Genomic DNA, 576,716 nt, shown 5'->3' with positions numbered 1-576,716 from the left:
ATTTGGGCTTCTTTTTTGCTTACATATCACTTTAGCAAGGCACGTGTAGTACATTTCTAATGAGGCGCGGGATCGAGCCTTACCACCGCAGAGGGCATACATGTCTTTTAAAGAAAAAGATCTGGAGGAAAAACGTTGAGGAAATAGAGGAAACCTGGTGCCTTCGGGTCAGCACCAAAAAAGTACAATGGCGGCAGCATGAAATTTTATGTAACTGTAATAAGAACATCCTCACTCATCGAACTTCACATTGTTCTTCCAGAGTAAAATGTGATATCACTCTCAGCGCTACTAAATCCTATCACACTCTATTCACTGCAATGAGCAAGGGCGTTATATTATACTCACTGTTATACTGTCCGTTTTTATTGGTAATGAGATATGAGAGAATCTTCCCTCTCGCAGTTAATAATACATGTGAGGTAAGGGGAGGGCATAATATTTTTATTGTATCTCCAGAACCCTTCAGAATGTGATGAAGTGGTCATTAGCAAGGTTTTCGCTGGCGAAAGTATATAGATACAAACGATTTATGCAGGGAACCACAAAAAAAAGTGTCAAACCTCAGCAGCCACTCGTTTAGTGAGCGTTAGTGGATGTGGCTCTTCAATAGACATCGAGCTGACTCGGAGCTAAACACTAAATCATGACACTGAGGAATGAACTGGCAAAGAGAGGTATCAAAAGATTATGAATTATAACATAAACCCTTAAAATGATCTTGTGAAAAGGTTAAGCGAGAAACCTCAGGCTTCTGTCTTTCAGATCTAAGAACATTTTGCCACAAATAATGAGTTTGTACAGAAAATAGATTCATTCATGTTGTTTTTTTCCATCTTCCAGTGCTTTGGCTGTTTCCAATAAACTAGTGTCAGCAAACCCAGTCTGGTAGCACTATGTATCATCGTAACAACTGGCTCACCCTTTCTTAATATTTGGTAATTGGTCTTAAGTTCATGAAGTCATTTTGTCTTGATGTGCATAATAGAGACACAAGTTTCATAGATAAATTGGTGCACAACAAATGAACACACACATTCAGTAATATAATATTTATGTTTGTTTGTTTGAATTGGTTGCAAACTGCAGGTCACAGCGGGGCGCAACACGTTGGTTAATTGTTAAGTATGAGACTCTCTATAAATGACCCGTATTGGCAATTTGAGATGTGTTGTCAGCTGTCATAACTAACCCCTCTTACTTCTTTCTTTCTCGCAGGGTGATCTGGCAAAATATTCCCTGGGGGCACCAGGGGGGGAGGGTAGCACCAATAAGGAAGTGTGCAGTTGAAAGTTTGGTCAAAGTAGTAGGTTGTCTATATCTTATGTATAGAAATCTGGTCTGGATCTTCTAGAGGTTTCTTCCAGTTTATGATTGAGTTCCTTCTCTCTTAAAATGCCTTGAAATAATCAGATATCATGAATTGGCGCTTTACAAATAAAATTTAATTGAAATTATAAGTATTAATTCGGGATGGCTTGATGTGTAAATATGTATTAGTTGAATATATATTTGGTATTTATTGTATATTTAAATTGGGGATTTAATGCGGCATTCTCTTAGAATGGTATGTGCTAGTCTAGTCAATTGACGTCCATGTAAGGCAGGCAGTCTGAGAATGTGTGTGAATGCTGTAACACCTGTGCACTGGGGCTCAGGCCAGCTAACAATTCTTTAACACTTTTAACCCTCTCTGTATCTTCAGGGCGACACGGTGGTGGCATGACATTGACTATTTAGCTGATATATGTCTTTCTGAGTGTGCCTATATTTGGTTCCTTTTATTTTCCCGATGCTGCCATTTTTGTTTTGTAGGAGACAGTCTTTCTGTGCTGGGTAAAATGGGCAGGTTTGCCTATTTGAGCCATAACACTCAATACAACTAATATATTTGTTTGTTTTTATTAAAGACAGTGCAAGTGAAATGGGGGGAGAGAATGGGGGACGAAGGGCCAGGATGGAAGCTAACCTGCGGCTGCTGCAGGACTGCAGAGGATTGCTGAGGACCAGCCCACCAGGTTGCACAGGGTACAAATACGAATTTCTAAACCAATACACAGTTAAACAACTCTACACCTACAAGGCAACAAACAACCTGGAACCTGTTTTGTTTTTTTATTATTAAGTGGTGGTCAATAATGTTTATCTTGATTTATAATGACTTGAATTAATGATTACGTAATTTTTTTTAAATGTTTTTATTCCTAAAAAGAGTCCAGATGACTCTACTGAACTGTGGAATATGCTACATAAGAATCATAGAAACGTTGAATACAGAACCATCTGTTGTAGGAGAGGAGTCAAGGCGTAAATCTCAGTTTTTGCCTAATCCACATAGAAACAATGTCCTTCAAATCTCTCCTCTCCAAAAGCAAATGAAGAGGAGGAAACCAAATCCAGCTAATCTGAAATGCATTAGCAAGCACACTAACAATATGTTACAGCCCATTAGTGGTTAACAATGATAGCTGATTTTCAGATGGCACGGATAGCCATTACAGTAATTCGCTCCAGCCTGCGTCAACTCCCCAATGACAACCGCTGCTTCCGGCCCTGACATTAGATCAATAATGCAAAACCTCCTTAAAGTTCTGCCTTGTGGTTTCGTTTTAAAAGAGCTTCCTCTCAAACTAATGATGCAGGTTAATTGGCTTGTCATCGTTTGGGAGTTTACGGAGGAAGGAACACGGGCCGTTTAAGAGAAGGAAGTCTCCGGGGATGCGCCATGTCTCCTCCGTGTATTGCCTCTGTAGTTTTATTGATGGGTTTCCTTTGTGTTGGCTGAGCACCAACCTGCCGGACTTATGTGTCTTTTGCTCTGCACTGCAGGGTCGATACTGGTGAAGAGGAAACAACAAGAAAATCATGTTAGATCAGGGAGTTGCTAAAACAAGGGTCGCCAGGAGTCCAGTGTGAACACGCAGGTGGGAATCAGACGATTACAACAACAGCCATTACCTGTAATGTCCATTCACGTCCTCATGACCAGCCAAATTGTCCTCGAGTGAGACACTTGACTCCTTCCTACTCATTCATCACAAGCTTTGGACATCTCCAACCCACAGAGACACACATTCAGCGGGTCAGACACATGGCCTATTAGGTAAACTCTGTCCATACTCTTGTCCCGTCTGGTTTCCTCCCCGCAGATCACCCCAGGGGCCGGGCCACCTCCATCGATTGCCACCTCTTATTTATCAGAGTCTGGGTGGACACTACAGGCCTGCCATTTGTTAGTGGCTCTCCAACAGGATGCCATTAGAGCGTCACTGTCGCACATTATCCTGAATAAGTCATGAGGAGGCCGGTAAAGCCGCAACTTCCTGCCACATTAGGATAAACGACTTTCAGGCAGGCAGGAACGATGCACATTTCGTTAATATGCATGCAGAGGGAACAAGTGCGGGGAGAATGAGATGGGGAAAGATAGACAGAGGGAGAAAAGAGAGGCAGAGAGATGAGCATTAAAGACCAGGGGACACACTACAGTCTCCACGGAGAGAAGGACATTCAAGATCAATCGCTGGGGGAAGATGCAGACTAAGTGCTTTAGTTACGGTGAGAGGAGCAGAATTAGGACTGATTGGTCCAATACAGCCAGACCTTGAAATTGGTGGAAACACAGCAATTTCACTGATCCTGCTGTTGAGAACCAATATTTTTCTTGTTTCTTTCCAACAGCAAAGCATTACAAAAGTATTTATTAGTTTTACTGCTGTGATCTGCTGGCCTTCATTTGCCAGGGTTACCATTTGGCAGTTTGTGACTAAAGGAATAGTTCAACATTAAGCACTTTAATTTCTGTCGGTCGATACGAAGCAGCGGACAATCGAGTCTCAACTGCTTATTTGACAAGCACAAAGTTACTGTGCACATAAAAGAGCAATTCAAGGCATCCCGTCCATACAATAAACATTACTCCATTAAGAACACAAGTGAAACAAGATAGATCCGGGTTTACTTCATGCATGTTAATGTTTTTCCCTTGCACTCAGCCAATAGACTTTATGTTGAGATGACGTCAACTAAAACACAAAGAGTGACAATCTACCTTGTTTGCAGTTCCATCATCTCTTTAATGAAGGCATTCTATTTGAGAATGTTTTTTGGGGATGCTGGGGATCGTTCTTTGCAGTACCATATTTGCCCACTGGGACAAATTGGCCGACACGATCGCAAATGTCAAGCCAGGGCAACTAGATCGCCCCCTGGTGACTGGCTGCAGTAAAGGTCATGAACCCGCCTCCTCCATGTTAGGTGATTAGACTGAAACTCAAACTGAAAGGTCAAAATACATGTCAAAGAAATATTATTATTAAAATGTTTCCTATTTTTCGTCTTCTGAGATATTTTGGTTTAGTTTATGGATTGAATGATACATACAGTCTATGTATGTCTATGTTCTTAATACAGTGAAGAATGTACAAATCAAAAGAATTCTTATGCATCTTTTCAAAGCCGCGTCCCGTCTCCATGCTAAGCTAAGCTAACCAACCACTAGTAGTAGTTTCATATTCATGTTACTGACATTGGACTGATACTCATCTTCTCTCCTAGCTCTCTGAAAGAAATGTTTGCACCATAGAGCATAAAATGACTTGGCAATTGTAGCTACAACTATTGTTTCAATCACCTTGTGTTTTGATCCCTGAGCTAAAATCCTATTTCACAGCCTTTATTGTTTCAGTTTATATCGTGCTTATATGTGGATTTTTACTAAACAGATCTAATTAGTAATAGCAAATTTATACAAGAATACAATAAACAGATAATGGGAGAATTGGGGTGTCGTGGGAAAACCCGTCACTTTAGACCTGAAACCTCCAAGGTTAATCCAGCCCGGATCAACCGAGTACGTCAGACAGCACCAACCGGAGGTCAGAAAACTTTACGATGAGTCAGTGTGTACATATGCAAAAGACAATGTCAGACTCCATCGTTTTTCTGCCTGATCTGACCAGTGATGACATGTACAGTCACATGTCATCATTCAACCGCTGGCTGTCGAGGTGGCGTCCTTCAAACAGCGTGGACTTTGTGGATGGGTCCTCTGGGGAAGTCCTGATCTGATTAGGGAGACATGGCATTCATCCCTCTTTGGATCTCATATCTAGGAATCTGACCAAGTTTATTAAACTGCCAAAGCCATGACAACCCAGTGTTGGGACCAGGAGGCAGAGTTACACGCTTCTCTGCGTTTCTATTAGAGCGGTTACCCACCCCAAACCCCACAGAGACTGTATCTGCACCCCGACCAGCCAGATTAATCTAAATCCAAAGTAAACAGAATGATTGTTTATAAAAAACAAATGAAAAATTGCACCACCGCTGTAAACATACCACAGAATCAGAATTAAATGTCGGCTATTAAATATAGTAGCCTGTCACCTGAAGCTGTATGAGTTAACTTCCTTATATCAGATGATCATATGGATTAAGTTGGTCAAACCAGGCTGTGTCACAACGAATATGTTAGCTGAAATTATTCCACTCCCCCCCTAATACTCACATTCTGTGTGGACCCAGTCGGAGAGGGCTACAGCAGTTCTATGCCCCTGGTCTATATTCTGTTTGTTTTAATGCTAACCGTACATGACTTTTAGCTGTTATGTTTATTCCATGATTCGTCTCTCTCATACTCCTTTTCCTGGTTCTTCAACTAATTCCATTCAGTGAACCATAGGAAATCAAATAATCAAGGTTTGTGTGAATAACAAAGAGCATTTCATAATTAAAGTAAACTGGTGCAGTCTGTTTGCTTGGACTGTGGTGATGCTGGTTGCAGCTTTCTTACTGAAACTGTTAAAGGGGCCTGCAGTCACTGAGTAAGTAAAGACTCAGTCCACTGAACCCTGAAGCTGCACCACCGCTGCTGCACAAAGACCTGTTCACCTGTTTGTTTAATGAAGCTGGACTTGTGAATGTGCCCGTTGTGGTGAGCGCACTGTGATCGAAAATGTCACATGAGCCCCAGCTGTCTCTGCTACAGAGAACTGGTCACCTACGTTTATTAATATTGCATGTATCCTGTCTCCAGATATTGTCGTATTGTCACAGATATTGTTTTTGTTAACAGAGATCTGCTCCCTCAGTTTTTCCCACATGCCTTTCCAACCAGTAGAATCTGACGCGCCCACTAATGTGATCACTGTTGCGTTTGAAAAATGACTATTTTGGGGGTTTCTGCTGGGAACGGCCCTTCTGAATTCTTTGGAACTAATGTATTTTTGTTAAAAATGCTCTAAACGCCTATAAAGTAGGAGCAGGAACCAGAACTTTTTTCATGTTGGTGAAGAAAAGGAAAGAAACCCACTCAGACTTCCAGCCACACCCTTGACTTTGTTTTGGCTCATGGCATTGTAATTGAGCGTTTACATTTTTTCCATACAATCCTCTTATCCAATCACGATTACTTTTAAATTCCTATAAGTGGACTACATGCCATTAAACATAAATGTCCTCAGCACCAAAGATGTCTATCTGGTAGTTCTGTAGCTATATTTAAAGAAGTGGTTCAATCTGCACTTAATTCACTGCCAGGTCCCCAAACAACAACAGACCTCTACAGTACTGTTACTCCAGCAGGAATTGGAAATATGCTATTTAGTGCATTGCATTTTTATTTTTGTCACACATTTTTCATACATCATTTATTTCTGTGACAGACTCACACACGTTCTGTGCAAAGAGCTTGTGGACAGACTCCCGATGAAGGTCTATGGAAATAAACCAGGCTTGAAAATCAACATGTGCCAGCAGCAACTATTTCTCATGCATACTAATATCTATTTACCCTTAGAATAGTCTTAAACATTTTTTAAACTGAAGAGGTTGTCAGAATATCTAAAACGATTGTGTCATGAAGACACATTTTTTAGTGTATTTAATGTACTTTGCAATTAAAATGATGCTGATTGATGCATGCAATTTTCCAGCCGATTTCCCCGGACACACAATAAAGGGAGGATCGGCCAAGAAACAACACTAAGCAATAATATACATTCATCTAGACTTAATGAAAAAGAAGGACTGCAACCGGAAAGATTCTCCTCTAATGGAGATTTTTCCAATTTACACATTTTGCAGTATATATTAAGGAGCTGCAGGTCACTGTTGGGAATCTTTTGCTGAGGTTGTCCTTTGTAAAAAGAAGCATATGAATACAAACATAATGAAATCCTTATATATTCCATCCAGGCAGTGAGTCTGTTAAGTTAGCTCTTAATCACCTTTCTCCTTTCTTTTCATTTTTGTTTGTAAAGATGTTTTTAATTTCACTAATTTCACTAACTAAAAATTCAAACATGTTAAAGCACTCACTGTCAGTAGAGATGAATTACAAATGATGGCTACCAAGTTTACAGCTGTTTCCCCCACTCTGCAGGAATGCACGGTGGCTGTGGCTCGAGTGCCGCTGCTTGTTAGTCGATGTTTAGCGATGACATGCGTCTGATGCCCGGAGGACAAGCCGGTCTCCTGCAGGGCCAGCGCCGGGCTCAGGCTCCGCTCATCAATGGACAGGGTCAAACTGTTGCTCCGCTGGAGATACAGCAGAAGCGGGAGATTTGCAATGTGAAAATATCACTGTGGCATTTACGGGGGGGGGAAGGTTTGTCTGCAGGGTGAAGGAAGGTGTAGTTAAATCGACTCACTGTGGAGGCAATCGTGCTGACGGGATGCACGATTTCTATTGCCCCCTGGCTTCTGCAGACATTAGAGGGAAGGTCTCTAGTGAAAATCTTCCCGGATGTGTGCCGTCCTGTGTCTTTTTCATTAGGAAGGCCATAACACTGAGGATGCCCTTTGAACGAAGAAGGGGACACTTGTCATGTTCGGCTGGAGGAGGTGTTTACAAGAACATGACTCGCTTTTAAGGAAATTGGGGGCATGTGTCTGGGTCTCCCATGATGTTCAGTTTGTCCGGACCCAGATCATTAGTGCGAGTCAGTTTTGACTCTCGGCTGAACTCAAGTTAATTCCAAATGAACATTACAAATAAAAAAATATCCGGATAATTACAAGTCTAATGAAATTCTGCTGAGTCAAAATGTGTCAAAGATAAGCTGCATTCAGACGTACACTGAACTCCAGATAATCTGACATTATACAGAGGGGCTGTATGGTGACGCCTCCGTCAGATTTCGTGCAGCCTCAGCCTCCCGACAAAACTCTAGCAAAGTGGAAACCGATCATAGTGATGATGTTTGTCCTGGGACCATTTCATCACTACATCCCTACTTTATTCAAGGAAATACAGTAGCCATACCAGAAACCTCATGCAGCAGCTCTGCAGCAGACAAGCTCCTTGTGTGAACAACAGACGCCCGCGAGACGAGAGTTGAGTTAATGTGAATAAATCAAATAGAGAGTGATTTAATTAAATAAAGTTTAACTTATTCAAAATATATACATTAAAAAACACAATTTATTACTAGGTAATTGAAAAAACATATAGTCATTTTAAGCTAAAAGAGAACCTAAGGTGATTAAGGCTGATCCACGTTATTTAATACCGTATTCATTTCTGAAAGGCAAACTGTTTTTTCTTTGGCATTCGAATGAAGAAAATACTCCTGTTTCAGTCAGGTCCTATTCAAGTGGAATTAATGTTTGCTTCATTATAGTTTTTATCCACTTTAGAAACACTTCTAAAGTGTGACTGCTAAAGAGACATGGCTGACACACAGAGCAAAACAAGACAAACCTCTATCTCTTTAATCAGTCCGGAGATTAGGGGGGGGGGCGCACATCTCACTCTGTTCCATCCACTAACACAACAAGTGAAAGACGCACATTAGACTTAGACATAATGCGCAAACAAGGACATTGAAGATGTTTATAATGGCGCTTCATTGCCAGGGTCAGCGTCTGCCTCGGCTCAATCAGACGAGTGGGAATCGAGGGAGTGCAAAGCCAAGGGCCCACACCATCATTTATCTTATCATTTGATGGTGTGTAAGGTTGCTTTGTAAACAAATTGGAATGGAAATTGCATTTGTTCGCTTTTTCCCCCCCCTCCCCCTTGAAGCTTTTTCAGGCTGATTTAAAGCAATTGCGTATCTTGCAATCACAAACACACACACACACACACTTAGAGGATCATGTTTTCTGGCATGAGAGTGCTGGACAGACCTCAGATGAATGTTCTCCCCGGCCGCCATGTCTGATTTGCTTGTGGTTTTGTCGCACGGCATGTGTGCGCAAATCAATCAGGGCCCCTTGTTCTAATCAGTCCCACTTATATCACCCTGCAAATAAATGACACCGCTCAGGAGGGGGGATCAATAGGGGATAAGGTAGAAATCTCTCCGCTTCCTACCCGCGGGGCACAGCCAGGGACTGGGACTGGATGAATGACTGAAGAGACCCGGCAGACTAAACTAAACAGGTTTATTCTTTTGTCTCCCACCTAAAGTGATTTCGGTCTCAAATGTCACAGTGACACAGGCGAGGGAGGGACGTGCTTCTTTCGGAGGGGATGGAGAAGTGGATTGAGTGTGTGCGCCAGTGGATATACTGTACAACAGGGGAGGGATAAATAACTGTCACAGCAAGAACACTGTCAGCCACCATGCTCAATACTGGGGGTATAAAGTGTCTCCTGTCCTGAATGCCAAACGTGTTCGGTCGTGGCAATTTAAGTCACTAGTGCACTAGTCCGTTCTCAACCTGCCTGTTTGGAATGGGCTGTTTGCGGTAACGCCGGTTGCAGCTTTCTCTCTGAAACCCTTAAAATGACGCATGTGGTTTTGCTTGAACAACATGGGCGTTGGATGGGAAATGACATCTGCGTCCATCTAAAATGAGCTCAGACACTGGGGCCGCTTTGGGCCACTTCGATAAGGTTTGATAGCCTGGATATCTTTTGGTTTATAACCTTCAGTAACTTTATGAAGGTGATGCACTGTACAAACCTTTGTAAAATATATTTTGGGCTCTAGCAGTAATTGAGCCACAGCAAGTGAAGACTTGCTGCTGTTTATTTAAAGTTTGGTGAAACACAACTCCATATGTGGAGTGATTATTTGTTACTGTTGTGAATGGACACACTTGATGAGTGGGAAGGAGATAAAGGAACAATTCTAAAGATACGTGAGCCGCAGACAGACGATACACAGATTTCTGGAATTATCAGATACACCACACATGGGTGAATGAAATAAAGAGGACATTTAAAACTTTACAATGTTTTTGTGGTGGGAGAGCTGCATACAGTTGGATGAATTCACTGCTGGTTTTATGTTTTGATGGGTTTTACAAGGAATAAATATAGAAAAACCTGTGCCGTTATTCTTTAACTCCCTCTGAGTGGACTGAAATTTATGAGCTATAGCGTGAGCATCTCAAGTATGTGACCTTAAAACATTACATGACCTTGATGGTGACTCTACATAACATAACAGTTATTTCTGGCTTCACTCAGTGTTTTATTATGACTTCCATGTGACCCAGTTCCTCGGCTTAAACCTCCTTCACCCTGACCTCACATTACAGCACGCTGCAGACAAACATGATGCATCTGCTTGTCATTGCACCACTAACAGCAGCTATCTCAGTAAGTCACGCTCGACTTTCACCAGCGCCGATCGCCAGGTCTCCTACATGGCAGCTCACTTTCTTTTCATCAAGACATAGCTAGAGGAACAGTCCACAAACTGAAGACATCAAGTTCAACTCACCACTAAGAGCACCACTCATCACAGTCGGCTTCAGCTGGGCGACTACAACTTCATAACAGAAAACCCGCCTTGCATGGTAGAGTATGACAGACATGAGCACCAGAAAGAAGGCTTCTAATTAAAGACGCTATCAAGTCGCATTGTGGGAAAAGTAGGATCCAGTGTTTGTAGAACTTGAGACCAAGAGCATTTGTAACAGACTAAGTGCTAATACTGGAGTCCATTTCCCGTGCTTCCGATTCCACTGGTTGGTTTAAAAGAAGGAAAAAATGTCCCTGCACAAAGTGTATTGTTCCATCAAGGGTTTGTACTTCATCACTTTTGATTACCCAATTATTCTTGATTTATCGTGTGGGTGTTTTTGGCCACAACATCAAATAAACTAATCAGAATGACGTCTCCCATCCCCTGTAACAGCCAGGTGCTCCTCGCACCTTGGTAGACTGCCAGGCAGATTTGCCAGGTAGTAAGAGAGAACACTTTACACAGAGTTCTTCAGCCTCCTAACCCCGGAGGGTTAAAACACAGACTTCAGACCAGGTTGTTGTTGATCAAGTGCACAATCGCTTTCCTCTGCCTCAAGATAGCAACGGTCCAAGGTTGCACCCGACCACCCCCCTTCTATGACCAGCAACAAACATGGGAACATGTGCTTTTGGTATCTCAACAACATGGATGTTGGATGTTTAAAATGACAATTGTGTCCATCTGGAATGAGCAAAGAGGCTTGAAGACTCATGTTTAGCAACTGTTTGTGCCACTTTGCAGCGGTTGCAAGATAAGGCCTACAAGTCAGGATATTTTGATCTCCAGTCCTCTGATTTTACAAAGTGCTGCAACTTCGTGAAGGTGACATATCATTCTGGACTGGACTTTTCTCAAAGAAATGTTTTGGCACTGTGATTTTTATTGATGGGACACAATTTAGATGAGATACAGCAGGAGAGAGAGATGGGGGGAAGACGTCCATCAAAGGGTTGGCTCGTAAACAAACCTGTGATGGATGCCGGAGGACTCAAGCCTCCGAATGGGCGCCCGCTCAGCTAGGTGCGCTCCTGTATCAGGCAGCCCGAGCTAAATCTTTAATAACATCAACTGCTTTAATCTTTCCCTTATTGCTCGTATTATGTTTCTCCAGATGGAAGCGTTCAAAATAAAAAATAGTAAAGTTTCAACTAAACCCCTTACGGGACCTGCTCAAGGCTTCTTGTTTATGTGCTAAACCATATAATGAATTTAAAATATCAACAGTTCCAATCCTATTGTTATTAGTGCACTTATAAAAGCCCTCATCTATCCTTTTTTTGCCTGCAGTTTGTGGATGTACGGTTTACAATATAGCACATGGTAAAAAAACTATTAAGCTACACTGTAAACATAGGGGCTTTATACAAAGTTTGGCCCAATCACAGCTTGAATTACACTTTGATCCATGATGACAACAGACACAGTAAATTCCATGGCCCCAGTCGAATATACCACATGCTCTGTCAACTTTGCAGAACGTTTCACATCATAATAAAATGGTTTTATGAGTAAATATGAGCCAAGGTGACTTGTAACAATGTGCAACCTTGTTACTGTTCCCGTCTGGCCATCGTTTAGTGCGTGAGGTGAGCAGGCCGCACGCTGGGAGCTCCAACCGCCCGCTGGGTGCTACTTGTCCAAAGCCGTCCACCCTGCTCTCCCCGCTGCCTCCTGGGAGCAGTGACTAAGGCCTGCTGTGAGTCAGAGGGACTGCGGACCGGGTCCAAGAGCCAGATCTGGGTTGGGTTTGAAGTGCTGGTGCTAAGCCATACAAGGGCGGAAATAAAAAAAAAAAAGGAGAAAGGTCTCTCCCTTCCTTTTCATGATTCAAGAGTGACTAATCTTTAATATAAGCCTCCTCAAACACAATTAATTTGATTATTCACCCCCTGTCTATGAAGCAGCTGGACTCTCGCAGCACCACACCCACAATAACCTCTGTATGGGAGGAGGAGGACTTGTGGTTTTTTATGATTTGAAATGTTTGCTCTGGACAAACTTTTCATCCACCACTTTATGTCTGAGTGGAAAACAAAGCAGACGCACCACAGGGCAGAATCTCTTTCCGTCCAAGACTCCAAGAGTTCCCCAGAGAAACCTCCTACAAATGAATCTCATAATATCAGAATACATAAGTACGACTCTACCCTGTATGACTTACTGGGAGCCTTAAGAAGTAAATTGACATCATAACAGTTTGTCAATGATCTACACATATTTATACATTCTGAATAATTGTTTCCACTTCACTTTTAGAAGTCTGACCATGTGTTTATCTTTGGCTGTGTTCACTCTCTCTGCTTGAAATTCCCAAGTATAGATTTCCTACAAGTAAAGGCAGTTTTATTGGCTTGAGTTTTATTGTAGTTTCAATACATAAAATGAAAACTTTGTGTGTTAGCTTTAAAAAAAATCCTGAGTTTCTGTACAGAAGATATTAAAATGGTAACAGCTAGATTCAACATTAGAGATTGTCAAACAGAAATGAAACAGGGTCACGTATAAGTGAGCTTGAACTAGAGTCTTCCGTCTACTTTTAATCACCCTGTTTTGATCCGGGTGAAAATACAGTGGTGAATAATTTTATATTTATTGTGGGGGATTGTTTTAAATAATTGATAAAGAGGATCTTCAGTGGATTGAATTGTGAGAAAAATATGTGCAATTTTCTCTGTGATGAATTGGAACCAATAACATCCTAAATATACACTATACAGCACGAGGTATGTATTGTTATTTATCATAGTGCAGCATGACATTTCTTTTAATTGTTCATGGTACAGTGTGGTCTCTGTTCCCCGTGTTTGCTTCCTTAAATGCACGGCCGGCTGCAGAGAAACCTCCACCGTCCTGCTCCTGACATGACTCAATGTAAAATGTTAAAGCTTCCTGTATGAGCGGTAACGATGGTTACATAACACAACGGGCCTGAGAGTTTTTTTCCCTCTCCGACATTATCAGCTTCCATTTATGGGAAATGACAGTCAACTCAGAGGGCTGCTGTAAATTAATACAGGGTCTTTCTGCACAGCTTGAGTAATATCCGAAAAACATCAACTGCTTATATCTGATTACAAATGTATAAAGGCGGGAGGGAAAAGGAGGGAGGGGGAAGCCAATTTGTGGAAGATGTAGCCGCCTAATGCCAAATGCAAAGTAATACGTGTTAACGGAGAAAAATAGAAAATAAATGAATTCCACTGAGTAATTTTTAATTCAGTTTTAAGTCGGGGAGATTCTTTGATGTGGATAATTTTGATCATGTAGCTGTTTAATCATAAAATAAGCCCTCGTTTTCTTACACAGGCTTTGGTGCTTTACTTAATCTATCAAAGGAGGATTTGCAGCTTTTGTTCGGAGCACAGAGATCCTGATATATTTACTCCACTCGCATTTAAAGGAATGTTTTCCCTGATAAAATAAAAGTTCACGAACTCTGTGTGTAATGGATACCAGTGCGTAAATTCCTCTACATGTTCTTAACCCAGGAGGATACTTTGTCACATTGGTTTAAAGTTCTTCCCATGAAACAAGGCTGCAAAGGTCGGGCCCCATCTTTCTGACATCATTATTTCCTCGCATGTCCAGAGCGGAAGGGGGGGTTACATGTGGTAAGAATGCTGCCTTTAGAGGGCTGGGGGGGGGGGGGGGGGTTGTCTTCTGCTCAGGGTGGGACCACAGAGGATGCCCAGCGTCTTTTCCCATGTTCTCCCAGGCCAATGAAAACACTGGAAAAAGGCACATTCCCATCAGCTCAGCCCGGTGACACGGCGACCTCAGGAAAAGCGTGAGTAAATACCAAAGGCAAGGCCACGGGGAGGGGAGAGGTGATGGGGGGGGCACTGAAATCCCCCCCTGAAATCACACAAACCCGTGCCGCCAGAGGTTGCGGAGGCAGCACCTATTACCAGCCACCTGTGCTTCATTTAGGTTAAATCTTTCATTAAGCTTTTAAAAGCTCATTTATTTTCATTTTCTAATCCCCGCTGTATTGCCTTTCTGGGGCTATTCACCTGTCAGATACAATTACATCCTTAGGAAGGTGGCCCTGGTTCAAGACCTGCAGGTGACACTTCCTTTTTCCCCCTCTTTACCCCCAGATTTGATTTATTCTGTTCCGTCCACAGATTGATCCGCATTTCCTTCCACTCATCTGCTGCAGTCAGCCTTTTCCAAAACCCACCGATACTGAATAACAACTGAACTGGACACTGTGACGGTGTCATTCATTGGTGGCTGACGTGGTGTTTGATATTTTCCTCTTGTTACTTCCTGCGCTGGTTATGCTTGTCGTCTGCTCCAACTGTGAGCGAAGGATGTTTATGTCGGGGAATTGTCAGCAGTTTAGTGGCCAAATAAGATGTTATAGTGTTCATGACTGTGGGACTGAAAAGACCCAAATGGCCTCCAGATGTTTCCCATTACACAGCCTTGGGTTTGTTTGTGTTGCCACAGTAATCTTGTAATTCTGCAAGTCCGAGAGCGCGCAGCGGCTGATGACAGTTTGCAGGCAGTAAATGCAAATGTGGAGAGATGTAATGTCACTCACGTTCTACAGTGAGTGTTTCGGGAGGTGTTACATGAGACAAAGACAGTTTACAGTCTCTGCAGAAGCCACGGCTCTACGGTGAATTCAACAAAGATGAAGAGGTTAGGAATTATAACAGTGGATTTACCATGTGTGCATGTTCAACTGCAGTGTTGGCATGTGTTAAAAGGGGCATGGGTGGCTTTGCTCCATGCTTTGGACTTTGACTGCATGCAAGTAGCTGTGTTTGGAACAATACATGCATGTGTTTGGCTCACTTGACTGCACTCCTTCCTCAGCTGAAACCCACGCTCTATATTTATAGACTGTGTAAATAATCTTTTCTATTAAAGCCATTTGAGCATTTTACAGTATTAATCAGTCAGGAGACTCCAGTTATGGCTAAAATAGTATCCACTGTCATCATAAGAACTTCCAACAAATGGTTTTAATGCTTCCCAGGTCACTAAAGAGAATACTGACATCTGGGGTCACCTTGCTGGGAGACTCTTAAGTTCCCTATGTAGACCATGAAAGTTAACACAAAGCTCTGTTAACCCACTTTTCCAACAAGCTCAAATAAAGTTATCTATCAACCAGTAGCTTTGTGCTGTCCTCCCCTCAACATTTAACTTTGTGCACAAAAGTTTGAATTCTTTTCAGATAGTCAAAACTAAAATGAGTTAACGAACTAGCAATATTTGGAAATCTGAAGCTTATTATTTCACGTGAAGCCTTCGCAGAGCAAGTAGCAAGTTCTAACATCTAATTACTAACTCCAGAAATCTTTCTTTATGTGGTTTGCATATTTCGAAAACTGATCTTCTAATATGCCTCAGACTATGTATTGTTGAGGGCCCAAGGAAGAGCAGTGTCAAATTTGCTGCTATTTGGACACATGATAAACTCAATATTAATAAACCCTTAATAAACAGCTGACTCTGGAGCAGCAGCAGCAGGGATGGCGATAACAGCGCGTTGGCGACAACGGGAACGACAACTGATTCTCCAGTTCAGGTTCTACACACGTTCTACACACGAGTCGAGCTTCAACAACTTTGAATAAACAACTGAACGGCTCGGCGTGCAGCACTGGTGATGCAGCCACATGGTTCTGACTCAGTCTTAACTTGCCGTGGCGTGATCACAGTGATTACAGTCACGTTTTTTACATTTTCAGAAAGCAAGCTGCAAACAGGCGGTACCCTGGAGAATTTGAATGCCTGCATCTGAAACATGCCTCGGTTGCTCTGTCATCAGTCACAGTGACCTGCACCAGGCGAAGGATCACAGTAAATATGTGCAGTGAACTCATTGAAGGCGTTTCCTCCCCAAAGTACAGGAACTTCCTCCACGAGTTCAAAACAGGACAGAGTGTTCTCTGCTATGAGGTACGCCTCTCTGAAATACCATAAGGGGATATCCCTGCTTGTACTCCTACACAGGATCCCAACCCATAGTGGTGTACGTGTGTGGGAGAGTACACACCCATGTGTGTGAGAGAGTACACTCCCGTGTGTGTGACTGTCTACCTGACTCCGCGTGTCTGCTCCATGAGCTCTTCCAGAGTTCAGCTTGATTCAAAACCATCAACTTTCAGACATTCCTTTCTGTCACCCCCAGGCTTTCTGAGCAAAATACGTTTAAAAGCTTCCCACTAATGCAGGGAACAATTAAGTTATCAAATGGACACCACCATTTTGTCAAAGGCGGCTTATATTGCCAACAATTTGAACACTGTCTGCTTCCTGGAAATGCAGACGAAATGTCAGGGGCACAGTATTTCAAGGCTATTAACTTGAGTGCTTTTTTATTCAGTCTCATTACTTTTTAAACAGCGCAGGAAGTCACGGAAATGTAATATTAATTTTTACATGCCTTTCATTTTCATACCTATAGAGCTGTTTAAAATTCAGGGATTTTTCTTTCCCCACCCCCCACGCAGTGAGCAGGAGGGCCAGCCACATTATTCCATACGTACCGAGCCAGAGTCACATCTGCACTTTATTTCTGGAGGAAAATCGGAGGTGTTGGGTGTTTGTTCAGTGCGAAGTCATTGTGTATTCTGCGGTAAATGATGTGACAATGGACACTGTGTAGGAGTGGATCTGACAGCACGGAGGGAGAGGCAGGAGGAGTGTGTGTGTGTCTGTGTGCATCAGGCCAGGCAGCTATCCCTGGAAACACATGCACATATGCAAAACACACATTCTGCAGGCATGCATCAAAACAAACCTCTCCAGATATTCACACTGACACATGTACACTGTGTCTGATCACAACTGAGCTTACATGCATATATTTATTCATGCACGTACAGTGCACTGCACGATTTGATATTTATGCACACAGAGAGGGTGCTGAGCGAGAAAGATGGACTTGCAAAATAAGAGACAAGGAGACGTTTCATTAAATCTTTAGTTTGGAATTTTTAAAACCCTGTAGAAGACCAATTTTGATCTACGAGAGCTCCCTAATTTAGGCCCTAATGAGAATTTTTCAAATGTGGGGAGCCTTATGATGAAAAATGGCTGGAGACCATTAATAGTTTATAGGTTGAGTTAATGACTGAGATGACTCGTCATTCAGCACCACAGAGCTTTTACTCTCTGGTGGTCTCTTTTCACCGGCACCAGGAATCTCTCTCATTATTTCAGATTTTGTTTAAAAAAAAAAAAACAGAAGGCATGTATGATATCCTCCCTTTTTTAGGGGGAAGTTTAATTAATGTTGCGAAAAAAGACCCTGCTCGACTTTCACTCATCACACTCTTTCAGAATCAGAAGAGGGAGTGAAGTAGCAGACATATCTTGTTTAAATCGGCTTATAATTTGAACGTAGCCAGAGAAGACAGATCTGGGAAGAAGACGTCTGCCCACGCTCCACACTCATGTCTGTTTTGATACAGTTGCCATGGCGATTTGGTTTCCACATGACTCACGCGTATGTTCCCTTTCTTAATTTTAACTTTTTGTTATTCAGCAACTGTCCGATCGCTCATGTAATCACTGGTTACAGTCTTTCCTCACAAACACACACTTGTGTCACCATGACTTCAGAGGGACATTACGTTGACATTGATTTCCTGGAGTGTTACAAATAACTTGAACCATAGTTACTATTTGTCTAACTCTAAACCATTATCTTAACTCAACCCTAACCTAAAACTAAACCTTTAAGCAACTCTTCACCTATAAATTAAATGATTTATTGTGTGAAGAATTGCTTTATATCCCCACAAGGATGACAAGTCCCAGTAGTGTGATTGTGTAAACAGATTAAGTTCCCCACAGCATGAGTAATACCTGAACCACCCACCCAGACACACACTGTTACTGTTACTGTTGAAGCATATAAATAGGCTTTAGCATACGAACATGTCATCTGCCAACCAGTCAGTGCAGTAAACACCAGGTCACCATGGCAGTAGTCTGCCCGGCTGACAAAACATTAGGAAACAGGAAGGGATTCCCTTTCTGCTCAGTGACGGTAACACGTGGATTCCCATCAACCTTTCCCTGGCACGGCTGTGGGCTTCCCCCCCCCCGTTCTCGCTTAGTCGCGCCAATGGTAAAACCCCCCAGAACATGTGGCGGCTCTAATTACCGCGCCACACGGGCCTCAGCTAAGGAAAACCACGAAATGGGGCTACACGGGCTGTGCGTTTTTTTCCTTTTTCAGGCACTACCAGTCGTCGAAGTTCCGTGTTCCGTGACCGCTCGGAGATGAAAAATGTTCCCAGTTGTTAACGATTTGTGATTTGTGATTTACGGGCGAGCAAGGTCACAAATCCGGCTTCTAAGGAGGTGAAATATGGAGAGCTATATATACAGCTCCCCAGTCAGACGGAGGGCACACTTCCAACATGGCAGATGGTGACTGTGACAGTCAGTGGAGGGGAAGAGCTGAGGTTAAACTGAGGAGGAAGCGTGTGAGTCTGTGTGTGTGTGTGTGTGTGTGTGTGCATGGATCGCAGTCCTTCACAGCATTTCACTTCTAGAAATGAAATAAAATGCCACCCTTCCGACGAGACTTCCCACTCGACGCCGCTTGTCCTGTGGCTACTGATTCACCTGAGGCGATACCGAGTGACGGGGGAGAAACAAATTGCGTTTATCACATTGTTTGATGTCAAAACTGAGTTTCCCTGTTGCTCATCGTTTGTTTTGGGAATTAGAAACACGGCTCTTCTTTTTTTAGGGAAGGGAAATAAAACCTCAGTGGACCCGGTGGAGATGGGCGGGGGGGTGGGGAGGAGAGATCTAGGCATAAATAGTCTTCCTGTTTGAACTTCAAATAAACACAAGCACAAATAAACAATCCGCTGCCAGCGAAAGCTTAATGGGGTTGATGGTTCCGGTTCTGGCAATGTGACATTTACACTCACAAAGTTCCTCCACTGCCCTAAAAAGTCCACAGTTGCCTGGAAGTGGGGCAGAAAGCCTCCTTCATTTCCATTCTAATGATTTCCAGCCCCGTTTTTTTTTTTCTTTCCACAAAACACTTAAAATTCCGGAAATTAACATTGTTTTGTGTTACTTCTCCGCTCAGCAGATCCGCGATGGTGCATATCTGAGCAGAGATCCCCAGCGGGAAACGTATTCACCCAAACCGCGCTCAGATCAGTTGGTGAAAGCCGGCGCAGCCCCCGCCACCGAGGGAATTCCTCTCAGAAATATTTACTTTTTTGTTCTTGTGAGGAAATGAGGGTGAGCGAGGCGCGGTGGAGTGGGGGGGGGGGGGGGGGAGCTGAAATTGAATCACCATGGTAACTTCAATAACATTTCTCTTCCCCCCGCTCACACGCACATGCACGAGAGGAAATGAGTTTCAGAAAGGCGATTTCAACCGTCATTTGTTTTTTTTTGACGCCCGCAAAGCAACAGAGACATCACTGACCTGATAAGGACTCACTGACAGTTTTACTACTCCTCATCATATTACAGCACAGGAAGGCCCGGCGCTGCTAACATACTAATGGTTTCACAGCTCCTCACTGCGAGCGATAAAAGAACATTGCGAAAAATATCTTTTATACTCTAACCCAATTCTGTGCTGCTGTAGTGGAATGTACACCATGTGCCAGTTTTGTCTTAAGAACCATCCTGGGAATCGGGAGAGGCTGTCAGAGGCTGGAGGGCCTGAAGTGGCAGGACTCTGGCGGCAGCACTGAGACCTGCTGTGTGAAACTCTGGCTAATGATCCGCAGATTTCTCCATTCAAATTGTGGGTAAAGTCGAATTCCAAGCACTAAAAGTTGAAGTAGTAATTCAACGGTTTATCCGTGGTGACACAAGCAGTAGCTATTTTATGACACTCTAACCTTTCTAAACATGTGGTAATGGACGGCATTAGGAAATTCTAGCAACAAAAATAAAGAAATGAGAGCTGTGAGAACTGTGGAGGGGAAAAAAACTATTAAAGGAATAACCAATTCATCACTCATCAATACTTGTATATAACACAAGGGTCAAATAAATGTGGTTTATGTGTCAGCAATGCAAACCAACAGGGAATCATCTTTCCACTCTGCAGTTTCTCTCAGCTCTGCAGCCTTTTTTTTTTATTTTCAAGCCAAAACCCAGCCGTTGTCAGCCCACTACACACGATGTGTCCAGAAACAACTGGCAGACAGAAGGAGTCGGTAACGAGCTGAGGAACATAGTGGAGCTTTTGAAGAACCAGACATTTCCTTCGGCTGTTGGTGGAGACCAAAAACAGAGCTAAAAAGAAACTCTATGAGGTCAATAATGTTTTTTTGCAGTTAAGTAATAAATGAATGTAGTTTTGATGACTCATGCCAGATCTCTTTAATAAGGCAAACAAGACCTAGAATCATAAATAGGACTGGCCGATATGTTGACTTCTGTTTATGGCAGTCACAGCAACCATATACAGATGTCAAGTTGAATGACATGATGTTAGCATGTGTCTGAATGCATGTCCTGTCGTTTCTGGTGCTTCAATGAGACACACTGCAGGCAACAGGCAGCAGTAAATGACATGCTTGTCTCAGGCCCTCCACTGATCAACACCTTCAGGATTTCTCATAATGGTCAGCTGCCCGTGCCCCCAGCCTTCATTCTTCAGTGTGCCACAGTTAAGACTAAAGATACCTGACACCATATGTTTCCCAGTGCAGTAATGACTGCTTCTAGCACTGGTTTTATGGCAGGCGGCCTCTGGGGGCTCAGTGATCAGGGACATGTCCAGGCCTCAATTAGATGCTGCTGGAAAGAACCTTCCTTGCTTACCCGGGAGCTTCTTCTACATGATTAACGCCTCACTGGTGCTGCATGGATCTACTCTGTGCTGTAACGTTTGAAAAAACTGCATGCGGACTGCAGTTTGAGAGTTACAACAAAATCCATGAGGGCCACTGAAAAGACAGAGCGGGGTTTATGTAGGTAATATATGAGGAGCGTGAGGAGACGGTGGAGTGAGCGCAGAGAGCGAAATAGAGAGAAAACGAAGAAGCAGAACGAGAGAGACGGTGAGGAAGACACAGAGAGAGAGAGAGAGAGAGAGAGAAACAAGGGAGACCAAAGGCATGTGGGGTTCACGATCACTTTGCTTGGCTGCAGTGTGATTAAAGCGAGGAGTCCCTGGAGAGAGAGAGGCGGCTCTAGGCCTGCCCAGTCAGTTCTCCTGCTCCCTTGATCTCCCGCGTGTCGCCCACAGAATCGCACCGACAAACCTTCAGGAAGGGCTCCTTTTATTGTGCCGGGTCCCCCATCGGCTGCAAAGAATCTGCAAAGCAAGCACAGATTGTCATGGCTCCGGCTCCCTCTCAATTTAGAGGAAGGAGGTCTGCCTCGGATGAGCTGCTGCCTGGATCCTGAAGATTTTTTTTTTGATGTTTTAATGAAGCTGTCTCGTACATTTCTAAAAGCGTCTTGTTACACGTGAACTCGTCCACCTCCAACATCAGGTAAAAAGAGAATTTTTGGCAACGGATAGTTCAGAAAGTTTCCACAAAATAAAAGGGGGCAGGAAAGTCAAAATAAGCCCCTGAAACCTTCATTAATCCCCTTGGTAGGGCTCCATCGTCATTTGATAGAAGTGCCTATTCTGTCAGAACCATTGATAATGGGAACTTCGCAGACTGGGAGGCAGGAAAGAGGAGACGGGAAAATAAAATGTCACTCTCGATTCTTAATTAAATTCAGCATTCGGTGTCGTTGTGTTGATGGTCCGTCACGGGGCCCCAGTCCCTCCCTTGACCTTTTTTCTCCTGGTCAAGTGACCTTCACTCCCTGTCTGTGGAGCATCTGACAAGGAAGGAGAGCGCCTGAGGGGGGGGATGGAAGAAAGGCCATGACATTACACACATTCATACAGGCCTCGCAGCCGGGATAATTACACCGATACTCACTTAACATTCATCGCAGGCGAGCCTACTGTTTATCAGCCGCATGACCTCTAGCAAAGGATCTCTCCCTCTGATCTGTCTAATTATTCCCCTTTTTTTCCCTCTCTCCTCAGTCTCTTCGTTTCCAACGCTGGTGTAGCAAATGGAGAAAAAAAATAAACCTTTGTGTGTGCATGTAATCTAGAGGAAGTCCAAGTTGTAAACATCACAGCTGGCTTGGAGGGAGGATTTTCGGCAGTGATCACTGATGTTTTGTGTGAGCTTTAAATTAATTCCTAGTGGCCCACAGCTATTTTGCATTATTTCTTTCCCTTATGAAAATACACTTATCCTCCTTTTCAGTTCTCATTCCTGTGGCCGATTGGAGCTCTGCGCGGGGGGGGGGGGGGGGGGCTTTACGCATGTCACTTTTTTTGGGGAGCGGTACAAAAGGGAATCCTCCTAAATCTTGTCCCACACACTGAGCAGCTGCTGTCCAAACATCTGGTCCTGTTTGACTCTAGAGAAATGTGAATTATGACTTAGAGAATGGCTTTAATTAGTGCTGATATTAATTCCAATGTTTGTTTTAATCTCATTAAAGCTTACCGTGCCACTTTTCTCAGTTTCTTCTAGTAAAATATGAGATACAGCTTTGGGGCTGCTTGGAATGCTATTAGATTTGCAGGTATTTGGTCATGAATCTAAATATTGGACTAATTTAAATGTTGATCTGATGATAATGGAAGGGGGTCAGACATAGAAAGTCATGATCAATCCTCTGGGAACCATGCACATCCGTACACAGAAATGTGTGCCAACTCATTTTGTCGATGTTGAGATACTTCTATTTAGTGATGGCCCAAATAAAGGACAGAATAAGCGAAAACGTGGCCTGATGGTGGCGCTCTCCAAAGTCATTCAGGGGATATCTCTGTGGACCATGCATTGTCTGCACAGAAGCCCTCTGTAATTCATCAAAAGGATGGATTTCTGCAGGATGCAATGTACAACTTGAGAAAAACATGTGAGCAAGTGTGTATTTTAGCGCCTTCGCAGACGTGAAGATGTTTCTCATTCTTGGCAGGTACACGGCGTGCATGCAGAGGAGGCTGTTGTGAAACCGGCCAAACAGTGTGAAAGGGGGGAACCGTACAGTGTGTAATATAGTGTATGCCACAGACCGGCAGCTGATATTTCTGGGTCACTTATCTGCAGGGAGCCACTTGCACTGTTCTAACCTGTCAGCTTATTATGCAACACATTGGCCTACTTTACCCTATACACACTCGCTGTCTGTGAATTTCCACTCGGCCCGTGTATTGCCAGGGCTCACCCAGTAGAACTGACAGGATCTGAGGCAGGGATTTATCAGTTGAAGTTGGGGATCTGATTTGAAGCACCAAGAAAAGGCAGGTTTGCAGTGTTAAATTCTAACTATGTCCTTTTTCAGCCTGTACATATTCCTTTCTTCCATGGCCCTGGCTGCTTTCACAGTATTTGTTGAGATACTTTGTAGAGCAGATATGAAGACGGGCAGCTGGTTGACAAGGGCGACACAAAGACGATCTAAAGCGAAAGCGAGGACAAAGCTCAAAAGTGTAACAGAAAAGCACGAGAGGAGATGCTGCTCAACCCTTTTACCAACAAGTCCCAGTGCAGATCATCCGGCTCTTTGAGGGTTAAAGGACCATAACAGTGCCTTTGCATGATTTACTGAAGTGCACATACTCTGGTGTATATTTAAAAGTGTCGTTTTTATTCCCACTGTGTAACACACCCTTTGGTTTCAGTTTATTTCCATAAGGTTTCAAAAGCAATTTGCAGACTTTCTTTTCAGCATTTTACCCATCGCAGTGAACGTCAAGCTTTCACTTGGGATTTGTTTGTGAATGAAGTAGTATCGTCGATTCAGTTTGACGTGACACTGCAGACTTTTTAAAATGTGTTTTCTTGAACCGAACAATAAACAAATAATCAACAGGAAGTTTAATGTTGCTGCTAACCGTTGCCAAGGAGACAGTGAATTAGTTACTGCAGCTGAGCTATTTGTATATAGGAAATGTCACGCTGCATGATCTACACACTAGTTCCTTTTCGTGGCGTGTGTGTCTGAGTGTTTGTGTGTGTGTGTCTATGTGTGTGTCCTGATTAAATTCAAGCTATGTCATTATTTCTACAAAAGTCTCAGATTGAAATTAAAGATTAAAATGCTGCATCTGTCGGTGTCCATGCCGTGGCTTCCTCCTCCTCCCTGTGTCCCCTCTCTGTTGATTCTATGTTTGTCAATGTGAACGTGTTTGTGTGTGTGTGTGTGTGTGTGTAAGTGTGTGTAAGTGTGTATGTGTGTGTGTGTCTAGCATGGGTGTGGCTTCCCCTGCACGTTCCAAGCACACCTGCTTCTCATGATCATCGGCCGCTGCAGTATATACCCTGATTCTTCGTCCACTCAAAACTCAGATCGTCCTCTTCACTGCTGGTATCTGCTCTTCTCCGTGTTTATTTCAAGATTCCTTGAGAGTCTTTAATTGATTTCTTACCTGTTCTCCACGGCCTCAGATTCCCTGTCGCCCCACTCGTCTCTCTGCCTGTGTGCTCAAACATTCCCTCAAACAACTGAACCTTCACCTTTAGGATGTTCCACACCATGTCACTTTTTACCGCCATGCTCCTCTTCCTCCTCTCGTCGTCCCTTTCCTCTGCCTGGTTTTCCGATAAACCTTTTTTCTTTTTACAAAGCTTTTTCCTCAAGTCTGTGGTTCCTCACTCAATACTTAAAAACACTGACTCTGTTTGATATAATTACATTAACAGATTGCAGTAAACCTGACTCATCATTTGGTGGCATTTTGCTATTTCAGCTGGTCAAGGCGTATACATCTACGTTCACTTTCTTTTCTATAATCTTTTTGTGGTCAGATTGACTGAATGGGCCTTGGAGAGTTATTTCAATCAAACCTCTTGACGTTTAAAATCTTTTTGGTGAAACTGCTAAACAGCTCTGACATCTCGGTCATAAAAAGACCCATCTGTGCAAGACATAAAGATTGGAAACCACTGGTCAAATCCTTAATGCTTTTCCCAGCTTATCATATGTGTTATGTTTTATGTATGATCTCTGTCTGGGAAGTAGACGAAAGGAGAAGTGACAATCCATCATGGTTAATGTTCACTTCATGTCATCCCTCTACTTTCAACACCATGATACAATAGCAATTATTTCCCGAAATATAATAACAGGGGTGCTTGAGATTGAAGAGACAAGTTGAAAACCTGGTCCTGTCATTTTCCTACGGAGGACTAGTTGGATAATGGGGAAGTTCACACCTGGTTACCAGGCGATGATTGTTAGTTATGAGAGGATTGATGAGAACCAATCATTGTGATCAATCAACTCTTGGGTCAAAAATCTTGAAAGAATCCCTCTTCGTCAACTCCTTAGAGACCCGTTCATTTCTCTAATGGAAAGGTTACTTCACCCGGCAACGCTTAAGATACAGCACTTAGATGCAAAATACATTTTAACGTAAAGCCCCTCCGGGAAACCATTAAACACACATTCTGGCACACGGATATTAAAAAAAATGAAAAATTACCCCAGCGCATCGACATCAGAGACGGGGAGAGCCTCTGTCATGATTATCCCATCCATATGTTGGTCTTCGTCAGGCGGCCTCACACGGCCGGACGGATTCACTTCTTTTTTTGCCACAACACTAATTGAGAAGAGAAGATGAACAAATGAGCAGAGGGAGCTTGGAAGGGAAGGTTAAATCAAAAGGAAGCAGAAAAGAGAAGTGGTGAAAAAATAAAAGAGGAAATATTTGCGGGGTCTATAAATCATGAGAATTGAACCATGCACAAAAAGCCATCCATCACAGCGGGAAAAGGCCTCGTTGGGGTTGAAAGGTCAAAGGGCTGAGTTATGTTAGATCTCTTCACTCCCGGGGGACAAATTAGACGGGCCCACGAGTGAGAGGAGGGTAAGCCATCGCTTTGGGCCGCCTATGTGTTGCCAGTCTGTTGCTATTGACCGTATTACCGGAAAAAAAAAAAAAACGGCTGCGAGCAAATGGCCCTGGCGTAACCCCTCCGCTGCTCTCGATCCCTCATCCTGACTGATAGCTCTCTCGGCTGCGTCAAGTCTTTTAATCCACACTCACCGGACTGCCTCACTGATATGTCAGAGTGAAAAAGTTGCGCCGCGGCACTTTGCTGGTTCTTCGCAGCATCTTGGTCAATATTTCTCATCAGGTGCGGGGAGACAAATGACCTCGAGAGCTCTGACCTTGTCGCGGTTATTGGCACGAGGAGACAAAGGCGGAATCTAAATTCCCTGAAGTTCAATTCATGCCCTGCCTTCCACATCCAGCCAATAAATATATAATTGTCACTGCCCCTTAATTATTTCATCACTCGCATTCCTAGAAGCCGCACATTTATTTCCGTGACTGAAATAACACAGCAGGCGTTTGGGACATTTTCACAAAATTTGCAAATGATACAAACCATGTTAACATAATCTGGCATGTAAATGGTGATTTAAAATTTAATGAGGCTTTAAATTTTAATTCCAAACGTGAACCTAATCTGGACACGGAGCTCAATCGCTGCATAACATGGCGTGAACGAGGCGCAGATAGCACCGGTGCGGTGATGAAGAGGCAGAGAGGATTTGACAGAATTCGCATGCAGCTTCCCAGGAAATATTAACCAGAGAGGAGGTTTTAATGAAGCGCTGATGCCCTAATGAATGCCGTTCTCTCTCTCTCTCTCTCTCTCACACACACACCCACCCACCCCTCCACTCATCTCTAGAGAAGAAGCCTTGAATTCTGATGCCTGATGATACAGTAGCTCCCATCACCCGAGCGAGAGCTGCCTTTTAAGGATTCCTCCCCGTGTCAAAAGCCTCCTCCTCCGCATGCAGAGCCGACAGTCTGGGGGACTACGGGGCAGGTTGTGCTTAATCAGCATTTCAAAGCCGCGCTGCTGTCAATTATCCGGGGCTGCGGCTCCTCCGGTCTGTGTGCACATGGGTTTCATTTTCGACTGCAGGGATGTAAGGTCAATGTGTGCGACATCCGCGGCTGACCCCACCCCGTTTGGGAGTCTGCAGTAAACACGGGCGAACACAAAGAGCTGAGCCCCACTTCTGCATCTTCTCTTTTTCTCTTTTTCTTACTTTGTACGCTGCAACAACAACAAAAAAAAAACCCCACCACAGTCTGTTTACGCTCAAGGAGCGTCGTAGGTCTGACGGTCACCCTGGGAGGCATTCATGTGTAGAATACAATTTAAAATTCCATCACTCAGTGTGAGACTGTGTCTTATATCTTTTCCATTAGCCGCAGATGTCATATGAATACCATATGTAAAATTGTTTTGCATTTGTTATGCACACAGTGGGGACAATCTGTGTGCTTTGCTGCCAGACTGTAGCATAATTCACTTCTCACCCCATTGACTACTGAATATGAAACATGCGTTCGGTATCAAGCCACTTCTGTCGCCGAGCCAGCCGAGTGGAGCTGGCACGCCATGACTTTTTCTCAGGACTTGTAAAGAGGCCGGCTTTATGGCTTCAAACAGAGATATTAAGGCAGTAGATCTCATACATTACAGTCGGGGGAGTGTTGGGGCCGCTTGGTAATATCCACACAAGCTTCTCCCCTTTCACTCAGTTTTCAGCAGCTTCAGGATAGATGGTCTCATTCTATGGGTGTCCTGTGTTGCAACGCCGGTTTGGGGTGGACTCCCCCCAGAAATATTTTCGCTTATTAAAAGTCCAATGTGAGGGAAACCAGATGGGGTGTTGCAGATTTGAGACAAATCCTCCCAGTTTCTTTCTGGGAACCTGGTATTGACATAAGATATGTTGAACGTCTAAAACAGCGTCATAGACTCAAACTGAGCGGGTTGAGGTTTAGTTGAACAAACATGTGTACGTGGTCGAGCTGCTCTGGAGGAAAGAAGTGATGTCATTGATTATAGTGAATCTACAGTGGGCTCTGTACACCTAGCTGCAGTTGATCAGCTTGAACTCTATTTCACGTCAACCTGGGTTTTACACGTAGGCTCAATTATTTCATGTTCGGGTCAAATTGTATTATCTCCGAAAAAAATGTATTAGAGGTTTCCCAGAAATAAATAGTTGGTACAAATCCCAGAGGCTTTTATTTGATTAAGTAAATTTGTTGTTGGAGTTGGGGGTGGATGGGACTCATCTGGGGGAAATGAACACGTAAAGTGTGTCGAGTTGTTAATATGAATGGATGCGTGCTGTATAAAACATACTAATGTATCATTAGTTTGTTTATTTTGAAATACAATTATTTGTTTGTTTTTCCTGGTGAATTCCCTTGTTTGGTTTGTATTCGAACACCCTCCACTAACATCTGAGGACCTTTCATCCCACCAGCTAAACTTTTTCCACAGGTGATGAAATTCAGATACAGTATGCTCTCATAAAAAATCTCCCTGGTGCCATAATGAAAGAAGAATAAGTCTCAGTGACACATAAGACCATTTATTTAACATAAATCTTGCTTTGCCCCTAAATGTGCAGCCCAACTTCAGCACGCCGCGGCACCAACCGGATGATATATGGAACACAAGCCGGATTTACCATCTAAATTGCTTCTCCACAATGCCAAAATGATGACAAGGATTAATTGGCTAAAGAGCTAAATGCCCCCCTCCCTTCAATACGGTGCCACGTCTCAGGCCACGCGCATCCAACTTAAAGGCAACATTTGTATTCCCGAGCAGCCTCTCCTCTCACCTGCTTTATGATATTACCGCCAAGAGAGTGAAAGCAGGGGCCTCGTCTCCGCGTGTGAGCCGCAATTCAGCCATCATCCATTTCCCCCCACTATCTTTTTTATCATTATGCAGTCTAATAAATGTGCCGTGTGCTCTGTGATGCTGCATCGTACATCAGACAAAGTGACCCGGGTCAAAGCATCGCCAGCCGCCAAGGTTACCCTCTCTCTCTCTCTTTCTCTGTCTCGCAGACACACTCGCACTTTTATTTCCCCACCTCTGTCGGCTCGGAATATTCTCTGACAAAGTAATGAGATCTTCAGCGTTCCCTTTGAATGTCTAACAATGTGTCTTCTGAAGAAAGAGACGGAGGTGCACAAGCCACAGGGGTGGCCTCGTGGTTGTTTTGATCCGGCGGGTCGCCATTGACAAGTGCACTTCAATGGAAGCAGCAGGTTGTTCTTCCCACTGTGGCTGCTTTGTGCCCGGCTATGAGATGATTCTTTCGTCGCCCACATCAAAGATCAACAGCATAATATCACAGTGTTCTGCTGTATAAATGTGTGTGTGTGTGTTTGGGGGGGGGGGGGGGGTGGTATGTATGTTGAGGTGTGCTGTGCAACCTGCACACTAGCGGCGGATGGAAGATTAAAGAACTCTCAAACTGGAGTCCAGCCAGAACATTTTGGTTTACCACAGCGCTTTGGCAGAACATACACACACACACACACGCACGCACGCACGCACACACACACACACACACACACACACACACACACACACACACACACACACACACACATACACAGTTGGTCATTTCAGCGTGAGATTGTGTGATTTCTCAAAAAAACTGTGATCTGAACTTGGCAGCGCATGTCCGGCTGTCTCCCAGCGATCACTCATCTGAGGCGAGAAAAATCAGCAGTGGCCCCCGAAACTCGACACGCTGATTGGAGCCAGATTGGAACAAGGACTCCGAATCAGAGGAACACGCTCGGCTACATTGTTAAGTCGAAGCCAGCCCATTACAAGGCTGGATTAACTATCCAAGACAGCCGCCGCAATAAAGATAAAACCTGTCTTCTGTCTCCCTTCAACAAAAAGAGCTGCCAAGCAAAATGACAAAGTCAAGCTCAGTCCAGCAGTCCCCCCCCCCCCCCCAACACACACACACACACACACACACACACACACACACTCTTACAATGGCACCACAGAGGAAGAGCACCCAGCGACCACTTGATGTATGAGGCTCTGAGATCTATGCACTCTCTCTTTTTAATCTGTCAAGCATTCTCCTGGCAGTCCGTCCGTCCGTGTGTGTGTGTGTGTGTGTGTGTGTGTGTGTGCCCGTGCGTGCAGCACTCTCACGGGAAAGGATAATAGCTGTGCCACTAATACAGAATCATTATAAGCAACTTTAGCAGATCAAAGAAAAGATGTATTCATTGAAGTCCGAGGAAGCAGAGGACGGTCGATAGATCAGCCGTCCTTTCAACAGCCGTCCTCTGTTCTCTCCCCCGTCGCGAACAATGCAACACGACGTCTCCCACAACCATATAAATGTCCACACCTGAATTTAACGGCGAGCTTGTTAACTTTTATAGGTGTGTGTAAGATCACGTCCAATAAATTACAATAAACCCAGTTTGCATCAGGTGCACACAGCCTTACATGGAGAGATGGCAGCCATTTGATTTTTCCGACGCGGCTCAGTTTATAGGAGGCTGGGTCGTACCAAAGAACCCAGGGACATAAAGGACGTGGGAGAAACAGATAAATATAAATCTGAGCTGCAATACAAAAACGAAGACGCGTATTGTCGAACATCTTAGTCAGTGATGACTGCATATGCAAAATCATTAAAGAGAAACTAATATTTGAACTCTCATCGCTTTTTGTGTTAGAAAGAATAAACTGATGAAACGCCAGCTGCTGTGCACATTGCTCCATTTTTCAAGAGGACAAAAGAGGCAACATTGCCGGCTAATGACTGGAGAACAACAAACTCTATAACACACAAACATCTTCTGCCAATGTTTCCACTTTACCCCACATATCTTCGAAAATGTGCGGTTAGAAATTTATAACATCTGTCTCTCTAAAACGTTCAACATTTGAAACCCCAGAGCTGAGCTCACTGGCTCTGTGAAGCTCCTACAAGATTTTTCAAATTTTCATGTGCACAGCAACTCAGCATCACATACAGTGATGTGTTTGTGTTCACATAGTTATATAAGTTTTAGTAAATATAGCTTTAGCTGCTTAGGGTTCCAAAGACAACTTAGTGTGCAGTAAAAAAAAGGCCCTAAGCCTTAAAGGTTCAACATATTTTCCATGTTACATGTTGGTTGAGAGTTGCGTCCTGGTTCTGGTCATATGTACATGCCCAAGGTTCCATTCATACCAAAAAGAGGGTCCACGGTTGGTGTACTTGATCCCAAGTTCCATTCCAGTGTGTGAATATATTGTACCTGGAGTATGCACAGTCTACGTTTGACTTAAGCACCTCAGATATTATTCCTTGATTTGAATTAACACTGAGTAAGATAAGAAGCAGCAAGAGTCGAAAAGACATCAGCAGGTAATAAGTAACAAAGAATACATAAATGTAAGGAGTATAGAACAGATATAGAAACATATAAATGTGATTAAACTCATAACTAGAGTTGTTATGTATGGAATCCACTGTGCATTTCTCCATCACATGCACAGATAATTCCCAGCATTCTGCACACTACAGCAGAGCTATTAAGGCCTGCTGTAGTGTGCAGGACTAGTCAGGTAAGTTTCGATTATATTACTGGGGAAAATATATTAGCACGCTGATTGAGGATTGTTCATCTGTTCATCTAGTCTATTTCTATTCATTTATCCATCAATTGTAAATAATAAGACAATTCCAATTGTTTGGCCAACTATTTATATCTCTGGCAAGCTTTTTCTCTCATCTTATTCTACAGAACAATTCCACGTCCATTGCACTATCTCATGCGTGGAGACACTTCACCCCAGCCAATGTAGAAGGAAAGGCTGTGTACATTTGCAAATACTGTGCAAAGACCTATGTTAAGAATGACACAAAGATGCAGAAGCATATAGTCAAGTGCCCAGAGTTTCCTTAGGGCTCAAATCAGCCTATGACAAAACAAAATGTTTATATTTATGTCTGTATATGACAAGGTAAATACAGTTAGTATAAATTACCCACAAAATTTCCAGTTTATTCCAGTTTATTCCCTTAATTCCTGTATATTCCCATGGAAAGTTTCCCACTTTGAATATTCCCGGAATTTTGCAACCCTACTCATAACACAAAGTCACAAAGTAATGTCGGAATTAAATAACACATCTGGCTAACAATGCTAGCCACGTATCTTTGGATAATTCTGGTGCATGCCCACACAAATTTACACGAAACACATTTCCTCAGTCCCAACATTCATGGCAGCTTCACAACAAGTAAAATATATAAACATCTCTTTTTCCAATTTGACCAAATAAACGAGGTCAAAGAAATTCTGATAGCATTGCTACAACTCATCAGACACATGACCTGATAAACGCTCAATGTTATTTCTGTTCATTCCCACGTGGAGCAGAAAAGTACAAAGACTTCCAGCCTGTCAAGTGCTAATTTACAGTTCAGGCTTACGCAACCGTGGGTGAATGTGTGCACAAGCGCATGTGCCGGCATCTTAAGTGTGTGAAAATGCCTGTGGTCATTTTTCATCTCTCTGATTAGTATATATTTGTATGTGTGTTGGTTACAGCGTGCATGTGTGTGCAAGCGAGACTGAGAATATTTCCTCTTGGCCCTTGCCAAGCCAATATCTTTTTCTTCACTCGTTACCTTTAATCTTTGATTACCATACGGCAGTGCTCCAAAACGGCTGAGTGATTTAGTGTTATTATTTTCCTGCTGTGTCCTGTCTGGGTGCAGGGCTAACTGGCACCAAGAACTGTTAATTACTTAATTATGGAGATAAGAAAATGGCCAGGAATAGAATTGGCAATGATTAATGTAAAGTCTGAGACAAATTTCTCTCTCTCTCTCTCGCTCTTATTGAAATTCCGTTTCAGATCATGCCTTGTCCACATCTGCACTTTTCGACTCGTTTCACCCTCAGATATATGTCTCTCCCCTCGGTGCACATCTCTTTTTTGCCTTTTGTCTCCATCCATTAACATTCAATTGGAGGTGCAGAAGGAGGGATACATGAATAGCAACCGTAGATTCATCACGATTTTTTTTTCTCCTCCTCTCTCGTCCCTCATGAATTATGGAGCGCCACCTCTGGTACATTTAGTCGAACCGCAAGTAAATTAAATGCGGGTGTGCTGCCATGCCACACAGGAGCGAGAGGGCTGGGCAGGGATATATATTGGCCTGCGCTGTTGTGGCCAAAAAACATTTATATACCCCCCAGCGTTTCCAGACACTGCAGCCTCTCTGAAGAGCTGCAAGGAGGCATTTGTAGTTAATAACACCATTTCTTTCTTTTCTTTTTTTTTGTTATTCCAACGTGAGTCAGTCAGAAAAACTGCCCAGACTTTACAGCTATCAACTGTCGAGTGAGTCTATTGAACATGACTGAAAATGCAGTCCAGTATAAATTATGTAAGCGTGGTAATAGTGCAGTAATTCCAGACAAGCCATTGTGTAATGTTAAGTGTTTGACCTGAAGGCAAAAGGAAACTTATGACAGACTTTTAAATGCTACATTTCCGACATGTGACCACCTTGGCTTGTGGTGCACAGACTTCCCACTGCTCCATATTTCTCTTTTGAAGCAGCCATGAATGGGGGTGCTGGCCCCCTTCTTGCCCCCTGATTTATGGTGCTATGGTAGTAAAATGGCAGACTAGGATAACATGGGTGGTAATAAATGACCATAAGACAGCGACTAGCAGCTGTTAATGCTTCACCCATTAGACTGAAAAATGAAGGGCGTCAGTGATTCAGTCAGATTTATACATTTTCTCTATGCCATGCATTTGTGCATGTCATGGTAAAGTGGCAATCCATATATGACCATTAATCGTTTGCCATGCAATATGGCAGCAGCCAAAATATTCTGCAGGAATTTTAAAACGAGCTGCACCCAAATTTATCAAGCATCTTGGAATCATGCTTAAGATTAAACTAGGACTAAAAATACCTCTGCGGAGTAGAGACCTGGCACAGAATTATTTATGAAGTTTCCTGCACTGACTTTTAGCTGGGAGAGAGAATTCATTAAATACATCACAGTTACCCATCCCAGCAGTGTTCAATGTGTTTGCTGCTTTCGCTTGTCTGCTGCCTTACAAGGAGCCGGGAGGTAGACACCAGACACTGTCCTGTTACACATTAGCTTGGCACAGGAGCCGGAGACTCCACCATCACCTCATGCTAAATTAGTTGTTTTGGAAAATGTCTTGCCTCACAAAGCTAAGCAACTGGAAAACCCTACATTCACTAATTACCTGAGGTTTCTTTGGAGTCGGAGGACGTGAGGGTTTGGGAACTGTATTCGCGGCTGCAAGCAGTCTACTAACATGACGTTAGCTGGTGATGACTTGGAAATATCTCCAGAACGTAGGCGGACCGGATCTTATACCACATTCTTGTTTGCTATTAAAAATGTGGACATAAGTGTTTAAAAACACAGACCTTGGCTCAGACATTTTGAGTAAAGCAAGTAACATTTTACCATTGAGAATAATAATATATTATGTAATAAGTAATGTAATAGATTTACGTCACACAAGTTATTTGACAACATTTTATGTCATTAAATGATAACATATGAATTATTATTCATTATTTGATTGGCAGTTGCTGTGTGAAGTGTTAACTGCTTTAATCACTACATGACAGAATTAATACCAAATCATAACTTTCATAAAATGAAGCTGTTTGCCAAACATACTTTTTGTTTTTAATTTTTATAGCTCAAATTTAAATTATAGATGGTAATTATTCATGTTTGTGGCATCTACAAAAGGTGTATATTGTGCATTATAGTGTACAATCCCTTTATTCTTAAAATCAGTCTTACAATTTCTCATTTTGATTGTTTTGCACAGTGTATTTTAAGCTTGTTATCAAGAGCACCTCTCTACCCACTGATTGCGTCTTTCATCTCCTAGCAACTCCAAAAAGGTTACCTTGACTTCTTCTAACTATCTGCAGAAGTTGGAGTTATTTTCATAGATGATAAATATTTTTAATTCCAGTCGAAATTGTAGAACCAAATATGTGTCATTTGTCCAGTCAGGATCAAGGACATGAGGATGGAGCTTGTGAGGAATAAGTTGGTTTCACGGCAAATCATTCTGATTCCCACAGTGGAGGCGGAGCTGTGGGAGGACAGAGACAGCACAGCAGCCATTATGAAAAAAAATGGACAGGACGTGTGGTTTTGCTTTACATGGCCGTGGACGATTAGCGGCTTCATTGAGCATGGCCAGAACAAATACTGTCCAGTCACCTCCCTCCTTCCTCATTTCCAGATGACTGGGCCCCAAATTCGTATTCAGAGGACACAGAGGACCAATCGCTGAAGTAAAGGACGGGAAGAGCAGTAATTATGAAGGGATTGTCTCAGGTTCAATTGGCTCGGTTACACACCGGCTCGTTCTAAACTCCTTGATATACGAGGTGAATTACAAGCAGCCTTTTAACTAAAAGGTGCAGAGGAAGAAAAAAAAACCGAGCTTCCTGATGTTAAGTTGGACTAATAATTGAGTAGTGACATCTTAACTCCGGTGAAGTGCAGCGAGAGTCCCCACATTGTGGAAGGCAGGGTGTTTATCTCAGTGGCGTGTGCATCTGAACAGGAGCAGGAGAATCAAAGGCTTTGATGTTTGCGAAACAAAGTCTGCACCGATAGTTTTAATGATGAAGGAATACAGTGTTTTCTCTCAAACAGGCTTTTCAGTCGGACAACCTTTATGCATTGATTAAAGGCTGTCGATGATGGCGAAATAGGCCGGATAACATTTGTAAAAATGCTTTTTTTGAGGGATGACTGTGAAAGCAGACGTTGGCCTTTCATCTTGGCATCCGTGTGGGCCCATTACGGAGTTTCTGTGAAAAATAATGACTGCGCCTTCCAGTAAGATGAGCACTTTTTAAGTGGACCTCCTCCTTCATGACCTATATCCATTGTCTTTCCCTGTCAGTGGTGGGTATAGCGACGCCATTCATGTATCAAACCCAGAGTCAGGGATATTCTTTGCCATAAAGCACGCATGCCACTTCAGACTTGATGGTGAATATGTGCCCCCCCCCCCCCCCCCCCAACCCCCACTGAATTGTTGGATTTACATGAATATTTATGGAAACATATAGGGAGTTACAGCATGTGAGGTAATTACATTGCAGATGGAAAGAGTGAATGCGAGTCATAGCGTATTTTACATTCTCGTGCACAAATTGGTTATTGTCGTGGTGATATAAAAAGCTTCCTAGAATTAATGTCTTTCAAATGAGCTTGGTAAGCAAAGTGAAGGATTTGCTTTAAACCAAATGAATCCATCCACGGTAGCATATTTCAGATTTTTGAGCCAGAGACTCCACTTTGTTTTGGTATAAAGGGAAAAAGTACATTCCGGTGCTGCACTCTCATATAATAACCAATCTTTTGTGCGGCCTGACAGGATAATGCTGCATTTTTTTGTGGATCACTGCTGATGATACTCATACGAGAGGGAAATCATTTTTCCAAACTTCCCTCTAATGCGCCCATTACTTTATAATGACGCCAAGTGTTCAATTTCACAGCGGTGGCATGAATTTGTAATTACCACATATAGATTTCCCAGTGTTTCCTGATTGCAGGAGAAACACACTGTACACACTACCGCCCCGGGTCCAATAACCAGATGTGGAATAGTCTCCAGCTTGCCAGCAGCATCCCTCCCAAATGAGTTTCAGTCGTCTCCGATGGGAAGTGTTTTCCAGTTAGCTATCTTGCTGCGATCAATACTCCACCTCCTCCCATAATGTTCAGAGAAACCCAAACTTCTAATGAGGGACTGTTGTAGCCATGTTCCCCGGGCCCCGTAATGCATGCGGTCAATATGTGAGAGGATCTGCTGGATGAACTCGAGAGAGACAGAGAGAGGAAGATGGCATTGTTCAATAATAAGCACTAACCGTCTGCCGTACAGGACCTGACCCAGATACCGTTTACCTCAAACTGTCTCCCTGCGCTAAGTCAGATTTTTGTCCTGCTTGATAAAGGGCTCCCGGTTTCTTAATCCATGCTGAGGGATGAAGCACATTATGCTGGGGCCCAGTTTGTCAAATACAGATTCGATTTTTGAAAAGGTTAATGGCTACGCTTGCAAAAATCCAAGGCAAAAATGGTCAGGACGAGGCCTTTCCGATCACAAATAGGCCAATATTTGCAGTCCAGGTTTGGACGTTTCCTGATGACCTTTGTCAGAAAAGAGCTGATTAAACAGAAGGTAAAGTCAATGCGATAGGTGGACAAAGCAGTTTTCAGAAGATGAAGGCCAACTCGTATTTCTTGTTACTTCAGAACCCTCTTCTCGATGCCTGCAGCTGCAAGGTGAATGGAGAGCTACAGATTCCAAATCAGATCAATTCAATATAATATAACATGACAACATGATGCATGGCAGCATTGTGCTTGGATACATAGGATATCTGACAAAAAGTCACAGCCATGCAAGCAGCTACACAAGGCCGTTCTTAGGCATGTTAGGAATTAGACGTCAGCTACATTTTTACGTTAGCTGAATACCAATGTTCGCCCTTGTTAACATGTTAACACTTTCTAATTAGCACTTGGTAAATATTGGAGAAAATGAAATGTTGAACTTGTGGTGCTAGACAAAAAGGTCAGGGATTAGTAGTAATGTAATTTGTCCGGAGGGACGGAGCCAGTGGCGAGGCCCGGGGACTTCTGGCCCTAGCTGAAATCTGAGCTACCCTGAGGTACCCCTGTCCTCTCAATACTCTTGAAGAATAGTCACCTACTAACAACAATAGCAGTAAAAAGGAAAATATGTTAAGAATATTTATTTTTACCTTAAATGTGCAACTTACTGAATCAATAATTTTGCATGGATTTTGCCCCTCTGTAAATTGTGGCCCCTTTATGGTCCCTGATTTAGAAAAATCCTAGATCCGCCACTGGTCCTTTGGGCACAATGAATATGTAAAGCACGGATATGCCTATTCATCTAATCATCATTGAAACTACAATTGTCAACCCTGTAGTGGAGCTAAATGGAACGTGAGGGAATCCCCCCCCCCCCCCGAGTCAGCAGGACCACGAATGCCTGTACAAAATGTCACAGTTGTTGAGATGTTTGGTCTGGATGTGAAATACACATCCATTGAGCCACTTACATGGCCCGTGAGTTATTTGAACTGGGTTAAAAAAGGGTCACATTCAAAGGTTTAACTGTCAGCATCACTGACATTTTCACAAAAGGTTTTTTTGTGATACGACTTTGTTTGCATTTTTCTGTATTTTACGACCCGGTGTGCCATTTATCATAAGACGAGGATAAAGCACTGTTGTTGCCCGCTGCATCTTTAGTCTGCATTTACAAAAGTTAGCTGATTAATGGAAGCAAAAACCCCCTCTGTCAACAACTAATAGAGATTAACTCAGTGCACCGTCGAGAGTGTCCTTTTCCACAGAACAAATGAGGAATTAACAGCTCTCTCAGACAGGGTTCCCCACGGTTGTAAATGTTAAGCTGAGTTTAATGCAGCCAGGTTGATACATTTTTGAGGTCTTAGTGTATTAAAAAGAGATTTAAATGAGCTCCGTTGATCAAACTGCTGAAAGCTTTTGTTCTCCTGCCCATGATTAATTCAGAGACACTGCACTCGGACGACACTGTTTCCTCTCCGTCGTGTTGCAGGCGTGCGCTCGTCGGCTGGGATCATTTGTGTTGAGAAATGCCACCTGGCTCAGGCAGCCGAAGCCCTGTCAGAAAGAGAAGAGGGGGGGGGGGGCAGGGGAGAAATAATGTGTGTGTGTGGGTGCAGCATCTATCCCATGACCTAAAAGGGCTGAAAATGGACTACAGCGAAATTAGAATGTTTGGAAATGATCTGTTGTGTGAACAATACAGAGGAAAAAAGTGTCTGGTGCTTTGAAAAATGAATTGCTGGGTCAGAATACAGCCTATCGCCTGCTATTTCCACACAAAAGGAACGCCATTGTTGTCTGAATGTTAACTGAATGTTACAGCCCCTGTCAGAATAATTGTACAGATAGCAGAATAAAGGTGGGAAGCAGCCGTTGTAATAGCCTCTGCTGCGGTTCAGGCCTTTTAAAACTCCTGTGTGACACATATACAGTTCATCACTCTCCTGTCGGTCCTCAACGCAATGGATGATGCCGGGGTCGCTCCTTTTTCTTCCCGTCTCCGTTATTACTCTTTGCTTGGCTGCCTGCCAATGGCTCGTGTAAACCACAGTTGTCCTTGCTGATGTACTTTGCTATGTGGTGTACAAACAAAAGTGACAAATACCCTCAAATCCAAAAAGGGCCATTATCTACTGCTTCTTATGCGGCGCAGCATCCGTCTTTTTACGAGCACATTATGTGTACTCACGTGAAACATGTTTGACTGTGGAATGATGAATGGCATCCGATACGGAATAGATGTGCTGAAATGTGGCAAGGACGAACAATGCAGCGCCGGTTGGTATTGAAAATCTGAATCATTAATGTGTGGCTGTGTTCATACAGTCTATCACATGTCCTCTGGGAGCCACTGATTATAAAAATAAGATTATTGCCGTCAGAGCAGCAGAGTACACCATATTACGCCTAAATACAGAAGCTTAAGGTTAATTGTATTTTAGCTAACGTTCATGCGGGGAACTAAATACCATGTCCTCGGGTCACGTAGCTATATTTGGAAGTACATGTTCTTTTCAGAGACTAAGTCAGGCATATGAGAACATCATCTTTCCCTTCGATCAGCCCGCCTGTTTTTATCATTCCTTCCTCCTGAGTGATGCCGTGTCTTCTGCCTCTGTGCACAGGTTAACGGAAAGTTGAGACCGAGTTCAATCAATGCTCGGAATTACCAGACGAAGGACGGAGGAGCAGGCCCATTACTACGGCTGACCCACTTAGGACCTGGTCCAAGCAAAGTGTGTGTTTCCAGGCAGTCTTGAAAAAACGTGTTTTCTGAGGAAAACAAGCTTTTCTCATTACAGACATGTCTGGCTGGGGGAACACCAAGTCTGTCATTATAGCCATGGAAAGAAATGGCTGAAAATACTGCCATAGCATCATAACTTCTCAATTACATTGTGTCATGGCTTTTCCAAGGCTATTCTTAAAACTCTTTGATACACGTAAACACCATGTAAGACTCATCTAACAACATGCTCCTATATTAGGAAACCACAGTTCTAACAAATTTAACACGCATGTTAACTGTAAAGATGACTCAGTGATTCTTGTGTCAGGCTTTGAGAGCCTTGCAGTGGGTTCACACAGGCTCTACTAGTGGAACTTGTTTTTGGTCATGGATTCTCTAAACCACCCTCTGAACACCGCTGTGTTAAAGCAGCGTGCATGGGGGGACTAAAGAGCAATACTTTGTATAACCTGGAGGATGGTTTATTTTCGCTAACCTCTACAAAACTAGAAATGACCAACAGTGAAAGGAATGGACGGGTTCATTCTCTGAATTGGCACGTCTGGTTGCTCCACTCATGACCCAACGTTACATTCAAAACCTGGAGCATCAATACAAGCATTATCTAGTGGGGTTACAAAATTAACAAGTAGATCTGTTCAAGTTTGCCACATCTACTGTAGTATTTCCACATCGCCTGGAGTCGGTTGTGATTACAGATCATCTGAACCTTTTTTATGAAAATATCTGTGGAGCTGAAGTTACACATCTGAATGTGAGTGTAACTGTTAGCAACAGCTAGAAAACATAAGCAAATCATTTAATCATTTAAAAGTGTTTCTGTTATATTGCTTGAATACAGTTTGAACCAATGAACCAAACTGTATTATAATTATAAAAATGTCAAGAGTTTAGAACTAGCTGAAAGTTAGTTTTTTTAGATTGATTAGAAGTCCTCTCTTTTGCCACGTAACATTTTCAAACCAGTTGTGCAAAGCAGTGTGGACTCTAAAGGGTTCTTATTGGCTCTCTTAAGACCTATTATTAAAATATGTAGTGAGAGATCCGATAACAATTACATTTACCCAGTCTGATGACATTGTTTTCGGTGTGTTTGTGAGCGAGAGTGAGAGGGAGAGCGAGTAAGAAAGCGACCAGAGACAGGAGGGGCATAATGAATGAATGCATGCAGCTCGCTATAAAATCAATGTGTATACAGTGAGCAGCGTAAAAATACACTTAAACAGTAGTGCAGGACACCAGCTGAGTGGGCAGTCCTTAACATGTGGACCAGGACAGATTTAAGTTCACAAAGCTAAAAGGATACGGCAGATCTGTTCACTGAGTGAACAGATCTCAGATCACATTCGGGTACGTTCAAAAGTCAGCTTGAATCACTAAAAATAGACAATTATAACTCATTATGTGAAGCATATCTTAACTGGTTAGCTAGCTCCTACTGAAGGAGTCAGTTTACTTACTTCTTGTATAAACTGATGCACATTGCCAAACATACTGTTCCCAGAGAATGGACTGGTCTTTGAATCAGCATTTGTAAGGTTCATGTTCTCACTTAGTCATGCTTGAAGATGTGCAGTAGCAGTGGTATCACATGGTTATTAGAAAATACTGGTGCTCAGGATTAAAATTCACACACACACACCCACACACACACACACACATGCTCACCCCTCCAATAGTATAACTATGACATATGTGGTAAGATGAGACGCAGTAAAATGAAGCAACCAGGTCAAGTAAAGTCGAGCTGCGCACGACACTAAGATGACAAGTTGGTACATGCTGAAGTCTGATGTTTCCCGTCAAGCATCCGATTGACCCATATGAGCAGGATGCTGCCAAGTTGAACACGATTGACACAAATGACAAGGAAATACATGTATCACTTTAGCATGAAAAGAAATTAGCTCCATCTGCTATAAACCGACATCAGTAAGGTGTTATGACCTTGACTTTAATGCACAATATGTTTTTAAAAAATTAATGAAGGCCATTGAATTGAGTCGTATTGAAATGTTTAATTCACTGCTTAATTAGAACTCCATCTCCTGCTCCTCCTTGGGAATGACGCAGTTGTAATGTTTCAATCTGTGGTATCGGTCTGCCTCTAATGGTGCTAGTTTTTCCACACTGGTTTTAAATAATTACTATACTTCTATTTCATAGTAAATGAAAAAGTGAGACCAGGCAGGCATCGCACCCTATGGCTAATGAGTATCCAGTGTTGAAGACATCCACATTAGGGCATGTGCAGTGTTGAACCAGCCGGTTGGGTGAGGGTGCTGCACGGGATTGAACCGTGTGTGTGCTGGGGGTGATTGCAGAGCCTCATTAAGCTGCAGTCTCGGGAAAACACAACCTCAGGCCATACTCAGACAATTTGATCCTTTTTGGTCATTGATTTTCATTCGAAATGAATTGATGCACGGAGACGTCACAAATGGGAACATGCTGCATGTTTGTGCACTGAGTCAAAGCTGTACTGACCATAATGTTCCTTGTTGATGTTCCTTTCCTGCGCAGCATGCTGACTCTTATTAGCAAGGTTAATTATGTTATTCTCCATAGTAAATACAGAAAACACCAGTGACAATGATTAGGAAAGAGCTTGCAGGGTAACTTCAAAACACAGGATATTGTCTACATAACAACAAAATTGGACTTACAATTAGAGGGTGCTATACAATTTTAATTCCCACCTATATTGTTTGTATTAGGTATGGAGCAGCGCTTACCTTTGGGGCATGTTCTATGAAACCAGTCCTTGTAAGTCATTCAGTGGGAAGCTTACTCATTCATATGGTAATGTTATGGGTTAATATTTGTTCCTCTGATTTGCAATAACCCAAAGTCCACCTCCTCTAATAAGCCCAATGAATAATGCACAATGCTTATACAATGTTTAGAAATGCATATCTTTGGAAATGAAAATCCCGGCCAACCTTGGGTGAGTTAATGGGAAGAGACGCGTCTCCCTGGAGGATGTAAAAGAGGCTCAGCAAAGTCCAGTAAACACCCCAGCTTCTCTAATGTGAGAGGTGAATCTTAATACTCAGAGTACAGCTTAAAAACTCAGTATCCAGAGTGCTAGCAAGGATTAGATTTGAGACATGTTAAGGGTTGATTCGTCCTTTTTTTCTGTCCTAATTGCTCAAAACACACTTCACATCCTATAGTTCACAAGAATCAAAAAGAGAAACTAGTCACTTTCTGTAAGTGGTGCTTATTCCTGTCTTCTCCCAGCCATACTGTTTATCACCAATCATGTGCACTGCCAAGATCCTCCTCTGTTTATTCAAAGCACACCACTACTGGTGGTGACATGAACATAAAATACATGTAGCTGGGAGTCAAGCCACGACGTACTTTAAAAGTTATTAAGAGAGTTTCAAAATCAATTCTGGCAGGAAGATGGCCTAGATAGTGGTGTTAAAATGGGACTAAATTTGTATCCGCCAGAGACTGCCAGCTGATCTCTGGACAGTGTGGAACCATGTGAAAGACTTGAGACAAACCAAAGATCACGACAATAACGACTAGTTACAATCATTTCTGTTGGAGTTCAAATATCATCCCCCTAATTTTCAGCAATTCTGTGTGAAGTATCACATGTGAACTCTGGAAAAATCACAAGTTGCCCTTCACAAGCAGAGAATGTCTGTGTGAGACCAGTTCGAACCTACTTGAAAGACTAAGGTTAGTTATGTGAGGGGTGGCATTTGTGTGAAGGCCAACTGGCAAGCCTGCTTGAGTTGTGTGTGTTTGTCACGGTTTAAAACCATCCTTGTGACATGCAGTGCTCTTAACAGCAGTTGCATAGAAAAGAGACAACACTGGACCAAGAATCGAGCCCTGTAGCACTCCATGCCTAATAAAGAAGAGTGAAGAGACATTGTCACGGGAGACAGAGCTATTTATTGTTCAGGAAAGATAAAAAACTTTTTGAAAAAGTAGGGCATTTCCTGATTCTGCCGGAGAGAGCTTTAGTCTGTTAATCAGTGTACAATAGACATTAGTGTCAAAGGCTGCAATCAGGTCAAGTGGTTCCCAAAACAGCACCAGCATTCATCAGCAAGTCATTTATCATCTTGAGGACAGTGTGTATTATATAATGGGTTTTTCATTCGCATCTTCCATGAAAGGTGCTCTAATCCTTTTGAGTGGGACTTTACACAGAAACAATGTGTTCCATGGTTATGGTGGATACATCTGAAATTCAATTACTTGCAATGCATTGGGTTTCAAAAAAAAGGTCGATCACCGAGTTGATAATGTGCTTTTCCATTTCCTTAGGACTTTGGAGATTGAAACTTTTTATTTCAACCAATCAGATTTTCTCTGACTTTCATGAGACAAACATGTTATGGCTGTCAAACTTTTTCTTTCTCTGCTTCCATTTCAGTGTCAGATCCATGAAAGCAGCTTCCCTCCATTCACCTCGGGCCCTCTCCAGATTCAGCTGTCCATGGCTCCTTCCACTGAGATCAGAGGAGTTTGTCTTCCCTTTCTCTCCCCCACCGACGCTTCATCAGGGGATATGATGTGACGACTCCTTTACAATGGGCTCATACATTGGTTCAATTTTTCCTGTTCGGCACAATATTTCGGAATTTAATTGAATAACTCTTTAAATGAGTATCTCCTCAATGAAATATCCATCCATCTGTTATCTGCCTCTTATCCTTCAAGGGTCGCAGCGAGCCAATCCCAGTCCCCATTGTATCGCAGGGTCAACAAAAACATCAACTACCATAAAATTGGGTTTCTCTGGACATTCTCCTGATTTTGCCTTTCACATGTGAGGAACGTAGGAGGAGATATTCCAAGCCAGACGAGCCCTGACTATAAAACGAAATAGGGAAATAGTGGGAATAGTTGACCTTGGGACAGGGATGATTTTTTTTATCTATAAAAGGACTGGACAGTTTGTGTTTCCTCTCGGTTCAAAACCTTAAAATCCTGGACTTGTGTATCGAGTCTACAAATCCTTTTTTCTTATGTTGTAAAAAGTAAGCTTTTGAGCCAAATGTCACATTTGCACACACAGGCAGAATCTTTTTATTTATACGATGGCTGAGAGTCTTAAAGTTGATTCACATTTCTATTATTCATTTGCTTCATTGACATATGTATGTATTGTAGGTTTTGTGATTCCTCCTGAAGCTTTTCTTCCAAGGAGGTTCCAAAAAACAATGGAAATCAAAGACTGAAGCTGTTTGGACCTGTAAAGGCTAATCAGATTTTCAAAATAGACAATATTTCTCAGATTTATTTCTATTTATAAGACTTTTTAGAAAGCATTGCACTTTTTTGCACTTTGTTAAAAAACTCAAATTTAGAAACGCCATCAGACTCTGACACTGAACATTGGCCAGCAGCAAGCGAGTGCCTCTAATCTGCCCCCACCCTTGTACCCTTGTACCACCAGCACCACCACCCTCCTGCTCCAGCTCAGTTTCACTCTCTCTGTTTGAGATGCATGTTTTCATCAGCACCACACATGTTTACATCACATATACGTCTCTCAGACCGGAGAGAGGCTGGGGGGGGGGGGGGGGGGGGGTGGCACCGGCTCGTACCCCCTCACTCCTCCCTTCAACACATACCACTCCCTCCCACAAAGAACACATTCCAAACTTCTCTTGTCAAAAGGATACCCATCTGCCCCCGAGCCAAATTCCAGCCATGTTTTCAGGAAAGCTCGGCTTGGGTGAGCCTCCCCCCTGTGAAGGGCCGGAGCCACCCCCCCACCACCACCACCGGGCCCCGAGAACGCTACACAGCATTGAGGGAGCAGCCGCTGGAGCCTCTCTTTCACCCCCCTGACAGGTACCGCTGGGCCATTATTAAGATGTTAATGGAGACGGAGCTGTGTGACACGGCGGGGAGCGGGAAGGTTCCAGAGGTGCACGTCTTTGGGACGAGCGGGCCTCGTTACGTCAGCCGTGCCTTTTGTTGAATATTCATTAAGAGACATGCACGCTTTGGATCAAAACATTTCACAGTAACAACAGGCGGAGGTGATTCTGACACCAGTGGCCCTCTGCGTCCCAGATCTTCAAGTCTAAATGCGACACTTTTGTCGTCTTCTTTTGGAGACCGAAAGATTGAGATTGTCAGAAGAGAAGACGTGTACAAAATACTACATTCCTCCCAGCGCTATCATGCAGGCATGAGAGGAGGAGATGTCAGAGAGGCTGCCCGAGGCTGCTCTGGTATGCCTCACTCTTATCTGCGCAGATGAACCCTTCTGGCTCTGACCTGGCAACCGTCAGCCAGCCCCGGCACCGAGCGTACAGCCGCTAATGAAAGAAGTGCAGATCAGAAGTAGATGCACTCTCATGCTGCCACCACACATTAGGCAGCTCCCTGTGTGGCAGCAGGAAGCAATCACTCAAATTTATGTCCAGAAAACAAAAGGCAATATGAATGTGTTTCAGTATGAATTTCTCCTCTCTCTATCATTATGGTGTCTGTGGTCGGTGCCCATTTGTTCTGAGGGACACTGAGTGCTGGTCGAAAGTAGAAAATACATAATTGTTTCAAATTGAGATTTGCTTTTTTATAATTAATTTCAGAGTAGGCTATAGCTTTTTTTATCCTCTGCTTAATTACACATTATACATTAAAACACTTTTCTGTTCAGCGATTTGTTCAAGATTTAATCAGGGGTTAAAAAACCTTTAGGCCTGTGATCACGTACTAAGAAAAAACCAGTTGGTACCTCTTGTTGACATCTAGAGACTCTTTCTAACATGCACTGAATCCCATTTAATCTCCTGAAATTATCTGGACGGGCTGCATGTGAGAACGCAAAGGTCTGAATCAGTATCTGGGGACATTCTCTGGAGTTTCTCCTGCCCTGGGAAAAACTCCAGGTGATGTGAGAACAGAGCAGGAGAGCGGGGAGGAGAGAATAGACATGTTCATGATGGTTCTAACATGCAACAGATGCAAAACTGAAACCAAGCAATCAGACTTCAAATAGTATTGAAAGATGAGCCATACATGAGAGAGATGCAGGTAGAGATGTCGACTTTGAAAGACAAGATTCTGGAGTGGTACAAAGAAGCAACACCAGTGTCGATGTGTTAAAAGATCTCCAGAGCGGATTTATACAATATGTCCTGAATGCTGTGCCCCGCCTCACTTGAACGCTCTTGGGCCAAACCTGACTGGAACCTCCGGCTGTGTTCTTCATATTTGACTCAAAAGCGCCAAACACTGCTAATGATAGATTTGAGGTGAAATTATCTAAAATGTTTGTAAAAACCAAGATATAATAAAAAATACAGAATATAGTGAAGCAGAATTTGCATCCTACCCCAATAACCATCTTCTGACCTCACCATCTCATCTTGTGGCTCTTTGCAGGGGCCTGAGCCCTGGGTTGAGAGTCACTGTTGTAATTTACCCGATTGAAAATAAAGTAGTTGTCATGGAGCCAACCTCCTCCATTACCAATATGTAATTTCCCTGAGTCACTCTTGGTATGTGTGTGCTGAGAGGAGGGTGAACATTCCTCTCGCTCGTCTGATCACCATTTACATGAGCTGTGAACTTGTGAGGCCTTTTTTTACCCCTGGCACAAAGCGGTGCCAAGCACGACACATGTCTTTACTTGTTTCAGACTGATACAGTTGTCATTTCCCGCCCCGGTGCCCACGTTGTTTACATAGCGAACTCATTAGAGGCCATCTGAGTGAGCACAAATCTTAGAATGAGGAGTGTTCAAGTGCATCGTCGAAGCATTGCTGTGCAGCAGATCGTGTTTTTGATCCAACAAGAACCTGGTCTGAAATCAGTGGCACGGTATTTCAACGGCGCTCTATGCCAACGTTCTCCTTGTGCTCGAGGTGAAACTGTCTCCTCTGCACAGACACGTTCTCCCTTAACACCTTGGGAAGATTTGTCCTTGTAATACCAGTCCACCGAGGTGCATCTGGCTTTTAAAGGGTATCGGTGACTTTGATTAGCATGTTGCGTGTTACGCTCAACACATACCGTTGATTAATTAAGAGACTAAGTACAACCCTTTTGAGCCGTGCACCTGGCACAGTCACCTTTAATGTAGCAAAAGTGGATTTGGACGTGCCCTAAAACGATTGCACCATTTGCTTTTGGCCAAACACCAAGAATGTTCAAACGGAGGCCATGTTGAAAGAGAAATGTTGCGTCCCGGCTTCTTGCTCACACAGGTTTTTTCTGTTGGGAGACTTAAATTCCCTGACCTGCCTAACCCTTAAGAAGAGGGAGGGCACTTTGCCTTTAAAATGTATTTTTGTTAGAAACATCTAATGCTGTAATGAAGTCGCTTCCTAAGAATGCAAACTGTATGTATTGATTGTGCCTTTTAAGAGGGTGAATTTCATTAATATATTGGCAGAGTTCTGCTGAGAACCCGTTGACACCGGCATCAGTCTCTCTCTAGTCTGGAGCTAAAGGGGCAGTAATTCCATAGATGCTCTCTGATTGGCCACGGACATCGGGTGACAGGGTTTAAAAAGTTTTGGAAGGCAGGAAGCTGGTTGGTTTCTTTTCCCTCTGCAGGATGAGAGAGGGCTATGGTCTTGCTCACTGTTTGTTTTCCTCACTAATTTGGTCGATGTGTGCTATTTGTTTCCTGGGTCCAAGCTCTGGTGTTTTCTTGATGTCACAGATCTACGTCCCCTGCTGTAATTTTGGATGTTAGGCTATGTTAATGTTAGCCAGCTAGACATAGCTGGGCAGCACAGAGGGATTAGGTCCGAAACCAGGTGCTTCCCACTCGTTCTACCAATAAACCTCAAGTACATGAAACCTCACCCCCAGCTCTAAGCCTAAATCTATCCACTTGGCAGGGGGCTGAGGGGGCGAGGGAGGCAGGGGTTGACATGTGAATGACAGTGTCACTGCCAGTCTTGTCCTCAGGCCATTGGGAAAAAAAGCAACCCAGAGCAGCACAGCTTTAGAAGTGGAGGTATTTTTCCCTCCAGAATCCCCTGAAGTGGGCATTAGTGTGGTGGGGGGCGCTGATGGTCGAGAGCTGGATCAGTTCGAGCCGTTGGCTGCAAACCCAGTGATGCCCGAGGCCGGAGCTCTCAATACAATGCAAATGTAAGGGAAGCTGGGGTCAGTCACTGAGAAGTGATGCTAGTCAGAAGGGTAATGTTAGCAAACGTTCGAATATTAATAATAAATATTTTGGCAGCTATTCTATAAAATATGTCCAACTGTTCAAGAGCCACACATTTGATCATCAGAGGTCTCATTGCAGTCTCCTTTCTCCCTTAGAGAATGTATGTAATGTAATGCTTCTCTAATGAAACCAGACTAGACCACAGCTTGTCTATAAACACCCTTCCCTCAGTCTGATAATCAACCCGCCCACATTTGATTCGAGGGCGTTAACTTTAATATAAATTTTATGATGTGGAGATGTCCCAAACGGGTGACTCCATATCAGCATTGACCACGCAAGGTCCAAGGCAGTTTGAAACACTGGGTTATGAGTCATACATTTGGTAATACATGTGACATTAAAAACACTATTATTGTATTTCTTCACAGTGCACTCTCAATCAAGTTTCAAGTTTTAGTTTATTCATGTCACTCCAGCCATATGTGTAAAGCAGACAAACACAACTGACTATCTGAAGACCTGTGTTCACATAGAAACAGTCATAAACACAGCTCAGAGTGCAATCCAGTGCCAGAGATAAAAGGATTAAGCATAATAAAAACAATAGTAGTAGTCATGTAATGTGACACCACCTCACCTAACCTCATTCACATACGTCATTGAAATTAGCACATTGCAACACGTCAGCGTCTGTTGTAAGTCAGAGGAAGGAGATGACTTCCTGTTATTGCCTCACTGTTTGGTGTCCTGGCAACGCGGCGGCGACATCTGAGACGACAACTTCTGGGAGCCGCTTTTTGATCCTTGAACCTTGTTCCCTAATAACCCTCATAATATGCTGCGTATGAAACATTAGATTTAACTCGTCACTCATAATGAAACTGCGCTGTCGAGCCAGACGCTCCTATTGATTGAAATAATGAAACATTTTGTCCGTCACCGGTGTCTCAGACAAATCAATCAGTCTCGAAGTTCATTAATCATGGATATCTGACACTGGTTGCTTTTGTCATGATCAGATTTGCATCAACAAGCTTGTGCGGCATCTTCACCTAAAATTCTCTCAAGTGTTGAAAAAGCCCCACAAAGCAATACGTCCACTCACACACATGCCTTTCACGAACTGATCTATGTGCAGTGACAAGAACCTCCACATAAAGTCTAATATGGTGAATCTATATTCGCTATATCAATATTCTCTATCTCGACCCAGAGAAAACATTGTATGGGATCAATGTGTTCGGCCTCAGGCTCTGAGATGTTCTATTAACAGCTTCACACAGCCATTTAAATCAGTGGGAGCCGATCGATCCCGAGTCATCCAGTGTATTGATGATGGTTGGTTTTAATGACTGGAATGTAAGTATGAATAACACAGAGACGGCCTGTTAGCGGCACTGTTGTCGCTGGAAAACCATGTGATCAGAAATAGCGTATGAAGCAAAATGTAATAAAGACACACAAATAAATAAGATAAAACGAGATGGAGCAGTTAAAAGAAATGTCGGCTTCAATGAGGGGACAGCATAAGATGACATATCCGAGTCCGTTTAGCGGAGGCAAAGTTGAAACATTACGGCTGATTTGGCCTCTCCAAGGATGAACTTTCTTTAAAACTGCACACCAACAACAAAAGCATTTTCCTTTAAGGGCCAAAAACTAAAAGCAAAGGGCATTTGCGTCAGATTTATATTGTTTTCAGGGTGAAAAGCCTCTGAAACAACACTCAACAACACTATCATGTTGCATTAAATCTTCACACTGACACTCAAACTAATGAAATTATTTTTACAGGGCTGGTGTTTTTTATATGGGAGGTGAAAATGTGGCCCAGGAGGATTCTCCATCAGATCAACAGAAGGGCACACTTATTTTAACTTACAATTTCAGAGGGAAACACAGTACTCTTTTGACTCAAGAATTGTTTCTCACATGAGTGCATCAATAATTATATAAATAATATAATACACATATTCCATTATGGGCCATTCTGCATAATGCCAACTTTAATATCCGTGCTTGAATTTTCTTTTGTTGCTGATATGTGTACTGTGCTTCTGAATCCTGGACTTTAAGTGGTGATGATACTTTAACTTGAGAAAATTATCTGAGTACTGATTACTTTTCTGATTATTATTAACATAATTAACATCAATGTCATTATTATCTGAAATATATATGTATCTGTTGTAAGTGCCTCACAGAGTATTCCAGTGGTTACCATTTATAACAAATACATTACAGATTTGAAGTATGTATGATTATTAACAGCTCATAACATGTGTGTTAATCTGAAATGTTTTACTGTTTTGGTTCACTGTCATCAGCCGTGTTTTCAGCCACTGAAGGCAGCTGTTGTATTCAGAAAGGCTCTGCTTAACCCACTGTACATGACCTGCTCAGCAGCAGACAGACACAGTCAGCATAGCAGCTGGTGAACATAGTGAAGCACTTAGCAGCTGAAGAGCCGGGGATTTCCCTCAGGAGGTGGTGGAGACCAAAGATTGAGCAAAAAGAGAGGGAGCCCTGGACTTAGATTATGAATGTGGACAAAAATACAGCTCTAAATCAAAGATGTTATGTGGTGGTGGTAGAAAACAGGCATCTGTTGATGTGGTGATTTAAGGTGATTCAAATGTTTGTCAGTGTTGTGTTTACAATGTGTTTCTTCTGCCACAGGTGGCTGAAAATCAATGAATGGGAGTTTGTGTAAAAGTTGTGTATTTTAATTGTGAAGCACTGGCTCATTGTTTTCCACTACTGGTGATGGATTTGGGGGGGGGGGGGGGGGGGGTGGTTTCACTGCATTTTAAGACCAGCGACCAAAGCAGGACCACAAAACACTTTTATTTTTGTTGTATGTCAAGTTACATTTCTCTCTAATTCGCTGTTATAGATTTATGAAACACAGATGTAGAAGGGGGGGGGGGGGTTAAGTAACCCCAGTGAGTGAACACTATTGTGACCAGGAAATAGGCCACACAACATGGAGGATGATGCGTCACATGGGTACTCTGACTGTATGGGGCTAATGATAGTAGAGGAAGCAGGCTGAACAAAGAATCACTAGAGAGTCTCAAACAATGGACATCCACTCGTTGACAACTAGCAGTGACTGTAGCTTGTGACTTCAGCTTGTGTTTGTTCCTCCCTCTTTCCTTGTGAGCGGTAATTGCACAGCAAAACATCCTGTTTTGAGTTACCTAACTCAATAGAGTGGCTGCTGCAATAAACAATAAGTATATTTCCATAGCTGCATAATGGCAAGAGTCACTGGGAAATGGATTGTGACAGGAGTATGTGGCAAGTAAAGTTAATACGGCCGCACATCTTTCACACTCGACGGACTGCAACCATATTTTTTATCCCAAATAAGAGGTCAAGCTGACACTCGCTGTCTTGTTTATGCCGCTGTAAAGATGACACCCCCCCCAAAAAAAGATTATGGATGAATTGATAAGATACCAGCATGGGGGGAAGTGGGATGATTAATGCCAGGAACTTACACACAGGGTGGCCCAGGTCAGGGAGAAAACAGTGGCCAAGGTTGTCTGTGAGAGCAGATTAAGTGTCCAGACAAACGCTGTCACTGAAAATACAGCCTCAACTGTGGGAGCCGGGAACACGGCCAAAGAGTGAATGGCAAGTCCAACACTTTTCCGACAAACATCGGGGCATAAAATCCCTGCGCAAGAACAAGACTTGGACACAGAAGAGAGAGATGGGGGGGGGCGTTAAAACAGGAAGTGAGGTAAAGCTGCAGTTGGTGCTTCCTGCTGCTGAGATACAAGCATGGAGAAGGAAGGAGGCTGGGAGATTTGAGGGGGGTTGGTGAGTGGCTAGGGGATTTGGGATAGCAGATGGTGATTCTCTCAGTGTGGAGGGAAGTGGAGCCGAGCGTAGATACAAGGAGAATGGTAAAGAGCACGGACAGAGGAGGAAGGATGTGAGTCGGTCCCAGGGGGGGATGAGGTAGTGGGGTAATCCGCCGGCTGGGCTGGGCGGGCTCAGCGCGGCCTGGAACCACATGAGCCGAGCAGGAAGGGTCAGAGCCGGAGTCAGAGGGCGTCTCTGCAGCGGCAGGAGATTGAAAAGCTCAAGTAAGATGGAGAGATGAAGAGATGGAGTTCGGTATAACGGGTTCATGTTATATCCAAGGATACAAGAGGGATTTCTTTTTTTTCACAGCTCACTCTCTGTCTCGGGGAAAAAAGTTTGATATTGTGAGACATTTGCTTTTCGCTGTCTTATCTCAAGTTAAGGCTGATGTCACTGTCACATCTGTACAGAGAATATGCAACTCGGTCTTGCAGCTTATTAACGCTGCTAAGTTTAAAGAACAGGAGGAAGCAGCTTCCCTGGTTCTGTCCAGCGGTAATAACATCCACCTACCAGAAGCTCATTAATGAAGGAAAGTCTCATGAAGCAGTTACGCCATTGCACATATTTCCTCTGGGATTTCTTTCCATAAAAAACATAAATAACAAGAGCTATATCAGTAGGCTATGTAGCAACCTACAAATCTAATGTCACTGCAACACTGTGGCAGCACAAATCATAACCTGGTTTTATCCATATCCATGAATGTCACTTTCTCCAAAAGGCTTTTTTTTTTCTCCTTTTTAAAGGTTAAAACATAAAGAGCGTTCATTCCCCTCGACTCTGCTCTTATTACATTACACGACATGTGACCTGACCTCACTCCCTCAACCTCCCGGTGGACTTGTCATATTTAACCTCTGATGGTCGAAAGCTAATATTTGTCTTATAGCCCGCGAAATCAAATAACAATTTTCGATTGTTTTGAAAAATGTGTGTCCTTATTCAGACATATGAAGCAAACAAAATGTTACGAGGCTGGATTTGTAGCTATTGGCATTAGATCATATCCGTGCAGTGCCCGTTCTAGACATGACTGTTTGAAATGCGTGTGTATTAGTGGGTAGATGTCAAATTTTGTGTGCATAAGTTATTTTGCTTTCGAATCAAAATTAAAAAGCCTAAAACTGCAGTGTAAAAATTAGACTTTTCTATTTTACAGATAAGAGGGTGCTGTTCCTGGGGGACAGAAAGTCACTGGGGGGAGCAAACACAACACGCTCTTGTGCACTCCCCCAAATGCTGAGCACACAGACAGGGAAAGTAAAGAGTCTGACAGGGCCGGTAAAACTTTATAGATTTTTTCCCTCCGGCCCAACGATGCGGTTTACTGTCAGGTATACCTGGTATGTCCGATTGGATAATCTGAAACTGGGGCATGGAGCACACTGGACCACGAACTAGGTGCTTCTAAAAAAAAGCATTCTTTATTTACATGTGATAATCAGAGCATTCACAATATTTCACTCCAAATCAGCAGGGAGAGGTGTGTAGAACCAGCTGCTCTGCCTCTGTCTTGTTGACGGTCCCACAAAGATCTGTTTACAACCGTGAAAAGCAGGCAGGCTAAGAAACCAAACTTCTGTGTGTAGATCACGTCCGCTCTGTTTTATCATCAGCATCAGTGACCTGACTTATTGATGTCTCTCTCTCTCTCTCGCTATGAATTAACATTTAAAATGCATCTGAAACAATCAAACAAGCCATTTAGGAAAGACAGAACATTCATAGATAGATTTTGATAGTGGCAGATTCAATCACAAACAGTTAGGTACCGTCCCAAATCTGGAAAATTCTGAACCCTGGTCCAAGCCGGTCTACACATAACCAGACAAGACATTATCTTTGAGGTTACATGTTTTCATTTGAAAGCATCAAATCTGCGAGGGACATGGCCGACACTTTCACTACTGTGATACCACTGTTTAAGAGCCGGTAAAACAGAGAAGTTTGAAAACTCCAGGGTTTTAGTTTTAGTGTAGACAGGCAGAGACGTTTATGTGCACATGACTGGTCACGTGACGTGCATTTTAAGGCCCGATGTTAATGACAGGGATTAAAGCTGATTTGTAGTAATATGTATCTTTAGAGGCGTTGGTTGGCAAAATCTTTTCCATTCCCCTCTATAATAAGCCGAGCAGCAGCTGTTGTTCTAGCTACATATTTACTGTGGAGAGGTAAGATCAGAATTATCATGCCCGTTTTCTCGTTTTACTGTTTCTTGAACATTCCAGCGCCTCTCCAACACAGGAGTTTGCATCGTTACCCGACAGTGACACTACTCCAAAGATATCTGCCTCGTTTTATTTTGTCGAGGAATAGCGGTGCTGAAAAGTGTAATCAGCTTTGTGTCGAACAAAAAGCAGGTGTGTGAAACTAGCTGCGAGGGGAAGGAGCTGAAGCGAGAGGAGGAGGAGGTGGAGGTGGTAGGGAGCGAGGGATTCTTCACTTTTACATCCATTTCAACCTAGCCCCCCCCCCCCCCCCCCCCCCCAAAAAAAAAAAAGGTTGGGATAAATCCCAGGAATAGATTTAGGCTCAAAGTGGCAGACACCAAGCTGTTTCTCTTTGCCATACGGCAGCTGTCTTCAAACGTCTGGGATGACACAGCACGCATCCTGTTTATTGACTGCCAGCAGGAAATGCTTTCAATGCTAACAATGCACTACTTACAAGTCTCCTTGCTGCTGCTGCTGCTGCTGCTGCTGCTGCCGCCGCCTCCCTCTCCCTCATCCCTCTCCCAAAAGAAGAGGAGGGGGAACTGAAAAAAAAAAAAAAAAAAAGAAACCAGCAAAGCTGTGCATCAATATTCATTCATGCAGAACATGCATTGTCAAGTCGAAATAGAGACGGTGATGAGTGCTGCATTTATTTGTCATTTACCTCCTGGTATGCTAATATAATGAGGTCTGCTCACCAATAACCAAAAAGTCTGCATGAATACTGATTCTGTGCCGTGTTTTCAACTGCAACCAGCACAGAGAACACAAACGCTGCCTTCAGGTCTTTCTTTTTTTTTCTCTTCCTCCTCAAGAGAATACTTAGTGATAATAGTGGGCTACATTTTCCTTTGAGGCAGTGAGGAGAAAATTATATTATTCCATCAGCATAAGGTTATTGCATTATGTGTTCCTCACATACTTCAATAAGCAATAAATCTGAAGGCCGCCACCAGTAAAGCTGCACAGAGGTACAGTACACGCTCGGTTTAATGATGCCCGTTCTGAAGTGCTGCAACACTCAATGTCTGTTGTTAGCGAGCAGAAGAGCTGCTCAAACTAATATGAAAAGTATTAGCAGGGGTCAGAAAAGGTGAGCAGTTTGAGGCTACCTTTCATTTTTTCTTGAAGGCAGGGAATCTGGTGATCTGAGTTTTTCTTTGAGAGAGCAAGAGGGTCTTTCAGCGTATTCTTGTTTTTTATTTCAGTCGTTCCTTGTGGTATTTATTCCAGATTCAACCAGCAGGTTATGTAAACTCATGTCAGCCCACTGACCCTGCGCTCTACAGTTTCCTCTTGCCCCTATGTAATACAAACCTGTTGTAGAAGGCCTTGATCTTACTTTATCTCCGATGTTACCATCTGTGGTCCCACCTCTAGTGTGTCCTAAAGAAGCAACTCACTCATGTACCTGGAGTGTATTTTCACTTTGTCCCCAGACATGTAGAGCCGTTACGACTGCTAAGGCCAGTCCTGTTTTCTCAATCCAAATTTAACCTATATGTGAATGTTATTTGTCAATATCACTCGCAAACTGTAAAGATATACATTCTAGGAGTAACTGTGGCGTTTTCAGTGCGGACATGCAACATGGCCGTCTTTTTTTTATCTCATATTTGCAAACCTTTTACTGTAATGCCTTGTCCAAATTCCTCTACCTTGGCACTACCCCTAAATTAAGTGCCCTCCCCTGGAAGTGTCCCCTTCGAAAAGGAGCCCCAAGGGCGAGGGAGAGAAAATCTTCCCCTATAGGAATTGGGACACCACTCGCTACGTCATCAGGAGCCAACCAATGAATAACGATTTTAAAATTGCCACCCAACCTCCCTGGATCACTTGTTATTGGTTTATCATTTTTAAACTACCTTAATCTGGAAATTCTGATCACATGCTTTTTTTTATATTGACGATGAATATTTCATTCCAAGTCTCAGAAAAATATTAAACCAAATGATGTGGAAATAGATCATGGGAAGAACATGACATTATTATTATCTACAGTCTATATATCTCTTCTATAATCTCTTCTCCTACCCAGCAGACCCTCACAACCACACCCATCAATCCCACCCCTTCCAGATGTGTATAAAACACTTGACACATACAGTTTAGTGTGTGTGTGTGTGTGTGTGTGTGTACATATAGTGTGTAGCAGCGCAGGTTAGCACCACTATCTTTCATGATGTAAACAGTCCTAATAACAGGTTGACTGGAGACAGAGTGAGTCAGGTCTCCAGGGGGTTACACCAGGACTCGGTACATCTGCGTCATCTCAACCATAATGGAGCCTTCAGTTATACAGCTCCAGCTGTATAGAGAAAAAACTAGGCTGGCATTGACCCAAAGGTTGAGAGTGTATGTATCCAGCGACCGTGGGGGGGGTTTATGGCTTTCCGTGGCCTTGACACCTGGCTCTGAACAGAAATTCAACATCTTTGTTGGAGGGACTGGTATTTTTTCTGAGCAAGGAACACGTTTGAATACAATGCTTGCTCCTTTCCGATGATTTGTTTCTTTTTGATTTTACACTGTGAATTTGAATGGATTTTTTTTTTCTCATTACGCCTGAACGTGACCCCTTTGACCGTTTAATTCTTCTCCCGTTCCATCCAAATATTTCCTCCTAGTTTTGTCCTTTTTCCAGAATCATAAAAAGCAGAAAGAATGCTGGGCGCAAATGTCATGGTTGTAATTAAGGGATGTGTCAGTACCACAGTGTCTTTCCAGGATAAAGCCCTGAGCACTCTCCCTCTCTTTCTTTCTGTGTGTGTGTGTGTGTGTGTGTGTGTGTGTATGTGAGTGATATTGTTTATGTTTCACTTATCTCTGGCAGATGTTAGCTGAGTGAAATTGAATTCCTGGCAATGAGGGGGAGAGATCACGGCGTGCATCCTTTTTTTATGTCTGGGGACAGGATTTCTCCTGGCCGGCCTTGATCCCTTGATTGTGTGCCCTGCGATGCTGTTGGAGGATAATGACAAAGGTCGAGGGTGAAAACTGCTTTTCCTGAGTCACTGGGCCAAGGAACCACTATCAGTGGGTTGATTTTAAACTGGTAACAACTTCTCAAGCAAAGCAGGCAAAAAAAGCCTAATGCATAGTAAAAAACTAATCAAATAAAACAGTGTCACCAGAGTATGGTTATTTTATTCTGCATTAACAGCGCTGTTGGATTATAGGTTCCCATACCTCTGCACAACTTTGAGTAAAATACACATCATACCAGCATTATAGTTCTTCATATTCCAGCTTTTTTCCACATTACCAGGCCGAACCTGTAAATCTTCCACAAAGATAAATCCTGCAGTGATAAAACGTAGTCAGTCATCTTTATTGGATTTCTGAGACTGGCGTGAAGACCACGAGATGAAATCGCATGCTTGCAAATAAAAACATAGCGGAGCCCTCTGAGTGAAAGGCTCTGCCCGTACGCTGCAGTAGCGCACATTTATCTAAAAAACTCTGAGCTGCCATTTCTGCTGCAGTTGAGCATTTCCCCCAGAAATTGTTGGCTGGATGATACAGCGTCGCTGTACTGTAAAAACAAATAGAGAGAGAGAGCGAGAGAGAAAGCGAGAGGGGATGTGGAAGAGGGAGGAATAAAGAGAGCAATTTGATGTCATTTGCTGAGAGGCAGGCCTCATGTGTAGGCGCTCTGTTTCCGCTTGTTTACCCCAGGCTGTTTTCTAAACCCAGGATAACAACCCTGAACAAACATGACTATCAGCTGATATTGCAGAGGTCTCCGAAAGCATGTGCAGATGACACTCATTACCAACACAGGTCAGGCAGATACAGAGGAGTTCAACAACAACACCTCTCCGGCCTCCTTACGCTTGGTTTGATTAAGTAATGATAAAAAAAAGGCAACACAAAAAAGTCATAAATACAATGTGTGATAAACTGAAGACGCAGGACAATCATACTGTACAGTATATCTGTCCCTGTCCGATCTGAAAAGACCAGTCAGTACTACCTTTACTGCTGTGTAGTTTTATTAATAGAAAAGTATTTACTGCTAATATTAGCATGCCAAAAATGTAATTAGCAATGCTGCCTTGCTTAAGTTAAGGCTATCATGTCCCTCATCGTGGTTGGTTCCTTTGAGTCAACACTCAAAGGAACCAATTATCAAAAAGAGCCTACTTGTTTTGAGCTAGCTAACATCCACATGGGATAATTCTCACGATCATTGCTTACTTGATTAAGTTAAGTATAATGTTGACCGTGTCTTAGTTTACTGTGTTAGCTAACACACAGATGTTTGTGAACTGGTACTAAGCACAGAGTAAAGTCGAGGCTATAGGCTAACGGGAAACACATATTGACATGTTGATGGTGTTATCATCATCAGATGATCATTAAAACATTAATGCCTGACCAAAATTCCATGGATTCATTTTTGAAAAATGTCAGTGCGGACCAAATGGTGGACAAACCATGAGTGCGCTTAACAAAGGTCCGAATTGATGCCGTTGTCTTTCATATGAAAAATGCTGGATTTTGCAATTCCCATAATGTAACTCAATGCTGTCTTTTTTCGGTAGCCCCGTCCCTACAACATCACTGTCTTTTCCTAAGACTTGACAAAGCTCTAAGTAGACACTATGTAACTATTGACCCAGGTCGAGTAGTTGTAAACTGACCTTGATGTGTGAAGAAGCTGTTAACTCTCCTTTAACTAAATCCTCTTCACTGACCGATTTAAAACTGAGCCGTGAGCAAATATGGTAATGGCGTCTTTGTCAGCCCTCATGTGGCTGGAGTCGAACTCTGTGCTAATGCAGATGCACACTGTGTGGCTATATATTATCTGTAACCAGGAATGCAGCCCTACACTGTTTATCTGCCCTTCAACAATATAGATGATAGGCCCCAGAATGGGACAGCAAAAGTTGGCACGTTCCCAACTTCCATGGGCCAGTTAATAAATAAAACCCCCTTGCTGCAATAATTCATCCTACATATCTCTTCTGGGCATCACGCGCATGATCAACAACAGCAAGGAGCATGAATGTGCCCTTCAAGACACCTGAATAAAACACAAATTCCGAGCATTGTTGAAAAAAGGACCTCCAGAACTTAACCTGTTATTCTTTTCACTTTGATCCCTTCTAGCAGGAAGATGACCCCTTTGTCTTCGCCAGGGAATGGATTGAAGCAGCCAGACGAGTTTGTGTGGAAATGAGTTGTCATTCACGACCGCTTCTTAGGGGGTCTCATATTTCAAATGCAGAGATAATGTTAAGTGAAGAAGGCCCGTTATTAGGAAAAGTACACGGAGCAGAAGGATGGTGCCATCACTCAAAGAAGACGTAAGAGATTTAGATCTGTCCTGTTATATAGGAAACCATATGCACAATGTGGCTGATCTCCATATTCATATGTATAACTCTTCGCCGTGTCATTAATAATCCCAAAGATGGTCCATAAACCCAATAGTGGAGCAAAGGCAATTCAATATGAGTGAGCGGATGGTGTAGGGCCTTAAAATGTGTGGGGGTTTTGATTAGGGGTTGGATGGGGAAGTGGATAAGGAGAAGATATAAAAGCAGCCCCAGATCTGCATCCCCACAGGAGAGCTTTTGGAGAGGAAGATGAATATGGATTCCCATTAGAAAGCGAGTAGTTCATATGCAGGTGATCTGTTACAAGCTATCAGCACCTCAAATCTCCACTCCCTTCCTCCAGCGCCACCACTCCTCCCGCTGAAGTCATTTGCGGAACGAGTTTCCTCCAGACACCCCAGATTAAAATGCAGTTGAATGAAGTGGCAGGTGGCAGTCACTCCCCCAGCCCCTCTCCACCGAGCTCCCTTCATCATCCCTCCTCCTGCCTCTTATTTTATTGTGTAAAAAAAAAAAAAAAAAAAACTCAGGGAAGATCTTGTTTAGTGCAAAGAGGATTTCAGGAGCATCGGTCACAACCTGATGCTAACGACGTGTGATGAAAGGCTTGGAGATGAGTGCCTGTGATGAAAATGCGTGCCGGTGCCCAGAGCGCACATCAACAATGAGGTTTTATAACAAGACACCATAAATAATAACCAGCCACCGCTTGAGCAATTTTTGATGGATGCTCGGTGACGTGCCTTGACACGGCACATGCTTTTGGGTAATGATGCTCTCACCTGGAGCAAGCACCAGAGGTTGTAATTTTTGGGGTTGGGAGAAAAGGATGTTCGTGCACTGACCTGGTTTCTCGAAATAGAGCCATTAACCAAAACAGACGTATGCTAAGCACCGAATTTACCAGCTCTACTTTATCAAACTTTTCTCCTATGCAGCTAAACCTGCATATGAATGTTAATCCCTCTATCTGCAAGTCGGAATGTGTTACCCAAGGCCTCGGCATGTCACTAGACGTGAAAGTCAAGGTCAACATTTTCTACAAGGTCAAGGGTTTATCAGACGAAAGAGCAAAGCCCCATTCCGCACAACAATGGAGGGAGATGGAGGCCACAAGCAGACAATGCTCCTCCTTTCACCTTCATATCTCTGCACCACTTCTCCGTGTTTTCACACCAAATCAATAGGGGCCGTATAGAATTGAAATTGGCTGCGAAAGTAATGACGAAAAAATATCAATAGGTGTAGATAATGTGGCTGCAAATGTCTTTATTGCCATGCCTGTAATGGAAAGCCATTATCATTTTACTGCTGAATTCCCCAACCTACTGTAATTGCAATATTATAGCCTATTGCTATACAGTTGTGATATTTTTATTGATGCAACTTCTATATTTCCTATCGGCGGAATGAGCAAACATTCCCACTCCTCCCTGTTTGTAAAAGCTACACACCTCCTTTGGAAACATGTTACAACACAAACCTGTGAAAGAAAGGAAGGCCTTGTCTTCCAGTGACAGGACCTGTCCCAACCGAGGCCCCTGGCGCGAATTATCCCAGTCACTCCGCACACACTGTTTCCTGGCTGCCACATTGTGTTTGCAGACGCGTCCATCAGCTTTTGTTAGGCATGTGCACGGATATCTGCATGTGTGTGTGTGTGTGTGTGCTACAGTGAACTGTGATGATAACTCCAGCTAGGCATCTCAGAAATGCAGGTCCTTGTGCATGTTTGCATTCGGCCCTTTCTCTTGGAGTGGGACCTCCGAGCAAAAACAGTGAGGGGGGAAAACGTAAACACGAGACGTACAGATTGATGAGCGTGGAACCGTGTTGTATAAGCCAGTGTTTTTCAGCTGTGTGTGTGTGTGTGGGGGGGGGGGGGGGGGGGGGGCAATGTTGGAGGTTGGCACAACACACTCGGTGTAGGTGCTTGAGAAAGATGTATAACACCAAGCCGACTGTCAAAACACCGGGCGTGTTGCAACACGTTGCATTTTGACTCTTTGCAATGGCATAGTATTTCGAGTATGTTGCACAACATGCCGACTTGATGGCAGGAGCAGTGATGACAGATGTGCGCCACTGCAGTTGCAAAACACAAAAGGAACCAGAGCCCTTTTCATTCCAGCCATTCTGTTCAGCCATGTGCATGACTTGACTTTATATGAAGGGCTGCAGAGATTCTCCATCGCAGGTAGAGTAGCTCATAGTGAGGGCCACAAGGCTTTCTCCAATTGTTGCTCTGCCAATTAAAGCAGCTCATAAGAGACTGATGGTGGAGCTGTTATTAGTCTAATTAGTTGCCACAGGCCTTGTTGGAGCCTCAGCACTCCGGCTATGGCATAAGCTTTCATATGAACATGTAATCACAAGTCCAGTGTGCGTAGGTAAATCTGCTGAGGAATGTCTCATAGCTAACAATGCAGCTGGTTGATATGATTTTCATGACCATGTTTGCTCTTGCGAATTACGGCGGCTTTTCTTTTACCATGTCACATTATCTGGAGTGGATTTGCTTATATTTGTAGTCCACATTATTAGTTAACTTCTTTACAGTCACACTTTGAGTGTCCAAGCGCCTCATAAACAGATCATGCTACAGTTCTGTCGGTAAGACTGCTCAGTGTGTTTTCTTTGTTTGTTTGCACTGACCTTAATAAAAGCCATCGTATTACTTGTTCTTTATGTGAGAAAGCATTGCTTACCTCATCTTTACAGTTGTTGAAATTCACTTTTTGATAGAATTGGGCACACTCTATGGTGCCTGATTTAGAGAAATCCAGATCTGAAACTGACAGGTTAATATTTGAACAATCATAAATTATTGATTTATCCATATCAGGCAGATTATTTGACAATGTGGATTGTTTTTGCCGCGTTTATCTTAAAACATGATCTTTGGGCCCCAATATTTGCTATGAGTAATGTTTAAGAGCCCTTCCTTTCATCACCAAAATCTCATGGTAAATGTTTGATTAGGGCTACACTCAAACTGTACACTCCAGCAATCATCCCCGGCAAAGTTATAATCACGACCAAAGTGCATGTGCGTCCTCGTGCCCTTCACCTTTTTCTGCTCGTCCTCCTCGTGGACAGCAGGTCCCATCCAACCACATCATCCTGCTCCACAGCGATGACAGGGCACCATTTGGCTTGAAGATGTTTAACCATATCCCAGGGCACCAGCTGGCACTCAAAACACACTTCACATTTCCCTCCGAAGTGAGTCTCTTGTTGTCCATCCCCATCAGCGGAGGGTATAGTGGGGAGGGGAGGTGGCACTGGAGGAGTCGAGCACAGGAACAGTGAGGGGGAGACAGAGAGTGAGAGCTAACAGGCAAACACTAAAGGTTACCATCCCCATTTCACATCAAATATCAAGGACACCAGTAATTACCGCATACAGCTGAGAGGTTCCGACACCGGCGTAGGGTATCTCTTCTATCTGACCTTGTAATAGCCTGGACTGAAACGCTAGAAGCTCACACTGGAACTACAGTCACAGGAGGGGGGGAAGGAAACTTGGAAATGACACTTGCTAATTGCAGTGCTCCCAAAGTGCCTTGTACCCTAATTGCATGTCAGGATGTGTCCAGTTTGGCTCCTCGACAAAATGCATTTCTCTGCGGATTTGATCCCATTGCCTCTGTGCAAACAAATCCCGCTTTCCCCACCTTTCTGTCAAGGTCACCGAGCATGATGCAAGTAAAGGAGCCCATCGGCCTTCTCAGGCACTATAAATGTATTTTGAGCTGTGTAGGATCAGGTTTCGGTGGATAAAATCTATACATTGTTTTTTAGAGAACTGTTAGAGAAGAAGAGAAATTAAAAGAGGAAATAGCTTCTTAACGTCCATGTGTCGTTCAGTGATGCGTGTGGCTGGGGCTGCGGCATGCGCCGAGGGAGTAAGTGTGAGAATGTCTGCCTGGCTTTGTGGGTGGGCACCGGGCCGCGGCTGCATGTGCTTGTCGGGCTAATGCAGAGTCAACGGGGAGAATCTGATCCCTGGTTTGGGAGGCCAGGCGCATTGTTAAATACCCAGATTAGGCGGCCATAAAGGGAGGGAATGTTAACTGCGTTGGTCAGCAGGCTTGCCCGGGATCAGCACACTTATTGAGGCTACTCTGATAGCGTGAGCTGACGCGACGCCCCGGCTGCGTCGCTCCCCGCTGACCCACATATCACACCTACGTACAGAAAGTCCCAAATAACTGTGCTAAAATCTGCCGCGCCTGTTAATTAATTCTCACAATAGGTCGGCCAGCTGCAGGCTTTAGCCGCACATACTTTGACTGCAAGTCTGCATTAGCTGAGAATGCGGCGCTGCGTTCCAGACGCAAAGAAATAACTCCTGTGTGACAACTTCACGATATTAAAGCAGATAAAGAGCACACTCTCTATGAATAAATGTTTCTGGAATATGTTTACAGCCAAAGGAGCAGCGCTCAAAATAAGACTTCCTGCAATATAGCACACACCTGTGCTAAGAATAGCCCCTGTTCCAAACTGTAGCGGTGGCATGTATGAGAGGCGTGCATGTCTCACAATGGAAGCGAGGAGTAGGAAGTCTCCAACAGAGAATGATCAATTAGGAGCTCGCTCAGGTGCCCCACGCGCTGTCGTGGCTTATTTGGGTTGTTGTTGCCACCGCTGCTGTTTATTGAGCCCCAGCCATTAGAGCTTGTTGGGGGGAAAAGGTGGTGCTGTGCTCCCCCCTTCCTCTTCCCCCTGGGGAAGGCCGCCGTGTCTCCAGTCATTACAGGCTGTGTGTTTGAGGTGAACGGGGTGCTGTGTGTCTACACTCGTCTCTCCAGTCTTTGGAAAGCCACCCCGCTCCCCTCCCGCCTGTCTGCCTGTTGGGTCTGGGTGTGTGTGTGTGTGTTGCACCGGGAAGGCACTGGCTCGTGTCATTGCTCTCTGGGGCATTGCCCCGGCCCTGTGTATATCGGTCTGTTTACTTGTCTGCTTCAGTCTGCCAACTTGTCCGTCCATCTCTTTGTGTCACCTTGCTTCTGCGGCACGGCGGGCCTCATGGTGTCTGTCCTGCTGCAAGGCTTCAGTGTGACGCTGGTTTGAGGCTTGTGGCAGAGACAGGTTCACACATTCTTCATTATTAGCGGCAACATGTTGTGCCGAGGAACAGTCAAGTCTTAACTCGGTGCTTGTTAGGACAGTGGCAGAGGTGTCAGGGTGCTGCCTATTAAAACAGGCTTCATTTAGTTTTCGTGTGTTGTCTCCACTGGAGGCCCTGTTCAGACCTGGAATTAACATCCATCCCGAGAGATCCGGTCACAAGAGGCGAGGTCCGTTCACACCTGCCATTAAAATGTGTGCTGAATGTGTCTCCGGTGACAACCTGTGATTAGATCATTCACTTTTAGAACAGCTTTGGTTCCAGAAGTAAATTTCACATTTCACTCCACTGACGATTCAGAAAATCCTTATGAAGTGTTTTAAGCCTGGAACAAGTGTAAACAAAATTTGATTCAGAAATTTGTAAATAGAAAAACCAATTGTACAGGACTTAATTATGTTATCAGTGAAGGAACTATGCATCCCATGAACGATTGCAAATTATCCCTTTCCAGTGACTTACAGTGTTTCTTCTTGAATATAACCTTTTTGATGTAGTGTTGCAATATATTGTACATACCATTTGCGTATAATAAGGCCAACCTGATTTTCATAGTTGTGGTGGACATTTCCATGGCAACAGAGAGCTCCACCAATTAGAAATGTTGCTACTATACCTGCCTGGGTAGTATGGGACTTCTCCTTGGCATCGTGAATCAAACAAATGTTTCTTTAATTGCTGTTTATTTATTGGAGCACGTAACATTGTTTCACGGGAAAATGAAAGGTATTTTTCACTTCCGGAGCCGCACACTGCTGGGAACACAGATGTGCCAGAGTTGCTGTGGTGGCGCTGGTCACAGTTCAATGTGAAACTGCAGCAGGTCAGAGATTTCAGATGAGCAGAGGTTAGGGATCCAGCACACTTGGATTCACACAGCACTACTAATGGGGACATGTGCGTCACAGAACACCTCTGAATGTGGACTGAGTGATCCGATCTCAGGAGGGCTGGGTTCAGGATCACCCAGGATGGATTTTAATACCAGGTCTGAATGGGGAGTTTGAGTTTTGTTTGCTTGACTGTTCTGAAACAATAAGTAACCCAGAAGTTCTGATGCACTTCACATGATTATGTTAATCCCATGCTATTTATGAGTGCACTTTATTTATGTCCCTCTTTACCCCACAACATTCACATTAACACAACAGTTACAAATGATGAAGTACTCATTTGTACTTTTTATTAAAGAAATTCAGTGAAACAGTATTTCTTGCAGCAGTATGATTATTTATACAACAGTACTTATAACTGCCTGGTGGTAGGAATAGCAACAGGTCAGTGCTGACTCATCACCTGCCTTAGAAAGTCACTGTGTATTTGTTGATGTCAGCGCTGCTCCCTGGAGCTTGTGGTGGTGCGATGGTACAACTCACCACTCTGTGTCCCGGAAACCGCCGCTGCCTGCTGCTTGGAACAACAAGTCTTATTGGAGAGCGGTCATGAGATGTGAATGAGTCATTCTCAGCTGGTCAAAGGTATCTGCTGAAAGAGAGGGAGAGGAGGGAGGGAGGGGGGGGGGGGGGGCATCTCTAACACTGATGATTATCATCTGATTGCTCCAGCAACCAGATGATGATGTGCAAACAGGAACACATGTTTTTTCATGGCATCCTCGTGGACTATTTGCTGAATGTGACTTTGATACACTCGGGCCCGTCGCAGAGAGACGCGCATCGCTGGATTCTCTGCATTTGGGGCAATTAGCTGTGTTATTGTTAGCTGAAAAGTGAAACCCGCACTGTGCAGGGTCACCTCGGATCAACACGCCCGCTCTCAGAGAACAACCACTATGTAAGCATGGGAAAATGTACCGACAGGGTTTTAAAGAAAGGGCCTGGCACGGTAACGATTATGCTAAAGAAAACTCACAATGGAACGTAACAAAGGCGACGGTGGACTAGGTTGTGGAGGGAAACAAGAGGTCTCAGGATAGGATTTCCTTTTGACGGTGGCAGGACAACACAAGGTGTACAGGGAGCGGAGGGGAGGCGACGGAGGGGGAGGCCCTCGTGAAAGGAAATGCCGATGACACGCTGATCAAATAAATGACATAACTGTTCAAAGTTCAGCGGCGCTGCAGTGGCAAGTGAGGTCATAGTGGGCAGGGTTTGTAACTCTGGCAACAACAGGTCGTTAGCCTGCCCCACTATCTGGGTCCTAATGTACAGACAGCGCTGAGTCAACAGAGCCGGTGTTTGGAGTCAACCTTTAAAAGTCACGACCTTAGTGAAAGGTGCAGCCGTGTATTCCGTATACAGCACAACTACCTAAAGTTCACAGTGTGCATTAGCTGCTGTTGATGAGCGTTCCTGACAAAAATAACACACAATTATGATTAAGTGGCACCTCACAATAAAGATTTTTCCAAAGTTCATTCTTCACAGTGCCAAAAACTTTACTTTGATGAATCTTATCCTGCGTGTGGAGATACACACATGGAAGCAGAATCTTAAACTGATGACCAGAGACTTCAGCCTCTTTTCCACTGGTCAAAAAACTTGCTCATATCTGGCTTTTCTCTATAATGGGAATGGATACAATCGGCATTCAGCCTCGGGTCAAAAGACTGTGGAGCAGATGTGGGCTTCGGCCAAGATTGGAACTCAGGTTTTGTTGCATTGTTGAAGTCAACAATGACAAATAAATAGGAAATAAAACAGAGAGCCAACTCCTTTACTGCCAATAGTAGTTTTCAGGACTTCCCAGTGCCACTGCTCCAAGTTTCACTTTAAATGCTGCTGACAGTCGTTTCTTACTATCTTGACCGTGTGGGAAAAAAAAGTCCCACTTTGTTTGACTGCGAGTGGACCCTGTGCAAACAAAGCATTTCCTCCTCCTTCTTCAATCCCTTTATCTATTTTTTTTTTCCGATACCGTGGGCAGCAGGAGCAGCAGAGGAGTCGGATAACTTCATCTGAAACTGATCAGTGACCCAGATCTGCAGCAATAAACGACAGATCAGAGTTAGGATAAGCATGATAAGCAAGGCGGTGGAGTCACATTGTCCACAGTAGTATGAGGACAAAGACCCCCCCGGGCAGAGGCCTGCCTCCCAGGTCAGTGACTCAGATAGCACAGTGAGAGAGGTGACTGACAGAGATTTGGAATCAGATTGGAACCAGGCACAACAAAGCTTTTTGGTTGTTTTTTTCCCTGCAGATCAAGCAGGGATGACACTTTACTCCATCATAAGATGTGAGGGAGGCCTGTCTGGTCTGCTTTTTGCATACGTGTCAAATTTTATTTGTTCGAAATGATAACATCCCTTGTATGTCTGAGTGTGTCCTTGAAGGCTGTATCTAAAACATTGAAATGTGTGAAACCTTGATGTGCAACACAGCTTTGAAGCTTTTAAAATCTGACAAAATTGTGAAACTTTTACCCAACGTTCCCTTATTTTGAATGCAGACGTAAACCCCCTTACCTCAAATATGATTTATCTCTAAATTGTATCAAATATATAAGTTCTCCAGCCCATAATGAATAATTAGCTCTACTCCAGAGGGTTATGTTTGTATCTGCATTTGTTTGTTTGTATGTTAGTTGACAGGATTACGCAAAAAACTTCTTAACTGATTACCATGAAACTTGGCAGGAGGATTTGGTACAGACCAGGAAGGAACCGGGGATTTTATTTCTTCTTCCTTCTATATTTCTTTTGAAAGTTAATATTTCATTACTCAATGACTCCAAATGTAATTAATGCCAAGCAAGAACAAAACCACTTCCCCGCAACAGGAATGACAAACAAATGTATTTCAGGCTACACAGGCTGTGAAACTCTGAGTCAGAGTTATGAGTAGTCATGCCAAAGGAATGTATCTGTGTGGCTCTCCAGAACTGGGGGATAGGTGGTCCTTTATCAGAGTCTGGGAATACTACATTCAGCTCAGCGTGTTCATGGTCATGGTAACTTGATCGGAACCCCCCCCCACGCCCCTCCAACCACCCACCCCTGTAACCCCCCGCCTCCTCCCTCTCTCTCTCACACCCGAAAGTGTACAATGAATCCAGCCCAGTTCCCTAATCAGTGGGTTGGGTCTGTGTTTACATCGTGGCCTCGAAAAAATACCACCCCCCTGAAACAGCCAGAGAGCACTGGTTCCCACACATAATAAAATACTTAACATTCCTCCACCCCTGTATAATGGCAGTAGCCCTTTTAGTGCGGAGCTGGCAACACCGGAGGGGAAAAACAACTCTGCAGCCGCTGAATGCGACACTCTGTGTGAAACAATGACCATTGAACTGTCCTGCAGATTTTCCAGCACTTTTTAAGATCTGCCATTGAAACCTTCTCTCTGTGTGACTGCGGCATTCCAACAAAGCAACAACTTGAAATCTTTCGCTGGCACAGTGTTTATTGGTGGAAGTGAATGAAGCCTGTGGGGGGGGGGGGGGGGGGGGTTTGGCCTCAAGTGTTGCTAAAGATGGTTTGTTTCAGCAGAACAGAAAGAGAAAGAGAGGGAGACTCCTGAGGGCGATGACAAGTGTCTCCGTGGATAAGTGAAACTGATTCTGTTGCTGTTCACTTGAGTGACGACCTCGAGGCTACATGACGCAGCGTGCGTGGTCACTGGTAATCTGCTGTTGTCAAAACATCTAAACACGAGGTACACACTAACAGCACATCACAGTCCACTTTAGATGCTTTGTCCCATTGACAATACCAGTGTCTGTTGTCATTTAGTTTCATGCGGGAGCAAAGAATGTCTGCATGATGATAAAGTTACTTAATTGTTTCGATGTAACAGTGTGAGAGTATTTTTCTTTATTCAAAGAAACGTTTGTGTTTCTGAGACCTTTAATGCTAATGTGTGCCACCGATGACTGGTAGCAATTTCATCATTGGCAGTTGTAGGATTTTTCTAAATTAGGAGCCATCCTAATTTACCTAGATGGTCAAATTATATATCCAATATCTATAGACAATTCCTGATTCAGTGAGGGGCTGAGTCCTGGTTTACTGTTGGTTCTACAGCTTTGAGCATCGAGGTCCTACACGCTACTATAGTGGCATGAGGCCTCAATTGGGAGATACGATCTTGGTGTTTTTACAGTCTCTTGTAAATAACCAATCATAGAATTGAAGAAGGTTCTCACAAAGTTGTTATTTATGGGGATTAAAATGATCAGCCGTACCTGGGGTTTATCCTCTGGGTACCATGAATGTCAGCAGGATTCATCCTCAGTGTGCTAAGGGTTATGACTGACAATGTCTGACAATGTCACAGCAATCCATCCAATCGATGTTTGGAAGCATTGTCTTTTCTTTATGTTGCACAAAGAAAGTCACTTTGTGTAGTAAATTACGATTGCACAAATCCTCACTAGGTTTGTTTCATTTTCCTACAAATTTAAAATTGTTGTTGTCACAATAAAATCCATGAAAATTTTACATAGTGGCTATAAGAACACAATATTGTGACAAATTCTGATTGGTGTGTTAATTATATTGGTACCACGGGTGCAAATTGCCTGTTGAACTCACTTAAGTGTATTTCAGTCTTGATTTATGTGTTGTCCTTTATCAATGAGAAATAAACAGAAATATTAATCATGGCATTTTTGTAAGGGTGAGTAGCTCAGGACAAGTAACCAGACCAAGACAAAGAAATCTGTGTTGCCACAGGTTTTCCCATAGTCTCTGAGTGCAGCTGGGATCAGGCATGGACCCTCAATCATACTGGAGGTGGACAATATTGATTTCCACCCCGATATATCAGCAACCTGATTTATTTGTCTCTTTTGAATGCAAGTGCACAAACCAATTCACCAGCCTCCATCACCAAACATCACAAGAGCGTCCTGACTGATTGCTGTGTCCCATGCATGTCCGCTCAGGAAAACACACACATACGCACACATGAACACACCCTCACGGGGCCCCCTCTCTTCATCCTCAAGGTCAAGAGCTGCTGGGAGGTGGTGGCTCCTTCGCCCGACGGCCTGATGGAGCTGACACCACGCAACCCATTGCAAACACGTGTTGATCTGTCCCCAGACGTGGCCTGACAGTGGCACATAAGGGCGACGCCGCGCTAAACCGCCGGCGCATTTCAATGAGAGGATCTTGCCGTTCATGTTTGTGTGTCTGTGTGTGTGTGCGGGACAAGGATTGCAGCGAGGGGAGGATTGTAACAAAGCTGAAGACATTTGCAGGCTGGACGAGCCTCAGCCGTGTGGAGTATGTAATCCAAAACCAGGCCAATGATTATCTCCCCCCTCCCAGCAAGCGCTGACTCAATTCTGATTTATGATTCGAATGAATATCGATTTTCCAGGAGCTCTTTTTCCCCCCCTCTCTTTCCTTCCATTTCTCCTCTTAACAAAAGAGTGAATGATGTATGTGCATTGATTTCCAATCAATTACTTTTATTTTCATTTTATTTAAGCTTGGACAAATTTTCAGTGGCCCCCGCGGAGAGCAATGCATCTCTATCAATTGTGCTGTACCTCACTACTAATGGGCCTTCTGATGGTAAGCAGGCAAATAATGAGGGGACGTTTGTTTCTGAGGCCATCACGTCTGCTTTACCATTGTTGGACCATAAATTTGTCCCTGCTTCATTTCACAAAATAAAATGTATGCACACTCCCTATGCATGTACCACTAAGGCTTACCACATTCCATTTGCAGCATGGAAAAATGTAGGAGCCAGGGTTTTGTTGCTTAACCCATACTATTGATTTTGATCCTTCAGCTCTGAATGTCCGTGACTGAGTGAATAATAGAGTTGAGTTTGGGATCACGTTACACTTTCGGTCATCCAGAGTTTGGGGAGTTTCCCCATTGTCTATTGCTAAAACAAATAAATGCAAATATCTTCAAACAGACCCCTTAAGCAACTTATTCTCCCCCAAAAAGCATCTGAGTCCTACTTTCACACATGCACTGCAGCCCTGAACTTTGATACACATACATGGAGGAGTCTGAATAGGTTGAACCAGGCATTAAAGAAAAGAAATTCTGCAATCTCCCAGGGTAAAAGCCTGTTATGTATAAATGAGCAGACATGAAAACAAAAAGGGTTCAAACTGACCTGAACCCTGACAGGAGACAGAATGCAATGCAAATACATTAATTTGAAATAACTGACAGTTGGTGGATGATGGATGGATGGACAATGGCAGAAGATAAGATAAGTTTTTCCAAAAAAATTGAAATGTATACCCTTAAGCACCAGTGGTTTGAAGGACACCAGTAGAGCTCCTGCCATCTCTTTCTTTCACATAAATCTTTATTAATATTTCAAAATAAACAGTCCCATATCAGATTCAAGAACTTTTTTGTTTTAAAATGTATTATAATTATTATTATTATTATTATTATTATTATTATTATTAACTGCTTCAAATTAACTGTTTTGACCTGCTTTCATCATTTCATCTAATAAAATAAAATGTCAGTTACAATTTTCACAGCCTGACTCCTTCAAATGTTTTGTTTTGTACAACCAACAGTAAAGAAACAGCTGTAACGGTCAAAACCTTTGGTATTACAGCTTGACAATGACAGACAATGTTGTGGTAAGAAAAATAAGTGATGACTAATCTTCTGTCAATCATCTTGACTAATCATATTAATCCCAACTGTATTTCCTGATATTGAGTGTCAGAGCAGGCATAACCTGCTTCCCTATGAAATTATGAAAAACAATACAATGGTTGTGACACACAGAGCCAAGTTACGCAGCGAAAAGGCCCTTTGAACAACTCACTGATTGGGTTGACAGTGATGCATTAAAATGGGTCATCCTGTAATTGCTCTTTCCTGTGGCTACTGGCTGGGCTGGGATTACATAACGATGATAAAGCTGCGGACCTGGCCTTCCAAGATAAAAGCTGCCATGCAGGACCTTGTGCATTCTCTAAATGCTTCATCTAAGAAGCCTTCTGAAGGAAGTGATTACTGCAGCGCTGCCCACTAATGCTCCGGCGGGACCCGTCAGTGTACGCTGTTATTCATCAAACACGTACAGTGCAAGCCTTGGCAACTTCAGAAACGCATGAATAATGAGTGGGCATATTATTGCGTGATGATAAGCCATGCATTATGTTACATTTTCGCGTGGTGACAACAGGAGTTTCCGCAGCTCTTCTTAATGGACATGGACTTGGTGAGTCTTTACTCTTCAAAGCAGAGTGTCCACTGAGTCCTGGAGGGACATAATGAATAGCCCCATTAGTAACATAAAAGCAAAGCGGAATTCCTTCGCGGGGTTACTGAGGCCAGCTTCAGGCTTCACAAGGCATCCCATCGCCATATGACTAAATCAGATGCTATGGGTGACTAATATGGTCTCACAGCTGAGAGCAGCACAAAGGACACTCAGTTGTCTACCCGGGACGGCAGCATAAAAATACTGCCACTCTGGAGACAAAGTGGCTCCTGTGCGGAGATGTTGTTTATCTCGTCCGGCCGTGGTGTCCCGGGTTGCAGAGTGACTCAACGCGTTGGACTTATGCAATAGCTGCAGGAAAGAGATGCCACTGGGGCACGCGTGCACTTCTCCACAGAGGAAATGATAAGAACAAGTGGATGACGTCGTGCCACTGCCAAATATGTGATGGAATGCCGAAGGAATGAAGAGCCATTCATGAGAGAACACAGCTGGGTATCACCCCAGACAAAAGTGGAACTATCAACGCAACATTGAAGCAATGTGACGTTTCCTGTTTTTACTTTGATGTATGCCTAAGACTGAAGACTAGCATTTCAACTTTGAGTTTAACTTATTACCATTTGAGGCTAGATTTAAAGTTTGGCAACATTCCTGAAAACACACAAATGTTTGTTACTGAGATCACAGATCTGGATTCTGCCACATAAGATTTACTTATTTTAAACTATTTTGTTTATCGAGTGCGGTTGATTTTCACTTTCACATGCCTCTAAAATTACCAATTAAACTGTGCTATTGGTGTCACATCACCTGTATTATAAACTAATGTATGAGATATAACTGTACATACTCTATTAGAATTTAGCCTTCAGTCTTAAGAAGTAACCAGTAGAAGTAAGTGATGTTGACTTTAAATGATAATATAATGTATACAATACAATATTTTAATTGTATTGCAAACAGATTTGCAATAAAAAATGTGATGTTTACCAACTTTTAGAAATATGTCCATACATTATGCTGATTTAAATTTGAATGAACTTATTTTGTCTATTTGTACCCATCAAGGTATTTTTCATTCAATTTAATTTTAAGTATACAAATGAACTTTAACACACTGTATGAAACAGCTGCATGTAAATTGGACTTGTTTTGGTAAATCGGGTTTAAAAGTTCTTTAATATGGATTTTGTTGTCCTGTATCCTAATTACTAAACTTGGGTTTGAGTTTCTTTAAGTTCAGGGAGTTCTTTGAAGTATGCTTCCACCATGTTCAAGCTAAGAGGCTACAAGTTGTTCTAGTCAAACCTTCACCTTGGGACTGAGTTCAATCGCGGTCACATACTCTTCGGTGTAAAGCAGAAGTGTGTATGGAGGCAGTCGGAGGAGGAGAGGTGAGGACTGACGTTTCCCCTAAACTCATGTGACACAACAATATCCTGGCCCTCCATTAGTGGGATGTGTGGCAGGACGTGCGCTCACCCAGTGGAACTTTTCTAATGTGAACGCACGTGCACTTTGAGCGTCTGAACTCACCCGGGCTCAGAGGCTCCGGTGTCGCAAGTGTTGCTCAGGACCAACTTACACACACACTCAGAGAGAGAGAAAGAGAGAGAGAGAAACATGTTTTCCAGCAGCAGGCCGTGGTTCTGGTTGCAGCGCAGCCGGCTCACAGGCGCTGTCTGCGGCCAAACGCTGAGACCAATGCAGGCACTGAGAGCCTCCAGCCCCGGATATATATACATGCCTATAAATAACCAGCCAATCAGCAGCGAGCCACTGACAGTCAAACCCGCCAATTAAAACGCGAGAAAGGAACGAATGAAGTCGGTGCTCGGCCGCCATTGGCCGCCCGTGATATCATTCGCGAGCCCTTACGCCGCTCGCCTCTGATTGGCCGCGGCCGGAGCGGAGGACGGAAGGAGGGAGGAGAGGGAGAGAGAGAGCAGGGGGCGGGGCCCGGAGGTTTGAATAGGGAAGTTTTGCAGAGCGCAGTTGTTCCTCATCCAGTCCGCTGCGCGCCTGTCAATACGAGAGAGAGGAGGAGAAGAAGAAGAGGGAAGAAGCGAGAGAAGGAAGGAAGGAAGGAGGGGGCACTGACGGAGCCACTCTGCCGCTGCTCGGATCGCATCGACGGGGGAACGCTCTCACTCCCACTCCCTCCGCTGGCTCTATTTTATACCTGACTCAAATATTTAAAGTGCAGCTACTCAAGGCTTAATTTTTTTTTGTAAAGAAGAAAAAGGGGGAAAAACACACGAACAGAAAAGATGGATGTTCTACCCATGTGCAGCATCTTTCACGAACTTCAGATAGTTCACGACACGGGCTATTTCTCCGCCTTGCCGTCACTGGAGGAGTACTGGCAGCAGGTGAATATGTCCACTGTGTGTGTTGCGGTCCGGGCTGCTGCTGCAAAGCGGAACTGGCTGCGCTTCTTCTTATTTTTTTTATATTTCTTATTTTGTGGCTTTGATAGATCACGGGGAAATTGCGAATGTTTATACAATCACATCGTGTTATGGCTGTAAACACAGCGGTTCCAGTGCGTAGACGGAACCCGTGCGCTCACCTGACACGCTGCAGCAGTGTGTGTGTGTGTGTGTGGGGGGGGGGGGGTATGAAGTTTTGGCAGACTGAAGTGGATCAGTGTGTCAGTCTGACAGCTGGAGTCCAGCCTCTGCTGCTGCTGCTGCTTCTGCACCAGGATGAATGAGAGAGAGCTACTGCACGCTGCCTCTCTCTACCTCTATCGCCAGCTCTACCTCCAGCTCTACCTCTGTCTATCACCCTTTCTACCCCTCTCTATCGTCAGCTCTACCTCTCTATATCACCAGCTCTACCTCTGTCTGTCACCCTCTCTACTTCTCTCTATCACCAGCTCTTCCTCTCTCTATCACCAGCTCTTCGTCTCTCTATCACCCCCTCTACCCCCCCCCCCTCTCTCTCTCTCTCTCTCTCTCTCTCTCTGCATGCTGCTGTTGAATTTCCAGCATGAGCTCTCCTCCGCCGAGCTCATGCTTCCAGGATGTGAGAGCTGGTTTCACTTCCAACCCAAGCTGCTGAAACGCAGGAGGAAGTAGAGTCTCGCTGATTCAAACTCACATGTGTCGCTGGCTCAGGATCAAAAGCCCTGCAGCTCCTAGTTTTTGTTTCAATCTTCTATTGTCATGGCATCAAATTGGTCTGATTTGGTTCATCTTCACTTCCTCTGTCCTCAACTTTAAATGCAACACATTTTTTTTGTCACTGATCCCTCTCTTACCTCATATCACCTTTTTCTGCTTTCTAACATTAAGTTAGGAACATAACAGTAACATACATGTTAATCAAAAAACATAATTCCCCACCATCCTGCTATTTGAATGGGCTCTCCAGCTTCTTCTTTTTGAAACACCTATTTTCCCTTTATTTCCTGCTCTGTAATATAGATTCTAGTTATATACAATCATATTTGCATGATCCTGTGATTTGAATGAGGCCCCCCCCCACCCAACATGACACTATAAAATATCAGCCTTGGCTCCTCGCATGAGTAGGCACCAGCACAGCTGGAAAATATAGTGCTGCAGGAGCCCAGAGGAAATATTTATTCTACATGAGCCTCTGTCTCTGAGCACACTCCTAATGAACGGCCTCCTCGTTTCTTTTCAACTTTTAACGGCCTCTGTAGTAAATTGGAGCCAGTGTTATCTTTTTATTGAGCAGTTGAGGGGGTGGTGTTTGAGTGGCTGACATGAGGAAGGATGTGATTGCATGGCAGAGGTACGCATGAGGGTAAGAGCAGCTGAATGGCTGGAGGAGGAAGTCGAGCGGCTTCCTTAAAAGGACTATCAAAATGTGCCGGGCGCCGAAATGACAATGCACGTTTTCTTAGGTGCAGCAGAGTTGGAGCTTACGCTGGTGGCGGTGGACTGGGGGGAGAGGTGTGTGTGTGTGGGGGGGGGGGGGGGGGGCAGCAGCAGCAGCAGCAGCAGCAGCAGCAGCAGCTCAGACAGAGTAAATCACATCAAGCTGAGACCAGTGGAACGTGTTTGAATGAGATGAGGCTGGATGTTGTCAGGGAGGATGAGTTTGTGAAATCAAGAATCGTGACGTGCAAATAATGGAGACTGTCATCATCAGTTCATCCAGTCATTGATTGAAGTCTTTTAAACATAAATCAGTAGAGAAACCCAGAACAACTTCACAGAAGGCAACAAATGTCCTAAAACCAACAAATGTGACACAAGAAAACTGAAAATCCCTACATTCGAGAAGCTGTAACCAGCAAGTGTATGGCCTTTTTGTTTAAATATAACTAAATTATTCATTTTCCTTCAGCTGACTAAACAATCAATAGACTAATCATCGCAGCACTAATGTAAAGATAAGTGCGGGGGTGACTCATGTGTCCTGCCGGAAGCTTCTTACAAATATGACTCATGTGCACGTGCAGTGTTTTGCTGCTGTGAACGAGCCTCCTCTCTTCAGGGGAGCTGCTGCACTTCCTGTCTTCTGACTCGTGTGTTTTCATTCAACCAGACATGTTTGGAGTTGGAGCGCTACCTGCAGAGCGAGCCCTACGTCTCCACGGCCGACCTCAAGTTCGACGGCCAGGAGGACCTCTGGAGCAAGCTGATCTTGGCCTGCGGGGACAAGGCCAAGGCCGAGTCCGACCCGAAGCTGCCGCGGGCGCACGAGGAGGACAATCAGGACAGCCAAATCTTGGACACCAACAGTGTGAATTCAGACGCCAGCAGCGAGGCCTCGGACAGTTCGGAGGAGCTCTCGCCCACGCACAGCTTTACCTCCAACCCACTGGGCTCCGTCTTGGTTGGCTCTGGACCTTTTAGCCCCTCGGTCATTAGCACGCCCCCTTCCTCGCCGGAGGCCAACTCGGAGCCCATCACCGTGACGAACAGCTGGGTGGCCATGCACGGCGACTTGCACTTGCCGGTCAAAATCAGGAGCGGTGGCTCCGCAAAGGGTTCGGACAAGACGGGACTCATGTGCGGGGAAGCGTCTCCGGACGGCAGGAGGCGAGTACACAGGTGTCAGTTCAACGGGTGTCGCAAGGTTTACACGAAGAGCTCCCACCTCAAAGCGCACCAGCGCACTCATACAGGTCAGTACAAACTGTCAAGGCCTAGATTGCCTCCACTTTTGACATGTGTGATGGTTGAGTCTCTCCTCTGTTGCTTTCACTCAAAACCAGTTCATTCACACAGAATGTGAGTTTTTATTGAGAGCTGGCTGGAAGTGAGATGAATTCCGTCTGTCATCGTAAAGGCATTGTCCAGCCATTGTGTAATGTAGTTAAAGGTCCACACTGCATGATGTCCTCAGCTGGAGCGCTGTGAGCATTAGCGCTGCATGGCTGGATACCTAAACTGTGACCTAATCTATCTGGAATGTGACTCACTGAGCCAGCGAGTGAGCGAGTGAGCGAGCGAGTGAGGGCAAGGGGGAGGGGTTGCACATGGGAGATAAAAAGGACTTCAAACTGGATTGAGTTTCAGCATGGGAATGGGGTGAATGGGTGGGGGGGCCCAGGGGGCCCCAAGTGGGAGGCCGCTGAATGCTCATTTCAGTGTTCCTTACTTCTGATTAGAGGCGTGAAATTGCACATGTTGCTTATTTCATTTTCTAGACACTGAGCGTATGTTTGGTATTCAGGTACAGAGCATCGCTGTTAGCATTCTTGACATGTTTCATCAGGCTGCATTAAAAAAATCAGCCCTACTGATCCAACAGGTTCAGTGGAATCTGCCTCTCGACTGACCTGTCATCAGGCCTCGGCCCCGGGGTGATTGATTTGAATTCGTTTTGAATAACAACAGGGCAGGGCCAACCAATCATTGCCTGAGCAGAGAAGACAGGGTGCATCAGTGGTTTGTTTTGTGTTTTCCACTTTCACTCACCTGTTCCGTCTCCCTGCAGGTGAGAAACCGTACAGGTGTTCATGGGAGGGCTGCGAGTGGCGCTTTGCACGGAGCGACGAGTTGACCAGACACTTCAGGAAGCACACCGGGGCAAAGCCATTTAAATGCAGTCACTGTGACAGGTAAGCCAGACTTTCATTATGTCTCCACAGACTGAGGACACTGAGGCCTTTTGGGGGTTCGGTCACACAGACACAAATGTCTGTACTCTCACATCCAATCGGAGGAGCAAAATAAAACCTTTGCTTCCTTTGGTGAGGCAAACGTAATGTGTGAATGCTGGCTGATGATATGTTTTAGAATAGATTTAGCATTTTTTTCATGCTCATAAAATGAGCTTTGTATTATAGGTTGTGTAAAGCACTTTAACATCATCCAATCAGATTTAAAAAATCAGTGTCTTCCTCAGAAATCAAATCTCCAATGGCCTTTTAAACGAATTAAACGTCCAGCTAAGGATGAATCTTTTTGACAAGTATTAAAAAATAAAAAAAATAATTTGGGGAAATGAACAATCAGCTCACTTAATTTGGGATTTTTATTTTTAAAGCTCCCAAATGTCAACATCAGGCTGTCACTACAAACCAGGAGGAGATAATTGGTCTCAGTGAGCCACTTCTCAATAGGAATGTTGTTCAGCTATTACCTCGCGTGTCATTAAAAAGCATGAGTTCGACACCATTAATGTTTAAAATCACTGTAGCACAAAGTTTCTTCCTCCATTCAGTGCAACATGTCTGACTTCCTGCCCCCCCCCCCCTCTCTCTCTTCCTGTTCCAGATGTTTCTCCAGGTCAGACCATCTGGCTCTTCACATGAAGAGGCACGTCTAGAGAGCAGGGCGAGCGCTGAGCGAGCGTCGCAGTGAAGGGGTGGACGTTTTTTTTTTTTTTTTAAGAAGAAGAAGAAGAAGAAAACAAACGCCGACGTCTCTCCCGATCCGGTCTCTTGGTTGAACTGTCCCAGAGAGCAAGAGTAGCGGGAGTGTGTTCCAGCCAAAGCATGCCGTTTTGCACCATACTGAAACCCAGTGCCTCCGGGACCTCTCTTTGGAGAAAGGTGCTCTGAAGGTTGTCTGTTGCGACAAGAGGACAAAATCATGGAATGGGGAAAGAACTTTTTTTCATTGAGAAGGACTTAAAAAAAAAACAAAAAAGACAAAAAAAAGATAAAAAGACACGCAAACAGAATGAATGATTTGTATGTATGGTGCATGATGTTTTGGGGACATCTCCCGGACAGCAGATACACTGGTACTTTAAAAAAAATACCTGTCTGAGGTAAGCATGTGTGCACTGTGAATGTCTGAGATTGGCCGCCGGGCCCCCGTGGAGAAAGAGAGCGAGGATTTCTTGGAGAAAGAGATGGACTGATGGATAGATGGAGCGGGGCTGGTACCAAGGTTGCTGTGGACTGAATGGGGTTTTCTGGGGGGGAGCGTTCCCACTCGTGTTTCCCCTGGTGGCAGCGAGAGGAGCAGGCAGAGAGAAAGTTCCTGCCCTGCCTGACACCCAGACTGAGTGGAGGAGGAGGAGAAGGGGGAAGTCTCCTTGGGTTTGACTAGAAAGAACTAGAGCATTGACGTGCCCCCTTCTGGTCTGTGACCCGGGACCAAAACTCTCCCCCTCTGCCCTCCTCACTCCCTCGGTCACCGTATGACCGGAGCTTTTTTTTCTTTCGGTGTTTTTGGTGCAGCTACTAAATGTGCAATGTGTTACGTAGCCTGGTTTATTATTTTTTTACACGCTACAAAGCTCATTTGTAGTCCCAATTGTATAAGCTGTGTGCTTAGAGGTATAAAAACACAACTATACTATAACTTCAGTATCATAGACAGGTGTTGCATGGTTCTAGGGTTTGTTCACTTCCTGTTTCCAACTGTATTCAGGACTGCAAATAGGTTTTTTCTCTCAATAAAAGTGCAGCTAAAACGCGAAACGGTTTTAAATGTTACAATATTGTACATAAGCGCCCCGATGATTTCCTCTTCATCTTTACGACGTCATCAAACATTTCCCTTCACCCTGGCTCTGCACACGGCTGCAGACGGCCCCACTGCTTGCCGATTTCCTCCTCATTCATCCTTTGCCTTGAGGAACACTTTTTTGATTTTTTTTTTTTTTGTACTTTCCTTTTTCTATCTTTATAATGCACTGTTGACCTTAATGGTGCCTTATGCAAGTGACTCAGCCCCGTGGCGGCGCTTGTTTTCGCTCCCCCCCCCCCCACCCCCCCTCGGGAAGTCACATTTGTTGTATGGGTGATTTGACAAGCTTGATTAAGGCTCAATTACAAATTAACTCACACCTCTCTGTGTGTAATGGAAGCCGCCTGCATCTATTCCGAACGGTTAATTGTGTTAAATGTAAATGCTCCGAAAAGTCTCTCTCTCTCGATTTACACTTCTTTTTTTTATTTCTGCCTCTTTCGACTCGAAGACGCAGCTCAGTTGATGCACATCACACTCATTGGAGTCGGAACATGTAAATAAGACAAATGCTGTATGTTTAGAGCACTTAAATTCATTTCTTAATGCTGTTGACTACTATGTAGTATGAACTCAAGTCCATCACACTCGGCTCCAAGGTACAAAATAACCAGAGTAGCTAGACCACCACGGTTTCTCTCACAGTTCAGCTCACACAGTGCTGCTCCTTCTTTTTGACCCTGTATCCCTCCCCTCCATCCTCTGCTCCCTGTCCCCCGCTCCGGTCCCCTCCGTCGCTGCCAGTGGGGCCGGAGAAAACGCTAAAGATTTATTGTAATTAACAGGCCGCAGTCGGACAGGCCTTGCCTTGTACTGCCTCGCGGTAATGAATTGCTAAAGGCTTTGTTGGCATGGAATCTGTCACAGACTGCTGACTGTGTAGGTTGGGTTATTGACCTGTCTGGGGGAGCGTTGTTTTAGCCAAGCTGCAACAGTAATATGAAGAAAAAAAGCAAGAGAGAGGAGGGGGGGGGGGGGGCGGGTGGGTTCTCTGCAGCAGATAAAGATCAAGCATCGATGTTGCACATGGAAATTTGGCCCCCAAATAAAAGAAGATCAATGAAGTTATCCCCTGAAATAGAATTTTCCCACTGGAGGTGGATGGATACCGGGCAGAAGGGTGGAGACCAGACTAATTGTAGGGATTACACTTATTACTGCTTCAGGATACAGTGATTGGTGCCACCCGCTCCAGATCAGCGACCTTGCTGCTGGAATCCGTCGATGTTGCAGCAAGTCGCACTGTGGCGTGTTCCAACATATGGATTTCAGATCAGCGGGGTGAAAGAGACACGATGAGTACAAACCTGAAACTGCTTGCTGCGATAGATTTGGGAGTGCTGGCGACGCCTTTTGTGGGCAAAGCGAAGGAACATCCATTCTGTGGAAGCAGCAGCCAATATTGTCCGAGTGGTAATTGAGCCTTGATTTAGCCCCATGTTTGCTCGCATCTTTCACACTCTCACACTTCCCGTCATCCTTCTTCATCCCACTACTCCTCCGTCACACACAACTACACACAGACAAACACACACAGCTCTTTGTTCTCAACTGAATCTTTGTATAAAAAGAAAAAAAAACGACTTTTGTAAAATTGTTATGTTTTTGCTTTATGAAATTTTTATTTGAAATTGTTTTGCAAAATTGTTATATTTCTGTATGAATGTATTTTTTATTGGAATAATAAGAAATTCTTATCTGACTTTGGCTCGCATCCTTTCTTAATTCTTAAGTCTCCTCAGTTGTGCTTCATTCTAATTGTGAAAGCTTTTTTTTTGTTTTGATCAGTATTTGTTGCCCGTGGGAGGTTTGCATTTCAGCTGCACCCTGCCCTCCGGTAATACGGACACAATTAGATTAGGGGCCAGGGTCTGAGCAGCGAGGGTGCATATCTGACATTTTGAATTTGTCACTTAAAAAGTGCATTAGAAACCCAAGTGTTTACCAAAATCTCCGTGCTGCAGACAGCTTGTGTTAAACGGCTGTACCTGCTGCTGCTGCTGCTAGGAGCACTACATGGCCTCACCTCCTCCCGACTTGTAAACACCAGCATGAAAATAACTCTCCTCGAATGAGCAAATTGCATCTCTGGAGAAAGTGTTTGCTAAACAAGGAAACCTGACGAAGCTCGCCCCCCCTGGCAAACATTCAGATCTAGCGTTTGGTGTTTTGTTTTTATTCTCATTTCGAAAAAGTTTCTGTAAAGATCTCTCTGCAGTGGTTTCAATCCTGAAGAACGTCTGACTGTTCACTCCTTCGAGCTAGCTAGCTCTCATCAAAGCACTATAAATAATTTATCTCCATCGCTTACAGCCCGTGGCATTTAATTAGAAAGCCCGCTTTTCTACATTTGTTAGATAATTACTCTACTTGACACAGATAATGATACAAAACAGCAGTGGATAAACCAAAAGAGCCCTACTTTAAGTTACAAACTAACAAGAAAATAAGATGTATACATATTACAGGGGAAAAACCAACGAGCTCTCTGCTTCCCTGCTTATGATGCTGATGACCTAGAATGGGCCGGCAACTTATTAGCTCGTCGGATTTCCAGTAAAAGCCCTGTGGTTTGTAAATGAAGCTTCGCCTGCAGTTGGTAATTAAGCTCGCTCAGGAGAACCGCCCCTCTTTGGAGTGGTGAGGAATGTTGGGAGGGCTTTTCGACCTAAAATGCCGCAGCTCCTTGATCTCCCCAAAACTCCTGCCCCTCTTGATTTGTGGACTTGAACTGTACCTGCGCATGGTTTATTATACTTGCACGAGCAACATGACCCCGCAAAAACAGTCCAACCTCCTCCTTACTTGACCCAGAGAGAGAAATCCTAGACGCTCAGATTCTTGTCTTTTAACCTCTGGAGCCCGGGGTCGGGCCGAATGTTGCGTTTGATTTCCACACTGCTGACTCGCATCCTGACGAGAGACGGGGCACATCTTCCTGTGAAGTGGACCGTCATGGATAAAGTTTCTGGTAAATGTGGCAGTTAGATCAGCATTCTCTCTGTGATGTACGCAGGAGTGCACGTCCTCCATGTGCCTTCCCACATCGATACTGTGACTCAGCCTAAAGCCCAGTGGATTACTGGGAGCAATTATTCACTTTTGGATGTCCCACGTCTAATCTTCATGTCTGAGGGGAGTGCATCACACGTGGGGTTGTATCCCTTGACAGTGGTGAGGCCTGGAGAGGTTTTGCACATATGATGGCTCAGGAAAGTACATTTGATCAAGTGCTGTGCTTTTGTACAAACTATTGGTACCTGTTCTTTCTACTGTATGCTACCCTGGTCTTGTGCTCCACTAGATTTATAGACAAATGTTATACTGAATACATTTATTAGACTTCACATGAAAGAATACAAAGCTACATTATGGTGGTCAAATACACAGACTTACATATTCAGACACAAAGTATTTGTATTAAGTCTGGACTTGGTAGATGGTTCATTCTTTCAGTATTTGAGACCAAGAAGCCTAAGAAGAAATGCAAGTATATAAATATATATTCTTGTAATTATTGGGATATTATTACGATGGTGAGATGTGCTGAATCTTGTGTTTCACTTTGTGTAAAAGCAACGCGCCCCTCCCCCCCTTGCAGTTTCAATCTGACTATGTAAACAGAAGTTGTGTGGCGCCAATGTACATATTTATAAAAAACCTGATACTGAGAAAAAAAAACTGCTTTCCTCCGCACATTACATCGAAACCTAAATTGAGTCCCTCGGAAACAAAAACAAGGCCCTCAGCCGCCCTATAAAAAACTCTAATCTAATTTGTCTACCCTCACCCTTTCATGACCCCCCGACCCAGAGTGCAAGAGTGCATTTCAGATAAAAACAGTTTATTCGATAGTGTTAATGAAAAATCCAACAAATACCACAGCCATGGGATGATTTGATAAAATGCAGGTTTTTGGGAATATGTCCCATTGCTTACGAATTTAATTTAGAAGCCTCACACTTGTTTTTAAGGAAAATGAATCTCCATCATTCTTTACATCGGCTGAAAGCTAATTCAACTATTTACAGAGCAGAGTGTGTTCTTGGAGTTCATTCCCGTGTGCTAAACTGAGCTGGTAACAGTGATGAAGGACGACGAGCGTGTTACTCACAATCATTTCAAAGCGTCGCCGTGTTCCACGCCAGATGTATCAGGGAATCTCAATGAATGTGACTATCTCCCCCTACATAATTGCAAAGAGATTTCTATTTCATCATTCGCTTCCAAGCGGAAAGGCCTTCCAATTGTGGATTGTAAAATAAATCATTATCCAAAATTGCTGTGAATTAACAGACGCGGGGCAGGAGTGAGAGATTGCCTCGCCTGCGGTTGTCTCTCACATACACACACACACACACACACACACATTCACACACGCGCGAGAAAATGGACTCTGATGGAGGCACACAGTGAGTTAAATGAGGGGAAATAATCAGGAAAGAGGAGGTTATCAGACTCTGCGCCCGGTTCATTCAGTCAGTCAGACTGCAAGTCATCACATATGCAGACTTTACTCTGAAAGCCCCAGCGTCAGGGCTTTCTCTCTCCCTCCCTGTCTTTCTGTTAATGGAGTCTATTAGGACTTTGGCTTGTCGGGGAAATAGGACTGAAATCTGAGGTCAGTGACTCTCCTTCATGTCCCCGCCGCTGCTGAGCTCCACGACTGCGCTCGCCCGCCACATGTGTGCCATAATCGCTATCATCGCGGATCCCGCCATCACCACCACCATCATCATCATCGCTGCTATCTGCTCGTACGCTGTCGAGCCCATTTCAATCCTCACCGTCACTGCTATCATCAAAAGCACAAGAATCATCAGGACTATTGTTCTTCTGCAATCCAAACATTTCTCCTCCTCCTCCTCCTCCTCCTCCTCCTCCTCCTCCTCCCCGGGTTCTGCCTTGCATAATGCATGTTTCCTTAAACGAACCCCCATGGTAAATTAGATTCTACACCTAATTACCATGTTGCAATTAGCTGCAGAAATGAGAGAGGATCTGAGAACATTGCCCACAACAAACTGAGGCAGATTTGAAGTTATGTTTTTTTTTCTCCCTTTTCTGTTTTGTTTTGTGTTTAAGACCCTGCAACATGAAGAGCCGCAGCTCGTGTGTGTGTGTGTGTGTGTGTGTGTGTGTGTGTGTGTGTGCGTGTGTGTGTGTGTCGTTCGACACAGATTAAATTCTGGCCGAAACTGTAAGATCATCAGTTCTTTTGAAATTTGAGATGCAATCCTTAGCGAGGGCCTGCCTCACCCCAAAAGAGACGCATCACATTCGGGAGGAGATTTGTGCGGGACACATCAGAGCCAGCGGGATGGGGGTGGGGGAGTATCATCATAATATGATTCTGTTGACAGTCGACAAATATAATTATCCCATCGCAGTGCCCGTTCTAAACCTGCCTGTTCGGAATGGGCTGTTAGCCGGGCCTGTGGTAATGCTCTGGTGCATCTGGACAGTATACTGTCACCTCTATATTGTTTGTGCACTGGACACTGTGCGCAGAGCTTTTTATAAACAGTCTACGGAGCAGAGTGAAGTTAAATAACCTTGGGTTCATCCTACCTGGTTTATCTGCAGTGAAGATTTTAAAGTCAATGTTTAACATAGAATGAAAAGCGTAACTGTTACTGTTCACCTATATGGTTTGTATTGGACACAATTTTCATCCCAAGTTCACAGATATTCAAGATAAAATGCAGTTCAGCTCAATATACAGCACTGAAGCAACCTAACGAACATTGTGCTTTTACTTTATAGAGAAATTGCTGAAGAGGAAGTGATTCTGTGAATGTTGTTGCCATGGCGGAGATCAGCAACCGTGAATGCCTGTGTCAGTGCGATATGGTAAAAAAGAAAAATCTAATTATCGAACATATGTAGCAATGACTTTGCTCTGCGGTTTAACCCAGTTGTTCCAACCCAGTTGTTCCAGATCCATACTGTGATATATCAGAGGCCATAGAAGAAGACATGTTCAACTCTGTCCGCAGACTGAAGGCACACATCCCCCACTGACTGCTAAAGAGAACCGATCACCTGTTTATTCAAATTTTTCCATAACATTTTGAAAGTTCAAATAAAATTCAACACTACACTGTCTTGGGCCAGTAAGAAAAACACACGCCGAGAGTAAAGCCTGTTCCACATACAGACAGACTTTTGTTGAATTAGAAGGTCGATGGGATAGGTAATAATCCGAGGATTGGTTTAAATGAATTCCTAAAAGAAGGAATTCAGCTGAATAACAAGCTTGTTCCTCAGTGACAAGAGACAGAGACACTGAGCGACACGGGAGTCTCCGGGTTCACACTCGCTCCTTCTGCACATGCATCTCCGCAGCTCAAGGTAAATGAGTCCATTTGAATACAAATCCGGGTCGGCCTGGGTCACGATCATAATTGTCTCTGTAATTAGATTCCCTCCGCGAGCCTCTGGCTTGTGTCACTCGGGCAGACGGCAGCAGTGCACTCGGGAGGAGGATGGACCGAAATACGCCGTTAGCCTCTGGAGCCGGGGGGGGGTCAAACGGTCAAGGGAGAGGTGAGGGCGCATTCCCACATAATGGTCCCGGGTGTAATGTTTGTTTTCCTCCCGGCCCTTTCCCAGTCATTAAGGAATTCTTGGTGGGTCACATCGCCGTCAGACGTGTAGATGCATCGGTCCGCCGTTTATGTACACTACACCGGCCCAGTTGTTATGGAACTGTCATGGCATGGGCTGTCGTTTGTAAATAGCCTGTTGCTACGTGGCTTCATGTCAGCGTGGCGTCGCTCCGGCTAATCCAACATGTGGGAATTTTTATTTTTTTCCGACATCTAAGCGAGACATCAAGCTTCATGAAGCCGGTGTGATTTTCCAATTTCCGCAACTATCGAATAGGTAGCGAGCAGAGACAGTCGTTCGCTGGAGTCAAGGTCTGTGGTGCTTTGAAAAGTCCTCGTCTCCATTCTACAGGTTAACAGTGTGCAGTTGCGTTGATCACCATGACAACTGCCTCCTGACTGTGTGTCGTGCCTGGCAGAGAGAAAGAGCGAGATGACGACAGCCTCGTGACAAAATCGGTTTTAATTTCACACTTTGTGGATGTTTTATGACTTCAAACAATTATTGTATGAAAAGATGTGGTCAACCCATACCGGTTGTACGACTTTTGCTTTTTTGTCCACTTCATCTCTGTCTTAGAAATCCAGAAACTCGAGTGATCTGTTTTCATTAACTATTCAAGGTTTGGGCTTTGTTGTAACGTGGAGGACGTAATGAAAGAGTCTCTGAGAAGGCGAGGATTAAAGCACAACTTGTGTTCCATAGCACAGGTGACACAACCAACATGAGCACTTATCGCTGAAACGCAAAACGACGAATCACACGGCTGAAAGCATTTTATTCTTTTTTTCCACAAACCAGTCTGCAACCTGAAGCATCCAGCAAACCAACTGGAAACCTCACTGCAGCCGGCCTCCAGTCCATATCTGTGGACAAAAGCTGGCTGCTGGAGAAAGTTATTTAGAGTGCTGGAGAAAAAAATACCTATTTCCATCAATGGCCACTTGTGTACTGATGTCACACGAGATCTGCAGAGAACCAAGACATGATATTGCATCATATTAGAGGCGAACATTGGATTTTTCGGCTTCATATTTATTAACAGGTTATATATTTATATTTAATTAACCTTCAGTGATTTATTATCTTCTCTTTCTTGCATATGCGGCTGTTTGTTCCATATTAAATCAAATCAGAGCAGTCACACATTGTCGTTGAAATGAGATTGTAGCATGAGTGTTGAATTTTAAACACTGAGTTGTGTATCAAATACAATCAAGGCAATGACCCTTGACCTTTACTGTGGCGCCATCATCAGAATGAATGGATTACAACACATGATGGTTCAACAAGCAGCCAGTCTGCGTAACTGGGGACCAACAGCCAACAGTGGCTCAGTCTTGTTCTCGACTGAAGGCTTCACAAATGCAAGCAATGCTGCAAGGTGCTCAGCTGGCCTCTCAGTCGACACAGCATAAAAACAGAGAATTTCTAATACAGGGAATAAGTCAGCTCTCACAACTTCAGGGCTGAATAGGGGGCGATCAGGTGCTCATCGAATAGGGATAGGCTAGGGCTATATCTTATTGTGTGGATTTGTCACATCACAAAACTTCAAGAAACTTTACAGCATTTCCATATTGTGTCAATATAGCAGTGACGCACAACAAATCCTGTTCTTCCTTCATTGGACTTCATTCACTTACTTGAACCCGAGCTGTGGGCCTTCTGGTCTGAAAGCAACATTTATTTAGCCCTTTAGCCCCATTCAGAGCAAATCATTGAGGACAACCCAGTGACTTCCCTCCAGGTGGATCGCAGCCGATTCCAGTACAGCGACTTAAATAGGAAGTGCACCGGCTCTCTGTAGACAGGCTCTTAAAAAATAGAAGCACTTAGCAGGAACCAAGAAATGTTTCTCCTCACCTCTTTGGATAGAAGCTAACTTCTCTGCGCCAGCTACTGTGTCATGCAGTCATGTAATTATTGAATTTAAAGACGTTAATCCTTCACACTACTTGTGACTTGAAAATTTTACAACGTGACTGTATCATTGTTCCTAAAAAACACACAGGTTCAAGTCTTGGAGTCATTGTTCGCTTGATTAAACGACTGTGTACTTTCCTTTCATCCCCGTGGAGTCAATCATCAGGTTTTATGTGTCTCATATTTACATTTCCCTTCATCGGCTCTCTTGAAAACCAGGGGCGACAGACTTACAGAAACGCTCGGGCGGAATATTAATCCTCCCCTCCCCACCTCCATCTCCCAAATTAATTTTGCAAGGCACACCAGCATTCTTTGGCCTAGACCCTAATTAATTTTTGGTCACACTAATTAATTATCAACGGAAAAAAGTGAAGAGCGTATAGGAAACACTGTAGCATGTGACAAGAAGGAGAAGAGATAATAAAGAAAAGAGTTGCAGCTGGTGTCAGAAGTTCATCTACATGCTGAACATGTAAATGGGAAAGTGGTACAAATCATGTAAAAGCCTAAACTCCTAACTCTTATTACAGTGTGGGAAATGTCCGTTTGCTTATTACACTTTTAAATTGCTCACATGACACTGTGTCATAAAGTTAGATTAAGGATAAGTGGTGCATTATTTTACAGCGGGTTACACAAATGTAAATGGTTTCATATTCACGTTAGAAAAGTAGAATAACTGCCGGGTTGTTTGCCTGGCAGGAGTCACAACCTTCACTTCTCTTATGGTGGTGGCCAGAAGAGTGTTTCAGCAGAACATGATGTCCCAGTGACGTTGACCTTTGGAATATAAAATGTCATCACTGCATCATTTGATCCACATTTTTCAATTCACAATGACCTCGAACTTTGACCACCGAAATCTTCAAAATCTTGACAAAATAAGTCAAACTTTATTGGTCCCAAGTATAATTCACTTGTTCTGGAATATGGTAAACAACAAAACACAGGGAGAGTATAAAATAGAACGCAAATGGGCAATAACGTGACGTCCAGACAAACGGATTTCCCGGAAAACCTAATTCCTCCAGCCAACGCTGCAGCCGGCGCTGAGACTCAAAGGGAAAAAACGAAATGAGGGAATGAGTGAAGAGGGCATGCACTTTCTATTTTCAGCCGACATTTCATCCAAAGACATATTCCAAAGATGAATTGCCGCTCTCTGTGGAAAAAGACATCTGTTCTCCAATTATTGAGGCGATTGTTTTGTTTTGCCAGCTTATTCCTCGGGTCACAGGGGTCCTGCAGTTAAATATAAATGACTCAGGCCTGTGGGCGGCCCCTCTCCGGCATGCTGATGCATCATGCTCTGGAGACGACACTTAGGAATGTTAAAAGGTTTCATATCCTGGATCGACTTTGAGGCTAATGGTAGATTCTCTCTGGGAAGCGAGTCTCCTATTAGCATCGCAGTCATCTCGGAAAATAGCCGACGCAGCTCGAGAGCAGACGTGACGCGGCGGTTTATGTGGAATCCTCACGTCTCCAAATGTGGTGATTTTTATGCTTTCATCTTTTATCGTGAGGCTGAAACCGGAGCTGATTTTCCAAACGTCTTGACATTTTGAAGATGGGAGGTTTTAAAGCTTCGATGATCAGGCTATTGACATAAATCAAGAGGTCTTACTTTCTCGCCACAGAGGAATAAATGGTAAGACGTGCAGTTGATAATGGGACTCTTCACATTTATACACCAAGATTTCCTGTAATCCTGTACTTCTACCTACTAATTCCATAGATGTCTGTGTGTGGAACCATTCGGGGGGGGGGGGGGGGGGGGGGGGTGGGGGGGGGGTGGCGTGGTCACTAGGCCGTGGTCTAGTGGCAGAAACTTGGACTATGGCCAGAGAAGGTCTCTGGTTCGACTCCACGGAGAGACAACAAAAGACGAACCTGGATTGATCTGTCCAAAAATCCAAGAGTCTCCCTACCTTGTCTAGTGCCCCTGAGCAAGGCACCTTACTCCCCCAACATCTGCTCCCCGAGCGCCGTACATGGTCGCTCACTGCTCTCTGTGTCCTGCACCAGATGGGACTAAAGCAGAGGTTAAATTTCCCTACCTGCATGAGTGTGCCTTTGCATGTCTGTGCATGTGTTTGGGACTAATAAATGCATCTTAATCTTAACAGTCAGTGACATTTTCTACGTCCTTGTATAAACCACAGCACCAGTTGGTAACTGGGTCAAACTGTGGGTCACAAAATGCCATCAGATAATTTTGATTATATATATTTTTTATTTTTTATTTCCCCCATATCGGACTAGCACAGACATTCACGAGAGTCACAGCTGTTGCCCTCCGTCATGTGAAAACAAATTTATAGAATCACTTCCTCTCGAGCGATAAGTCTACACAGTTAAATCACAAGATTAGTTCGGTCCCGGCAATGGTCCATATCGAGTTGTGAACTTGGGTCTGAAAATAAACAACATCCAATGTATGGAAAAGTAACAGCAGTTCACTAAATCATTCACACTAGTTTATGAGTCAAGCACCTGAATAATACTAAAGCAATTTCAGTTTAATTTTATTGAGAGCATCAATTTTAAAATCTTCACTGCAGATAAACCAGGTATGATGAAGGCAAAGTTTTTCTAAATTCACTCTGCACCATTAACTGTTTGTAAAAAGATCTGCACACAACGTCCAGCACTCAAACAATGAAGACAGTAACAGATTGATGAGGATTCACTAATGACAAGGAATGAATCTGAACGAGACTCAACAAAACGGGCAGGTTTAGAATGATAATAACCTCGGTTATGAATCAAACCCAAGAGCAACCCGTCTTTATGTGTCTGCTGTGTGGCACAAAGTGTGTATCCAAGAGGCAGCCCGGCTGGATGGCCGCGCCACGTCACGTCATATCACCGCCTCAGACAGGCAACAGGTTACTTTGCATTTTAATTATGAGAAGGTCAGGCCAGGGTTTGTTCGCCAGCCTTGTGCTTCATGTGATTAAACATGCACCGGACGCATAATTTATAGAGCACAGAGGACGCTTTGACCCCAACGCAGTTTTACATCTCCCACCAGCCTTTGTTGGCGCATGTAAATAACGCCAGTAATTTATGGCAGGAAGATTAAGGTTGCTGGTGGGAAAGAATGACAAAATAATCAATGACGCATATTTTTGCAATTCCAACAACTGCGTTAACTCACGATCCTTCTCATTCCAGGCTCTTTGTTGTTCTCTTTGTTGTACGTTGTGTAGTTGCCGACAGGAAACAGGAAACACCAGTGGACAAAGAGCACTATTCCTGCAGTCAACCTGCACCTGCAGGTTCTTGTGATGTTTCTTGTGTTTTGTCACCGAAACACATTTCGCCGTGGTTCTCATTGTTCATCCCCATCGAGCTATTTTCAGCAGTGCACACCACACGGCAGGATAAAATAAACCCTCCACAGTCGAACGTGGATTTGATTCTGTAGCTTGGGAAATTCAGAAATGTCAGCGGTGCCAAGCAGCGTCCGCTCGCCCCCCCGGTAACAACAACAACAACAACAACAAACGGTATTTCCAATAGAATTCCCATGGAAGACCGCTCTAATTCACATCCCAACCCCCCCACTCTCCGATAGACTCTGACATTCACTTTACTAGGCTGGCCCTGCTCCATAAGATCCAGTTCTCAGACTTTGGCCTTTTCCCCTCATTTGCATACTGTAACTCAGCAGGGGAGGGGGCAACTTTCTCACATTGGAGGCCAGAGACTGTGACATAATTGTTTGGCACATTATTAACACTCGGTGGCTGTGAATGCGGGCCTCCCATGCTCGGCTGGAGAATACACCCCGGCAGAAATTGGGGGGGTCTTGTCATCTGAGCAAAGAGGTGGTGATGGCTGGGGTTAGGGGGGGGGTCACTATCAAAATAATGCTTTCCCACCCGCCCCCCGAGGAAGGGGAGGAAGTGCCTGTGCGGCGGCCGTGTCCGACCGATGTCAGCGCCAAGCGAAACAAAAAAACAAAAAAGAGCAACAACCCTGTCATACCCTCGAGGTCGTGTCCCCCTTGCTCTCGGGCTCGGGGCCCAATCATGTCATTTCTATACACAAGCACTTTCAGGGACAATAACCCCCCCGTCATAGTGCGGCTAATGGAGGTTTTCAATATCACTCTCCACGGCTGCTCTCAAACTGAAACCATAAGCGTCCTTAAGTATTTTTGAACAGACCAGGAAAAAACTGTGAAGGGTGACCACACACACACACACACACACACACACACACACACCACACACACACACACACACACACACACACACACACACACGCTCCTCTGCTAATATTGCTCTTGGCCTTTGAGAGCCTCTGGAAAATTCCCCCCATGACGAGCTGGAGGCGTCTGCACAGTGGAGAGGTGATTTCCATAAACCAGGTCACTGTGGCGGCGGTGGTGCTGGTGGTTAGGGCTGAGATCACTCATGTCCACTTCACCATGAGTACCATACTTTTGTCTCTGTCCCCGTGCCAGGCTCCAGTCACTTCCTTCGCACGGGGGGGGAGGAGAGTTTAAGTTCAGCAAACAAAGTAGAGGAATACCTGCTGTGAAGGTAAAGAGAAGAGGCTGTGATTAGGAAGCTTGCACTTCACTTTCCTCATGTCTGACACTTGATGTAATAGTGATCACGCTGTTTTCTGACATACAAATATAAGTGCTATACGTTTGCATGTTAGGCCACAGGGAAGATTGTCTGTTGCGTGTTCGGGTTCTTTGGGAAATAGGATTTGGCACAAAATGCACATGAGAGTCTGAACAGGAGCACAACCCCAACAGCAGGTTTTCTGCTCCTGCCACATATTCCTGTTCTGCTTTCATTTGGAGATGGTGTCTTTTCACCACCTTGCAACCACTCCATTTCCTGCATCCCAAATTGTCTCCTCCAAAATCCAGAAGTATAAATCTTCTTTGAACTAATAAACTGTTTTTTTCTGCTTTCGTTTTAAGCCAGCATTTAAAAAATAAAATGATCTCTGTTTCAGGCGCGCAAAATCTCTGACGGGTGTAAATGTAGTAGCAGCGATGCGGTTTGAAACTCAAACGTTGTAGTGTGCATGTAGCCTCAGCTAAGCTAACACAGCTTTAGCTTCATATTTACCCGGCAGACATGGGAGCATTATCAATCTTCTGACATGTACGAAACCATTTGTCTTGCTTCTCAATTGTAATTGCGATGATATCAGGTTCGATTGGCCAGCCTGCCTATGTGAGCAGCTGCGTAGTTTGTAGGCATCTGATTGGGTCCAGGATTTGTTCTACAGCAGGACCAACACACACCACCTGAGTCATAATGAAGAAAAAGGAGCCTGGTCCCCACAGAGACCTTATCTCCCATTCATGGAGACGGTGTGAGATCACATGAGGAGACAAGACACCGCTCCGAATACCTGCCGTTTTATAGGCAGAGGAGGTCACAGCGAGTACTGATCCGATTTGGATTCTTTCCCTCTTTACTGCACAGCGCTCTACTTATTTGATAGAACTTCCTATTTGCTATTCAATTTGGAGCGTGACCTGAAACACTCGCAGTCTTATGATTCTCCTGTCTGAGATTCTTTCCTCTTAAAGAGCTCTGCCGTTCGGAGACGGAATCCAGTAAAACTAAAACACCAATCTGCAGGAGACGCACTCGGATATGGATTTACAAAAAAGGGAAGCGATGGGCTGTTTCTGACTGAACACCAATGGAATTGTGATGCACACTCACACAAACATACACACACACATACACACTCACACAAAGAGAGAAACACAGAGAGAGCGTCTCCACTCCGAGGTATTGAACCTCCATTTGTTTGTTTTCGTGCCGTGTTTGGAACATTCAACACAAAGAATCCGACGCAGCCTGGTTTATGTTTTAATTAGTTTACCACTGTTGCATATACAAATCATATTTCTGCCAACACCCCAGAGTTAATGGATCCCAATAAATGAAATGTACATTTTGAAAATTGAGCCGGCACACTTCCAGAATAAAAGCCCAGTTAATCAAACGCAGACGGTTATTCATTGATTCTCCGCGTCAAGTCGACTTCTGATACGACACTTCCTTCTTATTTCCCCGCCAGCTATTCATTCCTTGTTATTTGCATGACAGACTTCGTTCGCGAACTGTCTCCCCCCCCCCCCCCCCCCCCCGACACTTTTTTTTCGTCTCCCCCTCCTGACATTGTTTGTTTGGTTTTGTCGGTACGTATCCTGTTGTTTTGTTTCGAGGGTGTAAAGGTCTTTGGGAGACCGAGACAGCCGTATCAACCCTGTTTAGCATAAAGCTTGTGGCTGGCCCCGTCCCTGGCCTAATGAAAAGTAGAAGATAGGCTATGCTTGTCATGCTCGGCTAGCCCTGTGATCGGCAGACTGTGGACAGTTGCTCTCCTTGCATGCCAATTAATCCCTGCCTCTGAATTTCCCACCGTCCCTGTTTTTTTTTTATTCCCAGCTTAATGGAGAACGCAGAAGTCTGCGGGCTGCTTTAAAAACAAATAGTCATCACAACACTGCACGTCGGATTTATGTGCACGCTGCCGACTGTATCTGGAGATTTTATAGTTTCACACAAATCTATTCTGCTGGATTCCCTTTGCATGCTCGCTTCAGATATGGACATTATAGTCTAATGGTTTTATTCAGCTGCAGATAAAATAAGGCGGTTGGACTCCCAGTTGTGTGGGATTACAGCTTTCCACGGACTGTTAGATGCCTCTCAGGATCATATTTTCCACCTTTTGATATGCTGCATTGGTTAAAGGGCACTTTTGGCCGGATTAGCATGCTGCTCAGGCAGCCGCTGAACATTATTATTCCCTTTTATTTATGTGTCAAAGCAGTGGGAGGAACCCGGATCCCAGCGCGGGCTCAAAACGCTGCTGGCTCCGTCTCAACAGACAGCCTGAGTATCTTTAAATGGCCAGTCATCGCCATCGGAGAGCAGATAAAGATGGATTTCGATGAAGATTCATGGCGTGAAAACAGACCTGAGCTTGCTGTTTCCGGACCCTCATCACTCATCATGCATCATCTGCTTCACGCTTACATCGAAATAAATAAATATATGTAAAGAAAGAAAAAAAAAAAAGAAACCGAAAAAGCACTCATACAGCTATTTTACAAATCAACAAAGGGCTGACAGAAAAGAAATGCCCATTCATCATTAATAATAGACGCGTTGGCTGAGCGCGCGAGGCAAGTGAGGAATCCAGGTTACAATTTGTGGGATAAATATTTCATCGCTTACATCTGTCTGTATAGTTTGTGCCAGCGTGTTGTGCGGTTGTAACAAATGAACGTCAAACGGGAAAGTAAGTGAACAAGCCGCCGAGGGAGCGGAACAAAGACGTGGCGGCGCGGGGAGAGGAGAGAGGAAGATTCTCAAGAAAGAAAAAAAAAACTGAACGGCAAACAATCTTTCCTTGGCTCTGTCAAACAAATTAAATATGCCGTTTGGCGGACTTCACTGCGTCGCTCTTGCAAAGACAAAAACAAGATAAAACGGAAGAGAGACTGAGTAGTGACTGTGGGGGGGGGGGGGGGGGGGGGGATATCTCCCCCTCTGCTGGGACCGCCGCTGCAGCACGGACAGTGCTTGCATTCTTACCCGGCTTATCCCGGGACCCTCTCAATTAAGCGATAATAAGCGACCACCCAAAAAGGGCTCACAAATCAAACAATAACATAAAAAAAAAGCAGTTGAGGGCCCCCCCACTTCAGTTATGTTGGGCTCTTTCTTTCACGTCTTTGAGGTGGAAGCTCCCAACCCTAATTGCCCGTACTGTTTCTTATTTCCTGTCTCTGTTTTTTTTTTATTGTCAGGGTCTTTTGATTTGATTACACCCCAAGGACCCCCCGCCCCCCCTCAAAAAACATGCAACTGTCGGCTCATTTGACCACGGCCAACAGGAGGGCGAGCTGCACCCGTGACAGCTCTGCTTCGACAGCCGCGGAGCGTGCGGGTCAAACGGCGACAGTGTTTTGACAGTCGCGGCGAGAGAAGCGACCGTCCGAGTTAACATATTTTCAAATCACCACCAGCTTCCTTTTTCCTCGCGCTAAATGGCTCCCACGCCATTGTTTAATCAGGAAGAAAGGAACAACGCAGAACATGAATACAAAGTGCCTATAGCAAAGCACCATTCTGAGCACAGAACCAAAGCAGTTGCCACCTCACAGCACATCCATGTTAAATGAGTTTCTGATGGGGGCTTTTTTTTTCTTCAACTTCAGAGAATATGGCACAGAATCCCCCCCCCCCCCCCCCCCCCACACACACACACATTTTCAAAAGGGGAGGCAATCCCCCAACCCACCTACCCACTACCACCATCATAACCATTACCACCACTGCCACAGCCTCCCCTCCTCCAACAACGATAACAGGCTGTGCACCCCAGCGTCTGAACAAATGTGCGAATGACCTGCACTGACGCGGAAAGGAATAAAAGTGGGGAGCGGGGTGGTGAAATAGAGAAAGTGTTACATCTGATGGTTGTTCAGTGCGTGCATAGAGCTGCTTTCAGACACACACTGAAACTCTGGATAATCCCCTGACATTGTTAACAGCGGTTGCATGTGAGAAGGCAAATGTCCGAATTAGTTGCTGCGGACAGTTGGCTGAGCGTCTCCTGTCAGCCCCCCCCCCCCCCCCCCCCCCCCCAGCTCTGCTCATTGTCTGCACACATTCACCGTTGTGAACTCAAGAGCAAAGTCTAAAGCCTCAGTCACTGGTATGTGTTCATATAGAAAACACTTCTTGCCAGGTCTCCCTTGTAAAAGACATCTTTCATCTCAATGGGACTAGCCTGGTTGAATAAAGACTAATGAAATGAAATATAAAGTCCCAAATATGAAACCGAAAATATTGCCAACCTTCACCACTTTAGATTTTCTTGTCTAAGATGTTTATTTATTTTTTCATTTGAAATGTATCCTGTTGTTAACAGCATTACATACAAAGTCACGTTGCTTTGTCTCCCGATCAAATCCCAAGACTCTTCAGCTCGCTCGAAAGCAAAGTCACTAAAGGTCATTTCTAAAACGTCCTGAATACCACTTCAAGTTCAAAAGCAATAATCCGAGTCTCTTTCTCTCTCTCTCTCTCTCTCTCTCTTTCTCTCTCTCTCTCTCTCTCTCTCTCTCTCTCTCCCTCTCTCTCTCTGTGTGTGTAAGAGAGCTTTTCTTCCTCAAGTGCTGCAAGGCCACAAGGACGGCTACAAACAGTCGGCATTTGAATAAAGTTGGTTACACATGGGCGTCCCTCAGACGCACAGTGGCTTGGAGGCAGAAACAAACTCGGCGGAGGAGGTAAACATCATAGATTTGGGCTCAGGAATGGTCACGCTGTGTAAAAACCTTGAGAGCAGTGTCGAGTGCGCGATATATACACAAGTGGGGGGGTGGGGGGGGTGGGGTGCATGCAGAGCAGCTTAGAGGTAACTGTGATATAAATGGAAATAATTGCAAATGTAATGACATTCAGTAAATAAGGGAAACTTCCTTCAGGGAGCGACACAGGGTCATGTTTCCCCTGTTTCCCCTGTTTCCCACGTTCTTCTGTGTTTTCTCTTCAGTGCTCATTCATGCATGTGTGTGTGTGCGTTGTGTGTGTGTGTGTTGTGAGTGGGTGTGCTTGTGTGTGTGTGCGGTGGGCAGGCTCACTCACCTGCACACCTGTGTTTCATCCCCCATGTTGCATTACAGCACTACAGCTGCTGTACTTCAGTTCTGAGGCTTTCCCTGTTTGCCTCAGAGAACCCTGTCATCTGTCCAGAGCCAGCGTGAGCTCACATCAAGTTCAAGTCACTCATGACCTTGTTATACTTATCCTGACCCTGTTCTGCCACCTGATTTCAAACCTGATTTCATCATAACTGCTAGTATGTGCTATTTCCTCATACGTCTCTTCGTTAACAAAGACACAAGCCATTATTTTGTACGCCAAACTTAGAAAGTATCGATTTATTTAAATGCGAGTAAACCTGCTAAAAAGTCGACTGACTCATTTCCCGTTTCATCATGGAAAGCAACACTTCAAACACTTTGCTGTCTTGCTAAATAAAACAATAAGTACACATGGTGCTTGTTTGATTGATCAAGACACTGCTCACCAATCAACAGACAACATACACCAGATCTGGCTATGTAAGCAAATGTTTACCTCAAAGCAGTACTATTTATTGGTTTTCAGCTACTCCATTTCTAAATATTGACAAAGTCTTAAATAAAAGCTGTCATGACACTGTTTCTACCCCCTGTTTGTGAAAGGGAAACACCTGTACGGATCAAGAGGAAACTTGTCGGCCTCCTCCAGTCTGGGTCCTGTACACTGGTCTTCACTCCATCCCAGTCCGAATTATCCATAAAAGACTTTTGATCTCTGTCTCCCCCCTCTTACTTTTAATCCATCCACTTCATTTTTTACTGCCTTCAAAACGGCTTTGAATCAAAGACATTCTTCTCCTCCGATCCGCCAAAAACAACCGCAAGATTTGTTTTTCCCAGACCAGACAACCCCCCCCTACCCACCCCCCGATACTCCATGCTGAGCGCTCTGGTGGGCTGAAACCAATGGAGAATGTGCCATTAAATCATGTATCGGGGTAATCCGGAATCACTTTACGCCAAAGTCGGCTTTTAAAAGAGCACTGAAACTGGCTTTGCTGGTTAGCCACGGTCCCGCACAAACCCCGGACCCTCCCTCTCCCCCCACTCTGTAGTTCCCTTTCAGTGTATCCTGGGAACCTGGAGAAGTAATTACATCATTGTGAATCTCCTCTTTCAGGCCAACACGATCGGGTTTGTACGGGAAAACCTTGGCGCAGGAAGGAAGGAAGGGATCGCAGGTGTGTTTTATAATTGGGACAACAGAACGAGCAGAGGAAGTGTTGTGTTCCGCTCGCGGAGCAGATGGAGAAGTGTTTGTTGTGGTCGATTTGCGTGAATTCTTTTTTTTTTTCCGTTGCCTTACCAGGGCTGCTATGTATGATACCAGCTAAATATATTTTTTCACTGAGTAATGAACGAAAACAACCGGTGCAACCCGGGACCATTTGAAGAAAATCAAAGTCACAAGTCATTGGTCTCATTAACTTACCATTAAACCTCTTTTTTTTGTGTGTGTGTGTGTGTGTGTGCGGCCGTGGCCCACAGCCAGATTGTTTATATTCGGAGCTCAATCGCTCCCTCGGAAGTGTCCGTAATCTCGGAGGTGTAATTAGAAAACGTGCAGACCTGTCCATTAGCTTCAGCTCCCGAACAGCCATTGTGGCGGCTCAGCGTGCGGCACATTGCGGTGGCATGTGTCCTGATTAAAGAAAGGGGGAAAAAAGAAACAACACAGTCAAACACTGTTTCTCCCTTTGTTTCCTCGCTCTCTCTCCGTGTGCAATAACAGTCGTGGTGTTCCTTGTGAAGTGGAGTTCCCATGTGACTGGCAGCCGTCTTGGCGTGAACGTGCCGCAGAAAAGAATGGGCCACAGTTTGTATTTATAGACGAGGCCTCCAATGACTGTCTGCATAATGAACCGGTGGATGCGGCGAACACGTCACTTCATAAATGTTGCAGTGATGAAAGTAGAAGGGAATAAATAGGGAAAACAACATTGTAGAGCAGCCTTTTTTTGTTTTGTTTTTAAATAGAGGTTCCTTTATCTTGCAGTGGTTCCTGTTCCAGGTTTCAAAGTGCACATTTGCATGACAATTAGTGGTTCTACATTTTTAAAAAAGTGGCGCGTTCATATCGCTGGTAAATACACCTAACGCAGAGGCAGGGTTGGGAAGAAGCATCGTTTTGAAAACGCCTGAGACGACGCTTTGAAATTCCCTGCCATCGCAAATCGATTCTGACAGGTAGTTTCACGAGAGTTGATTTTGCCGCGTGTACACTGAACTGTGGCGTGTGCGTCGCTGAACTTCTTTTCAATTTGCTCAGTTTCCCTCTGTTCACTCGAGGTCAGGGAGCCTCAGCGGGGGGGAGGGGGGGGGGGGGACCTGCGCCGCAAATCTTCCACCATCTCTCTTGATTCCCGACTCTTTTGCACTTCAAAGCCTCGCCGCGCACCTTGATCACCACCTCTGCATCTCAGGTGGAGAATAAAGGGGGAGATGCATTATGCTTTGAAGAAATTGATCCCCGAAGATGGCAGGCTGGATGTCAGCCAGCGTGGTTCTGCGCGAGACTGTTTTTCATTTCAATCCTTTTGTGAAAACGATACTATTAGATGTACCATTACGAGTCGATAATCTTCATCCCCTGGTGTTGCCGATGCACTGATGTGTGTTGGGATGTCACGTCACGCAGAGGGGAAGGGTTGTCTACAGTAATAATCCAGGAAGCAGCTGAGACTTGACCCAATTTGTTGTTTTATTACAAACTTCATCCGTCTGGAGCTGAGTGCTCCAGTCGATCTGCACGACACCACAGAGAGTTAAATAAAGGTAGGGTTGTTTATCACAACTCGATTTCATCTCAGTCTGCTCCTCCGACCCGCTCTGTACATCAGAGGAGAAACAAGCCGGTCCTACAGCAGACTCAGCAATCCATGTGATGTGATGTGAAACATGCTTACTGTTCAATGGACCAGATGGAAGGGGGGGGGGGGGGGGGGGGGGAAATCCTCAACTCCTGACACAACATTATTTCTACAAGTCTATTAGAAAATATCTGCATTTGCAAAGACGGGGGAGGAATACATTATCAGCAGTTAGGCTGAAATGACAACACACATTATACGGCGATTAGTTTACACAAGGCAGCTAATGGATCCAATCACAGCACATTAATAAACAAGACACTTAGCTTTGTATCTACCTGAAGAGTCTCATCAATCTTTCATTGAGATCGGCCGCAGCTGGGCCAGCCAATATTTTCATTCTGGGGGGTGGGGGGGGACAACAGTGACGGCCCATGTTGGCACGGCTACTGTAGCGATGCAGAAGTGAGAATGAAAAGAGCAATCAGTGAGATTATTCCCTCTCTGCTCCGCTGCACAAAGTGACCATCGTATATCTGCAGGAGTTGATAGGATTGCTAATCAATGGCGATGAATCAATTATTTGTGATATGAGATTTCTGGCTTTCAAAATAAAACAAAAAGCCACCCCCCCCCCAAACCGCCAACGCCACCGCAACCGCCCGGCATTATCTGCTCGGGCAAACAACGGCATCGTGACACGTTTGCAGCTACGAGGAATAATAACCGTCATTCCCGAACCAGCAAAACAAATGAAAGCAAATGCCAGAGCTGCGTTTTTATTACTGCAATATTTAGCAGGATGATGTATTACCTATTCAGTGGATGTGTCTCTAATTAGCTCGCTTACTTGTCTCTAGCTGTGTGCAAAAGAACGGCTCCATTGTTTCTGTCAAGTGGCGGCCACCACCACCACCAGCACACTGCAGAGTGAGTGGACGTGACGAACGGGGGAAGTTGTGTACAAGGAGCTAAGTCCTGTGAAGCTCTTAGAATTCCTAATAGAGAGCGACAAAATTAATAAATGGCATAAAGAAAATTAAAAAGTACCAACCCGATACATCAAATAATGCCTGCAGCAGTGTAGAGACAAAAACTCATCAGTACTGCAATGCTTACTCCTAAACATTATGGAAAATTAGGGCCAAAATAAAAATCGGAGAGAAAAGTCATCATTTGACCAGTATTAAGTAGTACTGTTGCAAGGTTGTTGTTAATTTTGCTACTTGTCACATGAGAATGGTCCAAGATTTTAGCTCAAGATGGAGTGAGACAGAAGATTATTATTGTGAATTTCTTATTTCTGGGAAATATTTTTTTTTATTCCACTAATAGTCCCACCCATTCTCAAAATAACTGTCGCTGTATTTGAAATTAAGTTACACAGCTAATTGTGTTCATGGTTGTCCCCCGGTCGGTCCACCCTGCCCTCAGATTGAAAGCTCCAGATATGAGAGTATATGGAGAGATCAATCTGCTACTCAGTCAATTAATCACCTCAAAAATGCATGTTTATCAGTTGTCTGTAACACTCTCATTCTGATGGATTACATGCATTACGGCCCTGCTGCCGATCTGATTTGTATTCCTCGCTGCGCTGATTACAAAATTACACTGCTGATGCATTGGTTTTTTCCATAGAAGATTGATGGCACTGATGAACAAAAGGGAAAAACCAACTCAGCCCGTGCATTTAACACCCAAATAAAATGCTGAAAAAACAAATGGAGATTTGCTAAATAAATGCAAAAGGTAAAAAAAAAAAAAAAAGAAGAAAAGAATGAATGATTAAGCAGCTGACGGACTGAATGACAGGCAGTTTGGGGGTGGGGGCGGGGGTGGAGGGGGGGGGGATAAGCCGAGTTTCTTGCTTCTATTCCAGATTTTTTTTTGTGACTCGGGGGCGTATTCCCCGTGGTCTGCAGACAACCCCAGGCTGTTCTCTCAACTTCACCAAGTCTCTGTCTCTATCAGCCTGGGATCAGGGCTGCTCCGAGCTTGTGTGCGTGTGTGTGTGTGTGTGTGTGTGTGTGTGTGTGTGTGTGTGTGTGTGTGTGCCCACGCTGTCTGTTGCTTCAATAAAACCAGCCAGAGCAGGCTGGGACCAGGGGGGAGATTGACAGACAACACCAGCTCACAGGCACACAATAATAATGCAGAAACCCACTGCTGGTAGTGCAAGAGCATGCAGGCACACACACGCACTCCTCTCACACACAGACGTCAACACTACGAGGTGTGTGTGTGGGTGTGTATGCATGTGTATGCGTGTGTTTGGTTGGGAATAGCAGGCCTTCCTTCCCCTGGGGTGCCAGGTGCCGACAGGACATCTTCTGCTGGAGGCAGTTATCTGAGGACGAGCAGGATGAGAAGGAAGGGGGAGGAGGAAGAGCATTTTTCACCAGAGTATTGCGAGGACGCCGCTGCAGACAAATCAGCTCACGGTGTGTTTACGTGCTCACCGTCATGTGCAAATCACCAGCTCTGGAGAAAGTACAGAAGATGTTTTTGGGGGGCGTGTTGCATGTGTTAAGCAGACAGATGAGGTGAGACAGGTCATGTGCAGGTGATCCAGAAACTTTACTGGACCGGGATTCTGCTTTTCATCGCACAGGTTTTTTTTGTTAATTACAGTATGTATATTTACAAGTCAGTTTATACAACACAAGTCATTTTTGGCAAAATGAATGAGATGCAGTTACACATTATAAATCAAACTTAAAATCACAGAATGCACCTTAGAAATACCCAAACTCCTTTAGGAATATGTAAAGGCATTTTCAGACAGATGGTGGATATCCTCTAATTTCGGTCCGGACTTTCTGCAGAGGTGGATTTCACATATAAAAACAAACAGTAGGAGATTCTCAGTCGGGTTCACAACAACAACGATATCTGCTGAGCGGGCAGATGCAGGACATAAGGTGTTAATTCAACTGCTGACATCATGTGTTTTTGTTTAAGGCACATCGACATCCGCTTGGGCCTGATCACCAAAACCTCTCTTGACACCGTCATTGGTGTCTTCTAAGTGTGTAACATCCTGAGATATTGATATTCCTCCATTCTATTGCATCTGCTGCTTGTTAGAAACGTCATCAGCACTCCCACTGGCTGCTGGTGAATCCTGCCGGGTTCTCATCGCCATTTTCCAGAGTTTTTACGGGGACGTGTGCGTTTTCACATCCAGCCCCTCTGGAGGCTGTCCACAGAATCTCTGCGAATTCAGTGCAGGTCTCAGAGCAGCTGAAGCCCCACACGTCCTTTTTCACAGGAGACAACAATGTCGTTTTTACTCTGCAGGCAGTTCCATAAACTGATAACAGACAAGAGAAAGTACCTCGCAGGTTTAAGCTCCTCACAAGGTACCTCTGTGATTGGATGATCCACAGCTCCATCTCAGTGCTGAGGCTATTCTAAATGCAGTCGTGGCGTTTGCTTTTACAAAGCTAGGCAAACCATAAAAGATACAAAGATGCAGAACGTGGTGGAAGACTGTTCCCTCCCAGTTTGTGTCCAGGAGACGTGGTGGTGGAGCTCACAGTCAGGAGGGAATCCTCCATGGCCGTGTAATCTGGGCTCCGTCGTTAGACACAGCACATGAAGGACAGGTTTATCTCTGGAGGGCTCGCTGGGATACAGCTGCTGGGAGGAGAAGCGCGTGTGTGTGACTGGGGCTCTACATCTGAATAGATCCTCTATGGAAACTGCATGTGTTCTGCGATTCATTTACACCACCATGTTGCAGAGTGATAAAACCCGACAGGGTTGCAGTGCTAAACGCATTAGCATTTTTAATGCAGAGCTGAATACGGCTGATGTGCAGTTTCTGCAGGAAATAAAATGCAGTGGGTGTACGGTCTTTACAAAATGTCTTCTCTCTTCTCTGTGAAGAGTATCTTGATCGCCCCCTCGTTCCTGGTCGCAGTAAAGGTCATAAACCCCGGCCTCCTCCATGTTAGCAGATGGGAAATGACACAAAATAAAAAAAAGTACACATTGAACATATTTTTCTAGTAATGTGATGGTATTAGAAATGGAGTGAAATGTCATGGTTTAAAGCTGAGACTTAGTCGCGATACTGCAGCAATTTCCCCCGATCACTAAACTGAACTGCTTCCTGACGTACAGTAAACGGCGCAAGACGGCAGTGTTTGTATCTGTCGTTTTCTAATTAATTTCTTGACAGCGGGAGGAGGTGACATGTTGTACATCTATACACAGTCCATGGTACCACGGTATAATACAGAACCTCCTACCAGAACCTCCTAAAGCTGGGGTTATCAACTGATTCATCCAAGGGCTAGAATTTTTCCAAGCACCCACGTCGGGTTGTGTTGGCTACTCGCTGATAATAAGATGGATTATTATGTGGGTTCGAGCCTACCTGTCTAAAGTAAATCATTCCTCGCTGCCAAGTACAAATGGAACTGAGTGATAAATAATTCAGCTGTCTCTTGTTGGTGTTATCTCACCTGTTGCTGGTTCTCCCACAGCAGCATGTTGGCTGCTCTCCTCCACCTCCCCTCATATCTCTTTCTACCACTTACAAGATCTCTCTTGCTGCTCACGTCCACAGCCGGAAACATGTGATTGTGGCTGCGCTGGGTTCGACCCTTGTGCGTCTTTGAAAACATACTTGCGTACAACAATAAAATGTATGTTCTTCATTACGTCCCGCCACTGGCATTCAGCAAGACATTCTGGAGCCGTACTATATATACAAACCATATATATACAACCATATATACCGCTATATAAATACAAAACAGCTAAAGGGAAGCTTTGCTGGGTCAGATGCTCCAGTTAATATCCTGTACACCATTTGTTGTATTTAGTTTAAACTGTTTTGTTTAAACAGGAGCCGTGTGCCACATTCCAGGAAGTCACTGCGTCCTCTAGGAGAAATAAACAAAATCTTAGCGACAGAGCTGCAGTGTTTAAATGACATACGGGGGGTGTGTGTGTGTGGGGGGGGGGCTACACCTGTTTTTCTCCCAAAACCTTCAGCGTCGCTCACTCTGCTTGTCTGAGCTTGTGAAGGCCTTTGTTGGGTTTCACCTCTCCCCAAGGACATGTGCTCAACCCTGTATAACCCCGCCTGTCACATCATCCCATCCCGTACAGAGTGGAACACACTCCCCTCCCGTTGCCAGTTTATGCTACTATTTCATTTCCCCGCTTTTGTGCTCGCTGCTCAAATCCCAGCTCTGGGGCGGATCCCCGACATAACAATGAGCCGCGCCGCTATCTGTGTTTTAACTGGCTCTGCCGGAGGAACTCTCTGGATGGCGGCCAAACACAATTCATTCACACGGAGTTCCTCACACGCCCATGTTGTTTTACTCCTTTATTTTGGAAAAGAGAATCTGCGAAACGGCCTCATTCATCACCGCCGGATCTGTAGCAAATATTTTCCTGTTCTTTCTAAGGACGGGAGCTGGTGTGTAACTCCCGGTGCAACCTGAATATATCACACGTAAATAATGCAACCAAAAGCTATTACGGTTGTTGTGGGTAGTTGGCGATGATGACAGTCATCATGAAAATAAGGGTTATTTATTTTTGGATAGTCGCTGTAGGTTCAACCCGTGGGATTGTGTTTATCCTCAGTAGAATCTGCATCGAGTTCACCAGGTTCAAGCACTGACTGCCAACGCTGCTGTCTGCTGTGGCCCAGCCCTTCCATTTTTTAATCAAATCTCTCCTTCCTCAGCTCTTGACTTCCTCCTGTATTTCTACTTCTGTGGGCAGACGGACCCATCCTGGTTTCATAATTAGTTTGTTTTCTCATTCTCAGTCCTTACCTGCCTTCCTGTCCACCCGCGCACTTTATCAACCGCTGTTATCATATGCAATAGAATCCAATATATCTCATCTGTCTGTGTTTTTTTTTTCTTTTCTTTTATGATTTATGAAGTCACTGATGAGCCACAGAGCGTCTGGCCTTCATCTCAAGATAAACCCCCGGATAAAGCAGTGCATGGGAGTATTTGCATTTCCACACGCCCGGGCTAAAGTCACACAGATATCAGTGTACCGGTCGTAGGTGGGACGGCTCCGCTTCCTGGCAGCTCACCGGCCCTCTGACAAAATTGTATGTCTCTTCTGATTAGATAGTGGGTGAACCGATGGTGCACTGTTGCCTCATAGGAAGAAGGTTTGGGGTTCTAACTTGGCCCTTTCTTTGTGGATGTTCTCCTTCTTTCACGGTCCAAAGACATGCAGGAGAACATCATTTATTTCTTACCAAAATGTCGTTGTTAACAATGGCTTTTTGTAGCTACCTACAATGTTTCTTCAGACAACCACATATTCTCTAATACAGTTGTTTAATCTTAAGATGTAGTGGTTCACCTCTGAGTCCGGTAACATTGTAGTATAGTCCCAGTTCAGGGGTTGCACCCTTCAGAGGACATGGTCTACTTGGCAGATGAAGACTGCCTCCATCAATGGCTACATAGACCGAGAAGGCTGCCAGGGAGAGTTTTATGCCCCTTTTGTATCGTTAGCTGTTGCTGTTGAGTTGAAGGGGGCGACTCAAGCATTTAAATGCATTGAATGTCTAGTCCCTTGCCGGCGCCATTACCTCTTTGAAATACACTGGAGGATAATGACTCCTGGGATAGGTTATGCCAGGAAGGATCCAGTTGGAGCCTTCGTTTAGAAGGACACATCTGAAGGAGCCTTGGAAATAGGACAATCTAGTTGCGCCAAATGCAGCCTCAGAAGGATGCAGCTTGTGTGTAGAAAATAAATGCCATCTTATCTACGATTTCTGTAAACTGTAGCATGCTAACATTCGCAGCTCAGAGCATGTAGCAGTGTGGAATCCTTTCCTCACACGTCTGTGTTTTTGGTTTCAGAATGGGGAGATTCCACACTGAGCACTTGAGATACTAAATATCAGTGTTGCTACAGTACTTGAACATTTAAAGCCTGACTGGCCTGACGGGCTCATTGAGCAGGGATGTTTCAGCTCTGCAGTCAGAACTGGTAGCTGTGGGTAAAAAGGATATTGTAGACTGCATACCAGACATCCTACCTTCCTTTCACCGCTGTGCTAATTTAATCTCTGTTACTATGGAGGTACAACATACAGAAAGAACTCACATGACCATATGTGTGGCTGCAGACCCAAATATCACATCTTGTGCTAATAGATTTTCTTGTTTTCCAATTTAATGAAATCTATTTTATTTAGTAAGATCACAGTTCATGTGTTATAGGGGTGGCGCTTAATTTAATTTCAGGGACAAAATCAATGTGAGATATGGATCGTCAACCTCCCCCTCTTTGATCTGGCACAATCTCACATTTTTTTTACGCTCCAATTCTTTTTTTTTTTATTTAAAAGGATAATCCGTTCCACAGGCAGAAATCATCTCCACGTTTCAAAAGGGCAAAAGTGATCTTAAAACTTCCAGTGCTGATTGGTTTTAATGAGAGTGTGACCTTTCAAGGCAACCCAACAATATGTGGGATGGTTGATTCTAAGCAGAATCCATATCAAAGAAGCCCTGGGTTGCAACGCTGAGCGCGTCGCACCGCGGGAGGACGAGGAACTCATTATTCTGTGATTCTGTGACTTACACAGACGGAGAGGCTGCAGCAGAGAGAGCTGGCAAGAGGAGAGAAAGAGAGAAAGAGAGAGAGAGAAAGTCGAGTGAGAGGAGAGAAAACAAGTGTGAAAGAAAGATTTGAAATCATCAAAATTCTAGTCACAAAGCATTAGGGCCGGCATAAGGGTCTTTTTACTCGGAGCAGAGAAGGCTCTGCAGCTCTGCCGGCTGCCAAGCATGTTGCATCATGGAAACACATTGAAGCCTCAGAGGGAGAGGAGTAGAACAGTAGGAGGCATCTGAGCAGAATCAAACCACGATTCCTGCAGTTCTCTACACTGTGCCTGCTGATTTTATTTTGTACAATGCACTGAGCTAGGTACATACGTTGCACTGCAGGTTTATGGCTCGAAGATCCAAGGGGATACAGGTGATCATGGATGATAATGATGAAGCCGAATATGGCATAAAGTAGCTGTTATTGTGATTCTGGTGTGCATCAGTGCACGCAGCTCAGCTCAGCTCGCAGTGGGAATGCAAATAGCATTTTCTGCATTAATTCCGAGACACAGTGATTGAATTGCAAATGCACTAAAGTAACTGTTTTTAAATTCATTTAAAAGCTTTGAATAGTAACCGTTTTTCTTCTCCTCCTCCACTGCACTGCTTAACACAAAGAGTTGATTTTAGCTCCTCTCACTGCACGAACCATTGACCACAACTGGCATGTTAAAAACGGAGCAACTATAGAAATGCTGCGTGTAGCACTTTAATGCCATTTAAAAAAAAACAGTCTTTAAGCTACATTTTACATACATTATATCGGTGAAGCTTACAGTTCCAGTTATTAGGGTGTTGTTACTCTGAGTAATATGGTATGTTATCAACATTTTTTCAATATCTTGATTAGACAAAGACGCGTCATTTTGCATAAAATGTGAGGGACAGTATTAACATTAGTTATTGATCAACCACGTTTGAGCAGGTATGTTGAGAACATAAAAGACGGATCACATTGACTGAAATGCATCGGCTTTTTAATCGATCTGCATTTATAGTCACATAGTTGTTGGTAGAGATTAGCTAAATTGTCAAGCCCTAACTATAACATCTGTTATGACCCTGGGTGCCTGATGGCTGCTCAAGGATTGGCCAGAGAGAAGATAGGAGCCTACTTGAAGCACTGAATGACTGCAGTCTTCCTCTCCACCAATTCACCCACATCCAACTGGGACCAGTGTCTGGCTGAAGTATTGTTTTGTTGCGTAATATAGAACAATCCACAGTCTGAGTTTGTTGTGAATGTATGAAAGTAGAAAACTCTGTGTGGTAGCCCTGTAGGAGGGAGAAGCCATTTTCTTTTACCCTTTTTTTCTTTATTTTGTCTTTTTGTTAACATTTTTGGTTTGTAGCAAGAAGGTAGGGAGATAGATTGTTTTGTTTGTTGTGTTGGCCTTCTCTCCCTCTGAAGTGAAAATAAAAAGCTACCCCTAAACGAAAATTCCTGGTGACACTGGCCTGCTTGGGAGTGGGAAGAATGGGGAGAAGCACCACATGTTAGGTCTCTGTTTTCCCCTAGACCAGGGGCGTAACACATCTACTTAAAGAATCGCTGTGTGAAAAGTTTATGACGTGAAAGATTCTTGGCCTGAACATCCGCTGTCTACACTGGAAGCTCTAGAATATTGGCCATTGCCCCTAGAGGCTAACTCAGCTTCACAAGATTGCTGATGACCCCTGAGATTGTTCCACATGCGCCATGTGATTGGACAGAGCGCCTGAAGGTTTTTATTTATACCCGTTTTGACTGGGTCGGAAAAATTAAAGGGCCCTTAAATTATTTACCCGTCATGATGAGCACAACTCTATGATAACAGTTGCACAACATCTTCTGCCAAACTGGAGGGATACTCAAGTCTGCAATGTGCATTATCTGGCTGTCTGGAAAAATACCACTGGAACCAGTATTTCAACATGTTCTGCAGCAGACTGCCCTCGAAACACAATGAGCAGTTGTTCTAAGAATGAAGCTCCCAGACTTTGTGGGAGATGGTGGTAGATTGCAACACACAGTTTATCAGAACAACCACAGGGTTTAGAGGGTAAAGGGATTTTACCTGAAACATCTCTAACAATGAAAATGTTGCTGTGGCTGAAGGGGGCAGGGCGATTGTACTCTAACCAGATAGTTGGTCCCAGTCTTCCCCCCGTTCCGAATGCCCAAGTGTCCATGGGCAAGGCACTGAGCCCCTAAATGGCCCCTTCTCATACAGAGAAAGTGCTGCATATAGATGCACTGTATATGACTGTGTGTGTGAATGGCAAAAACTGTAAGGTAAAGCGTTTTGAGTGATCAACAACACTATATCTATACAAACCATTTACCATTTTACTCATAAAGCTGCTGAGAGTGGGCACAAACATGAACATTTAATAATTATCACACATTATAATATTTTGTCTATTTAAATTGACACATTTAATATGACTGGACCCTCATTCTTCCGTCCTGTGAATGTCTCAGCCCCGCGTGTGCTCCTCCTCCAGTCTGAAGACTCATCACCGTCTCAAATAATGACACACGAGTCAGCTCAGCGTCTAAATCTGTCCCACAACGAGGGGGCCGATATTTAAAGCAACCTGCTTCTGTCTGTCTGCAGATTACATAACAGACATGAAGGGAAGTACTGCGTGCACATCACTTATGTGTCGACCACTTGTAGCAGATATTGTGCGTCAGTGCGTGATTCAGTAACAGCTACTGACGATTGGGACGTAAAGGTTGATGTATCATGAAGGTCTCTCCCGGCTCTTTGTTTCTACAGTGCAGACTATAGTAAAATGTATTCTTCTTTTACTGCTGGACCGCAGAGAGCGAGACCGAACCCTGAGTCAAGACGCTGCCTCACTGTGGGTCGGACAATTCCCCATTGTTACCCAGTACGCAGACTGTGTGCTGAGTGAGAGAAAAAATGACAATGATTTTCTGTTGTCGGTAACTTTATCTCTGAGTGATCATATTTACAATAACTCCAGCTGGAATCACAGCCGTCGTCGTCTGTAACTTATGTGTCTGGTGGTTCTACCAGACGACGTGGTGGTTGTTAAATCAGGGTTTCAGCAGAGCAGTGACTGCTGGGTAATGTGTCGTCTTAATGGGCCGTGTTTCAGTCACAGTTTCGTCTGACAGCCGAAACAATATCTTAACACGGATAAATTCCCAATAAAACAGATTTACTGATTATGTGAGCAGAGTGAGTAGGAGAGAAGCAAACAGAGGAAGATCTGAAACCAGCAAACAATGGGAAGAATGAAATGAAAAACCACAACGTTCCTAATATGAGAATTATGTAGTTTATATATTATCGTATCTTATGTTCTAACGACATTAGATTGTTCCAGTGATGTTAAATGTTACACAATTACATGATGCCATTATTATGAATGTAAAATTATAATTTGAAAATTAAGTTGCAATGTTAAGACCGAAGACGTTATTCTTGTAAATGAAATCATAATATTACGAGAATAAAGTCGTAATTAAGTTTGGACCTTGTCCTGTAAGTGTTCACATATACTGTTGACAGTACAATGTAGAAACAATGCAGATTTTTAATCCCCTATCTCATTAAATCGGTCACCTCTGTGTCAGGCATCTTTTTATCAAACATGAAACTTCACACTCATTCATCTTTTAACTTTCAGTCAGGAAAATGAAAACGTGGTCAGACACACGTGAAATCAGTATTCACTCCAGGAGATACACTCTGGGATGTGTGAGTTGCAGGATCGTGCCCCGAGTTCTCCCATTCATCCATGTGATGAGAAACAGATAATAAAAGGCCAAAAAAAGGGGAAAAAAAGATGTGATGAAGTGAATGAGGCAGAAAGCAGCAGCCGCAGCCGGTGCTGGTATTTACCTTTAAGAGACACTTAACTCCTCTCAGGTGATTTCATTCCACACCTCCGCAACTTTTATGATCTTTCTTTTGAGCCAGACAATATCTCCATCATCCTGTCTGTCTTTAATTTTCCAAGCGCTAGATAAATTCTCCCTGTGGCTCCTTGTGTTTTACCGAATTTGTTACATGAGTACGTAACCCTACCTACCACACAGGATAAACAGGAGGAATAAAAAACCGTGTAACTTTATGTTGATTATAAATTATATACTTAGACTTATTTCATTTATATTAATATTAAATATCCCTTTTCCCTAACTCGGGGAGAGGGGGAAAGCTTCATTGTCTCACTGAACGAGGACATGATAAGGACTTCCAAATAAAAAGGAAGAAGGTGATAAGCTAACACAGAAAGGTGTGGACAGCACGAAGGACCTTTGACTTGTGACACACGACTGACGGCTGAGTGATGTTAGACATGGAGTTGAAGAGTCTTATCACGATGTCCATCCATTATCAACACGGCTTATCCTTTGATGGTTGCAGGGGGTTAACTGAAGCCAATCCCAGTTGAAATTTGCAGAGAGGCAGGGCACACCCTCGACATGTCACCAGTGTATCGTGGGGCTGACAGAGACAAACAACTATTCACACTCCCTTTCACACCTACAGTCAATCTAAGCCTTGTCTAACTGACTGCGAATATTTGTCTCCGTCCACTTGACCTTCGTTTTAAAAAATATGTCTGTCAAGGCGAGAACACAAAAGTGACAACAATTGCTTAAACAAGCAGGCCAGGCCAGTAGATGGCGATAAAGGTGGCAACGATTGAATCTATAAATTAGCCTACCAGAAGAACACTGTGGTCCAAGTCATACTTTTCACAGAGATTTAAGCAAATCTTCACTTTGGTAAAAATCTGTGTGGATCAAAGGTCCAAACACAGAGGAAAAGGTTTGTTTGGCAAAATATCCTTATTACAGAAGACAGGGCGTTTGTCTCCAATTAAACTGACCCCAAATCTGCATGTTTTTGGACTGGTGAAGAAATCCCATGCAGGGAGAACGCAAACATGCCAATTCCACAAAGGAAGGCCCCGGTCAAGCAGGGATTCAAACCAGGGAACTTCTTGCTGTGAGGCAAAGGTGCTAACCACTATTCCCCCATTTTAATAAGAAATACTTGGATTATCTACTGCGCATTTGTTCAATTTGTTCTGGGGCCAAATCTCTCAAAAGTTGATCTGGATGCGAACATTCTTCCCCTGGCTCGCTCTGTTCCATAATTGTGATGATTCTTTTAAGATGTATAGTTTGTGGACAAGAAGCGGCTCTTTCATTTTTTATATTATTTTGCTGTTGAGGAGCTGGAGCAAAACTCCACAGGGGGGATTTCAGAGTCTGCATTCTCATCAGGTAGCGAGCGACCTGAGACCGACAAACACCAACACAACACTTGTTTGACCATTTGTCTTCAAGGGATGGAGTAGAAGAAAAAGAAAGTTGGACAATAACAGGGGAAACTAGAAGTGGCACAGCAGAGCGCATACCTCCACTAAAGCCCCAACTGCCCATCAAAGCTGCAGCATATTACACTCACTCAGATATCAGTCTCTTAAATCACACTGATCTTTATCGGGATCCATGAATTAATCCCGAGGGAAATGGTCTTTATATAATGTTGAATAAAGCGATAGACCTGCACCAGGCTTTCCCTTACTTACCGTTCAGTTTATTTTGTGTAATCTTTATTAGAAAAAAAAAGTCACCATTAAAAACAGGATTTCTTGGCCCTTTTCCTCGAAAACCAGGTGTGTCTCTTTAAGTGAACTCCAGAATCGGACTCTAAAGCAACCCTCAGCTGCCCTCATGTTTATTAAATACAATACATACTGCGCTGCTGAGATACAACTGCTGTATAAAAATGATTTAACGACATTGCTATTATGCCGATGTTCATCTAACAGCATGTGTTGATGCTGTTTCAAAGGCGTATTAAACTTTATGCAAATGCTTGCTTGTTTAGCGTTCCAGCCCTTTATATGACTATCTTCTTAATTCTCCACTGGGGGATTTGCTGATCTCGATATTGGAGTTTTAGCTCTCCCTCACACTCGCCTGGAAGTTTACGACTGGCCTTGCGATAACAAGCGAACATTAAAGTAAATAAAACGAAGACCTGAGTTTCTCATTTGCATTTTCGGAGTTTAATTTGTCAGCTTTAGATCTCGTGTGATGGCATGTGTTATTGCTAATAACTTCTTCCCTATAGCTACTCCGCAACTTGCTGCATTAACTTAAATTCGTTTTAAATAGTGGGCTCAGGGAAATTGGAAGCCCAAGCTCTTCTGGAGGATGTGAATATTATTTTTTCATAGAAAACCAAAAAAGATGAAACTAAAAAGGGAAAAAAGCTTTCAGTTCTCCAGAAATGCGGCAGCGCCGATCTGGTGGACGTCCCTTCTCTGGCACCGGGGAATACAGGCGAGTATCGGTCCTCGCCTTGGGCTACAACCTTTGTTCTCTGATATCAAACCCCATACAATAGTACTGTATGGGATTCAAATCTGATGGTAACATTTGATATTCAGCCAAAAAAGCATCAGTGGCCTTTGAAATAATGTTTCCCATGCAGGACCAACCCCTTTTCATTCCAACTGCGCTGCATTAAGACACACTATATCACAGCCGAGGAGAACAGTTGGGAATTCAATCGATGTTCACTTTGAAATCCAACCCAGTAAAAATGTCTGCTTTGCCTCACTTCACCAGGCATGATGGTGATCTGGCATGCGCGCTTGTGTGTTTGTGCATGCGTGCATTGTGTATGTAGCGCTCGCTGCGTGCTTGCTAGTAAATCGTAGCCAATTCCTCCCAGGGGGACATGTGGATGAAGCAAAAGGGAGAGTGAAGTGGGATTGGGGGGGGGGGAAGGCTGAGAAGCTGACAGAAACATTATTCAAATGATGCTCCTCTGCTTTCTTTTTTTGCAGTTTTTTCTCTCCTGCCGCTACACACTAAAACCTGACATTTAGTCACAGCGAGGGAGTGAGAGCTGAGACAATTCACAGAGGATTTTCCACCTTCCCTCGTCTTTGGCTTTTTAGAGTCAGAGGTCCCGGAGTCCTATGGCCGAATAACATGCACCTCAGTCCCTCTGGACTCGAGGGTCCACCCCCCCCCCTGGTGTTTGTGAATCAGATATTCGGTTTTGGAGAAACTCCTGTCGTCGCAGTCGCAAACAAACGCCCTAACAATAGAAAGGTCGCAGCAGATCCGTCTCATCGGTGCTACTGTCCGTTTGCAGCCTGCTGTGGGCCTCGGAGCGTGTGCTGCTGGTGGTGGTGGCGGTACTGAAGTGGGTCTGAATGACTGGGGGATGAGAGGAGCGAGTGTAAGGCACGGGGGGGGGGGGGGGGGGATGGGAGGGGAGGGGAGGAGGGGGCATTCTGCAAAGCTGTCTCCTGGACATATTGTGCTTTGATGGGTTGGCTTTCATTTTTACTGCCGTTTCTCTTTGCCGTGGAGGAGCGGTATTAAAGCTTTCAATCTTTAGCCGATATTACAGGACTCACAGCAGCCTGTGATAAACAGCGGCGCGCCTTCCCGGGCACTTCCTCCATGAACATCTGTTGGAACATCACACGGTGACAAAAGCAATGTAATTATAATGTACCACCTAAACCTACATACCGCGCAGGCCCTCGTGGGGTTCTCTTGTAAAGTAGGTGTCACTTTGGCAAACGAACAGTCAGGCTGGCAGAGGGGGGGGGGGGATGTGTGTTTGTATGTGTGTGGGAGGAGCGTTTTTTTTTTTTTAGGAGCTTACAAAATCACAAGCGATGGCAGGTTCAGGTTTTTACGTGTTGCACCATAGAATTACAGCAATGTCCTGCACATTCAGGTGGGTTGAATCCTGTTGACACACAGAGACGGGGGGGGGGGGGGGGGGGGGGCGTGTTTGAATGTACTGGTATTTGAACACCTGTGCTCCGCGTCGCTGCACCGCGCCTATCTCAGACAGGAAACTTTGCGAATCTCACGGGATATAGTAACGCTTCACGATAACCATCACGTTCCCGCAGTCACCTCCAGTTGTTAGCCATTTCTGACTTTACATTATCCCCTGAACGGTAATACAAAGCATAATCACTGTTTCGCCGGGGAGGATTTCTCACACTGTCCTGCTGGAAATTGAGGCTGATAACTTCCATATTGAACCCAATTTAATACTTGAACCAGGTGAAATCTTTATGGAAATGGACGTGATCGGTCTGAATGCATCGGAGAAGAGCATCTCAATCCTCCGAAAGTGAAATATATGTAAATATTGAAGATTTGATGCACATTTCATTTCAGGGGTCTGTATCCTCCAGTTGTAAGGGGGGGGGGGGAGCACTTTCCCTAACTAGATGTGCTGCCTGTCTCATCAGTCAGGCTGATACAACAGGTTAACTAACTGAACATGTCATCAGTCGGCAGTTTGCAGCGATTGTCAAGACAGAGAAGGATGTTGATCAGGTCAAAGGTCAACGGTCAAAGCGTCCAAATCTGTTAACAGCTGATTCTGGAAGACGTTTCACTTCGCTAGGACGCCGCTCGCCCACCCGCCGCTACGACCTGCAACCATTGGATGGGGATAGCTGTCAGTCACAAGTTGTCCATTCACCAGTGCTTTATCGTCTGTTTTACTCTCAATGGGACCAAAGTTTACAAAATGAACATCTAAGAGATTTTTTAAAAAAGAACTGGAACTCACAATTTAGACCAGAAACTATACGAAAATGTTTCAAACAGACTTCTTGGTATAACCGGTGAAGTCACACTGTGCCTGCTGGTTAATTGAGAGGAAAAAAGTCTCAGACACTTGCACCTTGTCGTCACTTTCCGGAGTCGACATCCAATTTCACATAGCCTACAGTCTGTGGTTGTAACATTTAACATCATCAACTGGTTCAGCATGAGTGGTGCTGTGATTTAGCAATAAACACACTGAGAAGGCTATGAGATATTTACCTGTCACTGTCAGGTGGAGCTGCTATGTTTTAAAGGTATAAAGACAAAGCGTTTGTCTTTGTGTGACATTAACACAACAAATCCTGACGCAATTATTATTAAATGATTAATAGGGTACTCAGGGAGCTTAGTATCAGTGGGTGTTTTGCAGATGAAATAATCCACTACATGAAAAACCCATATGAAGCAACACGTAATGTCTATAGAAACTGCTTAACTTCCTCTTTGTCTCACGCTGATGACGCCACATATTCCAGTCCGGACAGTTATACGGTTGCATTACACGTCCATGATACACAAACCTGGGACATAACACAATAGCTCTTGGCTAATGTTACACAACCCGGTGCCCTGATACCCTGAGTCAGCCCACATGGTGCAACAGTGGAGACTGTATCACGCATCACTTCACCCAAAACAGGAAGAGGGTGTGGAGCCCCAGGTAGGTGATGACTCCTCGTCCCCTCCCAGAGCCACACGGGTTCCGAGGTCAGCATGTAACAGCGCACTCTGTAATCAGCAGGCAAACAGCCGAGCCCTGGGCACAGTCATCAAGGTAAATACTGCTGCGTTCGTTCAGTCTCGCCGTGATGTCTGATGGCGGGGTGCTGTTTGAATGTCCTTTTTTTCATTCACGCCGATGACCTGCCACTCTCTGAGTATCAAACCGCCGCTTATTGCTGCATTGCATGTCTGGTGCAGGCTGTTTGCTTTGGGGAACGCCCACGCTCATTTCCGTCACACACTCGGTGCTGCTACTCGGAAAGCGCCACAAGGAGCAGGATTACAGTCAGGGTTGTCGGCACCGTGGCCGGAGGCCAAGAGTGGGAGACGGATGGAGATAGTCTGGGAAATACATAAAACACAGACGAAAAGGAAGACGTATCAGACCCCCCCACCACCACCCCCCACCCCCCAGTGAATGAGACTGCCTACTTATCAGCCGTGAGCGTGATGTGCAAACAGAGGCCTTTCAGGGCTTCCAGGCACACAATAGCTTTGTTTGCTATGCAATAGAAACCAGTTGTTCGCTGCTGAGTCAATATTTACTGCCTAATGGAATGTGTGCTCTGCTACTACCCCTGCTCAACAACACCAGATTGGAAGAGGGACTTATTACCTCCCCTCTCCGTCTTTCACCTACTGTCACCCTCTTCGTCCTTCCCTCCCTCGTCTTTATCTTGCTATCCCTGGTGTCCCATCCGTTACTTCTTTTACTCCCTGATTTCTCTCTTGCATCTGCACCTCCCCTCTGCATGAAAAAAAAGGGGTGGAAACTCCATATAAGGCTCTGTTCAGGCCTGACAGCTCTGAAGAATCTGTGCTAGAATAGAGAAAATAACAATATCAAATAACAGAAAAAGTTCATCTTGTCGGCAGTGGTTAATAAAAAAGGAAGCGCCAGCACAAAAAGTTAAATAACAGGGGCTGACAATTGTCTGTTCATAGAGGCCAATATCCAACCAAGGCAATGGCATTAACAGAGAGCGCTGGGGGGAGATAGCTTAGCGATGAGATCACTGTGCTGACAGAATGATCCCTTTGTGCCCGAGCCCGACGGTCGGCAGTGAATGCATCACATGTGGTATTTACACCGGGGCTGCTGATAAACCACAGCTAATCACAGGCAATTTCTCCGAAGTTGCACGAGGGCAACCATGCACAAAAAGCACCGACAAACATGCTTCCCCGGTTGACCAGGCCCTGCAGTGTTCCTGCTCCCTCTCCCTTTATTGATTCAGCCACAGTCGCACACAGACGCACGGCTTCGCCCAGGTGGGGAGGGATAACTGGAGGCATGACACACTTGTCTGAGTCCTCTTTCTCAGCCACCTTGACAATCCATTCCTTTCAGTCATGCTTCGGTATCGTTTCCTTACAGCCCCAAGGATTACTGAGGAGAGGACAGTTGTGGGAGTGATGATGCTGGTGGTGTGGTGGTGTGGGCGGTGGGAGTTTCCATAGTGACACCAAGGCAATGAAAAGATTGGACCAGCGGAGTGTGCAGTGGGTGCCAGTGCCAGTGTGTGTGTGTGTGTGTGTGGGTTTAAAGTCCAGCTCTAGGTTGAGACACAGTGGAACCATTCATGATTTACTATCTGGCCCATAGTGGCCTTCACTCTTAAATCAGGGCCAGCTTGCTGAGCTCAGATCCCTACAGCGTTTATCTTTTTTTTTTTTCTTTTGCACCCAAATCCACAACACTGTGTTGTGTCAAAAAAAAAAGGAAAAGAAAAATTGTGATGCGAATAGTGTTTGATGAATTCTGTCACCGTTCCCCTCCTGCTCTTTATGGTATTTTTTGTTTCTGTCCAACAACTTTTGCCAAAGTGACAAGGTCGTATTTAATTCCGCTGTCATAGAGAAGATGAAGGGATGGCTCTGAGTTGTGTTTGTTTCTCTGCTGGCCGAGGGGATAAACAATTAGGACGAGACATATTCAATGTCTCTAATTATCCTTTCTAAAGGCAAAATGAATGTTTTCATAAGTTCGGGCCTTAATGAGCCAAAATCTGTCTCTCCTTATCCAGCCGCTGCATCTGTCCACGTTCAAAAACAATATCGCTCAGCTGCTCTCGTCGCTCACATCGCGCCGAGAGAGACATCCATCAATATCATTTCACCAGTGCAGTTAATGCCCCATCTAACTGCCTTTTACAGCCATTTTTTCCCCAGTGAACTTGACCTCACAACGATTCCATTGACGAGGTCTCGATTGTGCGGCGGCGTGGTCAAAGTACAGTTCATTTGTCAATGAAATGACTCAAAACGTGTGCGCCTTTCAGAGAGATCCCCTCTCTGCCCCGAGCATACATTACAAGGGGAATAATTTTCAATGGGGGGCCTTAATTTGCCGTTAATGAAATCTGTGGTCTTTCATTGAATTGACAGTAAATGGAGACTATAATGTGGGCGCCGGCGTCATGAAAGAACTACATCAAATTAGCTGAAATTCTAAATCTGGTGTGATACCTTGAGGAGTAATTTAAAGATAAGACAATTTCTCATTTGGCACATGAAATAATTCATTAATTCTTTACTGGGAATATCTTAACAAGGCTACTTAGTATGCATATAAAATTTTGAATTGTAAAATCAAATTAGCATTATTAACTTATAGCGAGTTAGATTACATCTGTTCCCTTTCAGAGGGTCCCGCAGAGTTGAGTTGATAATTAAGTAATGAAATGAAAATGCATGATCTAATCAATGGCAGTCTATATTGGCTGAGCATTCGTCATTCTAAGGTTACAGGCGGCGACGTGGAGGGGGTTTGCACACCCGTAAAAAAGAGGGCCTTTGATTACAATGGCTATTTATTGGCTTGGAGCTCTGTCCTAATGAGCTCAAAGCAGCTTTTTATGACCAGCATACATTATATTGGTTGTCTATAGATCTGAATTTACTTCAGCCATCAGACACAGCAGTGATTGGGGCTAAATGCTAACACCAGCATGCTGACAAAGCTAAAATGCTGATGCAAGGCAGGTTTAATGCGGATGTTCACCAGATTCACCGAAGAATTTAATAAACTTAAACCATATGAAACGTTAATTCAGCAGGATTCATCCAAGGAAACCTACATGTCCTTACAATAGACCCGAACTTCCCTGGATAAGGGAAAACATCTTGGAAGTTAGTGTATTATGAAAGTCAATAGGTTTCTACCTCTAAGAACCATGAATTTGTGAGGAATGTTTGGTCCAAGCCGTATCTAACGTGAGCTCCTTCTTGTGTTGCTCAAAAATCCAGGATCTCTAAAGTCTTCAAGAGAGTTTCTGGAGACAATTATCTGAAAAGATTCTACAGTTATAAATCAGAAATGTCAACAGGCCTGTGATCAGGATCTCATCAAAGTCAATCGGACTCACAATACTAACAGTTGCTCTAAATAAATCATGATTATTTTCAAAGACATGCAGGTCAAAGGACAATGTAAAATCTTCAATACAGACTGCTGAAGATTTTGGAGATGCCAGGGATTCAACTCTGGGCCTCATCTATGCAAAGCATCTGCTCTACTACCGAGGTACATCCCCTTCATGGATGTGTCATCCCTGTCCATCCACTGGATCCAATGAGTTTGAGATATTCCTGGACCTTTCCCATCCATGGCAAAGTGTTTCTGCAAATCACATTTGAAGTGCAAAGATGATTTCCTAGCTTTTGTTTTATTGTAAAACCAAGCTGGCATGCTCCCTGCAGGTGTTTCCAGTCCTGGTGGTTTTGTTGATATATTTTAATATTTGGCCTGATGCAAGGAGACACAATGACATAAAAAAAAAAGCAGTGCTTCAGCTCCACTGCCTCATAGCGGGTTAAATGGAGCGGAGGGCGATGAGCAATTCTCCGACTATCCCTCTCCCCGGTGCTGCCGCAGGTTGTTCTTCCCCCTCTAAACCCATCGCTTCCCGGTGTTCCGGCTTAAAGCTTTACCCTGTGGGGTCCCAGCAGACTCGAATAAAACACAAGTGGATGCGGCAAGTTGCCATGGAAACTTAATAAGCCAGCAGTTGTAGTGAGAGAGGGAGTCGACTACAGTACCCAGCGAGGCGTGCATCTGAAGGAAATAAATTGAATGCTGCGGAGGGGAAGAAGACGGAGAGAAAAAAAGAGGCAAGGGGGACCGTGTGTTATTGTGGAAGAACCTTTTAAGTCAGAATTAAACATTTTTTCTAGAGTGTGTGGCTCCGAGCCACCATCCCCTCGCCCCCACCCCCCTTTGGACGTGCCTATCGGGGGCTGGAGGTTAAACGGCTGTCTGCGTTGTCACAAGGATGCTTTTGGCGGACCGGGGCCGCCGTCTGCTGCGCGTCGCAACTAGGGGACCGAGGGGGGCCTGGCTGCTTCTTTTTTTTCATCCCTTCCTCCTCACCTCACCTACAACTGTCATTGCTCTGACTGTCTGGCCATTACGCACACTTGTCTCCAGGGCACAATTGATGTGCCGCTGGTTGTCAAAGCTCAAAAGCCTCCGAGACGCCACCTGATTGCCAAGCAATATTTTGTGCAGTGTAAATTTTTCATTACTCACCAATCTATCATTAATTATTGGCCCGTGGCATTTATGGAGAGATTGAAAGGGTGGTTGGGGGGGGGATGGGCTTGGAGCTGGGTGTCAAGTGTTTAGTGTTTAAGGAGCCAATCTATAATGACTCGCAACATGGAGGATCCCTGTTAACTTTTATTTATGAGGAAAGCCCAGTCCACCAGCGGCGGGGTTCATCTGTCTAGCTAACATGATAACATTAGTCCACGAGGCAGCTGGAAAACAGCTTTGTTTTCATTCTCCGTGTCTCTCAGGGTCCGTTTCCATATGCTTTTGGACAGCTCGATGATCATCTCTCTTTAACTCTCCGGGCGCTCCCCCTTTTCTCTCGGCCCCCTTTAAGGAAACAAATTAATTCCACTCTGAGGCCTAAGCCCCGATTCAACCAACACATGCGAGCCCGTAAATGTGTGTGTACGTGTTCCCCGTCGACTTAAAGGTGAAGTATGTGCCTCTGATTCAGGGCCAGTTGACAGCACTGTGGCCCAGAAAGCCTTCTATTATCAGGCTTTGCATAGGATTAGCAGTCGGCTACCTGCTGCAGTAAACAAACAACTGGGATGAGCGCAATTATAAGGCCAGTGTCCACGACAGCGCTCAATAAAACCAGGCCTTGGTGTGGCCCATAAATCATCAGGAATCCTTGGCCTAAATGTGCCAGCAGAAGCACAGGGACATCTTCTTTTTCCCCTTTACACCCTAATTCTCCGCCGCCCTCTCTCCCCAGACCTAACACTATTTACAGCTTCTCATAAGCTTAGGCCACCAAAATATAGCACTGTTTTATCTTTAGACGAGTCGATAAGGCAGCATATTGGTTTTCTGCTAAAAGCTACGGATTGTGCTGCATGTATTGACTCATCAGTCGGGCAGCTCAGACTACAACCCAGGGAGGCGCGCGTGCACGCACACACACACACACACACACACACACACACACACACACACACACACACACACACACACACACACACACACACACACACACACAAACGTCAGAGTCCTTGGTTTGCCCACAGTGTTTCATTTTCTCAGATTCACCTGGCGGAGAGAAAGATATTAAAACTAAGAACAGGGATCAGACCTTGGATAACGCAATGTAACAAGAAAAGGGAGCACAGGGGAGAGGAAACAGACACAAAGCGAGAGGGAGTAAGACAGGGGGAAGAGGAATAGACGCGCAATGAACACCCATCTGGAGCACTTTATCCCGGGTTGTCACATGCTGTTATCCTGGCAGTCTACTTGATATTTAGTGACGACTAGATTACGGCTGCCTACCTACCTATCGCCGCCGTACCCTACTCAACCCTGCACGAGCAGTCGAACAGAAGGCCTCCGCCGGGAGCAGAGAGTGGAAGTGAGACACATCAGGGGAAATATGCACAAAGGGTTCAAAGTTGTGACCAGGTCAAAGTCAAGGCCAGCGGGGAGGGGGGGAAGCAAGACCTTATTCTGGCTTGTCACAGTGGAATTGGAGAACTCAGCGATAGGGCTGCTAGGTAGTGTGTTTCAGGGGTGTTACACCTTTTGTATCTATCTATTCTCGATAGATACAAAACCTGTTTGGTGATACCACAGATATACAAAATTGACAATCACAAAGAAACAGAGTTGCAGAGGAGAGTTGCAGTTCGGAGAAAGATAAACGTTGAATATTTCCAGGGTGTACCGTTTCACTGGATGCCTTCTCTTTAAATAAAGTAACCTTAACCTTAACCTCACCCACTGACAGTCAGTGTGTTTTGGATAGAGCGGCTTGGGGCACATTATTCCTTCTGAATGTTAATCTAAGTAGCACTGAGATTGTTTTTCCCTTTTCCTGACACACATGGTTATTGCTTGTTTACAACGACTACGGATGTGCAGTGTAAATCAGCCTGGCTTACATGACCGTCCAAAACCCAAATATTTTGTGGCAACCCAGCTCAGCAGGTTTCATTAAAACCTCAGAGTCAGCCATGTTGACTGTGTTGACGTTCAGTCGACTGGCTGGTTCGTTGACTCTGAGAAGCACCAAATAAAAAGAGGGTTATTGGAGGTGGTTGACAGAAAATGACCTGTGTGTGCTCTGGCCCACGGAGGTTATTATATGTTGTTGCACTGAGGGCTCACAAAGGACCTGAACTGCAGCTCGGTCTGTCCATTTATTATGACCATGCCTGATGTAAACAGAGGCTCAGGAAACTGCCAGTCAAAATAATGCTCGAGTTAGTATCTCTGGAAGCATTGCTTTGGATTAGCCGTAATGTGAACGATTTGCTTCCGGCTCTTGATTTTACCAAACACATTTGTTTTAGTTCACAACTCAGTGCCGTGATAATTCTATCACAAATAGACGTCTTACAAAAGATAAAAATCAGTTTCCAACAACGTTTACTCCGCATCAATCTGCAGGAAGACGCCTCCTGTGGCGCGGACATGGGGAGGGTTCCTGTGTTAACCCAGGGGAAACAAGGATTGAGCTTTCAGCAGGAAGACACAATAACAGAATTAGGATTCATGCAGCGTGGCTTTACAGGTACTCTTCCAAATGACTCCACGGAGCCCTTCAGGCTACTGTCAGCTGAAACCCTCATAGGTATACAGCTAATATGCCCTTGGTGTTTCGCAGCACCGGAGCAGATGGTTATGATATGGATTACACTGACAGTAAGTCAATAAGACCCAGATCCTAGGTTTGCACCGGATTAGTCAATTGTCTCTGGGCCCGCTTCCTATGATTTTGTTTTCTGATTGCTCACGCCTCTTTGCTCCTCGGCTCAGTTTGGAGCTGCAGTGCATCCTGCTCTGTGGAGTGGAGGTACCGAGACAGAACTTAGAAATAATCAGCCAGCCTGTGAAATGCTGCTCCGAGGCTTTTGCCTCGCGGTGGCTGCAGTTCTTGCTTGTCAAGTCCGGATAAACAGAGGATGCTCATTCTGATGCCGAAACCCACCAGCTATGCACACAGTGGCCCACATAAATCTGCTTTATTGCTGCCATGCCATATGTTTCATGTCCACATGCTTTTACCCTTATATACGGACATAAACCCGGACCAGATTTGGCTACAATTAACAAATGCTCCATCCAACCAGGGTGCAGCAATTAAACACCATCCAATCAAATTTGTGTGACAACCAGGCGCCTTTCATCCCAGCAGGGATCCAGACGGCTCCTCACAGCCCACCTGCCCCGAGCGCTGTCTCAGAGATGGTCTCGAATAACTAATTAGGCAGCGGCGCTTCTGCACATCCAGCATGGGACCCTCCCGCCAAACCAATACCAATTCCACTTGATCTTGTCATCAAGCTTCGCTGTTTTTTTGGTTTTCTGTGTCAGCATTCTTGCTTTGATTCCCCGTCAGCGGCGACAGAGAAGAGAGAGAGAGAGAGAGAGAGAGAGAGAGAGAGAGAGAGAGAGAGAGCGAGAGAAAGAGAGAGAGAGAGAGAGACAGAGAGAGAGAGAGAGAGACAGAGAGAGAGAGAGAAGCAGTTGTGGTTTGTTTAACTGAGTTTCAGTGGCGTTTGCAGGCACCTGCTGTGCACATCGCAGCACATGCTTTTCAACTACAGTCCCAGTCAGGGAGGAGGAGGAGGAGGAGGAGGAGGAGGAGGAGGAGGAGGAGGGATTGGACTGGCACGACACAATGTGTTTTTATTCTTTATTTTATTGTAAACGGTGGACTCATCTGTGCTCATCTCGGCTCCTGTGTTTAAACCAGTTTTCATGTTGTTGAGAGAGTATTCAGGAGGTGATCGGCTGCACCTCCACCGCTTTGAGCAGCGGGAAGTATACTTCAAAGAACATGTCTCCGCTGCAAGGCTCTTTTGTTACACTTCTGTTAAAAGCAATCCATTTTTAGCTGTTATTCCAGGTTTTGTTATTGCAAAACCAAGGAAAGGGGAGGGGGGTGATATTTCAACACAACATTGATGGAAATATATATAATAAATAGAACACACACACACACACACACGGTGGGTGAAATCTCCTCTTGCGAGGCTGCAAACTCCTCTCAGTCCTGATGTGTTTCAGACGTGAAAAATGTTGAGTCCTCTCACAGCTGGAAAACAATACCACAAGAAATAATATATGAGGGGCCAGCAGAGGGGGAGCACGCCACAGCCAACACAAATAGGAACTACTCATTATACATGTGCTATTCACTGTGAATGTGTGAGCAAACAAACAAGCTCAAGCCGCTTAATATGCAATGTTTTCCATAAGTCAGACAGGGCAGCTCATCGCGGGTGCTGGAGAGAACCCTCTGAACCCGCCTCCCTTTTTAGCTTTCTTCCCAACCCCCCACGTTCCTCTCTCACAATAATAAGTAGACGTAAAGGAAATGTTATCGACAGCATACCAACGAGCCAGTAATGACCAGAAATGGGCTCGCACTCAGCAGGCTGCGGTGCTCTTATACCAGTCTGCTGGCTTTGATTCTCAAAAAGCATACTTTGGGCCCCGAACTGTGGAGCTGATTAGTCCTGACATACCATTAGTGTTCAAAAGGCCAATTACAGAAAACCTACAAGGCACTCAGAGTCACTAAACGCCAGACTTCAATTAGAGCTTGACCGCCCTGCGTTTTTTGGCGTACACACAGCTAAGCACCAAATAATAGATAAAAGATCTTTAACATAATTACGCCCTAATGGACGGCGAAGCTGCGCTGTCAAAACTTGATATGCAAGCCATGGCAGTGTTTAAGGGGGAGATGGCAGAGCGCAATCATCTCCACGTCAAAGGCAGACTGAGAGAGAGAGAGAGGGCGGACAGACGGAGGAGTGACATCCCAGAATGTGGATGGCGCCACCCTCCTGTAAGATCATCTCCCATCAAGCAATTCCGTGGCAAGTGCTATCTAGTCTAATTGCAGAGAATATGCCCCCCCCCCCCTCCCCTCCCCCCAGCCCCCGAACCCCGCCTCAACCCTTTTATATTTAATCATAGCCCTGCTACTCTGTTGACAAAGCAAAATGAACATCATTTTCCAGCGCTGCCGCGTCTACGGGCCACATTAGCCGCGGTGTTGACCATCTCCTCCAAGGTGACCGCTGATAACTGTGGTCAGCGCCAGTTCGTTGCATTTAGAGAAAGACTCTTTTTTTTCTCTTTTGGGTGAAGTCAGCCCCATTAAGTCCGAGATAATTGTGTGTGTGTTCTCCATGGTGAATATTTGATCCGCTGTTTGCCCTTTGCCGGCCACACACTGCAGAATAATGGCTCTCTTTGAGCAGAGCGAGGCGAAACCTTCGGCTGCCTCAGCCCAGTAAGAGGCCAACCCAATTACTCTATCAATTATTAATTCATCATAAAGGTCGTCCCTTTGCTCCATTATCCAGACCAGTGCGAGCGTGCCAATGTCATGAGTGTTAACAGGGCCTTCGGGTCAGAAACCACCCAGACGCAGATGAACACTGTCCAGAGGACTCAGCTCTTACTTTCAGAAATGTTAACCAACCATGTGAGTGTGGAATTAATGAGCGTGAGTTATACATAACGGAATATATGGGTTTTTTTATGTGGTAAACATTTGCTTTAGATTGACCTCATTCTCATGACAGCCACTTTGAACTTTTCTGGGTGGTTGAATTTCATACAGGAAATGGACCTTAAAAAATATAGCCCATGCTTAAATTAGGCTAAATATGAATTAGCATGCAGTGAGCTAGCTTACTGCCGAGCTAGACTTGTGGAGAAAATATTCAGCTTTAAATGTCAACTCATGTCTCCTCTTATTCTTAGTAAGTTTATTTCTGAGCTGTATTTACAAGAAAAAGATTTTTGGTGGTAAAAACTAGGGCTTATGTCATTTTGTGCAGCCATTAACTAAGAGGCTATCGAGGTGCTCTGATTCCTTTTTTGGGATGTCATATCGTCCATCCTTGTATACTATGTCTATGTTAGTAATAATAAACCTTAAGGTGGTTATCTTGACTTTTGTGGTCCAAGATGTTAACCCAGTTGCTGGTGTAGTCCCACCAGTAAAATTAACACTTTTGTGAATTTGTTTATTTAGCAAAAGTAGTATTAACAATGAAACTTACTGCACTTTCAGCCATTTTGCCGGAGGCTCTTTGACACTTCAGTAGTTGGACATGTTGTAGCTGTCGGAAATTCATGAAATCTTTATCTCGGAACTACACACTCCCGTGAATATGGAAATTTTCACCTCGGATGCTCATATCAGGGTCTGAATGAGGTGATGTGAAAGCAGCGTGAGGTCAAAGTGGCTACAGCCATTTGCTGGAAAGCCACAACAGCCTGCCTCCCGTGTAATGTGGGTACAGAGGAACGGTCCATCATTGTCAGAGTCCCTCATTGAAGTGAACCACAAGCAGATCAATCCACTTGAGCCATGACTGGCGTTGGGTTTGTGTTCCTGTGTGGCCAATGTTGAATCTGTCGTCTGGTCTGACCTTCAGCTAATGGCGCTGGCACTCCTTAGCAAAGGTCACATTCTACGTTTCGACCAGTCACCGCTCGTTGCATTAACTGTCTGCCCACTGGTGACTGAATAAAACAAACGTTGTGCGGGACCTTCATACAGTATGCAGCGCGACAGCCATTCTACAAATAATAATGTGTTGCGCGAGGAGGGGCCGGTGATAATCAGTTTCCTGCCGGGTTTGATGGCATGGCATGACGTGACCTTTACGGACCCTGAAATGTGTGAGCGGTCAAGGTTGTATTACTACATCAATATTTATGATAATAACAGCTAAGCGTGTTATTATCCCCTCAACCCGACACACACCACCTGTATTGTGTATTTGCTGTCAACAACTGGACGGAAGGCACCCAAGATTTTCACACATTTGCTCCAAAAAGCAGATTTTTAATTAAAAAGCAAAGCAGCCTACTTTGGTTAATTTTAAATTGTCATGGCTGTCTTCATTAAATCGTGTTATTAGTCATATTAGCATTAAGTGCATAATTGAATATGATTATCTGTAATTATTCACATAAATTACATTTAGGCCACTGATCACTGCAAGAAAAAAAACACAAGGAAGTGTCTGCGGCGTATTTTTCTTACTTCTAAATCGACTGTCCCGTTTAGAAAAACATCCCCCAAACAAAGTTGGCATTAATATTCTATTCCCACAATTCCCTTCTGCAGAGGAGTTTACAAAACTCTTCTCAAACATTTTTTTTGCTCTATTGACAGTGCAATACATTAATCATGTCCTGGTGCTGTGATAACGCTGCAGAAAATGTGTTGCCTGCACCATGATGAAGAAATGTGAGTGTGACGCTGCTGGGATTTGACAACCTAAATACCTAATGTTGTTTTTATTATGAATAATTGTGATGCAGTGTAAGCATTAATGTTGCATTTCAAAATCAGAAACAATGTAATTCACGTTATGAACAAGGAAGAAATACTTTACAGCACAAAGACACACATCTTTCACGTCACGTCGGCTCATTGGCTGACAGGAAAAGGGGACATTGTCATCCAGTGTGTCAGATTGTCATGGCAACGTGGTAAAGTAAAAGCTTTTTTTTATTGTTTAAAGAAGGTGTGTGTGTGTGTGTATGGGGGGGGTCTTTTTGTGGACTTGGTGAGGTAGTGGAACAGCCTGCCAGGAGGAGGCAAAACCAAAACAAAGCATGAGTGTGAGCATGGTGAGGGTGCGTGAGAGTGTCTGTGGGTGTGAGTGTGTGAGTGTGTGTCTGTGTGTGTGTGTGCGCCTGTGAGTGTGTGTTTGCGTATGTGTGCGTGCGCGCGTGTCTTTAAACTGCTGACTGGGAAAATGTGGGTTCCTTCAAGAGCTTACAAAGCATGGAAGCATGTGATGACAGAGTCTGGCGAACAGACTCAATCCCTCATGAGGGTGCACACACACACACACACACACACACACACACACAAATGCACACTCACTGAAGGCCGTCACAGCAGATGGAGCCACTTAAATTTTGTTACAAGTACCTGCCTGGAATATGAGAACTGTCTTACACTCTTGTTAATAAAGCAGGTGCATTGAAGTGCAACTGTACTCACACTTAAATTTTAGCGATGAATATATGTGCAAACCATTTTATTGGAAACCAAAAGCTATGGGTATTCTTTGAAAACCGTAAAATCACGTTTCTGTACAGTGGTGAAACACATTTGATAATTCTCCTCTAGCATTCATTAGCACCTTTTGTAGCTATTCTCCTTTCATTTGGACCAAAAAAGAAAGGTGTGTTTATATTTAGACACCCTGGGCTGTCGGCTGAGTATTCCTCTGTGATGGGTGGGCTGAGAGCACACTTTACATAAAAGCCCTGAGAATCCAGTGACTGGCATGTTGCTGCACAAGAACCATTTTTAATAATCATATTCCCTTGTGGCTCCAGTAAGAAATGTGCCTGTGTGTGCCTGTGTGTGTGCGCGCCCTTGTGTCTGTTGGTTCCTGTTCTCATTAGGATCTACACTGCCGGGCCCCTGCTTTCTACGTTGTTTCCTGTATAGCCCATTACTGCTACCTGCCCCGGGGTTGCAAGTTGAAGCCTGAGACAAACAGCGAGCCGTGTGCAGTAAAATGCACCCGGGAGATTAGCGTGGCGAGGAAATCGGGGTGTGTGAGAGGGGTGAACTTAAGGTTGAGTCAACCCGAGGCCACAATGGGCTGGTGTGGAAAGACGATTTCCAGCCAGGCTTCTAGTGTGAAGGACGGGGGGGGGAGACTGGAGGGGTGTTTTTTTTTACATTTGATGTCATTTAATCCAGAAAACAGAGTTATTAATTATGACATAATGTAACAGTAGTACTGAAGGTGCCAATAAAAAGTTGTTAGGTCTGTCCTTGAAAAACTTGATATATCCACACTACCTATCCAACAGAAATAAAATCAAAACTGTTAACACAGAGAGAAATATCCTTTACACGTCTTCCTGCAAAAGCAAAAGGATAGTTTTTCAATAACTTTTTTTTGCTTGGACGAAAAACATTCACACTTTCAACATAATCCTGGCAGCAATTATCCGTCCTCCACAACATCAGAGCGAATTAATCAAACATAAAAGCCATTTCCTGTGGATGAGGTTTTGCCGAGGTGTGTTCGGACTGACGTGAATTTTTACCTTGTGTGGATATGAGGCTTTTTGCAAATCCATGTTTATTCATCACGAACAGCCTGAATGCACAGATATTAGACGCAGCTACCTCAGTGTGTGGGTGGGTGTGTGTTCATGTGAAACCTTAACCAGACTCTGGACGATCAGCGAAAACTCCATTTCTTCTTGTTATTTCTCCCCCACTCTCTCTGCCTGCTGTACACTTATGATGTGGAGTCATTAACTTCGGTCTTGTACTTTGGTCTGGACCTTCTGACTTTTCATGCTGAACCTAAACATGAGGTGTGAAAGGTGCTGTTGACCATGGTCCGGCAAACGCACCAAAAGCTCATCTGAACTTTCGGATCAATTGCAGGAAATTGAAACAGGACAAAAGACAATAGAGGCAACAATATGAACAGGATTAATGAATCTTTTTCCATTCAAACAAAACAGGACTTTTTGTGAATGCACTTCTTGGTTCGGACAGGATCCAGATTTCCAGGTGTGAGAATGCCCTCAGAGAAGCTGAGAACCACACCAAGTCTTAACCTCAGACTCACAAGTCACATGCAATCCTGATGATCACACAAGTTACTCATTGAAATCAGTTAGCAGACCGAAACCGTGAATAGTTCATTCTTATTTCAACATAAGTGGAAACTATTGCAGCTTTCACCTGCAGGTGGGAGGCATGTTGCAATTCATGATGTGTTCTCACAGGACTGAGGCTGGTTGCAGGTGTGGATTCAAAGAGGAGGAAGATTAGAGGCTGGTTAAGATCAGAAGTCCCTTTGGTGGATTTACTCATCATCTCCGGAGACAGCAAACAGAGGGGGAGAAAAAACTTTTAGCCCACCTAATGATCTTCATTATTTAATCAGGAGACATTCGAGATGCACAATATGGATTTTCTTTTTTACCGATAGCCGCTGATTACTTTCATCTCGTGGGGGATACTAATAGAATTATTTAAAGTACACCTGCAGTTTATACTAAGAAAGACCTACTGAGCAAAGATGAATGATATCATATTCTTCTACGCATGTACAATACTTGGGACACTTCTAGGAACTTTACATTATAACAAAAATGCCTAGAAATGTCCCGACCAATCAGAATGAGCCAGACACTTCTAGGCGCTTATCATTAAAGCAAAAATGCCTAGAAATGTCCCGACCAATCAGAATGAGCCGGACACTTCTAGGCACTTATCATTGAAGCAAAATGCCTAGCAATGTCTTGTCTCTTGGTGTTAGGGAAGCACAATACATGGGACACTTGTTGGCACTTTACATTAAAGCAAATTTCAGAAATGTCCCACTCTTGTGGGTTGGCATCTGCAATACTTGGGACACTTGTAGGAACTTATCATTACAGCAAAATGCCTTGAATTGTCCCACTCTCCCAAATAAAAAACACCTCTGACTCTTCAAAAGTTCAGGTTTTGATGGGCTAGCATCTCTTTTTTAAAGATATTCTATGGCCTTTATTGATAGGACAGAAAGGGGGTGTGCATGCAGAGGGCTGTGTCGGAGCTGAAGCTGTGTCCACTGCAGGAGGACCCAAGTCTTCACACCTCTTCCGGTTTTGATGATACTAATGTAATTTAATATTAAATGAGTGAAGCAAAGAAGAGACCGCTGAGACATCACCTGTGATCTTATGTTCTGAAGCCCTCTATATCCACTCTGTAATTCAATACATTTTCCATTTTTTGAATTTGTCGGTTAGTTTATAGTTCCTTGGCAAATGTGCAGCGCTGCGGTAATTAACCGTTCTTTTCTTTAATATTAAAGTTTACATCGTTCTTTGTTGAAACAAGGAATAAGCAGGAATGAGGAGGAGGAGGGGGGAGAGGAGGAGGAGGGGGGAGCAGGAGTGAGGAGCAGGAGTGAGGAGCTGGAGAGGGGAGCAGGAGTGGGGAGCAGGAGTGGGGAGCAGGAGCAAGGAGAAGGAGTGGGGAGCAGGAGTGAGGAACAGGAGTGAGGAGGAGGAGTGAGGAGTGGGGAGCAGGAGTGAGGAGGAGCAGTGAGGAGCAGGAGTGGGGAGCAGGTGTGAGGAGCAGGAGTGGGGAGCAGGAGTGAGTAGCAGGAGTGAGGAGTGGGGAGCAGGAGTGAGTAGCAGGAGTGAGTAGTGGGGAGCAGGAGTGAGGAGGAGGAGTGAGGAGCAGGAGTGTGGAGCAGGGGTAAGGAGCAGGAGTGTGGAGGAGAAGTTGGGAGCTGGAGTGGGGAGCAGGATAGAGGAGCAGGAGTGAGGAGTGGGGAGCAGGAGTAAGGAGGAGCAGTGAGGAGCAGGAGTGGGGAGCAGGAGTGAGGAGCAGGAGTGGGGAGCAGGAGTGAGTAGCAGGAGTGAGGAGTGGGGAGCAGGAGTGAGGAGGAGGAGTGAGGAGTGGGGAGCAGGAGTGAGGAGGAGGAGTGAGGAGCAGGAGTGTGGAGCAGGAGTAAGGAGCAGGAGTGAGGAGCAGGAGTGGGGAGCAGGAGTGAGGAGCAGGAGTGAGGAGGAGGAGTGAGGAGCAGGAGTGAGGAGCAGGAGTGAGGAGGAGGAGTTGGGAGCAGGAGTGGGGAGCAGGAGTGAGGAGCAGGAGTGAGGAGGAGTGAGGAGTGGGGAGCAGGAGAGAGGAGCAGGAGTGGGGAGCAGGAGCGGGGAGCAGGAGTGAGGAGCAGGAGTTGGGAGCTGGAGTGGGGAGCAGGAGTGAGGAGGAGGAGTGAGGAGCAGGAGTGAGGAGGAGGAGTCGGGAGCAGGAGTTTGGAGCAGGAGTGGGGAGCAGGAGTGGTGAGCAGGAGTGAGGAGCAAGAGTGGGGAGCAGGAGTGGGGAGCAGGAGTGGGGAGGAGGAGTGAGAAGCAGGAGTCAGAAGCAGGGTAGAAGCAGCAAATAATCAATTTGATTATCACTCACAAACGTCTTCTAGTCTATCCAACACACCGGGATGAAGACTGCACTGGGGGATTTGGGTCAATAAGAACAGGAGATGTGACACAAGTGAAATGTACTCTTCACATTCCTCTGTATCACTGTTCTCTGCTTCAGCACCTGATATGTGATACCGATTCTCAAGTGAGCGCACGTTCAGGGAGATGTTGCTGTCATCAGCTGTAGTTTTGTGCTCTGCCAACAGTGTCGAGGATGACTTTGATGAGCGTTTTGGTGTTCAGAGGGCGCTGTCTCTCCCGCTTATATTTTATTCACGGTTTGTCGACTGATATCAATCAGATTCTGAAGTGTGTGTGTGTGCACACACACGTGCACATGCGGCCGCTCCTAAACCACAGAGCCGTGCCGTCATGGGTAGACTCATTCTCTTTGTTCTCCCTCTGTTTTCCACTTCCCAGGGTTCCGTGTGTTTGTGCCAATGTGTGTGTTTGTGTGTGTGTGTGGGGGGGGGGGGCGTGGTGACTCGTCCCAATTGCCGCACACCTGAAGCTCATCCGGTAATCAGCGCTGCAGTATAAAGGCCGCAGCTCATCACGCCGCTCAGACTTGTTCTGTTCACCATCAGCGTTCGGGGTCTGGTTCCTGCTGCGGTCTCGGGTTTCCCTGCACCTCTGTGTGCACGCTGCCTCGGGTCCACGGCCTCCTGTCGCTGCGGTGTGTTCACCTCACCCTGCTCTCCATGTCAGGAGCCACACATTTAGTTCTGGTTACCTCCACCAACGAGGTTTCATTTCTGTTTTATCTGTTTGCATTTCAAAAGTAGAGAATTTGAGGATCCGGAATTTTCTTCACCTAAAAGCTGTGAGAGATTTTATATATATATATATATTTTAGTTTTTCATTATTTTCTCCCCGGGGAATGATTTATGGATGTTGAAGACAAAAAAACGACATATTTAGGGCACCGGTATTTATGACTGTGTTATATTAGGTGCAGCTTGATTGGATTCAAGGGGGCTCTTGAGCCTTGGTGGAGTTATGTGCTCTATAGATCAGTTTAGTTTGAATTGTTTGTTCTACCTGCTTCGCACCATCTCACGTGCACAAAGATCCATCCTCCAATTAGCTCAATGAGCGGCTCACCTTTTTATACTAGACCTGAACAGCACCTTTGGCCAATTTTGCACCTTGTTTAAATCTGCCACTCTTGTTTGCATATACTCTTTTGACCCTGTTCAGATTTGGTATTAACATTTGTCCTGAATGATCCAATCACATGTGGTCACCCCTGAGTTCAGGTCTGAGTGCACCCAAATGCTTCCTGAGATCAAATCACCACAACCTTGTTTGGAGTTGGACCCTGATGCATGCGGCCACTTTCTTTTTGCTGTGTGAACATAAATCCATCCTGAGCTACAAAGGAGCACCTGCTCAGTTGGCATATATTTATGTCTCTGTGTCTTTATGTTGGTTGATTCTTCTCTTATATCGGTCAAATCTCTCAGATGTTGTTATGAGGATTGAAAATGGCCTTTTGTTGTAATACTTGCACGAGCTTCAGGTTCACCACTCGCTTGGCTGCGTCCAGTCTGCATTCGCCTTCACTCTGGGATAGAAACACTCTACCTGAACTAGAAACCAGTTCTGGAGAATGGATTCCAACCAAAACTCGTCTCCGACTAACTTCAACTGTCTTCCACCAAAAGCCTGATATTTGCAAGTTATGCAATAAACCTTTCTCAAATCACTGTCCTTGTGTCATGTATCTAGAGTCCAGTAACTTTGTCCATGTGAAGGCTCTTCCTCTTCCGGTGAGACAGTCTGCTCTGCTCCGTTTCTCACTCTCTGGCGCAAACCTAAAAAATGTTCACCTTGTTTTATTTGCAGTAAATCAACTTTTTGAAGTTTTACCATCACATCTCTCGAGTCCTGCTTTGAGTCCAGATTTTTATGTTCCGCCGCCCACATAACAAATCCACATTTTGAACGCATGGGAACGACACGGCTTCCCCCCCCCCCCCCCCCCCCCCCCCCCCCTCTCTTCCCCTTTGCTTATTCTGTTACGGTCAAACCGCAGCATGGTTTTTGCCCGCAGGCTCTGCAAAGTGTCAGTCAAACAATTTTTTTTTTTTTTTATAGATTTGCATGGACGTGAGGGTTTGTTTGAAGAGAAAAGGAAACCAGCATGTGTCTTCACTGACTCATGACTTTCTGCCCAGTTCAATCTGCTCAATACTGTGCGTCTTAGAGTAAAAATGGAGCTCTCCCCCCATGTGGTCATGAAAAGGCTATCCCCTCTGTCTCGCGCTGACTCGACTCGGGCCACCTCTGTGTTGTGCCAGTCGCAATTTTCGCAGGTCTTGTTGGGGACGGCTCACACTGATCCTGTCAGTCACCATGTTTTCCAATTACCATAGCCTGCACACCAGCATGATTGCCTGATTGGCAGTGTTATTTCCGTGGCAATTATTATGATTCTGATTATGTCAATCATTTCACTCTCTGCTCCGTGTGGCATCAATAGTAGCAGCTCAAGCCGCTCGCGTTCTTCTCCCCCCCCCTCATGTGTCTGATGGTTGTTTGAGGTATATTCTCTCCCTCTTTATAGTAGGAAAAAACTTTTTAAAAATTCATGCCCTGCTCGCCTCTAGCGCTATTACCTTTTGAGCTCCGTAGCTCATTCTAAATTACTAACGGCCTGTATATGGTCCCCATAATGATCATTTTCGCCCTGTGTCAGTAATAATTGCGAGGTTAGTTCTATTTTAGTGCAAGCTCAGGGCTTCTGGTTTTATCTCGCTACTTCTTGTATTATTCATGTCATTCTCGTGTCTTTGACTTTTCCTACAGCGCCCTCCATTTAAACCGCAATCACTCCTATTACCTCTCCCACACTCCTGCGGTGAAATAAAAAAATAAAAGAAAATAGCCATTTTCTTCATTATCCTCGTCATCGCCACCACCGCCATCATCATCTATTTACTACACGATTCAATTAGTGAGCCATCAGATGAAAGGTCATGCTTGTAATCACTCCTTTCAGACACCTTTTTTCTCTCTCTCTGCACCTTCCCACTGTTCCTGGTTTACATCTAAGGGTTGCTAATGACCTTGCTTTCCCAGACAACTTGGACGCCTGCATGCGATTTTGAACTAATGCCATATCCACAGCAACAACTGTGTTGGGCATCGAATGTCTCTCATCTAGAATCAGTGGGAACGCAGAGACTGGCAAGGTCTTCACATCCACTCTCTTCAGGTGAGGCTTTATCAGAGGAGTGTTTCCTGACTTCATTTTCCCTCCTCAGTCTTACAAATGGATTGGAGAGACTCCAGACTGCAGTCGGTTCAGGTGCACATGCCAATCTGCTCAGTGGGAGCTGCTTCTTTCTGTGTGATGTGCCGGCTTAATTTCACAGCGGTGACGGGAACGCCAACTAAACCATCTGTAGCTGTAGTCTACCGTGTGGTCAGATTTCTTTTAAACCACTAGGGGCACTTACGTTAGGCTCATGGATCGTACTTTAGCCGAGTGCATACTACACAACTATCTTTTACCTTTGTCAGATTTTGGTAAATCCAAGGCAAAAATAGCATCCACATTCTAGTAGTGTAGCTCCACCAATGGCTATGTAAACCAGGCCTTGTTCAGACGCGGCATCAACATTGGTCATGAGGGATCCAATCACAAGTGGACAGCAGTGAGTTTGTCTGTTCACACCTATAGGTATTAAAGTACATCCTGCATGTTTCCTGTGACCACTCAGATCCCACTTTCCTCCTCTATATGCAAATAAACATGGACGTCATCCAGGGGCGTTGTTAGGATCATGAGACATCGGGGGCTTAGCCCAGGGGCGAACATTGACTTTCCTCACTTAGAGATGGTTGCTATCTATGCCAACGCAATGTGGATATGCTGCCCGTTCTATGGCCAGGGGAGAAACTGGAGCAATTCATCTGAATTTTCTAAAACATACATGACTGCTTTGGAAAAACGTTTGCTTTATAATCAGCGAATGTTATCGCGGGGCTATAATTAAAAAAAAAAAAAAAAATTAAAAAAAAAAAAAAAAAAAAAAATTGATGCGAAATTGATCCGGGGCTATTCATAAAACATCCGGGGCTAAAGCCCCGGACGCCCAGGGCTAACGACGCCCCTGACGTCATCTCTGTTCCAGTGGACCAAGATAAGTTGTTTTTACCCAGTCTGAGTTTACACACGTGTCTAAAGATAGTTTGTGTGTTGGCATGAGCGAGAAAGAGGTGGAGAGAGAGAGAGGGGTGAGCAGGGGCTGAATAAATTAGTCTGGTGCAGCTCTGGCTTTAGCCAATTTAAGAAATCTATCAATCATTATGAAGAGATCAGCTTAAAGGGTGAAAATACGTTTGATTCATTGACAAACTGTAGGAGGTCAGCTGAGTGGGGTCTCAGTCAGTCAGACCACCACTTAAGTCCAGACTGAGAACTTTCAATGAGTGAAATTACTGTCTATCATTTTTCATGCTTTCATTGTCCTCAGAGAATGAAGCCTACTTTTCCTCTTGCACCACCATCAGGTGTGCAATCATATTCTTTCAATGAAAAACTGTGTCATTCAATAAAATATCCCAGGATCTTCTGCACCAGAAGGTTTTCCCAGAGGATGAACTGTGATCCCCTGACTTTTATTCTTCTGTGGTTTGAATGAAATATTGATATCTGTGACGTTCCTGATCCCCACAGGATGAATTGCAATACATTTTGTGCTAGCATGGCTGTTGACTTTTGTCTGGGGGTAATGCTTTGTGCACCCCAGCTCTCTCCACCCACAGCAACCACACATTCCTTCAAACAGCATCTGATGAGGGTTATTCACCCTGTTCTCCAAACATCAGCAAATGGATGGCAAATATAATTAGCTATTAATACAATGTGGTTGACAGCAAGACTGTTTATTTCGTCAGTTGTCAAAGTCAGAACCTCCGTATAAAGTTTATTTTTATTATGTTACAGAGCCGAGGCTGCAGTTATTTGAAGTGCAACAAAACTAACACACTCACTAACAAATGACCTATATCTGAATGAAAGCTGACAGACTCCTCACACTCACAGTGGTGCACACACTTGTAATCACCTTAAACATCAACATCTTATCTTCCCTGAACTCACATTGTGTTTTGCCTGCCTGATCAAAGAGGAAGACGGCAGACTTCTCTGTCTGTGTGGGTGTGTGTGTGTGTGTGTGTGTGTGTGTGTGTGTGTGTGTATGTGTGCATGCGTGCATGTCCATTGCAGCATCTGCTCAGTCAGCAAACTCCGAGTCCAGGAGGGGGGTCCACACAGCATGGCTAAAGAACTCATCAACAACCCAAGGCGCTTGGTGTGTGGGATGATGTGCTGCCGACTCAGCCTCTCAGCCCAGAATACCCCACCCGAAACACACACACACACACACACACACACACACACAGATACCAGCATCATCATAAACCCGACTGTACACACATTAACATGCTTACTGTCTGCATTCATCCAGCAAATATGCTTGTTACCCACGAGGACGGGCGTTTTTTAACGGGGGTTACGATTCTGGAGAGTGGGAGCTTGTTATGAGAAAGTAGAATTTGATTTGGTGTGAATGCAGAGCTCGCAACTAAAAAGCTCTCGGGGTATTTAGTCCCTGGCTATGGGCTTAATGAGTTTGTGAGTGCATATGCATGTGCTCACAAAGCGGTAGGTGCTGCATTAATTTGTGCGAGGGAGCGTCAGCAGTTGTGCGTGTGTGTTTGTTTTGCACTTGTCAGAGAGCAGGGCTCAGACGATGTGTAATGCAGTGGTGTGATGGCGAGTGGCCGGAGGTGGTCGAGCCAATTCTCCTCTCCGAGGCTAATTCCATGCTAACAAGTCAGCGATGCCACATGCTCGTCCTTGCCCACAGCCCAGTGGGCCAGTGTCAAAGCAAACCAATTAGCCAGGCTGTCTCCGGCTATGCCAACCCCCCCCCCCCCCCCCCCCCCCGGACGGAAAAGTAATTCCAAACTTTTTTTTACGCCGCTCTTCCCCTCGGAGGCTTTTGAATGAAGGAGGTCTGAGAGGAGTGTACAAGGGGGCCGCCCGTTAATAAGCCTGTAACGCGCTGACATGAAAGACGTCAGGCAGGACACATCAACTACACGAGGCTAAGCTGCCCTTCCAATTAACTAAATAGCTGTTTAGTGACAAATCTCCCGACTCACAAATGAAACCGCGTCTAATGTACAAGCGAGGCGATGAATGTGTGTTTTTAATGGACGCATCAGCACGCCGAGGGATTCTTTGTGGGAACTCTCCGCGCCCCATCACTGCGAGTTTTGGGAAGAAAAGGCGTCGGACGTGAAGGTGTCAGGGCTCGCGCAGTGAACCGACTTGACACTGCGCGCTATCGCGGCGGCGCCACTGTGGGAGTAGCTAATTGGATGGTAATTAATGGAATGGCGGCCGATAAATACCTTTTTGTGAGCGGCCTTGTCAAGGACACGGAGGTGATGGGAGTGAGTCTGAAAAACAGTGAGGGAGAGAGGGAGACGCGGAGAAAGCTGTGGACAGACACCTTTTCTTCATCGTGACAGCTAATCCTCATCCCCTCATCCCCTCCCCTCAATTCCTAAATGAAACTCCCCCTCCCTCGCACTCGTCTCCATTCCTCCCCTTATCAGGCCCCCTGCCTATTCTCCCCTGCCCCAACTGCACTTGTTTCCATGGTAACTGGATAAAAGAGTCACTTCTAGATTAAATCAAAGATTCTGAAGTGCAGAAAATATTACCAGCTCTTTTGGAATCGTGTTCCTCGAGTTCAGAACGATCCTCTATTTTCTGCTTCCAGATAGAGCATGTGTGCCCCCTTTTCTTCGCTTTGAGAAAAAAAGACGGTGGCGCAGTCTATTCAATCACTGACACGAACTATAAGACCTGTCTGTCTCTATGGGACCAATGAAAGGCTCCTGAGTTGACAGTTTTTCTGTTTCCTGTTTTTCTTTTTCAAGCCTTTGTCGGTGTCCCGCAAATCTGCCTAGCCAGTCTGCCAGCCGCCATGGTGGAGGTCCAGAGGAGAGTTTTGTCTTCTTTTTTTTTTTTTTTTTTTGCATAATTGAATATCCCGGGTAGGAAAACAACAATAACGCGAAAAAGATTCCTGTGGCGTTGCTGCAGGATACTGTCGTAAACAGCGTGATAAGGCCCGTCTGCAAACACACTGTGGGTTAGCGGAGCGCAGTAAACTGTCCCCGTCTCTTTGATCCCGATCACCCCCTCGGTGCAAAAACAGTGTACAATGTGTAGCTGGAAGCGCAGCTCACTTAGCCTAAATAAACAGTGGCTCTCTGCTGTGAGTGTGCTCGCCAGCAGGCAAATGACAAAAGCAAATGACTTAACTCTGCACTCGCCACAATCACCGGTGTCTGAGATGCTGATTTTGCTGGGGAGTCTAACTCGCCCCGTAAATGTTTTCTTCCTGTCAGTCACCGTCTTTTCAATCAATCTATATAATGTTTGTTTTCCAAAAAGACCCGTTGTGACACCACATTTAGTCATATTTGGAATTATGCCTCATAATCAAAACATATTTAGAATAAGAGTGGTCTAGTTTGCACAAAAACAATCCCTGTTTACAAGAGGTGATAAAGGAGACATTTATGAATACATTTATACACCACAGGATATTCGAGCTAAATTACTTAAAATGGCTAAAATTCTGTATATCCACACTGTCAGTAGCTGTCCATACCACAGGCTGTATATAAACACATGACAGACATGAAGTGTCTCTATAGCCACTAGGTGTCTCTCTGCAATATAGGTCATGATCTCTACCTTCTCCATGTTAGCTAATGGGACACAGACCGAAATGAAAAAAATGTTCAATTCATTTTTCTCATAGATGAATTCTGTCCTTTTAGGTAGTTCTTATCACACTGTTTGCTCAAGTGTTAGTTATTCCAGTAAGTTTCGTTTTACCGAGTCATTCGATGCTTTAAGAACGGGGGGGGGGGGGGGGGGGGGGGGTTGAAATGTCATGATTGACAGCTGAGACCTTGATACCGCGGCTCCCTCCCCCTGCTACGGCCCAGACTCTGACTACATGAAAGATGGCCGTGTTCCTATCGGTGATATTTTGGCTTCATCTCTGGCTAGTGGGAGGAAATTGAGATGCCTCATCCCTCTTTATAGTCAATGAGCTCAACCACAGCAACCATCTCACCATGCAGACAGACTGTACCCTTCACAGCCACACACAGGATTTACTGTTTCAAATCTCGCAGCCTGTGGGGGCTGCAGGGGGTACATTTATTGCTAAGCATTGCTTTTAATGTTCGTTTAATTTGATGGAGCTGTTTAAGCTGTTTCACGCCAGCTGATACATAACCCGATGCTACTCGATGCAGAACAGGATTGTTGTTCTAGTCGTTCCAAAGCAGAAATAATCTTGTTTCAGTTTTATTCGAGGAAATTGCTGAGATCATTTTTGCATATGTTCAGCTGCTCTCCGTGCTGAGAGGGAATATAATTAATTCAAGCTGAGGAACAAAAATACACTTTTTATTCATGCTAATCAGTTTGACTCCTCCCATGTTTTATGGACGGGTAGGGGTCTACATTAGAGGAGTGCTGCAGACCCAGGCTGTGTCCAAAAACGCCCACTCAATCAATAACCCCTACTTTACTATAAAGGCTCTTCTATATAGAGCACAATATAATGAGCTCATCAGAAAAATAAATAAAAGCATTTTCTCTACGCCTGTCAAAACGCCCATTGTTGCAGGATCATGACATTGGCCAGTGGAAAATCCCACTACAAATGTTTGTGTCGCTTCCCTCCGCTGCGAGCGCAATGCATGATGGTATATATTGCTCGGCTAGTGACCATCGGTTGTACACTGTTTGTCAAGTGCATTATGAAGGGTAGAAAACACCTCACTAAACATATGGATACCACTACAAATTGGGGAACTCCCTATATAGTGATGCCTACAGCAACAGTTCACAGCTGCTATTGCCAGGACCTGACCTCCAACATGGCTGCAGGACATCACCTCCTCTTCCTCCTCCTCCTCCTCCTCCTCCTCCTCCTCCTCCTCCTCCTCCTCCTCCTCTTCTCCAAGGAAATGGCTGTCAGTTGTCCATTTCGCTCGATGCAGTTGAGTGACAAGAGATCCATAGTGACACCGGTGGCACGTAAAGCTTTTACCAGCAGCTGCAGTCTGAGTGCGTCCCTCCTTCACACATGGACAAGTCCTGAGGGGATGAAAAGTGCAGGAGCGCTACCTGACTGGGGGCACGCATGTCGGCATGTACAAGGACACACATGTGCACACACACACACACACACACACACACACACAGATACAGGGTCAGGAGCGATGGCTTAATCCAGGGGAGAAGTTGGAGTCTGGACATCAGTCTCTTACAACAAAGAGCACGCTCCATCAGTCCACAAGGGGACCATTTGAGCAGAGTCAGTCTACCTCACTCTGCCTCCGACTTGTCAGGCCGCTCCGCTGGAATTCCTCTTCCCTGAACAATAAGATTAATGGACGTTCCATTCCTCCTGCAGACGGTGTACCATCCAAGTGAAGAAATCCTGGCGGTGTGAAAAATCTTCAATAGGGGGGTGATTAAATGCTGCAGGACTTTTTTTTATGCACGTTAACAGGGTTGTACAACGTGCGACCTCCCTTCCCTGTGGCTCCATTGGTCTCTAACAGCAATAGCATGCTTCTGGGAGAGAGGATTCTGCACGTTGGGTTGCATTATTCTGCCGGGGCCACCCCTGCACCGTACAGTGCTGCAGTGCTCCCACCCAGCAGAGTATGATTTATGGGGTACACACTCAACAAATTACACTTAATGAATTGTATTGCTTCAGACTGAATTTAACACCCCCTCCCGTTTTTACTGCCTTTGTTAAACACGGGTTAACTGCCACAGGATACCAATCAATGCTGAAACGGTTAATGAGTAAAGAGTGAGATAGAGAATATGAAAGATTGATTCGCTTTTGTCCTAAGTGGGATTTATAATGTGTGTCTGTGTGTTCTCACACTGGGCCTAAAGATTAAGTCCATCCTCTCCACCTCCGCACGGATCTGGCTTTGTGTTACCGTGTCCGTTTGTCCGGGTGTTAGGTGCAGGAGGCTGCTGTATAAACAGATCCCGCACATCTGTCCTGCATGTCTCAGATGTACCTCCACATCCTTCACATGAGGGGGGGGTCAATTTACACATTTGGCGCACACCTGCATCAAAATGCCGAATTTAGCCGAGCCAGAGGTCAGCGTTCCGTAAATATCCTCCTCGCTCTTGTTAACCTGTCACAGCTTTTAAGTGGGTTGACAAACAGCCCACCTGGGACTCATGGGGGTGAAGTCAGGGAGATAGAGGGGGGGGTGTAAAAAAATAAAAAAAACTGGTACGCATCCGTCGGCTCCATTCTGCTCCCGTCATTATTTTTACAAGTCTTTACGACTCAATTTAGCGGGTGGGAAATAAAACAAGCGGGGTGTCGGTGCTGCGGGGCCCGAGATGAGTTAGTGGCGTTCCCTGAGCTGTCAGGGAAGAGCTTTGCCGGGGCGGCGCTCATAGGGAGTTGGGGGAGGGATCCGAGGGAGGCGAGGGAGTGAGGGCGGTGTGGGGAGAAGGGGGCAGGGGCAGAGCCGCCCTAATCAAGCAAGTTTTGGCAGATCAACGTCAGTCTTTGGCTCCGCTTCACATCTCAGCAGCTTTACGTCGCAACGCTCAGCTGAAGGAGAAACACAGGCCCTGCTTCTCTTAGCCTGGGTTGGAATGTGCGTTCAGCGTATGTGGCGGCTTCTCCCTCAAATTCTCCATCTTCTACCTACTCATTTCAGAAATCTCTGTCTCGAGAACGATTCATCTTACCGGCTGCACACTGGTAATGTGTATCGTTAAGGGGGCGAGGGAGTGTGGAGTCAAATTGGTGCAAGATGGACTCATAGTACGTTCAAAATATCAATACAATGTGAATAACCAGGCAAACGGCGCCTTGCCGTCAGTGGGGGCCTAATATGGAGTCACCGGACCAAGTTGAACAAGTCTTCTTCTATGTCCTCAGATAAATCACGGCATTGGTCAGCAATAGGCGGCCTGCAGGGTAAAAGTGGCCCGACCAGACGATTGTTCATTTCTCCATGTCAGACTGACACAGACATTCAGGGGTGCTGATCTCCATCATAGAATTCATAGAATCCCTTCTTCTTTTGGCAATTCATTTTAAAAGTAAAGGGCAACATTTGTTTTATTGCAGCAAAGCTTTAAAATTGAGCTGATTAGAGCTTTTATTTGACAATTTGTGAGGATTGTGTTGATTTGCTGAACAGGCCTCTGAAATAGCTGACGTGTTGGGGGGGGGGGGCAGCAGTTCATAAATTATTCAAACTTCATAAACTGGACACATGAACAGTAACAAAGCCAATTTAGTTTAAATTTATGAAAAAAAAATGGACTATAAAACCTTCATTGTAGATAAACCAGGTAGGATGAGCACAACTTTTGCTGACTTGACTCTGCACCACAGAGAAACAATAGAAAATATTGTAGAACTGCTTGAGGAGGAATCGCTAATGACGAGGAATACTGAAGTAGCTCCGCAGCCTTAGCACAGGCCAAGATGAGGGCCCATTCCAAACAGGCAGGTTTAGCACCGACGCTTTTAATTCTCCAGTAGAAGAAAGAAGAGCCTTGGTACCTTTTAAAAAGAAAATGACTGCCATATTTCGTCCCTCTTCTCATTGCTTTCAGGTGGCTGAGTCGCTCCGCATGCTGTCAATATTGCACTCTGATATTGCCTTTTTCCTGAACGCTCTGATAGCGCCGCGTGTTAATGGCGCTGTCTAACCGCTCAGAGGTCTCCTCTTCTTTCACGGCGCCTCTTCTTCCTCCCCTTTTTTTTTTTTTTTTCATTCCGCCATTATTTCAGACCAATTGGGAGCGCACATGCCGGGAAGGGAGGAGTGGGTCGGTAATTAAAATTCTGTTCAGCATGACAACGCTGTTTCATGCCTCATTTTTTTTCCCCCCCCCCACACGTGGGATGAATGTGGGATAAGCGCCGGGGACTTTTAATAGGTAAACACAGACACTCGCTCCGTATGTGCTGCACTGCGCTACCTGGAGCTCACAGGTGAAAGGAGCGCGCGCCCTGACGCTAGAGACAGTAATGGCGGATGCTTCAATGTTTGATATGCGCTTACCAAAAAAACGGGGGGGGGGGGGGTTGGAGCTTCGTTTTCAGTCTGCTCCTCACTGACAACCCCAAAAACAAAACTTGTATTTGTTTGTGCGAGCGTGTTCTCAAGGATTTGTGTGTGTGTGTGTGTGTGTGCATTTCAACGTGCAGAGTCCTGTGTACGTGCGAGACGAGCTACACGTACACACACTCGCATGTGCTGATTCTGTGATGTGTTTACTCATTGAAGAAGGGAGGGGGGGGGGGCAACAAAGAGCCTCCTGGGATGCCATCCACAGGGCTTGTCAACTACTGTCACTCAGTCGTCAGCCGCCGCCGCCGCCGCCGCCCCCTCGCCATCCCCATATCCCATACTCCCTTGCTCTGACCCCCACCCCCCCCCCCCCCCCGCAAAACAAAGACAGCGGCAGCCACGGCAGCTGCATCCGAGGGGACCATCACTCCACCAGCATTTAACCTCTGCTACAGCTTCTTTCTGTCTCGCTCGCTTTCCTTCGCTTTGCTACGTCTCTCTCTCCTTCGCCACCCCCCTCCTCCTCTTCCTCCTCCTCCTCCTCCTCCTCCTCTCCTTCATCAAAGCATTTCTGGCTGTTTTGTTTCCCAGCTCTACAGAGAGTTATTGCTCATGACAACGATCACGGTCGTTTATTTTCTCTCCGCAGCCCAGGCCTCTGTATGCACGCCGGGCTAGTATTACCCTATGATATTCAAGCGCTCTCTATTAAATATGCATGAACCCTGGAGATGAAAATTAATTTTGGGAATGTTCTCTCTCTCTCTCTCTCTCTCTCTCTCTCGCTCCCTCTCTCTCTCTCGCTCTCTTTGACTGTTCAAATATGCCGTCATCCGCCTTTGTGTCAAGCCGTGAATTCATTATTTTCACGCGCCGGTGATGGTGCAACATAACACTTTATGTAGTGAGGGGGGGTGGGTGGAACAGCGATGTTGCGATATTGATCTTGTTAAAGCAAGGGGCAACAAAAACAACTCCGGCCAAGACACATGTTCGAGGGAAGCAAGTTTCCACCCGTTCGCCAAGTTTTGGAAGAAGTTCGCCCTGAGCTCTTATCATTCATGAATATTTACAACCACAAAATGGGAAAATATCAAATTGAATTATGCATGTACGGAGCGGTGGAAAATCTGCAGTAGGACGCACCGCAGTTTTCTTGTCTTTTCCTGCAACACGATCTTCTCGGCAACCCTTTCTCCCCTCCTCCCCATGATCCCGAGCCCCAACAGCCTCCAGACTCCAGCATCCATGTGGGTGCTGACACCACCGCTGCCACACAGCAGATTTACAGTGCTCCTTCGCCGAAATCACTGTTGGGAGAGTGGAAAACATGAAAAAACCCGGCGCAGACACAAACAGCCTGGTAGAGGGGATTGTGTAGGTGGAGGAGCCGAGGAGAGCCGAGGGATAAAACAAGAGCCGCTTTCAGAGATTCTACATGAGAGCGGAGGAGATTTTCCCTCGACTTTCCCTTTTTCGAGGATGTAATATTTGAATACAAGTTTACTTTTAGTCCATTTCAAGTTGATAATCATTTGCTGAGAAAACATTTTAGTCTCATCAGCCTCAACAAACACATTCAGTCTTCAAATGAATTGGCTGAGGGACAAAGTCAAATGATGGCCCAAGCATATTCTGTGCATGAAGATGGCCGATGCATCTCAACTTCCTCCCACTGTATAAAAATGAAGCCAAAACACTTGGAGTCATTTGGAGTCAGACTCTTCAGTAGGGATCAGGAAGTGGAGCTGTGCCACCGATGTTCTGCCCATACACCCATCCGACCAATCAAGAAACAGGGTCAGCTGTCATGACGTCACTTCCTGTTTTTTTCAACGGCTAATAACTAAAACTAAACTAATCGGACAAATGAACACTTAAAAATACATTATGAATGACCGGAAATGATTAGTGTTCATGTCTCACGACGTCCATCATCATATACAGTCCTGGATTCATCACAACCCCATAGACATTGTTCATATATATATATATAGAGAGAGAGAGAGAGAGAGAGAGAGAGAGAGAGAGAGAGAGAGAGAGAGAGAGAGAGAGAGAGAGAGAGAGAGAGAGAGAGAGAGAGAGAGAGAGAGAGAGAGAGAGAGAGAGAGAGATCATGGCACCTTTAAACACATCATACCAAGGATCCAGTCAGATTTAATGTCAGATGTAGTCAGTTTTGTATCGTCACTGTTTCGTCTTCCTGGTGGAAAAAAATGCAAATATTCTCCATCAATATTTGCTGACGAAACAAGCACGATGCACTATTGTATTTTAGTGACATCGCGAGGTTTCTATCACCTGGAGGAGGAGGAGGAGGAGGAGTTGGTGGAGGTGTAGGAGGAGGTGGCCCCTGTGGCCTTTGCCCACTGAGGCAGCCCAACATGCAGTCCATCTACATAACTGAATCTTTCATGAGGTCTGGTCAATGTCCAATACATCCTACACAGGCCTCTCTCTGCTTGTGTGTGTTTGTGTGTGTGTGTGTTGTGGCACGCCGTATTTTTCCCCTCGGTGTGTTTTGCATTAATGTGCTTGTGTCTAGCCATGTAGGGCATGTTGTGTGAACAGCAAATTGCCTTCTTACCTGTTCAGCCTGCGACAGATCGCCTCCCGATCGTCCGGCTCAGCAGCTCAACGCTCCCTGTTGTCGCGCTCTGCCACAGCTTAGCGCTCTCACCTCTATCTCTTCATCACCCTCATGGTTCTTACCAGTGGCACCTTGTTCAGGCCGGGTCAATACTCGCGAAAGAGGGATGGGGGTGCCGGTAGTTGGGGAGACGATCCCTGCAGTTCTTATCAGGTAAAGTGGTTTTTGATTAGTGTTAATGGCTGGGACTAAATAGCCCTCAGCATTTCCACTGGCTACACCTGGTTTATATGTTTGTGTGTGTGTGTGTGTGTGTGTGTGTGTGTGTGTGTGTTGCTCTGCTCAAGGGCATGCCAGCAATTCATCAAGTGGAAAAAGCTATATCCATCGTGTAGTGTTTTTTACGTCCAAACCCGCTCCCGAACCACAACCTGTAGGTCGTCGGGGTTACGTTTTAGCTATTCCCAGAATGCAGCTGGATGACAGCCGAGCCGAGTCTCCCTGCAGCCGCGGCACCGGAGTTTCAAGCGTGTCAGCACCAACACAGTGAGAATGAGGCTTTTCTCGTTCTTGCACATAAACTCCAGCCATCATCCACTCGTGGCCCAGAAAGACTGCTGCTGCAGAGCTCTCCCTCTCTCTCTCTCTCCAAAAAGCGCTCGGCATCTGGTGCGACAGACAGCCGTGCATGTTAATGCCGAGTTAATATTATTCTCATGAACTGTGAGTGACTTTGCATGTTACTGAGCGCTCTGTCAAATTAACGTCAGCTCCATTAACGCCGCCGTCTATTTCGTGTCACAAGTAGGCTCACGACCAGACTCCGGCTCACTCTGAGCTACTGGGGGCTACGTATACAAATGCATGCACACACACATACACACACACACACACATACACACAAGGAGGCCGAACCCCCATGCAAGGATTCACACCACGGCAGATACATATTTACACCTACACACACATCTCCTCTGCACAGAAGGGCGAGAGATGAGGGGAGGAAAATGAATGTCCCGACTCATTTATCACACGGCCCCCAAAAGTACAGATGAATCCAGTGATGAAAATCTGTCCTGAGAAATGTCAGGAAGATATTAACTCCAATACATCAAAGTGGAAGCTGCAGTCTCCGAGCCGGGCCCCGGCGCTCCCAGCCTGTAGCTGCGGTTAAGCAGGATGGGGGGGAGGGGGGGGGGGGGGGATTCAAGTCAACTCTGACCGTTTGTCACATGCAAACGAGTAAATAAAGACTCCCGAGTCGGTTTCCAATGCGGAGATTAACATCGGAAATGATGCAGAGAGAATTTCATTAGTGCGCAAATGCCATTCTTTAGATCTGTCTGATCCCAATGAAGTGTGAGAGTGAGGGAGCAAAAGGGGGGAAGGAAAAAGAAAGAACGAGGGAAATTGCCTTTTTTCATGTGGATTTCAATAAGCGCTTCCCTTAACAAAATACGGCAGGCCCGTGCTAATAAGTAAGTAAGGGCTCAGTGGACAGAGTGAGGCAGCGCAGACGATAATGGAATTGAGATCTTTTCCATGCCTCCATGGGCGTCTTAATCGTCAGAGGGAGAATCTCCGATTATTAGTATTGCAGGGCGCCTAAAGTGGGAGTGTAGCTAGCTGGACTTGTTTTAAACCCAGAGCTTGTCTCGTCTGTGTGCGCGTGTGTGTGTGTGTGTTTGTGTGTGGGTGTGTGTGTGAGAGGGGTGGATCAAATCCCTTGTTTATTTGGCAGCCATGCAGCACCAGCAGAGGGATACCTTTTCAATGCAGCCAATGGGGACCGTGGCAAATCTATAACTTCTGCTGTTCTCGGCTTTTTCATCTCTGCCCTCGACGTATTATGTGCAAATGTTTTTGCATCGATTTGATTTGTTCATAAATATTAATTCCAAATGTCATGCGTCTGTGATTCATTTGGTGAAAAAACTAAATATTGCTTTCTCGATCTTCAGCCAACCAGGATTTATTGGCTCTCATTGCCGTTGTTATCACAATACCTATATATGCAGTCGTCTGTTTCCACATCGGCTGCTCTTCACGACTTTTTACAGGCGCCACAATTTTCCAGCCACTGTGGTTCATTGGAAGTCAAATTGGACTTTGTGTGCGAGAGAGAGTGGAGAATGGGCTTTTAATCTGAAAGGGTCAAAGTTCGCGAGCTATTCTGGAGATTCAGAACGTGTAGCTGGGGCCTTGTGCGAAGACGATGTAAAAGTAAATGAAGACAAAGTTCGGGAGCGTGCGGTGTGCGAACCTTTGATGAGAATCCGGACCCTTCATTTGCAACCTTTAATCAGTGCAATGAGATCACATGTGAGTCTAAAGGTGGTGGGGGAGGAGGGGGAGTGAAATGGTGATTAGTATTGATTACCAATGTGCGTGTGACCCTGCAGTCGGCCCCTGCATTCTTAAATCAACCCAAATTATTGGATTTACTAATTTCATGCTCGGAGAGAAGGAGCCGGCGAACGTGGAAATGCCTCCACAATGAGCAGCGCTCCCAGCGGGGGGGGGCCGAGGAAACTGCAAACTGCAGCGATTCAGGGGAAACGTCTGGGCTTTTTGTGCGGATGTGTTGTCGTGAGGGCTGGAATTAACCGCACCGCTTTAAGTCAGGGGTGATAATTATTCTGGCGGGGTCTACGGGGAGTAAAGGGGATTCAGGTAGTGTTCTTTCCTCAAATTACGCTTCACGCCACAGCGCTGTCGCCGGGCGATGGCCTCAGCCTGGATGTATACGCATGTAATTACTTCGAGTTAAGGAAGAAAAGGAGCTCCATTTAGGCGGGAAAAAAATAGACACCCAATTACATGTACACACAATTAATATGCCCGCGGGAAATAGAAATTTTCCTTCAAATGATAAGATTAATTCCTAATTATGGCCACACACTGTTAATCTACTTTAGCACCGAACCACAATGCAGTGGACGTGTGAGAGGCAGCAGCGGACAGCCAGTGATGGAGGGAAACCGTGTCATTGTGGACCCGGTGAACCCGGGAAGCCCAGGGATGCGACGGTGCTCTGCCGCCACCTGCTGGCTCTGATGCTGAATATAAAATCTCTGCGAGCATCTGGGAGAAACAACTGATTCACTCTGATCCTGCTTTTCTTGATTGAAACTATTCTCAACCACAGTTCAATTTTTTGGATCGGCACCATATTGCACACGCTCACAAATATTAGTCCCCTTCTTTGAGTAATGTTGTAAAAGACGCTCTATCTCGGAAGAAAGTGAAAAATATCTTTCCTGGATCCACACCAAAAATTTACTGAATTCTTTTTTGGCCCATCTTCCATTCCGTTTCATGGAAAACTACTGCACATGTACATCATGCACTCATACCTGACTGCTTCAGGTTTAGTGATGACAAAGAAAAAGATGGAAATGATCTTCCTTTTAGTATTTCACTCCCTCTAGCTCCTGATCAGTCCAGGGGCTCAGGCTCTGGATGAACGGAGCACTTTCCCTTATTGTTCTATCCATCTTCCCATAGTGATTCAAACAACAAAAAAAAATCTGTTAATACAAGTTGATGATATTGTCAGAGTATAGAAGAAGATGATCTTACGACGTAAATGAGATGTTCAGTGATTGAAGAGGTTGATAAATGAATCAAGAGAAATAAATCCAAGGACACGACTCAGCAGGTTACACTGTCTGGTTTTAATCTGTTGGAAACATTATTCTCTGACACATCTATCTTGTTGGTGCAGTTTGACAGACAGCTACTCAGTACAGCAGTGCCGACAGTTAATATATATATATCCATGATTACAAGCAAAATAATAACAATGTTAAAAAGATAAATATTAGTTTCTGTGTGAAGCGCAGCACGCCGTTCTCTAGACATGTAGCAGTAAGTGCACTGCGTCAGTCTGACTGAATATACAGAGGGTCACACTGGTTCTAGGCAGACACACCCACACACCCACATATTGGTTTGTACAGCAGATACAGTGTTGTTTCTGTCCTCATGAGACTGGAGACAGGGAAAGTGCAATTTGCTAACAACGCTGACACTAAACATCCAGTGCAACAAGGACACACAAGTGCACGGCAGGGCAGGTGTGTGTACGGCGTGCCCAAGCGTACACGTGTGTGTGTCGTCTAGAAGAAGCGCTGCAGAGCCTACAGAATGAAGGGAAATGACACACACAGGAATTGAACATGGTTGGTTGTGGTAACTGGAGCTCTTTTATGACACGCACACTGGCACCCACACACACACACAGCCTCACTCTTAGACACGTTGCAGACCCCCGGGCAGCACAGGGGGCCTTTCACATTGCTACTGAAGCGTCCGACTCTTTGGGACGGTTGCGTACAATGTGCTCCAGCTGACTACAGTCCGAGACGTCGTAGCTCGTCTTGTACTTGGCCAAGATCTTCATGAGGGGACGCAGCTTCAGCCACCACTGCTCCTTGGGGATCCTGTGGCTGTAGACAGATAAGGGAAACCTCATTACTGGGGTCCTAACTCCAACATTAACGTCTGATGAACACATGTGGAACAGATGTAATGTCTCTTCTGACTGCTGGGGGGCATTAAAGAGATCGGTTCAGAGTCCTGCTTGTGTCCATTTTTGGAAACCAACACCCCCCCTGCACATTTCTGTCTAAGTCAAATCCATATCCCCCCCCGACCTCGTTACCATATGACCTGTAACCCGACCTCTCCCTGTCATTAAACACACATGCTACATACACAGCCACCCACATCAAATGGTACCAGTGGGAATCCAGTGCAGGAGTAAGCATCATCATGTCATATTAGACCAGTGTTCAAATTGGCTTTTACAATTACTGCAGTAAATGAGGTCTCCAACAATGTTTTTCCATCAAATAATCTGCTATTTATTTTCTGAATAAATTAGAGTTAGAAAACAGTGAAAATTAGCACAGTTCAGAGCCGAGGAGCAGGACGCATTTAACAGGACTTGTTGATTGACTTGTGTTGACTGAAACTCTAATCACTTAGGCTCAAACATAAATAGGAATAATTTGCATGCTAATTTTCCCACAGTTGTCCGGGTTTTGGCTCCGCAGTCAAGATAACAATGTTAAAATGCCAATGTGTCTCCTTTATTAACCATTTTATCACTTTGATCACTCACTGCCTGAAGTTTCTTTACTGTATCATATGTTTGCTGCTGTCAAATCCCTGCTGATGTGTATTTAAAGATGGACGAAGCATCGCTGCTTCCTCCCACTATCCACCTAAGTAATTAAAACTTTAAATGTACTCTGATCCTTTTAGTTTGGTCGATGTCCCATTTACAAACATGGAGGAGGTGGTTTATGACCTATACCGCAGCCAGCCACCGGTCGGCGATCTACAAGTTTTTGGGTCAAATTTGGGAGCGGGCTTTTAATTTATATACAGTATATTCGACAAACAATAAAATAAAATTCATAAATTAGAGTTTTGTCACTAGCTTATGTTCAGGGGTTCGCTTTTGTTTCACTTTAAGATTCATGGACACTAAAGACACTCTAAAGTGTTCTCCACAGTGACTTTAAGTTCAGTGAGTGTGATACGTACACAAAGTCAGTGTCGCCCTTGAGTTGTACGACCGGCTGGAAGACCAGAGCCCTGCGACGCATCCCCAGCAGACAGCAGGTGTCCTCAGTGTTGGCGAACACTCGGCCTGCAGGAAGACACGGGAGCACTTAGTGGTGGAGGCAGGAGCAGGAACGGGTTTTAGATCCCCTCTTTGCCTCTCGCAAACATACAGGACACAGACTTAACATTTACAGTATATGGGGGGTGGGGGGGTTGTACAGCGTGAAGATGACTCGTTCCTCTAGCTAGCAGCTACCACGAAGACTGTGAGGATCTACAGGGGGACTACAGCTGGGAGGTGCAACTGATACAATGGAAAAGTTGAGAAAGTGATGATACCGGCCCTGTTCAGACAACATGGTAGTCACATCTGTCCTGAGAGATTGGATCTCAAGTTCTCTGATCTCACAGCTCTAGGTTCATCTGTTCACACTCAGTAATAAAACACAGTTGAGCTTCTAGATGGGTCCAGACGTGTGTGCGAGGGTTGACGCAAGCAAGAGTGAGCAGAGTCGGGGGGGTCTGAATGAGTCTTGTGCAGGGAAGTGAGGTCTGATCACAAGTAAACACTGGACGCACATGTGGAGGCGTATTATAATTCCAGTTGTGAACAAACAGACTTAGAGCTGAACACTTGTGGTTGGACCCCCTGCAAGCAAGTCTGAACAGGGCCACAAACGGTCACTACACATGAGCAACTAAAGCAACAAAAAGTAACACAGAAACACAGAAATGTGGGGCAGAGCAGGACAAAGATTGATTCTTCATCGTAGCTGCACCCCACATGTGCCTGGACAGGCCGTGTGCTTCCTTCAGGTGTGGCAGGGAGGCAGAGGGAATGACAGACAGGGACATGGAGCTAAACATGTAAGATGCAGATGGTCATGGAGCCAACATGGAAACAAAAACAAAGATTTACCTTCATCTTATGTCATCCATGTGTTTGGGATATAGACATAAAAAACAAAAGAGGAGTTTCGACTTTAATTGTCGTCTTTATACATAAACAGTGTGTAACTATTTATCAGATGTATCACATCATATATCCATCAGAAAAGTAGATTTCTCTTTAAACTGTTGGGTATAATGATCAATAATTAACAACACATCATAACAGACTGACTCCATGACAGATCCGTCTAAAGTTCTGCTTCACTGGGCACGTCTCTGTAGGGAGGAGGAGGGGTCAGCTACCACCACTCATTGTACTCCAGAGGAGAGTTAACTCTACCTTGTCTGAACGTCTCAACCAGCTTCTTGGTGATCCACTGCATCGCCTTGGCAGAGATCTTCGTCCCAAAGTTACGGTCGAACGGAGACGGGGCTCCTCCCTTCCAAAAGAAGAGAGAGACCAAACAGTGCAAAATGAAGACAACACTGAATATCTTATATTATTAAACTCTGCAATTGCACCCATTCTTCTGTGTCCTGCATCTGTGTTGATAAATAAATGCCAAACATTAAACTATGTACTAAATACTTGTGTTATTTCCTTTAACTTTTTTTAAATTTTTAAGTAAATATATTATCACTCCTGCTGTGTTTGTTTTTGCTCCTGATATCCCCAAATCTACATCCCTAAATCTTTATCTGTTCTTTTCTGTATCCCATTAATTTCTGCAGACACAACCTAATCCCCCCCGGGGCAAAGTGTTGTTTGTTTCCAAAAACAAAAAGCCGGAATAAAACAAAGCACACAGAGCTTTGTTTGTATGAAAGTCATTTTGTGTTAATTAAGTCTTTTAGATTGTTTCTCAGTCCTCTGATAAATTAGCCTGACGTTGTCAGACTCACAATTCTAGTCAGAATGTGAGTCTGAAACCGCTCCATTGGGCTGTGATTATGGGGCTTGTTTCAACTGACCAGGAAGTAAAATTCCTCTTCGCTCAATTGGATAGACCTACAACCAATCAGAGCAACGTAGTATGAGACGTATGCTAAGCAACGCATTATGAGTTATTTACTTCAGCGCAGCGCCAAGCCTTAAATAACGGCTGGCTCCCATCCACTCCCATGTTAAAACTTTGTGCCGGTCACACCGGAGGCTGAAGCACCGCGAGGCAGCCTTGGCGCAGCGCGGTGCTTCAGTCTCCGGAGTGACTGGCACAAAGCCGTGCAGCGATCTACTGGATCAACGGGTGATATTTTTAGCGCTGCCCGGCGGTTCAGTGTCGCTTCAGTGTCCGTTGTGAACAGCCAAGCGCCGGGGCGATAGGGATTAGCGCTGTGCTTTGGCGTCGCCTCCACGTTCTGTGTTCCTCTTTCAAAATGAATGCCATTGTCGATGTCTTCTAAAACAGACTCAATGGCAGCATCTACACATCTCAGCTCGCCAGCGGTAGGCATGTTTGTTGAAAACGAATTCAACCCAAGGGCACTTTGATGACGTGGTTGATTACGTTACCGTTGATCATCTGTCAATCATCGTATAAAGCCCGCCCTGACAATCTGATTGGCCCGGTCGGGGCATAATTTTTACCCAATGGAGCGACTCCAGACCGAACTGCCGGACCAAAAAATGTTGTGGGCGGGGCTAAGTTCGTCTGGCATCCAGACTACTGATAAATACTGTAACCACACACATTTTATATTCAGATATTCAGTTAAGTTTCCTTAGTCACAGAAAACATTGAATGCTTTCGTCAAATTTTTGTTGAGACCGAGAAAGAGTCTATTCTTAGTCAAACCGCAGCAGCATTGGCAAATCCACTACAGTCTAACATAATAAAAAACAACCTTAGTGTATAACACAATATAACACAACACTATCAGTAAGTGTTTATAATAGATTAATATCAGAGAGTGGTCACAAGGGAGCAATCCCTCTACCAGGACGGAGAGAAGTACTCTAGATGTTGTGTGTAACAAGCATATCTGTCCTAATGCTGTGAGATGCTACTGATTAATGTTCCACCACTGCCTTCAGTATTTCTCTGAATATTGCTTTAACATCGATGTAATGTTACATCTTAATGTAAGGTAACCTCACTTCCTGTGTGGTGCCTTCAGGTGTCTCCTCAGGTTACTGTTTTTCTTCCCAGCTGCCCATTGTCTCTCTTGCCAAAACTACAGCTTCACTTTTGCCTCATGTATATTTGAAGTGGGTCCAAATGTCAACCTGTCAAGTTCTTTTCCCCTCAATGTAGGTTATAACATTTTTACAGCCATAGTGTGTAAGCGCATGGGCAGGATCTAGTCTAGCAATGTTGTCAATGTGTTCATGTTGTGATGAAGAGAAAAGTGCAGCATGACAAATGTACGTTTCATTATTGAATTTAAAACGTTCAGTGTGTAAGATTTAAGTGGACGGGATATACGAGCAGAAACTGAACATAAAATAATCCTAGTGATGTTTTAACTAGTGTGTTTCATCTAAATTGTTCAAATTGTTGTTTTCTTTAGCCCAGAACGGACACTTTATATTCAAATACTACTATATTAACATTGGGAGCGGGTTTGCCATGTTTTTTACAGTGGCCCAGACTGGACAAACTAAACTCCTTTTGAGTTTTTATGACAACTGAGGGATACCACAAGTTCTCTGTCATGTTTGGAAGGGCAGGGTGAGGTGAGGGTTATTCAGCTCAACATGCAACCTCACCGCTAGATGTCACTAAATCCTACACAATAAAACGTTGATGCTATTCTAAATACAAATATGGAAAACTCTTTATTATGTGACGCTTAGTCTGGAAGATTAGTTTTGTGTACAGAATGGTAAATGTTGAAGCCTACCTGCTGCATGTGACCCAGCACATTCTTCCTGCAGTCAAACACTCCCTTCCCTTCTTCAGAGTACAGCTGGTAGATGAAGTCTGTGGTGTAGTTCTCATTACTGTTCTCATTCCTACAAACATAGAATACAACACAACTGTTTGCGTCTACAGGCACCCATTCAATAGCATCCTGGAGGTTCTCTACATAGTCATAATGTATGTACTTTATTACATCATCATCTGTTTCTGATGACATCAGTGTTGGATCTGATTATTATTGAATACAAGCTGCTCTGCTAGAAACACAACTTATTCAATGATGAGCAGCAGCTGTTTGTCTTGAAAAAGTTGCCGCTAATTACTGTGAATCACTCAAGGTTAGTCATTGTAAAATTCACATCATATCTGTCTATCTATTATCTATTAATTTGAGATTATTTATTTATATATTTCGAAAATAACCTATATTTATTTATCATGATATCATTGTCTTACCTGAGGACCAGTCCTCTTTGAATGCTCGTCTTCATTTTCTCTGTCAGATGCTCAACATTGGCCTGTGGGGAGAAACAGTACACGTGTGCAATGCTGACCAGTAGATGGCACTGCTTCAGTGTGATAATTCATGTGTGTGTGTGTGTGTGTGTGTGTGTGTGTCTGTGTGTGCTAGAGCAGAGAGTGAGTCACCTGCAGGTCTCTGATGTCAAACGGCTCCTCATAGATGTAGGCAGCGTCTGCTCCAGCAGCCAGACCTCCAACACTGGCCAGGTAGCCACAGTAGCCTCCCATGGTCTCAATGATGAACACGCGTCTCTTGGTCCCACTGGCCGACTGCTTGATGCGGTCACAAGTCTGATGCGTGCAAACAAGCTCACGATGTTAGTATATGTTAAGTTATCACTACAAGCTGATCATTGTTACGCTTTAGTGTAAATGTTCAAGCTACCTCCGGTTAAATGTCTGTCATGTTTAAGATAAGAAAAGTGTCAAGAAACTCATAACAAGCAGGCAAGATTGGCAGTCATAGTAAAGTTAGCGTAACACATTCCACATGGAAGAACAACGACAATACTTGTTTCAATGCAAACATGCGTATTCATCAATCGGCACAAAAGTCAACTCGCAACATTTCAACATATCAGGCAGATTCAGGCTAAAACACTGCTTTCACCAGTTAGAGACTGGGGTCCTGCATAAGGATGAGAGAGCACATCAAATGGTAAACTGGAGATTTACAGGTAAATTGAGAAACACTTAAACTCATGTGTAAAGAAGGAAACCATCATTTCTATTTAATCTGATTGGTTAAAACTATATTTTGATCGTCCAGTGCTAATAATCAGTTTAATATCAGGTGTCTGTTATGGCAGTAAAGTGTCCACGGTTTCAAATGTTACAGCAGAGTTTAAGGGGCACTCCAGCTACTTAATAGGTGGATGGATCTCAGCCTCATGTGTAAAATCAATGGAGTGCCCCCTGTTGAAAAGTACATATATTTAGTGTTTGGGTTATCCCTAAACTCAGGGCGTTGTTAGAAGTGTGGTTAGGACTAGCTATGAATTGGGATAAAGTTAGTTGGATGTTGTGGGACACTTTAATGCACTGCTAAAACAGTCTGTAGATTGTAAGCTCTTCACAGATACTTGACATCATGTGTCATTTTCATCCTCTTTGCATAAGCAATCATGAACGTGGCGTTTTGAATGCCTTACCTCCACGATGGCATTGAGGGCCGTGTCTGCCCCGATACTTAGATCTGTGCCCGGTACATTGTTACTTATGGTGGCAGGCAGCATACACATCGGGATGCATAACTCCTCATGGGTAGCGCGAGCCTCATACAGCTGCAGCAGACTCTCAAACGCCTGAAGCGGCAGTATAAGCAAACGCATTAGAGCCACTACTGAGAGAGAGAGGTGGGGGTGAGCCTCTCTCAGTTTGCTAGAGCGTATCCTGCCATTCCGGCTCTTTCCGTGTGATAGCAGCTATGGCTTCCCTTTGGCAGAGAGGACAGGAGGACAGAAATACAGAGATGAAAAATGGGAAGAAGAGAGAGGAGTACAAGGACAGCGATTGAGATACAGTAGAAGAGAGGGGAAGACCGACAGGAGAAGATGGAGGAAGATGAGGTATTTTTTGAGCCTTGGTGGCTCGATGCAGTGACAATGAACAGGGCAACCACGTGACGTCAGCCATATCTGCTGTGACAGTGTGTGATATGCAGGCAGGCAGGACAAGCACTGATCGAGTCAGCACATACAGGAAGAGGAGGAAATCGAGAAGACAGGTCGAGCCAAGATTCAAGCTCAGGGAGGATTTTCTGTTTAAATTCCCACTGGTTTTATTTAATTAAATTGAAGTTAGTTTGAATAAGGCTTAAAACAAAACAGCAAGAACAAAGCTGTTTTATTTTCATATTTAATATTATTCACAAATAGTCAAATCTGTGATGTTAATGAATCATCAGTCTAGGAGATTTAATGTACATGCTAGTCCATATTAGCAGTACTACAGGCTGTTAGTTTGTGTTATGTAGCTGTGCAGTATATGTAAGATAATAAGACGACGTCACACCTACATGCTCCACTCATCTTGAGGTTGATGATGTGGCAGGACACAAACACACAGTCAGGGAGAAGGGCAGGCAGAGCAAACATGGCGGCCATGACACATGTGCACCTCACAGCATGCCTCCATTTTGCAGCTCGCTTACTTACCTGACTGGGAAGGGAGCGGCGGCTTTACCTTTACCAGCCAAGCCTCACAGGACAAACATGTCTCTCTACACTGAATGTCTTGTGTTTTTAGAGAAACTTGTTTACCAGATGTAGCCGACAGATGCCATGTTCACAGGAAATTCTTCCAAGTGATCCAGAATGAATTGTAGAGGATTAAGAGGGCAGTTTCTGTACTTTTTTTAACACTGCCTGGTTGACTATGTGAATGTGTTGGTGGAAATCTGAGTTTGTCTGCTTCAGTGCATGTGTGAGTGTGTGCTTGCTTTATATGCATCTGTGTGCTGTAGGGATCAACTATTCTTGTTGCCAGACCCCATCACTTACAGTAGTGATGGCGTTCAGAGCCGTGTCAGCACCAATGCTGAGGTCTGAGCCCGGCACATTGTTGGAGACTGTGGCTGGGACCATGACCATGGGCACGCAGAACTCGTCATATTTCCCGCGCGCCGTTAACAATTCCAGCAGTGACAGGAAGGCCTGCAGGGCAGAGCCGAGGGCTTTAGTGTGTGTGTGGGGGTGGAACCTCAGAAGGTAGGGTTTAGTTTGTGAGGTGCTACTTGCAGGCACAAGGAAGGAAGGAAGGGGAGAGACAAGAGTGGAGCGTGCCAAGGGGAGGAGCCATGTCTATCACAACGGACAGCAGCGAAACAGACAGGTACAACTCCACACATACACACACACACAAACGAACGTACACACTCTCAGAAATATACGCACACATCCGTACATACACACACATCTGTACATACAGATGAAAGTAATTTACTTGCATACATCACAGGAATATTAAAGCTGGTGGGCGTCTAAATGGGAGAGCGTGAAATGACTGGAAAAAAAATCCGCTGATCTGTTTCCAAATACAATTGAATGATAATAATATTAATATTTACAGTTTAATTACAATATAGGGTGACTTTTTATTCAAATAATGCATAAGCCTAAAGTTCAGGATCATATTTTCTCTCCACACTTATATTTAAAGCACTGAAAATTAATACTGAACCAGCTAATGCAGCTACTCTCATTAGCTCTACTGAAGCATAGCTACACATATAACTATGTATTGAGCCGTATGGGGATGAGCTGACATTAAATGGGACAACACTGATATGACAGGATCAACACTGTTAACATCAAAATACGTACATGTAATTACAATAAATATAAAAAAATTAGCATTGATCTATCTTCTAACAGTTTATATCTTATTTGAACTAGTGACATTAATTCAAAACTCAGGAGCTAATAAGCTTATGGATAAAAAATGTAAGAGAATGTTACTTCATCATAAAAATTTGAAACGTACCTCGAATCCACCAATTATGAGCAATGCATTAATGTTGTTCTTTCTCATCTGCTCAGCAATTTTGTCAATATGCTTTGCAGGGAGAGTTCTGAAGACAGAAACAACAAGAGAAGCAACAAGATTATTATTTATTACTTAATAATTTTGTATTTAATGATCAGATCTATGCACGGCTGAAACGTTACCTTTTGGTTCCCAGTAGAGATCCACCCTGTCCCGTCCATCCTCCAACATCAGCCCATTTAATCTCCCTGATCTGTGGGGAACAAAACACCAATGTGGATTCTTACATGTCATGTTGGGCCTAATAACATAATTCTATAACATTTTAAATCCTTTATTTACTCTCACTATGTCTGAGTGTTGCTGAAACCTGAAGTTAAAGGAAACAAAATCTATTAGCAATAAAACTCATGAATACTACAACAAGGGTTGTTTCTATGTTCCTGTTGGTCCATTTCTCACAAACATCTGTACCCAAAGTTTTGTGTGAGCTACAGTTCTGTATTTACTAGAACGTTGCACTGGGGTCTGAGTGCAGAGATTGTGCGGACGTGAGTTCATTTTCTGGACACTCTCTCACGTATGAAATAGAGGGAGTGGAGCAGTGATATCACAGAGGTGGGCAGCAGAGAGTTCCAAAGCACTGAAGTATAGAAATGCATTACTCTCACTGATCTAATCTCCTAAGGGGTTAGTTCAGCTCTGTCTGATTTCAGCTGGCATGGACACACACAGGGTGTTGAACTAACCAGTGATACAGGAAACATTTTAATGAAGATAAAAGGTCAGATTGCTTTATTAACTACTGCTCTTTGAATGACACATATATGGGATGAGGGGATTTAGGATTTCTCACTGGGAGAGTGTCACAAAAGGATACAAGAGGAGTAGAAAACCAGTTTTGCCAGATAAAGAGCAGCAAAATAGTCTCAGGTGACAGCCCACATTAAAGCTTTACAAAATACACTTCCCTTAACACACACCTACTACTGTCTGCTTTTACCCTTTTGTTCAAAACAAAACACTCCCTCATTATGTCAGTGTTAGAAAAGGAGGGGGGGGGTCGTCCCACTTAATCATTCCAAAAGCGTTTTAATCATAACACTCTGCTGCCCTCTGTCTATTCACTGTAGTACTGCATGAGCTTCGGCTGAGAAGGGACTATATGTGGGAAATTGGTTTACATCAATCTGGGGAGATTATCCTCTTCGTTTCCCTCATTATCTCATTCAGGGAGCCAGCAGTTTGTGTGATGCCTGCCTCTCATCAAGCTAAGCCAATTCTCCTATTATTATCTATTGATTAAAGTGTGACAGTAATACACATTATATTTATGCTGTAATAGTTACATTTTGATTATTAACGGATATGCGACTACCCTGGGAGATTCTAATAGCAATAGTAGAGTGTACGTGCCAGTAAATCAGTGGTGGAGTACCCACCTGTCCCTTAGATAATCCTTCGAACCCATCGCTGACGGCGAACATCTTGTGCCCCTCAGAGATGCCGACCCTGACAGCGGAACGCACTGCAGCATTCATGCCCGCCGCAGGGGCACCAACATTCAGCACTGCCACATTGAAGTTGCTCTGGAACATGTGAAAGGTGATGTAGATAGTTTTATCTCTGCGAGTCATAGAATATATATTTCAGATTTTGTTATTCACGCTCTGCAGAGTGAATCAATAGACGAATCCTGGTCTGCACTCGGCTACACGCTGCGCCTGCTGTGGTCATTATCGCAGATGCAGCGGGAGCCAACCCCTGAGGCGAGCTCTACAGCATGGAGTCTGCCACGCTGCCTCCACACCTCACTGATCCTCAGTGTGAGCTGCCTCCTCCAGAGACACAGCAGCCGGCTAAAGCGGCTCCCGACAGGGTTGAACAAGTCATCCCTCACCGGGGGGGGGGGGGGTCGGGGACCAGGTGTCATCTGATATCACTGAGGCAACCTGGGCCCCATACGCAGAGACCAGTGACTACAGTTATAGTCTTCACAGCAAATACACTCTGGATATTAACAGACTAATAACAAGTCATCTTATTTTTTTCTATTGAGTAGCAGGAAATAACTGATTCTGTCTGGCGGATGCTAGCATAACAAGCATGCTGTAGTTAACCTCTTTGCAGAAGTCTTCTTTTGACAAAGAGATCTGAAAATAGCAGTAGCACAGAACATCATGGCAGCAGTAGTAGAGTCATTATTTGAAGGTAGATATTAGGGACAGAGCGATCAAATATTTAACGTCTCAGTGTCTCAGGGAGGCTGATTCAACCCTCAACAACAAGCACAACAACCTGCACTCCAGGCACGGCGGAGGCTCCTGGTGTGTCTGGGACATTTGACAGAAACGGTAGTTTCACCTTTGTCAGCTCCTAGCACACACATAAACACACAGTTTGTAAATGTCACTGTGGCAAGAGGTGACTTACAATTGGCAGTTCAGTTTCTGGTTTACGATGAGCCAGCAGTTTGTACGTCTTCAAGTTGTTTTCAAAACTCCTGCAATAAAACACAGGACATTAGGTATGTTCACACAAATGCAAGGATTAGTTTCCATCGTCAGGATTCATGATAGCAAACAAATAGCAATGATTTTTGAATCGTCTGCATCCCTAATAGTGAATTTTATGCTGATTGTTGACTGTATCCAGAGTAAAAACAAGTCTGGTGGTGTTTCTAAAATAGCACCTGTCTGCAGCTTAATGTCTACAGGGAGCAACATCAAACTGATGTCTTGATCTTGAGTGAAGTGATGGCTTAGGGATATCGGATTGGTCGCAGCAGGATGACAGTCATACCTGCCCCGAAGCTTGACAGCCTCCTCAAACCGCTTCTCGTCCATGGCCTTCTGGACCTCCTGAGTCTGAGGGAAAACAATGTATTCAGTTTGAAATCAGTATTAAGTCATTCATATCCTGTTCTGCCCTGTTTTATTTATATCTGTGAAATAAGTGATATTAAGGTGATTATTACAAGCATAACAAGTTTTGCATGTAAGACTAAATATCTTTGTAGTGTGCAAATAAAAGTAGCATGTAACCTTGTTTTGACCGATGATAAAACTGACTGCTATCTGCCCTTTAGAGCCGGAGGAGCCATGTGCGTTTCAAGCCCGAGTTTGTCAGCTTTGTTAGTTTTTAATAAATTAACCCTAATTTTGTGAAATGGCAATGATTAACAATGAAAGCCAGATGTTTAAGCTATCTTTTTTTCCATGTCTCTATCTGCTTCATAGGCTGAGAAATATTTCTTTTGTAAAAGTTGTCAATTCTGTTAGCTCTACAGAGCCCCCTGAGGTTGTTTTTAAACAACGCGTAGGTTTTAGATTTTGTTTTTATTCTGCGCTTAGTTCTAAATGGGTTTATTCTAAAAACAAAAGAAAACTGAGGACACATTTTCTTCCGAGTGCGGTCGCAGTCCAATCAAGTCGAGCGAGTATACCAAGAGAGATCCCTTTGTGCGTTTCTGTGCTGATGGGCTGCTATTACATCATCACCATCATCATCATGCGGGCATTCATTGTCAATCTTGCCAAATGCTTTGGGTAATCATTAACCAGACCCACCAGCCTGTCCAGTCTCCAACAATTCAACTCTCTTGTGAACATTAGTTGGTACTCCAGACCCAATGGGCTGTGCTGTTTGTAATCATTACTTAAGCTCCTCCAACCTCATGTCCCCATTGACTCTGCCTCTCTGAGTTGTTCCTGAGTGCTTGCGTTGATATTTAAATGTGTATGTTTGTGCGTGTGCGTGTGCGTGTGTGTGTGTGTTTCTGTCTGCCCTGTCTCCAGCCCAGTCCATTACTTACCATCTGCACACACTCCATCAGAGGCAGACGCACCGATTGGTTCCCGCACAGAGACACCACACAGGCTGGCGTGTTGGCTGTGGTCTCTAGCAGGGCAAAAACAGCCTCCACACCCATACGACTGGCCTGTGTGAGCAAACAGACACACAATTAAATAAAAAATGCATTATCCTAATTTATCTCCCTTATATGCATAACCACTTGTCAAGTTTTAATTTCTGGAGAAAAAAATCATTTTGAGCTTCAGTTTTGAGCTCGATGACAACCCGAAGGGATGAGCTGCTCACTGCCTGTGATGCAGTGCTGCACATGCTGAGCCATAAATCTGTTAATGTACTTAACCTAAAACCTGGAGCCATTTCTCTTCAGACACACAGGATTAGGCAGGAAATGCTCTGGACAGCTGAACCTTTCCCAACAAACACCTCAAATGAAGAGCTCACAAATAATGTCTGCATTAGCTTTAATGTTAACCATATAGAGCTTCTCCTATAAGTGCTACAGAGAACAAAATGAACATTGTAGGCAAAGTGAGCCGGATATTAGAGAAGCTGCAACCAGCATATGTTCTTTAAATTACTCACTGAAAAGTTATTCATCGATTATCAGAATAGTTGCATATTAGCTTTCTCTACCATTAAATTACACCTTGAATTGAAGAAGTGTACGTACCAGGATTCGGTCAAAAGCAGAGGGGGTCCCTCCTCTCTGCACGTGCCCCAGAATTGTCACCCGCGTGTCGAAGCCCAAACATTTGACGACAAGCTGGGAGGTTGAAACATACAGGTCTTAGCAGTGATCATGGAAACTTGTGATATTATTCCTTTCATTCTACCGCACCCTTAGTGTGAAATGATACTATTGCATCTCAAGCATATTTATAAAAAAGCTCAACAAATGTTCATGCAAAACTCCATAAACACATCACACACTGAAACACCAACATCACAGAAAAGCTGAAGAAAAGGGGAAGCACAGGCAAGCCATTCTAATTTTTCAGTCATGTTAATAGGGGGCTGTCAGCTTGTGCTGCATATTACACAGGGTCCCAGGCAGGAAGTGCTTAATTTAAAAGAAATACTCAGTAACTGAAAGATGAAAACAAAATACTTTACCAATGGAGGACAGTTAGTGGAAGGTAGTAAAATACAGTGAAAACCCCTGTGAGCAGATTTACAGGAAACGTGTGTGAAAAAGTATTATACAAACTATGTGTGAAGCTTTTATAAATACATGACATTTGAGTATACAAATGTTTGGGGGTGAGATTAAGTGAGGGGGTCCACTCAGGGTCTGACAGCGGGAGCAGTAGTATAGTGAAAGCCGTCTTACCAAACTAGTGTGTCGGACAGAGCATTCCAGAAACAACAGCAACAGAGTCAAAGCCACACCAGGGCAGCAGTACAGTGGTAGAGGTCATACAGGAGGCAGTCTGGCCATATGCTCCGTACTTACATCCTTAATATAGTCTGTGGTAATGAGCTTGTTGCTATGATCAATCGCCCCTTCGGCTACAATTATGATATTCAGCCTTTTCATCCCTGCTCGGTTCTATAAGGAGTTGGGGGAGGGGATTGGTGGAGAAACAACATGACAGAAAAATTGAGACTGTGGCTGTGACGCAGGCGTTCAGAAGCACAGGAGGGCCCTGAAGATGCCGACAGCCCCGGGAGCTGCGAACAGATACCTCTCAGGATAAAAGCTGCCATGTCAGCGCAGCTTGTGTCTGCACTTTGTAATCAGCAGTGTTCAGCAGACCTTATTTCCTGTCATCACTGTCTTGTAATAGGCCTCGCTTACAGCATTTTAAGCCGAGTTCACACTACACAATTTTCAAAGCTGTCTGATCGCTGTGCAGCTCACACTACACGACTGACTGGTGGGGGGGTAACACACTCACAATATTAGTAAGAAACCCCCGACAGGTCTCTACATTGAAGGTTTGATGTGTAGAATTTAGTGACATCTAGTTGTGAAGTTGCATATTGCAGCTGAATACCCCTCACCTCACCCTCCCCTTCCAAACCTGTGGTAGCCTCCAGTTGTCATAACAACTCAAAAAGGTGTTTAGTTTGTCCAGTCTGGGCTACTGTAAAAAACATGGCTGCCTCCTTAGAAAGGCCCAACTCCAGATGTAAATATAAAGTATTAAAAAATAAAGGTTCAATTCGAGGGAAAAAAATTTACAATTCGTAAAATTTAGATAAAACATCAGTGAAAACACATCACTATGATCTTTTATATTACATTTCTGCCAATAGATCCCTTTGACCTAATTCTTACTGAACCTTTTTAGAGATATGTGCCATGTAAAGATTCAGGGGGCACCTCACCACAACATCTACCTTGAATCAGTATTGCACTCTGATTGACTAGAGTTGTCCCCGACTACATTTCTAGCAGTTTGGAGATCTAATCACTTCTTTGACGCGTTCCAACATAGCGGCTGCCTATCGAGTTCAAATAGGGGACTGTTGTCACCCACATGAAAACTCTTCTGTGAATGTCAAATCGGGCTGAAAATCGTGTAGTGTAAACAAGGCTTTACCTGAGGGAAGATTTGTTTTTTCCACTCACAACATCCTGTTAAAATAAAACTATTAAAGAATGTTTTGGGCTGTTTAGGTCGAGCTGTTTTCCATCAGTCGGGTCTCCATGCTTCTGGCTTCCCCTTTCTTTACATTAAGGTACTCACTTCCTTGACATAACTAGAGGTTATAGGCTTCCCGTGTCTGTCTTGGGATCCCTCTGCAACTATTATTATGTTCAGCCTTGTGCCTCTGGAACGGGTCTGAATCATAGATTGTATTTACAACCCAGAAAAAAATAACACAGTAAGACACCAGACAACTGAGACTTAACACTTTCCTCCACATTAGTCTTCTCTGATCTGGATTTACTCCTTGGAGATAAACAGAACACTTGAAAGTTAAACAATTAACATCCATCGTGGAGGCTGATACAATGTGGTTCACTGGGTTTACTGTGGGGAGATCAGTGAGATGGTGTTACCGCAGACAGTTTCTGACACATCTTGTCCTCCCAGCCGTCCTCTGGGGGCATCTCTGGGATCAACACCCAGTCTGCCCCACAAGCGAGGGCGCTCACCAAGGCCAGGTAGCTGCGATAAAAAAGAACACAGACAGAACAGTGTGTGTATAAACAGAGGTGATAAGAGAATTATAGTTTTTATATAAAGTTCATATAAAATGAAATCCACTCTTACCCACAGTGTCTGCCCATGACCTCCAACACAAATGTCCTCTGGTGACTGAAAGATAAGAGCAGAAAATATCACTTATATCACTGTTTTTGGTTACGGAGGAATGTAACGAAAGGGCAGATGTGCTCAGGAACAGGCATTTGACTGATGACGGCAAATGGAGAAGAATCCAGCCTATATGTGGTGAAATATTCCACTAATACTTTTCTATTACCGTACATGGCCACATGGGCTCAAATTGGATTATGAGTGGTGAGCAGCTAAATATGTTGCACAGATGTCCATGTTTATTCTGAAATTTTCCCAACGACAGGCTCTGACACAGTCATGAACTTTGCACTGTTGCTGATGGCCTCCCCACATTTAAGGATACACCTGCTCTGCCTCCACCACCTTACCTCTGTGCGGTTGTCATGATGGCGTCCACCACCTCTATGATTCTGTGCAAAGCCGAGTCTGTGCCGATTGTCATGTCAGTGCCGCAGAAGTCGTTATCGATGGAGCCGACCATCCCCACGATGTGGAGGGCGGAGTACTTCTGAACAGCTTCGTCCTCGATCAGACCTAAAAGGATCGCAGGTTAGTTTACAGTTGTTCAGACAGGTTACTCTCACAGCTTGTTGACATCATAGTAAAGGATGAGTAGGAACGGTAACTGATGAGATCAGGAAAAAACCTTAACACGGATTTGTTTTGAAAGAAACATCAATGATTTATATCATAAACCTCTTCCAAATATTTGACTGGATGTTATTTTTTACTTTTAGGAACTAAAGGTGGTAAAACCTTGAAATTCTTTTGTCACAGATAAACATAAAAATTCTAACTGTCACATATCTCCTGAGTAAACAGAAGGTTATATTAAGCAACTCCACTATAACTTACAATAATTATCTTTTATAAACAAAATATAGAATATAAATGGGAAGTATCTACTATTAAGAAGGAGTTAGGGTTGTTGGAACATTTTCAGAAGTCGTATATAATTTGAATATTAAAAATGTTTTTCTATTGATTTTATAAATGTGTTTGGTCTGCAGTTCTACCTCAGCCTTGCTGGTTTACGTCAAAGTGATTATTAACGGATCATTTCCACTTTGAATATAATAAGGCAATATATTCACATGGGATTAAAGAGGAAGATTGACAGCCCTACAAACAGTTTGTGCCTTTAGTCTCTTTATATAAAGTATTAATACTGTCAGGTTTTGTATTGTCAGGTAGGAAACTAGCATCAAGGAGGGGCCTTCATCTTTCCTCTGTACCTTGGCCAACCAGCTCCAACAGCAGTCCACTCCATTCCTCCCTAAAGAGGTTGGCTCCGGTCAAACTGCCATCTCCACCGATCACACAGAGGTTGGTGATGCCGTACTGCACCAGGTTGTGAGCGGCCTTCAGCCGTCCCTCATGAGTGCGAAACTCTTTGCAGCGGGCGCTGCCAATAACTGTCCCACCCTTGGGGCAGACAAGTGGGAACAATGATAACCTTTCCACCCACAAAAATAGCCTCCTGTTTTAGGGACATGACCAGCATGTTCCTCTTAAACAGAAGAGGGAGCAACTGTTTCTGTGGCCCCGGCTGTAACTGCATTAGATGTGTGGAATGCTGTCCATGATAATTACTCACCACTTGTAGCATGCTGGAAACACTTTCCCATGTGGCTTCCTTTATGTGCTCCCCACCGTCCACCATACCCTGATATCCCTGATTCAGGAGAAAAAACAGGATAAGCTTCCTGGTGCTTAAACAAATCAAACACTTGAGACGACCTTGAGGCAAACAGCTGGAGTCGTGTGCAGTGTGCACTCTAAACCACAGCACAAGTATTTTGAGTGCATGCAAGATCAAACAGTACAAACAGTATGGTTCATTTGGAAACTCAATAAATACATGTGGATGACTAATGTTTGGCCCATCCTCGATGTCCTGAATCGTGCAGGAGAACACCCAGAGTACTGTGGTGCCCGAGTGGGAGGGGGCGTTTCACACAAGGCCTCATGTCATGTTATGTAACAACACAGTGAGCGAGCAGAACCACCACATTCACAGATGTGCTGGGATCACAGGATGCGCAAGCACCAAAGCTCCTCTAACATCTGCTACATCCCTGCATATCATGCATATAGACTGAGAAACTTCTGTTTATCACGTGCAACGAAAGGGACAAGATGAGAGTCATGAGATGTAGTCATTTAAAATACATCTTTGACTTTCATCTAGCACCTTTCGTACACGTTTGTACTTCACGATTGAGTGATGAGCAAAAACTAAGAAACACTTAAAAGGCTGACAATGAAATATAGAATACATTTTAAAATCTAACAATAAAAAAAATTATTGTGCAATAAAATGGGATACAAACACAAAATTAAATAATAATATAAACAGTGAGAAGGTCGTGAGGTAGAGTTTTGCAGCACCAAGTGGCATTAATAATTATCATCTAAAAATATGGGCTCACCTCATGAATGAAATAAACTTTTGCACCCACGTATAACCCCATTCGAACGACAGCACGAACAGCAGCATTCATCCCTGAAAGACAGAGAATTAAATGTCAAAATCTGAACCATAAAAAAACAAGCACAGTGCTGTGATGAGCAGGGTAGGCAGCAGAGCTGTAGGGAGAGAAACAACCACATGGCTTTCAGCTATAGCAGATACAATCTTGATTTAGATGGCTGTTAGAGTTTATTTCACCTCTGTCGCGGAGTCTGTCACTGCAGCTGTAAAACTTTATCTCCCTCTCCTCAAGTATTTAGGTGTCTTGAATGTGTTAGTGTGTGTAGAAGCAAGGGCTGAGTTTGTGTTTATTCTGTGGCTGGGACCATTTTATTTCTCACACAGCAGCACATAGCCATTTTTGGTCAAATGTATTTCCTGCTGCTTTGACCTCTCATTTAATCTGTGGTTAGTGCCAGTGAACCCAGCAACCACTGAGACGCAGCTCCGTGACTTGAATGTCAATGGTAGGTTAGCTTAAACACTGACATAGAGAGAGAATAGTAGATAAGGCTTTACCCACAACAGGCAGGCTAGAACTTGGCTGAGTGAAGGCGAAATAAACAACCGAAGAAAGGACGGTTTCTTTTCTCTTTAGCTCATAATGCAGCCAAGTATTGCTGTTACCAAGCAACATGCTTCAAGACCATCGGGGCAGTGGGAAAGACGTTATTAAAGAATTACACAGTGAAAATCTCAGAGGTAGATTATACAGGAAGGTAAAATAAACGTGGTCTTTACATGTGAAGTTACAGAACCAGCTATTCACCAAACTGCCAAGTGCAACAGCACGTGACATATTGCCTTGTTACATAACTGCATTCAACTGAACAGCAAATTCAGCAAAGAGAGAGGAAACTGGATCTGAATGGGAGAAGAGAAACCAAAATTTAAACATCATACAAGAGGTTGAAAGTCTTTATCGAAGCAGACAACCACAAAGTTTGTCCGTCTCATTCTGCATGACTGACACGTTCTCCTGCCTGAGTGAGTGGAAGGACTAAAGCCAAGGCTACACAATACCCTGTGACACTGGCGTTCAGCTCCTGTCATGCATGCCACCACCTCATTGGTCTCCTGTGGGGCCAACTCTATGGGCTCTTTCTTTTCGTCTATGTTCCTGCATATTGTAATGGAACTTTCCTGGCAGCAGCTGATGTCTTTTGCAGAAGAGTTTATGTGGACTTCATCAAGGTGAACAGAAGGTGGAACAATATAGAAACATCAGAGTAACATGAGCAATTGTCACCCCAATGTCTGAAGATGTCTCACACAGCATCCCAGTATATCTTCCTCTACTTGCGTCACAAAAGAGTTGAAGTTTGGTGCCTCTCTGTCTCGGGCATCTGAACGAGATACGGAAGTCTATAGACACCACAAAGTACTGCTATTTGGCCCCATTATCTATAACCTCACCTTGGGTCTTGCTGGGAGAGAAGGGAGTATGTGTACAATGATGTAGGCACTATTCTCTTAATGGTATTGTGTATATGCAATGTGTGAGGATGGTCAAACATTCCTCAACACATATGTCTGCTAACAATGAATCCTCAACCTAAAACCTTCTACCAGAGATGGATTAAATTCTTCTGAGCCAAAGGAAAGCTATGACTTCCGTTCACATGGAGAAAACACCAAGAGGTGCAAAATGTAAACATCAATGGGGTTTATTTAAAGGAAGACATTTTGACATGTCACAGTTGGATTTAACAGTTTAAATGCGAATAACAATGTGTGTCCAAATTGAACTGACTCCTTGTAACTCTGCCTCGACTTCAATGGATAGTGGAAAAGAACAGATCTATTATTGATGTGATCAGTTGTACTGCTGCTTTTCTAACATCGAGGCTGAATAGCTCTTTAAGCACATAATCTCTACAACAGATTCTACATGTGAGTAAACAGAATCTGTGGGCGAGGGATAAGTGTGCATGTGCAGATACTGTTGATAAAGACAAACCAAAACATAAACAAACATAAAAGAAAACTGTAAACTGTGTACGTCGAAGTAAAGACTGGGCCTGGATAACCGCTGTCTACACTGGAAGCCCCAACATATTAGCTGTTGTCCCCAGCTAATTTATCGTCAGGTGATGGCCAATGGGCTTTTAAGTGCTTTATGCTGCATTGTTACAGCAGCAATAGTGAGAAAGACAATAATAATAACAACAATAAAATATGGCTAAAAATGTGAGTACTAGTATAAAAGTAGGAGGATAATAATGAAAAGTAATAACAAAAAATACTATTGAGGGATCTGTCTGAATTGGCGTGGTGCTGTGTGATGAGGACTGTTTTAACCAGAACCACCACTTTATGCTTTGCTATGAGTTTCTCTGTGCCTGAATGAACTGTGGCACATTGAAAACACACGATCCCCACTTCTGGATTTTCACATAGAACACTGACCAGCTCCCGTGATCACAATCAATAGCACAGCTCGGGTTTCACAGATATGATACGACTGCATAGGTTTCATACCGGCATAACTGCCTTCTATGGAGATTACCCCTCATAAGATTATAACGCGCTTCATGTGGCGTTAGTAGGCGTGTAGCTGTCACCACATGACCACGGTTTCCTGCCCGGGCACGTTGTATGCGGATCATCACGTACACAGGATGCAGGCATCCCACCACTAGACCCTTGTGTTGTTACCCCGACCTCAGGCCCCGTCATCCCCCTGGATCTGACCGTCACTATCCCACAATGCAAGTTAATAAAGTCCCGGACAGGGACTTTATTAAATGACAACTAGTGCTCGTCCACCGTGGTGCAGTGATAAATACTAGCATGTGACAGCTCGGCTCGGCTCGACCTTGGCAGACCTCTGAGCTGCTGTCACGCTGCGCAGCGACAAAAAAAAAAAGAAGCCCCAAACTCAGTGACAGGGGGGGATGCTGTTAGCTAGCAGGAGCTAGCATGCTAACCCGCGGGTTTCCTGGGTGAATGGTGCATGGAAGCATTACCGAGCTCCCCCCTCTCTGCTCTGGGTGTTATTAGAGACCGCGGACAGGCCCGGGAACCAGCCGTGTGTGTCTCCCCCTCCTGCGGGCCTGTCCGCGCTCATGACCCCGCTCCTGTGGAAGTGTGTCCGGACACTTTTACCTTGAGCATCTCCTCCGCTCGTCAGCACCGCAATGGATTTGCCCGCTCCCGACAGGTTCTCGAAGAAGATCTTCTTGGTGTCCGGCTGCGCCATTTTCACGGTCAGCGTCCCAGTTCCTCTTAATTAAAATGACACAAAAGACCGACAACAGTATAAACGTGTGCTTTAGTGATGAAGGACACCGGTCGTCCGCCCCCTCTTCCTCTGTTCGCTCCCTCTTCCTCTCTGTTCCGCATCTACGCGTCTATTTGCACGCAGAGACTGTGCAGAGCGGGACTGACGTTGTAACAGACCAATGGGAGCTCGGCTTAAGTGGCCTGGCTTTTATTTTGAACCAATGGGGTGATAAGAAGAGGATTTGTGGGCGGGACGTCATCCCCGGTATCAGATGAAGTTGAAGGGTATAAACCAGGATCCAAAACAAAGTTGATCTGAAAAGAGCTCTGTGTAGAGAACAAGGGAAAGGAATCAGTTACACACACACACTGCTGCTGTGACACAACGATGGGATGACCGTGTTGCAATGCAGCAATTTACAGGTGACAGAATCTATTAAAGCTGCACGCAGCAATAAAAAGGCCTCAGATCTTTTTGCATGTTGAGGCCAGAGCAGGTGCCACTGTGGAAATGATATAATGATAGCATAATGGCATAACGATCTTTGAATTCTGCACAAAGGGGTAAACTGATCTCTTGTGGGAATGAATCATGCAAATGTAGGAGATGCACAGGGCTCTCTGCTGTTGTTGACACACACACACACACACACATGCTGTCGTGTCTCAGAGGACCTTTAACTTCAACCTTAACTAGAGTAACAACTTCCCTAACTTTAAGCCAAACCTGATCATAAAACATGTGTAATGAAAATGTCATGTAAATGGAATGATAGTTGTAAAACAAAGCTTATTTCCTGTTGCCAGTAGGTGGCGCCATCAGTATTATTACATACAGACTACTAGATCTGTTCAAGTAGGGGCTCTGATGTAGCGTGAGCAATTTTGTGTCAATATGACAACGTTACAACAACTTCCTTTTCACACTGATCAGTAGATGGCGCTATGACCCTGTGGAAATATAGAGCTGTTCAGGCTTGGACTCTGATCATGAGACAGAGGTTTGGTGGTGATAGAACAATGCAAAGTGGAATTATGACAACATCGTAATAAGGATGAACCTTCATCCTTATACCTCAATGTTTACATGGTTTGAGGAAATGTCCCAATTCTGAGAGAGAGAGAGAGACTTCACCTTTGCAAGCCAAAAATATTCCTCTGATCTCTAACCACTGACACTGTAACTGCAGGAGTGGAGTTTTTTATTGTTTGAAGGTTGTGTATTAACCCATATGAGAAATGTAACACAAAACACCAAATTATTGACTTCCTGTTTAGGTCATGTATTAAGAGCCTTGACCTGATATAACTGCCTAGCAAATTATTGTTGAAGTTAGATTCATGCCACTGTATGTCCACATCTGCCATGTTGTGAGGTTTAGTCTTGTTTTAGGTTAATTTGCTCTAAATTGGTCTTGACAAGAAACAACCAACTTACTTGTCAGTTGTCCATTTGGAGTTTGTCTCACTGTCTCCATCCAGTGGCGTCAAGAACACACTACAAGCCCAGAGACATTAAATGTGGATTTAGGCTGTGATCGTCAAAGGTGATGTTTCTGGAACTAGAATGAAATAGTGTGTTTTACTCCAAAAAGATAGTAATTGATATGACTATTAATAATAAGATGTGGGTGAAGGATGAAAACAGAACCAAGCAGGTTTAAAATTAGGTATTATTATAAAATGATCAGGGGAAATAATGGTACATCAGTAACAATAGCAAATCTTAGTTAGAGCTTTTTTAGAGATTTTTACGCCCGGGGTCCAAGAATGACTTTCAAATCAAGAAATGTCAAAGTCTTTGTTTAGTTTGAATGATGTGATTCAAGCTGTTTGTCTGATGAATAATAGTCATGAGAAACATTTGTCTTGAGGATCAACCATGGACATATACTGGATGCAGAAGTCACTGATTTATGTAGAGAGGGAAGAAGTAAGAGGATTACAGCCAGACAAAAACAGTGCTATTGACAGTTAGGATTCGTACATATACGTCAATGTTTTCATTTCTGTTGTGTCATCTTGAGCACACAAGTGTGGCAATCTAATTATCGTAACTGAAAAGTCTGAGCACAACATATATTGATCATAAATAATTAACTGTTTAATGTATTGATCTTATATTGTTAGTTCAAGCCAGGTCAGTTAACTTTACTCTAACTCTAACTAGCTGAACAGTAGCTTAGCATCCATCCAAACCTCCCACAAATTCTAAACATATTTTGAGAAAACATGCACAAGAAGATGTATATGAATAAATTTAACATCCATTATACTATGTTAATTATAGAAGTTGCCTCTTTGTTGTTGTGAAACCAGTGAAGAGGAAGAGGACACAGTGAGGTGATGTAACTCAGGGAAAAACCGTCAGACCTCAGTCGATATAAAAGCATGTGGACAATGTGAAATCTGGGGTTTCTCTTTGTTTCATGAGAAGGTTACATTCTCTTCATTGCTCCAGACACCTCTGATGTGTCACGTGTCTCATCTCTTTAGTGGAGTTGAGGCTTCAGTGGCGTCTCAGTCACATTCTTCATGCACATCATGATTTTATCCTTTAAGTCTGCTCCTATTGCACTTGTTCACTATGATTCCAGCTTTTTCACCTGAGTTATGTGTAGGTCTCATGTTCCTCTCTGGCATTTAGAGAAACCATAAGGTTTTCCTCCACAGGGCTGTAGAGAACACATCTCTGCAGCCCAATGGAAACTCAAGGAGAGCCTCTTCATTTTCTATTCTATCTACGCTCATCAAAAAATGCTTTGCCCTCAGCTTTCTTTGCTTCACCTAACATGAAAGCTCTGTCTCTCACAAATTATGTTATCTGAGAACAGAGACAAGGCAATAAACTAATGACAAAGAAAGTCTAATGGTTTAATGGTAAAGTCGGTTTATATTCATGCAGCAACAACATAATGCTCACAAAAAGATGTGATTATAGTTTCTTGTGGGTATCAATTACAGCATTAAGTGACAGATTGAATTTCCAAGCTTACAGTTAAAGTAGAAAACTCAGAATGGCCATGGATAAACAAGTATTATGTATCATCGAGGTGTAAACAGCCTAAAGAGAGCTCCGTTGTCATCTCTGTTGTTTTCTCCTGTATCTAAAGACTCTCACAGGAAACGGAGCCTTTGACTCTGCCTCTTACACTCTGTTTATTTCTGGAATATGTGAGAGGGATGATGCTCAGTGTAAAGAGAAGTGATTGTAAAGAAAAACATAAATGTATTTATATGTACATATCATAGACTTTATTATCATCAACTGTATATAAAGATGACATGACAGCTCCCAAAGAATAAAGGCAAAGCAACTCAATCGCCGCCTGGTGGCTGGCTGCAGCTTTGGTCATAAATCCTACCTCCTCCATGTTAATGGATAGGACATGGCTCAAACTAAAATACACATGTAAAATAGCATTTTCTCAATGATGTTTTCTGTCATTCTAGGAATCACAGTTAAGGTTGTTTTCTTCCTTTCCCTGGTAAGTTTGCTTCATTGTGTTATTTGAAATGTCCTGATTGCCAGCTGAGACTGACTCACGATTGGTCGAGCGCATGTATCGGTTCCATCCCCTGATCACTATTGCACAGACTCATAATGCACAAGATGGTAGCCTCTGTTTACCTGGGAGACCTTGTTTTCATCTCTGGAAAGTGGCAGGAAGTGGAGACACGTTGTCACTTGCAATCATGAGTGTTGTCCCCACAGAAGAGGGTCCAGGGATGCACATCAGCATGAAATGTTTGCACCTGCACGGGTTAGACAACAAACCTGACTAAGGGCTTGTGAGGAGATCAAGTTGGTTTTGTGCCACAAACTGGAAAAAGTAATTGTTACAGAAAATAATATTAAACATTGAGTGTACCTTCCACCGAAGCAGACATTTCAAGTGACCTTTACTGCAGCCAGCCACCAGGTGTCGTCTGTCTTTCCATACAGCCTAATGTACACTTTTCTACTTTTCTCTTAGATTGTTAAACCAATATGGAAAAACCTGTATTATATTACAAACCTATGCAAATTAGAAATGTGTTGAGATAGATATGATAAGTGGTATTTAAAACCTAATAAATGCATGTTAAATCTGCAACTGAAATACCAATGCATAATCTCTTAATACATTTCCAGGCGTTAATGAAACCTGTGAGTCCGACTGTAGCCGCCCGCTCCCAACAGAGGTCACTCAAGACACCATTTCATATCCCCGCGCCTCGCTCTCTGTCAAATTACATTTCCTGCTCGTAATTTTACACCACAAACCTTATCCCTTATTTCATTGCTCTGTTGCTACTCATGTCCCGGGGGAAATCATTCAAGTTTGAGCTGGTTTGTGCAATCGGCTCACATTGATTGTTTGTGTATTGGCTGGAGGTTGTCATTCAGATTGGCGCTTTTTTGTTGGAATAAGGGACGGAGCTCAATCTTTATCGGTCCCAGGAGAAGAAGCCTCACAGAGGCGCCACATGGAGTAAGTTAATGTCCATAAACAAGTGTCACACACATTAACGGTTTAGATGGGACATAAATAAGGTATACGGCAGTAAATATATTTTCTTAGAGTGGCCATTTCCAGAATATTGTAAATTACTACCTGCAAGTACAGTATAAATATTTTTGTATATATATAAACTGAGAGATGGAACAGTTGTTCATTGGTGCAGCACTGTCCCCTCACAGCGATTCTAGGTTCGAACCAGACAGCCCGATGGGACTGTGGAGTCTCTATGTTCTCATCGTGTGGGTTTTTCTTCAGACTCGCCAAGTCAATTGTAGACTCTGATTTTCTATATATGTGTGGATGTGGTCTGTCTCTGTACGGTGGCCCTGAAGGGCAAATCACAACAGCAAATCACAAAACACAATGGAAAATACGAAAACACAACAGCACATACAATAAATAGCAAATAAGAAAACACAACAACAAACACGAACGCAAATAACAGTGTTTTCTTATTCGCTTGTTGTGATTTGTACCTCAGGGCCACCGTAGCCCTGCGACACACTGACGACCTGTTTAGGGTGTACCCGATGCCTGATGTTGGCTGGGATTGGCTCCGGCCCCCATTGAGACCCTCAAAGGAAAATAGGATGGATACTTAACTGACGTCACCTTTTGAAAATAGTTATTGCCCATTTAACTGCAATAAAGTTCATCGGTGAAAAGCTTGTATTCAACTCAATAAACTTTTGATGTGCAAGGATATAGAACACATCTTAATCTTATTATTATGTAATTAAACTTAATGTTGGATTATTTTTTTAGAAATACTGATAAAATTGTTCATTCATAAATCATATCAAACATTTGTAAATGTTTTATATATATATATATATATAATTAAACACACTTATAACGTTTCTTCACCTATACCATCGGATTTGTCCTGGTAGCTTCCTGCTGAGTCCTCCTCCATTGATGCCCCATGTACTAAAAAATATGAAAATTTTCTTGCTGCAATCTAAAAGTGTTACCTAAAACAACTATACTGCACAACATATAAACATATATATTATTAAAAGAAATGTAAACATTGCAGTTATTAGATTTATCGTTGCTATATCAAATCTCTGTGGCCCTCTCTCCCAGTGGCGTCACATGTTTATAAGTCGGCAGTGGACGAATATTATGATTAATATCGTGTAAAAAGTGAGGAGACACCAATGATATCCTCCACGAACGAACAGAACATTATTGAGCTGCTCATGCATGTCTGGTGACACGATGCGTCATTTACCTGATACACAAGGCACAATAAAATATCATACTTGACGGCACACGCTATTTTACTGATGATTTTACACAGAACACGTGTATTTGACAATGCTCGTTACGAATACACATTAAGTAAATTATATTTCTTTTTATTGTGAGCCAGGGGATTAAACTGAACAACTGCTTCTTCTGAGGGTTAATGGAGGTCAGAGTTGGCGACAGGAACACACATTTTAAGCAGCAAATCCCAAAGAAGATTTAGAAAGAAAAAAACTGAGAAGCGTAACAAAAGGAATACAAAGAGATGGTTTATAAAGTCAGGTAATAGTATAAAGGTTGTGAACTGATTTCCTTTTCCCGCTCTGATTGCCACATGGGAACAAATCAGCGAGTCCGCCGAGCTGATTTCGGGGGGGGCTTCGGGTTGCTGATTAACGAAATGTGGAAGGACAAAAAAGACGACTGCATGCGAGCGGCGCCACAGCCTATACCCACAATCCCCCACTGCTTTTTCTGATTGGGCTAATCACCCCATTGTCCCTCAGCACTTTTGAGTCTGAGTTTTTTTTTTCCAACAGCAAGAAGAAAAGACTGACGGAAGGAATCACATAGGAAAGTGCATTTACTTCTTATCCCCCCTCCGCGCCATTTCCCCCCTTTTCCCCCCATATCAAATCTTGCACCATTACCTCCAGTTTTTTTCCGTCCGTAACGCCTCATGTGTCATCCATCTAGCTCACTTTAATGGCGGCCTCATAATTATTTAGATGATTATGTGTTGCAAGCCATTTAGCATGCTCAATGGCACATGTTTAATCTATTTGCCACTGTAGCTTCCTCGAGGAGGAACAGAGGGAAAGAGTTGAAGATGGGCGCTGGTGGTGTTACCGCTGCTGCCGCGGCCGTGATGCTGGTGGCGAAGCAAGTCAGTGCCGAAATTGTTTGATAAATTGCGGCTGTTGATATAATATGCTATGCCACATCAAAGAGCTAATGTGATACAAATAAGGTATGCTTTGTGTAGCACTGCAAGGCAACGTTTGCTCGGGCTAATGGCGTGTGTCGTGGCTGACCGGTGAACCCCGCATAACACGCTGCACCATTGAGCAAGCTAATAGGACGTGATAATGGGCCGAGCAGCCTGATGCTGGATGTATCCTCGTTTCCTTCAAGGTTCTTCATGACGTCAGTTGAAGGAAAACAGAGAAAATGCCGCAGATTATATCCAGAGCACTTCTTTATGTGTGGAAAATTGAAATATGTTGACTTCTAAAGGCAAAGAACCCATTTAAGAGCTCATATGAAGTTTAGAAATAATATTTCTGGCAGCAAGAGGCAAGGCAAGTTTATTTGTATAACACATTTTAACAACAGGGCAAATAAAATGCTTTACACATAACATAAAAGGCTTCGTGGCAAATTGTAAAAGCAACAAAGACAATACAAAAAAATAAGCATTTACAAAGAAATATTAAATAGATACATAGAGAGTGAAAAGTGAGAAATAAACAATAAGGGACAAACGAGTGAAAATAACAGTGTGGTGCAAAAATTTGCAATTATTTTATTTTGTTGAAACAAAACCAGAAGGTCCTCTGTGTTGATTTAAAGACCTGAAAAGTTGCAGCAGACCTGCAGTTCTCCTCTGTGGAGCATTTCAACTGAACACTGCTTGTCAATGTTGAGGTTTGACCCTGGAACAAAAATCTAGAAAAAATATAATTTTTGTGATTATGCAGAGGAACATGTGAAATTTGTGGCTTTGAGTCAATTTCCTACCTCCACTTCTGTATTGCTGCAATAGTTAGAGGTAACCACTAGAGAGTAGTGCAACCTCACTGAAACACTAACAGATGCCACAAACCCCCTTGATCCCACCAGAGTTCTCTGGTTTTAAAAGACTCAACTTAAGACAGAGTTTTTCTCTTCATTCTGAATTTTTCCTTCTGATCGACTAATTCTTTTTTTTAATTTTAGAGTGACATTTTGAAAAATACTGTGGATTAGATGAAGAAAAATGGTTAAGGAGACAACTAAAGAACAAATTATGCAGGGGTTTAACTGTAGGATTCAAAACAATCTCTATAAGGTTGCTTGAAAACATAAAAACATGAAAAGCTTTTATTTAAGGTCTCCACCTTCTCAGACTTCTATGCTGTGGTCCCTAAAATCTCATAAAACTCGTTTTATTAAAAAAAATGCTTTGAACCAGGCATTTACTTATTTTATTGCTTTAGTATATACATTGTCTTGCATTAACTGTATTTATGAGTGAAAAACTTTGTGAATGTGTTTTTTGTAAAGTTTATTATTATAATGCTACAAGTACATACATTCATCTGTTACCCTACATTATTTTTACTTTGTATTGCTTTTGTTTTTATATGTATTTATTAAGACTGTAATGTGTCAACTTGTCCGTATATTACTTTCTGTACCACTAGGACGCTGGATTTCACTGTACACTGTGCAATGATTATAAAGACAATAAACCAAACAGATTAGTATAGAATATTCAGTGAATTAGGAGACGTTTTGTGTTTCCAAACATTCGAAGAGAAACAAATATTAACATATCTGTAGATGATGGATTTCTCCAATAGGGGAGAAGGAATGTCCTCATTATAACATTATGTGTGTATTTCTTCATTTTAAATATATATGTATGTTTTTTCATGAACAGACATAAAGTTCTTCAAAGCAGGGCGTTATTCGTCTTAACTCATCTCGGAAGGGGATCTGTAAGTACAAGAAGTTCTCCCAGGGGACCGCCGCTGGGGCCATCAGTACAGATTTGTGCTCCTGCGGTGCTGAGCAGCACAGCTTGCACACACACAACGTCGGCTGCAATGTGCTGCAGCTGGGCCCTGACGCGCGTTCGAGTCCTGTCACTGCGCTCCCACACCGCTCTGCCATCGCCAACATCTGCCGTGACTCCTTGTTGGAGGAGCTTCTGGAACAATCACAGTTCTCTGGTTGTCAGCACCTGGTGTTCCTGTCTGCTCTCCCTGCACCATGTCACTCACACACACACGTACAAACACACACATTTAACCATTTAGATCCCGCTCAGCATGTTCTCATCAGTCATTTCCGAGATGTATGATAACACAAGGTCATCACACATCCAGGTTTTCACTGCTGGTTGCAGATTTTACACAAACTTTTTTCACATTTCAAAGTTCTCAGCAGTTTTTGTTTGAATAAATTCTCATGAGAAATGATTTTATTCCGAAGATGCAATTTAAAACTCAAAATATTCAGAACTGCAAAAACAGCCAGCTGCTTTGGTGTCACACACTGACCCAGGAAACGGTGAGAGCATTTATCAATACTGCAGTTAGCCTGTAGTGTTTGTGTGGTTGATAGTATTAAATATATATATGTGTGTGTGTGTGAACTAAGCTGATTTTAATATATACATAAAGTTGTGCTTTATTTTTGTGCTTGCACCGCAAGTCCTGAGTTTTAGAAGTTGTTGCCTTAAGAAAATGCCTTGAAAACAAAAAAAAATGTCATTGTCTTTGTAATGTGGACGATCACTCATTTTATCTCATTATGCCAATAGTGCAATACAGTAACTCTGACATTAACAGTCACTTATCACCTGAGAATGAACAGTTTGACATAATTCAATTAAACGGAACAGTTCAAGTTGAAAATGTACAAAGTAAAATGTGGTTCAATACTTGTTTTGACCTATCCCCCTTGACTGATATGATGTAATAAACTAAACTCTTATTTCAATACTGATGAATATGTAATTGAAATGAAAATGAAGACACAAATTATCTCAAAACTGTGATTTTAATGAACAATTTTGAGATTGTTGCTCAAAACCAACTTGATCTCAAAAGCTCTGGGTCAGTCTGGTTTGTTTTCCCCACTTGTGGAAACATTTCATGATGACATACGACCCTGGAAGTCTGGCTGTGTGCACAACACCTAGACATCGGCCAGGAATGTATAGAAATGGAAGGCACCTATCTTTAATGCTGTCAATTGTACGCATGTACTTTTCTCACTATGATGTATCAAAGATAAACGACACAACCACTCCACGGAGCCAGAGTCTGTGCAGTAGTGATCGGGTCATGGAGCCATGTTATCAAGGTCCAGCCAATACATCCGCTCGACCAATCACAAGTCAGTCTCAGCTGTCAATCACAGTATTTTTTTCTAGCATTAGCACAACATAATTTAATTAAATCAAACTTACTCAAAAAATGAAAACTTATTTTCAGTGTAATGAGGACTACCTAAATTGACAGAAACCTTTGTTGAGAAATATTCTATGTGACGTGTGCTTTGACTTTTTATATTTTGGTCCATTAGTTGGTTTGTTATCTATACCGCAGCCAGCCACTAGGGGGTGATCCAAATGTTTTGGTTTCACTTTTGGTGTGCAGTTATTAAGATGCATTTATTAGTCCCAAACACATGCACAGACATGCAAAGACACACTCATGCAGGTAGGGAAATTTAATGTCTGCTTTAGTCCCATCTGGTGCAGGACACACAGAGCAGTGAGCGACCATGTACGGCGCTCGGGGAGCAGATGTTGGGGGAGTAAGGTGCCTTGCTCAGGGGCACTAGACAGGGTAGGGAGACTCTTGGATTTTTGGACAGATCAATCCAGGTTCGTCTTTTTGTTGTCTCTCCTTGGAATCAAACCAGAGACGAACCAGAGACCTGCTCTGCCCATAGTCGGCCAAATGTCTGCTTTATCAAAGATCTACTGTGACAGTTCACACCGACACTACACCTGCATCAGGCCTGTCGCTGCCGGAGGTCAGGCAACATCAGACCACTGGTTGGTTAGAAATGAAACATCGAGGTTTTGCAATTGTTGATTACCCTCATTGTATAGGAGTACACGCTTACAGTATGTTGCATCACCTCCGTGAAAACTTCCCGTTCAAACCATCCAGAGCTGCTCTGAAACATTGATAGAGAAGAAGAGACGATAAATAAGAAAAGATCTGAGGTAAGAGGCGAGGAGATGTACTCAAATTCCCACACAACGTCCATTGTGTGCTCGGTAGCTCCGGGCTCACATTCCCCTTCAAAGTAAAATTACACCATTAGCAAAGATGTCCTCAAGTCTGATTCACCAGCTCGGACACCTTAAACAAGAGAATGAGGGTGAAAAAAAAGAAAGGTCCACATTATTCCTCCTCAGCCTCCGCAAATAACAGAATCCAAACTCTGGAGATATTTTTAGGCTCTTCACTTATCACGCGGTTTTTCAGACAGTCAGTCTTTTTTTTTTTTTTCACCCAGTTTCTAAAGTGGGAGACCGTGGAGTTGCATGTCTGACTCAACAAATCATTAATTAATGATAAGGTGATGATTGACAGTGCTCTCACCTGACTGCTTATGGAGATGTATTTAGTTTGATGAATGAAGTCTCTCAATCAGACGCCGGCTCTGTAATCAACACCTGATTACAACACACAAACATACAGTGGTCCTGCCCCCCCCTCCCCCAGAGGGAAATCATATCTCCATTTATTTTAATAAATTTGTGAATGCTGCTAAGGTGAGCGAAAGCGTTAGATATCATATCGTCTTCTGGTTTGAACTCACGTCTTTCTCTGCAACCAGAAACAACCCAGCATCACACTATCGCGCATTAAAACAAATTTGAGGCTATATCCGTGTTTTCATTTTAAAACTCATTAACTCTGCCACGGATACACCTGGCATCTACACAAAGGAGAAGTCTGGAAAGTTGGCTGGACCTGTTTTATTTTGTAAATTTACAAGACAGCGTTTTAGGATAGGAGATGTTTGAAAACGATGAGGTAGAAAACTCAAAACCTCTTGCTGATTGGATCATCTATAGCCTTCAGGCACCTATCACATGACCCCTTTCCGGAAGTAAACAACCGGAATTAGCCGTGGTTACCAGTGTAGACACAACATGTATAATGATTTACAAGTCTTACAGACTCTTTTGTCTTTACTAACAGATGTTGTGCAGCTAAATCCTTTTTACAAAGATACAACTGTTTACATGTGTAGCTATTATTCATCCAATTCCTGTTTACATTCGGACGTGTGTGCCCAGGGTATGTGCCTGGTTACATGATATGAATTTTCAGGCATGTTAGTATTGACAGGGATTAAAACTGATACAGAGCCAAAACACTCATGTGGACGGCGATCGTTTTCAAATGAAAACGTACTGGTATGACTGGAGCCAGAATGTTTCCTCTGTGATTGATAAGTCAGTTATCAGGTCTCAGATAAACTTTCACCGCAGCCAACGCTGTTTCCCAATTTCTGTTTCCTCCTCTCATTTGACACAGATACAACATTTCTTTATCGGGACAAAGGCTGCACGGAGTGAGGCATTTTTAAACTCCTCAACAACGCGGCTATGTGTTGCTAAATCAGATTCTGGGACATGCAAATGAGCGACGTTCGCTTCTGTATGTTTTTTTCAGAAGACTTGAATGGTGCTCGGGGAAGTCGCCTGAAGTCAGTCAAACGGCGGGGGTACAGAGGGTGATTGAAAATTCTTGAAAGAAGCGGGAGATGTGTACTGTAGCAACACAAAAAAAGGTGTCACCTTTAGTTTCTGGCTCTGTGCACATTTAGGCAGCGGTGTCTGTTTGGATCGGTAACAAAAGTTTGTGTCATGTCTCATAATAGATGCTATCCAAAGTTAGGGGAAAAACAGAACTGTTACATGCTGTCAGAGTAAAGGAATAGTTTTACAAATACAACTTTTATATTTGTATGGATGGGATTAGTTTTCAAGACTAACAGAACAAGGAAACTGTCTAAAACCTCACTAATGAATGTGGAATGTCTCGTCTTTACACACAAACTGAAATGTTCTTATGCAATTTCGAGTTGCAGGCAGGTTTTCTTTGGCAGGCTAATTCACCAATCCAGTCTTTGTGTTGTGCAAACCTAATTGTCTCCTCACTCCAGGAGAAACAAACTGAAATTGGAGAGTTAGAATATTTTTTCAGTCATTCTTACTAAACCAATTTCTACTCCCCAAACTCCCTTAACAGCCAGAGCAGATACAATTATTAGGCCGACAATCCAAACGACGAGGCAAAGACGCACAATGTATTAAAAATACAACAAACTAAACAAGCTTAATGAAACTCCTGCTGTTCTGCAGCATAAATCACACTTACTGGTATTTGACTTTATAGTTTTGCACATAAGTACCTGTACTGACGGTAAAATTAGCCAGTTTATGAGTCGCGGGGAAAACAGCAAGTCAGAAAGAACAACACAAACATCGGTAATGTTCTTTTCTGAGCAGGCCTCAGGTTTTCTTGTGTGTAGTTTGACTTCATGTTAATTTCCCTTTTAGTTATTTTGGATCTTATTCTAAAATTTCAACTGGACTTTTGACTTTTTTTGTCAGAGCGAGAGAGAGGTAATATCTGCAAATCAGCATGAATATTTGTTCCTAGCCCAAGCCCACATTCTGGATCAGGTGCCAGGGAAAGTTGTTGTAATTGTACTCCTGGAAAAAAGGATTATAGTGATATACTGATTACCTGACAGAGGAAAATGAGACTGCAGCCAATGTTGGTGGTTTTTTTCCAAATCTGAATTGACAGGGCGGGAGGTGGGTGGTTAAGTTCAATCCACTACTGCTGATGAGCAGGCTGATTTCTATTAACCTGCAGCCTGCAGATCAAACCGACTGCTCAATGCTGCAGCTGAGAACGAGAGGGAGAGGGAGAGGGAGAGGGAGAGGGAGAGGGAGAGGGAGAGGGAGAGGGAGAGGGAGAGAGGCTCTGCCACCAAACTTTTACGACACGAAAAGTCTGCTTAATGGGCTGGAAGATTCTTTCCATTTAGCCCTGCCCGGAAATAAAAGGAAGCTGGTCGGTGCTCAGGAAAAATGGCTACTTCCAGTTAAGTCCCCCAGTGGATTGGAAATTAGGAAATTATAAGCAGAGTGATAAATCATGGAGGTGCATGCGCTCCAACATGAAACGCCCCAGCATTCCCCGTGATGGGAGAATGTGGAGTGACGTAAAACTTCATCCGAGCAATTATTGTAGGTGCATTGCTGCCTGTCCCATTAGTTCAGCCACGCCTGACCGAGCATGTTCTCGAATTGGCCACAATTTCGGATGCGGATATTCACGGACACACACACGAGATGCTCACATGAGCTGCCATTGTGGTTATTTTTAAGCACCGACACCAGAGAGTAACAGACTATGTCATAAAACCAACCTCATCTCAGTGATATCTGTCACAGTTTGTCGATTCTTTTTTTAACACCACATCCAGTTATGTCCGGCCAGACATGAAGCCTACTGGCGACAAACAACCAAACAAGCCAACATCCAGCGTTAGAGAAAAAAAAGAAAGATTGGCTTTTGTCTCCCGGTCTCCCTTGTTATTTGACAGCCGGAGCCCCAGTACATAAGCAGAAAGAACCGGGAGGGAATACGAAGGTGGGGAGGGGGAGCACAGTGCGAGATCGGGAAGTGCCGAGAGGAGAAGCAGAACCGGGGCTGATGGGAGAATATGTCAGCCCACGCTGCTCTGGGAGAGTTGGAGGGTAGAATATTGACGCAGAGCAATCATGACAAACAAGATGCAAATTGTCATCATTCAGAATCGAGGAGTTCTCACAGTTGACAGTCGGAGGTGTCTGGTATGTAGTAACAGTGTCACAAGTAATTGTTTTACTTTAGAACTGCGACCCGGAACTTTTCCGAGTGGTGGAGATCAGGGACGACATCAACAGAGCGGATAAACAAAGTGCAGTGAGGCTAATGGGTGACATAGATTACATGAGCTTGGCGGCTTTGAGGGATGCTGGGTAACCGGATGAGTCAGGGCCTTCAGAACAAATAAATGAAGAGTTAGAAATATACGTATTCAGTGTCTGTTGTGTGTGTGTGTGTACTGGCTGTGGAGTTTAGTTCCTACGTACTTCAATTTAGCATTGCAGGGACAGCTAGCATAGCACGTTGGCACGAAGGCCGACTAAGTTGTGTGAATGGGTGGGTTGCTGTTGCTATGACGATCGTACCTCCTCTAGGCACCAGGCACACCCACCTTAGAGTGTTCCTGTGAGTGCTGAGTATTAAAAACAAAAATAACCAACATTAGATGGTGGAGCTGCTGGGATGTGATGCAGGTCGCCTCCACACCGGGCACCGGATAGTGATGTGGGACATATCGGCTTCTGCTGAGACTCCATGCTCTGCTTCTCCACCACCCATGCATACCGCCGCACTAATGACCAGAAAGCCTGAACACAAGAGTGCACACAATTCCTCACAGGCATTTACCACTCATCGGGATTATTTCAGCCTTGCTGGCTCTTTAAGTTTTCCTGTGACTCATTCTAGTCATTACTTGTGACAACTTGAAGCCCTCAGACGAAATAATGGTCACTTTCCAACCTTAGCCGAGGAGCTTGAGCAGATTAAGTCGGTGTAATCTAGCAGCCGCACCATCTTTGTCTTTATGTTTGTGCAAAATCCTCAGTCGGGCCCTGATAAATCGCACCCCCGGAAATAGTTCTTGAATTAATGCTGTGGTGGTTTTTGGTAGGAGAGAGAGCATTAATGTTGTGAAATGGGGCCTGTGATGAAAATAGGAGCTGTGATGAAAATAGGGACCTGTGATGAAAGGTGTGGGCAGGAAAATCTTTTATATAAATTGTCTGTATGGGGTGGAGATGAGAGGTGAGGAAGACACAGAGGGAGTAATGGCAAGAGAGCTGAGGGATGGCCCGGGATGACTATAGAATCAGAGAGAGAGGGAGAGAGAGAGAGAGAGAGGTTGTGTGAGTGTGTGTGAGTGTGTGAGTCTCTGTGCGAGCGTGCAGGGAGCTGTGGCTGTGCACTGATCATTCATGATGGCACCTTAGAGGCCATCCTGTAAGGAAGAAAAATGAAAACTATTAAAGGCTCACTGGGCTATGTTGGCTTTGGTGTGTCAGCAATTATTAGCCGGGGACAGCAGTCTTTAGGTCCTCAGATATAGAAGAGTGGGAGATGGTGGCAGAGGAGGGAAGGACACCGTGATCCCGTTATATACTCCTCTCTGATCTAAGCCGCAGAACTTTCTCCAGTGTGTGGGCGCAGTGCGTGCTGAGAATTTTATCAACGGATCTCAGAGTGGGAATGTAGCCGTGAAATAGTTGTAATCAGCTAAATCTGTTGTGAGATTTTCTACTTTTCTGTCTCCATCTTTTAGAGCGAAGCGTCTGCAACAACTTGCCAGAGGTCAGCTGTCAGTCAAACAGCCGTCCCCTCTTATCTTTGGGTATTCTGTTGATGTGGGTTTTACATAAATCACGTCTCTTTCCCTTCTCTTATCCATGATGTTGACACGGCTCACACCATTGAAAAAGAAAGTAGTTCTTGAATGGATTTATATGTGTCCAACCAAAGTTATTTCTTTAAATAGGTCCAACACTTTTCTTCTTAGCAGCGCATCTTATTCCAGGTGTATTGGCTGCAACTATGAGCTGAGTGTCATTAATGTATGATGATGACTTTTATTATTAATTCATGTTCTGATGCCGCCTCAGATGGGAATCACCTGTCTTTACACCAAACAGCCGAGTGTGACAGCGCACAGAGACAGAGCTTTAGAGCCGAACACCAACTAAGAACTTTGACCCCATCCAACGGCACAACAAACTGAATTCATATTTCATCAAATATATAAATCATATTTCTACATTGGAATTGATGTTATTTCTTAATTCTCTGGAGTTGTGTTATATGAGGGGACGTGAATACCATATATTGTGGAGTATATGGCAACATTCTGCAAATGTTTTGGTTTTAGTGAAATAATTACAAAAACATATCTATGTTGAAAAGTTATTTATCTCAGCTCCCAGCAGGAATGGAGACACCCAAACCTGAGAATAGCAAAATAGCTGAGATCCCACCCAATATATGCTGAAACTTACATAGCTTTATTTGTGTGGACAATTCTCCCAAAAATTCTGTATGTCCCTCTAGCATTACAGATAAAGGACCTACCCCTACCACCAGTTTGTTATTTGTTTAAATAAGCTAATTTGGACATTTTAGAGACTAGTGTTGCAAGTGTGAAATGGCTGCATATGTACGCGTGTTGTGAGGGCATGTTGGAGGGAAAACACATTTGTCACAAGCTATATGTCAGAAAAAAGTCTAGGTCATCAGAAAGGTCATTATTCAACAAAGAAAGTTGCAAAGTTGGGGGGAGAAACTGATTTATGTGAAAATGCCTCCGATTATTACTTATATTAGATTTTCATCGCTGGTAACATGAGGAAACGACTATAGGGACACGCATTAAAAAAAAACACATAATGAAGGTCGGCGCCTCCATTAATGCACAGCCTGCTGGTCATACTCACATACATTTTATCATCAAACTTCTACCTGCCGGTGAGTTCTGTGTCCTTGCATTGGCAGCCCCCGCTGGAAGATAGGTCCTCAGCGGACCAACTCTCATTACTCATTACAGTGTTTGAAGACGCGGGGGACCACCTGCGACACTTATAAATGGCTTGCTTGCACAGTTTGCCTCGGGCAGAGCTGTTGCCGGGCCTCACCAGATGGCCTGTGATCGACCCACATGTGGTGCAGTACACACGCAGCGTGTCCATCACCCAAGGGCCCAGTTGACTTTTTTTAAACGGAGTGTAATGTGACAGAAATGCGGAATCACACGACTCGTTCTGGAAGATGGGATTCATTTTTACAGATCAGCCAGCGCTGGTGTGATTTCATCAAGAAACGTGAACACCAGCTGTCTGCTCATGTCGTACCAATGTGAATCTAAAGTTGGCTGTTCTGGAAGATGCTGTTTTTAAATTACTCCTCCCAAGTTCACTCTATTTCTGTAGGCAAAGTTCTCCGTCAATCTCCTTTAAAATTAGTATTCTGGTCGGTAAAACAAAAGTTAGAGAAGAAACAGGAATGGCTGTGTTTGTGACAGTAATCCATGCCGGAGTGGGAAGGTGATGCGAGAGGTCACTGGATGTAAACGCCGCTGTTATTCGGGTAGTGTTAATCCCTCGGGCGTAGCGACGGAGCACGCATCAATCACAGCCGTGTGTGTCCAGAGGTGAGCCAACAGGCATTAACCTTGAACCAGAAGTCGAAGTCTGGCTGCTACACCCCCACGGCCACAAGATAGACCACCATTGTGTCCACTCGCACAAACACGAGCTGGAACTCATGGTCACAGTGAGAGTGAAGGCCTGGGCTGCTTGAGTTTTTCCTTTTTCTAGTGATTAGTGGTTGGAATAATTGGAGGCTCTGAGTTGACCGTAGGTGTGAATGTGATAGGGCGAGGTTGACTCTGTATTTTGGTCGTGCGATACACGGGCAACCTTTCCAGGGTGTTCCCCGCCTCTCGCCAACTGTTAGCTGGGGTTGGGCTCAAGAGTCAAGAGTTTTGAAAAGTTTTGATTGTCATGCTTGAACTATTCATTACACTACACTGCATTAAAGCTGAATACTTTAATAAAGATATGGAGTTATATGGTTGCAGCCCAAGCCCTGGTCAGCTGTGGCTTAGGAGAGAGGGTCGTCCAATAACCAGAAGGTCGATGGTTCGATCCCCACCTCCTCCAGTCCACTGTAGTGTCCGTGGACTAGACTGAACCCCAAATTGTCCCTGACAATTGTGTGATAGAAGAAGAACACCATACAGAGGCACTGTAGGAATGTCTGTGTGTGTAAATGGGTGAATGCGACTCGAACCTAAAGCACTGTACAATAACACGCAATAATATGCTCTAAATAGACACAGTATATTTAATCCGCTCAGATCTGTACCTGTAGTGTTTCAAAAACGTAATAATATGAAAAGAAACACATTATAGAAAAAAATAATTATTTGCATTTGTCTGCTACAACAAAAAAGATTAGTAATATACTTTTACCTCTTGCCACACCAGTTCACTTAGACTGATCTGTGTAAATCATGCAGGGTTGTTTCCATTCTTACATTTTTTTCAATAATGAACTGGTAATGAACTGAATAATTGATCCTTTTCATGTGACAAAAGTTACATTGCTTGAAAACTATCAGCGTATTTCCGAGATCATGGAGCACTCGATAATGTACAGATGATTGTTTGACCGTTTTGTCCTGCAGATTACAGATTTTTTCTGTGTTGAGAACTTTTTGCCTCGTGGCTATTTCTGAAAAGACTGAAGTGACTTTATAGCTCAGATCTAATCGTGCTTCCTCAGCAAGCAGCATCAGATAGGCTCCCACACCTTATCAGCAGAGGCAGGCGGAGGAATCACTCCTGCATCTGCGGCCAGGAGGGAGGAAAAGGAGTAATTGTAACTGTAATAGCAGTGGTTCAACAATTAGAGAAAAAGTCTGAGAAGCAGGACGAAAGGAAAAACATAACAAAAGTATGCCTCGGAGGCTTTTTGTGATTGGAAACCAGAAGGAAGAGAAAATGAAGAAACAACTGCAGACTTTTATAAAAATTTCAAGAGCAGATGAGGACGATAAGCCAGTGGAGCACTGTTTGATTCCTCGGGGTGTCACAGGGCTTTTGATTTCCTGCTAAGTTATATAAATGGCGCTCATAGGGAGAACACGAAAATTCAATAAGTCCCTTGGAGATGAATGTTATAAGATTTTCATGGGACTGGAAGTTCAGTTCAGTTTTATCTGGAAACAAGAGCAATTCTGCTGAAGAAATTAATAATAACACATTAATTAGCATGGACTCGACCCTGTGACATCGCCTGCTTCCTGGTGTTAGTGTGGGCCATGACCAAACTATATTTCAATTTGAACAAATAAAGCAAAGGAGCAAGACATGACATGATTATGTGGCCTATGACACGCTGATATATATTTGGCAAAAAAAATATTTGCAGTATGTTTGCACCATTTGTGCGTTTACCCGTTTATGTAGGGTTAACAATATTGTTTATTATGGTTATATATAAATAAAAGACAATTTTATATTAACTCTAGTCTGATAACCACATTAAAGTTTTTTTTATAGAAAAGTTTCTTCATCCACAATTTACAGCCTGATTTACATTTAATACCGAATAACAAAATGTGAGAATAGATTTTTTTAAGACCATTGAAAGTATTCTTTGATTTGTGGATTGATAAAGATAAATCTCCAAAATCCCCTTTTAAAAAACCCTTTAAATTTCTAACAAAAAAAACTGGCTTTATCCAGTGTTCAAATTTCAGAAACTTACTCAAATGAGGCCATGTTTAATAAGGAAATATTTAATATTCATTTCCCAACATATAATTTCAGAAATCTTACAAAAATATGGTCTTCATGGTTTATAATAGTGATACCTGTTTGTTACATTTGTATTCTACTCTGCTGTAGCGTCTTGTCTTGTATTGACGTGTTTGAGCCTCAGAGAATATTTGCGAATATTTGGAGATGTTTAATAAGGTGCTGAGAATGATTTGCCACTTTGAAATGCTAAACGGGATGGAGGTACAAATTAGCCTGGAAAAGCCTGGCGCATGTAATTAAAGACCCCAATGAATTCCAATAATCAAATAGAGCATCTCCTGAGAAAACTATTACAGCAGGATTATTAGTGTAGCAGGTTCCACTAATCACTCACTGACAGACGGGCTCTCTGCCAGCAGTCTGTCTCACTGTGACACACAAACACACACACACACACACACACACACACACACACACTTATATACAGACAGTATATGTCCTGCATACACACACAAAGCCGTGCAGTTGTCTACTCGGGCTCTCGGGTGTAATCCTAGGCATGCACAACACTCTCCAACATGCCTGTATGCATGTGGACAGACTGGTAACACACACACAGACACACACACACACACACACGCACGCACACACAGGCAGAGACAGTCAGTCAGTCCTATTGATGTCAACCTTTTGCTCTCAGTTATCATCTGCACACAGGCAGGCTTCATATTGAATCAGAGGGACAGGGTTAAATAGAACTGGAAGGCTTTCACTTTCAATCTCATTCAGCCTCCAACTTACACGCCTCGACCGAGAGATTCTGGAGATAGGAGGCTTTGGATGTCAGCACGCACAGACAACATGTATGGGAATTTATTCTGTGCTGCATGCACGTCTGTAAGAAAACAAGCCAGGAAAGAAACACTGAACCAGTACGTTTGTCTTGCGCTCTCTCTCTCTCTGTGTGCAGCTTGAATTCAAATTACAGCCGTATTTTTATAATGAGAAATATGGTCTACATACGCTGATGATGTGACGCTCTCTCTCACTGATGCTCGCTCTTTACAGCGGTGAGGTATTTACTACATCAGATTCAGCCGCGCCGACGTGCACACACTTTGTTAGCTGTCAGCCCGCTGCGGCTCCAAAGGACCCCTGGTAGAATTAATCAGTGACATTAAAGTGCGGACTGAAATGCGTCACGCCTTGATGCAACCCAATGTGTTTATTGATTAATAAACGGTCAAAGGATTCCATTTCCCAGATATACTGTCTGCGCCTGCCGCTGTTCTTTTCTGCTGCAGAAGAGGCTCTTTCCCCCCAGGACTAATGCGTTTCAGCTGAGCTGATCCAATCCCTTCTCCACTGTTTTTATGTACTTCTGTTTAGCGCTCCCCGAGCTCCACTGACTACCTGTCTGCTTAGAAGCCTATAAACATAAATCAGACTTGTTAGGGACTTTTTCATAAATTCCTCACTACAGAAGAAAGCCGCTACAGCAGATGGATCAGACCGCGTCAGCCACTTTTCTTTTTTCTTCCTCTTTCTCTGGATTGAATTTCTACCCGGGCAGTGTTCAGAACATTATGGTGTCATTAAAGCTCTGATGAAAATCTGTGGTAGTAGGCCAAGAGTCATAGCACCAGGCTGTTGTTTTATGTCCACATCACATACAGTAGATTTAAATTACTGGATCAGATCAGGGCCGTAACTTTTTTCTAACGGCTTGTATTGATATTCTGTTGAGTCTGGTCCCTGAAAAACATTGATTTATAATTTATACCACAAACCCCACAAGGCCCATTCTCTATCCCTTATTCTCTGCAATAACAAAAGAGTGAACACAGGTGTTCTGTCATGCATAGAAAATCTTCATATGCAATGCTTATTCCTGCTCCTTGAACTGTAAAGGCCTATCAGGTAAATAAACAGCTCTAAACTACAGCACAACAGCTGCCATCTTCTCATGTTGAGCCCAAATAGTGTTTGTTAGGCATCATCATTCTTTATTTTTTCCCTCACTAGTCTTTTAGTTGGGAGGTTTGACCTTTGTAGTCCACCAGTAGAGACTCTATGTCACCTCTGGCGCTCCCATTTGTCCCCTCACTGCACCCGAGTGGGAAAGATAATTACGCCTCAAATGAAGCTCCGCTCATTGTGTCGGCCGATGTTTAAAGCCCTCTCCCCCTATCTCCCGCTCCCCCCCCCACACACACACAATCTCTCTCTCAGAGCACAATGGTGAGGGTCAATGGATCCGGGCTCACCTCTTATTTACAAGATTCATGTTTATCTAATGCAAAATCAATAGCTCAGCACCAGGGAGAAGTTAGGGCCCGACTAACAATCGTTGAGAGCTACTTAACAGCACACCTGCCAGGGCTTCAGTGGGCCGTAAAGGAGAGGGATCGGCCCCGACCGACCCTAGACAGAGTCTCTGAGGCAGGCAGGGTCAGCTGCTTCAGTCACTGTGTCTCCCTGTCCCTGAATGTCTTCCAGGACCTAAACACCTGCAATGATTTCCTGGCCACTTGGGTGAAACAGAAACAAGCTGTTAACGCAACATTCACACATTATCAACTTTATCTCATTTAAGTTTTACTTTCATTTTGAGCTGTTTCTTCCTTTGCAACTTAAGTGGCTATTTGTTGTGTCAGCACATAGACTGTATATAATGTTGGCTCTCAAAGTGAAGCCAAAGCATCACGATCGCCCCCTGGTGGCTGGCTGCAGTATAGCTCATCAATGTTAGTGGATGGGACATGGAACAACCTCAATAGTCAAAATACATATTAAATACATTTTAAATCTGTTTAGATTTTTGGCCAAATGTATGAACCTATAGCTATCAAAGCTATGCTGTTTTTTTTCAGCAGCTAGTACTTTTTTTTGTAAACTACAATTTGGTGGTGTACGTAGATTTGTAAACCTTGTCACTGCAAACACTTTCTGAATCTGAGAACACTGAAGGCGGAGAGACTGAACCAGAACAAGTTTGAGGGTCATGAAACCAGAACAGAGCTGAAAGGTACTAAAATCCTCTTTGAAAAAAACACATCTGTTAGAGAGAAGTACAAGACACATATATGATATAAAACAATCGACACAATATTATAGTGGCTGTATTGCTTTTTCTTTGCTTTCCCTTGTAACATTGTTCTTTGCTTGACATATTCCGAAGTCATCACAATCTAAGTTAAACTATAGAACCAGAGAAAACCAGCAGCAAAGCCTTTAGGTTTAACTGAGCCAAAACAATCTTGTTTTGTCATAAGTTGTTGTACTGGATTTCCTGTTGTATTTGTTTTTTTTTTACTCTTAAAGCAGTTTGGGTTTCTTGTTTTAGCTCTAGCTTTGTTTATGTGTGGAAATGGTTCAACAGATTAAAAACTCAAGTTAACAGATCATCATCACTCAAATGAATCAGAGACGTGTCTAAGTTACCAAGACTTGCTCACTTTTGTTGCTACAAATAAATCTTTACCTTAATTGTTTTGAATTTATATTTCTAAATCCAAATAGCTATTCAGTCTTTTTGATGGGAGAAGTTCTAACATCAGAAAAACTCCGGTCATTATTTTAATGTCAACATAAGAAATGTTGGATCTCTGACAGAGCCCTTTATGCTGTAATGAAATATTAAAGACTAATTGACTAACCCTGATGATACTTAAACGATGTCTCTTCATCATGCACAGCTCTCCCCCTGACATAGCACTATAATATCCTGCAGACCTATAGGGACACCTCCACCTTATTTCCTGGTTCCTTGCACTTTGAATAGATCAGCACTTAAATATCTGCCTCGGTGGCTCTGCTTGGGGGCGTGTGTCATTTGGCCCCAAAATTCACTTTTCCCCACCACTAAGCACTGTGCGCCTCGCACCCCTGCGAACCCCCGACAAAGACCTTGCCATCTGTCAGTGTCGTTTCCCACAAAGTGGCTGCGATTAATTGAAAAACAATGGCCGGGCCTAGTGGGAGGGTCAAAGCAATATGAATCGCAGCCTCGCCGGGTCACCTCCTTGTTTCCTCATTGTCGAAATGCCTTCTCCTGACATTAGCCGCTGATGTCGGGGAACACGTTGTGCCTGTTTGGTTTAACGTCCAGCCTTCTCTTGGCACTAGGTATTATCAGGCAGACAGATCCAGGGGACTCCTTCCATGTCAGTGTACCGCAGTGCTGATCAATGCTGAGGGGGACACACGGGTTGGATCTCAGGACAGGGGGGCGTCTTCTATGACAAAGCTCGGCATGAGTTATGCCCACCCGGAGGAACCGCTGAGAGTGATGGACACTGAAGCGCAGCGGCGAGAATAAAAGACACACAGGAGGCTAACAGTAAATATAAGCGCTCAGCATGACATGATACCCCAGTGCTGCGGCAGCTCGCGGTGTTATTTTTAATCCTGAATGAGTTTTGAGCGCCTCGATCTCCCGAGTTTCAACTGTCCTGCCTCTCGCGTGAATCCTTCCTCCATGTGATGGGTTTTCCACCGCTGTGCAGCCTCCGCAGATCGAATCATCCCGCACACATGCTTTCAGGGTTGACTGAGCGGCTCCTCGGCCCCAGTAACCAGGTGAAGTGACCCTGTCTATATGCAGACTTACAGCTTGACACCGCCGTTTTTAACAGCCGCTCCCAGTCCATTTTGCTGACACCATGATGCAAGGCGACGCATCAAAGCGACGGAGCATCTCGATCACTGCCAAGCTCGAGCTGGTCATCTTTCTGTCAGCCGCCAGAGTTTGGCATCGGTGATAGAGGACCTATCCGGCTGGACCAAGGTGAAGGAAAGTAATCTGACTTCAAGATATGAAATCGACTCGGTTCACACAAAAAACATGGTACAACATTTCTACTTTGCTGCTCTGCTCAGAATTTTAACCACATTTACAGACTACAGATACGACAGGTCAATCAATCAATTAATCAAATTCTATTTGTACAGTTCACAATCACAAATCAAAGTTTGTCTCATAGGTGTGGTATATTTAGCTAAATAGGTCCCTTTAACATAGGTATAAACATGAATCACATGTTTAAGCATGTGGCCCCCATCTTCAGATTCTCAGTAATTCTTCCATTTATTTCTCTCCCCTAGGGAATGATCTCTGACCTGTTAATTGATGAGTATAGAACATGGGTTTTTGTCTATTAAGCACGAGGCGTGTTTTTATGAATACATTATTTCATTTACATTATATGCTTAGATACATGCAGTCATTTCCTGCTAAACCACAGGATTTGGGACGTTGTTCTGCCTTGGGTCGCAACCTCTCTATATAATGTGGGCTTGACTCCTGCAAATTCAGGCTTCAATATTGGCGTGTGAATGTCTCCGGGTATACCATGGTGCCCGTCCTGATCTGTGAACTTCTTTGTAATAAAACTTTGCTATACCAGCTAGTTCTGGATCCGCGGAATCCTTCTTTAAACTTCACCATCATCGACATCGTGGCTGCTCAGAATATACGATATAGGCCTTAAGATCCTGGACAATGACATCTAAATTAAGAAGTGCAAACAAAGGCCTGATGAACTTCAGATAAACTATTTATTAAATTAAAATAGCTGTAAGAGAGAATGCAAATGTTTGAGGCAGTAGCAACAGACATTCTCTCGAGATTATGTAGCCCCCCACGCCCCCAGTTCAGAAAAAACTGCAGAGAATGTCCAAGTGAGTTTATGTGAGAATATATTCAGAGAATATCTGGAGGATTCTCAGCAAAACTGAAAAATATAACGAATCACAACATTTCAGGATTAAAAAGACGCACGACGAATGTTTGAGAGCTTTTAGTGATGAGGGCTGACAATGGTGTTAATGTGCTGTGTGAGCAATACTTAAAACGTCCTGACTCCTACAGGCTTCATTACCCCTCATCACAGCACACATTTTACTATTGAGGACACATTTTCTCTGTGACCTTTTTTTTGTTTTACCCCAAAGTCAGCGTTAAGACCAAACTTGGTCTTGAGTGGAAGTGCCCTGAGTCCAAAACATGTAACTATATTTACCTCCAACCATCCATTCCACACGGTTCTATGGATCAATACATCACACATGCACGCTGCTACATTCCCCACTACTGGAATTGAGACTATAGATTTGTGACGGTTGAATGGAAATGTCACCTTGCACCAGTTACAGACTAGGTTGTTTCAGTGCTTTTCAGAGTTATCTAAGAGTAAACCTTGAATGCCTACTGATCACAGATGAACGTAAGGCCCCAGAAATGGCAAATCAAGCTTAATTTATAATCACATAAAATTCTGCAGACATTCAACACTGAGCAGTATCGTGTTTCTTTTTGTCTTCGCGTCATCGTATCCCCCAAATCAATCTTCCATTTGTAGAATTCAGCATGTCACAGTGTTCGAAAATGAGACCATCAGCTCATACGTCGACGTTCTGGGGAGATCACAGCCGGTAGATGAGCAAATCAATAACTTATATTCTGGAAATTAAGTGTAAATCGTGTCCATGAAAAAACAATATTGGAGTCTCAGCCTCGTTGCCGCCATTAGCAAAGATTAAATTCCTGCTCCTCGGGAAGCAGTGAGAAATAAGTGACAATCTCTCATCTCTGTATGATCTTTAAAAAGCTTTCTCTTCATCATAATTTGACCCATGTTTTCTGTAATGTTTAATATCATTTTACCTTTATAGAATTGTCTGTTAAGTAGCAGCTCTTGGGTACATTTTGTTCTATGGTATAAAAAACTAAAAATACAATTCAAAGGCTTCCAGGATACTTCTACCATTAAGACCTTTCTTTTTCCTCTTGTTTCACCTTTGCTTGTTTACACTGAACCAAGCAAACAGCATATTACTGCCCCAGTGGGATTTTAGGTAGCACATTGGTGTCCAGGAATCGGAGGTGTCGGTGTTCTAGCCTGGTGTTTGTGGTACGCTCCCTTTTTTAGCTTGATTTTAGAAAGGTTGCTAACATTCAACTTGCACTGAAAGATAAAGTCCAATGCAATTGAAAGACGTAGCCATCAGCCCCTCGTGACCACAATGCTAAAGAGGGAAACACCAACAAAAAGAATACACGCTCACATTTCTCTCCGGTATGTCAGTCGTAATGAAACAACACACAGACGCAGAAGTGTTGTTCCTACAGATCGAGCCAGTCTGGCCTCCATCTTTCCTGTTCATACAATGTGACAAGTTGCCTTAACTGGTTTTACTTTCTGGGTCTTTTAATGTTTCATGCGGGCTCAGTGAGAAAAAAAAACTGGAATCCATCAACTCATAATACAAATATGCAAGAGCCTTAAAATGTCACACAAGAGTTAACTAACATCAGGCGGTCAGACCGCCAGTCACACGGGAAATGTTGTGTTGCCAGTTTACTTAACCTGCATGTCTGTGGGAGGAAAGTGAATCCCCCCCTCCCCCCCCAGCACCCAGGAGAAGAAGCAAATTCCACAGAGAAAGTTTTCTTGGAAACTATCCAAAGTTCAAACTTAACCAAATGTGAAATAAGTTCAGTTTAACAACACGTGTCTGCAAATATATGTACAAATATAACACAACCGTTCCCGCTCTCATCTGCCCTCGCTCTTTTAAAAATATCTCAGGGCAACGCATTTAACAACATCTTCAACTTCTTTCATTGCCCATCATGAAAGGATTCTCCTTCTATTTCACCTTCTATATAATTAACATTAGAATTATTCATCTGATACTCGTCAGATTGCCGACAACCAGTGGTTATATCAGCCACTGCTCTGAAAAAGACGGCAGAGGGGCTCAATTACCTCCGGCTGAACAAAACCACTGTCTCTTGTGCCTGACGCGCAGCCTAATACCGCATGATTTGATTATTCTGCACAAGCAAACACATGCAAATCTTACTTCAGTCTGAAGTTGTTAATTTCTAAGCATGTTGATTAAGTGTGAGAATATGTCAGAGATATCCGGCCAGGTATTCATGAGCATTTCAAATCAAAGGATGTTTGAAAACTTCAAACTCGTTTTTCATCGACAAGAAAGAAATAATACAAAAATAAAAAAAAAAGGCCTGAAAGAGGGTCTACCCAGGCTGCTTGCTTTGTGTTTCCCCTCTCAGATAAAACCGAGGAGAGCCAGCCAGGGTAAACCTTGGAGGTCGTTTTACAAAGTGAAGGGGGATAAAACACGGGCCGACCTGGTTGTTCACTCTCCATCCAACCCTTTGTTTTTCTCACAGTGTGGACGGCCATCTGTCAGCTTCACCTTGACACAGGCAATGATTTTTACTCGCCTGACTGAACGCCCAGCAAAGCAATATTTCACATGTTAGCGCTGGAAAAAAAAAGACCCATCTCGGGGGATTTTTCTTGCCGGAGTGATGTGGTGGTGTACATCAAGAGTGATGGTTAGTGCCTCGGTGATGGAGCTGCAGGGAGTCGGGTTAACTAAGGAACACAAAGCTCTGCTGAAACCCTCGCTGTTGGCCGGGGTCTGTGTTTTCTTAAAGCTACTAACATCAGCACGTCAACCCTGTCGTCATTGTTATTGGGAGCATGCTGATGTTACGGCGACTAGGTTTTAAACATGAGTACAGCAGCCAGCGATTATTTTCGATGTAGAGCATGAGGGCATAGCTGTTCCTCTGTTTTCGGCAGTTGTCCGAGCTTCTTTGTTCTCTGCCTTGGTTGCCAGTCTGAGGGGCTCGGGGAGTCACCTGTGAAACCCATAGACTGTATATAAAGATGGACAACATGGCAGTTCCCCCAAAGTGAGAGTGTGCTGCCCTTGATGCAGCCTTGAAATACAGTAAATGGAAAAAAACACACATTTACTGACGGAAAAGTCTCACACAGAGGCCGAGACACTGACAAGAGAACCACCATGTGTTCTTCGATGTGGCTATGAGAATATAAAAATCTGATCTATAAAGATTTCCTATGAGTAGAATATACTTTTTTTCTAATTATCTAGGTGCGTAAATAAACTAAAAATGGTGAGAGTGTCAGCTTTTACCAAAACTAAGTATTTGGCAACAACAGTTTAAAGCGGTTTGGAGATAAATTAGCTTTTTATCACTGATTCCAATCTTTTTCAGATTGTGTGGAAGTGAGATCTGAATCCTCCTGTTCAACCTGGAGAAGCTGCAGAAGAGAGAGTAGAGATTTTATAATATCCCACCCCACTGTGCATGAAGTCTACATTAACCCGGTCCCCTCCTTCATCTGCCCAGCCTCTCCTTCATGACTTGGAGTAAAAACAGCAAGGAAAACCGATCCTGTGACTCCTGTTTCTGACGTCAAGAGTCAGAACTCTCAGGTCCGACATTGTCATGAGTCTTACATGTGGCCGGAATGTGATTTTGCGCAGCGTGCGTGTAGCAACTTCCTCAGTGTGACCACCGCGCAGTGACACCTACCAAAACAACGAGTCATTACGCCTCGGCCATTAGCTCCGGAGTCTGGGGCATCATTCGTCAGATCTCAACTTCTTTTCAAGGTTGCGGTCTACAGTGGGGCCATAATTCAACGATCATCTAATTAAGGAGGCCAATGATCATTTGAAAGGAGTAATGAAGTAGAGAAAATGCCTACGTCAGACCTTATTAGTGCCAAGCAGGACACTTTTAGAAGTGATGAGCCATTAGCCAAGAGAATACAACCAAATGAACAACTAATTAGCATCTCAAAGGAAGGTTAAATTGGTTAATAATTATTATAATATCTCCCAAAAATAAATATTGTCCCATAGTCTGTCATGCAACAAGCCAATTGGGATGAGCAACGTTTTGGTGTGGCATTAATCAGGTCGATAATGAATCTCACTAATGTGAATGTAGATGAGCGATAATTAGGATACGTTTAGTAAATGTATGTTAATCAACCACATTTTACGCGATAAATATTTTTAGTGCCCAAAAAAGAAAAACACTTATTGATGTACAAGTTTGTCTGCTTGAGGAAAGTTGACGGAAATCCAACCTTCCAGTTGTTCAGGCTTATCAAATTCACTCTATTCAGCCGCCATTTCTTCCACAGGCATGTAATTGTGTCATACGTCCCCCCCCCCCCCCCCCGCCGAAAGAATCAGTGGATTTTGGGTCTTTATCTAATTTATGCATCTCGTGAAAGTAAAAGTCTGAATTTATTGGCGCCGGGCTAATGGCATTCATTAACCTTCGCAACAGTGAAATGTTTGATTGGAATATGGCATTTCCGCCTTCAAAGGGGCCGTTTCATTCGCTTTGCAATTCAAATACTTCAAATAAGTCATTAAATGCTATTTTACTTCAATCGTCCAGTTTATGTATGGTAATAACTATACCTCATCACACTTAACGCGCACGCCCCCCCCCCCCCCCGCGCCTCACACCGGACGCGCGGCGTGCACACGGGCAGACGGGGGAGATGCAGTTAAACTCAGGAAGTTAGTTTGGCGTTGACAGACAGTGTGCGTCTTACACTCTCTGGGCCTGTGTTTGAATATTAAGGCCTGATTAGGAACAATGCATCTGGAGAAATAATTGTGTCTTATCATTAGGCTGATCTCTCGCTAATTATAGCTTATAATTAATGAGCCGTGTTATGAGACTAATTATGAATTCCAAGTGAAAGTTTGTGTGATGTTAAAATATGAAGGAAATAAACGAAAGGAGTCGACTCTGGTGACTTTTAAAGTCTTTTGCTCGAACATCATCATGACTCAGCCTTCAGGGAGTGCATTAAAAAGAATAATAACACTTGAAATAAACAACTATTGGCATTAGCACATATTTATAATGAAAATTAAGCCAAATTATTGTTTAAATAATGAGGGAGATCAAGTTTAGTTGTTTAAACACTATCAGTAATAGTCTTTGTTCATACGAACAGAAACACAAGGAATTAAAACCCAAATCTGAATCTTCCTTCAGCTTCACAGAGCATTTTATCATCTTTCAGCTCATTGTTTGGGGTTTTCGGCCTGTTGTTATACCGTCTGCATTAAAGCCAGGGTTGGTTCTGGAAGTCGACTTTTCCACTCGCTCGCTTACTTCTGGCTATCGTCTCTGCTTCTGAGGTTTAGGTGTCTCCGGTTAAAGACTGAGGTCATGTGTTGTGAGAGCACAAGCAGCGGGGTGAGCCTGGTCAGGCAGGTTGGGAAGTGAGCATGTTTAAATTAGAAACTACTGATTATAGTAAGACAGCTCTTTAAGTTGATATTATACCTACCCCTAAATGCCGCCAAACTCTGAATTCAGGTTTAAATCCTTGTTATGTAGGATTTAGAATTTTTGATTTATGGAGGTTTTACATCATATACTGTAAATCACATGAATTATCTCTTGGATAATCACACAAACAAGCAAAACAGTTCATCAGGTGATGGATCCTCATTAGGACACAACTATACAGGAAGAACGTTTTAACAAATAGGAGGCAAAGCTGTTATATTGTGAGTAGGGTGTACATTTATATATATATAAAAAAAAGGACATGAAACCCCTAAATTAAAAGATAAGGAACATTGCAGATTAATGCTTTACAACACAACATTAGTATCAGTCTTGATCATTTTAAATATGTGAACATATGTCAAGAAAGACTGTTTAAAATGCATATTACAATCAATTCAAAAGTTCTATGATTTGGGTCTTAACTGTGAGTGCTGCCTTTTACATCAAACATTGTCATTTGATCCATTGTTGCTTTAAGTCAGTAGTTCTCAAAGTGGGGGTCGCGGACACTCTCCGGGGGGGCGCAATGTCACAGACCAAAAAAAAAACCATGACCACAGTCGCTATGAGCGTTTTTAGAAAGCTCATAGCCCCAAGAGCTAGCCTTCTAGCTAGCTAACTTCTTCCAACTGCAGCTAGCCCTTTTCTCCTTAACACCTACCTTTACATCTTCGATCATCCACCGTGTTGCAACAAATAAAACACCAGCACTTGAATACTATTCTGTGCTGTCCCTGTCTACATTGTGTACTGTTCATTTTGTTAGTAACCATTGCCTAGTTCAGCCTTATTCATTATTCGTGTGCAAGTCGCTCGCAGCCACACATACAAACACACTCTCAAGACGACTAAGTTGCAATTACAACTTCATTAACATCACACACACTGTATCACCAAACAATCACAACTATGAACAAGTTTCTGATTCGTAAAAGTCAGGCAACGATGCGCCAGTTGCGAAGAAGCCAAAGCTTTGCAAATGTGACAAGAGCTATTTGCAGTTTGGTTTCACCGTCACTGGCACGACTGAGCAACGTCCTCAGTGGGTTTTGTGTGCTGAGGCGCTGGGGGGGGGGGTGAACCCCCAACTACCCCTAACCAGCTGTGGGGGGCCCAGCTTGCAAAAGTTTGAGAACCCCTGCTTCAAGTAAAGAATTTGGCCAATCTAGTCGTTGAAACCATCCACTAGTGGTAAAAATTAGCTTTCAAAGGCCTTGTGACACCATGTAATGTTCGACTGTGTGTAGCAGCTGTTGGGTAAACAACACAGTGTGTTTTCCTGAAAGTCACAGTCTCCTCTCGGCCGGTTCTCCTAAGAGTAGTCCACTCTCGATTAGGCTCCTGACCAGTGTGACAAGGAAGTGTTTCATTCAAGGGCGTTTTGGTCACGGAGCGATCCACGCCGCATCCCAAGCGGCCGATCGCCTCCAAAGTTATCCAAAAATGTCCGGCTCTGTGTAATGATTTTTCCAGACAGCTGAGTGGCTCCGGTTCACTTGTGTCACTCCGCAGATTTCACCTGATAATGCGCTTAGACACAGTGGCTGATCACATTCACCTGACCTTGCGGCACCGGCCAACTCGGGAGAAGAGAGGAAGAAAACGTTTGGGCTTATCTCTTCCGCTTGCTGAAAGAGGAGAGATTCCCCCCGACTCGCCCCCAGTGTGGCTCCCCCATTGACTTTGAGCCTTTTTTTGCCCTCGGGCAACGGAGAGCATCTCGGGGGTCTCGGGATTCGTGCACACACACCCTCGAAAAACAATTAGCCTTTATTCTTTGAATAAACATGAGTAATCTCTGGAGAGTGTGACGGATGTAGCTGCCTTGTTTGGTGTGATGTTGTCACATTTTGTCGTTGTTTTGTTGCACTAATTGCATTTGTCTTTTGAAGGCTGCCTAAATCAGGCAGTTGCAGTATTTAATGAGATGCTGATTAGAGATTCTGAAACTCACTCACCACTGATTTTCAGTTATTTTAGCAGAATCTCTTTCTTTGATAATTTCCTCTAATGCCACTTGTTAAGGTAATTACTCTATAATTGCCTTATCAAGGTGTCGAAGAAGAGTCAAGGCAAAAAATATCGCTATCCCTCTGGGCCACTTTGTCACTCTCCATTTGGGTTTTCTTCTGTTAAACACACCACTGTGACAGATTGAATGAGTAAAAGAGGTTGTGTGGCATCTGTGAATATTACTTCGCTTATATCCACAGGCAACGCACATGGTGGCACAGAAACAAGACCTGCCGAATAAAAATAGAACGACAACACAGAAAAAAAAACAAGACAAAACAAGCGATGGTTTGAAAGGATCACATCACGGCATCAAATACTCTCAACTGAACCCATGGGAACTCAAAATGGAGGCCCTGTGTGATTTAATCAATCTCATTTAATTAAAATTGTGGCTAATCATTCTAAAAGTCAAGCTGTGAAATGTAAAAATATACAGAATGGAGTGATGCTGTCTCCTGAGGACTTGATATTGAACCACTGTTCTGATTGTGAAGCTTTATGGGGCAGTTATTGTAGCTATTTTATTTGTGTGTGTGTGTGTGTGTGTGTGTGTGTGTGTGTGTGTGTTTGTGTGTGTGTGTGTGTCTGTGTCTGTGTCTTTGTGTGTGTGTTGAGAGTTGAGTACCTAAGTGTGTGCACAATTAGCTTTTTTAATGAATGAAAGAAATCTGCAAGTGTGACCTCACATTTGTGAATGCGTTAAGGAATCTGCAAATGTGTATTTAAAATCTGTATGTGCGTTATCACATTGATAAAAGGTTTAAAAGACTTCTGTAAATATGCATTGCAAAAAACACACTTATGGTGTGAAGAAATGTGTGTGTTACAGCACAATGGACTTCATCAGGGACAGATTCCCACATGCATTTGTAGATCTGCAGGAGTGTGTTGAAAATTATGATAAATGATAAAATAATAATAAAACCAAGTGCAAGGTCTGCCTGAGATGTAACCAATTACTTTTCTGTGTTTCCAGGTCTTGGAGCAAACTTAGCATTTTCCACCACTAATATCCAGATGTGACAAAAGACACATTATTTACCGAAGTGGAAATACAGATATTCGTTTAAAATACAACTCAAGTAAAAGTATAAGTACTGATCCAACTTCTTTACTCGTGTAAAATATACAAGTACAGGCTCTGAAATGTACTGGAGTATAAAAGTGCATGTAATTTCTACTGACTTTATACATTTATACATGACAAGAATCTTTTCTGTGTTGTTGTCACGTCCATTTACTGGGAGGGCTGCGCACGATGATTCAGAATAAAGCAGATAAATAAATGCTTTCAAACATAAGGACTAGAAAGTAAAGACATTTGTCTTAAAATGCAGCAAGTATAAGTATAACGTTGTCAGAAAAATAAATACAGATACCTGAACACTTTACCTTAGTAGAGTAATGAAGTATATGGACTGTGGTACATCACCTCTGCTTATATCTCTCCACACATTCACAGATCCATGTGCGCTTTGAGATCAGCCCGTATTTACTCAAGTACAAATCTCGGTTCTCCTGCAAATCTCCTCATAGAATTTTTACATCTTTACAAATCTGATTATGCAAACACAAGACTCTAAATACACATTTACAGATTCCTGTACTCATTTGCAGATTTATTTTTACACATTTACAAATCTGATATGCACACAGATTGGGATACAGTTACACAACTCTCTCTACACACACACACACACACACACATAACATAACTACAGTATTGCCTGCTACTGTTTTATCTCATACCATTAAATTTCAATGTGACTGAAAGCAAAGCATAGATGGAAAACTAGCGAGGAAGACGGAGGAATCTGCCCTGAAGCCATTGCAGGTCCTGCTCTGCACCAGTGTAGGAAAACCACTCTGTCTCGAAACCAACGCAGCCTCATCAGCGATCACTTCAGAACAGAACAACTCAAGACGTTTTAAAGGCAGCCATGATGCCGAACTATTCCTCCCGATACAAAAGAGACCCGCGACCCACAATGTCGTAATTAAAGATGAAAGCTCAGACAATAAAGTGCTGATTGTGGCCGTAGCTGCTCACTCACCCTGGTGTGAACAGGACTTCATAAAGAACATTATTACTTCACGTAGCGCTACAGTATTTCTTCTTTGTTATTCCATGCACACTCAAAGTTTTTTTTCAAAACAAGAATGCACAATCACTCACTTCATAATTTAATATCTCTATATGTATACTATTATCTAATGAGCTTATATGAGCTATTCTTCACTTGTCTGTGCCCCAGAAGAGGCTTCATTGTTGCTCCTGTGACAGAGCAGGTCACATGGGCTGTGTCCCCGTCGCTGCCTGATTAGTCTTTGTTCACAATCACAATGAAAGAAGAAGAAGAAGAAGAAGAAGAAGAAGAAGAAGAAGAAGAAGAAGAAGAAGAAGAAGAAGAAGAAGAAGAAGAAGAATGTGTGTCTGCAGAAATACACAGAGGATCCACTTCTGCACTATAAGACATGTTGATCCAACCTCATTCTCACCTCATGTAGATTTAGGTTATACTATGTAGACTAACAGAAACCATAGCATTAAATATGATTATAACATACTGCATGTGTTACTATCCCTTATTATTTTTTAAACACACAAATAACAAAAATAATTTTGGCTCATCAGCACCATGTTAATATAGGTATCAAAGAAACTGTGTGAGTGGAACCTTGGCGAGCACTGCATTCTTGTAATATTATAATTTCTATACTATCGACTCTTCTTCAAGTTAAATGCTGACTTTATTTTTGCTATACCGTGACTTTTTTTTGTGAATTAAAACAAAAGAATATAAGTGCCATAAAGATATGGCACTAACTCTACCGTACAACACAGCGTTTGCCAAAACTAAAACTAAATACTATTATGATAATAAATATTTCATGAGTTACAAACCAACATGTAGGGGCTTTGATTTAATATGATGAATGCATCCGGCTCCTGTGTCCTGATTTGATTCATTGATGTTCAGCAGGAGATGAGATTCTGCAAAGCTTTAAAGTTTCTGTGCAAACAGACGGCAGCTCTGACCTGCTCATGTCTGCGTCTGTTCTTCCCACACTTTATGTCTCATTCTTTTACTTGCAGTCTACATAAGACGCCATCTTCTCCAACATGTTGCAATGTCACACAACTGTTTTGACTGACCCGGCGTGGACGCTAACAATAACCACAACGGAAACCGCTTGTCACAGTTTCTGCCGGGGTTGGATGTTGCCCTCGGACCTGTCTAGCCTACTTTCGCAAAAGCAGAGCCCGTCTGTCATAAACTGTTACAGTGAATGACGGCTTCTCTGCTTTTCATGCTGCAGTATCTGAGGAGGTTTTTTTTCCTTATTTTTCCCCAACTTAGAGGACTTTTCCATGTGACTAGACACGCATGGTGCTTGACTCCAAGTGCGCAATCCAGGCCCATTTATGCAGCCTAACCTCTGTCTCTCTCCACTAAAAATAACCAAAAAACGCTCCCTAATGGAGTAATTTACACGCACCCTGCCAGCGCCATTGACAGACCTCTCTCCTATGGCAAATGTCTGGCATTTAGCAAATCGATGGCTTGAGTTATGAAGAGGAGCCCCGGCCTCGCTGCCTCCCCATTCTTCTCAATAACAAAGGAGGAAGTGCATTAAAAACTAGCATTGATGGGTTGTTGGGAGTTGCAGTCAATGAGCACTCAGAGTTTAAAATTAAAAGGCTCTTAGGGTGAAAATTGTTTTCTCTGGTCATCCGTCATGTTGTGAACGGTCTTTCTCATCGTGATTAATTGGAAAGTAAAAGGGTAAAAAGAGGGGGGGGGGGATAGAAATCCAGTTGTTATAAAAAAATCCCGGTGTACTTATCCCTCCCAGTTGTGAGTTAATGACACCAGCCCTCGCCTTGACTAAGTGTTATTGCTGCAGTCCATAATTTCATCTCGAAAATGGGCAAGGGAGTGGATCTTCCTTATAGTAATTGAGTATTGATTTGAAAATAAACAGCTGCGAAACTCCCCCCCGACTGACAGACCCATCGTTCGAATGGAACTGACAATGAATGGGGCCCCCGGTCGGGAGGGAAAGTTATGGATCAGGATGATACAGTCAAGCGCGCCTTTTCCCCAGCGAGCTCTCCTCCGATATGTATTGGATTTTAGATAACCCATTTACAAGGCCTGTCATCTAAAACCTATAGTTGTGAGCAGGATGATAAGTTAAGGCCGCGGCCCTGCCCACACCTCTGCTGCTTACACTTCAGTGCAACCCCAGCTGTATTTTTTAATGGAATAGTGCAGCGCCCAATTTTAAACCCTCCTGTTTAGATGGGACTGTTTGCTGTGGTGTTCTTCTGGAGCTAATTCAGAATTGTTCCTTCTCATTGGTGAGTTCTCTTTAAACAGTTTTACAATATACTGTCACTTTGTATTGTTTGTGTGCTGGATGTCTATGTTGCAGAGTGAGGTAACAATGTGTCCATCCTACCTGGTTTATCTGCAATGAAGATTTTATTGTCAATGTTTTGTTTTTTTAATTTAACAGAATTTGTTATTACTCACTGTTCATGTGCATGGATTATATAAGTTTGAATGATTAACTTAATTCCTGTTATTTTTTTACACATTGAATGTTAACAACAAAAGCACACAAACAACAACACAATCTTCAGAAACAAGTTTTCAAAATAAAAGCTCTGTATGAAGCATTGCACCAACAAAACGAATGTTGTGTGTTCACTTTGAAAACCAATGGCCAAACAGGATTGGATTCTGTAAATGTTGCTGGCATATTTGAGATCAGCACCTGTGGCATTCCAGTACGTCTGTGTCTTTGAAATAAACCAAATTATCAAAAGGACCTGGTCATAGTTTTGACCCACAGTTTGACTATGCTGCTGTAGCATGCCAACCCCCCCCCCCCCCAGACTGAGCGCTGGTTGCTTGTTTGTTCTAAGCTTCATATTGAACCGATTTTGTGATTTTCCTGTGCAATTTACAAGCGTGAAGCCAATAATGTGAACATTTTGTAAGAAATGTGTTCCTCATACTGTCAGACAGACAGACAACAGACAGACAGACAGACAGACAGACAGACAGACAGACAGACAGACAGACAGACAGACAGACAGACAGACACTAGTAGGTAGGTAGTATCATGCAGGAAACAGTATCAGGTAGAGAACTGGGCTGAAGCTGCAACCTGACTGAAATGAAATGAAATGAAATGAAATGAGATTCCGAGGTGTTAAGCAAATGTTTGATCTCTCCCATAATGTATGCTCTCATAAATGCAAAGTACATCTGTCTCGCCATGGGCAAATACCTTTATCTGTGTGTGAGGGGAAGAGAAAAAGAGAGAGAGAGAGAGAGAGAGAGAGAGGTAATGGTTCAACAGCTCAGTGAATCGACATAATACGAGGAGTCTAACACTTATGTCAGGCCGGCCGTTAACCTCCGCGTAATCACTGTTGAACTGTGTTCACACGCCCAACACTTCCCCCCCGGGAGCCCTTTCGCACGGCGCTAACGATATACAAATGTGCTATTCGTTTTCATTAGCTGCCACTTCACTTTTGATTCAGGGGGAAACAGTGGAGCTGCGTTCGGCGGTGGGGGGAGTGAACACGGAGGAGGAACACGGTGCTCTGCCAAATGACCTCTAGGCTCCTATCAGGCTGCAGAGCAGATGAACAGAGAGATGGGGGGGGGCCCCGGTTAATTCCCGCGGCCGCCCTCAGACTGCTGGAGGTGATGTCAGAAGGCGCTCGCCACCGCGTTACAGCATTGTCATTCACACCTGCCTAATGACTCCTGATTATCATTCACATGCTAATGCTCCATTTGTTATCGGCATGACCCGCGTCGGGAGCATTATGAACCGGTTATCTATATTTATCTTGTCAGTTATTGATTGCCTTTTCCCACCACACGTCATTATTAATTTGACGCGCTGTGTCAAGCTCACTGTTAATCATATTTAAACAGATATGGGGGAGATAAAAATCAATTTTCCATTATCCTTGAGTTTTTTTCCTTTATTTTTCATATCCATCTGACGCTGCGGAGGGGGGACTTGAGAGATCGGCTATGCATGACTGAGCAGATCCAGAGCCCTGCAGAGTAAATAAACGTCTAATTTGAGTTTAATGGGAAAGCAGTCAAACGATGGAAGTTCTTCTCAAGGTAAGATTATATAATGTAATGTACATTTTCAGATTTGTCACTGAGCTGCTGCTGTATTCACCCGGGTCTCACCACTTTATGAGTGCGTCTTCTGTATCCATGGTAGAGATGTTATTCCTAGACACTTACCACATTGGACTTTATATTATAGAGTATACAGTATAGTATGACACATTTTAAAGGAATACAAAAAACTTTGTTTTGCTATTTCCTGTCCTGACGAGAGCAGGTCAGAAATACAAGAAGCCTAAAGAGCAATTACCCAGAGGAAGGTAATGGCGCGGGGTGCGGGTGAATACAAACGGCCGAGGAAGGGCACTTCACTGGGATAATGGGGCTGAAGGATTCTGGCGTGGCTAGATTCATGTACAGACAAGGCTCCTTTGATGCAGTGACATTGGAGAGCCCATAAAAGCCATGGTATAAAATACAGAGGCGTTACCGTGAGCTAATAGGATCCCCGGCTTTTTGAAGGTAAGAAACAGCACAGCCCGATGTGGGAGACACCGAAACACTAATTGGATTCACCTACCTGGGTTCAATAAATGAACACGAGGGGATCCATCAGAGGGGACAGGGTTCACAGCGGCCTGGGTTTAGGACTGGTGAGGAGATGGAGGGAGTGGCACAGAGCTCACTTACAACTAGGGAAAGACTTGCCAGCACTGAGACAACACTAGTGCAACATTACAAAATATGGTGCCCATGGAATCAAGTTAAACTTTTTAAACAAAAGACAGACTAAAGTTGTTACATATTTGCTGTATTATTTTAATAGCATATATCGTAAAGCTTTTTTATTCTGCTTCTTCTTCTCAGGTAATGTGGGAAAACCCGTAAAAAACGATTCATCCATAGAGTATATCTCTCAGTACATTGCATATATTTAGGCTGCTGTATATTATCTGCTTTTGATAACTTAATTTTGATATTATGTTGCTGAGTGATGTTATTTTCATTCACTCTACGCTTACTTCTTACGGCCTCCCACAAAACGTGTGTTTTACGGTTTGACAATACTAGTATTTTGTAAAACATTCTCTCAAGTAAAATGCTTGTACTTATATATTCTTTATTACTGCACTACTTGATTTAACAGTTTTGTATCTATTTACTTTTTAGATTAAGATTGTAGACACAAAATATGACCATATACAATACTATATATTAAAACACAGCAGTTTATAACGGTATGGCTTAAATAAAAAAATGTATTCAAATTGCTTTAAAGACTAAAGTCAAGTCTTGAATCTGATTAATGTTTGACTCGGTTCCCTCTCTTAAGCCTCCAGCTTTGACATGTGCTTTCCAGCCTGATGTTATTGTGACACAAACATCCTGTCGACTATCAGACTCTAATTTCCTGAACTGATCACAACTTGAATCATATTTGTCGAGCTCAGAGGGATTACGTGACAGACGCAACCAAGTGGAGCAATTAAAGGAATTAGCACATTGTCACGAAACAACACTTGTAAATCAGGCTGCTTGTTAACTTGGCTGAGTTAAAATCCTGCAGACACCTGCTAAGAGTAACAAGTCTCCACCAGGGAGCAACAGCCAAAGTTTTCACCACCGAACACTGAGAGTCTCACCGATGGTGGCAGACTGGGGATTGAGTTGGTTTTCAGTGAGGTCTCCTGATGACAGACCGATGAACCCAGCACTTGTAGTTCAGGTGAAGCTCTATCCCAGACCTCTCCGTGCTCTTGGAAAAATGACACGTACACAGTGCGTGATTGATTTCACACATGACTGAGGTTTGATTCTCATCGTCTGCATCCAGCCAAGCTCTATTTAGAGATGCTGTAAGAAAAGCCCTTTAGACGGACTAATCTTTGGCCCGCTGACAGCTGTGTCCTCTTCCAAAATGAACACAAATTCCCCCAGACCATGCTTCTCCTCCGGCTCAGATCAATATGGCTCTGATAAACCAGGGCACCTTCCATGAGCCGCAGGGGCACGAGGAAGGGCTCTGACATATCATGATTTGGGCTTTAATTACCTGGCACATGCAGCGGACTGCAGTGCATGTATAAGTGTGGGTGCAGGTGTGTTTTCGTAAATGCAAGGATGTGTGTGTGCCCGCTAGGCAGTTATCAATGTGATTGATTATAGAATGCATATCGAGCAAGGTTTGTGCACTGAAGTGTATGTGTGACCATGGATTTCAATTTTTTTTAATTGCTCTTATAAACTATGTATTTAGAATATCTTCTGAAAACGCTGATGAAATCGTGATTCAGGATTTTCTAAATAATTTTTCAATAAATGATGTCTCAATGCCAAACAGCACAGTTTATGTCATTTTATGTAATAACAGGCTCAGAACCAGCTACTCAACGATAGAGTGATGCAGACGCACTTCACAATGGATGCACTCAAAACCAGGGCTGAGACAGTAACTATTATCACATCTTCCCAGTGAAGTCCAGGAGGAAGAATCCAGATTTGTGAAAACGGCAAATTCTTCACAACCATCAGAGGGAAGGGAACGGCAGAAGCGCAAATTCCTCATTGAAGAAACACAAGCAAGTCCAGTTGACTATATACACTCGCACAACTCCTGAAGACACCATGACTTGGTTGACTGAGAATCTTCAGAGATAAAGTGTTAAATATAACGCTGTGATGCACCGAGGCATGTTGTGTGATGTGACTGCTGTCCATGGTGCTGAACCTGAAGCAGGCCAGAGAGCAGGAGCCCTCTGACGATACTATCATAGTGCATCAAAAAGAAATCACAACTGAGACACTGAAACGGATTAATGGATCAAAATTGATCGATCGTACACCTTTAATCAAAACTGACAAATGCCATCAGGAAAATATTAGTGTATATAAGTATGATTGCCATTTGGGTCAAATTTAGCAGACTATGAATAAAACATTCTAGCGAAACCATAAACTTACTTGATCACATAAAAAATGTTTTTATACTAACCTGCCCTCAAAGGAAAGCACATGCAAAACTACACACTATTATGACATTAATAGAGTCTACATATAAGTGACCCTTCTCTGCACATGTGTATTTAGTTAATCTTCCCAGCGCGCAGCAGGAAGCTGGCTAACATGGTGGACAGGGAAATAAATGACACAGAGGGGAGTGAGCCTGTCGCCCTGCCAGCCCACTGGCCCTCATATTAATAGCTTTTAACATGGGGATCAATATTGTTAAGTTGTGTTTGAATAGATTATTACATTCAGCAGTATAGCCACCCCAGGGTCCAACACGTGTTCATGGAATAACCAAAGCAGAGCTGCTGCGTTCTCTTTGTGTTCAGAGGAAGGCTTCCAGATGTGCTTGTAAGTGTTTTGTATTTAATGGCTTTAAAGGTTAATCATACAATAATTGGCTCATATGGTGGAATATAGTGGAGAGGAGGAGAAGCTGATGCAATGATTGTCGACATATCTTTTTGTTGACATAATTTTTCTCTTGAGAGATGGTTTGACCTTGATCTGGTGAAGTCTTATCTGCACGATATGTCCCAGATAATGTTTTTTTCTTCTTTGTTAATCCTTGAAGGAGCAGTAGACAACATTTATGAAAATAACCTCTTGTCATATTTGCTAAAACTGTCACTAAGATCTGACAGCAGTTCACGAGGCCGATAGTATTTGAAAATTCTGGCTCCACCTACAGCTTGTTTTGCAATTTGGAAGAATCAAACACTCCCATTTTTAAACCTCTACAACCATTATGAGCATCTGATTGGGTGTAAAGGACTATGTTTACCTTGACACCAATATTCTCGAATTTAGCCTGATAAAACAAATAGTGTCAATAAGACACTGCTATGGAAACAGCATTTCCAAGAGGAGTGTTAGTGATGATCAAAATAATGTTTTATTCTGAATAAGGTCAAGAGCGTGACTTTTGGTCTCAATGTAGACACCAGTATAGTGCACAAACCCCACCCCCGTAGTGAAATGCCGGTGCGTCCCCCCCCCTCCTCCCCATGGTTGCTATGGTTACCTTCGTGGATGTGTATGACAGCCTGCAGAGAGGGACTATGAGAGACAGTTTTGGAAAGCAGAGGAGGTCTCTGGAAGGTGTAATCATTACATTTCTCACATCTCATACTCTTCTCTGTTTTCCAAATCCCACTGACTGCACCTTTAAGTGTGGTGTCCCTCATGGATGGGTATTTGTTTTTATATGCTCCTTATAACATCCTTAATCTGCTGTAACTCATTTATTTGTGTCCCTGTTGCAGCTTTTAATTTCGTCTTTATATGTATTTTGATGCTTTATATAAAATTGGTGATCATTGCAACCTCATACTCTTTTCCCACTGCTGGCTGATGACACACAGATGGCAGGACATGACTTAGATTGTTTTACTTGGTCCAACCAAAGACAAAATACTCCTACTACTTGGAAGGGTTAGGGTTAGGGTTAAATCTAATTTCTTATGTGAAAACTTGCTGTATACAATTCAATTAAACTTGACTTTTAGCGGGAAACTGTGAAATCCTGTTTTCTCAAGCTAAGAAATACTCTCTGAACTTATTTTCCCTTAATTGCTAGTTTCTAAGCCATTTTTTGTTACATAAGTTTACTCTTGACCTTATTAGGAACGATTATCTGTGCAGTCGAGACCCAAAGACCAGGACGGTCTATGGATATTATTATTTTTTATAAAAGCATTTGATTTTTGATGTGATTAATTGTGCTGGTTTTTTAATTGTTAGATGAATTCTGATGGGGTTGTTTCACTGGTGCATGTTTCATACCAAAACACTTCACTTATCACATCACACAGGTTGTTTCCATTGGAGCATTCTTTGCTTTGTTTTGCCAAGTAGAACATGGCTCCATTCTCTCCAAACTGAAACCAAATTAGTTTTAGGAGAATAATCCATTTCTGATGGCTCTGCTTGTTCTTTTCCGCATAATGGGACCCCGGGTCCCTTTCTTTTTCTGGCTGTGGGGGTGTGTGTTAGAGCGAGAGCCTCTAACCCGCAGCCTTCGCCAAATCCATTTGACTTCACTCCGAGTTTCATTTATTAAATCTTTAATAGGCCCTTTTATTATGTGAGCTTATGAAGATCTTAATAGAGATGTAAGGTAATGTAATTCTGCTTTCTTAAAAAGCCAATGAATCTCCATTAAAATTTTCTATTTCAAAGAAAACCTGTTCCAGTTGAGTCTGATGTTTTATTCACATAAAACTGTTCATTTGGTTTAATTAAAAAAATTATGATTTATCTTACTACCCCCACATTCCAATATACTCACTATGAAGATAGAGTTGGGGCTGTGGCAGTGTTATTATTACATCTGGAAGAATAGAAAGTTACGTTTTCATTTGTTTGTCTGTAGTAAGCAAGGTTACGCAGAAACAACTCGAGGGATACCGACACATCTGGGAGAATAGTTGCGTGATGAGTCAGCAAAGAAGCCATTATAAACAGATCCAGGAATTTTATTTCACTTTTTAATTTCCCAAAGGATTCATTTATTCAGTGGCGCTAGCATGGGTGCATGTGAACGTGCACACACACACACGACGCTTCCAGGTGCAACAGATTCCGTGTGGCAGGTACACAGACGAGTGAAAGACAAGTTCTCCCATGAGGAAGAGAACTGCATTGTGTGGACGGTAACAACTTTGTTATGTTTGTTAGTTAGTTGGCGTGATACCATGATCACTGTTTGAAGGATGTGGTACAGGTCAGGACAGAACTAGTTAAAACTCGGTGCAGACTTGGATCAGGGGACACATTTTTCAGGATTTTTTAAAACATTCTTTAACATTGTGAGATAAAGCATTTTATAAAACAATAATAACATTTATAATCTGTGGATCCTGATGAAAAAAGATTCAGGCAAGTTTAGGGGACTAATATCTTTGAGTGTGTGCAATTTTTTGCAAATCAAAATTAATATTTAATTGTGGTTTCTTCACAGGGCTGTAAGGCCTTGGTGGAGGTATGCGTCATCCGGGTGACATTCTACTTAACACAAGTTATTAATGAATCGCTGGGGTCTTGACGTTTTTTTGTATTTATATGTTGTGTTAAAAGCATGTTGTTTGTACCCTGACGTGTTGTCCAGGTGATACTCCACAATCTGACCAAACCTCCTCAAATGGACCAAAAATAGACTTCAATTTCATGTGTGCTGGCGGTGTGGGAGAAGTGCAGAGGCATAATGGGAAGTTTCTATAGAGAAGAGAGTTGCTGTGCTGATAAGTGGCAGATAGAGGTTTTACACTTGGCCGGAGCATATCGGTAATAGCTCCTGGAGCAGCAGTGTATTGACTCCACTGGAGGAGACGGAGGAGTGGAACGAGGAAACGTTTCTGTGTGCGCCGTTTGAAGAGGGTGACGCCCAGCAGTGGAAGAGTGCAGGCCCACAGGGAAGAGTATCTGCCACAGAACAGATGTCCCGGTCACAGAGGCTGAGGGTGCAATCACACCTCCCATTTTTCTTTCTCTTTCGTCAGGTGGATGCTGAGAGGGTGGGGGAAATACTCTGGTGCAATAAGAAATGTATTCAAGTTTACAGAGTGTTAATTGGCTGCAGTTTGTGGAAGTGAAAAGGATGTGCTTCTTGTGTTGTGTGTAAGGTGCTGTAATCACAGGATGAAGACAGCTGCCATACAACATAGAAGTGTTCCGGCCTCCTTATATGGGCTAGGATCACATTAAAGTCTGAGTTACAGTATTTTGGCTTGATGGCTTTGTCGTTATTCACAAACAGCCTAAATTTCTGCTCATTGATGTCATGAATGTACCTGGCAAACAAAGTTGTGGTATCAAACACCTGTGTCCTGAGCAAAGCTGTTTTTCAAAATCATTTTTACAACTTGTTTTACCAACTGTTGCAAAGATAAATGCCCTGACTGCATTTTAAGCTACGGTGGAAGAAGAACTCAGATCCTACAAGGAAAAAAACGTACAGGTGTTTCCTGGCCCTGTAGCCTTGAAGATAAAAAATGTAGTAGTACACAGAAAGCTTGTAAGAAAAAAAATTCAAAGTATATTAAATTATGTGTGGCTTATTAAAAGCTATAGAGTTAACAGTTAACAAGGAATGAATTAACTGAATCAGGAATTGTCCACGCTGTGGGACATATACAAAAATACATTGGGGCCCCTTTATGGCCCCTGATTAAGAAAAACCCTAGATCCGCCACTGCCTGAAGCACAGATGAGATGTTTGACACCCCTCTCATATCTGCACAATATAAAAAGAGCTACGACAAACAGTTAGTTAGCTTAGCATGGGCGACAAAGAATTAAATCAACATTACTAATGAAAACCCGGCAGTGCTGGATATTCTCATTGATCCCGCATATTGAAAAAAAAAATAATTTCTCTCACTTGTCTCCAAACTGGATCAAAGCGTTGCTTGGTCAAAGGTTGTGGAAGGTCCTGTGATCCCTCTTCAAGTTCCCAGATTTTGAAATGTCTAAATGAGTTCATTAAAACTTTTTTTTTCTCCGCCCCCTCAAAACTGCAAACACATTGAAGTCAGCACTTCCTATCGGGGCCTTAAGCACACACTGTCCAAAAAGTGCAGCCATTTGCACTTTTTATAAGCTTTATCCCCACCTAGTTATTCTAAGATCTGCTGCTAAATTTGTCTCTCATTCCCTCTCCCTAAGCTTAAGCCGTCAGCCCAGTAATACAGCTTCAAGAGCACATCTTCAACTGACTTATTTATTTATATACGTGTCTGCCTGTTTTTTGTTAGGGCCGCCATGTTTGCCGCGGCGCAGCACAGTGTGAGACGAGGAGGCAGAAATATTTGCGTTACCTCACACCGCTTGAGTCTCTGCGGTGCAGCTTATCTGTAAAGCACCGTTTGATGCCAAGGTCATTTTGATGAACTGAAAATTCAGCAGTATGAAGATGTGACTTTATTTGCGTTCATGCAGAACACCGTGGTATAGAGCGTAAGAGTGATAACCCACTTTTAAAACAGCTCAGCTACCGTAAGTTTTAATCTTGGAACCAGGCCGACCAGTTACGGGATGATTCGTGACCATGGAACATTTCAGAGCAAATTAATTGTAAAACAGATAAAGGGTCAAAGGTAGAAGACTGTGTACCACTTATCTTAAGAGTGAAAGAACTATCCATCCGATAAACAGTGCCTATTATTCCTTTCTACCAACTTCCAGCGCTACTTAACATTGAACCTTGTATATATAGTTTTGCAGAACACCTGAGGATTTTCAGTATGAACAAATTTGACATAACACACATTAGTTTGAAAGAAGCTATTGACGTTCGAATGAATGTTTGAATTTCGAAATAACAAATGTAAGTCATACCAAGGTTTGTGGGTAGTGTAGTACTTGTGGTTCTTACAGGAGAATATAACATTGTTTCATAATCTCCTAGCTTGTGCTCAGTCTACCTAGGATGGTTAAAATATTATGGCTGATAATCAAAATCTCTACTCAGAAAATGAATGGGATTTTTACTTCCAGAACCAGTTCAATTCATGAGTATGGTATCTAGAACGTCTTTGTGAAAATAGACTATCAATGTATCTTTTCTTTGTTAATGATATTTCATAGAAAGACCTCTTGAATGGTTCACGGGGAGTTGAAATGTTGAAACTTCACTCGCATCTGTCACGCTCCTAGTTATTTTTGATGTGTGAACCATCTATGCAACTTGACACGGAAATCTATTTGTCCCTGCGAGAAACAACACAAAAATATGAGTGTGTGTGCGTGTGTCTGTGTGTGCACTTGTATGACACCATGCAACACCTTATTCTCGATATCTGCACCTTTCAAGCTTTATCTCCCTCCAACATGCCGAGGTGGGGCTCCTCCGGTGCGAGGCTAGGCCTGGAGACGATCGTGTTTCTGTGTTTCACATCTCATGCTGCTTCCCCCCCGCTGTCAGAAGCCGGTGAGGTGATATTTGGGTAACTGCAGGCTGTGAGGTGGAGCACCAGACTCCACCAGAGCGCCCGCAGTCAGCAAAAAGGGCGAGGGGACGTCATGATGTGTCAGTCGGCATCACATCACATTTGGCTCCCAGCAAGGCGAGGGTCTCCGGCCAAATCAGTTCATGTAATAGACAGGATGGAAAAACAGCAACCTCAGTCAGATGCAGTCGGCACGCTTAAGACACAATGGGGGCTGCATGCATGTCGGATGTTTTCATGTTTGTCTGCGTGAGTTTGCCAGAAATGTCCCTCAGAAGGAATTTAAGCAAAGGAAAAGATAAAAACGCTCACAGAGCCAAGTAACGGAAATCAACTCTGAGAGATTTTAGCTTCCTGCAGATATGTGATCTATCTCAGTCCCAGGTCAGAATACAGAGTCCGGTGGGAAATGGTTGTGCTGTGGGGTCGAGGTGGACTTCAAGGGGTTAAACAGGAAGAATGGATAAAGTCCAATAGGGACAAATAACATGGAGGGGCAAGACAGAGTGAGGGCACATCTTGATGTGTCATCGATTCATTGCTGCCCTTGCTGTGAGACTATGAGAGAAAAAAAGCACAACCTAAAAATAGGGAAACACACACACAACCACACAACCACAAAATGGAAATTGTTAATGCCGTGATAGACTCCTGTTTGGGAATATTTTTTCCAGGGGCGGAGCACACAAATCTGATCTCAGTGCTGTAAATCAAATAGGTTATTTATCTATTCCTGCATTTATATGTCTCTTTATTTATTTCATATTCCGGCAGTTTCAGCCATCAATATCAGTGGGGCTCCTTATCCATTCAATCAACCACACTAGAAACAAAGTGTTATCAGCCCCTTTTCTTAGCATGCTTTAATTAACATGGTTTAATTAATATGAGAATAATAATACAAATCATCCTTCTCTCAACAGTTTTAGGTTTTCTTCCTACAGATATTAGGTAAAATGGAAATCTTACACTGAACCCTAAACGCAATACAGAATCAACTGCTTAACTGGAGTCACATTATAAATACAGAATGATGCACCAGCAGCCCAGTCTCTTGGTATATACTGGAAATGAAACTATATACAAACCTTAAGACAGAGAGCCCAAATCATTAAAGTAAATAATGACTCAGGTTGAGTTATTCAACTTTGTGATGCTGCTGTTCGTTAGATCCATTTGCATCGTAAACTAATCAAAAACGAGTTATTACTTTGGAAACCAGATCTATTTCCACAGACTTATGACAATGACGATTAATGAAACGACACAGTACAATAATTAATAATTAACTGCGTGATGATATTGAAAATGTGATATATCATCGTTTGATATCTTCTGTCGTTACATGAGAAGATGATGAGTCGCCTGCAGCCCCCCCAGATAATTTACACTGAGGCATAAGTCAGTACTCAGGTAATGACTCCAGGCAGCAGGGGGCGCTGCTCACTGCCTCACCTGTTGATCAGAGAATGCAAACAAGAAAATAAACACGAACCTGACACTTCACTGAGGACCTGGTGAAGAAAGAAGTCTGGAAATAAACATCTAATGCGCATCTGGTGCAGATGTTGCGCCAACCTGTTGTTGTTGTTGTTGTGTGTAAATAAGCACAAACATCCCCTCAACACAGAAGAAGACATCTGTCCACATTGTTGTTTAACATGGTCTTATCCTGGATGTTGTCCACAGCGGGACACGTAGGAGGGCGGTGTCACATCAGCAGGTAGGATCCCACACTGTGCTGCTGCTGGCTGTGCTAAAGTGTGGCTTCGATTTATACACCTGGAGCTCACCTGAGCTACTGAGGTCACGTGATCCGCCGTTTGTGAAAACCAGGGCATGCCAGCCACACGTGATGCGCGTCTATTCGTGGTCTTATGGTACAGGTGCTTGGAGAACCAACACATTTATACAAATTGTAATGTCCAGACAACATTTTAATACGTGTAATGAAATGGAATATTTGTCCGTTTTTAAATAACATTATAAAGAAAGTCAGCTGAATTTTCATCATCACACTCAACTTGCTTGTAAGTGGATGAAAAGAAGTTGCTCGCTCATGCTTGTTAAGTTCTATGATATATTGCTCATCCATTGTTCAAGCCTGGTGAGGAGGTATAACACATAATTAGTTGTAATGTCTTACATCAAATATGTAAAATGCTGTCATTCTCTGTCCGGAAGGGTTCATAAAAATGATAATGTGGCATTTATTGTGATATAATAGTCTTGATATAAAAAAACGTATCTTCCAGCCTTATATATATCTTCCTCCATCCATCTACCTTCCTACCTTCCTTCTAATCCACTATATATATATTTTATTTTATACCGAGTTTTTTTTTTTTTTTTTTACAAATGCTACAGACATGCTTTCGGTTTACTCTTACTAAAAGAGCATTCTTTTTATTTAATAAACATGTATTAATAAATGAAGGAATGGCATTGGACAAAATGTGTTCCAAAGCTGAGATTCATGTAACACGACAGTGCGGAGAAAAATAATGAGCTCAACACTTTCAAACGAAGGTGACCTTTACTCTAATTTGTTTGTAAATGTTACCTTCCATTTTACATTTAACGCCATAATTAAAATGTTTATTCATCAAGCGCTTTCTCTGTGTTTTTGCTCGCACCGCTCTGCACTTTTGTTTTTCCATTTGTCTCCCGCACAAAAGCCGCTAATTAAAGATTGTGCGATATAGTCATCGTCAATAGAGAGTGGCCCGCGAACAGAGACCAACACAAGTGAATGATGATAGGCCTCTTTGAGTGTGCTGCTCAGACATGACATGAATCAGTCAGCAGGATCCACTGGCTCGCAGGCCTCAGCGACACCGGGTCCAGCTGAGCCGAGCTGTGATTACCATTCAAAGAATAGCGACTTTCGCCCGAGGGAAAGTGATCAAGCTTTCTGTTTTTTTTCTTCTGTGCCCCAGAATCAGCCAGTTGCAATACTGATGATGCTGGAAGAGCCACTCAGTGGGATAACTTTCAAGTGATTGGTAGTGGGGGGGGAGGGAGAGGGGGGCAATGAGATGTTTGTTTATTGAGGAGCCAGGTGCAGATAACAGGGCCATTAATGATGGGAAGTTGATTACAAGTCACTTCTCCAGCGTGAAGCCTCGCAGCTTAATCAAGAACAAAAAGTTAATGGGTGCACTTTCACATTTGTTTGGGCATTAATATGTAGGTTAGGCTGGTTGGCTTCTCCATATCCAAGTATGGAGCAACTCCTCATTTAAGTTTAGTTGGGAGGCACGAAAAACAGGTCACAATGACTTGAACCCTCTAAGGAACTGGATTTCTAATAGTGCACTATATCACAACTGACTGCTCAACTTTTTAAAATGTAAATTCAACATTTAAATATTTAATTTTTAAAACCATCTGAAATTATATATTTTTGAATTTCTGAATTGATGAGATCCCGCTCTGAGAAACTCAGTTTCAAAAAAACTTGATTTTCAATATATATTTAATAATGTTCACAAATTTATTCCGCTATATCTAAAGTAAAGAGGTGTGGTTAGTAGGGTCAGAAAATCATGTTGCTGAAAATCAAGATGTGTAATTTAGACCTAAACATCTGTGATGCATCACTTTCTGCAGCTTGTAAGAAAGGAGAGCATTTATTTTCTCCACACGCTGAAATTATGTCCATGAGGCTGTGGAGGAAATTCAGGGAAATTCATAGGACTTCACATAAAGAGCTGGATGTTTGAAAAATTGACAAATCTGCATTTAAATGCTTAAATTACATCACTGGCGTTACAAAACCGGGCTAAGTCCCAACTAAATCGTTTTGGCCTTCATGTGCCTCCGTAGTCAGAATTGACACAACTCAGTGAGACACAGGAGGTCTGTTACAGGGCTTGGGTGGGGTCTTTAATGAGCTATTCTCTTATTGCTGGAACTGTTTGTGCTCTAAGGGTTGAATATAATCATTCTCCAGCAATCTGAAATAATGAAGAATGAAGGGTAAATGTTAACCAAGTGGCCTCCTGGGAATTCTTACAAGATTGTACCTGGCATGTGTGATGTGTACGAGGCATTGTCATAAAATGGATACAAACACACCCACACACACACACCCACAGTGTGCAAATTAAACCCTATTAATACAAACTCAAAGCCCAAGTGACATCTCCAGCAGCGTAATGAGAAATCCAGAAGGAATCTGAGACTGATTATCAACTGCAAATTTGTCGTGATGCTAGCAATCAGAGGAGGTGGTACAGTGGAGAGAGAGGAGAGAGGAGAAGCCAGCAGCGAGCCTGAGCACTAATCAAACCGTACCTGCAACATGTATCCTGCCATCTTTTTTCTAACATGACAATGATGCCAAGGCCCTGAGGCACAGAGAGAGAGAGACTCGGATTTAACGCTGCTTGTTGTCAAGTCCACCTACTTATCTCTTAAATGACCATTGCATAAATAATTCCTCTTTTTTTTTTGCTTTTAAAAATGACCGCGTTTTCAATGTGGCAGCTGGATATCCTTTGACATTCAACCACCCGTCGCAAATAAGTGTCCCAATGTCAGAGAGTGCAGACAAACCCGAGACGACAATCGCGCCCATGATATTCTCGTCGGCTCGGGTTCGCAGGGTTAATCACAAAATTAACTTATCATCTTCCTCCATGAAGTAATTAAGCAGTGCAGGACGATTCACTCTTCGCATAATTGAGGGTGAATAATGAGGAAGAGGAGCGCGGTCTAGTGGGAGGAGGAAAGACGGAGGAAAGATCACCGATTGGTAATTGGGACACAGGACACTTGATGGATACTGTAGGAGAAACGTTGTTGTGCCACTTATGAGACAGTTCCATCGCTGTGATGTAAGAGAGCAGCGGTAATGGGAGGACGTTTTTTTTTTACACCCTACTCTTAATAAACTACCTATGTGTGACTAAACCAGGCCAGAGTAGATTTATTTAATACACAGAAATAGATCGGAAAATACACAAGCAGCACATTAGTGCTCATGTATTTACATAAAGTTTTGTAACTTTCAGGGAAGGCGCGTTGCTAAAGGTCAGATATCTCCCACTATTGAAATAGAAAGTTGTTTTTACTGCATTACAGTGGAACCCTTTGTATCGACTCATTTCGATCAGATGAAAGACAATGAAAGTCAAACTTAGGTTTTGTTGTTTCTGCGTTTCGTGTGAATGTGGCAATGCCGGTCTGTGTGGTTCAGAACCAACCGTACTTCATCAGCACTGTAATGAGCTGACGGAAAACAGAGGCACAAATCATGTGGAACATAATCAAGGCCTCTGCTCATCTGAGGTGTGATCCGTCTCTGTCAACTTTAGAATCATGGCAGTTTGGCTGATTGGTCTGAAGATGGTCAGAGCCTGAAGGACCCTTACATCCTTCAGATAGACTCTGGGAGAGTTGAGTCCCCGTGCACCCTGTTGTTCTATTTTTAACTAAAAAGCCTAATCCTGGTATTGGTAATGCTGAGGTAATTGATAATAGGATTGTGCTGATCAAAGTCTTTTAATACTGAGCATGTGCCAATAAAAGATTTGATGCCAATTTCTGCTACTCATGTGTTTAATGAATAGCTCTTTGAATATGATACATTGAAAATAGCACATCTGTGGAGGAATTAATCTCACACACTAATTTTGAACCAGTACTTTCTTGTTCCGAATTCTGAAAGTACTGGTTCAAAAATATAAAGTCTCAAAGCTTCATTAATTGATATTAAATGATGAAAGTTCATCAGTGAATTGAACTCAGCCTTCTAACTCCGTTCACTTGTGGTTGTAAAGTTGTGTTAGAGAGGTGGTGGTATTCTCACAATCTTTCTTTGACAAGTACTGACAAGGTCGTTCAGACAGCACACACACCACCAACAGAAAACCAGTTGAATTTAGGCCTGTTATCAAGTTCATCAACTAAAACCACAAGCACGTTTGTTGTTTTAGCTGGCAACAGGGCACCAGCTATAAACGATTAGCTCCAACTACATTGCTATGCTAAACTGCTAATGCTACTAAAGTTTGCCAATAATTACTACCGTTGCAGTTTAGTAAACCTGTGCACATCCTTTCCTGATGCCATTTTCCAGCAAGACCATGATGCAAAAATATCACAATATACTGGATATGAATTGGTTACTTAAGTGTTGTGACAGTATTTAATTAAGACTCAGATGATCATCCCAATCCTTTTTATATTATTTATATTTGCCACACCCATATTGATTTATTTTTATATTTTTCGATGGCTTCAACAGATCCATCGAATTGTATACCATGTTAGGACGTCCCTGAACACTGCCCACGTGTTTGATTGGAGATATTACGTATCTTTTTCACACACACAAATATGGGTATGGTCATCAATTCAGGTTGAGGTGACTCTTGAATGCCTCTTGCAATTGCAACCAATGTCCTCCAGTGAACAGACCCTGAGCACGATTAAGACCACTGAGGTTCACGGGTTTCTCCACAGGTGAGCACTTTCTTAAAAAGTCTCAACTGCTTTAAACCAAAATTGCTGGTACTCCAAGATAGTAACAGACATGGCTCCACTTTTAACATGTAAAGAATGAAAAGCCATACTAGTTTGTTGATATCTTTTATAATTAATGGGGTTTTTAATTTGTTGATGTGAAGTGCATAGAATCTGATATTCCAGAATCTTTTAAGCCTACGCAAATAAAACTTAATAGACAGCTGGCAAAGGATTTTTCAACTACTTATGAGTTGTCTTCTGTATTTATGGCTGTCAGGGGTGATAATTGTATTCCTCCCTTCATTATCTATAAACGTGAAATGATAAGACTGTAATCATTAACACAATATGTCAGAATCTAAAGCCTCTGCAACAGATGCAGCACATGTCTTTCTTGGAGGAAGCACATTGTCGTCGGTTAAATGTCAGTTAGATGTTGCTGCTTTAAACGGAAACAAAGTGGCTGTGGAAGACACATTTTTGCGTTGATTGTTTCTCAGTGAACTGTGTGGACGATAAACAAAAGCGCACAAATCCCATCACGGGGGTTTGACTCGCAACAACACAGAAAAACAACACATGAAAGATGCACATCTCATGAATTTCTCATTATAGTTTTGGAATGGTGTTTACCTCTCATCCGAGTGAAACGCCGGGCTAATGAAGCAGAATTTACATAATGCGATGTGATGGTCTTAAGTTGAATCATTTCAATGAGGCGGATGTAAGGCCGGGTATTATGTCAATAGGAGACCTGGAGTGCTCAGGGTGGATCTATAAATGTCTGTGGAACAGGAATTCGATGTGCGCTCCAGCCCTCAGCGCTAATGTTGGTTTAATGTGCAGGACTGTAGCGCCATAGGTGTTATTAGGACCATTATGTTTCCCAAAAAGACAGCATCCATCTCCTCTGCATTTTCTGCCCGGTGAGCACATGAATACAGCAAATCAATACAGAGAATAGCTATCATGAGAAACTGCTCGAGCGTCGGTGAAAAGTGCGACATGGCGAGCGGCGCTCTGCATTTAACGGAACATACACGGCCTGCTTAGGCCCTGCTCAATTTATTGACCGCTGAAAGAAATCAACAGTGGCAAGCAGCTTAGCGGCTCTCCCCTCCCATAATAGACTCCATTCATACAGGCTTTTTATCCTGCGTGCGGCGCAAGGTGACAAATGGACATAATGTCTGCCAGCCTGCCTCTGAGTTTATTTGATTTTGCTTCTTCTTCCTCCTCCCCCCCCCCCCCTTTCTTCTGCCTTCCCTTGTGATGCTCACTGATGTATCTTGACTCTCTAAAGTATCCGGAGTAAATTCTCTCCGCCTGTATTGCTGTTTATAACCTTCACACTGCCAGGAATGATCTGTGCATACGCACGCCACAAAACACCACACCTGCATCTCCTGCACCCTTTTAATTATGTGAACACATGAAAAAGGGCGGGTAAGATGCTCCAAGATTGATAAAACAATTAATAACATATGGTGCATGCTAAGAAGCTACAGTTAAAGTGTGTGCATGTAGGTTCATGTGTGTGTGGTAGGAGAAACATAGTAAATGCAGGGTATCGTAATTTCTAAAACCAGAGATGTTAAAAACATTGACATAAATCAGTTGGTAATTTGTTTATCGCTACAAGAGCCAGTAAATGCATCTTCTCACACTGACACACTTTTATTATAAATAAACAAATATGTTTACTGCTTATCACAAGTTAAGCAAAATACCATCAAGCACCCACTTCTTGTTTATTCAATTAAAAAAAGGGGGCATGAAGTCAGAATGATCATAATTCTATATGAGGATGCAGAGCATTAATGATGAGAGCATTTCACTATGGCTGTAAATACATATTTCAGCCTTAGAAGCCGCGTGTCGGTAATCTATCACCCCGCTCCCAAAGATGGGATGGTCCCCACGGGAAGATAATTCACCAGTTGTGGCTCCTGAGCAGCAGATGATCTATACAGTCCTAGAAAATATTATTTATCGCTTTCATAATTAAATTTGGTATCTTGGTGGAGAGCCTGTCGCGGTATGATTAATCAAAGTCCCACTGGCCAGAGCTGGAGAGGGCCAAGTAGCAGGTGTTGCTCACTCCAGCCTGAAACGTGGCTGCTCTCTGCGGCGGGTGCGTGCAAACATGGCGCCCGGGTTTCTGCAGGTCTGGACAAGGGGGAAGCTTTGAAAAAAATCGGATACGAGCTGGATGAATACAAAAGTCTGTCCGGGTGAGGAGAAACACGCACTGAGATTCATTTTCTGAAACTGTCAGAAAATGAATCATCCTCTATTAATAAAAAGGGAGTTAATCACGTAAGTCAAGCTAATTAATTGATGGTGAAAATGATCATTAGCTTCAGCATTGTGCTTTATTTCCCTCTTAATGGTTGTAAACAAGAGCCTGCGTGTAGAAGCCGGATTCCTCCTCCCACAGTCGGCTAAGAAGTCATTCAGACATGCTTTTAATCAGCTGTCTGCATATCAGCGTCTCTGTCCCCACCATCGCTCTTTAGGTGATGGAGAAAAATGGCAAAGAGGCACAGTCTTGGATGTTGTGTTCCCCAGCAGCCATCATAAGCCCCTCATCATCGACTCATTAGCTCAATGCATGCATCCCTACACCATCAAACAAATGTGATTTCAGTCAAAGCATTTTTTAGTTGACTTAATTTATGTCCTATCTGTTGTTGGACTTGCTCCATTGAAGCCACATGTGATCTAAAGATGCCAGTTCGTGGTGCATTACCACCACATGTTGATCGATGGGATAGTGTGAAACCATTGGCAGGAGTGTGTGTTGCTTCACCCAAGCACGTGCAACTAAATTAGATTCACTTAGACTGGTGTAAGTCATTGACGCTCGGATGTCTCAGGAAGACAGTAACAGCAGCTTGTTTAGTTGGCTAGCCACACGAAGAGCTTCTGGTTATATTCTTTTTATTGATATAAATTGTCACATTAAAGTTGAAAAAATGATTGACTTCATTATCAGTTTGAGTGGATGGTATGATGGTGCAGCGGTTAGTACAAATTTATGTTGGACAGGGTCTGTGTGGAGATTATCTGTTGTCCCAATGCCTGTGCGGGTTTCCTCTGGGTACTTTGTTGTTGTGTTTGTCTTTATAGCCAGTTTCAGACATTAACTTCAGAAAATGTCTGAAAAAATTGGGTCCATATGTTTTGCGGTGTAAAATCATGTTTTTGTTGCCACTGGCCTTTATTACCAAAAGATCTGGAATCTCTTGTCTTTCCAAGTTGACCTATGTTTGGGGTCTTCTACGTGTCATTTAAAAATAAAATACAGCTCAAACTCCAGAATAATTTACAGTAATGTACAAAAGAAAAGAAGAAAAGAAACTGGAATTCATTCATTGACTTTTTGACAAATGGTTTCAGCAGCAGTAAATACAAGATTCCAAACCATTATCGTGGCAGTGCCTCATTTGAAGAGAACTGTAGGACAAGCTGGTGTTTTTCACTTTAGATGGATGAGTGTGGGGATAATAAACGTTGCCTTTCATTGATTAAATGTTACCAGTCCAACAATACAAGAGACAAAGCGAAGGATGTTCTTGTTGTCATCAAGGAGCCTTTTAACAGCAATAATGTGTCTAATGAATATGAATGGGAGCGTCAGACTTTGAAAGGTGACAGGAGATCCGGGGCCGGCTCGCCACCGCATTAGTGTCACCGTAATGCTTAAAGCGGTGAGTCCCCATGTCAACAGTGTGGAGAGGGGATGAACCGACTATAGGACAACACAAAGTCAATATCCGTGTTGAGCACAAAATGAACACGGTGTTTAATCCTATGTCCACAACAATAGTCTGCTCCATCGCATTGCTTCGCCCGAGCTGTTGTTCAATTTACCTCCTTCCCCTGCCGGCCTCGGGGCACAGGCAGAGGGGGTGTGTGGGTTTATCAGACCCCGGCTTTGTGTGTGAGAGAACATGGGATCCGCGGCTATATGGATTACTCTCAGCCAAAGCTGTCCCCGGACTTGTTTTTGAAAGGGCTCAAATTGGCAGAAGCGCTGGAAAAATGTGACAGCTCCTGTGACAAGTCGGTCTGATGATCATCGTCTCACTTCCCTGACAAATGCGATTAAATAGCAGCCGTTATGTAAAGTCGGGATTAGCCAGGTCTTCACAATCTACGGTAAAAAATAGGACAAATTGAGTCCCGGAGCTATATCCGGAGTGTTTATGTTAATTTACAGTGGTACAGTATGGGACCTGAGCTCAGGTACTTCCAGGTCTTTCATCTTCACCTCGTCAGCGCCTTGACCTGAATGTTCGAATGGGAGAGGTACGGGGCAAATGAGGAAAAGACTGGATTGTTTCATTTCTCCATTTATAGCATGCAGGCTCAGTGAAGGGTTCATCAGCCTGGAGCACAATGGCTGACACTCTTATCATTGTCCATTGTGATGTTTCACTGCTCGTCATGTGCCTCTCCGGTAGACCTATAGGCCAATCCCAGTGGAGAACAGCAGGTTCATATTTGTCTTGAATATGGATTCTAGAGGTTTTTAAAATCTTTCTTTGTGTCTTTACAACAAAGAAGAAATATACGGTTCAGCAAAATTAAAATCATTCAATTATATTATCCTAATATTGTAATATTTTTTTATCGACTGAATAATTACAAAATAAATGGGGAACATGGGGCCATGGGAAATTTTCGGAGCTCAAATTCCATATCTACTTATTTGCACTGCTAAAAATAATATAGATAATAACTCCAAAGTGACTAAGATTATAGTAAGAGTGTATATCATATTTTTATGAAAAAGTGATTAATAATTGCATACAATTATACATTAGTTGATAAATGAGGTTTGTCTTTCCAATCGTTCCTTTCATTGTCTCTTACACTAACATGTTTATAGCTTTTATATATTTACAAATAAATACCTTTTATACCAATATCATATACCAATAAATATCTCTATTCCGGTGCTTCTAACTCAAACACAATACCCTGATGATTTCAGTTTAGCTTAGTGTCTGTTTAGTTGTTGCTGTAACAGCTCAATTTCCCCACAGGCCTCATTACAGTTCCATCCAACATTATCCTGTCTGATACCTGCACGGTCTGACTGTATTGTGGCCTGACGTCCATCTGCTGCCTGCACGGTGTTAGTACACCAGAGGGTTACTCTCCTCCCTGTGTTGTCCTGTGGTTTTATCCCTCTCACCTCCTCACCTGGCTGCTGGCCTGTGGGCTGCCAGCCTCAGATGGTTAATTATGTCTTGTCTGAGCCGTGATCACCTCCATCGGGGGCCCAGCAGCATAGCGCTGTATCAGAGGCAGCCTATTGAACTCCCTCCCAGCCCACCGGGTTGTGTCACTGCCTGGCTAATAACGATTCATCCAGCTGCCAATCCAGCTGAGCTGCGCCATCAATATTCCTGTCTGCAGAATAACATCAATTAAGAGACAGGGATCTGAACATTAAGACGCAGGACAAATATCACCCGCTGGGTTGATGTCTAAAATGGCAGCTGATTGTGGAGGGCCTATTTTTAACCAGTATGTGAACAGAGGAGAGGCCTGTGTGCCGCTCAGTCAGCCACTAATACAGATGTTTCAAGGAATACATTAATACTTTTAGAAAAACGTTCTTCTGGCTGAAATATGAGTAGACTAATGCATCTATCATATACTGCATGTTCATTGTCCATCGACCTGAGAGCAAATACTTGAATAATTTAAAGTTTTTTAAATGTATGCTTTTACTGAATATAAGAGAAGTTGTATTTTTATGAGAATATTTGACAAATGGATATCCTTAAAGAGCATTTTCCAATTAGTTGTTATTAAACAGTTTACCCCGCAATTTATTTCACTTAATATATCCGTTTATTTGAAATATTTTTTCGGTACATTTACCTAGTTTAATCATGTTAAAGACTAAACCTAGTATTACAAGTTTCCGCCATGGAACTGCTACTTTCACTAAGGACATTACTAACATGTTGACGCTGAGGATGTCAAGACTGTCCCTCATTGAGCCGACTGGAAGAACCATCTAATTTAATCAGCGACTTCTTCAGCGTAATGAAGGAGCAAGTGGTTTCCATTTCTTTATCCTAAAAAAGAAAAAAGTGGCATAAACCACTACTTCTACCTACACCCTGAGACGCCACAGTGTAAATTTTCTTCTTCTTGCTTTGCTCGTTTGGATTTAATTAAATATTTGCATATTTTGTGTATCTGTTTGTATGTTCATATTAGTTTATATATGTATTTAATATTGTCCTTTAACTCTGAATCCTCATCATCCTTGTGAAGCAACTCTCATCCCGTGACTGCAACTCTGTGATGTGTTTCACACCTTAAAATTGCATCATTAATTAAAGACTACCACAATGTAGACAAAGTGAAAATCCATCCAGAAAAGAACTGTCTAATCTTCTGTTGAGCTGAGATTCAAAAATATTTTAGGTTGACTTAAACTTAATTAAGTTTTATCCGTGTTTTTCTGCTGTGACTGCACCCTTGAACAGTGAAACAGGGAATCAGTGACATATCCTGAAATATCTGAAATCACTATTATATGGTGTGATACATTACTTCCACTATCAACATGTTTGTACAAAACACTCATTGGGAAATGCTCCAAAAATCACACAATGATGTTAAAACAGTGTATTTGAGAGACATCAGAGTTCTGGTTACCTGGAGGAAACATTATGTGTAACAGGTCGCTGTATTTATTCATATTAATTAATAGTTAATGATAACAATGTATGTGAAGGGAGCACTGTTGTGGACCCAGTGCTTTTTATGATGACTTAACTCGTCACCACAGTGATTCACACACTAATTAACGATAGGTGAACTTTTATTGTCATCTTGTGATATATTTAAATATATAAAGAAAAAAACAAACGACAATGTAATAATTGATTAGAATTATGATCATTTATTTTATATACAGAAAAACACAGGTAGATGTTAAACATCTATTATTATATACATTATTGGTTGGAGGTTGGCATTGAGGGGTTTGTTTTGGGGAATAGGAAAGGGGTGAGGGCTTGGAGAGAAAGGGGTGGGAGTGGAAGGTGGGCAGGGGCAGGAGGGGAGGAGTAGGTAGTGGGTCGGGTAAGAAGGTGTGAAGGAAAAAGGGGGAGTGGTTTCAGGGCAAAGGTCCTATCATTCTAGTCATCTCTGGAGGTTGATCCATCTCCTGGTTCAGGAGTTCATCTGAGTCCTCCACCTTCAGCGCATCAAGCTGCTCGACATTTCTGTCCATAAATCCTCTCTACGTTCTCCAGCTCCTTCTCCTGGTCACTGAGCTTGTGCAGGCAGTCTAGGTACGACCTGGTAGAAGCTTGTCGTTTCCTGATTTCCTTTTTCACCAGCTCCTCCTTACGTTTGACCTCCTCCTGGAGAGTTTTCTGTTCATCTTTTAGCTTGTCAACTTGCTTCTTCAGAGTCTGGTTTTCTTTTTCAACGGCCTCCACCTTCCTGCTCCTCACTCCCTCAGTCAGTCGTCTCCTTCCGCAGCCTCAGCGCCTGCATCTTCACCTGACTCTTGTTGACCTCCTTTTCACTGACCGTCTTCGGCTCATCTTCAAGAATCCTCCGTTCGGTCTTGAGCAAGTTGACCTCCTCTTTCAGAACCTGGTTTTCCTGGTCGACCTCCACCTGCCTGCTTCGGCTTGTTTCAGGCTGAGGCGGCTCCTGGGGCAGACTGGCCTCCATGGTCTCACACTTGGCTTGACACACAGTGAGGTCTTCCCTGCAGTATATGTAGTCCCTCAAGCAACGACGTCGTTTCTTCTTCTCTTTTTGTAATAGAACTTCTCCTACTTTCACCTGCTCCTGGAGCTGCTCGACCTGCTCCTTCGGAGAGGAGTTTTCCTCTTTGAGAGCCTCAATCTGACTTATGGCTTGGAGGAGTTCAGCTAAAGCTTTTCTACGAACCCTGTTAAAAGTTTTCTTTGGTCGTTTTTCCTAAATCTTGTTGAGGGTTAAGAATAAATCATGTTTCACCTTGTTGTGAAGTTTTTTCTTATCAGAGTTTAGAGGACCACTTTATGTCCTCCAGGAAATTAAAGACTACCACAATGTAGACGAAGTGAAAATCCATCCAGAAAAGAACTGTTGAATCTTCTGTTGAGCTGGGATTCAAAAATAGTTTTGTTTGACTTAAACCTAATTAAGTTTTATCCGTGTTTTTCTGCTGTGACAGCACCCTTGAACAGTGAAACAGGGAAAACAGTAACAGATTCTGAAATATCTGAAATCACTATTATATGGTGTGATACATTACTTCCACTATCAACATGTTTGTACAAAATACTCATTGGGAAATGCTCCAAAGATCGCACAATGGTGTTAAAACAGTGTATTTGAGAGACATCTGAGTTCTGGTTTCCTGGAGGAAACATTATGTGTAACAGGTCGCTGTATTTATTCATATTAATTGTTAATGATAACAATGTATGTGAAGGGAGCACTGTTGTGGACCTATTGCTCTTTAAGAGCATGAAGACTCAACTCATCACCACAGGGATTCAACCACTAATGAACTTTTATAGTCAACTTGTGACATATTTAAATATATTAAAAAAAACAACAACACCGTAATAATTGATTAGCAGCATGAAGCATTTATTTTATATTCAGAAAAACACCCACACACACACACATCATCTTACGCCGAGTTCACACCGGACGCGGAAGCGCCGCCGAAGCGTGGCGTGAGCGCTAATACTATCACATTCTTATGCTGTTATCAGCCTGCAGTAAAAACGGCATTTAATCATTTTTTTCAAGCATATACTTACTTGTTGCTCAGAAATTAACTGCAACAGCGTCCCAACATGTGTCCTTTTTAGTGTTGTCTTTATATAACAATTTTCCGAGGATCATAAAACTCATTGTACTTCTCCACTATAATTACTAATTTAATGTCATCCATCTTCAAGAACTTCTCCGCTGTTTGCTCCGTTAAATGTCTGGTGTCGAGGGTAAATTACGTATTCTCCACTCAAGCCTATGTGGAGAATACGTACTTTTTTCACCAGCTCCTCGTCACGTCTGACCTCATTCTGGAGATTTTTCTGTTCACCTTTTAGTTTGTGAACTTGCTTCTTCAGAGTCTTGTTTTCTTTTTCAATGGACTCCACCTTTCTGCTGCTCACTCCCTCAGTCAGAGTTGTGAAGATCGGTCAATGTGAACATGTTCAGGGGGGTCTCGGGGGGGCACCATTGAGCCATTTTGCGACGCTTTTTGAAAATTCCTCCAGAATACAAACATTTTCAACAAAAAAACAAACCATCTCTGAGTAACTTGCAGACGGATGCTGTTAAAATTCATGGAACAGCTTCTTAATGTGCCACCCAGGGAGGCATGTGAAGAGTCAGAGGCTGCCTTAATCATGCCAAACAGTGGGGGATGCCTCAGAGCCCCCTCTCTGTTCACGACAACAGCAGTGAGATCAGGGGATGCAGAGGGAGGGGCAGGCGGAGAACCCTAGGCCCTACAGTGCAGGCCGGGGTTATTATCCGCAGTTACCCTGATTACTGAGCCCTTCATTTGAATGACTAAGGTGAAATTCATTTATCCCTGGTATTTCTACCGAACGGATCTGGAGATGTGCATTAAACAGTCAGTGAACAAGGCCTAAATTAAATCACGCTGATAAACACAGGACACTGAATATGATCACAGACAGTAAAGTAAATGTTATTGCCAACGGAACCCATTTATTTTACTCTATTTGATGACTTAACATTACTGCCTGTGCGCTCTGCTTTTCCTTTAGTCTTCCAAAACTGTTTTACAAAAACACAGCAAAGCCTCATTGCATTTAATAAAACCGCTTTCATCCCCCTAGTTATCCCATATGTGAAAGTCAAATTACCAAATACATAGTTATTGGTAATTCTCCCTGCTTCCTAAGACAAATATTACTGCTCAGGAGCGCCACATCCAGTGATCAATCATATCACCTCTTTGAACCTGCTATGCAATTTATTAAGTGCTGAACAAATGGGCCGGAGCAGGCAAGCGGCTGTTCCCAGGGCCGAGCAATGTAAATCTAAACCGAATAACAAATTAGTCGGACTTTACTCTCTTTTCCTGCTTGCATACTAAAATGGCTGGTGGCAATGCAAAGCAACCCAGGGTAGGCATTAAACTGGCAAAGGTTATAGGAGAAAGGGCTTTTTGTAGGCACACATCCAGGAGTTACTGTTGTGCACCGGTAATAATAGGATAACAGTGCTCTACAGTTATTGTTCTACTCCGGTGTTAGCTTGAAGAGTTTTTTTCGTATCTTTGTTCAGCAACTCCCAGAACAGAATACATACATGTAAGAAAAAAGGAGATTATATAAACACCATGTTCAGTAAAAAGGAAAAAGCCCTGCACCCATTCACGCCTTCAAGGAAGCATTATATAATTATAACTAATCCAAATTGATCTTTGTTTCGGTTCTGAGTCAACCTGTGCATATGTGCTAAATGTTATCTGTGATGTGGTTACTGGTGTGTGGTTCCTTCAGGGTGCATGATGTTTGTAATGACTGCTTTGTGGAATCCTATAAAGTGCACAAATAAGTAACGTAGCTGATCGTAGATGATGTTTATGAGATCTGAGCTTGAAAAATATGTTTAAGTTGTTTAGCATTTGTGAAGGAAACTCTATCTCCTCCACAGTGTTCTTCTTCTGGTCCTCAGTAACACACCTGCCAAGTTTGAAGTCAATCAGATGCGAGGTTGTTGAAAAAACTCTAAATACAGATTGACTGATGGACAGATTCCTCAATTTATAGTTAGATTATTAATTAATGAATTGCATTATTGAGGCCAAAGTTCCAAATATGTACTTGTTTCTTTGCCAGTTTGGGCTTAAGCAAATAATTTGAGTTGACTTTATCAATCCAGGCACATTACACCAACTGCAGTTGCCGGTATTATTTTCTCGGGCTCCAATTTGAGGACAATTTAGGAACAAAGAGAGCAGTGAAAATTGGGGGCAGCTTGAGTTGGCGTGTGTTGCAAATCAGGAAAGCAGACTGCTCATCAGTATTTTTTTTCTCTCCCCTGCAATACTGGTCATGGAGGGAAATGGCATCACAAGGCTCTTTCAACTTGAATACCGGCCTCATACCGATGCTCCGACCTGGTCGTGAACTTCCCGGTATCTTTGGCAAACAGACGTCCCCCTGAAAATGACAAAATGTTTGAAATCCCTCTGCTAGATTTCTTCTGTGCCATATGAGAGGAGCAGGTTTTTTTTTTCTTGTCCCCTCAGCATAACCGCTCCCCAAACCTTACCTTTTATCTAGTCATTTAAAATTCATAAAGTGTGACTCCGTGATTACTTTTAAACATACTGCCTTTGACCTCCTGTCGCTTCATTATCATGACGCTGAGCAGAGGAGAACGAGCCGTCGCCTCTTCTTTTGTGCCACAGTAATTGCATTCTTAATTTTGGGAGGTGAGGAAAGCTGATACTGCAGCTCAGACTAGATATCACAGGAGGTGCATTGTTGTGTTGGGCAGAAGGGCGGAGGGAGGGGCTCGACTGAGAAACAAAGCAGAGCACCAGTCCAGCAGAGAAAGTCCACCTTTAACTGGAGACGGCACACACAGCTTAATTATTTGTCATTAGAGGGCAAAAGTGCAGTGATTGAATTGTGCGTCTGGATCAACCTTCTGTCACTTAGAATCTGACAGTTTCTCTGCACATTTAATCACTTATAATTTCCGTTGTTTTTAGTTTTTCACAGAAAAATTGTTCATGAGCAGGTCCCCTCGCGACTAAACAACAGCCATGATGACACAAACAACAAGTTAACAGTCATGCTAGCAAGCTAGTTTGAGCCTATATGTAACCTTTCAAGTGCCTATTATCAATTTTATATTATAACATATCAAATGATGTTGGGTTTTCACCAACTCCAGCTGGTGATCACAGTGGAGAATTTAGCAGCTAAAGAGCCAAATATTTCCCTCAGGAGGTGGTGGAGACCAAAACATAGCTGAAAGAGAGGGAAGAATAGTCCTAGATCCATCAGGTGACTATGAATGAATCAATTTAAATGGTGATTATACGTGAGGGTCAATGTTAACATTCTGTGTTCAGCAGGCTTGATCAAAGTTATATCTCACTCTGATTCAAAGTGACCTCAAGCCATGCCTATATGGATTCAAATTATTAGGAATGTTTATGAAAATAACCTTTTTTCATATTTGCTAAATCTATCATACATGTCATAGATGAGGTAGATAATATTAGGAAAAAAAACTGGCGCCTCTGGCTCCACCTACTGCTCGTAATTCATTTGTGAAGAATCTGACACTCCAGTTTCTAAAGCACGGATCAGAGCCAGGAGGAGCATCTGAATCATAATTATCACGGCTTGTGCATAATATGGGTGAACGTTTGCTTGTTTTCAAACTCTTACTGGCTGCTAGCATTATGGTACTGCATTGGCAAAGTTGCTTAATGTTGTGAATGCCCAGGTAGTCTCATTTAGTTTTTTCTAGTTGATGTGGTTACAATCCCAGATATACAACACACTGCAGGGAGGGGCTTCAGAAACAGTTTAGGAGCTTGAGGTAACATCCAGTGGACAAGCCTCAGAATGCTGCATAAGATTTGGACCAGGAGTTTTTATCCAAACCAAATGTTCTCTTCACCACTAACTCAGATCAGTCCTCACTAAATGTATGCTGCACTGAAGTTATTATCACACAAACAAAGGCCTGTCATATTTCAAAGCATCAGTGGAATATGAATGGGGACATTGCTGTTTCGGTACCAGCTGTGTCCACTTGCGCAGCTCAAGGTGGGCTGCAGTTGTAGGTGTCTGTTAGCGCTCTAGTTTCTGACGGAGGGAGGGATACTTGTCTCCAGGCTTATGTTTTTTCAGAAGAGGACTTGAGTGCAGCTACGTTTCCATGACTTTGTCTAAACCAAAGCAAGTACCTGCCTGAAGAGTGTTCTGGAGTTTGATTTTCCCTGAGTTTTCCAGGACACATCCGGGGGGAATTGACAGGCGTAAAGACATAAGACATAAGCTGTATGTCTGAACTCGTTCTTTTCCCCCCCAGCATATCCGAGCCTACAGACCGGTGCCTCTCAAACAGTGCCGCTCGACGCAACCATCAGTAAATCCCACATAACCTTGTCAAGGTCAGGCGTTTGAAGATAACAAGATTCTGTTGCGATAGTCGCAACATAGATAAGAAATATACATTTTATAATCAAATATTGATTTTTTTTCTCTATCTTTTATTCAAGTGTGTGACATCAAATTGACTTTGCACAGGACTCATATTTTGCAGAGACTGGGTAAGTAGTAAATACTAAAATAAATGAACACAGGCCCGTTTGATGGATAATAATGAATACTAATAATTTTTCCTCGTATTAATTGAATTTGAACTTTGTCACCCAGCAGGCAGCAAGTGTTTTGTTTACTCACCGAATCAATGTGTGGTTTAATCTGTGAAATGCATATCGATCAGCCTGGACATTATCTTAATGTCAAACTGTATTTGGTAAAGGTCCTCTGGGAGATATTAATGAATATATATTATGGTAGTCTACTGATATGGGTAAACCAAGACGACTGAGACGTGTGTCATAAATACTGTGCGCCCTTAAGCCGTTCTTTATTCATGAAAATAGAAAACAGTTCTGGTTCTCTGGCACTTGTAAAATGGCTGTTTGAGCTTGGATCAATGAAACCTGCTCTGGATTGCTTTATTTACTGCTTAGCAACATTCACAGAGCGGCAACCATCTTTAACTCTCTCTCTCTCTTTCTTTTTTCTCATCACCCTGTCAATCTGAACTGTTAAACCTACTACTTAAGCTCTTCTGCCTTTTAACCTCTAGAATTCTGTTTCATTAAAAAACTGTGGTAAACAACAAATACATGTTTTACTCCAAAACACCAGTGGTATCTGTTACAGTGAATGCTCTTGTCTCCAGTGAGGTTATAAGAAAGGTTTTGATTGGTAGTCGACCAATGGTGGAGATTAGTGACACATACTAGCTGTGACTGTTGGCTCACCTTTGACTGGTTACTGTGGCTTAGTAAGATGTGACCACTGCCATCTACTCACAGCAGCATGTCACCTGATGGAGCACGTCCCATTACATTAGGAATAAATGTGTGTGTCCAAACTTCAGACTATAAAAAGCACGGCCACCCAAAAATGAAGCCAAAGCATCTTGATCACCACCTAGTGGCTGGCTGTTCCCTCTCCCTCCATGTTAGTGGACATATGGATGAGAGGGCGGAACTAGCTACCATGGCTCGATCCGCAGATCCCTTTTACGCAAACTCTGACTGTCGTCCATCTTTATAAACAGTCTTTGGTCAATCTATTGAAATTATTACCTAAATACATGAACAGACATTTTAAACCTAATGTTGTGATGTTTGTTTAAACACCTTGCTAATGATGTGTTATGTTTTAGATACTGTATAAATCCATCTTGTCTCTAGTTCTTCCGAATCGGCAGCCTCAGTGTTTTGTTTTCAAATTTACTCCACAGTTAATTTCTACCAAAGGAAACCAGCCAGTGGCTTGAGGGCAACTGTAAATACTGCATAATGTAGGAAATTAGCGACAAGTAAATAATGATGGATATACAAGCGCTTCCGTTTTCAAAAATGACTTATTTTATATTAATAAATGAGTAATAGCACTAACAGGTGGTAAAATAATCCTACATTAATCTCAATCTGGGGACATGTTGCCGTGTTATAGCAGCAATATAATTACAAGAAAATATAAGAAATATAAAATATGTAGACATATACAGTGCAAATGGGCAACTGTATGATGGGTCACTCTACCTGTCATTACACACCCTCTATGACTGATCAGAATCCTATTCAGACATCCACAGAAAATCAACCGAACAAAGTATAATAAAGTATTTTTAGTAAGTAAGTATTGAGCAAATTGATGATATTGGCGATGGCTTGCGAAGTTACCAGAATGTAACAGATGATGTGAGGGGGCAGAGACAGCCAGTCATAATGCAGTGTTTAGCTGTGATAAGAATTTATGTAATAAAGACTGTCAGCCCATAAAGGTTGTAAACTCAGTTCTCCTTATAAAGCAGCAGGTGACCTGATTGAAGATGACTACACCCTCTGCTAAATCACAGTTTACAGTGTTTGGCAGCAACACGTCCTTCAGCAGTGTTTAGAGCCAAGTGTAAATAACACTGAGGTAAAACGTGTCTTGAGCTCAGAACTTTACCCCTCAAAGTACTAAAGAGGATCTGGGCTATTTCCGTTTTAATTGTTGTGATCGGCTCCGCCAGTAATTGGACGAGAGCGGTGATGATCAGATGATGAGGAGTAACGTGTGATGATTGAGTAGGTGCGCATATGCGATCTTTAGAGTATTTAAGCTGTCAAACGAGTGCAGGGATGGAAAAAAAAAACTACTTCTGCGAACGCTGCAAGCTTTAACATAACCAGGCAGCACAGGGGACATGGAAATGGAGCCTCACAGGGTGGATGTGGTTTATGTAGAGACAAGACTGTAATCAAGCACAAGGACAGGGTCTAATTACTCATCTTCTCCCTGTCTCTCAGAGATCACATCACTGCACGTGAATTACAGGCTTCATGGTGACCCGTCTCTGTCAGGGGCAGTCTTCACCCTGACAGCACCTGGGACACACACGCACGCACGCCTACTACTAACCTCAACCTGGACATTTGGAATTAAGTTTTGCCTCATTTGGTCCCCATCAGGTCCACTGGTCCAGACAAGGCCAGTGTTTATGCTTGAAAAGGTCCAGCATAAAAAAACATTCACAAGTACACACTGCATGTGCTTGTTTTTGTTCCCTCTTTACTACTTTTACCACTATGTTTTAATTTCCTTTAATACAAAAGCGTATACAGTAAAAAACTATATTATTTGTTATGTACTTCTTTATAATTTCATCATACATATGGGGTCACACTATGTGCTACACTATGTGCTATTAGGAAGGAGCCAACTTCATTCCAATGTGTATCTGGAAGTCTAACAAAGCTTTTAAAAGAGATAGTTTACAAAAAATAAGAAATTGTTACCACTGTTTATTGTGGAATTTGAATGTCTGGGCTGACGGACACTTGGATCACCAACCCCTCCATCAGCATAGTGGTGAGTAGACAATGAGTGAATCTTCATTTTTGGGTGAACTTTGCCTCTAAAAGTGTAAGTTACATATATATCAAGCAAGTATCCTCCAAAGTCTCTTAAGTCAAAGATTCCCTCTGTTGTGTTGCTGTCTTTCTACTGCAGCTCAATTTTTGGAAACAACCATCTGCAGAGACAGAAACATAGAATTTTTTATCAAACAGTAACTTTGAATGAATTGCTCAATTAAACTGAGTCTGCTCAGCCTTCATATTAACTTTCGATGAACTTTGGAATGTGTTTTTGCACAGAACAAGGACTGTGGATTAACTTTCCCAGAAATAATTTCTTTACCCCTCCAAAACAGTAGTGTGGCTTTAGCCAGAGTTGTAAAAAATGTAATCAATTTTTTGTTGCCAAATTTCCCACTGCAGAGTCCCATGACTAAAATGTTTGTTCAAAACTTTAAGTGTCTTTTATTTTGTATTAACTGTTGTTGCAATTTAAAGGAATTAATTATTGTGTATTCTTAGATGTATTTCTGTTCTTTTTTTATTTGTCACTATCAAACTAAGTTTTTTTGTAATTCATGCATTAATTATCTGAGGGTTTATTTAACCTGACTAATATAACCATACATCAATGATATCATCCCCACTCCAAACAGGGTGAGTAGTATACAGCTGTTAAATACATTATATAGGTTTTTTTTTTTTTTAAGGCACTGGTATCAGCCTATTCACAAAGTCCAGATATCACAATTGGTAATGGAACCCCTCTAATGACTTGACGTTTTACATTGTGTTTCAGTATCTATGTAAATACGCTATCACATGTAAATGTTTGTGTAGACGTGTGTGGTATCATCTCCCTATCTGCTAATAAATAAATACTAAGATGTACACACACACACACACACACAAACACACAAACAGTTAGTCCTCCCTCTGCTTCCCTTGCTGAGATTGATTTACCTTTGTGTCCCAGGCCTGTCGTTATCACGGGCCTCTCAGACAGGCCTGCTATGATAGCTCAGGGAAAGTGGGACGGAGGTGGCAGCAGGCGCATGATGGAGAAGAGCGTCTTATCATCGATGGAGAGATCAATCATTCTTACGCTGAGAGAGGGAGAGAAAGAGAGAGGGAGGAGGAGGAGAGAGAGGAGCTGCTTTGCTCTGTTTCCTGGCTAAACTGTTCTACTCACTAAGAGGTTTTATAGCTTCATGTATTTTAGCAAAAACTGTCTTGGGTGTATTTTTTGTGTTCTACGGAGATCTGCTCGAATATGTGGTTACACTTTTTCCTTCAGCTCTAATAATTTGTAGGCGATTTTGTAGCAATGGATCTGAAACAATCTTATGTCATATTAAACTAAACCTAGGAAGTTGTACAAGAAAAACTAATCTTCAACACACTGTCAACATATATGGTAAATATGTTGTTGATACAGTAGCAGCTATAAAAATAAATATCTGAAAGAGTTCACCATAACAACACAATCAATTTAAATGTTGACAGAAACTGATTCTGAGAGAAAATAGAGGATTTAAAATATTATTAAATAACCATTTCCCTGCATTTAATATCAACTGAATATTCTGTATTAATTACAGAGATTTTGTATTTGCTTGTGAATTCTTCTCTCCTTTTCCCCCTTATTTTGAATAGTTTATATTTTGTAATTCGGAACCTCATGTTGCAGAATTTGCATTTAAAATATAATAAAGATCTAAAGATATAATAAAGATCCTGTAGACTAGACAGTCTACAGGATGAAGTACAGATTCTGTTCATTCAGTCTTGATAAGTTAAAAAAGGATGTATTCTCCAAAATTTTATCTAGATATATTGTGAAATAAAAAATGATTGGAGCAATTTTGGCTTGCGGCCCACTAGTTACTGACTTCTTATATAGTTTCTCCGTGGAGGTTAAAGAAGACATGTTCAACTTGGTCCTGTCAATGCCCCTCTCAACCGCCCCCATTGACTGAAAGGACATTGGGGGCCCTACATGGAATATAAAATTTAAGCTAAGATTTGCGGACTAAACGATAAACTCCGATTTAAAGGAAAGGGTTCTGCTGATGATATAGATTTCATTGTAAATGTTCAGTCTGTGCGTATGAATCTGACAGATTTCTAGCCTTTCATATTCCATCTCTACAGCTTGTAGATATTTAAGATTGTACTAAAGTATGATTGTGCCTACATGTATCAATACTCAATAGTTTTCTGTTTCATGAACTCAACTTTCAAGAATCTTAATAAGCGCAGCATAAGCCCAATATAGCTAATATTTTTGTTTCTAAATGTTCCTTTTTGATAAAGTTTAATTCTGCATTCCTTCCCTTCATTCATCTGTCTTGGTAAATGCTGGTAGAAGAGTTATAGTGATTAAGCCGGACCATTTGTCATTTCACAAGCCATTTCTATCTGAAATCACTCTGATGCGAGAGCTCTTGGGCCCTTAAACTCCAGTGCTCGGGGACACAAGTATCCTCATTCATCCTAATGACCATTTAATCTACAGTAAATTGTGCATGGGCCGAGCAATTTCACTGATTCACCCAAACCTGCAGTTTGATATAATACCACATGAGCTCCAAGCTTTGTTGCAATTATTCAAGTCTCAAGTGAAAGTGTTATTGATCCTGTAATTTCTGGACACTGGATATAGTAGATGGCTCTGTGTGTGATGTAAGGCTCTGGATTGCAGGGAGCAGATGAGAGTACATTGACAGGGCTTTGCTTTATCGCCCTCATTTCTATCTACAATTTATGGGAAAAAAACGCCTCTCTGTGTTTTCCATCCAGAAAATATGATTATCAGCCATTTGTGAAATCCTCCTTGAATGTTAATAGTCCTCAGAGTGCTTTGTTGTTTGTTGCCAGCACACGTTGTTAGTTTGGTGCAGTTGACTCACTTCCACCTACCTAGTGCTGGCAAACTGCGAAAGCCCACTAGTGACACATTTGGAGGTGCATAATGAAGAGGCAGATGGCCTCTGCTGATGACCATGAAGATTGTATGATATCTCATCAGCAGCCTCTCACTAGATATGTCTTTTCAGAGAAATACTCTAATGAATTTACCAACTCCCAGTTTTCCTTGGAGCTATTTAAACATTTGATTTGGCAGATATAGTAAGGGGCCCCTTTTTATTCTAGTCTTTTAACTTAGATCTACTTAAAATTAACAATATTTGTAAATTTGTAGCCTTTATCTAACACCAGATTCCTTTTTAAAGGATAAACCCACATCACAAAAATGTACTTTGTATTTTCGTACTGTTTTTATTGTATTCCATGTCCCATCTGCGGACATGGAGAAGACAGGGTACATGATGTTGGTTTAGGACGACCTGCGAGGAGCTGTCATGCCATCCATCTCAATAAACAGTCTATTGTTTATACCATAACGTCTGTCAGCTTTGATGAGGTAGAGCTTTACAAATGAATTGCTGACATTTGGGGACATTGCAGTCAGATAAGCAGAGGAACACATGGTGTCAGTTAATAACAAAAATCAAGGTAGTTTAATTTATAACAATATGGAGAAACAGAATGATGATATCAGGTGAATAGTTTGGAAACATATGTAAAGAATATGGATCTGAGAGGATGTGCTCCTGAAACAGGTGGGACGGGGATCCATTAACCTAGAGTACACACAAGAGGCAAAACAGTCGTGACAAGGACAGAAGTCACACTGACTGAGAAAAGACTGGTTGAGGCTGTGTCTTCTGGGGGACAGCCTTTCAGCAGAGGGAATGAGACAAGAACTCTGTTTCCACAGATGAGGAAACAAACAGTGAACCTGAGTTTCTCGAAGGACTCACAAAGAAACAGTATAGACCTGGTGAGCCCGTATCTCCTGTAGAACACCGTTTCTCCCGTGGGAACAAGACAACGACAGCAATTACACGGAAGACAGGAAAAGGGACATGAGAACGGACAAGGTGAGGCTGCGTTTCCTGGAGGACAACACTCACACAGAGGACACGGGACAGAGTTCAGGCTGCATGAGTCTCCTGCTGGATGAAAAGCCAGATCTAAAATGTCAATAGCCAAAGGGAGAGAGAAGGAGTGAGGTTATAGGATGACCAATGATTGAGGCACTGGTTTATTATAATATAAATAAATCATCTTATTATTATTGTTTAGGGCCTTTATTTTCCCCTCAAAAAAATGTGATTAGCCCGAGGCCTCTTTTGAAACCTGTTGGTTTATGTCTTAACCTATTGACATTTTTTTAAATAAAATAAAACAGCTGCATTTGAATGCAATGTAAAATCTGTAATGTCCAAGGTTCCTGACATCATCCATGAATAAGAACAGCACTTTTTATCCCACTAGTGGTCTTCACTATTGAGAAATAACTCTCACTTTCTGTGCCGCCCAGCTGTTTATGCAGTCTACAAACATTACTGTGCTCTGAGAGTTGGAGCCAAATGTGGAAGGACACAAACGCCCATGGGTGATTTGTTTAACTTTGAAAGGTTCTTTGGTTTGTGTTAGATTCGCTGGGAGCTACGCAGCAGCGGATCATCTAGCCCGGTCTCCCAAGTGGGTTGCAGCCAACAGAGCCTGGGCTACGCGCGTGGGTAGAGAGGAAACAGATAGCCCCACCAGGGACTAAACGACAGTCCTCATTTCCACAGCGCCAGGCAGGCCAGCCATTAAACAACACAAAAACAAAACAAAAAACTCCAATGGATATTCTTTATTTTTTTCCTTTTCCGAGTCACTTTCTCATTGAATCTCTCGGGAGTGTAATGTTGTTCCCTAACCAGCAGAGAGTGAGTAAGATCTATCTCATGAATCATATAAAAGCGTCTTTAATCCTCCAAAGTGAGGGTCTCGGGAGGGGTGAGGTTGCAGACGAGGAAGCAGAAACTAAAGAGGTGTGTGACAGAGAAACTAGATGGGGATGAAGGGGGGGGGGGGGGAGCCTAGCACCGAACCAGGTAGAAGACAAGATAAATCTGCAGTGCTGGGGTCCTGTGAGCTGTCAGTCTGCAAAGCGGGATGTCGCCTCTTTCCCTATGGGTTTATGGGTGAAGTAGAGCAAAGATAGCGCTGCTTCCTTCCTTTCCTCATCCATCGTTGCTAATCCATCCTAAGCACTAAACCAAAGAGGTGCGGTGGAGATCACCTGGGTCTGTGGGGGATCAAAGCCGCTTCAGCAGAAATAAGAGAAGTCTTGAGGATGGAAAAGCTGATGTAACCGGAAGAGGTGGATTAGCATTAAAAAGTTGACAAATGCAAAAAGGGAGAGAGAGAAATCCAGGGCATTGGCAGTAATCTTCACTATGAATCAAAGTGCCTCTGGATTGCTGCTCGTGGCAGGTAAGTAACCATCACAGAAAGCATCTTTTCACCAAGTGAAAACATTGGTTATTTAATTTACCTCCCTGAAAAGATGAACACGGTTGAAAGGGTCATTATAAGCTTAAAAGAAAGCATGGTAGGTTTACTGTGTCAAATTTAAAGTCAGCTTACAATCCATAATTTAGCAGATGGTTCCTGTCCGCTCTCTCCCGGCACCAGGCCAGAGCTCCCCCCAGTCGCATTTCAAACCGCTCATTGCAATGTGTTTTGACAAGTAAATTGCTTGCCTCTTTGCTGATAGCTACTCACTTAAATAATGAATTCTGTGTAATAGCCACAGAAATAATGCATGCCACAGAGTGGCAGGGATGAAAGAGTTGTTACTGATAGACATACATCTGGGGGCTTTTCTGAGACAGAGTGGAATCTCTCAGAAATCTGTTGATAGCTGCACAGGAAGCATTCTGGCTCAATATGTGTCATTAGAGTACTCTCACACTGCTGTTTGTAGGTTGTATGTAAATTCAAGTTTGCACACAATGATGATTCACCTTAAGTTGTGTACCACCTTTATTTATATACATCCCGTAGAAAAAAATAACACTGTGGCACTATTAATATACAGACACATTGTTTCTACCAGGAATCATCGTCTGCGGACCATGAATGCCTTTACAAAGTGTTATGATAATGAGTACTCAGTATGATTTCACTTGTAGTCACAACTTTGACCTGCTGATGGCCTTACTGAAAAGCAAGTGATTCCCCATCTGGCCACCATTAATATCAGATTCTTTAGCAATCCATCGCAAACAGATAGCATTCACATGAGATGTGATGGTTCAATGTTTAAATCTTAAAATGTATGTAGGTACAGGTTTAACCTTTCTGTAGAACCATATACTTCTACTAAATAAACCATTCATATTGATGTTAATTATCAGTTTCAGCTCCCATATCTGCTCCTATTTCTGCAGACATTCAGCTAGTTAGCGTTAGCTGCCTGGCAGATAGCCTACTCCGTCAACTTAATGGCTTTGCCTTTGCAATGCTTGTAGACAAACTCAAACTGATGGCGTGAATCAGTGTGTCGCTCTGGTTTTTGGCCTGTCCATGAGATAGCCAGAGCCAGCTTGTCACCTGGAGTAAGAAGAGACCTGGAGTCTTAACTGTCCTGTGAACTGTGGCAGGTGTGCATATATTGTATCTACACCACATATACAAGACAGCTACTGTAGCCAGTAGTAACCTGCATTACAGTTACAATTACATTCATGATTACATGTCCAGAATAAAATTTAAATAAATCATCCACATGGTAGATGAAAAGTCAGGGTATCACCAAAGTCATTAGATGGCAGCCTCTTAGGATCCTGAATGTTAAAACTCACAGCTATGCATTCTCTCATCATTGGGATAGTGTTGAACTGAAAAATTTAAAACCAAGAAAAACACCAACCAGACAGGAAAGGACACGTATTCACAAGTGTTTGACACATCGCAGCAAGGTTATATGTCGTCCATTCAGTTGTGCACCATCATCAGCATCATTTCACTGGACACCCTCGACTGTTGGCAGCTCTAATAGGGAAGGGCATCCTGATCATTCAGCTGATTAGACCCTGATCTTTATCTACAGTTCAGTTTATGATGGTCAAAATCAATGGCGGGGAAGAGAAGAGCTATCCCTTTGAAAAATGTAATTGTCTCACACTGTATGATAAAGCCAAACCCATCAGAGACTGGTTTTGCACTTCCAGGGAGGCTGTTTGCAGGTGTTACATTCACAAAGCGCAGTCTGAAAAAAACATTTCTTTCTTCCAGTGTCCCATCAGATTGAAAATCGAGCCCGGCGCGCAATTTTTTGAGAGCTGGCAAAACGCACAACCTTGCATCAGCATCCTGCTCCATCAATGTCCATCCCTGTTTGGCAGGTTCATAACAGGCCCGCAGTGTATGGACGCGGCCAATTTGGGACAGCGATCCATATCCTGGAAGACTTTGAAGAGGGAGACATTTGACATAGCATCAAAGACTTCCCTGAGAGAAAGAAAAGGGAGAGACGGAGTGAGGTGGCAAATTGCTGGATATTAGCCAACATGAAACAAGAGGGCAGATCCTGCATCATCATCATCATCATCATCATCATCAGTAGCAGCAGCTGCCCAAGAGCCTCCTGGACTCAGAATGGGTTATTTATGATAATCTACGGATGATGGTGCTTTTTTGTTTCACCTCAAAAGTTTTTACAGAGTCGCCCCAAACTTAAAGATTACACTTGAACACCTTTTCTTCTTCTTACTTTGATGTCTTGTGATGTCGTTGTGGCATGAGGTGATACACGAAGCAACTGTAGTTATACGGAGTCCAGGTCTCTTAAGGCCAGTGGCAATGTGTGTTATTTCTACTTAGAGTGTAATGTGATGCATTAGTGTTTTATGATGTCGTAGTTTTTAAATGACACATATTATACTCATATTCAGGTGCATCATTTGAATTTGGGTTATTGTTTTGAAAGGTTTCCAATGTTTCAAACACTTTCTCAGCACTGTCCATTGCTGCAGCACCTCTTTTCAGGCTCTGTCTGAAACTTTTGGTTTTAGCTCATGTCTCTTTAAGGCCTCCTCCCTATGAAGCCAAGTCTGCTTTGATAGGCAAGCTGGGCCAGTCTGTTATGGTTGGTCATCCACACGTGGTGTGTGTTTGAAATGTTGGCCTGCGCTCTCCCTCTACCTGACTCGGTTGGGGACAGATGAGCTGGTCAGTTTAAATTTGACAAATGTAGGTCCTTGTGATGTCATGTGACATGATATCAAACATAATATGTCATGTAAAAAAATGTGACAGGGAAAATGCATTATGGGAAATGTATTTTTCTTATTAGACTAGGTCTTAGCCTGCAAAATATTTTTTAAGTTGTGGTAAAGACATTGGCTGACGACCTGAGGTAGGCGTCTGACACTGAAGCAAAGTAGCAGCAGTTTGGGTGAAAACAACAATGACAGCGACGTAGAAGATTCAGACAGAGACCTTGACGACTGCTGAGCTGCCAGCCGAGGCTCGGGGGGAGAGACGTGTTTACGGAGGGGGGGAGGATCTTTGTAGAGTGAAAGCCTGCATCAGCACAAGTCAAAGTAAAGATGGACCTGATGTGATGCTGTTACTATGTGGTCATTACAAATTGTATTCCTCAGCCTCTGATGCAGAAAAAAACATGAAATCTAGTCATCCACGATCTTTACCTCTTGTGGTTTTAGGATTGATATTTATATATCTGGTGAGAGGTGGGGTACACCCTGGACAGGTTGCCAGTTCATTGCAGATTACATGTTGTGTTCTTAAACATAAAAAAACATCTAATGAACGTTTTTTTCACTAAACTAAAATATAGGTCATTAAGTCAAGTTATTAAGCAAATCCTCAGGTTTTAGGGGCCCGTTTTTCAAACACTGCTTAGGTTCTACTTTTCTTTATTGTAATAAATAAGTCTTTGGTCTCAGTGGGTTAATGAAGCCACTGGATTTTAAGCTTAAGAGAATGAAATTTCTGCTCCAAAGATTATGCAGTGTGTGTCTCTCCACTCTCACTATTTCCCTGTGTAAGCATCACAGACCGGGCTCAAAGGCTCCTAGATTGGGAGCATGCTGACGCCTTATATTCTGTCGGTAAGATTCTTAGTGGGAGAGCGGAAATGGCAAGAAACCAGGCCACCGTAGTTGGCGGGGCACATTTATCTTCTTAAACTGACAACACAAACCCTTTACCATGAGTAGCCATTGAAAACCTGAAAAGTCCCTCAGAGATCATATAGAAGTTTTTGGAGGTTCGTGGAGATGAAAAACAAAACAAAATAGTGCAAAAAATTATGAGGGTTGAATTTATAGTTATGAAACCATTGGCTTGTCGATAATTAAATAAAGGATTTTCTTTTTACTTTAACATTGAACATTTTCCGAGACTTCCCTGGGAATACTTCAAGGATCTTTTTCTTGGACTTGTGCCAGATCTTGAAAACCTGTGTACAGTTTGGGAGCTACTATTGATGAGTATATGTAAGCTTGATTTAATTTAAGGAGACTGTTGGGCCTTGGCAGAGGTAGAAGCTTTACTGACTGCACTCTAGTTGGCTATAGACCTACAGATGTTTACATTGACACAACAGACCTGGACACCTCGGTCCAATCAGTTGTCATGTCCCAGATTGATATTTACAATCTGTTCAACTATCGTTGTCAAGAGGCAGTGTATCACACATTCTGTCCCCGATCCCCTCTGTTTGTATTGAGAAAATAATGACATTTAGCTGACATGCATCATGACTTAAATAATGCATTTTAAAATATTTATTCATCTTGCCATTGTACATTCACTTTTTAATCCATAGAAATCACGCTGTAGCCACTGGCATTCATGGTGAGTCAATACCCTACAAGCAAGTTGTGTTCATACTAGGGAAAGACTGATAGATTATTATTTTCCAGAGCTGATGCCTTTACTGAATATTGGTAATCAAGAAGACTGACAACTTGAAACCAATATACAATTAGTTGAAAAGGAAACATTGGTGCCTTATTTAAAAAAAACGCAAACGTCATCACAAAATGACTGCTTCCTAAAGCCATGTGGACACCGATTGTGTCATTTATTTCAATGAAGAATGGCTAAACAATAGATAAAACCCATCTGTAGAATGATTTCATGTGACAAATCAGAGAGTACTAACTTAGAAACCAAGTGTTTTTGAATTATTTATTTTGTCTGCAATCCGTGTTTAAGGTTTTATTTTATGCATTTTTAATTCACAAAGTCAGTAAGTAAGTAACTAATTCATTAGTCAATTTTCATTATTTGCAAGAGGAAACTAGTAAGTAATTAGTCATTTTATTCCTTAACTGTTTCCTGATGATTTATTGTATAACTCTATTTACACAAGAGACTGACCTAAGAGGATGTTGGTGCAATGACCTGCAAAAAGGTTGTAAGTCATGTGCAGCTGAGGGTATGAGCACATACTTTTCAATATTTAGAGATCTACTGAGAGTCTCTGCGGCGCCCGGCTCTGGGAGAGAGTTGCTGTGAACCTCAGCCACTCCTGTTCATCCCACCAGGCTGAACATCAGTCTCTATCCCAGCGGACAGGGCAACCCAGCAGTCTTCAGGTGGAGCTTCCTAGTTCGTGGGAACAGAGGAGAGACTCATTAAAAGTGATCCTCTTGTCCAGTGCAGCCTGATCACTCTCCGTCTCGCTCTCTACTAGAGTTCCCGTCCTAATCTCAGGCTTGTAACATTGTCCTGGTCAGCCAGGGTTACTCAGCTAATGAGTAAGAGGCCGGGAGGAAGTTCAAGAGCTGCAGCCAGACCGAAGGCACCGCTGAGTTTATTTACTGAGTGCAAAGGGTTTGAAGGCTACCTGCAACTCTGCACTTTGTTTTTAATCTCGTTAGACGGCTTCAAGAGAACTAATCGGCTGAACAAATTATTAATATGATATGACCTTACAATGGCCTGCCACTAGGTGGGGATAACAGGATATGCTCGACCAATCGTTCTTCTACCTTTCAGTCATGATGATTCACCCCTGTTTTATAGAATCAAATAACTAATACCAAACCTTTGTGGACAAATTTCAACTTTGTCCAATATCAGCGTCATAAGAACTTTCAAAAATGATAGAAAGCATCTTTGAGAAAAAGTTCTTTGAATTTTTAGTTTGATCCAGGTCCTGGATTACTAACATGGAGGAGGAGGAATTAATTTAGGTTGGCTTTGCTTTGCTTTTGAGGAGCTGTCATGTCATCCATCTGTATAAGCAGTCTATGGTCTCTACTAGTTAGGGCTAGAGCACTGACAGTGGGAGGCCATATTGAAATTGTAATGATTATTATTATTTTTTAATCAGGCAAATTAATTGGCTTTTTGATGGCTTTAACATGCTCAAATTCGTACCAAAATTTGCAGAAAGTTAGAAAGTGGTCAAAATTGACATTGCTGTGCAATAGTAGTAAATTTGACGTTGGCTAATTATTAATAATCATGAAATATGATTATTAAAATAAAAATATTTATTAAAAATTATTAAAAATAGTAAAGCTATTAATTAAGAATAGTAAAATAATTAATTAGAAATGATACGGTTATCAATTAGGAATAGTTAAATAATTAATGAAAATAAAATGATCATTTAAGAATAATACAAGCTGTACTTATTACTTTTTTAGTGGCTCTCCTGTATTTATTCACCTGAGAGGAGGGCCAGCCTCCTTGAGGGGCGTTCATGGGTCAATTGGCTATCAGCCACTGGAAGGTCAGAATTTGACCCCAGTGGGCGGGGCTTGGACCTCACTTGGCATCTACAGACTCATCAGGGGTCCCCGTGGGTCTGCTGGGGTCTCTTGAAACCTGCTGGGGCTTCTCGAAACAGCCAGGGGAAATTCCTAAGGTGGATCAGAATGTCCCACAAGGCCTCAAATTTGTTTTTCTTTGTTAACCTCGGCCCCAGTGTCTGGTGTACTATCACCAACAAACTTCTTTCTCGTGATCAAAGTCCAAGCCTGAACAGCTCTATGTGTCAATATTTCCTCAGTCATTATTTATTTTTTTCAGGCAAAACAATGCAACACTTCAAAATGCATGTGCTCGGCCCGCTCAGTACTGTTTTGCAGTCCTAATTTTTTTTATTAAAAGTGTTATTTAAATCAGACACAGGAGACCAAGGTCAGACCCTTACAGCTTTTTCTTCATTTGTGAAGCATTTTGTGCTCTTTGTTTTGAGATGTGCTTTATTATTTATAAAGCACATCTCAAAACAAAGAGCACAATCACCACCAAACTTGAGTCACATGATTAGAGTAGGGGAGAGCGGGTAATGTGGGATATCCGGGCAAAACAAATTGATTCAGGTAGAACAAATTATATCATACATGTTGTTGAACTTCCAACATATAAAAACATGTGATAGATGCTAGCTGAAGATTAGCCTGAATTGCTAAAACATGGTGTTTTTCTAAAAGTGGCTTCGGGGTAAAGTGGGACGAATGCTACCATGAAGCACAAGTTAAGTTTAGTCTTAAACATAGTTTAGTGTTATATTACATTATATATGTTTATTTTTTATTTCATAAACATTGTAGAAAAGCCATCATGCCAAGAAACTACACCAGGAGGACAACCTGGGGCCAAACACCCCTCGAAGAGATGGAGAGTGCAGTCGCTGAGGTCATGCAAGGAAAGAAGTCCTTAAGAAAAGCTGGATAGAAATAATGAAAAGACAACCCTCAAAAGATTCATAAAGAAAAAAGAGAAAGGGAAAGTAAAATGAGTAGCCTGGGGTGCATTAGCTGAGGTAAAGAGAATATTCACAGATGAGATGAAGGAGGAGCTTGCCAAACACTAGAAACAACTAGCTGACCAGTTCCATGGCCCGGCTCCAGTTAAGTGCCGTGAACTGGCATTTGAATACGCAGAGAAAAACAATATCCCTGTCTCTGCCAATTGGACAGAGAAACAATGTGCAGGTAAGCTAGGTTGTGCAAGAGATCACATGAATCATAATAATCATAAATGTGCTTAATTGAACCGATATTAGTGGTTGTCAATCTAGCTGTCGGGATTTTAACTATGGTAGTTTTAAAGTGGAAAAAGTAAGTGGACCACTTTACCCCGTAGCTGGGGTAAAGTGGGACACCAGACCACTTTTTTTAAAACACATTTACTGATATATCAGTTTAGGTCGGCTAGAGGGGAGCAAATGTATAAAATGTCCCACATTACCCCGCTCTCCCATACAATTCTGAACAGCTCTATGTGTCAATATTTCCTCAGTCATAATTTATTTTTTTCAGGCAAAACGATGCAACATTTCAAAATTCATGTGCTCGTTAAGTCTTTATATTTCATCTCATATCCTTTTGAGGTCTATGATCCATTGACAGTAACAAACTTGGTATAATTTCATTCGATGCTCTGACCTGCTCTGCACCAACTTTTCCTTCTTGCTTGTTCCAGGATATTTTTGCTGTGAGATTAATGTCAAAAACTGTCCAATGTCTTTGCCTTAAAATCGTATTCATTTGTGTTTATGATCAAACTCCTGCTGCCATGTCCTAAAATTTAAGGTTGTGGTGTAAAAGAGTAGCCTGACGTTGTCATACTCACAATTCTGTCAGAATGTGAGTCTGAAACCGCTCAATTGGGCTGTGATTATGGGGCGTGTTTCAACCGAACCAGGAAATGAAATGCCTCTTCGCTCTATTGTAAACCTACAACCAATCAGAACAATGTAGTATTTGACGAATGTTAAGCGACGCCAAAGTGACGTTTCAGCGTATCGCACCAGGAAACGCATTGAAAAATTTTCAACGATATTGATGACATATTTTATATGATATAAATGACCAATATGCATCTCATACTTTGAATTGCCCTTCTGTCCTCCTGGAGTTTTAATTTGACCAATGACATTAAATGTCCCCCTCTGCCCATCCACTACAGTCACACAAGCAGTGTTAAAGATAAAAAGAGAGAGGGGGGCTACGTATTCTCCACATAGGCTTCAGTGGAGACTACGTAATTTACCCTCCACACCCGACATTTAACGGAGCAAACAGCGAAGTTCTTCAACATGGATGACATTAAATTAATAATTTAAGTGGAGAAGTGCAGTGAGTTGTATGATCCTCGGAACATGTTGTATAAAGACAACACCAAAAAAGACAAATGTTGGGATGGGGCTGAGTTCGTCTGGCATCCAGGCTGGTAAAGAGGCTTAAGGTCCTACATTGTTTACCAGATATGAATGTGAACATCCTGTGAACCCAAACTCAGACCCTAAACCTCAAATATATTATTTTAATTTCAAATCTTCGTCTTCATGTGACCTAACTCTCGGATCTCTGTCTGTCTCCAGGTTTTGCTGCCCAAAGCTGTCTGAGTCCCAGTGAGAAAGAGAAGAGCTAAAGGCGTGCTGATCCACACCAGCTTTCCATGTACTCTCCAGCAGCAACTCCACTGCTGAGCCATGAGCAACGCCGGTACTACCGACCAGATTACAGATGCCGTGGCTGCGGTCAATCACAGTGTAAATCCAGGCCTCATCGAATGATAGAGGCTTCTTGGAGAGACGATAAAGTGACTGTACATTTTCTGATTGAATCGTCCTGTTCATGATTTTCCCTCAGTGGCATCAGCATCGTTCTACTCTTCCCTCTGACCCCTTTTCGAGGAAACGTGAGCTTTCTCTGAGCGTAGCACTTTTTGTCAGTGCTCTGTCAGTTGCTTCCTTTCCTAAACTATCCACGACTGTGAGACAGCCCCAGCGTACACGCACTCCCTGCTCCGGAGACTGGAAGGGGCTCGGCCACCGGACAACATGTGTGTTGCTCAAGTTTGTAATCTTATCCCAGCTGTCAAGGCAGAGAATGCAGAGAATGTTGGAGGTGAAAATGGATCCATGACCTAGGACCCATGATGGATGTGCAGAAAGACAAAAATGACACCCTCTCTTAATGAATGGGACTGTTTAACACCCTTATTTCCTCCTATTTTATTCTTAAAACTAGAGCCACGTTGGTTTTTACTTATTTGTTCTGTTGTTTGTGTTGCAGCCAGAGGTCCCTTCTACCTCGTCAGTACATGTGACTCCACGCCCAGAGGAAGAGGACGATGGCGGCCTGAACAAACCTTCTGTTGTACCGGATGAGCAGCAACGGCCCTGGAAGTTAATTGAATGTAAGCGCACACAAACACAGATCAAAGTTGCTGTTTGCACTTTTAACTTTCACTATGCTCTACATTTAAAATATCACCTGCTCACAAAAGCGGCCACATCCGAGCAGTGGCCCCATCGAGGAGGGAGAGGATGATGAGGACGAGGAGGAGGAAGGGACAGAGGCCAGTTCTGCTCCATTTGACTTTTTCGTATGCCAGCTTTATCCAATGCATTCTTCATGCTGGACACACTGGGCTCTGGGACTTATAGAATAGTGCAACAGTGCTTAAAAATGGACACTAAGGAGATTGTGGCTCTGAGATTGTATCGAAAGTAGATGGGCAAAAGGAACTGGACGTTCTTGAAGCACTCCGGGAGATCGGTCAAGTCAAGAATAACAGGTTCAACAGGCAAACCACACACGGTGACAAAATACTTTTGGAATTTGAAAAGCTGGACAAGACTTTGTTTGATTGGATTGGAATGTCCGGGGGCAAGAGGCGGCCTCTGTCTGAGATTCAAGTGCTCACAAAGCAACTGTTGGTGTCTCTGACTTACCTGAAGAGCTTAATATGGTACATGCAGACATCAAGCCAATCAATGTAATGTTGGTGGATCATTAGCGAAAGCCCTCAAAGGTGAAGCTGATTGATTTTGGCATGGCTACTCGGGTCTCAGAATTGGAAACTGGACATAATTTCCAGATTATTGGTTGCAGGGTCCCTGAAGTCATGCTGGGTTAGGGCCTCTGAATGAGGCCATGGATATGTGGGCTCTTGGTTGCATTTTGGCCTACCTGTACCTCTGCACATGTTTGTATAAACTAGGCTCTTGCAGATATCAGGCAATGAAGAACTTGGTACAGATAAATGGTCAGCCCAATGATAACCTGCTGAAATCTGGAAGGTACACCCATGTGTTTTTTACAAAGAGAAAATATGTCAAAAAACAATTGTGGAGGCTGAAAAAAACCCAACATGTCATACCCCACTATATCTCTCCATACACAATACCTTCATGGACATGTATAGTGAAAGAGTCCAATCAGAATGTTTGGCACAAGACATACAAAGCTCATGTGGAAAAATGTATAAAGCAACATGTGCTCTATTAAATCTGAGTTCAGAGGAAGAGTGAGTGAGGAGACTGAAGCCGGGTTCACACCGAACGAGGAGGAGACGTCGAAGCGCCGTGCTAATAATATCGCATACTTTTTCTGTTATCAGCCTACAGTAAAAACGGCATTTAATATTTTTTTGCAAGCATATACTTAGAAGTTGCTCCAACAGTAACTGCAACAGCGGCCCAACATGTGTCTTTTTGTCTCATATGTGCCGAGGATCATACAACTCACTGTACTTCTCTTCAATTATTAATTTAATGTCATCCACCTCAAGAACTTCTCCCCAGTTTGCGCCGTTAAATGTCGGGTATCGAGGGTAAACTACGTATTCTCCACTCAAGCCTATGTGGAGAATACGTAGCCCCCCCCCCCCTCTCTATATCAATACTGCTTGTGTGGCTGTAGTGGATGAGCAGAGGGAGACATTTAATACGGTGCTTTGTAAAATTTGTAAAATTAAAACTCCAGTACAACAAAAGGGGAACACAAAGTACAGGATGCATATTTGATAATTTATATCATGTAAAATATATCATCAATATTGTTTAATATCATTTTTCAGTGTGTTTCCTGCCGCGATACACTCGCGTCAGGCGAAAAAAATTGACTCGGCGCCGAAACGATCCCTGCACAGCGCTAGGCAGCCTTGGCGCAACACTTCAAGATTGGTGTAAAACGCACATAGGTTTAACATGGGAGTGGATGGGAGCCAGCTGTTTTTTAAGGCTTGGCACTGCACTTAGGTGTCGCTTCCACATCCGTTGTGAACCCCGCGTGAGGGCTCCTCTTTTTATAGGCTGCCTCTCACAGACTCCTCCCACTTGTTGATTCCATAGTGATCCTTTACTAAACTGTGAATAAAAATATGCTTATTTATAATATCATTCGTGATACCGTGTATCTATGAATATATTATAATTTATTAGACTTAGTGATATATTTATTTATATTCTATTTAAAATAAAATTGTGACTTGTGACTTTAAAAGAATTTTGTATCGATAAACTGTGGTTGTTTTAACTCACATATCAAATAACATGTTATTAATTTGAGTTGTCTACATCCATGTATTGTTTTTAGTAATAAATCATGTTATTACTAATTCATGACGTCTACGTATTGTCCGTTTTTATAACTGAACTATGATTTGTGATTTTAAGCGAATTTCGTATCAATAAACTGTGATTATTTTAACTCACATATCAAATAACATATTATTTTGAGTTGTCTACATCCATGTATTGTTTTTAGTAATAAATCATGTTATTACTACTTCATGACGTCTACGAATTGTCTTTTTTTTTATAACTGAACTGTAACTTGTGATTTTAAGCGAATTTCGTATAGATAAACTGTGATTGTTTTAATTTACATATCCAATTGCATATTATGTATTTCCTTAGTGTTTACACGAGTTGTCTACATCCATGAATTATTTTGTGATCCATCATGTTGTTATTACTACTTATCTTCCACGAATTGTCTTTTTTTCAATAGTCTTTCGTTATTTGTGAGTTTCTTTTTGTTCTGATAAACTTAAGTCTTGATTATCAATCTGAAGAACAAACTGGTGTCAGATGTGATGACAGTGAAGACACTGACACAGACTCCTGACTGAGAGTGAATAATCATCACTGCTGTCGATACCTTCATCAATGGGTGTTGGTGGAGTCCTCATCTTCATCATCATAGCTTTAACAAACTTTCACAAACACTAGACTCAGACGTTTAGCTGATTTCGTCGTAGAATATAAATCCAGCCTGAGGATAAATTACACAACATTTACACAAATCAAAATCAAACTGTGTGTGTGAGATGTCTCAACGTCTCTGCTCCTCGTCGTCTACAAACGTTTTATCCGAATTTAAAACCAAAAAGGATTACGGTTATTGAATGAGGAGAAAGAACCGGACCACAAAAACAACTTGTTAACATATCTGTCCCAGAGAATTTGCCCACAGTTTGAATGTTTAGCTTTAGCTAGCGGTTCCCGCCTGTTCTTTTTAAATGTCTTACGAAAGGGGGTTAACGTCCTGCCCTAACTTGACATAGATGTTTCTGGAAACGAGACACTGACGCACGAGCGGTGATAACACAGTGATAAACGGTTAACAACTGTGTAGGGTTGATCAGTCTGTGCTCGGCTGCCTGCTTCACTGTCTGTCTGTGACTCACATTATGGCTGTGGATTCTTATTAATCTGTTGATTAAGGAAAACTTGATGCATTTTATTGACTTTCTCTGATTTTAAATTTTCAAGCACAATTCATGTGAACTCTGTCTGCTGTTATTCAAATTAAGTTAATTATTTGCATTTTAGTGGAAGCTGCTTGTCATCTCCTGGCAGGAGATAGTCACCAACTCATCTGGAGTGAGGTGAATCAGACTTGACTAATTTTGATTATTATTATTTGATATGAAATCCGATTAAAAAAAAAACGATGGAGAGCTGGCAACCAACTCGTTTCTCGCACTTCTTTGTGTCCTGCTGGATCATACATTTTTTTCTATTTCTACAAGCCTGGGCAAATTACAGAGTAGACACCAATCACAGCCTGCATGCACCCATTTTCATTTTTATGACGTCATCACATCATGTATACATCTCACCGACGATATTTTAACAAAATACAAAACACTGAAGTATGAAACAAAATCAGACCAATCAAATAAATATTACATAATACTATTTTGTAAATTGGTATTTGAAATATATGTGTCATCAAAAGTAAATAATGCACATCCCTGGTCGCATACACACACAGACCCTTGTGTCCGATTAACTCAGGTCATATTCTTTTCAATTTTGGCATCTGAACAAACATACCGTCACTGCTAAAAGATAATTGTTCTACCCGGGCTCTCCATTGTAATATGATGCCCCCCAAGTGACTGGACCCTTGGGATTTACCTAGGTAGTGGAACTTTGTTTTCAAGAGACCAGTTCTTGAATCGCAGAAGTAAATCGCCAACCCTGTAGGAGTCTAAAAGTTCTTAATCTGTTTGCCTAAAGCATTTTAAAAGATTTTATTTCCAAACCTCGACATGGGCAGTGGTGGATGGGCCACCAAAGCAGATCTGTAGCTGGTGATGCTTTCTAATGGTCTTGAATGTTTTGATGGCTTTGGAACCTCATGTGACAATGATGGCTTTGGGACCTCATGTGGCAAACGTCGCTTTGGGGCCTTGTGCAGCAAACATGGCTTCGGGGGCTTTGGTGGGTATTTACTCCGTTTCCAGGGGATAAAGTAAGTCCTGAATCATAATTTAATTCACCTTGATGTTGTTTGCCAACCACCAATCGTCTTCTTTGTTCAATTTATTAGCGAATGGCAACCTTCTGTTTTGAGAGTGTGTGAATTATAAACAATTCTCTATGAAGCTGACACAGAAGAAACACTGTGTCCGAGTGGCTTTATTGACAGATCCCCTTTCCACCAACCAAACATGCAATCTGTCATAATACACATGCAAGGTAGCACTCTCTAGTTGGGATCTGAGGAGATCAGGTTCTAAATGACCTCCTCAAGAGTTTGCACATGGAAGAGAAGAACCTGCCAAAAGAATCCTTTCTTTTTAGGTGGAGGTGACGTCAATGAAGACGATGTCACACATCTGTGTCTCCATGACTTGCAGAATCTCCCTCGCATTGCCAACTGTCTTAAGCAGTACTTTGAACAAGGCCTTGTGGATCTGCTCAACATTTTCTAATGTGGTATGGCTCATTTTATTGTACTCAAACTCCTGCTTGGCCTTGTCTAAAAGATTTTTGATGAGGCTGTGCGCGTTTACCAAACTCGGTGGTACTTTGGCCTTCTTTATGGTATACATTACCAGTCCTGTAATAACCGAGCCATCTCTACGTGAGCTAAGTTCGGTGTAGACTTCCTTCTTGGCTCACAAGGATGCCGGACTTCAGAAGTCTGTCTTGGCTCGACAGAAGTTTTGCACAAACTTTCATCTGAATCCTCCTTAGCATCACATTTTCCAGCATCACCACTTCCATCATCTGAAGATTCATCTCCAGAATTTCCATCATCAGAATTCAAACTCTCCTCTGAATCCTCTGAAAAATGATGTGCGATGACGCTGAATTCTTCATCCATGTCCTCTTGAGGGTCCTGGTCTTCTTCATCACAGTGGTTGACGGATGTAGTGGCAACCAGAGGGGGACTATTGTGATCATCTGATAGTTTTGCTCGCTCAGAAGGAATAAGGACAGGGGTTCTGCCAAAACGAAGGCTATGTGTAATAACATCTGAATCAGAATTTTCATCATAACCATTCCCATCATCTGAACATTCAACTTCAGAATTTCCATCATCAGAATGTTCATCATCTGAACAGTCATCTCCAGAATTTCCATCATCGGATTTCCCTCTCTCCTCTTACTTTCTCAGATGTCAGATACGTCTGACTTGGTCACCCCTGTCCTCATGAAGGTCCTGGTCTTCTGGTAGACTCTGGATGGTGGATGAAGTGCGCAAGCAATTTGTTATATAACCAATTAGAGCAATCATTGCGTTTAAGGTTTCTGGAATGTCACAGCTTCCCTCAGAAGTATCTGAAAGCATCAAGCCCATGCGGTTGTTCTCACAGTCTCTCGAGCAATTAACTGGCTGAATTCACATAAGCTCTCACAGTAACTTCTTGATTCATCCGATGAAATGGTACAGAAGAACTGTGGAAAGTTGTATTCCAAGTTCTTCACGACGAATTCCTCATCTATACCAAAGTAGCTGTGATCCGGTCGTACAGGTGATTTCTTCTGAATCCTTGGGCATTTCTCTTTCTCATCTAAAATGAGCTTCTTGATGTTTTTCTGGATTACCCTGGTGGACAGTTTAAGAACCTGTCTGCAGTTCCTGTCCAACACAATTGGGGATAAAGTCACCAGAGGGGGATTCGGGCAGGCAATCAGGTTGAGTGAAACTACTTCTGATTCTGATTCAGTAACGAGGAAATTATAACAATTGCCCAGAGTTCCTCCTCTCCCCTTTTTCTCATACCTGAACCCTGATTTTAATTTAAATTTCATTTTAATTGATGAGATAAGTGGTTGTAAGGAACATGCCTACGCTTAACTCCGACAGCAACTGGCTCAGGTTAACCAGTGGGAACGCTGGTATCAGGGCTACTTTGTTGGTACTTATTGAAAACACTGTCGCAGGTGACTTCGTTTACGGCTAAACTGACTGAAGAATAAGCTACACCTAGCTAATCACTGATCCAACATTGTGAGCACACAATTCACAGGGGGGGGGGGGGGGGTGACAGGATTTCCCCTTTAAGTAAAAGCAGCTTTATATTAACTTTATTAAAACAATAACGTGTATATCTAGTTAGAATTGAAACACATCTTAAAAAGTAATTTCTACCAAAACCAAACCTTTCCACACCTCTTGGTTTCATGAATGTTATTCCCAGGGCCAACACACACTCAAGTCATGTGATAATCCATATTTACCTTTTTCCTCTGCTGGGTTGTTTTTTGAAGCTGAGAGACAGCTCCAGGGCCTCCCTCTGCCTCCCCTCCACTCCCTGAAGAACCAAGGTAGGCACTGCCTTCTATCTTCTGTGTTACCTGTGCTCTGTGTACAAAGACACGCTGGAGCATAAGTCACATCCCCAGAGGAAACTACGAGCTGAGAGAGGGGGAAGCAGAGAGGGTGAAGGGGGATTAAAGCGCAGTGTAATGACGAGGGGGTGAGGACGAGTGGAGCCTGATACGGAGTGAAGACACAGGCGAGAGCAGACATATGCATAAATACACTGCGTTTCATCATTCCGTGGAGAGCCAGCCCGCACGCACCCCCTGCTATATGGAGATCACACACACCACCGCGGCGCTCCGGGATAACAAGGCAGCGTCAAAAACACTTTACACATCCAACAACAATCCACACAAAGCCTGAGCTGGGAAAAGTGAGGGTGGAGCTGATCAGATAGGAGCGTTCCTGTCTGCCCTCATTGCAAATTAAAAAGATGCTCAAAGGGGACAATTGGTAAAGGTGAACATGTTCAGAGACGAGCACAAAAAGAATAACAGTGAGTAGAGCGAGTGAAAAAACATCTTAAGATGTTTCCACTGCTGAAGCAGGAGTGTGCTCGCAATTACTCACAAGCCCGATTAACTAAGTGTTACAGCATTGCTTTAACCCGGCTCCTTCATTGCATAAATGTCTAACAAGGACAAACCTAGCCGGCAACAGCTTTGCACTTTGATTAAAGCTAAGTGAGCGCTTGCTGTAATCCTCGAATCCTTTTTAGTCTCGGTGGGATTTAGGTGAGAACGATTTCCACCCAGCGGTTAGATCTTTGTTTGGAGCGACAGCTCAATGTTTGCTCAGTCATTCCTCGCATGCGCTTTTTTATTTATTTCGGCGTATCCAAAACCTGAAAATGCCAATTCCCCGTAACTTAAAACACTACAGACAGTGAAGTGAATCCATTTAGTTGTCTTAACACATGTAGCGTGATGAATAAAAAAGTATTAGTTTCCTCTGGTGTCACCCCAGACTCTGCTGATATGAGTGTCACCATCGTGATGCTCTGAGGCTTCATCCTCTAGTGAGAGGTGTAGCAGCGTCTCTTTTGTTTTTTCTCCTCGTGGAAACATTCTGTTAATTACTCTGTAGCTGTATCATGACAGGGATGCTAACAGAGCCTGTGGAGAGTTCAGAGATGGCCAAGCAGAGCGTTTTTTTTTTCTACTGGCTCAGAAGCATGATTTATGATGCCACGTTGGGACGACTAAATCATCCGTGTTTGTGTGTGTGTGTGTGTGTGTGTGAGTGTGTGTTTCTCCACGGGGGACAGTTGATTGAAGTCTGAAAGTGTTTGGTGGGAATAAATAAGCTTGACTCCTTGACATTGTTGTGAACTCCAGCCATTTAGCGGCACGCCGAGAGGGTCTTGATTAATTGGAACAAACAAGGGATTAATTTCCCAACAGATTTAGCAGCGTGAGCGGTTACATCGCACTGTCATGTCTGCTGCCCCCCCCTCCAAGACCCAGAACCCTGCAGTGTCCCGCTGGGCCGCCTCGACGGAGCAGGTCAGCGATGAGAGATCTGCACCAGTGGAAGCATCAGTCGGGAAGAGTGCGAGCTAATTTGCTTCACTCTGGCTAAAAATAATCCCTTGTGGTGTGTTTTCCTCATTCTTGCATGACATGAAAAGAAAAGTAAAAAAGAAAAAAAAAAGTTATTCTATACTTCTGTACTCAGGCCTCCAGTCACGGCCAGATCCAAATCCTTGTATCCGTGTATGTTCAGTCCTCTGTCATCCAGAAATAGAATAAATGGCCGTGACATGCAAAAGATTTCCTAAAAGAAAATAAGGCACAGAATCACATCGAGCTACCAGTGAAAGAGTATGACAGTCTCCAGCCTCCACCCATATGTTTCTTGCTTTCTGTATTATTAGTTTACAAATGGGTAAAAAGAGTCCAACTTATTCCCATTAAAACTCAGTAATTCAAAGATAACAGAGAACAAGTCACCCCAATCAATTTAAAAATGTATTCATTAGCACTTTACACAAAGTCCAGCTAAGGCTGATGGGAAAAGTCACAACTGTAGGATTCATCCTCAAGGGAACCATGAACAATCTGTACATCATTTTAATCCCCAGCTGCTTTCGGACATGCACTTTCAGACTGAACTCCAGATATTCTCCTGAAAATGACAGAGGGGCAATTGTCTTGCTGCAGACATTCTCACCGCTAAATGTGTACAACTCCTCTTCCTCTGCACTGGGTTCAGGTTGAGGTTTCCTACCCTGCTGTTTGGTCCTTTTTGGTTTTAATTCAACCAGTGAGATTATTTTCTGCCTCAAAGACCTGGGTTGGTCTTTGTGTGCGGATGCGACTCAGAGTAAGTACTCACATTGTGGCTTGCATGTGTTAACCTTGTATTACCTTGTGTATTTTGGATAATAAAGTAATCCTGCTAAATGGCTGAGAGGAGCTGTTGCACAGAGACTGAGGCGAGCTCGTAGACCTCCGCCGGCCAAAACACTTCAGGCAACACCATAACCGACCACTCTTCCTGGCAAAATTATGGAATTACATTGAGCTGAGGGACAGCTCTTGAAGATTGGATGAGGTATGAATAATTTAAGCAAAAGGCCCCGCTGAAATGCAGCACATCTGAAGGTAACTTTAGGCCTCAAGAAAGACGGATGAGCAGGTTTGTGATGCGTTTTTCATAACGTAAATTTCATCTCCGCCATGACGTGAATCTAACTGGCAGGGGAAGGGTCCAATGAGTTCATCATGAATATGCTCCATCACGCACAATTACAGCTCAATTGTCCATGCGGCCGAGAAGCGGCATGTGAATGCAAGTGAGCGTCACTTCCTGAAGTTCAGATTGGCCCGATGGAATAATCCTGTTGTCGATACACACTTCCAAGCTACTCTGACGACGAGCTTACAGGGTTTGCTGTGAGTTAAAGACTCTCGCACTGTCAGTTATACGTATGGCTTACTGAGAAACTTCCAAAACATTTTGACGAGTTGTGGGATTAGAGCATTAAACGGTCTAAACTCTGTGCATGTGTGTGTGTGTGTGTGTGTGTGTTTGTGGCTCAGGAATTAGAAAGAGCAAGACGGGCTGGGAGTGCAAGCTGCTTTACTTCTGCAGATAAATACGCAGACGGGTGACAAATTAAAAGAGAAACCTGAATGAGCGAGCGGCGAAAGATAATGCAGATGCTTTTACAAAGGCCCACGCTCATTTACAGCTCTATTTGTGTTGTTGTTGTTGTTGTTGTTCAAGTAGCTTCATATGATCATAGTTCAAGTAAGCCTGTCATGCAGCCCCACAGTGGAGCCTCTGACACTGGACTGGCACTTATGCCTTGAATGGGATGATGTTGTGCATTGCTAAACTGGATCCATTGCATTGTGTTTTTTGGGCTACATAGAGCAGAAGTTTTTCATTCGACATGGGATTAGGATAGGCTCAAGCCAATCAAATACTGTTTTAAAAAAAAAACTCAGTTTCTGACCAATCAAATAAAACAGGAAATATGACCTCAGGCCTCTGTCTCATCCTCTTACAAGTGTAGAGGTTCTTGTAGAGGACATTGTGGATTGTAAAAGGAAACTTTTTGAATTAATCACTTCATGTTGGCGCCTGATTCTGGTACTTTAGCATCTGGGAGGGGCTGCAGTAGATTGAAGAGCAGAGATGAAGGATGAAGGAAATAAGACCAGAGAAGCTTAGGAAGAAATTAAAAAAAAATGTCTTACTGAAAACTTATTTGAGAAATATATATATTTATGGTTTATCACCTTTACCACAGCTCGCCACAAGGGGAAATTTGGCTTCACTTTTGGGACGTTGTCATGTCCTCCATCCTTAGACACATCGAGTGGGGACACTTCTAACTTCAACTTTACTTCAGATGAGAACGTCTTGAAATACTGACCATGTCTGTGATCACAGTCGTCGGGATTCAAGGTCGGTGACCAGAATAAGATGCAAAGCCAAAGGTTAAGACTTTGCTTGTTGAGGCTTTATCTTGATGCATACGAGAGGTGACTGGATGGTTTGATGAGCAATAACATTGATTTTGGACCGACGTGTTGGATCCTTTGGAGCTCGTGAGGATGTAAGAGGTAGGTTTGTCCTCGGAGGTGAAGAATGCATTATTTGGTCTTTTTCAAACATCTTGGGGTCATTCCCTTTCACCAGATAACCGTTTGGGCTGTTTTGACTTTGCATTGAGAATTTCATACATCTAACAATCATCTGGTCTGAGAAAATGGGGCATGCAAATCTCGGCAGGCTGAAAATCTGCTTAGAAGAATTATGCATCCTCCTCTTAAGTTACCAACTAAGATTTTTTCCTGTGTGACTTGGCTTCGTACTTCCTGCTCCTGCTCTCCCCTGATGGCCCGACTCTTTACTAAGACACCTCACGTTAGGTTTTCCATTAATTTGTCACCCGTCTGTAGATAAAACCGAGGGCAGCAAGTATATTGCTTTACACAGTGAAAAACACAGGCTGAATCAATTTCACAATTAGCCAGTTCAGTGTTTTAATTAAAAAACAACAGTCGCCTTTGAAGAAATCAATTCCAACTAAAGAGGCAAAAGAGACAATTCCCCTGGCGGTTCACCATCCCTCAGCACTGTCAATTCAAAGACAAGCACCGAGATGCTCTCGGCCTTTTCTTTTACACACACCACATTACAGCATTAAACAGACAGATATGAAGCCCTCTTTGTGTTTGTGGGGACTATTTTTGATATTTTCTCCCCTGAGAGGGTTGACGGGAAAGCCTAATTGAGATTTTTACACAGGATGTTATCAGCCTGAGCAGCATTGATGTTGTGGAATCTTGATTTATATGTGTTAGTTTTGTAATAAGTATTATAATAATGAGCAGTTCCTTCCAAGAACAACTGAGGGAACAATGAAAACCACCTTGATGCTTTAATTACACATCATTATCTCCCTTAACTACCTTCGTGTATGTGCATCCATTCCACGTCAGACAAAAACATTTGAAGACGATTATTTTGTATTAAATCAACAAATTGGAAAAGCGCTGATGTGAAATTGATGCGGTGATACTTTTTCATCTAGACTTTCAGAGGCATTTCAATGATGATGATGATAGCGAGGGCGATGGGGGCGAAGCATTCGTCCTCTTGTCTCGTTGTCGACATGTCAACTGTCAAGCTTTCAAGATTCAAATGATTTTACTGAGGTACTTGTGTCATTTCAAGTATTTATGATTGTAAAAAGTTTCTTTGTTAAAACTCCAACCTAAGAAGAATCATAGATGAGCCGGAGGTAAATCAACAGATTTCCACTCTCAAACAATAATCTTCTGACGTGTGGACAAGGTGTGTAGTGCATATTTTGACCTATGATCTGTCTTTACTTTCCTTAATAAATGCACATGACATTTTCACTTTGGGACATCCCCACAAGAAGTGAATGAACCACCTTCTTCTTCTTCTTCTCTTCATCAAACAGCATTTTATTCCCAGAACAAAAGCAACATGATGAGAATTAACCATTCATCGCCTCCAGTGCTATTTTCTATTAATTGTAGGTGTTATAAAGAACACAGTTACATTTTTTTCTAACAGCATTTATATTTCCGAGAAGAATGGCTGCTGATGAATTTCACTGCTTTGATTTCCTGACTCACACTTTACACAGAGACTCTGGTATTTGCAGTGTATTGTCTTTGACAGGGCTTTGGTTCCCACAGTTATTGATCTGCCAGCTTTCATTTTCATCGACGGCGCCTTTACCCGCGCCGCACTTGAGAAACTACACATGCTCTCTCTCCATCACTGTATTCCGATGCATTTTTCCAGCCCCCCCCACAAACTCCACCCATGTTCATGCATGTCTGGCATGTCGAGTGAACGGGGTTGGTCCAGTTTTGACGGGGATCTAGCCTCGGCTGCTCACCTCGATGTGCGGTTTAGCGAGGGGAGAAGCTGGAAACTTCAAACGGCGGCGGGCTCTGACGCAGTGATAAACCCTGCCTGATGAAAGACTGGAGCTCTAGAGAAGAAGGAGGAGGTGATGAGCTTAACTTGGCGGGATTTAGCAGCTCTGTCTCTCCCTTCCTTGCGTTTTGTCAAACACTGTGTAGCGTTCATGCCTGATTGTTATTCTGAGGAACAGGAAAGTCACGACACTTGTTTTTGATCCGGGGAAAATGTTAACAGATGCATGAATAAAGGTTTCCTTTAGAGACTTAGCAAAAACCCTGCTTGATGTACCTGAAGTAGAACAAGATTTAAGATTAATATCTTATTTCATATTTCTCATTACCTTTTAGTTGAGTTATCTCCGCGTTTCCAAATAAAACTAAGTACAAGGTTTATTCTGTAGTGTTAATAAGAGGCATTGTGTCTGAAAGTTTGCTGTCCCTGTCCCAGCTAAATGTAAAATGTTTACTACCACCATCTACTGTTCAATCGGAGGAGTTGACTTTTCCAACCGGTGAAACAGATGGTTCCTGAGGCTCCATCAGAGACCACATTGCTAAATAAATACCTTGATTTCATGTCAAAAGTGGGATAAAATTGAGTAAGGTCAGAACAAATAGATCCAACAGCATCTTTGTAGGAAGCAATTTATCTTAAGATGCAAGAAGTCACAATGACACATTGCCTCCATGGATACACAACCATCTCTGTTTTCAATGTTTACACCATTAAGAAAGAATCCTCGTCTTTCAAAGGACACAGGTTACACAACCACTCTTTGCAAAGAATTCCCGGCTTTGTGCTGCGTGCCTGTGCTGCCATGTCTCCGACAATCTGACACTTTGTTGTGAGGGAACTCAGTTTCCAGGTACATTCAGTCACAGCAGCTGAAGGTCTCCCGTCATTTGAACACCATGTTGCTCGAGTAAATTTTACATCCATTAAAGACACACCCGTAAAAAAAATATTAAAAATACAGAAAGTTATTTACTGGTGCTATTCGCAACAGGAATAAATCACTTTTTGCTGCGTTGTTGGCTTCTCGGTTGTACTTCTCATTGCGGTCCAGTACTGTAGGTTAAATTTAGAAAGCAGCTGAGTTGCACAAATGATAGCGAGCACTGCTCTGTACGTGCAAACAGAAGTAACAGCATGTTTGCAGCAGAAGGTAACAGCATTAGTGGGAAAAGTATTAATTTTAAGTAGTAATTACTCAAGCATGTACTCATCGGTCCATATGTTTGTGAAGTGTGGAAAAAGTTTTTTACATTTAACACAGCGTCTGTAACAACTGCCATTTTCATGAGCTGGTTTTGGGCTAATGTGTCATGGACAAAGAGACGTGTGCGGGGGGGGATGAATTGGGCTCAATGACCTGAAGCAGTGATGGACAGAAAGCAGTGTTCACTAAATTCATCTCAGTGAGCCGCTGCTGCTCAGAGCGTGTCTTTGTCACAGCCCCGGCCTCCTGGGAGCCCTTTAACTCCGGCCTCATCAGAGCCCCACAGAGACCTCTCTGTCAGTCACCCAGAGGCCGACCTCTGATTGGATCAAAGATTGATTACACCCCATTTATGCGGCGCTGTCATTGGAGGACAGACACGCATGCACCGCTGGTCAATGGGGCCTTGTAATCAGTGCCAATGCGGCGGTGACATGACGCCGTGGTGGTAGGAAAATCACCGGGCTGATTCCAGCGCAGTCACTGAACCGAGCAGCATAATTTCAGTCCAAATCAAAAATCCGCCATGTCCTCGGCACACACAAAGTTAATTGCTCAGCGAAGATTGAGTTTGTAAAAAAAAGCTCTGAGTGATTTCCAGTCAGCCTTGATTCATCCCTGGCGAATGCTGTAGGAATCATCCTATAACCCTAATCCTCATTAATCTTGACATATATTTATGTTTCATGTGCAAACCTCGAGCTTGTTGCTCATTTAGTCAACAGCTCAATGCTATCATTTGATTACTTGGTCTTATTCCCATGCAAGTAGAAAGTGACGATGTGTTTAACGTCACCCATGACAAGACCATGTTGATTTGATATTTGTATAATATGAAAAGGATTGAGCAGTAGGATATTTTAATGATAAAATCCCTGCAGCCATCTGTTGGTGTAATGAAATGGCTCTGGCAGAAGATCTGGATGACCTATCGCTATCCACGGGCAGCATATGCTGCGTGGCAGAGGCGAAGGCACAACCTTTTCCTGCGCCACCGACCATCAGCAACCTCATAATCATCAAAACCTCATCTGTTACATTCATAAATCCCACGCCAGTCTGGATTCTTGAGGATTTGCAAAAAACAGAACGCGCCATATGCTGCCATTCTGCGTGCGTCCTGTCAACAAAGACAAGGAAATTAATTAAAAACTGTGGCTTGCCGGTTAGATTTTTTAAGACCTGCAAATATCACAGGACGGCAACAACACCACCCATTCTCATCTGTTTTACTCCGCGAGGTATTAGAGTTGGAGATGGAGCGGCAATCCATAAGTGCTAAGACTCACCGTACCCAGGCGACCAATTCCCCCTGCATTGTGGGATTAAGAAACTCAACTCCTCGCCGAGCGGCTCGACATGAGCAGAGCGTCATTGTTGCTTTTCTGCCACTCACACAACTGTGACTCGGCAATACTTCAAACGCCTGCGAGACTTAGAGTCATTCAGGATGCGCGCTTTTAAGTGCTAATGGGCTGCATATTTGTGATGTAGTTAAGTGTTTGTCTGGTTGGGGAAGGCCTGTTTGACTTTATGTGGTAGTATCCTCAGTGTGTGTGTGTGTGTGTGTGTGTGTGTGTGTGTGTGTGTGTGTGTGTGTGTGTGAGAGAGAAGAGGCTGGCTGAGATGCTGTTGCACCAAGCAGAGGCAGTTTCAAGGATTACTGTCGGGGCGGAAAAGAGGCAATTAATCTCCGTCTTCAAAATAGGATACAGCTGAGCTCAAGGCCTTTTAGATCTTCTCGGGAAATGATAAGCTTCTGTTTACTCGGTTTTGCTATGTGGCCATATTGACGGTCATGTGTGTGAGGCATGTTCCAGGCATGCATGTGCAAGCGTGCAATCGCGGCTCGGTTAAAGCAGTTTTAGTGAGGTAACCCTTTTTTTTGTAAGCCCGACGTGTGAGCGCTCCTGTGTTTGTTTGATTTACTTTTGCTCATTTTCAATTACAGCCGGTTCCCCGAGCGGCTGCAGCGTCCAGGGTGCTATCAGTTTGAACAGGGTGTTTGATCAGAACTAAGCTCCGCTGACATTTGATTATTTTTTTTAACTGGTGTCCTTGTTTCTCTCTCTGTGTTCCCTGTCAGGTTAAAACCAGAGCAGCTCATAATGTCTGCATGAGGTGCGGATACAAACGTAGCTCCAGAAACATGTGGTTGGTCCGCGGCAGTGCATCGGAGAGCTATTTTTAGCTTTCACGAAAAACATGAAATCTGCCGTCAGGGAGTTTGGGGGGGTTCCTTCACTGTACATGTCTGACACCACGGAGTAAAATAAAACCCAAACGTAGCTGTACATCAGCCGCCCCCCCCCCCCCCCCCCCCCCCAGCTGCAGAGTTCAGCCTGATCAGACCTGGCATAACAAGCATCTTCACCTTCAGGAGCTCCAGGACGGTTTTTATTCGTCTGTCTGCGCAGATATAACTCTTCATCCACCTGGGAACACAACACACAACAGAAATATGAAGAGCTCGAGCTCCGGATGAACTCGGTCGTCTCGATTATTGCATTGTTTAATATGAGTTTGTTTATGTATTTTATGGCTCATAAAAATTGTATGGTTCATTATTTTCTGGTGAATAAGCTGGTGATACTGGTGAGTTTTTTTACTTCTGCAAACCTGAAACTGGGTGGTGGACTAATGTTTTCAGCTGCTCCTGTTACTGGAGGTCGTCATGTGTTTGTTTTGAACCTGGGAGGGGCTACAACGCTTTTGGCTGATTGGTCAGCCTTTGCAAAATTCTGAGCAGTTTAATAATGAAAATCCTGAAGACTGACTGAGAATAAAGCTGTGGATATGATGGATTAGTCATGAATGGATGTGGTGCAGTCGTCTCCTAAAAAACAGGTGTCTCCACTTGGAATCATACAACCACACTGTGGAAGAAGGCAAAGAAGAAGGAGAGGAAATACAAACAGAATAGTTTTGGCACCAGCTTGTTTCCTCCAGGAGCACTGCTTCAGGCTTGTGTGCACTCCTCTGCCTTGACGGACCAGTTACCTTCTCCACCAGTCTCTACAACCTCCTTCCCAGGAGTCACATGGAAATCTACAGACATGTTTGTAGAGACTGACCCATTCAGAGACTCAATCCACGTTGTGCTGGACGTGCTCTGTGTAGAAATGCAAGTCAAGCACAAACAGCCAAAACTATGCCAGTCCACTGCCAGGACAGCAACAGTCGCCAAACACCCACTGATATTAATTGATCATCTAACTGTTGAAACATCTATAGAGACTGATCAGAGTGGCGGTTGGGTTTTATTATGATTTTATTATTCCTTTGTCACTACCGCGTCTTCATGTTCCAAGGTTTGAGAGATGTAGGACCTATGAATTGATCAGAATGGGAACCCATGAGCAAATTTGACATCTGTTCCTTTACAACATGAAGTTAAGTTAGTCTTTCATGGAATCTGTCTAATTATTGTAAAGCCCCATTCAGACTGGACCAGAATACCCTCTAACACTCACTTACATCCGCCTTTTGTTTTCAGCTTTCTCTGACTATGGCTATTAATTGGCTCCAGCTCCGATCGGCAGTGATGGAGATGACACCCGGTTGGATGCACCACTCTCAGCCTCTTTCCTTGCACAATGCTATGACGCGCATCATGGAGAAATTCAAGGCTTGATGCCTCCGTCTGTCACTTCTTGGCTACAGATTCCATCCATATGTTTGTGTTTGAACAGCCTTAAATGAAAGATGTAAAAATTAACAGCTGTAGCATCGTGACTGCTTTCCGTGGTTTCGCACACTGGTGATGCTGAGCATAGAAAAAGTTGCGCATCGGGCATTAAATGGATTTACATTTGATTAAAAAACCTATGCACACATTTTTTGTGTAAGCTGTATAATCAGCCCTCTCTCTGGGCTTGCTTACATCAACTGAATCCAGCAGATGTTCTCGATGTCATGTTGTTACCCCATCCGGCGAATTGTGACACAGAGAAACGTTTGGAGTGACAAACGTACCAGTTCCAGTGTCGGACCCCAGCTGCCTCTGTGACAAACCCTTTTTAATGTCCGCCCAACAGGGATATTGGACCAATCAAATTACAGAAGTGACGCTGTCAGCTAGACTCTAAAAAAATCCCCTCCCTTGTGTTGAAGACACGCTCACTGCATAACATTTGTAATTGAAGTAGAAGTACACAAGTCAGAGCAAACACCCTGATGTATGCTTACTGATTCCTTAGCAGAAATGAAAAAGTGATTTCAGTTAAACAAGGTGTCTGAAACCACATCGTGAAGAATGAGCTAATTTGAGAAATCTCTCCTTCGCGAAACAGAGATCGATTTTTCTTTTTTTTATTCTATTCATTTTCTCCTTTCCTTTCTCCTTTCCTGTCTTTTACTGATAAGCCCGCCTCACCGCGCAACACAATGGCTCCATTGTACTAAACCACACGGCTGATAATGTTACGTGACATTAAGGCCAATGATGTTAGCTCCTATTCAGAGAGACATTTTGATTGGAACGTAGACTCACAAAGAGCACTATAATATTCAATGCTTTCAAAAATTAAGGAATCCAATATTAAACACAGTCACCATTGATCTGCACAATCAGGCGCTCTCAGAGTATTTTATTAGTCTGCATGTCAGGAGATATTTGTTTCCAGATATATAGAAAAGTGAAAACTAACTAACTAATAAAGCCCTGAGATTAATGATGATCTTATTAAGTCATATATTTGACGTTGCATATATCAAGTCAACGTGTGGAGCCTTTTGCTACGAGTACATGGATTCGACGCCTACGCAGGAATTCCATCTACAGCAGCAGAAACGCAGAGAATTCCCAATGTCATTCGACTCCTCTGAAGTAAGAACTCAATTGTTTTGCTCCTTCTTTTTTTTCATGTATAATAATATTCATATTCTGCTGAACGCTGACCTGTGAAAAAAGGGGCTATTTCAGAGCTGTCAGTGCAATGTCTTTATCTCCGCTCTCCAAATGTTGGGGTCAGCCAAGACTTGACGCTCAGCAGACAATTCTCCCAAAGACCTAATGTGATTAATGGGTGTCACTTAAGCAGGGTGGGGTGAGGTTGAAAAAGGATGGGGGGGGGGGGGGGGAATCATCCAAAGGAGATTGTTGCTGGAGAAAAAGGTACATTGGTGGCAGTTCTACAGCAAGAGTTTAGCCCTGCTGCGGGCGGTAAAATGAAATGTTCAATGTCACTTTCAAAGTTTAAACACGGGAGAGGAAAGCAAACCTCGGAATGAGGTGTGGGTCAAGAGTTTACAGCTAGCAATTAGTGGGCTTTGTGTTGCTAATGTTTGCAAGGTGCATAAAGGGATGGTTTGCTCAAATTCCTGACATTGAACACAAAATAAAACACATTCTCTGGCGTAATTCCAGCTTTGCAATATTGCCTCAATTTGCTGGTGAGTCACTTTGCTGTACAACTGTCCTGGTTTGTCCTCTTTCCTTCTGCCGGCCATCTTTGCATCAACAGCCCCTGGAAAGCTTCATTTCAAGAAGGAAGACAGCGCAGCTTTGAAAATGAACCAGGGCTCCGGCACCTCGTAAACACAACTCTATTGCCAAAGGTGGTAGCAGCTACACAAACCAAACCAGGTCAAACTACTGCAAAGACTAAACTTCATCAAACTGCCATTGACTGCCCCCAGCTTATATAGAGCGGAAACACCAGGGGATGTGAATCCCCCCTGGTGACCAGACTCCTCCCATCAGGCTCTTATTTTGTACTAAGACTACTCGTGCTCGAACAACTTCTCTTCCTTAATGAAAACTGTTGTTTTATGTATTATGTGTTTAAATACTTAGTCGATGTCTTATATCATTGTTTTCTCTTTGTTTGTAAAACATGCCGCTCTGCTGTCGGTCTCATGTTGTCAACGTGGTCCTTTATGAGACTCATCCAGTTCTTTGTGTGGTCGTGTAGTGAGACCACAGTTAGTCAGATAATGTATAGATGTCCTGGGTTTGTTGAATGTGCTTCTTAGTGCAGTCCTTAGTGCTGTTAAACAGGTGCTTATCTGGTTTTTACATGATGTCAGATTACACTCACAGCTGGACCTAGATTTCTTATTCATTTGCAAGATCAGCTTGTCCCAAGTGGCACCTCCTCTCTTCAAGTTGACATGACTTTAAACTGGTTTAGTTTTTTCTCATTATACAACAGCAATATCCTGACAAATCCAGCCTTTAAAAAATGTTCATGTCTGCCACCTGTTCGAGGCATCTGTTTGTTGGTGGAAGTGTTTACTTAAATGTGGATTGTGGAGCTAATGATGTGTCCTGGATAAATATGTCATCAAAATGTTTTGATGGCTAACTAGATCACGGTGCCTGGGTTTTTACACCTGAAGTGCTTCACGCGGGGCAGTGTTTTAGGATTAGGATGTGAATGTGATATTGTTGGCAGCTCCTCACCTCACTACACAATCTCATACTTTCTAATAGTTACTGTGTGAATTGCCAAATACAGAGAATATCTGTTTGGGAAGAAAACACTGACAAATTATTTATGAGGTCAGTTTTTTTATTTATATTTGATTCATCTTCATGTGTACCAATTTTCAAAGTCAATGTAACACATTGCACTTCACATAGTAAAAATGCATAAAGGACTTAATACACACAGGGTCTTAGGAACTAAGGAAACATAAGTCACACAATGCTGCAATAAGGAAATTATAGGTATAGAGATACAAACTTACTGTATATATAAATTGCTGACTGTAGCAATAGGACCAAACACTTGGACTCAGGAAGCAGGGACTCAACTTGGACTCGATTCAGCCTCTTCTCTGGTACCTCTGTTTTGGACTCTTAAACCCTAATAAAGCACATGAAACACATTCCTTAATTTCAGGCTCTTTGCACTTTTGCACTCTTTAGCCAAGTGCCACCACTCGCTGTCCATTCGTGTAAGGAGCAAACTGGCTGTGTGGGGGGGAATGTAAGTGTGCGTGTGAGTCTCCCGGTGACATGCCTGAGCACCTGATAAAGCAGCTAGCACCTAACTGCTGCCCCCACCTGTCGAAGAGAAAAAGCTTGAAGTCAATACTCGCCCTGAGACTGATGAGGAGGGTCCGAGGCTTCTCCACGCTCACCCCCCGAATTACTGTAATCAGGTCAAGAGTTTATTGTTTCATTTTCTATTTAGTTTGGGTGTCCCCGATATAATTATAAGTTCGCCGGATATCTATCTATGTGTATGAAAAGTCAGAAATCCAGATAATGAATGTGTGTGAGCAGCATACTGATTGGCCCCTTATCTTCAGATTGCAGGGGTCTGATTTGACGATGGAAGAAAGACTTGTTGCTATGAGTTTGTGGAAATCTCTATTAAAATCGAACTCTTTAATCCATAGACATGACATCCAACCAATGCTATGTTTTTTCGGCTAAATAGTAAACACAGAAAACAGAGAGCACATTCCGCTGCGTTTGTGTCATAGGAGCTGTCAAATACAGACGTCTTTAATTCTCTTATTTACTGTGGTATTACATTATTATTCTGTAAGACACAGGCAGCGTTAGATCATAAAATGGGCCTACAAAATATCAAAGATATCAGTGCTTTAATTTTTACGCATCTGGAATGGAAAGCATTTTTTTATTTTAATGAAAGCAAGCAAAGTGCAGCTTTGTGGACGCATTAAAAACGAGGTATTAAGATAAGTGGGCTCTGTTATGAGCAAATGTATTAAAGATTACAGTGATGAGTAAATAAATATTGTACAAATTGAGAGAAAGCAATCAGTGACTCAAGAGAATAGACGTTATCATTTTCACAGACATAGCACGGGATGACGCAAATGGATTCTGTTGTGTCATGTAACTGATCAGTATCTCTGATCATAAAAAAAACCTATAGCAGAAAGTGATAAATAATAATCCTCATCACAGTCCAGAGTCTTGGAGCTTCATAAACTATCTGAACTATTTGAAACTGGCCAATTTTGGCTAAAACACCCTAATTTATCAGCTTAGGTCTGTACACAACACAAAACAAAAAATTAGATTTTTTAAAGACAAAATCTATCTTAAGAGAGCCCTCTTCTGATGCTTCACATAAACAAATAGTTTAGAAACAGTCTTATGACATCGTCTTCTGCAGCTCTGCTTTCTTGGTCTTGTGAAAAGAACTGAGCAGAAGAGAAATCCTGTGTGATCAACTTTGAATGGAGTTTAAAGGACATGGCCTTTTACAACATGTCTCTAATAACAAAATGCTATTGAGTTGCATCGTGGGAGATGTAGTAAAAAGTTGTTTTATTGTATGTGTTTCTTGTGTCCTTAATCTCAGCAAAGCCACAATGTTAAATGGCTGCCGTGCATCAGTAAACAACCCAGAGATTTTACACTGAAGCCATATTCAGACATGACCTGCGGGTCAGCTGGCTACAGGGTTTACCCACAGTTTGTCTCAACACCGCGGGAGGTTCTCAGCACAGACACGTTCACAACAGCATCAAATCATCGGCACTATTCAGGCGAGAGGTGGAGCAGCCAGAGCAGACAGAGTCAGGAAGTGACTTATTAACTCAGCTGCGCAGATCACCTGACACCTGACATCTCCTTATCGCCATAAACTCTTTAGAAACTTTCGTTGGTGTCTTTTAAACCGAATTTTTACTGGGAGACATTTGTTTTCTGTCCTTAGCAGCAGGCCTGATTTTTTAAAATCATGCCATAGCTATAACCTTAAACATATTATTACATATTATATAATGTACAGTTTATTGTCTTTGTTTTTATTTTATATACATTTTGATGTCCCCTATCCACCATAGTTTGTTTTGCATTGAGTTTCTACGTTTCTGCTTTTCAACAGATTTTTCATGAATGTTAAAACATGGATCTTTTTAAAGGCAGCATTATGGGAGAATAAAAGTCAAAAGTGATGGTTGAGTGTGGATACAGTAGTTTGACAAGTGACCTGTATTGTTCCATGATCGAAACTTTGCACACATGCCACCTTTTAGCTTCCTAATAATTTGAATGACTTCAATACTTCATTGGACTCTGCTGCAGCAACCATTTCTAAAAACCATAGCCGGATCTGGAACCTAAAAGGGATGAGGTCAGGTTGCTAAGTAGCCCTACTGGAGAAAATCTGAATTCAAGCATTTGACAAATTTTCAGCGTTTATGTCATCGGTTGTGTTGATGTCAGCTCTTAATATATCTATGTAAAGGAGATACAGTACATTAGGGGCGACAGTTCGAGATAATCAAGGTTAGCCGGAACCTTCAGTGGCACTTTGCATCCATCCAACAGCCACTGACCTTGCTGTGTCAGTGTGTGCACGTCCATGCGCCTCTAACCTGAACCCCGGGCCCACCCAGCCTGTTTGCTGCAATCTATGTGCGCCGTGCCCCCCCCCCCCCCCCCCCCCAAACAACCAGCACACCTTCATTACTGCCCCAGATAGTGGCATTGGCAACTTGTCACTGGTATTGATTTCTCTTAAACTGCAATTTACATGGATATTTGTGGGCGTCCTGAGGGCATGGCTGCAGCCTGGTGCACGGCCCCGGCCTCTTCGCTCTCACCTCGCCCCTCGCTCTCCCCTCCCTCTTCCCTTGCTCTCGCTCTCTGCCCCTCAGGCCGGTAGGAAATGTTTCCACCCAACAACAGAGTCTCAGAGTGACTTTTCAATCTGACATCAGCAAACATGTCGTGGGGCTTTTTTCTGCAAATAGGCTGTTTTTTTTCCCAACTTAAATGGGAGGGAGCTGCCGAGGGTACCAGGGGGTGTTTTTTAGGGAAAGTATAACAGCTTTTACAGGCGGTGAAAACTGATTCATGTCATTTTTACCATCATCATTTTCTTTTGACCTTTTATTGCGTAGCTGCACATACAGAGACGGAACTAACACAGTGAAACCAGCCAGGGGAGGGGCAACGAAGCCGCCATAAGTTTAGGCCCGAACAACTAAATCTGCATGCACTTTTTTTTTCTCACTGAACTGGCTATGACTGTGTCCGGCAGTCCCATAGCGCCTCCTCCCAACGCACACCTGAACTTCCGCTGCAGAGGCCGGGGGACTAAAACAACAACCCGCAGCAATACAAAAGCCACAAATTCTGAAAGCCTGGACGCTGCGCTTTCATACAAAAATGCCAAAATGTCACAATGTTGGAACTCAGCGGCGGCGGCGCTTTGTCAGTGGAGTTTCTGCCTCCTGTGCTGAAGGTCACCTGGCCCTTTTCAAAATAAAAGAAGCCACATTTTGTCATGCAAATTGTAGAAAGAAATGAGTCAAAAGGAAAAAGCGGGCTAATTAAACTGACAGACAACATATCAAAGATGCATTTGATGTGACAGAGTTGTTGCTGCGTGTGTTGGAAAAGCCAGTTAATTGAACATTATAGCGTCTTACTACAGTAATCTTCCTTTGTGTGACTTTAGAACAGAGCGCGGGAATGAGGGGGAATTTACTTCAGATCCATAATCCTGCCAGAAAATGAAAAATCCCAAATCTCAGCTGACGGAAAGTAATTTACAAGGACACGATTTGAAGTATTTTCTACTTAGGTTTTCCTCCTCAGTGTCTAAATCATCCCACCCTTCTCTTCCTCCAGCCTGAAGTTGAGTTTGAAGAAGGATGGACAAACCCACGTTCAAGCCCCTCATGCTGCCAAACATCCGACCTGCTGCAAGTGCCATTGAGCAAGCCTCCTTTCAACAGGCTGACCTCTGACCTCAGAAGGGAACAAGCCTCCCCTGCAGTGCATGTGGGAGAAGAAGAAGAGGGAAGGGAAAAGTGTGCGGAGTAAGTGGAAGCGGGTGAGGAAGGGGTGTGGGCTGGAGGGTGTCGCTGGTGATGTCACACCTCCCAGACAGCCACGATTGGACCCTAATTAGAAAGCTCGGCAGCAAATAGATAGGAGCCATGCATGGTTGAATCCAAAGTGGCTGATGCCAAACATTTCTAGTCGGCAGAGGAGCGGGAGGACCGGAGCTGCTGCGCTGAGAACAGCCTGTGTGTGTGCGTGTGTGTGTGTGAGCTGGAGTTACAGAGGTGATACGCGAACAGCAAGACGCACACACTCCTCCCTCCCTCTCCACGCTGGTTTCGCAGGGAGAAGCCGAAAAATACAGTCCCCGAGTCGACGTCAAACCTTCTGCTGTTATCGCGACGGCGACGGAGGCTGGAAGCGACACAAAGTGCAAAGCAGGAGTCGAGCCGCCCGAGTCCTCCCAAGTTCTCCCCCGCGCTCCGCTCCAGAGCAGGCGAGGGGCTGCATGCGCCGATGGCATCCGTACTTGGGAACAGCAGCCGCGCGTCCGGGGCTCAGGGCGGCCAGGTGAAATGCAAGCTGAAGAGGAGGAGGAGGAGGCGATCGAAGAGAAAAGGTAACAACTTTAACACACTTGTTAAGGTGTTTTTTCTTTTAGTGCCGCTCTCCCCTGTTTCCAGCGCGAGCAGAGGTCGTGCGCAACCTTGGCGAGGGCACCGGAGCGCACCGCCGGTCGAGCCCCCGCGTGCGCTGCCGCCTCAGCCTCACCCAGCTCCGCGCTCCGGGTGCAGCTGCTGCACGTATCCAAATATATCGGAAAGTGGAGGAACATAAAGAAATGTCAGCTTCTGTGTGAATGGAGCGCAATAACAGCCGCTCCAGCGCCTTTAAATGACGCATCGTCTCTCCGCCGCTGAAGCCGAACTTGCCGCTGCGCTGCTGTCCCGAAAACGGTTCATTGTGTCCGACGTCCAGGACAATAGGAAGGGAATTAAACTATGAATTAGCTTTAATAGTTTAAATAACAGACGTAGCCTCGTGAGAAAAGCGCCTTGTTATATTGTCTTCTTTTTTCTTTTTTTTTTACAATTTAACACACAAGCTTTGATTCAAAGGAAAATAACTTCCTCATTAAAAAAGATTCAAGTTTCTTCCCTAATTTCTACTAACGCCTTCGGATAATTACACTTGTGTGTTGCACTGTCAGACAACCCCAATGCTCAGTGTATTGAAGCTACACATATTTTTTTAAAGAACAGGACTCACACATTTAATTCCCACTTCAACGAGGGCTTGACACACAATCTTGATTTTCCTCATAATTTCTCAGTTTATTTTTTTTCTCTTATCGTCTAATTTTAAGCAAATTCCCTTCAATGCAAGCTTTGGATCTTAGTGCTCTGCTGCTCCTCATTCACTGACACTCAACACTTTAAAGTTTGAGAATCTGTTCTGGGCCTGACAAAGAAAAGAGAGAGGATGAAAATACGGCATTATTTGCTCCAAAATTCCCGAAAAAAACATTGAATTTAGTGCCATGGTTTTTTATTTGTGTGTATTTGTTTTTAATTCTAATCAGAGGTGTAAAGAGGAGAAGGGTTCCTGCTGAAGAAGGGGGGGATGGAGCCGGTGTGTTAACACAGTGTGACACACTGGAAAACACTCAATTATATGTGTAATTAAAATGGAAAAGCTGCTGATTTTCCACTGAATGAAACCTGATAACGGTGACATTTTTGCCTTTTGAGCGTTTGTCTGTAGCCTCACGGTGATGGATGCTGACTGGTCTAAATAACCCAGTAAATTACAGTATCTCTACCACTGACTTACATATATTAATGTCATTTATTCCACATTTTTACATGAGAAAAACAACAAAAACACAGGACTTAAATCACACACTTCCATCTCGACACCTCTCACTTTTTGGAGTTGTGTGGTACAAAATGCTCACAATTCAATTTCTTCGCTGTGCAGCTGTTGTGTAATTCGTTGTTCCGTTGTCCACTCCTCGCTGAAGAATGGGGGAAATTACATTTCTAGAAGATTGAGGGAGAAGTTATATTTCTGATATGTGAGCGAAACCTTTAGATTCTGTCGACTGGGTGTGAGGAAACTCTTCAGATTTTAGTTTTCTTGATTATTTCTGAGTTTGTTTTTTTTTCGCAGTAAAAGCAACCCCCCCCCCAAAACAGAAGCATGAAACATGTATCTGCTGTGGAGAAGCCACAGACCCTCCCAGAAATATGACATGATCCTCTTTTTTGCCTACATTTTCTGGCACCTCCATGAGAAAAGCAGGGGAGGATTAAATAAAATAGCGATGAGACGTTTATTTTTCATTTATTTATACGTGTAACAGATGAGAGCACCACTCTTTGTGTTGCTCATGCTTGAAGATAGTGACGTGCCACCCCATTGCATTGTGGAATATGGATGAAGGCTCGGAGCGTGTTGACGTATCCGACTGCAGTTGAATGCATAACGAGCTTTCATAAACACTTTGCACTTGTCATCAAACTACAAACAGACAACTGCACCTCATTTCCATAACCTCTTGATTTTTAATAGCCCAAGTAATTGAGACAAGGCAGACAATACATAAAATATAGTGCTGAGGCAAATGTATTTACATAATGGAAACGACAGAATTGGTTCCACAACATTAAGCATTGCATATGAGTATCACACAAACGCGTGCACATTAGCTGACAGGCCTCCGCAGCGTGTTTCCGTACGGCTAATTTATCAGCACTGCTGATTCATTCTGATAACACGGGACATTAGGGGCCAGTTCAGGGGACCGCTTGTAAATGAAGTGTGTCTTTAGGAAGTGCTGATGGCCGCCGACTCCTCCAGAGCTGCAGGAGGTGGACGGGTTGTGCTCGGTCCGATCGAACCCTTCCTGTCCAATTGTTTGCCGCAGATATTGCACATGTTACCCTGAACTGTCTTTAGAAAATAAAAGCACGTTGGGAGTGATTGATCATTTTTTCAGATTAAACAAAGCTGAACTGAGCCTTTTTGTTATTCCTTTATTCCTTCATTCCAAATGTGATCATCTTGAGGTTTCACACAATTATATTTTTACAGACCTTAAGGCAAAAAGTCCCCGAGGGATTACTGCTTGGTATTTGGGGCTTAATCTCCGGCGAGAAGTGCAGATTATTTGTAGATGGACTCGCTAAAACCTGTGTGTGAGTATTCATAGGATAGTAAGCAGATTCCTCTTCACTATTTCTATTAATTTCTTCTTTTGTTTTGTTTCACGGCTAAACTCTTCTTTGCGGCTGTTCATTTTTCGGATTGGACGATATACAGAATAATTGCAGACTGCAGATTACAGGCCTGAGATTGATTTGCTCTCATCTTTTTGGCAGCCGGACGCTGTCCTCTGCACGGTCTTCCTCGAAATCCCACACGTTACTAAATCCACCATCTGTGTTTTTTTTGCTCTCTGTGCTGCAGTTTGCCAACCGCTGCCTCCTCGCATTGTTCAGGTTACAATGCTCCCGTCGGCCCGGCGCTGTGCTCGCACCTCGCTCTGTGTCTGTTTGCTCTCCCTCAAGCGCAGTGTTTGACCACTGTCGCCCCCCCCCCCCCCCCACCTCCCCCCGAGAAGGATTCATGGACATCCTGTGTGTCTGCCTCTTAATTAATCACAACCTTTTGTGATTTATTATGTCGCTTACGTCTCCAAAGGGACGTTCGTTGCCACAAACAAAATCCCTGTTGAGGTGTGTGACAGCCCGGCGGTGTGCAGGAACGTGTGTGTGTGTGTGTGTGTGTGTGTGTGTGTGTGTGTGTGTGTGTGTGTGTGTGTGTGTGTGTGTCTTTCGGCTAAATCCGACCTGTCAATCAGCAGCGTGACCTTTTCCCCTCTCATCGGCCTTTAACCGGGACATATGTGCAACATATTCCTTGTCTTTTATCCACAGAGGTTTTTAACGTAAAAAAAATAAGCACGGCAGAGATTTATAGACCAACATTATTTCTTTTTACTGCCGTGCTTATCACCCTGTTCTCTCAGCGTACAGTACAGTCTATCAGCGAATCATCGAGAGCGCCGAGGGGCAAATGTGAAAAACACAGTGTAACGTAATTTATGTGGCAATTACCGTTTGCGCTGTCTCTCTGGGCGAGGCGGCGGCAGCGGCGGTGGGGTCGGATGAGTGTGTGCGGCGGTGGACGTTGAGGCCGAGTGGGGGAGGAGAGGGGGTGCAGGGCAGGGCAGAGGGGTGAGGGTCATCACCCTTCGCGCATTCCGGGCTCCTCTTTTTTTTTTTTTTTTTTAAAGAAGCCACCAGAGGAGATGTTAGCGGGGCGGACGCGACAATCGGCGGCAGGCCCACCGATGCTCTCTGGGGTCTTCTCTGAGTGTCGGACATGCAGCCGAGCCGCGGAGGGAGGAGGAGTGGGAGGAAGCCCGGGCTCTGTGGAAGCATCCGTTTCTCTCAGCAGTGATGAAGGAAGCATCGAGTGAGGGCAGAGGTCAGGATGGAGAGAAGAAGCTCAGGAGCACAGGACCTCCCTTAGGATTTTCACCTTTTCTTAGCATCCTTATCCTGCATTGGTTTGCACATAGTGGATATTATGTACGAGTGAATTTCAACACAAATCTCCCAGTACTGGTCTCTGTTGAATGGGAAGCTTTTCACTCTGAATTTGTTGTCGATTTTTTTTGATGGTCAGATATGAGAGATTGTCCTCAGCCTGTAATGAAGCATGAAATTAAAAGTTGTGTTTCGCAGCGTTATTGGAAAACTTACATATTTACAGAAGATTCCAGCCTATCTGTTTAGTTACTCTCACCACTCGCTAGTCTGTGGTTAGTTTGTTGCTTTGCAGGCGTTCTATAACATTGAATATTACTCAAGGTTAGAAATAAATAAATAATTATACATATATTTTATGAGCAGCATTTATTATACAATAAGAAAAGAGTGGGAGGTTAATAATGTGACAAAGGTTCACGTAGGAACAGAACTGGGTGTCTTTACCTCTTTGTTGACAGTGAATTGGCTTCTCACCTTTCTATTGCTAGATTCAGTTTTTTTAATAGTTTGTATTGTATCTCCAGTTTAACTCTGAACAAGGGAAGTTACATGTCTCCCCTTATTTCCTGTCTGCCGCTCTCATATCATCTGTTCCTTCAAGGCTAAAGATCTAAAAAGTACATGTCAAAAAACCTGAAGCTTTATGTTTTTTTTAAGCAAATACAAATTGCAACTTTTTTTTCTCTGTTTATTTTCCACAAGTTAGAGTCTGACAGACTGACGGCTTTTTCAATATCAGATTTTCACTAAATAATACTTCATCTTTAACTTTGTTTATTGCAATTTTCATCCTGTTTTTGGCAAATTAATTACTCTCAAAAAACCACAATTTATTCCTTTGTTAAGGGTTTAGGGACGATCATCTCTGTGGTTGAAGAATGTGTAGCCGTATATTGATAAATCCCATTGATATATCAAATAATTTGTATTATTATTATTTGTGGTAGTAGTGTTGCTTTTCATGTGAGTTGCGTATAACTTACACTTGTGACAATGACACACAAAAACACACACACACACACACACACACACACACAGACCACTCTTATAAGGCTGTTTGTGTTTAGGTGCCTCACTGATACAGAAGCAGTGGAGCCGATGATGGACAGACAGATGATAAGAAAGTCTCAGAAGAAACATGAGTCTCTTTGTTTGTTTGTTAGAGAGAGTGAGAGAGAGAGAGATAGAGAGAGAGAGCTCATAGGGTAGAACTAGTAACTAACAATGTGGAGTGTGAGCCAAATAGTTACAGCAACAGAGCGGAAAGAAACATAAGTCACTTAAGGGGCGCTTTATCATTCAACGGTATTAACTCATTCATCCTCAAGATTAATTTGAATTCAGTCTGGTTCATATTGTAGCTATGTCAGTTATTCTCTGTGTGGTGCAGAACCTGTGTAACAGTCCATATGCAGATTAATGGTATAGTATAATTCCTGCAGTGGCCTGTGTTCACATTCAGAGACATTCAGGAATCTAATCCTTGGGCAGCAGGACACAGACAGACACACACTGTGACACACAAGCTGACTGACAGAAGCACAGACGGGCACAGAGACAGAGAGACAGGCAGAGGACTTAAATGAACACACACATCTTGCTGATTGCTGCAAATGATCCACACCACCAGTTTCCTCTTGCTGGTTTGGTTGCTGGTTTGTCCTGGTTATTGGAACACAGCGGTTCCTGGTGCTGGTTTCCGTGTCGGGACGGCTCAATGTCACAGCGGCCGTGTGCAGTGGGAGAGGACACGCGTTGTTATTTCACAGATGTAAAGCTGCAGCCTCAGCCCCCCCGAAACACTCCTGTCACATTTGTTTGTGTTTGTGCTGATAACCACATTAAGAGCCGCGACAGAAACACCGCTGGCATTTATGAGGTTAATGAAGGTCAGCGCCGATGGAGGCGGCGCGGCGCTCCCTCTCTGTGCACAAGCGCGGCTCTGTGAATTTTACAGGCGCTTCCTGATTAAGGGTACAGCGGGCGGAGGAGTCGGCGGTTTCGGGACGCGGCGTCCTCTAACTGACGGCGCGTTGAGCCGAGGGAAAAAGGGCTATTACGACTGACTGTGGTCTCTCGAGGACGGCTGATAAAATGACCAAGGAAAAGGAAAAAGCACAACTTTAGCACATTAGCATAATTAGAAATTATCTCGTAATAGTCCCTCTTGGCTCCTCGGAGCTCGGCAGCGAGCAATTGTATTTAAAGTTTACGCGGCGGCGAAAAAACAAAATTTAAACCAAAATGTCTCAATGACACGCACACACACACATACACACACACACAAACACACACAGGTAGTAGATAAACAGAATGACAAGTATGAAACGCACAGATACAGATTTTAAAATTCATAGGTGACACTTTGAGTTAATAAGTCTGTTGTTTGACGCCTCCCGCAGTTGGACAGATAAGGGTATTACTCACATCGCAAATAACTTGTTGCGCTTGTTGCCATGACGACACACACACACAGAAGTTCAATGGAGTTGGTCGTGTGTGGCGCTCCGTCAATCTGATCCACAGCGGCTTCTCAGGCAGGAGGTGCTTTCAGGGGGAGACGTTTGAGAGCGGTTACGCCGCAATCCAGTTTATCAGCGCTAATGCATGTACTGCTGCTGCAATGGGAATTATATTCAGGAGTGCGTCAGATGAGCCTCTGTGTGTTCATTTGTCTGCAGGCCTGTGTGAGTGTGTATTAGCAAGGATTTGTCTCCCCTGCGTGTGTGTGTGTGTGTGTGTTTGTGTTTGTGCAGGATGTGCTGGTAAGCTGTCAGTCCTCATAAACAGAGATGTAGCGCAGCAAGTCAGCAGCATTGTTGCCTCCTGTCAGTGTTTGTGTGTCTGCAGTCCACCAGGCTACGCAACATGAAGAGAGTTGCCTAGTAGCCACTGTCACGAGATTTGAGCTGGCATCGGACTTGAGAAACAAATCCAGACAGCGCTCTCTGATTTTACGATATGTGACTCTGTGTTTTTCACATGTCGGGCGTCCCTTGAACGCATCATGACACTTTTCCCGTCGAGAAATATTTGATGTTTTTAGGAGGGACTACAAAATGACCTTGTTTTTACAGTTCCTGGCCCTTTTTGCTTGTGACCCCTCTGTGTAGTGTCTGTTGTGAGTACGAATGTCACGAGAACCGATACTAACGATACCTTTCGATACTAAAATAACAAAACACAGACGATGCAAATTTTTTTTGAAGCACCGTAAGAACCGTGAGCGCCGATGCCAGCTGTTAGCATCGGTACTCGCTCAGAGACACAGTCTCTATCTCGGAGCGCACACACACACGCGCACATAGCCCGCTCCTGGTATTTCATGACGGCCTGATACGATGATGATTTAAAAAATGAACGTGACTTTCCCTCACGTTCAACATATGAAAACTGATTCGTTAAGTTTGCCGTTCGCGAAAAATATGCGCAACACGCACAACAATGCACAGGGAGCCACTGCAGAGGGGCTGAAGAGCCGCATATGGCTCCGGAGCCGCAGGTTGCCGCCCCCTGCTCTGGAGGATGACGTGAAGCGTTTTTTTTTACCGTGGTATCGAAATTGGCATCGAGAATCGTGTTATCTTACTGGTATTGGCACCAACTACTGAATCTTTGGTATCGTGACACCCCTAGTTGTGAGCGATTGACTCAAGCAGCCATTTGAATGAACAACAACTGACATGTTTAAGGTCATTTCCTATGTTTGAAATCATCAGGCCAACCCCTAATATTCTCCTTTGAGCCATCGATGATTTGCAGTTTGGTCTTTAATTCAGATAAAAGGTTCTTTCTTGCCTCACAACACCAGAATCAAAGGGAAGAAGAGTTGTGCTCTGTGAATTAATGATGGCTCAACCGGACTCCCCACTGTGCAGCAATGATGGGTCCCCAGGTCGTACTGAGCTTCCTCAGTGATGCTCATTCAACTCGCCGTTTGTGAAACTAAAACCTGTTTGGTCTTGTGGTCAGAGAACAGTGAGCATGTCACAGGTTATCTAGGGTTGGGTGTCGTAGCCTAACACAATTCCTAACCCAGCAACTAACTGCATGAAAACAGAAAGTCTGTTAATGATGTACTCAGCAGCTCTTGGTTGGATAAATCAGCAATTTTCCAGTTGCAGATTGAATCTTTGAATCTTGGACTGTTAGTTCGATTCAAAGAACTTTATTGTCATTGTGCAAGTATAACAACATTATGAAATGATCGTGTGTATAATGAACTAAAAGTAAAATAAGTATAAAATCCTGTTCTTCAATAGAATATAAGCCGAGGTAAGGAGGGTACGAAGAGCGGTGAAGAGAGGTGCCTGTTATAAATAAGTATTATAAATAATATGAATAGTGCACAGAGTATTTAAGTGTTAAGATAGCTTGTTATGATAACACTGTTAGTTAGACTTAACATGGAGTTTATAGGCCTTACTTTGGACATTATATTACTGTTGTCTGACGTTTTACTAATCAAACTGATGAATAAATCTAAAAACATAATCAGTGGATGGCTTCGCGCTCCTGCTGGAGGACTGCCAGCTTCAAATCATCATGCAGTGGAGACGTTATCTACACATGTGATGCAGTCCAATTAAATATTCGAATAGTTTCCTGTGTAGCTGTTGTTTTGAACGAAGCCAATTTGTCTTATTAATGTTATTACTCTTTGCTGTTTAGCATGCCGTCCGGACATTCTCTCACATCTAATGTGAAGTCCTGCCAATAGGGTGGAAGGGCCCGGCACATCATGGTGGCAAAACATTTCTCCGCTTTATGATCCTAATTAGCTCTAACTGTGCCATCATCCCTGAGTCATCGTGCCTGGAGAGAGGCCAGATCATTTGACGGTCTGCGGTTTCACACGTTCTCCGTCGCTCGCTCTCTCTCTCTCCCCTCTCTCCTCCTCTCCGTCACGTCTTTTGTTGCCTTTTCTGTCCCCCCCCCCCCCCCCCCCCCCCCCCCCATCTCCCTCTCTCCCCAGCCGCGGCACACAGAGTTACCGTTGTCCTCCGGTTTGCTCTTGCGTATTCACAGCGTGGCGGCGGTCGGCTGCTGCTGCTGCGAGCACGGACATATTACGAAAGCAGAAAATAGCCGAAGAAGGTGCCAGACGTTGTGCACCAATAAAAAATAAAAAATACAAATCAGCCCTTTGCAAGTCAACCATGAAATGTGCTCAGCTGCCATTTGAGTGCGTTTCGAAAATTAAAAATCACCAAACGCAGGAGCGCCCCGGCGGTATCTGATCAGCCGGCAGGCCGCTCGGATCTCGGCGGCTTAAAGCTCCTGCACTGATGTCGTGCTCCGGCCACATGACAGCACAAACTGCCCTGTGTGCTGCGCTGACACAGCACTCACCACTGATACCCGGCCTCGTAGGGAAGAAAAAGAAATTGGATGAAGCAGCTTAACCCGTCCCTTCTCCCGCCATCGGAGTGGGTGCCTATTTGAGATAACGTTAATGAAGGGGACTTTAGCCAAGAGTAGATGCGTCTTATTGCTTGGGGGGGGGGGGCGCAACAGCATTTATTACCATTAATAAGACTAAGCGTTTTTACAAGAGGGTCCATCGTGGGGGCGGGGGGGGGGGGGGTCTCTCACCTTAACAACCCTCCATAGGAGGTCCTTTCCGCACGTGGAGACGCGCTCTCTTCTCCAAAATGGTCTTAACCTTGACGGGACTCCGCACAACTCGGGATGAGGTGGACACTCAATCACCATAATCACTGCTGTCCATCCATGATAGATCAGTTTTAGGTCATTAATATGAATCTCAGCAGCTTGTGAGGACCGTACCATTCCTCTGTCGGCATGTTTTTTCTTGCAAGACAGATAGCATGGAGTCGGTCGTGAGTTCCCCTTCTAGTGAAGGCTGCTCCGTCTGTGTACGTTGCTGCTTTTGTGCAGTAAAAATGCCGGTTATAGTTGTAACAATAGCAGATTTACAACTTGAGGCTACTTTTACCTACGCCAAGTTCTGAGTTCCTTTTGTCGGCAGGGCTCAGACAAAAACTACTGAAATGATTTCTGCTGTTGACTATTCGCATAAATCCAAATAAAGGGAGAGATCAAGTATGTTTTCTCTTTTTTAAGATGGCAAGATAGGAAAATATTTCCAAGCCAGCACTTCATGGATCTTGATGTTTTTTTGTCTGTTATTTTTGGACGTTGGCATATTTGGCATGTTGATGTTAGTTTTTAGCCAATGGTCGTACATTTGCTCCAGCTGCCCCTAAACCTTTGGCACGGTCTCCCATTCACAACTAAGCGCTCTCCTTCCGTCTAAATATTTAGGAATAGAGTGAAGATTTTTTTTCTTGGTTGTCCTTTTATTATTATTTGATTCTTTCATATATCTCACATTGTGCCTTTTTTTTTTATTATGTAGCACTTTGGTCAACTGCTGTTGTTTTTAAATGAGCTATACAAATTAACTTGAATTTACCGACTAGTCGATTATTGACTTATTGGTTTGATATCTAGAGTGTGATGTTTTGTGCAGCTGTATCCATTGGACTTTAATGGTTCATGATAAGTTGTATTAAGACACACACATGCTGTAAGTGAGCTTTACACAGATGTTACATATAACAGGTTGGAAGTAGAAACAATTCTGTTCCGCTGCAGCTCTGTTCACATCTAAAAATACAATTTCTGCTCATGGCCGCTCCGATTGGCCGATCGTGGTTCAAATAGTCAGATGTCCCTTCCTCTACTTGGTACCCACGGGAGGTTTAATAAGGCAATAAATAATGAGAGTTAAACTTTAAGGAGCAAAGCTTTATTTGTGTCAGGAGCTCAGTTGTCGTTGTTGTATACAGTTTTTTTTTTTTTTAGCACTGTGATATTTTCACCTCACTCTGGATGAGAGGTGAAGCCAGATCTCCTCCTTGCTCAGTGTGTATACGATGATGGTTGATTTGCAGGAATCAAAAGCACATTGCGCCCGCTGGCCATTAGATCCATGTGGCTGATGGAATGGTTTTAATGGCAGATTAGTCCATTGATAACGACGAGCGCACACACGCACTCGTGAGCTTCCTGCCTGCTTCATTATTCTGTTCACATGCGAGCATTAAATAACAGTTTTCCCTGCTCTTCGCCCTACAGTAAATCCTCTCTCATCCATCGATTCCACCGTCCTTTAGGGGCTCCTTCTAGGAGAGACCGACAGGCTTATCTTGCAAATCCTTTAAAAGGTATTTAGAAAAACTCTTCGCCTGCATTAACTCGGCCTGATGTCCTGCGTATCACCGCCGCGTCGGCCGTGCAGGAGTTTTCATATAGCTCCGGGGCCGATCGGTGTGATATGCGAAGTCCTGCTTTTCCCGAGTTTCTTAACAGTCACACGGCGTGGTGTTTATTTTTCCTCCTTGCCGCACTGATTTTGATTTGTACAGCTTGAAGCGGCCGAGCGTAATAGATGTGTTTGCATTTGCCGCAAAAACTGAGAGTTCCAATCGCTCATCCATTGCCTCTGATAGCTCAGAGTGTATTTGGCTTCACCCAGATAAGGCCTGAGCATACATTGAGTCGGATTCAGCCGAGTTGTTTGTACACACATGGTGCTTTGGCATTGGTCTGCTCGGATGAGCTTTGGCACGATGGCGGATTTCATCCCCTCCTCCCCCTCCTCCACCTCCACCTCCCCGGCGACCCCGCACTGGAGCTCTGGGGCCGAAGCTGTCGGTGAAGGGTGTGAGGGACCCGGGGCTGTGAATGTTGCTTAGCGTAAAGGACAAAGAGAGAGAGAGGACGTCTCTGGGCGTAAAAAGCCCCGGAAATGCTTGCACAGATGATCCTGCAAACCCACCCTTCCACATTTAGACACAACGTATGTGTGTCCCCCCCCCCCCCCGTGAGAGGCACGCCTCCAGTAAAAACATCCTGAATTCAGCTCGCTGTGTGGAAAGGTCCCGCTGCACATCTGAGGAGCAGCTGTCCTAATGTCTGCTTCACTTCAGCTTTTATCTTTCTCGCATTTCTCTGAATCATGACACGATACAACAACGCAACTTCAAATGTCGTGTATGTAGAGGCGGTGTAAAATCGTGTTGTTTTTGTGAAATGGATCTTTGTGATATACGTTGTAAGTCACAGATAAATGTCTAAAAACCTGCCCCTCATATTTGCTGATTTTGCACCATAAGGACAGAGCAGAGCCAATGAGAAGGAAATGAGAACCACTCTCTCTGAGGCTACATCCTTATCAATACGTTTTGTTTGAAAATGCATCGACTCTGTTACAGATACACTGGTATCCACACTACTAAGTTTCTAGTTTCTCTTGTAAATGTTCAAAAATTACTGATACACAAACCTTTGTAATTTTATCAAATTTTATATTGACACGATAAAGATTATCAATGCAACTGATGATTGTATTTTCATTATTTATGGGAGGTCGACAATATTTTTAGTGCATACATTGACCCTAAATGTCAATGGCAATGTGGCGACAGTGGATGTTTGGATCTGTGGGCTGTGGCCTGAGATAACTAAAGTTTTTTCCTGCTGCTCCTCGACCTGCCTGCTGCTCCTGCCACCATGTTTTTATAACACAGAACAAATGCTGCGTTTGCTGTGCCTGCCTCTTGGAGACTTGCTGACTTTGGTTGATGCTGAACAGTATCCACTAAATCATCACAGTACAGTTTTTCCTCCAGGTTCCTTTTAGCAGCCCCCGAATAAATAAATCAATTCAATAGGGACCTGATTATTGTATAGATGCAGTACTTATTATTACATTATTTTGTTGAAGAAACTTAACATTTGTCTCCTTCACTTGTCAATTCATGAGGTTTTATTCTGTCATTTATAATCATGTTATGTAGTATAGGTTTTTAACAGTTGTAGCATGGAGGCTTTAAGCTTCTATTATGTTTAGCTTTGGATCATGCTCAGTACAGGTTCTACTAAATCTTGTAAGTTTTCCGTGTGTTGTTAAATTAAATACTTTTCCTCTACCTGCAAAAACATATGACGACGACGCTGAGATACAGACTATAACAAGAAGGTTGTTATTAAACAGCTGCATAGCATATGCTGCATGCCTCTTTGTGAGTTACAAGTATCATTCAGTTCAAATTGGATTAAATTCAAATACAAATCGTTTCCTAAATGTTTTAGCAACAACAACTGAAATCAATATAATCTTGTTTTTTGCCATCTCCTCGAGCACCGGGGCTCTGCCACCAAAGCAACAGTCCAACTTGTGCTGCAGTATGAACTCAGTGTGGAGGGGGGGGGGGGGGGAGAGTGGCAAGTGGGTTTAATGATAATAGCCCTGACGATAGCGGTGATAATCCTCCTGCTATTCCTGCTGACTGCAGAGAGCCCGCGCTTTGTTCTCCGCTCCCCCCTATTAGTGTGATGGAGGTTCATTTTCATTTGAATGGACCATCAGTTGGATGAGGAGAGAAATTCTCGCTGGCGTACGTGCGCAGACTCGTGGACAAGAGATAGCGAGCACGGAGAGGAATACGTGCACGTGAACGGATGCCCGTACACAAACACAGTCTGTGCTCTCAGACAAAGACACAACAACAGAGAGGTCACCGCAGGTCAGCGCGTTGACCTCTTTGTGCTGCAGGTGCTATTATCTCCGTGGCACCGGTTCCAGGAGACTTTCTCCAAGCTGCCACCTGCAGCTGAGGCTTCAGACACAAAGGTGGCATCCAGGGAAGACTTCAAATAACACAATGGCACGCGATCAGAAGGTGCCGTTTGTCTCAGGAAGAGCAGGAAGGTGTTGATTGCAGTACATGTATCTAAAAGCTGTAATACCCCCCCGGAGTGAGATACTGTGTTTCTATTTAATAGGGAGTAGGATGAGGATTATGTTCATGATGTATACAGGGCTCTGCTACTCAGTACTCAGTTTGTGAACGTTTGGCCTTATTGAAAACCTTAGGTTTCATTACCTTTGCATGTTGATAGTTTTATCAGAAATCAGCTGGGTTGGGTAGTAATGTATTACATGTCATACCATTACAATCAGATCATAAAAAAAAAGGTAATTCAGTTATAGCTACATTGTCCAAATTTACATAAATGTACAGTTTAATGAGGTATTGACATATGGCAATTATCCATTAGTTAGCTATATAAGCAGAAGAAATGTGTGACGGGTTGAGCTTCAACTTTGTTTCAACCATTTATACCAGTGGCCATCAGCTCATTAGTGTCTGCCACAGTACTCTGTTTAATAGTAGTAGTGCCTTAAGCTCATTAACCAACGTCGAGGCTAGCTGGTTAGCAACATCTGAACTTTCAAGATATAATGTGTACCCATAGCACCGGGCGGCACAGTGAGAAGGTTCCCAGTTTCCCTTTTGAATCTGAGCCTTTTTGTCATGTTTGTGTGGGTTTTCTCCTTCAGGACTTTCAGGATAAAATGAGAATGAAAACAGGATACAGAGATCTGTAAGTATGAGGCCTGAGTGATCATGAGTTCAACTGAATTTGCTGCGGGAAGGGTGGCTCAGATTGTGGATTGTGATTCTACCTGTGATATGATGTATATTTGGCCTGATGTGTGACTACAAAGATTATTAACAGGGTTTTTGTTTTACACATAACTTAATCATGATGGATTCATTCTGCATGTTCACAGCCACTGTAGGAAAAACTGAATGTAGGGTATATAGTGTCCGTGCAGTAAAACTCAGATTTAAGTTATCAGCCTCACGGAGACAGTTTCCTGTCCGGAGTTGACCCTGAGGTTGCACTCGCTCCCTGTGGCACAGTTAGAGTTTGTCCGGTCCTGGCGTGGTGCTGAATGGACAAACAGCGTAAACAAGGCTCAGCCCTGGCTCTCTCTGTGTGGGCAGTTTGTCATAGCTGTGACTTCAGGGCTATCTAAATAGCAGCAAGTGGATGCGTTCATCATCACATTCATCCTGAGCAGGGTGAGAGATGGATGGCCTTCCAGTCCGCCGGGTCATGAGTTATCATCCACCAGGGACTGCTGGTTCATGCAGAGGTCAAAGCACTATTTGTCTTCAGGCAAGTATGCCTATCAGTTTCAGCCCTGTACTGCCTGCACGCTCCCACTCATTGCCACAGTCACACACCTGAGGACCCATGGATTTATGACTTTACTATGTTTTTCATTCTGCCATGTTTTATTTCCTCCCTCCGAGTTTAAACACCTTGCGGTTGTTTGATCATTCCTCAGTAGATCTATACTTAACGTGACAAACTTAACGTGTTCGGTAGCATTTGATCAAAACATCATCATTTAAAACTTATGTTGCTCTGTGTTGCAGAGATTTGCAGAAGGAATTGTTTATTTTTCAAGTGCATTGTCTTTGTTGCTGAGAATTTGAAGACAAGATTGATTCCACTCTCTGGCTGTAGCCGGCAGGTGGTCAGAAAGAGAAACAGGAAGACACGGGGAAGTTTTAATGCCAGAGTTTTTGTACCAATAAAACAAATAAGTTAAATCACATTAATCAGGGATGATTTCAGATGCTCGTCAGATGCTTCCCAACTGTACAGGCAATCTGAAAAACATTTAATAACTGTCTCATTACACACTAGTTTGTTAATATCTGCTATAACTTCAGGGGCAAATGACATATGATGACAGAAAAACACACAGCTCACCTGTTAAGTGACAAAAAAACACTTTATTCTATTACGTCATCCGTGAACACGATATTCCCCTTAGTCATGTCGGGGATATTTTCATCTTCAATAGTGGTGGAGATATGATCGCTCCCCTGCTTTATGACATCATCAAACCAAGTCTTTTGTTATTGATTTGATTGTGAGACCCCTAGTGGCCGAAGTTACATGAAACCAGCCGTCAGATGTGCTACTAAAAACAATTAAACTAATCAATTCAACTATTGTTTTATTGAATCTCTGTATTTTACATGACAGCTGTCACCTGTAGCACCTGTAGCACCTGTACACACACACCTTCAAGTAAATCCTGTGTAGCCGTCACTGGGGCCGCTCTGCTGTTGTTGCCAGGGCGATGGGACACTAACATTATTCAGAGGAGAACGAGAAGGAGACTTATGGCGATAGGTCAGAGCAAGCATACACACCAATCAATTTTCATTACAGATATGCCTTAAAATAAAAAAGTTTCTTGAAGTATGTTATGCTTATTTTTAAATTTGTTTAAATATCAATGACACACAAACGTTGCCCGTTCACAGAGAGCATCACGATAATAATTGGGATTTCTGCACCAAAACTCTTTCACAGAGTTTTTTATGTTACAACGTGATTTTTAAAGAAAACACTGTCACAGTGATTTATAATAATGCAGTAATGACAATGGAAGAGCAATGAGCAAAGCACAGCCACACAAACAGATTAGCCTTCAGCAGCACCCACAGACCTGCTGCTGCTGCTAGCGGGAGCAGTGTTATGTAATGAGTCAGAGGGCATATGGATCGGCTCTTTGTTCAAACTGGAGAACACATAATCATTAGTCTGGTTACAGTGAGGAGCCAGCCAACCCTGAATGGTGAATAGATGCACTCTCTCTCATTTCCACTCATTAGGCTCCTGTAATGAAGACTGGTCTGCTCCCAGCAAGAATTTACCTTTTTAAACACTTTACTCTGCAGCGAACATCACCTGCTCAGATCAGACATGAAACTTGAATGGTCCCTGTGGGGACGTTTGTTGCAGCTGCTGAAAGTAATAACGGATATGTGTAAAAATAATTAGGAGTGAGGGGTATTAAGTTGGTGAAAATACAAACTAACCATCTCAATCTTAAAGATGAATTAAGTTACAATCACCAATTTAATAATTATCACAGGAAGCTAAATTATCTGGAGATCAGAAAACATTAAATAGTCAAATAAAAACACTACATCTACTATGAGATTGGGCAAAAGATATGAAATATAACCTACATGACTTAAATTAAGGAATTATACACAAATATCTGGTACAACCCCACCCTTCTTACAATGTATTAGCAGTAGGCTACATAAAAATGGATTATATCACACTGTAATATAGTTGTACTTAGACACTAAATGCTTAATGTTTTTATGTCAATATTAACATATATAACTCCCATAAAGCTTGAATGTAATATATACATATTATAGATATACATATATGTGCCTACATTTAATTATTCACACATGAGTTGCTGAGATTGATAAACCCATTAACTCTGCTGCTGAGAGGTCAAAGGTCATTTTACTCTGACCATTGTAACCTGTTTTTTCATGCTTCAGATTTCATGCCCTACTTATGGGTTTTATGAAATTTCACCCACATCATCTCTAGGTGGATACAATGATGAAAGTGATGAAATCCAAAAGGTCAAAGGTGAAATTCACGCCATAAAGTAAAAGCACTTTTCTGACCAAAATTCAAGTCAACAATGCAGGAGCAGTGTGTGCAGGAGCATTGTGACCACGTGCGCTGCAACCTGACTGATTGGTGGAATGCAGAAAACCACGAGACGGTGAGGTCAGGTTTAAGAGGTGATAATAGACTGATTTATGGTGTGTCTTATATTTTGCCCTCCTCATAAAGTTTAATAGGATTTAAATGGGAAGGATAAAACACATATTTTTCCGAGAAACACTTCCCATAGGAATAAATATTGTTTATAAAAAATTTCACAATCACCAATATGGTAAATCACTGTTGTGTCTGAAAACAGTCGCAGGACACAAACTGTTATATTCAGACTTTTCTGTCGTCAGTTCTCTCTGCGCTCCTCACCACCCGGGCCCCAGCTTCCAGCCTGAAGTCCTCCACACACCTGCTCGTCATCGACCCGCTCCCTTGCCAAGACGGTAATCTGATCCTTATTGGCTGCGCACTTGGCCCAAACCGCCGCGATGCCTATTATCGTGCACTAAGCAGGTGCTGAGACGTATCGCTCCTTGACCACGATGCAGATTTGCGTCAAGCGGACATCAGGCAATCCATTTTTCAATTTGGTCTCCTGCCTGAGATAAATTAACAGATGTCGATTGATTTTCCCTTCCTGTGCAACCGTGAGCCTTGTTTACACCTGACAGCCAGGGCGTTATACCTGAGTGCCCGTTTGAGACGAACACACATTATAATTAGCGTAGTTTTAATTAGACTGACAATCGGCAGGAGACTTAGTCGGCAGTTACTTTGACACGTTTTACTTTTCTTACCTATTAGTTCAGCTAACCAACTGTTTTGTGACAACGCGGTGCTGCAGCGAGATAAAAGCGAACGCTCGATAACTTGTGTCATTATCACACTTACACACACAAACACAACACACTCACTTCTGAATGACATCACTCCTCATGTTCTCTTCTTTCATCGTGTGCCTTAATCACACAAACAGCCACACGGCAAAGAATTGTTTGTCACTTCTCCTCCCCTGGAGCCTCAGACTCAACTTGACACGATCGCAGCCCCCCCCCCCCCCCCCCCCCCTTCCCCCCAGCGCTTTCACAGCCATCTCTCTTCACCAGCTGGTTATTATTGCTAAGAATAGGCTTATAAAACCGGTGTCGCCCGGCGCCATCGCACCCTAATGACGGGAGTCAAGTGGCGCGCGGCCGATATGCCCTCACATGAGCGCTGTCACAAGCCATTTAATTGAACTTAAGAAACTGGGAGCCAGTGTTGTTGTGCTGTGAGCACCAATATGCCATCGTTATTACAATCATCTGTTTTTCCCATAGTCATGATCTGATTTTATTTTTTTCGTTCATTGCTTGTTAAGCTGTACTTACTGTACGGAGGGAGGGAATACACACGTTTATCATATCAAAAGGTTTCAAATCTATAACCTAGATTTTAATAATTCACATAGAGAGCTATGTAAGAACGAGTTAAGGCAAAAACGTCTTCAGCTTATCATGTATTAAGAATTTAACACTCAGTTGAGTTCTGGTACCTTGATACCTAACCTTGAGCCAGTGTTTATCCACTTGTGGCCTTACTCAAGCAACAATATGAAACTATTTTACCTTAATATAACAGCTTCATGTTTGCTCTTGCACTGACTTCTAAAAAGGGAACACTTAAAGAATTTGAAAATGCGCCTTTCTAAGGTTAGCAAATCTCAGGTCTTGTCAAAGCTGCACATAAGGGACCGGGCTACCACCTGCCTCCTGTGTTCATAACACTGCATTTGTAAAAGGAAACTCTTCTATTTCCCTTTGACTCGAGGGAGGTCAGAGGTCAGCGACAGCTACATAACATCAGCTGAAGACCTGGTCGGGGTTCGGTGTCTTGCCAACACAGAGGTTGGGGCCTGGATCTCTGCGCTCTGTACTAGAGTGGTCACAGAGACCACAAATGCCCCATAAAACCAAGTCATTGTCTTGAGAGTCCCACTTGCCTTTCAAGTGGTTAGCTATCCATGTCTGTGAGCATGTAGCCTGCACCACCACTGGGTACCTGGGTGTGCTGCCTCTGTATATGGCTCCTAAAGAGAGAGCACGAGAGTCCAGAGAGGGTCTACGGGGAGGCAGTCTGGAGAGTGGAGCAGTGCTGGGCCGCACGTATCGATGGCGTGGTGGGGGGGTGGGACCAGATGATGGATGTAAAATGAGGGCGATTCCCAGAGAACTGTGTGGGTTTATGTCTACGTGTAAAAGCCAGCAAGACAGAGTAGATTGGGGCAGCTGCCAAGGTATGTGTGCCCAGCTCAGACATTAGCAGCAGGTGTCACACCAGGGCAACCTGAGGTTAAAGGCCGCAGATACATGCATATGACCCATGGCAGGAAAGAAATGGAGATGGTTAAGGAGGCATGGAGGCTGGATGGGCAGAGGGAGGGAACAGGGGTTAAGCTCCCCGTGTTTTGATGGATGAAGAAGAGGACCAGAGTAAGATCTTGGGAAAAAGGAGTTGTTCGGCATTGCACTAATGAAGTGTGCAGGAGCCTGGAAGAACAATGAAGTGGCTTTTTTTGTTTTTTAAATTCTGCTTAGTTGTGGCTTTAATTCAACAGGTCACTCACCTTTCCAGAGTCCAAGAAAACAGCAGTCGTAAATGAGGACGACCGGCTGCAGCCTGTGTACTTCTCAGGGTCCATTGAGTGCAATTACACAGAACAATGGAGACAGCGTGGTGCTAGCTGACTGTGCTAAATACTGCTCCTCTCTGACACGAGAGGAGGCAGAGTGGCTGAGCCGGATCGCGATACGAAGACTCTATCAGCTCCTTTTGTTCTTCTCTCGTTCGAGTCGGCGCTGCAGCCAGGAAACAGGGAGGATGGTGGGATTATGTTTGCCTGATTTGAGTTCAATTGCTGGTTGCGCCGGAGCGTCAGATGAGAAAGGAGGAGGGAATGTCAAGGAGATGTGAGTGTCTGTGATTATTAGCGGGCTGAGAGGGCGTTGGAGGGAGAAGTCTGAAGCGTCTCCTCGCCGGGTCTCAGCTTGAACATGACAGACACGGTCTCCCCGGCACGCGCTCCGCCTGGCTGGTGGTGGGGCTTCAGAGTGGGTGTTCTGGGTCTTTAATGATGCAATGCGGTCCTATTGTGAGAGTCGGCTGTGGCTGCTGTTGTTGTGACAGCGTGTCACAATTAACACTCAGCCACAACCGTAACTGCTGAACCTGTAGGAAATACAAAACACTGAGCTCGGTGTCGTTTGCTGATGCCTCTTCTTCCCATGTTATTTGTGTGTGATCCAGCTTGACAGGTTGTATGTGTGGGTCTCTTTAGGATCAGAGGATGATCATGTAATACTGGCACAAAGGGCACATCAAGATTTGGGACATTTACGGGTGTTTCCAAGTGGTTGCCATGTTGCCAAGTATCCAGTAGGAACTTGACCACAGCTCTAAGGGTCTTTTTCAAATACTTTGACTCGATAACATTTTCTCGCAAATATGAAATAACTGATGTGAGAACAGTAAAAGGCCAACACAGAATATAGCACTCTGCACAACGGCACCAAAGATAATGACATATAGGTTTACAGTTGACTATCAGTGTTTAACATACTAGCATCACAAATTTGATGAATATTTATTACAAATAGTTTCACTAAAATGTTAGTGAAGTTTTGTTAAGAATTTACCAAACTTAACATGGCCAACTCTTCACTCACGTGTTGATGCATACCTGTTGACATGGTTACACAGTTGTATAAGTATATTATATGCTGCTCATAGAGGGGGATTAAATAGTAGATTTACTTTTGCTTCCTCCTAAAATCACAAAGTCAATCGGATTTACTGCAGTCTGATTGACACCAATCACACAGGCGCAAACAAACCTAACCAAATTACGACCTTCTTACAGTCGTCTCAATTGAACCGGGGCTACACTGCCCCCTCACAATTTCTTATGGTTCTGCTTTGTTTATTGTATTTTCTACACATCCCCAAGATTTCAGAAGACAGGAGGTTCCATCTGTTTCCATAGGTATCTAACATTCAGCATAATTGAGCCTTTAGACTCACTGTTGATCCCTGGATACAAGTTTGGAGTCTTTTACCAACTGCTTGAGATGCAATGGACATAGTCAATTATCATTTGCAATAACCAATACAGGCTTACAAAGGATCCTGCTGGTATTTTCAAACAAGTGAAGTTAAAGGACATGTTTATCTCTCTGTCAGGACGTCATGTTGCTTCCCAGACACAACGTTGAAATACCTCACTGGATAAAAAGCCACATTTTCCCAATGGACGTGGTAATTGCATGTTCATGTCGTGTAGTCAGATCTGCACATTATGTGGAATATTTTATACCGGCTCAAAAGATGTTGTAATGTGCCTGATGCCAACCTCACTGGTGTAATTGCCCTGCCGGCATCAATAAGGAATCACTGTGTTCATTATAATTTAAAGCGGAACCCCCCCCCCATGTTCAGGCTTGACCCTGCCTTGCCCTTCTGCAGCTATCTCAGTAAGCTGTTATAACAGTCAACACCTTGCCGTTCATGCCAGGTGCGTGCTCCACTTCCTAAAGAGAGGGTATGCCTGCTCTTTGTAACATCACAGAGTGCCGTCTGCAGCATATGCTGTGTTTTTAATTCAACAAGGGTGTTTTGGAAGTCGTGTAGCATGTCATATGCTCGCAGCTCGCTGTGGCGTTCCCCCGACGCTGACAGAGAAATCAAACGTAAAAATGGAGCACCAGAGCGAGTGAGCAGCGATACAGAACAGATGTTCACAGGAATGTTGACTTTTTGTTTGGCCCTTATCTCTGCCGCTGCCACCCTCCACTAAAGTGAGTGACAGGACAGGGGAGGATAAAGAGAGGGAGAGGAGAAGATGAGTGGAAGGAAACAACGAGGAGGAGAAGGAAAAGGGGAGCTGTTGGTGGAGCTGAGTGGAGGAAGTGTTGGCAGGCGGCTGCTCCATGGCAGGAAAGTGGGACAGCCACACAGCTGTGTTTTAGCGTCGGGGGACCCTCGAGATTGGTGTCACTGTATTTCATTGTCAGGGAGAAAGAGAGAGAAACACTAGAGACTTTGTGATGTTCAGAGAAAGAGGAAATGAATCGGTTGAGGCAGAAAAAAAATGAAAGTAAAAAAAAAAAAAGACAGACAGACCCTGGAGCAGCTGCTCTTATATTACCTGCTGGGGTGGAATAGGGAGGAGGAAGAAAGGACCCGGTGCTGGCAATTGAGCGCTGGTAAACAGAGGTGCCTCACTCTTCACATTGATGTCCGGTTCAGTGGCGTGGTGACCTGGCAAGTGTGCCCTGTAAACGGGAAGAGAGGAAAACATCATTCCCCCACGGTTCAGCTGCTGCGGTGCATAAGGCAGTGCCGGCGTCTTCAAGATCCTCTTGACAGTTTGGCATGCCACCTGTGAGACTCACCTGTGATCTGGAAGAATTTACAATCAGCCATTACTCCACCCTCACTGTGCAATAAATTCCTGTGGCTGAAATCACCGTGGGCTCGGGCTCTTTTTCGCGTTAAGCTCTTTCATGTTTATTTTGCGCGGGGTTGTCCGTCAAGGTAAAATGTTTGACTGATGCCCCCGAAGTCAGACAGCAAGGGTAGCTGGGTAGAGGCCCACAACTCCTGTCGCTGTTACACAAGACGGACTCTCCTTGCCGACATTGCAAGAAAAACCTCGCCTCTCGAGTCCCGCTCCACACTCGAAAAGAAAACTGATGTCTTATCGCAGGTTGAGGGAGTGTATGCGGCGCCTTTGTGGCCAGGATTGCTTACCGCGGCGCACGTGGCGTTAGTCGCGGTGGCTCGTGGACACAGTGAATGATGGCAGGCCCTGATTCACACCACCAGCCTCCCTGTGCGCAGATATATGGGACAGCTGAGGAGGGGAGAGATAAACTAGACCAAGGAGGGAGAGTTAGGGCCTCTTCAGATCTCATCCCCGGGTGTTTCATCTTAAATTATCGCCCTCGTTTAGGACCCTACAGTGGGATCACGTGTAAGACACTGTCACAGCTGAGGGCTACAGTGCTGCTCAAAGATGGAAAAGAGTTCTTTCTGAGCATACAAAAGAAAAGTAGGCAAAATAAAAGCAAACAACAACAGATGAATGTGGAAAAACAGCCGACCTCCTCTGTTTTTTCTCCTTTTGGTTTTGAGCACACTGCGACCAAACGGCGCGTGAACAAGCGGGCTGCAATTTTGAACGCAGCTTTATTTTCCACCATTTATTTAAGCCCAAAATGGGTCCTGATGGAGTCATCAGCCCCCACTTCACCAGCTAATGGTTTAATTATGTCCATCTGGAGGAGGCTGGGAAGGGGAGCTCGTCTTACTCTCCAGTCATTCCTCTGGTAATTTGTCTTCCCCCGCGCCCACTGACTGCCGTGCTGATGGTGCCGAGGAGCGGCGAAGCATTCCGGTGGCGGCTCAGCCTCCTGCATCCTCCCAACTGCCATCTCTCCTCACTTCTAATACTTCTGCCTCCTCTGTGGCGCACAGTGAGATGCCACAAGCTGTGTTTTGCTATGTGATCCCTGACCTTATGGAAGCCAAGCTGGGTTTCCTGAAAGAAAGTTAGCGCTGTGATCAGCTCTAATGTGAATAGAGATAAACTCCTCTGTGACTGAGCCATGGTCCACATAAGGCTGAAATGTTTTAATCGCATTCATCTCGTACACTTCCACAACAATGAAGAAACTCTTTGCTACTTTCTTAGGCTAGCCGCAACACAACAGTAATCCAACCTATTTCAGTGGGAAAACTAATTTCAGTTTCGCCGACAGAGACCTATCTTTGGAATTTCCTCGAAAAATCCTGGTTGGCTGTATCTATATTAGCAAAGACAAAAATGGGTAAACCTTACGTTATTGTCCTAAAATGAAAATTGCTAGCATTTGCAGGTGACACTGCAAGGGGGGATTTGCAAATATCAGAATATTCAGAATTTAAAAGATAATTAAATGGGGTTTACTTGTGGCTGGAGCTCAGGTTGTTGAGCGGATCATTGAGTGATGCTGTCAGAGTGCCCTTGAGCAGTCAGTGAACCACACATTTCCTATGATTGCTTGCCATCACTTTCTGAATGGGATATATACAGTATGTGATAAAGAAGTACTGTACATAGAAGACTTGGGAATGGGTAAATGTGAGCGGTAGTGTAAACAACTTAAAGTTGTTAGAGGTAATCATCCATTTACCATTATTGTTAGATTGGTAGAAGCAGCCAATATAGCCACTGTGGCTGAGCAGGCAGAGAAAATACCAAAATCTACCTTTTTCCCGCCATCATTTGCATCTGAAACACTGAAAACACCACAGTGAGAGCACCTGAGATGGATTGAACACCCATTTATGTTCACTTACCTTCTTCAAAAATGTTGTAAAATGCTAAATATCTTATCATATCCCTTGTGCACCATCACCTTTTTCTTCTCACTGCAGGCGTCACCACTGACCCTGAACCTGCCTCCTTGTGTCTGTGCTGTGCAGCTGCATGGATCAAGTGCTCTTAGATGGCATTGCGTGGCTGATTTGTACATAATGCCGTTGTCTCATCTGAGAAGTTTGTTGAGCTGAATGGCTTTGTTAGTTTGCGGGGTGAACATTATTACTTAGTCTGGGTATTGTTATGAGCGGGCTAAGCCGTATTCCCCTGCCAGGAAGATGACATTGAATTACTTGTTGAGGAATTGGGTCAATAATGAGTGTCAGCTGCAACTGAGTGTGTGTCTGTGTGGGTGTGTGTGTGTGTGTTGTGAGTCAGTCTATATGTACTTTGGCTATTATTAAATTTAAAGTGTGTTAGTCTCTGCATGTTAAATAAAAGAAGAAAGGCACTGGTGCTGTCATGCAATGCGGCGGTGGTTGTGGTCCTGTCCGTCTTTTTTCAATGCCTCTTTGGGCTGAGGATTCTGGGTCAGATGGTTCATTAAACTGCCGGGTATTACTGCTGCCATTGTTTCAGCAATTCAGGCAGAAGTGGCTCATTCCTTTTGCAAGGTGATTTAACATATGAATGGGGGTCTGTTCTGCACAGGTGACCTAGTTACCTTTTCACTGCTGACAGCACACAGGTTTGAATCTGAAGGTCGCAGTGACGCACAGTCATAATATGCTGCGAGGGCACGAGGTAAAATGATATGGCCATGGGCTCATTTATTTCATCAGCTCCTCTTTGAGTGAAAGGAAATTGAATGCTTTTGAATATCTTTTGCCTTAACTGTACTTATCGCTAACTATTTTTATGTTAGAGTTCCTGCTCTGTTTATTGACCTCACGGAGGTCGCCTGTGCCAACGGCCCAAAACAGTTTCCATCTCGGCTGTGAGCATAAATGTGGAGGATTTATTATTAGCCAATAGGTTTTCGCTAATAGACAAGAGCAAGGAAGTTTGTTCTAGTCTTCACTGGCACCTCCAAGACCCAGTCTTCTTGTCTGAAATCGCAGCCAATCACAGGAGGGTACACACTGTCAACGTGCAGTCTGAGCCTTCGGAAGTTCAAATCATTTCCGTTTTTCTGTCTGACAGAGGAAGGTGACTTAGATTTTTGATAAAAGGGCATTTTTGCAGTGTCTTTACCAAAAAATCTCACTTTAATAACATTGCCAAACACATGGATTGGGTATATAGAACAAAATAGACCAATTGATCATCCCTGGCAACATCATGTGTATCATGTTTTCAGTTGAGTTGTTTTTGTTCTTGGTTTCTTAGGATATTTCATTCAAACAATAATAATAATAGCGCCCATGACCTTCGAAAAATGTTTTGATCATTAAAAGCACGAGTAAGCGGCAGGTGAGAAAGAGACCGCAAAGAGTCTACTAAACACAATTCTGGTGCTTTGTCCTAGCCTGAGCCAGAGAGAGGGCTTCCGTTAATTGATAAGACACAGAGGAGGACACTGGGATGGGAGGAGGGAGCGGGGAGCTGGTTGGGAGGTGGGTGTGGGGGAAGAGGCACTGTAAGTTGGCAGCCATGGGGGAATGGTATCGGCCTCAATTATGACGGGCAGTGGAGCGCTGCTTAGGAGCAGATGAGCTGAGAGCTGGCCCCGGCGGAAAAGTCAGCAGTTGATAGCTGATAATCCCCGGGAAGAACCGGGACAAACCGGTCACAGATGGAGCCGTCCTATGGTCAGGTGTGACGCTGACTGCTGCCAATGCTGCATAGGGATGTGCCGCATGGAAATGTGGCAAATGGTGGAGAAGATATATGTGGGCAGGAGGTGAGGTGGAATCAGCTCGGATCAGAGCAGAGGGGAGAGCCAACATCTACTCTGCTGAGGTAGATTTGTGAACGATAGACAGATGGGGGAAAAAAAGAAGCGCATTCCTTGTGAAGAATAATGAAAACCAAAATGCTTTGTGTGTCTTTGAGTTCTAATAAATACATAGAATCCTTTCCTCCATCACAAAACATTTACAAAAGCCCTTTTCTTAAATGGATTATTTAACTAGCAGTTTTCTTCTTTACTGCCTCTGTTGGTGCTTCACTGCAATTGTCGGCACATTACCACCATCACCGGCCAGTCAGTGGAATGGTGCAATGCTGAGGACAGGAACTGTTCTGTGTTGCCAGCAAATGTGCATGTGTGTCCTCATGCAAGCATGGACGCACTCATTATGACTTTCTCCCCATAGGTCAATGTGCTCAGCGCAGGGCCAGTGTTAAGCTGTGGGCCATCCTCCCGCTGAGAGCTGTACACTTTTAGTGAACGCAAACAGTAAAACTGCTATCTGCAGTTAATGCTGAAACCTGCCTCCCTGCCAAGGACGATAAAAACATACCACATGGGTGGGACTCTTCCCATAGCTGCTGATGGTAATCTCACTATGACCGGGGGGTTGTGGGCTACAATGAGGCAAAAAGTGCTGCACATAAAATAACGGCCCAAATAAAGTCAGAGATCTTTTTGAACTAGTAAGATCAGACTGTATAATGATACATGTTATGGGCAGCCATTGTAGACCCTTGTTTAGTCTTTTCAGCATTGGCTGAGGTCACTGGTATTCTCCTGTCTTACCACCTTCTGTCAGTGGAAATAGGGAATATCCAGGTCATAGCTGACGATCTGGTTTGCTGGCCTTGTTTAGGCATGTTTGTCTCTATCTGTGCAAGAACACCAGACAGGCAGATTTCTTTTTCGATCTGTTTGTGACGATTGAACCGAGCATGGGTCCCAGCTTCGTGATAAATCACAGGTGCGTTGTAAAAAACAAATTTTATCTTAAGCAGAAAAAGCAGCAAAATCATTCCTGTCATATTCCTGCAGCAAAAAAAAAGAAAGATGTTTTCATTGATGCTATTATGCCGTCATGAATCACAAAGTCAAGTACCAAACATCAACAGAAATGGCAATTTGGGAAGGGAACTTGTTGTAAAAATGGCTCCTGACACCTCTTCAAACAGTTCCACCTCTGCTGTAGTGAAAAAGATTCAGTGTAGTCCAAAACTCTGAGCTCATTTGGATGATTACCACATCTGTGTCCTACATTTTCCGACTAGTGACAATGCACTTTGGCCCATGTTGTAATGGTACTTGCAGGACCAGGGTACTAGTGCTTGTTTTGAAACTCTTGCCTTTTGTGGTTTATTGTTGATGCAGTTATGTTTTGCTCTCCGCTGAGGACGGTGCTCATGTATCTTTAATAGGGCTTTATTTTCTAGGTGACCAATAATATCAGTCTTTTTTTCTGTGTCTGTGCCTTGTTCACATTTTCAGCAACAGTTTTTTTTCACACTTTTTACACAGTTTGATTCATAATCTGAAATTATTTTATGTAAAATATATCAAGTTGTTAAGTTTGCCATGATTTCGTCAATGAGTAATTCCTTTGATCGGGAAATTTGGAAGGAAAGCGTCATTATTTGTTCCTAATCGAGGCGTCTAACATGAATATTGACAGCCGTAGCAAAATTAAGCTCTTTCCAGGATTGTTTCTGTTCAGTTTTTGCTTTGTCCCGGCAGCTGCTGTTAACTTTACACCCCCTTCTGCCTGCACATGGCCCACAAACCCAGCTGGGAATGTCCATTAGAGGACATGGGACATCCAAGACCTGCATGACAACAACTTTAATCTGCAGCTAACATTACAACAGCACAGTCCAATGCAAACATTGGGTTCTTTGGGACTTCCTGTATTCGTGCAATGTGTGTATATTTGTGTGTCTGTGTGTGTGTGTGTGTTATCATCATAGAGAGCCGAGGCGCCTCATCAGAACACAGATGCGCCCTGATTAAGGCCGAGCGCAGCAATGACAGAACTGCATTAGTGTGATGTATGTGTTGTTAGCCAGCAAGCAGCTAATTCCAAATTTAACACCTGATTCACACAATGCAGTCACACCTGAGTGCAAGCCAAGATTTACTACCCTTGTCAGACCACTGATGGCTTTTATAAGTAATTTTTCGGAGTCCCTGATTCATTTTCCCGTGGCGTCGCTGATAATGAATTATGATTCTGGGTCAGGATTCAGCTTAAAAGCAAAATTACAGTCGTTTGGAAACTGGGTTGGCGTCGGAGAGTCACTTCGCTGGAGGGAGAGCCCCGTCCCTGTCCCCACCCCACCCGGGAGGATTCTTGAAAGGCCACCGTGTTAAAAAAGTTTCATCTTTGTCTCGGCAGATGCAGAATGAGGCGGGCCTGCTGTCTCACAGGCTTCTGCACACGATACACTGCTCCGAAACTGGAATGCAGAAGTTCTACTTAGCAGAAAACGACAAGAGAGTCGATTTCCCCCGGATAATATGCTCGGACAGACACGTCTAGTGTTTTGCCGAAAGGCGTCATGGAGACCTCCCTGTTCTAATTTCCAGTGATTCAGAATGACATGTGTGTGAGGTCCTCATGATGGAAAACATGGGTCCCGTTCATGTCAGCCACCGCAGGCTTTTGTCCCCCGACAGGTTGTGTTATTTTGAACAGGTGTATGTGCTGCCATGTCCCATCTGGCCTTGGTATATTTCCCAACCTGCTATTTGTCCCGTTTTATATCTCTCGCAGTGAAATAGCCGTGTGTGTGTGTGTGTGTGTGTGTGTGTGTGTGTGTGTGTGTGTGTGTGTGTGTGTGTGTGTGTGTGTGTGTGTGTGTGTGTGTGTGTGTGTGTGTGTGTGTGTGTGTGTGTGTGTGTGTGTGTGTGTGTGTGTGTGTGTGTGTGTGTGTGTGTGTGTGTGTGTGTGTGTGTGTGTGTGTGTGTGTGTGGCTGTGTGGCTGTGTGGCTGTGTGGCTGTGTCTCTTGCCGTTAGTGGTGTTGTTCCAGGTCAAGCTGGTCCTGTATAATCATGGTTGTGTCAGCAGCCCGGCCGCGCATCACTGCACAAGGATACCAGCCTCTGACATTGACCCCCGTCCTCTCCTGCCTTCTCAACACACACACGTACACAAACACTTAACGCATCCAGGATTATTATACTGGGTGTGTGTGTGTTCTTTAACTGACCTGGAATTAAAGCTGTGGCCTTATTACCACAAATATCTACCGGATGAACGAAGGTGACGTGGTTCAAGGTTCATGGAGACGCGTGCTGCCTCAGAGAAGCATCTTAAGAGCTCATGTTGGCTGAACTTGACACATTGAGTCTCTTTACATGTTCATGGCGTCCAACAGAAGAATTGATTTCTTTCAGTCGGTGTCAGACCTGTAAAGACATGAGTTCAGTTTTTCATGCAGACTCACTTGAGGATTCATCACGGTGCACGGCAGTGATGAGGCACAGCTGCAATAACCAGGGTCTGAGAAAAATATACAATGGATTAGCACAAGTAGTTAAAAAAAATGAAATTCATTAATTATGAATATACAGTTTATCCACTCAAAGATGTGCGTCAGTCTTTATTCAGTGTGGTTTGAAGTACACACAGTGGCAGAGAAACCCTGCTGCCAACTCGTGCTTTGGTCTGAGCGACACAAGTAAATAAACTCACGTTGGTCGAACCCTTAAATCCAGTGATTGCTTGATCTAATATCTATACTGCTCATCCTTTGAGGGTCGTGGAGGCTACTGGGGCCGATCCCAGCTGATATTGGGTGAGGGGGGGGACACCCTGGACAGGTCACCAGCGTAACAACGCCCGTTCCTTTACGCAGAATAGTAAACCGCCTACAGCCACTCCTGCATCTGAGCTCATTAACATTTGTTCGTTGGTGTATGTGTGTGAATGTGTGTGTTCTAATCGAGGCTGGTCTGATTGGCTCTGCAGCTGCATGTCACTTGATTAACCCACACACACACACACAGAAGCAGGGCATACACACACATATCCCTAAAAGTTCTCCGGGTTTTTTGTGCCTGCTCTTGTGAGTGAATTTGTCCTTCTGTGTGTGTGTGTGTGTGTGTGTGTGTGTGTGTAAAGTGGAAGTGCCTGCCCGTGTGTGTGAGGATTTGCCTGAGGACAGCAGTCATGCTCCATTAATTAGCACAGCAACCTGCTGACTTTCAAGTGGCAGTGGCTAAATTAACCCTGCATCCCTGAAAGCCCCTTGAAAGCGCTCCGTTATCCCGGCCCTGATTACCATTGTTATTACTGTCGCTGCGTCGACGCGGCAACATTTCTGTGCACGTGCGGCACTGCATGCGTGCGCGTGGGGGACACATGTTGGTCTGCGGCTGCGCACGTCTCAAGTGTGTGTGCGGCGTCTTATCAGATTCATCGGATAGCGTCTCTCAGCCCGAGCTCCCCTGCTGAGCGTCTGAGAACGTCGAGGAAGGACAAGAAAAAAAAACAGACTGGCTTTTTCCTTTGTTAGGAATCCCATCAGATTGGAAATTGCCATCATAACAAAGTGGTGGCTAAATTGTTTTCCTTTTTTTTTGTTTTGTAAGGAGGAGGAGCGGGGGTGTGACTGGGTGAGCATTGGCTATGAAATAAAGTGATTTTGGTGCAGACACAGGAGACGCGTTAAGTGCTTGTAACATTAGCATCTCATATGCATTGGAATGAATATGAAATGTTGAATGTTAATATGTGGGGGGGGGGGGGGTAGGGATGGATGGATCTGACGCCTCCTGTTTCTACACTGATCCAGTAAACTGATGATTTAAGTGGAAACACATATGGGTCATCTCTGTCTATGGTGTTGTGTGGCTCCCCCCCCCCCCCCCCCTCTCCTCCACCTCCCGGCGGTCGGCATGCCGAAAAGTCTTGCCGGATGTCACCCTGCATTACGGCGCCCTCCCACACCTCCCTCTGGTACAATTACTGACTGTCAGGATGTGTATTGACCTCACAGTACAGAGCTGCAGCTCCCCCCCCCCCCCCCCTACTCCACATACACACTCGCCGTGCTGGACTGTGCTGCATGGGGGAGTCAGATGCTCCCGCCTCCAGTGAGGAAGGGAAGCCTAATGCCATCCGCAGCAAAGGTAGAAATGCAAAGAGAATATGAAATGGCTTCTGTCAGGGAGCTGTGACTGGTTTTATTGTTTGTCCTCCAAGGTGAGAGCAGCTCAGTGGGTGAACCGAGTGGATTAATGCTGATTTTCTCCTCCGTAACCCGGAAAAGAGTTTTTTCACACCGAAAAAATAACACATCTTTCCTCTCATAAGTAACACTCTGATTTCTGAATAAAAATATTTCCTTGTTGAATTCAGTGCTTCCAGTGAAAACCAGTAGCTCCTGGCAGCAGCAGTGTATGTTAGCGAATCTGCTCAGACGGACGTGTCTTAGTCACTTTGCTGACTTTATGACTCGTCTGTTCTTCAGCCACTGTCATGCTGCTCTAGTGTTTACCATCAACCTGTAATGTCATGGGCAGTGTTCAGCAATAGTAACATCAGCTTCTTTAAAGTGCTTTTTTTTAGAAGCTAATGCTAGAGCTACATATTTTACATGTGTTGGTTCTAAACCTTTTTTTAATTACTTTGAGGTTAACATTAAATACTAGTTTCATTTATTGTCTGTTTTTTTTATTACTTAAATAGTATTTGTTTCTTTAAATTTAACAAATAGCGACAAACAATCACAGATTCCTGCAGAACATAGTGTTTCCATTAGGTTGGTGTAGAGATCCTTATTGCAAACATTTTAAATAAAAGAAGTTATTTTTTGCAGTTTCAGATTAAAGTTGAAATACAATTTCTTGAATAAAATCAAACTGGAGAGTAAATCCAGGTCTTCTCATCCATCAAATCCAGTTAGAGGAACGACTGTGGCTGACTTTGAACTACCGAAGCCTGTCGGTGTAGCTATTGTTATAGTCACTGCTTTTCAGTGTAATGATGCTTTGGGAGACTCTTGTATTTTCTCTTCTGTCTTTGTTTCTCTGTCTGATCTTCTATTACAAGCATCCGTACCGGGTATGATTTGCTCCGTCAATCCTTCTGTTTGTTCTGGTTGCCTTCGTGGTCCAGCACAAGAACATTTTAATGGGGAGAATACAAGTGGTACCAGTGGGATTCATGGGACTAAATGTTTGTTTCGGGTTGTGTTTGTCCGGAGTATTATTTTTGTGGCTTCGAAGCTTGCGTTAGAATTATCCCTGCAGGGGAGTTAATTAATGTTGATGCACGATGAGTAATGTTGGACCACAGCTTCTTTCCTCATGGGCTGTTTAGAATTTTCTAAATAATAATAATTATAAAAACAAAAGCCTTTCAAATACTGATTTGGAGGTAGATGGCCATGGCAACTGTCAAAGCATCACAGCATTGGTCAGTGCTAGTGATTAAATTGTACAGAATATAGATTTTAAGGGTTTCTGTTTCATCTGACAATCGCTTGATGAAGGTCTTTGGTTTTCCAACCAAGTAGTTTAGTTGCTTGACCAAACTAGGGCGCAGACCTTTGCCAAGATCCTGATTGATATTTGGATTTGAAACCAAATTTCACCCACTTAAAAATATCATCCCACTAAATATGCCAGATTTCTTTCACCAAAATTGAGAGATTCTTCCCTGACCTATAGTTCAAGTAGTTTTGGCGTAATCCTACTAACAAAAAGACAAAGAGACCACAAGCAAACAAACATAACCTCCTGGGCCAAAACAATAGAACTTGAACCCCGGTCTCCCTTTGTCATGTTTGACGCACTCATCCACCGCAGCACTGTCACTCTTTATTCCATCACAGCTGACTTGGAAAAGCCTGTGTGGCTTCAGTAAGCAGCCGCAAACAACTCTCAACACATGACCTCCTTCCTTAGCATGTTCCTGGGCCCCGTGCTCTCAGGAGCAGACGTACCTTGTCTGCTCTAAACGAAGCACATTTCTGCTGCAGGGACTGTTAAACGCATCACTGCCTGTCTGTCAGAGGACGTTTCTCAGGATGGTGCTACCTGGGCAACAGCAAACTGGAAAAAAGAAAAGCCTTAAGAGAACCGGCCCCGTGTTTAGAGCACTGCGGCTGTACCGCAACACGACATACGGGTATTTTGTCTTCATGAATAACAGATTATCACTCAAAGTGTTCTGATGGGAGGCTGTAAATATGAAAACATAAGAGGAGTGCGTGTGTGTGTGTGTGTTTCCATGAGAGGTGGTGTTTGGCTGCTGTCTGCTGTCATCAGTGTGGCTCCTCAGTGAGTGGTGCTGACAGTTGAACTGGCCTGGATGCTGTCACATGTCCTTGTCAGTCCACTCGGAGTTGGGGGACGCACCTCGCTATTGTCAGCTTCTATTACCTCTTCACCCACATACACACACATACACACACACACACATACACACACACTGTATGCGCACATGCATCGCATTTTGTCTCTAGTCTCCAACTCTCTCCTCTGGCCACATGCTGGTGGTGCTGGCTCTTTCCATCTTCTCGAAACACACACACACACACACACACACACACTTCCAGGGCGACCTTGTGACCGTCCCTGTCTGCCCCATGCTGCCCCTGTCCATGTTAAGTGTCAGCTCTCCCATGCCATCCCGCCTGCAGCTGCCGCTCCCTCCGTACCAGATCAGAACCACCACACCGCGGCAAGCAGGAACGTCCCTGCCGGCCCTCCCCAGCACCACGGGCCCGCAGATCTACCACCTTCCTTCGACACGCAGCGTCAGTAGATGTCATGCAAATCGTGAGGAAGAGGCCCCGGGTGAGAGGAGAAAGCGCCCGGAGCGGTGATTGAAACAACTGAGGGTTTGTGCTCGCCTGAGCTCTTTTTGGGACGTTTGGCATCCTCGCGTGAGCCGAGCAGATCAGGCCCGCCTCTGGTGGAATTTATAATGTTGCCTTGTCTCGTGCTGACAGCGGCGTTGTCACATGCAGACTCAGGGGAAGTCAGTAAGGCTGTCGAGTGGTTCACAGGTCCTGCCTGTCATCAGATTGGAGCGAGTTGAGTTTTTTTTGCAGCTTTAAATCCAAATCATTCAATCTTTTTTCTTCGAGCGGTTAGTTTGGGCCTCAGTTAGATTTCAGTGTTTTCTCATTTTGAACTGCCACAAATCGTGAGCGCATGTGTTTGTGACATGTGGATGGAGCGTGCGTTATCACGGTATGTGGATCTACAAAGCCTGGCATCCAATTTCCACACGCTTATACCCAACACACACACACACACACACACACACACACACAGACACACACACACACACACACACACACACACACACACACACACACACACACTCACGTTTCCCTCCATGTTTTTGCTTTTCCAGTTCAGTAACTTTGCTGGGATGTCTGTTTATCTGAGCACTGATCCATAACTGTTGTATGAATGACATTACCCCACGATGTTAGTGCTCAGTGAAACATATTTCATTTATTACACTGTGGATTTTGATGATCTGATTTAATGATTTATTAATGGAGAGATTTTATACAGCACGCTTAAATACAAAGTATATATAGTTAAAGCTTAGTTAAAGTGATTATTTATAAATGAAGAACTTGAGTGTTTTTTCTTTATTTTGGAAAAATAGAAAAGCAAGAAGAAAAGTATATATATAGTTCCGCCCAAATGTACGCTACACTACGGATATTAACAAGCTCAGTGTTAATTCACAGGCCAGAGACATTTCATACCCATATTTTGAGTGGTAATAAATTAGAACTTATCAGAAAAGTACTTGCATATCTGCTCCAGGCCTGTGGTATTCCCCTCTGTGTAGAAGCTATAGCTGCTATGGTATCAGAGTGTTGACTAACATGAGCACCTCTGCTGATTACTTGATCAGGGGAAGTTTAAACCAGCATTAGGATTTAGTTCAAGCTATAAAGATAAACAACCTGTCTCCTCCATTATCCAGCTGCCATCTTCAGGCGATGATGTAATTTGGAGCCGGCTAGAGCAGCGGTATCTAGATCCGACGTATAAACAAGCTCGACCAACTGAGTCAGCCTCAGCTGTCGATCATGATGTTTCACCCCAATTTATATAGCATCAAATATCTACACCAAACTTGCTAGATCAATGAGTTCTTGAAATATAGCATCAGTGTGATAATAACTAGATAAAATTACATAAATCATCTTTGAGATAAATGTTTTCACGTGTATTTTGACTGTTTAGTCCATGTCCCATCCACTAACGTAGAGGAGGCAGTGTTTATGACCTATACTACAGCCAGCCACCAGGTTGGGTTTGGGGCATTTTGGCTTCACTGTTGTGACGCAGTCATTTTGTCCATCTTTATCTACAGTCTACGTTTGTAGTGTGTTAAATTGTATTTTTAACTCTGCCGCTGTTATGAACTGCATGTGAACTATGTGAGGGGCATAGTTTAGTTAAATTACACTTTAAGCATTACTGTAAAGTGTCCTTCTTAATGTGGTTCCATCAAGTATTCTAAAAGGACAGTTTACAGGTTTATCTTACAAATAGATTTTACATAAATAGATTTACATTTTGACTTGAGGCAGTCAAAGAAGAATCTATGAAAACCGGGTGGAAATGTCTTTTCTTTGCATAAACCTGAATGTGGCAGTGTTTGTCTGTGTTGTGTGTTTCCCTCACAGCTTCACAGAGATGTCCTTCAAGCTGCTGCTGCAGGTGTAATCGACCTGTCATGGCTCTGCTGGCATTAGTCGTGACGACACACATTTCTGTGCATCACACCAACACACAACCTGAAATATGAATACGAGCTTCGGTGAAAGAAGCAACGAGCTGTTTGATTAGCTCTCAGTCAGTTGTTTAATACACACATGTCTTAGGATTTACAATCATATTCATCACTCTAATGGAGAGATCAGAGGGAAAAATCTGTTTCCAGGAAACTTCTAACAAAGATTTATGATTAATACGTGCGTCTAGTTAAATCTAGTCAGTCATCAGCCATTGCTTCACTTAATCATCGGTGATTTGTCTGATAAACGCCAGTTTGGATGATTTGATAACAATTGATATCAGATGCGGGGAGAGAGAGAAGCTTGTGTCAAAGAGAGATGTTAGGGGAAAAAAGAGAGAGAATACCCCTCAGAGCGACACCACAATAATTAGCATAGCGGGAGAGAGAGGCGCAGTGCGGGAGAGATAATCATAGCGCCTTAATGTCTGCTGAATGCTATTAATCAGCAGCATTACCAATAGTGCCCTGGCTTTTCTTCACAGTTATCTCACTGTGCGGGTTGATGATGAGCCTCCCCTCTTGATCCAGTGCCGTGTCGGCGTAATGTGTGTGTGTATGTGTGTGGTGATTATATGACATTATATTTCACATTTAAATTTTTGTACTTTCCCCTCCCTATCTGTTTTCGCTGCATTTCTATCACACACACATACATCGGTTCCAGACGTCCTCAGCGTCCTGGAGTAGCAGGCAGACACAGGCGTCGCCTCCCAATCTGGATAAATGGCCCAGTGCTGCGGCGTGTGTCAATCAGTTCTCCCACAATGCATTTCTCTGTATGGGTTTAGTGGGCACATGGTTGTGTGTATCGACACAATGGGACACGTTTTTGTGTATTCCTGCATTTCCCATAGTGCTTTTCAGCAACCTGAAAGGACCTCTGTACTAAGATGTCATGAGTTTATCAATTTGACATTTTAGTATTCAAAAATCGCAACTCCTGTCAGCCCTCTTAGTCACAACACAACCTGTCACAGAGCTGCAAGGAATTCTGGTCTATTGAGGCCCCTGTCACCGGGAAACCTGACATCCTCCTCTATAATAGATTTCTCACACTGTCATTGTTTGTCAGTGCTAAACAGTGAAAGTAGAAACGAGCCTGTGTCCTTGAATTTCAAGTGACTGACACCAAACTAGGAATTCAGCGCTGGTGTGTAAAGCGCACTAAAACACTTTTTCATATCAAACATCATTGTCGCTGCGTATATGAAGTTTCTTAACGCCATTTCTGTATTCATTCATATATCATAAAAATAATAATGATAAAAACAGGAAGCTGCTGCTAATCTGAATACAGATCTTTAACAGCCCCCAAGTCCACTTGGCCTATGTTTGGTCCGTAATGACGAGAAAAGTTAACCACAACTAAAGAAAAATGTCTTAGTCCTTTGATCCAACTCTACTGTGCTCCCTCAGTTTTCATATTTGAAAATCTGACGGGAGAAAGAATCACAAAAACTATTTTTTTGGAAGTGGAAAAGTTGACTATCAGTGAAGAGTGTGTGACACAGGCTGATGGGAACAGATGTTCTTATTACACTGTGACAGCGTTGTGCCTGCTCCTGCCTCCCCTTCTCTAGATAAAGCTTTCACTTCATAACTCCTCTCCACCTGAAGTGTTGTCGCCCAAAATCCGACCCACATCACCTCATGACTGCGGATAAAAAACAGGGAGTACGGGGATTAGAAGACAAAGGGAAAAACAGTCATTTGAATACATATTTTGTTTGAAGCATTTTTTTTCTTTATTTATTTTTTTAATGCAGGGAAGGGCTGGGTCAGAACTTAACCTGCGACCCCTACAGAAGGGCTCAAGCCTCCATATATTATATAATATATTTTTATTAGTATTTTCAGTACTTCTCTGAAGCAACAGCAGAGATTGTGCTGCACAATTTATCATTAAAGTTTGTCATACGCTTGAATATATATTCACATATATTTGTGGACGACCGAAACACTGATCTTTATCTATGTGATGTGTAGGGATGGCAGTGTTAGCCAATACACTACTGTATATACTGGACCGTATTTATATAGCGCTTTTCACAATGTAAGGTTCAGTGTCGTGCGCAAGGATGGAGCTTGCTGATTGGAGGAGCTGGGGATCCACCAACCCCTCTGGTTAGTGCACAACCCGCTCTATCTCCCGAGCTACTGCCTCTCATGTTGTATTTGAGTTTGCGACTGAACTATACCCCAAAATTACAACAAATGTTTGTATAGACATTCAGGTCTCCAGAGGATGGGTCCTAATGACCTAGAAACTGACCTGCCAATGATCTTTACAACTATTGGATGGACTGAGACACACGTGTGAATCTTTGCTTGATTTAGACGCATAAAGTTGTCTTGTTGAAATCCAGCCCACACATTGTATGAATAGGAAAATGCAATGCTGAACCTGAAATGAAATGCAGTCAGGCACATGTGTGGCACATTGCTGTTTTGAATCAGAGGAAATGATTGACCCACAACACCATGACCTGAGGTCAGTGGTGCACTGACATATTAAGGTGCATTACAGTGACATGCGCCTCCATTGATTTGGAGCTTCCACCATTTCCCTTTGTGCAGGATCGTTTCACTTTCCTCTGCAGAGAAGCGCTCGCTCTTACTACCTGAATAATACGGCTTCGCAATCCACCACATGGAAAGTGCACCTGCATGGCTTTTAAACAGAACCGGAGGAGGCACTCTGATTAGCGAGTGGCATTTTACACCTCAGTCACCCTTCTGATTAATTAGGAGACGCAAGTACAACCCTCTTAATCCAACCAACTAAATGCACTCTCTCTATGTTTAGATCATTCAGATAGAGCCCTACGTTAAGGGCTAGTAAGCAAATGGTGCTATCACCCGAAAATTAAAATGATAAATGAGGTTTATGCAACAAAAATCCACACGTTGGGGTTTTCAATGTGGGTGTGTTAGCATGTTAATGTTAGCATTTAGCTTAAAGCATTGTTTAAGTGCAGTACAGCTTCACAGATCTGTTAACATGGCCAAAGATTCATACTCTTTTTTGATTGACGCTAAGTTTATCTGCTTATTCAATCATTTCATCTTTTGTCATGGTCTCAAAAATATAGAGAAACACAATTGCCATCACCAGCAGGAAGTGGCAGTAAAATGCAAAGATGCAAAGAGTCATTAGTTATATTGTCTTGTCACTCTCTCATGAATGAACTGACATAAAGATGGTTGATGGAAACACTCAATGAATTTTTGAAATTTGATTAAAGCCTGAGTTCATTTTAATGTTACATAACAATTGATAAGAATAACTCGAGAATATTTTTTCTAGTTTCCTCGTACATTAACTCACACACAATCTTTCTTTTCCGCCGTCGGGAACTCCTGCGGTGCATCTCGGCCGACCCACCTCTACACATCATTTGTCACTATAAACATTGCTCATTGCTCCCAGCGCAAATATGTTGATTGTTGTCATTCACTCATAGGCCATTTACTTAATGTGTTTTCCCTCTCTCTTCTCACTCTCTCCGTCTGTGTTCATTGTGAGGACCGAGTGCATTGTGGGGAAATCAAACGTGTATTTAATGATAATGGACTGATGTGCGAGTGAATGGTGGGAAATTGGAACAGAACAGTGTGCTGGAAAAATCGGATCCCAACATCTCCAAGGTGGAAACATAATAGGAAGTCAAAAAGAATGCCTTCGCGCCTCAGCTGTTGTGAATTCGTCTTTTGTCAGTCGGGGCACGACCAAGTCTGCCATTGTTCCGCTTTTTAGAAAAGGAATTGGATTTTTTTTTTTTTTCCTTGGTGGTTTTTCTCCCTATGTCGGCGGCTGACTTCCCTCACTCACCAGTGGGCAGACTTAATTTCTGTGTGATTTATTCACAAAAGGAGGCTGTATGTTCCTCTGACCAATTCATTCTGAATAGAGGACAATGCCTTCCAGACACTGCTAATGGGACGTCGGACAAAATAAGCAATCAAGCTAGTTGCCGATTATTTATCAAAATAAATTCAGACGTTAGATGAGCAACTTGTTGTTTGCACCTTATTGGTTTTTACAATGTGCTTGAGCACTCTAATGAAGTTGGGACTTTGTGGGAAAACTACAAAATTACTGAACTGGGACCAAGGACTGAGAAGCAAGGTGCTGTGGTTCCAGACAAGGTCCTTTTTCTTTTACAAGTTTTATTTAAGAAACAGTGTAGATAGACCGAATGAGACAGTTTGGGTGTGTGTGCATCTCGTGATGGCTGCGTCGCTGATCTGTTGCGTCTAGGAAAGTGTCTTGCTGAGCTACTCCATGAGGTTTGTGTGATGATTACTGCATTTCTTGAAATAAAAGTAGCCTGGGCACTCAACTAAATGTCAGAACTCTAGAGTATGAAGTTGAGCATCTTCAGAGAATAACAACAAAAGTCAAATCAAGACTCTCTAGGACAACAGACACACTTTTACTCAAAACAGGTACGGGAAGTGTTGCACACAGTTACATTTTTGTGACATATTCAAATCAAATTTTTTGCTGTGACCCATACGTGATGAGGAGAAAATAGGTGTGAAGCCGATTCTCTTGAAGAGCAGCGTGCGACGCGAGCAGATGAGCTGCTCTAACCTGATAACATGGGCAGACGAGATTCACACGCACCGCTCACGAATCAAGGGTAGCCCGGGGATTGAATTTGTTGTAACTTTGACAGACAGGGTTATAAAAATTCAGTTGTAATCTGTTATTCCCCATCTTTTTTAATTTGCATACTTAAATGATAATGAGACACAGTCTGGTAAATAGCATTTACTTCTCTAAAACAAGTTAAATTGACAGATTATGTCCTTACAAGTGCACGAAGAGGAGGGGGAAGAGGTGAACAGAGGCAATGACTGTTCGGTCACACTTCACCACCTAAAATGCACGACTGTTTTAATGTCTCGTTAGAGCTATTCGGTTTTCACTGTGGAAAGAGAAGTCAGAGAGTTATTAGATATTTTACCCCGGGTGCACATGCAACTTTGTGTGTGCATACCTTTGTGCTCTAAAATGACATATTGCCCTTTACCTCACCATACTGCAAATATTCGATCATAACCAAGTTAATGTGAACTATAATTGCATTTTGCCAGCACACACACACACTCATACACAGGTGTGTGCAGCCATTCTTATGAGGACATTGTATTGACTTCAATTCATTGTGGACGGTCTCAGCCAAATCCTAACCTTAAGCAGGACCTTAGAAATGATGTGCTGACTTATGAGGACCAGGCCTTGGTCCCAATGAGGACTAATGGCCCCAATAGGGTTGGTGTGTATTCTGGAAAAGGTCTCAATGAGGTAACAAACACACGCGCACACACAGCTATCCTCACAAAGGGAAAAGGTCAGCATTTTAATGGCTTTGCTCCCTGTGGTAATCGCCTTTTTGGCTAGCCGTGCAAACTAAATGAAAAGATGTCAGCCCACGCGTGGGGTTAACCTATGCTGCTCCATTTCAATAAGTGACGTGCCATTAGCCTTGCCCTCCACTGTGAGCTCTGTGAAATCGGGTAATCCACTGACTCACTTTGCTGCCCATCAGTGAGCGCTGGGGGAGGGGATTTCCCTATTAAACTCTCATTTCATCACCATTGTCACAACACGACGCCTCCCCACCATATGGCTGCAGAGCTCGGAGAATTTGGGTAAGATCAAGTTCATCCATGTACTCAGGGTCGGCCTATTACATTGCCTTTATTATCATGTCGATTTGTGGTGTTAAATGTCTCAAAGTGTTAATACGAAGTCACTTTTTGAGAAGCAATTGATGTTTATTTTGCATTAAAATGTAAGTGCTTGTCTCAAAGGGCCTCCCATAGTCATATCCAGAGGTGTCAGAGTTCCAAACAAATTGATCCATATTTAAAAGGACTAGTGCAGTGCCTTTTTAACAGTTGCCTGTTTTGAATGGGCTGTTTTCTCGGCCTGTGTTAATGCTAGTTGCAGGTTTCCCTTTGAAACGGTAAAAGTGATCTGCAGGAGCACAGGACCAGGAAGCTGCACCACCGCTGCTACTAGAGAGCTGTTCACCTGCTTAGTCAAAGACTGTTGCTGTTCCCAGATCGACAACATCCCTTATAATGATAATTATTATTATTATGACTTCATGTCTATTGCACTTTTCAGTAACAAAGTGCTTCATAATATACAATATTAATCTCACAAACAATCAGAATAGAAATAACAATAATGCTAAAGATACAGATAATAAAAGCAAAAGCCATCACAGTGTGTCTTAGCAGAGATATAAAACAGGTAACAGGTTCTGCAAGTCTAATCTCTTCTGGCAGATTGTTCCAAAGTGTTGGGGCTCTCACCGCAAATCCTCTGTCTCCTTCGGTTGTCAGCCTAATGTTGATGGGTTTAGCCGCCAGTGCTACAGAGTGCGGACTACCTGTTATTATAGTTTATTAATATTGATCCTATCACTTATTCAAACCAAAATTGACCTGACACCTCCTTGGGCCCTTAACAATTCGCTTGCCAAGTGTGAAGCAGATAAGATGAACTACCCTGGAGATGCATGACCCACAGACAGGCAGGTGGAGACTCCTGGAGTTAGTAGATAGATACTGGTTCTGTTTCGAATGAGCAAAATCCAACTGCTCTCTTTACCAGTCAGCCTTGTTACAAAGCAATTGTCACTTTCAGCAGCAGCTCTGTCCAGTGTCCATTATCGTAGAAGATCTCACATATTGAAAACAGTGATTTAACTCCCAAACTCTCTGTGCAGTGTTTAAGTAAGACTACTGACATTTCGTGCCGCCAATAAATGGTACTAAGTGTAATTGCAGTTTGGATTTCCTCATTCCTTTATTGAAGAGTCGGGGTGTTGCCAGACAAACAAGGCAAGATGAATTCCTCAAAAATGCATTTGAGTCTCCAGACACGGAGACAAAACAAAGCCTAACCAATAGGAGTAAATCGAGTAAGACGAGTCCTCTGAATGTAGTGGAGTGCAGCTCCCCTCCTGCAGCAGCTCACACCCTCCTGATTGGTTTAACACTGCACGCTCGCGCTCATAATCAGCATAAATCCATGCGGAGCATTTCTCAGTCCACAAGTGTGCCCTTCAGGGAGGAGAGGGGAGTGACAGAGGTCCCCGTAGTCAATGTTGTTTCCACACTAGCCGGTGCGCGTCTCATCCTAATCCTTCCCCCTGGAACCCAGGCAGCGTTAAACTAACTGGAATGAGTGCCATGCAGGGAGTAAATGGAGGGAGACGAGAGTCCACAATGGCCCCGGAAAGTGACTTCTCTTGTAAACGGGGGGGATTAGAGGGAAAGAAATCCTCCTCTCCTTGTGAAGGCGTGCCCACAGAGACAAAGCCCAGTGTTGACACTCTCTCTGTACCTGTAGTCCTGCAGCCCCAGAGAAATGTGTTAGGGACCGTTCACACATGGAACAGCCTAGAAGTTGTTGCTTTGTTATCAGGGTGACTCTGTTCGTCTAGGTATGCCGCAGAAATATCTCAACAGGTTTTACAAACTTTGGACTTTGGTGACTGTTTATCTTCCACAAGGATTTTTACATTTCTTTTGTTAAATTTATGACATGAGTCATAAGCAGCTTTCAGACATGCACTGGAGTCCTTGGTTTCTTTGGGGTTATATGTGAGTACACAGATTTTTTATTGTGTCGCTCTGGACCTTTTCCAAATCTTTTTGTGCCAGCCAACTAATAAAGTGTCCTGGAAAATGTCTGTGTAACCCTACGTGAGAACACAACAGAAAAGGCAGCGAGCAAGGGGGCGTGTTGATGACGTTTCTAAAACTTGATGGATGCATTACTGGACGAATACAAATAACTTCAAGACAATTGGAGATAAAGCAGACTAAATCCAAAATGTTCATTGTTTATATGATCCTCTGTTGGCTAATAAATCGCTCCTAGCTTCAATTTTCAAACTTTCTCAGCATTGTATATCCTGCTCTCCTCCTCGTCGTCACCAGTCAGCACATATCAAGCAGTGTAAGCACACGATCAGCGTCTTCCATTTTCACTTAAATTGCTTTAAAGTGAACTCATTATGTGGTGAGCCCTCGAGGTCCCCCCACATGTTCAGGGTACATGGTAGACAGCGGCCGGCGCCATTTGCATTCCGCACCTGACCTCCTGACAAATGGAATACAGGCTTTCCAGGGGACACGGACAGGCATGACTGGAGAGAAGAGAGCAGCCACCTCCACTACCCACAGTCCCGCTCTCCAGCCAACGCTTTATTTACTGGTGCTCCGCTCCTTCCTGATGTGCCCTGCTGCACTCGCCTCTTTCTCCCCTTCTTGGCTGCTCCCGCTCCTCCACTCCCATCCCTCCTTTTTGTGTCACTCTCTTGTTCCTGTCTGTTGTTTTTTTTACGCACCCTGCACCTGCTTCTCTCCGGCTCTCTTTTGTGGTTCTCTGATAATAGAAAAACATAAACGATCACCCCACACTGTAAATGCTCTGAATGGTTGTTCCTTCTTTTTTATTTCCCAATCTTTGGCATTTAAGTGATCTTAAAAAAAGAATTGCTTGTGTCTGCCCAAGACGGGGGAGGCGTTGTTGTGTGTTCGTCACCTGTTGATCTATTTAAAGATCTATTTAGCTAACGATAACTTCATTTAAAGGTCCTGCATCACCTGATGACACATGCATAACTGTGCATTTCATTATGGTAAATTCTTGCAGGAGAAAGTGTGGGCGTGAGAGTAGGTGGGATTGTTGTGTTTGGTTGATGGAGTCATTCACGCTCGTAGACATGCCCCCTAGAAATATCATCTGGTAATGTCCCTGCACTTCCGAGGTGTGAGCGGTGGGATGCCCGGTGCCCTCTTTCTCCTCTCTTCTCCATTTTTCCATTTCCCCGCACGACAAACAGCCATTAAGCCTCATTCTCCAATCTAAAATTGAACACGTGCAGAAAACAGTTTTTCCAATCACAACAGACCCTTGTCATTTGTTTTTTTTTTTCAATGTGGCGTCTAATCAGTGATGCTCCTCAAACATCGCCAACGAATGCCTTCCAAACATCAGAGAGTTACAAAGTATAGTGAGGCGAGACGTCAAACACATGTTCATTAATAACAAGTCTTTGGTGTAAATATGGAAGCTAATCAGACAAACCTCGCCTTATGAGGTAATCAGGAGATACGCGTGTATATGGGTGCGGATACGGCTCCCAGGTAATTACAGCAGACAGCTGCCATGGCATCCTGGATAAGTCCCACGTCAACAAGCACACACACACACACACACACACACACACACAAGCACACAACAAGTCCCACATCAACATGGCGTCATTGTTAGAGGGCTGATACCCAGATTTGCGTCATTTTGTTCAGCGTCTCAGATAAGCCCGGGCAAATTGTGTCTGCGGTGCATCAGGAGTGGCTTGTGCGGAGATAGGATGCACCTGCCACGGAGCAGAGCGAGGGGGAGCTGTCGAGATAGGGGGGGGAGACAATGATTTTAAACCTCGGCGTGAAGGTGTGCAGGCTGCGGATGCTGCTGTACAAAACACCGGCTGCCTTGAGCACAACAAATAGGTGAAGCAAGCCTGTCTCAACCGGCCGACAGGGGCTAAAGAGCGAGATTTGAGTCTCCAGCTTCATCCCCGCGTCCTCACAAATCTTTCCCTTGATGCACCCTGATCTGTCAAAACACTCCCCTGTCTGTCCTCCCCCTTCCTCCCGCCGCTGTCTGTCCGTCTGTCTCCCTCTCTCGTCTGCGCTGTGTTTCGCCAGGCTTGGTGTAGTATCATGCCTGCATGCATCATGGACCCGCTAACAAATTACATAGAGTAGCCACTCCGCTTCCCCTCTCACTCAGCTGTCAAGTGGAGCCACTGGAGCATTCTCCCTCCACTCCTCTCCACTTCCATCCATCCATCTATCTCGCCACCCAGCCTTCCCCTTCCCTGGCACGCTCCCTCACCCGCTCACGCTTGTGATCGCCAACCCTCCCCCCCATCTCCTACCTGTGCACCCATCAGGGCTGCAGAAGTGCTCTCCCTCCTCTTCGGCATTCCCCTTCATCTATCCATCCATCTATCCATCCCTCGTTCATTACTCAATCTTTCCCCCCTCTCAGCAGTCTCTGCCTCCGTACAGTGGCATTGAAGAGAAGATATTTTTTACCCAGCAGGACACCATCTGTAAAAGCATTTGTTAAAGACACATTGCTCTTTACGGAATACATTCCACATCATCATCATCATCATCATCATCATCATCATCACTTAACAAATACTCAGCACAGTTACAGCTGTTTCTCTCTGAGAATGCCCTTTACAGTCGAAGACACTGTCCTTGTGATTTCATATTTTTCCAAGAGATTGGATCTGTTTGGTTTTGCTCATGCTATGAAGACATCTAGGGAAACCTAAGGCCTGAGCTATGCAGTAAATTACTTGTTTGTAGTCGAGTTCACTTTGAAATTGATTCGGTACAAGTTCTGGTACCTGGAAGTTTACACATATTTAGTGTTTGACCAGGTCATCTGGTTACATGTGTTTCCATGGTCAACTTTCCATTTCGTATAACAAATACTGCAGCTAGCATTGTCTGTGTCTACTTGTGATAAGTGTAACCACACTTGAGACAGCTTTTGGCTTGACTTCCACGAATGTTGCGTCGCTGGTCTGCAGACACGTGAGTGCAAGTCGGCCCCGTTGGTTACGCTCTCCACATTCTGCTTGCTCTTTCCATCAGATCATTAAACATGAATCGTTTCTCAATTCGTAATTCAATCAGGACCCTTAAAAAGTACTGGGTTTGGTTCCCAACTCTTAGGCAGAACTCTTCATAGGATGTCGTGAATGGCCTTGAGCAAAAGCATCTGTAGTGGGGTGAGGTAATAATTTGAGTGTTGCCAAACATTGTTATCGCTTCACTCTCTTGTACACAAGCATCGTAGTGTGAAGAATTAAAGATGAGGGTTTTAAATCCGACTGTCTTGGCCAATCACAGCATGAAATGGGTGAGAATGTTAGACTGTTGGTTTTTAAAATCACAAAAAACCAACCCCACTAATTCTAAAGACTTATGAATCGTTAATGGGGTGAAGCACAAAAGTATCTATCCAACAATAAAATCTAGAAGGGGGAATATTGACTGTGCTGCTTTGATTTTTGCCAATGATTAACCACAATTTTAAGCTAAAACAGCCGACTCAGCCACGCAATTTGAGCTCATTTGATTACCTTCGGGGGGGTTTTGTACATGGCAGCGTGGACGTGTGCCCGGTGAGCCTGAGTGTCGGGTGTCTGATCTGACACTCAGACATCCGAGCTAAACACGGTGAGCTCAGCCAGTCTTCACCGGAGCCGAGGAGCGAGACACGGCTGTGATTAATAGGTGGAGCCCTGACCTCTGAGGGTCGCCAGGTTGTTTCCTGTTTGACGAGCCACATTGAGCGCACACACACCCTGCACACGCGCACACATAACGGTATACAGGAGCGCACGCACAAGCAGTCAAACGCACCACTGGCCCTGCACCATTTCCACCGAGACAATATTCAGTGTATTTACTGGCCACTGAAGACCTTTGATTATCTGCGGGTCTCGGGTTTAGAGGTTTGATAAGATGCCTTGGCTTTCATTAGCGTGTCACTCCATCATAATACTACCCCTGCCAAATGACATGTGACCGAGTCGAGGTCATAAATAACCCCCCACGACGCACTTGCATCTGAAGCTAGTGCTGTTTGTAAGGCCACACTCCTCACTGTACGTCTAACCAGAGGAGCCATCTGCTGCCAGTCATCATACCTACCGCCCTCCTCAACCTCTGCTCACCTTGGTGGCTGTCACATAGAGGCCACCCTGCCCCCCCCCCCCCCCCACCCACCTTTTATATTAAAGGTGACCCTCTCTCTTACCACCTCCTAACTGGAGCTGTCCCATTGATATGCATTGCTCTCGCCTGCGAAGCCAGTGTTGCTCTCTTGGTGCTGGTGGGTGGAGTGGGATGGGTCATGATCCCCTGAAGACCGGAACAGAATAGGGACATGCAGCCTATGGTTTCTCCCTCAAATATGTCTTTTACCACATGGGCTGGAGCTCTAATTCTAAGTGTTGGTTTTGGACCATAGCATGTGTGGGTGTGCATCTTGCATACTTCTACCTCATTGTTTTTTTGGGGGGGTTGCAAAAACACAATTTCTAACATCAAAGTATCCTGAATTATATAACTCCAAGGAGTTCATGTTTCGACCCTTATCCATTTGTTGTGGGTTGGTATGGGTCAGAAAATTACCCATTAGAATTTTGTATAGACCTGGATCAGGGGCCAGATTCAGGATTTTTTTTTCATCAATTACTTGAAGTGGCATTTTTGGAAATTTAAGGAGGAAAACGTGTTTGTGCAATTTGACTAAGGTAAGACTGTTGGACCTTGGCATAGATATTAGCTGTATTGAGTGCCATTGTAGTTTAATATATTTGACTTTTTTTATGTTTTTTTATTTGATCTATTTTTTTATGACATTTCACAGATCTTGAGTTTGGTGTAGATCCAAATAAATAAATAAATTGATGTTAATGTGGTTTCTTAAGGGGCACCGTTGGACCTTGGCAGAGTTATGACTTGTCAGTGTGCACTTCTATGTATTTATTTATTCACAGGCAACTTTTTTGTTGCTGTTATTCATATGTCAGTTAAAATCAAAAAAGAGACCTCAGCGTTTGAAGCTTTTAGGAGTTTCCATCAGCACCAGGTACTATCGGCCCTTTAGGAAGCACCAGCAAGTGCCAAGCTCTCAACAGCATTAAAAAGTTACACACAGCATTAAAAAGTTACACACAGCATTGTTAGCGGAAGCTCAGAGGTGGTGAAGGGACAGCTGACTCTTACTGCTCGTGGGGAACTCGGTGAACTCCCGGGGGCCTGTATTTCTCCGGTAACCCACTCCCACTGCGTGAGCTGTGTCTGGCGCTGACAGGCCCAGAATCCCTCAAAGTGCCCAGTCGTCCCCTATTGTCCCAAGATGGCCGAGCCCGTTCTGTACCGAGCTGCAGCTGCAGGTAGTAATTACTGATTAGGCTGCGGAAAGTGGGGACAAATGCGGTGTGTAATCAGAGAGCCCGTCGACAGTGGGAGCCGCTCACAATGGCTTGTAATTAACAAGATAATTGGTGAGAGATGGCAAAGATTTCCGGAGTTCCTCCTTATTTGCATGTCATTTTGCGCGAGAGTTCCTTGCGACTTCTTCTCTCATCTGTGAAGGTTGAGTCGCTCTAATGATACTCTGTCCTACGGTGCGACTCGCCCGTGATGCCGGATTCAAACTCAGCCGGAGCGGCGTGTGCGGCGCGTGCACCTGTACGCTCGCAGGATCCGATGTTTGTTATGCGGAGTCTGTTTTTTCGACACAAGTGCTTTTTTACACGGCGGCTCATCACGTTTATATGTGGTGTGGGGACGTGCTGCAAGGCCCCTTTTTTAAAGCGAGACTTTACTGGGCGAGGAAGACCCTCGAAGGCTGCTACATCAGAGTTCTTTCTTTTCGCCCCCCCCGAGGACGTCTCTCCATACGTATTCATTAGTGTTACTCTTACAATAACTCCAATAACGAGTGCTCAGGCGGCTTCCTTTTTCCGAATGCCGCTCGCCACACGCTCAGATAGTGAGATGTTTATCGCTCCTTTTCCAATTATATTTCTCCAGATTAAGGTGTTCGCTGTGGCACCTGTTTCCTTGACAACGCCGTGGTTACTTCACCCACCTTCCAAGTGCCCTTAATCTGAGCGGATATGAAAACTCTTCATGTGTATTTTCTCTCCTCCCGTTGACACACTCGCGCCGCCTGTCCAACCTCTTTAGCCCTCGTCATGGTGTTTTCTTCTGAGCGACTTAAGAGAGAACTTGATTTTTTCCCTTTTGCTCTCTTTTCATCTCGTTCTCTCTTTTCTTTCTCCCCCCCCCCCCCCCCCCCCGCCCCATCCACCCATTGCGCGTTTGAAGGGGCTCCCTGTCGACTTTCATACGTGGCGTCGGCTCCTAATATGTGGGATTAAAAAGAGCATAGATGCCAAGAGCAAACACTGGGTGGGCGATTTTTGTCTCATGGAAACAGTGCGTAAGAGAGCGAAGGAAAATAAAAAAAAAGATCTACCTTGGTAAACTGATGAAGCGTGAAGGGTGTTAATAATGTATAAGGTTTTCAAAATTCAATCTAAAAAATGTGCGGCGTTGGAAGGGGGGAAAAAAACAGAACGACCTAAAACAGAGTGTACATTTGACAGGTGACATGATTCTTTTTCGTGTAATTGATTTGCTTTGCCATTTGTTTCCCCATTTTTTCCTGCACCCTTTGTGGAGCATGGGAGGCAGCGAGTGTGATAGATGAACTGCTGGAGTTCATTTTTTCCCCCCCTCCACACTGCCGGGTAGCCTCTGGTGCAATGAACAGTGGTGCTTTCCTGTGCAGGGTTATGGCAGAATAGTAATGTTTCTCACTTACTAAACATGTGTCTCCCTGTAAATGTGGACTTCCAGTCTGTGTTGTACTTTTTTTTTCCAAAGCGGAAGCAAGAAAGCATGTGAAGAAAACATGGACCATGTATAACCATTAGATGCTTTAAATGCTAATTTCTGATGAATCTCCAATGGCATTTATTTCTAATAATGCCAGAAATACTAATCGCTTCTTGTTTCTCTCTTTTCTTTCATGTTGTTCTTGATGTTGTCTCGATCAGGTAAGAAAAACGTTTCTACAGTTTTTTACAGTCCTCGCAGAAAGTCAGACCAACTAGTTGTAGCTGTACTTTAGGCCTCAATGCAGTTTCCATGGGAGAACTATTACTTGAGTCTGTGTTCCTGTCTCCAATCCGCCATAGATTGAATGATTTCTTTGAGAAAAATTGCATGCATTTGTTTTTCAGGTGGTTCAACCTGAGCCAGGCTGTACAACAATGATAGCCTCAACCATAGATATAAATAAAGGCTAGATGTCTCGGCCATCCGCATCGAACGTCCGCACATGGCGCCATAACTTGCTCAATTTTCAACCGATTTTTAAACGGTTTGGTTTGTTATAAACGTCAAGATGGCCGCAATGTGTGGACGTTCGACGCCATTGGCCGGCAATGCGGACGAGACATCTAGCCTTTATATATATATATATATATCTATGGCCTCAACACTTCCATACAGAGTTATTATTTTGTAAATGCACTTATATGGGATCAGTACTCTGTATTAGCCGATATGCAAAGTCTAGGTATCAGATTCAATATCACAAAGGAAAATTTGATATCATCAAGATCTCTGGTGCATCTGTATGTGTCTATGTGGGTTTCATCAAGCGTGACATTGGAGTGTGTCACTGATCGACCTGAGGCCCCAGTGTGCACACACACCTCCCTTCAGGCTGAACCACAGGTCAGCTTCATGGTGTCATACATCATATGCATCCTGATGTGTTAGTCAGCTGCCGGGAATCACACACCCATAAACCATACAGTGTGAGAGCGATGTGTCACTGTCTGCAGGAAGTGTATAACTTACAGTTTAGCTCGTACTCCCTGGCGCTCGTTATTCCGAGCCTCCTCTCTGTCACCTCACTTTCCTGAGCAAAAGTTTGTGCCGCCTGCCGTCACCACAGCTGCGGTGCCCCCCCCCCTGGAGTGCCGAGCAGATCCAGCGCTTTGACAATTAAGGCTGAAATAGCACAACGCCAATTGTTCACGCCCATTGTAATTCTGTTTTGTTCGAAATGCACGCGCCTGTGGGTGATAGCCTCACCCGTCTCTGATTTCTCTCTTTCAGTCTATGGTATTTTCTCTTCCCCCCCTCTTCCTCTTGCGTTCCCTTTTTCCTCCAGAATACTCATTCAATTTTTTTACTGCGGTACCAGACTGCGAACAGCTTGCGGGGCGGGAGCGCAGTAATTACCACGGTTATGTCAGGCGGAGCTGAGGAACGTAGCCTGGGGAGGAGAAAGGCCACTGCGCGTGATGCCCCCCCCCCCTCCGCTCGAAATTAATGGAGAATTGGAAATGAATCAATAGCTAATGAAAATGTGTGTTCACTCTATTACTGCGTTTATGACGGCTGTAGCCGCGGGCAGGGCGCCTTGTCACCCCACTACACAGAGAGTGGCGGCGCCCATCTACGTCTGCCTCTCGTCCTATCGGTCTCCATCTACTCGTTTCTCTGTGATGCTTTCGTTTGTCTGATCCCCCACTCCTCCCCCCCCTCCCCTCCCGCTTTCTGTCGGCTTTTCTTTGGTCTCAGATTTACTGAGATATAAAAAAAGGCTTAATTTCATATTTAGAGGGAAAATGAGTGTTTGGTGGACGATAAATGTTAAAGATGTTTGAGTTTGTATTGACAGAGGCCGCGTCTCTGTCTCTCCATAATTGCCCTGCCTGTGCTCACTGTGCTTAAGCCTGTCAGTGACGATGGAGGCAGATTTAACACTCACTGAAACTCTCAGTAATTTCTGTTCAAGGCAAAAATGTCAACATCCACTGATGATCCATGCAGAAGACGTGATAATAGGGAAGCAGCATTATCATTACATTCTACCGCAGGGTTATTAGCTGCGAGCATTACAGTAGAGTATGATGATGGACTGTTCATTTTTATTTTATTGGACATTTGGATGCCTAGCTTCCAGAAAATCTTCTTGGTTTTAGGTTTGTACGTTGTAGGAACCAAATACAGGCAAAAAGGATTAGGTGCAACAGAATGTTTAATACCAATTTAAAGAGCTTGGTGACAGATTGACAAGTAGGAAGAGCTGAGGTATTCAAAAAACTAAAAACTCAGTAACAAGAACGGGAAAGAGTAGGTAGTTAAGCATGAGGTTAACTGGAACTAGATGTGCCAACTTAACAGATGAACTGACAAAGACAGAAAGAAACACAGATCACATTTATTACACGTCCAGCGCTTAGTAAATACTAAAACAGCCGCTATTTTAATACAGAGAAAATATATTTGGAATGTACATGGCTACAGTCTCACTTCAAAAAGTGTTCAAACATACAAAAGTCAAATATCAGCAAATGAGCGATACAACAGTTTTTAACAGTTTGTAAAAATTCCTGCCAGGAAAAGGGGCAATTCCTCAAGATTCACTCATTATTCAGAAAATTCATGAAAAAGTCGCAAAATGCAATGATCAAGAAAGTGAAAAAAGAAAACTGGATCCGCCACCTGGTCCAGATCCCGACTAAAATGTAATGGTCTCTTCCCATAGTCGTTCAGTGTCCTTCCACCAAAATACAGGCCAATCAGTTCAGTATTTTTCTGTAAAATCCCAAATCAAGAGTTCAAGAAGTGGCGGAGTCATGACACTGTAGCAGGCAGAGGCTATGATTGTGAGATTAATGCTTTATTGTTGTGATTCTCGCATGAACTGTATGATTGACTTTATTGTTACAAGATATATAAGGAATAAACTACGTGATTTCTATATATAATTCCATCTGGGATCGGGCCTGTGGTCGCTGCAGTGTGCACACTTAAACAAATGAGAGCAGATCTAATAATGTTACACTGGACTATTTCATAGCAGCATCCAGGGTTCCCACAACGTGAGTGAACACCATGCAGCGGATGTCCCGGGTCTGAGTGCACACTGCCTCAGCGTGTGGAGAAAGGCCAAGTTTGACAGGCCTGCCGTGAGCGCTCATTTATCTGAGCGAGAGAGACTAAACCTTTCAAAAGCCGACTGTTTGAAATGCAGCATATGAACACAACCATTTGAAATGCATCGTCTCAGAAGAAGAAGAAATAAAAACGTGACATCTCGGACTTCATAAGAAAAAGGAGGAAGGAACCTTTTACGTCACTTATCCAGGTTGTGGAGGGACACAGAACTCGGTGCACATTAGTTGCCGGCTCCCCAAGGATTCACAGATCATTTCTCCTCCCTGACATTGTACATGCAGCACTGCCCTGGGGGGCCTGACAGTGCGTGACATCGACTCTGCGTGCCTGTGTGTGTATGTGTGTGTACTCGAATGTGTGCGTCGCCCCAATCTGAAGCCGTCAGCATCTCCTGCAGACTGCGAACCCTCGGGGGCCCCCGCCATTCAAGTTAGCTGCCTCTCTGTTGTTAACACGCTGTGTGATACTGAAGATAAACACAAACTATCTCCTCAGAAGTTCACTGTGGACACCGTCGAATGCATCGCCACCATAAACTCTGCCCCAGGACTTTATTTTATCTTCTCACGCTGCAGCTGTGTAGATTGAAAGTTGTTGTTTTTGGCATGTGTCATGTGTTTCATTGGTTTGTGGGGAGGTCTTAGGTAACTGCTCACAGTGAAAGACACCTAACTTGTCTCGCATTCATTTCAATTCATTTAAAAGTATTCACTCTGTTGACAAATCGCTAGAAATCATTTTCTGCAGCTGAAGTCGCTCCATTGTTGTTGCCGCTTGCTGGAATCAATTTTTTTTTTTACTATCGGCAACGCTTCGGTGTTCTATTATGTGCTTTGAGTTAGTTTTTTATTAGCCTCACAGTCTGACCCTAATCTGTAATAAATAGCTGCTTTGCTCTTCTCTATCTCCGACTGATAGAATACAACAGTGATTCATAGAAGTCTGCATGTGTGAGGTTCAAAAGCAGCCTGCTTCCCATCTCGTGTTCTCTGAAGGGAAAACAAGCCGATGCAAAGAGCGATCCAGTTCTATTTTCTGTTTTACTGTAATAATGGAAGCAGAAGTGCCACCAACACAAGACTGGGTTAAAAGCCCCGAGGTCCCAGATCACATACTAATAAAATGGTGTCAAATTGAATTAAAGGTGTAAGATTGAGGCAAGAGGGATGTATTGGCAGTCATTTCATATAGAATAATTGAAATTAGGTTTTCGCTAGTGTGTGATCATCCAAATTGTTCAAATTCTTGTTTTCACCCTAGAACAGTTTGCATCAGTAGTGGGTCCTCTCTACAGATGCTACTGTTTTTTTTACAGTAGCCCAGAATGGACAAACTAAAAACCTTTTTGAGTTTTTATGACAACTGAAGGCTGCAACGGGTTGGCTTTCATATTTGTAAGGGGGGGCTGAAGTGAGGGGTATTCAGCTGCAACATCTAACATCACCACCAGATATCACAAAATTCTACACACTGAACCTTTAAGTCAAACTTACACATATTTAGCATCCATCTCACATGGGTGTACTGGTTACTGGTCCTAATGGGAACCTAAAATCAGCACCTACTCAGATGTACATTCAATAATTTTCAGTCTTAATGATGTATCGCCCAAAGCTCAACATATACATTATCTCTAGGCACTTTACATAATAAGGCAGTGGCCATACAATATTATAGAGTACAACAATAATATCAGGAAATTTCAATGCTCCAGCTAAACTTGATTCTTGCATTGCAATTTGCATTTTAGAAGATATTTGTAACAGTTGCCTGCATAATCATGAAGAGCAAAGGAAGCAGATCTGGAAGAAAATAATAACATAACACATAAATCTGAGATTAAATGTAATGATCCCATCTTAGAGGTCTTCGCTGGCCACCAACTCAATGTGCATGAAATCATAAAACCTATAATAGTAGTTTGAATACAGATTGAGATTGAGCCAACACAGGGCCGTCAAAAACAATAGAAATAGAGCGAGAGATGATTAGACAAGACCCAAAATGCCGTCAACCTGAACTCACAAACAGCCAGAGAAAACCAACACTGGACTTGGCAAGACACACCAGCAATTAAGAAGTAGAGTTTGAGAGCCGAAACTCCAAATTAGAACCAAATCCCTATTGCCATGTACTGGCAACCCGATATAAAAAGTTTAATTTTGGTTTCTGCTTATCGGGTCCTAAACAGGCTCCACATGTCTGTGAAGGTGGGTACCAGCCAGAATCTCTGTATCAATCTACCAGGACCTGTCTGTCAGACTTTAACTTAACAGTGTCTTAATTTTGATATGAGCTTAGCATGGATGATAAATGACCAAGCAGCAGCGTGAAAGACTACAAACAGCTCTAAATGTATCTCATGTTATCTCAATGTTCCCCCTTTTACTGTATTGGAATTAAAAACTGGAATCGATAAGAACCAGAATCACTACTCAACCCTTCTAAGGAGCAGGTGGTTTATTTTTCCTGCTGTTCACTGTTCACACTGATCTCGAGGAACAAGGAGGAACTCCATGCTCAGAGTTGATAGAGAGTCTGCAAGGATCCACTTACCTTCACACATATTGACACGCAAACCCAATTTACTATCTCATCTTGAAGTGATGTGCGGTTCAAGGTCTTTCTATGACCGGCACTGCCAGACCTGCAACAATATGCCTTAATCTACAGCCCAAACACAACCTCCATATTTGGAAGTTTTAATCACAACACTTCTGATTCTACAGTTGCATTTTATCCAGTCAGGGCTGTCTTCCTCCTCCTCTTATTGTCTCTTTATAACAGTGTGTCAAAGTAATGTTTCTCACAATAAGCTGGGCCATTTTAAATGAAATGACCTTGAATGATGTAATGTGGACTAAGTATTTCCCCACATTATCTGCTCCACTTCCAGGTCACATCAAACGTCTCTAGTAAAAACTGTCTAGTCATGTCTGCACAGCATATAGTGTTGAATTGAGTATTTAAAAGCTTGTATATATTTTAAAGAATATTCATCCAAGACTAAACAGATTTTGCCCCTGTACTGAATCAAATGGGTGCAGTTCAGAATAGCATCAGTCCATCGGTTTAGGTTATGTTGCTTTGTTGTGTGTTGCTTCATGAATGAACCCTCAACACGCAAAGGCAGACTCATCTTAGCATTGCCCATTTTTTACTTTCCTCTAAATAAAGATAGGGTGGGTGATCCTAGAAAAGTTAGCGAGGGCATGCTACACGTTCAAATACTGCAACGGTTAATCACACCCCCGTCATTGGCCCTCTGGTCAAAGCTAAACCAGAAAACGCATGGACGCCCCCTGACACTGACAACTGTCGTGCTCGGTGATCATGCGTGCATGCTAGCAGGCAGGTCGCTTAGTGACAGACAGGTACACCAAGCAATCATTTAATTTGCTCCCAATAATTTAATTCCGACCTAATCTACCCTATCCCACCATATCATTGGCTGGTTTAGATACTGTGTGAACAAAGAGAAACTTGCATCACTTTTGTCTGGAAAATTTAATTAAATTGAGATCACCTTGCAGGTATCCAGGGTAACACCTTTGGATTGTTCATACATCCTATAATGTGGTATAATGTGTAAAGGCCGGAGGAGTCACACTTCTGTTCCATTAGCATGCTAGTCGGCCTGTTAGACCAGAGGAGTCAAGGCACCTCAGGGGTCAAGCATCCCTCTTTTGATGAAATTTACCATTCGCTGATGTTCCTGGAGAGAGAGAGACAGGGAGGGAGGGATGGAGGGATGGAAGGATGGAAGGAGGGAGGATAGGGGGCGAGCTGCCTTATCATGCCACAGAAACCTGCAATCATCCTTGGAGGCAGATTAGTGAGCGGGTCGGTGAGCCTGTGAATACCCTTCACTGCCTGAGCAGGTGGCCTCCCATACCAAGTACAGCACATTAATCCAGTCTGTTAACAAATAAGCAGCCTGGCTAATAGAGCACTGCCAGGGGCTTTTTGTTTCCACCATTACAGGGCGGGAAGGGGGCTTGTTTAATTTGTCTCTACTTTGGACAGCGAGAGGGGGGGGAACGGGAGCCGCAGAGAAGAGAGATCAAGTGAGGTGTTGGGGGGCGGCATGGACCGAGGAGGTAAATAGACAGAGGGAGGAAGGAGGGAAGAGTGCAGGAGAGCTGAAAGGACAAAAGTAGCAGTAAAAAAAAGGTGCCCAGCTTGGCGAGTGAGAGCTGGGACTTCAGTGTTTCCCCCAGTAAATCTGTCAGTCAAGGTGGTAAGCAGGTGGCGGTGCTGTTGGCGCGGCGTGCAGCGGCGCGGCGAAAATTTTTGGGGGTATTTTGCTCAAAGATGCCAGTACGCATGAATGAAATAAACAACTGTTTATTTCAATATAAATAAACAACAGTAGGTACAAATGTTGTGGAAAACATGCAGACACTACAAAATAGGGTTTAAGCCGTTTTTTAAGAAAAATCAAGCTGCCTCTGAAGATGACAGTTTGTGATGTCGGATTCCGTTCAAATTAACCGCCTATTCATTGTGGACGGCAAGAAAAAAAAAGTTTTCGCGCATGCGCACCTGATTCTGTATGATTTAACATGTACGCAAATAAGCATCATTCTTTGTTCCTTTTTTACGTAAATGGTATGCCACATAAGCCTTTACGTTACATATCATTCATGGACCAATTAAAATCGAGATATTACTAGACATTTACGCAGCTTAAGGCCAATGTATGCTACTCCGAGTCCGTTGCGGACTGACGGACGGACGGAGCGGACGGACCCTTTTTGATTTATAGTTCTACGAGCCTTTTTGTTGTGAAAACAATTCACCGCCAGAACAGTAGATGGCGCAACTGAAGTCGAGCTTAGAGAAGCCTACCTCATGAGGTATATAGAAGAAGTCCACGCTGGTTTATTTACGTCCTCCCGGCTCCTCACACACAGTGAACGATGGCAGCTAACAGAAAAAGGATGTTGATGACGCGACAGTTTTTGCTGAATAAAGTGACACCCAGCGGGTCATAATGCTTATGTTATCGTGTCTTAACGCAGCGGTTCCCCGGTCTTGTTTCCAAACTGCGTTGCTAATTCAACAGCTGCAACAGCTTGAAGCTACACGGAGGCAGCTAGCTTCCCCCCAGCTTCCACACACAGTCAGCAGGGACACCCGATACTAACTACTACCGTTAGTTAGTATCGATCTAAAGTGTTTGCTTCTAACCTGACGGTGTTTGAGAAAGAGTGTCATGAGCCGTGGGATTAAAGTCAGCGGGTTTTTGCGCTGTTCCCACCGCAGTTAGCATGGTGGTTAGCCCGCTAGCCACGTTATGAAAGTTCGTTATAACAGTATGTGACCGTACACACGTGCCGTAAGTGCTCTAACCAGCCACCGTCAGCCGGACAACGCTGCTGGCTTAACACACTTGTCACACGAATTATAGAGTCGTAGTTGTGATTTTGGTTTATTGTGATGTAGGGAATGGAACAGGAAGTTTCCATTCCGAAATGCTGGCGTTAGCGGACCAATCACCAATATTTTTTTCAGTACATTGGTAGTCAAGGCGGGGCCCTAGTCTTGTTAAGGCGGCCGCCTTAACAAGATAGTGCTGGGGGAAACCCTGGACTTAAATGGCGGGTTTGAGTAGTCAGCAGTATCACGTACAGCCTGCTGTTCCCTATGAGCGCTCGTCGAGCTCGTTGTCAGTCAAAAGTGATGTTAAGTGAGCCGCACATAATGTGTTATGGGAAAGAGCCCAAGAGACGTCTCAGCATTAACCCTCCTCTCGTGCTCCAAATTTTACAAATGGTCCCATGTTGTTTAGATCTGGAAAGAAAGACCAACACGATGAAACTATTCTCGGGATTCTTATTATTGACTACTTTTCGAAAGTGGTAAGACCCTCCCCAGGATTATTACTATGACGCCCGGCCCTCTCTTTGTAATGATTATGGATTAATAATTAGTTTAACAATGTATTAATCACATTTGAATTGGAATAAAAGGTATCTTAATGTTTAAACTCTCTAAACAGGTTCCAGAATCTAACTGCGAGGGACAATATTTGGGAATTCTTCTGGTTTTAGTTTTATAGTTTTACCAGTCGCGTTTGAGCAGACTGTGGTTGCCCGCAGGAGGGCAAAAGAGACGGAACACATCGAACAAAAGGCATCGATTATCAGCTTTTAAATATATATTGTCTAGACCTAAAATAGAGGTGTTGTTAGTTGTGTTTTGTGTGGAGAAATGTGACAAAAGACAAATTACTTTCAAAGTCAGATTATATGTTATATTCAGACTGTAAATAGTCTTCGGTGAACTGAAGCCTCATAATATTGGCCATTGCCCCTAGATGCTGGTTCATTGTCAGATGATAGCCAAAGGGCTCAGAGATGGTCAAATTTACAGCAGAACTATAACTGTTTTAGACTGAAATGATGCTAATCAAATTCCAACTTTGAATTATAATATGTCAATTAACATTATTCAGTGTGACTTACATTTCCCGATGAACATTATGATCATGAGTCATGAATAAATGTCCTTAAATTCCCTAAGAAATACAAAAAAAATCCTCACACAGTCATAATATGTTTCGTCACAGGGATCCAGTAACAGAAGCAGCCAATAGTGTGTCCAGCATACATGTATTTAAATGCTTTAACAAGAATATCATTCCCCGACCTTACAACAACAAGTTTGACTAGCTACATTTTCACAAACTGGGAAATTGCAGTAGTAGCTGGCTCATGTAACAGAAGGACCTACTTTAGTTGCAGCTGTATAACCGTACTGGAATGGGGGTGAAAAGACGACCAGAAGAAGATATGGACTGAATTAAAACCAGTGACCAGTGCAGGTAATATAACAATGAAATAAAAAAAATATAAATAGAAAGGACTAATGTACTTTATTTATCTATTATTTGATAAAATAAAAGGAATACTACATGAAAACCTCTTTACGAATGTACATGTATACTCCTTGTAATTTTGCCTCAGTGATCAAACTGTATCTGGTCTATGTCATGGAAGTGGTCAGTGATTTATTTGGGGATGTCTCCTCTGCTGCATTGTTTCCCCCCATGAGTATTAGAGTAGAACCTTAGTCCATGAGCCATGGTCGCTAATGGACCCGCTGACATGCGTTCAGCAGTAATGATCCCTCCCAGGGGTTTCCCCCCCTCAGTCTGTCTCAATGACGGACGCCCACGAGGACAAATCAATAATCAGTCCACCGTCCCCACCCATGGTGACCGTTTTCATCTCAATTTCCTCTTTTGATTTGGATGAACAATTCCAAACCCGCCGCTCGGGGCCACTTTACCTCTCTTCTGGATTCTCTTCGACACGATCGGAGCAGTTTGAGTTTTCCTCATGACGTTGTATTTGAAGTACACTGACCTTAGCGAGTAATTAGTGTTACATTTTTATCTTCCAGTATTCAGTTCTATAATGTTATGCTAAAATCCTTAAAAAGGTAGTTTTCCATTTATCTATTCTCAATACTCTGACATAGTATTAAAGCCCTGTTGCAATAAAAAAGAAGTATTCTGAGATTCTCAGTATTAAGTTGCAATATAAGGAAAAGTGAAGGAAAGTGGTACTTTTACAAGAGTAAATTAATACTTTCATGAGAATAGAGACTAAAGAGAAATAACCAACAAGGAGAATTAATGCTCACTGGAGTTTCAGTCCTTCTGGATGAAGACTTGAACCAATCTGTGCAACCAAGGATAAACAATCAACCACCCTCCTCATTTTATTGATCTCCTCAAATTCCTCCTTTTAAATGACACATGGCTTTTAAATTACAACTTTATTCTTGTAATGCTATGACTCGCTAAGGCCCTTCACTGGTTACCAGTGGCTGCTCGCATCCGGTTCAAAACACTAGTACTTGCGTACCATGCTGTGAACGGATCCGGTCCAGTCTACATCCAGGACATGGTCAAACGTTACACCCCACCTCGTTCACTCCGCTCTGCTTCGGCCAATCAGCTCGTTGCTCCCTCACTGCGAGCGAAACACTCATCAAAAACACGACTGTTTTCCGTCCTGGCTCCTAAATGGTGGAATGAGCTCCCCAATGACATCCGGACATCAGAAAGTCTACACATCTTCCGCCGAAAACTAAAAACATACCTCTTCCGACTTTACCTTGAATAAAAAAAAATAAATAAATAAATAAAAAAAACTTTTTGAAACTAACACTTTAGAAGCACTTAAATGGCACTTACTTATAGCACTTTGTAGTTTTGCTTTATTTGAAGAAATTGTATTTTCTTGATTCTTGTCGTCCTTGGTATGTACCCTCGGGTTTGAATGCACTTATTGTAAGTCGCTTTGGATAAAAGCGTCAGCTAAATGAAATGTAATGTAATGTAATGTAATGTAACTTTATTAACGATATATCCATTCTTTAACTTGGCCCTAATACTCTGTCGTACAATATCCCATAATGAAAAAGCAAAAAAAAGTATTTAGTACACTATTTGTAAATGTATTAAAAAGATAAACACTGAAATATCTGTATTTAGACTCTTGAAATTTAGCAGGGATACCTCCAATTCTCTAGATTATCTGTCAGGTGTTTCTGCCAAAGGCTGCAACAAAAGATCTAAAAGTGTCTGAATACTTCCAGAGCCCATTGTATGAGGAGAAACTGGCAACTGTCTGAATGTGCAGCTAAATGTGGGATTGAATAGATCCAAACACACTGCGGAGAATGTTCATATTACCATTCATGCCTGGGGGTTGTTTTGGCTCATGAGGGTGCAATATTCCTCTGCTAATCATTTTAGCTCACTCGTGATATTGTTTTAATACATTTTACAGCTTCTAGAGGCAATTTAAGCTAATTTGCTTGAAGTGTACTGTTGTATTCTATTACAGTAAACCTCTTTAGCAGAGACCCAAACTGTAAATTAATTAAAAACAACTGCATTATTTGAGTACAGGAATAGTTCAGCATAATCATTGCATTGTTACAGACATTTAAACTCACTGTGCTGTGGCAAGTTCGTTTCCCCCTCGGTGGAAGGGAGTAGTGACAGCAGTGTTCCCCTAATCTTTCCCGAGAATGTCTGTCCAAGCTATTTTAGCAATTAGTTGTGGACCGGTCGCTGATTAGCCATTTCTTTCAGGGCCAAAGCAGGGCGGTTAGCGGGCCTCTCGTAAATCCCCTCGTCTTCATCAAGCCTTATTTCCTCCTAATGAGGTTTATTAGATTACAACTCTACCTCACACGTCTAACAAAAGATTAAATTGGTGGCGTTCTGCCGGGAATATGTTTTTGTAATACACTCGTAATGAGTGAAAGTTAAGGAAATGGGAAGTGCTAAGCAGGACTAAGTCATTGGACATGCTGAACTAGGCCGGGAGGGCCTGGGCGCTCAAAGAGGCACATAACAGTGTCGGATGGGCCCTAAATGAAAGTGACGTGACAGCACTAATGAGACGGCTTCACATTACGTGTGACTCCCGCCTGAGGGACACATTACAGCTGACTTAATGAGAGGAGATATCGTACACAGGCACTTTTGTGGCTGAGCGATGAGACCGCCAGCCCCGCTGCCGGGGTACAAGCCACCACAACAAGCGGGTGGTTTGTTAAAGTGGCTGTCAGGCCCGAGCAACAGGGAGCGCGGCGGCAAAATGCTCATCGCTGTGGCCGAGGTGTCGGGGTGAGATCCCTTATAGCACAGAGAGACATGAATGAGCGAAAAACATCGGGTTTAAAAATAGAAACCCTGTGTGTTGGTCTGGAGAGGATTTAGGTAAAAAATGTGTGTGACAAAACATTGTAACTGCTCAAACAAATCCATGTGGATATAAAGGTCGTGTGTTATGTTCAGGAGAAATAACTTGGAATATATAGATATAGAACATGTGCATAATATATCTTAGTCTCCTCTGTGGCTTTGAATTAGTTTTGCATGAATTGCATTCGTGGAATTAGACAATAGACTTGAATGTACAACAAGCATCCAACTTTGTTTTTGCCTCATACAGCTATACAGTCAATGCATTTGAAATGAGCAATGGCCGGCAACGGAAGAGGAAATGCCTCGCTGCACTTATAAGGACCGACATGTACATTACCACAAACTGTTGATTCAGCCTGTTGGTCGACCTGGAGGTCGGCGTGGACGGATGAGTCGAGATGTGTTTTTGTGTCCCCTGTGAAACCAGTGTTGTGTCTTCTATCTGTGACCTGTCTGCAACCTTAACAGCTTGCTGACAGAGGTTCACTTGCTCCTACGGGTCATTTGCGAGGCCAGGGACAAGCGACCCGTGTGTCCGTTTGGATTGGAGGACCTGTAGACTCACAGCGATGTGCGTCAGCGTCCTATTGGCGTGTGAGCTGGCACAGCTAGAATGGTGAACACTGATATTTAGAAGCAAATCCCTCTTTTATACCAAAACTAACAAGTAGGTCTTTGAATCTTTTCCCATTGCCAGTGGAGAAGTTTGCCTTTCTTGACACCACCATCCCCATCAACATCACAAAAAGGACTCACTGATCGGACTTGGTTTTGAATTATTGTGGAGAATCCAATGTGGCTTTTAAACTAAAATTAAGCTTTAAAGATAAATATATATATATATATATATATATAATATTGATAACAGGTTTCCCCCGTAACATCCCAAATAGATCAATGCTTAACACATAATATCAATGATTGTGCATTAGTTTTTACGACTGTCCACTAATCAGAGCGTTATCTTCATGGTTTCTGTTGCCATTTGTTTAAATACATCCACAGCTTCAAGTCCAAATCTAGTCCTGCAAATAGACAGCGTCAGCAAACATAGCATTCATGAATGCACAGCACCAGCTCCGTTGTCACAGTCCAGATGGGAGCACCACCGCTGCATATATTCAATAGACTGCATTCACCCAGAAGTAACCTGGAAACCAGGAACTTTTTTTGCTTTTGAGCCAGATGAGCAATTTCTCCTGGGACCGACAAGGCACCGTTTTCAGGCCAGTGTCCAGGTCTCATGATACACCCATGGTCAGACCTCAGTCTTTGTCTGGCTGACGGATGGATCTGTTGCATCTATTGATGTGTTTATGGGTGTTTGTGTGTGTGTGTGTGTGTGTGTGTGTTAGGGCTGGAGGGGTGTGATCATCAGTCCAACTCTCCACAAGACACAAGTCACACCTCATTAGAAAGTAGTGGAAAAAAATGGACGGTGGTTATGTCTGCTGTGAAAGCACCGTCCCAAACTCGAATACACACACACACACACCCACAAACACACACGCAACCCCACACACACTTGTAGCCCAATTACCCCCTCCTGTCCCTTGAGCTGACGGGCTGAGTTATGCTGACAGGCCCCCCCCCTCTAGAAAGTGGGGTGAGAAAGTCAAAAGAGAGCAGAGAGGAGGCTCGGGGAGAAAAGTGATGGAAGGGTGAGAGCTGGGGGAGTTCAGACAAGGGAGGAGGGAGAATAGACGGGGGGGGGGGGGGGGGCAACATCACGCGGCACACGGCAGAATGAAACATGTCTCCCTGTCACCTGCCACACACTGTAAATGGATGCACCTCACCCGCCCCCCTCGATCTTGCCATCAGCGACTTGTCTCCGCAGCCCGAAAGCGGATGGGGGAAAAAAAGGTTGAGCGGAAAGAGGAGAAGCGAGCGACAAAACAGCAGAGAGGAGCTTCTAGTAACACAAAGTCCCTGTAATTTGTTACAATTTCTAAAGACAAATATGACAGGATGGAATTACTCTGCCTCGACAAAGACAGTCATTTGCAAAACGCCACAAAGTGCAGGTATTACTCCACGATCCCGGTCCACTTAATCCGAGGCTTCTGGGATCCGTCTTGTCAAGCATTTGTTTACAGTGAAAGGCCTCTCTGCTTCCCTGTAAACAGGTATTGAACAGTAGTGATGGAAGTGGCTCATCTGTGGGTATCTGTGGAGCAGAAAGCTTCGGCTGATGTCCTGTATTCAAAGGATGCAACGCTGACTAACAACATCAGCTATTACAAGAGTATTTTCAAAACCTCAAACCTTTGACAGGATTTCAGAGACGATAGAAAGAAGGAAAGAAGTTCCTGAGCTGTGTTTTTTTTCACGCTCGATAGTCGACTGCTCTTAAGGCGACGTCTGCTTAAAGCAAACTAATGCATGCATCTGAAGGCGAAAGTATTTATAACTGTGTCAAACCGCCTAAGTGGAAGGTGGGGTAAAAAGCCTGTGGGCCGTGCAGATGGAGCAGACATATTAATTGTTCAAATTGGGATAATGTCACACTCTCAGACAGGCTCTGCTGGAAGGCACTTGTGCTGAAGAGAGGATTCAAACTTACTTTCGCTATGTTCGTGTCTGTTTTCACTACTGTGGAGTTATCAAGCTTTGCCTAGTATGAAACTCTGGGGTTGAGTTAAAGTGTAGACGGGCAAGACTTTTGACAAACAGCTTCAGTCATCCACCTTCGCTTCCTAATTGGGTCTCATCAGTCATGACTATAGACTGTATATAAAGATGAATGTGTCTCCACTAACTCCCACTATCCAGAAATTAAGCTGATGTATATCCCAGATACAAACATTGTCCATTGGATGCTAGAATCTGCCCAGTGGCAATGGCAGGATCGGGCCTCAGTACAAAGATCCCACTGACCTATCCCCATATCCTATCCACTAACATGGAGGAGGCCGGGATTATGACCTATACTGCAGCCAGCCACCAGGTGATAATGAAGACACTTTGGCTTCACTTTTGGGGAAAGGTCATAAACCCTTATACCCAGTCTATGTTCACAACATATAAGTCCCTGATTCGTCAATTGTGGTCGGTCAGGCCAACGAGTAAGAAAGCGAAAAGAAGATTGCATGACTCAGCAGATAAGACTTCTTAGTGTCAAGCAAATTCTGAAACTTTCATGGATACACTCATCTTTCATGTTGGCTGAAAACTTCTTGTGACCCTTGCAAAGCAGCTGATTAATCAGTCTCACCCCAACACCCTTTTCTATGTTTACTGGAGCTTTTGATCATATCAACCGATCTTCATCTGTTCTTATTTACTTTCAATATCAACTTCTACCTGTAAGGTCAAGACTAAACTTTGAATCTCAGGGTTTCATAAAAATACTGATGAGAAGTTGTTGCGTTATTGCTGATGACAATCGCCAAAGAAGATCATTTGATACTATCAATCGCTCAAGAGCAGCCACAGAATGGATCTCAAGGTGAGATTGATTTGTCTCTAACTAACTATAAGAACCATGTGATTTAACAGATTTGCACCTTGACTCAACACTGGCCTGGGAACGCCTCGGGATCCCCCCGTCAGAGTTGGTCAATGTGACCCAGGAAAGGGAAGTCTGGGGCCCCCTGCTTGAGCTGCTCCCCCCGCGACCCGACCCCGGATAAGCGGATGAAAATGAGAGGGGATGAGATGAGCACCTTGACTCGTTATGTGACCTGGACTTGCAAGGTCAAGCTGGGACAGACCTAAAAGACCCAATAGCACAGTTAGGATTAAAGACATCCTCACTCGGCAGCATCTCTACTCCTCAGTCATCAGCCCCATTGAGAACTACACATGCATTCAGTTTCTGTTCGTCAAGTTTCTTTTTTCTCTGCTGCAGTTGAGCTGTTGGGTTAGACGTCCGCCGTCATGTCGTATATAACATTACACGTGCACTGTCCCTAGACAAAACGCAACAGTGCACGTATTGGCTTGCATTTACAGCGGTGACGAGATGATCACACAGTATTATCAGCGCATCAGACAGCGAGTGATGAGTACAGTCGCTGCCTTAATTTATACATTGCTACTTCGTCTTGTCACCGCTGCTCAGCTCGGAAAGGATTTTACTCCTCCTGCGAGGAAGGCAGGACGCACAGAGAGAGAGACAGCGCGAGGGGAGAGGGGGGGGGGGGGGAGAAATAACAGTGGAAATGTGACTGTAATGCAGCTCCCGAGTGCAAGCGTGGATTTTCTACTTCCTCCCTGACCAAATCCCACCATTTCAGGAGATTAACCTCGGCATGCGATAAATGTTCGACTTCTTCTTCCCCTCCAATTTCCTTGGAGCTAGAAACTCCAGAAGCCAGCGCGGCGTGTAAGATAAAAAATGATCACCTAATTCACTCAAGCACAAAATACAATTCTGGAGAGGGGAGGAAAAGCGGGCGGAAGGGAGAAAAGGGAGAGAGGGAGTGTGTCGCCGGTGCACTGCCTCACGTCCACTGTTCAGAATTCTCCTCAATCAATGATTATTAAACGAAGGACTTCTTCAAACGGACCCGTGCCTACCAAATAGGTCGTGGCAATGCGATTGTCTGTGGAATTTTCGTCTTTTTCTCTTATCCTGTGGGATTAATGGTATTGTTCGGGCTCTCCCCGCTTCCCACAGTGCACCTCACAGGGGCAGCTGTGCTCAAACGCTGTTGATTGCTGAAGGTGCCCTCTGCAGATTGCTGCTGTCACTAAGCCATTTAAATGGAGTTGTTAATACAAACGTGCCGATGATTGCCTTCCGCTACCTCCTCCTCTCTGGTTTTCACAGATGGCTGTCACAAGACTTACATGGGATTCGTGTGAACAATCAGAGTAGACTTTAATGTTAAAGTTGAACTGAAATGAAAATGCCTTTTTTCTGAGAGGACATACTGTTCAACACATTACTGTTCACCAGTGGAGTTATTGTATGTTCTTTGGAAACGTATAATGATGATAGAACTGGTTAAATCACATTCTGGATGGGCAAAGATGATAAAGGTGCGCTTGGTTGTTGGTCCAAAGGCAGCGCCAGAGAGTTCAGCTTCACTTACTCAAATAGAGATGCCAAACGACAAAAACTATGACAAAGAGACACAACAACATGGCAACAATTTAAAAAAAGACTACAAAGAAACAACCACAACAGCCACAAAGAGACACAAAGCTAACACAAAAAGACACAAGACAACCACAGAGGGACACAGAATGGCTACACATCCTTTAAAGACATCCACAGAAAGACACAAAACATCCACAAAAAGATGCACAATAACAACAAAGAGACAAAAATTAAGTACAGAGACCAAAAGAAAATCTCAAAAGACACATAAAACAACTCCAAAGGTGAGGGATCTTTGCCATCGAGTGTAAGTGAGCTCTGTGGAGGATTGTTAATGAAACAGCAGTGACACAGACAGCTCCCAGCCACTGGCTTACGATTGTTTTTGTGTGATTTTTGAACTGTGCTCCATGACCCCGCACATTACTCCTTTGTAAATAAAAAGCATCTTATCTGTCAAGTAGACACATTCTGATTTTTAAAGCTCTTTCAAATAGCTGCTGGCCGTGGGCCCACATCTGAATCCCTGCCACGTGCCTACTCATGTATTTTGAACTGGACTTTTAAATTTCCTTGCTTGGCTTGAGTGTGCCAGCGTTCTATCATGGCTGGCAGTCGGTCTCGGGGCTCCATGTAAAAACCTCTCCGGGGCGGTTTATCACAGCGACATGTCATCCAAGACATCTTTTATCAGCCAAAAGTTCCCTCTAATGATCCATTAGGGCTTGGATGTGTGTCTTCACCAGCCCTCCGCTTTTTCCCTCCAGCGATGATCATCATCTGAGTCATCGTGGCGAAACAAGTGTTATTTACCTGAAGGATGCCACAATAGAACAGAAGAAAACGGCCACTAACAGTCACACAGAAGTAATGAGCTTTCAGACGCAAATATTGAAAAAAATGTTTGTTTCGCTGAAAAATCACTTCATATGGAGGCGAAGAGCGAAGCAATCACGTTTCTCTTTCTGGCTTTACTTGGCCAAAATGCCTCCTACACAGCTGAATAATGCATATGGCCAAGTGTCGGACTAATTAACAGCCACCAACCTACCTCCACCATAAACTAGGCTTCCCTCGACACCACAGGTTTATGAGCCCGTCGGTGATGCATCCGCCAGCGGTCTGTTATGGAGGAGGCGAGCGATAGTGAGTGGGTGGATTATGATGGCGATTAGAACCAGTGGATCAGGAGGGCCCATTGAATTGTCATCAATACCCACGAGATAGTATATCATGCTAAAGCAGCGCGGCATGTGCTACACACACACACATACACACACACACACACACACGAACACACACACACACAAGCACAGTGCCAGTGGGCAGAGGTATTTGAATATTAGCAGAGAGGTGGGGAACATATAAACACTCCATCTTGTTGGCAGAGCATGCTTGTCTGTCCCCGCAGACTGTTGAGCGTATGCCACGGTTGTGTCGGCCTGCATCCCAGTGATAAAAGGAGGGAGAAATTACACCGGCTCTCTTTGGCCAGACGCTAACATATTCATTAGCGAGGAATGAGTGACTGGGCTGGCTGAAATGTCACCGGGCCAAACCCTCTCCGCGGACTAATGACCTTCATGTCGGAGTTTGTTAAAGACGGTTATTCGTTCCTGTATAAATAGTGTGATTCACTGGCAATCAACTGACATTACTATCTCTCTGAGGACCGCCTCTCCCCGTGCAGTTGGTTTAGTTAGTGTTGATTTAAAATTCATAGGCCTTTGTCCCTCCACCCATTATCTATTCCATTTATGGTGTCACCGTTTGTGGGTGGTGGGGGGGTGGAGCCAATCTTAGCTGACAATGGGGGATAGGCAGGAAACACCCTGGAGAGTTTGCAAACATATCACAGTGCAGACATAGCAAAACAACCACTCAATTTCAAACCTACGATCAATTTAGAGGTTCCTATTAACTCCAATCTGTCTTTGGACCCGGAGATAACTGACACAGACATATGGAGATGAAATGATTCGTTGATTAGTTGATAAGTCAATAGTCAGAGAAACAGAACATTAGTTAAATAGTTTCCTGTTTTTCAACATTTCCAGCTGAAACATTGCAAGTTATCTCTAGAGCCATAGTCTCCGTTGGGAGGTCAATCGGTTGGTTGAAAAGTTTGTTGGAGAATTTGGTCGGACAATCACTGGTGTTAGGAGCCTTCTAGGATAATCTATTATTTGTGTGTTAGTGGCGTCTGACTACCCTGTAAATGAAAACTGTGTCAATCAATGTGGGATTTATCCAACTTAATGGCCCCTGCTAGATCAAACGCATTTAATCTTTTACTGAGTGTTTTCTTGGAGTCAGCTCCAAACTAATTGAAATCTTGTCGACGAGGTCGTCTGTGTGGTTAAAACCCAAAATAAAACAAAATGTTGATTGTAAACTTGGCACTAAGCTCAACAACACCATCGTCTGAAAGCAGTATGTTAACATGTCTATGTCCCATTGAGTTAGGATGCTCTATTCACTTTTACTGTGAATATTTCATAATTTGCATATATTTGGGTTAGACACTGAGAATACAGGCTTCTTAGCTTTATTTATGTTTGGCTTATGAGGCTAATTGAATAATTAAGAAACTGAGATGTGAAAAGAACTGAGGAGAGCAAATATATAACGCTGATGTTTCTGCCTCTAAAAGGTTTACTAAAAGCTGAATTTATCACAAATATACAAATGAAACACACAAGTCCCACGTGTGATTACAATATATTGTTTGACCCGAATAGTAGCAACTTGTATTTATACAAAATAACGAAAAATCCATTGGCTGTTTCTTGACGGTACAAATCTGACATATTATAAAATGATGCAACTTTAAACTCAATGTTCAAAGTTGCATTATTATGAGAGAAATGGGAGTTTATGGATTCCCAGCTGCAGAGCTGCTGTCTGAGGCTGTTCTCCAGGAGCCCGGCCGTGCCATGGAAACAGCGTTTTGCATCTAATCCAGGTTACAAAGTGTCTGGAGCCGTTCTGAATAACTGTAATGATAAGTGCGCTCTGGGTCACAGCAGTTAAAAGCGGTCACGGTAGAACAGAATGCAACATGGCAACAACTTGTCCTTGTCGACACCGGCGCAGCGAGCTTGAAAGCCGCGCACGGGCCTAACGTGTTAAAGCACCTGACGGATCGCCCCCCCCCGCTCGTGGGGTTGAAAGCTGATCCGAGCAAAGCCAACGGGGCCTTTTCCCCCCGTACAGGTGGCTGTCGACTCCAATCACGCTGCCTCCTGTACCACGCTGTTCCTCGAGCGCTCCGACCGCGCGGGGCTCTCCTCCCGCCACCTCTCCGCTCCACCTGTTGTTTTATTCATGGGGCGGGGGGGGGGGGGGGTTCATTTGCCGAGTCCTGTGTCGTAGATTTATGAAGACAAACAGCGCGGCAAATCCTGCAGAACTGTGTTAAACTAAATGACATTTTGCTCCGCCGCCTGGCTAATCGCAGAGAGAGCGACGGCGGATCAGCTCTTAAACCTGGAGTCTTCAGGCGGATATCATGCTCAGTATCGCGGAGGGACCCTTTGAAGTGCTTGTTGTCTTCCAGAGGGGCCCCGGAGGAAACGCTCCTCTCTCACACACACACACACACACACACACACACACACACAGACACACACACACACACACACACACACACACACACACAATTCCTGACAGTTAGTCAACGTAGGAGAGGCATTAAACACCGCTCTGTGTGTATTAGCGGTCATAAATTGGTGGCACTGATGGTGATGATCCCTTGCCACAGCCATGCTCGCACTCAGCCGCAGGATTACCTGAGAGAGGCAGTGAAAGCAAACACACACACACACACACGGCCTGTTCTGCACATGCACGGGCGCACCACTCCAGTGTATTTGACAGGTTAATGCTCAGATGAAAAGAACATACGGCGTGTGTGTGTGGACTTAACACACACACACACACGTACGCGGACGCACATGCATGTTGTGTTTTGCTCGAGGCGAGAGGCTATAAAAGCATAATAGAGAGGAAGGAGGCTGTCAGGAGGAACGCTAACAATGGGGTGTGTGTGTGTGTGTATGGGGGGGGGGGGGGGGACTGTGGGATGGCCCGCTTATCTTTGGGCGAGACTCAACTCTGCAGATTTAGCGTCGAGGTAGCTCTCTAAGAAGCGATATTAAAAAAAACATTTTACTCATGCTCGGCCAATTACTTGTTACTTCTTGAGTCACATCTGAGCGGCTGCCACGCGCCTACACTTAGTTGCATATTTAGCCTTAAAGACAAATCTCTTAAAAAAAAAACGAAGTCTGAAAACACGCAGTCAAAGCCCCCCCCCCCCCCCGTGCCAACATTGTGTGAGTGCTGGCAGAGTCTGGGAGCCGCGCTCGTTGCTGTCCCACGCCAGTAAACTGATTATAAGCTCAGCAACAGTATGCACCAAGTTAAATGGATTTATTACTTTCTCAACAATGTAATGAGTTATAAGAGCCTTTTTTCTGTTTAGCGGTCGTCACTAGCGAGCGGGCGTAACGGGTTTTGTTGTTTCTTTCATCAACCTGTCGTCCGTGTCGGCGGACGCATCAGCCCCGTGTCGCTCCACCTGTCTCGGACTCACTGACAGCAACAACCCCCCCCCCCCCCCCCCCCGTTTGTTTGCGTCTGTGGGCGCCTCAAACTCGGCAGCATCCTGACGGTCATGCATGAGGTGTCCAATGAGGACACACGTCTGTCAGAACCCAGCTGTTTTCAAGGCCCACTCTGCGTGCCTGTGGATTTGCATTCGTGTTTGTCTCAGGGTTGTTTTGACAGGGACACTGAACGGTTGCATGTTTTCAAACTCTTTGCATCCATCCATCCATCCATCCATCCATCCATCCATCCATCTCTCTACCCATTCATCCATTTGTCCATCTATCCATCCAAGACGTCACCCATCCATCCATCCATCCATCCATTCCTCCATCCAATCCTTTTTGTATTAAACAGTTATTTAATGAGATGGCGTCGCACATCAAGGTTCATCGACTGTGCGCCGACGAACCCCGATTTAATTAGGCCCGTCGCTGAAACGCGAGTCCTTGCTAGCAAACGCAAGTGGCTTCACAAAATAATGACACATTTACATTTAACCGTGTAACCTATTTCTAATTAGTCAGTTGGGTTTTTTATTTCTTCTCATCATGGCACAAAGTTCAGCAAAACGACAAACAGATGTATTGCCAATTATCATGCATCCTGAACTGCTCATTATTCCTTAATTTGTTTTCACCGTCATCTACCCGTTTTTTTTTTTTTTTTTTTGGGGCAATCTAATTTGTACAATTTGCGAGTTTATGGACCAGCGCCGCGAGTCAGAGCTGGCAGGACCTGAATGCTCCTCCTTGTGTTTTGACCGACTCTGCAGTTGCACCTCCAGCCAGTTCAAATCAATGGGGGCACTGGGGCGACTGTGGCTCTGTGTTGAGCAGATGGCAGAAGAATGGCCCTTCCTCCTGCTGCGGTACGCTCAGCAACATACAAATGGGTCAGCGCTCTCATCACTGGCCACCCAGTATGATGGAGCCAGGGCTCTGGTGTGGTGGGGTTGTGCAGAACAGGTCCCCTCAAACATATTTCCCTCAGATCAAGAGTTGGATGACGGATGGAGTGATACATGGTTGAAATCCAAACAGGGGCAGCTGGTGTCCAGTGCCTGTGCTGTATCGACGGCCAAACATGACCAGCAGATATAACCCACCACTGCTCAAAGACCCAGTCAGACACCAGTGCTTCAGTGTGGCAACCACTGAAGCCACTGATAGTATCCAATCCTTGTTTGAAGTAATCATTCATCATGCTGGGGTTTATGCTTCATTCTTTTTTTAAAAGTTAGAAGAAAAGTGAAATCGACTACAGCTTCTCTTATGCGTCCTATCGTATTTGGTCCTTATGCTAAGCTAACAAACAGCAACTTTAGAAAACAAGAGGGACTCGCTCATCAAACACCGCTCCTGGATCTCAGTCTGAGGCTGACTCTAATAGGACCTGTAGTTTGCTATATGCCAGAATAGGGCTGATATATTTCAATCCAATTCTATGTTTACTAGAGCCTGACCGTTCTGATCAAGTTATATTTTTAATCACAAACGAATGTTATTAAGGCTTGATTTTACTGTTTAACCATAAACTTATTATAAATGGGGGCAAATTAATAGGCAACACAAATAAACCTAGATATAAATATATACAATGTATGCACAGAAAGATTTCACATTGGAGCACGTAAACGCTGATACAACCTGAAGCAGTTTAAGAATCCAATCAGGAAATAACGCTAAGACCACAGTGTGTCTCGGTCTCTGTTACTGACATATGATCCTCAAAGCTTTCCACATGAAAAATGATCGTCTACAGCATCACAGTGATCACTGTGTGGATCTCTAAGGGCTGGAAAGGGAATAAAAACTAAACTTTACATTTTTAGCTCACTAAACTTCATGCCATTACATCCTATAGCTTGTGCTATAGTGTGACCTATCATTCCCTCACACACCGTTATACATTCAGACGTGTTTAAATGTTATATTTTTCCAACCTTGACCTTTCCATCGTCCGCATTGGGAATCCACATCAATATTTACAGAAACATAATGTAGAGGAGGAGGGTTTCATATGTCTGCTGATGATTTATGGCTTTTCCGTCGCAGCTGGTACTTAATTGTTTGACACGCGTGTTAGTGTCGGCCTCACTGTGGCGGATGGATGACTGCCAGCACAACTGTGTCGCACACTCACCCTCATGTGTGTTTGCTCTCTCTCGATGTATATTATTCCTCCACTCCTCCTCCTCCTCCTCCTCCTCCTCCTCCCAGCACGTCTGCCTTCAATCACCTCACTGTCTGTGCTTCAGTCTGTGCCCCCTCAGCGTTTCTCCCGCGTCCCTCCCCCTCGTCTGTGCCGTTCGATTGTCTGGAGCAGCAACATGTGGCCAGGTGGTTAGAGGAAAAAAGCAACAGTGAGGAGGGAGAGAAAAAAAAATGACACCGACAAAAGCTTCTTCCCCCGAGCTCTCGTGTAGCTTCAAATATACAAAAACATAAATTGCCGCTGATTGTATGATGTTAGCACAACTCCGAGGATGCTGCTCTGTTGAGATGAATGGCGCCGCTGGTCCACGTGTGTTTGTTTTGTGCACACAGCCTCGCCACCGGTAATTATAGCGCCCTGTCGCTGTCTGACTTGGCCTGCCAATCAAATCATGAGAGAGTCATGCATTACAACGCCGCCACATCTGTGCAGTGATGTTCTGTGTATCTGATTCTCAGCACCGACTCCAGGAGCTCCGGGAGGTGACAGCTCTGCCAGTGGAATGAGGGCAGTGGTGCTGTTAGGAGGAACAACTCGCTGATTATATATTATGAATTCAACTAGTTTGGTGTAGTCATGCAGAAAACCTTTACACCGTCAAATACTCAAAACTTTCAAACTTAAGATTCGGCTGCCACTGTGACTCATGCTGTGGCATATGAAGGCAAAACATAACTGTGTTTGTTTAGCTGTAAACTAAATTATGTCTGTTGATTGATAAAAAAACACTGTGATGTAATTCAATCACAGTGATAATGGGGTGGACATGCACCAAGGTAACTCTCACTCGCAACAGATTCCACGTGACAAGTACTCAGAATAAAGAGTCAACGATAAGTTCTGGTGTGAGAGAAAGAACTGCACAGCTGCAGCTGAAACTCTGAGCTCTGACTGACTGCACGGATGGTAAAAACGGTCAGACACCTACCTGTGCTGGCAGTGAGAATGGGTCAGGACCACTGCACTCCTCAGACAAGCTTTAGCCAAGGCTGTCGGAGCGATGGAACCATTGCAAGCAGTTCAAACAGCTCGCGTTGACAATGGGTTTGGGGAAAAGAAAACGCTGAGACAAGAAGCCTGTACTTCATATGACATTTGTGTTCCAAATATGTGTGTGCAGCCTCTGGAGTAAAAGCTCATAGCTGGACAGTTCAGCTTATTGGTCAATCAGCTCTTCACTGTGTTCTAAAGGCATTTTTTCGATTTTCAGAGAGACACTTCAGCCAGTTTATTGTGTATTATGAGGTTTGGAGTTTGTGAAACTGTTTCACTCAAGTAATCACAGTGCAAACAGGATCCAAAACCATTGTAGAAGAGATGTCAACCATGTCACACACACACAGCGGTTCCTGTGGCCTCAGCTAAAACACCTACTTATCCTCCCAGTGTCTTGAAGCATGTTCGTGCCTGCTCTCACTTTGTCTCCTTGTCGGTCCCTCCCCTCTTCATCTCTATTTGCATATCCGGAGGCACACACCTTTAGATCGTCTCAGAGGCTGATATCTCTTCATCCATTTGTCTGTTTGCTCATGTTCCTTGAGTACCGTGCAGGGAGGTGGAATGCTAAGTAGTTCGGGCTGGGAGACTTGGCAGGCACATGGAGGAGATATTAAATGTTCACGTCGGGTTAGCATTAGAAGGCTGCTGGTAGTTTGTAACATCATCGTTCACACACACAAGTTACACGGCTCTATGGTAGTGATCTCACAATGCTAAAGTTCTGACGTTGATTTGACATAAACCTAAATACCTTTATACTCATACTGCAATGATACCCCCCCCCCCAAAAAAAAGACAAATAACAGAAAAGAGAGTGGGAGAGAGAGAGAGAGACCCTCTTCTCATTAAATGTATTTTTTTAAATCTAACATGACTAAATAGGAAATAACTGCAAACCTCCACCAAGGATTTGCATTGAGTCATTTGTTATCAGTCTTGGTGTGTAGCCAGGATTAAGTGACTCGGGGGACTGTTAAAAATGGGCAGTTGTTTTACAAAAAAAAATTGATTTAATAGACTATATATATATATATATATATGTATAAGCTACAAGTCTCTACTTTGTGCCAATATCCCAACATTTTGCAAAAATATCCTGGTTCCAAACTCTGCCATCTTGCACATTTGGAGCCAACGTCTGCTCAGTAGATCAGGGGATGGAGCAGCAGTAGTGACGTCCTGATAGATGCGGCCAGGAAATCGTGAGTCAGTCTCAGCTGTCAATCATCCAATATTCATATCATCGAATGACAAAATAAAACCAAACTTATGCGACAAATTTGCACTTCAAAAAACATGTTATAAGATAAACCATGGATCAAGTCTTTGGTTTGTAACACACACACTCACCTTATAACCCTCAAACAGAGCTGTCCATGGTCCTGAAGCAACAGCTGAGTGACATGTATCGAAGCCAGTCATTTTGTCCCCTTTGCTCTTCTTCTATAGTTATACATGGAAATTAAACAGAGCTTGCAAACATACAAACAGACATATAACTTGAATGTAAGGATTCTGAATTGATCATTTAACTCAACCCACTGTTTTTGGCACAAGGTGTTACCTCACACAGCTGCTAGTGAAGTGCAGTGGAAAGAAGTCCCAACATATTTCTCGACGCCAGTTTGGATAATGGTAGAATTGTTGGTAGCTTTTTTGTAAATGTTAGACCACTTCTGCTTCAACAGCAGATAGAGGGAGACCCCGGTGCCTCATGGTAAAGAAGGCGAAAGAACAGGTAGAGTAATGTTTACAAGAGGTGAAATAGTGAAATGACGTCAATCCTCAGCCAAGTTCAAACTCAAAATATGTCCCCACAAGACAAACCTCATTATTATCAAGGACAGCTGCATTGTTTGTCAGGGACGTAGCTGCCTGCCATCAGCCGGAGAATGAATTTTTGCTGTTCTCTGGCGTTATCAATGTGCCAAACGTCGATAAGGAAAAACATGCATTAGGATGCCGACACACAAGGTAATGATAACCTATGCCAATCCTAATAGACTGTCAGAAATCTTGTTTGAAATCTCTCGGCCTTGTTCGCTCAAAAAAAGCCAATCAGCATGCCTCTGCCTTCCCGACGTCTTTCCTGGCTTTTACCCGTTCCTAATGTTTGCTTTTTCAGGAGAACAAATATTTGTTTTAGAATATATGTATATTAGTGTGTTTGTGTGTGTGTGGCAGGTATTGCTCAACATGTTCTCTAGCTTAAATGGCTGAGGGGAGAGAGGGAGGCTGTGCAGCTTTCTCTCTCCCCGGGGTTATGTTTAGGTGAAGTCAATGGAATTAAGTAAAACAACTGTTGCTCATAAACGTAAACGTCACTGTAGCAATGTGAGTACATGCTCATCAGGGTCAGTGCACAACACACTATATGAACAACACAGAGCAGGTTTCAATGGAAACTTCAAATGGGTTGAAGTCATGCGTTGTGTTGCATTGTGTTGGGTTTATATAGTTGAGATTTTTATAGTGGCAGTGCAGCCAATCAAATCGCATTGACACAACTCATGTGCTGGTGCTAGCCAGTCAAATCAAGTCTATGGCATCCAACGTGAAAATGGAGTTTGGAGAGGTACTTGGTGGTGACCCTTGTATATTCATCTGGTTGTGGAGCTAATTTCTGATGTATGTCCTGTTAGCATTGCATGGAGCGCTAGCATGGTGTGTATCCACGAAAGCTGGCTATGATGTGTGTTCCCAGCTGTTATGATAATAGCGCTGTTTTATGTTATTCGCCTTATAACTACCTCATTTCCCCTTGACCCACGGCTTTGCCTCTCTGCTTTAACTTTAGGGGGAAATGATCTATGACTAGTGAGAAACACACTGATAGTCAGTTAGCCAGTTATTCATTTCCATTTTCTGTGTAACTTGAATAAAGCTTAGAAAATAAAAATACAAAAAAGTTTATAGCGTACACCTGAATATACAAACACAACTTTCTGTTTGTGCTACTTTTTCCTACGTAGTGATCTTGAGAGGTGCCAGCAGGCGGATTCTTTGTAACTTCTACTCTGCAGTATTTTATATATATATATATATAAATAAACTGATAAATAAAGAAATTTGAATCAAATACAAAGAGAAATTCAGGGTGTTTACCTTCCACTTCACTGTTTGACCACAGTTAGAGATTTTCTGCGAGAGTCTAGTGTCAGGTCTATAGTGGCACAAACAATATCTCTGCCTTAACAGAATCAAATTGAAGTACATTAATAGTATTTGTTAATCATACATTAATTAATTAATTAATGAATCAAAAAAAGCAACATGTAGTGTTTTGTATACAGTGAATGTATTTTCTTGATGGTAACATGTATTTATTGTCGTTATATGTATATAATCTTTTTTAAAGCGATAATATACGACAATTCTCTGTCATGAAGCATGTATTGTTTTGTAAACTGTCATTCATATCTACCTCTTTTGTTTCCCTCCTCTGTCTCACTCCCTGTGCTGGTGCTGACTCTGTGAAGCAGGTAAGACTGTTATTAGCTCCCTGCTTTCAGCTTGTGTGCTCTTTCACTGTGTGTGTGTGTGTGTGTGTGTGTGTGTGTGTGTGTGTGTGTGTGTGTGTGTGTGTGTGTGTGTGTGTGTGTGTGTGTGTGTGTGTGTGTGTGTGTGTGTGTGTGTGTGTGTGTGTGTGTGTGTGTGTGTGTGTGTGTGTGTGTGTGTGTGTGTGTGTGTGTGTGTGTGTGTGTGTGTGTGTGTGTGTGTGTGTATTGGAGATGGGTTTAGCTGAGATGAGTAAAGCTGGGTCACATGCCGTCTCTGGTGCTGCTGATATTGCTCTGGCTGTGGGGGGTTGGGGGGGATGTTTACGGGGGGGGGCTATGCTGAAAGTGAAAGAATTATGACACACACACACGCACACACATCCTACATAAAATAACAGACACTGGGCAGCACACTGTAAACCCACTGTTGATGGGCTACAATTGTAGGATTTTTGCGCCACATACTGCAGCTTTAGTGACGTGAGTGTGACGGCCTCCTCACTGTTACTGCTTCAGGGTCGCACCCCACTGATTCCTTCTAAAACCTACAAATGTGTAATGCTTATAGAAACATGCTTACAGCAATGATCCTGCCTACCAGGATCATCGCTGTAAGCAGGTTTCTTAATTTAACAGTTTATTGCCGGGTTTCAAAGCAACATCATCAGTGAAGTGCACAGACGCAGGGCATCGACCCAGAATGACAAGAAAAGTTGTGTTTGCGCTTAAAATTGCATGAATGACAACAGGCAATAAGAGTAAAATGTTCATTATCTCAAGGAGCAAGCCTGCCTGTCAGCTCAGAGAGCAAAATCACTGTGGGCTCCAGTTATCCGCTCACAGCTCTGGATTTTATGAAGCTCTGGATGGTTTCACACTGAAACTGCAGAAATAAACTCCAGTTATAAGGTCAGATAGTTCACACTGTTACTGTGTGGTTACGGCCGCTTATATAGTGTTGCTTAGGCACAGTGTCAGACAGAGGGGCGGCAGACAGAGGAGAAGACTGATAGAAAAAATTTGCATGCTGCATTAAACAACAGAGCAGGATTAATTGGCTAATTGTGTGTGTGTGTGTGTGTGTGCGCGCGCTATAAACTGTACATAAAGATGGACAACATATCCCCCACTCCTCAAAAGTGAAGCAAAAAACAGCTCCATCGCCCCCTGGTCACTGGCTGAAGTAAAGGTTATAAATCCCACCTCCTCCATGATAGTGGACAAGACATGGACCAAACCAAAGTCAAAGAGGTCGAAGACTCAAAGGACACAATTTCCTGTTTGGTTTGACTTTAATAAGTTATTTGTATTATTCCGAAACTCACAATCAGAGCTCTATCCGCTGAATGCTATCGTCCAGACTCTGGCTCAAAGATGACAGTGTTAACATGATATTATATTTCATCTTCATTTAAGGACAGTAGGAGGAAGTGGAGACACGTCGTCCATCCCCTATGTACAGTCTATGGTGTTTTCTGGTAGTTGATGATTTATGAACAATCACTTGTCTTCGTAGTGGTGATCTTAGAGTGGAGCGTGGGTAGCGAGGTCCTTCAGGGACACCCATGCAACTACCTGCGAAACAATCTCAGCTGTCAATCATGACAGTTTATGAAATACCTTTTTTATACGTCGGACAAGACGGTAAATACCCCTTGTACGTTTCAAGGTCTTACACACTCCTTTGATGATAAGTTGCCAACCACCATCAGATGCTAGGGATATAGCATCAGTTGTGATAAACTTATAAGGAAACACTTGAACAAGCATCAGCTTCAATTACAGGAACCATCTGTCGAAAAAGTTTCACATTAATTTGTCTTTTTTTTACTTCGTAGCATCTGCTGACTTGAAGAGCTAATTCCCAGCTAATGCTATCAAGTAGCGAACAACTGTCAGAATCCATCAGTTATACCTTTAATTAGCATAAAAACAGTCATTGTATATTTGTTTTATAAAAACATATACAGGCCAACAATGGCTAAAGTTAGCTAATGTCACAACATCGAAAGAGGAGAGTGAAATCAGCGACTCTCTGCAGTGACAGTTTGTCATTCACACCACAGGTAAACTGCTTTGGACGCTGGTACCTGTGGTTCAACCACAGTTCATATCCCAGTTAAGCACAGACGACAGTGGATCACTTTCCTGACTCCTCCAGAAAATCATAATTATAAATCTTACATGAGTTCTTTAATTCTTTTAATATTTTAGTACTCTCCCAGCTTCAAAGTGTTGTTTATTCCCCCCGTTCTGATGGATCAATAAACCCCTTGTAGTAATGCCCCCCCCAGACAGTTCTGGCCCAGAAACTGTATATGTATGATAAACACAGAGGCCAGACGCAACACCTGCTCTTCTGTGTAGCTGATGCTGTATTTGTTGCCTGGCTTAATGTCAATGAATAAATGAAGAGAAACAGATGAAGATTGTGACAATTATCCTTTCACATTAAGAGCAGAGGAAACGATAACGATTTAGCGACAGTGTCCCCGTTGCTTGTATTCCCAAATTCCTGCATACTATGCTATGTCAGGTTTGTATTTAAAAACCAGTGCTGTGCATTCTAACATTAAGTCCCACCACAATAAGAAAGTCAACCTGAGGTTACGATCAAATGAGTGGCTGTTATTCCCTACATGGGAATAACAGCCACTCCACTCCACAAAAAAAAAAAAGAACGTTTCTTTTCAATTATTTTCTCCCTTTGTTTTGGCGACGTCGTCTGAAGGTTGCGCTTTGGGAAGGACCTTAATTAAGATTTTTTTGCCTGCGGCTCTGTTTGCAAACTGTATTACATCAGTAGCGAGCGCCAGATACAGATCATTGGCTACCTGGGTCAAGTCATGTGATCAGGAGAAAACATTAACATTTTCCCCGCAGCGGCCCTTTCGTTGCTGCGACCGACTTCAGGCGGGTGAACTCATTCGCCACCTGTCATGGTGTCACCACGTTTTCTTAGGTGAATGTGACCTTTAATTTGAAAAATGTGAAGAGGTGTTTTCGGTGACGTGAATGTTGTTTCTGAGGAAAAGGCTGTGCGGGCGGAGCGGGGGTGTATTTATTGATCTGAGCAACTTATCGCGGAAATATCTGTTCTTGTGTTTCTTCTTAATTCTGCGCCGTGACACAGTCGCCCCTGTTGCTGCTGACGCTGACGTGTCTGAGACAGAAAAACAGATAAAACATTCACACCCTCGCTCACCTCAAACTGCAGGTTAATGTAGCTGATGACTGACAGCTGGATCACAGTATTGATTGAATCTAGAGTCTTTGTTTAGCAGCACCTCTCTCTCTCCCTAGCTCTCTCTGTCTCTCTCCACATCCTCCCCCTCTCCCCTTCCTGTTTGTTTGGTTCTGAAATTCAGGCTGGTTATTACACGGAGAAGGGAGAAGGTTATTGCCTGTTTCGAGGGGGGGGCATTGACTTCTAGTGGCCACCCTCTGAGCAGCTCATCTGTCTTTTCTCGGGTCCCGCAGTCGTCTGCTCGTGGCCACGGCTTCCCCCGCACACGCCTGCACGGCGGTGGGCTTGTTTTAATTCGGACCCCACTGTGGGAAAACACCGGGCTGATCAACACTCATGCGGAGAGGACTTTGTCGGCTCATGTACCGCGCAGGTCATTATATTACCTTTTTTTTTTTCGCTCTTTGTTCAATTTGACAAATAGTCAATAAAATGAGAAATATCCACTGTATAGTTTAATAATGCTGTTGAGATTCAATAAGCCAGGGCCAAGTGGGAGAATAAGTCTATAATTCATCACCACGCGGCCATCTTGGGCGTGCTTGTAATTTACTCCAGCGTGATCTTTTGCTATATTGTCTGAAGCTTCTGTAAATACAGATGTAATGGGATATGAGGTTGGGAAAAACAGTGGGTGGGTGGGTGTGGAGAGGGAGGCAGGGAGGGAGGGAGGGAGAGAGGGATGGCAGGAGCCAAGAAGAGAGACTGCTATTAGCTGTTAATTCTGAAACAAATTATGCAATTAGCTCTGGCATCAGGATGTAGGCCATGAGAGAGGACGGCGTAACCTTCATTTGATCTTTTCTGTTCTGTTCTAGAGAGAGAGAGAGAGAGAGAGAGATGAGAGAGAGAGAGAGAGAGAGAGAGAGAGAGAGAGAGAGAGAGAGAGAGAGAGAGAGAGAGAGAGAGAGAGAGAGAGAGAGAGAGAGAAGAGAGAGAGGAGAGAGAGATGAGAGAAGAGAGAGAGAGAGAGAGAGAGAGAGAGAGAGAGTAGATGAGCGAGAGAAGAGAGAGAGAAGAGAGAGGAGAGAGCAGAGAGAAGAGAGAAGAGAGAGACTTAATAAGAGAATTTCTTTTTCCCGAGCAAAACGCTACAGTACCACCAGTGCCACTTTAGTTTCCTTTTCAGTCCTTTTTGAGAAATACTCATGTCCTTAAAACAAAGAGGTAATTTGTCTGTGCATATGAGATAATATTGTCTGGGGAGCCGTGCGATTTGCTTCCCCTGCTTGACTGTGAAACAGAGGGAAGGTGTTGATTTCAAGGTGTGTTGCAACAGTGTGTGTGCGTGTGTGAGTGTTTCTCTGCCTGTGTGTGTGTGTGAGCATCATCAATAAAGGTCTCAAACAGTGGCAGGAACAATCTGCTTAAACGTCAGCCTGCTTATAGCTGGCGATTGGTCGGCGGCCTAAATGCGATCAGATTGGTTCATTGGTGAGGAAGTCATTTATTCTATGTTCATTTAACGTTGTTAGGGAGCAGCGAGGCAGGAGTGGCCCCGTGTTATTGACGTGTGCTAGTCCAATGAGGCTTCACCACAACAAACCAACACTACATCATAATTCACTCGAGAAAGGTTAGTGTAGAAAAACAGGGAAAAGACTTCTGGCCATTTGTTTCTGCTGAAGAAAACTGAAGAGGATGATGCAACAGTTTATGCAGCTTACAGGAAACTCAGGGCAGTTTCACTAGAAACATGTTTATTCACACAACCCCACACTGACACACATTACATTTATATACCTATATATTTTATATAGATGTGTGTGCATGTGGTCCAGGCACCACTCTTGTGGTTAGGTTAGGGTTAGGCCTGAATTGGTCTTGGTGTGGGTTAGGGATAAGGTTTTGGTTAGACCTGTCGACAATGAATGTGAATCAATGCAAAGTTGTGATAAGCATAGCCGAACATTGTACATAAATAATACTTCATATTGCCTTAAAATCTGACAGTGACCAACTTTATTCCAAAAGTCCTCAATAAACCTTTAAATAGCTGTGTCCATCACATCCTGATGTGTTAGTGAGGTTAGATATTCCATTAATGACCAACCAGAGAGAGGGAACTGTGTTTGTGTGTCTGCTGTAGCTGTTAGTAGCAGGTTTTGTGGCTGAGTCCGTGTGTGACACTGACGCAGGTTTGTGGTAATGATTTGGGATGTTATCAGTGCAGAGCAGGAAAGGAAACAGGAGCACTATCTCCAAAAGGTTAGCCATATGTTAAATCAGTGGCAGGGGACAGGAGGGGGAACAGCTGCTTCTTCCACTGCTATCTGACAACACACAAACACACACACACACACACACCACACACACAGGGACACAATGCTCAAATGCTGCTGGAATCATATTGATTATCCTGCATGCATGGGCGTTAAAGGAAACCAAACTCGTCCTGAGTAAAGATAATTGACGTTGCTGCTTACTCTTGATTCATCCTGTGAGTTGAGTGTGGCGGAGGCTTGTCTGGGTGACCGCCGTCTCTCCGCAATTCAAAACAACAGCAGACTCACATATGTGGGCGAGACATCTGGAAGGCTGAGCAGACCAGTGATCAAAATCAAGCCAGTGTGTAAACAAAACCAGGCGGGGACGCGGTATTAGCGGGCCAGCTGTCAGTATGGAACTTGTAAATTAGTCTCTTTCTGACTGTTTCCATTTATTCTTTTTGTTTATTGTGATGCAGGCGTCGACGTGTTAGCAGCACAGCAAACAGAAAGCTGATCCAGGGTCCGCGCTCAGACTGTGAGCTCGTGTTTTCGCTCAATAATGATATGCTAATCACACAGATATCAACAAAGGGAATGACGTGCGCATTTATTTTGATGCTGCCCTTGTGCATAATCACACTGTTATCATGAAATTTGTCTGTCATGTCCGACATTTTCACAGATGATTATCTAATTGGCGTACAATTTCGCACAGTGGGAAAAGCCCAAAGACTCCCATTATGCACCAAGGCTTAATTAAAGTCGCTCTTCGCACTCATGAAATCCTGTCACAAAAAACCCGTTTCACAATTCCTACACCACGCATAATTGTATTACGGACTGCATCGCATTGTCCCGCTTTAATTCACAGCCCGCGGCTTACACATTGTGAAACAAAGACTCACACAGCATATGGGAGGTTCACTGGTGTTTCAGCCTCTCATTGTGGCGGCTCAGAGGCTGCGATTATTCCCTCGATAGGCTGGAACAGATCCGATCACCTTGCACGACGAAAAGTCAGGAGACTTAAAAACGTTATTCTGAGGGGTCGCGTCTGGGTGTTCAGCCTCTTCAGAGGACAGACGCTGATGCACTTTTTCAACCGAAATCCTTTCAAATCCATGAATAACAGGGAGACAAAAATCCAAGTGCGCTTTATAGATAAACGGATTTATTCAAATTGGAAGCAAAAGGTTGATGCAGACGAGTGCGGGGGTCTGCTGACATGGAACCTGAAACAAATTTCCAAAGGTTCTCCTGAATCCCTCATGTGTGTAGTCAGAGCTGAACTCGGCCAATAACACAACTAATATGTATGTGATTACAAGGCAAGGCCGTTTTATACACAGAGCACATTTCATAAAAATAAACTTAAATAGGATATAAATAAAATGATGGCATGACCTTAGATTTTGTCAAATAGATTAGTCAAAGGCACTTTTCAGGCAAATGGTTTCAGTGCTGTTGGTGCTTCATCATGACTAAAAGCTGCTTCTACCTGTTCTGCCTTATCTCTGCGTGCCACCAGCAGACCACTCACAGTGATGTCAGAGCTCCTGCAGGGTTATATTACACAATCGTGTGTTTAGGTCCAGCTCCATTAAGATATAAATAAAATAAGTAGTGAAACAAGGATGTGTGTGGTCCTTTGAGTTTTGGCCAGAACTCCTGCAGTTGTATGTTGACTGAGTTGTAAAAGTGACGAATGACAAAACCAGGCAAAATATTGATTTAATCCTACATATAATGAGTTAGAGTGAACAAATGGTTGATACAAATAATGGTAATAGTTATTGTACTGAATGCGTTATTTTTTATTGTATTTGTGATATTGTTTTTACCATCTTTATACTTTAATGTGATTTTAAATACTTAGATAGATAGATATCGAATACCTAGCGAATAAAATGGAACCATCGCAAATTGTTGTAGATACAAAACGTAACCACTAAGTAATACATGACAGTGTAGACATGCTAAGGGACACTTGAAACGATTAACTTAAAATGAATTGAAGGAAATACATATATTTTTTAAATGTTGATATTTGATTTTCTTTAGGTGGTTTTAAAAATACACAAAACAATGTATTTAAGCGGTGTCAAACAATATTCAAAAAATGAGACACATTATCGATTACAGTAACGATTACTTTTAACTTGAAAATATTTAAAAAAAACCTTTGTCATTGGCATATTTGCAGTGTAAGAGTTCTATTTCGTTACTCTTGATATTTGTTCCATAGCTTTCAGGCAGCTGTACAGTTTGACAATAAAATGAACAAAATAAAAGTCCCTCCAGGAAACAGACCCCCCCCCCCCCCCCCCGCCCCCCATGTCTCCAGCACTCCAGCGAGCAGCGAATAATGTAACAGCTTTGCCTGCCTGCTCCATCACCGCCGCCGCCGCCATCCACTGCAGAATGCACATCTGGCACCTCTGCATTCACCACTTAGCTACATTACATTACTTCTAGCCTAGCGCCTCTAACAAGGTGCTCTGTGTATTTAGATAGTCGGGAAAAATAGAGGGGGCGAACACGGCAAGAGACAAAGAAGTGGAGTAGCTAACATGGTGTTAACAATTGCTCAGTGAGTTCCCCTGCTTCCCATTACACACACTTTGCACCTTTTAACCTTGTTAGCGGGCCACGGCAGCGCGCCGCCCCAGAATGCTTGTTCCGTAATTAAGGGTGGCTCAGGTGCTAGATTTATGGAGATTTGCAGGCCTGTGATTAAAATTGAAATTTAATTCTGGTAATCTGGAGGAGGAGGTGAGGGTAGAGGAATATTGAATGTGGAAGGGGAGGGAAGGACGGTCCGGGTGGTTGGCGAGCCACATATCAGGGGGAGATACTTCACACAGGCTGTTCAAACATGGACTTAAAACGGGCTTATCTCACAAAAGGTTAATGAGGAGCGGCTGGCTGCGCCTGTTACAAACGCACAACAGAGGTCTCATCTTCTGCTGCACAGTGGTGTGTCAGTCACAGGAATACACACACACACACACACACGCACACACACACATATGTACGGACTGGATAAGCTGCAGGCATCACAAGCCCACAGCCTCACTGATAGAATTCTCGTTTCCAATAACATCCTCAGACGACTTAATTACTTTTCCTTTTGATGCGACTCACAAGAATAAGCGGACTGGAGATGGAATCTCTCCGCGCTCCGTCTGTGTCTCTCTCTGTGTTTCTCCCTCCTCGGTGATAGCTGATAATTTAGCCGTGGCATTAAATGGCAGGGCATGACTCTGAAGTCCATTTTGCCTGAACTGTCATGCGGCTTACGGAGAGTACACGGTTCACTGTGCCGGGGAACGGATGACGTGCGGACAGCTTTGTTGTCATGTGTGTAGCAGTGGAGCTAAATGTAGTCAGGGGAAGCGCTTTTGTGCTTTTCAACCTTTTTGTGTACCGAGGCACACAACTGGAAAAATATGTGTTCTTTGCCTTTTGTTCTCTCCTTTTTTCTTTTAACCTGACTCCTGAATAAAGTAAAAGTCTCACTATGAGACAGAGAAATGTTTCATTTTACCTCGCTGTGACTCATTTACCATTTTTAACTAACCCTTTATTCCCCTTGTTTCATTCTTTTGTTGTCCTCAAAATGAATGGAGGCCCTGACACCATTAAATCATGTGTATCCCCGACGAGCGCACACTACAGATTTATGTTGATGCCACAGAGATGTATTGTAAAAGCAGCGTGCCGTGTGAGGCTCAGTAAGTGCACGTCCTCCTTGTTTTTCACCTGCAGGGTAGTAAGTGGCTGCTCTGTGTTATCGGCACATGCCAGCGTTTACTTCCATTCAGTGACAGTAAGCATGATGCGTACATATTTCTGCACTCGGGATGGCCTTTTTTCTCTGTAATCGTCATTTTAGGAAATCTCCCTATTCAATGTTTGGTGGGGCATTGGATAAGAAGACTAGCACCACTGTATAGCAAATAAACTAATTAGCATTAAGACACGAAAACTGGCCCCATGATCTGTCTCAAGTTAGCAAAGTATTCCTACCATACCTGTTTGTTTTGTAGCTTTAATGCTTCATATTGAGTGGAATTACTGAGCTTTTACTTTGAAAAGTTGCGAACTTGGGTCTGATAATCGGTCGCTCGCTTTGAAACAGCTGATCATATAACCGCAGTTCAGTTAGTCACCTAAACTTATATATAAACCCAGTTTGAACAGAAATAGAGCTAATTCAGTTTTGTACCAGAGTGTATTAGCTGTAAAGTTTGTACAATGCAACCAACGAGGGAGTCTGTAACTTCCTGGTCAAATAAATCAGACACATCAGGTGTCACAATCACATTCGGTTGTTCCGATATGCAAATTGTCTCATGTTAGTTTTAATGTCTTTATGCTAAGCTAAAGGACCATAGCTCCAAGTTCAAGAAAACTACATCAGTTTATCAATGTAGCATTAATCTTCTCATTTCACTCTGCCAGAGAGCAAATAAAGAACCTAAGAATTAATAAGGGGTAGAGAGAAACAGTTGACACCATTGGGAAAAAAAGTACAATTTATAAAGGATAATTAATTATAATAGATATAAAATAACCCAGGTGAAAATGCACACAGAGACATCTGAGGCCGAGTGTGTTTGCGTGTGTGAGTGTGTGTCGAGGACTTTGTTTTGTGCAGTGGTCGCGCTGGCAGCGAGGCGTCTCTCTGGCCGGGGCTGTGTCAGCAACAGAGATGAATAGTCTCCCGCTCTCGGCCCACTAAGTATTCCAGCCAATGATGAATCGCTGCTCTCACTGACACCCAAATTGGGACCGGGAGCACAAAAAAGAGGAAAAAGCTGAGGGCCTCTGGCGGTGGCGTCTCGTCATCTGTTAGTGTGTCGCTGCCCAAGGCCGTGCGAGGTATTCCCCCCCCTTCTCAGCACTCAAGGCCTCTGATAAATACAAAAGACAAAGGGCCTTTCAGAAATGTGTCACACTCATATCATTCGCCTTTTAAGAAGATGCTGCCATTTTCTTTTTTTCCCTCCGATTTGAATAACTTTACGTTATTTGAACACCTAAACTCAAACTACGCTTTCCTTCTTCTCGACCTCTCAGACGCAGTAATTCATCCACTGGAAGCCACAGCGGTTAGCCCACATCCCCATCCTGAGACTGTTGGCGGCGCATGTAAAACAAATCCCCCAACACAAGCGATGACTTAATGAACTTAATGAGGTTTTCTAATTACAGAGGGAAGTTAGCCCGTGTCAAATGGGCCTTTTTCTGCCTTCCTTGACATGGATTAACAGCCAGGCTATTAAATCCAGCCCCTGTATTACAACGGAGGACAGAGTGAAACACAATCAGTCATATCTGCTGTAATTCTGGCCTACATTCACGGGCACGCCGCTTCATTTGAAGTGAATGGAGCTTGTATTTTTTGGAGTAGACCGAGCGACCCCGAGGCAGAATGTGAACCTCCTCTTGAAACTTGCTCAGGGATGGTGAATGGGAACTAAAAACAGGAGCAGGAATTTGTCAGTGTCTGAACCGTGAAGGCCATAACCTTCATATTAATGGCTGTGTTATAAAATAGACATTATTCCACCAGCTTAGGGCGGTTACTTTCTGCCGTTTATTCCTTTGCACATCTTTTTCTTTCTCCTTAGTCTTTTTGTTCATTCATAATTTTCCGCGCCTTCCTCTTTTCTCTCGCCGTGGCTGTCTCTCCCCTTGTCTTCCCAGCTCCTCCGTGGCAGGGAGGATCATTTACTTTATCATTAACACATCAAAAGAGCCAAGTGTGTATTTCAAGTCATCTGATAACTGATACTCTTTAATGGTGCACTGGAACAGTAATTAATTTCAAAAACATCCCATTTATTTGTTCTGGAAGTAAATGCTCCCGCCAAAGCGGCATTAATCCTGTCTGTTGCTGCAGCTCAAATTAATTTACGTGTTGCGTCTCCTCGCATCCTTTGAGAATTTAATTATCTCGGCAAACAGGCTCTGGGTGGGCTGGATATGCGTTCTATCAGCAGAGTTGTACTGAAGCCAGAATAGCACGGAGACATGTTGATTCTTCTGCCTCCTCTCTGTCATTCCAGGCAGACGCTTGTCGTGAACACAAAAAACTAACTTTAAAAAAAAAAAAAAACAACAGTTGAGGGAGGGATAATACCGCTGAGTGTCAAATAACACGGTGCAAAGGTCGACTCTGAATGCCAGCCAGTGGCTCCATCTATTCCTTAGCTAGAGTCTTGCCTCCACTCTCCTGTTAGCGTGCTTGATCCAAGTCAATCCAGATGCCTGAGCTCGCTGGATTTCTGAGAGTAGCTTCTGGAGAATGGAGGCAGACCCACTAAGATGACAGATAGATATAGAGAAGGTGGATAGAGAGAAGTGTTCACATCAGAGAGAACCAGGACACTTCCTTACCTTTACACCATCAGTCTGATCGCTAACACTGTTCTCTTTGGTGTCAGAGTGCAGCCAGATGTTTGAAGATGTTTGGGCATTTACCATTGATTGCATAAAGATTGACGTCAAGACTTCTTCCCAAAAGTCAATACAAAGCATCTCGATCACCACTCTCTCTTTCCTTCCGTCTTTCAATCTCCATCAGCGTTCCACAGATCCCAGTGCCTGCCCCGTCAAGTTCACCCACACGCTTTTTTCTCTGTGATGAAGATGAACAAAAAAAACACACAGGAGTCATCTCACACCTTCACTCCATCTGAAGGGTTTCCACAGAACAGAACCTCACCCCAAACATGAATGAACTAGCAGCCAAGAAAATATGTCAAACATCGGGCTCTGGCACATGCACATAAAATAAGAATGTAGCCTCCCTTAATATTTTTTTTGATTTTTGCACTTTAGCCAACATCCTGTATATCATGTTTAATAAATGTTGACCCTGTTTGACCCTCAATATATAGTCCCAGTTTTTAAATTTGGCCCTCTCTGTGATTGAATCTGAAACCACTGGTGTAGGGGCATCAAAGGCAATCAGCTGGTGGCCCTAAGTTGCCACTTTGGTTCCATCAAGCAAAGGAACCATTAGCTCCAGTCAGATAGAAAATGATAATAACATGTCTGTTAACTATGTTTCATGTTTTCCTTTGAGAAGGTAACGGCCTGTTCAAGGAATGTGATCTTTTGATCTTTCATTATTTTAAGGTTCTTCAGTGAAGTGAAAACCTCAGTTGACATTTAAAGCATTTTATTTTATTTAAACGACAGCGTTTCCACTCTACCACTTTTTTTTATATTATTGCATTTCTACTCAGGTCACACAAACAATAAATATGACAATTTGTTATGAATGTTTATTTTCTGAGCTTTTATGAAGAACACAACATGCTTGAACATCAAAATTTCAAAAATAAAGTCAATGTCGTATGGCTTTGTCCAAAGCTATAGAGCTCGCACTAAACATGACTTAAATAGGCACCTTGCACTGAGAATGAAACAGGAAATGTGCGTTGATGTTGGGCCTTTTTAATTTAAATGGGAAAAAAAACTAAGAAAATCCAAGAACTGCAGATGATACAGTTATGAGTATAATTGTGGCAGTTATCAGAAAGAAAAATTAATGGAGGTCAGGATGGTTTAATGGAATTTAGTCTTCTAAGATCCACTGTTTTGGCCCCCTTTGTGTTTTTAAAGCTGTGTTTTGTCGTTGGGAGGCGTTTGATTTATAGGAAATGAGATAAGTCTGACAAGAATCATCTAAATTGATTGAAAAACATGTAAAGTGAAAGACGCACACTCCCACACACTGCAAAACTGATTTCCAGCTGCTCCTCACATGAATTGTTAAATTCTAAATCAAAGCACAGCCATGTTTAGATTGACAGAGTCATCAACTTTTGTGTTGAGTTAGCAATACATTGTGTCTTTACTCATTTAAATCTCATTCCGTATTGATTTCATTCATGTGGTGGGTGGAAGAGAGTCCGACTCTCCTGCGAATAAAAAATACTTTTTCTTTCTGTTTATTAATGGACAATTCAAATATTAAATCAGGGCTGAGTGATGTACAGGGTTTTGAAATATGGCAATAAAAGAGTTACAGCAGCCTTGTCATCTTTGTTTTGACAGACGATCGCAGCGCACACACGCACATGCAAACAGCCCAGCAGACACACACTTACACACACAAAGTCAGCATGGGTCGTCGGGGATTTTCTCACAAATCGCCCCCCTAAAGGGAAAGAGGCTGGCATAAATCAGCTGGTGTCAGGGCTACAGACACCCACGGCTCCTTATCACCACACGCAGGCGGACACACTCACAGATTGATAGGTAGATAGTGGCTCTGACAGGCAGGGCGACAGGCAGCCAGGTACAGAGGCTTACAGAGGCATGTGCACAGGGCGGAGGCAGACAGAGGGAGCCGCTGATAGACAGGAAGAGGCAATAACACGGGCCAGAGGCAGTTATTACAAGGACACTGGTCAGGACTGTCACACGCCGCGCAGACGTTATGCTCCTCATCATTAGAACTGTAATTATCAACCCAAGTCATGACGCCTGGATTCTTTCACAGTTTTTCTTAGAACCTCCACCCTAAGTCTGTATATAAAGTGTTCACAACAGCATAAGACAAATTAAAACCTTTGTCTTGACCACAACAGCGCACAGGAAAAAACTACACCTAGTTATCACTGCAACTTGGTTTCATGCACACCCATGTGTTTCCCATAAAGGACCAGTTCCTGAAGTGCCGTCTGTCTTCTTCTAGTAAATATGATTGTAAAAAAAACTATATAGCAGGTTTACAGAGTGATTTGCAGACATACAAAACATAAAATATGCAGTGCAAATACAAATGTAAAGTTGTCAATGCAGGAAACAATAGATACAACTCAAAATTGAAAGCTATTTTATAAAATTGCATTTTAAAAGACTTTAAAAAATACTATTCGGTAGCTTGTCTGAATCATAAAAGAGGGTTATTGCACAGTTGTGGAGCTCTTGCATTAACATCCAGCCTCTGTATCAAGTCTTGCCCTTCGTACTGAGAGTAACACCTTGTTAGCAGATTGGAGTGTATGAGCAGGGGTATAAGGGACGTACAGGTCTGCTAATCTAGGGCTTAAATGAGGTCACACTGGATGTTGTAATAATGTATATTATAAAACACGATAAAGTGGTTGTTTGTCTCATTTCAATTTAATCTGCAGTACCAACAAAGAATAATTTATCCTTTTTTTGTAGCTACTTTGGCTACTAGCTCATTGGTATTCTCTGGAAAATATAACATATTAACAGTGATGATTTCTAAGGCATATTAAGCAAAGATACATTTGTTAGAAAGACTGATTATTTTAGTGAGTATTTGATCATGCTGCTTAACCTCAACCCCATGTTTCAGCGTGAGAGGACGACCAAAGCTTGACGGGCCTGCGGTGCCTAGTTACGGCTCGGAGACAAGTAGTGATCATAATGCACAATCATATCAAGTGAATCAACATACGATTAGCAGGATTGTGTGCATTCAATGAAAAAAAATCCACCCAATCATAGACCGTGGACTCTTACTATTGTATGGATCTAAACAGAAAAGGCTTGTGTAACTGTCATAGAGCATTTAGGACACACTGTATCATACACAGCTATGCCAAACTCCATTTGTTTCCGCCCATCAGAGTCTACTAGAGCAATACTAAGCTGGTGTTCCATTTCATGGGCTTGTCTGTTTGGGTCATGCACCAGACGCAGAATTCTATGCCTACACAGTCGGCGGATAATATCACTCATCCCATTATTTACTCAGTGGAAGAAGTACACGTTACCCATGAGGGAGCTTTTCTTTTCTTTTTCTTCTCTATTCTTTTGGGAAGTTTTTCTTTTCGAGAATCTGTTTTTACCTGGTTGCACTAGGGAGGGTGTCACGACACACTCTTTCTTGTAGTTCACAAACAAGCACAACCTTGAAATGACTAAATGTGTTATCACCCTAGAAATAGCAGCTATCCAACTGAGATCAAGGAAAATGAAACCATGGAGTGACTCACAGTAGACGAGAGGAGACTCGCACGAACAGCCCTGCCGACTGGGTTTGTTGTCTCCTCACACACATAAAAACACCTCTGCTGGAGAAATACTAATAATTGTGTGGTGTTTTTTTAGAGGCTTGGTAGTTGCGTCACAAGTCTCCTAGCAACCGTGCTTGGTATCGTGGAGGCTCACTCAAGATTACACTCTGCTCAAAAAATGAGTAACAAACAAAGAAGAAGCAGACAGGTGCACTGAGGGTGTGGGGGCGCAGGTCAACTGAGAATACACTGGAAAATCGAACTAAACCACCAAACTTAACTTTTCTGTCTGAAGCTGTAGTTTCTACATTGTACTCTGAGTTGTGGCTCTCTTTATGTAGCAGATTCGTTTTGAAAGCAGCTCTGTTTTGGTCTCAACCGATCCACCTCTTAAACTGCTTGATGTACTGCAGCCTTCTATATCTGCTTACCTTTCAGGGTGTTGTATACTGGGTTCACCAGAGTTTGCTCAGGACTGTGAATGGAAATAGCCTGATGCTTGTAGACAGCTGATGAATCGAAAAAGTCACACAACAAGACGCTTAAATCCTCTGAGGAGCTAAGTGCCGCTTAGATCAGAGCCATTGCCTTCCGGCCCACTGTGCCCTACTGCCGGTCATTGTAGTGAGTTTTCACTCTCGCATCATTATTGTCTCTATGATTTGACATTTTCACACTTCAGTCTATTCTCTGCTTCATTTCTCGAGTAAAAACGTCCGGAGACACAAATACCTTATTGTCATGAGTCATAAATGTATTCAAAATATGTTGCGGCAATTTGCAGAGACTCTTGCACACAAAACACACAATTGTCTTTATTTATCTGCAAATCTAAAACACTGTGGGCAAGACATCTACACACACAATCTCAAACTCACAAATATTACATTTGACTGCATATCCCCACCCTGCTGGCATCATTTAGGAAAAGAGTAGAGGCCTCTTCTCGAAATAGATCATCCTGCTTCAGCTTCAAAAAGTCAAAAGCGGAAATGAGCTGGAACAGCAGCCTCCCCACCAGGAGTCAGGTGTGCTGCACACTTCAAAGTCAAAAGGAGCGGTGAATGCGGCACAGATGAAGCCTCCGGCGTGCCGATTCAAACCTCCACGTGTCGATAATGACCTAACCCTCCTGCGCGATTACTCATCATTCATTCAGCCCTTGGTGAGGTGGGAAGATAGTCCTGGCTCGTGGATCCGAGGCATGTGAAGGCGATGGAGAGGCTGGGGTATTGGGTGAATGAAAGGGATTTGGAGTGGTTTGGATGAGACTTCACGATGCCCCCTAAGAAGAATAGTCCTGTTCTTCATGTGAAGTTCGCCTCGCTGCTTTTGGCTTCATTAGCTCGTTTTTATCTGTTGTGAAATGAGCTGGGATTGCTGCTCGAGACACTTCTTTCTGTGGCTTATTTCAGTTTGATGCTACCTACAGAATTCCAGTCCCGCTGCTTTATGTCACCCTGAAATGGTGATAAACTCTATTTGTGCACCTGGATTGTGTCTTTTTACTCTCCACTCCATCCCTGCAAGATACGGGATCATGGGGTTTTCATGTCTTCTCGAAAGATCCCTTCTGGACATGTTGAATGACATACACTTTTTGAACAGAAAGCTAAATCATCTGATTTAAAATGTATACTCAGTAGGCGATTTGTAAGGGGATGCCATTCCACTTCGAGAGAGAAGGCTGCATGTGCAGATAGTGAATTTGTGTGCGCATCCTATAGTTGGTGCTGATAATTAAATCATGGGATCTGCATTCAATTTTTTGGCATGGAAAATAACAGGGTGGCAACACTCTTTGCCTCGCTCCCTCTCCCACATAAACATACTGACCCTCTTCTACAGTCAGACTGACCATCAGCAGCAACCGCAGAAATACTACCCTCAGCAGTGGACGTTAGAACACCCATGAATATTTTACAGTCCTCCACAGGCAAGCAGGATTCAGCATGAATTTGGCAGATACCAATTTCAGAACACCCAAACTGTTTTCAACTCCAGGGATGTTGTCCCCCACATCCCTGCTCCTGAATCTCCCCAACTGATCAGCTCCAAAAGTCCTCTCAAGATACCTGCACAAGAAAATCTGTCCATGCATTGTGGAATTACAGACAAACAATAAACAATGGTTTAATACAGGAAAAAATACACTTCAAACACAGGCTGTTTATTTATATTTAACCAAAACCACCATCTTTCACTAACACCATCCACCCCTATACCACCTCCAGTTATGTGTTGCTTTATTCATTCTAAAGGCCAATGTATGCTTCTCCGTTTTGATGGACACGGACAGATAGGACCGCCTTCTCCAACGTTGAACGCCCTCTCCGGGCCTCTCTGCGGCTCCTCGGAGAGCTTTTCGTGCAGCTCTCACACACTTGTCATTGTGACAAGTGTGTTAAGCCAGCGGCGTTGTCCAGCTGATGGTGGCTGGTTAGAGCACTTACGGCATGTGTGTACGGTCACATACAGTTATAACGAACTTTCATAACGGGGCTAGCGGGCTAGCCACCATGCTAACTGCGTTGGGAACAGCGCAAAAAAACGCTGACTTTAATCCCACGACTTTCATGACACTGTTTAACACCGTCAGGTTAGAAGCAAACACTTGGTAGTAGTTAGTATCGGGTGTCCCTGATGACTGTGTGTGGAAGCTGGGGGGAAGCTAGCTGCCTCCGTGTAGCTTCAAGCTGTTGCAGCTGTTGAATTAGCAACGCAGTTCGGAAACAAGACCGGGGAACCGCTGTGTTAAGACACGATAACATAAGCATTATGACCCGCTGGGTGTCACTTTATTCAGCAAAAACTGTCGCGTCATCAACATCCTTTTTCTGTTAGTTGCCATCGTTCACTGTGTGTGAGGAGCCGGGAGGACGTAAATAAACCAGCATGGACTTCTTCTATATACCCCATGATGTAGGCTTCTCTAAGCTCGACTTCCGTTGCGCCATCTACTGTTCTGGCGGTGAATTGTTTTCACAACAAAAAGGCTCGTAGAACTATAAATCAAAAAGGGTCCGTCCGCTCCGTCCGTCCGTCAGTCCGCAACGGACTCGGAGAAGCATACTGAGGCCTTAAAGGTTGCCAGGGTTACTTTTACAACCACAGTGTAAATGGGAAAACACTTTTCTCATTTCTAGCCGACGATGGTGGTATGTCACAAGTTGAAGGTGAAACAGAGATCTCAACCTTTAGTTCCAGGTCAAAAAGGATAATCGCCAATATGAAAGAGAGAGTTCAAGCTTTTAAACAAGGTAATGGTGAATTTATTGGGCTTTGGTGTTAGAGACTGAGACCATTAGAGATTGTGTTTCATGATAACAAAACACATACCTTCATCTCAGTGGCACCGAATCAAAGCAATACAGCAAAAACCTTTTAGCATGCCTGCGAGCCCACATTCTTCTGCTCCATTATTCAGCTCACCTCCCGGAGATGGGCGACAGTCAGAGGACTGAATATACCTTCTCTCTTTCTTTGCTGTTCATTCAGTTTATTTGAAGGCTGCTTGAGTGCAACATGCAATTCATGCAGCGGAACTGAATGTGAAGAGACCACAGGTTTCTTTGTGCGGAACAAACAGTGAATCTAAGGCTACATCCACATTACCACGTTTTCCGTTTAGAAAACACATCAACTCTGCTGTTGATCCACGTTGCATCCACACTACTCCAGAGGTTTAGAGCAGCTAAAACTGAGAAGTTAGGAAACTCCGGTGCTGCGTTTTAGTCTGGACGTAGACACTGACAACCGTTTGCTTATTGGGTCTTTACGGTCACAACCTAGCCTTGACTGACTCGTCAGCCTCTCATCACATGACCTTTTTCCCCGAAGAAAACAACCTGGATTAACCTCAGTTATCAGTGAAGAGCAACGTGTATAATCTATCAATTCATAGATTTCCCGACCTTGTTGACTTTTCTTACTGCTGTTGTGCAGTTAAACTCAGCATTTTACAACGATACAACAAAATGCTAATGTGGATAGAGATTGTCAAAAAAAATAAGTGGCTGTATTGATGTTGCCTCTAACAGGAATCACTGTGAATAATCTAACTCTATAAGACATTTTTACTTTTTCTCTTTCATTCCAGTAACTTTCCCTCCTGCACAGAGACACAGTCTCTCCAGGCTGTGCCATTCAAACACCCTCCATTTGAGTCTTCACGAATTCACTCCCCTGATTTACAGGAAATGACATTTCCCTACTCTCCCCACTTATGTAGTTTTTTCAGCTTTCGCTACATGGATTCAGGCAAATTGGAAATACCTGTAAGTAACTTAGAATAACAGTGAGGGAACACAAGCCTGAGGCACGATGCAGACGCTTTTGCCTTTTTGCCATTAGAATAAATGTAAAACTGATATTTTTGAGATACAGTATTGAGAGGTCTGGAATTTGCCGGGTTCCTTTTCCGCAGGTATTACCACAGCGCCATCCCCCCCTGCAACATTAATGTCATTCTTAAGTAGCCATGGAAAGTGCTTGTCATCAGATAAAAGTGTTTTTCTCTCTCTCTGAAAAATAGATTTCTGCGCGAGCACCGAGCCATTCACATTTCACTCTGAAGCCCCACTTCTCCAGCCCCACTTCCCCCTGTTTTTATTGCATTTTGGATAAAAATAAACCAGCAGAAGTGTGTGTGTCATCCAGCGCTTCAGGGATATATGTGACCTGTAGGAGTCTGTTGGTGTAAATAGGGACATGAAGACCAATTAAGGACCTACCAGACTGCGGCTTAATTTCCAAGTCTGCATGCATCAACATCAAACAGTTCTTTAATTGACTTAGAATCACAGCAAATGGAGAGCATAGAATGGGAAAGGGGATATTATGAGCTGTCAGATTGCATTCATCACCTTCTTCTTTCATTTATAATTTTTTTCACTCTGGGGTTGTATGGAAATCTGAGGCCCCTGAAAGAAACACACAGAGGAACATGTGAGGAATCTGAAGTAGGGGACTAACGCAGTACATGAACAGTAGAGGGAATGAGGGGTGGGGGCATTTGGCGGGAAAATCGTGTGACCGTTAATGTGCTTTGTTTAAGTTTCGATAAAACCTTTATAAGTCAACACAACACTAAAGCAGTTTGTATATGTTGATGCGTGAATAATAATAATCTAATACTGCATTGATCTGCAGAAAATAAAAAAATATAAATTATTAGTTGTTTTTTAACTGTAGGTCTTTCTGATGTAGTATACTGTATGTGCTTTTGCCCTATGTCTGTCTTCCTGTGCAGCGTTCAGCAGCTATTTCCTCACTGTGAGAAAGTTAGTCCTGTCACAGTTTCGGCTAACAAAAGCATTTCTGCTCTTCTCTGATCAAAACCAGCGTGCTACTGTGACCAGATACATTGGTTAGGCCTCATCCTTAAAACCTGGATTTGCTTACAAATTAAAAAATGACCCAAATTGCTTCAGTGCATTTAAAATAGTAGTATTTTGGATGTGAGCCTAACAGGAAAAGCATTGTCAGTTTATTGTACTATCAATGCATTAAGTGGAACAATTGGTGCTATATTATGTGATCCCTTGACCCAGGAGTGGATGTCAGTTGTCTCCATTGCCATTGCAGGTTTTTTGACCAGCGGAAAACCAGCTCAAATGGTAATGGATCATCTCTCTTCCGGGTGATGTATCAGCGTTAAAGCGAAATTCTGTCTCACACCTCTTTCCTTCCTTCTCCTCCCTCCCCCCCCAACAATCAGATGGCTCGTGCGAGCGAGTCCCAGGCGGCCAACCAGCCAGGCCGCCTGAAACTTCTGACTAGCCATGTTCTTCAAACATCATGGCGCAACCAAAGCATGGCAGGATGACAGATCGTCCCTTCAATATATAGTGACAAACAAATTAGTGCAGAGATGCTTCTCGCTGCATACCAGATGTGTTGGGCTCTGTCGTACGGAACAGCCGATGAAAAACTGTCCACGTCCCATCTGTGCTTTGCCGCGACCATCGGTGCACCAATTTGTGCTGAACAAAGCAGTGCAAACACCCTGCCTGATTCTATGTGTCATAATGTGAGGCACCAACACACTGCTGGAGGAGATGGCACAGAGGCTCGCCGGTTTATTTGATGAGTGGAGAGAGTGGAGGCCGTTTAGAGCAGAGGACGGGACGTGTAGGTGATATAACGAGTGGACGCAGTGAGAGGTGATCAAACAGGAGATGGGAGGGATAAGTGAGTGGGCATATTGGGATTTAAAGAGTGAAAAATTGGGCTAATAAAAGAAGGAAACACAAATGTCTCTCAGGCCTCCAAACAGAAACGGTATCATATGAGCTCTATCCACACACTATCCCTCACACCTCCCCTCTCCTCAGAGTGTTGCTTTCCCCTCACGGCTGCCGCCCGGGCCTGAGCTGGCATCTGCAGGACTGTAACACACACACACACACACACACACACACATACACACACCAATTTGTCTCTAACCTCGCACCTACCTATTGACTCCCCCACACTCCGAGATTGGAGACCCTGAGCCGGGTCACCATCACCATCAGAGTGCCATGTCAGCGTGCTTGTGCACTTACTGCAGAGGCAGGCAATACCGCGACACAATGTTTCCTCTGTTCTGAGTGCGACAGCACGACAGGATTCCAGCTCCAGAGCGCACACATGCAGTGAAAGCCAAGAGAGCGGAAAAAAGGAGGCACAAGTCAAACCTGAGAACGTTACGCATTCCTGCTGACGGAGCTGCGCGGCGTCGGGCTGCACGAGCAAGTGTCTCACGCTGACAGAAACGGGGATAAATGTGGGAGGGAGATGAGCAACAACTCAGTGAGACGCAGACACATCCCTGACCTGCTTAGTGTCATTACACCGCGCACTTATCTCACTCGCTCTGCCTTGTAAATACACTCGAGTGCTTGTTATCAAACGAGCGAGGCGACAAACCTCATCCAGGTTTGAGTCCTCGGCTTCCGCTGCATGCTTGTAAATGAGTCATTCTCCTGGATGACAGCCTGCATTAATATTCTGTTAAGGAGGGAAGCGGCTACGCATCAAATCCACCACTTATCAGGTAGCGATCGTGATCTGTGTAGAACTTTGCAGGGTGAAAAAAAGAGGCATGCATGTTTGCGTTTAATTGCCTGAAGGTATTCGGGTGAAGGATGAAAACAGCGTCAGGGATTCCTTTGCACAATTCTATCCCTGCTCCATCACCAGGCTGCGCCGACACTTCAACCGGGAGTAAGTTCAGTTTTAGGGCTCATGTGTTTCTTTGCCTTTACTCTTCTCAAAAAGGCCTTTTCAGCTCTCGGATCTGCTATTATTCAGAAACTGCAATTTTGCCACTAAAAGCTTTCGCCGTCAATCACAAAGTCGTCCAAAGGCGAGATGCTCTCTATTCAAGGTGCAGGATGCACACAGTGAAAGTAAAAAAACTCAGTGAAAAATTTATATTTTTTGTGTTGTCAAAAGAACATATTTTTTATACAGTTCAGGCATGAGATATGACATTAAAAAGCTTTTATCATGACAGCATTCTGGAGTCTTATCCCGGTGAAAGGAAGCGTGTCTCTGAGGAGGTGAGTGCTCGAGGAGACGTGTGCGGTCTTAGGAGGACAAAGCTGAGCTGGTGTGTGATCATAAGGGCCGCTGCAGCATCGCACCGCCGGCCCGGGCCTCGGTGACAATCCGCCTGCCGTTACACACTCTGAGCAAGTTCCTCAGTGACACTCAACCGTGGCGAGTCGGCTCTCAGGAGCAGGAGGGTGTACTCGCTGTCAAAATGGAAGAGCAAGAGAAGAAAGACAGAGGGGTGGGGGGGGGGAAAGTGGCATGCTACAATATGATTAGGCAATTCACTCTCCACTGGAGTTGTTCTCCACAGTGGAATACATTGTTGTATCTGTGGCCACTTCAGTTTCGGAGAGTGAAGTTGCCCTCGCTGCCTATGAATTGAAAAACGGCTCTGCTGAATCTTATCTTTCACTGTGTTACATGGTGTTGGAGGCTGAAGTGTTTGCAGCAGCAGAACACAGACAAATGAAAGAACAGATGGAAATATCTGACTCATAGCAGTGAAATGAATAGACTTCTGTGTAGCCCTAAGAGGGGAAATCAGAATAATCAAAATACTCTACATGTACTCGACATGTTTAATGTGTGGTTGTCGCGTTCAGTTCTGCTTAAAGGTAACACAACACTCCCTGTGACTAATTTGTTTTGTATCAGATTTTTTGCTGCTTTTAGGCTCAGTTTCAATTTGTCTTGGCAACAACGTGTCGTCAGATTAACCAGAACGACAAACGTTCTTGGCTTCTTCCACTGATGACAAAACCTGCTCTTTGTTTGCGGATCGAGATTTCTTTATTATTGAGTGCTCCACAGGAAAAGCTGTACAAAGCTTCTGCTGTAACTGAATGTGTCACAACAAGGCTCATCAGACACACGGTGAACGTTTTCTATACCCTAAATTAGTGTAGTTCGAGGAGACTGAATCTTGACTACTTTGTGATCAATGACATATTGGAAAATAAGGTGAATGACTTTCTTACATGTTGAGAAGATTTACTCCATTCTCGTGTTTGTAGGCTAGATTGCTACACCTAGTTTGCTTATTTTATTTTAGCTTAGCATTAATTGGCTAGCCTGGCTCCATCCAAAGTTACCACCTAGCAACACCTACAGAGCTCGCCCATTTCCATCTTATTTGTTTGATTGACTGATTTAAAAGATAGATCGTAAACTAGGGATGGGCATAATTAATCGACCATCGATTATTGATCATTAAGAATTTCGTTGATGACATTGTTTTTTCATCGACGAAAAAACTGGATTTCTATATGTGGCAGGAGGTCGGAATATCCGAGTTGCCCTGAACGCAGCACAGTTAGCAGCTGGAGGAAGAAGCCTGGAGCTAGCCTCCGCTGCTCGGCTTAATGTCCGCACACGGACCCTCAGTCCGCGGGGAAGGGAACCCGGAAAGACCCGGGTCTGGGTGAGGGGTTCCGGGAGTGAGGACGTGACAACAACCGGACTGAGAGGTCGAGAACTGTCAAATCGAGCTAGCTCTCAGCGGCTAGCTGCTGCTCTCTCGTCGGGGCTTAAGAATACAGCAGCTCATATTTTCAAGTGTAGCTAGTGAACTGATCCCGTTTAACTGCCACAAGAGTTGTTCATCTTGTAATAAAGATCTCAATGAGGAAACACGCTGTGTTTTTTCTAATCGGCAATCTATTGTTAATTCTCCCGACGATCGATAAAGACAATTTAATCGAATGACCATCCCTATCGTAAACAAACAATGACAGGAAGAGGCTAGCTGTTTTCTCTCTAAACCAAACTAACATCTATGTTTTCTTATGTCTTTGTATGTTTCGTGAAGTGTCCAAATGGCGTTACAACGCCGTTATCGTTATTGATAATGTAAAGTGGCGCGTTACTACAATTTTGTTGAATGAAGCGTGCGGTTGTAACAAATCACCCTGTTCAAACCCCAGGGGAAATGCTCTACGCTTTTAATTTTAAGGACACGGGCGGACTCGACCCGCTGTGTACCTTGCGCGCTGCCCGACCAAGTTATTATAAACGAAAGATCCCTGGTTGGACCGATGACCTTGTTATCGGTCTAACCCCTAATTAAATAAATATAAATATAAACAAATTCGACACAAAAAGGTTGCGTATTATAAGTGTATTTAAACAAAACCCACATCAATCCCACATATCCCCGTGCTCAAGCCCGCAAACCATGGCGGCCCCGTAAACATAAACACGCTATTTACACACATTCAACAAATCAATATTTATTTTTATATGTTTTAATTCTATGCATCATATGGCAGGCTGCAATCTATTGAGTTCAAATAAATACCAAATGTTCTAAAATACTGTATATAGTGTTTTTATTCAATCAGTTAATATAAACATCTTTGACGTTAAAGATGTTACAGAATGTAACAGCGTTATAAAACATGAAAAATAACGCCACAGTTACTTTGCTGAGTAACTAATTACTCTAACAATGTGGTAACTGAGTTACTAACTCAATTACTTTTTGGGAGAAGTAATTTGTAACTGTAACTAATTACTTTTTAGAAGTAACTTGACCAACACTGGCCATAACTTAAGAGCACATGAGGAGGTTGTGACCCTATTTCTCGATAAAACTCATCTCTGTGACTGTGTTGAAACTGGTGATCATATGGATCGCTGTACTGACTGGTTGGGTGTGAATCCTCCTTTTAGAATGTGTTGATTCATTCACAGCTTCATCCACATTGTCTATTGTCTCAGCCACACCTTTATGTTTTATCACAACCAGCTTTTTTTCACACAGACGGAATTAGACAACATTTTAGTTTTTCTTGAGAATAATATTAATACAGTGGAAAGTAGTCAAATCATTTCTATATAGAAAAGCTCCTGCGAACCACAAATTTGACTTTATGACGAAGGCATAAATCCCTGAGGCTTAAAATATATAAGATATTTGCACACAACTTAGAGATTACGGAGAAAACCAGTGTGTCTCAAACACACACACTTACACACACCCACAACATGATTAAAGAAAATAAATGAAAAGGGAAACCTGCCAACCTGAGTCCCCAAATGAAAACGATATATTCAAAAGACTAAGCAGAAAGTGAGACATTTGCCTGAAGGCATCAACAGGAATACAACGTTGATGATGTAATCATGTGGATTTGCAGTCCAATCTGCACAATTCTTACATTTCCATAAACTGAAAAAGCAAGAATCTACTACATTTCTCTGAAAATAAATGTATGTGATGAAGCAGCATGACTTTAACGAAAATACACACAACATGCAGGGTCAGACTCTGTCCTTGGCCTTCAGGTCCAGAAGTGCAAATGCAAAGCAGATGGCCGGGCTACTTTGTCCTCTCCGCTGCTAATCAGGTGCTAAATATCCATCAGTCTGTGCTAACACATCCCACCCCTCCTTTTCTCCCTCTGCCCTCTATTAAAGGATAACTCGACTTATTTCAGAACATGCACACTGTAGCTTCGGTAAGTGTGTAACTGCACTCACAACCTCAATTAAAACGTAAATGTCCGGCAGAGAAACTCATGCATTTGTGTAGACGGTTAAGAAAGAACACCACTGAAGGTTGTCAATGAGGAACAGGTGTCCCCAGCTGACACTTCGTTATTACACAACAGTCAATATAAATCGTGCCCAGCATCAGAGAACTGAGTGAAATATAGACTTAAACTAAATGTATTAGTTAAATGGCATGTCTTCCCACATTACAGATACTTCCCATGAGTTCAATTTTTTTTTGCTTAGGATGGATCTTTGTCGTCGAAGCTCGACAGCGACGTCAGAGATGATATTTAAAAGCAAAAATACTTTTTACTTTTACAGTGCAGTTACAGTCCTGCACTGCTAAGTGGCTTGAAATTGGGTGCTTCTCAATTCCCTTTATTATCAGCCGCGACAGCGTGGCTGGTATTATTTTCACATTCCAATATCGTGTGTGTCTCTGTGTGTGTGTTTGAATCTGTCCAGATGTCTTTGGACAGAGTTTGTCACTATAATGGCATCAACACTCTCAAAACAGGTGTGGCCCTGAGGTCAAAATGAAAGGACAGCTTGGTGACTCGGGTCCAACGTGGCTCTTCTATGTCCTGCTACATTACCGATAGCAGGGTCCGATATATCTACACATGCTGGAAGTGGTTGAGAGACTGAAAAGAGGAGCTGCAGTATTGAACTGTATGAGAAAAGGGATGTTTTCTGGACAGTAAAGCAAAACAAAAACCTGAATATACGTGTAATATGTCTCCTTAAATGTTAACTTCATAGGTATATTGCATCCTGTGTACATGTAGCATTGATTCACGAGGATGTTCACAAATCAGTCGGTCGTCTGACTGAGGCTCCCCCTATCTAACCTGGTTCTCCTCTGCCTCACTGCCTTTGTGCTGTGGAAACAAATGCGAATCTCTCTCCTTTCCCCCCCATATCTCTCTGTCTCTCTCTCTCTCTCTCTCTCTCTCTCTCTCTCTCACCGTGTCCTGGTGCAGTCGGGGAGATAGACGTAGTGAGCTGAAACTATTGGCACCCATTGTCTCATCCAGCCCGTCTGCTGGTGAATGAGAAGGGATGGATGACAGGTAGCGTGAAGGGCATGTGAGGTAACTGTGGTGGCACATTTGATGAACTTTGCAACAGGCAGGAGTTTTCCACTCAGCTCTGAACTGAGGCTTCACGTAATGCTGATGTCAAGAAATATTATGATAATGTATCATAATTAGTTTTCAAAATAGCATAATAGTCACACATTAGTACCTTACTTTACATTGGATACTCTTAAGTGCATTTTGCTTACACACAGTGCATGACCATTACTTGTATTGGAGTATTTAGTACACTGTTATAGTTCATATAAACACCATCATCTAACACTATGTTAGTCTCCTTCTGAAGATGCTTCTCATTGTATCGATAATAAGAAAAAATGTCTGGTCCATACATTCTCCTCCGGTTTTACTCTATCGTCCAAACAAATGTAAAATGTGTATTACACTTTTAAGTGTGCATGTCGTTGAAACTCCGCATAGGACGTTTACGTTTGAAAAGTCTCTGTAAGGAAGAAAGATATTTCCTTTCATCAACCATTGAAAGAATATTTAAGATAAACTTAGTATCAGGGATCCTTCTGTAAAGCTGTACACTGTTGCCACAATAAAGCATTTATTTTGAAATAAATCTGCTCTACGTGAGCTCTGTGCAGCGTATTTTAATTTACAGGGCTGAAAAATATGCTGTATCTCTGTGGGAAAATCAATCAAAGCGCATACTGAAATACACCAACAAACACTGCCTCTGATGTTACACACGGCCCAGTCATAAATCAGAGCCAAGTGTGCTTGTGTCTGCGCTTCATAAACCTGTCAGAAAACGATCAGAGGTGGCATTTGGAGGATGACCTCTAAGCTGCATTGCTTACCACTGCGCATTTGATTCAGCATCAGTGTTATTGAAAACATGATATTTTCTACTCAATAGCTGCTTCCTGAGACATTTGAAATGAACCGTGGTCCTTTGAAAGGGAGAAGAATTGTTTTTGAAATTAAACAGACCTGAAGAGCTCTTTAGAGAAAAGCTCTATTGACTGGCCGACTGTCTGTGAACTCAGTCACCTGAATAGATATCCTCTGAATACAGAATAGGAGCCAATTCAGGTTTTTACTCCACCCAGTGATGAGTCCAACACATCAGCAAACACTGAGGATAGTTCAGAGGATTTGTTTCCTCTTTATGTCGCTGGTGTTTCAGAGATGGTGATGTCAGTTTGTACGAATGATGGTCAGTGGCACAATAACTCTGGTGACTGTTTCTTTCCAGATAGCCCAACTTCCTGGCTCACTTTCTGCCAAGCCCTGTCCTTCATCACCCAGTCTCGATATAAATCATCATAAGGCTAGTGGTATCATACACATTCAGCAGCGATCATTTTCACCTTCATTTCCAATAGGTTTGGAGTCCAAGCTTCTCAGACATTGCGTAACGCAAATATTTCGCTCTAGTTCAAGTCGATATTTCAACTCCAGCGGGTGAAGATAATTCGCATCTATTCACATTTTTGTATTGATTGTGTTTGTAATGTCATGTTTGCAACCTCCTGAAATCCCTTTGAAAGTAACTTTCCATTGCAGCTGTATTATATAGGATCTAATAAATACATATATAATGACAGAAACCATCGCGGAGAAAAATATTTTTTACGTGTTCTTTGACTGTCTCTCATCCACTAACATGGAGGAGGCAAGATTTATTACCTACACTGCAGCCGTCACCAGGAGGCGAGCGAGACACTTTGGCTTCACTTATGGGGAGCATGTCGTCCATCTTTATGTCGAAGGTTAATACCCACAGCCGAAACAATGAATCATCTCTGCTCATATTTGGCAACCAAATATAGAAATGGTCAGAACTTTAACTACTAGAATATATTTATTACAATTAATAAGACATAAACATGCTGGCTTCTGTTTTGGTGTTGCAACCTGTCGATCTGAATGTTCACAGCTTTGGCTTATTTTCCACACGGAATAAATTTGTTTATGCTGTAGCAGCTGCTTTTAAAACTCATGACTTGTTCACGTGTATACACTGTGTGCATGTGTTTACACCAGGCGCAGGTATCTTAGTGCCCACTGGGTCTTTTGACTTGGCAGTAGCTGGCGAGTGGGTGGTTCAGACCCTTTTGGCAAAACAGGATTATCAAAGATACTTTACAGGTTTTTCGGTCCCCAGTGTAAAGGCTCAGGCTCCTGCGTGGTAATTGCTGACCACGCTGTGTAATTTCATCCTAATGTGAATGTTTGTCTTTTTTTCTCCACACAAAAAGAGAAAATGCCATTTGTGTAGAAATAAAAGAAAGAGTTGGAATATGCTGCGCCAGCCGACACTTAACCGCTCCTAATTCGGCCACTTTGGTCAACACACCAGCCAGCCATGTTTTTACTGTAAATAGGCTCTAAAACAATATAGACTGATTTGAAAATGGCCTAGATAATGACCCTGTTGGCCGAGGGAGTCATGTCGGGCCAAATTGCTGCTTGTGATGGGCTTCAGTCCGTAATTAGGTCAGAATGCAAATGCCTGTATTGTGATTTTGGCCCAATAGGACCGGTGCAGCTCCAGCCTCTGTGTTTAGAGTGAAACCATACAAGTTAGTGACTCATCGAGGCCCTCTAGTGAAGAGTGAGAGAGAACAGCAGGGGGGCCAAGCTCATTCTCAACCTTTCGCCGTTATCAAAACGTCTTTATGGCACTCTAATGTGTCGCCATTACAGGCCTTAATGCTTCTGCAGGACGTCGGAGGGTAGAAGGAGTCTTCACCTCAGCCTCACCTTCTTACTCTCCACACACAAACTCCATTTCCTCCTCTCGCTTGTTTCCTACTTCCCCCCCCCCCCCCTTTCTTATTGACCATCAGCTGATGTTGGGGAAAGAGAGGGGCTGTAATTAGGAGGCAGACCGGTCTGTCAATTCTGCTCATCGCTGCATGGCGAGCGCCAGATCAGGCGACGGCCCTAATAGCCCTTCACACTGTAAACAGCACGCGCACCTGGACAGCAGCAGACCCCAGGGAGGAGCGAGTGAGAGCTGCTGTCGACAGGTTAGCGCTGATGAAGAGAGGAAGTTTTCCACCACAAGTGTTGGGTCCGTGTGGAGGATTTACATTGTCTAGATGAGAAGGAGCCAGACAAAGGAATACCGTGAAATACCTTTACATGTCAAATATCATTTCATGTGAGCTTTAATTGTCTCGTAGTTCAATTAAAAACAAATGATATTACAAGTAAATAGTTAAATACCGTGTCTAGCGCCCTGTCAGTAGTTTTCATGAGGAGGTGGCAACAGTTTGGGGAATTTTGCTTAGGTACGAACGATATTGGCGAGTTGTCTAGACGTGTTATTCATAAGCAGACAGTCTGTTGTGTAACATAGTGAAGCCTTTACCACTTAGATATGAAACAGAAATTGACGAAGGTAAAATACACAGCTAAGACTACATTATCTAAAGTTATGAGGGCACTCAGTAGGTGGCATATCTCTGCCAGGGCCCAACAGTCGCTTTACAAAACCATATTTAAGTTCAGTAGGTCCAGATTTTTGTTTGCTAACGTAAATTGCAAACATTCATAGAAAAATGGACAGGGATGAAATCATAACCTCCATTGTCGGAGATAATGAAAACTCTGTCCAGCATATCATCTTCATCATCAACGTCATGGCTGCCAATTTGCTAAGACCCTTCTTCCACCATCCGTCACCTTATTGGCAGATGAACCTATAGATCAGACTAGATAGATACTTTCCTCTGGGTCTTAATGCAACTCTCTGTCCAGTGGCATCATCTGTTATAACACCTCACAGGGAAGCATCACCAGCTGGAGTATAAAATACTCTCTCATCTAACATGTATTAGTTAAAGACAACTTTACTTAAGAAACTATTATAACAGAAAACAAAGCTGTTCTGATATGTGAAAATTACTATTTTTGCTCCTTGTGAATGAAACTTGTCGACCAATGAAGCGGAACAGACGGCCTAAGGGGGACATTCTAGGGTCACTCGTGATGTTGACTACGCTGTTAAGACTGAATCGGAAGTGGAGCATGAGTTTACATGTAACTTAAAACCAATTCTAGATTTTCATGGACGTGCTGTTAGAATGGGTGACGCAGGGTGAAGGAGATATACTGGGATGCTGTGGGAGACATCTTCAGACGTGGGGAGATGACAGTTGCTCATGTTGCTCTGTCTCTCTGTAAACTCCTCTGCATAAGACATCAGCTGCTGCCTGAGTTCTCCTGTCACCACCTTCCAGAAAACTTCCATTGCAAAGACTACAATATGAGTTCACTTTATGTTTTATATTTATTTTAAATTTTTTCGATTTTCCATATGCAGACGGATCCAGGGTGTGTGTGTGCTAGGTTGTGTATGTGTGTGTGTCTGTGTGTGGGGCGTGTATGATTTATGTGCGGGGGACAGGAGCCGCCTTGTGTGCATACCCCTGCTCACCTAAGCTCCGTCTCTGTCTCCGTGTTGGGCCGACGCTGATCTTCGGCTTTTCATCGATAAAACCATCAGAACATCCCCGCTGCTGCCCTCCTGTTGACTCTGCGTGTCTCTTGTCTCTCCTCCAGAGAAAGTCAGTACGCTGTCGGCATTGATCGCTCCCTTCAAGTACATAAGCCCTGGGACCAGCAGCACAGAGGACGAGGACAGTTTAAGTAAGCTGCTGCATCTTTTCTCTCTCTCTCTCTCTCTCTCTCTCTCTCTCTCTCTCTCTTTCTGTTGGCAAGCTGCGCCAACTCTCTCGGTGGTCGGCCTAATATGCAAATGATCTGCCTGTCACCCACATAATTCATTATTTGGGGAAATGGGCTTTTTGATTGTGCCTGGGTGTCAGCGTGTGCGCTAAAATGTCTGTGTTATCTTGCAAAAGTGAGCTATTAAATATTACATTTGAGGGTTTGTGATAAATTAGAAATAGATAAGTAAATGCACGCCCGCACGCACATCGCTCTGCGCTGCCATTAGCCCACCGGTGAACACCACAACTTGATCAATCAATCAATCAAATCAATCAAATTTTATTTGTATAGCCCATATTCACAAATTACAATTCATCTCATAGGGCTTTGATCCCAGAACTTGATCCCAGCCTTCATTTATCCAACCAAAAATGTAACACGTCACCACTTCCCTGTAACTGGGTTTGAAGAGCGTATCATAGCTGTTCAGACTTTAGATACAAGTGTGAAATAAAGCGGGCCACAGACATTTCTTTTCTCTTTTTATCAGAATGGCTGCCACTCCACGCCATCGCCAGCCCCCCTTCCCCCACTACAAATAGGATTGATGCGTTGCCGTTGGCCGGGGGGGGGGGGGGCAATGTTTCCCACCCGTGAAACAGATTCCCAACCAATTTGTAGGCAGATTACAGAATGATTTGCCGGATAACATCACCATTTTTAGGGGGATTCGTATTTGGATTTAAAAACACTTAAATGTGGTAGAGCCCTGTGGTATGAAGTGGGCTGGAATCATGATTGTAAATTTGTTCATCACTATTTCCTTGTGTGTCAAGTGGCTCAATCTGCCTTGAGAGATTTTCCTTCATTCCTTTTGTTCAGACGGGATAAATGTGATTGTCACATGCTTTTCTTCCTCATTGTATTTTGAGGTTATGTTTTATAACAGTGAATGATTCTCCTTTCGTGGTTTTCCTTGCAGGTACCAGCAGTGCAGAAGTAAAAGAGAACCGTAACATCGGTAACTTAGAGGATCGCACCGCAGGATCTGCAGAGTGCCAGTCGCTCTTCTGCTCCGACTCCACGAGAAGTGGCGGCTCTGGTCTGAAGAGGAAACGGCCGCTGGAGGAAGACAACAATGGCCACATTTGTCACCTCCGTCTCATCTATAAGAAACTGTCCTGGTCTGAGGCTCCAAAGAACGCCCTGGTGCAGCTGAATGAGCTGCGGCCGGGCCTGCAGTACCGCATGGTGTCGCAGACAGGCCCCGTGCACGCTCCGGTCTTCTCCATCGCTGTGGAGGTGAACGGGCTGACCTTCGAGGGCACGGGCCCCACCAAGAAGAAAGCGAAGATGAGGGCTGCCGAGTTGGCCCTCAAGTCCTTCATCCAGTTCCCCAACGCTCCTCAGGCTCACCTCGCCATGGGAAACATCTCCAACCCTTCGGCCGACTTCACTTCAGACCAGGCAGACATCCCTGACACGCTCTTCAAGGAATTTGAGTCCTCGCCTTGCTCTGATGGCCTCTCGCTCTGCAACTCAGACGCTGAGAGCGAGCTGCTATCAAGCGAGCTTCTGAGACATGGACGGTTGCTTCGCCACACCTTGGACCTGATGGTGCAGGCGCAGCAGAGGCTGGGCGGGATTGTCCCAGAGCCCGAGGCCCCCAAGAGTGCTGTGGCTTTGTTAAATGAGCTCCGGCCAGGCCTGCGCTACGCCTGCCTTTCGGAGCGAGCCGAAGGCCGACGGCTGCATAGCTTTGTGATGGCGGTGCGCGTGGACGGGCGGATATTTGAGGGCTGCGGTCGCAGCAAGAAGCTGGCCAAGACCCAGGCAGCCCAGTGTGCTCTTCAGGCCCTCTTCAACATCAGGACGGCCCCTGAGGGGAGAACAGGCCTCAAAGCCAGCAGGAAGACTTGTCCTCATTTACCCCAGGTGAGTACAGACACGTCGCCTGCGCCTGTCCTCTGCTAAGCTTCTTCGGCAGCCACTTCACTTCCTACAGGGGCCTGTAATGACCAAAACAGCAGGCGTGCAGGGAAAAGCCAAACACCGTCCAACAAGTAATTAAGGAGAAGGGGACATAGGAGATAAACGGAGTGGGGATGGAAGGAGAGACAGTGCTGATAAAGACATGTGAACACAAGCTGACATTTAGCCTGTCAAAAAGAGCACATGTAGTGAAAATCTAAGTCCCAGATGTGAGAGTTTTCTGTGCTCTACAAAGCCAGAGTTTTGGGTGAACTGTTTGTTGCTCTATTTTAATTGAAAAGCATGTAAATTAAGCTAATCATTGCCCTTGTGCTTCTAACATAAGAGAAACCTGCACCACACCCCTAATGTGATTTCTTCCTCCCGACGTCTTGTGTGTTTGCTGAGCTGTAATTGGTAGAGTTTTGTAATTTTGCAAAAAAACTCCTGCTTCCTCATGTGTGGCATCACAGTGTCTGCAAACATTAATTCGATCTGTTGCCCAAAGGAGATAGGGAAGCAAAGAGCGCGCTGACAAACAAACCGCCCAATCCCGTGCTCATTTAACCAACTATGTAAATAGCAATCAGAGCGAGGAAACTCATTTTTGAGAAACTTGAGGAAAATTGGAGAGCCTAAAGACACAGCGGCTGGGCTGGCTGGCACTTGTTGACAGCCAGTTCAAAACTTCATTTCAGCTGCAGAAACTCATTGGATACGAAAACTGCACAGAGTAGATAGTCACGCCGGTTTTAGTTGTTGACAATTGTTTGCGTTGAGACAAACTTTATATCCCAGCAGGGCTGTGTCCGCATCACTCACTAATCACTGTATTGTGAGTTTCCCATTTTGTAGTGCTGTCCCAAAGTTTTTATAGACTCATTGCTTTCCACGGAACATTGTGAAAAGTAGTTTACAACTGTCAACCAGCAATATATATCATCATACATTGACAGGAAGAAAAGCTGGGGGGGGACGAGAGGTGAGAGGACAGCACGGCTCATCTTTTTCTCTCTCTTGATTGTACTCCTTCCTGTTCCGCTCAAAAATATCTGAATTAGTGTGAGGATAAAGACGGACATGTTTGTATTTGCCAGCATTTTCACAGATCGATTTTAAGTTTTGGCATACGTCCTTACTACATCCGATGGTGTACTAGTGTAGTGTAGTGTCATGTTCGACACAGGTCAAATCTGCAGCGCATCAAAGGTTTATTTTGACATAATATGCTCATTTATAGTGCATTTTTGTTAAGTGTTTTAATTCTAAATGTAAAGTAAACGTATAAAATATGGGTATCGTCCAGAAGCGTTTTTTTCTTTGGCTGTTGAGCAGAGAGTCTTCACCTTAGTCCTTCTGTAGTGAGTAGGGGCTGGTTAATGAGAGACTGTGCACAACTGACTGTGAAACTAAAGTACATTGCCTCTGCTGTACTATTACAACACACAATAATGTGTAAAGCACCATGCTCTTGAAGTCTTATATCCCAAAAATTAAGCCGTTCCCATCCTCTCCCCAAAGTCTTTCCTTGAAGCTTCCCGCCACCATCTTGTCGGGCTGCGCGTCCTTTAGGCTACATGTCACATTAATATTCTCTCCCGGGCTCGAAGAAATAAACTGTCGACTGTGTCCTTCCCCCAGAGCACGACATCAACCCAACAAACCTGCACATGTTTGCCCGGGAGAAAACTTTTTCTCTTTCTCCCCGCTGCCCAGTGTCTAAGAGGATTTTAAGAGGATTTGCCGCACTCGTTTAGTTCCAGAAAGCACTCGCTTGTTGAATTTCTTGAAAGTCAGCCGCGCCATCTGCCAGGCTGGAGAGGCATTTTTATTTTCATCTGCAAGAGGACGAAGGCGAGTATACACTATGTATACCGCCGTGTTAAAACGCACACGTGACCTGACGTGTGTTTGTGGGCAGGACGTGTTGCACGTCTCAGCTGCTGTGTCGGGGCGATGTGAAACCTTCCAGCTCACATACGCTCTCTCTATGTTCAATCCTCTTGCCAAGCACTAATTGCATGGGCAGCGGTTGACTACGCTGCAGATGTGACGCGTAAAAAACATTGTGGAGGTGAGCCAACACACTGCGTGTGTGCCAGCTCCATTTCTTTCCGCCTAGAATTGAATTTCCTCTTGCTCCATACCTGTAGCAGGATTAAGGCTCATTGAGAATATGTTAATGGACCCAGGCAGAATCTAGCACAAACCATTTCTTTAAGAAATTACACTATACCCAGTTTTTATTGGTTTATGTTGAATTTTACGCACTGATGTTGATATGATTTGAAAAAAACAGGAAAGGGAAAGTGGAGTGGTTATATGTCTAAAGCTGTTCTTTTAACAAAATCACCTGCCGGGCAAATATCAGTGGTATTGCAAGTTAGGAATATCGTTATTATTAGTAAGTATAAGTGACGACTTCAGAGGTGACGGAATAAAAATAAATTGGGACTCTGATATTAATCCATGTGTCTTGTATCTGTAGCTAGCTGAATGTTAGTGACCTGATAAAAAGTCTGACGAGAGTGATTTCTCGTTCGTCCTTTATCGTCGCTTTTTGTGAAAACAAGAATGATGATCACAATCAATGAATATGACCTCAAGCTCTGGAAAACACTTGAGGTTGACACGTTTACAGGACATCAGCCACATGTTTGCTGAAAGCCCCTCATTAGTTTTATATGTTGTACTGTACCTATGAGCTGTCTCTATGTTCACAAAACAAACCTTCCTGCTAGCTATAGATGCTCTGCGTCATTAAAATGATTCCCTGTGGTGTTGTAGAACTTAAATGCACAACCTGGTGATTGATGGGTTTACTTTGACAGAGACCCACAAGGATAACCAGAAGCTGATGTATATCTCAGGGTCAGAGGTAATGCAAAGGGTTAAGACAACACTTCTACTCCGACTTTTAAAATGAATTCAGGGACATGGAGAAGAAGAAAATGATTCAACGCTCAAATACAGTGGTGGAGATTTGGTTCGAGCCACCTCCTTGGAGAGGGTGGTCTCGGGGCAAAAATGTGTTCATGGGCCCCTATTGACCCCTGGATAAACATGGCAGTTCCCGAAGACAACCAGAAATCAACCACTACTCTCAGGATGAGGTAGCAACAGTGAGATAGTCAATTAATTGTTTTTAGCCATTTTTAAACAGAAATGTCCAAAAATCGTCTAGTACCAGAAATGTGAGTATGTGTATGCTGGTGATAACTCAACATTTTCTCCTGGACACAAAGATTAACTGATTAGTTTTCAGTGGCCACTGGTCAAAGGTCACAGTGACCTCATATGAATCTGGAAAACAAATGTATGGAGATGGAAACTGCACTGGTTGGCGAAGGCATATAGCTGCAGCGCGATATTTCTAGTTAAGGATATTGTCTGAACTCAGCAGAGTGGAATGTGAGGATGAGGAGCAGTATTAGCTCAACACGCTAGTGTTGAGCTGAACTATACCCCGTCCCACTTGAATGAAATATTCAAACATTTTGCTGTATTCCTCTCAGAGCTTCCTGGTTTCACATACATACTAAGAACTAATACGAGCAGACTGACAAGTACACATTGACGCCTGCTGTATTACTCCCTGCAGTGATATAGCCTATTCCCTCCTGTGTCCCTCCTCTGCTCTGTGGGAATCGACTTTAACAATCACTCCAAGAGAGGAGGTACGGGACCATAGTCTGCTTGACATTAAAGAGCTATTTATCTTCCAGCAAGGGCTTTAATTTTGTATTCCTTCCTTTAACCTTTATTTATCCAGGGAAATAAAGTGAGAATAGGTTCTGCAGAGGTGCCCTGCCTCACATTGACTTCCACTTATACGTCCCTGAGAGATGCTCAGTACAACCACACTCATCCACATTGAGCAGCTCTCTCAGTGTGTCTGGGAGTGGACTGCCTTGCTCAATAGCGCATGTACAGTTTATGGTAGCTCAGTGAATGGTGAGGAGGGGTGAAGAGGGGTACTAAAAGTAATGCATTACCTTATTAATAATTGACAAATATGGCCTTCACAGCTTCGTGCTAAAGACTTTATGCACCACAACTTTTTCAGTCTCTCACTTATTGAGCTCATCTAATTCTAATTCTCACTTCAAGCATCCGTGTTGTTTAAATATGTTTACGCGCAAAGTTATGTGCGTACATTAGAGTGCCCATTACCCTGTTGGTCTTAAAATGAGTTGTGGTTAGGTACATTGTTGGCTCGTTGATGTGTAGAGGCAGTGGAAGGCAGCTGCAGTTTGTACTAAGAGAAGTACGTCACTTTTTATTTCAAGTTTATTCTAAGGAGCATTGTCAACAAAGTAAACCACACCTGTGTAGTGAAGCACACAGGAACCTTGTTTTCCCCCCGTGTTAAACTAACAAAGTGGATTCGGACATGAGCTAAATGCACTCTCAACCATGAGCTCAGATTGTTAGACTAGAGCCCTCAGTCCCTATTAGTAATCAGCCGGTAGGAAACTGTTGTTATATCCAATCCACAGCTCTCTAGTCACTGGAAACATCCGGCCCTATTAAAGCCTGCACAGTGATGTGAGAAAGTGCCGGAGTAAGCCAGGCACCCATTTTACCAAGTGGAATGATTACCCCACCGCTCAGGCCTTGATTGGCCACTTAATCTCCCGTCGCCGTCTTAACCCTCCCCGGTGTTGCCAAGTCAACTGAGCCCGGAGAGTTGGTGTGCGGCGGCGTGGAGGCGTCGGCGGGAGTCGGTGGGCCTGTGAGGAAGGACAGTCCAGAGGTCAGTGGTCAGGACGCCGCGCTCTGCCACCTCATATTAAGCTCCATTTGAATAGGGAAATGTGATTGATGGCGGAGCTGAATGGAAATTAGGATTAATGGAGGAGGGAGCGCATGGAAATTTAAGCATATCTTCTTCTCTCCTTTTTTTTTTGGTCACATAAAGGTACAAACTTAATATTTCAAACGTTCATCATGTCCGCTGATATTCAATGCAACCGCACGTTGTCCTGCACTTGTCTGCGGCTCAGCGTGAATTGATTTAGTTATCTCTCAAAGTGAAGCATCGCAGATAGAGGAGGATACGGGCTGGTCAAGTGGAGTAATTTCCCAGCCTCCGCCGCGGCAAATTGAATATGATTTCAGACACGTGAAGGTGACCCCTGTCAGCCGCCGCGCCGCTCGCAGATTGTTTTCTTTGTCTAATCTCTCCCCCTTCTAATCTGTCTCAATATAAACAGCTGTGACAGGCTGATCATTAATTAATATTGCCACAACAAATTAGCGACAACCGGGCGCCGGGTCTCAGATAGAAATCCACCAAGACGGAGAAAGAGGGAGAGAGATGGAGAGAGAGGGAGAGAGAGAGAGAGAGAGAGAGAGACAGAGAGAGAGAGAGAGAGGTGTGAATGACACATTAGAGAGGAGTTGATTAACAGCGTCAGAGACCCTGCAGACGTGTTACTGCCTCAGCATGTGGACAGTGACGGCAACACATTCACACACGGTGACAGCTACTGCAACAGGATCAACAGTGACTATCACCGTACAGCTGGGGGCGCCGTGTAAACCGCCCCCGATAAAACATCTGCATTTATCACTTTCTACTCACTCAGTCGAATAGAATGTAAAGTTGTCGAGTGTTTACTCAGGCGACAGGAAATATGTGTTTGTTTGTTTGTAAAGAATCAGCTTGTTAACAGCCGGTCTGCAAATGTGTTGGTATCTGAAGTAATCAGCAAGTAGTTGTATCAACAGATACTTAATCATCAAAATCTAACACAAAATGAAAAAAGAAAAAATAATTGCTAAAAGGGCCCAGCTCTGTTTTTGTTCTTCTGGTTTATAAAGGGAAACAGTTTTGAGCAGCCTCACAATTTTCAGTGCAGCTTTTCACAGAGTAGTAATCAAGTTCATGTAGTAGGAAGCAACTGTCCCGTCTCATGCACGCTGGCAGTGAAACACAGGAGAGGCTCTTCGGCTGCACAAAGAATCTGTTCTTTGGTCGCCTGTGGATCAGGTGGGAGAGCCGGTCGTCCTCTAAGCAGGAGGTTGGCAGTTTGATCCCAGTCTTCCACATTCCACATGCGTCCTTAGGCAAGATACTGAATGGAAATAAATTGAAAGAAAATATCTGCTACAGATGTACAGTTTATTCTGTATACTGTGACTCACCATTCAGCCTTTCTGCAGGTTAATGTATTTTTAAATGAGAGCTTCCTTTAATTGTCATTTAAAATGTAGGTACATAAGAAAAAACACATGGCAAATTTAATTTTAGAGATGAGACAAGATGTTACAGGATTTTAAAAAAATAGACATTACAGCATAATCATAAATACTAATGAATAAATAAATAGTGTCAGCAGGGGCCGCCGCAAACATCGCTCGCTCCACCATGATATCTATATTTAATGTGTGAACAGAAAACTTGGTCATCATCCATATTTACAGTCAGCTTATTTATTTTTTTAATTTACTCATCAAAATGCAATTGCCTGTAAAAGGGGGAAATTCTATCAAACAAATCCACTTTTCTTCTTCCAGACTAGATGTCCAGTTTGAACAGTAGGAGGTAGAAGAGCCGGTCTCAGCAGGACTTACAGAGCACACACAGCCTTGTAGGTAAATGATATACAACGTAATTCTCAGAATCTTATTTTACCATCCTGAGTGGAGGCAGGTTTGGTTTAGTCCATACGTCTTGATCCTGCTGCTCTTTACTCAGAGCAAACACAGATTCTCTCAACAGACCAATGTGGAGCTTTTCCTAATCAACAAACCCAAAGCTGGAGAAGCATCCTTTGACCAAGAGACAATGATCAATTAATCCCTAATAAATATTGGCTTTATTCCATATCTCAAACTGATCCGTACACAGGACTAGCTTGAATAAAAGGTGTTTGAAAACTTACTTCCTGAAGGTTTTTTAGTATTTTGGTTGATAAGTCAACAAGAACCTGAAAATCCTTATATGAAATAAATCCAATCAACAATATAGAAGCGTAGATTATCAGTCTGCTTGTCTCAGTTTAGATGAGCCATTTTTAAACTTGTTAGTATAATAGATAGGAGAGGTGTTACCTCCTATGTCTCTGTATCCACACAGGTTTATGGTATAGACAACAAAAAACACAAAGCAAAAACTGATATGATATATAAGATACAAAGGATGAATCAGCATTTTGGCCCTTAATCTGATCGATTCAGCTATCTTAAAGAAGACAGTAAATTAGTACTGAGCCCTGTTATGTCACCATGTACTTGACCTAGTTGTTGGTAGGTCAAATAATAAGCAGATTAAAAAAAGATTCAATAGACCGTGTAAAATAGTCACAATCATCTCCCAATGTTAAGGAAGGTGATAAAAAAGTTTGGTGTGTCTCCGTGTTAGTGGACGGGACGTGCGCCTGAATTTAAAAATAATTCTTAAAAAAACTTTCTATCACTTTAGTTAGTTCTTATCATACTTGTATGTTAATGCTTCCTTTCCATTACGTTTTTGATGACGATTTTATTTTGTTATTTACTCTATGGGATGAACATCATGATTGACAGCCGAGACTGACTCATGATTAGTTGAGCTTGCATCATCGAACCTGGCTACCGTGGATCTATCCCCCATTCGCTACTACACAGATGGAAGATACCAACGCTGGCTTTATTTCTGGATCGTCGGAGGAAGTGGAGATGTGTCGTCCATCTTGAAATCCAGCCCATTTTCTAGATCCAGGTTCTGCTACATGAAGAGAAAGGCTGTATCAGGGTTAATGTAAGAAAGAGACAGAGACCTGTGTGTACGAGGAATGAACAGTTATGGGCATCACCCTTAAGGTTCACATAACACCACCAACAGATAGAGGTGAAAACATCACTTTATGGTGGAGCTGATAAGACCTAAGTATTAATAATGATGTTATGTTCTTATGTTGGACGGAGCATCCCCGGGTCCTGCTATCTGACCTCTGTAAATGAGACCAAACGGGGATTCCTAGTGTGCATTCATAAAGTATCTCATTATAATTTGCCAGTTAGTGTTCAATAGCAATTTGAGCAAAAAGCCAGTGTATGTGTGCCCTTTGAGCATCCACCTACATCATCCTGTGGTATTTAAAGAAGCGGCAGCGTGGTGCAGTGGAGATTTGTGTGTGAAATTACCGAACAATAACGTTGCTCCATCCGAATAGGGGCATCCCGTACATGCAAAGGTTAGGATCATCCTCAGCTGTCTAATATGTATGCAAAATGTGAGGCTGCAGGCCATTGAATCTAATGTGGCGCGTCAGCATGCAGCTTTGAGGGGGGGGGGGGGCCCTTTGGAAGGGAGGAATTCAAATGGGGTCGGCCGGGTCAAGTCACCTTGCGTTCACAGTAAAACGCCCCTGTAATCTATTCCAAAGAAGCGTGGCACTCCAGCCGGCACCCCTGCTCGCCCCGTACAGTATCTTTAGCAGCCGCTAAGTCCTCATTGTTCCTGACAGTTCTCTACTCTCTCTCTCTCTCTCTCTCTCTCTCTCTCTCTCTCTCTCTCTCTCTCTCACACCCCCTCCGCAGCCGCTAGCTGTGAGCCGGAGCACGGCTATAATCATTTCTGAAGAACCTCTCACACTTCATTAAAAGCATAATCAAGTTCATTACAATTTCATAGGCGTTCAGGTACCAAATGGCTGCCGATAAATCACGACCATTGGTCCTGTGTGGCTGGCATGTGTAGGTTTATCTCTGGCTCTCAGGCAGGAGAGGAGGGGGGGGGAGGAGGTCTGGATGTCTGGCCTTTAAATGACCTTCCCGCCGCCGAGCCGTGGACCATCCTGTCACACGTGCCGAATGGAGACGTAGGCAGGTCGACAGATGCTGATTTAAACACACACACGCAGCAGCAGCCACAACAACATGTGGTTTATTTACAGCTACATTCGATGTCTTGTATTGAATGTACTTTAAATAGATTATATTTATAACCCGGAATATTTAACGAGAAGTCGTACCAACAACTGAGAGTAAACATAACTTTATGTAGTTGTTTGTGCAATAATGATTAGATCTATTTTATTTTCATATTTTCAAAGATATTTTATGAATACAAATTATGTCTTTTTACAATGTGACAATGATATAATCAAGTTTTATTGAGGTTTAGACACGAAATCTTCCAGATCAGTTGTGGACGAGATCATGGTTCAGGTTGATAACCATGATTTCCCAATTGTGTCAAAACAAAATTGGTCATTTGGGTAATGATTTGTAGACCAATGACCACTGATGACATTAAATATAACATTCATATAATAATGAATCATCAAACTTCAGCTGCTGGGCTGAATAATTGTGGGACATTCACCACATGTTGTATTTGTGGCCTGTGACGTTCAGTGACCCTCTCCTCATTCAGGTGGCTTCTCACTGTGCTGCAGCTGCACAAGGAAAATCTCCAGTGTGAAAAAGAAAATACTGAATCATTCAGTGAATATCAGGTGAATAAATCAGCTGAAGCTGAGAGTGTCAGAATCCAATGTTACAGGGGTGACAGACCGAGCTCTCGACCTCCTCAAGTATGACAAAAAATACCCTCACAGGGTCTCACTTAAATTTTTTGAAAGTGGTTCATCGAGTGATTTGATCAAGTATAATCTCACAAATATTACATTTTGCTGTAGTTTTGTTGATGTTTGCCTCAGTCTGACGTGTGTTTATAACTGTGTCACTGTATTATCATGCAATTAAAGGCAGCATGTCTCATGTTGGTATTCTCTGCTTGACCGTTCACTGGAGGAAGTACAGGGCTGACAGTATTTTATTTTCCATAATTAAGGCCTATACAGTTCGTTGAGTCAAAGAATACATTTTGTGTAAATTCCATTTTTAATCACTGATAAGAAATATTTAAATATTTTGAGATACAGAATCTTTTCAAATAGTGCACTGTCACACATACCAAATGGCATGTGGTGAACTCGATACTGGCCAGAATTAATGTGTTTGTAACCTCAAGCTTTTTTATTTGTCGCATAAATCAAAAATAGCAACACAGAATTTCAAAGGGTCTCATGTGCAATTTATTTATCAGCCTGTAGCCTTTTTTAACATCAGATTTCTGTTATTAGAGTTCGGACAAACCTAGGCTAACACTCCCCCCTGTTTCCAGTGTGTATGCTCAGCTAAGCTAACCAGTCATCAGGCAGGAGATTGGCATTTATCATCTTATCTGTTCCTTGGCAAAAAATCTGTGCATTTCCATAAAGGTTGAGCTGCTCCTTCAAAGACACGACGTCTGAGCCCTTCGAGGTTGCGAGTGAAAAAGATGCACATTAGTCTGCTGCTAAATGTCATTTTGCTCTTTATCACTGTCTCCACATTGCTGCACATCTGCATAAATAGGACCATGAAAGTTTCTCATACGAGCATAATTAGTGGAATACTGGGAATCAATGTAACAACAAGTCATTCATATTTCTCTCAACTGAATAATCCCTCGGATGAAATGAAAAAAAAACATCTGTTAGCTCTGTCATGCTCTCTGGGGGGGGCTGCAACTCGTTTCCCTTGGGGGAGACAAACGGGAGAGGCTGGAATAAGGTGTATTTCTGTGTGTATGTGTGTGTTTGGGGGGGGGCGAGAAGAGAGCTGCGGAGGGAGCAAGGGAGGTGAGGATGGATGGAGTGCAGTGGGGAGAAAGAGAGGAAAACCTCAGCGGAACAAAAGACCTTCAGGATTAATTAGGCGTCAGATTGGTTGCAGGGCATGGTGCGGGGGGAGATGGGGGTGGGGGGGGGGGGAGGGAGTTTAGCATTCTGGGAAGACCTCATGTCCTCGGTCCTCATATTTCAGCTCTGCCTGCCCATGTGTATACAACAGGCAGCTAGTTAAAGGCCCTGCGCTGTGCCGCCTGGAACCACTGTCCACTTGGTTATGGATGGAGCTCCCTCTCCATCTTCATGTATTTTTATGTTCCCCCCCTCTGGGCCACACGATGAAACACTGGGGTCATATGCAGTGTAGTATACCATTATGTTTACATGATGGTCTCTGCATGCCACGATAGGGCGCTCCGTGCATATTTTGTAAATGCGATCAGGCACTGTGTGTGTGAGTGTGTGTGTGTGTGTGTGTGTGTGCCTGTGTCTGTGTTTGTGTGTAAAATTGCAGGGTGAAATATTTAACAATACCTTTCTTAGTACTGTCTGTGTACAGCTCGTGCTCCGAGTATGAATGCACAACTCAAATAAATGCCTCTACACCTGTATGCCGCCGTATACTTTGACCACGCTTATGCAACCGCCTGCATCGTGAGCACCATTGTTCACGTACTTTCTCAGGTAGTTTGAGTGTGACTGGAGGTTTCCAGTAGAGGGCACACCCCTCAGACGTGTAGAGCTCTCTTTGACGCAGACCACTCTTTCCGCCACTTCTGGAGTTGCCGGATCTAACCCTAAAAAAAGATGGCGACACACAAGGAGATCAACATTTGTCTTATGTTAAGATCAGGATAGAAAAAAGTATTAAATGCATCCTGGACTTGAACAAACAAGTCTGTCTTCCATTTATCACGCTGATGAGTTGCATTCATTTCTGAGGACGTGCACAACCTACTCACCAAATGGACGCGAGATACCCGAACAGCCATCTTGTGTACACGTACGAGTAGTTAACAGCAAATATATTTCGATCCTGACTGAACTTTTAATTTCTCTGCTATTATCAGCTGATTTTCTTGTGTATGTGTGTGTGTGCGTGTGTATGTGTGTGTGTGTGTGTGTGTGTGTGTGTGTGTGTGTGTGTGTGTGTGTTTAACGATGCCTTCCGGAGCAGCCAAATTGCTGATTCAGGTCACAGGCGTCACCTCTAAATTTGTGAGGCAGACCCAAAGCTGCCTGTTAATACCGTCTCCATTGTCATTGTCACAGAGGGATGTTTGGAGGGGTGACCTCTGATGGCGCTTCTTCCCCCCTCTGGCACAGGAAGTGCTGAACTCTGCATACAGATGACAGCCGGGGGTTGCCGTGAGTCATAATGTCCTCGCCAGGCGTCGTCTCCTCGCAGAGCACTTAGAGATCAGATGAGAGCCATCCTGGAGGCCAGAGCAAATCGTGCCCTCCGAACATTTGTACCAATCACTCACGCTATCACAGAGGAGGCCCATAGCACGCAGCTGACAGATATCTCAGCAGCGTGAACTTTAGAACAAAGTCTTCTGGCTAGATGGGCTGATTAGCCATTCGATTGGCTACACCGAGCGGTGATAAAGCTTTGACAGATTGTGTTATATGGTGAGAAGAAAAAAATCCACAGCTCACAGCATGAATAGTTATCATATGCTTTAGTCGGAGTCTGAAAGGAAAAAGTTTTGGCTCCCGGTGACATTTAAGCTTTTAAAGTAAGAAAAAGTTTGACCCATCTTCCGCCGCACTTATCCAACACCTTGGAAAAAGGTAAGAAGATGATGAATTACTAATAGCGGTCACAGAGTTGTCCTCACAGCCGCGCATATCTTTAACCACCAGTGCAGAATCCCCACACTGTGACTTTTAATACACTTTTGTTGCTCGAGCACCTGGTTGTGCGTCAGTAGGTACATAACAAATCCATTCCCGCTGCCCTGTTTCCTGCCTCTGCATGGTGGCTGACAAGCGGGCCCGCTGCCTCTTCTGCTGGGGATGATGGACCAGCATTGTTGCCACTGATACAGAAATGAAACACCACAGTTGCAGACAGATGCATATAGGTTGACAAGAGGCTGTTTTCTGCACTGAAGGCATAAACAAAAAGTGGCCAGCGGTGCGTGACACAACACGCGTCCGTGTGAGGATGTTCTCAGTGTTATTCTTCAGCCCCTGGAACAGGCTGTCGTGCATTATATATTATTATATAATATGCACAACATAGGATGTGTAGGTAGAACCCCGTGAGCAAAAGAAAACAGAAGCCCCCTCCCCAATAGTGATCTCATTGAAACTGGTTTTCACACAGCATCAGGGTACAGGGCACAATTTGAGGAGTAAGTAATGCTAGGTTTGTATAAGCAGTCAGGGATTAGTTTTCCGTCACTATAACGGATTTCTGAGCATGAGGCTTCAGAAAGGTCATGTTTGAGATCAATGGAGATGCATAGGGTTTTAACCTAGGATCCCAAAAACCAGAACCAGCTTCCTGTCTCATAATCCATTTCTTCATCAACGACTATGCTCAGATTTGATCAGACATCAACCAACATTTTGTGTTATGCCCTTGTTATGTCAATATGTGGCAGTAATTTGCTATTAATTCACAGGAGCACAGTTCGTGAGTAGGGACCCGAACTAGCTGAAAAGAAAACAAGCTGCTCCGTTTACTCGCTTTTCTTTACAAATTTTTCCAGGTTAGTAAGAATATTAAACTTAACTGTAACATAAAACTCACACAGAGAAGGAAATGTAACAATTAGCAAACAGGCCAATGACTATGGTGAACGTTTTCAGTGCTTTTGCATGTAAATCTAAGTATCCATCCATAAATCCATCCATTATCTATACTGCTTTTCCCTTTGGGGTCCCAGGGGGTGCCGGTGCCAATCCCAGCAGTCATTGGGCAAGAGGCGGGTCAGTTCCTGGACCATATCATGATAGTGCTTGGATCTCCATGCTGTGGTGACAGTGCTAACTCCTGTACCACCGTGCCACCATAAACTGACACGTTTATCTTATCTTCTCTGTGTAATCAATGTGGGTTCAACAACGTTTCTGTGTAAGCTCCACGAGATTCATCAGGGTGGACCAGTGGACTGGCCACATGAAAGCACGCTGCAGGGATGTTCCATGACTGAGCTCAGTGGCCACTCACGGACAAGTTATATAATGCACGACACCTTTCTCGAGTGCTGCGAAAATAGCGTGCAGCTGTGGCTTAATAAGTGTGGCTGATATCAAAGAGTTGCAACAGGAAATATGAACATGAATGTAAGAGCTGCATCACTTCCTGTCAATTCCTGGAATTCAGCCAGGGAAAGGCTGACTCCACAACCAACAGTTACACTCTGTAAACATTCAAATGCAAGTAGATTGAGACACGATTGCTCAAACAATGTTAACAATGAAAAAAGTTAAAGATAGAAAGACAACTTTAAAGCAAACCAAGCCTTTACAACCTCTTCATCAACGTTGTTTTTGAGATAGATGATCTAATTGAAGGAGAAGGATTACAGCAGAACATGATCTACCATTATAACATGCTGTCATCACTGAATGAAGCCACTTCCCTTCTTTGCAGGGCATTCATATATTAATGCATGTATAGCGGCTTGTGATGACTCTGTCTCCTGTGTCCCTTTACTTCTGTTTTTCTAATTGCTGCGAGAAATATCAGTGTTGAGCATTTTGACATTATGTGCTGAGGAGCCTCGTTCCAGAGTCTTCCCCAACTCTAATCAGGTGGAACTCACAGGGGTAAGCACGACCACACACACACACACACACACACACACACACTCACACAGACATATCTTTAGAAGAGTGTACACAGTGTAATGTCATCTGCAGACACAAAATACACTTCACCATTGTCAAGCATCTTCCCCTCTGAGCTACTGTATAGAAACACATTCACAGCTCCGGGCTGTTTAGATGTGACAGCTTCTTCGAACTCGAAGCCAGGCTGACGTTCTCCGCTTTCCCTCAGCGCCGCTCTCACGGCGTACAACCTCACCAGTGGCAGAGGCGGATGCATCCACGCTTTGTGGAGGTGGAGGAGATGATGATCTCGCTGTCTTAAGGTGAAACCTCTCATTTGTCTCCGTCTCTCCCCGACCGCTCCCCGACATGGGAGCACATTACCAGCCGGGGGGGGGGGGGGACCACAACATTACATGTACGAGGAATAAAGAGAGTAGCCGGGTAAATCTGTTGTACTGCGCTTAGTGGCTGACACGCATTCATTAGAGGAAGTGTCTGACACATCAGAGAGCAGCCGGCAGCGGTGTGTAATTTTCAAAGGGACTCGTAGACTTAAAAGTAAAACATACACACACACACACACACACACACACAGTGGGTATACCATCAGTGTTCTTTTCTCCTCAGTTCGATATTGACTCACCTTTCAGTCTATTGTCATGCCTCTCTTGCTCTCCCTGCTGCCCTGCTGCAGGAGCCTATTAAGTCTGTGTGTGCATACGGCCATTTTTGTGTGTGTGTGTGTGTGTGTGTGTGTGTTGGTGTGCATATGTGCGCGCACTTCAAAGGTCTGGCACGCAGGAAAGAAAAGGTGACAAAAGAGACCATGTGCATTTGTCACAGTCTACCCGGGCTTTCTGCTTACTCTGCAAACGCCACATGATGGAGTTTTAGTAAATGTTAAAAGAGCAGGGGCCACAGACAGATTTCTTTCCGGCGCCCTCAAAAGGCTTTCTCATGCGGTTATTTGCATTCATTTCACCTGCGGGCTGTGAAGTGCATATTATATAATGTGTCGCACAAGCGGCGTGTGCGCATGTGTGTGTGTGTGTGTATGCACAGCGGTTGGTGGTGAGAGGGATTATACACTGTTTAAGCCTCTTCTGTCAGGGGGATGTTTGTTAGAAGACACATTCATCAGTGTAGAAAAGAGCAGCGCTGTTTCCTCCAAGGGGCATGTGTACACCTAAGAGCGACTGTCTGCAGGATAAACATGTCACTGCTGTGGAGTGAATGCCCAAAATAAGTGATAATCACTGAGCAGGAAGTTTGATATTATCCATTTTGACAGGTGTCAGAGTAGGAAACTTAAAGGAGACAAATTATGTATTTAAAAGTTGTACAAAGGTAAAAAGCCATATAGGGTTAAGGGAGCTTGTTTCCCCGAAAGAAAACTGAAGCTCCGGAAATAAACTTGTTGTGATGTCACTAGGTTGTGTTGCTACACGCATATATTGAAGGATGGTAAATTTTGGACATCATCTTGAATTTACACTAATTGGATCAATGTATTTTATATATTTTCTTACTTTGTTGTGGCTTAACTCTCAAGTTACATTTGATTCAAACCAAAAGCTGAGAAAAGCAGAGTTCTATCCACCCCTGCCTCCACAAACACACTGAAGGCCCATTAGCTCAAGACAAAGTTAGCTTTGTGTCCCGGCCGCCTCCATTATGTTCACCAATCTCCCTCGTGTCAGTGAGGCGCCCCAAACCAACACAACATTGACATTTCCTTGTTGACTGTTAGGAATTCAAAAAGAGCACCCAGAGCCATGACTCAAATGTCAGCCAGGGTGCGGTGGTGGAACCTTATCAGTATGGGATGATGTATGGCTGGCTGTAGGGCCTTTTGGCCTCAGCGGCACCGACAGACATGACACAGAGTCTGGTCCACACTTAGTCACCAGCGGAGGGCAGGCTGCTGGATAAATGACTCTCTCAAAAGGCAATGGTCTCGCCACACATATAAAAAATAATATGTCGGAAAAGGTGAAATAGTTGCTTTCCATACAGTGTCATGAAAAAGTATTATTCTTGAAACAGAAGCTCAGCCAGAGGAAGTAAAGTAGATGCTGGGATTCTTCTTTCTTCCAGTGTGCTGAGGTCCATGATAAATATCCTATAGTAAATCATTATCTTACTTATTGTACAAACGTCTCTCTGTCTGTCTGACAGACAAAATCTTAGTTTTAGATAAACTAGGTAGGATGAACACAAAGTTGTTCTCTGCATCATGTACTGTTTATAAAGGGCTCTACACAGATCATCTAGCACACAATCAATAAAAAGCTATAATATTTGAGGAGAACTGTTTGAGGAGGACTCACTAATGAGAGGGAATAATTCTGAAGTGTCTCCGAAGCATTATCACAGGTCAGTAAAACAGCCCATTCCCAACAGGAAGGTTTTAAACTGCAACTGCACAGGTAATAATGATAATAATAACATAATTTAGTTGTGTGTATAACTGTATATTAGCAGTACATTGTACCCTAGACAGTACATTGTCTTACAGACATAGCTGGACTAGGAAGACATGTGAAATCACCAGTGTTTCCATCTCGTCCACGTCTCTAACCTCTGCGTCGAGAGGGAAGCGGTGTTTGGTCAAAAAGCGCTCGCGGGCTGCACTCAGAAGGTTGACACCGGGGTTTGAAGTTTTGCTGATTGCCGGGGTCAAGCCCGCCAAAAGAGCCGCAGCGGTATCTTCAAGAGCAGCAGAGACGGAGGCGCCACCGCCGCCGCATCTGGGCAGAGGCAGACACAATTGGCCAACCCCACTGGAGGGAGCCGTGGGGACACATCAGAGGAGACATGAGAGACGGAGCTCGATCCCTCCTTCCTCCCAAATGTTTCTAGCTGTAGCTGTCAGCGCTCCACATTCCAGACAGAAATTCTCTGTTGGGAGATTGAGAATAGAGTTAAACTTTTGAAAAACTCAATGTCCCACACGTCTGTGATCCACCCCTAGCACCCCTCTCATTTTTGGAGAGGCGGTGGTCTAGTGGCAGAAACTTGGAGAGGGTCTCTGGTTCTTCTCTGGTTCAACTCCACGGAGAGACAACAAAAGACAAACCTAGAGGATCCAAGAGGATTCTCCCTACCCTGTCTAGTGCCCCTGAGCAAGGCAACTTACTCCCCCAACATCTGCTCCCAGAGCGCCTAACATGGTCGCTCACTGCTCTGTGTGTCCTGCACCAGATGGGTCAAAAACAGAGGTTAAATTTCCCTACATGCATGAGTGTGCCTTTGCATGTCTGTGCATGTGTTTGGGACTAATAAATGCATCTAAATCTTAATCTTAATCAGTTTCAGTCCAACAAATTTAACATCAAGATTACCAGTATTATTTGTTAATAAAATGACCCTAAACATTTTCAGAAAGATACACAAACTAAAATAATTTCCCCAGATAATATATTTATATATTTATATTTTATTACAGAGAAAACTTACTTTGATGCAGGTTTAAATGAACACAACCTTACATACGCAAATCAAATGTGTAAAGTTTTGAGTCATTTCAGAATATCCTGCTGATGCTCAATGCTCTCATTTCAGCTCACGATGAGTTTCTATCAGAGCGGAGGAGACACCTGAGAGTCTTGAGAAAATATCAGTGTTTGCTAATCGCACACAGTTTACCAGTGGCTGCTGTCAGTTGGTGTCCAGAGCTCTATCAGGTCTTTTGCTGTCGCTGCTTTCTGCCCCTTCCAGCATGTTTTTACTACACATAACAAATCCACACTGCTGGCTGTGTCTCAGAAACATGCTTACTTTGGTTGCTGCCGGACAATATTCACGCAAATCAAATTGATAATCATAAGCCGCTTTCAGGCATGAACTCTGGAGGATACCTGCAGAATTCTGTCTGGGCTGTCTCCTCAGTTTGTCTTTCAACCATGAGCAACACAGCAGGAGAAATCTCCGGTGAGGTGTGGTGCTGCAGGCAGAGGCAGCACCTATAATATGAACTCTGCTGTGGAGGTCACGTGTGATATTTTTTACAGCATTTTACCAAAATCTCTCTCATCATCTCTGACGGTGCATCTCATTTTTTCTTTTCATTTTTCTGTCTGTCACGTGTTTGACCCATCATCTCATTCACTGGCTGTGACTCCTCTGGAGGAGCTCCTGCTGTTTTCTGACATCGGCTCCTCCGGACTTTCTTTCTTTACTTAGAGTTCGCATAAGTTCAGAGGTTCGTACTCTGACTTCTGTGTCCTCACATGCAGATCCTCCGGAGAAGTTTCGGAGGATCCCTCGAGTTCAGTGCATGTCTGAAGGCAGCTACTGTAATAAAAGACAACATTACAAGTACCATTAAGAATATAACCACGGTAATAGCACTATCTTTTACATTATTCCAGTCCTAGCTGATATTACAGATGAGGTAATCCTCTTCGTCACTACCCAGGAATAAAACACTTGTTTCTTGGGATTTCTCACTTCATATTAAATTTGATTCAAGCTACAAAACTGCAAATGATTAATGCCTCCGATTATTTTGTATATTTTTCTTGTTCATCAGTTGCGGTTTCTAATGGAACGGTAATTGCTTTTCAAAGAGAGGTAACTCAAGGGTAGAAGAAATAAACTGCCAATCATCTGCTAAAAATAAAAAATAAATATCCCGACAGCTCTGTCTCATCCTCATCCTGAAAACAGCCTCTCCGTCACACATGGTCGATTCCACTGTACCTTCCTGGAGTCTACAGCACGTGCAACGGCTCATTTGACTAATGTGTACAAAAACGCTGCATATTAATTACCATCTTGATCGATCCTGTCAAGATTTAAATATTAAATGAAGTCAGTGCTGCTATGTGTAACTTGCACACAGTAATTGATGTATCGTGCTGCTGTTTGGCGGCTGCAGGTGTTTAATGAACCACTTGTTGGTAACAAACAGGAAACCAGCGGGGACATTTCCTCCTGGATTACGTTCAGTAACGTTTGTACCGGAGAGACTCATTGATCACTTCTGTCACAGACGCTGTAATAAATCCTTTAAAAGTTTATTTAATTTCACAATTCAAGATGAAGTCATAGTGAAATTATAATGTATTCCAGTATGGCTGAATGCTGTGAACTCAGAAATGTTATATTGATGTTTGAGAGGCAAGAGCCTGAAGGGATCATATAGTTTGGTCTTGTTGTAAACGTACGTCCTTATAGGAGGTAATATGTTCTGTCATTTAATCAAGCTTGGAAATACCTGTGACAAATTTTGAATACCAACAATTCTGTAATCTTTTATTGCAGATCCTAAATGTATTGTGATCTATTCCTCCCCAATAGCTGAAGACAGAGTTGGCAGTATATATTTTTACAAGGTCTCCGTTGTGGTTATGTAGCTAAATCTTCTCAATAGGCCTCTTTGAAATGGGCTGTGGTCGTGCTGGTTGCAGCTTTCCGTCTGATTTATTTATATTTCAGAAGTCGGTTAAGCAATCGACACAATCTCCATAACCCAATTTACAAAATGCCAAAATAAAAGCTCTAATTCTGCTCGGTATAATGCATTACTTTGTAAATAAATTGCTCAAGAGTAAGGGATTCTATAAATGTTGTTGGCACAGCGGCGATCACCCCCTGCGATTCCCGTGAATGTCAGTCTGATATGGTGAAATAAATATTGATGCCTCCAGGCCGGCTTGGGCTCGTTGGCAACCAGTTGGTGACCATTGCAGTTATTTATCCAAAGATGTAAAAGAAGACATGTGAGAGAGAACACTTCTGCAAATGGGGGGGTGGCAGTATTTTGTACCCTTGTGTATCGACACTTAAATTTCATACAAATAATTCAATTATAATAAATAGTCCCACTGTGGTTGTGAAATTGTAGAGAACGATGTGAAGAGTGACGATGTGTGAACGCTTGAGTAATCATAGACATGTGTGTGAAAGTGCCTCCATCAGCATTGCATGCAGCATGTCCTCCATCACCTGTCTGTGCAGTCGTTTACTGTGACATCTGGTGTGAGACGGAGCCAGGAAGTGGGTCTCAGGTTGTCTCACCACGCCGCCTGTGTGTGAGCTGCCAGCTGTGGATATGTACGACTGAGAAATAATACAACAACACCTCGGTGATGGCATTAATGAGGTCTGGAGAAGGCGTCTATGTTGCGGTGCGTGCTGCTCTTTAGAACACACAGACACACACGAACACACACACACACAGGTTCCTGCAGGCACTTTCCCAGGAAGCTGGAACACTGTTTTGGCAAGAAACACCAAGAGCTGCCACAGGAAATCATCAGCATTGACAGCTTGGCTTTAGTGCCGGTGCTAAATCACGTCGGTGATCAAGTCGACAAGGCAAACAGAAGGAAACTCTCCCGTGTCTATCGGTGTTGAGTGTTCAGTGGCGTTCACGAGGGCTCGAGTGCAGAAGTGGCTAATAAACATCAGCGGCAGCCGTTCAATGCCACGTCTTAAATTATTCCCCACCACAATGTGCGATGCCTTGTATAAACGTTTCCCTCCCAGTGACACAACACAGTTGGATTCCTCGGTCGGTCTGTCTGCGGAACCCCGAGCAGATTAACGGAAGTTGTTTGAACAGCCTTCAGGGGACTTTGGAGTGGCCTCCTCCTCCTCCTCCTCCTCCTCCTCCACCCTCTCTTAGTCAGCTACGCACTGTGGATGATAGACTCTTGTTAAATCCTCATCGCTGACCCTCTCATTTTCGCCCCGTCTCTTTTTCCTTGTGGCGACCGAGTGCCTCGCTCTCACCCCCTCCCATCTCTCCCTCTTCTCTCTCGGTGCTGGGTCATATTATCTTTTCAGCAGGAGTCCCTCTGCTGGCCTTTGGTGCATAATGTATAAAGCCGCTGGTGTGTGTTTTACACCGCGCCTGACATTATTAAGTCGTTTCAGGCATATCGCTGCTTTTATCTCCGCTGTGGAGGTTAATCAGAGGGGATTTACACCGAAACGACTCAGACGTACTCCAGACGTTTTTCTTTTTCCCCCTCTTCCTTCTCTCTTTCTCTTTCACCTCTGCCTTATTTTCTTTTATTTTTCTATTTTAAAAACAGAATCAGGAGGAGGCTGTTAGTGTAGACTTACGTACAAACTGCTCAGTAAAGCAAATGCGTCCTTAAGTAATCTTTTAAATGAGAGAACTCCACTAATGCAAGAGACGCTGGCGTGTGGGATTTCAAATCTCTAGAAAAAAACACTTGACACTGCGTGAAGAATGCAACATAATTGCATTTGTAATTACAGTAACCATTGCATGGTTTGATCGAATAGAAAAATGTAATGGGGGTGCGGGTTATAGCTCACCTGGTCTGCATGTCCTCCCCCATTCTCTCTGCCCCCTCCTTTAAACAGCTTTTTTTTTCTGTCCTACCCAATAAAGGCCATAAAAGCCCATTCAAATCTAATGTGGGATAATGCCTTTGTTAAGTGAAAACTAAAAGAAGACTAAATAAAATTCTTAGGACCAGATTTACTGCTTATTTCCCACCTGCTTTTCAGGAGCATATTGGATGCAATCTTGCATGTGTCCGTGTTTACAGCCTGCGCCTCTCACCGTGTTGCATATCCAGTTAACAGGAAGGATCTGCAGACATGTTAGCAGAGGATGAGCATGTGTTCCTTTGAGTTTCCTAAGGTCAGTTCTTAATGGAAACCAGTGCAGATGGGATTTAAAAGAGCCACAAGAGAAACATAATTTCATTCAGGCACCAGTTTAGTTTGTTTCTTCTATTGTCAGATGACTTTATTTATTGATGGCTATCGGGACATGAAGAGGATTTCAAAAAAAGAGAGACAAAATTAGCTACCCTATTAAAACTGATCATTGGGAACATAAATGTATAATTATTTGTGAACACAATATTTGACTCTAACATTTAAAAATGGTAGAGGGAGTTTGTGTCTTTTTAAGGATTTGTGTTCATGGATATTGAATTGGAACATTACTTCATTAGGGTCAGTCCCGTCCGTTCATCGGACATAAGTTGGTTGACATTTAAATCTAATATAATAAGAAGAGCTGTTAACTATTGAAAAACATCAACTTAAGCTTTATCTTTAGTTATTTAGCATCCAAGGTAAACAAAGTTCCCAGTACAATTGCCAATAGAAACAAAACTTCTGTTAAACATTAAGGAGACACACAACAAATCAGTGTTTCTTTAATTTTCCATACTATTATTATCAAAACATCCTGAATTTTTTCAGATTGTGTTTGTATATCATTGGTCGACTGTTCTTTACCTTTAACTAACACACACAAATAGTTGGAGGACATGAGGCTGGAATCAAAATGCAGACTTTACTTTCTCTCAGTGGAAATGCAGCTTAAATTATAAACCATGTTAACTTTCTACTGCTGTGTTGAAAGAGGTCAAATGTTACTGAATTCAACATAGTAACTCTTTTCTACATGTCAATGAGAACACTTTCACTCCTGATCTCACCTGTGTCTGCAGATTAACTGTTGCCCCTGTGGCTAATGCCTGATTTTTAAAACCTCAATCAGTGAAATAAACACTGTTACTTTACCATTGTCCTCTTGAGGCAGAGGAAAGTCATTCAGAGGGGAACTGGCGAGGACGGCTTCCAGGTGACACAAGCTCCAAACATGGCGCTGCAGATGGGCCGGGCCCTGATAGCGCCTGTGTTGTCGAAACTGACTGAGCTTGTTTGATCAGATGAAGAGAATTTGGACTGATAATGAGTTTCAGAGTCAGTCGCGCTTAACATCTGCGGTTGGTGGTTATGATTCAGTGGCTTCAGCGCGTTTTGGCCTGAATGCTGGGGTCTCATTTCCCAAATTAATGTTTGGATTTAGGCTTAAGAGCATTAGTGGCTTTGAGCAGATGTAACCAATCAGCAGGCATATGAAGTAAGCTGTGACCAAAGTTTGGGTCTCACTGATTCATTTGAGTTTAAATGTTTCCCGTGAATTGCTGGGTGTGCGCTAAAACATGTTCTCTGCACAGATAAAACATCTGTCTGTCACTCCACTTCATTCTCGTGGCAGTGTTTTTTTTTTGTTTCCTTTGAAAAGTGTGACAGTGACAAGCTGACAACATGCTGCAGTGATTTCTACAGGGTTTTTCTGATAGGAATCTAACATGTGGGTATTTAATGTGTTCACATGAGCCTGATATCAGAATGGGCTTCTCTAACAAGACTCCAGCATCAGCAGGCCAACATCGGGATATGTACCCAGTATGATGTTTACCATGTTCATCCTATATTCACTCTGGCATGTTAGTCTGCTGACAATAGATAATTATTGTCAGGCTTACAGCCGAGGCGGATGAAGATGGACGATGTGTCTCCACATCTATCCAGAAGCCAAAATTACTATAAGTCTGCGCAGGGGGCTGTGAGTTCCCGTCATGAACGTGCTCGACAAATTTCGATTCACTTGTAAATCGTGGCGTGTCACCCGGATTTGACTGATTATCAACAAATAACCAATAATAACCGAATTTACCAGAAATAATTGATAGTCATACCTCCACCAAGGCCCAACTTCCCCCTTATTATACTACATTTCAATTCAGTAGATCTGAATTCTTATTTGTCTCTTTACCAAATTGCACACATTCATGAATACCAGTCCCCTAAATATGCCAGATTTTTGATGACAAGCAAGTGAAAAAAAAAACATTCCTGGATTCACTTGACTTTTTCCTTGTCAAATCCACTGACATGGAGAAGGTAGAGTTTACGACCTGTACTGCAGCCAGCCACCAGGGGGCAACTGAGATGCATTGGCTTCTCATTTGTGGAATCCGTCACGTCGTCCTTCTTTATATACAGTCTATGGACTGATGGGAAAGTTGTTGGCGGTATTTGTTTTACACCGATTTGAACCTGATGATGTCACATAAAGGAGAGTCAGCACAGTTAACCACAGCAAAGATAAAAATTAACTGAAAGGGACAAGAAGGTTTGAACCAAATTTCATGACAATCCATCTTATTTGTATTGTCATGTTTCTCTCTGAACTTCATAGTAGTGCACTTCAGTCAAAGAATCATCACTGGCAGTATGATGCTTCCTCAGGGAACCATGAATATCTGCACAGTTTGGTCTAAAGTGTGAATCAGTTGACCAGCCTCATGACGAACATGGCTACAAATCTACTTGTTGTATACTCCAAGCTTGGTGGGGCTTTTTGTATCATGTATTTCACTGCTCAGGTTGGATGTTTCCTTGCAGAAGAACTGGGCCACAGGGATTGGTTGTGGCCCTGAGTGGAGAACGAGAAGGAAATAATGATCCGCTCCTATTTTTAGCATCATCACCAGGAAGTGGTGTCCTTGCTTTTTGGATGAGCCTGTCATCCATTGTGGTAGCTCATCCTCGACTCTGATCCTCACCACGTGTACCGGGCTTATCATCTCGGTTCCCACCTTTTCAAGCCTAACGAGGAATCTCCGCTTGAGCTCTGCTTTGCTGTCGGGAACCTGTGGCGCGGCGTCCCGTCTCCTTCCACTCTCACCCGCACCGGGGAGAGGTTGTGGAGCGAGCTGTGGCGAAGACAGATCAATTGCACAACCTCTGCCACTCGCGCCCTCGCTGCCGCTCCTTCATGTGGCTTTGTTCTCGCTCGCCAACATCAAGCATGTGGTTTGAAAGGGACAAAAAAAACTCTTTCATCCGTCTCATGATGATGACGGCCGTATGGTGCAGCCCGGCCACCTGATCTGACTGGCAAAGCCCTGCTGTTCAGGCAAAAGAATTTGACACATAAGCACACGCGCAGACACACACACACACACACTGAGAGGAATCTGCTCCACAGGCTGCAGGGCCATCTGGCCATCACACGAGCAAAGGTTGAATGTAGTTCCAGGCGAGGGGCTGGAGGGTTTCGGGGCGATCTCCAAATTTGTGCACAGTTCAACTTCTCTCGTTGACACTTTGTTGTGATCATGTTACACAACTGCATCTTATACCGTCAATAAAAGGCGACACAACAGATCAAACGCTGAAAGGAGATCCCAACAGTAACAGCATAAAGTATGTTTATTTCTTTCTTTTAGTCCTCGTGTGGTAACAGATCTAGAGGACAGCAAGAGAAGGAGCAAAATGTTTTAGGAGTGAGTGAGATGCTACGTGTCACACGGGGAACAAACAGGAGCTCAGTCTGTCTCGCTGTGAGGTGTCAAGCATTTTTGAGAATCTACAAAGCGCCCAGAGGCAACGCCTCCACCACATGAATAGATATCCATTTTCAAAAGCCTCATGCTTGGTGGCGGGCGAGGGCTGGAGAGAAGGAAGGATGGGTGGGATAGGGATGGTGGCGGCGGTGGTGGAGGGGGAAAGATATCTAGGCAGAGGGCAGACACTATTAAAACTCGGGAGAATGAATTGTTAAATACCTCTATAAAGAAATATAAGACTTGGCCCCGTTTTTATGCTGCCTGGGCAGCTCTGCAGGCGGGTGATAAGGTGGAGAGGGTTGTGGGTCGAAGTGCGCGCGTGTGTGTGTGTGTGTGTTTTTTCCTGAGGGTGGCTTAAAATCCAGCTCTCATCCCCCCCCCCCCCCCAACGAACAGTGATGTTCATCAGGGAGCGACACACGTGAACTCGCACAACGCAGCTGCCTCAGTTCAACTCTCCATATTTCTCCAGGTTAACTGAGGTATGATGTGTGCATATGGAGAACATTATAGAAATATTTAAATATACAACCAGTGATGAATCTGGAGTCGTCGTTTCCCTTTGGGGCTTTGGCGCCAAACCGATAAATTATACAATTGAGCTTCTTTTTTTTTCTCTCTCACAAAACACAGAACACACACACGCACACACACACACGCACACGCACACACACACACACACACACACACGCACACACACACACACACACACACACACACACACATATTTTCTCACTCATACCATCACCTCTGCCAGCATGCACAGACTTCTAGGTCAGGCAGAAGCGGAGAAATTTCCCTGATGACATTTTGTGTTTCATGCTCAATATCGACGCAAGAGGGAAGGCAGTGGGAGGATTTCTCGTGACATTCTGCCTTACCGTGGAGGGAGATGCCAAACTGTACACGTGCACAAGCAGTTGGGAAAAGGCGGTGGAGGGAAGACGAGGTAGAGAGGGAGTGGTGCATGGATGGATGGACAGATAAAGAAAATAGGCCTGCAATGTATTGAAGATTATTATCGTGGTTTTTTGCACTCACGGTTTCTCAAAAATATTTTTTCACAATCAGAACAGCGCACCCGAAGCTTTTACTCCCATTCTTTTAACTTTTAACTGAAAGCAGCTCAAATCTGTGTTTGATATTCACAATGAGTCTCAGGACTAGGTGGATACACAAGGTCCCCCAATCTCTGCAGCAGGTGCTCTCAGCTCTGTGGAGCTTTATAGCTTCTTTCAGCTTCTTGTTTTGGTTTTCCCAAAGCCAGCCAATGTTAAAAAAGTTGCCGGTTAGGTGTGTCCCCCTCCCCTGTTCTTTTATAGTGTATTGCTCTGACCATAACAAGCAGTGTTGTTATCAACTTGAGTTATTGTTTTGTCATCTGGTTCAGTGTGTGTATGTGTTTGTTTGTGTGTGTGTGTGTGTGTGTGTGTGTGTGTGTGTGTGTGTGTGTGTGTGTGTGTGTGTGTGTGTGTGTGTGTGTGTGTGTGTGTGTGTGTGTGTGTGTGTGTGTGTGTGTGTGTGTGTGTGTGTGTGTGTGTGTGTGTGTGTGTGTGTGTGTGTGCGTATGTGTGTTAGTGTATGTGTGTCTTCCTTCTTCAATTACAAGAGTTCCTTTTACCTTCTGCAGTTGAGCCAAATAAAGACCCCAGTCACGATCTGAGCCAATGGTTATGAGAAGCTCTGCTAGCCCAACTGCTCTCACACTCAATGACATAATGACAAGGTGTGAATGTGTGTTGTGAGTGAAGTGTACGAAATAAACTGACCCTTTACTTTGGGGACTTGAGGTTTATTGAGCAGAATCCCAGGTACAATTGTTTGGCTGATGTTTCCTACCCTTAATCTACCTGGGTGTATGAAAGGGGCTTTATAAATCAAGTTGCCTTGTCTTGGTAATGAATTTGCATCGGATTCAAATGTAGAAACCTCCCATTGACACATCCGTCCATTATCTTTACCACTTATGCTTTAAGGATTGCAAGAGATGGGATACACTCTTGATAGTTCCCCAGAGACGAACAGCTATCTAGAGTCTCTAATTGGCCTAAGCTGCATGTCTTTGGACTGTGGGAGGAGCCGGAGCACCCGAACGTGGGGTAATCATGCAAACTTAAGGCCCTGGCTGAAAAGGGATTAAAGCATAGAACCATCTTGTCACTGACCATCTTATCACTGACAGATGATATACCCTGTTCACGGACATTAAGACATAGAGATGCATGTGTATGAGCAATGCATTAGCATCTTTTCAACATGCAGCACTCTCAGGTGTTTGTATGTCTCGAAGGCTCCTGGTTGCATCCCCCTCTAACAGCTATCAGGTTTTAATGGGAGTCGAAGGCCAGTGGATCAGTTTTAATGTGGCTCTCTGCTTTCACATCCAGGCTGATTGGGAAGTTGCTGCGATAAACGTCCCCCACTGCAGCTGCGGCATTTACAAAATAACTGCTGCTGCTTTCTCTGCCCTGAGGAGGCCCACAGGAATTGCTTAGTAAATTGATCAGAACTAATGCAGGAACACCGCCAGGTGGGATTGGTAGCACAAGAGCCACCGCAGCAGTTTTTCACCTTGAGCACCTCCTACCTGAGACGTTTCCCAACTGCAGCCACACATCAGTTACCTGAAACCGGTTTATACGGACCAAATTCCCAGATGCAGCTGCAACCTTGATGCTCCTCCAGGAGGAAGCCAGCCAGCCTCACGCCGACACCTCCCCTCGCTGTGCAGCACCGATGTTCCGTCTGACGGAGGGAGCGTGATCCTTGGCCCCGTTTTTCTGCCACATTAGGCCCACACTGAAGGTGGCACTCGACTCCCCCACAGAGGAGTGATGCTGAGCTGTATGTTGAGGAGAAATGATGAGGGAACAGTGAGAGTTGTGGATTGAAAATCACAGCCTAATTTGCCTTTGTGTCAGGGGATGTAGATGATGTTGTTTGCTCAGTGCATCTGACAGCAGGAGGAAATAACAGGCTCAGACTCACTGTTCGTCGTGGCACATCACTGCCCTCTATCACACACCAGCACGCGAGAGCAACGTGGCAACAGAGGAGGAGGAGGGGAAAGATGAAGAGAAGGCAGGATGGTTGAAGGGAAGTAGAAAGAATGAAAGGCAACCAGCGTCCGGGGAGTCGGACTTTAAAAGATGATAAGACAAAAGGAGCAAATACAAACAGACAGAGAGGTGAAGGAGGAGAGGGAACAAAAGGAGAGGAGGAGGAGGAGGAGGACAAAGAGCTGGGCCGTTTGCCAGGGTCTATTCCACCTTTGCTCTCCGGGCCTTTCTGAGCTGGCCCCTTCTCTCACCTTGGTAATGCCATCAATGAAAAGGCCTTTAGGAGGAATGGAGGACTTGACTCCGGGTTGAGACTGTGACCGACACCAGCTGACGCTGCCAAGCCCAGCAGGATTCTGTTAGAATTAATTGGATGTCACTTTCAGGTACAAAGAACCAGGCTGTTTTTTTTTTCATCCACATCGTTGTTCCTCATGCTCCAATTGAGGGAACGACTGAGGGATCTAAAAACAGGGCTGCTCTTATTTCTGCTTCCTCATCAGGAGGTTTACATTTTTTTACTTGAGAAGCAAATGTGCCTGCCGCTTATTTTTTGGATTAATTAATTAATAGTTTAGTCTCTTAGAATAAAAGTAAGAAGATAATATGGAGGTGCAAGCGTGAAATGGGCTAAAGAAAAAAGAAAAGAAATACTTGGGGATCCAAGGTGACTTCTTCAGAGGACAGAGTTATTCAATTTAAAGTGATATAAATCAGCTAAGAGCAAAAAAAAGAAGCCTCACTGGTTTCAGCAGCGGCCAGACGAGTTTTCAGGTTTTCCATCCAACATTCTTGTCTTCCCAACATACGCTTTTAAGGGAACTTCTTCAGATATGGTGCAAGTGTTCACCAGGACACAAGTTAACTGATCAGAATTTTGTGATATAAGGACAAAATGTATTTTGGATGACTGGCACACCAATTATCATTAACATTTAATTATGATAACATTTCAGGCAAAAGTGTAATAGCATAAAATTATGATATTTTGCATTCTTTTGCAACTATCCTGTATGATTGACCTTTTTTATTTCTAAATTACTAATATTTATTGTTTAGTGAAGGGTTTATATTATGCATATATTTTGTATTATTACTCTGTCAATTTTATATATTTAGTTTATATTTCTATTATCTCATCTTTCTCATTCTGACTTGTCTGCTGCTCTAACAAGGGAATTTCCCCAGGGTGGGATCAATAAAGTAGAGATGTATCTTGTCTTATCCTTTTATATCTAAGGTCAAAGGTCACCTTCACTGTTCCAACATAATGTTCTACTCAAGCACATTTGTTGACACTATTCAACATCACCAGGACTCAAGAATAAAAGGAGAGACTGGGTCTATATTTCCTTCAACTTGAAAGGTTGATGAGGTTGTAACTCTGGTATGTGACGGGTGACACACTCCACAGTTCTCCCTCTGTTCAAATATGTCTTAAAAGTTCAAGTTAATAAAAGCAGACAGCTGAACCACCAGCTCGTTTGAGATAAAGCTTTTTTGTCCCTGACCACTGAATGTGCATTTTGAATGAAAAGTATGAGCAGGAGGAATGATTACATCAATAAAAACTACTTTAATGTTCAGGTGGGCACCTGAAAGACTTGAAAAGCTAGACATGTCCTTTAAGAATACTACTTACTGATACATGCCCTGTATATTATGAAACTGTGATTTGTGAATGATGGCGATAGAAATATAATGGAATCGATTGATCAATGCTGATATCAGGGGATTTATTAAGGTTTATGTTAAACAGTTACAGCGTGGACCCCTGTGGGCTGAACATCCATTATTAAACAGTCCTGTAACAATGCCCCAAATTCAGAAACTTGACTGTGTGATATCCTGGTGGAGTCGTACATCTTTGCCAAAATTTGTATAGCATCTACAAATAGTGAAAGAGTTTTCCTTTTTGCTGATGCATGTTAGGGCCTACTATTATGAATGCCACAAAGAATTCCATTGTAAGGGTGATGCTCGGAGAGGGCATTCCAAGGCTAACGCCCTAGTTCCCTGTGTTAAAGAAAGTCAGATAAAAATCCTGGATCTGCTCCAAGTTTTAATGGGTTCTTCCTTCGGTCACGACCCCCCCATTCACAAGATTTCACCGAAATCCGTTTCAGGGAAGACAGACAGACAGAAACACAGAGACTGTCGGCAATGAAAGTATGACCTCATGGCAAAGGTAACTGTCAGCGTTGTTCAGACTGTAACAAAGCATACAGTAAATGCATCTCATTGGTGGTTTTAAACGTTTACACGGCACAATACCTCAAAGTATCATTCACTTTTATTCTCATAATCATTTTGTCAGTGTCCCTGTTTGATTTGTCTTTCTAGCTTCAATTGATTCCTGAGTCTGGACAATGATGAGGAGAATGTACCCGACTGCTTTCTGTCTACTGCTTGACTTTTCACATCATTCTTTTCGGTTTCCCCCCAAAAAAACACAAAGCTTCTGGCTGACACCAGTGTCTGAGCGACAAAATGTGCGTGTACATACATACACATGGACAGACCCAGCACAAGCTGTGAGCACCTCCACCGCCAGCCCCAACTGTGAGAGCGTTCAACAGCCTGACGAGGGCTCTAATGTGCAATATGCTCGCTAATTCAGCCGATTTCTCCTCCATGTGTCTTTTTTTTTTCACCCTTAGTCTCTCTCCCTCCTTCTCTCTCTCTTTTCTTCCCTCTCCCTCACTCCCTCTCTCTCTCCATTCGTCTGTCATGTGGCATCTGTGGATGTCCTCTTAGCTACTGGGGGCTCAATCTGTCCAAAAAAGCCCACCCTGCTGCCACTCCGGTGCCATCTCCCAGTGATCCACTTATGTTCTACGGCTGGAGTGATGGCCGCTTTGAGACTAAGCCCTTAATTACCACTAGAGGAGAGAGCATTAAAGGTCGGGAGGGGTGCAGATGTGATCCATCAGCATCTGTTGAACAGTGTGAGGTACAGGATAACTGGGGAGACGTGTTGGCACAACTGAATAGACATAAACAGCTAATAAACATAAATATTTACTACACTGTGTTTTATATTGTGAAAGAGCTCCTGGTAAATGTAGCTTTGTGGCACTATGAAACAGCAGAAGTATAGGGACAAGAGTGTGTCCATATGGCACAGTGTGCAGAAAAGAAAAAAAAAAAAACATTTTCATTCACTTCAGGGAAACCAGAGAGAAAATATTAGAGAAAGTTCAGGATTAAATAGGAAACTGTTTGAACAAAACAACATCTTATGCATGTTCGTCCTTTTGGAGGAATCCCACTTCTTTGTTCTTACTTCCTGAGGTTTCCTTCTTTGTTGTGACCATCCTTTCATAGTAAACATGTCAAAGCTTCACTGTGTTCACAAATTGTTTCAACAATTACCTGTAAAGGGAATAGATAAGGAGTAGATTAGTCAAAATAAGTCAGTTTCAACCCTTTGCCATTCATTACAGCATTATTTATGATGAATAAGGAACATCCGAATGTTTTTTTAACAGGTAAGTTCACCTTCGGGTCAATCGCCCAAAGCCTCTCAATGTAACCTGAGCGGATAAGACCAAACCGCAAAATACAAACCTGTGAAGTCAGCCTCCACGGATTGTGTCTCGTAGAAACTAAGGGCACAATTGTGTTTTGCAGGACTTTGCCGATTCAATATTCCACTTGGTGAGGGAGAAGTACCGGTCGCTGGTGGGCGGCTGCAGTCCTGCGCACGCACGACACAAATCCCTGGCAGGCATCGTAATGACCCAAGGTATGGCAAATTTCATTGACTTTTATATATGACTTTGAATTATTGAAGTGGTGCAATATAGAGAGAGGGAGGGAGGGAGGTAAAGAAAAAAGAGAGAGACAGAGGGGGGACGAGAAATGGGTTGGAATCCTAGATTGAGAGAGAAACGATGAACTGGGGGTTGGAAGAGAAAGCGAGTTTCCTCTCCATGCTGTAGCTCATGCAGGGGAGTATATCTTCCTGATGAATTATTGACTATTCAGAGTCTCTGAGGAGAATGAGACATGGTTGTGAGTGTCACTCATCCCCACTGCATGCTGGACTCGCTGTGCTCGGGCTGCTTTGACAGGAGTTCCAGATGCCACAGAGGGAATCTTAACTAGATCAGCTTAAAACTTAATCTGAAACCTGACTGGGTGACACGCTGGAGGAACGACGATGAGGAGGAGGAGGAGGAGGAGGAAGAAGCTTTTCTCCGGTGCTCTCCTGCCGCAGGAAACAATGAGTTATTACCAAACATTCATCTTTCATGCTTTCATTTATCTTTCATGTGTGGTGTTTGTTGCACATCACGTCAGGGCCTCCCACACATACACAAGTCCACACTAAAAGCACACAATGGCCCGTGTAGAATGTGCAAACCCCAACACACACACTCCCCTTCTCTCTTACCACAATATACTGATACAGTGCAGGAGTGCAGCTTGTCTCTGTGTTGTATTACAACAGTGCCTCCAATATAAAAGTTAAAATAAAAGTATTTAAATCAAAATGTAAAACTTGCCAACTTATCTGAGCTGCAACAGTGAGTCCCTCCAAAGTTGGCATGCATCAGAAATCATTGGATAATATCCAAAGTGTAACAAGCACCTTGTCTGAACCAATCTGTAGAGATCCAAGTTGGTCTGTTCTGCAGTGTACAAGAGCTCTGCCAAGTCAAATATACAGGTGTGTACAAGTAAGTAGTACTAAGCAGACTCAGCAGCCAGCACACAAACAGAAGAGTTAACATGCATCAGTTAGTTCCCAGTGAGTTTGTGACACTGTTGAAGGTCCTAATGCCTTCACATGTATGTTTGGTGTCATGGTAAAGCCAAACAGGCGGGAGAAGGCGAGAGCTTAGGTCATGTGGGACTTAAAGGTAACATGTTGCTATTTCCTGGGTAAAAAATGATATTTGACCTGTCAAGGGTCAGGTTGGTTCCTGTTCATTGTTAGCTGGCCGGTGACCAAAGGATAAAGAAATAGAGATAACTTGAATGAACTCAGAAATACTAATACTAATTATTTGGAAGTTTATTTTTAGCATGTACTAGTCAGCTATTAGTTGTTGTTAGCCAGTGATGTTTTAGACTGAAGTGTCTGTTTTGTTGCTTCCTAAGGTGAAGTTACTGAAGCAGATAAGTTGGTTTGTTTTGTGGGCACGATGCCAGTGAGGCCACATGCTGTTCAGCTTAATTTATTGTTAAATGGCTGATGTTTGTTGATGGTGATAGCTGTAGATGGTTGGTTGGTTGGCTGGTTGGCTGGTTGGTTGGTTGGATGATTGGTTGGTTGGTTTGTTTGTTAATTGACTGGCTGATTGGTTGGTTGGTTAATTGATTGGCTGGTTGGTTGGTTGGTTGGTTGGCTGCCATGGAAGCTGAGAGTGATGCAACATGCTGGTAGATGGTTGTTCAGGCTAGCAGCTTGTTTCTGATGGCTGTGTTGATGGTGCCATGGACCCAACATTGCAAAGCACCTTGTAATCCTCCCCCCTCAGACTGACACAAAGCATTTTGTTGAAACCATTATCTTTTCTCTTAGATAGACAGATCAAATAAGTAATCCATGCATGTGAAAGGTTGCCAACACCAGACTGGCTCCTAATTCAGTGGTTGTTTGTAAGATTAGGAGAGACGATGGACTGAGTGGACCATGACAAAGCTTATCAAGCCATTTGTCTGTGTGAAGCAAAACGTAATCCTCAAAATCCCATGAAATTTAACCATATTGTAAGTGTAAAGCTTCAGCAGCGATGTAGAATAGAAATAAATAAATGATAATGAGGCCTGCACTTTGTGGGAAGGACATAACATAAAACTGACCATACAAGACAAGTGTGGTGTTGAAACACACACACACACACACACACACGGAGGAGTGTTATCTTCCTGTGTGGCTGCAGGCTGTGGGGCTGCAGGGGTCAGTGAGGAGGGATTGGTATCTCGGCAGTCTTTGGAGTGCTGCAGCTCATCAGTTTAGACTTCAGTGAGACCAGCGCTCATCCTGACCTAATCCAATCCCTCTCCTCTCCCCTGCCTCCCAGTAATTGCTTCTGTTTGTTTATTAATAGCACGCGTTATCTTCAAAGATCCAGATGTGGGGCTGCCAAGTGTTCGCAGTGAGGCGGCGGTGGTGTGGTGGCCAGCGTCGGTGCAGTCAGACAACGGAACTTGACAGGAACACTGGGGAGTCCCGGTCTCTCCCCACACCTCACCCACCCACCAACTCTCTCCCTTTGCTACTCTGTGCTGTCTCTGTGTGTCTCATGCCTCAGCCCTTGCCTCACGAATATTAATCAGGGTCCGTTTTTGAACCGTAGGCAGACAGCAGAAAACCCCAATCCACCCACACCCATCCACCCACCGAGACAGTTGAGCCCCATCCTGAGCGAGATTAGCCTCGCCACCAGCCGGAGAGTTTGGCGAGGCGCACGGCGAAGTAAACCACCAGCACACATCCTCAAATATTGTGAAAAATCTCATTTGAATTGATCTGAGATAGCACTGGGTGTCTGGAGATGGTAAACAATGTTCCGATGTGCTCAGAGACATGCAAAATCAGGAACATCCACATGAAACATCGGCCCACCCCTCCTTTATTCCTTCGTTTTTTTCACTTGTTTGTCAGTTGGGACCAGAGAACCTCCATCTGAGGCTTTTTACTGGGACTTTGAGTGGGAGGAAATACCACAGGGACTTAAAGAAAGCGATGAGAGCAAAGGGCTTCAAACAAGTTGATTACAAATGGCGGTTAAGCTATGGTTCTTAGTCTGCATATCCATTTTTCAAAAAGGGATTCTTCCCTTCTCTTTATCTGTTCTTCCGGCTGCTGCGAATTTTAACGTTCAGTAATCACATCCGGCAACAAAACAGCTTGCTGAGAGGCGGAAAAAAGAAATGAAAAAATTAGCAGAGATGTGCCCAGAGTGTGTTGCAGCGGAGAGAGATTTGAGAGCTTCAGCAGCCTTTCACAAAGAAACCCTTATATGTCAGAGCAGTTGCCTGTTAAAGCTAATAAAGATTCAACGGGGGGAATTCTCTATTCTTGCCAAGATGTTTTTTCTCTCTCTCTCTCCCTCCATGTTACTCTCTCTCTCTCTCTGTGAGGGCTGAGCATTTTTCAGAGATCTTCTGCGATTCAAGCGACACACGCTGGCTGACATTCAGCGTAATCGTCCAACATCTTGTGAGGAAAACCCACATGAAAGATAGGATTTGTGCAGCTCAACCTAAATGGCATATAAATGAGTTTACTAAAAGTTGACCTTCAGAGCACATTACGCTTCGGAAGAAAACGTTTGAAAGTCTGCTTTATGGCGCTCGGAGATAATGGGAGGCTTATTAGGGAACATTTCTCGCCCCCTGTTGTATAACCAATGAGAATAAAGGGATTGTGATAATAGCTCTATATTGTTCTTCATTGCAGTGTGTGATAATGGATCAGGGTAAAGTTCATGGTCATGTCCATTTATATGGGTCTTTTTTTGTTCGACACTCCCTGTGGTTCCTCACGATTATTTCAAATTACTTTCAGCAACTATTGTCCTCACTTTACCTTGTAGATATCTTCATTATTCCAGACACTGGTTGTGGATTTATTCACTGGTTGGCCCCGACCGAGTCTACCAGGATTGGCTTGAGCCTTTTTATGTCTCCACTTCAGCAACAGGTTTTCCATCCGTCCCATTTGTGATCCCACAAAACATGTTTTTTGCCTATTTTTTGGTCTTTTATGCAGCTCTCTTTGACAACATCTCTTATTCCACCATATTTTGTTTTGACAAGAGAGGACCAGTCCATTTAAAACCAGTAGTAGGCCCTCTGAAGTCAAAACATGGATGTAGGTTGGTTCTCTTAATACAAAATCCTAAACTGCAGCTCTCAGTTGGCTGCAGTGCTGTGTAACATAGTGTGACGCAGCCTCAGTGGTGAGGCCATTTTCTTCAATATTCAGACAGAGAACCAGCAAGTGCAGGACACGTGTTGTGTGGTAGAGACCATGCACCATTACGCAGAAAAGCAGTGGTGGCACAGACTTTTTTTGATAATCATGCTGACTTGCTTTTATGACAAAAAAATGATATAACTGTTTCAGAAAAAGTATTTCACTCAGGTTTTACTCGACACATGAGGTCATAATGTCCTTCTTGGCTCTATTTTCATGAATGTGACATGAAGTGCCACAGGAGACACTCCATGGTGCACAGTGCTGGTGCGCAGGGCATAGTGGTCTGGCACAGTAGGAAGCAGGGAGCCAAATTGAGTCATAAGTGCTGATATAATGAAATTACCTTACTTTGTTTGTTTAAAAAAACAACAACATGAGAAGCAGCTTGGACTGGATCTGCTACAAAACCTCCTCCCAAGAGGAAACCAGAATCCTCATGGCTGAATATAATGTAGCGTTAAATAAATTAAACTGGGCAATTTAGCCTTGAGAAGCCTGATAATGTGTTAATTATAGGGTTTTTAAATATGAGTGCAATTTGGTTACGGGTTTGACCTCTTGGGGGGGGCGATGCCGCCTGCGCTAATTTCAGTTAATTATTGACGGGAAAATAGCACCCCCATGCTTGACCCTACTTCACTTTTCACTCCAACCAGGCTCAGGAACAGTCGTTCATTTAATGTCAAGAGTGTTACGTGAATAAAATATATCTGTGTGCATCAGATCGAAGAAGTTACATGTGCAGTCCCAGGGTGTCTTTACCTCCTGAGTCGCCATGGAAAACGGTAAATACATGCATAGTCTCTTTAGTCTTATCACGTCCCAGACCCACACATTCCTTGGACACTTCCACTCAGGGATGGACTGGGAGCCACCTCCAGATTCCGCAGGGGCCAGTCCTACTATGCTTCCATATGCGGACAGGACGAACCCACAAAGGAATTGAACCTCCAGCCTCCTGAGCCACAGCTAGAGTTTGGTATCATTTGGGTTTTTGAAGATACTGGTGCTAAATCAATACTTTTAAAATGATACAGGTGCCCGAGACGGTGCCACAGCCGATAAAGTTTATATTTTTAAAGGGATAAAAACTGTTTTTTGAATACTAAGGTATATTTGAACTCAACTGTTAACAGGTAAACTTAATTTAAATATACACACGTGTGCAAAAGGACATAACACAATAAACAAAACCTAATGTGCTTTGATAAATAAACTACAGTTTCAGTGCTTAATATAGCAAAATAGTTCTAGTCCAAACCCATTATTAGTTGTCCCCTGATTGTCGGGGCCGGCCATGCCCTCACTGCAGGTGGGTGTGCGCAACATGTTATCAAACAAGAAGACAAACACGGAGCATCCCTCTGCTTTCAAATGTTTCCCATCATCACCAAGTGCTTCATTAAGTTTGTTGCATTCTTCCTGTACACGGTGTTGGAATCCATTCACATACAGCCAAACCTCAACCATTTAGCAACTATTTCACCAAAGAGCTCAGGCACCGGAAGTAGGCGCAGAAATCTGACTTGTGATTCGGTCGCATAGGCATCGGTACCCAATCCCCATAGTGAGGCATGTCTTCCAGGTAAAGACCACTGACAGTATTGGGCACAGAGCAGTTTCCAGGGTGAGCAGTCGCAGGTCTCACTTTGTGATGTATATGATTTTTTTTGACAGTGCTTTTATCCCAGGCTGTGACATCTTTGAATCAGCGGTGATCAACAGATGTGTATGAAGAGCGCCTCAGGCCTTCGACTCCACTCTACCTTGTTCCTGTTGACCCTCTGTTTTTGTGTTTCCTGCGATGCAGCTGATTATTCCTGGTTTAAAAACAGCACAGCGCCTCTGGCTCTCCAGCCGCTCTCTTTCACTCATCTCTTGTCCTCCGCTCCTCTCCCCTGCAAACTGAAGGCAACCTCGGTGCCAATTTCATGGCAGGGTAGCGAGCAGCGCAGCAGAAATTATCCACTGCAAAATTGATCTAAACAATCGCAAAGTGGAACGGCACGGAAAGGCAGGAGAATGAAATTGGGAAAGTCTGTTACCTTTTTGAACTTGCCTTATCGTGGAGGAGGAATTGGGTTGTACTGCTTACAGGGAATGCCAATTGTTGAACTCATGATATAGCTTTTTTTATGCCACTATACAGTCAGGTTGTCTGTGCAGCGGTAGGCTCAGACTGTATATTTTTCTCTGCTAACCCTCAGTCATAGTTTAAAATGATGCTGCGAATATAGATGAAAGCTTGTTTGTAGTATTGATTGGAAAAATTATGGAACTGTCGGAACAATCTGTTTATACAAATACATATATTATAAGTATTATATATATTCACAACACTGCGATGTATGATAAAACACTAAAATGCATACATGGCTATATGATTTTTTTTTATATGAGGAGAGAACCATTATTATTATTTTATATCAGTGTGGGCTTAAAACATTTACAACCATTATTTAAACGTTTCATACTGAATAGCTTCTTTTTGTTTTTATTTGACTTTTGACTTAGAAAAAAAAGAATGGCAAAAGGTGTCTTGGCGGCCTCTCATGTAAGTCAATTTTAATCAGAATTAAGGATATATAAATCTTTGGTTACACGTCATAAACTTGTCATTACGATGCGGCCGTGTGAATTGAAATGGTTTCATGTTGAGCAACAAACGTGTCCATATGCTGGGACAAATTTATTTATCAGCTTCCAAACATACAGAGAGGAGCAGGAAGACGAGGAGGAGGAAGAGGGAGGGTTTGTAGGGGAAGGACACAAAGAACCAGAGAGTCTGGTGAGTTCAGAGTCTGAGCGGGACAAAAACAGAGACACGTCATTTACCCCTGGAATCAAAACAACGTTCATTGTCTTAGCTTGATTTTAACCTAATCACGTTAACACCTGGTATTAATATGTGTCTCTAGTGTCCAGCTAATGGCACAACCTCTTTGTGTTTTCACTGGGACACAAAAACAAAAAAACTGTTGACGTTGCCTAATATAGTATCTGCTGGAAGTGTGGATAAGCTGTTTGTTTGATAGAGACTGAGAGATTAAATTCTCAGAAAACAAATATTGTTTAGTGCAGGTTTAAGGACAGAAGCGTGATGCATTCCCTGGAGAAAATTTGTTTGCCCCTGTTTTTTGGGACAAGTAAATTTCTGCTCTCTTCTTTATTTTAATTAATTAGGAAAAACAGGGCAAACACTTTTTTTTTTTCTGAATTAAAGTAAAACCAACAAAATGATTTGTTCACGAATGAGATGTGCCGTCATTTAAAAATAATCTCGATCTATTGATTAAAAAGATTTTTTCTGTCCTAGAATATAAAGTTTGATAATCCAAATAGCATGGGACGTATATCTCACTTCATACCATCAACTATTGGAAGTTTTTCTCTGTAGTTTTTTGAGAAAAAGTTGAATTTGTTCCATCTTACCTCAGACTTTCCTTTCTTCATCTATATGCTCTTTCCCCCCCACACATCCCACCCTCCCTCGGCTTTTCCCTCCCCTGCCCTCCTCCCCTTGTCAGGACTCCACCGCCACAGTGCCATCTGGGCTGAGGCAGATAAAAGCTCCTGTGCGGGGCCGGTGGCGCCCGCGGTTCTGCCAGGAGCCAGCGAAGCCTGACTTTCAGAGGCGATGGGAGAGATTTGTGGCAGCCTAGGAAAGGAATGGCATGCCGTTAACGTGCTGATCCAAACACCCCCAACCCCTGTCTATCTGTCAGTCAGCCGGCCTCGCGCACGGCCGGGTGCTGGCCTGAATCCTCGCTGAGGAAAGAGAAAGGCGAGGCTGGGTGACATGTGATCTGCGACCTCTCCTCTTGTTTCGCCAGTCACAGTAGAAATGTCTCCCACTGTATCAGTTATCTGGAACTCTCCAGGTTCGGATTGGTAGGGAGGCAAAAGCTGACAATTAACCATGAAATGAATGATTAAGCTTGTGTGCTAGACGGTGTACTGCTTTTGTTACAGACACATGCTTCACTCCATTTTATGCTATTTCATGCTTGTAATCTGCAACCTTTCAGATGGAACCCTAACCCAACACTGCTTTCATTTATTTTATTTTTGATTCAAAAAAAGAATCACTGAACTCATCAAATTGTTATGTGCCAAATGTTTTAACTGTTACCAAAGAGACATTTCTCATCTGGTTTAATCATCCCTTATTGTTCAAATACTCAAATAATGTATATATGATGGGTGGGTGGGACAAGGACAGCTCAGGTAGTTGTAGATCAAGGCCACATACACTTTATGTCAATGATTGGTTAATGGCAGCATCTGTAAAGGGACCACAAAGTCTCAAAGAGCACCTGTTGAGCTGGTGTTTCAGAGTTAATAATGGAGAACGGGTTTCCTCCTTCCTTTGCTGGCTTGAGACTCAACGAAGTGTCTTTAAGTGGGTGGAGTGTCAGCCTGGGTTATAGGTGAAGGTGATATGGTTAATTCTGGATGGTGTGGTGTGAGAGAGATGCTTATTCACGGTACTCTGAGAACAGTGGTTATGGAAATAACCCAGTAACCAGAGATGTCTTCACTTAAACACTCTTTTCCTTTGGATTTTTGTAACTGTGTTTGAGATGTGACCAACCTCAGTCTGTGGCCTGATTAATATGCTTGACATGGCGGGATAACGGATTATACAATATAATTATATTATTCTTTCCCTATAGGCCAAGCTGTGAAAGACTATACAATTTCAAATAAGCACAGTTTTGGAGCTTTATTGCGTCCTTAGAGTCCCTTTTCCTTTTTCTTTACTCCTGAAAAAGTGCTTAAGAAAACTTAAGATGAATATTTTCACAATTTTACGCGATGATATAGATATTGTGATTAGCTAGCACTGTTGCCTCACAGCAATAAGGTTCCTGGTTCGAATCCCGGTTTGACCAGTGTCCTGCTGATACCAATGTCGGCTGGGACTGGCTCCAGCTCCCCAACGGCCCTTAAAGGTTAAGCAGTATAGACAATTGTTGGATGGAAGGATTAAGCCATGACACCTCTGTTCCATTCACTTATTGATTCAGCATAAAAACATAAATTACAAACAGAAAAACAACAGCTACATCTATAATCTGAGCACCCTGATGTTTCCCACTTTACTCTTGTTAAATCTGACATGCTATTAACCACTGACGGTGGCTATTAAGCTCATGCATTGAGGAATAAATGCATTCAATGGAACCTATGACAGGAACATTTGTCTTTGTGTATGTGTTCAACAGGACTGGACCTGAGGCACGCCCAGGTGGTGGCCTTGTCCACGGGCACCAAGTGCATCAACGGCGAGTATCTGAGTGACCAGGGGCAGGTGGTCAATGACTGTCACGCCGAAGTCACGGCCCGAAGAGCGCTGCTACGCTTCCTCTACTCTCAACTTGAACTCTTCTTGAGGTAATAGCTTGATCTTCAGTGGTATATTTTAGACACACAGTCATTTTTAATGTTGCTGTACTTTGACTTTCTGCAGCCCGGATGCATCGGTGGTATATAGGCTCTGAAATAGCCAGATTACACTGAGAAGTAGTAGTCACCAAGTTCTTTGCTGATCATGTGTACTGAACTGAACCAGAAAACAAAACATGTTCCATGATACTTTGGTTGGTTTATGCCGTATAGGTCATAAACCCCACCTCCTCCATGACGATGGACGGGACATGAGCCAAATTAAAAAGTCTAATAAATTTTTTAGGTAGTTTTCATTACACTCATGCATGTTCAATTGCAAATTTTTACTTAAAATTCGATTTTAATGAGTTAGTTGGTGCTCTTAAAATGGGGTGAAATGTCTTGATTTACAGCTGAGACCGACTCATGATTGGTGTGACACCAGGACCCCTTGTGGCTCCATCCCCTAATCACTACTGCACAGACTCTGGCTCCAAATTTGCAAGACAGCATTGTTCGTATCAAGGATAATTTAGGTTAATTTCTGAAAAACCAAATGTTACCTAATTAAGCTAGTAATGGATATAAAAGTAATCAGAATGCAAAAGAAAATCCCCTTTTATTTGAATGGATATAATTACTTGGTGTTTCAATTTTTAACAGTTGAAACTCATTATAGGAGCAGAAAAATGGAAGTAAGGAACAAGCATCTCAATTAATACAGAAGTGAAAGTACTTAATATTCCACCAGTGAATATGTAAAAGTCCAAGTTACACTGTCGCAGCCATTGCTCCGTAAGCCTTTTAGTTCACAAGCTGCCACCAATGGTCTTCAGTATGCACTGCATCACATTATGCATCCCAGTATGCCTAATAACATGCAGTATCTTGTTTGTTGTGACCTCCCGCTGCAGTGCCAAAGAACAATCTCTGTAATAAGCCTCATGCAAACCGCCATGCTTTGTCCACCGGAGACTTTTCAAAAATCAACGAGCCAGAAAAAACAGATCCGTTCAGCTCAGGCTCAGTGGCCTATTGGTTTTTAGCACTATTTTAACTATACTTCCTGTGCCTTTGCAGCCTGCACAAGATGCTTTCGTGCACAAAGACTGTCCAAAAGTTTTTACGGGCATCAGGGGACAGTCCCGATGAGTTCCGACTCCTTACCACCTCCAGTGCACGAGCATTTATTTTGTTTTTGAGCTCCCCCCGAGGAGCCCTATAGCGACGCTGATTCATCAGATAAGCGGCTAGAAGTCGAGATTGTTGAATGTCATATTTGCATACGCAGCACTGACTTCTTGTCTTAGCACAATGCCGGGTGGCAGGTACGGAGACTTTGCAGCTGAGTAAAATGGCTAATGGGGAAGATAAGTCATAATGAAATGACCACACAAAATGCCAGAACTGCCATATTTACACTGAGGGAAAGGACACAGGAGACAGAGGAGAGGTTGTGTAAAGAGTGCAGCCGTGCTTTGCATCGTGATGCATGCTTTAAATATATTGTGGATGAACTTGTGCATGTGAGTGATGAAGCTCATATTCCGGCACGCAGCCCAAACAATGACCCAGTTGTGTAGAGTTTTAAGTTTGATCATGTGTCACCTCGTTTGCCATATTGCAAGTTTTCAGTATTAATGGATGGAAAAACAACTATGCTAATCTCCAAATGAAGCTGTGTTAAACATTTGACTGGAACATTTTGTTTGATCTCTAATTCTTATCTTAATGTGAATTTGTGCCGCTGCCGCTGAAAACCATGCTGCTCCTTAAATTATTGTTAATTCCCTTAGTTAGTTTTAGATTTCCTCTGAGTCTCAAAATAAAGAACTGGACTACTGACTTTTCATCGATGTTAAAGACTCACCTCAAAGCAATGTCCCACAGTCGTGAGATGCTAACACAAAATGTAGAAGTAGTTTTTTTTAACATGACTTTAAAAGTATTTAACACTATTAACATCTTAACAGAAGTCATCTTAGCCTGAGTGGTTCATCTTCAGGTTTGTTACAAAACCACACGCACACTTTTTCCTCTGCAGTGTTATTTTTAAAGTGGGTGCAAATGTCGACTGATCAAAGTGTCGCCGTTGATGTCATGTTCAAGCTCCTTCGTTCCAAGCTCCTAGAGCCAGAGTGGGAGAAGTGTTTGTGGAGTTTGTCATTGTTTCATTATGTTTCTTCAGGAATGAAAATGTAGAGGACTTTTATTAAAAAATGATATTTGTTTTATGTTTTTCGTTTTCATTTTTTGTCAACAATATGATATGTTTATGATATTTATTAATATTAATAAATAGGATGAAAAGATTTTGTCAATTATTTTGTATGAACATCAATCACTATTTTAGCTCAGCCACTTCTTCATTTGACACTATTTTGACATTAATGTAAAGCTGGTTTACAGGAGGGTGTTAAATTGCCTCCCCCTGTCTCCCCTGAGACATGAGGACAGCCTGAGTAATGTCCAGGAGTCCGTTTGATGGCAGGAGAATGGGGCCGTGATCAGAAGGAAGGCCGGTGTCCATCTCTCTAGAAATCTATTTCCCCGCGTTGTGATGAATGGTGCTACTTTTTCTCATCCGTCTCTCTTGTTCTTGTTGTGTTTTTTTCTCCTCCCTCCTTCACTCCTGCAGTAAAAGGCCAGAGGACTGGGAGGAGTCGATATTCGTGCGGCACAAGGAGTGCGGCTTCAGGTTGAGAGACGACGTCCACTTCCACATGTACATCAGCACGTCACCGTGTGGCGACGGGAGACTCAACTCGCCCTATGAAATCTCCACTGACTGTAAGATGCCCGGCCTCTCTATCTCCTTTGTTTTTAGTTGGATTAACAAAACTGAAAATACAATTTTAATACACACACACACACACATTGGTATTTAGTTTCATCTGCCATTGCCCTGATTCTAGCCTCTAAAATAATTTCCTCTGAAGAAGCTGACATCTTTTTCATGTCCCACTCCTCCTCTGGCCCCTTTCAGCCATGCTGTGATATTTTATCGCTTACACACTTAAAACTAAATTCTACGTTAGTTTAGATTCCTCAGCATTTTTCCTGTTGGTCTCTGAGTTCAGTTGAGTAATCTAGACAGCTATTTCCATACGTAGAATGCATATGTTCTCCCTCCATCTGTCATCGCAGATAGAAGCTCGGAGAACATGTATGCACACAGCTCAGTACATGGTGGGATTTTCATGAAACCAGCAGAGAGAGGCAGAAAAGACGATGGCGTCAGATCAGAGGAGCCTTTGAACTTGACGTTTTTTGTCATTAAACCTTTTTAAATGTTCAGCAGTGCACTCTCGGAGATTAGAAAAATTACTTAGTACCTTTTCCTGGAAAATTTCTGAGTTGCAAGTCAGGAGGGGGCTTAATTTTTTTCACAGCCACAGAAGAAAAACTGGAAAGGAAGGAGAGATTCTCCTTCAGTAAAAGAGGTTATAGGATCAAAACAATGTTTATCTATCGACATCTTCAGTTTGAAATCGGGTTGGGGGATAAAACAATATCATATATCATATTATAAAAATGTAAATTCCATCAATCCAACAAATGTTATATATTTACCCTATTGATATGTTGCTTCTGCCTAGTGCAAGCACAGTGAGGAGACAAAAACTATCATTTATCCACCTCCATTTTGTGTAGAGACTGTTCTGTCTGCCTTTAGAATTATTCCTTCTGTCATTAGTGAGTCCTCCTCAAACAGTTCTACAATAAACTGTCACTTTTGTATTGTTTGTGTGCAGAGCTTCCTAAAACAGTCTACGGTACAGAGTGAAGTTAGAAAACTTTGTGTTCATCCTACCTGGTTCATCTGCAATATAGTTCTCATAAAGTGAAACTGAATTAGCTTACATTACTTGTTTCAGAGGAAATTTATTTAAGTTTTATTATTAATGAATTTATCATGTGTTCAAATCCGTCAACACATTTCCTCTGGCCATCAAGAATACACAGGCCCCGTGTGAAGCTGATAAAATGAACACTTTGTGAGATATGCATTCCACAAACAGACCCCCCCCCCCCCTCCGCCCCCCAAAAAAGCTCAAATCAGTCTTTAAACTGAAAAATAATAATATAGCGACATTTATTGTGATAATTACTTAAATCAACTGTTGTGAAAATATTTAACTTGATATATATTAGATCTGGTTTGAGTTTGAGAGATTATGGTTTACCGTCCTTGTGAAGACTGCATCCTTTAATCAATCATCAGTGTGTAGAGGTCATGCTGCCCTGAACACCCACGTGAAACCACAGGAAAGTGGTTTAAATGGATCAGGGACCCGTGCTCTTGCTGACGCTGTTCACTATGCGTGGGTTGTATGGTTGTTTGTTAAGTGATACTTTATTATATCTCGCCTACTGAAAAGTGTCCAAAGTGTCTCGGTTCAGGGGAATGACTCGGCCTTCCTCCCGAACCGCCGACAGTTCCAGCAGCAATCCAGTCGAACGCTTGTTCCATTAACAAGCAGGCGGGCGACGCTCCCAAAATACATCTAATTCCCTGAAAGAGCCCATTAACCTCATTTAAACTTCTCACTTTGGAAGGAGCTGCAGTATTTGTTGTCTGCTGCAGATTAATGGTTTGGTGAAAGCTGCTTGAAGCTGAGTGAATGAATTGTCTCATTCACCAGAATATAGAGTTGTCACTTTGTGAGAATATTTATCGTTAATATTAAAAATGATAATATTGTGCTGCATGTCAACGTTTATACTGTTTAGGTTTATTTACAGCTAGTTACACCAATAATTAGGAGCTGAGGACATCCAGTAGATACTGCAACAATTCATGTCTATATTGTGTAATATTGGAGTTTCCACTTTCATTGTAGTGAAGGCTAATTGACTTTGTATTATTTAGAAATGACACATTGTGTTATTGCTCATTAAACTGGGTATCCAGCTAAAGCGAATGGAATGACCCAGTGACCTGAATTGTGTTTGTGTGTTGTGCGTCTGACAGTACACAGCAGCAGACACCTCATGAGGAAGCACCGGAACCACCTGCGGACCAAAATCGAGTCCGGGGAGGGGACGGTGCCGGTGCGGTGCCGGGGGCCGGTGCAGACGTGGGACGGCGTCCTACAGGGCGAGCAGCTCATCACCATGTCCTGCACCGACAAGATCACCAGGTCAGTGCTGTCACATGATGAGTCCAAATGGATTCAAGGCTTCATTCTTGGGTTTCATGTGCAAATGTGCAAGATAAGGTTGGCTTATTGGGGATATTTTGGCTTCATATCTGGATAGTGGCAGGAAGTGGAGACTTGTCGGCCATCTTCACTCACAGTCTATGATCTTGAGTTTCTCGTTTTCATTTGCAGTCCTGCCCATACTGCCCATTGAGCTTCTCATGACGTGGACTGTATTGATATTGTTGTGAAGGTGGACACATGACACCTGAACATAAACTCTGATGATCACATCTGTGGGAGAAAACAGGGGAAGAATTGATGGAAGAGTTTAACTTTATGAGAAGATTATCTTCTTTATGAGAAGAAGTAATCTCTGTTTAAATAGAGCCTTGTTGAAATGTGAGTTGTGAGCCAGGTACAGGTTTGTCTAATATTTACCTTCACACGTCAATGTGTCTGTGTGTGTGTGTGTGTGTGTGTGTGTGTGTATGAGTCATGCTATATGTGAGATATTTTGCAGTCCTGCTGATGATATTGATTTCCCATATGTGACTTGAATGGATAATCCCCTTTTAATGAATAAGTGTATTAATCAAATCTTTGTGTTAATCTCTGGATCTTTAGGACTGACTCCCACCGTGGTCTATTTATTTATTAAAGATACGTAAGTGGTTTCTGCCCCTTTAGCGGACCATAGAAAAATGATATGAAATATACAATGGTCGCATTACTATCTCACCCCTACTGGCAGATTGTTTTATAAACCAATGGTAACGTGTTGTTTGCATGTTGGCACGCGAGCGCAGAACAGACGGCGATGCTAAATCAGGACGGCTTTACTCATCCACCTCCGTCTTCACATTGTGTTCATGTGTTAAGAGTAAAAGCCACTGTCTGTAAACGTGGTGCATGTGCACAATTGCATTTACTTAGGGCAAAAAGCAGTACACTAACGCTAACCCTAACAAGCATTCTTACATATAACAAGTTTTAAATTATATGGTTGAATATGCAAATTATCCTTTGTCTATTCAGAAATGTGTTAATTTGAAGCTGAAACTTCGATAGTGAGGTTCAGACTTCATCAGCGCTAAAGGTTTTTATAGAGGGGAATGTAGACATCTGTTTTTATCACTCCAGAAATCAGAAAATATATGAACAATCCGAATATAAACAGGAATAACACCATATTTGAACAAAGATGGTTTAAATGTGAGGTACAACTAATATCTAAAATCTGAATAATCTGAAAGAAAATGTGTTAGAGAAAACAACACAGCAAAACTTCTCAAAATTTGCGAGCACATGAAAAGGATGGTTTTTCCTGTAGCTTCTGACTTTATGAACATTTCATTATTTGTGTAACAATCGAATTGTCAATGTAATAAGTGTAATGGACACTATTTGACATGTGATCAATATTATTATAATATTATTTTACCTGTTCACACTCTGTGGCAATACAGGCAATTGGGGAAGCTTTACAATTAACACAGTTATGAACATAGTGTAAATATATGTGTGACGCATCAGTTTAAAACAAGGTTACTTAAATAGTCAGACTTAGACCAAACAATACTAGAACACAGTGTCACAGTGGCAAAGTTCGAGAAAAGTCATGAAGTCAGTGAACAAACTCAGAGAGTTGTGTTACCATCAGCAGTGAGTTTGTCGACCTGAGCTGTGCCATGAATTTAAGTTTAAATTTCAAAGAGATTGAACGTGTTATTTCTCACTTTGTGTCAACAACACACTGAGTCACACAAAATATTTTGAACAGTTACTGTATTTTCGGATTATTTTGAGGAGCACCAGTAAGTGTAGCAGCTAATCATCGCTGTCATCTTAGCTGCTGGTGTGGCTAAAAAAAAATGCTTCACTTCCATTTCTTAAAATATCTGAAGAATTTTTTTTTAATATGGTCGCAGTTATTTTGCCATGACTGAACCGGCAAATTCATCTTAGTTAAGCACCGCACTGTGCCAGCTGAGCCATACAGGACCACAGCTGAGCCACTGTGCTTGTGCTTGTGCTTGTGCGTGTGAGAGAGAGAGAGAGAGAGAGAGAGAGAGAGAGAGAGAGGTGAACCCTTCTCTTGTGGAGCCACTGTTAATTTGACCAATTTGATTCAGTTGGCCGGGGCTGGAGATGGTGTGATTAAATCTACCCAGGTCACCAACGGGGGTGAAAGCAATTACTTTACAAAAAAATAGAGTGACAGGGGAAGGAGAGGGGACACCCTGCTTTTCTTCCCAGCCGCATCCTCTCCCCTCCGCCTCGCACTCCCTTTGCTCCGCAGCCTCCTCTCTTCCTTTTCCTTTTCTTTTTTCCTTTTTTTTTTATCGCTGTAAATGATCGGTGGCCGTCGTTAAAGTGAGTGGGTCACCGAGGGCCAGTTTATCAAGGTCGGGATGGAAGGTGGATCTGAGACTCAACGCGCGCACACACACACACACACACACACACACACACACACTGCTCTAGTCTTTAAGTGATCCCCTTGATACTCTTTTCGTCGTCTGTCACACTCATTTTGAGCTTATTCCCCCACATCCTTCACTTCCTACACTCTATTACAGTGATCTCAGCTTTGACGACAGGGGGCTTTAGGAACTGCGCTCTCTCATCATAAACATTTCAGATAATAGTCACCGTCGCCTCACCTGATGATCATCGTGCTGTTGTCTTAAGCCGGAGCCCTGCGAAGCTCCTTTGCAAATATTTGATTTGAAGACGACAGCTGGATTTAATTGAGGGGCCTAAATGGCTTTCATATAACGATGATGTTCTCCATTCCACCGCAGTTTTATGCAGATGAGCACATTACTTTAATGGTCGGCGTTTACCAGGGGAGGGAAGAAAGGATAGATGTAGGGAGACAGAGAGAGAGGGAGGGAGAGAGGAAGAGAGGGGAGGCCTCTCTCTCCTCTTCAAATTCACACACCCGAGCCAGATGGCTCTTTTCTTGCATGAGATTAGAAGATGTTTCTGATTCACGGTGTCGCTTTCTGGCAAAATTAATATTTCAGGCTAAACTGTTTCTGTTTTGGTGTTTGTGTGTGTGTCTGGGTGTGTCTGTGTGTGTGTGTCTGTGTGTTTGTGTGTGTGCGCATAGCTCCTCCTCTCTGTTTGAGAAAGGAAGGACAGATTGCAGGTGAAGCGTGGGCGGTGGGCGAACACTAATTCCTGATTTCCCAGAAAGCCGCTGGTGTTAATTGACTGTTCGGGAGGTGAAGGAAGCCGTAGTGAGAGATTATTAAGTCTGCACGACACAAAATCACAAGCAGATGAAGAAACATTGATTAACAAAAAGAACAATGATGTAGTAATGATTAGTAGCATATTGTAGAGCCTCCGATTGTGACTCATATAACATCATTAGCCCAATGTACTCAACTCAGGTGTGGGTGCATATGTGTCTGTATTTGTGTGTGTGTGTGTGGGGGGGGGGGGGTGTTTGAAGGGCAACTATGATAATAAACAAGTTAATTATAATTTTCCATCCATAAATTAGCATCTGCTGGTTAAACAGAGTGGATTTCAACAGTGGGTGGCACATGACCAGCTGGCTGCGGTATCAGGTGGGGCTGCGGCTGCCAGGATTAGCCCCACAGTGATTTTGTGTCACCAGTGGATCTCCCTGAAACCGACCCTGAGGCGGTCAGCTGAAGCTTTCTCTCCCCGTAGCCGCCCCCCCCCCCCCCGCGCAGTGCATTAACCTCGGCGGCGGCGATGGATGCGCACATGGTAATGTGGCGTGGCGTGCGACGAATGCTGATGCACTGACCTTTGGCAGTGTTGATGTTGGTGATGACGGTGTCTGTCTCTGAGGCAGGGAAAGTGAGAGAGGAAGACATGTGTGTGTTAGATGGTGTTGGTGGTGTGTTTGTGTGTGTGCGTGTGTGTGTGTGTGTGTGTGTGTGTGTGTGTGTGTTGTGCATGTGTAGGGGGTCATCACGTCCCACATCAAGATAATGATCAAATTGTTTCGAACTGTCACTGAAGCTCTCCGTCCTTCTCTCCCTTTTCCTCCCCCTATTTCTGCCTCTTTTCCCACATACTCCTCCTCTTCCATCTCCACACCCCTCTCCCTCTTTTCTCTTCCTCACCCACCCACCTGTCCTCTCCCTCTTACCCGCCTCCCCTCAGATGGAACGTCCTGGGCCTGCAGGGGGCGCTGCTGAGCCACTTCCTGGAGCCCGTGTACCTGCAGAGCGTGACGGTGGGCAGCCTGCGCCACACGGGCCACCTGGGCCGAGTCGTGAGCCAGCGGCAGGAGCGCCTCGGCCCCCTGCCCGCCACGTACAGACGCAACCAGCCGCTGCTCAGTGGTACGACTGTGACGCACACACACACGTCAGACACGCCTCGCTGTGATGCAGGTGAAACACGGTCTTCACCGCAGGAAGTGGCACAATGAGATTCAGCCATGGGTCCACGGTGACACAGACGCTCCTTTGAAGGTTGAGCAGCAGACAGGGAGGTTTTTCTCTGATTTAGACCAGTCTCCGTTTCATCAAAGGTCAGAGCAGTTGAAATGAGAGTTCACACAAATGGAAAAACTCCAGCAGTGCACGGAGGTACATGACTCCTGGGGCGACTCCATTCAAATGACCTGGTTCTGTCAGTTTTCCTGAGAAGTGATGAGAATATAGACAAAGACATTATCAGTGTGTCCCTGTTACCGTGGATCTGTTTAATCAGAACCTGAAAATTATTTGATTCCATATCACTTAACTTATTTTGAAAATAAACAAGTCTGATATTTTTTAAATACAGACTTGTTAAATGAGATAAAATTACACAGCATAAAGATTAAACCTGAAAATTCCCTAATGAGCCATCTGCTGAAACGGCACGCCTCGACTTTTTTTGGGTGGGGGAGGTGCTCGTCTGCGGTGCGGGGGCTTTCCTTCTAGTGGGCCGCTGGGCGGTGTCCGTCGGCGCTGCGGAAGGCGGGCTGTTGGAGGGGACCGGGTACCGCGGTCGGCGGCAGCAACTCTGGACGCGTGTCGGTCCCGTCTCGCGGATCACCTCAGCTACAGTTTCCGTTGTGGGAACCCTCGGTTCGCGCGTTAGGGGGGGGGCTCCGGCGGTTTCTAATAAAGTGAGTGTTGGCTAAACCGGTTGTCATTTTTATGTTTAGGCAGCGGGGGTGTTGTCGGCAGCTGCTGAATGTAACTAATAAAGTAACTTTTAATCTAACTTAGTTACTTTTAAAAGCAAGTAACTTAAAAAGTGACTAAGTTACTTTTTCAAAGTAACTATGGCAACACTGTCCATATCCCATCCGCTAAAATGGAAGAGGCACGATTTATAACCTTTAACACTTTGGCTTCACTTTGAGGAGCAGTCATGTGTCATGTCGTCCTCTCTTTATAAACAATATCGAATCCTTTCACATTATCTAAAATAGTTAAATAGATCGTTTTTTATGAAAATATTGATAGTAGCCACATAAAGGGAAAAATGTAATTTAATTAACCCTTATTTCGAAGTTAGTTGCTCATTTTACCACAGTGTCATAATGAAACAAAAAAGAAAAAACAGATTATATTGAAATACATGATTAATCAAAGTGTATTCATTCAAAAGTGTTTAAACTCACCTGTATTAAGTATTATATGACTTTCAAGAGGTTTAAATCCTACTTTAGCTACTTTTCCGCCAACTGAAGTACATATTATGTGTTTCTATTCTCAACCCGCCTTTGAACACACCTCTCTGTGTGTTTAGTAGTTCTCGGCTGGGGTATCCCATGTAGCGATCCGACAACCCTTGTGTGCAGTATCTATTTTCAGACATGTATTTTCATAGAAACGTCAGCCGAGTGAATCACAAGCCGTCACGCATGCAACGCCCACCTCCCCCACCCGTACACACGCGCCTAATAATCCTCTGCCCCCCCCGCCTCGCTGCAATGACATCGTGGCAGCGAGACAAGCAACAGCTAAGAAGTCGTCTGGTGTGTCTGCTCGCAGGGCTCCACTGAGGCCCCCCGGGCTTCTGTTTGCAGCAGAGATGAATGCTGGGAGAGGATCTGAATGACACCCAACTTGTAGGAAGTGCATCAGCCATCACTTCAGATCTAGGCCAGTCGGAGAAGCTGAGTGACAGGGACGCACGGAGATGTAGGGCACATTTGGTTGCTGGGGGATCGTTGATGAGAACAAAGAGTGTGACAGTCGCACACAAGGAAACACATTACATCCTGTCAAATGCGAACAATGGGATAAAACTAAATCTTACACCTTCTCCCTTTTTCTGTCAGCTTTCGAGTATACTTCTTGAAGGGCACAGGAACTCTTTGTGTTGCAGGGCTCTGCTCCGGGTAATTGGCTGCCATGAGGATGAATATTTTGTGAGGACTGGCCTCATCAAGATTGATAATTGTGCTGAATCGTCCTCTGGTGATGATGGCTGTGATGAATTTATCACAGGATCCCTCGACCACGGCCTCAGCAACATTTCTCATGATTTGTTCAATGGCTTTTTGAGTGGAGTCATTTGACTTGTCTGGGTTGGAGGTTTTAGTCTCAGATTTTACAAGCTGCAGTTCATGTCTCAAGAATCATGGTCTGGTATGACACTGTTAGTCAATTATACTTATTTATACTAATTAGTTATTCACTCTAACTAATATCAACCTCAGTATAAGGGTTGTTTAATGAGTAAATACTCCAGATCATCACCTGACATCCACCAAAGGGGGCGACGCAAATTTCCGAGTGAGAGGCTCAATAGTTTGTCAGACCGTTCTGGATGAATGAGTCCAATGTATAAGAGTATAGCAGGATTCACCACGAGCCAGTGGGCATGTTCATATCTAAAACGTGATAGACACAAAACTAAAAAAAACTACAATAATTTAATTATCTCAGGAAGAAACAGCAGAAGAAGAACGTACATGTGGAGAGAGCATTTGTTGATAGGGTATGAGTGTGTGGCAAACCAAACCATGCGATTTCCGCAGCTGAATTTATACGTCCTGCTTCCTGCCTCCTGCCTCCTGCCTCCTGCCTCCTGCCTCCTGCCTCCTGCCTCCTGCCTCCTGCCTCCTGCCTCCTGCCTCCTGCCTCCTGCACCACCCCGCGCCTGAACGCTCCGGAGATTTCTGTGTTTTTGTAAATGCGTCTGAGCGGAGATTCTCCTGCTGTTTTCTTCATATGAGAAAAAAGGCTGCGAACAGGCACATACGGGTCAACATTTCAATGATGTAGCTTTGAAAGTGATCAGTACAATCTGAAAATCCATTCTGAAATGGACAGGAAGGCAATGGAGAGAAGCAGGGATGCGGTTGATTTAATGTTAAGAAGCCGAATTAATGCATTCTAAACTTGCTGGAGTAGTGGGCTCACCCTGACATTATACAGAGTTTTTACCAGGGGGGCCTGGCAGGGAAGCTCTGGAGAAAAGTCCACAGCCTCTCACTCGGATATTTGAGTTCTCATTTACTTCAGATGATTTTAGATTATCCGTTAGTTCAGTGCATGTCTGAACGTGTCAAACGTTACTTTACTTCGTCTTTACTCAAAACTGGCGTAACCTCCTCTGTCGCCAGCGAACACACGGCCCTCTTCCCTTCTCTCTGCGAGTGTGTCCCAAACTGTCGGATCGTTGCACCTGCACTGCCTTGAGTAGCAACAGTCTATTGAAGGATGGAGGAGGGGGAGGAGGGGGAGGAAGATGGACAGCGAGTGGAGATGGCCCCACACCAAATCAATGTAATCACAGCCCTTATCAGACAGCCATTCAATCTGAAGGGAGCACGGGAGGAGAGGGAGGGAGAGGGGGAGGGGGGGGGGAGACAGCATGGGCGGAGAGGAAATAAAGAAAACAGAGAGAGCTCCGCTTGCATTCAGATGTCCGAGTGCAGATCTGCCGCCACCACCTCCTCCGCCCTTTCATCGGCGCTGATGAGCTCCTCGGCCATTGTGTGTCCAGGGTTATTTTAAAAAGCAACACCCCTGGAGGAAACTCCCGTGGAGCGCGTTGGAGGCACCGCTCTTATCGCACGCCGGCCAAAGCAGCTCCACCTGAAACCCCCGAGGGCTGAAACGCATTGACGGGCAGATGTGTCCTCTGCGCTCGTCCTCCTGTTTGCTTTCTATGGAGCGTGAGCAGAAACTGTGGCGAGGCTTTGTCATTTCTCCGGATAAGAGGAATCAGAACAACAGTAGATAAAATAAACATTAGTAATCTTCGCTCACCACCAGTTGGGCTGCTGGTGGAGTGCGGTCGCTTGTTCCCCTGCTCCACCCTGCTGCCATTCCACAAAGTCAGATTTGAGTACCATAGCATGTGACTGAAGCCATTTTCGGACATGAACTACAGAAAATGCCCTGAAAATTTGTGTCTGGACATTTTGCGCTGTTTGCGTTACTCATATGAAAAACACTGGAGAAGATGTTCCTGGTCAGACGCGTTCACAGCAATGGGAAAAAGTTGGTCACGACAAAAGTTCTTGAATTTGAATCCTGTTCTATTTCCCGCACAGTTTAAGTGTCTCCAAACTCTTTTTGAAATATGTTTCAAAAGTAGTTGACTGTTCCCTAACGGAGATGAGATGAGATCAACAGTTCTGTAGAGGGATGAGCATAGCGTCTTCATCCACCAGGTTCTTCTTGGGTGACCTCTCCACCTGTGATACTTCAACTTAAGGCACAAGAACAGTCTAGTCTCCATCAAAAATCCGCCATTCATTGATGTTGCTGGCATACAGCCCCTCCGGAGAGTTTGAGGAAATGTCCGGAGCTGAGTGCATGTTTGAATGCAGGTTAAGTCTCAGGGCGTTAAACTGGAGCATATGTTGTGTGAGTGAGTCCCCATCGTTAGGGCCTACTGGTGAAGTACTGGTTTTACATGACTGTTAGAGCGGATTCAGGAATTTGAACCAACAACTTTTTCTTGTATACAGATCATTGAGCTTTGATGCAGACACTGTACTGCCCCGATCTTGCGAGACACACTTCAAACAAAGCATGCTGAACTCCAGTGATGCAGGATAGATGCAGTGTGTACACAGACACACACATGCTGTGCGGCATCGTGGCTCCACAGCAGCCTCAGATACTAAGCCACGGGTCCTCTCACTGTACAGCTCTGAATCCTGCCAAACACTACCCTGAAGAGAAATTGATCAAGTCTTCAATGAGGGAAAAGTCAAATTGGCTATTACAGAAACAGAGGAGTCAAGTCCATTGAATGGATGAAATGAGCCATGAATGGAGCAAGAGAAAAGAGAGAAGGCAGGATGGATTGGGGAGGGGGGGGGGGGTTCTTTGTTCAAAGAAGTGCGTTTGCACAAGAGAGGAGAGATGGGTAATAAGAGACTTGGAGGATTGTTACCGTGGCAGGCAATTCATCCCGGCTCCGAGGTGCTGCAGAAAAGGAAGAGCGAGTAAGGACGGGTGAAATGAGTGTGGCATGATGGGAGATGATCTGCAGGCATGTACTGTGGTATTGTACACCAGGTATTGTACTTTAACAAGCTGTCTGTCAGGCGCCGAGATCAGAAGCAGCTGTTGTTCAGCCGTCGCACGGAAATCTGTCGGCTGATTCTCTGTCAAGCCTCCCGAAATAACAAATAACTGGGTTGGAAGTCGAGGTGAAATCCAAGACGGTGCTTCCTTCCCCGAGACAGTTTCACAGATTCCGAGTGGATTCAGTGTTGGAGCAGAACTTAGCTGTCACACTCCGTTAGCGGCGATGCTACACGAGGAGCTCGTCTGTGGCAGTGTGACTCATCGTGCACCCAACGTTTCTACCTCTGTAGTGTTTTCAGCAATTAGGAAAAAAAACAAGAACAAGCACGTCTGTGGCAAGGCATGAGTTGAAATGTGAATTCATGAGGTCAAAGGTCAAGCTTTACCTGAAAACACATCAGCAGTTTGCTTTCCGTAACAAATTTTTTTTTATATACTGTAAGTTTGTATTATAAATATAGCATGTGGCTATTGGTTCTAGAATAGTTTTTAGAAACTGGCAAAGGGGCTATCGAAATAAATTCTTATAGAGATACAAAGCTAATTTAAAGGAAATCTATGTTTGTTTCTTCACTCGTTCAACAAGTTGCATACATCACAAGCAGTCACTTCAGCAGTGCAGGTTACCATGAATGAACACATGTTTCCTGCTCTGACCTTTCTACCAACATGCATGTGAATGTAGCAGACTCCATGTCTAACTATTGCAGTGCCGGATCTAGGATGTTTCTTAATCAGGGGCCCAAAGGGGCCACATTTCAACATCATCTATGTCCAATATGTCATCCATTGTTTTCTGTGAGCTCTGTAGCTTTGAGCAAAGCCACACATCTTATTTTGAAAATCGTGACTTGCACATTGTGTTCTTAAGAAAAGATTCGAAAATAACAACTCCTCACAAATCGGCAACCGACAGGACAGGGGCACGTCAGCGGCGAATCCGATTTCAGCTGGGCCAGCTGCAGGTCTTAATGAAGCCAGCTAACTTTCAGCAAAACAAGTGAATAAGCATTATTTCCCCCGAATCATCAAAACATTTTCTTTAATTTTCGGAAGTAAAAATTCATTCATGTTGAATCATAAAAGCGTTTTACAACCTTTTTACAGCAAACCATACAACTGCACTAGCTAAATTTAGCCTTGCAACGGCACATACATCCTGATCAATATTCATAGTACCCGTAAAAGTTAATGTACGACAAATAAAAGTATATGTGTCTACACCACTGCCGGAAACACTGACACTTATTTCCTCACTGCACCACCACCAGTATGTTGATCAGTCTGCTGCTTCAGATTGTCGGGTCAAATGTTTTTAAGGCCTGAAACTCTGAATCAGAACTTCTTACCCAGAACCGGCTGGAAAACTGCTTCCTATGAAACAACTAAGCCTCTGGGACATTTTGCCCTGAGCCCTTGTTCATTTCGCACCTCTGCCAACACCTGTGATTTGGACTGATCATGTAGTTCCACTTTTCCTCTACCTCTGTCTTTCGAGGGGCCACTTATTTCAGAGAGGGCAGGACTGAGATGCGTACTGTCCAGTGTAGGGGAGAGATGATCTTTGTGACTGTAGAAAATATTTACAGTGCACAGAGCAGCCACCACTCAACCACTGTGAACTGCAGGGACACGAGCCCCCACACAGCGGCAGGAGCACGTTGTTTATGTGCTGGATAGACCTCCTGTTCCCTCCCTCCCTCTCTCAGGGTGTATCAAAGCCTCATATAAACAGCCCTGCGGTTTCAGGCCCAGGTTGACTTGGCTTTCTGCAGCGCTGCAAAACTTTATGTCTGCCATTAGCCTCAGGGAGCAAGGGAAGGGTGGAGGAAGGTTAAACGAAACAGCAAAGCGGAAGGTTTGAAAAGAAAAACACATGGTTTCATATTTTTCCCTCAGATTTGCACAAATGAATCACACTCGCATCAAATGTTTTGAATTTTAGAGGAAAAACCTCGACAGCAGTTAAACAACCCAAGTCATTCTCTCTGCCGTGTTGTCGTTCCCGCAGGGCTGAGCAGTGCCGAGTACCAGCAGCCGGGAAAGGCCTCGTGCTTGAGCGTCAACTGGACGCTGGGCGACACGCAGCTGGAGGTGGTCAGCACCGCCACGGGACGGAGGCGGGAATCAGGGACTCCATCGCGTCTCTGCAAGCACGCCCTGTTCACGCGCTGGAGCAGGCTGTACCGCAAGGTGAGCACAAACCTTCACGTCAGAGCAGGGTGGGCTAGATTCAATTTACCAGGAGAGAAAGGCGACTCGACAGCAAGAACTTCTGGTCAGTGGATGGATTGTGTTTAGGAAACATGATAAAAGCAGACACTCAGTAAAAACATAAACGTATCATCATAACAGTGTTGAATTATTCAGGTTCTTCTGTCCCAGAATCAGTCAAAAATCATGTTTCGACAAATTTGACCCAATGTGTTCCAACATATTTGCATAAATCCCCACATGCCTGGTACAAAGTCGACAAACAGCGCCCCCTCTGTCCGTTACTTTGCGATTTACGATGCAGAACCCCACATTATGCTAGCGTCTTCCATGTTCCCTGCATACCAACGAAATATTTCTGCCCACTGACGGAGTTCAAGCTGAGAGTGATCGCCCTCTGTTGGATCAGGAAAGATGACGTGTCTGCTTTGGCTAAATAATCCACCTAATTTGAATGTTGATTAAAAACCTTCCACGTGTGTATTTGTTTTCTTCGGAGGTACAACATATTATGATGTGATGTTATTGTTACGAGCCCTAAAGAATAGTGCAACGTTTCTATGAATAAAAGCCTGTTTCATCATCTGCTGGAAAACACAAGGTATTACTCAGCTGTTGAAAAGAACAATATGCAAACTAATGCCAGTAATCATGTGCTCACACACACACACACACACACTGGGTCATGCAGAAACATTAACTAAAGAGGTCCGTGCCATCATCAACTCAGTCAGACCCGTGTATTGAAATCAGCAGCAGAGCTCTGTGGCTGCAGGTGAACGCTCTGTAGACGATTCGTGGCGTCTCCTCTCCGCCGTAGATACATTTGTCGCCCCGGTAACATCTGCTGCACGTGCGGCTTATCACAACCTGGCAGATCGGATCTTTTTTAACGGCGGCGCGCGGGCACTTTCATTTTCCATTCTGAAACTTTATGTAACCGACACTGCCTGCGTCGCCAAATGGCGGCCGTTAAAGCATAATGACTGTGAAACCATAATTATTTGGAGAAGTACTCGAGGAGGCCCCCGCCCTAAGTGCTCCCCGTGCGCTGCGCAGAGGGGCCACGCAAGAGCAGTCGCACTAATCTCCAAAAGAAACTTTCGCTCTCCCTCCCTCACTCTGTCTCTCTCTCTCCCCCCCCCCGCACCCGTCCCCCCCCAACCGAACTTCATTGTTTCCCCCTCGCGACGATGGGAACGCACAGAAAAGCACAGAGAATGTTCAATTGCTTGTGAAATTTAAATGGGGAGATTACACAGCTGTTGAAGCCCCCCTCCACCACCACCACCTTCCCCACCCACCCACCCGAAATGCATTTGTGCCGGCTCATTCGTTTTGTTTTTGCTCTCCCTCCCTCCCTCCCCCACGACGAAACCTTTAGCCCCCATGCCCCGGCTTTATTCCTCTTTTTGTTTTTCTCTCCCCAACTTGTTTTTTCTCTGTGTCGCTTTATCTTACTCCCTCTCTTTTTTTGTCTTATGTTCCTCTTCCGGTCGCCATCAGTTGGGGATCATCGTGTCCGGCTCGGCGGACGACCAGCTCCTGTACTGCGAGGCAAAGATGGCGGCGCGCCCCTATCAGACAGTGAAGCAGCAGTGGTTCAGATCTCTGCAGGAGACAGGCCTCGGCACCTGGGTCAAGAAACCGCCTGAGCAGGAACAGTTCCTGCTGGCGGTCTGAGGAAGAGTGTGTGTGTGTCTGTGTGTGTGTGTTTGTGTATGAGTGTGAGTGTGTGAGATGGAGAAAGAGAGAGAGAGAAGAAGTGTTTGTTTAACCTTTATTTTTTTAGAGTAAGATGACTTTGTGCTCCTCACCGACATCCTGTTTCACAACCTTTATTCCCGAAAGTTTCAACCCCTGAACATCAACGCCATCCCCACCGTCATTCACCCGCATCCAGAGGAAGGTCGGCGGCACCGGGCCGAAAAGGAAAAAGAGACCAACAATAATCGTTTAGACCCACGAACACACACATTTAAGCAAACACACACCTAAATACCGCAACTCTCTGTCCGTCAGGGAAGGGTGGGGTAACCTTGAGCAGAATGAAAGACAGCCGCTATCTTGTCATCAGCTATTTCCGGGCCCAAAGGCTCCCGCTGAGGAGCCGAGCCACGGGGGAGAGAGAGAGAAAAGAGAGACAGAGCGAGAGAGGGTGAGAGAGAGAGGGGTCCACGTCCAATTACCAGCCCTGTCAGGGTGACGGCTGATAGAGGAAGAGGAAGGAAAAAGAGAGAGTGAGAAAAAGAGACCTGCTTTCAGACCTCCTCACCTTCCCCTCTCTCTCTCCCTCCCTCTGTCCCTCTCTCATTTCTATTTCTTTCTTCTTCTCAGACTCACCCCTTGACTCCCGACTTCCCCTTCCTTTTGTCTCCCTCCTTTGCCCTCTCTCCATTTTATTCCCCTCGCCTCCTCTTTGTCGCTCTCTCTCTCTACCGCCTTCCAAGCGATGGATTTCGACATGACTCGACGACAGGTTAATACACCCTCTTTTTTTTTTACTCCTCCCCCCGCTCTCACCCCACTGGGCAGAGAGGAGGGAAGGAAACGTGGTGGTGTACGTAAACACGGCCATTACAGCTCGCCTTAGTACAAATTGAGGTGGTGGCGGTGAAGATGGCGGAGGTGTATTTCCTTGTTTTCCCCTCTCTGTTTATCTTTCCTCCCTCTTTGTCTTTTGACCTCGGCCCGTCCTGTTCTTTCTCCAAACACCTGAATCACCAATAAGAGCGAGTTGGGGTTGTGACTCATTAGCGAGGCCTCGTTGACCTCATCGACTCGCTCTCCCTCGCCGTGTCACCACCACCCCGAGCCGATAGCAGTCGAGGTGGCGTGCAGCTTTGCTCAGCACCTTGGGCGACCTGAGGGTGGTTTTATTTTGAAATGCCATGTAGGCGTTCATAGATTCTGACGTGACTCTGGATCCGTGTACATTTGTACCTCGCACTCATTTTTGCGTATTTCCCCGATGTAAACACACAACCCAGCTAAATGTTTATGTTCGTGACGATCATGACTTATGTGGTTGTGTCACTGCCGATTTCTCTTGAAGGTGTTGAAAATGAATGGAAGGCGTCACCAGCACGGCTCAGTCAGTGGTAAAATCCAAATAGTGAGAGTGACATCTAGTGGTGCGGTTCTGTCATGTTGTGGTTTTCCTCTCCTGCCCCCGGCTGATGCTGGGAACTTCACGAACTCCAAGTGAGGAAACAGTCAAACTCTCAGTCTGAGAAATAAGCTCTTCAGTGGAGGGAGGATTTTTACACAACAAGCATTGAGCTGAGAATCTGACCAACGTGTGACCCGCTTCTGGTTGATTCATAATTTTTCCCTTCGTTGAAAAAAAATTGCCAATCAGTGTTTATCAATTTAAAAATGTGTGAATTTGATTTAGAGTTTTTTAAAGGCTCTGAAAATCCAATTTCAAGTATTCCTTCCAATTAATTGATATCCTATTAATATATATATATATCGATATATAAGTTATATTATTAGACATTACACCAAATTTGACAGTATAACAGCCCTAACTAGGTGGGCTGCTGTTTGATCGGAATCTGTCCTGACTCTATTATTTATTTTAACATGAGGCCCCCCAGTTAAACCAGTACCAAGAGCATACAGAGCATTTTTATGTTAAATATTCAAAACATTTAAAACGTTATAATATTTCGTCCTTATCGCTGCTAGCAAGACTTTCCCCTTCATTCGCATTTGAATGTGTCATGATGGTCGACGTGTCATTTTTTTCTGTGATGAAATAGGAAAACTGTAAAGAGACCGTGTGATAGGAAACCCAACACAGAGACCATTTAGTTCTATTGTGCTACAATACTTTTGGTTTTCTGTGAACCAGTTTGTTTTATTTGATTAATTAAATGTATTAAATAATACCCTACAAAATTAAATTAAATTCAAAGTATAAAAAAAATTACAGAACAATATAAATTAACGTAAGTGAATGTTTGAATAAGAGACTTTGACAATGGACCACAGGACAAGAATATTACTTTACTGCATAAGTTAATGTTAAACAGATGGAATGTCTGGTTCTTTGTTTACACCTGAATCCTGGTCTGTGAGCATCACAACAGTGTTTAACAAAGTGTCGGTCTGTCATCATCCATAACCACAGACATGACATCGTTCGTCCACATGCAGCATCACCATGACTCTGATTCGAAAAAACAGATTTACAGATTTATTTTGGGAAATATAGAATATAAGGCATGGCTGAATGGCAATATTGTATCTATGAGTGTACATATGTAAAATGTATAAAAGTTATTGACAAAGATGTGGAAGAGATCTTCAAATGTCTAATGATGATGTAAATTAAAGTATATGAGGAATTGCTGCTAAGGTCTGTAAATTGCACTTCAGTAACAAATACATTGTGAATGTTTGTACTGTATATGTGAATAAAACCACAAAATCTTGTAATTTTATCTTGTCTTGCCCGTTTTTTTTTGTGTTGAATTCATGTTTAAAATATGTTATTTTATCGTTCCTCATAATAAATGACATTGGGCCATCTCAGGTCTTCCAGCTTCGTGACCACCTTCCTGTAGGCAGCACTGGCCCTCTGAGGCATCCAGACAAATATTAAAGAGGCCTCCCTCCTCCTCCAGTCCCGGGGGAAATCCAGGGGGGGAAGTGGTTATCTGTTTTAGACTCGGTGGCAGGTGTCATACACACCAGCCACCAAATTAGCCTTGAGGAAGAATGAAGTGAGGAAGAAGAGGCGAGGGGAGTTCGAGGTATATGCGTCCACGCCCCCCACGCATACACACTCTTCCCCCTGAGGCCGTTGAGTCAGCTGTGTGCGCCACAGAAAACATGCTACTTGACAATTTGTCACAGGCAGCTCGCCCTAATCCATTGGACAGAGTAAACCTCCGTACACAATTCTCACTAACATGACTATTACTACCATAGTTTCATGATTTACTGTGATTTGACGTTTCCAGGACTCAATGTACTGTGACACTTTTTCACTTACTGTACTCCCACATAGTTTTTACTTACTGAATTATGACAAGTTTGTGACTTAATGTACTATGACTTTTTCATGAAAGACTATACCATGACGTATTTTATGACTTACCACAGTATAGGCTATAATATACACTATGATATTTTGTTTTTCATGCCTAACAGGACTATGACATTTGTATGTGACAATTTGAATAGTAAGCCATGTTGAAATTAAAGATTGATAGCCCTTGAAACTTAAATTTACTGCAACTTTAGAAGACACATGGTAAAAAAATACAAGGAATTTAAGAAAACTTCTTTATCAATTTGACAACACGTGCCCTGCTGATTCACCACAACTAACACCATTGGGTTGTGTTCTGACTCAATCGGATGAACACTTGTCGGGAAAATTAAACAAGTTACTTGCACAAATACAACTTTTAGATGCTTATTTCATTTCTAAACCACTACACATCAGTGGGATTTGCTGTAGGTTTTACACCTGAACATTTTATTGACAGCACCCCTTGTGTGTTGTTTCAGGCACTTGACACATGTCAGTTATTCATGAGTTGTTGGCACTTCCACCAAAGAGCGAGTTCCCCTTTAAACCTGCGATATAATGTGGAGCGGTGTCTGCGTCCCGACGAGTCCATCCTTGGCTCTTTAGCTGCTAAATGCTGCACCATGTTCACCAGCTGCTCTCCAGCTGTGTCCTTCTGCCGTTTGCTGCTGAGCAGGTTCTAGAACCTGCATTAGTTGTCCGGCCAGGTAAAAAAAATTGGTGAGTTGCTCCATTATTATGATAAATATATCAGATTAAAGCCCCTTTAAATAACTGTGTAAAGGCTTTAACAGATTGAATTATTGATTAGCTCTCAAAAACAGCAGGACTGGAGAAAATGAAAACAGATTTGTCTAGCGGAGTTGTGTTCTTCTTCTGTCCTACTCCATTAATCATCCCATTAGCCCACACATTTATCTTTCAACCTTTTGGAGGAGGCCGGGAACCACTGTGCTGAACATCAATATAACTGTGGTTAACTCCACAGTGACCAGAACTATTTTATTTATAATAACTTTTAATATTTCAAAGAATTGTTGTGTTCTTTAAGAAATTGCACTTTTAGCTGTATACAACTGACCAGCTCTCTAACGGAGGCTTGTCTGTATCTTGTCATGTTTTTTTGCCCTAAACCAAATTGCCTTTGGGGTTAATACAATTGCATTATATTAGAATGCATGGTATTGTATCGTATTACCAACTACAAACATAAAATCCTATTTAAACATCAACACATGGGTAGCAGACTGTTGAGGCAGTTAAGCCATTTTTATGCAGCAATTACTTTTACTTTTAATACCTGTGCCAAATCCTTTTTTTTTGATAAATAATAATTATGCACTTAAACTGCAGTACTTTTCAATGCAGAACCTGTACTTGTAAATGAGTATTTCTACTCTCTAGTATACCTCCTTTACATTAAAGATCTGAATACTTCATCCATCACCGTAATGCAGTTGTTAGCTGAGAAGAGTTTTACTCATCTCGAAAATTTGTTTAGCGCACATATCCTCGTGGTTTAAATGATGTAGCTCTTGCTTGAGTAAATATAAAATTAAACATCAGTCTACTTGAACCTTTAACTTTCACTTGATGTGACGTACTGAAAATCAGTTGAGCACATTAACGTAACACGTCAGATCATAGACAGAAAAGGTGTAATGGTGGCCGACGTTCGTTTAGCTTGTTTATTTTTATTGCTGTCACAACATCTCATAGGAACCTGGTTCAGGCACTAACGCTTCACTGGAACAGCAGCTACCCAGAGAGGTGTCAGCATGTCTATAGTATGTGTAGCTGCCGTATAGCTTCCTTTATGCCGCAGGACTGTTTGGCAAAGAGACTTCACACAGACTAAAAATATCAAGCGTCTAATCAGCCTTTGGTAAAACAACAGAACTCCTGCTGCTCGGCACAAATGTTTGTACACCTCATGCTCCTGCTGCCACTGGAGGTCATTATCCCGAGGCAGCGTTCATTTACATCCCGATGAATAGCGGGTGACTTTCAAGATGATGCATATCTCTCTGAAGTGAATAGGAGACGAGAGCGGGGGAGGGGGGGGGGGGTGTTAATTAAGACGAAGGAGACACGAGAGACTGCAAAAAGGAAATCACACATTTTTATTGGAAAGTGTCAGAGAGCACGTACCCGTCACAATAAAGTATGCAAAGTAGATCACATAATGAAGTTTGAGGTGAATATGACTCACTACAATGAAGTGAAGTCTATCCACTTTTTTTTTTACCCTTCCAATCCGACACGCGATAATTTAATGTATCAGTCCAAAATCATATTTCCTCCGAGTTAGAATTCATATGTGGGGCGCAAATTATACCTTGCCTTTCTACCTGCAGATCAAAATGACACCGATAGCAGTGGGCGCCGGAGTTCCCTGCATGAAAGAGGAGTGAAAATCCCATCTGCACCGTGCAGCGGAACACAATTAGTTATTTAACAAGCGTTTGGGAAATTGCATTGTTGCTCAGATGGATAAGGCTAATGCATGCATTTTCAAGGTATTTCTTTAAGTTTATTACATTTTTAGGTACATGCTACTTCAAAGAAAAAATCCATCCCAGCTCTATTGTTGGTAGAAACAGTCGTGAATAGTGGTCCGAAGCAAATGCATAGCTACGTACTCCGAGGTTTACAGCATCGAAACATCCGAGGATGAATAAAACTAGAGCATGACTTCATGTTTGGGATATTGCACTTGTGTAACAGGTATAGTTTCTGTTAATTTCAGGTCAAACATCAAGGAGACGGGTTATTGCTTCTGTTTGGGGATCCAACAGACAGAGAGGCTTCATCTACAGCTAACGGCGAGAGGTACAAGGCTGAGGGTTCGATGCAAAGTGTCAACACCACGACGTGATGTTGACGTTACCGAAGCGCCGAAATGTCCACAAAGCAACAAATTCACTCATTTAAATACACGACAAAGCGAGACGGGCTCGGAGTTGGCAATAGCTTTTCAAGAGAGTGGTTTTCAAGAACAGGACTTACTGTATTCATTTCACGTTACGCTTTCACTTCAAACCCTGCGCTCACACTCACATGCTCCACTTTTGCTTAGATTTCCTGCACTCCAGCTTCAGCTCTCCTCCTGATGCTCACATGCCAAATAGTTTTCATAGGTGTTTGCCAAAGTGTTAGTTTGGAGGGTGGGATATTGGGATGAACCCGGTGAGAGTAACAGCCCGTAAAGGAATCTCAAAGAAATAAAGCTACGGTGGAAAATTACATTCAATTCACGAGAAGACGTTTCCTGGGGGCTCACAAGCAGGAGTGTGGGGAGAATAGGTGAGAGGCAGGAGGGCAGGAAATCAAAGCACAAGCAGGGGCTGTTTAAGAGTTAACGCAGGGTTTGGAGAAGAAGCAGCCCTGCTCTCTAACCGAAGAATACACTCGTGAATAAAAATAGAAAGAAAAAAAAACATATGAGTCCAGAAAATGATACTAACTACACTTGCAACCTGTGGTGAATATTTCATTTAGGATGACGATGAACGCATCTCACACCTCTAGAGGATTCCAGAGCAACCCGAGTGCAGATGTTTACTTTGCTCTTGACACTTTGCATCCTGACCGAAAGGCAGAATTTAAGCAATGCTTAAAAAAAAATGAAAACATCCTGTAAACATGGAACAAGGCAGGGTTACAGTATACGTTCAAAATATTACATATATTTATATATAGGCTGGCTGTGAACTGAAAGCATCCAAGGTACTAATAGGCAAAGACACAAATCTCCATCTTTGAAAGAGCAGGTCCTGTGTGGAACATGTTAAGATAACGTGCAGGAGGGGATGTGATGATATGTTTGGCTCCATGATAGGAAATATTCTGTTTTGACTAAAAGGATAAAAACGTTTCACGTCATCTTCAGAAACAAGCAACAACCTGCAACGGAGGCCTCAACTTCATATATACAGAATGTCTTTAAATCATATTCTACAAACTCTCCTGGGCTCATGACTGTAGTTTATCTACATGCGAGAGCCTCCATTAGGCAGTAACAGAAAACAGCAGTGACGTGAACAGCAGCCTGCGACTGTGGAGTCAGATTTATAGTTTGTCATTTCTTTCACAGGGAGGGCTCGACAATCCATGCTAAACAATGGAAGGGCACAAAAACACAGAGGGGCGTGGCCTCGTGCAAACTCTGAAAACAAAAGTGTCGGAACTGTGTCGTTCTGCACATGTGCACACTGAGAGACAGAATAAATTAACCAGAGGAATAGTATGCTCTCGTCAATCAGTGTCACATCTGCATTCCAAAAAATAAGACAATAATGAAAAACGTATTTCACACGTCACACCTGCGTGAAATGCACAACGACCATGTTTCACAGGGTAAACGCTTTCACCGTACGAGCACGTACGAGGTCCACAGATTACAGTGTATGTACCACATTGTATTTACATGGATCGATTCTGATCGTCTCCTACTTCACTGTGTGCGTTGCTGTGAGTGTATTTGTGTGTGTGTGCGTGTGTGCGTCAGTGGCATCACTTCTCCTGCAGCAGGACAGGGATGTTGATGTTCCAGCCAATGGCCTGGCGGTCGAAGCCGCAGGTGAACAGGTTGCACGACTGGTTCTCTTCGTTCCACGCTGTGCAGCATACCATACGCCTGTGACCCTACACACACACAGAGGTGTAGAATGTTAGTTTTAATGACTTCAACTGATGAATCAAAGACACACCTCCCCCCTCCTTACCATCCTGTTGCTTCGTGGAAGTCTGGCCAGCCTCACTCCGCTCATGTCAAACAGTCGGACCTGTCGATTGTCATGTGGCAGGGCGATGATCCTCTGGTTGGCGGAGACGCTTATCCTGAAACATCACATCGAGTTCTCGTTTAATAGGATTTTGGTTCATTCTTCATCGTAAACTTTTTTATTTATCTCCTGTTCCACTGCAGCTGGCTCATTTACAGAAACTATCTGAAGCACAAATTTACTTCGGCACATTTCACTTTATAGTTGGACACAGCTGAAATGATCCGCTGACATTAGCTGCCTCTGGACTCTCATGTGTTCCCGGCTGGCATTTAGATAACTACTGAAAACTGTACATTTAGACAGTTCCAGTACAGCAAATGGTTAATATCCATGTCTGTGCAGACTCCTATGGGTACTGAAGACTTTAAAGAAATCTAATCAGAAGGTATTTTTGAATGTTTTATATTTCTTGTGTTTTGGAGAATTTGTTATGTTTTGGGGTCACAGTGACCTTTGAACACCAAACCCCATCTGAGCCTATGTGTTCACACAATGTGACATCATTGCACCTTTCACCACCCAATTCTTATCAGTTTAGGTGAAGTTCATACAACATTTGGAAGGCACGGTGGTTCAAGGGTGTTTCTGTGTGGTGGTTCCATGATCTCCTCATGTGTACGTGACTTGTCTCTGGGTACGGTCACTCCAAAGATATGCAGATTGGATTTAGAGACTTCAAAATTAAGAGTGGGATAGACGGACAACCTGAAATCATAACACCTCAGGCTACTGTTGGTGCTGTGTGGAGGCATAAGAAAAATGACTCCTGTTAAAAGTGGATCCACAGGTACGAGGCCCAGCTCTCATCCAGTTACACGTGTCCCTTCACCCACCTGTTCACAGCTGAGTCAGTGCGGATGGTTGCTATGGGGGACCTCATGTTCTTCAGATCCCACACCTTGACGGTGCGGTCGTCGCTCCCTGAAACCACGTTGTCGCCCACCGTGAACACCGCCGACGTCACCGTGCTGAAAAACATAGACACACAAAATCAGGGAAAGTTTCTACTCATTTTTTGGTTCAGGGAAATTAGTAAAGTTTGGAAGGAAATAGTGAATGTTTATCTATGGCACTATTATCCCTCACCCACCAAGACATGGGACAGTGTGCCACAGTGATATGAGCACTGATACTAAATGAACCTGGGTGTGTTGGAACATTGTTCATGCATTCAAATTCATGCACTGATCATCTTTTTTATAGTAATAGAAGGATTACACACAGCAGAAGCTTTGAGAATACACTGCGTTCAATAATGTTCATACTGCCCTATGTGTTTGTTCTGTGGATACACCGACTCTCTACATTTTAATCACAGCGAGTCTCATGTCGTCAGGCATTTTATCCTGGGACATGAAACTCAACACTGAAAGTTGATTAACACAATTAAATATATATAAGCAGTTATAGTTATTAATTTCCACCATTCAATATTCAAGAATTCATATATACATAAGTCTCTTTTTTTAATAGTTCCTCCTTTTAATCCCCATCAAAATATCAAATACCCCCCCATTGCCTTCATCCCCACCAGCTGTGATGCCTCGCGCCACACGAGAGCATTGACTTCACGTCTAACCGTTACCTCAGTAGACGGCTAACATCAGTCAGTTTATTACTGCGTGTCAGTCGCTCCTCTGAGGCTTTTTCCTCTTCTCACACTCTCACTCTCACACACACGAACACACATATTTGTATACCTATCTTAGTGAGGACATTCATTGGCAAAATGCATTCCCGAGCCCCGTTCCCTAACCATCATAACTGAATGCCAAACCCTTATCTAAACCTAATTTTAACCCTAAAATCAAGACTTAAACGTGAAACGGACCATTAATACTGGGTCAGAAATTGAAGATAGGCCAAAATGTCCTCACGCCGTGCGTTTTAGGCTCAAAGTGGTCCTCTTAAAGATATCTGTACAATTATACACAAACACACGCACACAGTCGTTTCCACATCTAGATTTTCTTGCCAAAACTGCCTTCTCCCTTAATTCAAACTGACACAGCATTAAGGGCTAATTAAGGGACTGAACTTGGTTCTATTAGAGAAGCTGGGGCTCAGGAACAGGCGCCTTCTAACAGTGCAGGGTAACGCCCACCTGGGAATACGAGAGAGAGAGAGAGAGAGAGAGAGAGAGAGACAGAGAGAGAGAGAGAGAGAGGAGGTATGCGAGGTGGGAGGTATGTGTGCAGCGTAATCAGACAAGATAATTGATTAAAAGGTTGATTAAGGTTAAAGGGTATTTAAAATGGGTGGGGAAGCGGGAGGGGAGTTGTGTTTCTTAATGGTGTCTCTGCAGTGTCTCTGACAGCCAAGGTCAAGACTGGAGACTTAGGAAGCTGGGGAGGGAGGGACAGAGGGAATCATGGGAAGTAGAGATGAAAACTACTTCTCAGTATTATCGCGACATTGTTAAGATGTCCGAAAGATTAAACAAAAATCATGATAAACAAACTGTATCTTTCAACATGTTTTATATTTAAATAATATATGCATTATCAATACAAATAATAATTTTAATAATATAACATACAACACATCAACGTAGGCCAAAACTATCAAAGTATAAACAGTTTTAAACTGCTTTGGAATCATCTTTGACTTCTCATCCATACTTTAAAAACACAATGAATAAATCCAGGTATCCTTAGTTTATGTCATGGAGATCCCTGATGGTTTGAATGTCTGTGTATTGTTTGAGCAAATATCAGATGTGGGGTGGATTAAATGCTGATGCAGATTTTTTTTACTACAGTTACATATAAACTGATCCTCTGTACTGTTTTTTATTTCTTTGCCTACCAGCATTTTGTAGTACATGAATCTGAAAGGTAAACAGGAGTATGTGTACTGGTACTGTGGTGGTGAACTTTACCATCCTCCCCAAGAAGTACCTTCAACGACTGGTGTATGCATTTCAAAAATGTAGTCTTTGTTAATCATTTTGGATGAGCGTTAAGCCGAATAACTCAAATGTAAGGGAAACACTTCAGGTGAATCAGAGTCGGACGCGCTGTTATTTTACAGCGCGTCCGACTCATTTTACTGCTGTGCTGCAGTTAAACTGACAGCTGCAGAGCACCTGGTAAGTGCTGGTGAAATCCTCCAGAGACAGGCTGTCAAATCTGGTGATGCACACACACACACACACGCACATGCACAGGTTGCATTTCTATCAAATGCCTCAGATAGCCGTCGATGGCTTTTGAGACAAACTTGACATGGCATCCTGTTTGTAGAGTCAGTCCGACATCACCTCTCGTTTGCTCTGGGCGGGTTTTGTTAGCTCAAGTGTGCTCGTCATTACTCTGCAATTACGGCTGGGGGGGGGGGGGGGGGAAGAGAGAGAGAGAGAGAGAGAGAGAGAGAGAGAGAGAGAGAGAGAGAGAGAGAGAGAGAGAGAGAGAGTGGGGGGTTCGGACAGAGGGTGTATGCTGCACTTTTAGCTGCCGAGGTTTGCTGTCAGGGAGTGTTAGCAGTAATTGCCAGCGAAGACGGAGGAGGCATGGGGATGGTCTCCCCCTCTAGCTCTCAACATCTTGTGCCTTTTAAAGCATTCAACACTCTCCTCTCTGTCTCCATTTATGTGACATCATTACGCCAAATTGGAGATTCAGGGAAATTAGCAAGAGAGACGGCAACAGAGGTTCTGACTATAGCAGAAAAATCGAACAACTCGGAAAGTAGAAAAAGTTTGTGGGAGAGTAAACTCCCACTATTTTGGTTAGTGATTCATTCTTATAGCTATCTTTGAGCAAAATGTCAAAGAAAAATCCTTTGCTACAGCTTTCCCTCTACATTATAATATTTCCTGTTTTTCCCCAAGTGTCCTATAACAAATACACTGAATCACATTGGATTTTTGAATTTGACCAAACAGAACAAGGCATTTGAGGCTCAATATGATCAACGTCAGTTACGTATAGGAAACAGATGAAGCCTTCAACAATAGGACAAGAGGGAATGGAGAAAGGAGACTTTAAGAGATAAACGAGTGGATCATACAGAAGCCGATATTGCTTAACTGCTATCGGATATGTAGATGGTAGCATATCGACATGCTGACTCATTTGAAACGGCCTCACCAGAGTGATGTCCACTAACATTAGTGTGCCAAGATAATGAGTTCTGTGCAAACCCAGCTCTCCGCTGTACCTATATGGATATATATTTTTTTATAGTGTTTATTTTGTTATTTTATTTTTGTAAAATTTACCTAGGCAAGAAAGCCATAGTCTGCTCAGATAATGTCGCCATAGCTGTTTTAGAACATACAAGATGGTGAAGGGATATATTTCTGAGATTCAGAAACCCTTGTCTGAATTCATATCAATGAAACTGTCAGTGGTTCACTGCTGTTCCACATTGGAAATGCTCAGCTATGGCGGTGACTGATTATGTCATTCATAAAAACAGCATATGGACGTTAACAAGGTATAACAGTGGGATGTCTTTGGAGGGGGTCTTTAAAGCAGATCAATTGCCATTTGGGAAGGAAATAAGGACGGAGGGATGGGAAGGAGGAGGGCTGTCATTAACTGTGAAACACTGGTGCTTAATCTCATTACACCAATTGTCTTATGGGAGAGAATTAAAGTGGGATCTGCAGGAATTATACATGTTGGGGTTGTACATAATGAGCTCTATGTAATCCCCCACTTGCAATCAAAGGCTTGCAGCCAGCCAGCACACACATGTAGACGTGTGCGCATGCACACAAACACACACACTCTTCTTAAACTCTTTACAGAGTGCTGCCATCGAAAGTCACAGACAAGCCTGACAGTCAACGTTTTGAAATGAGCGTCTGCAATTGAGTGTTAACAGCGAGCGAGTGCCAAATTACACAGAGTGGGGGATTAACGCAGAAACGGACAGATAAATGAACAGGAAAGTGAGGGAGGGACAGAGGTAGACGGAGAACGCCAAGAAGCCGCCAAAGTAAGGAGAGGCGCTCTGTAATGAATGAGAAGAGAGTGGAGGATTTGGCTTAGAGCAGTTGGGTCTGTAAATTAATGTGGCACAGTAAAAGGAAAATAACATAAAGTGATGAAGGGATTTACAGACAAGAGAGATGCTACAGCACCACCCTGTGGGCATAATGAAGACTGCAGTAACTAGTTCTATCAACCAGGATTGTGAGTGTAGTAGTGGGAGTGCAGGTGTGTGTGTCCGACTGACTCGGTGTGTCCCTGGAAGACGTTGACAGAGTGGATGGACGGGTCTCTGAAGTCCCACAGTCTGAAGGTGGTGTCTCTGGATGAGGTGACCACCAGACGCTGGGTAGGGTGTGTACAGCAGTGGGTCAGCTCCTGGTCATGGCCTGCAGACACACACACACGTGTCAGACGGACTATAAATAACATGATTTTGTCTTTGCAAACAGAGATGAAATGCATGTTGATACCAGGTGTGAACAGGGCCTATGGTGTAGTATTAGCCTGTTTACCTACCAGTGAGTGTGTGCACCAGCTCAGACGTCTCCACCTCATACAGGTTCGCAGCACGATCCCAGGAAGCTGTCACCACTTGTCGGCCTCCAACCAACCAATCGGCTGCGATCACTACACCCTGGTGACTCTTCAGGGTGGCTGTAGGCACCCGGACGGTGGGGACCTCGCAGGGGCCCTCTCCATCCACCTCTCCTTCCTCTCGGTCTGACAAGTCCTGGTCGTCATCACAAGGAGCCTGTGGAGGGACACACGTCCAGAGAGTGAGCGATGGATTCGGGAAATTAGATGCACAATATGGAATTTCTGCCGCTAGGTCATATTTCATTTGATAAGTGACAGGCAGCCAAACACAACGCTGACTATAGCACAAAAAGAAGTTGATGCAACTGAAACCGACCATTACCTTGAAACTACAATTATCACGAAATACAGTTATCATTAAATTACAGATTTCAGTAGGATTGAAAATGACTGGAAACTAATGTGAGAACACAAAACAACAACATATATAAAACACAGATCTAAGTCTTTTCACATTTTAATGCAGAATTAAAATTAAAAAAAATTTAATGAGAAGTAAATTAACCATTTACTTAAATAAATTAACCATTTACTTCTCATGGTTAATTTACCATGAGAAGTAAAATGACCTATTTGTAAATGTACATAATATTCACCTGCATTTTTTGACGGCCCCTGCCTTATTTAACTCGATGTTCTCTGATGTGATGAGCAGGTAACTGGTGGGCTGAGAGTCCCGTAGTTGGAATCACCTTGGCCCAGTGTTCCTCCTATAAAAGCCTGTCCTCCTGGCTGAGACTGTCTTTCTCTCTCTCTCTCTCTCTCTCACTCTCTCACTAACCTGAACCTCATGCAGTCTTAATTTAGTCTTCAACCAACATCTTCTCCGCAGCAACACATACGCTTCACTCATGTATCCACGAACACTCACTACTGATTTCACTGATAACCACGTCTCATTTCTTCCTTAGTTGTGTTCCGTGCATGGTCAGATAATTACCATGAACTAAAAGATTGGCTTTCCAAAGTCTCCCTCTCTTTTGTCACGGCTTCTGAGCCAGGTGGTGACATGCATCCTTTGGCCGAAATATATCTGTCAAATTCCAGGACATTCCAGAAAAAAATCCTGAGACGAGAACAGTACCAAGCTACTCACACTGACATCTGGTGGTGGCTGGGGGACAGGAAGCTGCACCATGTAGCGCCAGATGTGCGCCGTCTGGTCCCCAGAGGCTGTGCAAACAGGAGTGCACATCAACAGACATGCAGCACATTCACATCCTGACGGTCAGTCAAACTGTCATGACGTACGTCGTCATAAACACACTTGTTCACATACTGACCTGTGATGGCCATCTGCTCTGTGGGGTGGAACTTGATGGAGTTAACTGTGGGTAAATGATGAGAAGTAAATATCAACCAACGACTCCTGTGAGCAAATGTTGACAGTATTTTGCAGCACACATTGTGATACAAACCTGTTACACAACACTACTTGCTACATATCTTATATCAATAAAGTTTCTCTTTACCTGAACCAGCATGACCAGCATATCTCAGAAGACATTTCCCAGTCTCTATGCTCCAAAGCAGAGCCGAGTGGTCTGTGAGAGAGCAGGGGGACAACATGAGGCCACCTTATACATTTCTACAGTAATATTAGCTAATTAATGTTGTAATGTGCTGTTTTTGCATAGTGGTACCATTTGGTGAAAAGATTCTAGACCACATCGCGGGGAGATTGTGCACAATTCAGTAAAATAAACAAAACAGGAAAAAGCTGGAAAAAACCTGAGCTACATGGAAAGAAGTAAAATGGATCACACACCTCCACCATGGCTGAACAATCCCCCTTATGAAACCACATTCAAATTCACTAGATCAAGATTTATATTTGGATCGGCACCAAATTAGGCTCCCTTTAAATTATCATTCCCCGAGGCATGGCTGATCTTCAAGATCCATGAATTATTATCTGAGAAATCATTGTAAATGTTGAAAAAAACTCACAATGTTAAAAAGGGGCCTGGATCTGCACAAATGTAATGGGTTATTTCCTGAACACTACCACACCCTTCCACCAGATCTCATGCTAATCGGTCCAGTAGTTTTTGCAGAAACCTGCTAACTAAGAGACAGATAGAAAAACATAACCTCCTTGGTGGAAGTAATACATTTTGACAAAAATTTTAGTTTAGTCTTTTTGAGAGTTGTCCCACGAATATTAACACAATCAAGACGATTTGTGTGCAAAAGATCCCATCAATCATCTCCTCTGTGCTTTTATTTTTCTCTCATTACATCCAGTCGACAGAATTAATTTGCCTTTTGTATTTTTGTTACTCTATTTATCAAACCATATGCTTTGCTTTGTAGCCAAAGACAAATTTACATAGAAATGGACTATTAAGATTTTCATTTCTATAAAATGTAATATAAAATGATGTGAACACTGCACATCTCATCTTGACTTATTATCCCTATTGAAACCCACTACGCAGCATATAGGCCAAGCAAATCCAGAATGCAGTGAATGTAAATAGTCATTAAAGTGGGTGTACCTGCAGAGGCGGTGCCCAGTACCACCGGCTGAGTTCGAGTGACGCTGAGGTCCCAGATCCCGTCCCGGTGACCCACATACTCCTTGAGCAGCTGACACACAGCCCGAGACCCTGCGGTGGCTTTGAAACTGGACACAATCTGATCGGGGAGGGAAGAGATGGTTGGGGGGGTGAGACGGAGAGGGACAACAAGAGAGGGGCATGAGTATCAATCCTGGTTAACTTACATGGCTGAACAAAGTTACAGAAAACAGGTTTATGGGTTTGGTTTGTTAACTGAAATGTGGCTTCATGACAATCCCGCAGACTACAGGAAATAGTTCTGACAGTCGTCACACAGTTTACTGCTGCTCTCTGACAAACAGATGAACAGATAAGGCACAGTTTCGGAGGGCCAGTGTCACAGAGGGAGATTAGCGGGTTAGCCAAAGTCTTTGGGTTTTACTCAAGGTTTTTCTAGCATCATGAAGCCAATTCACTTTTAACTGCAGATTTATCCCCAAAGGATCAGATCAAAACCTGTCGACAGCCAGACAGCTCTCTGAAAAATTGAATTATCGTTCCTGGAAGGGACAACATCTTTAAAACAAAGTGAGTTTGGTTTTCTGACAAGGCCTCAAAAGCACAAAAAAGTCAAGTGTGTTTTCATCCTAGATGACACACACAAGGATTGTTTATACATGAGAGCATGACTCTGCAACTCCCATTAGGTTGTAGTTTCAAATTGCCTCAAACTGTGTCATTGGAGTATAAATATCAGGACTGCTCATTCGCCAATTCAAGTACCAGTAGATGGAAACACTGTGCACTTGCACCTGTAAAACCAGATGATCTATTGGTCTGTTTACTTGTCAGAGAGCGATCACAACCTGCACTGTTCATGCTGCTGCAAGCGGACGGCTGACCACTGCAATAAGCTCAGATCACTGCGAGTCGTTAGATGCAGCAGCGAAGCATCTGGTTCACGTGGTTCAGGCTGTGTTAATGTATTCTCTCATTCTGTCTGCTGAGTTTACACTCACATTACACTATGCTACCATCTTATTGTTTACTGTCATTAGAAGACACTGATGAGCAGTGAGCAACAAGAGGATTAGCTCATCCCAGCAGTAAACTAAGGATATAGTTAGTGCAGATCATTAGTTCCAGGTCTCTTCAGTCTGAACAGAATTAGTTTGTGGTCATGTTTCTTTGCCAGCTGATGGGTTAGCCGTAAAGTATGAAGCAGCTAGTTCTGACAGGAGGTTAATTAATAAGTCCTCCCTTGATCCCATGTATCCTCTGTTTCTTTCTTTTCAATGAGAGGATGACTGTGTGTCCCACTCTTCATCCAGCTCACACAATGGCTGCATTCACATTACATTAATATTGTTTATTTGCTTTAAAAGGGACAGCGAGAGAGAAGAACATTTTAATTATTATTTAGAGTTAACAATGCAGAAACGATGTGCATTCATGTTTACATTTTATCTAAGACTATGTTTTCAAATTGTATATATTTGGTTGATTTATTGTTTTATAGTAAAGATTACATTAAAAAAAGCTTCATATAAAGTCTAAATCATTAAGTTTGGAGTTGCTTACGGCTGAATATTCTTTTTCACTTTAAATGACGACAAGGTAGGTTTCCTTGTACCCAGTCTCTGTCCTCAGCTACATGAACTTTTCAAGGTAGCCATCCCTCCTCCTGATAATCAGGTCTAGGATTTGGTTATAACAGTCCGATATTCTGTAACTCTACTGGCTAGGAGACTCAGTTATGAATCATTTGACCAATTAGACACTTTCAAAAACAGTATATTTCTCAAAGAAACACATTTTATAGATTTAACTAATGCAGCCGTTCACCCGAATGACCCCTTGCCAGAGTGCAGAGCAGAGAAGAGATGAGGAGTCAAGGTCAGACTTTAGTTAAAAGAGAGATTCGGCCCGTAGCTGCTCCCCCACAATGCTTAGTGAAAACAAACAGAGCATTCAGGAAGTTACCCATGAATCTCCGCCCCACAACTCCCATGTGGCCAAACTGAAGTTGCGAGGTCCACTTATTTTGCCGTGGAAAGTGTACAAGCTCTACATCAGAGTTTAAAAAACAGAAGAAGACTAAATATGACAGAGTTTGATTAATTAACTTCCAAACATCTGCATATTGATCCATCATGACATCAGAAAAGTAAAAGTTCAACAACAATAGCTTGCCCAAAACCACTTCCTTCCTTAATTGTGACAGCCTGTTACCATCAATCCCAGCATCTCAGATGATTACACAGATGATGACATATGTATTTTACAGGCCCTATAGAATGGGTTAACCAAGCAGGGTTCCGGTACCTTGCTGGTAGAGGCTTTGTAGGTCGTCTTCAGCTTCTGTGACAGTTGACTTGTGCTGTGACTGGCTGTGTGATGGAGACACAAACAACAGGGGTTCACTGATGTGCACGACTGTTAACCATTTCTGGAAACTTGTGGCAGCAGAACCATTAGCATGTAATATGTAATTTTAAGAGTTACCAGTTCAAAAAGGTTTGCTTCAGCCAGTCAGTCTTATTGCATGAAATTCTCTTTTGCAAAGGGGATTTAAATAGGATTCCCATAGAAATATATCCCTACAGATTGCCCTTGTCAGGCTATTTTTAAGGTTTACCTTCCTGTCAGGCTCAACCAGTCCTACAATCAACCTGACTTATTGTTAGGGTCAGTTATCAGTTCCTCTTTACTGCTGTACTCTTTTATTAAGTCATAAAGATCATAATTTAACTCTATTGTGTCAAATCACTACAGGTAACAGCTTCAAATGTTGAAGAATGCAAATGTTAGATGTCAGTGACCCAGGCAGAAAATTACGTTTACATTAATAGAGATATACACATTAATTTGAATGCCACATTTGTAAAAACGTTTTATGAGGTACAAAGGGTATGTGTATACTGCACATTTGGTAAACGTATAATGATGTACAAAGTGTGTGCACAGTGCCACATTTGTTAAACGTATTATGATCTACAAAGTGTGTGTAAGAAATACTGGACCTTTTGTTTTCAGCGCTCCCTTGGTGGGATCTCCTCCCTCGATTGTTTGTCCATCTCCAGTCAGTCTCTCATTCAGGGAGTCGATTTCCCGGCGTACTGTAATGTTAGCACAGTGACAGTCATCAGTAAGCAAACACTGACTGAGCTCTCAAACCATCTGGTTAGTCAATCAACACCCGACGCTCAATACGGTGAGGTAGAAAAGTCAGTTACTCACATTCAATGTTTTCGATGTAAAGGTTTTCAAACTCGCGCTCGATTTGGCCAAAAAGTTCGAGAAGATTGCTTCGTATGGGGAGAGGCAACTTTGAATCCTGCAAACACAAGCAAGAAAAAGAACACCTTTAGAAACCTCAGGTTAATAATCGCTTTAAAATCCAGTATCACAAAATAAATTGAGTAATATGTTTTGTTTATAAATCTGAACTTTAACATTATTTCCCAAAAATGTCCCAAAATTATATATTCAAACCTGTTGATACTGTTGCTGACATGAGCAAGTACAATTTCCGATTGTAAAAAAGTGTCTCTATATCAATAACAGTTAATCTAACATCTTGTATAATCGCTGTTCAAAGAGAAGTTTAGGTGACTCATAAAATACACAGACAGACAGAAAACACATAAATCTCTTGTCAAACACATCCAGTATATTTAACCATTGTCATCTGCCACCAACGGCCCTGATGCTCAACTACACGTTGGAAAACAGAACCATAACCGGCCAGCAATCATCTGACTACACACCAGCTGGAGTCCAACCAGTCAAACTCTACATTTCCACTGACTCACCTCCATGATGAACTCCTGGAGGCACCGTGTTATCAGATGACCACTAGTCTGAAGCAGACTGACATGTAAAGAGATGTAAAGGCTGCCTTGAACACAATGGACTCAAAAGCCTGCGTTTGACAGCTCAATTCGAGAGCTGCATCGAATTTCTACAACCATCAGAAAGATGAGGAAACTGCATACTTAAACATTATTTCTTCTGGCACATGCTCAAACCTACAAATTGACCATTCTGTCGGCTCCACATGTTAACACATTTGTTGAAGGAAAACCTAATAAGTCAATTAACAAACAACGGGCAGTCCTCGTGAATTCAAAGCTGCTTAGTTATGGCCTTTAAACCTCTAGTTTCAAAGTATTCCAAGTGAGAAAGATAATGCATTCTTTGTGCGGCTAGTGGGATTGTAAAGCTTTCTGTGTAAGTGGAACTTGTGCTGTGTGTGGAGGGAGGGTGGACTAGGTACATAAACAGAGCCGGCATGGCTCAGCAATGGAGGGGAAAAGCCTGGTGAAAAGACTAATCAGACCAGGACAAGCAGCCCATATTAAAACTTGATGAGACAACCAGCCAGTGCAAGCTGAGCTTTGGATTTAGAGACTGATAATTTAAGGACAGGGTCAAGCAGAGAAAGTAAAGTCGAAAGGGCTTCCACGGGCTACTGGATACAGACAAAAATCAAGCATCACATTAATAATTTACATAATAGTTTAATGTAATATCTAGATAATGAACATCGGTTGTCCATCAATATGGTCCCAGATCCCAGCACTATACTGTATAAATGTATGAAGGCATCTGCACACTAGAGAATAAATCGGGCTTATTGAGGACCCAACTCACCCTTTCGGACAGTCACAGTGGGGATCCCGATCAGAGCATCTGATTCTGACTCTTAAAACCAAACAGCTCCGAAGACGCAATGATAGAATCCAAACCACTTGACATTCACTCACAAATACTTTGTGTATCTTATCTGATAGATGACTGTCAATGAGGTCAGAGCTTCAGCCAACTCCCAAAAGTTAACAACCATGGAGTCTTGATCAAACAGACAACGTTTTTATTATCTTGGCGGCACAGACGTGCTATTTGCTGCAACTGGTTTGCAACAAGAAAAAGTTGAGCAATCAAACAATGGAGCACTCTTCCATTTCTGGCAGAAATAAATCAATTGTGGCTCCAATTTAAATGTTTGAGGATGGTTAATCACTAACTTGATGGCACCAGTTGGCTTCAAAATTCACAGTCGATTCTTTTGTTTCAGCAGAAATAACCATCACCAACATGCACATCCACACCAGACAGTTAAGATTCGTTTAGATGTCAAATCTAAATGGCCCCTATCAAACAAAGTTTATTCCGTTGGGGCTAAAAAAAAAACATTTTCAGTAGGAAAAATAACAAATGTTAACAATCGAATGCAAGCTGAGGATCTTGTAACACCAAGTAAAAAATGAAATGCTGCTCAACCGGCTGGAACTGTGCTCCCATGACAAAAAGAAACTGCCTTACAACACTACAGAGTGACTGTCTGAATGACATTCTGCTTTTTGCATATTTAAAAATATGCAAAAAATGTTGTGGCTTTGCCTCAACAGATTTTAATACATGCCTAACAAGCTGCATGTGCGTTTGCAAGAGGGAGAGAGAGTGAAAAGGCGTGAGTGTGTATGCATCTCCCTCACCTGTCCCTCCAGCATGTCTCCTCTTTGGACGCCCTGGGGCCTGTCCTCTGTGCTGTTGGTGCGCCGGATGGACAGACTGTGAGCCTTGCGTTTCTGCTTGGGGTGGCGGGTGGCTGATGCAGAGCCGCTGCTGCTTCCGCCCTCCACCGGCATCCCTCCTACTTGCTGGGTTGCCCTGCCCCCCTTCCCCTCCCCTCACGTCCTACCTGGGAAGCAGGTAAACAAAGGCCGAGCTCGCCGGCTGGGCGGTGGAGGGGTTAGGTCGACGTGTTGCCACCACCTACCTGCAGGGAAAAGAGAAGTCATGTCATGCAAAGCGGTATAACCTAAATATATAGGTTTAGGGTCCTTGCTGCTGCAGCCATGGCTTCATAGCTGCATAAATCTAGCATTTTAAGATTAATTGTATAGTCCTTCAGACCACACACACAAGACAAGTTCACAGTATAGTGAAATGATGTTGCATCCAGCTCATGGATGTAATTTAAAATAGTATGGGTTCCCTAAGTAGGTATACAAGCTTTTTACAATAAGAAAGAAAAATAATTAATAAATACATAAAACTAGATTTAAAAATGACACAAACAGACATTAGGATATTGCATGGGAGTAAATTAAATGACATATATTGAATAAATACATAAATATGATGTGAACAGACAGGAATTATCCACACATTGGATGAAATTGCACTTACTGATAAATATAAAATGCATTTATACAAACATAGTGTATAGTACTGGTCTGTAAACAAAGAGTATATTACACACATTGTTTTTTAAATGCTGCTTTACATATAAGCAGAAATGTGCTGCATACATAGAATCTCAAATGTTGTTGACACATCATTTGAACCTGTTATTCCTAAACTAAGTGTAACTATTGGAATATTAAACATTCGGTCGAATAAAGGTGCGTTTCTTGGTGAATTGTATCCCACCCGAAAAGAGGACAGCGTGTTTTTGGGGGGCTATGAGACAGTCGCGTTATCATCATCGGTAACGTCATTAGCATCTGCACGTAGCAGAGACCTATAGCTTTTTAGCTAATATTAGCGAAACACTGAGGGAGGCATTTTGACATGCAACAATACCTACATGGATGTACTGTACAATTTCCCCGAGAACGGCCCGAGAAAAGCAAAACGGTAAATTCCTATTCGCCGCTTAATCCCACGGCTTTCATCCACAGAGCAGCATCGACACTCACCGCTGTCATTGCCTCCCTGACTTCACCCTCGCCCCGCATCAAGCTCTGGACGCTGGGCTAGCTTGATGCTAACGTGGCTAGCCCCGGGCGCGAGCAGAGTGGCGCTGGACGAGCGACCCAACGACGATGTGAAATATTAGCTTGTATTATTCACCATGCTGTGGTCGCCCGGATTCAGTTTAACATCTAGAAAACATTTTTGAAACAAATTTTTCAGACACAGCGACGTATCTTTTTTTATTTTGCATCACGTGACTCCCTTTGAGCCAATGACCTGCCGCGCCAATGCGGCGGCAGCCAATGGCACGCGGTGACGTCCGAAACAGGCAGTGAAAGCTCGGACGTCATTGTTGAGTTGCTAAAATGTCGCTGTGAGCAGGAAGAGCTGAAAAGAAGCGGATCGTCCAGCGACACAGCCGTGACGTTTATGCGTAAGTGCGTAAGTGAGTATGTTGTGTGTCTGTGTGTAGGTAGTGGGTCTGTGTGTCTGTGTGTGTGTCTCAGTGCATACTTATGTTCAGCTGTCAGGTCTGGGGTGGTGCGGGCTGAGCTGTGGTCCGATGACGTGTTCACTACAAAACCCGGAACTGACTTTGCTGGACCTGGATCACAAGGTCCCACACACTGTAGCGGTCATACTTAAAATATTATCCAATGGAGAGTAAATATATTTATTTGAATATACCATTACGTAATTGGAGTATTTCTACTTGACTATGCTTCACAATTCAACTACAATATCATCCAGAGGGAAATATATACTTAGTTGAATACATTTACCTGTAGTTTCTGAGTATTTACAAAATCAAAGTCAAGTTAGTCAAAGTCAACTTTATTGTCAGATCTGCCATATGTACAGGACAATTGGAAATGAAATGCTGTTTCCCTCTGACCCCCGGTGTAAACAACAGAACTTATAAATACACAACGTAAAGGAAAACCTAGTACAAGTCATAACTTAAATGGTAGATAGGATGAGAGTAGTGCAAACCAGAATTTAACAAAACTACTATGGAAGTAATATGTACATTCATAGGATGTAGTAAATAGCAGTTAATGATAGCTTGTCATTTTTTGTTTTAAGCTGTTTGTGCTGCAGTCTTCACTCCCTGGGAAAAGCTCTTTCTATCAGTGTGCCCTTCATAACTTAATAATGAATAAATAAACAAATCAATGAACACACAATTATTACAGGGTTTTATTATGTTAAACATGAAAGTCAAATGAGCTTGTTTGGATTTCTGACTGTCATGGACCAAAATGTAATCAATCTATTATCTTTGTTACTTTATCTTTTGATGGTCACAGGTGGGTCAAACTAGGAATCTAACTAAAAACCTTTTTTGCTTTGCTTTACAATTGCACCACCGTTATCTCCCAACACAAAATCACTTTGCCGCTTGCTAAGCAATAAAACATTCAATATGAATATAGTGCTGAGACAATATGAGGATCTTAAATGAATAATGTTTCATTATCATGCTGTTTTCAAGAAAATACACAGATCCTCTAAAATGCAAGATCTTGCTGTGAAGGTTTTGAAACTACAGATTCTTTCTATGGGAGTTGTAGTGGATGTGTCCTCGTGCCCGTGGTGCGGTCAGCAGTGCAGAGTCCCGTCCTGATTGACTGAACGCCTCGCCGGTTTTCACCGTCAGCCGTGGCGTCGCTCGTTGTGATTGGTTTTCCTCCTCGTCAGGTGATGGTGCGGTCTGTGTGGGCGGTGTTCCGGAGATTGTCCTACCAGGGATGCGCTGCGGCTGCAGCTATCAAACCAAACGTACCTGTCTGCTTTAGAGCCGCAGCCTTGAGGAGCGGACCCGGACTAACAGCTACCATCAGCCGCAGGACGATATCCAGGTGAGCCCGGCCTCTGTGTGCAGCTCTGACCCCCGCTCAGGTCGAGACATGGAGGTCTGAGATCTGCGAGACCCGGAGCTGAGCTGCTATTGATAGCCTGGTGTCCCACATCAACACGAACAACTGCCAGACTCCGTTTAAATATATCTTCAACTGGATGCGGCTTGGCGTGTGGGTTAAAGTTCCCACTTTAAGAACATCAACTCAGACTCTGAACCTGCTCTCTTTAATTCGGCTCACACAACACAAAGAAGGCTGCACTTATTACTATGGAGTTTGGAGTTTAAGTTGCCAGCTGGACTTGTCTTGACTTGGGGTCAGACCAATCTGGGAACTTATCTTTAAGTGCAACATGTTCATATTGTAACTAATTGAATTCATTGTATAGTAGCAACATTTGTAATCATCGTTAATTTAATATAATCTTTTTTGATTTATACTTCTATTTTTTTTTGTATCTAAATATTTGTGTTTAACTTATTTAATGATGATCCAAATACATATGGGGTTATGATATTCGTGTTCTAAGTAAATGTTTTTAAATAGTATTGAAAAATAAGCTGTAAATTAATATTGTATTTGCGCTTTGGCAACACGTGTGAATGCCATGGCAATAATGATTATTAAAATTGAACTGTTAATAGTAGAGATGAGAGGATTTTTTTTTTTAAGTAAGCAAATGGTCAGAGAAGCCACAGTGCCTGCTGTGTTCAGAAGGTCATAACCAAAGTGCACAGCTCCTGTTCTGAAAACCCTGTTGTCTTCCTGCTCCCCATCGCTCTGCAGTGAGGTGAGACACCTGCAGTCTGCAGTCAAGATGCCTGAGATTTCCACGGATCACCTGGATGAGAAGCAGGTGCAGCTGCTGGCTGAAAAGTGCATCCTCATCGACGAGGACGACCGCAAGATCGGAGCCGATACCAAGAAGAACTGCCACCTCAACTCCAACATTGATAAAGGTGCGTGTCCTCCATGATGAAATGCCATGAACACACCTGTAGTATGCTTCTTCTTCTTTTTTAGCCCATGTTAAATCTGTACTGGTGGTAAACAGTGTTTTTGTTTCACCAGGTTTACTACACAGAGCTTTCAGTGTCTTCATCTTCAACAGTGAAGAGAAACTGCTCTTACAACAGCGGTCTGATGCCAAAATCACCTTTCCAGGTCAGCAGCACAGCACTAAACCACTTATGTTGACACACACACAAGTAGTACCAGCATTACTGGGAGTTTAACCATGTCCTGTATCTTTGTGTGTGTGTGTGTTTGTAGGCTGCTTCACAAACACATGCTGCAGTCATCCCTTACACACCGACAGTGAGGTGGAAGAGAAAGATGCTATTGGAGTGAGGAGAGCTGCTCAGAGGAGACTCGAAGCTGAACTGGGTATTCCCATGGATCAGGTAATATACTGCGTGGGTGTGGTTGTATGCATGTCCCAGCTTCTTCATTGGATGGAAGAGGATTATGGAGATATCTCCTGTGACTCAGGTGACACCAGAAGAAATGACGTATCTAACAAGAATCCACTACAAGGCCCAGTCAGACGGTGTTTGGGGAGAACATGAGATCGACTACATCCTCTTCATGCAGAAGGTGACACTGCGACATCTACTGGTTTTAGACTTCAGCTACATAAAGATATGTGATGTACCAAGCCCCTGTTGGTGTTTCTTTTTCACCCACTTCCAAGACTGGGACTCTATTTCCTGTCCATGTGGCCACAAATTAAAAATCTGCAAGTTCAATTTGAACAACACAAAGCCTCTACACATGCATTTGATGAATATAGGAAGTGATAGAAAGTAAGATCAGCAGACGAGCTACTTTCTCCGAGCTCGAATGCCGCATCGCACTGAATTATTTCTGATCCTACTCACTTTCCAAGGCACTCGAACTAGGTCTATTTTGCATTTCCAATGCAAATGAAAAACCACTCCAACCCAAACTGATGATAGAACAGTGACACTGAAAAGTGAGCCAGTTAAGTGCAGTCTGTTACAGAGGGACTGTTCATGGCTTGAGCTGTGGGAAGTCAGGTTTCTCAGATGTGACAGCAGATATCGGACATGTTGTCATTGATCCTTTTAAAGTTAGGCGACACATCTTTGCCCTGACTCAGTGTCTTTTGATTTCTTGTCTCTCTGAAGGATGTGGATTTGAGTCCAGACCCCAACGAGATCCAAACCCACTGCTACGTGAGCAAGGAGGAGCTGAAGGAGATGCTGAACAAGGCCAAGCGCAACGAGCTGTTGATCACGCCCTGGTTCAGCCTCATCGCTGAGACCTTCCTCTTCCAGTGGTGGGACAACCTGCACAGCCTCAAACAGTTCATGGATCACGACAAAATCCACCGCATGTAACGCACACAGCCGGGGTCAGGCTCTACCGGAGTGATTCCAGTCCGCACCTGACGCACAAGCACAGACCTCCAGTTGTCAGAAAATAACATCACAGACTACGTTGTGTTAGAGTTGTAGCAGCACATGTGGGGTTCTCGCACAAGAAATGGAGGCAGAGGATGTTAAGCCTTGAAAAACACAATAGGGGACGCTGTTTATAGTAGGCTTGTAGCTCTGAGTTGCATTTATCATGAGAAATGATGTCAGTAGAGCAGGTCTCTTTTGTCTGTAGTAAAGAAGAACGTCTGTCTAGTAATGGATTCTGTTCAGGAGTCACAGACCGAACGGATGACACCTAACATCAGATATCAAGTGCCTGAGGACAGGTCGTTAGAATGAGGTCACAACATGTAACACTCTGTATCTTTGTACCCTTTTACCCAATAAAATTACGATTGTGGTCAGTGGCAGTAGATGACTCGGCATCACACAGCATTTTCACAGTGCGTCATGAAGACGGTAACAACAATTTGGAAAATACAAGACATTTGCAGGATTGAATGGTTCTGGGTCGTAAGGAAAGAGGATGAAATGGTGAAATCTTTCATGACACATCAGCTAACATAAAGCTTTAGCAATGAAGTTACAATGAATACTGTGAATAGATTTTCAGGTAGTTCAGTTGCAACACAATTATATCACCTTATTCATTAATGATTTGGAAAACTGATAAATAAGTACACAGTTCAGTTAGAAGTGAAGAAGAATATCTTTATTTGAAGCTCGATGCACATGATCCATTTCTGTTCAGCACAAAACATCACATACGTGTTCTTGGTATATATCATGACAAGAATAATTCACATCACAATGGACATGACATAGAAAGGATGTCAAACTGTACTGTATCTACTTTCTACAGTGAGCTTGCATAATACTGATACACTCAGATGTCAGTTTATTAGGAGGGCCCAACTAAAACCAATCCAACGGTCCTGTAATAAAAACTCCTCTTTTAAGGTTCTGATGTTCAGTTTGTGTTCACCAGCACCTAGGCCTCCAAAAACATCACACACATATTTAACACTGTGTTTCTAGTAAACTGACAGATTCCTGAAAAGACACTAAACCTGAACTCAATCAAATCGTTAAACGGTCGTACCTGACCGTGAGGTCTTTCTTCCCCAGTCCTCAAAATGTTTCAGATTCATACTTAAAGGTTTAACAGCTCGAGGTTTACAACTCACACTCTTCACTGAGTAAAGTACTAGACCTTTGTAGAATATCATGTTATTATGGGTAAGTGCATAGGTAAGCATATTCAGCAAGAGGCATGTATGCAAATACATATTCCATGTGCCAAATACAGCAGATACTACAAAGCTACATAAAGTATGTATGTAAAAAAATTTGCGTCTACAACTGCGACCTATCTATGCTTACTGACTCTTTAACAGAAAGTTTGTAGCTGGAAACTGCAGCCCAATAGGCATAATATTTAAAAATAAAATATAAATGGCACAGTCCTATGAAGCCATAAAAACCAGCAGCAGGGTAGTTTATAACCCAGGGTGGAGTTTATGCAATATCTTTTTACAAAATGTGCTTTTGCGTTCATGCGATGCCGGAACAGTCAGTTACCGACTAGGAAAATTCCTGTAAACGTCATCTCAAGTCAGGGGACAACTCGGAAAGTTGGCATTTTTTTTTACACAATATGCTGACGTCATCACTTATAACTAATGAAAATAATTTTATTTTGATGTGTTTCTCACACCTGATTCTTTTTCTTTTCGGCATGTAGATATTGGAAAGAGGTGTCAAAGGCATGTTCAAAGGCTCTTAAGCTTTTGTTTTCTTCGCATTTTTACTTCAAAGCACATGAGCACAGAAATCAGGAAATAAGACCTTCCAACGAGCATGTGACTGCAAAGAGTCTGGTTTTAGTAAATACGATAGAAACTTTGATGGCTTCACTAATTCCATACTTTTTTTTTCAAGAAACAGTTCTTCAAATGTTCAATTCGCTGCTTATCGCCTCGAAATTGGTGGAATGATATAATGATTTTCTATTTTTTAAGAGAAAAGAAATGCTAAAAAATGAACATACATGGATGTTAATGTCTAATAACAGCTACATGTATTATGACCCCTTAAGAAGAGACTGGTCAGGAGATTGGAGTGTTCACGAAGCATGCATGTGTGTCATTTAAGGAGTGGCTGTTTTTTCCTAATTGCCTGATGAGATGAAGCTGATGATGTGATTTTCATCTGTTGGAGAGGGGACTGCTCCGTCTCTGGTTTCCTCACCATACGGTCAGATGGTCCCTGCAGGGGTTGGTGCAGGATTCGGTGCAGGATTCGGTGCAGGGTTTGGTGCAGGTTTGGAGACGGGTGGACTCAGCTTCATGACTTTGAAAAACTCCACCAGCTGACCTGGAACTTCTGCCAACACACTCTTGGCTAGCGCCTCTTTCGGACCCTGTAGTGCAAAAAAGGGAGATTTTAAAAAGGTATAAAGCATTCATTATCATCATAATCATCACAGATTTAATTAGATGAAGTGAGCATGGTTAAGGTAGAAAGTCATGCGGATGAGAACAGTTGAAAGGAAAACTTCTACCTCTTTGTATAAACTTCAGAAGTAACTTTGGCTTTGTCCACAATAATGTCTTAGTTTTAAGACCCTTCACTTCTGCTATAATTTGTAATCTCTGTGCCTGTTTAATTTGGACAGACAGAAACCTCAGACATCAGCTTCCCACTTCCTGATTGGGTCTTACCAGTCTCGACTACCAGCAGTGAATGAAAAATTATACTAAGACTAACTTTCAGTTCCAACTCATGGTCAGTCAAAGGAGAGAAATCCAACTACAGTAGACAATCTGCTTCCTGTTTTACAGCAGCACCTTTTTGACCAGTGTGCGAGAAGAGATCAAATGATATTCATTTCCAGGTGTGTTTGTATTGACAGAGAACATTTCTGGTACAGAGCTAAAGAGCTTGTCTGGACAGAAAAGGATTTAGTTTGTTACCTCCCTTAAGGAGATAATTATTTTTGCGGTTTGTTGGCATGATTACGCAAAAATGACTGAACCAATTTTCTTAGAACTTGGTAGAAGGGTGAAGTATGAATCAAAAGGTCTCATTAATTAATAGAATCACGGATTAATAGAATGATTTTTTTGTGATTTCAATATTTTCCCTTATTTCTTAGAATAATGAATGGATCTTGATGAATTTGTTTTATTTAGGGAAAATGTTCCAATAAAAATATGGATCCAGCAGTTGGGCCATGTTGGAGGCTTGGCTATGCTCTCTACTGTGTATTAAAACAAACTTTTTTTCAGGCAGCCTTGCTCTTCTCATTTCATTTACAAACCAGCCGTGGTGGAGTGATGAGTATCAGCCTTGAATCTATTGACTCACGCTGCAACCAGAGATCGACGGAAAATATTTGAAGCTGTTATTTGATCTGTGCTGCAAATGTATTGTATTTGTGAAATATCCAATAGAAAAATATAGTCAAACTGAAACTTGTATATCTTGTGATCGAGAGAGGAGTTTTCCCTTTTATACGAATATGAATCTTGCGCAAAGCAGGGTTGGAGAAGCGGGAAGAGACAAAATTTGAATAGCAGCAACTTGATGGGGTGATTCATGCAGTGAGTGAATGAGCCAATAAAGTGCATATGGGCCAAGCACAGACTAGGACTGTGGTGTGGTTTAACGACTTAGAATATTCAGGGTACCCCTATGAAGGACTGGGATCGTGGGGAGGCTTCAGTTTGAATATACTGAAGAAGGAGGCCACTTGTTGAGGTAACTCAGCCAATACACTTTGGGCAAGAGCCTGGCTGGGTGCCTGCAAAGACATAAATACACAAGGCAAACAAATAAGCTAAGGGAGGTCTAAGTTGAGTGGCTAAGAATGAGTCGGGTGGCCAGTGTCTGTATGGTTACTTCAGGTGATACAGATACTAGTTATTATTAATCGAGAAGGACTATAAATTGGAACTAATGTACAGTCTTAGTAAAAAATATAAATCAAATTTAGAATACCATTTAATCCAACACAAAAATACCACTTAAAGTTGATGGACTCTGGTTTTGTTTTAATTACTTTTTTCCACTCAACATTACTTAAATCAACATTTTACCCCTCTCCTTTCTGCTTTCAAAAGTATACTGCAGTAGCATTAACTCCCAATATATTTTATTTACTTGCTTTTTAATGTAATTTCCTTCTCTACTTAAGTAAAATGTCACTAGTAACACTAGTGAGTGACCGTGAACGTGTTTCAGTGTCTCTGTGTGTTAACATGTTTTGCTTCTTTATCCCATCCCAGTTACTGTTGACGATGTCTGCATTACTTATTACAGCTTATTAATAACTGTTGTACATATAAATGTTAACTCTCTTCTTATTTCAGGGAACCTTCCAGCCAAACCTAGTTGTTTACACATGATTGGGATTTGATGGTTACCTTAGCTTAGCAGTTAGTGATGGTTTCTTTCCCTCTCTGTGTTTCTCAGTGTCTTGGATCAACACTTGCTCATAAGATTGTGTTGTTTATTACAACATTATAAGAAAATGTATCGTCTGGTTAACCTTCAACGTATCTATGTGTTTCTCTGTGCTGAAAGGCCATTACCCTTGTTGTGTAACCAATCAGAGAGTACTGTTGATGGGACATGGCTCCAGACCACAGAATAGTAAATACAGACTAAGAGAGGCAACTGCATTAGTGCAAAAGTAGCACATTTTTTAATTAAGTAATTTTATCTGTGATCAGATAAAAAAATTAGCTACCAGGTTTGATTTTTGTGAGTTTGAACTCAGTCAAACTGGAAACGTTGCAGTAAGGAGCTCAGCGAAAAAATGTGCATGCAGGTTTTATAGCAATGAGTTGGCTTATTAAGAAGAAAAAATAATCCACTCCCATTTCCATGTTTCATTAAAAGGAATGTCACCTACATTTTGGAACTGCCTGAACGGCACAAACTGGACAATGTCTCTCATGGCCGTCTCGCCAGTCTGAGAACGCAGGCGCCCATCGTCTCCATCCAGGAACTCCATGGCTCTGAAGTCCGCCCCCCCTACTCCGATAATGATGATTGACATGGGCAGACGAGAGGCGTTGACGATGGCGTTGCGGGTGTCGTCCATGTCTGTGATCACTCCGTCAGTGATGATGAGCAAAACAAAGTATTGCTTCAGGAGGAAAACAACACAGGCAGAAGAAGAATAGTTAGACTGCTCTATGAACTGTTTACAACACCACATGTAGGTTTTTATCACTGATACTGGCTACAGTAAAATATTCCCCAAAAAATCCCTACATATTTATTCGCATTGCTCCTCCTGCACATTTTAAACTGGTTGTTCAAAGGCCATTTTTAAATCAGTTTCAAAATTCAGAGGTCTGAATTCTTCAACACCTCATACACTTTCCCATAATTGAAGGTTTGGGGAAATAGGCGAGTAGAGAGTAGAGCAGACAAATCCCATAACTATGAGCCTAGAATCTGAAAAGGTTATCACTGTGCTATTAGCGTAGAGCTGATGATGTGGATCAAGCTATAATCAAATTTCCCTGCACCCCAGCGATAATCTCATTCTATTATACAGAATGAAACTGAATTAGGAAATGAGTACTAACTGGCTCCCCCTTCCAACCTGCCAAATATATCAGGTAGTACCAGAAGAACATGTTCAGTAAGAATGTGGCGAACAGAAGCAACCTGTTCTAGTTTGATCATTAAAGTGTCTTTCAGCCAGAAGACTGACTGTGGATGTGTAAAGAGGGTGACCTAGGTAATTATCTGATGGCCGGAGGATGACGTGATCCTTTAAATAAAGCGGCATTATGTCCACACCGGCTGGTTTACGGGGTTATCAGTTATATTTATGGAAATGGCACTAAAGACAAACACTCACAGATGCAGTGGTCTGCTGGAGGGCTTGTGAAGCGAAGCACGCCACGTGGTTGATGATAGGGGAGAAGTTGGTGGGGCCGTAGAGTTTGACCTGGGGCAGACAGACCCTGTAGGCCTCCACCACCCCCTCAACACCTGAACACACACACACATACACAGGGTCCAGACTTGTTTTAATATGCTACAATATTCCGTAAGTAATAAAGTACTCATGTGTATTAAACTGCTCGTATACAGTAATAACATGTGTGTCTAAATGGAACTACAGTACAATGATTTGTGAACACACCTGCACAAAATGGATTTTCTGGTTTGAAATTGAGAGGAAACTGGTGCGAAACCTGTAACACAAACACCATCAGGTGTCATTTCCTCTGCAAGACCACACTTTTACAAATTCAGCGTTCAAACTGCATTTAAACATCAGCCTTACTTTTGCATGCATAATCTTTTATTTAAGCTTTACCTGCCATGTGGGAGGAACCTGGGCTCCAAAGCCAAAGGCAGGAAACATCTTGTCACTACACAGAAAAGAAAACAAAGTGGTGCTTTAAAAAACATAAGTACATGTCAGTGTTTTTTTTTATTTTTTTTTATAGTTTATCATCTAGACGTCTCAGAAAATACTTTGAAGTCATTTTGAAACTATAACTTCCATTGGCCCAGACAACAATTCTGTAAGTATAATTAAAAACATACTGGACAGTGGCTACATCCACACAACTACGCTTCAGTTTGAAAACACGCCTGCTGTTCAACCCCTCTGGAGTTTTTCTAGCGCCTATAACAAAGAAGGCTGTATTTTACTATAAATAGACAGAAATTAATAAATGTGGAATTGATGTTGTGATCACCAATTCGACTACCAGTGGGGAAGAGTAAAAACTTACAGTTACACCTCATCGTCCCTCCTAAGAAACAAAATCCCTGCTCTTACTTTTCAATACGGAAGCCATAAACAGACATGGGATCAAATATTTTATTTCCTTTGTTTTCTCCTGATAACGACTTCATTTTAGTTGTTATCTTGTGATAGCAAAACAAAGAACTTTGTTTTCCAGAGATAACGGGATAGATAACTCATAACTTCTAACGAGATAAGTATATAAAGCTTATGATAACAAGATGTGTTTCATTCAGTGGAGCAATGTCAAATGAGCAAGAGCTTAGTATTCTTCAATCAAGGCCTGACACAGGCATCAGTTACCCGAACATCTACATTGAGTTTTTTACTCAAAATCTAATTTAGGATAAATAATTTATAAAGCACAAAACAAATGGAGAAATAGGCTTACCCGTATATGAGTGATTGACAAAATATTAGATTGTGATCTCAATTTAATTATCCCGTTATGTCGGGCAAACACAAGGGATATAATGTATGATTCCATTTCTGTTTAGGGCTTCCGTATTTCACGTTTGTTGTTTCTCGTTCGTAGTATTTGCTTTAAGTATTCAGCCAGCTGCAGAGTAGACACGCTGCTTCCTGGTTTCACTGAAACGCACATTCCCAATGTAAATAAATGGTCAGACAATGAAAATTGTTAGGTGTGTTAGTTTAGATGGGGGTTGTTGCTGGTACTGAGCTTAAACGCTTGTGTTCTAAAATGGTTTAATACAAAAATGTATCAGGATGGATGTGACCTGTGTTGTACGTGTCATGTGTACCTGTCATAGTCCTGGATGACGTTGCCCACGGACCAGATAGCAGAGAGGTACTCGTTCACTCCCTGAGGACTGATGTAGTGGAGAGAGTCAGGAGACCTGGGATCCCCGTTGGAGCCAGTGAAGTCGATAGCCACCTGAAGACAGAGGCACAAGGGATGCAACGAAACAACAAATGCACAAATCATTAGTCACTCTACATCATCCATGGGTGAACAAAAGCTGACATTAATAGCGACGCCATGACTCACAGTGAAGTTTATTTGACAGCCTCCCATGATGTAATCCAGGAACGTATACTCCTTCACCACCTACAAAGACATAATAGGTGTTGTATAGAGGAATGCTGTAGAACGAGGAGTCTCACAGGCCACATGCAACGACTAATAACACCTTTAACACACAGGACAACAAGACAAACATAGAACTATACCTTGCAAACCTTCACGCTCACAACCCCAGAGTTCTTGTAGCCTTTCTTCTTCTGTTTCTTCTTACTGTTTATGCAATCAAACTCTGCCTGATGAGGAAACAGAGCATCTCAAGTTATTGATCTTTCTTTTAATTATTTAAAAGCAGGTTTGTTATATATTGTTCTACCTGACAAGACTCATGTTCACGGATGAGGTAATGTATTAAAGTTGCATCACTTTATACAGCAGGCGGCAATGAATGATCGTGATCCATTTACAAGTAATGGGTGAAGTAATGGATCCGGTACAATGAGTGGAAGGGGAAAAAACTGCCGGCTAACCAAAGCTAACTCAAATGTTCAATTAATAATATAATAATGAAAAAATATTTATCAATACAACGTAAAATTAAAGTGCAATAATAAGCTGATTTGAACTGTGGTTTAGTTGTTTGTTTGTGTTTGGTTGCTACGTTACAACAATGTTAACACATTCCCACACACACACACTCATACCGGAGAAGACTGTGTTGCTTCTTGGAGGCGTGTCATCGTGGTCTCAAAGGCTCCAATGAGATCATGAGAACCATCGTTGTCATAGTCATAACACTCAACCTGGAAACAGGTTCAAAACAAAACATGGTAAGGTGACAGACCTGGCAAGACAGAGAGAAAAAAGTTCACACAGAGATTTGTGCATCGATTTGTAAAGCGGTCACTCAAAAACCTTGTGCCCTTGTGCTTAGATTTGCTCTGCTTGTGCTCAAACTGTGCACTTGGACGGATTTTCTGTGATTAAGCAGAAGAGCTGAAGATGCAGTGCAGGAAATCTGTCCAACTCACAGAATTCCCTGAGTGTCAGTGCACAGTTTGCACAAGCAGGGGTTACTTAAGATCAATTGCAGTTTTGTGCGAGTACATTACTAAATCTGAAAGTGAAAGCAGTAAGTCCTCCTCTTAAACTGAACTACCACACTTAAAAATAAACATAAAGATCACAGATAACAACCTATCTGCACAGTCAAATACCACTAAAGCTAAGAGGTGAAAGTTTGGTCATTTGAGTGAACAGAACCTTTATGTTTACTAAACACAGCAGAGCTAGAAAACAAAGGAAACAAAAAACATGCAAAAGTGAGATCCAGAACATGACTCTCTGTGAAACAGCTGCACTACAGAGACGCTGGCAGTGACACGATGTAAACAAGACGAGTTGCACTCAGACAAATGTTTTCTACGAGAGGTTCGAGTTGAATGAAGGAAACTCGGCAGGCCGGACACCATGTATGAGGGGGTGTCTTGTATTCATCCCCATCTACTTCATTCACAAACTTCACCCGTTAAAGTGATGGCGAGATGAGAAAAGACAAACACTGTAACGCTCTGGGTAACTCACATGTCTCGTACGCTTCGAAACGCCTTCCTTCGTGACATGTTTGCTTAAGAGGTTAAAAGAATATATAGGATCAAGCTATTACTGAATACACTGTGGGCTCATACGTTTTCACAAGTCTGCGAGGGAGATCCAACACAGAAAAACAAGAACTAAAAACTGTTTGCATCGTAATAGAAGCTCAAATTGTTTTATCATGTTAAACACATGTATAAAATATATAGTTCCAGTTGAAGGTGCGCATTCCAGCTGTGTAAGGAGTTGATGTTAAAGAGGTGTTACTTACTTTTATGGATTTGTCCATTTCTCCTCCACAGAGAGACTGCAGGGGGATTCGAAAGGGTTTCCATGCAGGATTCAAGTTGTTATTCACCACCTGAGGACAAAATATGTGAATATTATACAAACACATAATACTTCATATCAGGAACAAAATAATATTGAACACATACAGATTCTCAAAATCGAACTGAAAGGGCATGTTGTTATACTTTTCTATAGGCAAAAGTAATGTCATTTTAAAATCAAATGTTTTCGGAGTGAACCCTTGAATTTAAAAGAGAAATGTTGGAACAACAACAAGAGGACAGAAAAAGAAATACGTTAACTGTTAATATCAAATCTAATTATTTACAATAAGGCAATTAACTATGCAAGAAAATTCCACCTCATCTGAAACCACCTACCACAACAACCTCAAAATCATTTTCTCAAATATGGATAATTCAATAAACCATTCATATAATTTTATGACACCCAGCAAACATATCTACAAACTTTCCAACGTCAGGACTTTCCTAATTGGAAAAAAGTGAGTTTGGTATAACACACATATTACACACAGGCTGTGCTGTAATAACGTTCAAGCTATCAGGTCTTCCTCTTTTCACACAGACAGACATCAGTGTTGGAACAAAGTCACTGTATCTATCCCAACCGTTTTATTAGTCCCTTCAGGGAAGAGGAAATTAATGATATTTAATGATATTTTATGATGCCCTTTGTCTCCCTACAAGAAGGGACAATTCTGTGTTGGATGTCATCCATCTGTCTGCAGTTTTTATTTCCACACTCTGCGTCAGGGGAGAAAACTAAGTTTGTTGACACGACTAAACAAAAGCACAAAGCATGAGCTATGCAGGGACAGATATATAGCCATTTACCTTAGGTCTACATATGTCAATGTTTTATTTGGTCCACTATTTAACCCGCTTTTAACAGCAAATATTGACATATGCGATCATTTACATTCATTTACATACATCACTAAGCCTTTCAGTAAATAGATTCAGTTTTAATCGCCAAGACAGCGCTCACTTCAAAATTTGACTAAGAATTGTAGCTTTCCCTACACAGCTGTTAGACAGTCAGTGGCAGCACCATCATGCAGTGCTACTGTGTGTCTACCTCCGTCCTGTGAGCCAGCTGCCATCCAGTTGGTGTCTGCTTGTAGAACTCCAGGTACGGGTCGGACTTCCCAAAGAAATCCTGGATATTAACAAAAGAAAGAAACATACAATTAAGATAAACCTGAATGTTGAGAAGGAAGATGTATGTGAGTATGTAAGAGTTGAAAGGAATCACCCGGACCTTGTTATCTAGTTTCCTTGCTTGCACCTCGAAATTCGCCACCCTGTTGTCCTTTATTTCTTCTGCATTTATCTATGGCAGAATTAAAGATAAATAATGACAGAACAAAAGTAAATACAGACTAACATCAGGAAAAACTTATCTCCAGTGCTCTGCCACTCACTGTGATGGTCCCTTTTCCTGCAGGAGACTTGTTCTTCAAGACGAGCGGCCGGGTCAGTTTTTTACTGGACACAACCTAGAAATGGATCAATAAAAAAAATAACATTATTTTATACCTAAAAATGAAGAAGCAGCAGAATAAATAAGCTCAGCCTGCAGATGAGTTCAAGAGGGCAGCCTCCAGACCACGTGACAAATGAAATAAACAAACAAATCCGGCAGAATGAACATCTGAGGTCAGATTACACTGAGAGAGGAAACAAAGCAACTGTTTATCAGAGACGTTAATGCTCCATGTCCGTCATGGAGAAACAGTGGCATCTTATTACACCATAATAAGGATCCTTCCACCGCTGATGGGGTAGAAAGGAGCTGAAACCTGAAACATGAACACTGTGAGTCATCTTCCTCCACAAACAGAGAGGGGGGGGGGGGCCACTTCACCTGGCCCAAGGTGCACTCCAGCTCCCCCAGGAAGTCATCGTCACTCAGGTCAATGGTCTTGTTGTCGATGTCGTAAACGCCAAACTTCAGCTTCTGCACTATTTCAAAGTAGTAGTCGACGACAAACTTTTTGGCAAACTTCGGGCTGAGGCAGTTCTGGACCTGCTCCGTGCGTCCCAGCTGTGAGGAAAGATTGGATTTTCTTAGTGAGGGAAGCCAAAGGAGTACGATATCTGTACATTTATTGGCACACAACTATTGCTGAAACAGGAAATGGACATGATGTGACTGCTGCTTTACACAAGGACTTTCCAATCATGAGGTTAACTATTTACACTGACATGCCTCGGAAAAAGCATGATGTCAAGCAGACCTGAGCAGCTACAGTGTGTCACACGCACACACACATGTTCAGATCCACCATAGCAGCTTTACACCAGTTCACTAATCTGACCTCCAGTCCCCTCACTGACCTCGTACCACTTGGAGTCCGAGCTGCTCATCATCAGGACACACAGGGGGTCCGACTTGGAGCCGATGTCCTTGTCCAGCAGATGCTCGCAGGACACGGTCAGCTCCACCTTAGTGACACACTGGGCGGCCATGTCTCACAGGGAACGAGCTGGAGAGGACACACGGGGACAGTTAAGTTGAGGACGTGTGGAGATGGTTAGCCACACGGTCTGTTTTCAGAAGTTAGCATGGTAGTGTGAAAGCCAGCGCAGGGAAATGGTGATAAAAGTAGGATTTAACACTGGAGAGGAAAAGGCTCCCTGACATTTACACAACCTCGTCCTTCCTCTTGGATTTACAGTGAAAAACCAACACGTAAATATACCAACACAACTCCAACAGGGAGCTAACTTCACGCTACGAACATACAATGATGCTGATGTAGCGGTTAGCTCCTACTTTTAGCTTCACTGAGCTTCACCATACACTGTATATAAAGAGAGCTTCACCCACACCCAGGCTGGAGAAACAGGGACGGACTCATGGAAAATACGACTCGATGAGCTGTAATGAAACCCAGTGGGTGCGGACCACAGGCGACTCAGTCTGGCGCTAACGTTAGCATGTTAACAGAGCTAGTGTTTGACAGCTAGCTAGTTTCAAACTTGCGATAACGTCATGCGGAGCTGAATTACTTTATAACTCACCTTTCAGGGTTTTGAGGTTTGAAACAGGTTGAAAACACGGAGTCGGGCGGTGATAGTGAAACGGTGAAGGAGGGCGAAGCGGATGAAGAGCAGGAGATCGATCCCCGCCCGGTCTGAGCACTAAAGCCCGCCCACTAAACGAACCCACCCCCTGTCTCCTGTCAGTGGTTTGTGTTCACAGTCTCCACCCGAGGTTTGCTGCATTATCTGTGTCCCGTCAGTTGGAGGCGAGTTGCTAATAGAGCTAGCTCTGCTGCTAGTTATACAAGTGTTGTTTGTTATCAAAGAATGCACACGAGGCTGTTAATCTGAGGTGAAAAAACATAAAGTATGTTTTTAATGTCATGACATTAAGGAGGTGGCACATAAAACATAAAAAACAAAACTAATACTCTCATACTAGTACATTTTGTTAGTGAAATGAGATTTTTCTTCATTTACAAATATCATTTACATGAAATATTGATAAAATCAATGACAAACAAAAGGATATACATAAGGCATTGGCACGATAATCAGTGCAAAAAACTTAACGTACACTTAACATAGTGATATTAAACATCAGTCATATATAAAGATACACTTTTTGTCATTTTAAGTCCTTTAAGTTAGAGGTTTTACTTTCTCCTCTTAAGACAGCTTGAATGTATTTGCTATGTAAACACGTGTTTTACCACATGAAGATGTCCACTACTGTAAAGAATGGCTCCTTGGGATTCTCTCGGTTTAAGGTTCATATAAAAGCACCAAATATTACCTCAAACCAAATGTGAAAGTGAATTTAAAAATAGAAAGAGAGACATGCAAAAACAGCAGCGAGGACACAATCCAGCAACTTCTGTAGTGAAAAATCTACAAAAGACATTAAATCTAATCATTTGTTAAATTCTCATCCATAAGCATCACGGAAGATTTCCTGCGGTTTGTCAAAACCATTACCTTGATCAAGGTCTGTGATGTCAATGGAAACTGCTACATTCCGGCCAATCCCATTTCACCCCTTGGCCCTATCCCTACCACTTGATTTCGAGGTATATCTTGCCCCTTGAAACAGAGTCACAAGGGAGGGGGTGCGATATGAAGTTATGTGAGAATAGGGGATTATCATGGGGAAATAATGATTGATAGCATGCTAAGGCTAGCGCGCTAGGGCTCCTGTTTTTTAAGGTTGTTAAAGTGACCATAATACATTGAAATTACATTAAAGTAAGATATTACAATCATTATTGTAATTTTTATAATCTTATTAATGGACAAAATACTACAGTTGTCGGTCTCTCACCCAGCTTGCCGGTCATTTGCAAGGCATTTTGGGTACCCCTTGGTTCGAAGTGAGGGTGTAAAAATTCTCCGCGCAAAACGAAGAGGGGAAGGCCCAACGGGAATGAAATGGGATTGGGCCTTTGTGTGTTCACTTTAATATGGACACACATAAGCAGAAACACATTGACAACTCGGACTGAGCAGATGGCTGTTTAAGGCTGCCTCAGTATTTCTACTGAAACCAAAGTCCTTGAGCCAAGTTACACATATTACAACTGATTCATAAGCAAAGTGATAAAATAAGAAATCATAAGCCCTGAACAATTCTGGCACTTGAGTCACATAGAGTCATATATACAAGTGTCGTATTAAATATCTAAGTTACAGGGAAGTCAACAAATGTTAGGAGATATTGACAAAATCTAAATATTTGACAATATTTGGGTAATATGGCTTCATCAACTATGGATCTATATTATTAGTACATCTTTGTACATGCTTGTACGTTAACGACCTTATGATAGTTATTACACTTGAAAGAAAACGACCTGTAAACATACATTCCAGAGTTTAGGTAGCCTTTGTAAGTGTTATATTGAAGAGAAAAGCTGACTCTCAGGATGCGTCACTGGGGAGGTGCTGATGTTGAGAGGTCAGGGAGAGGTGTGTCGCCCTGGGGTGGCCTCAAACCCGTGGCTCTGAAGAAGTCCGTCACCTGACCCGGGACTTCTGCCAAGACAGTCTGAGCGAGCAATTCTTGAGGACCCTAAAGAGTCGGGGCAGAGACAGAGGAAAGACGTGAGAGTTACAAATGCTGCATGTATACAAGATTTTAAGAGAAACAGCAGGGGAACTGTAGCAACCGCACATGAGAGGCAGCAGAGATGAGCCCCAGGTATCTACAGGTTGGTGGAATTGCATTAAAATAATAAGCTGCTATTAGATTAACCCATTATGCTTAACTTTGTCATTATTGTGCAAAGTTTTGTTTTAGTGGCAATACTAGCATCATTGTGAAGCACAGTTTTGTTGGCTTAGTAGTGTCTGTTGATGCCATGGATCATGCAAAATTCAAGCAAAGATTAGTATTGGATTGATAGAACAAACTATTATATTGAGAATTTAACAACCAGTCACATCTCAGTGCATGCAAGCTGAAGGTATCTGTAAGTGGCAGTGTGGCTGACGGCATTCTGGCTGTGCACAGCTGACCAAATTGTCCAGTTAGAGAAAATGCAGCAACTTCTCTTCCTCAGATGAACATTTATTTATTCCAAGCATGAGGTGGTTGTTATCCTGGCAAAGTTAGTGATAGATTTGCTTGTATTTGTTGTATATGTTTGGGTGTGTGTGTATGTGTGTGTTTGTTGTCAGTGATATCTGTAACACGGAATAAGAAAAATAACTTGACATAGGGAATAGTAACTTAACACAGTAACAGCCACATGATTTAAATCTCTTGAGCCTTCCTATCCAGCTGTTCTGCTACGTCTGGCAGTGTGTATGTCTGATCACAAGCACTGAGGATAATGCCCTTTATCAGACAGTATTCAGCAAAGCTATCCCTGTAGCTAATGGCAGCTTGCTGAGGACTGTGTCCATGTGGGAGCCACATTGTAACTCATACTGGGCAGGACCATCCATGTGGCTCAACGTACCAACCAGTGTGTTACCTGCCGATTGAACTCTTGAAAAACAGGCACATCTCATGGTTTCACTGGAGGTAAGTGCAACTCTCCCTAGACCAACTACCTAGGCTGACCTATGCAAGGTGTGGATTGCACTTGCGTACGGTGTGTGGTCATTAACATACCTCTTTGCTACCTGGTAGGCACTAGGCAACTTAAGGCGTGGACACTACTGCTTTTAATTCTGTACAATATACCCAATGTGATATGAAACGTTCTTTGATGCTTGCAAAACAAAACTCATGATGTTTTCAAATCCAAAATCAAAGCCACTGAATCTTCTATCTACCACCATGTTTCAGGGTTCAGACATTGAGTATGAATCTCAATACTCAGATCTAGATATTGTAATTGATGAGTCTCTCTTTTTTTATATCTAATGTTCAGCTTCTTCTGTCTTTCTATCAAGGCTAAAAGGAGACTTGTTGCTGCCACCCTACTGTCGGTACTAGACTATGGAAACATTATATACAGTACATTTATATACATTATATCCATCTTCAAAACATGTCATGTTTTATACCAGTGACACATTTCAATGCCTAATCTGTGGGAATTAAAAAACAAACAATAAAGAATAACGGGTCTATTCCTCCAGGCAAACGATGTCTGACGCACTTGTAAAGTATCTCTTTCTGACCCGGACAAAGCAAGTTGACACAATTCAATTAACCCAGTGTGGATATCAGTTGAGAAGACAAGGCCTGAATCAGCCCCAGGACACATTGGCTTACACACTGCCAAAAGAATCCGATCTCAACGTGTCTCCACTTGTGATCGGATCACCAAAGATGCATGATTATGCCACGTCTGACCACGGCCAGAGGCAGACCTGCTAAATATCTGGTTCAGTGGTGCGACAAATTAAAGGATGGAATTTTGGTCCCACTCTGTAGCCCTGTAATGCCCTTCACAGTGTAAACCACAAAGAGGATCGATTTCATTATATAGCTGAAGTAATGCAGCTATGGATCAATCGAGGGAAAGAGAATGCAGTTGGTCAGTCAGGAGGGGTAACGCCTACATTTCTAGGAAGGAGTGGATTCGTTGGGAGGCTTCAGGTCAAATAAATTGAAGAAGGAGGCCACTTGATCAGGCAACTCTGCCAGTACGCTCTGGGCAAGGGCTGCAGTCCCTGCCTGAAATAAGATGTGAGGACAACATTTAAGGATTAAACGAAGATCAGGTGGTGCATGCCTACAAAGACTTAATAAATTAGCTTACGTTTTGGAACTGCCTGAATGGCACAAACTGCACAATGTCCCTCATGGCAGCCTCGCCTGTAGCCGAGCGTAAATTTCCATCGTCTCCATCCAGGAACTCCATGTTAGTGAAGTCCGCCCCCCCTACCCCGACTATGATGATAGATATTGGCAGACGAGATGCATTGACAATGGCGTTGCGGGTCTCATCCATGTCTGTGATCACTCCGTCAGTGATGATGAGCAAAACAAAGTATTGCTGGGAAACAACACAGAAAGAAGAACTGGTTGAGATTATGTTGTTGATCGATGTTGTTTATGGAAAACTATAGTAATGAACATTTGCACACAACAAATACAGTTGTTGTAAATTTAATTTAAACTCTGTAACTCACAGAGGCAGTTTGCTGCTGCAGGGCTTGTCTGCCGAAGTTGGCCACATGGTTGATGATTGGAGAAAAGTTTGTTGGGCCATAAAGCTTCACCTGAGGCAGACACTGCCGGTAGGCCTGCACCACACCTTCTATCCCTACGAGCGAAAAAGAAAGCACACAAACAAACATGAGTGAACAGAAACACACTCAGAAAACATATTTCCATGTTGATTTAGTGGTCAGCACATCACAACATGATGATCAATTGCTTTCCAGTTGCTGGGACGAGGACAATCTTCACAGAAATTAAAATTTCTTGTGAGGTGCTGAAAAAAACACGCCATCCATGATTGATCTTCAACATCAGGAAATTCGTAATTTTATCTAAAACAATGTAAAACGCACAGCAATTCCATTTACGCTTGGTCAAATATTGAACACTTGAGTAGAATTTGATCAGAATTGTTGTTTTCATATTTCTGAAGACCCACTGATCACTTGTTCCAATTTGTTGTTGACTAAGTTAAATGTTTGCTTCAAATATCCCAATGCGCATATATTTGTGTGACTGATCACAAAAAAAACAAATTCCAGTTGTGCCTCGAAATTTTGCTAAGAATCTTAAGTCAAAGTCTTGATCGAGTCATCTCATTAAACACAGCGGGAATTCACATCCGTCTCTTGTTACCTGCACAAAACGGATTCGATGGATTGAAGTTGATGGGAAACTCGTGGCTGACCTGGGAACATAAACAATTATAAGTCAAGCCAAGTCATCTGAGGTGAGCTGAGGTACATCAGTGCAAAGATTAATCTAACAAAGACTGATCATCACACAGTGCAAGGCCCATATAAACATCAATAATGTTGCAACTGAAGTCAGCAATCACCTGCCATGTCGGAGGGATCTGGGCTCCGAAACCAAAAGCAGGGAACATCTTGTCACTGTGCACAGGAAGCAAAGTGGCGTAGATGTTACAATTTATACAAACATGGGACGAGACTAGAGCCCTGTTCAGATGTTCAAACAGGTAACACATTTCATCAGTGTTACCTATAGCTTAAATTTCGACCTTAATGGAAATAGGAGAGTGACCCACCCTTTTAAACCTCCTTTTCCAATGTGAATTTGGTCAGAAAAAAGCATGTGAGTTTTTCCAATTAACTCACATGCTGCATCAGGCATTCTTCTAGATATTCATATATTTCATCCTAGCAGCGGTTTCACAGTGTTTCCTACTTAACGGAACTGATATTGTGCATAAGAGAGATTGACATAATTAATTGATTAAATCTTAGTCTTAGAGGGCAGTACAAGAATGCGCTACTGCTGTATTAATCAGATGACATATAGATCTGATTTCTCTGTTGGTGGGTTTGGACACACAGAGAAAACACATTCACTGTTGGTAGTTTTACTGAAACCTTTCCTTTAAATCAATCCATTTTCCAAAGGAAGGAAAACACAACCTTCGTTGTGTTTGGATTATTGGTGGCTCATGAAGCCTCATAGAAAATAATCTGCTGTATTCACCTGTCATAGTCCTGGATGACATTGCCCACTGCCCAGATGGCTGCCAGGTATTCATTGTAGCCCTGAGGGTTGATGTAGTGGAGGGATACAGGGAATTTGGGGTCTCCATTGGAACCAGTGAAGTCAACAGCAATCTGGTAAATGAATACAAGCATTAAATCAAATAATAGTCGGTCATCATAATACACAGTATTAATGAAGATGCCATTACATTTAAGCATGAGGTTAATATAGACTATTTTCGAAAGGAGATTAACAAAGAAGTTTGAATACGCACAGTGAAGTTAATCTGGCAGCCACCCATTACGTAATCCAGGAACGTGTACTCCTTCACAACCTGAAAATACATGTTGATGACACAAATTACTTAACCTTTAAAAAATAAAAGACAAAAAATAATCTTCAGTTTGATCTAAAAGATACAACATGGAGCCAGATAAGGATATGTTCTCCAAAGGAAAAGCTAAAAGTACCTTGCACCGTTTTATGACGATGATACCAGAGTTTTTGTATCCTTTCTTCTTCTGTTTCTTCTTACTGTTGGTGCATTCAAACTCAGCCTGAGAGGATAACAAACACACCAAGAGTGTTAGTTATGGAATAAATATCCACCTCTTGTTAAAAGAATAGAAATCTGGTTTGTATTTCATGTTTCAGTTTTGTTCGTGTTTAAATGTCAGCGCTGGCACACAGAGCTCACCGCGAACTTCTCGGAAGCCTGCTGTATTTGGCAGAGTGTGGCCTGGAAGGAGCCGATGAAGTCGTGAGATCCGCTGTTGTTGTAGTCAAGACAGTCAACCTGAGAAACACAGACATTCAGGAGAAAACAATCAGTCCACTCTCTTTGACATTAAATGAGTGAAAAAGAAAAGATTCAGCTGATAACTTAGCATCAGTGTGTGGACATTAAAGATGGTGAGACAAAAAGCATGCTATGGGTGTGAAGCTTCAAATGTAAAGGCAACTCCCCACTACTCAAACGTCTAAGTTCAGTCTAAAGGACTTCCTAAGCCATTGGATCAATGCGCTGTTCACACTATATTGGAGTCTTGCAGACATGAATTTGTATTACACGGGGGTCACACACTAAACTATCTACGTTTGGTTACAAAAGCCCACGCGAGCAGTGAAAAGGTAAGTTGACTGTCAGCGAGCCTTCGGCATCTTTGAAGAGTACACACAAAGCAACGCGGATTTGGCTTCGATAATCCTATATTGGGCTTAATTGTATAGTGTGAACTAGGCACAACAAAAACACACACACAAGCCTTGTGACAAAGAGGGAGAGTACAGCCCCTGACTCGCTGCTCTGGACCGGTCTTCAGTGTGGAGAGAGGAAACAGGAGACAGGACACAGAATGGAGCAGCCAGGACAGACAAGGCCATATGTCTACGAGATGAACAACTAGGAAATCTTTCTTCAGATAGTGATCTGTCAGGATGGAAAACCCCAACCTGACCCATTGGTGAACTCACCTGATGACAGTGGTGGAAAGTACATTTAATCAAGTACTGTACTTAACCGCCCCCAGCAGTGATGTGGAGAGCAGGAGTCCACATTTACTTCACTAGAGGTAAATAATGAAACTACTTGAAGTCTGGAGAATATGTTTTTATGTTTTTTCTTCATTTCGGCTGAAAATGTAATAATTTATACCTCACTTCATTTGACTTGAAGAGTTCGATTTCAGATTAAGATTTGACATATTTGACAATATCCAATAATTATTATTATTTAGGATAAAATCATTGTATCAGACTATCAGTGTATTCCAAGGTCTGCGATGTAGCTGGTCCAGCCAAAGACGAAGAAAAAGACTTCCTCTCTTAACCCTAGAGAAATGAAGTGTATGTAGAATAAGTGTGTTAGGCACAATGAAGAAAAAAAGCATTATATCCTAGGTTGCAAAGATGTTCCTACTTCAGCGGGTTCATGTGTTTTGAAGTCAGAATGTGGAAAAAAAAATCGGATTGTTTTCTACATCACATGAATGCATTAACTTTCTTGAAGCTTCAATTTGCACAGAATTATAATTTGTTTTTTTTGTGAAGGGGTGTGTACATCCCGCTCTGCTGTCAGCACCTTGTATTGGGATAAACAACATACTGTCTGTGAAGACATCAGACTCTTCTGTCACACATGAGCTTCAAATGATTAGGAAACAGGAGAACGACTAATAACTAGCATATATTACTACTGATATCGACAAAAACCTACAGTTTATCTTCACTTTAAATTCATGTTAAGTCCAATTTCCCAGCTCCCCCATTCGCATTAATCAACTAGAAAAACACAGACACACAAAGTGATCATTTAACAGGTAAGTTCACCGATGGGTCACACTCTGCCTAACTATGCATAATCCTCAAGATCTAAGTAGGTGTGACTAGGAGTGTGACCTGACGTGTCACATACACTGAATCCGTCACATGAAGAGCACTCAGGGTTTTGACAGTAAACTCACTTGAACTGTTGATGGGAAAGCATCTGTTCCTGATAAGTGTGCTTTAACAGGGTTAGAGGACAGACACAAAAAACAACTCACGTAAACTAGTGCTTAAACACATTTCCTAATTTGTACCAAGATTATCTGACCCTTTGATATGCATAAGCTGAGCTGAGACAACATCATCAACACCTCATACTTACCTAATGTATAAAATAAGCTCTATTGACATTTGATGTATATTTGGAAATTATCATTATAATTGTGACTATGACTGACTGAGAAGCTGAGAATTGTAAATTTACTTTCGTTTCCAGATAAAGCTGTAACGATTAGTTAATTCAAAACCAGATAATGTTTCAGTGTATATTTTGATAATTGCTTAGTTGCTTCTTCTTTTTTTTTTTCAAGCAAATATTTCCAATAATTTACTGGTTCACGTATTTCAAATGTTGTGTGTTTACTGTCTTTCTTTGTCTTCAACATCACTGAACTGAATGTGTGTCAGACTAGAACATTTAATAGAAATGTGTTGTATTTTAAATAAATGTATAGAGCTAACAATTAATCAATTAAATGAAAAATACTTTTCAGATTAATAGATAATCAAAATAACTATTCTGCATTCTGCTATTTTTTTAAGTAATGTCTGTGTGTGTGTACCTTTATAGGTTTCTCCACATCTCCTCCACAGAGGGATTGCAGCGGGACACGGAATCGTTTCCACGTTGGGTTTAAGTTTTTCTTCACCACCTGGAAAATGACTCAGATTAACAAGGTGCACTTTGACCACTTAATGTCCCACCAGTATCTCCATGACAACAAAGTCCTATCAGATCATCTACTAAATTTTACAACATGTGGTACAAGTGTGTTGTTCTTGAATTAGTTACAGAACAACAGGCACAGATTAAAAGAGCCGGGTAAAAGTCACAGAGTCAGAGTTCTTCTGGTTTGGTCTGTTAGCTGAGGACCATTTCTGGAGCAACTAACTCAGATATTTGCGTCACTCTGAAGAATGTCAGGCCTTCAGTGTATGCGGGAGAGCAGATTAAGAGTCAGATAACAGAGTCAGAGTAGATGCTCCACATAGTAACATATTCACAGAGTAAAAAAGTCGTAGTCAGAGTAATATCATGTTGTACAACTAGTATATATCTGTACCTCTGTCCTGTGAGCCAGCATCCATCCAGTTTCTGTCTGCTTGAAGAATTCCAGGAAAGGGTCGGACTTCCCAAAGAAATCCTAGAAATGGGCATGAAAGTTACACACAGCTGAACCAATCCCTGTTAAACATGGATTTATATTTTTCATTCAACTTGTCTAATGTTGACAATCGAAATGGAGGAGAAAACCCAAGAAAACGATTGATCAAAAATAGCTGATGTTATCCTCTTATTAAACTATCAAGAGCAGCAAAGACCACAGAGACATTGATGAAGTTTTAACCCCAGTAAAATCATCTGTATCGATGTTTCTGAATTCTTTATCGTATTCATATGTAGTCATCAATACCATTTTATCCAGTTTTCTAGCTGCCATATCAAATTCCACCACCCGGTTGTCAGTTCTTTCCTCTCCGCTTATCTGCAAACCAAGAAACAACACTGTTAAACGGTGAAATAAGTGCATTTACACTTCAAACCAAATACAATAATCTTCCAATCTGAATGAAAGCAACTCACAGTGATGGTTCCTTTTCCTGCAGGCGACTTGTTCTTCATGACAAGTGGTCGTGTAATTTTCTTTGAGGACACAACCTAGAAAAAAATGAAATAACATCACCTTGTGTCATTGTAGCTATCACCAGAAATGCCACAGGACGGACTTACAATAGTGAAGAAAAATAATAACAGGTTGGATGACTAAGATGATGAATGATCTGTTGAAGAGCGTTCACCTGTCCCAAGGTACACTCCACTTCTCCCAGGAAGTCAGCCTCTTGCAGACTGCAGTTCTCGCTGTCGATGTCGTACACTTCGAACTTCAGCTTCTGCACCATCTCAAAGTAGTAGTCGATGACAAAGGTCTTGGAGAAGCTTGGATTAAGGCTGTTGTTTATTTTCTCTGTCCGGCCGATCTAACACAGACACATGTCACAGAGTCAGACACAGCATAACTATGACCAACTCAGAAGTTTGAATTACTAGCCAAGGCCTAAATAACTTTGATTTCAACAGGAGTTTTACATCAGTAGTGATACTTGGTATTTTAACTTACATTTGGGTGAATGTAAAAAGTGTGAATATCACTGCATTATGTTCATGTAAATCCAAATCTCCACTTCAGTGAGTGAAAGAGAACTACATGTACCCGCACCTGCACTGATTTTAGGATTCACTGAACAGCTGGAGGTGTGTCTTTGTGTGTGTGTGTGTGTGTGTGTGTGTGTGTGTGTAGACTAACAATCTATTAACCCCACTTACCTCACACCAGTGGGGCCCAGAGCTGTTCATAAAAAGCACGCACAGCGGGTCGGACTTAGAGAAGGTGTCCATGTCGAGCAGATTCTGACAGGAGATGCTCAGCGCCACCTTGGTCACGCACTGTGTGGCCCCCGGACCTGGGTTCCCAGCTACCGCCATTACAGACTGAAGGACACACACTCACACACAGGAACTGACAAACAGAAACACAATAAGTACCACAGACTTACAGAACTAGAAGCAAGCATTGAACACACCAAAACTTGATTCTCATAATGTCACAGCTTTATTTCTCATTAAATATTATTACAACATAGTACTAGAAATCTGAATATATTTTTCAATCTGCCCCCATTAATAGGTTGAACAGATCTGCATTAAGCTTCCTGGATGTAAATATATTTGCTTTAAGGGTAGAGCAGATCTTTTTTTAAGAGGAAGATTATTTAGGGAGAGTTGCCAGGGAGCTGCTGACTTAGCACAAGCCTCAGAGCCAAGATGACGTTAATCTGCAGTAATATAAGGGCCAGTTTAAACTGTGGCATCGGCAGCTCGCCCACAAGGCACTTCCACTGTCAACAGAAACTGCCACTGATATGTATAGGCAGCTGCCTTTTTGCCAAACTGTTTAAAGGCAGCTGTCAAATTTGCCAGACTGTCTGAGAGCAATAAAGCTGTTTGTGATTTATTCAACGAGAGACATATACTTTCATGAAAGTTTATTAGATAGTTTGTTAGCTCTTGGGTATGGAAGACGGAAAAAGACTTAAATATGAATAAATAAATAAGGAAATAAATTTAACACATTTAACTCTCCTGGAACAGTCACCTTATCGTGGTGGAGAGGTTTGCGTGTCCCTGTGAACCTGAGGGCTGTGTTGTCTGGAGCCTTGTGCTCCTGGTAGGGTCTCTCATGGCAGAGTGGTCTCAGGTGAGGGGCCAGACTAAGAATGGTTCAAAAAGCCTCAATGAATATCGGAAAAAGCGGAGATCGGACCCGGCCCGGAGGAAGCCTGGGGCCCCCGTCTGGAGCTAGGCCCAGACGGAGGGCTCGATTGCGAGCGCCTGGTGGCCGGGTTTGCCACGGAGCCCGGTCGGGCATAGCCCGAACAAACTAAGTGGCACCCCCCCTCTCTTCATCTCATGGGCCCACCACCTGTGGGAGGACCCGTTGGGGTCGGGTGCCCAGCCACATGGGTGGAAGCGAAGGTCAGGGGTCTCGACGGACCAGACCCGGGCGGCAGAAGCTGGCTCTGGGGACGTGGAACGTCACCTCGCTTAGGGGAAAGGAACCGGAGCTTGTGAGGGAGGTGGAGCGCTATCAGTTAGATCTGGTGGGGCTTACCTCCACGCACAGTCTCAGCTCTGGTACCGTACTCCTGGATAAGGGTTGGACTCTATTCTTCTCCGGAGTTGCTAAGGGCGTGAGGCGCCGGGCGGGTGTGGGGATACTCATAAATCCCCGGCTGAGCGCCGCGGTGTTGGAGTTTACCCCGGTAGACGAGAGGGTCGCCTCCCTGCGCCTAAGGGTTGTAGGGGGGAAAACTCTGACTGTTGTTTGTGCGTATGCACCAAACAGCAGCTCAGAGTACTCTGCCTTCTTGGAGACCCTGAATGGAGTCCTGTATGCGGCTCCAGTAAGGGACTCCGTAGTTCTGCTGGGTGACTTCAACGCCCACGTGGGCAACGATGGAGACACCTGGAGAGGCGTGGTGGGGAGGAACGGCCTCCCTGATCTGAACCCGAGCGGTCGTTTGTTATTGGACTTCTGTGCTAGTCATGGATTATCCATAACAAACACCATGTTCGAACATAAGGGTGCTCATAAGTGTACCTGGTACCAGATTACCCTAGGCCAAAGATCAATGATCGATTTTGTGATCGTGTCATCTCATCTGAGGCCGCATGTTTTGGACACTCGGGTAAAGAGAGGGGCGGAACTGTCAACCGACCACCATCTGGTTGTGAGTTGGATCAGGTTGGATCAGGTCCGGATAGACCTGGTAAGCCCAAACGAGTAGTGCGGGTGAACTGGGAATGTCTGGAGGAGGCCCCCGTCCTAGGTATCTTCAACTCACACCTCCGGCGGAGTTTTTCTGGCATTCCTGTGGAGGTTGGGGGCATTGAGCCGGAGTGGGCGGTGTTCAAAGCCTCCATTGCTGAAGCTGCGGCGGCTAGCTCTGGCCTCAGGGTCTTGGGGTCCTCAAGGGGCGGTAACCCTCGGACACCGTGGTGGACACCGGTGGTCAGGGAAGCCGTCCGATTGAAGAAGGAGGCCTTCCGGGATATGATATCCTGGAGGACTCCTGACTCGGTTGCAGGGTACCGACAGGCCCGAAGGGCTGCAGCTGCTGCCGTGTCGGAGGCTAAGCAGCGGGTGTGGGAGAAGTTCGGAGAGGCCATGGAGAAGGACTTTCGGTCGGCACCAAAGTGTTTCTGGAAGACTATCCGGCACCTCAGGAGGGGGAAACGGGGAACCATCCAAGCTGTGTACAGTAAGGATGGGACTCTGTTGACCTCAACTGAGGAGGTCGTCGGACGTTGGAAGGAACACTTTGAGGAACTCCTAAATCTGAATAACACGCCCTCTATGTTGGAGGAAGAGCTCGAGGTTGATGGTGTTTCATCGTCAATTTCCCTGGTGGAGGTCACTGAGGTGGTCAAACATCTCCACAGTGGCAAGGCCCCAGGGATTGATGAGATCCAGCCAGAAATGCTAAAGGCTCTGGGTGTTGAGGGGCTGTCATGGTTGACACGCCTATTCAACATCGCGTGGGAGTCGGGTACAGTGCCAAAGGAGTGGCAAACCGGCGTGGTGGTTCCCCTGTTCAAAAAGGGAGACCAGAGAGTGTGTGCCAATTACCGGGGCATCACACTTCTCAGCCTCCCTGGTAAAGTCTACTCCAAGGTGCTGGAAAGGAGGGTTCGGCCGATCGTCGAACCTCAGATTGAAGAGGAACAATGCGGTTTTCGCCCCTGACGTGGAACTACGGACCAGCTCTTCACTCTCGCAAGGATCCTGGGAGTATGCCCATCCGGTCTACATGTGTTTTGTGGATCTGGAGAAGGCGTATGACCGGGTCCCCCGGGAGAAACTGTGGGAGGTGCTGCGGGAGTATGGGGTTAGGGGGTCTATCCTCAGGGCCATCCAATCCCTGTACTCCCAAAGCGAGAGCTGTGTTCGTGTCCTCGGCAGCCAGTCAGTTTCGTTCTCAGTGGGTGCTGGTCTCCCCCAGGGCTGCGCCTTGTCACCAATCCTGTTTGTGATATACATGGACAGGATATCGAGGCGTAGTCGTGGTGGGGAGGGGTTGCAGTTCGGTGGTCTGAGGATCTCGTCACTGCTTTTTGCAGATGACATGGTCCTCATTGGATCATCGGCTTGTGACCTTCAGCACTCACTGGATCGGCTGGCGGCCGAGTGTGAAGCGGCTGGGATGAGGATCAGCACCGCTAAATCTGAGGCCATGACTCTTAGCAGGAAACCGATGGATTGCTTACTCCGGGTAGGAAATGAGTCCTATTGTGAAGGAGTGAAGGAGTTCAAGTACCTTGGGGGTCTTGTTCGCGAGTGAGGGTACTATGGAGCGTGAGATTGGCCGGAGAATCGGAGCAGCGGGGCGGTATTGCGTTCGCTTTACCGCACCGTTGTAACGAAAAGAGAGCTGAGCCGCAAGGCAAAGCTCTCGATCTACCGGTCGATCTTCATTCCTATCCTCACCTATGGTCATGAGGGCTGGGTGATGACCGAAAGGACGAGATCCTGGGTAAAAGCGGTCGAGATGAGTTTTCTCAGAAGGGTGGCTGGCGTCTCCCTTAGGGATAGGGTGAGAAGCTCAGCCATCCGTGAGGAACTCGGATTAGAGCCGCTGCTCCTTTACTTAGAAAGGAGTCAGCTGAGGTGGTTCGGGCATCTGGTAAGGATGCCTACTGGGCGCCTTCCTTGGGAGGTGTTTCAGGCACGTCCAGTGGGGAGGAGACCTCTGGGAAGACCCAGGACTAGGTGGAGAGATTATATCTCAACACTGGCCTGGGAACACCTCGGGATCCCCCCGTCAGAGTTGGTCAATGTGGCCCGGGAAAGGGAAGTCTGGGGCCCCCTGCTTGAGCTGCTCCCCCCACGACCCGATAAGCGGACGAAAATGAGATGAGACATTTAATTAGTTATGTCCTGTTTAATTACAAACGCTTATTTATTTATTTCCTTATTTATGCATATATTTATTTATATGTTTATTTATTTATACTTTTGTATTAATACATTCTCCAAGGACTCTTAGTTAAATTCACTTACATCCAAAAGAACATTTAAAATAGACTAATTGTTACTTCTTCAACTTCAAAATATGTTTTATGAGTTATGAACTTCTATGGTGTAAAAGCATCAGTGCATATACTACACAAATGAACAAAGCTGTACACAACAAACAGCTACTGATCTTCTACAGTTAAACCAAAATTTATTCTCATATCATCAATATTTAAATGAATCCAGTTAACTGACAATAACACCATAGACAGCAATATTGATACAGGCTGGTTGATCCTGTTACAGTTTTTCTCCCCTGCTTTGGCTCATTTCACGAAACAGAAATGACATTCTCAGAGCTCTAAGTGCAATTGGCAAAATAGCCCATATGGTTCAGCACAACTACATAGATCACCTTCAAAAGGTCATATCTCACCCAAAACAGTTAACTCAAGTTTCAAAACCAAATCATTTTCTCATTTAAATAGTCAGTGCCTCCAAAATGAAAATTTCCTTCTCGATTGCTGTGGCTCATCTCTCAAAATAACATAGATGGTTCAGCAAAACTCCATAGCACACCTGCAAAATGTCATATTTTTCCCAAAACAGACAACTCATCAGTCAAAACTAAATCCTTTTCTCATACAAATAGTCAGTGCCCCCAAAATGAAAAGTCCCTTTGGCATTGTTTAAACACTACAGGTCAAAATGTTTAGATGTTTTGTCAGTATGGCAGTGGACCATAGAAATATCCCTCATGTGCACATTTCAATCTTGGCTCAGTTCTTGAATGGTCACTGAATGGTTACAGTAGATGTTTTCTTTCCAGAATATTATGTGTATCAAACAGAAAAAAGATTTATTCAAGGTTTCACATAAAATATGTTTATTAAACTCATACTGCCATGGAAATTGTTACAGTAATTGCCATACATCGTGCTTAAAGTAACAGAAAATGTGTACAGCACTATATACTGTCAAACAATAAGCACATCAAAACTAAAATTTGGTATAGTGAGATATGACCTTTTGAAGGTGATCTATGTAGTTGTGCTGAACCATATGGGCTATTTGCCAATTGCACTTAGGGCTCTGAGAATGTCATTTCTGTTTCGTGAAATGAGCCAAAGCAATTGAGAAAAACTGTAAACTTACTGTGTGATTGGTGATCAGATGTGTGAAACTCAACCTTGATTACTAAAGTTCTAGTTGCACCTGAAAATTAAGCCGATGATCAAAGATATCCTTATTACAGTATATACCATGATGTTTTTCATGGTATTATGTGCCTGTACGATTTTGACAGTGGAGTGAACTATTGTGTAGGTGATGATGTAAACAATGAAATTATGCCAACATGTTCTGCAGAGAACGACCACTTGACTGAGAAGCGACAGTAATTTTTGACCAACAATATATATTCAATTGGTAATTGGGCTAACTGAAGGCAATTGTACCTAACCGTTTGCAAAGGTGGGCTAAATCATTTGAAATTTGTGCAAGCTGTTGGAAATTGTTCTTGTCATTGCAAGGATGTGCTTATACAATTGCAATTTGATTAAAGGAATGAGATATTCCAATCTGTTGTGAAAAAGTGCCCAGTGGTTTGGAGGTTTGCACGTGTTGTTTTGAGAATGTCATTTCTGTTTCGTGAAATGAGCCAAAGCAATGGAGAAAAACTGTAAAATAAAGTGAAATGGACTGATATTGAAGCAAACTGGTATTTACAGTTTCCTGGCTAACCAGTAATTTCAATTACATCTCCACCAAGGTAACAATGTGTGAATTATCGCCTTTTATTTGTTCATGCTTGAGTAATTTGTGAAACTGCAGATCATAATAACTTAATTAAAGCATTCAATTATTGCATTTACATTCGAGTGCAACAGATTATTCTACATCGTTTTAACAACAGCTCAATTCTCTATCAACATCTAAAAATGACGCCTGGATAAAGATCATTACGCAGAATCATCTATGCCCCAGAAAACAACAACAAGTACGTAAACAACCAACAACAGAGGCATCTGCCTCCAAACAGGGCGGCAACTGCCGTAACATATTAGTGGCAGCTTTTGTGGCCACCGGAAGTGCCTCTACGAAGTGCCGCTGGGAAGTTGAGGGGAAGTCAGCCAACGACTCTCGTTGTTTTAACACCTTTCACTGTTTAAACCACTTGTTCTAAACCACATCACTGTGTGAAACCACTGGTCAGCACATCTTAAACCACATGTAAACCGCATCACTGTCTTAAACCACATGTAAACCACATCTGACCTGGTCCTGATCCAAAAACACTCAGCTTCACTTTTGACAAGTCTCACGCGGATGTTCACAGACACGAACACACACAGTTCCAGTTCGTGCCGAGGCCTAAACACGTGGAATCTTAACACATTCTCACTGATAAAAGAGAAAGTGACAACATCTGTGTACGTCTCCCTTAACATTCCCCAAGACCAGCGAACCTGAAGCTAACTTCACTGACTGACCGAGCTGCTGCTGAATAACGTCAGAACTCACACCACAGACCGTCAGTAAAGAGACATTAAACTACAGATCGAAGTATATTCACATACACGAAGTAGAACAGTTGTTAGCTTTCATTCAGTTGCTGTTTACTTAACGAGTCAACGCTTGTTTTCCTTCCAGCTAACGGTGACATGCTGAGAAGAAAAGTAACAGAAGCCCCGTGTCAGGAGCGGAAGTTGGCATTTAGACGTAAAAGCGTGACGTCTGTTTTCATGTTGAAAGCAATGTGAAATCAAAAGCAGCTTTAAATCTGTACTAGTCCTACCTGGTTTGCCGTCTATCAACTAGCTGTCGTTAGCAACATCAAGAGAGAGGAGTGGGCTTCGATTGTGGGCGGTGTCCGGTGCGTTCGTTTCCAGTAACAGTGACACCCGGCAGGCGGGGCACACACAAGAGCAATGCAGCATTGCTCAGTCAAATGTTGGACCTGGTAAAACACATATTATTCATTGTGTATGTGGGGACAAACGTGGACATTTGGTTAATGGTGCATGTGTGGAGAGGCAGTGGGAGAAAGTCATGCAGAGAACACAAGAGTATATATTACAGTCTCAAATCCCCCAAACCTGCAGTACAACATCAGATGCTCAGCAGATTAACGTCCCCCACGTCCTCTAACGTATTGAAATAGAAGTTTCTCTTTTTTTAACTATTATTGTTATTTTTGTAATCATATGTTGTGTTATTTTATCCCACCCCTCAGTCTGACTAATACAAAGTCGTCATCACAATCTCAGAGGAAGTATTCTCTTTATGGTCTCTTCTCTTCTCTCATAGAAAAATAAAAGTTTGACCTGAATATAATCATGTTTCACTTCGCCGTTGATTGATAATGACTAAATTCCATACAACATAACCTTGATCATTATGTATCCTGTACTACTGAATGAATCTTGGCCTGATTGCTTTAACTTAGGCAATGTTTTTTTAATGTCATCAGAAGATCCCGACCTTTGACTTTGTAACAACCCTAACTACAGTGGGAGGGTTGAGCCAAATGTATAAAGGCAAAGAACTGTTTCCCATCAGTGTGCATATTACAAACTAACCTTTGTCGTATGAACAATACTCGGAGCATTAAAGTGTGACAATACTGTAAGAGAATTGTGTCTTGTTCCTCGTTGGAGTGGGATTGTAGTAATTCCCACCTCATCACATATGATCCATATTACAGCAGTTGTAACCGGAATCATACATTGCATTACCGCCTGTGCACATTCACCAAATCCTGCATTCCCCCCAAAATTGCCCAGCGTTAATATAATGCAGAAATAAATAAGTTAATACATAAAAAGCTATGGAATTTGGATGTTTGTATTTATTTATGTATTGTTTCATGTGCTTATATATTGCACATTGCAAAAGTCAGTCTGGAGTGGAGGGAAAGAAAGGGAGGAAGGGGAGAGAGGGGGGGCGCCTCTCTTTTCTCGGAGCTGGCCCAATGTTGGAGGATGCTGAACTCCAGCTTCTCCTCACAGCTCTCCAGCAAAGTTTCAAATTTCTCCTTCTGCTCAATTTGGATTTCCTCTGTCTCAACCAGCTCTTCCTCCTTTACTTTGATCCTCATGTACATTTGTCTGAGCTCTTTCTCCAGCTCCTTCTCTCTGGCCTTTGCAGACTCCACATGTTGAGTCAAGGGGATCAAGTCCATATGGCACTTCAACAATAGTGAGGCAGGTGACTCCATCTGCTCAACCATATATCTCTGTGTTTCCCAGGTGGGATTGTTGGTGACAGTCTGCTCCTTCAGGGCGGAGTATTCAGCCTCCAGCTCTTTCAGGAGGAAGGTGAATTGAGCCTCAAGCTACTTCAGGGCGGAGTTTTATCCACCAGCTCCGACTGCAGTGAAGTGAGCCGTCATCTGGGAAGCCAGCCGCCCCCGGGTTTTTGTTTGCTCGTCTACTTGTGGCTTTACGGTCAAACAGCATGGTTGGCTGAAACGGCCAAAAAAAGGTTTAGAACCTGAGATTATTTTTGGTAAACTGATCATGTGTGATCAGAGAGAAACTGTCTAAATAATGGGTAGGATTCTCAGCTGTTTTTGAGATTTGGTATAACATTATTAATACAGGTGTTGAAATGACATGTGGTTGCAGTTTGTTATGCACAGTAGGTACTTAAGTGATGCTCTCTTGTGATCATGTAGTGGTAAAAATATGTTTGACATATTTCCATAAGGCTCCATTTTGATAGTTTTGACAGAAAATTTTGTAAAAGTAATGTTAAGTAAGCTGTGATTCATCTTGCAAAATAGTGAGCCCACAGCAATGTATGAAAATGGTGTTGATACTTGTTTATAAAAGCAAAATAATGACTGATAGTGCTTACAAAAGTGAATAACCTAAATCGAATTTTATAAAATCCTTACTATGGGTTATCTGCCTGTGCAGTCGCACCATAGATATACTTGTCAGTATTACCTTGTAGTCTTCCGGGATGAATTGTTCGTCATCTATCTCCAAGGTCCCCCTTTTTTCCATCCAGACATGCAGGTTTTCAAGGTGCTTTTGAATGTTCTTCCCAGTGCAAGGACTGCAGAAGAGTACAGTCATACTGAGAAGAACCTCATCCAAGTCTTTAAGCCTTTAACTACATGCAAGTAGGCCAAAGGTGTGCATTGCCAGCTTGTAGTGTTTTGCATTCCTACAAACACAATATATATAACAAAGTTAAAATCATCAGTAATTTATGTTATAAATGTATTGCTCCTTATTTAGAATACAATACATACTGTTTTTTGCAAGTCCTTGGCATTCTTCATGATGTGGCTGAGACATCGATGAAGAATGAGCAGGTCAATCTTTCCACTGGGATGTTGTCCAGTGACATTTCTTTGGTACTTCTGCAATAAGTCTTCCAGACTTGACTTGCAAAATGTCATTGCAAGTGATTGCAGAATTACCATAGAGCCATCACAGACAATCATCACAGGCCTTTTGTTGGATCTCCCCCTGTACATCCTGACAAGATCGGTCTGAAACGCCTGCAGGAAGTAGGTCACAGTTGCTGTGGTGTGGTCACATGTAACATACGATGCAACAAGAAGTGGTGACGCCCCCTTCAATGGGTTTCTCACCACTAACTCATAAACATAGAGGGGATGACTTTGCGAAGTTTCCTTACGGATCACACTTCCTGTTGCATCAAAGTAGACTATATCATCCCTACACCTTTCATAAAATATTGCAAGAGTCTTCTTTGACCATAGCATCACTCCTTTAGGCTGCATGAGGACCTTCTGCAAAACCAGATTTTCTGCATTTATTTGTTCCGCAAAGATTTTCTGGAGGCTAAAAAGCTCATTGGAATGATGTCTACGCAGCTTTCTTTGGCTTGCAGATATAGTTTTTAAAACGTCTTTTGTTGGGGCGTCATCCCTGCATCCAGATTCAATGACTTTTTCTGGATTCTAACCAAAGACAGATATACTGTCCTGGGCAGTTTGGTATCCAGAACTACTCCAGCCGACCTGTGTGCATCAGCACGGACTGGCCTTCTTTTCAAGTTATTGACATTGTGGCAAACATCTCCCCCGGAGAAAACAACTGTTGCCTTCAGGGTGGTTACGTCCTTGACCATAACATCCACAGTTACTGGGCAATCCGAGAAACAACAGTAGCCACTGCACTTGAAAATTGCTGCCTGGGTCTTTGACAGCAGGGTTTTCACACAGTGTCTCTTGAAGCCAAAGCTGCAGTAAGGATGAACGGTCCTCAGTCCTTTGGCAATTACGTTTGTCAACTGACAAACGTCCACTTGTCCTGTGCAACTTTGAAGGCTGGATTTAAACTACCCATCCAATCAGTATTTTAACACTGATATAGTATTTTCTGTGCTTTCTTCCATTGGCTGAACATTTTACAATTGAATCCATTAATTGTATGCCCGGATGTTTTCTCTGGAGTGGGTCTCTCCTCAACCTTGTCATTTGTCACTTGGGTATTGCCTGAAGTGTAAAACATAATAATTGTATGAAAAAATGACATATATTACACATCACAGTTATGTCAATAACATGTATTAGGTGCTTCATTACAAAAATGTGTTAATCAAACTTTCTATCGATAAATGAATTTTTTTTTACCTTCTGGTGCTCAGGCACTGCCTAACGGAGCTTCACGCGATTAACCAGTGTGTTGGAAACCTCCAAGACACTGCAGACATTTTTGCAAAAACCAGCTTCACTGTTCACACTGCAGTCCTTTATATTCCCACGGGGTTCAGACAATGTATCGATAGTTGATACTATTTCTTGGAGGCTTCTTTTCAGGTGTCTTCCCTTTGAATGTTACTGTTTGAGGGAGGAGATGGACCCAGGATGCAGAGATTTTAACAAAAAGGTATTTAATATAATAAAAGGCTTTAAACAAGACAAAAACAAAACACTAACACTAGCAGGTAAGTTCTGGCGACAAAGCGCACGGAGAACAAGGAAGGAGGAGAAGCTGGTCGAGACAGCTGAAACAGACAAACCGTATCTGCCACGTGTGGAAACCACTAGCACAACAACGAGTACGAACCGACAGGAGACAAAGGGAAACACAGAGGCTTAAATACAGAGGAAAAGAAGGGGCAATTACACACAGGTGAAACACATGAGGATTGGGCACGACAATCAACAACAGGAAGTAAAGACCGAAACACACAAGGAAAGCAGGACTACAAAATAAAACAGGAAACAGAAAATACAAAGAGACTGAAATTAACAAACTAAAATGACAGGACGTCACAGTGAAATAAAATAAGGCGATAAAGCATTTGCAAGACAAAATGTTTTGAAGCAGTAAAGGACGTCGTGTCAGTGAAATATAAACTATTTACAAACATAATGGCTTGTAATGCTATAGTATTATTAAAAGTAAGATCAAAAGTAAATAATTGTTATATTGTGTGAATATATCGTGCTTTAAAACTTGCCTTTCCAAAGGTGGTTAAAGTACAGATTCTGAAAACAAAATAAATAAGAAAACTGTAGCTCATGTGTAATTTGATATTATTCTAAGAGATATATTACACGCACAAACCCAAGAAACAAAATCATGAAAGTATGAAAAAATTATACAAATACAAATAAAACAGAAAACAGAAAACATGAAACCCAGAAACAACTCAAACAGACATACTACAGGGGTGAACTAATAAACAGAAAAGACTAAACACCCATGGTTTTAATACCAAACCGTTACAGTTATATTCTTCACTAGACCTATTATTTCAATCACAATTACAAGACAAGAAATAGGGTTGAATCATCCAAGAGCTATGTATGAATCTAGATGAAGCGTCATTCCGAATCCTCAGGCAGCATTTAGAAAACGAATCGGCTACTTGTTTTTTTGTTTTTTTTATTAGACGTTACTTTTTGCTCCGCACCTGAGGAGCAAGTGCTTCCATGTACAACATCAGTATATCGCCTAATGGCGTCCACCATGACCCGAGTGGGCGCTGTTAAATGTTTTCTGTGACAGCAAAAAGTTAAAAAAAGCTTTTTACAAAAGACATGGCTGATTCGCTTCTTACCCGTCCATCTTTGTTTTCCACACTCCAGAACATTCTCTCAACAGCAACCCCTTCCTTTAAAACCCATATCAAAACAAGAGTCCCATCCAACAACCTTCATTTAACAGGAACTACACATCAACCTTCCAAAATAAAGTCACTAAATAAAATAGCCTACACATATGCTGTATTGATCCCTCATTATCCAAGTCTTCTATCACGTGAAGTGACTGCGTTAGCCAGTCCCATTGTGCAAACCACTATCACCTGCCAAATTGGGCTGGTCCACAACCCTCAATTTTTTTTTAAATCAAACTTTTATCAAATTTGTGCATTGAGGGGCTAGCTGAGCTGTTTCTATGGGCTTCAACTTTGTTGGGATGTCATTGCAAGAACATTGTTGAGATCTTAATTTAACCAATGCTGTTGTTTTCACTTACTAAACTGACAACTTACTAAAGTGAATGACTTGAAGTGAATCAATGACATTTGAAATTGAAAAGATACTATGCAACCCTATCAGGATGCTTTGTTATGAGAGGAGCAGTTCAGCTCAGTAACATCACGATAAAGCTAGCTAGCATCCTAACGCTAGCGCAATAGCTGAGTGAAATGGGATTGGGCCTAAATGGAACAGTCAGTGACTGCAATTTCCCATTATTGTAGTTAAGTCGTGTTTTGAATCTAGGGATATTTGGCATTAATGTTCACAGTCTAACAGAGGTCCAGGGCTCAAACGACATGTGTGTTAATCATGAAGATCACCTTGATTATTGTCCATTAATGGTGTACAAGCAATGGCACATCAGTGATCATATTTCACCACTCCCTCCCAGATATATACTGACATATCAGTACTGACCTGCAGTTCATCAAGAGGAGGATCTCCCTGCCAACATCACAGCTATCCAGTGTTGGAGGCTTCTCAACGCTTGGCAAACATGCATTTTGAAGTATAAACAGCTATTTATTTGCAACTTTAGTAACAGGAATCCACTCAAAGTCACTTATAACCTCTCAAGGAATACATTGGGCCAATACATTTGCGCTTTAATTTTCTCAGTTATTCTGCAGTAAAAACATGTATCTCAGCATAGTCAGAGACACCACGAACAAGAATCTACTCAAAGTCACTTATAACCTTTCAAGGAATATTTTTACTCAGCATCCAAATATTGCTACATTATGAATACATTGGTCCTTTTTTACACATTTTCCCTTTAATTTTCTCAGATATTCTGCATTAAAAATACACAAAAATGTATCTCAGCATAATCAGAGACACCATGAAAAGGAATCCACTCGAAGTCACTTATAACCTCTCAAGGAATATTTTTAAACAGCTTCCAAATATGGTTACAATAAGAATACATTGGTCCTTTTTTCAGAATTCCCCTTTAATTGTCTCGGTTATTCTGCAGTTAAAATATACAAAAATGTATTTCATCATAGTCAGAAACATCATGAACAGGAATCCACTCGAAGTCACTTATAACCTCTCAAGGAATATTTTTAATCAGCTTCCAAATATGGTTAGATTATGTATACATTTTATTTTTTGACAGACTTGCCATTTTATTTTCATTAAAAGTACATGATAATTGACATGAGCAGATACGCCATGAAGATAATAAAAAAAAAATCAAATGAGAGACTATAGCTAACATATAGCTGTCTTTTCGTTCTTTTTAGGCACTCCGACTATCTATACCGCTTTACCGTATGTCTGAAATGAACGGGACGGGAGGTTTTCCTTTTTTTCTTTTTCAAAGTCTAAACCTCAAGCAAACCTACGATCCATAAGATTCAAATCACAATGAGCTGATGGAACTTACTTGAAGCTCAATGGGCAGCTGGATCAGGGGACATATTTCTTCCTCCTGCTTGTTTTCTCTCTTGAGTGACAGCACCTGCTCGATCAACTACTTCTCCTCCAACTTTCTCATCTGTTTCTGCAGATCCTCCAATTTAGGAGGACCCTGAATTCCTTCTTCTCCTCACAGCTCTCCTGCAGAGATTCAAATTTCTCCTTCTTCTCAATTTGGATTTCCTCCGTCTCAACCAGCTCTTCCTCCTTTACTTTGATCCTCATGTTCGGTTCTCCTTGATCATTCAAACATTCTTTGAATCACATTTACTTTGGGGCTGGAGAACAGACGTGATGACTCTCAGTGCGACTGTAGAAGGGTGCGGCTGCTGACACAAGACTTTCCCAGCAGCGCACTGCCTGGACACACACATTATTCACCGCACAAACACTGAACAACCACACAGCTTTCGCACACAATTTAAGGACATTAGAGCAGTGAGAGACTAGAGAGTGTGAAAAGTAACAGTCACAGTAGAGACGAGATCATACAGAGAGAGGACTGAAAAACATTTAAACAACAATTGAATCAACAGAGCCATCGGAGCATGTCACAGTGATACGCTCGTAGTTCAAAGTGTGATTACTTTTATTATGATTGCTTGGTGATTTCATGCATTACAAGGCGTCACAGGAATTCATCTTCAACAATTCAAAACAAATTTCAAAACACAATATATACAATGTTTGATTTGACCAGCTTTTCCTTCCTCTATACGCGACAGCACAAGCTGTAAAATAACTAATCATGGTGATGCTTTGCACCATTCATACAGGCAACTTAGTTAAGAGGGTGGGCGAGATGCAGGCATGTGGTATATATGAGGTATTTGGGATAATTACCCCACCTTCCTAAGACGGCTCAGAAACACTGGATATATTTGGGGGCTTCAGCTTGTAAGAATTGAAGAAGGAGGACACTTGATCGGGCAGCTCAGCCAGGACGCTCTGGGCGAGGGCCACGCTGTTTCCCTGCAACGACAATGTCACATCAGAAAGTGCAAGGGTTAGGGTTCATCCCAACACCCACACTTACAGTGTTTTGCCCACTTGTGTGGTTTAAGTTGCATTGTGGTACAAACTTGGGTTTATAGGGACATTTTCTTAATTCCACATACAAAAATACATTTTGGTCGCCTTTAATTAGTGTCATATGTGATTCAGTCATGCTGTAACGTCCAGGCCATAGGTCTTAGAAAAACTAAAAATACACACTGCTAGCCAGTAGCTTGTTAACCAATGGCAAACATAATGGGACAAGGAAAGATGGTGAAGACAATAAATGCCATGATCCCACCCTGATTGACAATGTCATCAAACTATGGTCTTTTGGTATTGTTTTAATTGTGAGACCCCTTGTGGCCAAAGCTACATATTGTACATTTAAGTGCGCACATCAAGGAGCAATTCAGACCTATGTAAAGAACTAAACTAACAAAAGTGAAGATTGAAATGTATTATTTGAGATTTTTGTAATTCAGTTTATACGAATTATACAAAGGGATATTGGAACATTAAATACTTGAAATTCTGTTACATCAATGCAGAGGTTTGCGCTGCTGCTTACTTGGAAATCCCTGAAGGGCACAAACTGGACGATGTCTCTCGCAGCGGTGTCACCGGTCGGCGAACGCAGCAGCTTGTCGTCGCTGTCGAGGAACTCCATCGCGCTGAAGTCAGCATCGCCCACGCCCACTATGATGATAGACATGGGCAGACGAGAGGCCTCTACTATCGCAGCACATGTCTGATCCATGTCTGTGATCACTCCGTCTGTGATGATGAGCAGCACGAAGTATTGCTGTTGATGGACAGAGCAAACTGATCAGATGTAAAGAGCACCAAGAGCCAAACATTCATATCATAATTAGTTTCCACATGATCCTTAAATATAATTGTATAACTAGTGGATTTCATGTAGATTATTCTTGTGGCAAGTTGCTGTAAATGTTGTAAATTTTATGTATTATACCTATTTTAAATTATTTGATATATTTGATATGCTGTTCCACAATCTACAGACTTCTAGAAAAACAAATTGAAACATTAATAATATTTAAATTCTGAAATTATCCAATACGTCCTGCTCTCAAAACTGATTCTAAGCAGATTTTTTTAGCAACTCACCGAGGCCGTTTTCTGCCGGAGAGCTTGTTTGGCGAAGCAGGTGACGTGGTCAATCACCGGAGAAAAGTTGGTGGGACCCCAGAGCTTCAGCTGGGGTAGACACTGCTGGTAGACCTGCACCACTCCCTCTATGCCTGGAACACACAAAGACATACAAACACACACATACATATGGCATCACAGTGCTGCAATGATAAAGGTAGTGCTCTTGTGACAAATGTACACCTACCTGCACAGAATGGATTTGTTGGATTAAAATTGATGGGAAACTCATGGGAAACCTGTGTGAGGATATTAATCATTAGAAACAAAGTCAGTGACAATTTTACATCTTTCACACCTCAGATTTTCAAAATAGAACAAGTCAGAGAAACCGTGTCAACTTCATCTCATAATTTGCGTTTTCCCAACTGCAGAAGTCTCAGATAACATAGATAACAATAATTCAGCTATATTCAAATTACAGTTGATTGCCAGTAACGTAAATGAAAACATAACATTATCTCTTAGGAACATAGAAATACTTTATAACATCACATTTAAACCATTCGTCATTAATTTACTTCAACATATCCAACTGATTCATTGGAGAAAAGTGAAAGCTCTGGAAGTAAAACCTCTTTGTGTCCTTAAATTTTAGTTTTTATCACCTGCCAGGAGGGAGGGATCTTGGCTCCAAAACCAAAGACAGGAAACATTTTGTTACTACACAAAAAGATACACAAAATAAAAAGGTATAAGTTAACCATCAGCACATATTAACAAAATCCAGAAGAGTTTGACTGTTGCAAAAAATAGTATCTAACTTCTTTGATATACTGTAAATGATTAGTAAACAAATGTTAAAGAAAATATTCTTTGGTTTAGTCTTTAATACAATAAAATAATCCAACCAAGTAGTATTCTTAGTCTCACAGTGAAATACATGAGGTTCCAGTTAAAACCAGTTAAACTGACATACCAACACTTGAACACCACTGAAAGTTTGTTTTATTTTGTACATCTCAGTTTTTGAGAATTTTTGTTCCCTTTTAGTCTTTAAAATAGTTTTTAGTTCTCTGCTGCAAGATCGTAAAAAAGATGAAGATTAAAAATCTTGACTGATATAGATTTTGAGACAGATGCTGATATTGGGGGGTAAAACATTTTGAATACACACACATATATATATATATATATATATATATATATTGGCAATGACTCTTATACTATCATTATAAATACCATTTTGAAAAAAAGAAATGTGATTTAGTCCATATATTTTACAGTTTAACGACTATCTTTTTTTTATAAATAATAGCTGAATGCACTTATTGCAAGTTGCTTTGGTTAAAAGCTTCAGCAAAATGATATGTAATGTAATGAAATATCAATAGCTATGAAGAAAAAGAAACACAGATACAGCATATGATCAATATATCGAATATATCGAAATTCAATTAAGGAAAATTGTAAATTATAAACCGAAATGCACTTCTTTTCTGCATTGTTTATACTTTAAGAGTTTAGTTTAGGTTTACCTGTCATAGTCCTGGATGACATTACCCACTGCCCAGATGGCTGCCAGGTATTCGTTGTAGCCATCAGGGTTGACGTAGTGGAGGGAGCGGGGAGAGCTTGGATCCCCGTTAGAGCCTGTGAAGTCAATGGCGATCTAGGCCAGAGCCGAGAGAGGTTAGGGGGTCAAGACGTCCTGAATCTCTCAGTGATCACATGCAATCATGCAATACGTCACATCTTGTATCCAATGTTTCCAAACTCACAGTGAAGTTGATCTGACAACCGCCCATGATATAATCCAGGAAGGTGTAGTCCTTCACCAACTGAGAGAGCAAAAGGTGTGTGGACGCAGCAGCAGAAAATGCACTGACTGACAGAGATCAAGTTAAAATGTTGACGTCTTAAAAGTCACAACTTCTAACCCATTACCTGGCAGCGTTTGACGCAAATGACCCCAGAGTTTTTATACTTCTTCTTCTTTAACTTTTTCGGGTTTATGCACTCGAATTCAGCCTGCAAGTGAGAACACAAGTCATATTTAAGCCACGTATTAATAAGAAACAAGGCCCTGTATTGGTGGGGCTGGAGTCAACACACAGACACACAAAAGACTCACTGGGGAAATGTGTGTTCCCACTTGCAACTCTGCCAGTGTGGTTTGAAAGCTTCCGATGAGATCATGGGAGCCACTGACGCGATGGTCGTAACAGACCACCTGAGGACGACGAGAGAAACGTACTTAAACAGATGACGCAGCTTTTATACAGCCAATACTAACACTGCTGCTTATATCCATCTTTACAATGATTTCAATTGTATTATGTTTGAATATGTAAATGCTAAAAAAAAAAGGTTGATAAAAAACTGTTGTCCTACATATTTTAAGACTACTAGAGAAAATCCACCCGTACTTCAGTTACAAGCTCTTCAATTCAGTCAGAAATATATAATGCTTACTTAAAGGTGTGTGTAAGATCTAGGTGAAAGGGATCTATTAGCAGAAATTTGATATAAAATAATCCTTGTGATGTTTTAACTAATGTGTTTCATCTAAATTCTACAAATTGTTGTTTTCTTTACCTTATATTGGGCCCTTTTATATTGAAATTACAATATTTACATCTGGAGCGGGTCCTCTCTATGGAGGCCGCCATGTTTTTTACAGTAGCCAAGATGGGACAAACTAAGCACCTTTTGAGTTTTTATGACAACTGAAGGCTTCAGTTTCTCTATCATGTTTGGAATGGGAGGGGGATTGGAGGGTTATTCAACTGCAACATGCAACTTCAGTGCAAACCATGGACCGTATATAAAGATGGCTGACATGACTGCAATGCATAATGTTTGCTACTATCTGTGGAAAACTACTTTTCACAATACCCTTTGGGAAACAATAAGTCCACTTTATTGGTTTTGAACAAAATCCGCTAAACATTTGATCAGCACTACAAAATGGCAAACTCACTAAATAGGGACTATATCATGACTAGTAACTGATTTCAGAAGAAGTGTAGACGTCCATCTTTACAGTCTATGATGTAAACAAAGTAACTAGGCTGAGTATAAAGAACATAGCAATAAATGCACACCTTTCTGTGATGACGTCATTAACCGTGCATGCACACTCACATCCAGCCGGGTAGCAAGCAGCACTTTAAAATGGACAAGGGGAAAAAATGCAATCAGAAAAATGTTTAATTAGTTTGTTAGAGTAAATCAAGCCAACAAAAGAAGCGTTTTTGTGGGGGTAGATTAAGGAAACACATCATGTTAATAGGCTGCATTTTACGGAGCAAAGAAAAAAGACTTTTACCTTAATGGGCTTCTCCACATCTCCTCCACAGAGCGATCGCATCGAGATGCGGAAGGGTCTCCATATTGGGTTTAGGTTGTCGTACACGACCTACATAAACAGGTTAAAATGAACCACATGTCCACAACAGTTCAATGCGAGCAAGTGAATGAGCCGTTGGTAAATGTGTGCACCTCTGTCCTGTGAGCCAGCTGCCAGCCGGCCTCTGTCTGCTTGTAGAACTCCAGGAAAGGGTCAGACCACCACAAATACTGAACAATCAAATCAGATTAATAACACACAGCATTTAAAGGTAATGGAAATTAAAAGCCAGTTGAAACCACAATGTCAGACCTAAAATGAGCTTCAGTACCTTTTTGTCCATCCTGCGGCCTGACACCTCAAATTCGGCCACTCTTGTGTCTGTTATTTCTTCAGCACAGATCTATTGTACAAAAGAAAAGGAATTAAAACCCTTCAGTTTTATATTTTTGCGCATGTAGTATTGAGAGATAACTTACATTCAAAGAGCGTTCATATTTTAAATCCAGCCATAAAACTGTTATATATCATGACTTACAAGAGAGAAGCAATGAATAATCAAAAATTAATTGGGATCAAAAGATTTCCTACCTTCCTACATGTAGCATCAGTAAATATTCAGGTCCATCACTCTTTCCACACTTTATTATGTTAAATTAAACTGCATTTGTATCCATCTAAAATTGATCTACAACACATCTAAGTAAGAGTCAGTTTATGTCCTGAAGCCACTGTACATGTACTGTAACCAACGAATAAAAAAATGTACCGTACTGCACATATTGTTTTAGTCTTTGCTGTCCACTTTTTCCATTTTGTACAACCTTGCACTGTTCTATAAAACTATTTTCAGCGATAATCCCTTAAAACTTCACATGGGCCATTTTTCATTCTTCAAACTTGGGTTTTGTTAAATTGAAGAAATAAGAAGTCCGATATAAGTGTTAGTTGAGATTTAAAACTGAGTTTCTGCTTCAAAGGAACAACAAGTATTTCCAGGACAACCAAACTTAAAAAGGTGTTCGAGACATAAGTTAAACCCGTAGAATGAACCAATAGTACGTAATTAGTAAGTAATAGTACAGTGTTATATAAGGGTATATTAGGGCCACAGTGAAGAAATTCAGAAAAAAAATCTCATTATTTGAAGAATAATGTCATTATATCATGAGAAAAAAGAAAAAAAAAGTCAATAAGCACCAAGGAGGCCCAGTGCTCGCCACACAGTCTCACTTTTTTCGGATCCAAAATCCGACCTCATTGTTTCTTGAGAAACAATAAAAGGCCTTTGACCACCACGCCCCTGTACACAACAATGCAGTCAACTGAACATTTCCATCACATCATAGGCGCTTCCCTCCAAGTCTGTGTGGTTCTTTCTTCTCTGCGACTTAATACTTGACATCTCATAATTTATCCCCGAAAAGTGTACCTATACTACTAATAAGACGTTTATTATTATATCATTGCATAATAATACATTTTCAAGACTGCAAAAAATCTTATGACCTTGTACAGCACTTAAAAAACTGTGTACATGTTTGTCTCTAGCACTTCACATTTATGTGAATGAAAAACTGTGAGAAGTCTCATCTGTTTATTTATGTTCTCTATTCCGTCCAGTGTCTCTGTGTGCAGGAGGAGAGTGTCTCATTCACAGCTGAGCACCTACATACGTCTATTAGAGAGGAGGAAAGAGCCCACTCACTGTTATGGTCCCCCGACCTGCAGGCCTCTTGTCTGTCAGCAACAGAGACCGAGTCAGCTGCTTGCTGGAAACAATCTGAACACAAAAGACACTGCGTCAGAGAGATGTGCAGGGACGAGCAAAGATCTGTGTTAAATCCGTACAAGGTGACGCTCACCTGACCCAGGGTGCATTCAAGCTCCCCCAAAAAATCATCATCACTCAGGTCATAGGTACTGTTGTCAATGTCATACACGCAAAACTTCAGCTTCTGCACCATCTCGAAATAGTAGTCGATGACAAACTTCTTGGCAAACTTTGGATTGAGGCAGTTCAGGATCATCTCTGTGCGTCCAAACTGATACACAAAGAAACAACACACATCTAGTGTAAGCTCAGGTCAGAGGGCTTTGGCTACAGCTACAATCATGATTTTCCAGAGGGGCTGTATGTGAGAATGCAAAGGTTATAGTCAGTTGCTCTGGACATTTTCTAGAACTTTTCCTACCGGCCTCCTGGTCAAATATCCGGAAAATGTCTGCATGAGTCTATGTGAGAATACAGAGGGAATATGTCCTGAAAATGTCAAAGCGAATGGATGTTTCAGTGACATCTAATTGATAAAAACAAAAAGAATATAAATATCTCGGGATGAAAAGGGGCAGTTTGGGGAGATTGGGGCAGTATGGTCTGACACCAGTGCTAATGTGCTGTAAACACAAACACATAATTTCTGGTGCAGAATTTATACATCATGTCCCTTCTCCTTCACGCTCTACTCAGGGTAACTCCTCGCCTGAATGTTTTGGACCTTTTCCTCTTATTGTGAATGTGTGTTACCTCAACGATCTCCTGCTACATTCCTTAGATGTGAAAGGCAAACTCCAGATAATGTTTGGGCTCAGTTTTAAGGACATTTCGTGGAGTTCTCTGATAGATCCATTGATACCCTCAGCTTAAGTTCCCAGACTCAGGCCCAGTAAGTTCAGGAGTAATGTTGAACTGTTCATCAGTCACAAAGACCTAAAAGTTAGTGAAACCAGTGTTTATCTCCAACATTCAGCGAGGAAATGTAAAAAATATCAAGCTTTCTAAAGAGAGTTTGATGTATTTGTTTTAGCAGCAGGTATTCTGGTGTAGGAAGCTGGGAGTCATGGGTGAGTCAACCGAATACAGACCTCATACCAGTGGGAGCCTGAAGTGTTGATGTACAAGGCGCACAGAGGATCGGACTTGGAGAAGACGTCCATGTCCAGGAGGTTCTCACAGGAGATGGTCAGCTCCACCTTAGTGGCCCATTGGGTGACTCCTGGGGCTGATGCTCCCCCTGAGGCCATGGCAGCTTATCACACAAATAATGTCAGAGAGATTCAAGTAGAAACTTTCATGTACTGTACTTGAGCACTTTGGTTTTAGGTACATTTGCTTAATAGTTTTGGCTCTTACAACTTCTACTTGGAATGGCTTTTAATTTCTTTTAAGGTTTTTTGGGGTATACTTCTTTGATCATTTTAATTTTTCCAATCCTTTAAATTCTTCATTTTTTGTCTGCTGTCCTTGATTTGTTGTCTTTAATTTGAAATTCCTCTTGAATAGATTTTTGTATTATTCTGTTGTCCTCCACCTCGTAATGGCTTTTTGTTGTACAATATAATAGATTATCATTGAGATTTGTATTATTATTATTATTATTAAGTAAGTAAAAGAGAGCACGTGCCTAGTAGTATATAACAATAGAAATGAGAATAATGTTAACAATAAAATAAGCAAGTTACATCAGGCAGATAAACTAATAATAGACTAAAGAGGCACTAAGTAGGACTGATAAAGCAGAAAGTAATATGGGATTTTACACCTGATAATGAAATATTGCACCTGAATTAGAAATATTGCGCCTGATATTGAAATATAGCAAATAATACTGAAATATTGCAAATACTATTGAAATATTCCACCTAATATTGAAATATTGCCATAATATTGAAGTTTTGCACATTATACTGACACTGGCACATTATATTGAAATATAAATATAATGCAAAAATACTAACAAAATATTATATATATATATATAAATGTATTATAAATATTATAATAATTACTTCCCAACATTTTAGATGTAATATATATTTAACGTTGCTTAATGCTTCGGTGCATTGCAGCTATTACACGAATAATAAGAGCGTCAAAGAGTCTGGACAGTGACCTCCTCGGACATAGTGGTGGGTGTGGCGGGCTCCTGCAGCAGAACTAACACAAAACCAGTGAAACATGTTGTCTCATGATCTATAAAGTGGCTCGGACTTATTTACCTGTTTACTTGTTGACAGATAGAATCCCGAAGCGCCTGCGGTGGCTCCTGACACGTTTGTCTGACAGGAACAGCTGAGCAGCGGGAGCGGAGCCGCCCAGAGATCCCTCCTCCTCCTCCGGCCTCAGTCTCCAAGCGGTCCGTTCTCTTCCTCCGGGGCTACACCCGCAGCGAATGTGTCTCTGCTAACTTCAGACTGCACGACTGTTCCACTGACACCGGAGCACACAACAGCCTGGATAGTGGTACAGCGGAACTTTGACGAGTGGTGCTTGTTTCCCGTCGACTTCATAAGCAGGCTGCACAGAGTTCCCCGGGCTGCGTTCAAGAGTAACATTGATTCTATCCGCTAAAAGACCCCCCGTTGTTTAGCTGTGTTGAACTCATTGATCGTATATGGTTGAACTGTAGCGGTTTGATATTATTGACTTTATAAACCGCCTAATTGTCCGGTCTTAAAGAAATAACATTTATAAATGCTAAAACTTCTCCCACACTCAGTCTGTACGTCATATTGATGTTAAATTGTGCTTAAAAACTACGTGAAATTACAATCTGGAAAACATAAACAAAGGTTGAGAGAAGTTATTTGAATTTAGCTCAACAGGTCACACTGTTTAGACACTGAAACGAGAAGCAGGTACTTCATTCAGCAACGTATTCCCTCCTTGCTCTTGAATGCCCCTTGCTACAACTGTAGATATAAACAGCCAGGGGTGTCGAACGTTTGGAACTTGGACCCGATGGCGGCTCGGGTGTTGACGCGGTTCGTGAGCAGGGCTTTACCTCAGGTGTCCGGTGCTAAAGGCGCCGGGGTCCGGAGAACACACCGGTGTTACTGGACCGCCTCCAGGAGGACCGCTGCTGCTCTCACCGTAAATAACACCCGGTTATACCACTGTTGTTTTGTCACCTGTGCGAGTGTCGCGGTTTATCGGTATTTGCGATAACCGCGATATAAGAAAATGATATGATGATATATTGTTATCGTTGAGAAACACGTGACACCATCAACCCAGCACCTATCAAATAAGGACAGTAAAGGTCCAGTTTGATGATCAGGGTTGTAAAAGGTTTATTTCCAGGCCTGGAAAAGTGCTTGAAAAAAATAAAATCCCAAAAGTTTTGGAGAAGTCATGGAAATGTGTTTTATTCATATTTTCATGTCGTTCATTTACGCTGAGTTTTAAATAATTAACATTCTTTTAAAAGAAATACACTCAAAATATAAGCAGGCATACGCTCTCATACTAATTGAAAAGTTCGGTGGGGAAGCAGGCGGGATAATGCACTATGCCAGGGAAGTGTAGATTTAACCATGCTTGGCTACAAATGGAAAAGTAAATGCCAAGGGTTACAACAGACAAAGACCTCAATCAAACTATTGTCTCATTCATTTGTGTTTTTTAAGGTATACTGTATGCTTTGAAATTTTCATTGTTAGCTTAAATGCTAAATGTTGTTACTTTTTATACACCGATATTTCACAAAATGTTTGGCCATGGAAATTTGTTTTAAAGTTATTGAAAAGTCATGGAAATCCATTGGTCAAAATATGTTTGAACCCTGTAAGATTTAGGTAAAAGGGTTTCTATTGGTACAAATTTCTAATTTATGCTTTCTTTACTCTAGAATGGGCCGTTTCTTTATATTGACATAGGGAGCTGGTTCTTTCAACAGAGGCCGTCATGGTTTTGACTGTAGCCCAGACTGGACAAACTAAACACCTTTTGAGCTGTCATGACCACGGAAGGCTACCCCAGGTTCCATTTCCTGTTCGAAGGGGGGGGGGGGGGGGGGGGGGGGGGGTGTTGGGGGGTGTTCAGCTGCAACATGCATGGCACTCTGGTGTATTTATCCTGTAAACCATCCGAATCAGCCACAGGATCTCTTCTGTACTGTTGCCAAGCTGCCGTAAAGGATCGGGGGGGGGGGGGGGGGGGGATCCTCATAACAGGCCCAGAGAACAAGTTCGGCTCTTGCCTCTCAAGCTCAGCATCTGGTCCTGTTAACCCCCCCCCCCCCCCCCCCCCCCACCCCCCCCCCCCCCCCCAGCTGATTTAAACCAAAACCTCACTCTCAAGTTTTTTCACACAATTATGCCAATTAAAGGTCCAATGTGTAAGATTTAGGTGAAAGGGATCTAATGACAGACATTTAATAAAAAAATAATAATAGTGATGTTTTCAGTGTGTTTCATCTAAGTTATAAAAATTGTTGTTTAGTATTCCCTAGAAGGGGCCCTTTATGTTTAAATACTTTATATTTATATTTACATGGAGGCCGCCATGTTTCTTGTAGTAGCCCACTTTATGTCACTAAGTTCTACACCCTGCAACTTTTAGATATAAATCGAGAATTAGATCATCTATTTTGCTACATTTTGTAAATATTTAAAGAGGGATTCGTGCCTTTATTAACGCAGCTACTACATGCTTCAGCCAAAACATGACTGCCCAGCTTTTGTGTGTTTAAAATGAAGTCATCATATCATGAAAGCATGATCATATCCTATTTTAGCTTCCCGTCACTGGCTGCCTGTGTGTTCTAAGAATTGACTTTAAAATATTGTTCTTGACGTCCAAGGCTCTTCATGGGTTAACATGGAGCTAGTGTGCTAAGCTTCTTAATCAGTCCTCACCAGCCTGTAGCTTGAGAGATAAGACCGTGTTAGAAATCCCTCAGACCAAGGGTAACTGGTTCCCTTTGCTGTTGGGGCCCAATAATTGTCTGAAATAGTTAACATGAGGAACTCATTCTAGAAACATCAGTGTTCGCTTTTGTCATCTCTCAAACCTTACTTCTACTAGATGGCTCCTACATAATCTGATTTATTGGGTGTTTCTTTAATCTCTTTCTTTCAACATCGCTTTGAACGTTTTTTTATTGTGTTATTCAACTTGTCTTTGACTTAAAATAATGTATTATTTTAGTTGTTGCCTTTTTTTTTCTTTAATAGGACTTTGTAATAGCTTTTTTTTTTACTATACAAATAAAGTTTTTATTATTATGATATAATGCCCCTTGAAGACTTCCACCAAGGAGTATACAGAAGATACAGTAGATGACGGTTATGCACCTTGATGTTTGTTTGCAACCTGTAAATAAACCGAACAAACAGTTCTAACTGCTGAAGGCTTTGTAAAGCTGCTGCTGTCATTTAGTAGGTGAGAGGTTAGCAGCAGCTCTGTCATCAGAGCAGGTTCAGTCGATGGTTTAACTGTAGTTTATCAAACAGTGCAGTGACCCGCAGACTCAGGTTACGTCGTGGTCAACTCAAACTGATCCTCATAAATAACACCACAGAACTGCTTTAACCTGTGACTACCTTCTTGTACGCACAGGGCGGAAGCGTTGCGCTCGTCCTGGGGCTGCCTGCTCTCTCCTGCCTGGGGTATGAAGCCTTCCACTGGGTGCAGAGTTCAGCCGTGCTCCATGCAGCAGGAAAAGGTAGTTGGTAAACTGTTAACTGGCACATTGTTCAAACTGGGATTCTGGCATCATCCCAGAGAATGGGGCAACTCTGGTGGCCCTGAACTGCAAATCACAAAACACGAGAAAAAAAACACATTCTGTCGATGTGGTGGTTTGATGATACGTTGGTGTGGTTACTTATTTGTGTTTTGTCATTTGTTGTGGTTTTTCACGATTTATTGGTGTTTATCTTTAATTGCTGTTGTGATTTGTGAGAATGTTTTTGTTTTCTTATTTGTTATTTGTTGTTGTGGTCTCCTATTTGGTGTTGTGATTTGTTGTTGTGTTTTGTTGACGTTAATTGCACTTCAGGCCTACCGCAAGAAACTACCAAATATTCACATTTTAAGAAGTTAATTTGCTTAAACAAATCAAAAAGAGGTTCGATGTCGGTCCAGTCTGAATGAGTGAAGAGTTGAAGGATTTTTGACATGTGAAGACTTCATATCTTTTAATGGTTTACTTTTAATAAACGTGTGATTTCCTTTCTACTGAACTAACTGTTGTGTGTTGTGTTGTGTTGTGTTGTGTTGTGTGCGTGCGTGCAGAGGAGGTTTTGGAGCAGGCCGACTACCTGTACAGCTGTGCAGATACGGAGAAGCTCTACCAGCTGCTGCTGCAGTACAAAGACAGGTGAGGAGGCCACTAGGGGGCACCAAATTAACAGATAACAGTGAATAACTGCTCTGTCAACCACACACTCCATCTCAATACCCTCCTGTCCATCAGTGATGAGGCAGAGGTCCTGTGGAGGCTGGCCCGGGCGTCTCGGGACCTGTCCCTCCTGCCCGACATGGAGGCCAAGCGAAAGAAGCAGCTGATATTCGAGGCCTTTGAATATGCCAGGAGGGCAATGGAGAAAGACGACCAGTGTTTCGCTGCCCACAAAGTAAGGCGGTGGTTTCAGTTTCCCCTCATATTCTTCACGGACAGATTGGACTTCGGCAGCAGAATGTTTATCACTACTTTATGAGAAAATTTCAAACTCTGCTATGTTCTTCTCCTGACACAGTGGTACGCCGTGTGCCTCAGTGACGTCGGGGATTACGAGGGAATCAAAGTGAAAATCGGGAACTCGTACATCATCAGGGAACATCTAGAGGTGAGAGGGCAGCGGGCCCGCACGGTATTACATCACTGTATCACAACGAATTATATCCTGAAGTGAAGCGTGTGTCTTTTTCCCAGAGGGCCGTAGAGCTCAATCCCAAAGACGCCACTTCCTTACACATCTTGGGTTACTGGTGAGTTGCTCTTTATTTTTGGGGATTTAAAGTTCGGAACGGCCATGTCTGTTTTAGATTTGACAGGCAGGTTTAAGGAACTGACTCTGGCACCAGTGGAGACTCTTCAGTCAACAAAAATGAAGCATTTGACACCATTTGATGCCCAAAGGATGGAAAGAATCAAAAGAAAATAACGTTTGTTAAGCCCCCCCCCAACAAAAACAAAATGTTCTTTCGAAGGGGGATATACTGCTGCTGGTTTTAATCTAAACCCCCAAAACATCACTTCAGTGTAGCGTTTCCCCTCGTCTGCCAATCTGAGTTTAAAGAACGCAACGTGACTGTGTTCACTACCACAAATGGAAGGACTGCATACGAACTGCTGCCTTTTCGTAGTTATAATGATCATGGATGATAGTCAACCATATTTAATTCACTCTCAACCAGTTTCAGGTTCAGGAGACGCCATGTCCTCTAGTTAAAATTGATCCTGTACATAGACTGTATATAAAGATGGAGTCTCCACTTCCTCCCAATTACCTAAAATACAAAATTTTGTTCATTGGGAGCCAGTGTCTGCATCTCAGTGTTGTTACGGTATAGCAAGGTCCCAATGATAACACATGTTCCAGCAAGTCTCATAGCATCCAACAAGTATTTGGAATAGCAAATATTTTAATGCCAGACATTAAATAATGGGAAAATGTTGTAAAACGCCATATCTAGCAATTTTTAAGAAATTGATTAATAAAATACCTGGATCCAGATCTGCTCATACTGCATCTTTCCACCAAGTTTCATGTTAATCCATCTGGTAGTTTTTGCGTAATCCTTCTTACAAACAAACTGGCATAGGTGGAAGCATAACCTCCTTGGTGGAAATAATTAAAACAAAAATTTACTTGAAAACAAACGCATGAATTACCAAAAATGATACAAAGCAAATTTGTAGATTAGATGATTAGATTAAACTTTATTGTCATTGCACAGTACAAGTACTTATACAACGAAATGCAGTTTAGCATCTAACCAGTAGTGCAAAAAAAAGGCAGTAAAGTGCAGAGTATTGTGCGTATTTAAAGTGGAATGTGAATAGATATGTACAGTAAGAAATATATATGGAATAGTACAGTATTAACAGGTATTGTATGATCTATGAGAACTATGAGCAAAATAAATATATACAAATATATAAATATATAGATATATATATATAATATATAGAATTTTATAGGACGTGACTTTTTACTTTAGTCCATGTTCCATCTTCGAACTTGGAGGGGGATGGATTCATGATTTATACTGCAGCCAGCCAACAGGGGGCAATCAATACACTATATCTTAGATTTCCGGGAGCTGTCATGTCATCTGACTATATATACAGTTTGAGTTCCTGTTATCATGACAACTGAAGGCTACCACAGGTTCTCTTTCATATTTAAAAGGGGAGGGTGAGGGTTATTCAGCTGCCAAATGCAACTTCACCACTAGATGACACTAAATTCTACACACTGAACCTTTAAAGGTTCTCAAACAATAGATATAAATAATTCAAATTGGACTTTTAAACGGTTTAGAAGGAGAGGTTCAGGTCAAACACATTGTACCTCACAGTGTGTGAACCGAACTCTACATTTGTTTCGATGAAGACTCCTCAGTGCAGCGTTAAGGCTTTTATTCTGGTAAAATTTTCCCCGTGTCTCTTCCTTAGGTGCTTCGCTTTTGCCGAGCTGCCGTGGTATCAGCGCAAGGTGGCAGCGGCCCTTTTTTCCTCGCCTCCTGTGTCCACCTACGAGGAGGTGAGGCCTCATCTGTCTTCCTCACTCGTCACTACCCGGTTACACAAAGTCGGAGCAGCTCGAGGCTGAAAAGCATATCAGTGATCTGTCACTAGAATTAACAATCTTCTCAAAGCTGTCTTTTCTCTTTCAGGCTTTGGAATTCTTCCTGAAAGCTGAGGAAGGTGGGGAACAGCTGCATACTAACAGACTCACTGCGGCGGCTTGCTCTCCCACTGACTGCTGCTCAAAGTCTTTTAGAAAAAAACATGACGGCATTACGCTTGTAAATGACGCCTTCAAAGGTTTGAAACACACATAAATCTCAAAGAGCGTGTTCTCTGTTCTTCTCAGTTGATCCTGACTTCTACAGTAAAAACCTGCTGATGCTGGGGAAGACCTACTCGGCCATGAAGGATAAGGAGAAAGCTCTGATGTGGTTAACCAAAGCTAAAGAATACCCTGCTCACACACTGGAAGACAAAGACGTGCGTGCAGTCATGAAATTATTTTACTGTGTGAACGTCAGGTAAATGTTGAAGTACCTCAGGGAATATTCAGGTCTGCTCCTTTTTTGCAGGTCCATAAAGAGGCCGTCGACCTGCTGAAGAGACTAGGATGACGCAGACCAGGACTGTTAATAATTCCTTTACCTCTTATTATGAGTATTGTAGTTAATTCCCAATAGAAGAAGAATAAGTGACCTTGCACACAGGAATCCCTCATGCCTTTGAGTAAATAAGCCAGAGTCTGTATCTGATCAAGAAAACTATCTATTGTGTTTTAAAGGAAAATCTGTTTTCACTGGAGGATGTTTATTGAGGAGATATTTAATAACCAAACTGTAACAAGAAGCTGTTTTGCCAGTTGGAGTTTGTTTTTACTCTTATCCCAGACTTGTTTTGTCTATTTTAACATTTAATTAATTCATGGTGAAGACTTCAAATCTACTCGTACTGAATGTATTTCCTTGGTCACTGCTTCTTCTGCAACTGATAATTTATAATTAAATTAGAGTTAAAGTTTTAACTCTAAAGTGGTTTTGTCTGGTCGGTCTGTATCTTATTCCCCAGATAATGAGGTAGCCTAATTTCAATTCAAACAATACAATGGGGTTGTAATCTTTTTGTGTTAAAAAGAAAGAAGCCGTGAGCAGCAACAAGCATGTTTGAGGAAACTGAGCAGTCACTGAAGCTGCTTTAAATTCGATTAATCTTAAAAAACACACATCTTGTCTATACATTGTACAATAAATCCCATTTGGAGCACAGTGAGGAAAAATATTCAAACTCAGTGCTCTTCATCTACATGTTTCCTACCAATTAGTAAAGGTAAAAGCTTTGGAGTTCATGGCAGATTTATGAAAACAGAGAAGGTTAATGCACAATTATAACAATAAACCCCAAGTTAACTTAATCAGTGGAATCTGATTTCAGTTAGGGCCAGGGACTCAAGATGAGCCTGCAGCTCACAGACTCTTATTGGCATCAGTCTTGGACAAAGTGATTGTCAGAGCAGCTGTAAAGATGGTCAGATACATTTATTAAATATGCTTCTTTCCAGAGGCAAAATCCAATCAGAACAATACCATTTATATTTTCTTTTACAGACTAGAATAAAAAAAAACTTTCCATTGTTTCCTTTTTTGTGAATCCTGAGCTGAAGGCCTCTTATCCCATCGCACCAAGAAAAAAGACAGCAGCCGTGCTCGAGGGGAGTTTATTCACTTATTTATTTGTATCTCATAAATCCATCTCTCTTCATTTCAAATGGGTGAAAGCAGATTAAAAATGAATCTTCTATACACATCGTCTCCAGTAAAGGGGCATTCTGTACAGTGTAGGTGGTGTTTACAGTGTGTATCTACACGCGATATGTTACAGTCTGGACGAGTTTCAGGTGACCTGCTGCACTGTCCCACACTCGGCCGAGGAAACAGTCGTCTTGAAACAGCTGCACCGCTCCAGGTCACGTGACGCCTACTTCCTGGCTGTGATCAGGCTACCTGAAACATCCCATCTATTTCTGATAAGATCAAAGGCATCACAGATTTCCATCAATGGAGTGGTGGCTCTGTGTAATTAATTATAATATTTAAGTACTTTATTTACTTTCATTATCTTTATACAATGAATATTCACATACAGTTGATTTTTTTGATTACAGGTTTCTGTTCAAAAGGAAGCACAAAGTTATGCGGCTTGAATTCTCTTTAAAAGTCGGCTCCTTTTGCTACAGTAAATGTTTGTCTTGACACAGGCGTCCCCTCCTCATCCTCCTCGATGCTCTTCCTCAGGGACAGCTCATCATCACGTTATATACAAGACTGATAACTTGACTTTAATCACAAGCCCCCTTCTAGAAAAGCATTAAAGCAGCTTGCTGCTGTTTGCAGTGATCCGGAGAAACACGATGCTGTAGAAAACAAGGAGAATGGCCTGCCACTGACAAATCAGTTTTTCCTTTTGTTTTAGACCGCTGACAGAAAGAATAAACACCAGAGTTCTCACTTAAAAACAATGGAGTTAGGCTTGACATTTCAAAAGAAAAAAAAGCATGTCCCCTGAAACATTAGTGGAAAAGAGGATCAGGCAGAGAAAGGTATGGTGGCCGAGACGTCTCACACAAGCACATTAAAGGAAAACAGGAATGCAAACCCCACAACACAACCACAAAAGCTACACAACTAAGAAAAAAAAAAAAATCAAATCAGAAGTGAGTGACAATGGATGTTGACAAGGAAATGGGCTTGATGAATGTTGTCACTTCTGCAGTTGTGTTGTGGCTTTTGCATTCGGATCCCTCGTTTGAGATGTACCAGCCACCATATAAAGGCGGAGCATGACCAAAAAACACACAATGCACATTGATACAGTGCATCCTCAGGCTTCCACTGTGAAATGATTCCACACTCTCACTCTCACACACACACACACACACACACACTGTCTGGTCTGTGGCACGTAAGTGTCGATTAAATGGTTTATTAAACAAACAGTGACAATCGAGGTCATCAGCTGACTTGATAAGGACTTATTTTTGTAATCATGCCAGGAGTTCATATCCAAGAAGGGGACTACAGCTCCTTTCAGTACACATGTAGATGTAGAGAAAGGAAAACATTCTAATGAATGCATAGATGGCCTTTTTTGGGACTTAATCAAAATAATCATGTTTCCTTTTATATTAATGGTTAAATTCATCATCTAGCCTGATACCTCCAGCGGAAATGTAAAAGTAAATGTAATTTCTATGTTTGGTGCTCTGTAAACCACAGCCTGGAGACACATCCAGACTCCAAGAGGCAACAAAAAAGAATCCGCCAAGTGTTCAACAATTGAGACACTCAATCAGTTTTTAGCCTCTGATTGATTCTCGGCTCGTTGTTTAAATAAAAAGCTGCGGTTCCTGTTATCATTGTGTGCATTGTTTGCAAAGCTGAAGCAGCAGGCTGCTGTCTAGGTGGCCTGGAAAAAGTCCAGCGTCTCTAGCTTTAACATCCAGACCACACGCTCCACTGACCCCACACACAGACACACGAGCAGAAACACACACTTTCATATTTTAATTTAGAATATTTTCCTTTTCCTATTCATTTTTGATAGAGTAGCTTTTATGCAGGAGCTTTACACTGCAGTCTTGTTTTGATCCCGAACAGGACAATAGTGTTCACAACCACTGAGGGTTAGTCTCCTCTGCTTCAGTCCATCCTGAACACATTCAGCTGAGGAAGCTAAAAAAAGCTCATTCAGAGACAGAGCGATCCATTCTACATGTCTGTATCTGTGGTGGTGATGATGGTCATCGTCCCAGGCAGCCATGCAATCAAGCAAAAACAAAACAAAAACAACAACTAACAATTACTATGGGTCCAACAGGGAAATAAAGAAATTCAGGCACCAGACCCCAATTCTACTCTTACATTTTATAAGCTCTATAGAACTAGAGCTTTAGAAGTAGAATGTGCTTCTACTATAAAATCCTCTCAAAAACGCCTTCAGTCCATTTTAAAAAGCCAGTCAGCAGTGGAGAGGTAATTAAAAAATATCCAAGACTTCTGTTTTCAATCAGAGGCGGAAATAAAATGCTTAAATCCTTGCATATTTCACGATGGGGTATCATATAATATATGAGGGACCGCAGCAAAATCAATGCTGCAAATTAAAATTTGGTTTTAAATGAGAAAATAGCTTATATACATTGGTGGGTTTCTTGTGCAATTATGTTATTTAGTCTGTTTAACTTGAATGATTAAACAGCAAAGGGGGAAGGAGAGAAAGAGACAAGGACTCCATCCTCTATTCTTGGCCAAATCCTTCCGTCTCCTCGATGGCAAAGAGCAACTTCTCTTTCAGCTGTTCAAAACTTTTGTAGGGAGGCAAGTCCAGACGGTTAAAACTGAAAAAAAACAAAAGTGAAGAGCAACGATCAGTGAGAACAAGCACAGTGAAACATTTACTGGTTATAAGCTGTGCTCCAAAGCCCTGATTGCATATTAGCAAAGGGATATTAAGAGCTTCCTTCATTAATTGTGATGCAGCGCCAATCAGTGTCTAACTTACTGCTTATTACTTCCACTGTTTTCCTCTTGCGTCATGCCATCACTCCCATTAATTATCCATTTCATTGATTGAATTATAGTTAACCTAATTTGTGTTAATCCTGGTGAAAAGTAATATAATTTAATAACATCTGCGCAAAACGGTGTGTGGGAGGAATCACAGGTGGAGAGCTCCACTCACCACGTGTGGCTCCGAGGAAGCCACGTGTCCTTCCCCACCTTCTCAATGCAGAACTTCTGGGGCCCGTTGCTTCCTGCAATGCAAACGAAAAAAGGAGGTGAAAACGCAGCCGTCCGTGTCAGTTGCCGCAGATTTTTTCCTGGAAACTTTTCCTGTAAAAATGTCCATAAAAATATCAGAGTAATCCCATGTGAGAATACAGAAGGACAATTCACAGATTGATGAGGTGTCACACGCATTGAAGACGCAAATGAAAACGTCAACTCAGAAAAACCCTAAGATTCAAGAACTTTTGGTGATTTGGCCTGACGTCGGTGTAGATGCGTTTCCTGCCTACTGCTTGCTCTGCACATTTTCCAGAAAATTGTCTCAAGACATTTTTCGGGAACTTCCACCTCTGTCACATTCAGTCTCAGCTTAAATCCGAACAGGTTTACATCTTTGTGGGATATAAACAGTACAGCACAGCACTTTAAAACACATTGTGCCCAAAGTTAAGGGGATCAAGAGTAAACTGACAGTTGTCATTTAGATAGAGCTGGAGTTGACTGCAAGTATGAGGAGTGAAGAAGTGACTGGATGGGTGGAGAACATAATAATGAGGCTCAAAAGAGGGAAAACATGGCAGAGAGAGAGGAACTAATGCACAACAAGTCAAGAACGCTTTCCAGAATGTAGACAGAGAAGCTTCATCATCAATGAGCAAGAGACAGATTTAATGATGAAAACCTCAGAGGATTTACCACAAAATACAAACAATTGGTAAACTTCAAAGAGGCCAAGCTGCGATTCACAAATACAGAAAGAAAACAGCGGCTGACAAAATGATGGACAGGAAAAAAGAGAAAAAAGAAGCAGCTCATGAGCCCAAACCGCTACCTCATCTGTCAAATATGAAGCTGGTTCTGTCCTGGCTGCAGTGGAGCTGACAAACTTGTTATTATTGATGATTTCAATGCTGATAAAAACAACTGGATAGATGTAGAGTTATACAGGACTGATTCTGTGGTCAGATTCAATCAAATGCATCAAAACTCATTGGATGACATTTCATTGATTGCAGATGGTTTACACAAATTATTAAGTTTAATGATTTGGTTTCAGTTAATCTCTTTGTCCAGTGTCTTTTGATCTCTTAACGCTTGGCAGCATGTGTGTAGAAAACTGTATCTCCAGCAAATCAATTTAAGCTTAGACTTGGCTCTTTAATGTAGTTTCTACTGTCGTAAACTGTAAATGCTGAAGCTCCAAACATGTTTAACCGTGCACATATTGCACAGACTTATATTCTGTATGTGTGCATAGTATATGGTAGAGTGGTTGCATGTTAATCTTTATGTGTGTGTCCGTCACTGACCCATGAGTTCAGCGAAGCCGCCCAAAGGAAGCCTGCAGGTTCCAGTGACAAACTGCATGAGCCGCAGGCGCACTTCGTTGTCCACTTCTTTCACCAGCTGCAGCAAGGATGTGACAAAAAATAGAGTAAATTACGATCTCCACAATACTGACCAGACAGTCACAATATCAAACTCACACACTAGGACCCCTATCAACCGGAGTACCAATGCATGTTCTGCTCCTCTCTAAAGGAGGGTAAGAGTTATAGAAACAAAGTGTGTTTGTGTTGATCTGACTTTACCTGCCAGAACCAGATGATCTGTTTGCTATTCCTGGTGTAGTGACGATACACTGTGTTCCTCTGCCAGTCTTGAAGGTCCACCTCCTGCATGCCACACAGCATCACCTGGAAATACACACACAGGCAAGTATTAAGATGACATGAAGAAAACAGGGCACACAAACAGAGGCACAACAGGATTTGTCCCACATGCCTCCTTGAGGCCTTTAACAGGGCCCTCCTACCTGACCTGAAAAGCCATTTGCTACCTGGAACCACCTGACACCCAGTGCTGGCAGGTAGCCACATCTGTTGTTCTAAGAATAAACACATCTACACAGAGCCAAATGAGGCATAAATAAGATTAAATCTAAACAAAAAAAAAAATATATATATATAACACTGAGTTTTGGCTCTGCTGCTTGGTGATTAGTACTGACTGATGGTCTACAGACAAACTTAAGAGCAGCACCTGTGAATTATCGATATTAACAGTTATTAGTTTGATCAGCTGCATCAGGTCCACAGTTAGTTGTGCTCGATTCTCTCATTTATCTTGTATATATACAGGAGGCCAAACTCAGAGCAGCTGCTTTTTTTAACTTTCCATATGTTTTTATGGCCTCAGCTGAGGAAAAGTGTGAACATGCCCCAGGCCTACATTAGTTTTATGGACACAAACTGTTCGTTTGCCTTCATAAACAAGGCCTCTCAGGAATCCAACAGACAAGCAAGATAACCTTTATCCTCGTGAAAATCATAATTAAATAACCATGTTGATCAATTGGATAAAGCTCTTGGGAGAGGAGCAAATTATGAGGATTAAAATACACAACACCACTCACCTCCAGCTCCTTTTCATCAAAGTACTGGAGCCACTGCAGTGGAACCACCTCATTGAAGCCATCCAGGAAAGCTTTGGTCTGACCTTCGACCCCACGGGAGAACCTCCACTCTGCCATCAGACTGTGTAAAAAAACAAAAAGCAATTACTCACTTAAACTGAGATCAAAGGTTACATAAATCACTGCTGTTACAGTAAAACTGTCATTTGTACCCGATATACTCCTCCTTGTTTTCCTCAGTGACGAGGACGTCGGAGCCATCAGGTTTGAGGTCATGCGAGGTGATCTTTCCCAAGATCTCCATGTCCACTGAGAAGTACATCTCCAGACCACACTCTTCAATGTTGTTGTCCCTGAGGAGACATGAGATCATGCTGCTGTCACACCATGATAAGAGGGCAATATAGTATTATCTGCAGATATCGGAGTCGCCTCCTACTAGTTTCTCTGTTATTTCATCCCGCTATGGAACTGATAGTTGTGTTGTTTTGTGTTTGGTGTCACAGCATTTTCCTTGGCCACCATTCTTCAGACCTAAAAAACCTTATGACTTATTACTTAATGTTATGTGTTATATACTTGATTTCCTTAATCCTGTTCCATCACAGTTTTGTTCCATTTCCGACACATGTGTGAAAGAAGGGTCCGTCCTTCGGTTCTGTTCCTGAGGTTTATCCCTTAATGGCCTGCTGAAGGTTTTTTATTGTGGAGGTTTTCTTTATTCAAAACACATGTCAAAAACATTGCATAGTGAACAGCCCTTAAAACCCCCTGACACATATTTGAGATTTTGTTCTATATACTAAAGACAAAAGTGTCTTGTCTTCCAGGCGAATAAGAAGAGGAAAATTCTATGGCTAATTGAATTAAGACTGCACAAACTAGCTCTTTAATCAAAGGCTCCACAGGCAAGAGCCTTCAAAGTGAGGTGCTGTGATATTTGAAACCATCAAGTCAACAAGAATAAATTGGCTTTTTGAAGGTAATGTGATCATTGAAGTTACAACGTGATTATGTACTTCAAATACAGCCGTTTTCAGACATGATCTGTGGGGTCAAATCCAGAGAATTGGATACAGACTTTACAGAGTATTCCTTTCACACAAGTTTAACACAGCAGGAGGTTCTTTGCACAGACGCGTTCACAACAGAAACAAACCCTTCGCATTATTCAAAAGAGAGGTGGACCAGCCGGGTGCAGCAGGCAGAGGCTGGAAGTGCCACAATAACCATTATAATCCATTAATTCTGCGATGGATCATGTGATTTTCTTTACAACACACAGACACAGGAGTCAGCTTTTATCAATACAAACTCTCCAGTCATCTTCATGTGTCTTCTATGTGTGTGACACCGCTTTTTCCCCTGTAGATATTTGTTTTCTTTTAGTATTTTTCATTTCCTGATTTGTCGCGTTTTAGAAGCATCATTAACCCCTTAACTGGCTTCAGCAGGGGTTCCCCCGCTGTGTTCTCACACCGAATTCTCCTGAATTTTACCACTTTATTCTAGGTGCCAGCTTGAGAAAGTCAGCAGAGCCTCTCACTCAGACTTTTAGTTCACACATGCAGCTCCTCTGGAGAAAATACAAAGGATCTGTGGAGACAGTGCATCTCTGAAAGCTTAGCTTAACTTTCTAGCCATACTGAAAGTTATGTAGACAAATTACCTGATCCATATGAGTGAGTTGTAGAACTCTGGGTCAATGGACTCGAGATCTTTGAGGATGAGCTTCTTGTTCAGCATGCGTTTGTAGAAAGGCAGAGAGAAGCCTGTGTCGATGAACTTGCCGTGAAAAAGTGCCTGTTGAAATGAATAAGAGCATAAGGCTATATGAATGTGAATCTGAAAATAACAAATAATCAGATGTGAACATTCTCCGTTTTTTGTTTTTGAAATAACAAACCCATACATATGTTTTTACTTAATCTGTTTGTGTGTGTGTGGCCAGTATGTGAACTTGCCATTGCGATGAAGCGGCCTATGAAGCAGAAGTAGGAGAGGTGGTCCGGGTTGATAGCCGACGCTGGGTTGATCTGCAGACAGTAGTTGCTCTTACCGGCATACTCAAACAGACAGTACATGGGGTTCAGCACTTCATGGGACAACAAGAAGAACCACTCTCTGAAAAAATAGGTGCATGATAGATGGAGACAATAAGGCAAAGATGAAAGAGAAAATGAATGTGGATAAGAACAGAAACAGACAAGGAAAAGAAAGAGGGAAATATGAAGGATGAGACAAGGGACAACGTCAGAAGGAGCACATGATCAGTTGCTGCTTACATTTTCCGAAAGGTAATTTGCAGTGAATTTCACATTTAACAATTTGTTTTGTTTTAGTTACCGGGCTAAGCCACCATAGTCGAGACCCTCCTCGCCTCTGAAGATGACGTACAGTCTCCTCCTCAAGTCGTAAGGCTTGAGCGCCATGATCTACATGACACAAAGCGCACACTATGATGGTTAAAACATAACTTCAGCTATAACAAAGGCATATAAATCTTTTCAACATAAAGTATTTGTGTTATCAATCAGTGTTGGCAGGGTGCCTTCAGCCTGTGAACCAAGTTGAACATGTCTTCTTTCCTGTCCTCAGATAATCGACAGCAGTGGCCGGAAACTTGCGGCCCTTCGGCCAAAATTGGCCCGTTAGAAATAATATTTGACCGCCAGATCATTTTATAATTTGATTATTTTTATTTCACCACATCGGACTGAGACAGTTATTCATGGGAGTCGGTGGTGCTGATCTCTGTCATGGCAACAACATTCATAAAATCACTTCATATTTAGCAATTTGTTTCCAAAGTGAAAGCACATTGTTCTGTTCTGCAAAATATCAAGCTGAATTACAGAGCTGATATTTTAAAAAGTAGTGATCTTGGGTCTGAGGATTGTGCAGATTGCTTAACAGACCTCTGAAACAGCCTTATACACACTTATATATCACCCATACAAGTGAACAGAAATGAAGCAGATTCTCTTTCATGTAATTAAAAACTTTGATCATAAAATCTTCATTGCAGATAGAGCAGGTTAAATGACATGGTTTTCCAGACATCATCAACACACAAACAATAAAAAGGGACAGTGTATCTAAGAAGTGTTTAAGGAACGGGCACTGGACTCGTTAGTTTAAATTACAACAGGAATGTGTTTGAGGGATCCTCCTACCTGCTGGAAAGAGTCTTCGAACAACGTCTGTCTGGAGACAGTGATCTTCACATGGCTTGGGAGAGCATTGGACTGTACAATGACAAGAGGAAATATTAATGCATTCTGCAAAAATAGGATTTCAATGTGTGACTGAGCGTAAGAAACACTGATGGAGTGGGAAAAAATATATGAATTACCTGGCACAAGTAGCGAAAATGAGCAAGCTTCCATCTGAAGCTGCGCTCATAAGCGATCTGAGGGCCTTTAGTGCTGAGGTAAACAAAAATATTTAAAAGGTCAAAATTTAGTGGGTGTAAGCTGAGAGAAGTTTTTTTTCTATAGACATGAATCTTCACCATATATTGGAAAAAATGGGGCGCATGTAGAATGTGCTCTTGTATGTTTTCATGGAACACACATGTCAAACTTTCCTAACAGACATATGGATTTCCCTGAACGCCTCTTTGTGACATATAAACCTAAAATGAAATACCAGGGGATATATTTTTTCTGTACAGCACTTGAACTACATTAATGTTGGCTAAATAAAAGCATCTGGTCCTATTAAGCATGTTTTATTTACCAGCCTACGTACATGGCTGCAGCTCTACTGGCTACTGATCAAAGACAACCCCTGTCATGGCTTCAGGTAACATGTAATGTAGAACACATGAACGAATAAATTGATTTTCAAATGTGTTCTTACACGGAGGACTTTCCAGTGCGTGGGTCGCTGAAAGTGGTGGTTCGGGTGTTGTGATCCACAAAGTAGCGCACCCCTTCCCTTGTGTATCGGATCTCCCAACCTTCAGGCAAAGGGTCTTCGTTCTGTAGCCTACACACACACAAAAAATATGTGTTTAACTATCCCGGGTTGGACACTCATTGACATTATGTGTTTCATGGCCCCTCATTATTATGTAAACCATCACAACTAAATGTTTAATCTTAACTAAACCCCTAATGTAAACTAATTATTAACCCTGAAAGGCCATGTTCTGACCTTGTATTAATATCCATCCTGAAAGATCCAATCACAAGTGGTGAGCAGTACACACCTTATATAAAACTGTCCTGAATGTGACTTCTGAACAGATCTCACTTCATAGCTCTACATACAAATAAACACATGGGTCATTTGTCTAAGCGAAAACCAACTATATAAAACCTTAGTAAAAAAGTCTGGCAGCCGAGAATAAAAATCATTATTATGCCGTTAGTTTACATAAATATTTGTCTTCAGCATTACCCTTGGGGTTAAGTGGCACAATAACTATGTTTGTATTTCCTCAAAAGAGAATATGGCCAAATCTAGCATCCTACAGCAACTGAATTAGGTCATGAAAACTCAAATTGTTGCACAGTGAAACACATTGGCTTAGTTACTCATATTGATTTGAATGTGCTTGATTGATTTGAGTTGCAGTGATCTGCACATCCTGTTCTTGTAGATTAAATGTAACCATACATCATTGTTTCACTGAAACTAGGTTACCTGTTGATCTGAATGGTTTATTCTACAGCTTAGTCAAACTGCTGTGACATTACTGTTAGTGACTGTTAATAATGTGAAGATCCTGCTCACTCAAAAAGTAGAATGAGCCAACCAATATTTTCAGTGAGAACATCCTGGAACTGGTAAGTGCAGGTGTAAGCAGTTGGAACTTGACTTTTAAAGTAAATGTTGGCACACCAGGTTGATGGTGCAGGACGTTAAAAATTCTGATCTTTAATTACTCATTTTATTTTACTGTTTAATTCCATTGTACTCACAAAATATACATTAATGTTGTAAATTGTATAATGTGTGTGTTTCCATCCTTTCTATTTTGTTGGTTTGAGCTCACCCTTGAGTTCGGGGGTCTTCCCACTGCGTTGTCTTGGTGCTGTGGTTCACAAAGTACACTCGGTCATTCGAGTCAACACGTCTCTCTGAGATAAAACACACACAGGAATTGTGAGTTTAACAGACAGAATGGACAGATTATCATCAGATTATCATCAGATTATATGACAAGATGCTATTTGTAATCAGCAGTGACAGCTAACAGAAGGATTTCAGCAAAAGAGGTCGAGAGAAGTGTGAGTAAAAAAACATAATCCCATAGCATTTGTACTTTCAATGTGCTGTGAACTGATACATTCTGACCTTTTCTTTCTAACTTCAAGTACAGTCCGACCTGAGACATGTATGAGAATGTGAACTCACCCCAACCAGGAGGTAGCGGGCCAAGAGGATCATTCTCAGCAGACATCATGGATGCCTGGAAATGAGGGATGCACAAATAGAAATCCATTCAGAAAACAACAGGAAAAGAGGACAAAGTATTCCAAATGTGTGAGATATAACAAAAAACCTATAACAAATAAATATGAATACAAAATAGGTATTCCTCCACAGGAAAAGTGGAAACTTTTCCGAAAGAAAATCTAAAAAGAATCCAAAAATGTTGTTTTGATGTGTTGGCAAAACGGGCTCTGCGACTGGTTACTGCTCAATAAATCCCAGCTGCCTGTCTTTTGATTTGTTTTGTAAGCTAATCATCATCGATGAAGATGACATCGCCGCTCAGATCAAAGGTGTGGGAGAGGGACCCTCAAAAAGAGAAGCAGATTAAGGCCTGCAGATATTTTAAATCCTGGAGGAACAAAGTTCTCACTTTTGGGATAAATGAGTTGAGCTAGATGCCAAACAGAGAAGTGAGTGAGGGGTGCAGAATCTGAAACTATCATTAGAAGCTGGTCCTATGATTTCCAGGCTCATCTAAATAAAATGACCACCAGTTCCTGATCTGAAACTTGCTTTTGAACATCATAGTATGTGACCTTTCCTATGGCAAGTATGTATAATATAAACTCTTAAAAAAGTCATAGGAACCATTTCTGAGCTCTAGATATGCACCGAAGTTCTGGATTGTAATAATACAACCAAAATCTTAACATTACAAAATGTACAATGGCACAACAGATCAACAGAAACTAGTGTGTCCCCTCTTTTATATTAGAGAGTGTTTCCATCACTTAAATATAAGTATTAGTCATGTTAATGTGTACGGTATCATGTGTATGGTTTTGCACAAATCAAAAAAAAGGAAGTATGATGACAAACTCAGTTAATATACTATAAACTGAATCTGCATTTCACAGGTATGAATAAAACAAAAACAGTGATTGAGGGGACATGGGTATGGTCAGGAATGCCTTACAGAGTAGAGGTATCTCTGGTTGAACTGGTGCATAGCTCCCTGCAGTTGGCTGCGTTGGCTCTGCCACTGCTCAAAGTTGCGGACTGACTCCATGGTGGGACGCTGCCACGTGGTGGTGCGGGTGTTGTGGTCCACATAATAGATTCTGCCCCGGTCATCCACTCGTCGCTCCCAGCTGCCAGAGTGAAGGAGCAGGACAATTGACAAAGACAAACAAAAACAGGCTTGTAAGCAGGTGGCCAGGAGAAGCAAAGGTATGTTTTACACAGGTTTAATAAAAGTTCTGTGGTTATTTCAACCTGACATTGATTTATGGGCCATTCAGTCAAATACATTAAAGATGTGGTGTGAACTTCTAGTAAATTGACGCCATTTTATTAAAAAAACAAAATTAAATAAAATTCACCTAAAACTAGACTACCTGTCAAATTGTTAGATTTTCATTTAAGAAAATTGGTGGCTAATGAAATTCATGATAATATTATCACAGCATGTAAAGACATTTTTCATAATAAAATTTTATTACGCTGTCAGTCTTAATCTTTGTTTATTGTGTACTTATGCTCAAAATACAACAATACACTACAATTAGGGATGTGCTGATATGACATTTTGGTGCCACTATTATTGTATCAATGAACTCCTCAGACTGAGTTTTTTGGTTATGAAACGGTTAATCCTGACATCCATTACAACAATATACAATACTTACTAGGGTTGAGCAGCTACACTGTGATCTTATGAAATAAGATGTTTGTAATGATCATAGATGGACCAACTTGCAATGAATATAAATTTAAATTTGACCTGCTTTAGTTTCACATCTGCATTCCCAAATAAAAGTACTTGCAATGCCACATACGTAAACACATGCACATACACCACTCTGACTGCCCCGTTGTGTGTAGGTGTGTGTATGTTTTCTGCTGATACAGCAATGCAGGGGAGGTTTGGGCAGGCAGAGCATGGAAGTTTACAATAATCAGGTTAATGTTTGTTTTTCCGCTGTTGAAAATAAAACTTTCTGCCTAAATTCCAAGATGATGGTTTGTAAGCAAGAGAGTGAAAGACAGACACTTTGTACATAACCTGCAGTAGACTTGGAATTAATGGAATAAATAACCCTGAGTGTCCTTCAAGGTTACATTACAATAACACTGGACACTCTGCCTTCAGCATCTTTCGAGACACTGAAAGTATTATCAGCTTTTTTTTTTATGTCCTAATCTATGGACACCAAAAGAACTGAAAGGAAGCCATCTTGTATGAGGGGGTGTTAAGGTGAACATGAATGAATGACTGTGTGTTATTCGGCAAAAAGTAAGAGAGATGGACCTGGTAAAGTTACAGATTCTTATCTCAAAGGTGCCAAGGACAAAGAGTGAGTGAAGGCCAGATACCCACCCTGGTGGTAGTGGCTGTGGTCTCTCCCAAGTAGTCGTCCTGGTGTTGTGGTCTACGTAGTACGTTCTCCCATGCGGGTCTTTTCTCTGCTCCCATCTAAAGGATACAACAATTGTTTGATACTTACTTGATCTTGGCTAGAATGTCACTTCAAGGTAGATAAATCATCATTAAATAAAATAGATATTTAACATGAAACTGGTGTTGGTCATCTTTACCCTGGTGGTAGAGGATCTGGAGCTCCAGTATTGGGGGTCTGTTGTTGGGGCTTGGCCCCATCTGTAGTTTCAGTGGCACTGCTACTAGGGCTACCACCACCAGCTCCTGAAGCATTTGCTTCTCCCAGTGCTGGGGAGGGAGAGGAAGATGATGAGGTGGCTGTGGTGGTGGTAGCGGTGGTGGCCCCTGTGGCTGATGGTGTTTCTGTGGAGGAAGCAGCAACAGCATTGCTATCAGGAGGTTTAGCAGCAGAGGAGAGGGCTGGAGCCTGTGCAGAGGGTGGCTGAGGCTGAGAGGTGTTGTTTGGTGCTGTGACAGATTCTGGCGGGACAGCATCTTCACTGCAGTCCTCGTGGTCGTCTGCATGAGACAGTACATCACCCGTTGTAGCAGATGATGGCCCGAGAGCCACGTCACAGGACTCCACATTGACTGCAGGGCAATTCAGAGGAAGACAATGGTGCAGTTTGAAAGCATGGAATAAACTCTTTCTAAATACATGACTTGATGTCTGTGATTTGTCTATCTTACAACAAGTCTAGTAGTCTAGGAATCTACATACATGTATGCATCAATGCATCTGGATTAAACCGTATGGCTTATTAGCAGGTATTAATCACACATTCACAAAAACGGTTATCGGTTTTATAATAGATATGTTAATAGAGATTAGCCAAAATGTTATCTTGACCTAAAACATCCACAAAAGGTTTTGTGTCGAGAAATATTTGATACTTGTTACCAGTGTACAGCTAAAAGAAGACAAAAGTCTTGACCTGAATATTTCCGATGTCAGCTCTGAAAGTCCCAAAATGTTGCCCACTGCCCCCAAAGCGTATTACTTGTCAGACCATAGCTGATGAGCTTAGAGATTGATCAGCTATTGTCTCTGTGAAACTTCTTTACTCTGAGCTATTGTCTAAAAAAAACTGTGTATGTCAGTACATGTCTTGGTCTCCGCACCAAAAGTCAGCCTGTACAACTCTCCGTGCTCAATGGAGCAAACTGCTTTTAACAACTCAGTGGATGTTGTATATGAAATTCAAACTGGACATTCTGAAAATAATGTAAAAACTTACCATGAAATCAAACTATCCTATGTCTCGTCTGTGGAAGTATTTTAAACTCATGACTAATGTGACAACCCATTTTTGGCTCTATGAATAACTAATTGATATTCCTCAGCCAAACTCAGCTCAGTGTTATCAGTCTGCTCTTGGTGCTCTGTCTGTCCTTCTCAGCACACTGCACTCGGCTTATTTTCTTTCCACTTTCTTTCTGTCTATCCCTCCAGGGAGTTTTCCACAGAGGTGCTGACAGCAGCAGAGATTACAGGCCCCATTTAATGATAATGAATCTACTGTTCTTCTGTACTGCTCTGTGCGCTGACTAAGTGAACCATGAAGCACCCTGCCCAGGCAACGCAATAACTACCGGCTGAAAATATGCACGACCGAGATGCTCCGATAGTGACCATCAGAACTTTATCATATACATTCAGTAAGTATTGTGTCCAGTTCCTAAGTGATTCATATTCAGTGATAGTATCAGTCTGAAGGTGATCATAGTCATAAATGAAAAAACACACACACAATAAAGCAGTGAAAAGTCTCAAAAACAAACTGCTTGAATTAAAACACAGGGGTTTTATTTAAGTTACGGAAATTCACACCCGGGATAATTCAAACTCACCGGTCCTACTTTCTGTGTCACTGTCTGACGGCTGGTGGACTGGGGTGGAGTTGGGTGTGGTGTCTCCATTGAGAATGTGACCGAGGGCAGGGCTACAGGAGGTGGAAGGCACCTGAGCATCCACACCGTTGGAGGCTGAACAAGACTCTGATCTTGGGTCCAAGTCAGTACCATTCACCGTGCTTTAGGTGAGAGAACAGAAGCATTTATTAACTCTATACTTTACTTGATATAATTGACATGTATACAGTTTCTCAAAATGAAGGTGTAAATTCCTTAAATAAAAGTATAATTATGAAGCCATATTATCCTGGATATCAGTGCTGCCATGTTGAGCTGACACAGTACTGAGGTCCCGTCGACACAACCGCCTGGCCAACTGAGACAGCTGGCAATAATAAAAGTCTCCCCCACATCTTCACAGCATCAAATAACAAACTAAAACTGTGTTGAAATACATTAGGTTGATAAGAAACCATGTTTGGGAAATATTTATTCAGTGTGTATTTAGATTTTTCTAGGGCTGGCCCCTTTCCCGTCCACTGACATAAAGGGGGGTTATGAGATCTTCTGCAGCCAGCCCTGAGGGGGCTTTTGAGATGAGGGCTTCACCTTTGGGAGCTGACCGATGTTTATCTTTGTATACAGTCAAGGGACCACACTAAGAAAAAAAAAAAAGATCTGCCATACGAGTCAAATTGAGGTTTAGTCTAGGCCAGGGTGATAACAGAGGACCAGCTGGTCACAAGGGGAGACAATTTCAGAACAACGAGGGAAAATCTTAAAAGCTCGTACAATAGTTTTGAGGATTTGGTAAGACACACTGCATTGGAAGTGATACCAGAAGAAATCCCTCCAAATATTACCGCGGTCTTTGGAATTGGAATTCGGATGCAACTGTATTTGAAGCAAATCAGATGCACAGAGGTTTATTCTCTTGCCATATTAGATATAACTTTAACCCTAACCCTAACCCTAACCCTTCCCCTGCCTTAACATTTGCAGCAGAATTATAACTTGTTTTTTCAGACAAAACCAGGAAATAAAATTCTTTAGGCTGCTGAATGGTGCCGAACTGTTGTGCAGAGCCAGGTTCCACTACTGCTGCAGGCACTGCAAATCTGGTCAAGGACGATGCAGATCAACCGGGTTTCACTGTGTTAAACTCTTGGAATAATATCAACAATGTGTCTTTTTTTCTACAAAAACTGTTTTTAATTTTGTCATAAATATTTCATGCAGTAGAGAAAGAGTGGTGAACTAATGTAGCAACTTTATTCAATTAACTTCATTTTGTAATTGTCACTGACCTCAATGGTCTGATTTAACGCTGTGAAGATTAGCACCTACCTTTCAAACGTATTAAATATAGACGCAGTCACAATAACCGCAATTATTGTCAGGCTTGGTAAATCACAATGCGTGTGCTAAATTAAAGTATTTGCATTTACTCCTCCCAATATTTTGCACACTCGGGTAGAAAAGCCTGATACTCTATATTCATTAAGGCAAACGTACTAAATGGACAGTGGGTGGTATTCTGCACGCAATCCTCAGTGCGCACCGTTAGTAGATCAGCTGGCATGTTTTTTGCGGGCGAAATCAAGTTGGCCAACGTTTTACACGCACAGATCTTTAGTAGATCAGGCCCCAAGTTTTACCTACTTCCTGCCTGTGCCCTGCAGTCCTCTCAGCAACTGCAATGCAGAGGAGAGGAGCCAGGCAGCCACAAACATCTTAACCCCCCCCACCAAACCAACGTCTCCTCTGGTGCTACGAGCAGACGCACCTCCTTTGTGGCTTTCAAATAAAAGTCCTGTTAGCCTCATTGAAGGGCACTTTTACAGTGTGACTGATAAAAGAATAAAGCCGGATGTATTTAAGCAGGAGCAGGGGGATAAACCAGATGGAGAGGACACAGAGAGATAGAAGACAGACCTCTGTGATGGTGAAAAAAAGTTTAAAGATGTTTTTAATGAGATGCACGACAAAAGAAAATTAGTATCATCAGTAAATTGACCTTCATATAATGCTTTAGGGCAAATTGTAAGACAATCATGCTAACATACAACTTCTACCAGACTGTTGGCATTCTGTTAGCTAAATAAAAAATCTGTAGTTCATTTAGTTTGTTTACCTGTAAGCAGCCCTTGAGGAAGTGGACGATGAGTCTCCATTTTCATGGATGGCATCACCATTCTGCTGGACTTCTGGGAAAAGAATTGGAAGAACAATGTAAAATGTCTACAGTATTTTGTGTCTCTGCAAAGTTTTTTCTGGGCATTTCTCGCTTCTCATTATTCTTGTATCCCCTCAGATTTTCATTCACTAGTTATATATGGTACATAAAAAAGAAATCCCAACCAATCCAAAACACAAGTACTGAGCTCACTGGTGCCATTTGCAGTATTGCCGTTGGTAAGCTGTGCTGGTTCCTCCTGGTCGGTAACGGTCAGTCCATCTAGGTAGACAGTCAGCTCCCCCGCAGGCACAATGGCTCCCTTCTGCTCCACACTCAGCTTCAGCACCTCCTTCACATTCTCCACTGCAGAGCCAAAGCAGAGATGTCATGGGATAAGGGATTATAATGTGAATGACACAACCACAAAAAGCTCAAGGCAATCCATTAGAAGATTTGTTGTGTTAATATAAGAATCAAAAGCACACTGATCTGCAGTGTTTGATAGACTACAAACTGGTTTATAGACTAAGGGTGCTACTATTACTCAACCGGAGGCAAAACAGCAAAACCAAAGCAAATCTTGTGTGCCATCTTTTTAATGTAAGATCTGATTTTTCCAAGAATTCTATTGTATTTAATCTAGAATGTTTATTCTGTTTGGACTTTAGCAGAGTAAACAGAATATATGATAACAAAGAACAAAGAGCAGAGTAAAAAAAAGACAGAACAAATTCAGAATGCATTGCTCTGATGTTGACTAGTCTTATCAAATCCTATCTTTCAGGACTTGCTGTTCTCTGGTACTGAAGTAACACATGGCAATATTCTATTACAATACAGTTCAGTATGTTGGATCATACATTTTCTGTCATGCTGCTCCAGTGCTTTCAATAGGTCCAGTGTGGCTTTGCCCAGCAGAGCATCTGCTTTCAAGGTGTTGTGACTCCATACTTTGAAATCCACCTGTGTGTGCGGTGTTACACTCCTAGATGGTCAGGAACACAGAAACAAACAGCAGTGATGTCTATATATTCATCAGACTCGTTTTTGAATCAAACATATAGATAGAATATACAAAGTTTCAATAAATTTAGTTTGACAAAAAATAATGCAAATAAGAATAAAATAACAAAACCAAACCACAAACATTAAGATGCTTCTCGTTCTTCTAGATTACATTTGCATCATATGGTCAAAACAACAAATAAGTTAAATACCAAGTTTATAGCTGGACTAGTCATACCTAGTCATAGTTAGCCTGGATGCCAGACGAACTTAGCCCCGCCCACAAGATTTGAGGTTGGGAGTTCGGTCTGGAGTCGCTCCATTGGGGAGAAATTATGCCCGACCGGGCCAATCAGATTGTCAGGGCAGGCTTTAAACGATGATGGACAGATGATCAACGGTAACGTAATCAACCACGTCATCAAAGTGCCCTTGGGTTGAATTCGTTTTCAACACACATGCCTGCCGCTGGAGAGCTGAGATGTGTAGATGCTGCCATTGAGTCTGTTTTAGAAGACATCAACAGCGCATTCATTTTGAAAGAGGAACAGAGAACGTGGAGCGACGCCAAAGCACAGCGCTAATCCCTATCGCGCCGGCGCTTGGCTGTTCACACCGGACACTGAAGCGACGCTGAACCGCCAGACAGCTCTAAAAATATCACCCGTTGATCCAGTAGATTAAAAGCATATACTTACTTGTTGCTCCAAAATTAAGCAACAGCGTCCCAACATTTGTCTTTCTTGGTGTTGTCTTTATACAACATGTTCCGAGGATCATACAACTCACTGTACTTCTCCACTTCAATTATTAATTTAATGTCATCCATGTTGAAGAACTTCGCTGTTTGCTCCGTTAATTGTCGGGTGTCGGGGGTAAATTACGTATTCTCCACTCAAGCCTATGTGGAGAATACGTAGCCCCCTCTCTCTCTCTGCTTGTGTGGCTGTAGTGGATGGGCAGAGGGGGACATTTAATAATGTCATTGGTCAAATTAAAACGCCAGGACAACGGAAGGGGACTTCAAAGTATGGGATGCATATTTGATCATTTATATCATATAAAAAATGTCATCAATATAGTTTAAAATCATTTTTCAGTGTGTTTCCTGGCGCGATACACTCGCGTCAAGCGCTGCGTTTCAGCCTCCGGTGTGACCAGCACAAAGGTTTAACATGGGAGTGGATGGGAACCAGCTGTTATTTAAGGCTTGGCGCTGCGCTTAAGCGTCGCTTCGGCATCGCTTCAGCATCCGGTGTGAACCCGGCGCTAGTAAATAACTCACAATGCCTGGCTTAACATACGTCACATACTACGTTGCTCTGATTGGTTGTAGGTCTATCCAATTGAGCGAAGAGGAATTTTATTTCCTGGTTCGGTTGAAACAAGCCCCATAATCACAGCCCAATGGAGCGGTCTCAGACTCACATTCTGACTAGAATTGTGAGTCTGACAACGTCAGGCTAAGTCATAGTTGTAATATGAGCCATAAATGAAATAATGGCTCATACTTTCAGTTTCTCCATTTTCTAACCTCAGTTCCAACTCCAAAAAAAATCTGCATGTTGAGCGACTGATGTACCCCACTCACACAAGCTGCCTCTTTGGGTTTTCTGTCCTCTCGCACTACACTACACAGGCAGAGTCACCGTATTAATGGTTGATCATGTCAGTCTAGAAAGAAATATCTAGGATTACACCCTAAGCCAGGTTTAGGCCCTATTATACAAAAGAGCGAAGTTAAGACCATGAAGAAAGCAGCACTCTGGCTTGCCAGTGATAATTACCTAATCAAGACAATTAGCATTTAAAAGGAAATGTCTTAGGCATTTGGAAGACATTCAGAAGTCAAAGAGCTGCAAAAGTCTGCTGTGTTCAGGCTGCAGGCCTCAATAGTGTCTCAAATAATACAAAGAGCTCTGTGTGTTGTTGTACAGCATTTGTCCTTGTTCTAATAATTATCAGATGAGCCACCCGAGGGATTTTCTGGTCATATTAAGAATTTCAAAAGAATACATTTCCTGAAACTTGTTTCAAAAGCCTTCTGTTTGTTGCATAAAGTATACAGTTCATGTTCACACTAATATAACTCCTCGGAAGGAGGAAAGAACTGTTGCCCTATTTTCAACTGCTTTTTACATGGAAGCAGGCTGTTTGGGATTCCAAACTTTTTCAACGGAAATTCTATTGTAGAGGATGTATTTTTGTGTTACTGTGGATTCACATTGTGCCTCATGTTATCCCTGCTAAATAATAAAGGTTGGGTAAAGAGGTTTCATTACTTAGTCTCCATCACTCAGTTCGGGACAGCTACATTTCAAAAAAGGAAATAACCAAAGATCTGTCTTACATTTGAAGTCTCTCTCTCAGCAGGTAACTGAAAATGCTCAATTTAGTGCAGGAGAGGGGCGGTGTTTGTGTAGAGAATGCAGGAAGCTGCTCACTCACTCGCCCTCTCTAAATTCACACATTCACATATGGGCTCAATCAGACATGACACAAACGTTGTACTCTAGAGCTGGCAAGGTTAAGCCTGTTTGATGTCCATGTAATCTGATTTGGACATTAGCGTTCACACATACAGCTGCTTCGGGTAAAGCAGTTTCTGACACACACAGACGGTCAGAATCACACAGTATGCAAATTGATGCATCTTACAGAGTTAGCCTCTCATCCCATTTAGGACTGGAGGAGCTGTGGGACTTCACTGTACGGCGCGACTCCCCCTCCGCTGTCACCTCCACATAAATGGAAGTCCCAAACAGGCTCTTCTTCCTCTTGATCTTGGCACAGGAAACTGGCAGTACATGAGGGAGACAAAGACACAAGTGGAGAGCTTTACTTACAACATTTTATATGTTAATTATTTAGCAAGCACTTTTTCAGACAGTCATGTTACATAATATGATATGTTATGGATCCCGTTAAAAAGAAAAAAATATTTTTCACACAGTAATTCCTGTTGACATGGTGTGTCAGCATGAGCACTAAAGGGATTGATACGGTTTAGAGACTCCCACTCATCACAGCCTGCTGTGTTTGGACTCACCAATGGCATGAAGTTGTGATGTTCCTCTGTGGTTATGGCTAGACTCTGCTCTGGATGAGGCTGTGGCCATGTCATACACCACAGTGGGAAACCTTCAGAAAACATACACACGACGCGACAGACAAAGTAAGTTAAGTAAATTCAAGTCTCAGTTGATTTTCAGAGCATTACTGAAAACATAAGACTTAAACAAAGGGCTGTGTAATCAAACAGCAATTACTATTTCAACACAAAAAATGGTTTAAAAGACAAGAAACACTATAATAAAAGCAATAAGACGATAAACAATTACATAAAAAGCAACACTCATATGAATGAAAAGCAAAGGTATACAGAAGAGTTTTAAATACATACAGTGCATAGAAAAGCCTGGCCAACAGTGACATAAAGTGGAATAAGAGTATACAAGTCAACATGAAGTAAGTGCAGGTATGACCTCTTCAAATCATTAAACTATAAAAATGTAACCTTTGATAAGAGCCACAGCTGGATAAAACTGAATTTAATCAACAAATTCAATTTGATCAACTTATAATCACTATTCAATATCATACCAAATTTAGAAGATGGTAGATAGGTCCATCATGGGTACCACCAAAAAATACGGATGTCAGTTTTACTAATTACTATAACAACATTTAAAGTCATCCAAGCTATGATGTATTTTTGTTTAAAAAGGCAAGCCCCTCCCAAACAGTGGAACAAGACGACATGCTCTAAGGAAAGCTCTTAAAGAGAAACCAGTATTGGCCCAAGAACAGAACCCTGAGGGACTCCACAATAGAGAGGCCCTAAGGAGTCACCAATGCTGACAGAAAGATTTCTGTTAGACAAGTAACACCTGAATCATTCTAGTGGTGCCTTTCATCCTAACAAGGTGCTATAGGCGAGAGGTAAGGATCATATTTTTTACTGTGATGAATGCAGCTGTGAGATTGAAAAGCTTAAGAATGGTAAAATCCTTTGAGACGCTTGCTAATAAAAGATCATTAAAATCTTTTGAAAGTTCAGTTTAAAAAGATAGATTGCAATCATAAGTAAACTTCAAACACAAAGGGCACATAGCCAGTAAATTCACAAATAAGAAACAGGTGAACTCTACAGGGCTCAAGTACAGTTGAGAAGTCTGAGGACTTGCTAGCACCTGCTGTTTGAGCTTGATCCATAATACTGTGAAAATTATATTGATATGATGTATGTTGTCCGTCCCTTTTACAAATGATTTAGGGCTGGCCCCTAAAACTAATTAAATCACTGCTGGCCCCATTTCAGTTTAAAACTCTGGTGTTACTGTTTTAGTATACACAGGCAGAAACTTCAACTTAATGATGAAATGATGACGCAGTCACCCACATTTGCCTGTTTAGATCTTATCTTAACTACCAGCAGTGAATGAAAAACAGTGCTAACACTTACTGTCAGAAACAGATCCACCTCTTAGTCCAAGGAAAGAAATCCCTACTTTTCACCATTTGCGTTCCTTGTTAGTAGCATTTTCAACTAAGCAACCAACTGCAAATAGACAATCTGCTTCCTGTTTACACTGTCACGCGTAGGGAGAGAGAAAGAAAGAGATAGAGCGAGAGCCTTTGAAAACTTGGCATGAGCGGAATCATAAACCCTGAGTGTCCTCAGAAAACACTAACATACTTCATTGGACTTCTGGCACAGTGGTTATATTCATATATCAGTACACTTCATTATGTGGTGTGAGTTGCATCCATATGCTCTAATCAATGGAGAAAAAAACATTTTAAAACTGTAAGTTAGAGATCTTATTGAGAAGTGTAAAACATGGGAACATTATAAAACTGTGGCAGAACATATTAAACCATGGCGACCATATTAATGTAGGAGTGAATTCATTCATGAAAAAAAAACACTGTGGAGGCCTATTAATCTGTTTATCCAGTTTCACAAACAGCTCTGCAGGTCTGTGATGATGAGTGAATCCTCAAGTTATATTGTTTTTTGATTTGATATGCAAGTGTAAAAATGCATGCTTAAATTATAAAAAAAAACTAAAAACAGACACTCCATTCTTAATAGCACATTTTAATCTGGTCGACTAAAAAACCTCAGCTATTTGTGAGAGTTTATTTTGAGTGATTTAACACACGTTATATTTACCAGTACCTAAATCATTTTGTAATATATGAATTCTTTATTTACATAATGCTGAGTAAATATGTTGTATACTTACAACTGGTGTGTGCTGCTTGACCCTCTTTCAGCCTACTCCGTGTCCCATGGTTCCTCTGAAACAAAAAAGGATGCAACTCTTACCCCTAACACCGATTTGTTCATACAGTCCATTTTATAAATGTTGATCTAGGTCAACATGGGGCATCACTAATCAAAGTCATTAAATGTGGCTTACACATGATTGTGCAGTCAAAATTACTATAAAAAGACTGAGACATATATTCAATGAAGAGCCTCATGCTTTGAAATACATGAATTGCAGAAAGAAAATAACAGAAAATTGTAAATTTGCCAGAAGTAAACTCATAAGTCAGAGTCCAAGTGTGATGATAACAAAGTTATACAGGCAGAAAGTTACGATTTAATGCAATAAGCATAATATTTGTATAACTAGCACAGTAGAAGAGGCTCCCTCGGATATTTGAACTCCCTGTGCATTTGTGTAGTAATGCTTTGCAGATGGTCAAACAACTAAAACCTTGCTATCCTCCTCCAAAATATCTTGTGAAGACAACTGACAATGTAGAAAGATGGGATGTGACGAGTTAATGGATGAAATAATTCTGGACATTTCACCATGACCCCCACGAGTCATACATCCCTCTTTAAAAATGATGGTATCCATTAAATAAAATATTGCGGAAAATATGTTTAATTGCACTAGCTCATAGTAAAGAATGTTATCATTGCAAGTCTGCAATATGGTTTGAAAAGAGGAACTTATCCAAGACTGCAGTTGGACTTGGCGGACTTGTGATGAAGTGAGTATACTTAGGATCTTGACTGTTTCAACAAAACAAGAAATTTGAATTGCTCAGTTTCAACAAGCATTTTTTTTTACATTGATCAATTTGAACAGTTTATTTTTAAGTAATTTGCCAATTGTTCTAAATTTATAAATGAAGGACTAAATACAATTTATTTTTCTTTGGGGAGAAATTAAATTGCCACAAGTCAAAAGATTATTAACATACAAAGAACAACTCTTGAGTAAAAAGTAAGTTGCACAATAATATTTAACAGGTGGTCTATCACACAAGACACACATATTAATAATTTACTGAAGTTTCTTGCCTGCTTAATTTATGGGACAGCTCAATCTCTACTTTATTTTGCCGGCATTTCAAATTGCAACAGAAGCAATAAAAAAGCTGTCAACTGAGGTTAAACACTGTTTAACTGTGTATGTCAGGTTTGTTTCAGTTTTACTTTTTTCCCCTGCCTCTAGTAAGAAAGATAAGCACTGGTGGTATAGTGGTGTATTTGCTTACAAAACAGGTAACCATATTACTGTTGGAAAATGTGTTTCATATGGGTGGTGTATCTGCCAGAAGCTTTTTCGAAAGGAGGACGTTGACAGACCTTAAACACTGCACTCATTTAGTAGTGGTGCACAGTATATCCGAACCCATGAATTATCTGAATAGACTGCTATTAAAGAGTTGTAGTAGTTTGTGAATGACATTGCTTCCACTCCCAGCAGGCATGGAGGGAGTGTCTGATAGGCTTGAGCTTACCAGTTGTCCCAAAGCTGATATAAACGGGATAGAGGAGGATGTAAATTAATTTTAAGATGGACACACCATAGACATTGCTGGTATGCTTGTATAATATATATGATATATAATAAAAACTTGTTGTTAATGTTATAGCTAACGTTAGACTGTGTGATGTTAACAGCAATGTTACTGCTGTTGGCTTTCTCCAGAGAATGACCACAAAATGGGGTCCGGACATTCTCTGGAGTTTGCCTTTCACATGGGAATAATGTATTTTCAGATTCTCCAGTCAGAGGCCATTACAACAACACAACTCTACAGAGGCAGCAGACAGGAGGCAATACGAAAAGTATTAATTCCACTGCAGAGATCACGTTTTTGTTTACAGAATTCGCACATTCTCCGGAGAAACTCAGTTCAGTGCATGTCTGAAAGCAGCTATAGACAGAAACTGATCTCAGTCCACTCAGTTTCTCACTGTATGTATAGCTGCTATGTCCATCAAGTGAAAAAACAACTTTCTAACTGATAGTGTCACGGCACGGACACAGACAGCATGTCAACAGACAAGATACAGCAGCACAACTGCTCACTCTCTTCTAATGCCTTTAATATGGTTACTGGGATGCTCTGTGACTCTGTTGCACTCGCTGAAATATATAAGGGTGGCAAGTCAACCCGTGGATTCACCCAAAGAGCAACCCGAAGCGAAAAAGTTGCTATTGATCATCTATCATACGTCACCAATAGGCAGACTGCGGTCTGTAAATGGACCCAGATTCCATTCTTGAATTGATATTAGATTTTGGATAGGCCGTTTCTATTTTGACCTGCGCAACTTCACATTTTCTCACATTTACGGTAGTCTTATACTAAACTGTGCTGCTTTTTTCGTCTTTTACGATAGTAAATCCTGGCAGGACAATTCTCTCCCTGAACAAGAGAAAATGGCTTTTCAAAAGCTCTTTATATATTTTTTAAATGCTAACATAATTTAAATTGAAACGAGAAAATGACGTTTATGTTATTATACTACCTCCAGTTCAATGTGAAAAATAATCATTGTTGACATATTATTGAGTTGTACTTTCTTTATTTTATTTGACAGTCAGTATTTGACTTTATACGGAAATAGATACAACAAATATTTGGCACTGAATCAGGACCTATGTTAGAAATTGTGGAATTTTGGACGTTTGCTTCAGGAAATTTTGTTTTTGATGAATTCATTATTATATTAAGTCAAGAAATAAAAATGTATCTTTAGTTTAATCTTAAAAAAAATAATCGATAGGTGCGGCCCTTAACATGAGAAACAGCAGCTAGTAACAGTGATACTGCTAAATGAAGCTATACACAAAGTTACCTCGACAGGAAGGGAGATGTGACCGGTACGCACCCGAAATTCTCAGCTGACTACACTTTACATCATTTATATCATGATTTTATGTTTCTTATTTCTTATTTTTATTAGGGGCGGATGAGCCTGAAGGACACAGATGTGACGAACATGTGCTGTCACCAGTGGCAAAGAAGAAAAACTAAAAACTGGGTTGTTATGATTATAAAAGCTCAATTCAATCAAAGTCATACCTTAAATTTTTTAATAGTTTCATGAATGCAAGATTTGATTTGATTAAACTGTTGCTTGGGGAGTAGTAATTCATAGTTTTTGATACATAAAATAGTTAAGACTAAATGTACGTCTTAGAAAGACAAGAATTTGTTAATGTATCAAATTCTTCAATGGACCTAATGTTCCGTGTTAGGATTTTTTGGACAATTCTTTAAAACCTATGGAGGACATTCAATGACAAACTAGATTTGCTCACTGTGTGCTCATTCAGGCCCCTGTGAGACATAATCTTTGTGGGATGTTGTAACATCCGAGGACGTCTTGTGTAGACTGTAACTGATTAGCAACACAGCGTAGCATAAGCCATACTTCTTAGCCTCAGTTAGCGAAGTAGCATCAAGCTAGGTGGTTTAGTTTCACGAACCAGCATTCATTTGACCAAGATCAGCTTCACTCACACTCCTCCTCTTCTCCCATATTTCAAATAGGCAGAAATTGAGGTGCCTACTTTGAACTTCAAAACTGCACTTTGGAGACCTGTGGGTGACGTCACAGAAGCCTGAAATTTAGCTTTTTGCCATGGCATTGTTTCAGTATCGTATAAAATTATCTTAAGGCCAATTTATGCTTTTCCGATACGGACGGGCGGACGGGTCGGAAGGACACTTTTTGATTTATAGTTCACCGTCGCTGAAAACAATTGGACGCCAGAACAGTAGGTGGCGCAACGGAAGACAAGCTTAGAGAAGCCTACCTCATGAGTTTTCAGAAGAAGTCCACGTTCATTATTATCTGCTCCCAGCTTTTCACACACACAGTGTACGATGGTAACTAAATAAAATAAAGGGACACCCCGCGGGTCAAAATGCGTATGTCATCCTTTCTAAGCGCAGCGGTTTCCCGGTCTTGTTTCCGAACTGCGTTGCTATTTCCACTGCTTGAAGCTACACGGAGCAGCTAGCTTCCCCCCCAGCTTCCACACTCAGTCAGCAGGGACTCCGGATACTAACTACTACCAAGTGTTTGCTTCTTACCTGTCTGTGTTTGAGAAACAGTGTCATGCTAGCCGTGGAATTAAAGTCGTGAAAGCATGGTTTCTACCTACCAGTCTGGCAACAAACTAAACACCAACCAGGAAGCTAACTAATGGTCCTAAAATACAATAATGAGGAGTGTGCAGAAACCTTCTTCAGCCACTGAAATAACTGTTTTAGACCATATTGTTTCCCATATCCACAAAAGCTGAATGGAGACCGCCTGGGCCTAACCTTTATTGAAAGTGATTCCCATCAGGTGTTGACTGAAGCTGGGCTCAGGCTGCAGGAATTTCACGCTGATTTAACCTTGACTAGGTTGCTGTGAGAATCAAAGGAGGATCCTTGGTCGCTACTGATGTTCAACCCAAATATCAGCCGTTCTTGGCTGTGAACCACCCACAGAATCATAGTGGGTGATTCTCAAATTATTTTTTTTTTATTATTTCAAATTGGGATGATTACGTCAGTCGTTTAAGAGTGGAACCAAGCTTATGAACAGGGACCACAAAACAAACTAATGTAAGTGTAGTGGACCGCTGAGTTGCAAGAAAGGCTTGTCGAGATGTTCGTCTACATATATTAAACTGACAATTAAAATCTCCCCCCCAGTTCTCGCCAAAAATAAGACAGGCCATGTTGACCTAGTCACACCAACCATTTTCTCATTCATATTTCATACATTTTTCTGCTTTGGATTTATATCACTGCAACCGAGCAAGGAGTCCCACTAAGCCAGTTACCATTGTGTTTATTTTGCACTTTTTTCTTCATGAGATCATGTCAGAGATGTGACATGAGGAGGTGCGTCACTAATGGACTGAAGTGATGAGCTTAACAACATCCTATAGTGGGTGTTGTGGCATTATTTTCAACTCTTGTAGCGTGTGCATGTTTGTGATTAGAGAGAGGAATATCTGTGAAGATTCCCCTCTAGTTTGGGACATAAAATCTGCCTGGATTTTAGCCCTCCCGTAATCTGAGCCCAGTTTAAGTCCATATTTACTGGGTTACTGCTGTGGTATCCCGTCTTTGTCTGTGTGGGACTCTTAAAGTGCAAGTGTTATATTGTTCCTGTCCAATATTTAAAGAAGGGGCGCTACTGATATGTTGTAGCAATGTTGTATTAAATAGCCGCATGCCAGCCTCTTCACAGGCCTATGTTTTACCTGTGTCTTATCTCAGGTATTGTGCACAAACACCAGACACAAAATGTCAACGCCTCTAAAAGTTAGATGTCCCATGTTTTTTTCTCTTCACATGTCAAAATCCGGTAAACAACAGCATAGATAATTCAGTAATAAGGGAGTAGACTGTCTACACTTTCAAACTATCCCTAGCTTACAAAAGCATGTTATTTCAAACGATAACACTGATCATAAACACACTAACTCTGGCTTGATTAACGCACACCGACTAACTTTGGATAATCCACCGACTTGCTTATGTTAGCTCATAAACTAACTACTAGCCTCCGTGTGGTAAACGTATACAATCTTGGCCAGTGTTTTGTAAACTTGCGTTCGCATACGTGCATCATCTGTCAGATGAGGCAGGCTAACTACATGTAGCCATGTACTGACACCAGCCAGCACCTAAAGCTGAAGTCAGCTAGCCGAGCCATCAATAAACTACCAGTTAGCTACAGAGCAAAATAACCGTTCACTGTTGTTTGTTGGAGTACCTAGCTTAACGCTAGCTGACTGCCCCAACTAGCGTTACAATATCCAGATAGCTAACCAGATAACATCGTCTTCACACAAACCAAACAACACAATGCGTTGGTTGAATCTTTAAGAACACAACAGACACGGCTAGTTTAGCAAGCTAACGTCACACACTTAGCTATTATCCGACTGCTGCCAGCTAGCCGACGTGCTAGCTGACTTAGCTACTTAGCAGCCCTGCGAATTGTCCGCCATCGCGGAGCTGGTCAGTTTGGTTCACGTTAACTCAGACTTGGCATCAATTCTTTCTGACACCGAGAGGAAGTTGGTTGTTTGAGCCGGACGAGCGGCGGTGTGTTAGCTTACCCGTGAGCCCCGCGTCCTGCCCACTCTGCGTGTCTCTGCGGCTCTCTCTCAAACGTGACGGTTCACGGTAAAGTACCCAACCAGACAGGCCCCGCAGTCCGCTACGGGTCTCTTGCCATCTCTGATGCAGAAGCCTCAGACCGGCGAACAGTCGGGCGACAGGCGCGCCACCCCAAATACTGCTGTGTAATAACAAGGGACACGAGTCAGCCCCAGTCAACACTAGACATCTATGTGGGTCGTGTTGTTCCTGCAAAACAACAGAAACAATACGGTCGGATCATGGGAGTACTTAATAACAAGTGTGTAAACTATGACACTGTGCATCTCCCATTAGTGATTCAAGTTCTGCTGTCAATGTTTGTCTCAAATCTCTAGACTTGTTTTTATCTCTCATCATTCACCAGTTCACAGTTTCAGTTTCTCCTGTAGCATATTATAGTGGTTTCCAGCCGGAGTGATCAGGAGCCCAGGGGGTCTTAAAGTGAATCTGAGGGGTCACAAGGAAGAAATAAATAATATTAATATCTTTCTGCTGTGACAGCAAAGTAAGATAAGTCAATATCTAAAGTAAATACTTAATCGTTCTTTTACTGGCTTGTTGATCAGATATTAGCACATACGACGACAGACTGCTTACTGCAGTTTGTCTTTGTTTGTTTTTTACCGGATGTGCTTTGTCTCATATGTTGTGTTGCTAGTTATTGTTATCCATTGTACCCGTCTGAATATTAGCCTGTATATATTGCTTACAACAATAACTTTATTTACGTTTTAGGTTGTCGCTTTTAAAAACTGGCCAGGGACAACAGATTACAATTTCGCCTGTTTAGCTAACTCTGCCTCATTTACAGTCATTTTGCTGTTGATGAATGAGCATTGTCCTTGTCAAATAAATGAAATTTATGAAAATGAAATATAAGACAATTAATAGTCAGCAGGATGCAATGTGACAAGGAGGCCAGACAACCACATTTAGGTGGTGGGGAACAAAGTAGTGTTCAAATAAAT

General features: G+C 43.0%; 10 protein-coding genes across 25 annotated transcripts; 4 read left to right on the top strand and 6 right to left on the bottom strand.

The window, feature by feature from the left end:
* The first annotated feature begins 76,346 nt into the window (after positions 1-76,346).
* klf6a (Kruppel like factor 6a) lies at positions 76,347-83,949 on the top strand. Its single transcript, XM_062379404.1, has 4 exons — positions 76,347-76,709; positions 78,862-79,444; positions 80,260-80,383; positions 81,042-83,949. Exons 1-4 carry the CDS (start codon positions 76,608-76,610, stop codon positions 81,091-81,093), a joined length of 861 nt encoding a protein of 286 aa, XP_062235388.1. The 5' UTR covers positions 76,347-76,607; the 3' UTR covers positions 81,094-83,949.
* Positions 83,950-155,183: 71,234 nt separating this feature from the next.
* Positions 155,184-177,750, bottom strand: pfkpa (phosphofructokinase, platelet a). 5 transcript variants are annotated; one of them, XM_062379507.1, is made up of 23 exons: positions 177,515-177,750; positions 174,366-174,439; positions 173,531-173,608; positions 173,169-173,358; positions 172,302-172,467; positions 171,907-171,951; positions 171,693-171,801; positions 170,136-170,231; positions 169,353-169,445; positions 168,681-168,806; positions 167,669-167,733; positions 167,300-167,369; positions 166,309-166,455; positions 165,049-165,119; positions 164,864-164,951; positions 163,882-164,034; positions 162,532-162,684; positions 161,507-161,671; positions 161,315-161,376; positions 160,839-160,950; positions 158,335-158,434; positions 157,083-157,188; positions 155,184-155,977 (listed from the first exon to the last, which is right to left on the bottom strand). In XM_062379507.1, exons 1-23 carry the CDS (start codon positions 177,606-177,608, stop codon positions 155,821-155,823), a joined length of 2,520 nt encoding a protein of 839 aa, XP_062235491.1. In that variant the 5' UTR covers positions 177,609-177,750; the 3' UTR covers positions 155,184-155,820. The 5 variants fall into 5 exon arrangements, with proteins under 5 accessions (XP_062235491.1, XP_062235490.1, XP_062235488.1 ...); XM_062379506.1 differs by lacking the exons at positions 162,532-162,684; positions 170,136-170,231 and adding an exon at positions 171,376-171,471; XM_062379504.1 differs by lacking the exon at positions 162,532-162,684.
* A 110,446-nt stretch (positions 177,751-288,196) lies between these two features.
* Positions 288,197-465,137, top strand: adarb2 (adenosine deaminase RNA specific B2 (inactive)). The gene is made up of 10 exons (XM_062379059.1): positions 288,197-288,624; positions 400,802-400,888; positions 401,895-402,847; positions 435,119-435,233; positions 444,653-444,821; positions 447,454-447,605; positions 449,791-449,959; positions 454,112-454,293; positions 461,459-461,640; positions 463,168-465,137. Exons 1-10 carry the CDS (start codon positions 288,522-288,524, stop codon positions 463,342-463,344), a joined length of 2,289 nt encoding a protein of 762 aa, XP_062235043.1. The 5' UTR covers positions 288,197-288,521; the 3' UTR covers positions 463,345-465,137.
* A 3,675-nt stretch (positions 465,138-468,812) lies between these two features.
* Positions 468,813-486,837, bottom strand: LOC133932780 (WD repeat-containing protein 37-like). 3 transcript variants are annotated; one of them, XM_062379619.1, is made up of 14 exons: positions 486,764-486,837; positions 485,044-485,327; positions 482,783-482,879; positions 482,566-482,661; positions 481,868-481,932; positions 479,540-479,678; positions 478,511-478,582; positions 478,322-478,366; positions 478,135-478,211; positions 476,958-477,192; positions 476,686-476,827; positions 472,332-472,466; positions 471,436-471,550; positions 468,813-471,355 (listed from the first exon to the last, which is right to left on the bottom strand). In XM_062379619.1, the coding sequence occupies exons 2-14, from the start codon at positions 485,194-485,196 to the stop codon at positions 471,224-471,226; spliced, it is 1,503 nt and encodes a 500-aa protein (XP_062235603.1). In that variant the 5' UTR covers positions 485,197-485,327; positions 486,764-486,837; the 3' UTR covers positions 468,813-471,223. The 3 variants fall into 3 exon arrangements, with proteins under 3 accessions (XP_062235603.1, XP_062235602.1, XP_062235604.1); XM_062379618.1 differs by lacking the exon at positions 486,764-486,837 and adding an exon at positions 486,253-486,406; XM_062379620.1 differs by lacking the exon at positions 486,764-486,837 and adding an exon at positions 486,141-486,159.
* On the top strand, positions 486,559-490,918 carry idi1 (isopentenyl-diphosphate delta isomerase 1). Of its 4 annotated transcripts, none has more exons than XM_062379621.1 (7): positions 486,559-486,691; positions 487,952-488,112; positions 488,899-489,071; positions 489,184-489,276; positions 489,385-489,515; positions 489,604-489,708; positions 490,263-490,918. In XM_062379621.1, exons 1-7 carry the CDS (start codon positions 486,680-486,682, stop codon positions 490,473-490,475), a joined length of 888 nt encoding a protein of 295 aa, XP_062235605.1. In that variant the 5' UTR covers positions 486,559-486,679; the 3' UTR covers positions 490,476-490,918. The 4 variants fall into 4 exon arrangements, with proteins under 4 accessions (XP_062235605.1, XP_062235606.1, XP_062235608.1 ...); XM_062379622.1 differs by having other exon boundaries at positions 486,561-486,683; XM_062379624.1 differs by having other exon boundaries at positions 486,568-486,687.
* A 293-nt stretch (positions 490,919-491,211) lies between these two features.
* Positions 491,212-503,333, bottom strand: LOC133932779 (copine-3-like). Of its 2 annotated transcripts, XM_062379617.1 has the most exons (17): positions 503,221-503,333; positions 502,534-502,682; positions 502,061-502,240; positions 501,618-501,692; positions 501,455-501,526; positions 501,272-501,352; positions 500,151-500,240; positions 498,988-499,086; positions 498,493-498,579; positions 498,311-498,370; positions 498,063-498,196; positions 496,861-496,915; positions 496,684-496,735; positions 496,396-496,529; positions 495,433-495,669; positions 494,207-494,319; positions 492,796-492,936 (listed from the first exon to the last, which is right to left on the bottom strand). In XM_062379617.1, the coding sequence occupies exons 2-16, from the start codon at positions 502,663-502,665 to the stop codon at positions 494,209-494,211; spliced, it is 1,599 nt and encodes a 532-aa protein (XP_062235601.1). In that variant the 5' UTR covers positions 502,666-502,682; positions 503,221-503,333; the 3' UTR covers positions 492,796-492,936; positions 494,207-494,208. The 2 variants fall into 2 exon arrangements, with proteins under 2 accessions (XP_062235600.1, XP_062235601.1); XM_062379616.1 differs by lacking the exon at positions 494,207-494,319 and having other exon boundaries at positions 491,212-492,936.
* A 196-nt stretch (positions 503,334-503,529) lies between these two features.
* On the bottom strand, positions 503,530-521,345 carry LOC133932505 (copine-3-like). Of its 2 annotated transcripts, XM_062379215.1 has the most exons (17): positions 521,201-521,345; positions 514,155-514,347; positions 513,629-513,808; positions 513,414-513,488; positions 513,244-513,315; positions 512,893-512,973; positions 512,392-512,481; positions 509,982-510,080; positions 509,755-509,841; positions 509,559-509,618; positions 509,282-509,415; positions 508,638-508,692; positions 508,436-508,487; positions 507,769-507,902; positions 507,396-507,632; positions 507,196-507,310; positions 505,108-505,249 (listed from the first exon to the last, which is right to left on the bottom strand). In XM_062379215.1, the coding sequence occupies exons 2-16, from the start codon at positions 514,311-514,313 to the stop codon at positions 507,200-507,202; spliced, it is 1,626 nt and encodes a 541-aa protein (XP_062235199.1). In that variant the 5' UTR covers positions 514,314-514,347; positions 521,201-521,345; the 3' UTR covers positions 505,108-505,249; positions 507,196-507,199. The 2 variants fall into 2 exon arrangements, with proteins under 2 accessions (XP_062235198.1, XP_062235199.1); XM_062379214.1 differs by lacking the exon at positions 507,196-507,310 and having other exon boundaries at positions 503,530-505,249.
* Positions 521,346-528,868: 7,523 nt separating this feature from the next.
* Positions 528,869-538,025, bottom strand: LOC133932506 (copine-3-like). Of its 3 annotated transcripts, XM_062379216.1 has the most exons (16): positions 537,762-538,025; positions 536,628-536,791; positions 535,628-535,807; positions 535,471-535,545; positions 534,094-534,165; positions 533,915-533,992; positions 533,742-533,831; positions 532,545-532,643; positions 532,358-532,441; positions 532,192-532,251; positions 531,949-532,082; positions 531,079-531,133; positions 530,658-530,709; positions 530,429-530,562; positions 529,869-530,102; positions 528,869-529,273 (listed from the first exon to the last, which is right to left on the bottom strand). In XM_062379216.1, exons 2-16 carry the CDS (start codon positions 536,784-536,786, stop codon positions 529,154-529,156), a joined length of 1,626 nt encoding a protein of 541 aa, XP_062235200.1. In that variant the 5' UTR covers positions 536,787-536,791; positions 537,762-538,025; the 3' UTR covers positions 528,869-529,153. The 3 variants fall into 3 exon arrangements, with proteins under 3 accessions (XP_062235200.1, XP_062235201.1, XP_062235202.1); XM_062379217.1 differs by lacking the exon at positions 537,762-538,025 and having other exon boundaries at positions 536,290-536,768; XM_062379218.1 differs by lacking the exon at positions 537,762-538,025 and having other exon boundaries at positions 535,628-536,472; positions 536,628-536,747.
* Positions 538,026-538,474: 449 nt separating this feature from the next.
* rmdn1 (regulator of microtubule dynamics 1) lies at positions 538,475-545,279 on the top strand. The gene is made up of 10 exons (XM_062379219.1): positions 538,475-538,635; positions 541,105-541,210; positions 541,783-541,867; positions 541,964-542,123; positions 542,247-542,336; positions 542,423-542,478; positions 544,172-544,259; positions 544,393-544,423; positions 544,593-544,726; positions 544,819-545,279. The coding sequence occupies exons 1-10, from the start codon at positions 538,504-538,506 to the stop codon at positions 544,858-544,860; spliced, it is 924 nt and encodes a 307-aa protein (XP_062235203.1). The 5' UTR covers positions 538,475-538,503; the 3' UTR covers positions 544,861-545,279.
* Positions 545,280-545,946: 667 nt separating this feature from the next.
* Positions 545,947-575,886, bottom strand: LOC133932504 (NEDD4-like E3 ubiquitin-protein ligase WWP1). 3 transcript variants are annotated; one of them, XM_062379211.1, is made up of 25 exons: positions 575,706-575,886; positions 569,562-569,616; positions 567,359-567,450; positions 566,968-567,106; positions 564,165-564,289; positions 563,515-563,667; positions 563,260-563,332; positions 561,123-561,304; positions 559,430-559,862; positions 559,212-559,307; positions 557,808-557,982; positions 556,811-556,865; positions 556,449-556,533; positions 555,308-555,436; positions 554,799-554,871; positions 554,620-554,691; positions 553,790-553,878; positions 553,408-553,567; positions 553,113-553,246; positions 551,656-551,796; positions 551,444-551,564; positions 550,620-550,724; positions 550,338-550,434; positions 548,981-549,053; positions 545,947-548,636 (listed from the first exon to the last, which is right to left on the bottom strand). In XM_062379211.1, exons 3-25 carry the CDS (start codon positions 567,426-567,428, stop codon positions 548,537-548,539), a joined length of 2,880 nt encoding a protein of 959 aa, XP_062235195.1. In that variant the 5' UTR covers positions 567,429-567,450; positions 569,562-569,616; positions 575,706-575,886; the 3' UTR covers positions 545,947-548,536. The 3 variants fall into 3 exon arrangements, with proteins under 3 accessions (XP_062235195.1, XP_062235196.1, XP_062235197.1); XM_062379212.1 differs by lacking the exon at positions 575,706-575,886 and adding an exon at positions 575,514-575,606; XM_062379213.1 differs by lacking the exons at positions 569,562-569,616; positions 575,706-575,886 and adding an exon at positions 568,775-568,841.
* Positions 575,887-576,716: the final 830 nt, after the last annotated feature.

The sequence above is a fragment of the Platichthys flesus genome, chromosome 21, assembly GCF_949316205.1.
Source record: "Platichthys flesus chromosome 21, fPlaFle2.1, whole genome shotgun sequence".
NCBI lineage: Eukaryota > Metazoa > Chordata > Actinopteri > Pleuronectiformes > Pleuronectidae > Platichthys > Platichthys flesus.
The sequence above is the reverse complement of the archived record's forward strand: the minus strand, read 5'-3'. Positions and strand labels throughout refer to the sequence as shown.

What these genes read in the sequence shown, in the direction of transcription:
- pfkpa (XM_062379507.1), bottom strand. Translation starts at nt 177,608, where the DNA reads ATGGCGCAGCCGGACACCAAGAAGATCTTCTTCGAGAACCTGTCGGGA. An exon ending in GCTGTCAAGCTTCGGGGCAG is followed by an intron (nt 167,370 to 167,668) that starts GTATGACTGTCA and finishes GTTTTATTGCAG; the next exon opens with GAGTTTTGAAAACAACTTGA. An exon ending in CCCTCAATGCCATCGTGGAG is followed by an intron (nt 161,672 to 162,531) that starts GTAAGGCATTCA and finishes TGCACGCATCAG; the next exon opens with ACTTGTGACCGCATCAAGCA.
- LOC133932779 (XM_062379616.1), bottom strand. Translation starts at nt 502,665, where the DNA reads ATGGCCGCCCAGTGTGTCACTAAGGTGGAGCTGACCGTGTCCTGCGAG. An exon ending in AGGTTCCTCCCACATGGCAG is followed by an intron (nt 496,736 to 496,860) that starts GTAAAGCTTAAA and finishes TTTGTGTTACAG; the next exon opens with GTTTCGCACCAGTTTCCTCT. An exon ending in TCCAGCAGACCACTGCATCT is followed by an intron (nt 495,670 to 496,395) that starts GTGAGTGTTTGT and finishes TTCCTCCTGAAG; the next exon opens with CAATACTTTGTTTTGCTCAT.
- LOC133932506 (XM_062379216.1), bottom strand. Translation starts at nt 536,786, where the DNA reads ATGGCCTCAGGGGGAGCATCAGCCCCAGGAGTCACCCAATGGGCCACT. An exon ending in TTTGCGTCAAACGCTGCCAG is followed by an intron (nt 532,252 to 532,357) that starts GTAATGGGTTAG and finishes TTGCTCTCTCAG; the next exon opens with TTGGTGAAGGACTACACCTT. An exon ending in TCCGGCAGAAAACGGCCTCG is followed by an intron (nt 530,103 to 530,428) that starts GTGAGTTGCTAA and finishes GTCCATCAACAG; the next exon opens with CAATACTTCGTGCTGCTCAT.
- LOC133932505 (XM_062379214.1), bottom strand. Translation starts at nt 514,313, where the DNA reads ATGGCGGTAGCTGGGAACCCAGGTCCGGGGGCCACACAGTGCGTGACC. An exon ending in TGCTGGCTCACAGGACAGAG is followed by an intron (nt 512,482 to 512,892) that starts GTACAGATATAT and finishes GTCATTTTCCAG; the next exon opens with GTGGTGAAGAAAAACTTAAA. An exon ending in GCTGCCAGATTAACTTCACT is followed by an intron (nt 509,416 to 509,558) that starts GTGCGTATTCAA and finishes TTCATTTACCAG; the next exon opens with ATTGCTGTTGACTTCACTGG.
- LOC133932780 (XM_062379619.1), bottom strand. Translation starts at nt 485,196, where the DNA reads ATGCCGGTGGAGGGCGGAAGCAGCAGCGGCTCTGCATCAGCCACCCGC. An exon ending in GCTGGTGCACACACTCACTG is followed by an intron (nt 476,828 to 476,957) that starts GTAGGTAAACAG and finishes GTGTGTCTGCAG; the next exon opens with GCCATGACCAGGAGCTGACC. An exon ending in TTCCACGAAGCAACAGGATG is followed by an intron (nt 471,356 to 471,435) that starts GTAAGGAGGGGG and finishes GTGTGTGTGTAG; the next exon opens with GGTCACAGGCGTATGGTATG.
- idi1 (XM_062379621.1), top strand. An exon ending in AGCCGCAGGACGATATCCAG is followed by an intron (nt 488,113 to 488,898) that starts GTGAGCCCGGCC and finishes ATCGCTCTGCAG; the next exon opens with TGAGGTGAGACACCTGCAGT. An exon ending in CAACTCCAACATTGATAAAG is followed by an intron (nt 489,072 to 489,183) that starts GTGCGTGTCCTC and finishes TTGTTTCACCAG; the next exon opens with GTTTACTACACAGAGCTTTC.
- LOC133932504 (XM_062379211.1), bottom strand. Translation starts at nt 567,428, where the DNA reads ATGGCCACAGCCTCATCCAGAGCAGAGTCTAGCCATAACCACAGAGGA. An exon ending in CCACAGCCACTACCACCAGG is followed by an intron (nt 557,983 to 559,211) that starts GTGGGTATCTGG and finishes TCACTCTGGCAG; the next exon opens with CTGGGAGCGACGAGTGGATG. An exon ending in CCCGCTACCTCCTGGTTGGG is followed by an intron (nt 556,534 to 556,810) that starts GTGAGTTCACAT and finishes GTTTTATCTCAG; the next exon opens with AGAGACGTGTTGACTCGAAT.
- klf6a (XM_062379404.1), top strand. Translation starts at nt 76,608, where the DNA reads ATGGATGTTCTACCCATGTGCAGCATCTTTCACGAACTTCAGATAGTT. An exon ending in GCACCAGCGCACTCATACAG is followed by an intron (nt 79,445 to 80,259) that starts GTCAGTACAAAC and finishes GTCTCCCTGCAG; the next exon opens with GTGAGAAACCGTACAGGTGT. An exon ending in AAATGCAGTCACTGTGACAG is followed by an intron (nt 80,384 to 81,041) that starts GTAAGCCAGACT and finishes TTCCTGTTCCAG; the next exon opens with ATGTTTCTCCAGGTCAGACC.
- adarb2 (XM_062379059.1), top strand. Translation starts at nt 288,522, where the DNA reads ATGGCATCCGTACTTGGGAACAGCAGCCGCGCGTCCGGGGCTCAGGGC. An exon ending in AGAGGACGAGGACAGTTTAA is followed by an intron (nt 400,889 to 401,894) that starts GTAAGCTGCTGC and finishes TTTTCCTTGCAG; the next exon opens with GTACCAGCAGTGCAGAAGTA. An exon ending in CTTGTCCTCATTTACCCCAG is followed by an intron (nt 402,848 to 435,118) that starts GTGAGTACAGAC and finishes TGTGTTTTGCAG; the next exon opens with GACTTTGCCGATTCAATATT.
- rmdn1 (XM_062379219.1), top strand. Translation starts at nt 538,504, where the DNA reads ATGGCGGCTCGGGTGTTGACGCGGTTCGTGAGCAGGGCTTTACCTCAG. An exon ending in CTGTGTCCACCTACGAGGAG is followed by an intron (nt 544,260 to 544,392) that starts GTGAGGCCTCAT and finishes TTTCTCTTTCAG; the next exon opens with GCTTTGGAATTCTTCCTGAA. An exon ending in ACACACTGGAAGACAAAGAC is followed by an intron (nt 544,727 to 544,818) that starts GTGCGTGCAGTC and finishes CCTTTTTTGCAG; the next exon opens with GTCCATAAAGAGGCCGTCGA.